This window comes from Rhinolophus sinicus, linkage group LG02 (genome assembly GCF_036562045.2).
Source record: "Rhinolophus sinicus isolate RSC01 linkage group LG02, ASM3656204v1, whole genome shotgun sequence".
In the NCBI taxonomy this organism is placed as follows: Eukaryota; Metazoa; Chordata; class Mammalia; order Chiroptera; family Rhinolophidae; genus Rhinolophus; species Rhinolophus sinicus.
This window is the reverse complement of record NC_133752.1, coordinates 157,597,758-158,111,982: the sequence shown is the minus strand read 5'-3', so window position 1 is coordinate 158,111,982 and position 514,225 is coordinate 157,597,758. Positions and strand designations below refer to the sequence as shown.

General features: G+C 35.7%; 3 protein-coding genes, 1 non-coding gene and 1 pseudogene across 16 annotated transcripts; 1 reads left to right on the top strand and 4 right to left on the bottom strand.

The window, feature by feature from the left end:
* Positions 1-45,785: 45,785 nt before the first annotated feature.
* On the bottom strand, positions 45,786-126,839 carry LOC141570120 (sucrase-isomaltase, intestinal-like). Its single transcript, XM_074325837.1, has 23 exons — positions 126,765-126,839; positions 124,036-124,555; positions 121,302-121,404; positions 120,948-121,096; positions 110,931-111,099; positions 110,500-110,596; positions 109,692-109,804; positions 80,670-80,795; positions 79,717-79,848; positions 78,158-78,271; positions 75,644-75,760; positions 73,042-73,126; positions 61,704-61,821; positions 57,734-57,902; positions 56,031-56,147; positions 55,070-55,218; positions 54,224-54,308; positions 52,910-52,966; positions 51,271-51,401; positions 49,606-49,694; positions 47,922-47,971; positions 47,573-47,731; positions 45,786-45,984 (listed from the first exon to the last, which is right to left on the bottom strand). Exons 1-23 carry the CDS (start codon positions 126,835-126,837, stop codon positions 45,922-45,924), a joined length of 2,985 nt encoding a protein of 994 aa, XP_074181938.1. The 5' UTR covers positions 126,838-126,839; the 3' UTR covers positions 45,786-45,921.
* A 6,596-nt stretch (positions 126,840-133,435) lies between these two features.
* LOC141570276 (U1 spliceosomal RNA) lies at positions 133,436-133,597 on the top strand. The gene has a single exon (XR_012494281.1). It is a non-coding gene; the product is annotated as a U1 spliceosomal RNA (small nuclear RNA).
* A 124,522-nt stretch (positions 133,598-258,119) lies between these two features.
* On the bottom strand, positions 258,120-390,934 carry KIF21A (kinesin family member 21A). 11 transcript variants are annotated; one of them, XM_019736387.2, is made up of 38 exons: positions 390,468-390,889; positions 324,726-324,948; positions 324,413-324,595; positions 322,875-323,024; positions 322,030-322,164; positions 321,304-321,471; positions 318,938-319,053; positions 315,021-315,216; positions 314,216-314,405; positions 313,797-313,860; positions 308,587-308,790; positions 303,096-303,134; positions 298,920-299,010; positions 298,382-298,499; positions 297,823-298,011; positions 297,160-297,359; positions 295,940-296,047; positions 292,669-292,737; positions 292,359-292,573; positions 292,070-292,223; positions 291,366-291,560; positions 290,848-290,949; positions 289,917-290,082; positions 289,379-289,399; positions 284,805-284,865; positions 284,155-284,209; positions 281,331-281,545; positions 278,879-278,983; positions 277,321-277,449; positions 275,187-275,225; positions 274,479-274,493; positions 270,129-270,265; positions 268,204-268,384; positions 267,434-267,598; positions 265,114-265,231; positions 263,518-263,688; positions 262,003-262,202; positions 258,120-259,399 (listed from the first exon to the last, which is right to left on the bottom strand). In XM_019736387.2, exons 1-38 carry the CDS (start codon positions 390,509-390,511, stop codon positions 259,306-259,308), a joined length of 5,025 nt encoding a protein of 1,674 aa, XP_019591946.2. In that variant the 5' UTR covers positions 390,512-390,889; the 3' UTR covers positions 258,120-259,305. The 11 variants fall into 11 exon arrangements, with proteins under 11 accessions (XP_019591946.2, XP_019591977.2, XP_019591962.2 ...); XM_019736418.2 differs by lacking the exon at positions 303,096-303,134 and having other exon boundaries at positions 390,468-390,934; XM_019736403.2 differs by lacking the exon at positions 274,479-274,493.
* A 4,820-nt stretch (positions 390,935-395,754) lies between these two features.
* On the bottom strand, positions 395,755-396,663 carry LOC109449684 (small ribosomal subunit protein eS26; annotated as a pseudogene).
* Positions 396,664-397,390: 727 nt separating this feature from the next.
* On the bottom strand, positions 397,391-513,946 carry ABCD2 (ATP binding cassette subfamily D member 2). 3 transcript variants are annotated; one of them, XM_019736340.2, is made up of 12 exons: positions 512,675-513,945; positions 510,955-511,135; positions 503,035-503,156; positions 500,017-500,185; positions 499,181-499,275; positions 495,298-495,443; positions 478,014-478,159; positions 474,635-474,719; positions 469,547-469,672; positions 417,169-417,197; positions 399,963-400,012; positions 397,391-397,409 (listed from the first exon to the last, which is right to left on the bottom strand). In XM_019736340.2, the coding sequence occupies exons 1-11, from the start codon at positions 513,605-513,607 to the stop codon at positions 399,975-399,977; spliced, it is 2,070 nt and encodes a 689-aa protein (XP_019591899.2). In that variant the 5' UTR covers positions 513,608-513,945; the 3' UTR covers positions 397,391-397,409; positions 399,963-399,974. The 3 variants fall into 3 exon arrangements, with proteins under 3 accessions (XP_019591899.2, XP_074181937.1, XP_019591889.2); XM_074325836.1 differs by lacking the exons at positions 397,391-397,409; positions 399,963-400,012 and having other exon boundaries at positions 417,076-417,197; positions 512,675-513,946; XM_019736330.2 differs by lacking the exons at positions 397,391-397,409; positions 399,963-400,012; positions 417,169-417,197 and adding an exon at positions 459,910-463,258 and having other exon boundaries at positions 512,675-513,942.
* Positions 513,947-514,225: the final 279 nt, after the last annotated feature.

Here is a 514,225-nt window from a genome sequence, read left to right as displayed (position 1 = left end):
TTCAGCTGGAGGCTGGCTGGCCTGGAAAATCCAAGAAGTCTTCATTACCACATCTGGCAGCTCAATGCCCTTCCTTCAGGTGGCTTCCCTGGTTTCTCCTCATTCAGTAGTCCAACCAGAACTTCACAGCATGGTGACTGGCTTTCCTAGAGCCAAAGCAGAAGCTGCCAGGACCTGAAAGGCTAGGCCTGGAACTAGCACAGTGTCACTTCCACTGGTTTCTGTTTGTCAAAGCAAGTCATATGGCTGGCCCAAATTCAAAGGGGACAGGGGAGGTGGCTGGGTTGACTTAAAGAGTGGAGAAACATGTACAAATTGGAAGGAAGGCATTGAAAGTAGTCATCTTTGGGGACTACCCACTAAAAATAGTCAATTCAATTAAGACTAAAATAATTATATATTCCTCATTTTTTTAAAATCCCACTGATCTAGTTTTTCCACTACTTCTAATTTGTTCTGTTTGAGAAAATACATCTATATAAGGAACCAGACGTCTTGTAGCATACATTGTAATAAGAGCATAGTAGTAAGCAAGGATTTGTCTTTAAGAATGACTTGCTAAATATATGCTTAACGAGGAGGAAAAAATATAGAAAATATGAAGAATATGTTCCCTGCTTTAAAGCATCTTAGTTTAGAGTAAGATCCAGCATTAGCTTATTACACCAATAAAAAATATGAAGAGCAGGAAATAAACTGTGACTTATCTTGAGATCATGTGGTATAGACCGACGTGACTGATACTCAGGGAAAGACATATTAATGAGAAAGAATAATCATTAGAATTTTCCTGGGAAAATGGAACTTGACACTTTTCAATAATAAAAGGAAAGAACAGAGCAATGTAAGTAAGGAAATATGAGCAAATGTAGAAGTAAAAATCAGTATTGCATATGTTTGTACAGTAATGAGAAGACCAAACTCACCAGAGAAGAAGCGTGCAAATTTGGATATAGTGAGGTTATCTTAATAGACCTTGTAATTAGAGAGAGTATGTATAAAAGGAGAGTAAGCTAAAGTTATTCAATCCTGCCATGTCCAGAAAAGTAACCACAAGTCACAAGTGGCTATTTAAATTTAAATTAATATTAAATAAAATTTAAAATGAAAGTTTCTCGGTTGCATTTGTTACATTTCAAATGCTCAATAACAACATATGGCTAGTAGCTACTCTATTGTATTATGTAGATTACAGAACATTTCTTTCACACTGTAGAGGTTTATTGAACAGTACTGACAATCTATTCTACCTCCTAATATTTCTGAAATCTATTGAGCTTTCACTTCCCCTATGCCACTACCATTAGTTCAGTTTACTACCATCTTTTAGCTGGAGTAATGTAACATTCTCCTACCTTGTCTCCATGTTTCCAGTAATGCCCTGCTTCAATCGCATCCCCATCCTGCAGCTAGAATGAACTTTATACAACACTAATCTGGTCTTCTCAAAGTCCTGGCTAAATCACTCATGTCCTCTCTTTTCCTGGAATGTTCCTCTATGCCTCTTTACCTAACTAACTCTTTGCGTCCCAAGTTAAATGTTACTTCCTCAATGAAGCCTTCTCAAATACCTCTGAGCCTCAGTATTCTTATCTTTAAATGATACTAACATCTATAATACAAAGTTGATGAAAATTAATGATAATATGTATAACTCATTTAGTGTTTAGCACTTGAAATGAGAGTAGTGAGGATGTTTATGGTAATGATAATAATTTGGTAATGGTAGTTTAAACTCCCTAGCTCTATTTTGTCATGTAAGCTACCCAAAGTCAAATAATAATTTCAAAAATTACTTACATAGCTCATATGACTAAAGGGGATTCACATGCACACTCACTATAATTCTGTCACATGACCTTCCCTGAACCATTCAACCATTCTAACCTATCATGCTCCTCTCCTAAGTTTATATATATATATATATATGTATATATATATATATATATATATATATATATATATATACACACACACACACACACACAGATGTATGCATGTATATATGTGGTGCCAAAAAAAGTATACACATTTTAAGAAAGGAAAACTGTATTAAAACTGTAATACTCCATATATACCAGTAACAAAAGATGAATACAAGTCACATTTGACTTCTGCAATTACAAGAGGAACTCAAAGTGGTTATCATCAGTGTCCAGACACTTCTGATTATGGTGAACTACTGCTTGAGCAACATTGACCAAAGTGTCCACCTGTATATATATATTTTTGGCATCCTCTGTGTGTGTGTGTGTGTGTGTGTATTATATATATATATATATATATAATCTTTTTAACTCCAGCTTTACTAGGTCAAACTCCTATTCATCCTTCTTAACTGAGCTATCTAAAGTGTCACTTCTAATAATGGGCTAATATCTAAAATATATAAAGAACTCATACAACTCAACAACAAAAAACAAACAATCCAATTAAAAAATGGGCAAAAGACCTGAACAGATACTTCTCTCAAGAAGGCATACAAATGGTCAACAGACATAGTGAAGCTCAACTTCACTAGCTATTAGGGAGATGCAAATCAAAACCATAATGAGATATCACCTCACATCTATTAGAATGGTTATCATCAATAAGACATGTAATAATAATAAGTGTTGGAGAGGCTATGGAGAAAAAGGAAGCCTCATGCACTGCTGGTGGGAATTAAATTGGTACAGCCACTACGAAGGCAGTGTGGAGGTACCTCAAAAAATTAAGAATAGAATTACCATATGACGCAGCAATCCCTCTTCTGGGTATTTAAATATGTGAAAACATTTATCTGTAAAGATATATGTACCCCTATGTTCATTGCAGCATTATTCACAATGACCAAGACATAGAAACAACCAAAGCGTCCTTTGATAGATGATTAGATAAAGGTGTAGTATATATACACAATGGAATATTACTTGGCCATAAGAAAAGATGGAATTCTGCCATTTGTGACAACATGGATGGATCGGATCTTGAGATTATCATGCTAAGTGAAATAAATCAGACAAAAAAAGTTGAGAACCATATGCCTTCATTCATATGTAGGATAGAAAACTGAAAGCAACAAAGGAACAAGACAAAGAAAGAAAGAAAAACTCATAGACACAGACAACAATTTAGTTGTTACCAGAGGGTAAGGGGATGAGGGTGGTAGAAAAGGTTAAAGGGCATCAAATATATGGTGATGGAAGGAGAACTTACTCTGGGTGGTGAACACACAATGCAATATATAGATGATGTATAGAAATGTACACTTGAAACCTATATAATTTTACTAACCAATGTTACCCCAATAAGTTTAATTTAAAAATCAACAATAAATAAGTATACAAAGTTCAAATCAACAATATTAAGTATAATCTTTTAAATGCACATATCTTGACATGATATTCAATACTGCCACCTTAAAAATATAGTAAAGCTAGTATTTAATAAACATATTTTTTTAAATTACAAAAATAGTAATAAAAAAATAAAATGTCACTTCCTCATGGAAGTGTCCAATAAATAGCTTTGCATTGCTTTTAAATAACTAATCTAACAGGACAACTTACATTACACATAGGGAAGAGACAAAGATGAAAATTCTTGTATCTAACAAGGAAAAAATGGCAGTTTGCATTTCTTTTAGAGTTATAGACATTTATTTGAATATGATCATCCAATGATAACCAATTAACATTAAGAACTTTCATAGAATAAACTTTATACTTCTTGAAATCCAGATGTCTTTAAAAGAAGCCTGTTATAAGAATTTTGTAAGGACATATTTTCATGGTTACTAAACAGAGAATAGGTCTTATTTTTTATAACTATTTTCAGCCTTCAGATTTATCTAAAGTTTCTTCTAAGTAGCTTTTCACTGAACCTGCTAATTTAGAGAGTGATTTTTTCAAAGCTGCCAGAAGAAATCATTCGGAAGAATGGGTCAGGAAGGGCAGGCTTAAAGAATTTTGAAATTTATCACATAATATAGGAAAGAAAAGATTCTTATAAAAGGACTATGAAGTCTGAAATATTTTGTTCCTACAAGAGCCTTCCTAAATGCCCTAAATAGGCTAGGTCATAGTACCTTTTACCTTTAAATATTATAATTAGAATAAGTATTGTGAGACAACTCGTTTAATTCCTATTTTCCCTGCTAGACTTTGAGTTTCAGTCTATCTTTTTCACTGACTATCTCCTGCACCCAGCATACTGACAGATATAAGACAAGTGCTGTGTGACTAGTGACTACTGAAACTTGCTTTGATACAGTGAGTTCAGGTGAGAGCCAAGCACTCAAGTGGAATGTCCAACAGGAATTTGGGGCTATGGTGAGGGGACAGGATTGTCAAGGTTGGAGTCAATAGCTTATAGTTAGTTGAAGCCAAGGATTTAGGTGAAAAATCCAGGGAAAAAGGAAAGAGTAATACAAAATAAAATCTGATGAGTTACTTCCCTGAGCATTGGAGGGCAAGCAAGGGTCACACCAAAGAAATGGGTGGGGAAGGAGCACTTGGACAAATGGAGAAGAGAAACCCCAGGATCGAGATACTAAGAACAAGGAAGAAGGTGCTTGTAAGAAGAAAGAGGCCAATGGTGCCTTGTTTTGTTGGTGCTATGGGTTGTCTCATTCTCTTTCTTGGTAGTTTCCAATATTACAGAATCTTCTAAAAATTTTCATTTATCATTGTAGGTCTGTCTTTCAGATTCTTCTGCTGAAATGCCCCTGGAAGCTCACCTTGAGCCCCACTTCACTGCCTCAAGCATGAAGCCCACCCTACTCCAGAAGTCTTCAGTGCAGAAAATAGATGCCCAGGAAGCAATTGCATACTGAGGACCTCACACAGGAACAACCCTATGGTATTTTACAGTTATGAAGTGTAAAGAATGCCTAATTTTCAAATTTGATTTAGATCACTTCTAGAGAAGGGCAGATAAGCATTAACTAGGATGTGGTTAGTGTGGTCTACTCTGGTTTCTTTCCTGCTTTGACGGTTAGAATGTGCAACCATGGGAAAGAATAAAAGTTGTGTTGGAAACTAGAGACACATACACACAAAAGAATATAAATCTTGAGTAGTTAATAACTTGGTGAAATTAATGTTCTTCTGGGATAACCCAGCCTTTTATTATATTTAAAATACTTATTTTAATGTGAAAGTGCTAAAGTTCTGCAGGACCGTTCCCCTAACTGTCCAAGAGATTTCGGCAGAATTTTGTAATTTATAAAACTGTTCTTCATAACCATGACAATTACTGTTAAATTTACCATTTGTCACAGTGAATGGAGTATTTTCTGTTCAAGTTCAGATCATTAAATTATTGTATTTCCCAACTGAGTCCCTTAGAATATTATAAGGTTTATAGAAATAAATTGTTTTGGGTTTTTGGGGTTTTTTTTTTGGGGGGGGCGTGAGGTTGTTTGTTTGTTTAGGTTCTCAGATGTTGAGGAAAAGTTTTCAGTCACCAAGAATGGTAATCTTTGCTTTAGGAGTAAGGACTTGAGTTATTTATTCTAAGAGAATGTGTTAAGGTTTAGTTTCTCCTTTAATAAAAGGATAATTTATGGCATTTATTAAGCTCTTCTTAAAATTCATCTATGAAGAGCTGTCCAAATGTTACTGGAGGCAGAAGGAATAGGGCTGCAGGGAGAGAGAGGTGAGGGAAGGAAGGAGGATGTGAGGGGAGGCAAAGAAGAGAGGAGATGAGGTCATTCTTTTAAAAAGGTGCATCTATAGCTAATTGTAATGGATTATAATACTATTAGCATTGCAGGCAGGGAAAAAGTCTCCACTTCCTGTTTTGCCATGACAGTTCCAACAAGGGCCAAGTAAGGACAAAGGAATCCCACCTCCCGAAGGGAAGGTATAGTCAGCTTGGACCCACTTTGAGAATGCTTATAACGCCACCCTTATATCTTGAATACTGTATTTTGTGCCCTCATTCAAATAAAATCCTAAGCCTCTTTGTTCTTTGAAGCAGGTGCTCTTCTCCTGCCCACTCCCACCATTTTGGGAGTGTGCTTTCTCCTTTTCCTTTAATAAATCCACTGCTTCCTTGGCTTTGTTTGCTTGGCTTATTCGGTGTGTCCTTGAGTTTTTCCCTGTGATGATTCCAAGGACCTGTTCTCTGGTGACACAGGGAACAATTATCTTTAAGTTTCAACATCATAAAATCTACCTATTTTTGCCTGTTGATGTTGAGGGACCAACATCCCATAGATGATACTTTTGCTAAATAACACTGATACTGTTAAGGAGAGCCACAGTAGGAAATCCTTCTCTTGAAGATCTACACATATTTTATAGACTGGAGCCAAGTTTTTTTATTACGTCGTCTCGTTTTGCAAATATAGACAGTGAAAGAAAGTAAAATATTTAGTCTATTTAAGTCAAAATAGCTATTTACATGGCCTCTGTATGCTTCTGGACTTTTCAATTTCTAGTCTACTCTGTCCATGTCACTGAAAATTATCTTGATGAATTAAGAGGTTTGAATTTTAAAGTCCCATATTTAACTCAGCTATAGTTTTCTAATGAAGTAACACTCTATTTTAGTATGCTAGAAGGTAAAATATTTTTACGAACTCTGTGTTCATGTGTTACACTATGAAAGTTATTCTACTTTTTTAAAAAGCAATCAAATGGAATTCAAAATTTTAAATTTTCTAAAAGAAAATGAAAAACAACCCAATAGAAAATCCTGAGCAAAGGACAGAAATAGTTCAGAGAAAGGAAATGCAAATAGCTCTAAATTATATGAAATTATGCTGAACTCATTTATAATTTAAAAAGGCAATTTAACAATAGAAGAAGATACTACTTTTTCCCGGTTGATAGTGTTGAGAGAGACCTCATACTAAGGTCTGACAATGAAGTTTGCAAACTTGTTGCAATGATGTTGCTAACCTTTTTTGATATCAGAGGGATTATTCATTATGAATTTATATCAACTGGACAAACAGTTAACCAAGTTTACTATTTGGAAGTGCTGAAAGACTGAGTGAAAAATTTAGACGAACTGAACTTTTCGCCAATAATTCATGGCTCTTGCATCACGACAGTGCACCAGCTCACACGGCACTGTCTGTGAGGGAGTTTTTAGCCACTAAAAAAATAACTGTATTGGAACACCCTCCCTACTCATCTGATCTGGCCCCCGGTGACTTCTTTCTTTACCCATAGATAAAGGAAATATTGAAAGGAAGACATTTTGATGACATTCAGGACATCAAGGGTAGTACAACAGCTCTGATGACCATTCCAGAGAGAGTTCCAAATTGCTTTGAAGGATGGACTAGGCACTGATGAGGATGCATAACTTCCCAAGGGGAGTACTTCGAGGGTGACCGTAGTGATATTCAGCAATGAGGTATTGCTAATATGTAATGATACTCAAAATGAGGTACTCATTTTTCTAGGATGAGTCTGCGAACTTAGTTGTGAGACCTCATACATTGCTGGTAGAAGTATAAAATGGTGTAACCTTCATAGAGAACAATCTGGCAATATTTATCAAAGTTAAAATGGTTCAATTGGATATCCATTTGAAAAAACAATTTTTAATCCATGCCTTATATCATATGTAAAAATTTACCCAAAATGTGTCAAAGATCTCAATGTAAAACCTAAAATTATAAAACTTGTAGAAGAAAATATAGGAGAAAATTTTTATGACCTTGAGTTAGGCAAAGATTTCATAGATAATGACACCAAAAGCATAAAAAAATAAATTGATACATCGGACTTTATAAAAATTAAAAATTTCTATTTTTTGAAAGATGTTGTGAAGAAAATAAAAAGTCAAAGCATACACTAAAGGAAATATTTTATAAAACATATATCTAATCTGGTCAATGACTTGCATCCAGAATATATAAAGAACCCTTAAAACTCAGTAAGAAAGCTAACAACTTCACCAAAAAAAAACACCACATAGCAAATAAGTATGCGAAAAATGCTCAATATAATTAGTTATTAGAAAAGTATAAATTAAAACCACAGTGAGATATCAAAACACACTTTCTAAGATGGCTAAAATTAAAGAGATTGACCACACCAAATGTTGGCAAGAGTCTTAAGCACCTGGAACTCTCATACATTGCTAGTGGAAATGTGGAATGTACAGCCATTTTGCAAAACAGTTTGGCAGTTTCTTAAAAGTTAAGTATACACTGACCATATGATCCAGCTATTCTTGTACTAGGCATTTTCCCAAGATAAATAAAAGCATATGTCCATACAAAGATGTATATGTGCATGTTCATATCAGCTTTATCTGTAATAGCCAAAAATTGGAAACAAAAGGTAGATGAATAAACAAATGATTGTATGTCATACAACGGAATACTAGGGAACAACGAAAGGAATGAACACATCCACCTGATCTTCACTTAAGATCTCACTATGAAGAGTTCTTCTGTAACCATAAGATTTATTTTGTCTGGGAAGGATGTTTCTCAATTGTTCTCTTGGACATGCAATTCTCACAAGTATTTCTATAATAATAGTCCTGTTTCTGTTATAATACAGTTTCTGTAACAACAGGACTTTTATTACAGAAAATTATGATAGGGTCACTATTATGATTCTAAAGTTTTTATTTCAAATTGTTCAGAGGATGGAAATTCTTTCTCCCAAGTAGTTTTTACTTTGGATTTGGGGTTTGTTTGTTTGTATGTTTGAAACTTTGGTCTTTTTAGGATTTTGTTCAATGACAGAATATCTTCTTTTGCTTCAGTACATATTGTGGCTGAGAAGTTACCTCTGATATTTGTTTGTTAGCTTGTGGTGCACACACACACAAAAAAGTCCAAAATAATGAACTGTGGCTACAGGCAACAATATGAATCTCAAAAGAATTATGCTTCATGAAAGAAGCCAGACAAAAAGAGTACATACTGTATGATTCCATTATTATAAAACTTTAGAAAATGTAAATAATCCATAGTGAAAGACAGCAGAAAATTGGTTGCCTAAGAACCAGGAAATGGGGTGGGGATAGGTGAGCCAAGAAGGAGAGATTACAAAGGGACATAAAGAAATTTTGGGAGGTGACAGGTATGTTTATAATCTTGACTGTGGTGATGGTTTTTACAGTTGTATATGTATGTCAAAACTTACTAAATAGAACACTGTAATTATATGTAGTTTATTGTATATCAATAATACCTCAATAAAGTCATTTTTAAAATGCATGGCCATTTCACTTGGCAATTCCAATTCAGGAATCTATTCTACAGAAATATTTGCAAGTGTGTGATGTTATATTTGCCAAAGGTTACTTATTATTTATCCCACCAGAGTTAAGAATACCAAAAGACTGGAAACAAATTAAATGTTCATCAGTGGGAAACTTGATAAACAAATTGAGACATATAATTGAATATTAGGTGGGAATAATAAAATATGTTATTTGGTGCTAGGGGACTATCTCCAAGATATTGAGCAATAAAAACCAGAGGCCAAACAATGGGTATAATCATGCTAACCTTTGTGTTTAAAAATTAAACCTATATAGAGTCATATTTGCATATAGGTATAGATATAGATATATAGATATGGCACCGGGGGTGCCAAAAAATGTATACACATTTTAAGAGGTGTTAACACTTTGGTCAACGTTGCTCAAGCAGTAGTCTGCCGTAATCAGAAGTGTCTGGACGCTGATGGTAACCACTTTGAGCACCTCTTGTAATTGCAGAAGTCAAATGTGACTTGTATTCATCTTTTGTTATTGTATATATTAATACACTTTTTCCCTTTCTTAAAATGTGTATACGTATTTTTGGCACCCTCTGTATATGGAAGGGTCCACATAAAACTGACATTAGTTGTTTGTTTCTTGCCCAGAATGTGGATGATTTGGAGACAGGAGCATGAGTGAGATTTTTACTGTATGGGCACTGTTTTTTCTTGAATTTTGCTCATTTCTTTTTCACAGCCACCTCTGTATAATGCCTAATCTATTCGTTGCATTTTATTCCTTTTAAAATTATTTTATTTCTTGTTATATTGCATACCACTACCAAAATGCAAATGACTGAACTTTTATTGTATTGCTTTAAATGTTATTTGCTATACCTTTTGGTGTAAGTAGACTATAACTAAGTAAAGTAGTAGTTGAGATTATCCAGGAGGACAAATGACATGAAAATTAAATCTTCCAAGACTTAGCAATAATGACTATTACATAATCTTGTCATTGAGTTAAAGAAAGACAGCTTTTAGCCCCACATCTTTACAATACACACATTTAGTTAAACTTTTAATTATTTAAATATTTAATAAATACTTATTAGATCTTTGGGAAAATATTCAAGCAATCCAATTGTACCAACTGTTACTCATTGTCCATTCATGGCTGGCATCCTTTCCAACTCCGCTGACCACAAACTGACCACAAAAGCAAGTTGCGTGCGGCCGGGTAGCTCAGTTGGTTAGAGCTGTGCTCTTAACAACAAGGTTGCCGGTGCAATCCCCACATGGGCCACTGTGAGCTGCGCCCTCCACACCTAGATTGAAACAACTGTGTGACTTGGAGCTGATGGGTCCTGGAAAAACACAAATAAATAAAAGTCTATAAAAAAAAAAATAAAGCAAGTTGCTTGGAGGTGTGTATTCTCTAACTTCCCTTCCAGCCATTTCATTCCTTCTGCCTTCTTCTGTTTTTTTTGTGTGTGATTTTTTTTCATAATTTTTTACAAGGCCACAGGAATTTTAGTGGCCTATGGGATACTCTGTTTTAGTGTAGTAGTAGATCTCTATCAGATAGAGTGATGACTCACGATTCCTATTCATTCCATCTGGTATTTATAGGATCTCAAGCCTTATGTCAGGAACTTTTAAAATTCTTACAAGTAAATTCATGCATATTCCAATAATGTTTAACAGATATAAAACAAAGATTAACATTTAATTTGTGTATTAGTTGATTCCACATATATTTTAGCATGGCTTACCTTTAAGAGGGGGCCATTAAAAACAATTCCCTTTATATCCTAGAATTTTTTGTTCATGGTGGAAACAGTGGTAGTGTTGGTGTGCTTGTTTTAAGAAGCTTTTCTAGCGCAATTTATTGCATTAGCTGAGCAGATAATTATTCTGATTACTAAGATTACTAAGATATACAATGGCTTTATAAAATTATTTTAAATTCTGGTAGCTTTTCCTTCTTGAAAAAGTACTAAGGTTTAAAGAATCAGATTGGAAGGGCACAATTTCCTTATTCTTTTCAAGGAATTTCACCCTGCCACTTTGTTTTTATAATGGCTATAGCCCAAAATAGCAGGATATTATGTAATCACAACAGTGGGAATGTTTGATACTTTCAGTGTGAATCCCTTCAGAAACCTGCTTTTTTTCATGTAAGTAGTGGTTCCATGAGTCAAGCATTTGCAAATAACTGCTGAAGTTCAAGATGGTTATTTAGCAACCATGTAAAAGGTCCACATAAACAGATTCACTTCAGGAAGCAAGCAGTTATTTGTATGTATGTTGTCCAATCACATAGTCGAACCAGTGGGGAGGAAATTAAATTAAACAACATTTAAATGTTCAAATAAGCCCTCTTCCTATTCATTGAAACTGATCTGTACCCTGCCCTCCAACAACTGTGAAAACAAACCTAAAACAAAAACACTGACAAAAAAAATAATGAAGCCAGTTTCCAAGAGACCAGCTGAGGATGACCCAAGGCATTTGATTGCTGAGCCCAGGGTCTGGCACGTACTTATTTATTGTAAATATGCACTGAATGAATTACAAATGGGAGAACTTTTTTTTTATGCAAAAACAAAAAACTGGCAGTTAATTAGGAGACAGTATGATGTTTCAATTCAAAATCTAAATTCTAAATATAAAGGTGCTTTTTTTTTTTACAGATGTATTATAGTCTAGCAAATGGCATTTTAGATTATACACATTAAGCATTTTAGATTCTTGAATAAAATTTCCTGTATCAGAGTACTTCTTAGGAAATGAAAACCAAAGTATAGTAAATAATGTTAATAACTACCATTATTCAATACTCACCCAAACCTTGTGAAGTAGGTATTATTTAAAGTAAGTATTACTTATTCTTTTTTTCAAGTAAGAAAATTTAGATTTAGGGATGCTCAGTAACTTAGCTAGATCAAACACCCAGAGTAAGTGGCAGATGGCTCTAATCCAGTAACTCTAAAGTTTGGGTTCTTCTCACTGTAGCACATTATCTTCCCTTTCCTCATAGTTAATCTATTCCTCCTCTGAACTCCACTGGCATTTATTATTGCTCATAATCATTTAGCTCTGCTGATGCTGCATGTTTTGTGTGTCATGTTGTTTCATATACCATTAATTTCTATTATGCTCTTTTATATGTCTTTTGCCTTTACTGTCTCATTTTTCTGACTGATTAAGCTAAATGCTTAGTTTATTATTTATCTTTTTTATATTAGAATAAATAATTTAAAGCTATAAATTTCCCTATAGCACTGCTTTAGCTGCATAGGACAAGTTTTGGTATACAATCCTTTGAGTGTTGTTCAACCCCAAATACTTTAAAATTTTCACTTTGAATTCATCTATAAACAATTGACTATTTAGGAGTTCAACTTTTTTTTCCAAAGAGTTTTTTTTTTTTTTATCTTTTATTATTGATTACTAACTTAATTGCAGTTGTCAGATAACATGGTTTATGTGCTAACAGTTTAGAATTTGTCAAGACTTCTTTTATGAGTTTGTATATGATCACTTCAAGAAGTTGTCCATAAATCTTTGAACATCACCAAAAGAGGCATTGATGGGCCACTTATTCTGTATCCCACCTCAGACCTTTATGGAAAGATAGATGAGTCTTCTCCCAAGGATTATTTCTATAATTCAGTTGCAAATTCTCTTATATCTGCTTTGGTGGAAAGAGAAATTCAGTAAATAGGAAAAACAATAACATCAAGCTAGAGTGTATGTTTATGCAGAAAGTGGATTTAGTTCAAATATGTAACTAATGTTATGGTTTCACAAATTAAATCAACAGGGCATTGAAAGTCTAATTTGAGGGTTATGTTGTAATATATACTTCCTTTTAGTACAGAAAAGAAAAAAAAAAAAGAGCCACTCCCACTCCTACGAGGTTTTGCATTGTAAAAATACAGCCAGCCCCTCTTTAGTCTGACTCATGCTTGTAGCTTAATGGGAATAGTGGAAGCACAAACTGACCAGTAGGTGGCACATGCCTCCCTGCTAGTGGGCACAAATGATCAGTAACCACATTATCTACCAGTATCTTTCTTCCTGCTGTTGTCAACAGCTGTGACTGATTAGATTTAGATTTTTTTAATTACTTTTGTTTTCCTAAACATTTTTTCCCCTTCCTTCTGCATAAAGTCTTGCTTGAGTCAAATAGAAATAAGATTTCAATTTTAAAAACAATTAAGGACATCTGTTCTTCAATGCATTATTTCCCCAAACTTTATACTTAAGCTATTCCATATAATAAAATTAAATTATTCAAGTCAAGTTTAAATTTAATTTTAAATTCCAAAGAAGTGATTAAATCTAAAATGTAATAATGTAAATTGACATAAATTGGCAGAAAAGTTGACTGAGTTTCTTTTCCTGCATTATTTATAGTAGAACAAAGATTTTACTATGCTAGCTAAAAACCCTGAGAAAGAGTTAATAGATGGACTTCAATAGGCCCAGGAATCCTATAAAATTATTTACAAAATATTGTTTGAGGAAGTGCTTTTTCTAAGGAGAGGTATAGCTTTTATTGTTAAATACTCTGGGACAAAGAGAACATGAACTTAAAGAAAAAAAATACAAAGATATAGTAGTAGATATAATTTCTTTAAATTGTTGTAAATTATCAACATAAATAATTTGCACATTTCTAGTACCTCTGTAAATGTTTGTTGTTGTTTTTTAATCTTTCACTAAATAATTTTATTTTAGAACCAAGTTAATTTCGAGAAGCATGAAATGTTTAGCATTTGCCAACCTTGGGTAGCTCTCATTAATGCCTTCTGTAACAAACATACAGTAGTTTAACTTTATTTAACTGGTGTTAAATTTAGCCATCTCTGAATTTCCAAGCAACAGCATTTAATTAAAGGTAATTTTCCAGTTTTATTTAAACAGTCTTTTTATTTTTTACTGTCTCATGTTAACCCAAATAAAATTAAAAGTAAAATTTAGAAACCATTTAAGAAAGAAAAAGAAATTGAGAGGACCCCCAACAAGAAATCCCAAAGAATATAATCAATAATGTTGTAAAGATTTTGTAGAGTGTCAGATGGGCACATGTCTTGTTAGGGAGACCACTTCATGGATGGTGTAGATGCTTGACCGCTGTATTGTACACCTGAAGCTGAAGCTGAAGCTGAATAATATTGTATGTCAACTATAACTACATATATATGTGTGTGTGTGTGTGTGTGTGTGTGTATCCATGGGATATGGAGTATAGCAGGAACAGAGTCAATGGAATTGTAATAGATATATACAGAAGGGCAATAGATTGGGGAAGGGGGGGTTATCAATTTGTTAGAGGTGAAATGCCTAACTATTGCATTATTTTGTACACCTGAAACAAACAAACAAAAAATTAGAGGAAAAAAAGAGAAACCCCTAAAAATAGCACATAAGAAAATTTATATTTAAGGTAGGAACAAGTCAATCTTATTTTAGGGAGGTAACTTAGGATACCCTTAAATGATAATTTTTTTTAAATGTTATAAGAGACAGGTTCTTGTGGGTTTAATCTAGGTGTGGGAATGAAATTCCAAGGCTCATATTCAAAAGAAGAATGTAATCAGGGAAGAATGAAGACATCCCTGTTGTCAGAAGAACTGACAAAACCTCTCCCTGACGCCACATACCTTTCTCTCTCAGAGGAAGATTTTAAATCAACAGGTTTTATCAGTCAAGTTATTTAATTGCAAGCAACCAAACTGTCGTTGGTTGGTTGAACCAGAAAATTAATTAATTGGATATTGTGTAGCTCCCAGAATCACTAGGAGCTCAAGGGAACCAGTCTCAAAGGCAACGAAGTTAGAAACAATGCCCATAGATTACACCTTCAAGAGTCTAATGAGTCTACCATTACTTCTACCAATAAATAATAGACAGATGTATTGTCCTATATTGTTGCTATTTACTAACACAGGCTACTCAATACCACCCCTAGTGTCACTTGATTATTGTCCCTGGAAAATTGACCTGCATGCAGCACCATAGCCCCAACTGCCATCTTTGCTACCATTGTCAACAGTTCTTCCACCTCTACTGCCATGCCTTCATCATTGCCACCACTACCTACACCATTTATACCACTTATGTCACTGCCACCACTAGCAAAGAGAGAATATTCCAGTCTCTTTTTCCTGGAGATACTGGGCCAAGAGAAAGGGCCCATATTCCAGATGCAAGGGAGGCTGGGAAAATGAGTATCAATAATTTATTAGCATTTATATTGAGAAATGGGCTGTCTCCAACCAAAACTCACAAAGTGAGAATACTCTAAATGTAGAAAGGAATAATGGCACTGAACAGGCAAAAAATATTCAGCAAGGTTTTCTCCTATTATAACTTCTAAATATGTATTTGGATGCATACATCTACACCTACATGTATGATTACATATAACACATCATAACTACCTTGCACATCAAAGACACAAAAATTCCCTCCCCAAAGATTTATTAGTTTCCACATTTCACTTCAAGATATAGAGGATACCCAATTCTTTTCCTATTTTTGACATAATCCTGCCTCGATAATCTTTAATGTACGGGTTTACATAAAATAATATGAGAGAGATGAAAAGAAAGAAAATGGAAATCAGTTTGTAGTGTGGGTGTGTATACACATGACTGCAAGAAAAAAAATGTGGGCATACGCTTCTTTGTATCTAGAACTTGTTGGTATTTATGACCTCCATATCTCGTTACTCAACTGTATTTATACAGTTGGTATTTATGACCTCCATATCTCATTACTCATTCCCTATTCTTTCAACCAACACCTAATCTGGCCTGAGTTCCTTGCCTAAACTTTTTGCCTAAAGCTTCATTTCTTAGAAACCAGATCCTGGATGTCCTGCCTCTATAGTATTGCTTTTTATTCCATTTAATGGATATGGATGTAACAGAACCCCTTCTGGGTTTTATCTATACATCTTTTTGTCCCCATTGTAGAGTAGCAGATTTTTTTCCCTTGGAGAGTTAGGCTAAATCACCAAGCCACGTGAGTATTTTTGCCTCTCATTAAGTGGCAGTAGGAGCCTAAAATTGCTGGGTAGCAACTTCTGTTTCCTGCTCAATGAAACTGTTATGGTATGTCCAGGGAAGTCATTCCTCACTGGGTATACTCAAACCTGTAAATGAGAAGAACGAAAAGTTGTATACATAAGGAGCAAATACCGTGGCTATGAGAGAAAATGCACTTTTGAAAGAATTCAGAGCATATAAGCCATCCTATAAGAAAGCACCACAACTTCATGAAAATTTGACTCCTAGTTGGCACTGTAACTGAGTCTTCCACCTTCATAAGATAAACTGCTTCTCAATGTTAGGGTATATGGCAAACCCAGGAAAGCCCATGCAAGTCTGCTCACTGTACCACAAATATGTATCTTCTGAATACTGATTGACTGAATAGCCTCAAAAAACCAGATAAGAAGCATCTGAAAACAGGGAGTCACAGCTTCTAATTCAAAAGAATCATTAAATGTTGATAAGCTGAAAGCATTCCTGCCTTGAGTCTTAATACATCCAAACCTTAATCACTGGCATGGAATACCATACAAAATGCTTCTGTCCACGGAGCTTATCTTACAGCAAAATAAGTCATGAAGTAGAGTCCAGGAACATAGGGATCGGAATCAGACATGAATAGATTCTCAGTTTTAATGGTACTAGCAGACATTCAACCTTTTGGATCTTGGACATATGTTCTCATGAGGCCCCAAGAAATTAAAGGTTAACCTAGGAAGAGAAGATTGGAAGAGAACATCATGGAGTGATTGTGTTTACCCTAACTTTGCAAGATTAGGTTTCCACTACTGGTTAGAATAGGAACCTGAGACTGAGAGTAAGTTCAGTTTTAGAAAAAATAAAGTTATTTTGGGAGACATGAGTTTTGTAGAATGAGAATTTATCCCTCTCTGTATAAGCAATTTAATGTATGATACATCCTTAACAGACAAAATTTCTCCCAATCAGGCTCACTTACATATTTAGTCAGTTGCAACACCAAATTTAAATGAGTAGCTGTTAAAAAAAAAAAAAAACTCCCCTTATCCTCAAAGGTGATATTTAACTCTCACTAGACTTTTTTAGTTTCTGGAGACCAGGTATCAGGTTGTATTCACTTTTCTATTTACTATTCTCAGCACATTTGATAGTACTCTCAGCATAAAATAAATACTCAAAAGTGTTAAATGAATAAATGAGTAAAGTAGGGAACAGATTAGCAGAATGATTCTGTTAGTTGTACAACATCAATAGTGATGAACTCATACCATTATCTTACACACATACCTTTACTCAATGAAAATTCAGTTGACTAGAATTAAGAACATTTCTAAAATTATGCATACTAAGTTAGTAGACTCCTTTTCTCCCCAGTTCCTAAGTCACTTATTGTTAACAAGCCTGGAATTTAGACTGAAAAATGTAACCCCTATGGGCCACTTCACAGAAAAAGCTAGTATCACAAGCCCAATGTTCTGAAATTGTAGCCAAATGACCCAAAGATGCTGAAGCCACGGACCACCCACTTCATGTCTTCCTTACAAGATGAAATGCAATTTCTTACTTGTACTTTGATTTTTGGTATTAAGTAGTACTGTGTAATCAAGCCTATAATTAGATGGAAAGAATTGCTTTTTTTTTTCAAGATTTGCTTTTATTGAAAGATGGTGACTTGAAAACTTTTATTCACCATGCCCTTTTATATAGTTCCTATCAAGTAATTGTAGGAAGTATACACAAGACACTCTCTTTGAAAAGGCTGAAAATTTTAACACAGAGGGTTTACATGGAGAATACATCTTTAGAAAAATGTATTTCCTAATATAGTCCATGTTATGACACTTGCTCCAGAAGACTCCAATTGACTTAAGAGACATAACAAATGAAGAGGAAATTGAGCTAAACTTAATTTTTTTAATCAGAAAGAGATATTTTTACATGAACATTTGTTTCTATAGTAACGCACTAAACAGGAGTTAGAGAAATATTGTGTAAGTGCCATAGTGGTAACTGTAGGTGACAAGGTATCACAAATAATAGCCTCAAAATGTGGAGTTCTGACCTACCTTAAAACACAAAGACTTTTCCCCCCAGAGCCTGTAAGCAACCTACAATTCTCCAGAATAAGTAGACACAGAACAGTCAAGAATATGAGAAATTGGTCTTTAAAGTATTGCATTGTTCTAGGTTCCAATGGTATAATTGAATTCAAGTACCACAGGATGTAAATATCAATCACTCCTCCACAACCTCTTTCTTTGGTTCCATTGGAAGTCATTAATTAACACATCTTGGAGATCTTTTATGACTCAGACTCTAAGGAGAGGCCTAAAAACTATTATTTGGTGGAAAGGCTAGGAAAATCCAACAATTGTCCTGGCAAAAAGGATTAGTAATCCATCCATTTATGGAAAAACATCTAAACAAGTAATAAATTTAAGTCTTACCATTAAAGCGTTATATATTTATGATAAAAATCAGCCTATAATATTAGCAGAAAAATGTTCCTTCTCTAATCAAAAAAGTGCCATTTTCAAAAAGTATTTCTAACGTGTTATAGGTAAATTCAAGTATGGGAGTGTCTCTATGAAACCAAAAATTCTAACATTTGTTATAACAGGATCTTGAGAGAGATATTAAAACTGGAGATTCATATTTAGAAATCCTCTGCCTAACACTTGTAGGCTATCAGATTACCTTCAGTATAAATATTAGCTATCAGATTACCTTCAGTATAAATATAATATCTATCTCTACTGTCCTTGTGTTTGTACCTTTTCCCTCTCCTGAATTGCCTATATCCATCTGCCAAAATCTTATCCTTTTATCTCCTATCTCAAATGCAACACCCTCCATATCTTTCTCAGGTCTATACAGACCTAGACACAAACACATCTTGAAATATACTTTCAGCTCTTCTAACTTTACTTTTACATGTTACATGATAATTATCACATCTTCTGTCTTCTACTTTAGTTATTTGGTTGTCTTAAAGCCTTCTTCCAGATCAAGGGTTCTCAAACTTTACAGGTTGGATTAAGAATCACCTGGGTCACTTATAAAAGATTCAAATTGTTACTCCCACAAATTCTGAGTCAGAAGATCATGGTGGGGCCTTGGAATCTGCCCTTTCAACATGTTCCCTATGTTCTAAGTTTTATTCTCCTTGGTGTCGAAAAATTTTCCCACCACACCCATAGCCAAGTCACAAGTTCTCTCTTAAAAGCATTTTGTCATTTTCCAGTTGTTTATAAAATTTCCCTAGTTTCCCAATTCTACCATCCGTTATCATGGCCATATGAGTATTAGTAAGATGAAATAGGCTGCAGCAACAAATAAATCCTCAAATCTCAGTGACTTAATACAACAGTTTTATTTCTCACTCATATCACATATCTGTGCAAAAAAGGTATCCCACCTCTATATTTTAGCCACATGATATGAAACATATGACCTGCAAGTTCTTTATGGTATAGACATATATTACTTCTCAAATTTTAGCAGCTAAATCATATGGCCCCAAACTTACTGCAAGGGAGGTAAAGAAATAGGATGTTTTGCATTAACTAAGAATCTCTGCCCAAATTAAATTTTCAATTGCTTTGCTTTTAATAATACTCTACAGCAACTCCAACTCAAGATGTCCAAAAGAAGTCATATCCAGTCAAAATAGCAGAGTAGGTAAATGCTGTGCTCACCTCCTCTGAGGACCACATCGATTACAATTAAACTACAGAACAACTATCATTGAGAATCACCTGAAGTCGAGCTGAACCGAAGCCCTACAATTACAGACATATAGAAGAAGCCACCTCGAGACTGGTAGGAAGGACAGAGACATGGAACAGGCTGGGCCCACACATGTGTGTGACCATTAAAAATCAAGAGGGATATCTGGGCTGCAGAGGAGACCCCTGGGAAGCAAGGGATCCCCACCCCTCCCCAGCCCAGGGTTTCAGTGCTTGGGAGAGAAGTCCCCATAATTTCTGGCTGTGAAAACCAGCAGAGATTGTAGCTGAGACCCAAGGCTGCGGCACTTTCAGGCACTCCTCTTAAATGAACTACACAACAACTTACTCTCTGATGAAATCACTGGCTCTGGGCTCCAGTGCTGGGGCCGCAGCTCAAAAGACACCAGGGACATATGGGGGGGAACTGAGTTGTCTGGCTTTAGAGTGAGGGATGGTGGGGCCACTTTCTTCTGAAAGGAGGCGCTGGTGGAAGCTATTGTTCTTTGTTGAGTCTTCCCTCTCCCTGCATGCAGATACACGCAGATGCCAATCTGAGTCCCATCCAACTGGCTATCACCTTTCATCTGCCCCACCCTAGTGATTCCCTGAGACAATGCCCCACCCAACTTTTGGGTACACCCAAGCTGTTTCCTGTGGCTTTTCTGTATAAACGGCCTGGGGGTATGGGCTTTTCAGTATGGCTCATACTGGGGACATTCCTAAAATTTCTCAAAGGTTAACAAAACCCAAACAAGCAGCATCTGGCTTCGGTGTGTCCTGTACCTCTGGCTGAGTAGCTCTAAGACTGGCACTAGATAGAGCTGGCCTTGGTTTTTGGTTTGGCCTCTCAAGGCACCTCCAAGCACAGCATGGGCAGAGGCCATCTCTGGATTGCTCTGTGGCTCATGCCAGGTGGTTCCAGGCAGGGTCCAGACTGCAGCTGAAATTGGCCTACAGTAGGCCCCAGGGCTGGCAGGCCCAGTGGCCAGCTTTGGACTAGGCCAGAGCATCACCTGGCCACCTCTGAGGACAACACATACATCCAAAGAGCAGACTAGGCAGGCACCATAAACCCTCTAGAGTGAACACTGCTCTGTAGGGTCAGCCCTGCACAACGGCTCCTCCACTGTAGTTATAGCCAGTCCTCACAACCAATCAGCCTGAGGATCAATCCCTTCCACTGACATGCAAACAGCAATCAAGTCTCAACTACAACAGGAGAGCACATACAACCCATACAAAGAACACACCTGGAACACCTGATGGTGGTGACCAGGAAGACTGCACCATTGGGTCCCACAGGACACCTACTACATAAGGCCAATATACTAAGACCTTAAGATACCTACTACATAAGACCACATTTACTATATAAGTCCACTCTAGTAAGACTACATAAAGCTACTCTACTATGTAGGGCAGAGCAGCCTTACATAGAAACAAAGGTAGGCAGTCAAAATGGGGAGACAAAGATGTCCAAAGGAAGGTCTACCAGCAAGCTAATAAACATGACAGCTATCATTCCTTGAGCAAGGAATATTATTTCCCTTACTACAATATTGTGGCAAGTACAGTGTAAGACTAACTTAATTCTTACACAACCCATGATGTGGGTATTATTAGCTGCAATTTTGAAAGTTTCTGAAATTTAGGAAGGCATGATAATATAACTTGCCCTTGTATAGAAAGCTTGTAAGTTATGAAGCCAGCTACCAAACTAATCCTATATCTCCACAGCTCATTCTTTTAAAGGAATGCTTTACATTTCCATGAAAACCATTTACTCAAATTTTATAAGCCACAACTTTTACTCTCCATTGATTGTAGAATACAGTGAAAAAAAAAAAAAGACATCATTGTACATAAAACATTTTCTGACTTTTTTTTTTTAACTTCTGTGGCCTACCCTATCATAATCTCATCCCTTTAATAAATTTGTTTCAGCCATACTAAAAAACGTGCATTTTCATACTAGCCCTGAATTTTTTTCTCACTTTAATCACTCTTCCTGCTATACTTCTTATCTTTTCTACTTAATTCCCATCCATATGTTAAGTCTTACCTTAGACATTACACTTATTAAAATATCTGAAGATATGAAAAAAGTACTTGTAAAAATTTAGGAAAAATCAACATTGTGAAAGAGAATCACTGAAATGGGTCAACAAAACAACCAACACTGGGAGGGGGGCATGAGCAGAACACCACATTAAACACATTAAAATAAAAATAATGTCCTAAAAGAAACTAAAAAAGCTATTACATCCATAAAACATTAATGAATTTTTAGAAAAAAGTTTGTGGAAATGTCAAAAGTTATTATTAAAATGTAAAAAAATTCAACAAATGGACTTACCTGCTATATAAATATAGCTAAAGATTGCATTATTGAGTTGTAAGATGAACTAAAGGAATTCCTCTGGAACACAATTTGAAACACAGTATTCCATAATTTTCCCACAGTGTTAGTTCATGTTATATCTTTTTTGAAAGGTGTTGTATTTTTTAAAATTATGTTGTTTATCCTCTAGAGTTTGTCACAGTCTTTGTTCTGCTGACTACATTTTTTCTTTACCTATTAGCATGTTCTTCTGTCTCCTGTATTTCTTAGAAATTGGTATTTATATTAAGTGAATTAATTATAGTACTGTCTCTTATCTATCCATAGGGGGTATGTTTCAGGACCCCCAGTGGATGCCTGAAACTGCAGATAATACCAAACGCTATATAGTATATGGTTTTTTTCCTATACATACAGACTTATGATAAAATTTAATTTATAAATTAGGTACAGTAAGAGATTAGCAACAATAACTAAAAATAAAATAGAACAATTATAACAATTTACGGTAATAAAAGTTATGTGAACGTGGTCTCTTTTTCTCTCTTAAAGTATTTTATTGTACCGTATTGTACTGTACTCACAGTTCTCGGTGGTGATGTGAGGTGATACAATGCCAAGGTGATGAGCAGAAGTGAGGTGAATACCACACGCATTGTGACGTAGTGTTAGGATTCCATTGACCTGAGGATAGTCAGAAAAAAAGCCCCTTAAGCAATGATGATGTCATATCTTCCACCCACAAATTTAATGCTTTTTCCATCTTTACTAAGCAATTATCATGCACTGTGGCCATAACTTCTGCAATTTGAAGTGCAACAGCAAAACAAACACAAATTTCTTTTCCCTTCTTCACAACTTCATGTGTAGAAGATTGGTTCTCACCACAGATTTTAGCAACCTCAGCATATGACTTCTTCTTTGCTTCCCTTATTAAATCTAAAACTGTCATCTTTTTACTTAAAGGAAGCACTTGACGGCTCTTTCTGGCATAATCTGAAGGCCAGCATCACTACTCTTGCACTTTGGGCCTATTGTTAAGTAAAATAAGAGTTACTTAAATACAAGCACTGTGATACTGCAAAACTTGATCTGATGACCAAGACCTCTACTGAGTGACTAAAGAGAGGGGAGCCTCTATAGTGTGGAGATGCTGAACAAAGTGATGAGTCATGTCCTGGGTGGGACAGGGCAGGACTCGTGAGATTTCATCATGATACCCAGGAGACCTTGCAGTTTAAAATTTATGAATTATTTATCTCTGGAATTTTCCATTGTGATATTTTCAGACCACAGTTGACTACAGGTAACTGAAACCGCAGAAAGTGAAAACACAGATAAGGGAAGACTCAGTTTCCTTTTTTCATGGCAAGAGTACTTGATAAGTGGTGATGTAAACTTCTGTTAAAATGTACATAATGTGTGTTTGTCCTTATGTAATGTTAGCAACCATTGATTATAATTGCCAAGATGCACTTAATTAACTAGATATTTCAAAATGGCAATAATTCTTTGGTTATAATCTGGAATGCTTCTATAAAAGAAAACATCTCCTTATCAAATATTTTGTTACCCTAAAATACTGTTTATATAGGAAAGGCATGGTAACTGATTATTTTTTCTTTGTCAGTTTTTCCAAATAATGAGTTCCTGAGCAATCTCCAAAGTAAACAAATGCTTTTTTTAGTGCCATCATGAGCGTATGGATTTATACATATTTTTGTTTCAAGCCATTGCAGATACTACATTTATTGGTCTACCCAACTTGGCGCCTACTCTTTTTTGATATGACTCTAGTAGTCTTTGATAGCTTCAGTCTTTGGGGTCTGAAAAACATTTTAGGTCCATGTTATACATGTTCTTGTCCCAGAACTGGAATAACCATGATAATGAACTATCTAATAGCCTTGGGAATAAAACTATTAAGTTTGACTGAAAGGTATGGAAAAACCCTCAAGATGTATTTTGCTTTTGCCAATAAATTAAAACCCAATTTCTGAAATTACTCTATAAATTCAATGAAATTATGGAAAAATACCAGCAGGGATTTGGGATTCTAAAGTTTAAAAGAATAGAAAATGCGCACAAATAGTCAAATCTTTGAAAACTGTTTATAAAATATTTATATTTATATTATTATATTATGTATATTTCATATTATATATTTGACATATACGAATAATATATGTTAAAATATGTGAAAGTTTTCGCTAATTAAAATAAACAAAAAATACCACCATGTTGCCAAAAGAATTTGTTAAAAAAAAAAAGTTTTAATGGAAATACAGTTTATGACAGCAGTGACGATTTAAATCAATAGGAAAAAGATAGTTTATCTAATAAATGCTATTAAGAGAATTAACAATCAAGTTGGGGGAAAAATTCTATTTCACACCGTGTTAAAAATTTTTCAAATGGATTGTAAGTCAAGATATATAAAACAAGTCTATAAAACTACTAGAAGAAAACATCAAAAACATTAAAACATACACATACTTTTTTTTGATGTGCAGGAAGGCTTTCTTAGCAAGAAACAATACTACATACACTACAAAATTACACAAAAATTAAAATTTCTTTATTTCAAACAATACACAATCAACATTGAAGACAAGCAAAAGACTGAAAGAGAATATCTGAAATTAACATGATAGAAAAAGAAAATCTGTTGTATAGAAAGAATGTCTACAAAAATTATTTTTCATAGGCAAAGAATAGAGGGGAGATTTTATAAAAGTAGAAGAAATGATCTATAAATCTGTAAATGACATTCAAACTTATTGGGAATCAGAAAAATATGAGCTACTACTTTTTGTACATAAAATTTAATTGGATTGATAATAACTCTTATTACTATGCATGTGGGGAAATGAGCTCTGAGACTCACTGCTGGCAAGTAATTTATATAGCCTTTTGGAGGGCAATTTAGTAGTACTGAATATAATTTTAAAGAAAACCACTGACCCAGTAATTCCACTTTTACAGAAATAGGCATTTAATCCTACAGAAATACATTTACATGATAACAGTTACATGTAGGATGTTTATCACAATAATGTTTGTAATACAAACACTGGAAAGAACTTAAATATATACCAGTAAGGAAATAGTTAAATGATGTTGCATTTATACCACTTACTAAAATTAAGTGGTTAAAGAGAATGAAGAAGTCTACATAAGTTTGCAAGAATTGTATGTTAATAATTATTGTTAAGGGGAAGAAGCAATCCATAGGAAAAAATTGTGTAGAATGCTCCCATTTATATATTATAAAAATAAAGATCAAATATACATATAGATATAAACCCATAGAAAATTCTGAATGGATATACACTAAACTGTTAACAGTGGGTACTTCTAAGGAGAATAGTTTGTGAAGAAGTAGGTTTTCCTTTTTAGCTCTTTATATTTCCTGAGTTGCTTTTTGTTTTCACAATGAGTAGTTACCTATTTCTTGAGTAATTAGGGGGAAAAAAAAAACCAAATAACTTTCTCTCCGTAGAGATAAAGCTTTTTATTATTTTATAGCTGCAATTTGTCCAGGACTAAAAGTAGAAGAAGGTGTACCCTTTATCATTTATAGTTAATCAAATGAAAATGGTCTGTATACACAAAATTCATCACTTAATAAAAATTAAAAAGTAAAAAAAAAGAAAACAGAGAGAATGAGAGAACATCTGTTCTATATCCTCATCAGATTTTTCAACCATATTTACTCTCAAAGAGATTTGCATCCACATCAGATTTTTTTGAGAGTCCAAGGAAAGGAAAGGATCTTTTTTCCAGGGAGAAAATATACAAGGACAAGGAGACACACACACACACACACAAACACACACACACACACAATTGCACAAATATTTCTCTCAGGGATATGAATTTAATGATCTTTATTCCAAAACTGCTCGTTTGGAAATTGATACGCCTTGGATAAGTCACTTAATATCTCCTAGCCTCCATTTCCTCATTAAAAAGAGAAAGAGAGAGACACAGAGAGAGATTGGAAGAGGAGGAGGTGGTGGAGAAAAAGGATTGCCTCTTTCTCTTAGAGATTTTTTTGGGGGGTGGGAGATTATTACAAGAGTTTTCAAATATAAAAATGTATAAAAAATAGTATAATAAAACCCCATACATTCATCACCTATCTTATGTAATTACCTACTCAAAGCCAATTTTGTTTCATCTACACTTGCTTCTACCCTTCCCCAGATTAGTTTGAAGCAAATCTCAGACATCATATCATTTCATCTACAAATACTTCAGCATATACAAACTCTTAAAGATAAGGATTCCTGTTTAAAAACATAATCACAAAACCAACAACCCACCTAAAAAGTTAACCATGCTCCTCATTATTATTCAATATCCACATTTCCCCGATAATTTTCCTTTTCACACTTTTGATGTTTATTTCCTTGAATCAGAGTCAAAATAAAGTCCACACACTGCAAATTGTTGGTGTATCTATTAAATTTATATTAACGTAGAGTTTCTCCCTCCTTTCTTTCTTTTTCTCAATCTCTCCCTCTCTCATCCTTGCAATGTATTTGTAGTAGAAACTGTGCCATTTGTCCTGTAGAAGTCCCCACAATCTGAGTTGTACTGATTACACACCAATGAACATGCTCCTCTACCTCCTATATTTCCTGTAAATTGATTGTTAGACCCAAAGGTTTGATCAGACTCAGATTCAATTGTTTGGAATAATTACTACAAAACACTATATGGTATCAGGAGCTACATAGTTTCTGGTTGTCTGCCTTGTGATTTGGGTACCCATTAATGTCACTGCCTGGAGTCTTAGAGATGTACAGTTTTGAAAAGAGTTTAAGCTATTATGTTGTAAAGTTTGCTCTCACAAGTTGACCGGCATGGTACTAGTTTCTTCGTTTTACTACTTATTTCTCCAAATAACTACAACACAGGTGTGGGAATAGTAGAGCCAGGATGAACCCAAGCAACTTAATCCAGCTCACTAAAACACTAGAAAGATTGTTACCCTATTCCTTCATGAATATATTTAATTTTATTTTCAGGGAAAAAAAAGGTTTTTTGCATTCATTTAAGTATGAGGAATTGTATGCCTCATCTCCAAACTAATTACTTGGTTGGGTGGCGGTAGGGACAATGGGGACAGGGTATAGGTAGAAAAAGATGCACAGGCAATTTTTAATCTGTATGTATATGTGTTTATTCTTATATCTCTTTATGTCATATATATCAGTCACAACAATAAGTATGAGACAAAACAAAAGGAAGAAAATATCTTACAACTTGGTCTAATTCAATGTGGCTTCAATGAAGGATAGGTCAAAGTTATAGGTTTTCAAAAGACCAATAGCAAATATTTGAGGCATACTAGTAAAAAAAAAATCAATTTTTCCAGTCAAACCATGTTGGAATTAACACATAGAGACTTACTCAGATCTACCATTCAAGAGAACAGAATGATAAGCATGATTACTCTCTTCATCTTTGCTTTAAAGTCTTATGCATTTATTCAGTAATTTACCTAATAAATATGAATTGAGTGTCTACTATCATGGCAGACATTTTGCCAGAAATTTAAATATATAAGAAGCAAAATTAACAACCTAGAAAGTAAAAAAAGCAAAGAACACAGATAAATTTCAAGAAGAGATACATTTTAAGAGAATATAATAGGAAGACTTGACCTAGACTGGAGCATCAGAGACTGTTTTCATGGATGAGAGAGAAGCCAAATTAGCATGGATTGTGGAGTGAATAGAAAATAAGAAAAAGTAAGCATCTCTTTGTTTAAAGTTTGGCTGAAGAAATAGAAAATGTGGTGTCCAGTAGAGAAATCTGAGTTGAAAAATGAAGGATGAGTTGATGAGATAACATAGTGAGAGGACAGGAAGAAGTGTGTTCCAGTGAGTGAAGAAACCCTGGGCAAAAGCCCTAGATCAGCAAAGAGGAAGCATGTGATTGTGGTGCTGGAGTATTTTTAAGTGGTGGGGATGAAATATGAGATGAGAGTTAGAGAGTGAGTGGATCAGTAAGAAATTACATTGTCTGACCATTTAAGTCCCAGTTTTCCAAGAGTATTCCAGGTTTCTGTATGTTGTCCTAATGTATCTACACATATTAATACTTCCCCCTTTTGCTTTCAAAAGTGTCCCATTTAAGACAATAAGGCAGATGAGTATAGTTGCCTTATTTATAGGCAATCCTACAAAATTTATCCCAAGAATAACTGATTGAAAATTTTTTAAGCAAAGAAGTAACATGATCAGACTTGATTGTAAAAAATATCACTCTGGTCTCAATAAAATTATGTTGTATGAAGTATGAGATTTATATGACTAGTTAGATATTCTTGAAGAAGTTCAGGCAAGAATTGAAAGTAACTTTGACAAGAGCGACGACTTACACATAACAAGAAGTAAATTGAGAGCTATTTGGGATACTACATGGAAAGAACTTGGTGATATATTGAAAATGGGTATCAGAGATAAGGGAGAGGAGATTTAAGGATGACATCCATTTTTTTCTGTGGCGTGTGTTGGGTGGTGGTACAAAGTTGTGGTATAAAAATAGAGAAAGCAAATAATGGAGTCATTTAGGTTTTCATTTTTAACCTGAATGGTGAGATGAACCAGCTGAAGAACAGAGCGTTACAGACAGCATGAGTGTTACTTAATAAGGAACCATGCAATCTAAGTTGTTAAAAGTGGATGTAAAGAAGGGAGAAGGCTGATGGATTGGAAATGAGCACAGGGATTAATGGCCTGAAGGCTTTGGTGATGCCAAAGAAAGATCGTAATTGGACAAATGTATCAAAGCAAGCTGGAATGCTATGAACTTTCAGTTGTAGGGCAGAAGTTTTGAGCAGAGGAATGAGGACAAGTTTGTGATGTGACCTCAGGAGCATGTGACCAAGTTGACAAACTCCTCCACTTTCTCATTTTGATCAAGGCTCTACCATTTATTTCTCTCCTTGCCTAAGGCAACACTCTAGCTTCCACTCATATCATTCTTATTTCTCTTATTCTTAGTATTTTCTGCACTTCAACCAGAGTAATCCTTTTTAAATGCAAATTATCTTACATCTCCTTTTGTTCAAAACCCTCCAAAGGCTTTTTAGAATTAAATTAAAAATTGCTTCCACCTATAAGGCCATGTGTATCTGGCTTCTGGCTACCTCTCCAAGTTCGTTTTCTGTCACTTTTTTCCTCTGCTCCAGGGGTGGGCTTCTTTCTCTGTCTGCAGCATAGCAAGCAAGCTCTGGCTGTTCCATTCGTTTCCTCCCAAGCTGTTGCATGGATCACCCCTTAGGTCACTGAAATCTTTACTTAAATGTCACTTCTCAGAGTCCTTTCCTGACCACTCTAAATCATATTCCCTGTGTCTTTGTAATATTTCATTTTACATCACTTAACTACTTGACATTATATGATATAGTTATTATTTTTCCATTTTTTCCAGTGAAACATAAGCTCTTTGAGGGCAGAAAATTTCTAGGTAACTGTTAATGATGACTAGGAGCTTGATAGATATTCATTATATTTAATTGCAAGTAGGAAATAAGATCAGGAACTGAGCAGCCAGGTTTTGAATGGGTAAACACAGGGATGTTGAGGTACCCCAGGCTGGACAAATGTTATCAGATATGTGGATCATGACAGGGAACTATAAAAAGACAGCAATTAATAAAGGAAGATTCATATGTCACGTGTTATTGATTCAGTAATTCAATAGGCAAGTTAAATTTTGTCGGTTCTCATACACTTTGTGTTTTCCTCCTACAAATGATTCAAGATGTGGCAAGACTTCTGACTCTCATGGATATGAACCTAAATGAAGAACTTCACTAATTTTGAGTCAAAGGAGTTCTTTGGTCAGAGCAATGTTGTCATTGATATCATAATATTGGGAGAAAAAAAAAAAAACATTTACCAAGTCTTTAGATTATAATACTGGCAAAAAACATCATGGGCAGGGAAAACAAATTCCTATTTTTAGTGTCTAGTCCAGTGAAGTAAAGTTGCTGCCCCTCCTATAATGGAAAGTAAGATGGTTAGGCGATTCTTTAGGAACTGGTGTCATATCAGATACTCATTGTTGGTCTTTGCTGCTAGCAAGTATGTGATTCAGCAAGTACTGAATTATTTATTCTAATTATGAATTCAGAAACTTGGTAAATAAATCAAGGGTAGACTCATTGATTTAGGGGTCCACTTCAAAAAGAACATGAGCCCAAACTCTATTTATCTCCTGGCTTCCATAATTCCCTGCTGTGACTGATACAGCATGAAGTCATTTTAGGTCCTCTGGGATTCATGTCAGTTCAGGACCAGTGGTCTATTATTCCTGAAATTCCTTGGCATTTCATCTTCTGCATTGCATAGTCACCCTAATAAGTGGCTATAATTTTTTTCATTGAAGACTAAGAAGATGTTACTTTTGCCACTATTGAAAGGTGCTTCCTCAAATTGACTTGGCCTTCTAGTTATCCAAGATGAAGCCACTGAATTCTAGATTCTGCCAATCAAATACATCTGCACAAGTCTTGCATGTGGAAATGTCCATTATGTGGTGGCAATTATGGTCAGGAAAGTTGATTTCCTGGCTTGTGTGATACAGACATTAGTTTATTAGAGAAACCAATATTGGAGGTTCTAACTTCCAGTTCCTAGGATCATAGAAACTAAGCAGCAGTGCTGCTGACATTTTAGCTAGAAACGTCCTAAAATATGGTTGGATATTATTTTTGGCTGGTTTGTTTCTTGGCCTCACCAACAGATTCTGTGACCTAACCTATATCTTTTAAATAAATTCTTTCTCTGTGGAAGTAGTGGAAGTAGATTGTATTTCAAAAACAAAACAAACAAAACAAAACACTGACTGAACCCTTGTGTAGAACAGTAGGAAATTATAAGTGCTCAGGAATATTTAAAGCAGAGATTTCTCCTTATCTGAATAACTATTCCCCATAAGTACAGGAAGATTAGAAGGACAAAATGATCAATACAATACAGAATACTTTTTCAGACTAAGGAAAGATCAATCAAAGACTTATTACCTCTATTGATAAGTGCAATTACTAAGCTAGTATTAAAATCAATGTCACCAGCTCAATCAAAGAAGAGTGAGTGCTGAATGAATTACAGATCTGAGTTTAACCCATGATCTGAAATATTTACCAGCTGTGAAACCTTCGCAAAATTGCTTAATTTCTTTTAGTCAATTTTCCCAATTTTCAAGTGGGGATAATAACACTTGACTTGCAGAGTCATCAGCAAGATTTAATGAGAAAATGGAAGTGCCTATCATCGTGTTTCATATACAATAAGTGTTCTATAAACATGATTTTTTTTTTTTACTCCTTTCTACTTTGCTGACTGAAAGACCATGGTCTTATAATTTGACATATAGTTAGTGATGATAAGGCTCTTATAAAAAGAATTATAGAAACAAAAATTCTATTCATTGCAGTGTGAGATTTCTTTTGACTTTAAAGACCTACAATGAATTTGTCACATTTTATAGAACACAGAAATATTTCCAGCTGGAAACTCTTCATTCATTCACTATTTTGATTAATTGATAAGTTCCGTAAATGCTATCAAACAGTTCTTTTTTTATATACTAAGTGGTTTAGTTTCTAATGTCAGTAATGTGATCAGATTGTGATAATCAATATATTCTAACCAACTCTATGTACCTTTAATATATGCTAAAAGAATAGTTCCAATTCTGTGAACCTAATGTAAGCCCAATATAATGAGTCAATAACACCAACAAAGTACAAACATCCTCCACACAATATCTTCCCAGTTAATGCTTTTGTAAAATATTTTTTATTTTAATATAGTTTACAACCCACAAGAAGTTACAAAATGAAAATAGTGCAGAGTTCTCGTCTACCCTTCCCCTTCCTTCCTCACTGAAAATATCCTGTTTAACCATAATACATTGTCAAAACCAGAAAATTGATACTGGTACAATACTAATAACTCAGCTATAAACCGTATTCATATTTCACCAGTTTTGACATCCTTCTTAATTTTTAGTACCCATATGTATAGAATGCAAGTATTTTATTTGACAATGTTTATATGGCAAAAGTATATTAATTTCCTCCAAACTCAATACAATATATTTTAAAAATAGATGTGCCCAAAAATTACATTCTATGTACAATTGGCTGGACTGTCAGAACCATTTGTTAGACATTTTGAAAACCATACTAGTGAATGTGCATTTGAACTCTATTTCATTCACAACTTTCAAGTTGTAAGTTGGTACTTTACTTGGGAAGTAAAGTATATTACACATTTCTTTGTTAATTGTTAATTTAGTCTGCCTTATTCATAATAATGTTATTTATCACTGGATTTGTTTTTTTTTCTGTGTGTTTATCATGATATTTCATGCAAATTCTACATGTTACTATTTAGAAAGCAAATGTTGTACTTAAAAAAAATCACTGGTGATCAGGAAGTTGTGCTTAAAGCATTGTAGACCCTAATATTACAGTATGCTACGTATATATGTATTTACAGGGTTTTAGCTTAATTGCAGAAACTTCCTGGGGAGTTGGGGGGTGATGTATAATGAACTATAATTTTCCTCTTTTAAAATAATGGGATATATGATCTTGGTTAGTATTCTCACACAAAACTTCTGACATTCAGTGACAGATGATTGACGTTAAGTAAGAGATACCGGTAACACAGAGAGATTTAGTAACACAGAGATTTCCTAAAGCAGATCAATCAATGAAATGGGATAGTTCAGCTATCCCATTGGATAAACTGGTCCATCTAAGAATTTTAAATATGACTAAACCAGTAGTCATACTCAATAGTTAAGGGAAAACTAGTATACTATCTGAAAACAAACATTTTGAACACTTTACTTAAATCTTTGTTTCTACTCATTCTTTTGTCTTTCCTATTCACTAACATTCAGCAACCTACTCTTCATTCAAAGAATGATTCCACTGGCCCATCTCTTACCTCTTCCTCCCCCAAACTGCAACTCTTCCCTCGATCTTTTCCTTGGAATGAGTCAGGCTCTCACTTGTTCTCCTAAACCACATAGTCTGTACCTCTGCTAGAGCACACATTTCAACTGCTTCATTTTGTGAATGGTGTGCTAATGATGAACTCTTTGGCTCTACAGTTGAGTATTGAGGGAAATTTGGCTCAAGTGATCCCAAATCAATTGTATCTAATTTGCTACTGAGGGAATTTATAGTGCCAGAAAGATGGCATTGGGTTTGTTGAAGAGGGGCTAAGACATAAGTCCACACCTGGTGCTGCTTCTTTTCATTTGGGGATGCTATCAGAGAATGCTGATAATAGACAGTTCCTGGGGAATCCTGGGCACTCTATCATCTCTCTTCTGTCTCCACTTAGTTCCAACAATGCCATCATTGATCTCCTTTCCATGTCTTCCTCCTCCTAAAGATATCGTGATTTCTCCCAATACTGATATGGACATTTACACAAGATCTAGGACATAACATTGTTCATGATTATAGGTAACCTGATTGCTTCATTTAAGTACATCTTTGCATCCTCCATCTGCTAAGTCCTATTTCAGTCTCTTGATAATTATGTCTAAGAAGATGTAAATAAATTACCTTTGTGGTTCTGCAGTAATATACAGTTATCTAGGCTTTTATACAGTTATCTAGGCTTAAAAGTGGGGGCAAAAGTTGTATTTGTGTTGATGCTAATATAAAAATCAAGTCTCTGAGGAGAAAAAGTTTTTATTTGTAGATTATTCTGATCCTATGAGTGTGTTTGGTAATATTTAAATCAAAGAATTTAAATATGAATGTGGTCTCGTATTTCTTTTTCAATAATATTTTTCCCTTAAGAAAATCTTGATCAAATTATCCTCTGTTATAACACTCAACTTAAAGTTCATGCCGCAAAATTTGTAATCAAGGGGGGCGACTGGTTAGCTCAGTTGATTAGAGAGCTGCACTCTTAACAAGGTTGCCGGTTCAATCCCCACTGTGAGCTGCACCCTCCACAACTAGATTGAAAAAACTACTTGACTTGGAACTGATGGGTCCTGGAAAAACATACTTTAAAAAATGTTTACAAAAGAAAAATTAAAACTTGTGCTTCCATGGACACCATCAAGAAAGTGAAAGAGAAACCCACAGGACAGGAGAAAAATATCGGCAAATCATATATCTGATGAAGGGATTGTATCTAGAATACATTTTAAAAATTCCTACAATTCCATAATAAAAAGACAACCTAATTTAAAAAAAAATTGCAATCAAGGAATTTCACTCAGAAGTTGGCAGCTAGAGTATATGAATGTGCAATAGTCTCACTTGGTCATTCATCTTTTCAATAGAGATTAACGCATTTTCGTGAGTGATTATCATCCTATTAACAATTCCATTTGCTCAGTATCATCTTTGTATTTTTCACTTAGTATTGGTTGTGGACACTATTTGAAAGTTCATTATTGGCTGATAACTCCATGTGGAAGGAATCTGGCATCTTTGTGTGTGTGTGTGTGTGTATAGAATCTGATTAAAATAAATGACGTGTTAGTCAATAAACAACAGAGGCCTGAAATGTTGTTACTGCTTCTAAATTTGTTTCCTTCATGGAACTTCAATATTTTAGGCTTTTTGACAGAAAAATGTCAAAAAAATTCCTTTCTAGCAATTTGTTTTTCCCAAATGAAGAATATGGGAAAAACTTGGAGTTGAATTAATTAATAGCTTGCCCATAGTGATTGATCTTAAATATTATGAACTTCAAATTCAGCACTGGTCTTTCTGCAGAATACCCAGAATTCAGCTAATTTTATTTTAGAACACCCCATTGAAGAAATTGTTTAATTCTATGCAAAAACAAAACAAAAAGATGAGAAGTATCTATGACACTTTATCATTCTATAAGAGGGGTGAGATTTATTCATGAGCAGGTATTTTCTGCCTTCCCTCTTTTCTCCTCCACCAATACTGCTTAGGAGAGGCTGCCTCAGCCCACTCAGTATCCCTTCCCTCAAGGAGAGTTTTAGGAGATACCAGCTGCTGAGCGATTGTAATGTAGAATAGGAAGAATGGGCAGGGAAAATCTAGAAGGCTTTGTGATGGGGGAGGAGAGGGAAGGAGTAGCCCAGCCAAGGCCAGGACCATTCTTGCCTCTTCCTGGGGTTTGGGGAGTTGAAGAGAGTGAGACATTCAGCAGGGTATAACCCAGTTCAGCTGCAGGGTGTGATAAAAATGGATTTTATGAAGAACTATTGGGAACTGGAAATTGTACCTTTTAATAGTATTTGAAAGGTGGAAGCATTTTAGAATTGGATTAAAATTGGTTGGTGGGTTAGATTTGTATATTAGCAGGTTAGAACTCAGTTTCTAAAATGACATTTGATTTCTTTGACTCTAACAATCTTTGGCTGCTTTCACAGAAACATAAACCAGCTCTCTTATCTCTGGTCCCCTCATCTACAAATTCTAGCTGCCTTGGCCTCCTGACTCCAACTGTGTCTCCTGCCCTAGAGTGTCAGCTGGGTGGCTGTGCCTGCATCCCTTCAGTCCCCTCCTGCATCTCTGAGCTATGGCCTGGAAGCTCTGTCCTTGAAAGAAGCTGGAGCACTCCTAAAGGTCATCTCCTTTGTTTCCCATCTCCAGTGATGTTTACCCAAGAAATGTGGTCTAGACTACACTTGTCTGCAATATGAACATTTTATTTCATATATATTTGATCAGTGTTGGGAATCCTTTCTGTTGGTGTGCCTGTAAGTCGCCTACAAATCCACCTACAAAATAAGGATGTAGGATGTGCTACTGACATTATTGTGTCTGTCTAGCTCTGAGCACTTTACTACCACATATAAAAAAAGCACTTAAAGAGTAAAACTGTAAAGCCCTTGATGATGACAATTCATTCACAGTTGGGTTTTCTCTTGTACACAATTAACACCTCAAGAAATGATCTATTTTAACACATATAGAATTCTCTTGGGTTGGGGGGAGACAGATGGAATGGAGAATGCAAATGGAAAAATGTGATGGTACAATGAACACCACAGCATGCATTTTAAATAATTTAAACAAATCTGTTGCAATTTGTGAGCCAGAATAAAAATAGCACAATTTGTCAAATATAAGTTAAAACTTTGTTGAAAATTATAAGCCTTGATTTATCCATCATACTGTTAGAGTTGCCATTATTAAGCATCCCATAAAGGCAGCAATCTAAATATGCCCTGGTTCACAGCTGCACAATTGTCTTAATTGGCACTAATTTCCCTCCAATTGCAGTATCACTTGTTTTCCTTGGTGTGGAAAAGCAGAGTGAGTTTGCTTTCTGTATCAATACACTGACGAAAATAAGCAGAGGGCTTTGTTTTCCTTGGAAATAAGGAAAATTGATTCGTAATCAATACATGAAATACATTTTGTGATATAGCCCCCATCTTGCTCACCTTTTTATATATACTGGGGCTGTAAAAAGACTAGATAATATTATTTTGATATATGCTTTGTTTGAATTCATATTTTCTGTGGGTTAGGAATAGGCAGTAATTATTCTTCAGAATATATTTGAAAATAATCACATTTTCTGTGTATGGTTAAGCTTGACAACCATATCTCCATTGAACTTTGTTAAATATTGCTTACTTCTTGTAAAATAAATACACTAGTCTTATATACTATTTAGAACCAAAAAGCCAAAGAAACTATACAGGCCGTCATTGATGGGTGGCACATCCATCTTTGTTCTAAGTGATCTCAGTTCTAAGTGATCTCAGGTTTTAAAAAGTTCTGGGACATTGGTTTAAGAAAGTGTCAGAGGACAGTTTAAGGAATATTTATAGGTGATAGTCAACTGACTAGTTTCAATATGTCTTAAAATTATTCTTTAAAAACATCACATCTGTTTTGGAAACTGCAGCATGAGGGAACTTTCATGTTCTCAAAGAGCTAAGGATATAGTGGAGTCACTTGGAAGATGCTTATAGTAGAGGTGGCTTGTTCCAGGAGGGAGTCATGATGTGACGTTTTGATGGGATGCGATGGATGCACTGTCTTGTGATGTGGTCTGTCTCTCTGGTAAAGAAATGTTTGTTTTATGTAGTTCTTTTAAAGTTCATCCTGGAAATTTCAAATACCTCTGGAGGTCAGTTTATAGAGTAAGATGTTCCTCAACAGTAAGAAATGCTTGATGCCTTTTCCCTTGGTCATCAAAGACAGAGTAGAGTTTTTAAAAATCCCTACTGTCTCTTCTGAGCTGCAGGAGTCCTGCAAGGGGCTTTGGGAAATTTTATTCTGGCCCAAGGCCGTTTGAACTTTGAGCTCTGGACTCAGGACCAGCATCTGGGACTTATAAGGGAGGTGGGCAAGATGCATGGTCTTTGCTGCAAGTTGCCCTCTTTCCTCGTTGGCCCTGACATGACTTCTTAAAAAGGGTATAAATGCACTAGACTAGAGACCTGAGATGATGTCTTCTTCCTCTCATATTCCCAGTGATTAGCATAATGCTTTTCACACAGGCACCCATGACAGACCTCAGAAATAACAGTTTATTTACCTCATGCCGACAGTACTAGGAGTTACAAACTGAGTATCATTAAATAGATCCACAGGATATTTATTACATCTCTGTAATTTTGGATCAAACATAAATTTAATACTGGAGCAATCTGGATTTCAATAACAGTTTCATTAGAATAGTGTAAACATCTGGAAGCTCTTGAAATTAAAAAGATAATTATATTTCCATAACAGTTTTACTCTGTGTATGAGCTTAAGATAACCAGCCACTTTGTTACAAATGCCATATTGGTGTCACAGCAACTTTGGAGGAAGTCATAATGAATGGGAAGCTAAAATGGTGACGACCTGAAGAGATAATTTAACAGTGACTGCAGTGACTCCTGCTGGGAAGTCAATGCCAAATTCAGGCAAATGTGTGAACTCTTGTGAAGCTCCATATGCTTTCTTTTCCGTAAACTTTTTTATTTTACAAAAATTCTTCCATAAAAATATTTACAGAAAAGTCTCAATGTTAGCACAGTCTCCATATACCCTATGGAGAAGCTGGGTAGCTTCTCCTATTGTTAGCGTCTTATATTTTTATGGTACCTATGTCATAATTAATTAACCAATATCGATACATTAACTAAACTCAATACTTCATCAGCTTTCACTAGTTTTCCCCGAATGGTCTTTTTCTGTTCCAGGAGCCTCTTCAACCTATCACATTATTTTTGTCATCATTGTTTCCTTTGGTTCCTCTCCACCATGACAGTTTCTCAGACTTGGCTTGATTTCAATGATCTTGACAGTATTTAAGAGTACTTGTGCGGTATTTTGTAGAATGTCCCTCAATTTGGTCTTGTCTGATGTTTTTCTCACAGTTAGACTGGGATTATAGATTTGGGGGAGGAAAATCACAGAGGTTTAAATGTCATTTTCAGTACAACACATCCAGAGAACGTACTATGAACATCACTTATCAGTGATGATATTAAACTTGATCACCTAGGTGAGGAAGTGTTTATCAGGTTTCTTCTCTGTAGAGTTATTTTTTTATTTCCCCCTTTTCCTTAATATACTCTTTGAAAGGAAATCAATAAACATAGCCCACAGTGGAAGTTTCTTCATAAATCATCTGGAATACTTCTGAGAGATATATTTCTTCTCCCCATTTACTTATGTATTCAATTATCTAATTATATCATTTTGGATCATAGATACTTATTTTATACTCAGGGTTAAAATCTAATACTATGTTATTAATTTCATTGCTCAAATTTTTCCAGCTTTGGCCATTGGAAACTCTTTAAGTTGGCGCCTGTGTCCCTTTGACAAACTCCCATCATGTCGCTTTTTTCAGAATTTGCTTACTTTTTGGCATGACATTGTGCTCCCCGTTCATCTTATGTAGTTCCTGTCCTAGCCCCAGAACAGTCATTTCTCCAAGGATTCCTCGTTCCTTTTATTGAAGAATACTATTTGAAAATGAGATCTGAGTCTTGGGTATGTCCATTGCTACTGGGTGTCGTTGCTATATATATTCACCTGCTAAAGGACATCTTGGTTGTTTCCAGTTTTTGGTCATTATGAATAAAACTGTTACAAAAATTTGCATGCAAGTTTTTTACATGGACAGAAGTTTTCAGATCAGCTGAATTAGGAGCATAATTGCTGGGTCACATGGTAAGTCTATGTTTAGCTTTATAAGAAACTGTCTTCTAAAGTGTCTCTACCATTTTGCATTCCTGAATAAGAGTTCTTCTTGCTCTGCATCCTCACCATGCAATTTTTACTAAAATTAGTAAAAATATTACTAATTTTTAGACGACTTTAGCCATTCTAATAGGTGTGTTGTAGGTCTTTTTGTTTGGATTTGTTTTGGACTCAGTCTTAAACAGAGTACATCTAAACACACACTTTAGACATCACCAAATTATTCCCTACAGTTTATTTTTAAATCATACAAACACTCAACATGCATAGCACATTTGTGACAAGTATTTGTCTAACAGACACTACCTATATAAAGTTAACTTCTACAATTCCACTCTCCCACTGCCAACTTCCCGACTTCCTCTCTCTCCACCTCACTGGGACTTCTGATCTATTGACACTGCCCTTTTTTTTTTTCTGTACCTCGCATCCTACATGTCCTTATTTCTTTCCTTACCAAACTGATTCCATAACCCATCATATTATTTTATTTTATCCTTCAGTGTCTTTGCCCTTTTCGCCTTCCTTTTCAATCCCTTGGCAAAATTTTCACCTCAGTTAAATTCTACTCTCATACTAGTTCCCACCAACAACCAAGCAGCTGAATTTGGCTAGAAAAATCATGCTAACTGGTCTAACTTTAACTGGGATCTCAAGGCTAAGCAACAATCCCAATTTACTCTTCCTCTCCCTCCCACATTCTCTCTTCCCAATTTGCCAACACCTTTTATACTGTCCTCATTTTCAGCTGATGGCATTGCTTATTTCATTAAGAACAGAGAAGCCATCGAAATGAACTCCCACGTTTCCACCAAATCCATGAATCAGCCTATATTTTCACAAACACATATGCTGTCTTTCATCCTGTTGGAACAGGTGAACTCTCTGTGCTTGTAGCTAATGCCAAATCTTCCACTTGTGCATTAGAGTCCATCCACTCACATTTATTTAAGGACTTAGCACCTGAAGATTCTCCCTGTCTTATACGTTATCAATTTTTATCCTCTCATTTTTATTAATCATGCTGGAAAAGCTTTTCATCTTAAAAAAAATAACAAGCCTCCACCCACATTTCCTCCAACCATGGCCTCATCTCTGCTGCCTCTTACAAATAAGCTCCTCTAAAGATTTGTCTACATTGATACAGAAAAACTGATGGTTGCCAGAGGGGAGGAGGGTTGGGGGCTGGGTGAAAAAGGTGAAGGGATTAAGAAATACAATTGGTAGTTTAAAAAAATAGTCACAGGGGTGTAAACTATAGCATAGGGAATATAGTCAGTAACGTTGCAACAACTATATATAGTGCCAGCTGGGTACTAAACCAGGGTACAACTGCAAAAATTATATAAATGTCTAACCACTATGCTTCCCACCTGAAACTAATATAATATTGAATATCAACTGTAAGTGAAAAAAATAATTAAAATAAGTAGAGGTCTGGTCAAGATGACAGAGTAGATTAACACTGTGCTTACCTTCTCTCATGAGCACATCAAAATTACAACTAAACTACAAAACAACCATCACTGAGAATCACCTGAAATCTTTCTGAACCGAAGCTCTACAACTAAGGACATACAAAAGAAGCCACCTGGAGATGGGTATGAGGGGCAGTGACATGGAACAGGCTGGTCCCACATCCACGTGTGACCATTAAAAATCAGGAGGTATATCTTGGCTGCAGAAGTCCCCCCTAAAAGAGCAAGGGTGCCAGTGCAATACCAGGCTCCCCAGCCCAGAATTCCAGTGCTGGGGAGAGAAGTTCCTATAATTTCTGGTTGTGAAAAGTAGCAGAGATTGTTGCTGAGCAAGACGGAGCGTGGCTGAAGTCCAAGGCACCCCTCCGAAAGGTACCGTGCACAAACTTACTTGGTGACGACTCACTGGCTCTGAACTCCAGGGCTGGGGCAGCATCTTGAAAGGCACCAGGGACATATGGGGGAGGACTGAGTTGTCTCACTCTAGGACAAGGGTTGGAGGGGCAGCTTTCTCCCAAACAGAGGAGCTGGCGGAAGAGCCATTGTTTCTTTGTTGAGCCCTCCCCCTCCCTGCGTGCACATGCATACAGACGTCATATCTGAATCTCTATCTAACTGGCTATCACCTTTCTTCTCCTCTGCCCTAGTGATTACCTGACAACATGCCCCACACAACTTTTGGGCACACCTAAGCCATTTCCAATGGTTTTTCTGTATAAATGACCTGCTTTGGCTAATGCTGCAGACATTCCTAAAATCTCTCAAAGGTTAACAAAACCCAAACAAGCAGCATCTGGCTTGAGCATGTCCTGTGCCTCTGGATGAGCAGCCCTAAGTCTGACACAAGTGGCAGCTGGGTTTGGTTTGACGCTTGGCCTCTTCAGGCGCTTCCAAACTTCTAAACACGGTGTAGGCCATGGCCATCTATGGATTGCTTTGTGGCTCCTGCTGGGTGGCCCTGGGTGAGACACAGGCTGCAGCTGAACTTGGCTTTCAGTGGGTCCCCTCCCAGGTGGCCCTGGGGCTGGTGTGCCAGTGTCCAGCTTCAAAATGAACTGGAGCATCACCAAGCTGCCTCCAAGGATGACACACCAAAGGGGTGAATTGGGCAGGCACCAGAGCCCTGCTCTGTAGGGTCAGCCCCTATACCACAACTCCTCCACTTTAGTTACAGCCAGTTCTCACAACCAATGAGTCCGAGGGTCAATCCCTCCCAGTGACATGCGAACAGCAACCAAGGCTTAACTACAAGAGGAGGGCCCACACAACTCACACAAGGGACACACCTGGAGTGCACAGCTCAGGTGACCAGGAAGACTGCACCACTGAGCCCCACAACACATCTACTATATAAAGCCACTCTACTAAGACCAGGAGACAGAGCAGCCTTACCTAATACATAGAAACAAACACAGTGAGGCAGCCAAAATGGGGGGACAAAGAAACATATCCCAGATAAAAGAACAGAACAAAGCTCTAGGGAGAAACTGAACAAAATGGAGACAAGCAATCTAAGAGATGCAGAGTTCCAAACACTGGTCATAAGGATGTTTATGATCTCAGGGAGAATTTCAACAAAGAGATAGGAAACATAAAAATGAAGACAGAAAACATAAAAAAAGAACCAATCAGAAATAAAGAATACAATAAAGGAAATAAAGAATACATTACAGGGAATGAACAGGTTAGATGAAACAGAGGATCGAATCAGTGATTTAGAAGATGATGCAGCAGAAGACACCCAATCAGAACAGCCAAAATTAAACAAACTAAACAAAGAAAAAAATAATCCAAAAAACTGAGGAGAGTTTAAGGGGCCTCTGGGACAACATCAAGCATACCAATATTTGCATTATAGGGGTACCAGAAGGAGAAGAGAGAGGGCAAGGAATTGAAAACCTATTTGAAAAAATAATGATGGAAAACTTCCCTAATCTAGCAAAAGAAGTAGATATACAAGCCCAGGAAGTGCAGAGTCCCAAACAAGATGAACCCAAAGAGGCCAACACCAAGACACATGACAATTAAAATGCCAAATGTTAAAGACAAAGAAAGTATCTTAAAAGCAGCAAGAGAAAAGCAGTTAGTTACTTACAAGGGAACTCCCATAAGACTGTCCGCTGATTTCTCAACAGAAATTTTGCAGGCCAGAAGGAATTTGCAGGAAATATTCAAAGTGATGAAAAACAAGGACCTATAACCAAGATTACTCTACCCAGCAGAGCTATCATTTAGATTTGAATGACAGAGAAAGAGTTTCCCAGACAAAAAAACAGCTAACTGATATTAATACTAAGTTAAATACTACCAAACCAGTATTATAATGAATCTTAGAGGGACCTATTTAAGATGAAAAAAAATATGAATAATAAAATGGCAATAACTACAAACTTATTAACAATTACTTTCAGTGTAAATGTGTTAAATGCTCCAACAAAAAGATATGGTGGCTGGATGGATAAGAAACAAAAAGCCCTTACATATGCTGCCTACAGGAACCTCACTTTGGATCGAAGCACACACACAGACTGAAAGTAAAGGGATGGGAAAAAGACATTTCATGAAAATGGAAAGAAACAAACAAAAAAAGCTGGGGTAGCAATACTTACACCAGACAAAACAGACTTTAAAACAAAGACTATCACAAGAGTCAAAGAAAGACCTAGTAATCCCACTTTGGGTATTTATCTGAAGAAACCTAAAATACTACCTCGAGGGAATATGCTCATCCATATGACCTTTGCAGCATTATTTACAATAACCAAGATATGAAGGCAACCTGGATGTCCCTGAATGGATGAATGCATAAAGATGAGGTGGTACATATATACAATGGAATATTACTCAGCCATAAAAAAGAAGGGACTCTTGTCATCTGTGACAACATGGATAGACCCAGACGATATTGTGATGAGTGTAGTAAGTCAGGCAGTGAAAGACAAATATCATATGATTTCACTTACAAGTGGAACCTAAAGAACTAAACAAACAAATGAAACAGAAACAGAGAACTCATAGATACAGAGAACATTTTGAAGGTTGCCATATGGGAGGGGGTGTTAGGGTAGGTGAAAAAGGGGAAGGGATTAAGAAGTACAAATTGGGGCCAGCCCAGTGGCTCAGGCGGTTAGAGCTCCATGCTCCTAACTCTGAAGGCTGCCAGTTCAATTCCCACATGGGCCAGTGGGCTCTCAACCACAAGGTTGCCAGTTCAATTCCTTGACTCCCTCAAGGGATGGTGGGCTGTGCCCCCTGCAACTAGCAACAGCAACTGGACCTGGAGCTGAGCTGCGCCCTCCACAACTAAGACTAAAAGGACAACTTGACTTGGAAAAAAAAAAAAGGCCTGGAAGTATACACTGTTACCCAATAAAGTCCTGTTCCCCTTCCACAATAAAAATCTTAAAAAAAAAAAAAAAAAAAAAAAGTACAAATTGGTTGTTACACAGTAGTCATGGGGATGTAGGACATAACATAAAAAATATAGTCAATAATATTGTAATAACTATGTACTGTGTCAGATGGGTACTAGATTTATCAGGGTGATAGACGGGAGGGGGGTTGGGGGCAGTGTGAAAAAGGTGAAGGGATTAAGAAATACAAATTGGCAGTTATAAAATAGTCATGGGGATATAAATAAAGCGTAGGGAATATAATCAATAATATGGTAATATCTCTGTATAGTAACAGGTGGGTACTAGCTAGGGGGATCACTTCATAAATTACATAAATGTGTAACCACTATGCTATACACCAAAAATTAATATAAAATATTATTGAATGTCAACTGTGTTTGAAAAATTAAAAAGAGGGAGAAGGTAAAGGGGAATAAGATGTTCAAAATTCCCGGTATAAAACAAATAAGTCTTGGGGATGCAATATAAAGCATTGGGAATATAGTCAATAATATTGTGATAGCGTGGTACAGGGGCAGATGGTTGCTGGACTTATCATGGTGATCACTTCTTTAACATAGGGAACATAATCAATAATATAGTAATAACTATATACAGTGCCAGGTGGGTACTGTTGAATAACTATGATGTACACCTGAAACCAATATTATGTTAGTTATATTTTAATACAAATCTTTAAAAACTAATTAAATAAAGATTTGTCTATGATCCCCTCTTGTCACGTTCAGACCAACACCCACCTTGACCAACCCAATGGGTCACTCCTCAGTGCCTATTTATTTGACCTGTCCACAGCATTTCACCCAGAGGTTTACTGATTCCCCTTCATGAAAGTCACAAAAGGCTCTCTTCTCTTGGCTTCGGGAGCCTGAATTCTCTCTTGGTTTCCTTCTACCTCAGTACTTTAGTCACCATTGAAAAATTAACTGGATGCAGTAAGGTGCTTTGAAAATTTAAACAGTTTCTTGAAATACCTGACTCCCACTAGTAAATTTGTGATCAGAGATTTCTTCAGCTCACTAAAACCAAAAATGGTACTTTATTATTTTACTCCTAAGAACCAATTCATATAATCTAAAATGGAAATAAAATATATGTTCCCAAATTTAAAAAAAAAAAGGACCTTTTCTGCTGAAAACTTAGGGTTTACAAAAAGTTATCTTTTGCTAGAAACCCAGTTTCATTGGGCTCACAAGCCTTCTGTACAACTAGAAACATCACAATGGATTTTTCAGACTTGCTTTGAAGACTAAGAAACATAATGTTACTCACCAACTCATCATTTCAACATATATCAGTCCTTATAAGGTAGAGGAACTTTAATCCAGCATTTTGTCCAGCTGTTGTAAGAGAGACTGTGAGAGAATTTGAGTAATACAAACAGGCAACACACAAAATTGAAGTACTATAATTGTATTTCTTTTCAAATGAAACAACGATTTGCATATATTCAAATAATTTTTAATTGTTCTAAGTAACTGTTGTAGATAACTTTTACTACTGTTGTTTTGGTTGTTATTGAAATAAATTTTTTCAGTACTCAAATGAAATGGTCAGCTCCTGGAAAAGGGGCACAGATACCCATAAGGTGGTTTTCTGTAACAAATGAGAGAAGAAGTAAATTAGTAAAAGTAAATCAATATAAAGAAACTTAGCTATTGTTGAAGTTATTGAATCATGATGCTATAAAGATAATTAAATGTTATCAGTTGTTAAGGTATAACTTTTAAATATTTACATGTAATGCATATTATATATATATATAATTTATGTAATATATAACATATATTGGAGTAAGTTACAGTTATTAAGTGATTCACAGACTCTAACAATATTAGTCTATACAGCCCTCCAATTAACTTATTTTATTCAAAAGAGATCCTACAGAACTGTATTAAGTTCTTCTGGAATTTTTTTCTCTTATTTAAGATCAACCACATACATGCATGAAACCAAAATTTGTGAAACTAATTTCCCAACAGAGGTGTTATTGTTTTATTTCTTGACTTAATCAATCACTTTTCATTTATCTGGAACTTAGAAAAGAGAAAGAGTACAGAGGGACAAGGAAGGGCAGCTCAGGTTTCCTGTCACTTCGTTACTAACTGTAAGATGACTCTATGACACTGTTTTTTCTTCTCTTACATCTGGATGATAATATTGGCCACACATTCCTATGCCCAGGAGTATGGTGAGAATCAAACAGACTCATGTTGCTGAAAGTCCTTTGTAAGTTATAAAACTTCAAGTAAAGAATCACTATTATGATTAAGATATCAAACAACTTATTTAACTAAACTCCCCAGATTGAAAATTAAAGAGGGGTAAATTTAGAATAAACTAGTATTCAAATGACTTTGTTATCAATTAGTTCTTAATTTTAAAGAAAGAAATGAAAATTCAGTATCTTAAGCTCTGTGTCTCTGTTCTGTATAAGTATTAAAGACCATTATATTATGTTATATGATAAGGTTTTAGAAATGCAATGAGGGCTTCAGAGGCTCTGAAATCTATAGATGCATCCTTCTATTATAGGCCTTTGGTGTCTATTCCACATGCTATTAAGTTCTTCAGGGTTGAGGATTGTGTCTTATATCTATAAGCATATTTTTATTGCAAATACACACTTCCAATCTTAGTATGAGCTCAATAAATGTTTAATTTCCAAATGGAAAAGAGTAGAAGGAAAGAGCTGTGAAATGGCAGAAGATTCAAGGTGAAGACTCAGTTCTGTAATTATTAAAGTACACGGCCTTGGTAAGTAACTTCACCTAACTGGATGTTCAGTTTTCTCATCTGCTAAATGAGAAGGAACTGAAGCACAGTCTTTCCAGAACCTTTCCACTTCTAATTTTCTATGCACTTTATTCTCATTTATTTTAGCCACCCATCTTATCCTTTCTTTATATTACATTTGCCGAGGAACACACCAGCCTTTGCATGATATCATTTGTGACATTTAATCCAACAACGTTTCTAGCCCTGACATGGGCATGCATTTATCTAGAAATATAATGCTGTGCTAATTGTTCTTCCTTGAGTTCAAGAAATATGCAAGTTGTTATTTCAGAAATGTGATCTGTGTTTTTGGCAAGGAAGTAACGTTCAGGGAAAATTCAATTATTAGCACTTAAGATTTAATAAGGAAAATTTGTCTTTCAAATCAATAGTGCGTAACTCTTACCCCATTGGAACTATACTGTATTCTGTTGCTTGGGATGGTTTGTCCATTCAGAAAAACAACATTTGGCTTTGAGGTGAAACCAAGGACCTGAATAGTGTCATATGCCAGAGTCGCAATTCCACGGTAACCATTTTTAACCACAGTTGCTTTTAGAACTTTCTGTTGTTAAGGAGGAGAGAAAAGAATTTTAAACAAATGAAGACAATACATAGAGGTTTACGGCACAATGTGATTTGGAGAATGGCCAATACTTTGAAACACTTCTAATTTTTTAAAATCCCTTAGAATACATTTTTCTTCATAAAAATGAACAATTATGTCACAACAAATATTGAATGTTTAAACTTACATTACTGAATTGGTACTCAACATAGAAGTACTCTTCCCTTTCAATGGAATCTGCAAAATAAGTATTAGTATTAGAAAACAAAGGTCAATTTTACCTTTTAATATTTTTTAAATTTAAATTCTGATCAATGAAACTCCAAATCCACAAGATCTTGGCTAAGCCTTATACTTGGAATCCTTTAAATTTTCTAGCAATTATTGGGCAAAACATAATTGAATTATCACTGGCTTCAGATTTACATGTTTCATGATGCTCTTTGAAAAATTAAAAAAGTTAACCTGATTTTTAAGTAGGCCTCATCATACCATGCCTCCCACTTTTTCCCTCACTTTTCATCCTTCCTTTATATGGAAAACTAGAGAGAAAAGAGTTTTGTTTTAGACATGTTTTCAACACTTTAGTTTGGTAAGGAGGGATATAGCATAACAACTTTAGAGACAACCTCCTCCCACATATCTCTCTGTTGTCCATATATATGCAAACTCAAAATCACAGACAGACATATCTACCTTTCTCCCCGGTCACCAATATTTTTTAATTTCACTCCCTGTCCTCTAAATTTTAAAAATAATCTCTTTCAAGTGTTAGAGATTTAATCAGTGCATCCTGAGGTAATTCACTGAAAAAAAGAAAAAGGACCCAAAAGAATGCTGATTATCATGAAAATACAGGCATTCGCAGCCTCTGTACCATCTTCTTAATTTCTACCACAGAAGCAACCAGCCATATTGTCTATATGTAAGATTAGGAGTGTATCTTCCTATTTATCTTTTTCTACCTTTTTATCTTCCTCATGAAAATGATTCTCCTTCTTCCCTGTCTTTCTTGCTTGTGAAAGAGGGGCAATAAAAGAATGATGGATGTAAAGTCAACTAATATGGGGATAGAAGAGATGTTCTTATCAGTAACCCCATAGGCATTATAATCTCTGTGGGTTAGTGCCCATCTCCTTGAAAACCCATTTCTGATTTTTAAAATGTGGCTATTTTGAATATATTTATCATATACAGTAAGCACTTATCTTCTTAACAATATAATCATTTCTATTGTTCCCAGGAAAGCCTTTCTATAGTTTGCTGATCTATGAGATTAGAATGAAGAAAATGGGAACGAGAAATAAATGAATAAGTAAAACCATTGATATTGTGCCTTAGCCAGCTAAGTCTTGATGCTCTTTTCTCAGTTCAAGCTGTACCTCTTCCTCTACTATACATCATCCTTCAAATGATGGTCCATGTCTCCTCACCACAGAATCTCAGCAGTTCTTCCTTCCATTAGCCTAGCAGCTATACCACCAAAGCCAAGTTCTTACAAATTTCCACTGAAAGTTTGATTCCTTAAGACTGGAAACTCCACCCTTTCCAAAGTGAAAATAAATTAATGAGACAAATTTTACTTTAGCTTACTAATAAGATAAATGCTCTCCCCTCTCAGGTAACCATAGTGTAATTTGTTAGCACCTTCCTGGAGATAATGGTGTCACTTGTGTTGTCTATCCCAGAGAAGTAGCCAGAGATCTCAGTAAAATTTTAGGTTCTTGGACAGTAATGTTGGGAAAAGCAGAATCTTGCCATGGTGTCCATTATATCTTATTTTATTAGTATAAGTATCCAATTTTTAATTTTATGTAAAGTCATATTAAAATCCAGAATATTTCAACTGTTGTACGTGTTGATCTACTTACCAATAGAATCGCCATCATCCCAGAAAAGGGAGCCAGATGCTTCTCCCTGTTCATCTAGAGCAATTATGAGGCTAAAAGGATTCTGACGGCTAAAAAAAAAAAAAAAAAAAGTAAAAATTATATTTTCAGAGTTTCAAGGACTTAACTCCAAACATCTCATGAAACTGCCGAGAAAAATGTTGAGTCTTTTCTTAAGCATTTTTACCCAACTTCCACTAAATTTATCCTTGAATATCTCTAGTGATTGGAAACTTAAAACATCCTTAAGCAACCTCTTTCTGCTCTGAACAGCTCAATCTGAGGGAGTTGAGAGAGTCGGGGTAGGGAGTGATTGCAATAGCTCGGACTTCTTAAATGCGTTCCACTTGGAAAAAGTAAAGGTTTTTATAACTAATAGGGTAATAAAATAATTATTACACCATGATAATTGAAGGTGCACCCCCTCAGTTTCTTTGGCTTATCTACAACGAAGAAAAAGTTATAATAAAATTGCCAAAGTCATTGGAACTGGGAACCTGGAAGCTGATTTTAAAGTATGATCAATGGGATTCCAGGGAATGAAGCTTATATAGTAATGTGGAGAGTCTGCTCTGCTGGGAGTTGTCTTAACATCTCAGGAGCAAGGATGACTCCTACGACAGGATCCGTATGACCTATTTATGTGATTCCACAATGGAAACAAAACTCAAGGATTTGATCCTAACCACTTGGCAACAGAAAATTGCATAATGAGAAAAGAACTGCACAGTATAAGTGATAAAACAGTCTTACTTTTGCAGAAATTGAGCTATAGTGAGAATTCCTTAAGAAAAATATTTTGTTTTTATATAAAATACACTTATTTCATTAAATTTTTTCTATTGAAATGAAACGTTAGGCATGGGATCCTCTTTTCTTTCTTGGCAATGAACAATAATATATTAACTTGAAATAAAATGAATCTAAATTTTCAAGTCAGTATTTGGAAACTATAGATCTAGTATATAGTTCAAGGTATACCCAGGGAGTTCTCAGTATTTCAAAAATGTCTAGCCAAAACTTCTCTCTAATAATGGTGCATAGTTTTAGCTGATTTTATTTTCAATTATGCAGATTAGAGATTTGTATTTGCTACTATGAATCTTTGATATACAACAGAAATATAAAATAATTATTAGTGCTTAAAAATCTGTTTGCTAGAAAAATCTTTCATTACATATCTATGGAGAAAAAAAAAAGGCTAATTAAATATAACCTAAATGGATAAAAACACAAGGATCCTGACCTAGCCTTCATATAAAACCTCGGGGAGAATGCATGAATTAGAAATCACTGGCTGTCTTAAAAATGATAAAGTGAAAATATTTAGGGCAAGATAGCTTGGAACTGGATCAAATGTTCAAGCACATCATCTAGTAATCTTTCTCTTTCCTTTTTTTCTTCTCTTTCTTCTCCTTTTTCTCTCTCATCTACACACATGACCACACTGACTCACACAAACATATACAAACACACACATATATACTAGTAATTAATTGCACTGCTGATTGAGCCACTCTCTTGTCACTGGCCACCTACTCACAAACACCCCCTCCTCAGATACTCCCCAAGCAGGAAGTTTGACCTCAACAGGAAGGTCAAATCCCTAACTTAGTATGAAGTCTCCTGACAGGATATGCCTGTTACCTCAGCTCTGTTGTTCTGGCTGGAAACTGTGTTGGCAGAATATATCCTCCACGAATGAAAAGAGGAATTACATCCAGAGGAGCAGGAACCTCAACAAACCTCTTCTTCCATGAAACTGATACACGATCCCCCTAGCACAGAACAAGCCAGTGTTAACCACTCCAATGACATAGCTCATTTCAGGAGACACAGGAAGTTAAAATCCAAACTTCTGTTTAAATTCAACAAAGTACTCATGGAATTCACTAATAGGAAGGGTGATTTAAATGTCTACATCTGTGTTTAAAAAAAGAAAAAAAACTACATAAACTCCAATATGTAAAACACATGAACTTATTTCAGAAGTTCAACTTTATACCCATATTTACTTACTAAAAACTTAAACAAGAATACAAATTAACATGACATTGGGCTCCATAGAATTAAATTTTGATGTAGTAACACTTGTGTGTGAGCGTTTTTATTACTCTCTTCTTAAAAGTTCAATTTTATTAAGAAATGAAATTTAATGCAAATATTTAAGGAAATTTATGAAGTATGTCTGCAAAATATAGTATGAAACACATTGGTTTAATTGTTTTAAGATATTATAATAATCTGATCACAAGATGGAGAATTCTTAATACCACTTAATCAGTCACCTAATTGATAATTTGAAAATAGATCACATATCCTTTCTTCCAATTTGGGATTAGTCCTATGTTTATCATTAAAATTTATTCCCATAAAAATTTCTTGAAGACTGGGTGAGATTAGCCAACGTTCAGTAAAACATTCTAAAAGAATGGGAGAACTGAAGTCAGTTAAAATAGCTGTTCTACAGTAGAGATGTCACATTGCTTCCCCTCATGTTCTATCACTCTACTCCATCATGGAGACCATAGTTACCACTGTCTAGGAGCCTAGGTAGAAAAAATGAGTTAGATCAATATTGTATTTTTGGGAAATTTGAACTATAAAACAGGGAAAGAAACTGACACTTATCTCAGAAGCACAAAGGATGTATCAAAATGTAAGTGCATTAGAATCTGAGGCCCTTTAGAAGCCAGTTGTTAATAAAACAAAAAGATCCCATGGAATTCTGAGTCCTGGTAATGATACAACACTGGACTGAAATCTCACAGACTTTTGTGATAGAATCCTGAATTTCTCTAGGAAATCCAATGCTACGTGTATTACAGTTGCTGCTCTTAGATTTCAATACAATTTCTTTTGTCAGTTTACGTATAGCCCCCATAATAAAGCCCATAGTTGAGCTAGCTTGAATGGGTTCTGTTTATTTAAGATAAAGTATCTAATTCATGGATTATAATATCTATTTCACACTACTATAAAGAACCATCACTATGGAGAGTCATATGCTTTTAAACATTTAAATGTTTGCATAAAAGAAATGCCTACTCTTCTTCTAAAAAAATTCATTCCATCTCTCACCTTAAATATTTGGCCTAATTCTATCATTTTGAGAAGAGTAAACAGTTGTAACCAAAGGGCTTCAGAAAGACTTAAGTCATCAGAATTATACAGCCCAAGACTCTAGAAGTCATATAAAAATAGTGAAAAAGAGACCATATATTAATAAACCTCTGAGTTCACGGTTGTATATTATTTTTTTCTATAAAATGTCCAAAATACATACTGTATAAAAGTCAAACCAGGATGCTTCAGGGAAATACACATCCACAGCTCTTGCTCCCTTTGGAAAAAGAAAACGTTTTACTTTTCAAAACATTTTGTTGAATTAAAATTTTCCAGTAAAAATACATTCAGCTCTCTGGATATTGAATTCTATCTTATTTAGCATTAAAACGAAGTGCCAGTCAACTCATACATGATTATTTATGCAGGAGAGATAGAGAATCTCCATGAAACACACATGATCTATCAGAAAATATGTTTCATGTGTAGATTATAGAATTTTAATGTACACTGTTGATAATGTTTTCTAAAGAACCTAATTGGTTTTGCTATATTTCGAAATATTTAGTTTCAGTACAATGTAGATATATTCTATTACTAACCGTGCAATTACTTAGTGTCATTTTAGCTTAATGGTAATTGTGAAAGAATTATTAAAAAATGTACAATATGAAACTCATATATATATATAATATATATGTTTACATATATACATATACATATATACCTATGTTATGTGTGTTTGTGTGTGTGTGTGTGTTTAGATACAAGTTGTGGTATAGTCAAGAACAATCCAGAAATATAGAAAATAGTTGCTCTGAAAAATCCCATAAAGACCCAATTTTAGGTCTCCTGTAGCTGTGACAAGTTCATCAAAGCTAGAGAAAATCAACACAAGAAACAGGCAGCCTTGAAAGTATTTTTTCTATCACCGGGAATTCTAATATTTAGTCCTGAAAGTTTGCACAGATTTGTTGTCAAAGCATCCTCATCCTCATGACATCTATCCTGCCTATTCTCCTGCATAAGTGGCTTTCACCCCCAGTTCTCTCAGATTACATTCATGTTATCCCTTCCCCTTGGGACCAAAGTACTATCTGGAGGAGAAAGACAAATGGATCTGAACCAGAAATTTGGGTTTATTTGGAAAAGGCTAATGAAGCAACTGATGTTCTCAGAATAGGTTTCTTGCTATTATATTGGCACAGGTGAACAAAGGAGTTTGTCTCTCTTCTTTTTAATATGGCATATATTTGGGAGTCAATATCTTCTGCAAATTATCTTGAGAACAAATTCAGAATCTTGAATAGCAGAAGGATTTATTTCAGTTTTGCTGAGATTTACTTAACATGAAGTACACTTTCTACAATGCAAAATAAACATATAAATACATTCTTTTCACATAAAAGAATGAAAATGATGTAAGAAAAATAGGAGACTATAGCAAGCCTGGACTGGTTGTAAGTATCAAATGGCAGCAATATAAACTGCTGTGAATAATTATATTGTGCTGATATAAAATTCCAGTGCTTACCTCTTCAAGAACTGGAGCAATCATTAAAGCTGGTCCCCAAAGGAATGCTCTGTCAATTTCCAGAGCCTGAGGATCTGAAGGAAATCTAGAGTTTTAGGGTGAGAAACCATTAATTTAATCAAATTAATGTCCTTGGATAAGCAACTGACATCTTAACCACCTCAGGTTCATGGTGACAACACCAAGAAAACCAAAAAGATAAAAACAGGGTTTAGAATACAAGCAGTGCTTTAGGAATAAAATCTAATAGTCAAGTGAAGCAATTGGAATCAGTTGTTTTCCCTGACCAAAAGATAAATGAGCATTAAAGCTTAGGTCAAAATAGTGCCAAGTAATCAAATTGTCCAAGTTTTTGTTGTTCCCTTTTGCATCCTAAACAGCCTTTAAGGTTCAGTATCAATCCTACCTCTTCATAAAGCTGTCCCTGTTTCATTTAACAATGACCTTGCCTTTCATGGAATTTTTCTACCACTTTTTAAAGCATTTTATAGCCTATGCCATACAGACAAGAAATAAACATATAATGTTCTATATTTTATCCTATTTTTTTCAAATCTGTTAGTTGCAATCTTCCCAGTTCTCTGTGGACGGGACCGTGTGTTATCTTTTTTCTATATTTCACACTACTGAGACAGCAAGACACAGCTTTTTCTCTTAATGATTGAAAATATTTTCTTAACTAAATTCTTCAAATCTCTAAATTATTTCTAATCGTAGCCAGTGGGGAAAAAAACTAATTTGCCTATTTCTTTTTTTCCTAAATATTTCCCTTACTAGGAAAATCCAGGCTTCTAGAATCTATGTGGTAGAAAATCTAATACTAGAACAACATTAAGTGTGATTTACTCGTGCATCAATCCTCGGACCACTGTATTCCCATTGACATGAGACTGGTAGAAGAGGGTGTATAAGTAAGGCAGTAATAAGTATCTAGTCTTTAATGCAGAACGGGAAATTTCAGCAAACTCTTCTCCAAATGCTCCAGGGTCTTGTTCCTAGGAAAGAGAAACATTTCAATAGACTTATTACCCGAAGAGGGAAATTTTAAGTGTTATTTATTTTTTTTCTCTTTGTGGGGGATGATTAGAGAGAAGCAGACATTTTAAAGATATTATTTCTCTTTGCTTGAAAGCCTTTCACAGTTGTAGGTTATTGCAGAGTTGTTTCTCAATTAAGTAGTTTCAATAAAGTTTACAAATTATAGTGTGTAATATTATATATATATTATATATATATCATATATATATATATAACATATATATATATATAGTATCCCCAGCTAACAGAAAAGTTTCAAATCATTTCTAATGAAAGATCATCACAATACCCTCTCCTTAAGAGAGAGCAAGTTTGCAGCCATTGGCTGAGGAATGATTTTGCCTTCAGACTGAAGAGAGATGCTTATATCACATTATACTATAATATCTGCCTGCCATTAAAACAAAAACTTGAAATTTGGTAGATTATGAGTTACTAAGGAAAGATTACTACACATATCACAGGTTTGTCTGTAGCTACCTTGTGTTACAAAGGCAAAATTAAAAATGATGCTCTTTTAGAAGTTTAGCAAAGCTATTGCTCCAACATTTATTTCTTATTATTCTCTCACAGTTCTTGATAAAATCAGTAACATAACTTAAAAAAAAAACACACCAATCACATATTTCAACAGCTACATTGAAAAACAGTTTGACTTTTTAAATTCATATTTTTATGAGCATATATAGATATTTTTTCTAACCCCAGTTCCTAAATACAGGTTAATACTGGATGTAGCAGTTATCATGTTACATTAACTTTCACTCACCTTATTTCCAATTGCATTATGATTTCTGGAAAAGGGATAAAACGCCCCAAGTTGCATCCAACGGAGGCAAAGTTCATAAGTTGTCTCTTCGTTAAAACCACATATATCAGCTCCAACCTGGGGAAAGATTTTCATGACTTCAAAATATAGCATTTATTAATTTAGCCATAAACTCCACAGTGAAATATTTTAGGTTATGCGAGTATTTTTAATGACAAACGTGTTTAAGGCCACAAAGATATTGTTTTCATGATGTGGAATCTGAAAGTGTAAAAATCCTCCTTGAGAAGAACATTTGGAATAAAATAGTGACAGGTCCCTCTTGTCCAACCTTGATTAAAGGAAAACTGCGGGCTACATTGTTGTATAAGAAAGAAGACTCCAAAAAAAAAAAAAAGGAGTCTTTTTGGGTAACCCAGCATGCCTACAAATGCTTCCCCCCCCCCCCAAGTACAGCATTGTCAATTTCCTGTCTCAATATGAGAGTTAAAGACATAGAACATGTCGCTAATCCAAAACCTTAACGGCTAACCACTCAGACTGAGAAAAAAAAGGCCCCAGGAATATTGCACGTGACTGTACTCTCCTTTTTATCATATAAAGGTACAGATACTTTGTTTCCTGACATCTGATGAAAGCCTTTCTCAGTCTTCAAATTATTTATTCCAGAGCCCCTCTTGTTCTCTCAGAAAAGCAATCTTTAACCCCAAAACTCAATTAATGTCGAAGTTTGTAGGCTAAAAAGTGATGACAAAGTAAAGCGTGGAGTCATAAAACATGTCACTTGTCATTAAAATGTTAGTCTCCCAAAGCACAGAGGTTGTCATCTATACTCTACTAAAACTTTAAGATCTTTGGTGGAGAAAGACCATGGCTGTCATGCTCCCTTCCTCTCTAAGGCTGCTTATATTATACGTTTTGCCTGTCAGTTTCTGGTCCAGAAAAAAATTGAAGCTATATTTCATTTTCAATATTTATTTAGCCAATTCCTCTTTGAAAGTACCTAATTCATCACTTGAACAACAAATGCAATTCTCACTAAATTTGAAAGTGTCCAACAATGTTATTTGCAGCTTTCCAAAATAAAATAAGTATTACTCTGTATTTTTTCTTATAAAAAGTCATTGGCATATGGGGAATCTGCTACAATAAAACTTCTCAAATTGTTAACATAGCAGCAAATTTTTTAATAGCTAAACTGTTTACCACTAGGGCTCAGATGAGGAAATATTTCTGTTGTGTGTTTGGAGTATTTTGTTGGTTTATTAGTAATTTCACTTCCTCCCTCAATAGAAGATGGAGACACATCTGGGTAAACTTCCTATACCTCCTTCCAAGATGTTTATCTCTCCTTTTTTCATCCATTATCTATAAAGCTCATAATAATAGGTTGTATAAGAGTTGTGGATGGGGAAAGGGGATACATGTGAATGACAGAGGAAATAAACTTCTCCAATTTTACCATGACTTAGTGTCTCAGTGACATAAAACAAACAACAAAAAAATTAAGAATTATGTGATTCTCTTGAGATCTGCCTAGATGGAGGGCAATTTTACAGTGGCTAAGTGCAGTGTATTATACATAATGTCCTGAAAACAACTTGAGTGTATTTTATCTTCATAAAAGTAAGTTTGGCTCCCGCAAATAATATTGATTGACAGATAGGCGTTAATTTAATTAATTGCTTAATTTTAAAACTTACATATGGAATTCCAAAGAGATTAAATTCTAGCATGCCAATGATTGACATGTGCATATCTTTCCAACGTGAGAAGTTATCACCTAGCCAATGGCCAGTGTATTTCCCACTCCCAACAAATGTGGAACGACTCAAAACAAATGCTCGCTTTCCTGTAGCATTCTGACAAGCACTGGAAAAAACATAAGAAAACCATCTTCAGTGTTATTCTAAAAGGATCCTTCCCCCCAAAAAAAATCACATGATCTTAACGTGTATGGACAAGTCCCAATTTCATGTAATTTAACTATTTTATCAAAGGTATAAATCTCTGTGAACATGAAATGGAGGGAATGAGGAGAATAAAAAGAGAAATTACCATAGGTAAACTATTTTATACATTTCATGAAACAGTGAAAAGACAATGATAAACATCCAAACCAAATTTTCTTACACTAAACTTTTCTTCTGAGTTATAGTATTGTGCAAGTAGTATAGGTTTGACAACCATGGCTGTATATTAGAACTATCTGAGAGCTTTACGAAAAAATAAAACCAATGCCAAGGCACCATCCTTGATTAATTAAATCAGACTATTTAGGATTGGGTCCTGGGCCTCAACATTTTTTAAGATTCTGTGTTATTTTAATATGGTGGCTTTCATACGAATGTTGAAAATGCGAGTAATTTTTGTTTGATAATCGATTATATTTCCTTAGTGAAACCTTACATGTACATGAAAAAGAATATTTGTGCCGATTTTTAGTAGCATTATTATAAGTTTTTGCTTTAGTTGTTCTTTTGTTTGAATTTAACTTGAATGCTCAACCTTATTCTTTTCCTTAACATTCTAAATTTAGTCTCCACTTTATTTCAATTTCACTCCTATTTTTGACAACCATTCATATTCTTCTGTATTTCATTTTTGCCTTTTATATCAAATCATGTTGTAACTTCACTGAAATTCTGACAGTTGTTTCAATCCATAAATCTACACTATTATACACAATAAAATCGATTTATTTACAAAGTTGATATACTTCTTTTCATACTGGAAAACTTTGCTAAAATCTAGTGAAATATAAAGGAGGCAGGGACTTGTTTCTGTTTTGTTTATTGATTATCCCCAGTGTTTAGAACAATGCCTGCCACATACTAGGTGCTCAAAAAATATTTTTTGAAAGAGTGAGGGAAGAAAAAGTAATTTAATATTTTCTTGGATGTTGAAATAGATGACAATCATACCATCTTGATATACAAACTTCTTATAGTATTAATTTATATTTAGGTATGTAAAGAAAAATATCATTTAGCTTTAGCCAATAGATATGGCATTCCTTAATTAATTGTCAGGAAGAGAATATATAAATTTGAACAATGATAATCATTAAGAATGGAGACTCATCTCATGAACAACTTCATGCTTTTAATCCTATTTTACAAGAGGGTATACAGTTTTGAAGGATGAGTATTGTTAGTTGCATTCTGTAGGGGATGGAAAGATTCAAGATAAGTTACCTAGGCAAAGTCACATAGTTATTCCTTGTTAGAGTCAACAGAAAAAATCAAGGATTTTTCAGTCACTTTGAGAATAAGGACTGTGCCAGGCCCTCCCAATATTTCTTTCAATATATTGGGGTTAGAGTTAAAATTATAGCTAAGGGAAAAACTGCAAGGTATTTGGGAGCTATGTTTAGCTGTTTTTAAATCAAACCTATAAATAAAAAATGAACTGAAATAAGCTTTGCCATCAAACAGATCTAGTTTAAACTATCTAGCTCTTCCCTACAAAATACATATAACTTTGAGCATGTTACTTAATAAAATGAGGCTAACAATGCTTAACTTCATAAGGTTGTTGTAATGTTGAAATGAAACATATATATATATATGAAAGCACCTCTCCCAACCAAGGTAGCACATAACATGTGCTTGGTAAAGACTCATTTTCGTCCTGTGCTTTATAAACTGTGCCTAGCAGTTAGAGCCCCAGATCTGCTTCAGCCTAGTTATACAGCTGGAATCTCAGTTTTAACTATTATTTACCTAGAGCTCCAAGACTAATCATTTAGTTTCTCAAGAGTAAAATAATGAGGGGGGAACAAAGTTAAATTGTTAGATTAAATTGATTGACAGATGCTTTAATAATAAATTCAGTAAAACACTATGCTTTCTCTAGATGCAGCTTGCTAATGCTTCCACTTAAAACTATTTTTATGCCTTCCGGAAAGTAACTTTCATTGTTTGAATTTCATTAAGTTCAAAATTTGGAAGGCATGTTCATTTTATCCCTGAGATAAGAAAAGTGTTCAGAAGTATAATTTTGAACACTGAAGAGGAAACATGTCTAAATTACTTCTAGTTCTCTTTTTCCTCCATCTCCTTCTTGTCTACTACATTCTTTGATGAGTTAAACACAATTAGCAATTTCTTGGGTAACCTAGGTTTGAGTGGTACATTCTAAAATCTGAAGAACTGATTCCTTGCCTTTTCAATAGAAATCTGAAATGGCTTATTAAAATAAGACAAACAAACTTCAAATAATTATAAGCCATTTAAACTTCTCTCTGTTTTACATTGGTGACATATTATTCTATTTTTGAATTAGCCACATTAAAAAATGTATTCAGAATGTTGTCTACCTTACCAGAGGGTAAGGGGGGTGGGGCGTGGGAGATGAGGGTAAGGGGGATCAAATATATGGTGATGGAAGGAGAACTGACTCTGGGTGGTGAACACACAATGGGATTTATAGATGATGTAATACAGAATTGTACACCTGAAATCTATTTAATTTTACTAACAATTGTCACCCCAATAAATTTAAAAAATAAATTAAAAATAAAAGAATGCTGTCTACCAAGTTTACTATATGTGTATTAATTTTGTTTTCAGTCAAATCAAGACCTAAAAAATTTTCAGTAGTAGGTAAGAGAGAGACTGGCTAAATGACCCCTATATTGTTCTTCAGCTTTGTAATTTTCTATCATGTTCACCAAATTTCATAAAGTTCCCTGAATTCATAGCTCTAGGAAAATGGCTATATTCCAAAGTATAAACATGGACTATATTTGTATATGACCAAAATAATCAGTTCTATTTTGATCCTCATACCTTAAAAACCCATATTTCTGAGAGTTCATTTTATAAATCAAACAAGCGAACTCTGAGTCATATATATTTTGTCTATATTTATGACAAATTGTTAAAGTGCTCTAATGAACTTGACTTGGAATGAACACCTGTTTTAGACAGACGAGGATGACGCATTAAATGGAAACACAGTGCTCTACACCTGAAGCCATAAACCTAATTCCACTAATATAGGCTACAAAAGTCTCCCGATAGACATACATAGGAAAAGACAGAAATGGTGTAACACAGAGGACAGCTTGAATCAGGTGGTCACTGAGAGGATGCTTCAAGACCTGGGGGGATTGTTAATTATGGGAGCGAAGAGGAGTGTCTGCTAAGCTTTCAGTGTATTGCACTTAGTGGCAGCACAAATCCTGACTTATGCCTCTCATGGTGAGCACTTTACCCATTCATATATAACCAGGCTTAAAACGGCTCTATTCAGAGGTGATAAAGTAAGACACAGGCAGTATTAGTGCACATACCCCCTAAAAACTGTATAATTTATTAACAATTACTTCCTACATTATAAAATTGTCCCAAAATTGTCTCTAATATTTATCTGAAATCAATGTTTTAGCTTTAGCTATTTTAGATAAGTTTTTATGCCCCTAATAAGGCCATTCTCTTCTGCTTTTGTGCTATTGCAACATCAAAAAGAACATTTAATAAAACAATAAATCAGCAAGATAAAGCTTAGAAGAGGAAGATTATTTTCTAGTCCTTGAAAAAATTTAAGAAAATAATAACATGTAACATCTGCTTAAAATAAATTTTCTCCTATTTTTTAAAGGATATTTTAATAAAAATTTGTGGATATTAAAACAAAACATTTCAAGAAGATTTACAAACCACTCACTAGAAAGTAGGTTTTGCTTGTGACCAGCCAAACAGAGAATGTGTATCGTAATGATATCCCAGATAAGTCTTGGAATTGGGACATAATGTTTTCTCAGCCAAAAGTCCACCTGTGATATCTAAAAATGAAATAAGATAAAAATATGCATTCTTAACATAATTTAAATATCTTTATTGTATTTCATTTGTCTGTTTACATATTGGTCACCCTTACTAGCGTATGAGCTTCTTGAGACATTGAATATTTTTTAATTGGTGACAACAGTAGTACAATAACATGACAAAAATTTTTTAATTGTATCTTGAATGTATGAGACATAGTTGGCTATTAGTATCAAGACTAAGTTGGATTTGTCTCAAATATAAAATTAGTTTAACACCAGAAAATCAACATAATTTATGCATTAATATATTTAAAAAGAAGCATATGATCATCTCAACAGACGTTTTAAAAATGTTTAATAAAATTCAACTTCATGTATGACAAAATCTCTCAATGAAATAGTAATAAAATAAAATTTTCTTAATCCTGTTAAGATTATCTACAAAAATACCTATAGCGAAATTCATACATGATAATCAAATATTAAAAACATTTTATTGAGATTGCAAAAGAATTGGCTGCTTTTACCAATTCTGTTTAATCCTGTACTGGAGTCTTATCCAGGGCAATAAGGCAAGGAAAAATAAATCAAAGATGGAAGGATTGGAATGGAAGAACCAATGCTATGCATAATCCATACATAATATAAATGTCTACATAAGAACGAAAATCATAAAGAATCAACAGATAAATTATGAGAATTAATCTTGCAGTTTAGCACATTTTCTGGATTTAAAAAATCAATAAACAAATACAACCAATTACAGTTTATAAGTCAGCAACAAATACAAGGTGAAATGATTAAAAGAGGCATTTAAAATAGAATCAAAACTATAGAGAAACCTAGAAATTAGGTTAACCAAATAAGTCTAAAATTTCATGAAAACATAAAACTTTATGAAAAGTAATTTTAAAAGACAAATGGGGGTTGGGGAGAGTACCATACTCTCATCCCATGGGAAATCCTGTATTATAAAGATGCCAATTCTTTCCAAATTGATTTATAGATTTAATGTCTAATAGCCAAAACACTCTTGAAGAAGGTCAAGGTAAAAAGATCTATTTCCCACATTACTTCAAGGCTTATTATAAATCAGAAGAAATTAAGACATGTCAAATTGGTGACGAGAAAGAAAAACCAATGGAACAGAAAACAGTCTAGAAGCAACAACTATAGTATATATGAATGTCTATCATAAGAAAAAGTTAAGTACTGCAGATCAGTGAGGGTAGGAGGGAATGGCCTTTTCATTAGTTCTGGGGAAAGTCTTTCTTCATATTAAAAAAAAAAAAAAATGAAGTTAGACTGTTGTCTCATACTGCTCAAAATCAACCACTAGTAGATTATAAAGTATAAAAATATTTTATCTTTAGACCTCAACATATCTTTATGACCTCAGGTTCAAAAGTATTTCTTAAGTTACAAATTGATAAAGAAAAGGATTGATAAATTTGACAATAGTTTAGCTAAGAACTTGTGTTCAACAAAAAAATACTTAAAAAGGAGTAAAAAGATAAGGCAGGAATTACTAGAGATATGTGTAACACAACTGAAAAATAAGTATGATAAAGCTAATGGCTCAGTAGAAAAACGAGGAAAACCATTGAACAGGTCCATAAAACCTGAAAAGCCAATGAAGAGGAAAAATGATTAATTTCATTTATAAGCATAGGTATGCAGATTAAATACATAATGAATTGACATTTCACTCTCACCAGATTAACAAAAATTAAGATGACGAACAATTTGTTCTATTTCGTTGTGAAGCTCTGGCCCATTCAGTACAACGCCATCTTGCATTTGCTTTCCTTTTTCCCCCTAATTCATTTTCCTTTTTCCTGTCTTGGGACTGCTCCCCTTCCTTCTCCTCCCCTCCTCCCCATGACTTCCAAAAAAAACCCCACCTTTAACAGAAAGTTTTGCCTCAGGCTCTGTTTTCTAGGCCCTTGGATACATAGAATAGATAGTACATACGTGTCTAGCATTTTGTATTTTGCATAACAGAAAACAAAAGATCCTTCATCAAGAGTATAAAGAATTCTCACATAGAGCACAACTAGGAAATTATCTCCTATTTCTACAAAAAACTGAAGAGGAAATAAATTTGAAGTATAGAAAGTTTAGGTTAAATATAGAAAGTTTAGGTTAAATATAGTATAGAAAGTATAGAAAGTTTAGGTTAAATATAAGGGGGAAAAAGGTAAACCAAAAAATGACTTTCTTCCTAAAGATTTTTAAAAATAGAAAAGACATCACAACTATATAAGAAAACTTGAGCATTTTCATAGGTAAGTAGAGGAGATACGAAGTACCACTAACATGCTCTACCTGCTGTAAGAGTCCTGGCCTCTTCATATACACAGAAGCAAATAAGTGTTATCTTTTGATGGCAGAAACTCAGGGTTTCTGGAAAGGAGAGATCAGGACAGGAAGGGATTCTTCTCCCAAATTAACTCAGTGTTGAAACAAATAGTAGGGTCAAAGTTGAGTTTTTTGAGAGAGGGTACTGGAGATTAACTCTTGTTTTCTAAAAGGTGTTCGCAGGAAGTATTAACCGATCCTCTTCAGTTTTTCCATTTTCTTTTTTTAAAAAAAGCTTTATTGAGGTATAACTGATACAGACAAAACTGCACATATTTATAATATATACAATTTGATGAGTTTGGACATATGAATATGCCCATGAAATCATCACCACGATCAAACATATTTATATTTATTACCTCCAAAAATTTCCTCATGTTCTCTCTCTTTCCCTCTCTCTCTCTCTCTCTCTGTCTCTCTCTCTCTCTCAGTGATAAGAACACATAACATGAGATTTACCCTCTTAAAAATATTTTAAGTGCACAATACAGTATTGTAGGCACTATACTGCACAGCAGAATTCTAGAATTTATTCATCTTGTACGAGTGATAACAGAGGTGAACGAGATGTAAATAATCAAGCATACGGTGTTTCCCCGAAAATAAGACCTAGCCGGACCATCAGCTCTAATGCATCTTTTGGAGCAAAAATTAATATAAGACCCAGTCTTATATTTATTTTATTATATTATATTGTATTGTATTGTATTGTATTGTATTGTATTGTATTGTATTGTATTGTATTATATTATATTATACCGAGTCTTATATTATATTACATAAGACCTGGCCGTATATTAAAATGATATCAGGTCTTATATTAATTTTTGCTCCAAAAGATGCATTAGAGCTGATGGTCCGGCTAGGTCTTATTTTCAGGGAAACATGGTAGTACCTAGTACTCTATAGGTACCCCCAAAATATATATATTTTTGTCATAGCATATGAACTGACAAAAAAATATTCATCTCTGAAGTTTATTTGGATTACATAGGGAAGCAAGATTAGTAAAGAAAAATTTGCTGCATAAATTCTAAAATTTAAAAAGTAGGAGCATATCTCAGAAAGGTTATTAAAAGATATACTCACTAAGGATAGATTTTTTAAAGTGCTTGTAAGAAGGTTTTCATTTCTTTTAATGTACCACCTTTATAATTTTACTTACATTTGGAGATAAGTTTGCCTTAGAAAATTATTTTTCCCCATGCCTTGGACTGTATGGAATATAAACTCAATAAGTTACTGTAATACAAAAAAGTCTGAAAAGAAATTGCCTTTTGTTCTGCTTTATAATGTGCATTATTTGAGTAACATGACAATGACTTTAAGAGGTTTTCAAACTGACAATGATTAATAGAAACGAGCGAGATTGACATAGTTGTATGTGCGTGTCTGCCTGCTTGCACTGAATCCTGTCAAACAAAGTCCAAAGATGAAAGCTCAGTTTCTAGAGCCAGCTTCAAACCTAAATTTTCTCTGCTACATGACAGTCCTGCTCAGCTTGCACCTCTAGACAGAAATTTACTGATGTGTGCATTTTCACTGTAAGCAGCATAGCATGGTGTTAAAAGAACCCAGAGCTGGAATCAGATCAACATGGGCTCAAATCCTGGTACTGCCATTTATTGTAACCCTGTGACTTCGAGTACGGCACTTCACTATTCTGAGCCTCAGTTTCTTCATCTGGAAGATGGGAATAGTAATTTATTTATAAGCTTTATAAAAAACCTTTTCCTTATTTCATTGCTCTAAGGACATTGCTTTACAATATGGTGTGACACATGGAAACGTCTGATTTTTAAATTACTAGTAATTCTTATTTATGTTGTGAGAATTAAATGAAAAAGTTCATATAAATAATAGGTCTTTTATATTATTCTTAGTATTTTGATTACTATATTATGAATAATAAACATTAATATTTATAATAAATATTACTAATAATTGTCATTACTTCATATGAAAGAAAAGCATTTCCTATTTTACATATTTTCTCTGTACAATTTAGTCCTTTTAAGTCTAGTCTGAACCTTCCTAGTGGGACTCTTATGTTCATGTGTTTAGCCTAAAATTTTGAAACCTAATCTCCAGGCATTTGGTGCAACTTGAGGTGAAGCTGCTGCACACATCTAGCTAAAGGACAATAGAATCAGCCTTGGAATGACAGAGATCTATAATATCAAGTAAAGTGTAGTATGAAGGAGTCATTGATCAAGTTATTGTGTTTCATTCTAGCAATTTTTTCCCTATTGTTTTAAGATGTTTCAAGATGTCTCTTTTATTTCAACAGATGTTTATGAAGGCTTTCTAAAAAGCTGTAGTTGTAGGAGTGGCCGGGTACCTCCATTGGTTAGAGTGTGGTGCTAATAATACCACAGTTGCTGGTTCGATCCCCGTATGGGCCACTATGAGCCGTACCCTCAGGGGAAAAAAAAAAGCTGTTAGTTCTTAGCAGACAAATTTATTTCTATTCATAAGTTTTCCCTCCAGGAGTTTATTTCCTTTCTTTCTAAGGAAAGTATGTGGAGAGATAAGAGAAAGAGGTGTTTGCATATTAGAAGGTACTAATTTTAAAAGCACTAGGAAAGCAGAGCTTTGCTGCTCTGCTTTTGGTCCACACTCTAACAGTACCCTAGAGAAGAGGAAGGACATTTGTAAGGACATAGGTATGGAGCACCTCAGGAGGGGCTATCTGGATCTGTGGAATCCAAGGTTCCCAAGCTCTGCAAAGATTTCCCATATGCAATGTAAGGAAACAACAGAAGGACCAGACTTCAGGCAGACACTGGGCTTGGACAGTTGGGCTTGCATCTCAGCAGAAGCCAAAGACTAAAGGGTCTTCCTTAAGTAGTTTTTCTCTAAAACCATTAGCCTCTTTCATGACACTGAAAGTAGGGATAAGTGTGATTTAGTAAATGACTGAGAAAGATTTTTTTCCACTTGGAAGATTGAGATGAGGGCTGAGAAACATATTTGATTTGTTTGAAAGGAAATAAAATAATGCAATACTTCCTGTACAGCCATGATTTACATTAAGATGGAATATTATGAAATCCAGAGAGTTTGATGAGTAAGAAGAATATCAGGCCTAATAGAAAAAAATTGAGGAGGGGATTTTTTGAAAATGATCAAGTCCAAGAAATGTAATTATTTGGTTGAGAAGGTTTGTGCACAATTTGGTACCAAGGTAAGGAAAACGTCAACTGAACCTAAATATTAGCAAAAGAAGAATAGAAAGTAATAAAAATTACAGTGAAGAAGTAGAAGGTAGAATAATGGTCCCCCCAAATTTTCCATGTACTAATCCTTGGAACCTGTGAATATGTTACCTACACGTGAAAAGGGACTTGGCAGATATGATTAATATTAAGGACCTTGATATAGAAAAGATTAGCCAAGATTATCCAGGTGGATCTGATCTAATGACATGGTCCTCAAAAGGAGAGAACCTCTGCCAATTGTGTTCAGAAAGATGTGAAGGGGAAACAAGAGCTAGAGACAGATGCAACATTGCTGGCTTTGAAGATGGAGGAAAGGGGCCAGGAGCCAAGGAAAGTGGGGAAACATCTGGAAGCTGGAAAGAAGAAGTAAAGGGATTCTCCCTAGGAGCTTCCAGAAAGGAACGCAGCTCTGCCAACACCTTGATTTTAAAACCAGTGAGCCCCATGTCAGATTTCTAGCCTGCAGAACTGCAAGATGATAAATTTGTGGTAACTTGTTATGGTAGCAATAGAAAACTCATCCGCATAGCAGGAGTTCTAAGTATCCCTACTAATAGGATGGTACCAATTATAAGGCAATTGAGAGGTAACATGTATGGTTGCCATGACTCTGAGTTGGGAAGCACTCATCTCAAGTGAAAAGAAATATTATACCTTTGCATTCAGTACAACTGCTTTTACAATAGTTTGCAAAACATATAAGGATGTACTACTCCCTGTGGTGCTTAATCCTATTGCATTTTATTTTACTGTTTCTTAGTATATGTCCAGTCTCCCCAACTGCTGTACTTTTTTGAAGTTAAGATTCAGCTACTCTTCATAATAACTCCCTAACTCTATCATTGCATTAAACACCTGGAATAAGTGAATTAGATGTGGATTTGATTACACTGACTAAATCATATTATCTGTGATCTTAATCACACTAATAGTATCCTACTAAAATGCAAGGTCCTAAAATATATAGATCTTTCTTATTGTACATTCTCAATAGTTCTCCAAAGTAGTCCCTACAAGGTGGGAAAGGAGAAACTGATAAAAGGCCATGGTAAAAGGGTGTGTTATATGGTGAAAGCCATGTTGTATTGAGCGTTCATGCAGCACTGAGGCAAACGTTGCTACACCTGGTCAAACATCTGTCTTTCACGAGCCCCACGCTGACCCTTGCATTGGAGGGGTTAGCTAAGAGGAACGTTTGGCTGTAGATGATATGCCTCCAACAGTGGTACTGCTGGAAAAGCACAAACTATGAAGATGTTTCTGGTATTTGAACAAATATTCCAAAATCCCCCATCTGCCTATCTCCTTTGTACATAAATTCAAAGATTCTCAAGGTCAAATCATACCTCTCAAAACATATACGGAATGTATCAATCACAAGAGCGTGACTTAAAACGTTTACTCAGAGACAGCTCTTTGTACAGCGGCTTTGATGGGCTTCCCCTGTATGGATCCTCTCTGGGAGTTGCCCTACCCTTATTTTTCTGTAGTCTCTTGGCTTTTTCTCCTGGAATCATTAATTTTAGATTTTATGGCTTTTAAAATGCCGTTGACAGCAAGGATGGAAGTAGTATAATACACAAAGAAATCTAAGTCTAATTCAGATTCTGCTGCCTTGAAATCTTTGCCTCTCTTCTAGATCATCAAAATTGAGATTTTAATATCATTTCAAAGCTGTCTGTATGATATACTGAAGATACACAAGATCATAAATACTAAAAGGAGTTGGTCTCCCTGGAAAGGGGAGTGGGGGTGGGGGGGAGGGGGAGAATCATGTCCATTTATGCACTTTTCTTTCTACCATAAACTTTTCTCTCAATCTGTTATTATTTTGAAAACAACGTGTTTCTAAAGAGATGTAGAGCCTCTTTACATTTAATTTCTAAATCTATGCATTTGAGAATAAGTTTAATGAAACTTTTAATGTTTTTTCAATATGTAACGTACAATTGAATCACCTTACCTTGGCCATTAGTTATGGTTTAAATTTAACTACATACATAGCTCAGCTCAAGTTAAGCCATTTGCAGTACATGTAAAACAGTAACACAGGAATTTAGACATTGCGTAATAATTTTCTTACTCCCGGTAGATGAAGCCAGCAGCCTCATCATATTGTTTCATTACTGAGAGAACATTTTGAGCACTAACTATATCATAATAGAGCCAACCTGTTTGGCCACAAAGAAGAAAATGGAACAAATGTAGATAATTACCCGCTGGAAGGCAGTGGATAATTATGGGACTCCTGTACTTTAACCAGAATATAACTCCTAATTATCTCAAAAGCCTAACTTTATACATTCAGAAATGGTTACCATTCAAAGAGATTACGCAAAATGGTAAAACCTTAGATCACTGAATTGTAAGAGATAAAAAGAAATTTAATATTGGTTAAAAATAGCACAGGGAATAAGAATACTCCTCTGATGCCACATCAGACTTTAGTCTGTAGGCTCAGTATCTTCGTAACACTTACCCTGACTACAAGCAGATTTCTTCAATTTTTTTTTACAATAATCTATTTTAGAAAGAATGTGTCTGAGAGGTTAACCAATATTAGTTTTCCTTTCATGTCCCAAGTTGGTATTAACAGTCTCTTTCTTCTCTGATTCATACTTTCCTTTTTTTTTTTTTTTCTTTTTTTTTTAAGTTCCACACAGTGATAGACTTGTTCTTCAAAAGAATTTAAACCAGGAATAAAGCAGCTAAACCTTAGGCCATCATTCATGAAATAATCCCAGTCAGGGTAAAAATGAGGTCTATATTAGCTAATTCTGGCATCACACCTTAGAGCAACAATGATGGAAAATTGTACCAATAATCCCGTAAATTTATTACGTATTTGTAGTATTTGGCAGAACATTTGGAGTTAAATTTAAATCCTCCCATATTGTTTGCAATAGATACAATAGTAGCTATTTCTTGTACATCTATTGCATGTCACTCACTAGCTCTATACAGAACGTTTTAAATCCTTAACTTGCAAATTTTGAATTCATATCTCCATTTTAGAGTCAAAACAAGGTTCACAGGCCTAGAAAAGGATTGAGTTAGGATTTGGAGCCAGTGGGACATTCCTTGTGTCATTGCCTGTCCTCCCGCGAGTTGCCTGCTTGGGCCAGTGTTTCAACACCACCATGCAGGACAGGACCTGGGCATCTTGTTGCTGAAATTACTGTGTGATTCCAGTGACTCCCTAACCTTTTACTTCTCTTTATCCCTTATTCTTTGCTTCAAGACTGCAAACCACAATTGAATTCTCAATGCTGCCTGGGAATTGCACTATGCTTCTGTCATAAATTTACTTGGCCACTCTGTGATATGACTGTAGCATACTTTCTCCTTTCTCTTCAAACTTACTACTCCCCAAATTCAATCCTATTCTCCCCATCACTTCCACTTCTTTAAAACATAAGCTTTTTTAATGAAGATCTTCAGCTTCCCACCAGTTAATCCATACATGTATGTGCATCTGTATTCAGGTTCTTCTCCCTCCAGCAACAATAAAGTGTTCCTGTTCATTTCATGCTCCATCCCTTAACAATTAATGCAACTCATGTTAGCCTAACTTCTCAGTGACTTCAGTCCTTGGATTACCTCTTCCATCTTTTGTATTAGCTATTTTGCCAGTCTACTGGCTCAATCCTGACACCAAACAAACACACTCTTGTATCTCCAATTTCTTAAAAAACAAAGACAAATATAATAATAACAAGTGTTGGAGAGGCTGTGGAGAAAAAGGAACCCTCATACACTGTTGATGGGAATGCAGACTGGTGCAGGTGCTATGGAAGGCAGTGTGGAGGTTCCTCAAAGAATTCAGAATGGAGTTACCATATGACCCAGCAATCCCTCTCCTGGGTATCTACCAATAAAAAATCTGAAAACATTTATCCGTAAAGCTATATGTGTTCCGATGTTCATTACAGCTTTATTTACTTACGGTGGCCAAGACATGGAAAGAACCAAAATGTCCTTCGATAGATGAATGGATAAAGAAGATATGGTTTATATACACAATGGAATACTATTCTGCCATAAGAAAAGATGAAATAGTGCCATTTGCGACAACATGGATGGATTTTGAGATTATTATGCTAGCAAAATAAATCAGACAGAAAAAATAGAGAACCATGTGATTTCACTGATATGTGGGATATAAAACTGAAAGCAGCAAAGGAACAAGACGAACAAAGAAACAAAAATTCATAGACATAGACAACAGTTTAGTGGTTATCAGAGGGTTAAGGGGGGAGGGGTGGTAGATGAGGGTAAAGGGGATCAAATATATGGTGATGGAAGGAGAACTGACTCTGGGTGGTAAACACACAATGTGATATATAGATGATGTATTACAGAATTGTACACTTGAAACCTATGTAACTTTACTAACTATTGTTGCCCCAATAAACTTTAATTTTTTTAAAAAATGAAACTAATATTATCCATATTGCCAGTCTCCTTATTGCTAAACTCTGGACATGTTCTGCACTCATCTTGTTTGACTTTTCAACAGCATCTTACAGAACTGACCATGCCGTCTGTTTTTACTTCTTAGTCTCCTCAGTTGAGACACAAGGCATCTCTCCTTCCTACCTTTCCTTGTCACTATCTAATTGCTCCCATTTGGTTTCCTTAGCTGGATTTTTATTTCTATCCAAAGCGTAAATGTTGGGGTATGGGTCTGCATCTGCTCAGGGCTCAGGGTTAGAGGGCTCATTTATCAAATTCATTTTATACACTCTGTCATTCTCAATACATTGACTCATTCATCCTTGTGGGTTTAAACACCATTTTTATGCATATAATTCCCAGTTTTTTAATCTCAAGTCCAGACTGCTTCTCTCCAAATCTTATACATCTTGAGGCCTCCTTGATATTTTCATTAGATATTTCAAAACAATAAGAAAGGGAGTAACTTTTGGAGAGCATTTGTTCTGCCTAGCAAGTAACATATATGTGGAGGGTGGCCAGTATCTCATGGATTCAAGGAAGGTGAGTGAAACTTTAGAGTCTACCAGTTCTCAAGGGTGGATTTTATTTCATTTTTGCTTGTCTCTTTTGTTCCAGGTTCACTGGGAACTGAATCACTGCACTTGCAAATGGCTGTAATTTCAAAGGAAATGTAAATGAAGTGCTATATATAATGAGTCAAAGTAGAAGTCTACAGTCAAGGATAAGCCTCTCAGTCTGACTGCAAAACTCAATTTCTCAATTAAATCTTCACAACTTTTCTATCTCATAGCATTTTCGAGTGTACACGATTAATTACAAAAATAACAAACACTGTAGAAATTATAAGTTGAAAAGACCTTGCAGCCAAAGAGAGGAACTCAGTCATCTAAGAGTCAGCTGTGACACCACACCAATAAATCTAGCTTCCTGTCTTATTAGGTAGCCAAGGAAGGGAGTCTTTGGATCCTTCCTAGACAAGTGAAGACACAACTCACAAACATTCCAAGGTCTTACCACCCAAGGCATACACTAGGTACATATACATGTTCTAAGTTTTCTACATTATTTCTGTATTGGTGAGCTATGAAAGAAAACATATGCTTTCCTAAGACAAACTGATGGCATTAAAGAGATTGTTCCCCATGAAATGCAAAAATGTTTCAAAATCATTTGGCAATTTTGGTGTACTTACCAGGCACATAGGGTGGGTAGTTTAGATTGTTTTCTTCACAATCTGGGTGCTGGCCATAGTGAAAATTAGATGGTTCATTCATATCCTTACATAAAAATAGAAATTTGATGAGTAATAATGGGCATAGTTTTGTGACTTTTCATCATGGAAACAGAACACATAAAGCTCATTAATTCATTCAACATACATACTTTGAGTACCTAAATGAATGAGATGGTAAGATAAGAGCTCTGTGACGCATAGGAACAAACAAGACAGTGTCCCTGATCTCAAAAATTATATACTGGCAGACTAGCAACAGTTACATACATATGTAAAGGTCACAGAACAGAAATAGATACCGCCATTTCTGTTCTGTGAAAGATAATACCAATCTTCCAATGGTTGTGAATACAAATCATTCTTAAGTTTTTTGTGGTTTTTTTTTTTTTTTTTTGTAGCTCACATCTAATGTGTCAACCAATCCTGTCAACTCTATCTTAAAAATATATGCATAATCTGACCACATCTCATTCACTGCAGTCCCACTATCCCAGGCTACACTGCCAGTCTCTTGCCTGGACTGTCACAGTAGCTTCAAACTAGTCTCTCTCTTCCACATGGGCCCAGAGGTAGATTCACCTGGAAATTAGGGAAATGTAAGTTTCATGGTCTCTTTTTGCAGGACCCCTTCATATGTTGATACATAAAATTCTATCTGTAATTTTTTAATAATTTTTTAAAGAGAGTCGCCCAAATTATATAAAGCTCCATAAAACCTAGATTCATCTCTGCTTTCACACTGTTTTTTGCCTTCCTGCAGTCTATTCTCAATGCAGCAACTAGAATGATCCTTTGAAAACCTCTGCTCAAAACCCTCCAATGTTCTTCCATCTCACTCAGAGTAAAAGCAAAAGACCTTACAATTGGTCAATGCTGCTGTTTGTGGTAGCGACTCAATATCCTTCTGATCTTTTTCCTGACTGTCCCCAATTATGACACTCTAGCCACACTGGCCTCCTTGCTGTTCCTGGAAAATGCCAGGCATGTTGTGCTTCAGGGCTTTTGTCCATGCTGTTCTCTTGCCAGGATGTTCTCCCCTTCTTAGATATCCCCAGGGCTCAGCCTCTGGTCTTTGTTATCAATTATCACCTTCTCTGACCACCCTTTTTAAACTTCAAACTTTTTTAACTTACCAAATTTCCTACCCCACTGCCATGGTCTGAATGTATGTTCTCCCAAAATTCACTAGTTGAAATCCAAACACCTGGAGTTGATGGTACTAGGAGGAGGGGCCTTTAGGAGGTGATTAGGTCATGAGGGTGAAAGCCTCCTGAATGGTATTAGTGCTCTTGTAAAAGAGACCCCACAGAACCCCCCAGCCTCTTCCAGCATGTGAGAATACAACAAGCAGTTTGAGACTTGGAAGACAGCTTTCACCTGACCATGCTGACACCCTGATGTCGAACTTCCGGCCTCCATATCTGTGAGAAATCAATTTCTGTTGTTTATGAGCTACTCAGTCTGAATGGACTAAGCAGCCTGAATCGACTAAGGCACCTACTTTCCAGATTAACTTTTCTCTTTCACAATTTTTATTGCCCAACACACTATGCATTTTACTTATTTATCTTGTTTATTGTCTGTATCTTCCACTAAAATGTCAGCTCCATGAAAGCAAGCATTTTTCTAAGTGTACCTTCAATGCCTCCTGACAGAGTTAAGTACTCAATAAATAGGTGTTTGCTGAAATAAGAGAAAGGAAGAATTACTTTCAGTAAAGAGTACCGCTGAAGACTTCATGGAAAAGTTGAAATGGAGGCTGCACATTGATCCCCTCATTGAATTTGAACATGCAGAAATGAGGAAAAATGTGAAGGAGAGCAAGAAACACAGAAGACACAGAAACAACCAATTATGCTGCATGTAGAGAAAAATGCCCCTGTTGAGTAGTAGTAGTTGTCTAACCTTCATTTAATTGTCTAGTCACATGATTCTATTTGCAAGTGTCTCTCTGGCGGAGTGGGGCCTATTAGGCATACAACTTGCAATTGTCCCAATAGTACTAGATCAGTACCACCCTTTCCTTTGCACTCTTACACATTCAGTTCCTATTACCTGAAACACTTCCACCCATATCCATACCCTGCTTCACTTAGTTAATTCCCATTCATTGGCCAGTCCTCATCTTAACTATCACCTCTAAGTCTGGACTTCCCCAGACTGGGGAACCTGAGTTCAATGTCCTTCTTCTCTGTACCCATTGTATCCAGTGCTTGCTCTGTCATGGCCATACAATAGCTTGTTTGTCAGCCTATCTACCCAGCTGTTGCTTCCCTCCACTCTGCACAGAGTAGGTATAAACCATAATGAATGCATAAACCAGCCTCATCCAGAGTAAGATGAAGCCAGGATCAAGATGGCAGAAAAGATACTGCCAGTCTTGGAGAAAGTAGTTCTTCTCTCCAAAGGTGCATTAGAGGAGTTAAGGCAGAGACTACCAGGAAACAGGAAAGAAATTTTCTTTCACTTTCTTCAACTTACTGTATGAAAAAAGACAAGTAGATGAACATCTTACTTTTCCACCAGGGAAAATAATTTTAAACAATAAGTTTAGACTTACAATCCAGAGCCCATCGTAATCAAGGACATTTTTGAATTCTGTACACATGTGAATCCACCATTCTGCTGTTTGGGGATTGGTATAGTCTGGATACACTGAATCTCCTGGAGGCCAGGCCTGCAACAGAGAAGTAAGTCAAACTAAATAATGCAACTTGCCTAATACGACATAGAAATATCGATAGTTGGGCCTTACTTTGCATTTTGAGTCATACAAATAAAAATTGAGAATCACAGAAATTAAATAACCAAGTACATAGAAAAAGTATATGACAAGTTCCTAGTAGAATGGAAATGGAATCCTATATCACTGTCCAGTTGTATTAAACCATGAAATTGTGCATGAAATCATATTTTATTGTTCTTTTATTATTTAGCCATTTCTCTCCATGCATAAATCTATATTAATACAAATATAGGGATTAGGAAATGCAAAAATTACATTTATAATAGCAAGAACATTTTAATATATGTATGGTGTCAACAAAAGCCATAAAAATAATATAATGAAAACTACAGAATGTTTATGAAGTATTCAAAAGAAGAAATAAATTGAGAAATACAGAATATTTGTGGATGGGAAGACTCAATATTGTATAGATGTTAAGTTGCTTCAGATTGGGATGTAAAGTTTTAGGTGTAATAATTACATTTAATAAACTTATATGGCCATGAGACACGAATATATAACACTGTATTAACATGTTTACTGCAGCATTGCTTATAATATTAAGATATTAGAAACAAGAAAATGTTTATCATTAGGAATTGGTTAAACTAATTTCCTTACATGAGACCGTGGAATATCACATAACTATTTAAAAAGATGAGACAGAGATAGTTTTATATGTATTAACAAGGATATATATATATCCTTGAGAGACAGAGAGAGAGAGAGAGAGAGAGCGAGAGAGAGGAGTGTTCCAATCCCTTTGGAGTGTACTTTTTCTTCTAATAATGGCCTTGAGCCACTGCTTTCTGGTCGGGTCCACTTTTAGCTCTTTGAAGTGTACTTTTTTCCTAATAAACTGCTTTTTCACTACTTTACCTTGGCATCTAATTCAATTCTTTGCTCGAGATACCAAGAACCTGGATATCATGCTGAGAAGGGCCCACTCTCCTGTAAAATATTATTTTGGCGAGCCGGCCAGGAGTAGTCTGCCACTTCTCTGCCTCCTGACCCCCCACCCCATAGCAGCAGTCGCGAGAAGGGGACACAACAGTGTGGCTTCGGAACACTGGGCTGCTGCCGGGCTGCAACCTGGCCACCACAGCCACTGCCAGGCCTCCACGAGCAGCGCCCATGCTCCCGTAGCCACCTCTAAAGCCACTTTTCTAGCTTACACTTCTGCATCATCTTTCTTTTGCCCAATCTGATGGTCCTGAGGTGGGCATTCCATTTCGGACCCCCTCTCCTAGGAGAGCCCTTTCTCTTATGCCTGTTCTCTTACACTTTTTCAATAAAACTGCTTCTGCTTAAATCTGGCCTCTCCGGATCCGCGTTTCCATTCTTCAGTAATGGCGGGATCACGCTCCTGGGAAAATACATCAGGATCCTACTTCATGTTGGTGAGAATTATATATATATATATATATATATATATGGTGCCAAGAAAATGTATACATATTTTTAAGAAAGGAAAACTATTAAAATTGTAATACTCAATATATACTGATAATAAAAGATGAATACAAGTCACGTTGGACTTCTGCAATTACAAGAGGTGATCAAAGTGGTTACCATCAGCATCCAGACACTTCTGATTACAGTGAACTACTGCTTGAGCAACATTGACCAAAGTGTTCACTTGTGTACATTTTTTTTGGCACCCCCGTTATATATATATATATACATACATATATATATATATGTATATATATATATAATATTGTTATAGTTTTTTAAAGAGTTTTAAATGTTATCTGTTGTATTTCCCATTTATGTAAAAATATGACTACATGTATTTAAAAATCTGGAGGAATATACACTGAAATGATAAAATTTATGCTTTGGGAAAAGGACTGTCACTTTCTTTTTATAAGTCAGTATAACATATTTTTATAAGTCAGTATAACATATTTTTTTTACAATACTGTACACTTTGATCATCAGCAAAAGCATTAAAGATATTTTCATTATGTAAAAGAAAAGTGAGGAACTTTCTTTCACTTAAGAAATATATGTATCATTCCTTAATTTTCCAATATAATCTCAAAGTTATAGATAATGCTGATTATCTATAATTTTGTAATACTTATTAAAATGTTCCTTTTTAGAATGTTACACTGTGTATTAATATATTCTTTGAATTTCTCACAAATTCTATGGGCCTTAGGTAATTTCTTAAAAAGTCATATTATCCAGTCCTATGCTCCAAATATTCAGTTCGAAAAGCTGCACAGCATTTTTTTTAACTGAACTCATGATACCAGTTCACTGACGCCATATGAATTGCAATTGTTTATCATATACTCAATACAGAAGAGGTTTTCATCTATTCTTCAAGGTACTCACTTTGCCGACCACTGGTGTGACTCCATCAGAGTTATTGACCCAAATTCCCAATTCCTCTCCAAGTTCATAGGGCTTGTAAGTACCTTGTGGTTCATCTTTTGTCAAAAAAGGATCCTGCAAATCCCCAAGAACATTGTAATTGGTAATAGTCTGATCATTGATATTTAAATATAAACTTTCCAAAAGTTTTTGAAATAAGAATGTCTAATATCCATATAAGCAGTGAGTTTTATACTATATATATTAAGATGTTCCCAAGCCATTAAGTACGGTTACAAATATAAAAACTGTCAATTTCCATTAGTTTTTTAGTGCTGCAAAATGTGGATCCAAGCAATGCCAATTTAACAATGTAATCAGTTGCTTCTGATTTTCTTTACTTGAAAAGTTATATAAGTAGATAAACCTAATACTCATGCTATTTGGCAAACAACCTTTTCTAATTTTTTTCTTTATTGTTTTTTATATGCGATAAGGCTGTGAAACTGTAAAACAAACAAACAAAAAACCCTGGATGGGGAAATCAAGACATTTGTGTTCTACTCTCAATAGAGCTAGCTACAAAAAGCCTGGTTAAGCCATTTCATTTTAAGAGGACAAGTTTCTCTTCCACAAAATGAAGCACTGTAGTCGACAAATTCTTAAAGTCACTGTCCCTCTTTAAAAACCATCTTAAAATGAATCAAGGGGAAAAAAAATGTCTGACTCTATATTTCATTTTTTTCTAAAAATGAAACTTATTAACCCTACTGCAAATCTGTTTCCCTCACTAAACATTTTAATATCATAATATATTTATATTTAAATATTTTTCTTCATACATTCCTGTTACATTATCTCAGTTGGATAATAAATATATACATTTTTATTTATAAGCCATTCTTTAAAAAAAAATGTCCACAAACCTCTAGCATCATTACATCATACAGGAATTATAATACATACTGACATTTTTATCATTATATTAAAATAAAAATATTTTTAAAATTTAGAATCTCTTTCATCTGCATTAAGATAAATACTTCAATATAAATCAACTTTTAGTAACATTTCTGCTCCTAGAAGCAGTTATAAAGACTTTTATTTTTATATCATAAATGTATTAAATGAAACATAACGTTGTATGTACTGCAACATGGAGAAAAGATTCTTTCAAATTAAGTTCACTGCATTTATTCAAAAACTATATTATTCTTGTTTAGGATTTTTATGGCCAAGTCTTCAAATCTGACAGACAAGATGATGTGTGGAAAAACATATTTTTTCCTTCTAACTGTAAGTCATTTTTTCTTAAAGAAAGAACACTGTGGTTTGAAAAATTGAATTCCTTCATCACTTGTTGATGACATTTTTGTATCATTGACTAATAGAAAACTTGCTTGTAGTCCTTCAATAAAATATAACATTTATCATTATATAATACATAAAATTTTGTTCTTCAGAAATACATTAGTACTGGTGCTTTTTTTTTTGCTAAATTAATTTTAATATATATTTTTAAAAACACTTATAAAATGTGAATTTAGATATTTTATCTTTGCTCTTCAGAAGAAATTTACCAAAATAATGACATAATGTAGTCCATCATTTTTCAGTTCTTTAATGTACTCGGGCAGACCAGCAAAGTTAGCTTTATCATATGTGAAGTCCAAATGACGTTCCATGTAGTCAATATCGCCATACTGAACATCCTGTACAAAAGAGCAATGGAGGCATACCCTTCAAATATTAGAAAAACAGACAAATATTGCCAAAGAATCATAAGTAGCTAATAAGTGACTGTAGATCATTTGAAACTGAAATATTGGTGTGAGTTTCAAGTTATCCTGTAAGAAATAAAAATAATTCTGTATTGGAAAACTGAGATAATGCAGAAATCCCCCACTTAAAACCCTTTCTGTGGTTTTAGTTACCTGTGATCAGCTGCAGTCCCAAAATATTAAACAGAAAATCCCAGGAATAAGCAATTCATAAGTTTTAAACTATGTGCTTTTCTCAGTTGCATGAGGAAATCTCCTGCCATTCTGCTCCATCCTACCTGGGATGTGAAATCATTTTTTTGTCCAGTGTATCCACGCTGTATACATCCCTGGCCGTTAATCACTTAGTAGCTAACTAGGTTAACAGATCAACTGTTTCCGTTTCACAGTGCTTGTGTTCAAGTAACCCTGTTTTACTTAATAATTGCCCCAAAGCACAAGAATAGTGATGCTGGCAATTTGGATATGCCAAAGAGAAGCTGTATAAAGTGCTTCCTTTGTGTGAAAATGTATGTACATATAGGAAAAACGTAGTATACATAGGGTTTGGTATTATCCACCATTTCAGGCATCCACTGGGGGTCTTGGAACATATCTCCCAGCACTGTAACACACAAATGTGTATGTATGTGTATATATACTGTAACACACAAATGTGTTTGTGTGTGTGTATATGTATATGTATATGTATATGTATATGTATATGTATATGTATATGTATATGTATATGTATATGTTTGGGGTACACTTACATGAGGAATATCATACTGTCTTAAACGTTCAACTGTTTTTTTCAGCACATCTATGCTATTATAGCCCCATCGACAAAGCTGAAATCCCAGAGACCAGTATGGAGGCATATAGGGACGTCCAATAGCCTGTAAAAAAAAAAAGTATTAAATTCAAATAAGTTAGTTAAATGTTCACAGGACTGGTTAACATAAGACTTTAGTCAGCAAGCAGTTTAAACTTCCCAAACAGCGATGAGCATCTAACATTTTATGAGGTGTGATAAAAAAATATGGTGAATGTTAAAATTAATTTAAAAAAAAATCAATTATAGTAAGACACATTACCATCAATCCCCCTCAAAATACTCCTCAAACACACTTATCCCCTCGTTCTTGTCACTTTCTGAAGCAGTTCTGGAAGTCCTCTTTCATGAGTGTCTTTAGTTGCGCTGTCAGGGCTGCCTTGATGTCCTGAATCATTTTGACTTTGGGGAAGAGCCAGAAGTCACACGGTGCCTGATCCGGCAAAAAAAGTGGATGAGGACACACCGCAATGCTTTTATTTGACAGAAATTGCCGTATACCAGAAGTGATGTGTGGCATGGAACATTGTCATGATAGAGGATGATTTATAGCACACTTTAAAACACACTTTCTATCAACCTTAGCTCACACACGACTGACTGTACTGAACAAGTTGAAATTTGTCACACACTGTTACTAAGGTTCGACACGATGCTTCCCATGTTGAAGATTCCTGCCTTTCCATTGGATGGCACTTGGCAGCAGCAGTCACAATATTTTGTGATCACAACAGAAAGACTCCGTGTCACACATCACTTCTGGTACAGAAACTCCTGTTAAATAAAAACACCACAGTGTGTCCTCATCCACCTTATTCAGTGGTTCTGGCACCGGGAGACTTCTGGCTCGTCCCCAAAGTGAAAATAACCATGAAAGGTAAATGTTTGGAATTGATTTAGGACATCAAGGCAGCCACAACAGTGCAACTAAAGACACGAAAGAGGACTTCCAGAACTGCTTCAGAAAGTGGCAAGAATGATGGGATAAGTGTGTTTGAAGTGAAGGAGAGTATTTTGAGAGGGATTAACGGCAATGTGTTTTTTACTGTAATATTTTTTAATTTTAAACATTCACCATACGTTTTGATCATACCTCGTAAATTGCCCCTGATAGCAACCAAAGAAACAATGAGGAAAATTTGGGGTCTCAAGAACTCGTTTGAGAATTTAACTAAAGCCATAGAATTTCTTCCCAATGCATATACCTACAAAGGCAATTCATTCAATTTTGTGAGTGGGGGATTATGCTCCCCAATGTCCTCCTCTAATGCATTCTACCAGGAAGTAACATAATAGAGCTTTAAAGGCTCCGAGTGAAAAAAACTTGAGTTCACATCTCAGTTCTGCCTCTAATGCTGTGCCATTAAGAAAATTATATAATTGTATAGCCTTAGTTTCTCCCCATTTTTTAAATGGTGTAAATAGTAATATCCACTTCATTCATTCACAAGTATTTATTAAGTACCCACCATTAACTGTTTTAGACCCAAGGTCCCTGTCTTATGGAGCTTAAATTCTAGTAGAAGAAAACCAATAAACATGTAAACAACATAGCATAATTTTTAGAAATAGAGTATGTCGGGGTGGGATGAAGGAATGTTAGGAAAATTCTCTCTGGCAGTAAGACCTGAAAAAGTCAGGCGTGTAGAGGGCACCAGGCAGAGGGAACAGGCAGTGCAAAGGCTTGAAGTGTTCAGGAAGAGAAAGATGGCGAGGGCGGCTGAACTATAGCAAACAAAAGGGGAAGTGGAATATAAGAGGACGCAGATATTCAATCATAAAGGGCCATAACAAAGAACTGGAAACTTTTCATTGTCTTTTTTTTCTCAACTTTATATTAAGAAAATTGGGAAGCATATATAAAAGTAGAGAAGACAGTATAATAAACCTCCATTTAATTAACCAGAATCGACAATTATCTTTTTGCCTAACATCTTTATCTTTTTTTATTTTGTGGGGGAAATGGGGTGTTATAGCATTTTAAAGAAAATTCCTGAAATCATACCATTTCACCCCTAAATATGTTTTTAAACATAAGAACACTCTCTTATATAATCAAAATACCATTATCACACCTAACAAAATTAACCACAATCCTTTAACATTCTCAAATGTTCTTCCAAACTTTCCTAGTTTTTCTCAAAAATGTATTTTTTAGTCAATGTATTTGAAAGTTGATGAGCTATATTCAAATTTCAATGGAAGCAATTAAAATGAGTAATATGTTCTAATTTATACTGTAATAATATATATACATTTTTTAAATCACTCTGACAACTCTGGAAAATAAATTACCAGAGAGCAAAGGTGGTCACCATGAAACCAGTTAGGAGACTGGTATATCGTCCAGATGGAGATGAGAGTGGCTAGAACAAAAGAGGTCACGTGGTGATATTGAAAGAGTCAGATTGGAATACATTTTGGAGATACTGCTAACAGAACTTTCTAATGGATTTGTTGCTATAGAATGAAGAAAAAAAGGCACTGATGATGCAATTTAGTTTTGGAGTTGAATAACAGGGACAATTAATTCTATTAATTGAGATGGAAAAGATGGAAGGAGGAGCAAGAGCAGGTTTCTGGGGAGAAAGCAACGGGCACAAGAAATGTGGACGTACACACTCGGGGTTACCTGCTAACAGATGTATTTAAAGTCATGGAACCAGAAGATATGACAAGAGAGAGTTCAGTTAGAGATCAAAGGAGAGACTAGGACTAACCTTTGGGAGACTCAACATTTAAAAGCATCAGCAAAGGAGACTGAAAACAAGCCTTTTGTCATGTAGCTAGGCAGCCTGGACAATGCAGTGTCAGAGAAGAGAAGAATGTTTCCAGAAGTGGCCACCTCATCAAATACCATCTGGATGCTTACGTAGATGAGAACAAAGGCTTGATGACTTATCCTGTGACTTTGGTAAGACCTTTATAGAGAGTGGTGGGGATAATAACCTGATTGGAATGCAGTGGGAAATTGGGAGGTGAGGGAATAGAGACAGCCCATATAGACACTTTCAAAAAGCTGTGCAGAGTAGAGGAGCAGAGAGATGGAGGATGATGTGGGTTCTTAGTAGGATATTCTTGTTCAGTTTTGTTCAGGTAGTCACTATTGATGCAGATTTGTTGATGGGAAGGACCTGGCAGAGAGGGATAAATGGATGATGCAGCTGAGTGGGAAGCAATTGAAGTGCTTCCATAGCTGAAAGCACAGGTGGATTTTAGAGCACAGGAAGAATTGTTATACTTAGAAATGAGCAGGAACAACCTTAACAAGAAGAAAAGCAAAATATGGGCATGTATGCAGATAAATCAAAGGATTCTGTACTTGAGAAACAATGTGTTTCTTTTCTAATTGTTTCTAATATTTCTTGCTTCTATTTTTCTCTGTAAAATGGTGAGACACATCAATAGTCAAAAATTGAGTGGGGTGATGTTGGAGGTTCTAGAAGAGAAAGTGTAAAGTATCAATCTCAGTGAGTGGGATTGCAAATATACTAGTGTACGACATTTGATGGAATTGCCAGACAGGGTGGTGCAGTTGGAGATTAAATTGAAGGGAGACTTGGCAGCACAATCACGTGATTGATGGCCAGAAGCTTTCAGTTGCTCAGGAGCAGGTAGTGGTTTCATTAATAAATAAGCACAAAGTTCCTGTCTGCTGCATACAGCAAGTTGGTGTCAAAAGCTATTCTGGTCCGCAGTTTTAAAGTTTTCTCCCTCTAAACCCCTTTCTGGTGGATATAGTGACTCATCTCTCCCTTTGACCCTATTATAATGTTTAACACAGAATATGAATTTCATAAATGTTTATTACATGAATGAATGAAGAGCCAATGATGTCATCCGTGTTTTACAGATGGGAACACTAAATCAAAACGGAGATGTTATGACTTTTATGAGTTGATACCATGTAAAAGACTAAAACCAGGGCAGTCAGTTAGCTCAATTGGTTAGAGTGCAGTGCTCTTAACAACAAGGTTGCCAGTTCCATCCCCACATGGGCCACTGTGAGCTGCGCCCTCCACAACTAGATTGAAACAACTACTTGGCTTGGAGCTAATGGGTCCTGGAAAAACACACATAAAAGTTAAAAAAAAACAAAAAAAAACCTAAAACCAGAACTGATTAGAACTGTGATTCTAAAATCTGGCTGGACTTTAAAGTCATGTGGGGAGCTTTTAAAAATATGTGCTCTATCCAGGACCCACCCTAGATTAATTCAATCAGAATAATTCAGTTAGAATTTCTGAGGGTGGACTCCAGGCATCCATATTTTAAAGGGCCTCTGGGTGATTGATGCAGAGTGAGGTTTAAGAATTACTACTCTAGACTGTGAGCAACTGGGGAGCAGGTCTGAGGTTTATCTGTTGTAACTCCACCTCCAGACACAGAGCCTGTCTCATTTCGTGCACACCAAATATCCTACCAGCTGGATCTCCTAGCCTTTAGCCAAGTGATTTTTGAACAACCACATTTAATGTTAGTCTCTGCTGCTACCTTTTGAATCCCTTTTCATTCTCACTTTGTAATACGTGGTGAATGTTTTATTTCCACTTTCTTAGTAGCACAGCAAACACCTCCCCTAAAAGACAGGGAAGACACTACAGGAGAAGGAGGCGGCCAGGATACGAGGGCGGAGAACAGCAAAATATGCGTGAAGGACTACAAACCCGAGCCATGGAGAGAATGGAGTTCCGATGTGTGGCAAGGCTCAATTAAAAATGAAAAAAAAAAAAAAAAGGCTCATTGAACGGTAGGAACCAGTACAGACAGAACATCTAAGGAAATATGTTTTCTATTGTCCCACAGTACTTGAAATGATACATGTACCAGCTTTCTTGTGTCGGAAGTTCTAACATATATCAAGAAACATTCCTCATGCTAACCTAAGAGCACACAGCAGCCAGCCGCTCTGCCCTATACTCTTTCAGAATTCTCAAGGCATCTGGGGGGCCTGAAATTTGAAGCAATGTCACTACAAGTAACATATAATTATCATAAATAATATTATATATGTAGTATATAATAGAGTGTCAAGTAAAAAGCATTAAGTCTATTGGCCATAGACAATAAATGCTCACCTAACAACAATATTCCTTAAAATAAGTTCAAATATTCACTTCAAGGCATATTCCATCTACTTGGCGCTAATTTTTTCTGAATTGTTAGTTTACTAGTAGAGGCTAAACTACTGTTAGTTTGGCTGTAGAGTTTGTTCTACCACTAGTGCCTCTACAGACATGGCAACACGTACCTGTGTAATGTTTTATTATTTAATATTCCCAGCAATACTATGTGGCACATAGAACAAATGTTATCATCCCTATTTTATCGTAGAGGAATATGTAGTCCAAGATCATAAATGATTTGTACCAAGTTAAAAAATACCAGGGGGCAAAACTGTAGCTCAAACTTAGCTCTTCTGATTCCAAGTCTAATAACTTCTACTACCCCTTAAATACCATTGATGGCATCCCATATTTTTAAATATTTCTTTAGGAATGCCTGATGAAGATTGCTGAGAAGGTAAGGGATAAAATTCTCTCTTTCGTCACCGTTTTCCTTATGCTGTACAGCCCCCTGATCTTAGAATGGCTTTAATGTAAGAATAAATTTTATTAAATCTATTTCTATCCTAACCAAATTTTAGATTTGTTTCCCTGGGGTAGGAAAGCTCTCCTAGAACAGATATTGTTCACAGGAAGAAGAGGGATTTAAGTTCATTCTCATGGCTTACAGGGCCATACAAGCACAATATTTCTTCATCAGGCAGATGAAACAAACCCACTATGGATTATAAATTGCTTCTTTCACTCGTTGTATAATACAGAGCCACAATAATTTTTCTTGCTCTTATTACTTCCTGCTACAAACAATTACAATTTCTATGGCCTGGGAAGTAAAAAAGAGTCGGCCTTTTTAAGGAAATTTCATCGATTTACCCTAATTGCATTTGCTTATTATTTGGCTTCAGGCTCTTGACCATTTGCAAATAAAACGGCTTTGCACAGGAATGACAAGGGCAAGAAAAGTGCGTGTTGGAAAATAGCAGCTTTAAGACTGAACCAGAGGAGTTTCCACCTGCTTCACCACTTACCAGGTGCTTTCCTATACTGCTCACTGGATCCGAAATAAATCAGCCCTAAGTGAGAGCTAAAAGCTCATTTCAGCACCGGGGATTTAAAATTCATAGACTTGAAAAATCAGTGAGGTATCAAAAATGCATCTTAGTATCTCTATATTCACTTTTTGGCAGAGTGCAGTCAGGAATCACATTTGAACAAAATTGAGTGAAAGCTATCAGTTACTGTTTTCCAAATAAAAGCAGAAAAATGTTTATAAAATAACAGTGAACATTGTACTGTTAATGATAATTACTATATTCAGAAATTACTGTGTCCCAGGTATAAAACTAAGAGCTTTACGTAATTTATCTCAACTAACCTCCTAGCAATCCTAGGAGATGTGTACTTTGGTATAGGAGGAAATGGAGGTTAATTCATTCAATTAGCACATTACAGAGACAACATTCAAACTCCTATCACTGTCAGATTTTAAAGATCTTGAATCATTACATTATATTGCCTAATAATAACATCAGGTCTTATACATGTGATTTATACTAATATATACTTTATGGATCATTACTTTTTTTTTTTTTTAATTAAATTTATTGGGGTGACAATTGTTAGTAAAATCACATAGATTTCAGGTGTACAATTCTGTATTACATCATCTATAAATCCCATTGTGTGTTCATCACCCAGAGTCAGTTCTCCTTCCATCACCATATATTTGATCCCCCTTACCCTCTGGCAACCACTAAACTATTGTCTGTGTCTATGAGTTTCTGTTTCTCATTTGTTTGTCTTGTTGGATCATTACTTTTAAGAGGCAATATTTGGCTTGGCAAAGTTTATGCCATATTCTAATATTGTGCTAATGGTTGATGTTTTAAAATCACATACAAAAAGATCAGTTGAGAGAAGGTTGAGTTATATTGATGCATGTTACTTTTTTTTTTTTAATCCCTAATAGCTAAAGGAAGTATTTATATCTCAGACTACACATGGTGGCTTTGTCATGTGTCAACTTGGCTAAGCTGAACTACATTTACCAGAACCCCTTTTTCTATATGTTTCTGGTTAGAGTGGAGCATAACAGAGACTCTTATGGGGTATTTGGAGGACTAACTAGTTCACACCTATGCATAAGGTCAAATTCCTGTATGAAATTTATATCACCTAGTGGTTCTGCTTTGCTGATGGAACCCTGACTGATACAGTAAAACTTAGTGAACACAATAGGTTGAACTCCTTAAGCTATTTAATAACATATGAATTAGAGCCCTATTACCAGGTTCCATTTCATTTCAGTAAAGATGACTGATATCTGAACCAAAATTTAGATGAATAAATCCATATGATCAATATCAGAGACAGATAATACAGGCCTTTGTTTAGTTACGTTTATTCTCTCATATGCAAATAACTAGCATCAATTTTGGACAAAATTTAAACTGTTTTTCCCTAAGGAAGAAAAAAATTACTAATTTATCAACTTAAGGTTTTAATTAATATATTATCTATAAATATATAAACACCTGAAATGTTTTACTTTATTAAAATATATCCTACTTCAAATATCAATGCAATTGTAGACAACTGTAGAACACATCTAGCAACTGAACAAAGGTGCTTATTTTCTAGAATGGCCAGATTGCCTATCATTTGCTACATTACAATTATATTAACTGCCAACAGTAATAATCTTTGCTTTTTAGCACTTTAGAAGTCGTTTTGAATAAAATTGTTTTAATATTCCTATTTTTCCCTTTAGGCATAAGTAGAAAAACGGAAAGATTCAAGAGACAATGAAGTAAGGGATAGGGGAGAATATAGAGATTCTAAATCCATTTTTTCAGTGTACAGTTACCAAAAAAAAAAAAAAAGGATTCTGAATATTATTCTATATATTTCTTAATCTGACTGCCCACTGATTGCTCTCAAAATAGAACGTCCATAATAGGGAAGAGGGGCCCAGTGGAGGAAGAGTCTCTACCTTTAAATCATAGTCACAAGGTCATGGCCTCGCACTAAGTCTATAGATATTCTCTCATCCGGACACCATAAAATCCCTGTAATAACATTTTTAAAGGACCTTATTTCTAAAATTGAGCTGCTTTGTGCTAAATTAATTCAGAAGGAACACAGGATGCATTAAGGAAATAACATTGCTATAGCAACTGAAAGGAGAATTATAATTATTTTTGACCCATATGTATATTTTATAGGAAATTTTGAAAGGAAGGAAGTAGAACTCAGGAAGCTAAGCTACAAATGGAAAGTACATGATTTGAAAGCTTTCTTCCTAACTGTGTTACTAATCTGATAAATACTCCACTATCATCTCTATGTCAATTTCTCCTTCTGATGAACGGGGGGGTGGGGGGGTGGGGGGGGGCAGGCATCCTCCTCTAATGCATAAAAATTCTATGGGGAATTACTAATGGACTCCAACAGAAAGCACTCTACAAACTGAGACCTCTCACAAAATGCTTCATGGTAAAAATGTGTCTCATTCTCCTACACTCTAAACTCCTAAGTTCCTGAACTTGATGTCCAAATCATCCACTGAGTTATTTTAAGACATTCTTTTAGGAAAAAATTTTTTAAAAGATCATACAGACACTGAATTCTAAGTAAACTGATACACAACTTGAAATTCTGCTCTTCTCTCCCCTGAGTCTAATAAATAAATTCTGAGTCTAATAAAAATTTTAATAAAACATTTTATTTCATCCACTAATGACAGAAAAGAATAAAGAGGAAAGACCTTATAAATATACATCAAAGCTAGTAGAAGGTAAGTCTCGAATTAACTTATTATGACTCTCTGTGAACTCTCTGAACAAAATTGTGTTATCTTTTCCAGCCTCATCCTGTATATATTAGCCTACCAACAAATTGTATTTATTATGAACTATTAGAATTTCAATCATTTGTTCACATCTTCAGGTCAGGATGTCATTAAAAATTCATTCACAAGCAATTAGTAATACTGGTAACCACAACATATATCTCCAACTTTTAACCAGATACTAAAAATCAATGATGATTCACTCCTTTTTACCCAGAGCACCATTCAGGCCTCTGAGTAAAAGACAGAAACCTACTTTCCGTAACTTTGGTACAACATGCAAATTCAAGTAAGTGTAATTCTCTGATATGCAAATGTGTACTGATAAACTCAGAAAGAAATCATCACTGTAACTTACATACCCTGAGCAAACCAATTTTCCCCACTGCACTATATACATAAAACTTACAGCCACTTGAGTGGAGGTAGCAGGGCTGATATGTACAGTAAGCATATCTAGGACCGAGATATTAGGATTACAAAAACTCTGAGCTTTTATAGCATGATGCTAGTTGCTCCCACTGTAGGTGCTATCTCTCTGTTCTCCCAACACTTAAAGGTTGAATCTCTCCTCTGAATCTTGCTCAGGTGATGGTCTACCCATGGATCCAATCCACGATAATGGCCTATGTAGCCTTTGAATAGTGAGTGAAGATTTTATACATGATACGAAAATTAAATTCTATAGTCAGAAGATGATCATGTGTCAAAATGTCTGGAATAGATAGAAAGTTCCATGGGGTTGGGAATCAAAAAGAGAAGACTAGAATAGGCTGGAATAAGCTGAAAATGTCATGGAAGAACTGGAAAATATAATTTCTTAGGTAGATGAGTAGTGAACAGAAGCATATGCAAAGAGGAACAGGCAGGAATGAATAAAACACATGCCAAAAGACAGGCTTGACTGGAATAGAAAATTTTTACTGGAAATACCAGGAGATAAATTTGGATTGGAGGTGTGGTCATTTAGGTATACATGCTTGCAATTGACCTAGTAAGAAAAGAGGCCATTACAAATCGTATAACACACCATATGCAACTCAAATGGGGCCCACTATCTGATTCACTGTATTCAGCAGGCTTTTGTTACAAAAGAACACTGCCAACAAGGCACCCCAGATAAATTTTCATGTTAGCTGAGTTGCATCAATACTGGTTTTATTTTTTTCTGAGCTCAATTTTCTGAGCTTTAATTTTCTTTTAAAGAAGCATTTTCTAACATTTTATTTCTAAATATTTATTTTGGACCTGCTTTGAAGAAAACTCTTAGAAATTTGATTATTGTTATTAATCATGTATAACAGAACATGACATAAGTTAAATGACCTTCATTCTTATTCAAGCTCTGAATCTTTCCCTTTTGATCTGCTCAATAGTCACCACTCTTATAGCACTCACAGGCCAAGACGTTTAATTAAAACCAACATTAAATAGACACTAGCTTGGCTAACAAAAATACTTACATTATGAATTTTAACCTTAAAAATGTTATTTAAACAGAACATTAAAATATTCTGAGGAATAAAAAAGAAAGTTGTCATCACTACCTTACTTACCCTATCATGCTTTCCTTACTTTATCTTACATTGAATTAAACTTTTTTTATATTAGAACAATTTTTCATTTATTGATTGCCTTTCACTAGGTTTTACATCTTGTCAAAATCCTTCTTTCATGTAATCTGGACCACTCTGTAGGTAAGAATTTTTACCTCAGTTGAACAGATGAGAAACTGAAGCTCCATGACTTTATGTTACTTACCCAAGATCTCTCAGTCAACAAGAGGTTGAGTCAGCTGCTCTGATTCCAAATCTACTACTCTTTCCACTCCACTATGATGCTTCCGTCATATGAGATTATAGTGTGATTTCAAATTTACTACCAATCAGCTTCAAGTAAATTAATATTAATCTTTAAACTAGAAAAGCATCCCTAGATTATCAATCTGTCTTTTCTACAGAAGTAGCAGTAAAAATTACCTTCCAAATAATCCTCTAATATGTTTAGAAGATTTGTTATGCCCCAAATTCTGTAGGCCCGATCCATAAATAAATTATAAGTAAGGAGCTGAGGACTACTGAAGATTTGACATTTCGCATTGACTGAGGTCTATTTTGTTCTCATAATTTTGGATGCATTAATTAGAAAGAAAAATGTCCTTGTTAACCAAAAAGCTCAGTAGTACTAAGCAAGAACTTGGATACTAAGTAAAGACGTGGCTAATTCTCCTTATTCTTCCTCGAAAACAAATCAGTAGAGTCTTTATTCTATCCAAAGTCATTCAATTAGAAAGATGTTAACACAAAGGTTAAAGAAGTCAGTTCTAAGAAGCAGAAAGAATTAATTTGCTTTTCATGGACTAACACATTTATGTTCAAGTTGACACTTTGCAACATAGCTGTTCATTGAGGTGAAAAATTTTTATTTTCCTTTGATTTGATTTGATAACAATTTGAAATGTTGGATTGCATTTTTTTTCATTTGTATTTGGACTTCAAAAACGCCTAAATTTTACAGCGGGAAGCAGATTTAGTTACATTTCCATTGATCATCATTTCCACAGAAGTCAAATAGACCAGACTTTGTCTAGAAATGAAGTATTCCAATGGGCAAACTTTTTGCATTTCTTAGCTTTCTTAGGGCTTGGCACATGGAGCAGCAAAGAATTTAGGTGGTCTCCATGAAATAGTGGAAAGGGCATTTCTTTGTGCTGAAGACCTACATTCTGACTCCAGCTCTGCACACAAGGGCCAGTTATGTGACTAAGAATGCCAGCCAGTCTCTCCAGATCTCTATTTTGCCATTCAATCAACAAAGGGGCTGCACAGAATTGTCACCAAATTCACTTCTCCTCTGTGATTGGCTAGAGTGAGCTTCATTCCAATTGTCTGCAGACCTTGGTAACACAATGCCTTTTAATTCAAAGCTCAAAAGCTGAGTAAGTGCTTTTCACTTTTTCAGCCTGATAAGCTGAGGGGTGGGGAAGCGGGGGAGTTGTACGTTTGAATTCACCCTGATATTTCCTTTGAAATTCAAGGGCTTCTAATGAGACTCATATCTCATGACTGGAGAGGTGACATTTGCCTACATTTTTTTTTTTTTTTTTTAGAAACAAATGTAGGAGGGAACTATAAAAAGCTGAGTGGGAGAAACAGTCTTAAATTAGCTGCAGTAGTGGTATTTGTTAGTCACAGGGAACCTAATTACACAGAAGCTTGAAGCAATACTCTACATTTGTCAAAACTGGACAGGGCAGATACTAGAGGCTGATTGCTTTCTACCATATAATATAAACTATAGCTTCACAAGTTCAAAGTGTAGGAGCCAAAAACTAAAAGATGACCAAAATTTGGATAGAGGGAAGAAATTAGTTTGTAATTTCCTTTGAGCCAGAAAAATGTCTATGAGGAAAAAATAATCACAGGCCAGTAAAAAAATAATTTCAGACCAAAATATGATCTAATCAAAGAACTCAACCCCTACCAATATCAGAATTCTGTTGTTAAATATTTCCCTGCTCTGCTAAGCTTATGAAATCAACTGATCAATGATAGAAAAAATTGGAATTAAAGAGAATCAATTTCTTAGACATCTGTGTTCAGCTTCAGCTGAGATAACTAACAGTTCAACAGCTTAAATTGCAAGGGGAAAAAACCTAATAAGGTAATAGCTTACATGACACAGGCTTAACAAACTTCTTAGCTATCAAGTTTTAAGTCAAGATATAAAAATACTACTACTGCTTCCTCACATTCAATGGTATCTCAGGGCTTTCCAGAGGATTTCTTATTTATTTAATTATGAGATACTCACAGGAAGTCTGTGATAGGCAGGCCTGGTATCATGTCCCCTCACAGCAGGTGGGAAATCTAAAGCCCACAAGGGTCAAGCAACTTAGCGAAGTTCCTAATATCAGTTAGAGGCAGAGGTGGGACTCCAGCCCGCACCCTCTGAGTAAGTTCCCAAAAATGATTGGGTGAAAATATGTCTTTTAAGATCCATTTGTATGAGTGCCTTGTTTTATTTTTTGTATGGACTGAATAATTAGCTGTATCGTTTTCCAGGGTTCAATTCTATTGTTAACTTTTTAAATTGAATAATGACCAGAAGCACAGTCTCCGTGGACAGCTTCTCTCCCCATTGGGTGGCATCATTTTCCTTTCCATCCGTTCACAAAAGATTTTATTATATATATTGTGTGACGCTGCAATGCTAAATCCAGTGATAATTTTGGTTCAGAGAAAGAATAATAAAAATATGTCTTCCAACAGCTAAGCAAGTAGACACCATAAAATCAACTACCTAGTAATTGGCCTCTAAAAATTGAAACAAGAGCTGCCCTTTCTGCTTTACCCCCTGAATTTTTTATAAGATTGAATTTTCCCTAACCATTCCCTTGGTTGTTACCGCATTGTCTGTGTGTGATTGATGACACGATCCTTTTAAAGGGTGTAGTTGCACAGGGTGAACTCCCCAGTCTAGATAACAAAATTAAATTATTGACAGGTATCCTAGGTTTGTGCGCTGCATGTTCACTGAAGCAGGAGGCGAAAAGATAAAGGCACTGATGTCACCACTGCGTCACTGGCAGCTTATTTCCTAGGAAACTCCCAAACAAGACAGGAAGCACCTCATCAGACATGGGCAAAGGCTTGTTGTTTAAATGAGAGTTTGCCAATCCTTTCCCCTTTCTCCCACTTCTAATTTGAAAAGCACTGGCAAGCATTGATTATAAAATGACATTGGCACGTCGCTGCTAATCTATTTGATAATGTTTATTTGGGGCTCCTGCCTCAGAGCATTTCAGGATAAGGTCACTACTAACATTTAAAAATATATTACTTAAAATCTACCTTGAAAGGTGAATAAAAAGATCAAGTTAATTAAGTAGGCTCAGTCTTGAACTGATCTCTAGCCAGAATTCAAGGATAGAACTGACGTCGAACAGCATAGAAATGACGTTGTACAGGTGATAGACATGGACTTTTGCAATGATCTAATTTATCTGGATAACCTGGCAACTCCTGGGATCTGACTAGCAAGACAACCCACTGCCCCATGCAGATCAGACGAGATCTCTGAGTGCGTTTAAACAATAACCTCAATAAGGTGTGACTCAATTTCAAACAGATGACAACTATACAGTTAGAAGTTCTGCAGGCAAAACCCTATCAACAGAATTCAGGGTCTATTTTTCCCAATTTCAATTGGGTCAATAAGAAAGAGTGGTAAAAGCTTTTGGATCAAGATCTTGAATTGAGCACCCACATTTCTCTTCCCTTTGTACTCAAATTTCATTTAAACTACAATACACATTTTTTTTTAAAAAAAAAAAAACCCTCTTCACTAACAGTGCTAAGAAATAGAGGTGACACATCAGTAAGCTCACGACTTAAAACATTTATGAAATACAGAAAGCAGGTGTGATTTTATTCATGAATAACCAGAGTTGCGGAAGGTATCACCCAAAAGGTATGAGAAAGAATGATGCAGTAAGGATGAGAGATTTCCTTTTGGCTGAGTTCTCAGCAACTCAGTGTCAAGGTAGGAAGTTACAGAAGAGGATTGCAGTGGAACAGAAATCAAAGTGTCTGATTAGCTGCCCCTGCCTCATCTTCCTTTCATGAGAAGCAACAGAGATTGCACCAGATAAACATAGACTTTCTCTAAAGAAATGGAACTAACCCACCGCCCCCATGCAAAAACAAAAAAACAAAAAACAGAACGTCTCAGGACTCCCAACCATTGTGTGCCATGAATGGGTTATGGGTAAGGAGACCATATGACTTATCATTCAATCCAAATCACTGAGATAACAGGTATAATCTGGGATTCTTGAGAACAGACTCATAAGTATAATCTCTCCAGCTACCGTGTTTCCCCAAAAATAAGACCTAGCTGGAAAATCAGCTCTAATGCGTCTTTTGGAGCAAAAATTAATATAAGACCCGGTCTTATTTTACTATAACACTGGGTATAATATAATATAATATAATATAATATAATATAATATAATATAATATACCTGGTCCTAGTTTACTATAAGACTGGGTGTACTATACTACACTATAGTATACTATACTATAATATATTACCAAGTCTTATATAATATAGTATAATATAATATAAGACCTGGTCTTATATTAATTTTTGCTCCAAAAGACACATTAGAGCTGATTGTCTGGCTAGGTCTTATTTTCGGGGAAACATGGTATGTGTGTCCTCAGATATCAATCTTCTCAGCTCTTCAGGAAGCTGAGTGGGGCCTGAGGCAACCAGAAGCGTCAGGCCAGGTGAGTAGCCTCAGTCTGTTTACTACAGTGTACTACCTAATGTTATCATTTTCTATGTGTTTTATGGTAAAACATCTATCTATCTATCTATCTATCTATCTATCTATCTATCTATCTATCTATCTATCTATCATCACTGGATTGAGGTAGAAGTCACATGCCATTAGCCCTGAAGCATGTTTCATTTGACTGTGAGAGTTTAAAAAAGATTGACTCAATATTTAGCAATCAGGAAATTACATATAAAAATCTGAATTTTATATTCTCCTGGGGAAAAAAAAAGGTATTTGTTCATACTATATCCACATTACAATCTAGAAATGATCCAGTGGGGCTGAGTAGAGGCAAAATTCTCTCACCAAGAAGCTTCACTTATTTATCTTACCTGCCCATCCCAGGTAGCCCTTTAAATGTGTTTTCTACTGTTGGTTGGCACCTCATAGTGCCTGGTGGGGAGGGTGCAACTGATCTCTAACTACAGACCCTAAAGTGAAGCTGGCTTGTCTACCTGTCGATCAGCCCCACCCACATTCACAAAGCACATGTCATGGAGGAAGAGTTGAGGCCACTTCTAATAATCCACTTGATCCTTAATTCATTAGAAGGATTAGCCACGCAAAGGTCACAAATATTTTAGAAAACCCGACAAGAAAGAGAAGACTGACAATTCTAACATGAACAAACAAATCAACCGAATTCTCTTCATGGCACTTAGCACTCTCTAAAATTACCTGTATTATTTATTTGTTTATTGGTTATATCCTCACTAGAAAGTTCTCTCCACAAGAAGAATGGTTTTAACTGTTGGTTATTCCTATATACCTTGCACCTAAAATAGAGCCTACATAGTACAAAAGAAACGCTTTATAGAAGATGTGTGGCAAAATGGTAATTGTTGATTCTGGTTAAATGGAGGTTTATTATACTGCTTGTATTTCAAGTCTAGAGACTCAACTTATCAGTTGGAAAACTACAAGAGGTACCCTGGTGAACATTAACCAAAGAGAAATCCTGGAAAGAGAGAAAGCATAGGGATTTGATTAGGCAAGAAAACACACAGTAGAAATCTCTTGCAAAAAGTACAAGTGGCTCTGAGTATGCCCTGAGCATAGATGGGTCAGATATTGAGACTCTGGGGCCAGCAACCAAAGGACTAGGTGAATACTTCAATGAGAGCAACCAGATGGATTGGCTTTTCCACATCTCTGCCCCATGTCAACAAAACCACCACACAAGAGTAACAAAACCACTTATTCCCAGGTGGGAACGTAAGTAGGAGAAGCAAGTAAAGTGCTTACCAATCAGAAGGAATGAGGAACTCATATAGCTAAAAGAATAATAAAAATAAGAACCCATTCAGGAACACATTCTCCCCCCACCCACCCTACTCTCCCATTCTTGGTGGGAGTGTTTACTCTTCAGTTTGCTACAGTCCCCACCATCTACTCTACTTGTTTATTTTAGCAGCTCAGTCTTTAAGCCTTTGAGTTGTGATTCCTGCACTGAAAGACCATTCTTTGTGTGGTCTTGAAGGGTGCAGTGAATCAAAATGGGCTCTAATAAAAACATTGCATGTTTTTCTGTTGATCAAGCAACAAGCTGAACTTCAATGAGCCCCATGGGATAGAATAACTGGCCTTATCCTTAGGCTTTTCTAAACCAATAATTTGATTTTCTGGGTTCAAAAATAACTGTGGGAAGCATCCTGCAATAAACAGAAATATTTATATAGGAAGACTCTTAAAGCTTCTGCAAAGATGGGTTGATCCATGTCCTGAAGTAGTGTGTAAGGGAAAGCCACAGATGCTATTAAAGAACTTTCAATTGTAGAAAATAGGATCTGGGTTATTTTAAAATCCTTTTTCTCTAAGTCCCCTCTGTTTTTGTGTTCATGTGGTTTCTGAGCAAATGATTTATCAACTGAAGTGCACCCTTTCAAAAAATTATAAATGGTTGCTTGTGTAAGAGATAAGACCTAATTTCAAATTCAAATAGCAATAAAAGTTCACGGGACCCCTGCCAACCAACTGTATACAGGACAGATGTTGATAACTTAGATTACAGCTGCCAAATATCCTATGATTTAGAGACTGATAATTTGACAAACTTATAGTAAATGAAATAAATTCAGTAATATTCTGAAATCTTTCCCAAAACAGAATACTACACAGACAATCCACTAGATATCTGATTTTTGAGATATTGTGCACACTTAAAGAATGTAAACCAACCCTAAAGATCCTGAAACTTAAAGAAGAGGGAATCCTTTCATTAAAATTGTTTAATGGTTTTCACCACAAAGGTGAAAAGAATGCTAATACAATTTGTGCAAAACTATGCAAATTCTCAAGTAAAGGTGAAAACTAAGTCATTGTCAATGCCATGCAAATTAAAATGGCCTTATCCTTGAGGCCAATGTGGCTTCAGAGGAAACAATAAGGTTTTGCAATTTAAAATAGATTTTTTAAGCACCAGGAATTATCAACATCCCAGTTGGCTGAAGATTATATATTTTTAAAAAAAATACATACTATCAAGAGCTTTACTTAGAAAACTTCGTGTGATAAAAATGCTCCTAAGTTCATTAATATTTAAAGCTATAGCTCTGAAGAACTAATACTTAAAATATTTTCAAAGATATATCTGTGTAGGTTGTGCATATTGGAATGTTTAAGTTTCCCTAAGGAAGATTCCTTTGGGAAGGGATTAAGACTGTGAATTAAATAAACATGTTGGAAAATCCAGAAAATATTAATGGCCAATTACCATTTCTACATTTGTATGTAGAAAGTGTGATATAGTGATAAAAATAATCAAAATTGGAAGCCATGATTATGTGGCTCTCCTCTGTTCTGTGTTCTCAGGCAACTCAATTCAACATCAAGCTTCAGTTTCCTCAATTTTAAAACAGGAATAGTAATGCCTGTCCTGAATATCTCTCAAGGTTTTAGGTGAAACAACTCACAAATACATCTTAAGGTGTCTGGAAAATGCAAGTTGGATTATTTCCATAATTTTGATAACACATACTCATCATTCAAATCCATGTATTACTGACCTCTCATAACCCAATACATTTGATATCCTGGGGAAATTCAAAAACATTTCTTTCCTTCCCCTTGAACTGCATTTAAGAGCTGTTTCTGACATGACCCAATTATGTAATAATATATTAACTGAGTACATAGAATGTGCCAGGATGAATATGTACTTACATAGCTTTTTTATATGTCAGGAACTGTGTTCTAGGGTCTTCATATGTACAGACTCATTTAATAGTTACAAATAATCCTATAAAGTAGGTACTATGAGTAATCCATTTTGCAGGTGAGGAAACTAGGGCCAGGCAGTTAAAAATCTTGCCCAACATTTTACAAATAGTACAGGACAGAAACAAGATTTGAACATAGGGAGTTAGCTTCAGGGTCAGTGTCCTACATTAAATTGCCTCTCTCTTATACAGTGCAGTGTCATTCATGGGGGAAAAAAATACAAACAGTATCTTCTGCATTTCTGACAAACATTAACTACTCATAATAAGAATGAGAGTCACCATTTATTAACCTATACTACACACGTAATCCTACCTAGATACATAAATACTGTATTTCCCCCAAAATAAGACCAGGTCTTATATTAATTTTTGCTCCAAAAGACATATTAGGGCTTATTTTCAGGGGATTCTTATTTTTTCATGTACAACAATCTACATTTATTCATGTACAAAAATCTACATTTATTCAAATACAGTCATGTCATCTTCTTCTGGAACATCATTGTAACTCTCCAAACCCCGAATTCCAACTTGAATTTCTGGTGACTCTATTTCCTGTAGAACCATTGGCCCCAATCTCTCATGTCCAGCAATACAGCTCTCCTTACATGAGCACTTCTTGTCCATGTAGCCTGCTCATAGTGCATTGGCAACACAGCTGTCAGTGATTTTATCCCATGAATTCTTCACCCAAGTCACGACCTCTTGCAGGCTAAGCTTTACAAAGTTTCCATGCTGATTTCTCTCCATCCCATTTTTAAAGTAGTAATTGATTTCCAGGTGCAAATGATCCTTGAATGGCTTGTTTATTGTAATATCAAGAGTCTGGAGATAGGCAGTCATTCCTGCGGGAATCATTATTTGATCTATTCTTCTCTCTGCAAAGAAGTTCTTCATGTCTTTAGTGTGGTGAGTGCTGGCTGAATCCCAGACTAGCAGACCTCTTTGGCCACCTCACAAAACAAGTGGCAGCATTAAATCAACCCACTTCCTTATAACTGCTTGTGTGCACCAGGCTTTTTCGGTTTCAAGAACATAAATGCCTGAAACACGTTCAACCTTATCTTTCTTGCCCTTAGTGATGATTAGAGGTGGGGCTTTCTTTTCATCCAGACAAATTGCCAAAATACAGGTAACACGTGCACTTTCCTAACCAGTGGAGGGAATGTAGATTGACGAGGCACCCCTCTGATCAATTGTTGTTTGAGATCCTTGGCCCATAAACACTGCAGTTTCATCTATAGCAATCATGTTGGAGAGTTGGTATTTAGAAAAGTTGATGCTATCAACAAAGGATTTGAATGCAAGTACACTTTTAATAACTTCAGTATCTTCCAGCTTGAACAGTGTTGTCGATCTTCTTAGAGACAGTTCATATCGCTGAAAGGAAGCCATCCAGCCAGTGTTGTGATGTTTTGAATTCTTCTGGGGATACTTCTAACTGCGGTGCCACTGCAAGTGCAAATGCTTGAATATCAGCCCCTGCGCACAACCAAAGCCTTTGCTCTCCTGTCAGCAATCCACTGACAGATGATGTCTTCTATCTCAAGAAATAATGGTTGCCAACCTGATCCACACTTGCGCTTCTTAGCATTTCCCTTGTCCACCTGTTGACTGAGGTTATCGTACTTTGCTCGCCATTTTTGGACCATTCAGAGATCCAACTTCTTCTCTTTGCAGAAAGCCGTAAGATTCTTGCCCCGGAAGTCCTCCACAACTCCTTTCTTGTGCTCAATGGAATAGCTCTTTCTGTTTGCACTCATCTTGTCTGGGGGTCAAAATAGTATTCCCTTTATATCTACCATTAAATCAAGTGTTAACTGAAGACTTATGAGACAGGAATGGCAACAAAACTGATAACAGTTAAGAATGATGGTCCACACAAAAGCAATGAAAAATTTCAGGCACCAAAATTCAGAAAACGTTTATTTCATACGAGTGCATTAAGTACGTCCATTACAACACACGATGTGTTGAATTATGAAGATTCATATTAAACACAACCACGTCCATTCGTTATCAAGTGTGCACGTTATTCATGGGTTGTGTCTGTACTCCAATTGGTCATTTGGTAATAAGTCTCAAGTTCATCTGTTTACAAAGACATTTACCTCTCGTCCAAAGGTGCCCACTTGGGTATTTACCAATACTTAATTGTAATTTATATTATCATTTATTTTACGTATTAATGTCAATAATAGTATTTACTTATATTTAATTATATATTATTATTATTTTATAATTCAATACATCTGTCGTGTGTTGCAATGGACATACTAAATGCGTCCGTCTGGCTGATGATCTTAACTAGAGCTTATTTTGGGGATAGAGCTTATATTACGAGTATCCTGAAAAATCATGCTAAGGCTTATTTTCCAGTTAGGTCTTATTTTCGGGGAAATACGGTACCTTTAATCTTGAGAAAAACTATGTAAGGGAAAGTTATAACTTGAATTTTAAAGATAAAGTTGAAGGTTGGACCAGGTACATCAATTGACCAAATGCATGTGAATCATATATATAGAAAAGCAAAGATTCAACAGTTGAGGTCTCTCTGAGCCTAACAATGAACTACCTACGATTTCCCTTCTCCAAAAATTCCAATTGCTCATTTGCAAGCTCACTCAAAACTGAGGCATATTGGAGACTCTAGGCACTTGAGCTACATATATACCAAATAGTGAAAAGAATGAAGAAATATAGAAGATTTAGAGTAGAAACTATATATGTCAGGAAATCTAACTCCCTAATAGATCCATATCAGGAGTTTAATACTTTCCATGTAGCATCACAGCCTTTTTAAAGCAAGGTTTAGAAGGCATTTTTGAAGACGTATAATCCGATTAAAACTGTAAGACTTCTGAAATCTAAGCTTTCCCAGATCATAACCATAAAAAGAAAAATACTCCAAATCAAAAATACTCAGAAGACTTAGGCTCCAAACTGATGTACTACCATGTGCTTTACTTTTGGTTTTCTAAAGTCTGCATGATGCCTTTAATGACGATTTTCTTGGTGACCATTGAGCAAAGTGGATCATTTCCAACAATTCCTTGAAAAATTTTACTTATGTGTCACAAATTTCAGCTATTTTTTGTCCCTTCAATCCTGCACATAAATGTGAACTACAGCTTCCTTTTTATAATGCTAGATTATTTTTAGAACTATAAAATTGGGAACACAGACAATAGTATAAATCTTCCCCCAAAACCATCTGCTTTGCGCCTTTCCTCAATTTCTAGTTCAAGAGATATTGAAGGAAGAGGGAAGCACAGCAAGAAGAGAATGTAAACCGCAGAGAAATTGTACCTTTTTTTCATATACGTACATGTTCTCAGAAAGGGACAGGTAAGCAAAGCCTTGAAGTGAGTAAGGTAAACATTATTAAAATTTCAAATTTTACAAAGCAATGCACTAGTTATCTAACAAAAGGGAGATTTCATTCACAGATATCCTTGCCAGATAAATTTTGGATAAATCCTATATCCCTATAAATTTGTTCTTAGGAAATTTTGATTTCTAGCTTTTCCACTGCTAGGAAATAGGACTGGCTACCAAGAAAAATGGAGAGTTTAAAGTTCCTAGCAGATTGGAAAAATTGGACAAATATTACTATGCCTCTCAAATTTTCTCTTGCTATAAAAATTTTATTTAAAAAAAAAAGTCTATCTGATGCCCTAGGATTCAAGATCACATGATTTTTCTTCCTCATTGGAGAAATCAGTGAATTTCTTTCCACACTCATTACATTTTCCATGGAAGAAGTCAGTCATTTAATAAAGAGCTTTAAGCATAGAAGAGGACACTTTGAGAATAATATTCTTTGCAATTTTTAAACTTACTTTAAAAAAATAAAAATTTTCATGAATTTACTTTGACATTACAACAGGTAAATGAAGAAGTTACAGATGACGTTATGTTGACAATTATATTTCCAAAGTGGCTGACTGACTAGATCTTACAGGGAAACAGATTTCTTGTGGTCATAAAGAATAGAAATTGTCCCAAACATGAAGTGGAACTTATCCCTCCCTTCTAATCAGTCTCCTGGATCTTCCTACTATGGGAATACACAAGTGGTATCAGAGATCTCACCTAAGCTGATGGTACACAGTGTTGTTCAACAGAAACATAATGCAAGCCACTAATATTAGCCACATTTGTAATTTAAAAGTTTCTAGTACCACATATAAAAAAGTAAAAAGAAACAGGTAAAATTAGATTTAGTAATATATTATATTGAACCCAATATATCTGAAATATTGTTTCAACATGTAATCCACATAAAATAGTACTTTATTGTTATTAACATATAATTATTAATATAATGCCAATAATAGTGTTGTTATATAATATTAAGTTAATGTGTAATATATGCTATTTGTTAAAATGTGATATTAATAATATTAATTATTAATCTTAGTTTCTTTTTCTGTACTTAGTCTTTGCACATGTCTCAAGTTGACCTGGACACATTTCAAGTATTCAGTGCCACATGGGGTTGGTGGCTACCGTATAGGGTGGCATAAGACTAGAACACTGGCCTCTGTGCTGCACATTGGAATCACCTGGAGAGAGTTTAAAAATTCTGATGTCAGGCTGGTCGCCAGTTCAATTAAATCGGAACCTCTAGGAGTTCCCTACACCCCCCAACCTGCCATCTCATGTCAATCCTTTTTCAAAACCAGTTGATTCCGATGTATAGCAACACTGAAGAACCAGTAGCCTAAAAAAATACCTGCCACATACTAGTGTCACTTAGCAATCTTCCTTACAGTCTCAGAATTGTAGTTTGAATATCCCTCACCACACCACCAACCCCCCCAACACACACACCCCACCTCCAGTCCCCTTTGAAATGCGTATTTGAAAGGGAGAAAGAAAATAGGTGCAATTGATCTTCTAATCACTTTCTCACTTTTCCAGCAAAACCTGGAATCAGGTTGGCCCAAGCAGTTGATTTTGTCTCTGCCACTTCCCAGTACCATTGTATTTAAACCAAACTAAAATTTCCAGTGGTAATAATAACGTTGGTAAAAGACAGTGTTAATTTGAGTCACTGGTTGAATCATATTCTGGCACAAGTATGGGAAATAAAATTCGTGTATTATGGAAATTTCATTATGGAAAAATCTCCACCTGTGAATACTGACAAACAGGTTAGTCTGGTAACACAGCATTTTCTCCCCAGTGCTCGAATGCTCCTCAAGTGGACTTGTGCCACACCTTGACCCTGCTCCTTTCTTTGTAACTGATTGCCACCTGCCTGGACTCACTCCTGGCTTTAGACACTCAGCCAACAGCAGTCTCTGAGCCAAAGTAGCATCCAGGCAGCAGAACACCCAGTGCAGAGCTGGCTTCCGAGAATCTGAGTGGATCTTGGAGGCCTTAGCCTCTCTCTGCGTTTGGTTCCATTATAAAGGAATTTAGGCAAGTGTAAGATTTATCAGATTGATTTAGAAATGTAGTAAATTGCATATTAAGCACATTAAATTCTGAAAGCCAAGGTTAGAAGCTGTTATCTACTAGCATATTTAAGAAGTAACATGTTAAAGGACCCAGTGAGACAGGAAAATTAAGTGATCCATGCCGTGTCACAGAGTTAATTAGGACATCCAAAAGAGAAATAGGAACCAGTTCTTCCTATGCCTGAACCCAGTGCTCTTAACCACCAACAGATTACAGTGTCTTAAAATCCGGTTCCCATCCTTTATATTCTGGGTACAAATGGAAATCGGAACTTTTTGTTTTGTTTTGTTTTGTTTTTTTGGAGATTAGCAATATTTATCAAAATTTTAAATAGGTATGTTATTGACTTATTCATTTCACCTATAGGAATGTATCCTACAGAAGCATACATGTGCCCAAAGACATTTGAACAAGATTTCTTGCTCCACTCTCTGTGATAGGGAAATATTAAAATCAACTTAAATACAAGTCGATATAGGTTTAAAAAAGAAGACAGATACAAGATCAAAGACATGATCCATGAAAGAAATAATTGATAAGCTGGACTTCATTAAAGTTAAAAACTTTTGCTTTTCAAAAGGCAATTATATTTAAACCAAGAGAACTAGAAGACAAGCCGCAGATTGGAAGAAAATATTTGTAAAACACACACACCTGATAAAGGACTATTATCCAAAATATACAATGAGTTTTTTAAACTTAAAAATAAGAAAATAAACAACCTGATTAAAAGATGGTCCAAAGACCTTCATTGTTACCTCACCAAAGAAGATATACAGATGGCAAGCAAGCACCTGAAATATACTCCTCATCATATGTCATCAGGGAAATGCAAATTAAAACAACAATGAGATATCACTGCACACATATTAGGATGGCCAAAATCTGGAACACTCACAACATCAAATGCTGGTGAGGATATGGAGCAACAAGATCTTTCACTCATTGCTAGTAGGAATAGAAAATGGCACAGCTACTTCAAAAGACAGTTTGGTAGCTTCTTACTAAACTAAACATACTCTTCCCATATGATACCACAATTGCACTCCTTGGTATTTACCCAAAGGAGCTGAAAACATGTCCATACAAAAACCTGCACATGAATGTTTATAGCAACTTATTCATAATTGCCAACATTTGTAAACAACTGGTATGTCCTTCAGTAAGTAAATGGGTAAATAAAGTGCAGTATATCCAGACAAAAGAATATTATTCAGTGCTAAAAACAAGTAAGTTATCAAACCATGATTTTTCAGGACGGTGAAAATAACTCTGTATGATATTATAATGATGGATATATGTCAGTATACATTTATCCAAACCCATAAAATGTGCAACACCAAGAGTGAAACTTAACGTAAACTATGGGCTTTGGTGATTATGATATATCATGTAGGCTTATCCTTTGTAACAACTGTACCATTCTAGTGAGTGATATTTATAATAAGGAATATTAAAAGTGGTTGTTTCTGCTAAAGGCAAGAAGATTTGGAAATATAGTTCTGCATCATTTGAGATTGTTACATGGAAAACAAATCTCCATACTACCTGTGTAATTAAAAATAAACTTATTTGGAAAAATATTCCTTGACCTCATTGTAAACAATCCAGAATATTCACAATGGATATACTTATTTAGAAATGTAGACGTTCTTTTTTAATAATATACATGAAGATTTTTAATAATGTCCCAGTATGCTAGAAACTTGTTATAAATCATTTGTGTTATGGCTAAAGAATAAAGACAAATTAATTAAATAAAGAATGATTAAGGTAATTAATTGAAATTTCACACTTTCCTTTTCTCAAGATTAATTTTGTTGTAATTTTAGCATTATAAAAGAAATATAAGACAACTATGCATAATATAATTTCATGAGGCTTTGAATGTTCATGTTATAAAAAAGTAGGTTTATAAATTGTAGCCAAAATAATAAAAATAAATTGCTCAGAATATGGGTTAAAGCAAGGAAATGAAAAAACTGATTCAAACATGCATCTTCCTCATGCCAACCCAGGATAAATTCCACAATATCTGATTTCACAGGATTGGAGAGATGACCTGGACGGGTTGGAAAGGCAGGACTAGACGGCACTGGCTAAAGAAGCTTGGGTTCATATTGTGTTTACAGAGAAGATGGTGTAAAGAGCAAGAAGATAACCAACTAGACGAGACAGGATGCTCTTCCAAGTAAAGGGAAAGCATGGATGTTGAGAACATAGCAGGCCTTGACAATTTTCAATAGGACTGGAGTATAGAGTTTAGAAAGAAGTTGATGGGAGATGATGCTATAGATGTAGGACAGAAGCAGATAATTAAGGGCCTTCATAAGCCATGCAAATTAATTTGGATGTTTTACCTTTTGGTCACATGCAGACTAGTATGAAAACCACTAGACACATGTAGTTGTGAGCACTTAAAATGTGGCTAGCCCAAATTAAGATGTGTTGTAAGTATAAAATAATGCATACCAGATTTCAGGGACTTAGTATCAAAAAAAAAAAAGGTAAAACACCTCATTATTATTTTTTGATTGATTATATGTTGAAATCATAATGTTTTGGATATTGAGGGTAAAATAAAATATATCATTAAAATGAATTTCACCTCTCTTTATGCTTAATTGGTTACTAAAAATTTTTTAATTATATATGTGTCCTGCAATATATTTCTATTTGACAACGATGCTTTGGATAATGGTTAGATGTTTAATAGGAGTGTAAATGGGATTTGCATTTTAGAAGTATCCTCCTGGCAAAAGTATGAATAAAGAATAGCCTGTAGGAAAACCAAACAGGAGGTAGGAAAACCAGCTCCCCAGATATTATAAACTTCCGGGGAGAAAAGATGAAAGGTAAGGCTGAGAGTGAAGGAAACAAAATAAATTAACAGATTCCCTCCATGGGCTGCAGAGAATGAAGGGTTGAGAAGATAACTTTTAAGTTTCTTATTTGGATGGCTAGGTTCTTGATGATTCCATTAACTGGGAAGATGATAACAGAATTCTAGTTGAAGTAAGAAGTTTAGAAGAGATTATTAATTCTGCATAGAATGTGTTATGATGCTTGTGGGACCTGAAGTTTACATTTTGAATAGACAGAAAGAAATATACTGGAGTTCAGGGAAAAGCTTTGGGTTGGAGATGGGGACATGTGACTCATCAGTGCATGCATGCATAGTGGTTGATGTCATTGCTGGGAAACTGTTCTTTTTGAAGAGTACAGAACTTGGAGGAATACAGACATTTATGGAGCGCATAAAACATTCGTCAAAAAAGAAGCCAGAGGGGTTAGAGGTGACCCAGGAAACACTGTTTCAAAAGCCTTGCAAGTGGAGTTCAAGGACAGCAGTCAGCAGCTACAAAGAGGTCTAAAAAGGTAAGTACCATTGTTTGGAATATATCAGAGCTTCATGGGTGATTTACCCGTATTTTATGTTTATTATTGCATTTAATTGTAACCCTATGAATTACAGGTACTATAATTATCCCTATGTTACAGATGCAGGACATGAGAGGCACAGGAAGGTTAAGTAACTTGCCCAAGATCACACAGCATGATTCAAACCCATACCACCTGGTATGGATATTCTTTCTTGAAATTCAAGCTATACAGATGTATATAACCAGGTCATCACCTCCTCTAGAATACCAAGGAAAATTTGTATTATCAACAATAGATTGAAAATAAAATGAAAGAAAAAAGTTTATGTCTTTTAAAGCTGTGAGCTTTGGATCCATTCTTTAGGGAAGTGAAGGACTGCTCAGGAGACAAGGTTATGGGGAATAACTTTTGCTTAATTTTTGTCATCACCTTGGCTAGCTATTCTAAGGGCTTTTAGAATCGAACCACAGCTGTTCTAGGCAGAGGTGCTGGGTGGGTCGGGTCGGCACTCCCATCTCCCAACCCTCTGCTGTTGGCTTCCACTAGAATCAAGGAGGACTGAATCAAGAGAGTAGCAAGAGACAGGAGGAAGGCCATTCCTTCCAGCTTTCTATAGCCCTCTCTTCAATCCCCTCTGGTCCTCACTCTCAATCCCATCTTTTCTAAACCCCATGGAGAAGCTTCTGTAGGCTGTGGGAAAGAGAAATGAGGCATCATTGTGGGATTTCGGAAGCCGCAAGCTTTGGCGCAGGCCATGTTTCCAGCTGGGCCCAGGAACCTCCATCAGGCACCCCATGGTCTCTAGGAGAACTGAGACTCTCCTGGTAGGAAAGGTACCTTTTCTCTTCCCATGATTATCACAGCAAAGGCTTTGGCAATACATTTTGAATTGCCTGCTGGTCAGATTCAGTGACAGTCATAAGAAAAGGCATTCTAGTACTTATTATTTAAACAGCTCTGCTGAAGCCCTCCCTGGCCCAAAACATGTCCATCCCACCTTTCTCATCCATTTAGCATAAATTCAGAGTTACCAAGTATCCCATTTGGAACTGCAAACATCCCTGTGAATTTTGGTATTTGACTAGTTCACCTCGTTTGAGGAATGACAGTTTGAGTGAGGGATGAGCAACAAAGTGGCAGTGCCTCTTGGGTACTATCTATATGGCAAATGCCTGGTAGATAGAGGGGAGGGGGACAGAGGTAGCGTATTTCTGCCTGGGTCTAGAAAGGAAAGATCTAAAAGAAGGGCAAAAAGAAAGGAGAGCATGAATGATGAAACCAAGGCCCCTGCTGCACAATTTTCCATTAGTTCTGTCCCATTAAGAGGTTTTCCTCCCAACATTGATTCCTCACAACCCAGTTTTATGGGCCTCAGTGAACCAAGTGGCTGAAAGTTAAATTGTTTGGGAGAAGTGTCAAGTGCCACAGGGCATGATGGACCAGAAGTAATGAAGCTGAGATAAAACTGAAGTCAAGTCAGAAGTCATTGCCTAGATGTGGAAACAATTAGCCATGATATGAGAAGGCTAAAGGACTGGTGATTGATAGGTATGCTAAGTGCTCCTCCCTTCCCTCAGAGCCAGGGCAATGAAACCTTGAACATGAACTACAGGACTGCACTGACCTCTGTGTACTGCTGGATGACATTTTCAGGAGTAGGGCCAAGAAACATATAGAAATCAAGTACGCCTCCAATGGTCCTGAATGTTAAAGAAGGAAATGGGCTCAGAGTGACATCTGAAGAGAACAAAGCAAAGCAGACAATAAGTACAAATAATATAAGTGGCAGAGATCACTATTTTATATTTCTACAATTTAGGTGTTACTTAGGCTGGTTATCTAATATTAGGCGATACTGATAGCTCTGATAGCATCTAAGTGTCTGCCAGGATTTTCCAGTTCTGTGTGTTCACAGGTTTCTTTTCTAAAGAGTTCATTAAGTCAGTTATATATTGCATTGCATTTATACATACACACACACACAACAGAGACTATGTATGTGGAAAGGAGAGAGAGATTAAAACTCAAGCACACAATTAAGAAAAGCTGCTGTAGTGCTAATACATTTCAGATATTTCTAGATAAATTATGTGAGAAAAGAGGCCTTGGCAATATTTATACTGTTGAGATGATATGACAGATCCAGCAATACTGCATTACTGTGAAATTTCTAACATTGCTTGTTCAAGGGCTTCTGATCTCTTACATTGTATGTCTTTAGTACTATGTGCCTTACTAGCATTTTGCAGTCTATTAGGATGATTGTATATGTTTCAGAAAAATTTCCACTTGAAACAAAATATTAAATTGTAGACAATCTCTCACTCTATTTTGTTCTAATTAATAAGTATTTTTTAAAGGGAGAAAAGGCAAAAATTAGCATTTAAATTGTGCATTTGCTTCTTTATAATTTAACGAGACAATCACATTACCTTGGGCATTGGAATTCAAGAGGAGAACACCATGAGCATTAAAATCATTCTCTATGCACATATAAAAAGGATGAACTCCATAGAGATTGCTAAATGCCTGCAACAGCAAAAAGAAACATTGTGTTTGTTATGGTTTATTATAATTTTATTATCCTATCTCAATGAGATCCAGCAGCGGTTAATGACATGCCAAAAAAGAAAAAAAGAATGTGCCACGTATTATATGAGGCAAACGGTAAACTGGTAAAAACCTGAGTGGATGGTGGATATCAAATTTTCAAACTTGCCTTTATAACCGATTAAGTATAAACCAAAATGATTTCTGAGAGTCAATTCATAGCACCTTCTAGAAAATCATTCTTATCAGACACATCCTCTTTCTCTTACAATAAACAGATTTCTAGTATGAAGAATCTATATTTTCACATTACCGCTGGTGATTGATCTCTGGAGAACATTCCATATCTAACAAAATTCATGTCGTGCTTGAAGGATGGATGTTCGTGTTCACCAAATCCATAGATTGAAGTGGATGGAACCGAGGTCATTATTTGTATATACTGATTAGAGAATATCAGGCCTCCAAGAGTTGTTTCCCACCTGTGCCAGACAGAGAAACAGAAAGATGGTGACTGGATGGCTTTTTATAAAGAACTCTTTTCTCCATTAAATTCTTGCCAAAAAAAAAAAAAAAAAGTCTTGTAAAGTTAGCTTAAAAGGAGGATGAGAAAATAAAGAAAGGATGTGAGGGGATCTGAGGGAATGGTAATTATTGAGCATTTGCAAAATGCTGGGTCCTGATCTGGGTGTTATATAGTACATGGTATTTCATTTAATCCACACAGTGACCCTGTTGGAAGGCAGTATTATTCCATTTTATAAACAAAGAAACTGAGGCTCCAAAAGAGCAGGTATATAATTTGCCTAAAATTACCCAAATAATAGTGCCAGGACTCAGTCAGCTTTGCTGCTCAAATTTTTGTGCAACATTTTAATCTGTCGAGATGGAAGTAGGTCTTTCTTCAAATAAAAGTAGTCTGTGTTCAAATAAAACTTGGGAAATGTTGGGTTATCCAAACTGAGCTAGATTTCTTTTCTGCAGGACTTTTTCAGAGTTTTTAATAAGGAACCATGCATAGTGACTCTGAGAGCTGACGACTTCATTGATATTTTCCAAAGGTAATTGACTAAAGAAATCATTTGTCCTAGAACTCCTGTTTGCATTGTGAAAGCCAGGGTTACATCATCTAAGGGAAAGGAGAGAGTGGTGGTGGTGGTGGAGGCGGTGACAGCACAGCAGTCCCAGGTGGGAGGGCCCCCATGCTGCTTCCAGAACAACCATAATCTCATCACATCCTCTTCTGCTCTCCAGTTCCTAGCGCTCTTCCACAGGAGAGGCAGGCTCTCCTAGGTTCCCTGCCAGAGGAGAGTTTTTCACACACTGGAGGAGATAACTGCCAAGTAGCAATACTTCCTATGTTTGCTGGAAAGTGTTGCTTTTTTTTTTTTCAGTTTTTCTATCTTCCACTCCCTCTTCTTTCCCTCTTTCATTCAAGGGTCAATTCCTGAGTGCCCAGCACAGCACTGGGCACTGGAGAAATACAGAGGCATAAAAGGCAGGAACAAACAGGTAATTACAACACAATGGCATATGTGGAGATAAACAAGTACATGTTGATATAGGAGCAGAACAGGGCACATATCACAGCCTAAGAAGGTGAAGGTTCAGGGGAAACTTGTGAGCAAGTAAGGTACTGTATATGAAGACTAACACTGTGTATCGACTCTGTTTCCTATAGGAAAAAGCTTTCATTATCTTTTTTCTTGTGTTCTTAGTTGGTTACAGGTTTTTCAGACCCTGATAAACAAGAAAATGCATTTAATTTTTCAAGTCATCAGAAGCCTCAGAACAAAATCTCTGTCATATAAGAATCAAAGCCTCAATTTCCTGAAAGTTCATTAAAAATTTCAATCAGTCACAAAGAACTGAAATAAAGACCCAAGTGCTACCATAGTGCTTTCTGATCAATTGATAATATTAACAGTAACCATTTGCCTCAAAGAGTGCATAAAAATATTAATGAGAAGGAAAAATGTGCTCTTATGTTGACTATTAAGCATCAGCCTCAAAGATTATATAACACTATTAATAGTACTTAAGAAATTATCTAGAGTTTGAACTCCAAAGCAATCATTCAGAAAGGATATACAAACGGATTCCACTCAAATTATTAAAAATTAGCTCAGCACATGCTGACCAATCAGAACCCATAAGGGCCATAGGCTAAAGCAGGGACCTGAAGCCCCCAGAGAGGACAGGGATTAGCCACATGCAAGAACGTAGGAAGGCCTGAGGGGTGCTGGTGGAGGGCCTAAGAAGGGCAACCGAACAGCAGGAGTGACGCCAGAACAGCTCAGGGAATAGCTATCAACTCTTGTGGAAGTATTTTAGTATTTTCACAGCAGCTATAACAATAATGGAACGATCTCTAAGGCACAGTAAGCATTCTTTAAGAGTAAGGAATTATTTTCTAGCTCAATTTGCCATAAACCTTAAAGGTAACTTTAGCTCTCAGAAAATATCATTTAAGAAAAATCCTTTATCTTTGACTTTTCTATGTATAGAATGGTACCAATTAAGCTTTAGTAGTATATTATCAATGATTCTTCAAAAAGCAGTTTAGGCTACTGTTTATAGAAAAATTTGTTTGGGTTTTTTTTTTTTGGGGGGGGGGAATTTATCTAAAGGGTCATTTGTTTATATTAGGCAAGCAGAATCAAGGACAACCTGCTACAGGTCTCATTAATTCTAATTACAAACCTGGGATGCAACCTCCTACATATATTCTATCAAGTACACACATATCCTTTTCCTTAGCAAAAAAAGAAAAAGAAAAAAAGAATCTAATCATCTCCCATAGAATTTGCATGTCAGTTATTTTGAAACAGCTGGGTTGCCAGAAGTTTGTGGCATATTGTGAGTTGTTGTCACCAGTTCACTAGGACTGGAATAATTTATTTAAGAGACATAAACTGTGTCAGTCCTCTCTCTTCTGCTTGTTATAACTCCCAATGTTCTCAAAGGGTTAGTACCATTACAGAGGGTCTGCATCACTTAGGATTTTCATAACCATATTAACAAATAACCTTTCCTATTTCTATTCCCCTTTATGACCAATGACCCCTATATGACATATATATATACATAAAAAATATATAATGTGTGTGTATATATATGTATATATATATATATATACATACACAATGACATATACATATATATACACACACATTATATATTTTTTATGTATATATATATTTAAAAAATAAGAAAAAGGAAGGAAAAAATCTTCCTGAATGAAATTACCTAAACATTAACAATTAGAACTAGTAGGGAAAAAAAAAATTAGGACTCTAGTAAGTAAAAAAATGACATAGTATTATGTCAGCAATGTTGATTAGGCTTTAAAAATGATATTCAAATGTAGCATTCTCATTGTTCAAATGAAACTAAGATAATTTAAGTGAAATCAAAATAACACCAAATAAAAAAATAAAATAATACCCTATTACTTTCCCCTTAAATAGTTTATAAATGAAAGAAAACTGAGTAGATCAGATAAAAATCAAAGTTCATTAGAAGTGAAATAAAACTGCTTAATGTTTTACTTATTTTTTCTAAAGAGATAGCTCTCGTATGCATTTCTTATGCATTTATCATAAGAAATTCCTTGTATTTATTAATTCATTATATGCAATCTCTCTTTCAACTAAGCAGAGTGACACAGGCTATGGCTTATCCAAGGAAATATTATCTTTTTAGAATGTGGGAGGAAAAAAAGAGTTGGTCTAGGCAAGATATATATTTTTGGATATATGAGTAGATGGTGGAATTCCAATCACATGTATTACAATTGATATTGTTAAGTACACATTCCATAGCACCTTCAAACACATTATTCCTAATACTCAATATGCAAAGCTGCAAGGATGACATTCCCATTTATTACAAACTGATATCTGATATTGGTGTGTTCAAACCCATTTTTAGAAAAGCTATTGGTATGAGATAGACTTTTAGAAGCCATCTTTTGTAATTCAAAATAGAAAGATCTCCCTAGAACTTCAAAAGAATCATCAATGGCACTACTGCATCCTTACCTCACCCCCAAAACGATCTCTTTAATACTTTTTAAAGAAATAATTTTCTAACTCAGGATTTGTGTTGTAAAATAGAAATAAGCCTTTTCACTAACAAACCATTAAAACTGCTGTGTAGCTCTTAAAAATGAATATGTCCTCATATAGTTGGTATCAAATATCTGACAGAAGAGTGAATGGAGGGAAGAGAGACTTCTTGAATACTATGCCCTGGAGGGATGATTAAAATAGAATGTTTCTACCTGAGTTAGATCAGTTCCTACAAAGACCACAAGGCCAGTATTTGATGAGTCAGACATGATTGAAGAAAACAGGGTAACAGGGAAGGACTCTTCCTTCACCACCTCTACTTCCCTGTTTCTCTATTGATGGGGCTCAGGACACATTAACCCAAAATATGGCACTGAATATCTCAAGCTGAAAGAATTTGGAAAAATGGCAAAAGCAGGAAGGTCACTCCACCCTCCTCCCCTTCACCCTTCTTCCCTGAACTGGGTCTTAAATCTCCCACGTGAAAGGTGTCCTCCCTGTGCCAAAGGAAAGAAGACATTCTTATAACTAGAGACAGGGAATTAGGGGCTGAGAAATCTACATAAACAAATCTTATTAAACTGCCCCTTAATTTCCTAGCTACTCCTTCACCATTTCCTACCCCTAGTCCCAACCCCTTGGTCTTCGTCAATTCTTCACAAACTTACTGTCTCTTTGTTTAAAAGGTACACAAGCTTCCTGCTCTGGTCACTTCTTCAGGTCTTCATTCTCTTATGAAATCTCCCATTACATGTGCAAATTCAATAAAATGTGTCTGCCTTTCTCCTGTTAATCTGTCTTTATGAGTTTACTTCTCAGACCCAGCCAGGGACCCTGCGAGGGTTAAGGAAAACTCTTTCTCCCCTGCGCTGCGTATGAACTGTGTACTGATACGAATTATAAAATCATTTCCTAATTCCTCCTTGTACTTCCTGCCATACCAGTCTTTTTACAACCAGAAGATATCCAGTCTTTTTATTCTTCTGTGCCGTTCTTATGTAGTTCTCTTAAACAAAAAAGGCTTCACTGCAACCAACCCACTCCTCCTTGAAGTCTTAGCTCATTCTTCCTGTCAGAATTTAAATCTCCATTTACAGTCCTCATACCTTCCTTTTACATTTCTTTCATTCCCCCAGCTGTCCTAGTTAGCCCTTTGGCCAATAGGTAGTATATCCTTTATTCCTCCTTATTCCCAGTAACAAACACCAAGTGAATGTTGAGAAAATATTATGTTTTCTAGATACTTGAAGAAAACACAAGGTGCAGCAAAATGTAATGAGTCTATATTATGGGAAAAGTTTTATACAGCGTGATAGGAAACTCAATCCTTCCACTCTCCCTTGGGTGCATGCCAACTGTCAGATCCCTGGAGAAAGCCCTCCCTACAAAGCTGTCTAGTGGGAGTAGGTGAGGAAATAAAGGACATATTTACCACAAACACAGATTGCAGCACACACCAGAGCATTGGGAGTGGGGCAACTGGGCTTCACAGGCTCCTATCCAGCGACAGGGGGTTTTAAAGCAACGCTCACCCCCTTGGCTTCTACAACCAGACCTCAGGCAGCTAGGACATTTTCCTAAAAGGTGGAATGAAAGGCAAAACGCCCTGACTGCCCTTTTTAGCCCTCAGTCTAAATGCATAGGACCCCAACATGTGTTGCTAAGCAATTGGAAAAGAATTTGGTTTTAAATCTAGAGCAGCCACCAAGTCGATTGTTTTATGCCCATGTGCTCCAAGTCGACCTTCTCGTCTGTCATGATGGATGAACTGCCTGTGTTCCTCAGATTAACTCCTCCAGGGAGTCACTGGACTCCAGCCTTTCTCTACTTTTTTCTCACACCATCTTGTATATCAAAATATAAACACGTTGTTATTTTTCTCATCTTAAGGGGAAAAATAAAGCCTTGCATGCTCTTTCCTGACCTCCTTTCACTCCATTTCGCTCTTTCTTAAAATTAAATTTTCCGAAAGAGTGGGTTATTCTCAGTCTTTCCCATTTCTCTCCCTATTCTCACTTGAAGATACACCTCTCAGGCCTTCACCTCCACAAAATTCTACTGGAACTGCTCTTGTCAAAATGAACAATGAGCTCTAGGGATCCACTGTGCAACACTGTACCTGCAGTCAATAACAATGCATTGTACATTTAAATATCCGTTAAGATTTTTAGGTCTCATGTTAAGTGTTCTTACGACAATAAAAATATTTTTTTAAAGATGAGCAATGAACTATGTTGCTATAACCCCTATTCAATTCTCCGTCTTCATCTGATTTAATCTATCCGCAACATTTAATGGAATTGTTCACAACCTCTTTTCTGAGACAATTTTTGCATTCTCTTCAGTTTGGATGAGACTCCCTATTTCTCTAATCTCAATCTAATTGTGTCTTGCTACTTCTCAGCATGTCTAAAATGTCCTTGCAGAATAATGGCCAATTATTCACTGATAGTTACTTATTGAACATATACTATGTGTTCCAAAAATGTGAAAATGCTAAAATGAACCAGACATTGATTCTGCCATAAAGGAAATTAAAATCCAGAAGGAGAGGTTAAATAGTAAGGTAAAATGGATATGATGTAAAATATAATATAGGATTTTAAAGAAAAGTACAGAATTGGTTCTCCTTAAGTGAAAAAGAAAGAGCGATTACGTCCATGTATAACACTTAGGCAAATTTTATGAAGAAAGTAGAATTATGTAAGGGAAGAATTTTGATAAGCAGAGGCAGGAGAGAAAGACATTCAAGAAAGAGGACATAGTTTGAATAAATGTGGAAAGGAAGAAAAGTTTAGGGTGGGTCCCAGAAATAGCAAGCCAGTAGCCCAGTTTGGCTAGAAGTAGGACCCATAGAGGACACTGGGAAATTTAGATGGAGTGTGGAAGTGTGAAATAAGTTTTGAACATTGTAAGGCTGAAGGACTAGCTCAATGATAAAGTCCCTGTTGTCCGAAAGAAAACTGACAACATGGAATTGGAGTGAGTCAAAGCTTGAAATGGAGACTTAGAGACATGCAGACTAGAGGTGGCCAGAAAAGTCATGGCATTCTCAAGGAAGAAAGTATAGGCAAGAGAGATGAGGAGTAAAGGTGAAATTATCGAAGATTATTTTTGTGTGTGGCTTTCTCAACACATATAAGTTTGGAACTTTCAGTATATTCGAGTTCACAATTAATCAGTATATCACAAATATCTATTGAGCACCAATGTGTTGGGGATTCTGTGTTGGGGATGCTGAAGTGAAATAAATAGATGAATTCCTTCCCTCACGGATCATTTGTTCTAGTAGACGATAGTGTACACATAAAACAAACAAACATATTCATAAGAAAGTGTCAAGTATTGATAAGAAGAAAAAATATGTGCCTATGATAAAGGGTGAAGGAGAATGAGTCTGCTTTTTAACTATCTAATAAAACAATATCTACCATTTATAGGGAACACAGCTTTGCCTATATTACTTCATTCAAGACTTAGTAAAATCCATCTTTACAGAAAAATAAGCTAGACTTAGAGAATTTAAGTTACTTTCCTGATTTTATACAGCAACCAAATGGGAAAGCAGAGATTTAGACCCAGGTTCATCAAACCCAAAAACTACACTCTCGACTACAGTGAATGTTTTCTTTCTAAATGTTTGCTTTATCCCTGATAAGGTTATACTATCACTTCCAGGTTCTGTAAGGCATGTGCTTGAGCTGGTTTTCCTTCTTTGATTGTGAGCTTGTTACCCCTACTTCTCTTTTACCCTGCCCTCTGTGACCGAGGAAGGACATGCAGCTGAGAGTCAGCTCTTTAAGGTTATTGTATCAGTTTTCTAATGCTATGTATCATACCACCTCAAAACTTAGTGACTTAAAACATTAATAGTGTCTTATTCCTCACAACTGCCAGGGCAGTTCTTCTGCCGCTCTTGCTTGGGATTACTCACGTAGTTGCAGTCATTTGGGGGGTTGGCTGGGGCTGATTAATCTGGGACCTCAGCCAAAATGGCTGGCATAGGTGGGATAACTGCGCTTCTCTTTCCACATGGCCTTTCATCCCATGCTTCTGCATATGGTGCAGAAGTGTTCCAAGGACATGAGAGTGAAATCTGTAAGACCTCTTAAGGCTGGGGATCAGAAATCAAACAACAGCTATTCTGCCACGTTACTTCTATTATCTCTAGCAAGTTACAGGGCCCCAGAGTCCAGGGATTCTACTACTTGATGGGAGAAGCTGAAAAGGATTTATAGCTACTTTCAATCCACTATATATTACCTTCTGGCAACAGTTATTTACATTCCACCCACATGCAAATACAGTTGTCCCTCCTAAGATCTTCCAAAGATTCAACCCATTATAACATCATCCATAATCTCAAGATCATGGTGAGGCTCCTCAGGTGCAGTTCCTCAAGTGCAGTCCCCTTGTTCCAAGGCCCACCCCAACACAAACACAGCATACATGATTGAACAATGATAGGAGAATTGGAGGCATCATTCTTAACCAAAAAGGGAAAGAATAGGAAGCACACAGCAATCTCTAGTCCATAGCAATTCTGAAATCCACCCAGGCCACACTGTCAGGGTCTCCTACTATGGGGTGAAACGTGTTCTAATCACACACTGGTCAATCTTTACCTAAGCCCATTTCTTTCTTTGGGAATGTTTTGATGGACTAGAGGGACTGAGGATGAGAAACTGTTTTATATTCCAACCAGCAAATACAGAGCTCTTTACGTTTTTTTCTAAATTCTGCTTAAAAACTGTATTGTTACTTATTTAGTTTATTTCTCTCTTCCTATAACTTATATACAGTTAAAAGAGGTCAATTAATGTTTTTCAAAATTATGCCTGGAAATCTCCTTTGTCAGATATGCAAGTTCATTAGATATGTTTTCTAGCTTCCAAATTATTGTAGGCAAAGGTACAAAGCACAGGTAGCCATCTTTTCAGCTTCCATTAACAGTTTGCTCACCATCCCACCAGGCTTTGCTAACAAACTTTTCACCATTTTTCCAGCCTCTGCTTGTCATTGGGTCCCAAAGCCAATGATAAATGATATATTTTTCTGTTACCCATAACACCCCATTTCTAAAGAGTGCATATTTGTTACTCTAAAGAGTAACAAATATTCTCTATTAGCTGTCAATTTCTACATTCCAAAACACCCCAAAATTTAGTGTTACTATTTAGTGGGCAATGATTCTGGTCTTAAATGTAATATAGGCATAAATTGGGATTGGTGAGCTTGTGCTCAGAAAGGAAGTAGCTGTCACCTTGGGGTTGTATGGTAGAAGAGGGCCTCACACTTTAAGCTGACAGACTCCCCTGGAATGTCTAGAATAAGTGAAATGGCTGGGTCTCTCTTTCGATGTAGCCTTTTATCACAAGATGGTAGAAACAGTCCAAGAGGCTGAGCAAGGAAGCTGTAAGTGCTCTTGAGGCCAGATCTTGGAAGTACATGTCATTTCCTTTGCATGCTATTGGCCAAAGCATGACACAGGACAAGCTCAGAATCAAGAGGTGAGGAAACAGACTCTACCTCTTGACCAGGATAAGCTGTAAAGTATTTGTGGTCATTTTTAATCCACCATAGTTAGGAACTCAGTGTGGCTTCATGGAATAAAGATGGCTAACTGGGCTGCATAAACATTAAAAGCTGTGGCACTTTCATCTGAGTTATTGAACTAAGGGTAGCTTTACTTTCTGAATAGGCATAACCACATTGTAATTCATGTTAATCCAAGGCCATATAGTGAAAGGAATTGAAGGTTCAGGATGACATAGATATACTTGGAAATTCAAAGCAAAATTTGGCACTATAGTCTTTTGCATAATGACAACAAGGCTCAAATTAATAAAAAATAATCAATACTACTTTGGATTATTAAGTATGTGTTTTTTATTATCATAATGCTCAAAAACAACATCACTGATTAATAGTAAAGACAGTAAAATAACAGCTGATATTAACTGAACGTGTACCATGTACCAATTCAACTAAATTCATATTTTGAAAGAGAACACAGAATTGTAAAACTGTAAATAGCTTACAATTCAATTCCTTATAATTCAATTCTCCTGAATACACAATTTAACAAGAAGTTAAATGAAACATTTTTCCTACCCTACCCTAAAACATAGCTTTAGGTTAAACTTCATATTTCTAATATTCTAAGCTTGCTAATACCATTATCTTCCATAATTTCTCCAAGCATGTGTTGTTTTTAAGGACAAAACCAAGAGAATCTTAACGTAAATAGTACTTACAGTACTGTTCTTGTCCTCTTTCTTATTATTCTGAATTGAAGGACTGGATTATCTACAAATTCAATGTCATAGTTGGGGTCAATAGACAAATTTGAAGAAGGTTCAATACTGAGTGGAACTTCAAATCGTTTATTGTTGGGATCATAAATCTAAAACAGTTTGGATAGAATAAAGCGTATATTAATTTTTTAATCATCGAATTACAATGTCACCCATAAGTGAAATGGGAAATTGTAGTTACGTCCAGAGTAAGATATATTATGAGGTACTTAATTAAATAGTGTTACAGCATTTAAAACTTGCCATTAATAAGTTTTGTATTCATGAAAAATACCGACCATTAGTTATACTTACCTTAAATCGGAGCCGATCCTCAGTATGAAATTCTATATCCATTACAACTGGGGAAATATCATTTCCAAAGAGGGATATAGAGTCACGTTTGTTTAATGTCAACCTGTAAGATAAATACATTTTATTAGCCCAAATAAAGCATATTTATTTTTACAAATGAGTGGAATTCCTCAGGTAAAAAGAATATTGATAAGCAGGTAGATAAACCACTTACCCTAACAAGGAAAAGAAAATTAAGATAAGAAATGTTTTACTAAGAGCAGAGACACTGAGGAGTAGATCTGAAACACTGGAACAGTAATAAGGAAAATCCACTAATTTCCTTGCCAGTACATCTCTAAGAATAGGAAAAACTGCAACAACAAAATTAAAAGAAAAAAAAAAGATGGACAACTGACTTAATTGCTATTGATACAATCTAGTAGAAGGAAATAATAAACCCAAGTTTTTTCCTTAGTCATGTTCAGTCAGGATGGCTGTCAATGACTTCTAAAAACCAGGCTTAGAAGTAATCCATGGGCAGTCATGTGCCCAAAGCTCTGGGCACAGCTCCTCTCCTCCTAGTTCTGTCCTTCCTCTTTACTCTGCAAATATATGTCTAACTACCACACACATCCCAGCTATTACCCTGTTTCCCCCAAAATAAGACCCAGCCGGACAATCAGCACTAATGCGTCTTTTGGAGCAAAAATTAATATAAGACCGGCTCTTATATCGTATCATATCATATAGCATAGCATAGCATAGCATAGCATATCATATCATATAAGACCAGGTCTTATAGTAAAATAGGACTGAGTCTTATATTAATTTTTGCCCCAAAAGACACATTAGAGCTGATTGTTCCACTAGGTCTTTTGGGGAAACACGGTAGAAGCCCCAATTCAATACCACCATCACCCACTCCAACCAACCCCTCCAATGTTAGATTCAAGGAGAGAAGCCCATTTCCTCAGGTAAATTCTTGGTTAGGTAACCATTTTTGGTCTAGCATAGAGAAGCACCACTTACTGACATGGTTTTGCTGTGGAACATTCTTTCCTGATTTACAAAGAATCCATAAATATTTGGAAGTTGTATAAATTCAGCAAGCAAAATTATCTGATGGTCAAACTGAGACATAAAGAGATCTCCCAGGCCCAGAGTTAAGTAAAAGTCTGGGCACACACTACAAATAAGCGAAAAGGCAGACCAGAGAGTGAAGACACTGACATTTGAAGTCTTCATGAATTGCCCAGAGTGCTTCTGCTTCTCTTGCAATTCCTCTTTCTGACTCAGTTCCCAGTCTCAGAGTTTAATACAGTTATAATTTAATTTATCTGATTTTTATTTTATTTTATTCAATTTTATGGTTCATTGCTCTTACTCATCCTGAGTTCTTCTTATTTTAAGTTCAGATTTTAATCTGTATTCAAAACATTTCCCATAATGGTCTCTGCTAAAATCTGTAAAACCTTACCAAGGGCAAATTTAAAATAAGAGAAAATAGCATCTAATGTAAGTTAGCTCAATCAAGTTTTATTTTTGAGCCCATAAAATAGCCTGGTGTCTTTGATGCAGAGCACCTTCAGGTCCAGAAGCAATAAAAATAAAATGTAATGATTTTTTTTTCCTCTTCTTCAATTTGAAACTCATTATATTTCTGAAACTCCCTTTTCCCACCCTGACATAAACCAGTGCCTCTCAGCCCAGACCTCACCCTTCTGCTTCTAGCTAGTGTCTCGACAGTCATTTCTTGTCTTTGTCTTTAAAGAGGATGGGCCTCCAAATCCCTACTCCTAAGCATCATCATTCAATTTTATATCATTGCCGGGTAAGAAATGTGACTGGAAAACACATTTTGACACGATTTTCAAGCCCTGGTCTTGCAATGTAAAAGGGAAATAGCTCATAAATTCCAAATAGAAATTGAGGTAAAATCAACTTTCACAGCACTTTGCTGAGCTCCGAGTAAGTAAATGCCATCATTTTACACATTCCATACATTGCCCAGAAAAGTCTCTTCAAACTCAAGATCTAGTCTCTAAAAATTGGCACAAGAATAAAAATTGTTAAGTGAGACTTGATCCATAAAATCTGGCTTTTCTCTTAAGAATCTTGACTAAAGGAAAATGACTATTCCTTTTTCCTTAATAAAGTTAAACATCATTTGGAATTGAGTTATTTTTGTACTTACGAGAGTAAGTACTCTGATGATGTTAAAGCATCATTTCTTATGTTCTACAATAGTTGCTGTTCAGGGCAATTGTTCATTCTAAGTTTCTATATCATTTCACAGAAAATTAAGTACTGTATCATGCTTCACAAAAAGATATACAACAAAAAGGAGAACAGGCTTCTTTCTAAAAGATTTATACGATAGCATAAAAGACAAGAGCTTTATCAGAGCCCAACTTGTTTGTAACGAATTATTCCAGCACACAAAATAATGAGTCTTTCTGGCTCTTTGGCAGGGTGCACAAAACTGATTGAGAAACAAGCAAGACAGATGTAACCTATTCTTCAGTAGGGGAGTTGTGACAGTTATTTAGAAGTAAAACTGATTAGAAAGCAAAAAGCCATGTATTTTAGGCTTTTTGATTCACCGTGAAGGCTCAGAGTTCTCAGGATACAGCAAATAAAAATAGAACGTAATCTCTGAGGTTATAGATATGTGTACCAAACAAACCAATGAGGCCAGATCAGAAATTTTAGATGGTAGAAGTGATTATTAAAAGTTCTAGAAAATATATACCTCCATCCTAGAGCTGTTTTCTGAGGTGAACCTCTCATAGTGTAGCCATATGGCCCATCAGCTGGGTAAAAGCACCAGGGAACATTGGCAACAGTTGTAGAACACCAGAAGCAGCCTTTAGCTTCACAGATCTCTTGAGTAGCATCTGGTTGAGGATGGCAATCAATGCGCTTCTGAATGGGAAATCTCGCGGCACAAGTAGCCTCTTCTTTAGAGGTGTAGAAGCAAAATGGCGCGGTGGTGTTCTCAGAGGCACACCACTGGCATCCCCGGCTTATACACTCAGCTTCACTTGCCCCTGACTCTGGATGACAGTCAATCCGTTGGGAGTCAAGTACGATAGAACACAAATCAACCTTCTCAAAACACCAAGGCATGTCTGGGGTTTTCAATGGAGACCAGCAGCAATTCCTGGCCAGACAACTGGCTTCGGAAGCTCCAGGATCAGGATGACAGTCTTTACGAAGATGGGGGGCTAGAGATGCTAAGCATGAGCTTGAGCTAACAGGCTGGACTAGACCTAAACCAAGAAGGAAAACAGGGCAAAGTAAATGCAAAGATATCTAGAAAACATAGCTACTATCAAGACACTTTGGTAGAACTTAAAAAACAAAGCTCTATCACAGTGCTAAGAGTATGAGGGAAGAGTTGGCGGATATTAAACAGTATTATAAATTTGTCAGCCTAGACAAAGGAAAGCCAAAAATCCTGTCCCTTAAAAATGCAGCATTCCTAATAGTGATCAATTGTATCATTCCTAACAGTCTTAGCATGCACATTCTTTATTTTCTCCACAATCTGAGATGTTTACTCATCATCATCTAAATGTTAACAAATGGATTCGACAAAGGTCAATATAATTGCCTTTTCTGTTTGCTATATATTCCTTCATTTATAATTTATACACTGGATAACAGTTGTCAGTCCTTTAACAATAATAGTTCACAAATGTCTACACATTTCCTCTAAATTAAGTAGATGTTATGTGTATGTTACATCCAGTTGCACCAACTCCCACTCCTGGTGACCCTATGAATGAGTGACATCTACAATGTCCTGTCCTCAATAGCCCTGCTCAGCTCCTGTAGACTCATGCCTATGGCTTCTTTGATTTTTGTATCACATTATATTCATGTATATATCTTATAATATTGTTTAAATTCACCATAATTTTGAAATTATGGTAGTTTTGATACCAGGTCCTGGATCTTATTATAAAGATCTTATTATAAAATGCATTAATAAAGAAGCACATATATTAGTGTACCACAAATTTAAAAAAAACATTTGATAAGAATTTTTCCCAATAATTAGTTTCACCTGCAATACTGTGTATTTTATTTTATGCATTTAAAAATTATTCTAAGAAAGGGATGCTATACTTCACCAGGCTACCCATAGGCACACACTGTGATGCACACAGGCACACACCCACTCAAATACACAAATGTTCAGGACCCTCCAAAACTGTATGTACCCGCCCACCACCAGGGAAAATATCACATATGCCCCAGAGCATGGAAATCGCAGTTAGACCCCTGCTCTGTATCACATGATTGAATTGGTCCTTACAATTTTCCCCCTTACAATTTTCCACAATACCAATACCAACTCCAACAAATAGAAAATGCCATTATCTCACTTTTGTTTCTCAAAACTCCAGCCAAGCAAATAATATCATTAAATGAACAACTACAGGCATAGATATCTAGGCATCATCCTTGCTTATCCTCAATAGTGTGTCAGATCACGCTGTATTTGAGTTATTATTTGATCTATCTTTCTGTCTCTTGAGCTCCCCATTGAATTTCTCCCTCTTGTCACTGAAGGTCTCATCACTGTCCCTCTGCCCTTCCAGTGTTCTCCTTCCTTATTCTGCTCAGACTGTAGGACTTGCTCCTAGGGCCACCCATGGCTCTGATACCTTGGAAGCTGTATAACTTTAGATAGAACTTTTTTAAGCTTTAGCTCCATTAGATTTAAAATAACAATGATAAAGCTTAGTTTTTAAGTTCTGAGCTAAGTCCCTCTTCTGATTACTAAGCTAATATAGAATATACAGTAATATATAATATGTAGATATTGTGGCTAAGGTCTTAGACTGACCCTAGAGCCACACTATCTGGTTCAAATCTCAGTTCTCATACTTACTAGCTATGTCCTGGGACAAAGTATTTTACCTCACTATGCTGCAGTGTTTTCATCTGCAGAACAGGAATGGAAATGGAACCTGCCTCAGGGATTTTGAGAAGTTAAATCAGTTAATACACGTAAATACTGATAATCAGCAGCTAGTACATATCTCTTGGTATGCTAGCTGTTGTTTTATATATATAGATAGATACACACATATATATATATATATATATATATATATATATATATATATACACACATATATATGTATACACATATATATATTCTGCTAGGCAGTATATAATATGTATGTATACAATTATATCTATATATAGTGTGCTAGGCAGCATATAATACATATATATGTGTGTGTGTGTGTGTGTATATATATATATATATATACAGCCTAGCACAATAAATTGGCATACACTAAAAATACTTAATTGTTATTATTAATAAATAGGAAATCCATCAAGGACAAGAGCTATTTAATTAAAAATTAGATAAGTTGATTTACTGTTTTTGTTTTTTGTATTAAGCTTTAATTAAAAATGTGTTAAAGGAAAAAAATGATCAAAAGGTAAGTTACTTACCTGCTAGAATCATGGAACAAAAACAGAGGAGTCTTAAGGCCTTCATGGTCCCAGAAAAGTGAATCTTGTTCATGGCATGCAATATAGTTATACCTGAAAATTTGAATAAATAATTTTGGCCTTGAGTTTTTTTCTACAGAGCAATGAAGCCAAGATTTCTTGAAAGTCTTCCCACAAGATTACTAGTGGCTGGCACTACTGCATAATGAAAAGACATGAGATTAGCACACAGGTGGCCTGAAGTTTAATCTAGCTCTCAGTTGGCTGTGGTAGCTGGATGTGTTATTTAACATCTATGAGTCAAGGTTTCTTCACCTGTAAAATGGATATAATGCCTGCTCTGCCTATTTCATGGGGTCAGAATGAAGATTACAGTTATAACATTACCGTACACATCAAACGTCAGTGAAAAGTCAGCTTCTCATCTCACTCACCTAGGTCCCTTGACCTACTGACAGAATTAAGAACTAGGTAAGAGAAATTGAAAATGAATTATAGTTTTTTTTCTTTCCAAACTTTAAAATTTCCAGTTCTATGTGTATTTTAAGCTATTCTTAATTGACCCAAAATTTCAATAACTGCACTTTGGGGGTCAGCATAACAGAGTTGGGAAAAAGAGTTTATTAGATGACAACTCAGGTTGACTAAAGTCACCAGATTTTATAACCCATCAAAATCCAACAATGAATAGTCATCCTACCTGTAAGCAAATGGGCAACTCCATATGTGGTGACATTTAGGAAGGTTATCTTCTAATGTTCTTTTCATTCACAAACAATACAAAGAATGATAATTTATCTCCCAACCAGAAAGTATCAGCTTTACGGTTATAAGAGCTAGGACTTATATTTTTACTGGAAGTAATTTTAAATTAAGAAAGTGGAAAGAAAAAGTTTAAACTGTTTTCTAAGTGGAAAGGAAGGATTCTGGGAAGAGAAGTCAAAAGACCTTCCACTAGTTCATCTACACTAATTGATTGGATTAGTTAATTATCAGCAGGGGAAGCTTAAGATCTAATGAGAAGAGAGAGGAAAGAGGGGCAGCTAAAATCAAAGTGAAAGACACAAGAGAGGAAGAAAGCAAAGATAAACTCATCTCTCACACTTTTCCAAAACAATCTCTTAATCACCTTAAGTGGGAAACCGAATCTGTTGGCAAATATAGTGATACTTCCACTGGTAGGTAGCTTCCCAAGAACTCAGTTCCTTGTAATAAATTCTGCCTGGACACAGCGGAATTCAGAATGCAATAAAGGAGTTCAGAATCCCAGCAAACAAACAGCAGAGACAAATCTGAACCAAAGCTGACCCACGCTTCCATGATTTAAACACAGCTGCTAAAGTGTGGGTAGAAAGAAATCTGCACATTTACTACATCACTGTACTCTTTCCTTTTCCAATTCCAGATAGCAGGAGAAAGCCTTGAGAACCCTGAGTCCTTGGTTACAAAGATAGGCATGTATAACCTAAGTCCTTCTGTAAGATGAGGACATAAAGATAGCTTCTCTAAAGGAATTATGAGTCTCATATGTTACAGACATTTAAAAATCCAATAAGCACAGCATTCGTATTTATCATCCAGTTGATTATTTTTGTTGATAAATTAATCATATTTATTTTTTCAGCTGAGATAGACCCACCCAGGACCCTTGAAGACAGTAGCCCGTATCTTTATCATAAACCTTCAACTTTGAAGCACTGCTTTCCACATGGTTAATGTAAAACATCCATGTAAATAGTACAAATGAAATAAAGGAGCTTGAATTTTAGCCACTTTTCAATTATGTAAATTAGGAAATGCAATAACTTACGCGAAAAGATGTTCTACACACTTAAAAATGTATCAAGCCCTTATATATCCGTGGCACTCACACTTATAAATCAAAATGTAGGAAATTTGCCTTTATAGGGAAAATGAGATAGAATCTTTAAAATTCGGGCAGGATGGGAAATATCTTAGATAGAAGAAAATCGTAGACTTGATTTATTCTCAGTGTGACAAAATATGAAATGGCTAGTAACATTTCCTATATATTTATTCACAGCACATATTTTAGTAAAATTTAAAATCTGTGCTAGGGTCAAATTCAGTGTGTTTTCAAAAGAGAATTTTTTAATCTGCATTATTGGCTGAAATTCAGGAATATGCCTAGAAATACTACTTGCATATAAGGCATTACATATGTACACATTTTAATGAAGTTTTAAAAGACACATTAAAATAATTGTGGCTTGTAATAAGAGTATTTGTTCAAATTTCTTGTCATAAACTTAAAATTCCTGTAACTATATAGCTCATATGATGTTTTCTGTTGAATAGCAAAATTGTATGTACACATATATTAATTTTCCTACAGGTATACTTAAAATTCCCGGGTCTATTTACATATTTTAATTATTATTTCTATTTGCTTAATACATTTAAAGGAGGAACAGATGTGTAAAAAGAAATATATGCTATGATCATCCTTAATTAGTTGCAATAACCTAATTCCTTAGGATAAAGAATTGCATGGCTTTGCAAGCTTCACAGACTGTTTATAATATGAAAGCCTAAGAACAAATCAGATCCCTCCCCAAAAGTTTATAAAAATAATTTATCTTAAAATTCCCATTAAAATAAAAAATTATTATCGTAAATATTTTCTGTGGTACATATTACTAACTTTATTATAATCACCCCTTTCTGACACTCTCATCACAGATTATGCTTATTATCTAAAACACCATATTTTTTATACAAGAGTGAATTGCTATTTTAAGCTTATATTAACAGAAATCCAATATACTGCATCTCTCATTTTTCTCATTGACACATAGATCAGAAACATCCATCAATTTCTAGGGTTCAGCATAAAATAGGAAAACCTGCTTTTGAGAGCATTCTAGATATTAAATCTAAATAAGAAAGATATTGAAGTGGAATATTCAGGAGATAGTCTAATGAGGAAAATAGCTGAATCTCATAATAGAGAAGAAGGTCATAGCTAAATAAGTAATCACTTCTAACTTTATCCTTAATATACTAGTGATTTGTTGATGGAAGAATGAGAAAGCAGACAGGTGACAGCATTTTATTTATCATGTTCATGTAAATAATATAATCAATCTGGGATACATGTGCATGTTCACACATATTTCTCTTTTTCCAGACCCTTACACAACTCAAAAATCCTGTTCATAACATTTATATAGCTTCCATTGTGGATATTTCCTGAGTATGGTTTCTGCTCAGAAAACAAATTTCTGAAAGGTACATTTATTCATTCAGTAAATATTTACTAAGTGCCTACTATGGGCCAGATGCTGCCTAGATACTGGGGACACAATATAAATCCTGCTCTCACAGACCAAACAGGGTGATAAGTTCCATGAATGGGGACCTCCCGGGAGCAATGGGAGGGCACAGGAGACCAGCCCACGAACAAGGCACAGCTCTGTCCAGAAACACTCAGGGGTTTTAATTGGGGTATAGTAACAAGATATCAATGTATTTCTAGACAAGCTCATTCATTTCATACTTAGTGTTTTCCTATTACCTTTACACCTAGGTCATAATAGTAGGCTAAAGCTGTTAATAGTCTCTGTATGTTGGTTGAATTCTCTTCAAATGTGTCAATTATTTTAGCAAATAAAAGGAAATGACATTGACTGAAAGTAAACTGTTATTTTTTTGTCAATTCCTAGCTGAAAAAGGGAAAATATCACTAACATGAATTACAAATCCCATTCCAAGTTTCCAATGGGGGGGGGGCATAGAAGGATAGTTATAATGGAACATGCTTATAAGAAGGTACAAATGCACTTTCTAATGCAGCTCACATCTGTCAGGAGGTACTATTGAGCAGAAGAGACAAACCACAACATCTAACTTTTAGTAAAAAGCCTACTGCAATCTTTGCTCTGTTCTTTTATTATTTTTAATACTTTTTCTTTAGTATATCCTGTCAGTCACTCTCATACTTTCCAAGGAAAGAGCATAACCAGAAGAAAAGTACATGGATCTGAGAGACATTAATAAGTACAGGAAGTTCACCAGCGGCCAAACTTTCAGCACTTACATTCTCCCCACCCCAACTCCCCAGTGCTACTTAGTGATGGGTGATGAGCTGCCCTTCCTGTGACTGGGGAAACCTGTGCTTTTCATAAACCCCATCTGCTGAGAGGAGCATAAGAACAAAGGTATCAGCTTAACATTTTACTTAAATATTTTACTGACAAAAATAATCCAACTGGAAATTTACTTAACTCCTCCTGACCCACACCCACACCTTGATATATGGGAGTGTTTATGAAAGAGGAAGGGAGGGAGGGAGGGAGGGAGGGAGAGAGGGAGGGAGGGAGGGATGCAGGGAGGAAGGAAGGAAGGAAGGAAGGAAGGCAGGGAGGGAAGGGAGGGAGGGAGGGAGGGAGGGAAGGAGGGAGGGAGGGAGGGAGGGGAAAAGGAAGGAAGGAAGGGAGGAGGGAAGGAAGGAAGGAAGGAAAGAAGGAAGGGTGGGAAGGAGAGAGGGAGGGAGGGAGGAAGGAAGGAAGGAAGGGGAGAAGGAAGGAATGAATGAATGAAGGAAGGGAGGGAAGGAGGGAGGAATGGAGGGAGGAAAGAAGAAAGATAAAAATAATGAACTTCACTGAGCTTTAGTCAAGTGTTAACCTAAAATCCTAACATTCCCCTTTTCAGAGTCAAATCATTCACAGAATTCATTCAGGATCATTTTCCAAAGAAAACTATGTAACAGGGAGTCAAAAGCTTTTTTAAGTCAAAATGTATTTGGTGACACGGGAATAAGAAGCTAGGTGAAAAGTGTACATATTTGGCAATATTCCTCCCACCAAAAACACCTTGCAGCTTACCCATCTTATCATCAAAATGTTTACAAATTGACTGAGTATATTTTTATTCATTTGAGAGGAAAAATAACACCTGGGAAACCAAACAAATATTTACTTTCACCCGCAGGATGACTAATCCTAAAAATTAATCAGAGTCATGAATAGTGTCTACTTATAATATTGAGAGTTATTAATGTTCAACTTAAAGTCTAGTACTTGACTTTCCAATCATTCATATCATAGTTATATTTGATCATTAATGATACATTTATACTCGACTAGTGTCCCTGTAATCCTCCATTTTAGTCACTTACTCCTCCTTTGTCTATTCAAAGCCCCAGTTTGGAGACTTAATTGTCCCATCTTCTCTGGGGCAACCAATGTTTCAGAACTTTCCTCCAATCACAATTACCAATTCCATGCCCGGCTGCCTCATTCTTGGTAACAGTAAGAAACAGTCTGCTAAATGAATTCTTGCCAAATCATGAATGAGTCTGAATGAATGTGTGTTATACCTCTCAACCATGTTTCAACTTAAACCAAAAAGGTACTAACTCCACAGTGTAGCTACAATGACAGCCTGAAACATGCCACCCCCCCATTTCCTCCAATTCCATCCATTACAAGTAGCTCATTTTTCCACCTCAGTAAAGGGGCTGTAAAGAAATGCTTTCATTTTTTATTACAACATTAATAGAGTAAAAACTGAAATTACCAAATATTCAACAGCCAGAGAATAGCTAAATAGATTATGCTACGTTAATATGAAAGACAATTTTGTTGTTAAAATCATACTTGTGAACACTTAAAGATGGGAAGTATTTATACTACATCTTTAGCAAAAAGCAGGGTGTGAAATATTTTACAACATCCCAAATTTGTAAATCAGTGGGTATGATTTACTCTGAATACATTTTTTAAAAATATAAATGTATTTCTAATTTCTAACCACAAAAATAGAAAAGAATCTTTTTTATTGAGAAAGTTACTTTGTTTTAGTATTGCTTTTACAGCCTTTGGTTAAGAAATCCTAGAAGCAGTGTAACAGCCAGTATGTATAAAGTACACTTGGAATAAATAAAAAAATAAATCCTTGAAAAAATAGGACTCAACAAAGGCTTTTATGTCACTGACGTTTGGCCAGAAATGATGAAGGCAAAGATTTTTAGAAAGTGGACTTACTAAGTAAGGAGAAAGAGTGGCAATGGAAAAAAGTAAGGTTATCTTCTAGTCTGATGAAAAGTCTAACAGCATTGTTTTACGGAAAGAAATTGTCATTGGCAGCTCCATTAATTAAGCACTTTATTACTTGAAGTGAGAACTTGATATTTCCAGGGACATCATTCAGTGCAATTTCTCAGCAGGGCAAGTAGGCCCTTGTTAGCAAATCAAGCTGTGGCAATTCACATACATGTGTGAAAGTTGAACTTGTCACTGTTTAATGAGGTAAAGGCAGAACTACAGTAAACTGAGGAACCTCAGTTCAAACAAAAAATGCTAGTTTAGCTAAGCAAATACAGACAACCATACAACTGAAGTCTAGTGGCCCAAACAGTATTTGCCTCATTTAGAAAAGCTGAAAGTTCATCACAATGCATGCTATGATTATAGGTTACAGCACATGTGGAGATACCTTTGTTCCACGATTAATGTATCAAATCTGGAAGTTTCTAGTGAACTGTTTTTTTCTTAAAATGCTTTTTAAAACTTTTAGATGTTATTTTTTCAAACAAAAGCATATTATTAGATTTTATTAATTATACACATATGCAGATACACACACACACACACACACACACACACACACACTGCAGAAAAAAAAATTGTTATAGAAAGCAGGACATAGCTACCTGACAGGGGAGATACCATGATCACGAAGGTGGTTTTTCCAGGGCGAGGCTTATCCATTGCACTCCGGATGTGCTCACCCCTGCGATTTTCCCAAATGTGGGAAATTCGACTATAATTTGTCGTAGTGGGGGACTGCGTTCGCGCTCTCCCCTATAAAATTTTATTAAATAGAATTTAAAAAAAAAAGAAAGCAGGGCAATTTGGGAGGCAAGCTTTTACAGCCTTTGTTAAAGACAATTTAGTTATTCATGGATCTTCATTCTTTCAATTATAAACTTTACAATATGGTTACTAATTCTTCAAAAATCTAACTGAAGTTTGTTAGGGATTTCCTTAATTTGTAGATTAATTTGGGGAAAAGTGACATAATTCTAATATTAATTTGTCCCATTCAAGTTTATGGAATGTCAGAAACTTATCCAGATCATCTCCTATGTCCTACATTAGAGTTTAAATTTTTTCTGCCTAAGGGACGTGGGTATTTTCAGTTAAGTTAGTGTCAGTATATATTATGGTCTTATTGCTAGTTTACTTACAAAGTTAAATTTTATGAATTATTTTTTAAACATTTAAAAGAGGATTATAGGCTTTTTAAAAAAGAACATGTACTTTCAAATAATGCATTGCTGTTACAAAAAAATTTATTTTTCAAATACCAAAACAACAAATTGTCTATAAACATTATACTTTAGCCTTTTAACACTGTTTTTTGAAGGGTAAGAGATTTTCTGAAGTTTGAATAAGAATTTGATTTGATGGACACAAGGCACACATCTGGGAAATATCATCTTTAGGCCACTTTAAAGGATTCTTTTTCCAATCCTCATCTTTTTTTGTTGTTTTTTTCTCATTTTAATGCCTACATTTCTTTTCTCTCTGATGAGCTAAAGCCCTTTGTGGGTATAAACAATATATGAGAATAAAAACACTGAAAACCTTCTAATACTTAAAACCTCTGTTGAGCTGAGTGGTAACGGAACACGCAAGTCCTGAGCATGTTCCTGTCATGTCCTCTGAGCTGGACTTCCAGCTCGTTGTGTAATGTGAACTTAGTACAGAGGCTTTCACACTGCTCCAATTTAATTGGAGCACAGAATTACCGGGAACTTCATTTGTTAGCAAAAATTTAACAGATGCTATTGACATCTTCAATTCATGAACCCATGGGAACTCCTTTTTACACACCTGCGGCTTTATGAATTACCAAGTAAAAACGCCAGGCTTGCTGAAGTTCACAAAACATCACCTGCCTGCAGGGCCCTTGAGCTTACCAAGGACAGTGCCTTGGCCTGGGCCTCAGGGGGAAAACCGGTGCCTTGACTACTTGACTTTTCCAAACTCAATATGTTCCATTTGATTCACAAACTTCCTCCAATAAGTACAGTTTAGAATTATAGTCTATTAAAATTATGCATTCACATTAAAAGATTACAAAATGGAAGATTTAAGTTATTTGGTTTGTGAGATTATGAATTTTATTATTAATTATTTTAACAACAGTAACTTTTCAAATAGTCAAGGATGCAGTGTAGTGAATTCGATATATATGCTATTTAAACAATCTTGAATACAGTGAAAGGCTCTTATCTGATTTGAATGACATTAAAATAGAAACCAAAAAGTGGCGAGTAGAAGTGAGCATGTAGTCAAGTTTATAGTTCTAATCCTACATAGCAAAATAAATACTATTAAAATTTGTCAACATGGAACCAAAAATCTAGACACTTGTCACTCGCCCATCTTCTTCAAACATTTCTTCAGTTATTTATCTTGTATGTTTTCTCTTACTGGAGTGGTCTGCAGGTTTCCAGGGAAACCTCAAAACTAAGAAATATTATATATATTATAAAGGAAAGGGAAGAAGAACTCTATCATTTTGTCTCTTCTTCTCCCTCTCCTGCCTGTCCTCCACTCCCCTCTTATCCCATCCACCCCACACTTCACTTTTCCAGCCTCTCTCTCTCTCTCTCTCTCTCTCTCTCTCTCTCTCTCTCTCTCTCTCTCTCTCTCTTCTTCAGGGAAAAAGAAAAATTGATCTCTGGGTTTTGACTCCTGACTCTTTCCTAGAAATCCTAATACAGGATTAGAAAACAGTTTTTAAAATAATGGGTTCTCACAACACCAAATGCTGATGTAGATGTGGAGCTCAGAAACTTGCATTCATTGCTGATGAAATGCAAAATGGTACGGCTACTTGGGAAGACAGTCTGGCAGTTCCTTACAAAGCTAAACACCATCTCACCATATGATCTAGCAATAGTACTCCTTGGTATTTATCTAAAGGAGTTGAAAACATATGTCCACACAAAAGCCTGCCCATAGGTGTTTAGAGCATCTTCATTCATAATTGCCAAAACCTGGAAACAACCAAGAGGCCATTCAAGTAGATAATGGATAAACTGTGGTCCATCCAGAAAACGGAATGTCACTCCATGCTAAAAAGAAATAATTTATCAAGCCAGAAAAAGACATAGAGGAAACTTAAATATATATTACTAAGTGAATGAAGCCAAGGTGAAATGGCTAAAGACCGTAACATCTAACTATTCAGCATCATGGAAAAGTCAAAACTACAGAGATAGTAAAAAGATCAGTGGTTGCCAGAGGTCTGGGAGGAGAGAGGAATAAATTGGCAGAACATGGAGGATTTTTAAGGCAGTGCAGCTATTCTGTATGATACTCTAATGGTGAATACATGTCATTATACATTTGTCAAAATCCATAAAACGTACAATACAAAGAGTGAACCCTAATGTAAACTATGGACTTTGATAATAATATATCAATGTAGGCTTCATCAATGATAACAAATGCACCACGCTGGTGTGGGATGTCGATGGTAGCACAGGCTCTGTGTGTGTGTGTGTGTGTGTGTGTGTGTGTGGAAGGAAAGGGAGCATGTGGGAATTTCCTGTACTTACTGTCAATTTTGCTGTGAACCTGAAACTGCTGTGAAAAAATAAAGTCTACTAATTAAAACAGAAAAAGCAATGGGCTGACCTACAGCACTCTAATGCCTGTCAAGGATATAGAGAAAGAACATGGTGTGCATGAACACGCGGGCTAATCTACCCTGTTAACTAAGGGTTCTGACAGCAATGTAAAATACGCTTACACCAGTGACTGAAAGCAGGTCAGCAGGCAGTAAACATGTACCAGGTATTACATTTTTAATAGACTTAAAATATTATATATACACAAAACCAAAACCACAAAATAAGTATTTAATGTGTTAACAAACTATACATAAAAACCAGAAATAAACTGAGGAAGTGAAAGAGCAAACAGATTAAACTCAATTCATAAAATCAATATCTATCACAGAGAAGAGGTTAAAGCAGTTTTGCATTTTAATGCTAATTTCCATTGAGGTATCCTACTGATTTCTATTGATTGGGCAAAATATCAGACAGAAATAGAAATTTTTGATGGCAAAAAAAAAGATTCTGTTTACCTCACCTCAGGACATTCAAAAAATAAAGGTGAGGGGGCTTTTTCTTACATGAAAAAGCAAAATTCATTTTCTCTGTAAGATGTTGACAGCCTTTATTTTTCATGTAGTTTCACTTCATTCACCCATACCCAACAATGCTTCTGAGCTGAACTTTCCAACTTTTCTTTTCTACAAAAAGAAAATTACACGCTGATTCTTAGTCATAGCTTTAAATTCAGACTCGTATTCTTCCTGTGTACCCCATGTAGTATAGAAGAAAGAAAGTTTTCCATTTGTTTGGGGAAAAGAAAAAAATCTGGTTTTTATTTTTTTAAGCCAGTATCATCAAACAGAATTGTGAGGCAGGCAGCAAGCTGTATTAAAGTATACGGGAACAAAAGAGAGACAAATAAAGAAGATAAAATCAATTAAAGAAATTCTAAATAAAAATGTGGGACACAAAAGCAGTCAATGTAATGTCAACAAACATTTTATTCAAGGCTTATCAAAAAAGAAAAGGAAAACCTCTGGCCAGTCTAGACAGAAAAGTGTGCTCTGGCACTAAAGTCTAAAAGAAGCAATTGTCATTGCTCTGGGAACTTATGGAACTTTCAGGTTTTTGAACCAATAAAAGTCAGTTCTTTGAAATTAACAAGGACATATTGAGGCTACAGATGAGACTTACTGCATAAAAGATGCATAAAGAACAAATTTGTTTACTCAGCAAGTGACTTATGGAGCATCCTCTAATATAAGGCACTTAGGATTCATCAAAGAACAGAACAGACCCCCACCTCCTCAACCCGCCCACCCCCACCCCCACCCCCCAAAAAAGAAAAAAATCTCTGCCATGGTAGAGGTTATGTTCTGTTTGGAGGAAGGCAGAAAATGAACACTAAACATAAATAGTTATATCTCACAACTTGAAAATGCTATAGGAAAAAAAAAATGGAGCAGAGTAAGGGTGATTGAGATATGGGTATTGAGATGAGAAAAGAGAGGGTTGTGATTCTCATAGGTGTGTCCAGGGCAAGCCTCCTTAGGAAGGGGGCATTTGAGCACAGATTGGAAGCAGAGAGGGAGTCCCTGTGAACAACCAGTGCAAGAGTCGGTCCGAGGTTAGAGCATGCCCAGTTCAGAAAGTTTAGTCACTGGGAAGGCCAGACAGGCACCAGGAAAACAGACTGATCAAGTTTCAAAAAGAATGAACTAGAGTAAATCTCAGAAGATTTCTGAAAGCACTGAGGAAGAGATGAGAGTTTAAATGGTCCTTGAAATGTTTCTAAGGTTTTTCTTCCCATGGGCATAAAGTAAATGATCATAAGCACTTATAAAAGTTACAAAGCAATTACGAAGATGAGAGATCACATCCTACCAAATGTTCGAAAACAAAAATGTTAGGTGCTTCTCGAGTCTCTTGGGTTCTAAAACAATTCAGCCATCTTCTATGCAAACCCCTCCCAGCAAGTGGCTTAGCCATCTCTTCTAGAAAGGGAAATCTACTTTGCTGTTCTTTTCCACTCTTCCTCCACATGCCTTACTCCACTGAACTCGGGCTTAACTCCCACAGTTCTTCAAAATCTGTCCTTGTCTTGCTTGCATAGACAATGTATACAGTTCAGATATTTATCTTGCTTACTTTGTGTGTTTGATACGATTAAACACGGCCACCTTGCAGTTTTCGTCTCCTTTGGTCTGCCTCTTGCTTCTCTCCTCCTACCATTTTGTGCTTTCCTCCTTCATCAGCTCCATAAATACTGGGATGTATTCTCAGCTCCCAGTTTTCTTCAGTATTCACTGGCTCCAGTATCTCTTCTCGCATTTTTTTCTTAAAGCCACTCAAACCAGGGTTTCACTCTACTCTTCCACCTAATTTACTAGGTAACCGATAGTGCCCAGTTTCCCAAACAACCTGAGCTGGCTCCAGTTGCCACAACTTGATAACGATAGTGCACTTCTTCATTTTCCCATTTGCGATCCCTGTTTGGATAATAAAATACATCGTCTCCCAATCTATGACTCGCGCTGAAATGCCCGTGATCATTTCTCAATACTTCAGTTCTCATACTGTATTCCAAGACTCCCTAAAGCACCACAGCAAACTCACAAGGCCCTGGGGGATATTTTTAAATTTTGACGGAAACAAATCTGTCAAATACTGCACAGCTTACTTGCCTAAGTTAGTTCACAGTTTCAATGTTAGATCGCACTGCTTTCCTTTCAATGACCATGTCAAATGTGGTGAATTCTCTAAGTTCATCTACCATCATCCTTCTCACTCCACTCAAACCACGCTGGCCTACTTGATGACCCTTGAATACAATACTGCTTGGAATGCTCATTGCCCACATAAACACTGTTGCCTTCTCCTCCCCTCCCCTTCAAATCGTTTTTACTGGACCATCCTATAAAACACTGCTACATCTACCTTACCCAAGCCATATTCCCAATCTCTCGTGCCAGGTCTGCTTTATCTTATTCAATATCATTTCTTACAGTCTAATATTCTATATAAATTATTTTCATAACATAGTGATTACACATCATCTTTCTTCAAGCTCTGGAAGCTCAGGGATCATTCAATATCATTTCTTACAGTCTAATATTCTATATAAATTATTTTCATAACATAGTGATTACACATCGTCTTTCTTCAAGCTGTGGAAGCTCAGGGATCATTGTTTTGTTCACTCTAAGTGCATAGAAGTATTCCTGAAATATGTCACTAATTATTTGTTAAATGAATGAATCAATAAGCATGTTAACTTGGGAGCCATCTCATCCATTTTTAAGGCTTAGTTCCTGTGTATATTCTCTAAGCTTTCCAAATTTATATCTGCAACCCAGAACTCTCCCCAGACTCAACTGGATACATTCATCTGCTTACTAGAAATCTTCCATTAGTTGTTCCAAAAGAACTTCAGATTGATTCAAATGTTTCAGAAAGGAAACTCACCCTTAAACCTGCTACATGCCCTATGTATTAGTTAGCTCAGACTGCCATAACAAGATACCACACACTGGGTGGCTTAAACAACAGACATGTTCTCACAGTTCTGGAAGCTGGAAGTCCAACATCAAGGTGTCACCAGGATTGATTTCTGGTGAGATTTCTCTTCCTGGCTTGCAGACTGCCACCTTCTCACTGTGTCCTCACATGGTTTTCCTCTGTGTATGGGGGTGGGGGGGGGAGGGAGAGAGAGTTTGAGAGAGAGAAAGGATAAATATGAATGAATCTCTTCTTCTAAGGATACCAGCCCTATCACATTAGGGCCCCACCCTTATGACATCATTTAGCCTTAATTACCTCTTTAAAGGTCTTGTTTCCAAATGCAGTCATGTTGGGGGTTAGGACTTCAACATATCAATATGAAGGGGGAGACACAATTCAGTTCATAACACTCTGCATTCTCTATTTTCATGAATGAAAAGATTAAGAATGCCATTAGCCAAACCAGAAACCTGACACTTATCCTGGACTCTTTTTTTCTTCCTCCTTACTTACCTAATGAAGTACCAAATCCAGTTAATTCTATTTCCTAAATGTCTCCTCTTTCTACCCCTCATCTTTTGCCCTCTGGCCCTACCCTACTCAGACCCTTATTTTTCTCAGAGACTCCTAATCTACCCTCCAGCCTTCATCCTTGGCACCTTCCTCCATCTCCACTGACAGATGATCTTCCTAAAATGCAACTCTAATCCTATGAGTCTCTGAGTTAAAATCCCACAGTAACATCCCACTTCCTAAGGATCAAGTTCCAGCTCAGTAGTATCACCTCCAAAGTCTTTCTTGTTGTCTTCTCCACCTTGACCCTTCCCTCCCAGCACCCTCTCCCTCTTCTCACTTTTTACTTCAAGCACACCAAATTGCTTGCAGATTCCCAAACACGTAGTGATTTCTGAGTCTTTCCCCAGAGCTGTGCATACCTTATCAGTGATGGATGCCCTTGCCCCTCTACAAAATCCCTCCATTCTTGGCCCATCCTGTAGGAAATGTCTCTTATCCGCAAGAAGGGTCAAGTGTTCTTTGTGTTCTTCCAGCTATGTAATTTTATGAAGGAGGAAAATATCATCATGCTCATAGGACAAAATTTGCATTCTTTAGGAAACTTGTATTGAACGAGGAGTCTTTTAGAATTATATGGAGAAAGTCCCATTAGCAACTTTATATAACATCCAAAAACTGAATTTATCTGTCATAATAGGAAAAGGCCTGTCTTAGTCAGCTTGTGCTGCTATAATAATTTACCACAGACCAGGTGGCTTAAACAATGTACATTTATTTCTCACAGTTTTAGAGGCAGGGAAGGCCAAGATCAAGGTGCTGGTTGATTCAGTGTCTGGTAAGAGCCATTTGCAGATAGCTACCTTCTTGCTGTATCGTCACATGGCTGAGAGAGAGAGAGAGAGAGAGAGAGATCTAGTCTCCTTATATCTTACAAGGACACTAATCTCATCATGGGATCCCCACTCTCATGGCCGTGCCACCTAAACCTAATTACTTCCCAAAGATCTCACCTCCAAATATTATCACATTGGGGGATTAGGGGTTTCAACATGAATTTTGAGGAGATACAAACATTCAGTCTATAGCAAGGTCCCTTTGAGGTACTCACAGTCTACCTCACAGTTCCCTCAGGGTCTTCCTCAGCCTTTCCGGTGGAGTTCACATCTATGACTGAGCGAGCAGAGGGCAATAAAAGCTAGTCAGTTCAGTCTAACACAGGACACTGATGGGAAATTACGGCTCCAAGCTCCTGGCCCCGTTGGCTAAGGCTTTTCCAGGTCTGCCTCACAGTTCAACCTCATGCTCTGCCCAGTTTTGCTTTCTCCTTCTACCTTCCCTCTACAGGTGTTGTTCCCTAATAAGCACTTTGCACCTCAGATTCCATCTTAGTGTCTAATTACATTAAGCCAATCTCCAATAGTTAAATGAGAGACAAATGCAAATAGAGACAAGAGACCTACCCCATGGTACAAGACAAAGTGATTTAGACATTTGAGCTCCTCAGAAGGAATCCACCTCCCTACTTCTTTTTCTGGTCTGAAACATGATCTCCTTAGGGTTTAATGGGACACAAAGAATTTGCCTATTTACAAGTCTCACTGAAAGCTGTTGCATCTTCCAGGATTAACCATCCACGTTATAGTTACCATCCCAATTCAATAAACGATGGCAATTTAAATATTCCATTTGTAATGTTGATTCAAAATCCTTTATAGCTCTACAACTGTTGTTATAATATTGCTGTTCTGTCTTCTATTGGGCTGTGGTACCAAACCTACCCTGCTATGGAAGCTTAGATGGGTTAATCACTCTCACTGTTCCATCAGACTAATAAATGAATATTCATCATTACCAAAGATATAGTAGAGGATGTTACTGCCCTCTACTGGTAATGCTGAATACCATTCTAAGATTATCTCCCAAAAATGGAATTTTCAGTTGGGCTCACAAAGCAGCTTGAGAAGTAGAAAAATGAGTCCAGAAAATTATCTTCATTTCTGTGCCTTGCCATTCAGTTGGCTGTATTTGCCTACTTTCCATTTTCTTCCCTGCTTTCCTACCTTTACCACAAATTCAGCCATCCTCAAATCTTTAAAACATTGGTCTGCTAGAACATGAAACTTATCACCAAATATACCCAGGTGTGGGGGGGTCTGCCAAAAAAATGTACACACATGACTTGGATTCATCTTCTATTATCAGTATATATTATTACAATTTTAATACAGTTTTTTCCTTTCTTAAAATGTGTACACATATTTTTGGCGCCATCTGTATTTAACAACGAAGCTTCCAATCTCCTTTTCAGATAGGGAAAAAAGAAAAAAAAAGCAAGGTATTAAAAAACCGAGTTGTTTAAGCAACTGTTTCTACTTTAGTTCTGTAAATGAATTCTGTTTTCTGGGTTATGCCAATAGACAAATATTTGAATTGCTGTTGCTTTTTCTCCTCTATACTGTATCATTCCATTAAAACAGGACATAAGAATAAATCTCTTACGTAACCTGTTTTGTGTAAGTGGCTTAGTGCATCTATTTTCTTCTTGTGTGGGTGAAAGAGCATAAAAGACCATGCTAATAATTCAATTTTTAAGAACTTCTGTTGATTTCTTCTGTTTACTCTGCCTTCTTAGTGTAAAGAGGAGTATCAAGCAATCATCGCTTAAATTAAAGAGAAACAGTATACAAAAATGGTCAAATCAGGCTACAGACTGAGGAGCCAGACAAACTTGGGTTTCAACTTGACTCTGGTTCTTAAACCTCTCTGAGCCTCTACTACCTCATTTGCAAAATGAGAACAATTATATTTTAAGGAGCTGTGGTCAGGATTAAATGAGATAACATATGTAGAGCTTAAGCATGGTACCTGGTACATATTAAATACTGAAACGTTTGTTAGTCAATTGAAAAAGAAAGCATTTATTTTTAAATAAGTCAAAAAATTCTAACTCTGTTGGTCTAGGCAAAATTCACCCTATTTGGTCTCCTATTAAGATCTCCTAAATTGGTCAGAGATCCTTCAATAGCTCCATGTCTTTAAAAAAAAAAAAAAAAAAAAAAAAGAGGTCTTTTGTTTTGAACTGATGAATTATTTTAATTAAAAAATTTTTTTTTTCAATTTCAGTTGACATTCAATATTCCAGTTCTTCTTTTACTTCTGTAACCAGCTGCTCTTGTCAAGTTTTTGGGGCACATGCCTAGTCTCACCTCGAAGCCCCACCTCAAGCTTAACTTCTCAGAAGATTTCCCTGGCCATCTCCTTGATCTCCCCTCTTCCATATGTACACTTGTTTCCAACCAACCATAGAGATTGGTGGTCCATCTCCCCCAACTGTAGATTGTTTAAGAGTGAATATGTGTCCATCTATTCATGAGTGAATGAATGTAATTTCCTATTAAGTGAAAATGTTTCCTTAAATCTCTCCCTTATCAATTAGGTGACAAAAATTCCCAAAGGATTCAAATGTGAAATTAAAGAGAACTTGGCTTCTTCTGAGTCACTGAACCTCCCCAACTCACAAAAGAATGAATGAAGTAAATCTCATTTAAAAAATCAGAATGATGGGTTAGTCAACGTGACTGGTATAATCCAATCAGAACCCATTGTGCTTAAAGTCTCGGAAAGGCAATCTCATCCCTCCAGATTCTGAGACTTTGGCTCACCAGGTTACTACAGCTTGATTTGCTCAAGGAAAAAAATGCATAGGTACACCAATGTTATCATAAGTTCACCTATGTCATGGTTAACTACAATCATCACATATCATATTTCTACAATATATTAGTTTGAAAAGCAATATTCTTTAAATAAATATTAGAAATTAAGTTAAAATAAATATTTAAGGTAACTATTACAATAATACTAAAAATAAAATCCTCATAGTTTTCTGAATACTTGGGAATGTACTATTTCTGTACTGAAACACCACAGATCTTTAAATTATCATTATTTTTGATGATATAAATTCAGCTTTTTAGTGAAATGAACAATGAAAATCTGTTCTTGACATATACTGAAATATTAAAAGGGACTTAGTGTGTAATTCCTAAAGCAATAAAATGAGAGATAGTTTTTAAAAGGAAAGAAAAATAAAAAGCAAAATTGTTCATGATCTTCCTTTTCCTAGAACAAAACGTAGCTTTCTTTGTCCCTATTTCTTAGCCCAATTTATGATGCAGTACATAAAATATTCTTCCTGAAAGAACCTAAAGATTTTCTCCCGCTTATTTGTTTTTAAGAAATATGTCAAACTTAGTGCAAAACACACTTGATTTTGAAAAGCCATAAAAGAATAAAGCTATCATTTCCTGAGTATTTTGTATATGCAAAGTATTATGCTCAGAATTTTACAGGAATTATTTGATTTAATCCTCAGAACAGGATTGCTATAGCTATATTCATTTCACCATCTTAAGGAAGATAATGCCCAGCCACATCAAAAGTTTTGTAGCTGGACTCAAGTCTACCTGCTTTTAAATCTATGTTGTAGCTCCTAATGTGGAGTTCTCCAGGGTTCAACTGTATGCCGAACAATCTACAAATTGTACCAATAACTAGTTATCCAGCATCAATGTCCATCCCATTTCCCCCTTCTGTTGGCCCTGTGTTACTCATTTCTAAACAACAAAGTGTGTATTTCTCGTCATTTTTATTTATAGATTTCAGAGACAAAAATTCATAGTCCTCGGTAGTAAAAAAAAATTTTTAAATTAAAAAAAGCCCTTTAAATCTCAGTTCAAAATTATTTCCTGAAGAAGCTTCCATTTAAGATCACGACTTTCTTTCAAAACAATACTTATACGCAGATAAAGACAGAAATTTAGATATAGGCTTGCCATACCCCTCCCCCGCCTCCTAGCTAGAGTTGCCAGATTTCGCAAACAAAAATAACAGAACACCAGTTAAATTTAAATTTCAGGTAAATAAGGAATATTTTACTGTATGTTCCACACATATTTATATACCTACATACTTAAACTAAAAATAATCATTCATTTATCTGAAACTCAAATTTAATTGGGAACCTTGTATTTTATTTGGCAACCTACTTCTACTCTGCTCCCAGCCTCATATCAAATTGCTCAGCAGAACTCTCCACGTGTCATCAGGGCCTCGTTTGGTAATAAGCCTCACCTAATGACTTCCCTTTCCTCATCAATGATAAGGGGGATGTTTTGATGAATATTTGCAAATTCATAGTTGACTTATACAGCAGAACTAATGCACAGAGAGGGGTGGGATCTCTGTACTTCATGGTAAACTCTAGTAAGGAGAAGAACTATTTTTGCGACGTTCAAGTTAAGCTTACATGTTCTATTGTGAACATTTCACTACAAATGTAATAAAATAAAGCCAATGCTAGTCTAATCGTAAAATAAGGCGGCGGGGGGGTGGGGGTGGCGTGGGGGTAGGAGGGAAGGCTTGGTAACTTGTCTAAATTATGCATATTTTTAAAAGTAGCCAATAGAACTTGCTAAAAAATTTAGTTGCGATGTTTCCCAACACTGAAAGATGCCCTTTTATCTTGCAGTAGTGAAATAGTCATCCTGTATTTTATCGGTCTTTGTGGAATAACAACACACAAATACTCATCAAATCTCAATTTTTAAAAAATCACTAAAATTGACACGATTTGTTTATTGAGGGAAAGACAATTTGGGTTTTGGGAGATAACATCAATATAAATTTAGATTACTCTTTTAGTGGTAAACAATTCTCAAAGGAATCAAATTTCCTAAGTAAATGTCAAGCGTGCTCTCTAAAGCACTGTTAATCAAATTATGTAATTAAATATATGCTGCACTTTGACATATTAGATTTTGGACCATTTTACAAACTGAGGCTTTCCTCCTCTAGAATATCAATGAGTTAATCAGTGTAAATGCAAAGTAACAAGACTGTTTTGATGTGGCTTAGTGTAAGTGTTCTCATTGTTTTAAAGGGCACCAGTGACATCATTTTTCATGCTTATAAGTGGGTCAGTGCTGCTCAGTGGACTAGGAATAGAGGAGGATCTCAGTGAGGGCTCCAGCAGCAAGGCCAGGATGTTAACCATAGCAGGCATCCCAGTCAGGTTGGGCTGCTATAACAATATACCATAGGTTGGGTGGCTTAAGCAACAAACATTTACTTCTCCCAGTTATGGAGGCTGGAAGTCTGAGATCAGGGCTCCAGAACAGCTGAGTTCTTGACGTCCCTTTGCTGGTTTACAGATGGTCGTCTTCTTGCTGTGTTCTCATGTGGCAGAGAGAGAGCTAGCTAGCTCTCTGTCCTCTTCTTATAAGAGCTCTAACCCTTTCAAGGGGGCTCTTCTCCCATGACCTAATTATATCCCAAAGGCTCCATCTGCAAATTGAGGATTGTGGTTTTCAACATATGAATTTGTGGGGGATGGGGTAGGGGAGAAGGAAGACACACAAACATGCAGTCCGTAACAGCAGGCGGTCTGAGCTCTATAATTTATCATACTTCAGCACAGAAAATGTATTCTTCATGAATAGTTTAAGTGCCATTCTGGGAGTAGTTTGCTACCCTGATGAAGAAGGCACCCTCCAGGCCTTATCAGCTAGCATTTAATCAGAAATATCTCTGCTTTAGAAGATGCAACTACAAGCCTTTCTGCTATCATTATCTCTGATCAATACCAAAGGCTTGGTAAGTTAAAAATAAATACTAGGAAAAATTTGGATGAAAATTCGTGGGCTGTTAATTAGGTAACAAATCTTCAAAATAGATTTTTCAGGGTTTAAATCAAAATATACAAATTGGCTAAAATAATTCATATTTTATTTCGACCCTCAAATGACTGTGAGAATCTAGTGAGCCCTTCGCTTTTCAGAAACGCTTCCAAAAATTGATTCTACAACAGAACTGGTACAACCACTTAGTTAAGAAAGTCTTATTGCTTGTTGATGATTATAAGTCTAACTAACTCCTGTCTTTAAAATTGTCATATCTGTCTTGAGTAAATATTTCGTGCTAGGTCTTGTCAGAACACACAAAAGGACATAGAGCTAGGAATTCACTAAGCGTATAGAACGATTTGTATGAACTGTTTTATTTCAACTTGTTAATACATGTTTCTTTAGTGGATGACTATACGTATGACAACATTTGTTCTGAGGTTTGCTTTCTTTATAACTTGATAGGGAGGTTGGGAGGTGAAGGGTATAGTTAACCCTGACCACCTCTAAATATTGTCAGCTACTATTGTTTACGAAAGAAGATGTCACAGCTGTACTTGACCAAACTGCTTAGGTTAAGTCATAGTAATAGACATGTACAGGGCTAGGACCTCTGCACTAGAATTTCTGGGATACAAAGAGACTATAATCCATATTATCAGCTTTCTTCTTTTCCCAGAAGATCTGATTATCTGTCTTTGGACCATAACCAAAATATCACCCAGCCACTGCTGAACTTTCCTACTAGCTTAAAAAAACATGGAGGAAAAGCCCCATGAAGCTTTAAAGTCAGTGTGGATTCAATTTGCTCTAAGGCAATACATACAAAGTGAGACATCATAGCAAGGGGATATGTAAGGTTTGCAAAGAATCATGAAAAGGATCATCACTTGCCCTTTCTATAATCTTTTGTTCAGTGTTCTATAGGGTTTTGTCTTCTTCTTTCTTGTTTACTTAGAGCTTGTAGACTCTTTCTGATAACATTCCATATTTTACATGTCTTTATTTTAAAACCATGTTTTACATTATTTTATACAAGAAGAAGAGGAAAGAGGAAAAAAAGAATGGTGATAAAACATAAAAGCTCTCAGTTATTCACAATGAACAATAAAGCTTTACTTAGATGTAAAGAGCAAGGTCATTATGAGAAAATCTGCATTTTTCCAATATTGTCCCCAAAACATCATTTCACCCTTTAGAGTACTCCTCATTCCTGCAGGTCCCCTTTAGAGAGTTCACAGAAAGAGGTGAATTATACTGCTGTCTGCTCCCTTCAACTCTGTTTTTAAATGGATCAACTTTGATAAAGCAAAAAAAGAAAGGGAAAAGAAAAAAATCAAAGCAGCTCCAGAAAGGAATGGAGATCCCCACACCTACACCCAGGGAGGAAGGAAGGAAAGAGTGCCTGTTGTCTTGCTAACAGAGGACAAGAGGTGGTGCTGAGCTATGCAGCATTGTTTGCTGTAGTTGAATCAAGTGAAACTACATTAAAAATAAAGGCTGTCAACATAGAGAAAATGAATTTTGCTCTTTCATGTAAGAAAAAGCCCACCTCCCACCCACACACCTTTATTTTTTAAAATATCCTGAGGTGAGGTAAACAGAATCTATTTTTTACCATCAAAAATTTCTAGTTCCGTCCTCCTTTCTATTTTTCTCAGTGGAAGTGTGGGGAGGTGAAGAGAAGAGTGTATCACAGTACAACTATTTATTCATTCCTGTCACCCTTTTCCCCCACCCAGAGATGATCACTTACTACTGAAAACCACTACATTTAATTCTTCTACTCCAAACTAGCTGAAGTACAAATCAGCATGCCCAGTTAACCCCTTGACATGTCATTCCTAACTTAGAGTCTTTGAATAATTTCTCAAGGATCTGCATAGCCTTAAGAATAAAAATCTAATTCCTTAATTCAGCACTCAAGGCCCTTCACCATCTGTGTCCTAACTACTATCCCTCTATTCCTGGGCTCTACTCCATTCCCCTTGTATTGTCTCTTCGCCCATAATAATATAGTACCCTTCAGTCCAGCCATGCTGACAACTACAGATACCTGAGAAAATCACACTGACGTATACTTCTTTGCCATCAAGCACAAGTTTATCTCCTCTGCTTGAAATGCCTCTTCTTTTTTTTTAATAGCCTTTTTTCTATATGTATAATACCTAAATGATTCCAAGTAATGGAATTTTGATTCTCAGGCCTTGGACATTTGTACTATGAATCCATATTTGTGGATAATATGCAGTAACTACAGAGTGTCTCCCAATTCCTAGAGGTTGCTGAGCTCTTCCAAATATTCCAAGTTACTAGGTGTCCTTTTTATTCCAGCATCAGGATATGCTTCCAGTCTGTGTTTTGCTCTGATGGGTCTGCCTGCCAGGTTCAAGCAGCAGTTTATTTCCAAGTTATTACATGGGGATGGACTGATGGAGGAGGAAGGGAGAGAGAAAAAAAAAAAATCAGATCAAGCTCTCAGGGAACATATTTACCTCAAGGCTTTCCAGGTTATGGTCAAAGTAGCTGAAAAGTATCTCAAACTTTCTTAACCATGATTAATTTCTCCCTTTTCAAATGAAACTTCCCCATTTTTTACTTTGAATTATGCAATGTGTTCAGTAAATACTTTTCTGGAATAAAAAGGACATCTAATAACTTGGAATATTTGGAAGAGCTCAGCAACCTCTAGGAATTGTGAGACACTCTGTTGGAAGGTGTAAAGAAATAGTTGTGTGTGGGTGTGTGTGTGTGTGCGTGTGCAGTTTTAGGCTAGGACATACGTGCACATAAGTCACTACTTCTGAGTATAAATTATTAACTGTCATATATTCAGGGCTTTCCAGAACTGGGCCTCTGAGAAATGAGATGGTGACCTAAATAAAGCCTTTACTAGTGCTTGACCTCATTAAGCCTTACCCATGAGGGTATTACAGAAGCTGTCTGCTCACAGATGTCAGCAAGGAACAGTGAATGCTTTGAGGGATGAGCTTCCCAAGGACTCCACTGGTTTCCATCTCCCCACCTGCCCCCCAACACATACCCATACACAATCACATCTATAATGCACAAACACATTCCATTAGGGCTCTGAAAGTTGCTCTCAAAAGCATCTTACACATTATATTAGAGACTGTTGTCTACTTTGTTTACCATTCTACTCCAGGTACCTCCCACAATATCCACTGCCCAATGAGGATTTACTGAATAAATGAATGTAAAAGGGCATACATTGGTTGCTATATCAGAATTCTAATCCTTTGTATTTTATTTCTTCCTTTTATGTTCTGATATTCATAAAGGATTTATTGGTCTTTGTGGAGTTATTGGTATTTTTAAGCTGCATTGTTTTTATAAAAGTAATACACATTCATTAAAAAAATTCAAACAAAAAAAAATACAGAGAAGAAAGTTTAAAATAACTTGATAGCTATCAAACCAGGTCTGTTGGTAAGCATTTTTCCAGACATTTCCTTATGGAAATACATAAATATATAAGGTATTAGTGAATACTTTCCTAGAGTATGTAAATATTAGAAAATATGAATTACATTTTCATAGAAAATATGTAAATATATAAAATATGAATTGTATAAATATACATAATGTTGTCTAGACATTTTTTAATGGAAATGTATAAATATGTAAATGTAAAAATGCTATTTTATATCAAAAGGATCCTATTGATCCTTTATATATATTTGTTACATTTTTTTTTTCTCAACAATATGTACTGGGTATATTTGCATGTCAATAAATAGGACTTATGCAATATAACCTTTTAGAACACTTCTCTGTCTATCATAGTTCGAGCTGTTATAACAGTACCCTACTGTATAGCTTATAAACAACAGAAATTTATTTCTCACAGTTCTGGATGCTGGAAGTCTGAATCAGGGTTCCAGCATGGTCCAGTTCTGGTGACAGCCCTCTTCTGGTTGCCAATTTCTCATTGTGTCTTCACATGGCGTAAGAAGCAAAAGAACTGAGGTCTCTGTAATAAGGGCATTAATCCCATTTATATGGGTTCCACCCTTATGACTTTATCACTTTCCAAGGCCCACCTCCTAATGCCATCACACTGGGGGTTAAGGTTTCCACATATACATTTGGGGCGCACACAAACGTTCAGTCCACGGCACGCCCCTAACAGACTTACTGTAAAACAGTTGAGGAGCCTGTGGTTACTTTTTATCTCTCTAAGACAAAGTGTCCTCACTATAAAACAGAGCAATAGTAGCATTTACCTCACAGGATTTTTGTAAAAATCAAATGAGCTAATTCATAAAAAGTTTCTAACATTATGTTTCACACAGTTTTCACTAAAAAAAAATTGTTAGCCAGCACTTTTTAAAGGAATTAATAGCATAACAATAATCTTTCAGATTGGTTCTCATGTTGCAATTTTAATTTTTAAGATTTGAACTCCCAGCTATCAGCACCTACACAAGAGATTTCAAATCTCATGCCTAATACTAAGAAAATAGAAAGCTTTGACAATGGTAGTAAATATGAAATATAAGATTTTGAAATTAAGATTTTTCAGTTGAAAATGAGAGACATACAATTTGAACTAGAAGACAGGAAGATGAGAAAATTCTTGGTTGTGTGACTGGTTAAGTTCTCCATTTTCTGTCTTGCTTTCCTCTTTGTTGTCTTCATTCTCAAGGAGAATAGAAATATAGCTACCAACAATTCTAGGTTCAGATATTCCTTACAGCTAACCATTATAGTAAAAAGAGGATTCAATCTAACAATGGCCCCAAGACCACTCAAAACGGATATCTACTTAGCTTAATTTAATTCATGAGTCAGTCTCCTGGAAGGGAGGTTATGAGTGCTTGCTAGGCAAAAGGACAGCTTAACCTAAACCATGTGAATGGCATTGAGGGGAGGTGGTTCCCGAAACAGATACTGAGCAGACAAAAACCTACCCATTTCATAGGATCTACCCAATGATAATATACTTTAAAGCCTGGAAAAATGACTGAGGCATTATGAGATGATTTGATGTATATGTGTATTATTTTTAATAAAATAAAAATGCAAGAGACCCAATTAAATAGGTAAAAGTTATATGGCACTTGTTATGTGTCAGAGACTACTCTAAGAATTAACTTAGAGTAACCCATTTAAGCCTTTGAACAACAAAAGGTAAGTTTCCATGTTTCAAATGGGGAAGTTGAGGCACAAAGAGATTAAGCAGCAATGCCAGAACCTAGAAAGTCTGTCTCCAGAAGCATGCTCTTAACCATTGAATTATTTATTATTCCTTTACTGAGTGAGGTTGATAGGAAATTCTTAGATGAAATAATTAAAGATGAAATTTAGCTACATTTGAATTAATATCTTCCATTTGCCACTCCAGGTCATTGCCTCCATATACTAGCCTTCTCTGGGTTCCTCCCACTGACTGCTCCCTTTGCTTCTTCAGGCCTAGAAGTAACAATTTCTTGCTGGGACTTGCCTCAAGGTATTTCACTATCCCAGTTGATGTCCCTAATTCTGTCCTACATCTTTGGGGAAGTTGAGGCACAAAGCTTTATTAAACTCCTCAGTACTGAGCTTGATGGTGCCATCTCTTTCTTTCTGTTTCCTGGCTGATACAATGGACAACATTTTCATTGTTATAAGAATAACTATATTTCAACAATTCATTATTTATTTGAAAATTTTTTTTTCATATGAACATGCTATCTTTTAAAGAGGATACATTACAGAGCTCAAACATAACTTTTCTTTTTGAATGAGAAGAGAAGCCATTTTTATATAAAATGGGAGGAATCTAATTTTAAGAATCTAAAGCACAAGTTTGTCACAGGAATTATTTTACTATCTTGGGATGGGTTTCTTAGGGTTAATAAACATCTTTTTCAAAATACAGCCCTCTTTTTGGTACATGCACAAATTAAATCATATTAATTATATCATACTGAAACCTCTGACACTAATATTTTGTGGTCATACAAAGGAATGAAATAGGCTTTAGCTTCTAAATTTTGTGTTTTGGTAAGCCATAGAACAGACAGTTTTAAAGCAATACTGGGAACTGACTTAATGCAGTTGGTCATACGCAATTTTCAGCTTCTGTGTCAGAGAGAACTGCCTGTCCACCAAAGATCTATATTCCACTTTCACAGGGCTATTGGTTACTGGAGGAGGTTACTGAAGGCATCCTCTTGGCCAGAGACTATATCATTTTAGCCCCTTTATATATGGGTGGGGCCATTTATTAGGTTGGTGCAAAAGTAACTGCAGTTTAAAAGGTTAAAAATAATTGCAAAAACCGCAATTACTTTGGCACCAATCTAATAACTTAATTTTAGCCAATGAAATACAGACAGAGATGACATTTGGCATTAAGAACCTCCCATGTGATTCCTCCTTCTTCCCACTGAATGTTGACACCCAGGGCAACATTGAAAGCCATGTGCTCTCACACCCTGGATGCCTGAATGACTGTGTGGAGCAGGAGCCTCTCCCACCTCCATCAACCATTTGTACTTTCCTTGAGTGAGAAATAAACTACTATGCTAACTCACTGACATTTCTAAGTTAATATGTTAACTCAGTTAGTTTTACCCTTGACTCACACAAGTTCTTTGTAGAAAATAATGGTATTTATCTGAGCATGTACTCCTGCTCCACAATCTTACTACCAGGTTATATGGCAAGCAAATCTCAGACCAAATCCTGCCACATTTATTAAACTTACATTCCTTAGCATGCAGGAACAAAAGCAATTCATATAACCTGTTTTATAAACTTTCAATAAAGTCCCAGATCTTTGTCCTTTTACATATTCCAACCCCCACTTTTCATGAAACTTTTACTCAAGACAGTCACAACAACATGCCAAAGCAGGATTCTTTTTCCCTAAGAGGCAGCATCAGAAAACCAGAAATCCTTTACATCAGTGGCTGGACACAGGATCATGCAGAGCTCAAACCTCCCAAAAGTCTAGGTTATCAAGTTTAGTGTATTATTACCCTCTGTTTATGTATGAGTATATCTAAAATATTTTAGCCAATCTTCGCATCTTGAATACCCTTAATCAACATCACCAATTAGAGTCTATTTATAACATTTATCTTGCTAAGTCTCAAGCCATCAATTTCACCAATAAAAACAAATTTCTGACATTAGAATGCTAATTAGCAAAGTTTCAAACCATTGATCAACTTGCTTGGCCAGTTTCTCTAAAGTTTGGCCTTTCTGATGTCATGCTAGCTGATCAGTTTTGGATTGAACCTTCCCATTTTGAATGGTATAGCTTAGCCTAAGTGTTCCACACATGGTATCCATTGGATAAGTTAAAGAATCTCTAAGTAAATTGTGGAAACCTTAACAGTAATATAACCAAGCCTGAAGATAGAGTGTAAGTCTGAATTCAGTGTCTGCCATAGACCTCCTCTAGCATACTGCACTTAGCCTAGCATCATGCTTACTAAGTTATACCACAATTGTGTAATTGCTGCTTTCCAACTAGACTGGAAGGAAAGCAAACACTGTGTCTATGGTGTTAATGACTGGTCTTCCCCAGTACCTAGCATAACACCTAACACATAGGAGTCCTCAATAAATATTGGCTGAATTTTTGATTGAAATTTCTGTGAACTCAAACAATACAGGAATCCCCTCCTGCTAAGAAAGGAAGAAGTTAGAGGTGTATACATGTATCTTTCCCTAAAATGTGTGTTCTCTGTAGTTTTTCTTTTTCAAGGAGATAGAGTAAAAAGGATACTAGCCCATTTTCTACCCATGGTTAAGTGTTCACTAAATTCTCAATGGAAGAATGAAATGCACCTGCCTCTCTATTTTCTGATAGCACTCTCCTTTAACCTTTATTGAAAAGAAGCTGCAGATTATACTCACAGCACACTAAAGTGTGCAAAGAATATGATGAGGGGTGTGGCACTGGCCTTCGGCCTTGAAGTTCTCACTTCCTGATGTCTGGGGCCTCCCTGGCTCCCCTGATCCTCCCAGCACCTCTGCATCCTTTCCACTGGAGTAAAAGGCACTTCTCAGTCCCTTGCATGCCATTTGGAGGCCATGTAGAGCAGGAGTATAGCCTGCGGCTCATATATTTAGTCTCACATCTCCTCAAAATTCACTTTCACTCCATTAATGTTGGATGTTGTGCTGAGCCAAATGCACAAATTCTCCTGCAGGCCTGCAGCCTCACTCAGGCTATGCCCAGGAAAATGTACCATAATTTCTAGTGTTCCTGAATTCCCAGTGCCTTCCTGAAGTTTCTCTACACCAAACTCATTCAAAGTTGGACCCATGAGAAGGAAAGATGCTGACATGGGATCTGCCCTCTTGCTCTCGGTCCACTACTGGGAAAAGGAAGTTTTTCTGTCTCACAATGATATGCTGAGGTTTCTCTGTCTTGTGTTCCTTTCTGAACTCACTTTTCTCCTGGACTCATTTTTGGCACTACCGTCTGGGAAATTTCTAAAACACCAAAGTGGACAAAAGATTACAGGGTGTCTTTTCAATGGAATGCTGAGACTGAACATTTGCTTGTACCGTTGATTTTGGCTATTTTGCAACTTTATAAACTAGAAAAAACTGAGATTAATTATTCTCATCCACAGAATTACAAATTAATTTTGACCAGTTTGATTTCCACTCTATGGGAACAATTATTCCAAACATTATATTTCATTGTCCTGCAGGATATTGTAAGTTTTGCATCTATTTAGCAAATTTATTTCAGCATTCCAATTATTCATGTCTTCAGTTTATCCTTTGAACCAATAACATCTTACTGTTAATCTAAAACGTTAGTAAGTTCAATAAGCTCAGTTAAAATCTTTGATGTGTGTATTTTACATCCATATGAGAATTATTTTACCTATTGAAAATATATTGTAGCATTGTCTCTTACTTTTTGCCATACAAGTCAGCAATATCAGTGTCAGTTTTTCTTTTCCTCAATCCCCCAAATTCAGTGAGTCACCAAGGCCAAACAAATCTGTATTTATAATACTTTCAGATATATTTGTGGCCTCTCCATTATCCATTTTCACTGCCATATTGTTAATTCTAACCCTCATCTTCTCAATTTAATTATGTTTATCTCCCCAACTCCAATCTTTTAGGTAAAAATTTAAATTTCTCACAACTACTGGAGTGATCAACTTAATATTCAAATTAGATTCTACCACTCTGATGCTTTAAATTCTCTATTGCTTACCCTTTGCTCCAACATAAGTAAGGTTTCTGAGCAAGAATCACTAAGCTTCCCCTGATCTGCTCTTTTAACTCCCTGGAGAGCTTTCTCTCTCCTGAGATCAGCAACACTGAATTACTTTCATTTCTCTGGGAACAAACCCCTAAACTTCCCCTAGTATAACTTTTATCATACTCTATTTCAAGAAACTGTTTCATTTGTCTTGGTCATGAAACTATAAACTTCAGAAATCAGTAATTGGATATATACCAGGGGTGCCAAAAAAATGTATATAAGTGGACAATTTGGTCAATGTTGCTCAAGCAGTAGTTCTCCATAATCAGAAGTGTCTGGACGCTAATGGTAACCACTTTAAGCACCTCTTGTAATTGCAGAAGTCAAATGTGACTTGTATTCTTCTTTTGTTAGCGGTATATATTGAATATTACAATTTTAATACAGTTTTCTTAAAATGTATATACATTTTTGGGGCACCCTCTGTATTTGCATGTGTTTTCTATTGCTGTATAACAAATTTAGCAGCATAAAGCAACACACATATTTTAATCTCAGTTTCTGTGAGTCAGAAGTCCCAGCTTGACTTAACAATTAATAGATCCTCTGCTGAGGGGCTCAGGAGGCTGTAATCAAGGGACGAGGGGACCTGACTGAGAAAGGACCTGCTTCCAAGCTTCCCTATGTTGTTGACAACTCATTTCCTTGGGGAGATAGGATTCATGAAACTTGCTTCTTCAAAGCCAGCAAAGGAGAGAGAGCCTTTACATGGAATATGCTAGCAAGATGGCACATCATACAACATAAGTAACATAATCACTATATTCTATTGGTTTGAAGCAAATCTTTTAATGTGGCCTGATTTTTCAGGTTACCTTTTGGTTAAACATTATTTGAGGGGAAGGATAATGAGAGGAGATGGGTCAGAAAGTGACTCGGATTTTTGTTTGTTTTCAGACATTTCCTTCAGTACTCTTTCCAAGGCTATTACTCAGTACATAACAGAAAGTCTCCTTGACTCTAAGTGAAGCCCCCTTTTTATGAGAAGTGTTCACACCCGTGTGTGTGTTTGTGTGTGTGTGTGTGTTTGTGAGTGTGTGTGTGTGTGGTATTATTTAACAGCTGGCCAGCCTCACTAGCTGCACCACCTACCATTTTTGGCTGCAATTTGTCATACCACTAGTTTAATTTTAGGGGGATACATACTTCCTCATTCATCAGCCTTGTCAGCTAGGCTACAGGAATGCCAAGGGGAATTCAGAGATACTCTCACAGCCCTCTCACATTCCAGGACCTGGCTGTTTCAAAGGACATATTGTTGATACAGCCCCTGAGGTTATGCAAACCACTTTTGGACATCTGCCAAGGTACTACTTCTACTCTGCTACCTGCCTTAATGTAGCTGTGTGGGGAAGCCCTTCTTCATAGGTTATAATTGAGTTCAATTATTGGAGCAGTATAGAGATGCTTTACTCTATTTTTTTAAACTGGAATCATCCCAAGGATTTTTCTGAACACATACTGTTACCCTGATTAACTCTCAATGGACTTCCCCTCAGTCGCACACACCCTTTTCAGGATCAGATCCCCACCCTTTAGCCACAGCTCCCTTTACTCCTCCAAACAGATCCTTGCTCCAAACACACAGAATTTAAATTATATATTCATATTCCACTTCCATTTTTAATGGATAGCTGAACGTACAGAACTACTTGCTGATGCTGAACGTGTGATGCTATTCCCATTACATTGCCTATGCAATGTTTCTACTTACTGTCTTTCTCCTGCCCTTCCAAAGTGACTACTGAAAGACTCAGCTCAAGTGTCACCATTTCTGAGAATTCCTTTATTATATACCCTCAATTTAGGCTAACATGTCTTAAAAACAATATTCTCTTAAGGTAATCATTAGTTTATGTATGTATCTTCCCTAAAAGACAGTGAGCTGTTTGAGGGAGCTGTCTAGTGTGTTTTCTATCAGCAGAGCCTAGAAACATGCCTGGCCACAAGATGCTCTTAGTAAAAATATCTTGATTTATTGTCTTCATTAAAAATACTACAAAAGCAATGTTTCACATTTCAAAGACTGACTTTTAGAAAATACTACCAGAGACCTCACTTCAGATTGATATTAGATTATTGAACTTAATAAGTCATCAAAAGGTATTATTATTCAGTCTGTAATACATAGTTTATTCACAGGATATTGTAAGACTTTGCCGAATAATTTGATGAAATAAAGATTTATCTGAGCCATTCTATACTATATTACCTGGTTAACCCTATCAGTAAGGAAATCAAGTTAATTTGGAATTATTTGCCATACTGCACCCATATTGAGTCCATGCAAAAGTTGCCGTGTGATGGCTTCCTCTGCCTAGAACCACTTTCTACTGTCTTCTGGTAATAGCTACCCTTTTCTTGGGTAATAACTGCTCTTCCCTGCCCCAAACATTGTTCTGGTGCAGACAGCCAACCTGCCACCCACCACCTCTCTGTCATATGGTTTGTCCATGTCAGTGCACAAAGCAATCCTAATACCCACTCGTATGACTCAGCTAGATCAGTGACCAGCCGTCCCCAGGGATGAGGCTGTCCTTTTGGATCGTGATCCTGGCCATGTGGAGAAGCCCTCAAACAAAAAGAAAATGAGAGCAATAATGAAAGTAACATTTCAGTTCTCACTACACGTTGCTGAGATCCAGGTCACTGCCTTGTTCCTGCAAGAGTTCCTTCCTTTCTCTGAGCGAGCCTCATGTGTTTCTTAAAAAAACAAAAAACAAAACAAACAAAACAACAACAACAACAACAAAAAGAAAGACATTCATGTTTTGCTTAGACTGGTACATGTTGGATTTCTGTCACTAGCTATTAAATATTTCCCTGAACGGCGTTACTGAGAAAGCAGCAGTGGAATAATTTTCTCAGATTTATTTTCTGCAGTCTGACAATGTACTGCTCCTCTCCATTTCAATTGTATGGAAATTGTCCTTAACATATGTAAGTCCTTCTCTGATTCACATTTTATAGGTTGAGGAATATAGACCAAGGTCAAAATATGTACAGTGACTTCAAAAGTAAATAGATGTACTCCCATTAAATGAAAGCTCTTCATATGTAAGTGAAAAATGTTGGGAATGAAGATTTTTACTACAAATGGTATCTTAATCTTATCAAGTTCTTATTATAATCAATAATAATTGATTCCTTTGAATAGTGAGTTTCTGTTCAAATATGTAAAATATAATGTGGCTAATACAAACTTTTCAGAAATATTTGAATATATTAAATAAGCAAGGAAGAACACCTAGGAATTGCTAGATTGAAAACAAAACATTTTTGCCCTTCCTTATATCATTCATAGGTAAAACAAGATTTCCCAGATTCTAAACTCTCTGGCCATGATCATATAGCCAGAAGCAAAGCAAAAGCCGAGATACTACACTAACATACTTATTTAAGCCATAATACAAATTCATGGGAAAAAATATTTCAGACAAAAAAAATTGCAATATTTCCAAATGTTTACAGTGTACATGAAAATTTAATCTTGAAAATTTTATAAAATGATATTCTAAATAGATGGGGAAATTGAATATACTGTTTCAAAATGTACTAGTATTTATAATCTACCTATTATATAGTTTTTCATTATTAGTAAGAAAGTTCTGCCACAATTTACAAATATACTGCTGTAAAAATATGTTCAGCAGCATATGAATAAATTAAATAGAAAGCGAAGTACATCCTTCCATTAAATAAAAATCAAATTTAAAGATAAAGCAGAAACAACTCCATTGGAAAGAAAGTTTAAACTATATTTCTGTGAAGATACTAAAAATATTTCTTAGCACTAAAGGGATGCATAAAACTAAGAATTGATTACATAATAAACTAATAACATTTTTGCATAGAATATTGGCAGCTGCATAAGTTTGAAAATACAAATTAAAAGGTAACATAAACAAAAAATGTTGTCTTTGTTAGCAAACTAAAGACAATTTCATTACCCACCAAAAACTCTCCTCTCATTTTTTTCATTATAATGTGAAAAGGAACTTACAAATCAGGAATCTATTTAAGATTGATTTAAATGCTAAAAGTGAGTTACAATTTGACCAATAACGTGAAACTATTACAATATGCAAATCATCTGAACAAACTTTCTGAAAGTTACCAATACTTTACATTGCACTCCATTTTGTCTTGTGTGTCAAAAAACAGACATCATGCAGTTCAAAATTTTGAAGACAAAGACATAAGTCTGAAAACAACAAAAGTGAGAAGTAAGTAATATACAGAGTTAAATGCAGATTTAATACCAGATTTTCAAGTTATAATCAGTGTTGTGTATAAGTATACTAGATTACAATTTATATTTAGATGCATTCTAGTTTATTCATTCTTAGCCTCATATATGGAGCCAAGTGTAAATAGTCTATGCATCCATTACCTAGGGTCGAATATTGAAAGGACTCACAAGAGTCCTGAAGGGGTTCAGAACAGGCCTCCCCAACAGGTGCCACTTTGGCATGTGAATTATTTTGAGCTGAAGGCAATCAAGACCCTGCAAGCTCACAAGAAATTTTCACTTCTCCCTTAAAGAATTTATTTAGAGTCCTTGCCCATAATAATAATAATAATCACCAGAAATAAGTTTTATGACCTATCTATAGGGCAGGGCAAACTTCTAATTACTGAACGTCTGCTCTTCTAATTGTCCTGTGAATGACCTTCCTTCCCTCTGAAGCCCTGAAGTGCCTTACCTCATCCTTAGCTCAGAAAGTCATATTTACTTCATTTTATCTTTCTATCTCTGAACCTCTCATGTATGTGGGAACTCTGACTCGCTCATGTAAGTGGGGTTCCCGCACGTACGTATGTAGTTATATTTGGTTATTGCCTCTTATTAATCTGTGTCCTGCCTATTTGATTATTAGACCAGCCAAAAGAATCTGGAAGGGGAGAGGAAAGTTTCTTCCTTCCCTACACTCCACAGAGCGTATTCATGTAAGGCTTCAATAAAGGTAAAGAAGACAGTACAGCAGGGAAACAATGCCCAAGCAGTCATCCAGGGTTCAGAAACATGCAAAAGTGAACCCTCAGGGGCCTTTTCTCAATAACACAAGATATATCTTGATTTCAGGGAGGCTTAGGTGCAAGTTAACAATGGGATCTTTTATACCCTGCTGGTCACATCTCCAAGCCAGGCTGTGCAATGATCACACTAGGTGTAAACCATCAGTTCCCACATCCCTCAACAGTGTAGACACTCCTGCCTTGGTGCCTCCAGGGCTGTTTTGAACATTAAACAGCACATTATAAATCATTAATATATCTCAGTCTTATCTTGCCTAAGTATCAGTACCAGACTCTCAGACATTCCCAGAGAAGAGCATAGAGCTGTTTCAGTCGAACTATACACTCAGGCAATATTGCACAAATGCATAGAACGTTATCACAGTGGTCAGGACCACCTTCTTTTGAGTTTAATTAATATCAATATCTTCATTGATACCTCTTATGACAGAGGCTTCAATATCTCACAAATTGTGAACTTTCCAAATGCTTACAGTTGGTCCTCTGTAAAACAAGCTTTATTAAGGATTCAGTATTTGAAAATGGTGACTGCAACCACCAGCTTTCTAACCTTTTTTAATAGTTTCCATGCATGTTAAAAACAAAAGGATTTGACATAAGCATATAATAAAGTCAAAGGCAGCACCAATAAACAAGAAAACAAATCCTATTGGGAAAAAATCCAAATCTCAGCAACTGGCACATTTTACAAGAAGTTCAAGGGTTGCACAAACATCCAAATCCACAAAAAGAAAGCTTCATAAATTAAAAATAAAAGTGTTACTTTTGGGCAAGTGTCAACATCACCAACTCACGATTTATACAATTTCTTTCTTGACTGACAATTTTTTCCGATATTTGATTTTCACCTCTTTCCATCATTTATTTCTAATATATAACATACCAACACACTTCAAAAGATAAAATGGGGGAAAAAAACCCAAATCGCATTAAAATTTTTGGTTATGAATAACTTGAATTTTTTCATACTTTATTCCTTTTCTAAATTAATATACACATCCTATCATTATGAAAAAAATAAAAATAAAGCAAACTATGGAGGTGATGGGGTAATAAGCATACTGCTGGTATAGAGATTAGCTACAGACTGATGATTTCTTCTACTATGTGCTATTACTGCAGATAAATCAAAATTATCCATTTACCATTCAGATTTGTGTATTTCAATGTCACCAAACATGCTCTAAGTACAGATCTTGCTATACCTGCCCTAGAATAAGATCAGTACTCAGTGTCATCCATGGGAGGTTCAAGCTGAAACAAGTAATTTTGTGTGTTCAGTATGCTTAGTTCCAGCCATCGCATTTGTAGACAGGTGAGCTCACGTTTAACACAAAGAGAATGTAGATGAGTAATCACAAAAAGGCACTCTAAAGCTGGGGTGTGAGTAAGAGACAAGGGATTGTCTGACTTAGTGGTTGCAAATCTGGCTAAATATTTGAAAAACACGCACGCAACCCTGGAGAGCTTTGAAAAAATGCTGATGGTCAGGCTACTGCTTCTAGCTACAAATCCATGGGGCATCATGCATATAATTTTGATGTGAATGGAGTCCCACGGAGTTGCTCAACATTGCATACTGGGCCCCACTAGTAAATTTTTGAGAATGGTGACGGGGCTTTTGCATTTTTAAAAAGATGATTCTAATTCACAGCCAGAGTTGAAAGCTACTGATCAAAAATATTTTTTTACATAAGATAATTATATGCCTTTGAGACTCATGTTGAGATTGTTATTACTTTCAATATATGCATGCTGAGCAGCTTCTTTCTTCTCCATTAATAACCTTAGGAATTTTTAAAAATATGTCTAATAATAATCTTTCCCCTATAATGCAGGAACATTTGCTTATAGTTCTACTTTCACTTACCTTATTCCATCATCCCCAAAGTTTGAAGAAGCTAGTTAAATCACACATTCCTTTACGTATTTATCTAATTTTAATAAATAACAATATTAGTTATAATTATGGTGTGATTTTTACATAGACATGGATGCTATTTTTCTAGGTACTCTGCACATTCTGACAATTCTATTTAGGAAATAAACACAACTAGTAACAAGAAAACAAGAAAATTATCTTCTAAGCATTACATGACCCAAGTATTTTAAATCATTGTAGTCTGCATTAAAAAAGAGAGAGAGAGGAAGGGAGAGGGAGAGAGAGGGAGAAAGAGAGAGAGAGAATAAAAGGAAGGACGGAAGGAAGGAAGGAAGGGAGGGAGGGAGGGAGGGAGGGAGGGAGGGAGGGAGGAAGGAAGGAAGCAAGGAAGGAAGGAAGGGTGGGAGGGAGGAAGGGAGAGAGGGAGGGAGAAAGGAAGGAAGGAAGGAAGGAAGGAAGGAAGGAAGGAAGGAAGGAAGGAAGGAAGGAAGGAAGGAAGGAAGACAGGCAGGAAGGCAGGCTATACAAGTAGCCAAATCATATGTTAGCAAGTAATCTTAGTGTCTCTTTGGTCAGCCTCATAACCCTTCTGTGAACACATGATCCATCCCCACACCACGTGTGGCTATAGGGGCTGCTCATCCCAAAACTATTCTCCTGCCACTCCTCCCCCTGCCATCACCACAAGGCCAATTTGAACCCTGAGCAAAGATTCAGCAGGACAGAAGGCAGTTGGACTTGAGTTAACTGGAGGAAATGCCCTAGAGATTGTTCAAAAATCTCTGCTATTTGATCTCCTGACCTGCCCTTGTTGCTCAGATTTCCTTTTTATTCTATCAGTAAACAAGTGTGCTCTGAATAAATTACTTTTTGTTTAAATTAGCGAGAATTAGTTTCTATCTTTTGCAACAAAGGATACCATAATTAGAGAAATTGGTACCAGAGAAGAATTTAGGCAAAAGAACCTCAGGGATATATGCAGTGTTTGAATTTACTTACTGGGCTAAGGAACACCAGATGGAAGTAAAAATTCACTTCTCATTCCAGGAAGAGGAACTAGTAGCCATTGCTATAAAGTGGCCAAACAGCTAATCAGGGTAACAATTGTACTCATCTCAGACAATGAGCTCAGTAAGTGCGAAACTCTAGCAGAACAAATAGCTGCTACCATTAACCAAAATGAGGGCATAAGTAGATTTCAGACTGTTGGGGAAAATGGTAGCCCTGACAATTAAAAGGAACTTAAAGAAAAGCAAATGAGAAGTCCTGATCTTAAAATCATCACAGGATCTTACCAACTGCCTTTAAATCTGAGATTATGGAAAACCAAACACAAAAACTGATGCTGTAGGTTTCCAAATTGCCCCCAAGTAGACTGACACAATCTTAACTAATCACTTATACAAACAATGGAGCACTAATCATGAAGAAGGAAGATACTAACAATTTTAACACTGTATCTAAATAGACTTAGAAGAAATGAAGAACTTCAAAATCACAAATCCCTCAGAAACACCACAGGGCTTTCTTTACATAAAGTTATTCTGACGCTGTTTCAGGGGACATACATATATAAATCCCATTCGTGCCTCTCTTTTCACTACTTCTCCAGTACACAGCACAATAACTCAAAATGGCATGGTAACAAATATGTAAAGAGAAAGAAAGGCATGACTAGAAGGAACTGAAAGACTCCATTAACTGATATGGTTTTGTTTTTTATTTTAATCTAGAGAATATTTGTGGAAATGGTTGTTAAAAGATCTTGATTTTTTTGGATTGGTTTTAATCCAAATATAATTTTGGTAGAGCTGACTTCATAAATATCTGATGTAAGCACCCAAAGCTACAATCAATGTGCCAGCTAAGGCATTTAGTATGATTTCATCAACTTGCCTAATACTAGCCCATGCCAAGTGACAGAGAGAGGTAAGACATTTTTTGGTGCAAAGTAGAAGGAATTCAATTACTTTGAAAACTGAAATGCTAGATTCATTGAGCATTTCACCCATTTTCCCTTTATTCCTTGCCCACTAGAACCCAAATCAATCTTGTTCATGTTTGTGGTAGAAAGACATGGGCACGGGGGGAGGGAAACACCAATCTTTTAAATGTTAATTACTGGCAATGATATTTAGACCAGTAATCTATTCAGGAAGTGTAGCAAGCAAAAAGCATTTTTCTAATATCAGCAAATTTCACAGGAGCCCGAAATGATTAAAACCAAGTGGCATCATCAACATAATGGGAAGTGCATTGAGATACCGTGTTTCCCCCAAAATAAGACCGGGTCTTATACTAAGTTTTGCTCCAAAAGACGCATTAGGGCTTATGTTCAGGGGATGTCATCCTGAAAAAATCATGCTAGGGCTTATTTTCTGGTTAGGTCTTATTTTCGGGGAAACATGGTATGAGATCTCTGACTCTGGCTAAAATGGGAAGTTCCAGGAATTAAATCAATAAGCAATCACCAAGGTTATATTTGATTTGTTAAAAGAGAAAATCCAGATCTAAAGTTACCCTGCTTCTATCACTGCCTCTCAAACAATTCTAAGCACCGAGTCAATTCACAGACCCAGAGGCCGTTAAATGAAGGGGGTTGGCTACCACTGAGAGAAGACCAGAAACTAACACCATTTTGTGCACTTGAATTTTCCTCCTAACCTTCTCCAAAGGAATGTGTGGCCATTTTATCTGGGTAACTGTGTCTTAGAAAAAGGGAAACATTACAAACTCTTTTAGGTATTATTAAATACAGGCTCTAAAATAACACTAACGAGTGGGGATCGTCAATGTCACTGTATTCCACTGGTCAGAATGGAAGCTAATCAAGTTCAGATGATACACAGTATTCTGACCTGTTTGCCTCCCAGTAGACCCAGGGATACCCTAACACCTTTCACTGGTTATTTTCTAGGTTCCTAATTATAAAGTTTGAATGGTGTCTTCAGCAATTAATAATACTTCAACATTGGACCCCTGACTGATAGCAAAGCCAATTATGAAAGGAAGAGCCATATGGAAGCCACTGTCAATTCACTTTCCTACCATAAGAGTGACCAGAAACCTATAACCATATTAATTGGAGAACTGTAGAGAATTGTGCCATCATAAAAACTTAAAATATGCAAGTGTTGTCAGATAAGTAATACCCTCCATTAATTATCCAGTTTAGCACATGTAGAACATGTATGGGTATGAAAAAATGGCAACAATTGAGCATAAGTGAAATTAGGTGGTGACTAATTGCCAATGTGGTCTTCTTACTTCCAGCTACAGACTAAATATGTCCTTCCAAACCTCTGCTCAATAGTGCTGTGAACATAAAACTGCTCTAAAAAATAAAGTCTATTTTTTAAAAAAAGCAAGTAAAATAAGTGTGTATACACATATATTACTGTGCCTATAACATACACAAATGTAATATATTTTGCAATAATACAGAGGGGGTGGGGTGGAGAAAACAATACTGGGCTAAAAAATGACTCTAGATGGTAACTTGAATCCATGGGAACAAATAAAGAAAACAAGAAATGGAATACAAGACAGTTAATATAGCCAACTCTATAAATATTTTCTTCTCTCATCTCCTTTAAAATATATAAAATTATATAAAGTAATAATTATAGCAATGTATTTTTGACTTGTATCATATATAGATATTGTTATGGGTTGAATTGTGTATCCCCAAAATATATATGTTGAAGTCCTAACCACCCAGTACCTCAAAATGCGAACTTACTTGGAAATAGGGTCTTTGTAGATGTAGTGAAATTAAAATAAACCCTAATTCAATTAGAATGGGATCCTAACCCAATATAACTGTGTCCTCATATAAGGAAATCTGAACCGAGACACAGATGTGCATAGAGGGAAGACTATGTGAGGAGACACAGGAAGAATGTCATGTAAAGGTGTCGGATCAGAATGATACATTTACAAGCCAAGGAATACCCAAGAATGCCAGCAAACTGCCAGAAGCTGGGAGAGAGACAAGATCACATTTCCTTCACAGCCCTCAGAAGGAATCAACCCTGCTGGCACCTAGATTCCAAACTTTGTGCCTCCAGAATTCTGAAACAATACATTTCTGTTATTTTAAGGTACCCAGTTTGTAGTATTTTGTTACAGTAGTACTAAGTAACAGACACAGATTTTAGCACAAGGAAGTGGCATGCTCCTGTGACAAACACTTAAAAATGTGCAAATGGCTTTGGAATTGAGTAATGGAAAGAGTCTGGAAGAGTTTTTGAGATGCCTGAGAGAAAAGGCCAAGATGGCCTTAAAGAGATTGTTGGTAAAAATACAGGCATTAAAGGTGATTGCAGTGAGAGCCCAGAAAGTGAAGAGAGTTGTAGAGAAAGAATTGATCATATTGGAGACTACATCTGTTCATATTGCCACGAAAAGAATGTTGCTAGAAATATGATTCTTAAGGATGCTTCTGGTGAGGTTTTGGAAGGAAATGACAAACATATTATTGGGAAGTGGAGGAAAGGCAATCCTTGCTACAAAGTGGCAGAGGACTTGGTTAAACTATGTTCTGTTGGGTGAAAAGCAGAATTTGTAAGCGATGAACATCTTTTTTTAGCTCAGAAGATGCAGCTCATCCAGGAATCATACTCTGAGGACCACTAATACATTCAACAGAAAAGTTTGTCAAATAGTGATGGGAAGAGCATACTACTTTATGGTATCCCTTATAATTTCCTCCAAAAATTCTTGTAGCAAATACAGAATAAAATGGACAACATATCTTATAATTTGAAATAGCTCATAAAAGGATGGTCACCATTACAGCCTTTGGATTCATTGAACTTGTTGTTTGGTTGTGGGAAAGTGGGGATAGGTGTCCTGTAAAAGAATAGCTCACTGTGTAGAAGGAAATTCTAGTTACTGGAATAACATACCTGTTAGTCACATTATTGATAGGTATCCTTAAAACCCTGCTTCAGTTTGTCTGTTTTCTGCCTCAAAAGCTATGAAACAAAACAAAACAAAACAACTTACATGTCTATTCTATCACATGTCTAACTTAATAGCTGAGCTCTAAATCAGGCTATTGATTTTATTGATCTGATGCAGAGAGAAAACTCCATTCTGAAACCTTTGTTGATACAAACTACCTCTTATTTGTCAAACTGTCAAACCCAATATGTTATAGAAAAGAAAGTAACATGGAATTTAGCTTGGCATTCAGAAATCCATTTCTCTCTGAGCACTCTTTTATTTTACATTCCCTTACCATTTACAGGTTTCAATCTACACTGTACCATATGCATATATGTTTCTTCACAATATATCTCTCGTCTGTGGATGTTTCCGCAATTGATCAAAAGCTACTCCAACACAGTAATATCCTCTACCTTGTATCTCCTTGAAGCATTACCTTATTACTATGAAGAATAATGAGAGGAAATGTTGATGAAGAAATACCCAAAGCCAGGTGTCTAGGGGAATACTGAAAAATGCTTCTGCCTAGGATGAACTACTTGTTACATTTATCTTCTTTATCAAGAATTGATGCAGACTGTAAAGATAACCCATTTGTTTCTGTTTGGTTTTTTTTAATATATAAATAAAAGCACAGGTAATTATTATTTGATGGGAAGTTGCTGTTGATTGGGTAGAGATTACAGCTATGAAGAGAAAGAAATGAACGGAGCAAAAATTTCCACATGCGCGCGCACACACACACACACACACACACACACACACACACACACACAAAAGGTTGTGGAGGAGTGAAAAGAATGCGTAGGAACCCGGGTCTGCACTACGCCTCCAAGATAACGCCCTGACCCAATGCCTCACAGTCACTCAAACATGGTGCTTAACACCCTCTGCCCAGGCCTCCTCCCAGCATGCTCTCCCACGCTTGGATCAGCTTCTGGACACATCCTTCCTAGCTCTGATATTTAAGGCCCTGCCTTCTTTGGTGTTCTCAAAGCACCCCATCCATCATAATCTCTCCCTTCCCGGCCCATTATTCCAACCTGTTTTTGTAACTACACACCAACATGTGCTATTTCTCGGTTTCCCAGGGTGCCTGTCAGTCAGATTTAGTTTTGTGCAAAGGGATCTCCCATTGCGTCTGCCACAGACTGTAACATGGGAAAGTCTTTGCAGTGCTCAGGGAGTACATACATACATTTCAATATTCACCAAGAATACTGTTTTAGTTGAAAGATTTAAAATGCATAGATCAACGAAATTGAGGATAAGAAAGTCATGTCACTTCTTTTTCCATTGCATTGTGATAAGAACACTTAACGTTGAGATCTATCCTCTTAACAAATGGTTTAAGTGTACAACACAGTATGAGGCATCAAATGTGAGACAGTTAAGAGAGGATCTAAACAGCGGGAGAGTGAGGTTGAACACCGGGCTCCAGGGACTGTATGACACTCCTGTGGACTCTCGCAGGTTCCAGAAACCGACTGCCCACTCAAGACCGCTCTTGCTTTCGCGGAGGAGTAACTGTGGGCTGGCAGCTGCGGGGTTCCCCACTGACCGCAAAGCTATAGGGGCCCAAGGCCCCTGTACCGGAGCTGGATGCTAGTTGGGGGTCGGGGTGCAGGTGTCCCTCTCTGCCTGCCCCGCCTGCGTGAAAGGCAGGAGGAGGGAGAAGAGCGAGAGTCGGCAGGCAACTCCAAGTGTGCCTTGGCTGTCAGTGTCCCCACACCTGAGGCCAGAGGGCCAGGAGATCCAAGACTTGGGGAAGGGGCACGCCTGGGTGGCTGGACTGGTTCCGGAAACTCAGGGGAAACCCTAGGGGTCCCGCGACCCCGCTAGCTCCACCACCAGGATTGTGCAGGGTCCCGGGTTTTGTGTGTTGTTTTCATGCAGTCTCCCACCTCCAGGCCAGGACTCTGCTCAAACTGGAGTAGAAGGGAAAGGCACCAGCCAACTTGCAGTTCCTCTGCTCTTAAGGGCTTCAGGAAAAGGAGCTAGGACCCACCCACCTCCACACACACACACACACACACACACACACACACACACACACACACACTCACCTGCCCTAAACTCTACAGCCAGCTGGAGTCCGCCACGTTCTAGCAACCCAGCTAGCCTGGAGACTGGGGATCCGGCACCCACGAGGTCGCGGCAGACCCACACCCAGACTCATCAGAGCGCCAGACCCAGACAGAGTGGATCCCACAGCTTTTTCTCGCTTGCCCTATAGCCGCAATCCTGTTGCACCCCTCCATCAAAGTCGATTACATGCTCTGACTTCCAAGTCTCAGTGCTGGAAACCTGACCCAGCACGGTGAGGGGCCGGTCAGAAAAAAACAGGGAGGTCAGATCCTAGTCCGCAGGTGGGCACTGGGTCTGGGCATGAAAGGCAAGCATGCAGGACAGTTGCCAGCCCTAGAGGGTCTCTTTAACAACCCCGAAGTCCGGCACCTTCGCGGCATTGGCAATGGCGGTCTCGGCCACCAGGATACGTAGAGAATAGGCATCTCCAAGGGTATCCAACCATCATATATCCAACCATTTTGACCCAATTCTCCGAACCTCCAGCTGGAAACGCACTTTCAAAATTTTAAGGCCAGAGTTTTAAATTGGCACGTTCTCCAGTAACATTGTAATCCACTCAGAGCCAGCTGCTCCTCTCCGACTTTTGGTATCCCACGTAGAAGACCTCTTATACTTCTCTACATGTCCCCTAATGTAGGGTGGTTTTGTTTTGTTTTTGTATGGGACAAGAGCTCTGACACACAAAGTTTAAGATTGGTCATGAGGTACTCAGAAACTTATTTCCATTCTCTGTGCCTCCTTTTCCTCGTCTATGCAACATAGATAATAATAGTACCCACCTCAGTAGGGTGTTATGAGATTTGGTGACAGAGCCAGACAATTTGTGTGGAACATACTATGCATTCAAGAGCTCTCCTCCTCACAAAACTATAATGTAGTACAATTAAAAGCTTTAAAAATACAATTTTCTCTTACACTGCAAAATTATGTTATTAGGTATCAGTGGGAAACTGATGTTGGTGGATGGACTTTGAGGCTTGGCAACGTGGGTGGCAACTGTGCCTTCACCTCTTCTGGGATATGTGCACTTGGGCAAGTCACTTCACCTTTCTGTATTTCAATTACTTATTCTATAAAATGAGGTAGTAACAGTTGTTAATGAAGACTAAATGAGTTACATTTGTAGTTAATTTAAAATATTTACTATGATAAAAAGTAGAATTTACTTTTTAACCAGATAATTTTTGCAACTCAAATTCTATGCAAATTTATCAGAAACTCAGCCTTTTAGTTATATTTATTTACATTTTACTCTAAACCTTCATATTGATTGCTTCCTTTTAACAAGCAATTACAAAGACTTAAACACAATGGTTACTGATGTTTTCAATAACCGGAATTAATAGTTTGGGAAGAAAATACTGAATACCAAATTATACTAGTTGTAATCTAAGATGTTATTGGCAATGTTAATTACTTTTTCATATATTACTCATAAAATTTACATTTTATGTCTTTGAGGAATCCATTCAATATGCAATGAATGTCTCCCTGGGCCTCATATGTACTTTCTGTAAGAAAAAGAGTATGTTTTTCTTGCTCAATTTTCTTTTTCAGTCCAATGGAGCTTTACATTTATTATGAAATATTTCAGGCATATAAAGGAATATTAAAAATAAAACAAAAACCATGTGTACTCGACATCCGGTTTAAGAAATTAAGTTCCAGTCAAGGTGGCAGAGTAGGTAAATGCTGTGCTTGCCTTCTCTCACAACCAAATTAAAATTACAACTAAATTACAAAACAACAATCAGTACTGGTCCCCATACTCACCTGTTTCAGTTAAAAATCAAGAGGGTTCTTGTCTGCAAAAGCCTACCCAAGGAGTGAGGGATCCCAGCCCCACACCAGGATCCCCACCCCCGGGGTTCCAATGCCGGGAAGAGAGGTCTTCACAGCTTCTGGCTGTGAAAACCAGAGGAGAGTGTAACTGACTGAGACAGAGTTCCAGGAGTTCCTCTTAAAGGGCCCATGCATGGACTTACTTGCTAAAGGACTGGGGGCAGAAAGATGCCAGGGACATACGGGAGGAACTGAGTTGTCTGGCTTCAGGGCAAGGGCTGTAGGGGCAGCTGTATCCCAGTCAGAGGAGCTGGAAGAAACCATTGTTTCTTTGTTAGGCCCTTGACACTCCCACTGTGCAGATGCAGGCAGCCACCGTTATCTGAGTCTCCATTAACCTGGCTAAAACTGCTAGTCTGTCCTGCCTTGGTGATTCCCTGAGATCCTGCCCCAACCAATTTGTGGGCCCACCCAAGCTGTTTCCAGTGGCTTTCCATACAAATGGCCTGTCTTGGCTCATGCTGAAGACTTTCCTAAAATCTCTCAAAGGCTCACAAACCCCAAATAAGCAGCAATTGGCCTCAGTAAACCTTGCTAAGCAGCCCCAAGTCTGGCACTAGTAGCAACCAAGCTTGGCTCACAGCTGAGTTTTTCCAGCACCTCCAAGCCCAATGTGGTTGTAAGATATCTGGGAAATGCTTTGTGGCTCATGCCAGGTGGCCTCTGGCAGGGCGCAGGCAGAAGCAGAACTTGGCCTATGGTGAGGCCACTAGCAAGAGGCCTTGGGGCCAGCATACCTAGTGGCCAGCTTCAGACCTTACTGGAGCACCATTCAGCTGCCTATGCATATGACCCATCCAAAGGGCAGACTGGGCAGGCACCAGAGCCCTGTTAAAGTGAATCCTGCTCTGTAGGGTCAGCCCCTGCACAACAGTTCCTCCAGTGTGGTCACGGCCAGTCCTCACAACCAATCATCCTGAGGGTCAATACCTCCCAGTGATGTGCAAACAGCAACCAAGGCTCAACTACAATAGGAGGGCACACACAAACCACATAAGAGACACACCTGGAGCACCCAGCTTCCTGGAGACCAGGAAGACTGTGCTACTGGGCCCCACAGCACACTTACTACATAAGGCCACTTTAGTAAGACTGAGAGACATAGCATCCCTACCTAATAAATAAAAACAAATACAGGGAGGCAGCCAAACTGAGGAAACAAAGAAACATGTCCCAAATAAAAGAACAGAACAAAGCTCCAGAAAAAGAACCAAATAAAATGGAGACAAGCAATCTACCAGATTCAGAGTTCAATATGCTGGTTATAAGGATGCTCAGTGATCTCTGTGAGAATTTCAACTAAGAGATAAGAAACATTAAAAAATGGATATAGAAAACACAAAAAAAGAACCAATCAGAAATGAAGAAAACAATAACTGAAATGAAGAATACCCTATTGGGAATTAACAGTACTTTAGATGAAGCTGAGGTTTGAATCAGCAATTTGAAAGACAAGGTAGCAGAAAATATTCAAATAGAACAGCAGAAAGAAAAAAATAAATAAAAGAGGATAGTTTAAGTGGCTTCTCGGACAACATCAAGCATACCAACGTTCGCATCATAGGGGTACCGTAAGGAGAAAAGAGATAGCAAGGAATTAGAAACCTATTTCAAGAAATAATGATGGTAAACTTCCCTAATCTGGTGAGAGATATAGACATATAAGCCCAGGAAGTGCAGAGTCCAAAAAGATGAGCCCAAATGCCTCCCCACCCCAAGACACATCATAATTAAAATGACAAAGGTTAAAGACAAAGACAGAATCTTAAAAACAGCAAGAGAAAGGCAGTTACCTACAAGGGAGCTTTCATAAGACTATCAGCTGATTTTTCAACAGAAACTTTGCAGTAGGTATTGGCAGGAAATATTCAAAGTGATGAAAAGCAAGGGCCTACAACCAAGATTACTCTACCCAGCAAAGCTACTATTTAAAATTGAAGGAGAGATAAAGAGTTTCCCAAATAAGTAAAAAGCTAAAGGAGTTCATCACCACCAACCAGTTTTATAAGAAATGTTAATGGGTCTTCTTAAAAAAGATAAAAAATATGAATAATAAAATGGCAATAGCTACATATCTATCAACAATTACTTCCAATATAAATGGACTAAAGACATAGGGTGGCTGACTAGATAAGAAAACAAGACCCTTACACATGCTGCCTAAAAGACACAAATTTCAGATCCAAAGACACACACAGACTAAAAGTAAAAGGATGGAAAAAGATATTTCATGAAAATGGAAATGAAAAAAAAAGCTGGGGTAGCAGTACTTGTACCAGACAAAATAGACTTTAAAACAAAGCCTATAACAAGAGACAAAGAAGGACCCAGTAATCCCATTTCTGGGTATTTATCCAAAGAAACCCAAACACTACTTTGAAGGGATATGTGCATGCATATGTTCACTGCAGTATTATTTACAATAGCCAAGAAATGGAGGCAGCCTGGGTGTTCATCAGTGGATGAATGGATAAAGATGTGGTACATTTATACAATGGAATATTACTCAGCCATCAAAAAGAATGAAATCTTGCCATTTGCAACAACATGGATGGACCTAGAGAGTATTGTGGTGAGTGGAGTAAGTCAGACAGAGAAAGACAAATGCCATATAATTTCGCTTATATGTGGAATCTAAAGAACAAAATAAACAAACTAAACTAAAACAAACTGATAGATACAGAGAACATTTTGATGGTTGTCAGATGGGAGGGGGTTTGGTGGGTAGGTGAAAAGAGGAAGAGATTAAGAAGTACAAACAGGTAGATACTAAATAGTCATGGGGATGTAAAGTATAGCATATGGAATATAATCAATAATATTGTAAAAATTATATAGTGTCAGATGGGTGATAATTTATCAGGGTGATCACAAGTTACATAAATGTCTGATCACTATGTTGTATACCTGAAACTAATATAATATTGTATATCAACTGTAATTGGAAAATATATATATATATATATATATATATATATATATATATATATATATATATATATATATTAAAACACTAACAGAAAAAAGAAATTAAGCATTGCCCTGAAGCCCCTGTGCACAGTGGTCAAAATGAGCCACCTTCCTAGGTGGCTCCTGCCATTCACTCCCATCAGCAGCAAGAAAACATTACTTTGAATTTCTTGTTTACCATAATCAAGTATTTGTTTGCACTTCTGCTATGCATATGTGTGTCTCCCCAAAGCATACATTTTGTATATTTGGCATATTTTTAAACTTCATATAATGGAATGATTCTTTTTTATTCTTCTATGCCTTGGTTTTCCTTCCACAAAATTGTATTTTTGAGGCTCATCCATGTTAATAAGTGTGTCTGCAGTTCATTCATTTTGACCACTGCACATAGGATTCTATTGAATGAATACATAATACTTATTTACCCATTCTCCTACTGGTACATGTTTCTACAGTATTTTGCTTTTCAAGTAAAAGGCTGTGGACTTCTTTGTGCTTGTTTTTTTTGGGGGGGACAAAAGTTTCTCAATGTATTTCCATTTATATTTTCTGAACTTCAAAATTATGTTGCCCAAATAGATTTTTTCATTTATCCATTCAAAAAAATGTTGAATGAGCACCCACTATGTGTCAGCAGTCATGCTGGCCTATGGGGGATGGGGCAGCAAACACAATGGGCAGGGAGTCTCTCCTTGTGGTGCCTGCCCTATTGTGGCATACTAGAGGAGAGGCACACACTGGGGAAAGGTTTGTGATAACAATACCCAAGGGCTTATTTAATTCTGAAATTGTCTGATTTGGAAATCATACGTGATCTTATTAACCAAAATGGCCCTACAACCAAAACATTTTTTCCATTCCTACAAGAACACTTCATTATTTTAAATGGAACCAGAAAATGAGGCAATGACTCAGAACTTAATGAGACACAGCAATAAAGAATATTAAGCTCGTACTCTCCGTTGAGAAAAGAACATGCAATTCAGACAGAAAGAATATGCAATAGGGAGTAAACAAATAATTGGTCCAAGAAAAATAACCCCCATTGAAAGATAATCATAACGTGAACAGAAGGAAACAATGTGGGTTGTAACAAAAACGAAAACAAGAAAAAAAAGAAACAAGCTAGATTTTTTTTAAGGGAGAAATGGCGGCTGAAAAATAAACACCAGAATAATTATTTCATAAATCAGGTGGCATTAAAAGCAAATATTTCTCCATATATCAAAGCTATCATTGAAGAGTAGAACTTTTCTGAAATGAGAAACAAAAGAAATGCTGCGAGCTCAAAGGTAGATGTGGGGCCGTCACATCTGGAACCCTCTCTACTCACTGTGAGGAGGCCCTTTGTGCGGCTTCATAATCTTGAGTAGGGAAGGAAATGTGGAAGGGAAGATTTGTTTCTCCCATCCCTTTACATTCCTCCTCACCATTTTCTTCCTCCTGGTACGGAACACTCATTCACTTATCGAGTGCATCTTTATTGAACCTCTTCTCAGTGCCAAGTAATGTGCTATGAATACAGAAGTGAACAAGACTGAATATACCTGCCTTGTAAGCTTACGTTCTAGTGAAGCAAACCTATGAACCAAGAAGAACGTAAATGCATAAATAAGTCGATTTTAGAATTTGCTAAGAATTATGAAGAGAATAAACAGAGTGGCGTGATAGTGAGTCAAGGAAGGAGGAGACATGGGAGACAGGGTGAGTAGAGAAAGTCTCTCTGATTAACTTGAACAGAGATGTTAGCTATGAGAGTAAGCCAACCACACAAAGAACTAAGGAAAATACTCTAAGTTAAGATAGATAGATATGAGCAAATGCTTGGAGGGTAGAAGGGGCTTGGCATGTCTGAGGAACAGGAAGGCCCTCACTGTGGGTGCTCAGGGGGATTTTTGTGTTTTAAGATGGTGATATTATATAGGATATCTCTGTGCTGATAGGAATTAATCACTATAGAGGTGACGCAGGGACCAGTGCAAACAACAGACAGAAGCCCAGATAGAATCCAGAGCACAAGTAGAGGAATTTGATTTTAGTAGACACAGGGACCCTACTTCAATCTAATAAAAAGAGAGTCTCAGAAGACCTGTAAAATGGCGTGTAACTTTATGGATTTGGTATTGCAAATACGAGGGAACTCTCCCCTCTAATGTCTTCTTGTTTGTTTGTATTTTTGGAAGGCAAAACCAAGTCAGATGCCATGCTTTTGATGCTGCTTCTATTTTTCCTGGCCAGCAGGGTTGTAGAGACAGTGCTTGCCAAGATCCCAGTGTCCAGTCACTAGCTTTGTGATATCAAGAGGCAGAGGACAGGGCACCCATTTTGCTGGGGCAAATCACAGCAGTTAAATTATGGGGATCTCCTTATAGGGCAGCTTTCTAATCATGGTAGTGTTGGTGTGATTCTGGAGCTGGCAGTTTCCAAATCAGAGAAGGGCAACAGATCCTTTGGATGCCCATACCAGCTTTGGGAGTCAATCTTGAAAGTTTAAAACATTGTTTTGTTTTCTTTTTTGTTTTCCCAGATCTACCAATGTGTCTTCAAATTATTTGTTACCCTAAAATAAATTCTTCCTGCTTACATTATATTCAGGGGATTCTCTTCTCTGGTCAATATATTTGGAGTCCAAGATCAGTTATTCACAAGGATAATAAAGTCACCCAAAATATGATAGGGTCGTGGTGAAGAGGAAGAAAAATTTCAGCAAAAGGATGTAAAGGATGTGGTGGTTTGTGGATGGCAGCAATCAGAGTGTTTATAGATGGTCGAATTCATGACATGACATGAATTTGAAAAGAGTTCTCATTTAAAGGAAGAATTAGGAGGGACAATGACAAACAAGTGGAACGTTTTATCCTGCCTCCTGGTCCCGAGTTACTTAAGTTTCTGAGAGAGAAAACGTGCTTGTTTGAAAAGGTATTAGAGGAAGCTCTCATAAGGCAAGGGTCAAAGGGATTTTAGAAAAGGGACAAATACAGGACAGTTTGCTGTCCACAAACCCTGCACTTCCAGAGGTCGTAATGAAATGGTTTTAGAGGGAAGAGGAGAAATGGGGATTTAGTTAGAATAGGAGATACACAGAAATTTCTAGAAATGAGAGTCTTGGAGAGAATGGAAGGTCTGGGAGACTTGGACTTCTCTAGATGATCAAGCTAGATCAAAGGTGAGGCATCAGGCATTTAGTCTTGATTAGTCGTTTAAATTAAGAAGGAAAATCAGTTTAAGCTCTTGGTCCTATGGTGGTTTGTAATTCTGTGGCTATGGAGAGTGTGAGGCAGCCATTCTTGATCTGGCATTTGAAATCTCCTAAATCAATAAACATATTTTCATTGCAACTCCTCCCCTACTCATTGAAGGAATAACAACAGACTTTCTTTAATCCTGTTTATAAGATTAGCACAGCAAGTAAACAACAAGCAGAAGACTTCCTTTGAGCCAGAACGTGTTCTTTACACATCAAGGGGTTCTACATTAACTCCCACTGGACTATGAGTTTCTAGAGACCAGAGACCTTGTTCTGTTTATCTGCATGTTCCTTTTCCACCTTTAGCATCTGCTACCACATCTGGCATAGAATAAATGCCCATTAGTTCTTTGTTGAAAGAATGAATGGATGGATGGATAAATTAATGTATTAGCAGAAACCCCTCATCTCAGAAAACAATCAGGTTGATAAGCATTAGGGAAATCTATACTTTTAACTAGTCAGACTCTTCTTCAGTTCCCAAGTCACTTTCTTCTCAAAAGTTAGAGAATTAGATAATCAAATAAATATTGACAGGAAACTACACAATAGGAAGAAAGAGAACTGCAGGATCCTAAAATAGTGCTCTATACTGCTGAAGTCTAAAGACCTAACTCACATCTTACTGAGCTTCAGATTCCAGGGAGAACTCACACGAGTGTTTTGACTTATGAGAAAGGACCCCATCTCTTGCAAATTTCCTTGACCTGTAGAGAAACATTGTACTATGATTGCTACTAGTTGTAAAAATGAAATATGAATTATTCCAAGGCTTCTACGAAATAGTGACAGAGGACGTCCTTGTTCATTGTGCCTATTTAATTGCTGTCAAATAATGATTAATAACATTCTTTGTAGTAAAAGTACTTCTCTCTATTTTAAAAAGCATGAACATTTGACCTAGAAAGTATTTCACAGAAAAGGTGAATTGGAAACACAGCCGTTGTACAACTACGTTCCATGACATGCCACAGAACTTCTGAGGATCCCATGCTCTTGACTCAGTGAGAATTCAGAAAGGCAGATTGAATGAAGCTTAATGCTTAAATTTAAAAACAGTTTATTTTCCCTACAGGAACATGTGTTTCCATGGTGACATATGGGAGTGAAATACTCTTATAAGTAGCTGCAAATTAAAAGATAGTATCTTATCACTCTTTAGTGTAAGGTGGTGACTTGGGAAGTCATTTTTAGGAGATCACTGTTAGCAGAGCCAAAATGCTTAGTCTTTACTTCTTTCAAGTAAAAGTGTTGTATTCTTTTGTTTTTCTCACAAACTCATTAACATTTACAAATGTGGTGAGATAATCTTTAAATAATTGCATTGCTCTAGACTTCATTAACATAATGTAAGCTAAAAATATAATTTACCATAGGATGTAAAACTATTAATCATATGTTAAAATTATTATACTATTAATCATATGTTAAAACATATGGCAAAAAGGTGAAGGGGATTAAGAGGTACAAATTTCTAGTTATAACATAAATAAGTCATGGGATCTAATAATGCACAACATCAGGAATACAGTCAATAATATTGTGATAACTTTGTACGGTGACAGATGGTTATTAGACTTATTGTGATCACTTTGTAAGGTATATAAATGTTGAATCACTATGTTGTATACCTGAAACTAATATAATATTGTATGTCAACTATAATTTTAAAAAGAAAAAAGAAAATTATTAGAATATTTTGGAGCATTTTAACTTAATAATCCAGAGATCATACTAAAATCTGTTACTTTGTAGAAAGACTAGGAAAACCCAACAGAGAAATGACAAAATTTGTAATCACTTTCATTATGGTGGAAGAGTCAATGAACAACAAGATTAAGTTCTAACCATTAAAGAAGTATATACCTTTTTCAGTAAACAAAAATCAGCCTATAATTTTGATGAAATAGCATTTACTTGCTAAATACTCTTAGAGTCTAGAAAAAACTCTTACATTTATGGTTAATTGGTTTCAAGAGTCCCAAAGCAATTCAATGGGGAAAAAAATCGCTTTTCCAACAATTACTAGTATAACATTACATATCCTAAAGACATTAGAAAAAAAGAGGAAAGAAACAACTTTATGTCAATAAATATTAAAAGTTACATGAAATGAACAAAGTCCTTGAAAAATATTATTTGCCAAATGGATAGAAGAAATGGAATACCAGAATTCTCCTGTGTAGATTACAGATGTTGAATCTGTTATTCTCCCACAAAGAAATCTGCAGACCTTGAGCTTCCCAGTGAATTCTTTCAGTTATTTAAAGAATAATGCCAATCTTACAGAAACTTTGTCTAGAATAGAAAAAAAAAGGAACATTTCCCAGTTGATTTTATTTTTTCCCAGCCAGCATAAATTGATATCAAAACTCAAAAAGAAAATTACAAGAAAGAAAATTATAGGCCTCTCTCATGAACTTACACAAAATACTAAGAAAAATATTACTAAACAAATCCAGAGTTATGTAAATATTAATAGGATATTACATCACGACTAAGTTGCATTTAGTCTAGAAATGCAAGATTGGTTAAGGTTTGAAATCAGCTATTTTATTTCAGCCCATTAACAGAATAAAGGAGAAAAAATATCATATAAATGGTTCAAACAGAAACATCTGAAAAAAATTGAACATGCACAGATGATAAAAATTCTTATAAAACTTAAAATGGAAGGTCCCCAGTCTGATAAGGGTATGAACAAAAAGCCACCCCATAAACATAAAACGTAATAGTGAAATATGTATCTCTCTCTCATTGATATTAGGAATTAGACAAAGATGCCTAATCTAACCACTTCTTTCCTACATTTTACTGGAGATTCTAACGAGTTCAATGGGACAAAGGAAGAGGTTGATCAATGGTATGTATCCAACACATTGAGTTTGTAAATATTTTTCCCCGTGATTAGGCCATCTGTGCTCCTACCTCTCACACAAACTGGGAGAGAGTGGTGCTATCTTCCTAGATGATTATAGTAGTCCCCCCCTTATCCACTGAGGATATGTCCCAAGACCCCAGAAAGATGCCTGAAACCTTTCTTTAGGATAGTAACAAATCCTGTATATACTATGTTTTTTCCTATACATACATACCTATGATAAAGTTTAAATGATAAATTAGGCCCTGTCGGAGATTAACAATAGCTAATAATGAAACAGAACAATTATAACAATATACTGTAATAGAAGTTATATAAATGTGGTTTCTTCCTCTCCCGCCCCCCAATATCTTATTGTACTGTACTCACCTTTTCACTTAAAGGAAGCACTGTAAGACTTCTCTTTGGCATATCTGAATTGCCACCATCATTAGTCTTGTGCTTTTGGGCCATTATTACGTAAACTTAGGGTGACCTGAACACAAGCACTGCTATACTGTGACAGTCAATCTGAGAACTGAGACAGCTACTAAGTGACAGGTAGCGTGTACAGTGACGAGATGCTGGACAAATGGATGATTCATGTCCCAGGCAGGGTAGAGTAGGATGTTAGCAGATTTCATCATGCTACTCAGAACAGTGCTCAACTTAAAATGTATGAATTGTTTATTCCTGGAATTTTCTATGTAATCTTTTCAAACTGTGGTTGTTGGTAAGTTAAACTACGGAAAGTACAACCGAGAATAAGGAGGGACTACTGTATATTTTAAAAGTATGGCTCTCAAGTCCTTGGGAAGCACATTCCTGGGTTTTTTAATTGGCATGAGACTGGGAGATTTATAAACATTTCAAGGGAGGAAGAATTTGCAATTACAGGTTTTCTAAAATAATTGCTCTAAGAAAAAGAAGATCAGAGGCCTAGAGTCAGAAAGAAGCTTGTCTCAAGTTTAGTCAAGTTGAGGAGAACATTAAGTCATCATGGTCAATTATGTGATTCCATTTATGTATATTTTTTAGAAAGGTATGGTTTTAGAAAACAGGTATTGGTTCCCTCTTTGCAGGGAAGGTACAAGAATTTCTGAAGTGCTGGTTACCTTCTATTTCTTGTTCTGGGTGCAGGTTTTATGAATGTGCTCCTTTGGTTCAGTGTTCTGTCTGCATATACTTTTGTTAAAAAGTGTATTTTAAAAATAGAGCAGGGAAAGGGGGATCGATGATGTGAGTAGGGAGTTACAATTTTAAATAGGGTGATATGTGTAAGAAAGTGATATTTGGTAAAAGATTTGAAAAAGGTTAAGAGAAGAAACATTTGGATATCTGAGGAATGAAGATTCCAGCACCATATCATATGAGCTTATTGTTATATGACAGGGTTCATTATTTTAGATAGAGAAACTGAGGCACAAAGGGTTTAAGTGACTTTCCCAAGATCACAGTACCACGCAGGGAGGCAAGGTTGAAATTCAGATGCTTTGACTTTAAAAGTCAGTACATTCTTTTGTCTTGTCTTTCTCAGTGGGAATCTCCTTCAGTGTCTTTGTAGCTGACTCTGTTACCATGCTGAGCCTTGGATCCATAGTAGGAACTGGGCACACATTCCAATGTCCAAAAAATAAATCACAGGAACCTCCTATCTTTCAGTAAATACAATCTTACCTCATGACAGCATCACAGATTCCAACATAAGTCCAGCAGAGGGATACGCAGCACTATTGTGCTTAGCCCTCAATTTATTAAGTTGCTTGTACAGTAGTCCTCCCTTGTCTGTGCTTTCACTTTCCACAATTTCAGTTACCTGAGGTCAACTGCAGTCTGAAAATATTAAGTGGAAAAAAATTTCAGACATAAGCAATTTATAAGTTTTAAATTGTGTGCTATTCTGAGTAGCATGATGAAATCTTGCACCCTCTCACCTGTTGGTCATTTAGTAGCTGTCTGGGTTACCAGATCAGTTGAGAGAGAGAGAGAGAGAGAGAGAGAGACAGAGAGAGACAGAGAGAGACAGAGAGCATATTTACATAACTTTTGTTACAGTACTTGCATATTACAATAATTGTTCTGTTTTATTATTAACCTCTTAGTGTGCAAGAGGGAGACTACTGTATAGCCTGAGCTCCTTGCTCTGTGTCTGCATGACTAAGATCTCCACACACTTTGAGACAGGAAACATCCTGCAAAGTATTTGACCAGAGCATCAATAGTTCAGCACAAAAATTTGCATTTTATTGCCCTCACTTCCAGTGTCCCCTAAAAGTAACTGCAGAGATTGAGATTTAGAGAAGTCAAATGACTGACCCAAAGCTGTACAGCAAGTAGATAGTGGAATCACTATTTATATCCAAAGCTTCAGTGCATGTTCCCATAAGACTGAAACTGTACAAAAAAATTCCAGGTTTTCCCACCAAGAAGACTGAAGAGTTTTGTGGTTGTTTTGTTGTTTTCTCAACATATCATCTTTATTCTATTTTAAAGGTGAGAAATATTCTTTCTCAGCCAAAACAAGTTTGTCTCTGTTGGTGGGTGGGAATCAGAAGTTCTGTTCTGTACATGTAGATATATAGGTGCTCCTTTCCCACTTTCTTCTTGAGTCAAGTAGGGTATTTTCAGTGTCAAGTCACAGAAAACCTAGTAAAAAATGGTTTAAATGATGAGGCAAATTATTAACTCACTAAAAAAAATTCTGAAGTTGAGTGATTCCAGAGTAGTTGAATTCCGCAGCTTTACAGCCTCATCAAGAACCCATGTCCTTTTCATCTTTCCTCTCTACCATCCTTGGTCGGTTGACATTTATCCTCAGACATTTCTCCTACAATTGACATTGACAGACGGTAAGCATTCCATCCTCAGTCAACTATGTCGAAAGTCAGAAGAAAGAATAGCTCTTCTTTGTGCCTCTTCTTTAAGATGATGAACCCTTTCCCAAAAACCCCCTAGGAATTCTTCTTCTAATAGCTCATTGACTAGAATGTATCACATGCCCAATTGCTGACAAGGGTGATTGGAATTTTCATGATTACTTTAGATTAATCAAGAGTTATCCCTTCAAATGAAAAGGGGCCTAATTTCTTAAAAAGTACATGAATGCCTGATACCTGAAAAGCAACAGGGTACCATTAAGAAGGAAGATGGTTGCAGTTACATAGGAAATCAATAGTGTCTGCTACATTTCTCCAACCTAGCCACTCATATAAGTCAGCATCAGACATATTTATTTATGAGAGACCAAAATTGAGGAAAAGTTAAATCATTTTAGTTATCTCAATGTACCGTACAGCTTCCATTTTAAATGAAGAACAGGATAAAGTCTGTAGATTCCTAAATGCCAATAACAAACATTTTAGGAATTGTAATGACAAATGAATAATTCTTTTTTCTTTCAATCTCTTTTGGTACAAACTCAGGTAAAGAAAGTTACAAATCTTTACCCATGCTTGTAAATCAGTGATTACTTTGTTTTCTATCTGTAGTCTTTATTGCTGATTCATTAAACAAACTAAATTTAGTCAGGTGTCAATTATAATGATCATTTTCTACCTCCAAATGATTAAGGTTTTCATCTTTTTAAATTGCCTCATTAACTTGAATATCATTCATTATGCTTCACTTGTTCCCATAAATTTATTTAAATATTTTCATAAATTATAAAAGGCTTTTGTATAACAAAAGCATGTGTGACTCTGAACTGACTTGTCTCAAAACAAAAGCTAAAACATTAAAATCTAGTAAAATTCTAATAATTATTATAACTCACAGCATTTAGTGTATGCTATACACTATTCTAAGTTTTTACATATATCAATTCATTTAATATTCCCCAAAAACTTATACGGTAAGTAGTTTTACTATCCTTATTTTACAAGTGAAAAAACTAAGAAACAGGTTAAGTAACTTGTCCAAAGTTGACAAGATAATAAGGGTCAGAGCTAGGATCTAAATTCAGGTGGTCTGTTTCCAGAGTCCGGTACTTAATCAGCACAAATGGTAAGAAAGACTTCTTATCTTAACTTTTATACTGAGGATTCTCATACGAACATTAAGAAGTTTATTTTATCTAAAAAGCTTTATTTAAATAAGTTTTAAATAGTCTATTAGGAAATATCTTAAAGAGGTTTGCAGTTATCTAATAATAACCAAATGACCATATGAAGTAAAGACCCATTTAACACATTATCTTAAAATCCCTTTATTTAACAGCTCTCTGATTAAGTTGGAGAAACTATTGGACATAAGGAAATTGCTCTATTTATCTCTTGTTGTAACAGAAATTCCTACGTAATTTAAACATTAAAAACATATCAGCGATATGGCAGAATAGGAAGTCTCAGCCCTTTTCCCCCACAAAAACACCAAATTAACAAAGATATACTGGCCCAAATACCTTTATGAGATTTCTAGAATTCAGTTAAGAAGTTACAGTATCCCGCCCTAAGCACAAAGCCAAGAATACACACATTGAAATGGGAAAGAAAAGTAATTTCACTTTATCCACGTCAGCCCCTTTTCCCAAGACAGCACAGCTCACAGCTCAGCACCAGGGGAGAACACCCCCACCCCTAATTACTGGTGGGGAAGTAAGTACCCTGTTTCCCCGAAAATAAGACCTAGTCAGACAATCAGCTCTAATGCGTCTTTTGGAGCAAAAATTAATATGAGACCTGGTTTTATTTTACTATAATATAAGGCCAGGTCTTACATAATATAATATAAGACTGGGTCTTATATTAATTTTTGCTCCAAAAGACGCATTAGAGCTGATTGTCCAGCTAGGTCTTATTTTCAGGGAAACACAGTATATAGAGCGAAGCTTGCATCCAACATCCTGGCTTTTCAAAGGGCTGCCCAAGGGACTGATTTCTGTCTTGCCTCATTCAGAGCACTGGTGGAACTGGCATAGTTTGGATGCATTGGGGCCACTGAGAACAAATGAGTGGGGGGGGCAGCTTGCTACAGCCAGTACAGCTAGCTAACCAATGGGGAAAGGATAGTCTTCAATCAATCGTGTTGGGAAAACTGAATATCCACAAGCAAAAGCATGAACTTGGACCCTTACCTTACACTGTACACAACAGTATACTAAAAATGGATTAAAGGCTTAAAAATAAGATCTGAACCTCTAAGGCTCCTAGAAGAAAACATAAAGGAACAGCTGTATATTATTAGTCTTGGCAATGATTTCCTGAATATGATGAAAAGCACAGCCAACAAAAGCAAAAATAGACAAGTGAGACTATATCAAACTGAAACCTTCTGCACAGTAAAGAAACAATCAACAGAGTGAAAAGGCAACAAATGGAGAGGAAAAAATAATTGGAAACCATCTATCTCATAAGGACTTAAGTGCCAAAATATATAAGGAACTCATACAACTCAACAACAACAATAAAAACAACCTGACTAAAAAATAGGTGAAGGATTTGAATAGACATTTCTCCAAAGAAGATACACAAAAGGCCAACAGAAATATAAAAAAGATTCTAAATGTCACTAATCATCAGGGAAATGCTAATTAAAACCACAATGAGATACCACCTGACACCTGTTAGATGGCCATTATCAAAAGAAAGAGAGGGAGGGAGGGAAGGAAGGAAGGAAGGAAGGAAGGAAGGAAGGAAGGAAGGAAGGAAGGAAGGAAGGAAGGAAGGAAGGAAGGAAATAACAAGTGTTGGCAAGTATGTGGAGAAATTGGGACCCATATTCACTGTTGGTAGAAATGTAAAATGGTAGAGCTGCAATGGAAAACAGTATGGAAGTTACTCAAAAAAATTAAAAGTATAACTGCCATACGATCCATTAATCCCACTTCTGGGTATTTATCCAAAAGAATTGAAATTAGGATCTCAAAGAGATATTTGCCTTCCAATGTTCATTGCAACATTATTCACAACAGCCAAGAGATGGAAACCACCTACATGGCTGTCAATGGACAAATAGATAAACAAAATGTGATATATGCATACATTAGAATATTATTCAGCCATAAAAAAAGATATTATATCATAAGCTACGATATGGGTGAACTTGGAAGACATTATGCTAAGTGAAATAAGCCAGTCACAGAAGGACAAACACTGCATGATTCAATGTATATGAGCTATCTAAAGTAATCAAACCTCTAGAAGCAGAAAGCAGAATGGTGGTTTCCAGGGGCTGGAAGAGGGATGGGAAGTTGGGTATAGAATCCCTGTTGGCAGTCATCCAAAGGAACAGAGAGATCAGTAATCATCAAAATTGGTGTAATATTGAACCGTTTCAAACCAATACATACATTTATGTATTTATGCCAAGAAAAAGCACTATGTACCCATTAAAAATAGGACATTATTGAATAAATGAAGTATATTTGAAACATTAAAAAACATAAAAAGGAATGACTTATCAGAAAAAAAACACTGAACTTTGAATGAAAAGCTAGGTTTTCACAAGTGACTCTTGTCAAGTAGCTTAATCTGTCTAAAACTAGTTCTTTGAATTGCCTTGTCCCCCAGCCTCAAAGTTCAGAGTCTTTGGCTCTGCTCTGTTGGCCCCTCTGCCTGGGATGCCCTTAATCCTATTTCATGGTCTGAATCCTAACGAGTCATTAAGATTTGTCTGGGAAAGATGCCCTCTGTCCCAAGGCAGAACTGATCAACAATCTCAGATTTCACCACATCCATAATTCCTGTAGAACTTTTTGATCACATCTGTATGATTTCATTAAACGTGAGAGAAAAGGATAAACTAGAATTAAAAAGGCCTCTTCTCACAGTTTGAGGAAAGGTCAGTCTCTTCTCAAAAAAGGCTAAATGCCTTTTAGATTTAGCTCATGGAATCAAACATGAACCCAAGTCAGAGTTAATATTAGGATCACAGAATTCACCACACTGAAATCGTAAACAGGACAAAAAACCAGAATCAAGATCAGACATTAAGCAGGAACATAATTTAGGTTTTCACTCTCATGTCTCACTGGGGCTCAGGGCAGAGATCAAATCAGACAGTAAAGTAAAATAGAAGAGCTCCATGAACAATGGTGCAGGACAAGATGTGCGTGTAGGCTTCTTGGTTTGGGACTAATCCAATGACAATCAAGCGTCTGATCTGATGGAGGGCCAGGCATACTGGTTGATGTGTGTCCACACTAGACAATCATCACAACTAGAGTCCCCTTCATGACATTCTCATTTGAGCTCCATGAGGGAAGGTGTTCCAGTCTTTCGTTGTTTTTTTCCTGTTGTATTCCTAGCTCTTATAATACTACCTGGTCCCTTATTGATACTCAATAAATATTGGTTGGAAAAATGAATAGATAACTTGCAAATTAAGGTTTGAATATTGGCTCTTAATAGGTGTGTTCCTTTGATTAATCTGTGAAGCCTTCACTCTCATATCCTTGAAAGGATACATGTGAGACTGAGATAAGAAATCTAAGTACCTAGCAGACTGCGTGGCATATAGGAGTTGGTAAATAAAATTGATTCATTTGCCTTTTCCCCCTTAATTTGCTGTTTTAATTATTGTGACTATTATTTAAAGCAATAGTATGATTTTTTGAAACTATGAAACTTTGAAGATAATTTGCTTAGAGCAGTGAAAAATTCTCCAAATTCTGTCCCAATTAAATAAATTTGAGTTGTGGGAAATTTTAATATATTTATTTGTTATTTTTAGGGAAAAATCAAACATAATATTTCCAGATAAAGATTTCTTTCTTGCTGCTCAATTCTTTAGCATTATCATTTTTACCTTTGCCAGTGGTAACCATAACAGAATTCAGGATTAGTGACGATTATGCATATTTTGTCTGTATGGCAGCTAACACTCTGTAAGTCTGGACTTACAAAGTAATACATGGAAGATTCAAAGACAATGATGAATTCACAGCTGTGTTTCCTCTTATACATAATTAGAGCCTCAAGAAATGATCTATTTTAACATGAACAAGATTCTTTTTGTAAGAAAAGACAGATGGAGCCAAGAAGGCAAATAAGAATAGTGTGATTTCAACATGCATTATAAAAGATTTACAGAAATCTTTCCCAAGTTGGGTTGTAAAGTAAAAGAGCCATATGAACCACATCAAAAAGTTAAACTTCCACATTTTCCACACACAAATGTACATTTTAAAATAAAATAAAAAACAATGTTGTTCAAGCCATTAATAAACATAAGAATAGTTATCCTAAATATAAGCACAACGTATATAAACCAATTATGGTTTCGTCTAGCCAGTGTCATTTGCTCTCCTACTTGTAACAGGGCTCTGCTTCCCTCCACGTGTAAGTGATCTGACAATGTATGCCTGGGCTGAGCACTGTATCTCTATTTTTCACTGCAGTGGCTGGCTCAGGTGTGGTTGCTAACAAGGTGGACAAATCAGGGGTCATCTCTGGCCTTCTCCTAAGTGGAATTAGCAAAGCAGAGCCTCCTTTCCCTCTTGGGACCCAGGTGTCATATTCCTATCCATGAAACGGCACAAATGACAGACAAAATGTGGAGAATCCTGGAGTTCTGATGTTCTCGTCCTGAGTCTTCCCGTGTGGCCAGGTCCCACGCACTCCTCCATCAACCATCTGAGCTATCCCAGTATCATTCTAATAAATCTTCCATTTTTGCTAAAGCGAATTTGAGCCAGATTTCGGTGCTTACTAATGAAAGAGTACATATGTACAGCAGTGCCCTGGCTCTTGGTACCAGTTACCCCCAAATTAATGAGTCATTTTGTATGTATTGGTTTGAAAACTAAAGTGTGGTTGCTTTCTATATATGAATACACAGAAGCAAAGTAGATCATGCTCTGTTTTGCCAGCCCAACGAAGAAAATTGGTTTGAAATATTTTTTCCCATAGAGAAGACTATTTGAAGTTTATTATGCATTACAGGAAATGGGGCTAGAGATAACTATAATTGATATCATCATGTAATTTTCATTTCTGCTCACATTTCTCGAGCTAATATGTCAAGAAAAATGAATAGTTGTAATCTCTCAAAATACAATCAAAATTGTTGTGTATTTTTGTTTCAACGTGCAATCCCCTGCTTTCTTCTTTTTTTTAATATAATTTATTTTTTAAATTTATTGGGGTGACAATTGTTAGTAAAATTACATAGATTTCAGGTGTACAATTCTGTATTACATCATCTATAAATCCCATTGTGTGTTCACCACCCAGAGTCAGTTCTCCTTCCATCACCATGTATTTGATCCCCCTTACCCTCATCTCCCACCCCTTTCCCCCCTTACCCTCTGGTCCCTGCTTTCTTCTTAAGTGAGATGTCCCCTGACAGGATGCCTTGCTTGCTGAACTGGGTGATCTGTGGGTGTACACAAGAGAGGAGACCCTAAAGAGAGCTGGCACAGGGAGATGTCTCGAATTAAGAAACGGCTGTAAGCAGCAAAGGAGGAGAGGATAGGAGGCAGTGGGTAGACATGTAGTTGAGGTGGATCTTGGCTAAAGAATTGCTAGAGGAGTTTGGAAATGTTTGATGGGGATTTTGACCAGGTATTATGAACTGTTGTACTATAGTACACCTTTTTTTAAAATCTGTTTATCCACAGAATCCTCAGTAAAATCCATATTCCTTGCTAATGCTTTGTGAAGCTGGATTTATTGTTGCAGGCTGTGACAGTGTCATTTCTTGATTCAATGTGGTCACAGGGGGAAAAAATGAAAAACAAAGGTTTCCCATAAGAACGTGGTCACATCTGTTTTCAGTTGTAAGTAATAATAATAGTTCTTCATAATACAATATTGACTGTATAGGGTCTGATCATCAGAGACTTGGTACTTCCAACTAAATCTCCAAATTTTGGAACTGTTTGCGTTAAGTATTGCTGATTTTTGAAGAGAGGAAAATGAAGTGACTGTCTTTAGGTACTTTGAAGTAGAAAAACAAACATGTTGAAGGCACCATCTACAAATCTTAAGTAAGGAATTATCTATAAATGACTTTATCTTGGAGACTTGGTCAAATACTGTGCATCTTAATCGACACCAATTTAAATGATCATTACAGCAAAATGCATTTAATTACACATGTTGGCAGTCTGTGCCATTTATAAGCAAACAAAATCACCATTATGATGGTGTCTTTTTTTTTTCTTCTGTTTCCCGTGGAACTCAGAACACATTCTCACGAGCACACTTAACATCAATTCTAAACCTTCTCCAGGACAAAGTGGTTTTTAAAGTTTCAAGGAACAATTGTATGGCCATATCTTAGACATGAATGGTTTACCATTCGGGAACTTGAAAATATCACTCAGAATCAGGATCTTGGTCTGAGAAACTACAATAAGATTCTTTGTCTTTGCCGCAAACCCTTGTCTCTTTCCTATTTTTCTGTTTTATTTCTCAAACTGGGGAAAATAAAGAACTGAAACAAGAGCTACCAGAAGACAGAATGATAACTAGTTTACCATTGTATTTTCTTTTTTAGAAATACTACTTGAGTAAATAAGTGTGTTGCTACTTCACTAATAGTGGCTCCAAGAATTATCCTACACGCTACTCAGACTAAGAGATGGACATACACAGAGGGAAAGAGAGAGGCTCATAATTTATATTATAGAATGCATTGTGGGCAGAAAACTAGATAATGTTGATTTCTCTTTGAAAAACTTGATTACTTTCTTTGAGAAGTTTAAAGTATTAGCATGTGTTTTTCCCTTTTCTCCTTTTTTCACCACAATGAAAATACACTATACCCTGTGCCATAAAAGTACAGGGTTCTGAGTTACAATAAGTAATCTGAATACTAAGGTTTCTCTATGCCATATTTATAGGGTATGTATATCCTTGGTTCAAATAATTCAATCCTGGAAGCAATCTGGATTTCAATAAGTTTCATTAAAATTATGTAAACAGCTGGGGTTCTCAAAATTCAATAGATAATGATATTTCTACAAGTGCTTCATACTGTTTATAGGCTTAGTTATAACTAGCCACTTTGTTACAAATACCATGCTGTTGTCATAGCAACTTTGGAGAAGGTCATGATGAATGGAAAATTGAGTTGGTGGCAACCTAAAGTGATAATTTAATAATGACTGCAGTAATGCCTGCTGGGAGGACAATGTCAAAAATTAGGGGACTGTGCTAATTGTCCAGATGGTAGGCTTATTTGGTCCTTAATCTTAGCAAGCTAAAACAGAATATATCTGAACACATAGTTCTTGCATTCACTCTATTATTACCTACAATTTTGTTTTAAAGAACAATACTTCTGAGGCTGGTATATAAATAACATGAACTACATTTCTACACTTTCAACAATTTTTTTTCATTTTCTTCCAAATGTGGAGCCAGTATACATCTTTAATTTTCATATTTATAGTCACTGGTCTAGAAAAATAAAAACCTTATTTTTCATTTATAGAAAAAGTCTCCACTGAAACAGTTATTTCACATGTAGCACAGAGGCACTGAGCACAGAGTAAATTTTCTTTCAATGTTTCTCTTTACTACTTTAGAAAATGAATATCCTTTAAACTTTTTTTCTGACTTCTTAATGTGGAGATCTGAATGCGAATATCATTCTAAGTTTGAAAATCAGAACATGACTTTCATTTGGAAATTATATCTAAAGATACTGTTGTGAATAGTTACTGAAAGTCATTAATTATTTATTGATGTTCCATTTATAATTATCTAATTAAGTGAAATAACTATCAAATCGTCTAATGAAGGAAAAGTAAATGGACATGCCTCACTTTCAGGCAACAACAGCCAGCGAAGGCTGCCATAGACATTTCTCTAAAATCTACAGATAAGGAATCACACCTCAGCCAATGGTTAGTACCATGTTTCCTTTTTTTTTAAAGTATCTTATCCTAAATTTCATATCAAGATAAATTGACAATTTTTAAGACAATAAAACTCAATTCTTAAAAAAAAAAAATCTTCAACAGAGATCTTTTTAAAGGAATCTGGATCCAAGTTAAGAGAACAGTCCTAAGTCCTAAGAAGACACCTGGGCAGCGGGTATAGCTGGGCCACTGATTCAGATTGGTCTAGAATGATAACTTACTCAGCAAGCGTGCTCTCCAGGAGAGCAACAATTCGGATAATTTACAGCATAGAAATAATTGAGGACATGGAAACACTTTTTCAGTTAGAAAGTAGGCAATTAGAAATTTCTCTATCTGAAGCATGTAAAACTGTCATAAGAATGTTGTCTTTTGAAAACCCAAGGCAATCAAAAACATGACTTTTAAGCATGTGGCAACGTATAAGAAAGGAGAATCTAGTTAAACATATTTGACCTTGTCAGGAACCAGGCCATTAGTGAAGGAATCTCACACTAATATACTACTTAAAGTAGTGAACAATATTGACGTAGATCATTAATAATGAAAATGCCATTTACAAGTTGTCAAATGTTCAAGTCAGCCAATGGAAAAAGCACGAAAGTCGCAGGGAACACAATGTAAATGTTAATAATTTTAAAGCTGAAATGCTAAAATTATAGCTGTTAGAAAGAGGCAATTGGAAGGGGCGAGGGAAGGGAGGAAATGGAAGCAAGGGCAGGTACGCCACATTATACATCCTCTCACAGAGTAGGGAGTCAAGATACAGACTGTGATCAATGGAACCATAAGGAGAGTATGTGATTTAAAGTTAACAAAGCTAACCAACATAAGGACTAAAAAGAAGCTAATTTTCAAACACTGAGCAAAAGAGAGGGAAACTGAAGCTGTAATATACGTGACCTATAGCTTTATTTTTCTTGTTACAGTGGAAGAATCAGACATTGTATAAATTCAAAAGATAGAAGTATTTACAGTTAAGGAAGTAATTACTAAAACTTAAAAGAGTAGAGAGCTTTTTGAAATGTGACTTTTCTGAATATTTTTATTTTCACAATGTGTATCTGTTTTATTTTTAAATTTAGAGAACACAGAATTAAATTCACAAATATGTTTCCAACTTAAAAAAACACACTATTCTTCTGTAAAGGTAAGCTTTTAAGCTATATTTCTATTACAGATAGACTCCTTATTGATTGGTTTCAAAACACTTCTCATTGGCAGAACTTAATTTACTCTTAAGAGCTACTGGATCCATAGAATAGACTTCCTAGGCTGGCTTTGTAAAGAAAAACGTCATAATACTGCTTGCTCATCATCACAGTCCTTTCAGGGGCATCAGCCCCTTCAAAGTATGAGGCTTTTGACCAATCTACTCCCTATAGGCCTTAAAGAGTGACAATGCCAGAGAATTTGAACAATACATAAAGGACAAACAAAACTGAGATGAATGCTTAAGTATATATAAAGTCTATCCCACAACTGTGAAGTTGTTTCCTTACTGTTTTTTTAAATAACTTTTTTCAAGGGAAACATTCATCTTATGAGAAACAGGTACACAGGTTCAAAATATTTCCTCAAGAGATTAGAAAAGAAAAAGTGAAAGTAAATCCATATGTAGGAATATGGTTTTGAATAAAGTTTGATATCAAACCAAACTATTATATTTAACCTATATTGCTACCATCAAATATTATTAACCAAGAAATTCTTATCTATATGTGTTACATGATGCACACACAATCTAACACTATAAGTATAATAATTAAGATTTGGAAAATCTGAAAATTTCCCATTAAGTGTATTTCTTTAAATTTTTTTTAACTAAAAAGAGATTTTTGTGTCCTGCAGTGGTGTATCAAATTTTTTTTTCTTATTCAGAATCTTCTGCACATATATGCAAACACAAACTTTTCAATGCAAATTTCCCAAAGAAGAGCTTCTGTGTCCTTAACATAACCACTTTGTTTAGAAGAGTCTTGAATAGTAAGAAAGATATGAGGTTTTCACAATCAGAAACCAGAGGGTTCTTTTCTCCTGTCAATCGTCAGTTCTATAAACTTATGTATATCACATAACCTTTCTAAGCTGCGGTTCCAATTCCTGAAAATAAGTTTAACATCTGTTCCTTCTACCTCCTGAAATTCTTTTCATGAAAAAAATGAAACAATGTTTGCTGAAGTGCTTTGAAAATATTATAATAAGATGCCATGTAAACTGCATTATAAGTGTTGTTATTATACCTAGAGCTTACTTTTATATATATATATATATATATATATAGACACTTTTTTCCATCAATTGAGGGACAGGCCATTTAAAAGAGAAATAGAAAGTACAAAGAAATAAAATATTACCCAAAGGTCCTTTCTTAGCTCTGATTAAAACAGGCATTTGAGAAATCCAATACAAAAAGTTCAGCACTTGTAAATCCTGGGTTATTTTTCCTTATGATATTAAAGAGCATCAACTTTTTATCACACAAGGAGATAACAGAAAACCAGTGTGTATTCCTAAAGCTATATTATTCCTATTCTTTCCTGCTACATGTTGAAAGAACTAAGTCCTGGAAAATCAGACTAAGAAGTAGAGATGGACATGACATTTGCTTACTTCAACTTTTTCTGGCTATAGTTTGATTTCCTTCTTTTATTTCTTCAAATATTAAATATGATTCTAATATGTAAAGTCTTGGTCAATTTGATTTTTCAGTCTTTCTGCCTTTTCTCATTCAAGTGTCTGGTTTCCTTGCACGCTCTGTGATTTTTTTCTGTAACTTTATATATTTCTTGAATCTCTTTATCTATGAGAAACTGTTGATATCTGATATAAAGTTGGATTTTTTTTCAGAAAAGGTATGTATTTGCTTCTGCCAGGTAATGCAGGGTCTACCAACCACAAACTCTAGTTTCAAGATATTCTTAATATAGTTTTTTAACCATCCAAATAGTGTGAATTTGTAGGCTACAAACCCAACTGAGAACTTGTTATAATTATGCATTCTCAGAGATAAATTTTCCTCCTTTACCCAGTGTCAACCTTCAAGACAGGTAATTTTGCTTTCAATTTTCTGGAATTTGGGGTTAGCGGACTTATTTCTAGTTCTTACATTGGGTATGTAGCCACTTGCAGTCCTATTTATACAAGAAAGTCTTAAATGTTGATCCTCCACAGTGATGGATGTAACACTTTGTTTCATTTCCTTCATGAGCTAATGGATGATGTAACCACCTCCCCAAGTCCTCACCTCTTACATAATCACCTCGGGGATTAGGATTTCAACATACGAATTTTGAGGGACACAAATATTCAGTCTATAGCAACGAGGAAAAATTTCCAGTAGTATCATGGGCTGAAGTGGGAAACAAAAGTGAAGGAATACAGGCCAGTAGAAAGAATCCAGATCAGTGAGGCTATAACAAAACGATGTCATTGGCATACAGCTTTTAGGAAAAGAGAAGTAAAACCATGATGTATAAGCCAAGAAATGTAAACAGAATACTAGAATTAAGACCCACAAACTATTGCTATTGAATTCCCTGATGCCATCTTGAATACAAAACCATCTTATAACATTAGTCTTCATGAGGCTGCTTTTTAGAGATTCCCTTTGTCAATCCCTATGTTTCTGTTTCCTTGTAAGAAATCTCCTTACTTGAACTAGTTTGATCATATCTCTCTATAATCTATCTCATTACAAGAGCTTACTTTGTAAACTAAAATGACTGCTAGGTTCTACTATAAAGAAGCATTATCACCAAATAATTATTGTGAAATGTTTACATCGTTGTTAATAAGTTGGATCATAAAAAATGGCTGATATTCGACTATGTTTTTACCCACAAATGTGACAGTTTTACCTAATAATATAAAAGCTACTTAAGAGAAAAACTTTGCCTGTTTTGTTTCCAGCTCTATCTCCAGGATCCAGAAAAATTCTTATTACATGGTGGACTCTCAATATATGTTTGATGAATGAATGAGTTAATAATAAGCCAACTCTGCTTTGTGGCTGTTGCCAACCTAATATCCTTCTTCCTTAAAAGAAGAACCCCCATTTGGGGGAAAGAGGCTGAGGGACAGAAATGAGTTCAGCAAAAATACTCAATTTCCCAGTCATCTTTGTATCAAGCAAAAGCCTACTGAGAGTTTAGTTAAGCTACTTCATGATATTGCTGCCTTGGAGTCCATTTTGTTTGGCCAAGCGGCCTGCAAGGACTTAAACTGACACTAGTTCTAACATGCAAGCACATGACCTAGATAGCAGTCCACAGAGTCACAGCAAATGTTAAGTTCCTGATACAAATTCCCCAACACTCCTTGTTGTCACAGTCTCCCCAAGCTTTCCAGTGCCTATATGCTTTATGTTCTCCTTAGATAGACCGCCCCATTCTTTTCAAAACTCCTTTCTTTTGCTTTGAATTGACCAATCTGAATCTGACCCTAACCGAGGAACTCCAAAGCACTCCACCCATGGATCCTAATAAAGGCATGCATCCCAGGTCCTGTCTCTCTGTCTGCACTCTGCCTTGAACTCCCTGTGTGGCCTCTCTCTACACATGCCATGTACTTCCTCCAGGCTCTGTGAGTAATAAACTTCTCTATCTCAGTTTCTCTTGTGGTCTCTTGTTGAACTTCAGCTCACCATCTGGCACCCTGTGGCACATTTAACAAATGTTAATTTCACAAAGTCATAACAAAGCCTCATGATACTATTACAGCAGAGTTATACATGGTGCTTTCAGGAAAACTATTTTAAAGACACCAACTTGTCAGTACATTTTACTATTTGCTCTTCCCTCCTCCTGCAGACGAGGTCTAGAGATGGAACAGCCGCCATCATGTTTCTATGAGGCAACAAACACGGTAACAGGAAATTTCAAATTAAGAATATCAGAATAGAAACATGGAAAGGCCTTGAGTCTCTGATACCATTTTTGGTTACCAAATCAATCATGGACTACCTGTATTAGAACTTCTTGTTTTGTGAGACAAGGCCTAATACTTAGAGAATGATAAGGCTCTCTAAATGAAGAATTTGACACATAATCAGAAGACCTAAATTATTATACCCATAACAACTGCAGAATCATTTAAAATATGGTGATAGCAACATCAAATAAATCTTAGATTGTACTTATATTTCATTTCTACTATATAATGATTAAAGTATCTATTGTATTTTAATAGAAATTAAACTATGTTGGTTTAGGAATCTACATATTCATGTCCTTTGCTTTTTTTATAAAACTGTATTATTTCTTTGAAAAAAATTATACATAAAGATGGTCAAAATGCAAAAGGTATAAAAGACGTTACAGTGAAAATTAATTTTCCCTGCCTCCCATTTCCCTCTCCAGTCAACCACTGTTACCAGTTTCTTGAACAACCTACACCAGAGTTAATCTTTGACTTTACAAACATGTATATTAAAGGATTTCAAGAAGGGAATAGTGAAAAGTGGCAGTACTGCTGAGAGACTGAAGAAGATGATGACAGAAAAATGCTCACTGGCTTTGGAAATACGAAAGTTTCTGGTGATTCTGACAAGAGAAGTTTCCAAAGAGTGTTGAAGGCAGACATCAGATGACGGCATGGAAAAAAAGCACACAGCAGGTTTTCTAAACTGCTTGGATTGAGTAATTAACTGAAGATTTACATTTATCAAATATATTTCAATTATATTTTAATAGCAATACATCATTATGAAATTAAATAATTAGTAATTCATTTTAAGAAAGTTCATCAAGCTTTTCCACAAAGGGCAAATCAAGAAATTACTCTTAGAATGTCAATGAGCTTGTGAGAAAAATAATTGACACTCAAGAGATTAAAAAATTATAGCACACTTTTCTTTTCTGACCAGTAATAATATATTCATAAATATAAGAAGAGACTGTTTACTTAAAAACTAACACTTCACCAAGTCTTCTTCACTGGACGTTTTTCTTTCTCGTTCCATATGTTCTTTTGTTACCAAATTCACTCTCATGGTTTCTATTATCTACTCTCCTCTGAAACTATAGAATCTACATCTCCAGTCTGTCTCTCTCCTATTAAACAGATCTACATTAAGAGTTCCCTGGTAGACAATACTATTTCATCCCACATTCACAATGGCTGTAAATTCAATGTGTTTACAATTGAACTCGTTTTCCCCATCAAATCTAGTATCTCATCCCCATTTTACATCTTCATGAGTTACACTATCATCCATCTAGTTGTCCAAATCAGAAACCTAGGGGCTAATTCTGACCATTCCTTTTTCTTTACCTCACTTATCCAACAGCAATTACCAAGATATGTTAACTCTACCTCCTTAATAGCTCCCAAGTTGGTCTTATATAAATCTATAGGATTCCATCTTCATTGCAAAATGGACTAAGGCCTTCTTCATTTCTGACCTGGATAATAGTAATCACTTCCATTATTTGACTTTTAAAAACATCCTTAACACTGTTGCCTCAATGGTCTTTCTATGACATATGCCTAATCATACATACATACTTGTCTTCTCAAAAAACTTCACTGTTGCCAGATTAAGATCCAAATCCCTTAGCATGGCAATACAGCCCTTCTACCATCTGGACCTTAAACATGAGTTTATCTTCCATTACCTGCACATTTAGACACATGTCCACCATTTTTTCAGGTGCGAGGCATGCTCTGCTTCTACTCTTGCTGCGCTGCTGATTAAATATTTGCAATACAATCCCTAAAGGTAGCAATACTTCCCTTAGGAAAAAATATATATTTGAAAGCATAATGTATGTCATAAGAGCTTTGTAAATGCAAAAGCACCGTGGAAATATGTTTGAGTATTTTTACTAAAAGTTTCGATGAGAATAGTAAATCAGAATTGCCCATAGTTAAGCATTTGCCAATAGTTTACATTCTTTGGGACCTAGATCCTGTGTTTCATAGCATGACTAATGTAAACAACTAGAAGCCCCAATTTGCTCAGCCCATGAGGACAAGAGCCAGCATTAACTTCAGATACATGAAACAGGCTGCAAATACGCCTGAGGCCTGATCTTAGTTCCAGAACATTGGTAGTAACAAGCTTTTTCAAAAGTGGAGTGCAAAAGGAGTCCATAGCAGTTCAGCCACGAAAATACTTTTCAGGGCTTTTGGAAATCCTGACACCAAAATCTTTACAGATCAGTCAGCACTTCAGAGTTTTAACACTTTTCTTTCTCTTTATTTGGGGGAGAAGTTAATGATATAAAGGGTATCTGTCCATTTTTACTCACCCTTTGTATCATTTATCCCCCTGCCCAAAAAACCTGCATTGATACCCTATTCTCCAATTCTTTCAGGGGCATGTGAAATGGTTATGTGGAGCAGGAGAACCAAGTTGATTTGAGCCGTGGGGTTGGGGGTTTGTACAGAAAGGACCAGATAAAGCAGTTGAAACATTTTCAGAGGTGGCTTTCTTATTTCTTTAAGATGCAAAATAATCCAAATAGCCTCACGGTATTTATTTCTCAATATTACTTCTTTAAAAATTTTTGTGGGTTTTTAGAACCTAAATATATTTTTAGGTCTGTTCGAACATGTTGAACAAGGGAAGAATTAATTTAAGTTATAATTATAGAAATATGGTCCCTTCAAATGTTAATATCAAAATTATTTTAAAAATTAATCTGTGATATCCTTGGATTGGCACATGATGAAAATAACTTTAAACTGCTCTAAAAAATATAGCCATAAGCATAGCAGCATAAAATTACAGAATGTGCCTCTTCTTAAATTGATGCTTATTATTCTTTGCCAAAGGGATGTTTATCTTTTCCGTAACTCTGAAACGCTGAAATAAATCTAGTTTTGAATATGAGAAATCATTTGCTTTGATAAAATACTTTATTTGTAGACATAACCTTATCAGCTTGCTCTTGTTAAGTAGACTGTTCATGCTGCTCAACAAGAATTGAGGACAAGTGGGGAAAAAAAGGTGGAATTATATTAGGTGCAATAAATGTTTCAGTAATAATGATATACTCATTAACTAAATAAATTGACATTGAAAATTAGAACTCATTACACCATAGGCCTTGGTTTTATCCTGGAAGTTATCTATTGACATTTACTGGAGTCACCTACAGAAAGCCACATAAACTCTAATGGAAAACAACATTGAATAGAATAAGATAGTCCACATTTTCCCAGCTAGAAGAGCCCCTTTAAAACAGTTATGTGTCCCATATGAATTAACTCAAATGAACAAATATCTACTTATCACATTTATTAAACAGAATATTTAACACAATATTAATTGGTATCACTTTTTCCCACCTTGACATTTCATCAATTTTATTTAAACATGCATCTCTGATATTAGTACCTTTATCATTTCCAAATAACTTTTTGAGGCATCCAACACAGTTGTCCAGAATATATATTTTCATTTCCATCTAAGTTGTTAGACGTAAAACTATTTTGGAATTGGAAAGGCTGCCACTGGAAATTCTATCTCAAGTTACACTGATCTTTGCATAACATTAAGACTTTATAAAGAAATTAGTTCTATAGGTTTTTACTCATAATTTATACAATGTTACTATGTTTTGTCACATGGAACATCCAACCAGGAATATACATGTGACACAATACACCCAGTAATAATTGCTATTTATATGCTAATATTTTTGCTTCTATTTTTACTGATTTTACCAGATGATCTCTGAGAACAAGCATTAATTGAAATTAGTTCATGGTACTGTATTTTTCTTCAACAGTATTTTATTACTTTAAATAAAATAACTGAAAGTGCCTATAACGAGAAATTTCACAAACACTTGAATATACTATAAACATTTTCTTTTTTCTTTTTTTTTTTTTTTTACAGGACTTTATTGGGGAACAGTGTGTACTTCCAGTACTTTTTTCCAAGTCAAGTTGTTGTCCTTTCAGTCTTAGTTGTGGAGGGCGCAGCGCAGCTCCAGGTCCAGTTGCCGTTACTAGTTGCAGGGGGCGCAGCCCACCATCCCTTGCGGGAGTCGAACCTGGCAACCTTGTGGTTGAGAGGGCGCACTCCAACCAACTGAGCCATCCAGGAGCTCAGCGGCAGTTCAACTCAAGGTGCCGCATTCAATCTTAGTTGCAGGGGGCTGAGCCCACCATCCCTTGAGGGACTTATAAACATTTTCTGAGTGATGATATCGCCAGAAAATTATATTAGTACATAAAAATAAGTAATTTATTATATGAAAAAAAATGTTATAAATATAGGTTCCCTGACAATATATAAATTTGTATTTTTACATCTGTTCAGAGCAGCATTGAATAATCATATTGACTATTCTTTTTTTCTCTCTACCAAACTGAATTCTAAATAGCCTTCAGATCCAGTTCTATTCCTGCTTTTCTCCATATATATTCCCTGTTGCAGCCTACAGTGATCTCTCCCCTCTGAGAATTCCTACACCATTTGCTGTCTATGATAATGATTCATAATTTATGCAATTCTGTATTGTTTTCCAATTCTTTAATGTTAGATAAGTTTCATTTCTCCACTTTGTTGATTTGATACATTATCTGACACTACTTTTTCCTCCTATACACCACTTACCATATTGTTTTCCATAGTTGAATTACTAAATAAGTGCTCATTTATTGTGAACTATGTTTAGTCAGTTTAACAAATAAACCTTTTCTGGTCAGCTTGTATATCATCCTCAAATGACTGTACAGATTTATCAAGGCCATCCAGGTCTATTTTATAGAAAACCAAATGAGGCTAGAATGAAATCAATAGAACACTTATTCAGACATAAATAATCTCTTGCTTTTCCCCTGTTGGAAAAATGGTAGAATAAACTATCAAAGAGTACCTAACATCTAATATTGAATAAGAAATCACAGCACTCTCTCCTGTTCCTATTAAAAGGAATTTCTGAAACACATAAATAGAAGGCTTTGTTGGTGAAGTGTCATTATTTCCTCTCTATTTTTTTTGCTGGAGATGATTGATGAATATTTTTCTCCATATAATTTAATTGTTGACACAATAGTGGATCATTATAAAAAATATACTGGATGCAACAATGGTATTACTAACAATTGTTTTGCATCACTAGAAGACTAGAAAGTACTCTCATTTAAATAAGCTCCGTAAAGTATATGAATCATAGTGCACAGTCCTTATGCCAAGGAATCCCAGGAATATTTTAGATTATTTCAAGAAGGCAGATGATTTCCACAACCTGCTTTTCCTTCCCAAAAGCGGTCAGACCACAAAGTCTGAGGGAGCTAGTCACTGACCTCACAACTCTCCCTGCCTTCAGCCAGGAAGAAAGAGAAGTTCTTTCTGGGCCATGCTATAAACTGCCTTTTCACAGTACACAAATTCAACATTTAACAGATGAGGTAAATGCTTAGTTAGAATTATTAAATGTAATACGGTTTGTCTGCTACTGCCATGTACTGTGATAAAATGGGTTTACAGGTTAAGTCCCCTTTTAGAAGTTACACAAAATTTGTATCCACATATGAACTTAGGAAACATCTTTCCATAATACTCATTTTTATTATTTTTACTATTTTCTGCAGCCTCTGACAATAATGACAGAAACTAAACATGTATTTTTTTCCAGTTGAATTAAAAGACACACTGGATTTCAACTCTACATTTTCATACAAGTTGTATGTGTATATAATTATCCTCTTGTTGAAAAAATGTGCTGATTATCTTTGACAAATTCAAAGGGATTTTTTTTTTTACTGGACTTGCATTTTGATTCCTGAGAAGGGGATTAAATGCCATGAGATGAATCCAGTGCAATATTCCTAAGTACATTTTACATTTAACCCCTAAATAACTACTCAGAACTTCATATTTCTTCATGTCAACATCAAGCTGCATCACATAACAACTCCACTAATAAATACAGATTTGTTAAACTTTCTCCTTTACATTTTTGGTTTTGTAAAAATGAGAGTCAGTAGAAAGCTGATTCATGTGATTAAAAACTTGGTAAACACAGAGAACGGTCAAATCTAGCAGTACAAAATAATGGAAAGAATATCGTCTTTGGAATCAAGAGATTCAAATCCAAGCTTCATTTAATAGCGGTGCTAATTTGGGAAAATTACGTAGATCTCTGACTTCTAGTTCACATGTCTATAAAATGTTTGTCATCGGATTGCTGTGAGCATTCAAATCGGTTTTATGTATACACATGAAATGCTGTACTTAGCATGGGGGGAATGCAGTAACTACTGTCCTTTCTGTTCACCATGATGTGCATTGAGCAATTACTGTGGCTCCACATCTAGTTAAACACGGTTACATAGCTTGTATCTAAATCAGACCGTATCGACATACAACTTAGTGCTTGACTGATGGATTGAATACAAATACCTCTACATTTTGAGGGGAAAAAAATGAAGTTGAGGAATAGAATAGACTGAAAGTTAGTAGATCCACTTGTACTCTGGGTATTATGGGCTAATTTGTTCCCCCCGCCCTGTCAAAATTCATATTTTGAAGTCCTAATCCCCACTACCTCAGAATGTATCCTTATTTAAAGATAGGTTAAAGAAGCAATTAAGTTAAAATGAAGTCTTAGGGTGAGTCCTAATTCAATATAACTGGTATCCTTATAGGAGGAAATTTGGATGCAGACATAGAAGGAAGACAATGTAAGGACACAGTTAGAAGTGAAACATCTGCAAGCCAAGCAGAGAGGCCTCAGAAGAAACCAACTCTGCAGACACATTGATCCCACAACAGCGAGAACATAAATTTTTGTTTGTTAAACCACTCCATCTGTGGTAATTTGGCAGCCCTAGTAAACGAATATACTCGGTAAACACTTTTTGCCTTATGAGGGTTGATCCAATTTTTTATGTCTTTCAGTAAGTAATTTGCATAGTTTTAATTTCATTAAGTTCATATTTTGAAAGTAATATTATTCTTATCCCTAAATTATGAAAAGACTAGACTTATACCTCTTCCTATTGAGAAAAAACAAACAAACATATCTAAAGAAACTCTGAATTCTTATTTAAGGACCCTTACTGGCAATTCAGATGCAACTAGCATATTCTTGAAGAGCATAGATGGGGTGGTGGCGTCTAAAGGGAGGCTTTCCAATGCTGAGTTCTCTGAGTCGAAACTAGGAATAGACTTCTTGCATTTTATTGTGAAACTGGAGACAGCATATTAATGGGAAATTCTTGAAATAATTATGGGACACACGGTATTTTTGCGTTTTATGTGTGTAGCATAAATTATTAATTTATTTCCATGTGGTGAACCTTTCAAATACATGAAATCATTTCCACCCCCAAAAGTACAATGGACACGTCTATTTCTATACATAGCATTTTTTTGTTTTTACTAATTAGAATATTGTTTAGTCAAGTTTATAATCATTCTATCTCAAGAGAAATCAATGGCAAATAAATTAAACAAAGCAAAATGTAAAGCTATTCAAAAATTTAGTGGTAGGTATAGCAGTCAGTTTCCATGCTCACATTCCACGCTCTATTTCTCTTTCATATTGATGACAAATTAAAAAATTAAAAAAAAAAATTGAAAAAGAATGTGTAGTTCTCCAAGCATACGGCCCTAGAGAAATGGTTCTAAGCAGAAAGTCATTAATTATATAACACTGATCTAATTTGAATGCCTAAAGGTCAGTTCCACAGTAACTACCATAACTTACTAATATGGTACCACAACTAATACTTGTGGTTCCTCCCTATGACAATGAAAATGTCTGAATCTATCAGCCACATATTCAGCCATACTAAAGTACCTGGCTAGAGAAAGCTTCCTCCTTCTCCATCTGATCTCCACAGCCCTCACAGGAGATCAGAAGTTTATCTCTGTGCCCAAGGACCCAGGCAACATTTAGGACTGGAATGAAGTAGCAAGGTGAGAACAAGGTAATTGAGAGAATATTTCCATAATGAACAGCAAGTATCTCAGCCTTCTTCCCCAGACCTATTCCCAGAACAACTGTAACTGTGTACAGGAGACCGGATAATTCTTTTTTAGAGAAACTGAACCACCTCAGATATGTGCTAGGCCCCCAAGGTTGGCAAGCTGCCTAATCATCCTGCAATGAAGGCCACCAGTCAACAAACCCCATCTTCACTAACAGATCCTCCAAAATGCTTTTTAGTATTTCACTCTTAAATATGTGAAAGCTAAGGAACCACCAGACAGACATTTGAAGAGAGTCTTCAACTTGAGGGAGAAAGGCCAAAACAAAGAGAAAAAAGGGGACTTTGAAGGAAATGATAACAATGAATGAAGGAGAAGAAAATTTCACAAGGAGAAAGGCCTATAAACATATCCTGGGTGGCCGGTTAGCTCAGTTGGTTAGAGTGTGGTGCTGATAACACCAAGGTTGCCGGTGCTATCCCCACATGGGCCACTGTGAGCTGCGCCCTCCTTTAAAAGAAAAGAAAAGAAAAGAAAAGAAAAGAAAAGAAAGAAAGAAAGAAAGAAAGAAAGAAAGAAAGAAAGAAAGAAAGAAAGAAAGAAAGAAAGAAAGAAAGAAAGAAAGAAAGAAAGAAAGAAAGAAAGAAAGAAAGAGAAAAGAAAGAACCATGGTTTTTAAAAAGATGATAAACAAGACAAGTATTTCAGTAGAAAGTCTGACATATAAAATCAAGAAAATCACCATAAATAGGAGAGAAAAAGTGAGGAAAATTAGAAAATCATACCAAGAGGGGCAACATCTCAATATGAGTTCCAGAACAGGAAAACAAAGGAGAAAAAGTTACCAAAAACAAAAAATAAGAAAGATTTTCCAGAGCTCACAAGTGTAAGTCCTCTCCTCATATTAAATGGCCCATCAAAGGCCCACCTATCTGACTGCTAACAGACCCATACAAACACACATTGTGAAATTTCAGAACAAGTTTAAGGAAAAGATCCAAAAAACTAGGCAGGGGCAGGAGGAGTCATACCCATAACAAAGAAATAAGAATAATGGCATCGATGTCTAACAGCAACATTGAACAATAGAAGACAGTAGAGACAATAATTTCAAAACTCTTAGAGAATATTTTCCAACATGGAATTTTAACCAGACTAAAAAGAGAGAGGCTACAACAAAGGTATTCAAATATTCAAAGACTTAAAAAAAATATAATCCCATGCACACTTCTCCAGGAAGCTACAGAGATGTACTTCAGCTAAATGAGGAATGAACGGTGGGAGAGGAATACACTTTCCTCCACCCTCAAGGTTCTTCTGGCTGGTCTAATAAAAAAATGCTTTAAATTTGGTTATTTTCTCCTGCTAATCTGTCTTGCGCCAGAAAAACCTCCAGGGTAAAGTTTGTTCCTCCCCCACGTTGGCCCAGTGAGAAGGATGATAAGAAGAACAAACCTTAAATAAACAGAAGTCTGTCCTGGCCTATGGAAAGGTCAAAAGAGGTTATCTCTGATAATCTCTTATGGGTAAGACCCCTAATTCAAATTCTTCTAGGTATTTTAATGGAGGGGCAGAAGTTTCTCTTGAGCCTGAGGCTAAAGTTGCCTTTAGCTCGCAGCAATCTGCACACCACTTTGAGGCATGTCTTGGAGTGGGTCGACCTGAACCCCCACAGAACCAAGAAAGGAGAGAACACAGGATCCAGGTGAAAGACCCAAATCAGAAAGATGTGAAGAGAAGTACTGAGTTTGAGAACTCTGCGCCAGCTGACAGATTATATTAAGAGAATTGAGAGAATGTTTCAATTCCCTCAAAAATATACATACATAAGGAAACTTTTAGCTATGTATCTTACCTGTAGCCTCATGTCTGTTGCTCTAACCTAGATTAGGGCCGCAGAAACAGGACTATAGGAAAGAGGTCTCCAGGGAAGAAGAAAGTGAGAATGACAGGCTATTTGGAGTGTTTGAGCCCTTGAAAAAAGGTTCATAAACGTGTAAGGCTTTGGTGGAGCAATAAAGAACAACAACAACAAATGTACAGACAATGAAGCAAATGAATGAGAGCCACTATTACTTCTGGGGGAAGGGAGGGAATATGGTAAGAGAACGAACATGTGATCACAATAGAATACTAAGTTACTGGGAGCAATGCCTGCTGTCATAAGCATGTAAACAGTATTATAGTTAAAAATATGATACGATTATATTGGGAAACTGGGAAGAAGGAAATGAGGCTGAGGTGAGGTAAGAGGTTAAGTCCTCAACTGCCGGAAAGGGAACTCAATGATTCATAAATATACAGGTAAATAACAGAGGGGACTTTCATGAAGTAGTATGACTGGAAATTTTGTTTTTAAACTATGTGTATATATCACTTTGATTACAATAAAATTAATTCTATAAACATCATTTCATATGGAATCAGTCTTAATAGAAAGTAAAATTGCATAGTTTTGAGTGTCTAGAACTTGAGAAGGTAGATCTCTGGAAAAAAGTGATTGAAAAACAGAAACTATTATACTTTCCATTGTGGCTCAAACTATTATTATTGTAGCCTCAGGCTTGGACAGGTAACTGCACAACCTCCCTGGTGACCTTAGGCAAGTTGCTTTATCTCTGTGTACCTTAGTTAGCTCTGTAAAATGAGGGCAATGACAGGGCTTACCTTACAGAGTTGGAATGAGGATTCTTACACAGCTCTAACACACAGTAAGCAATCAATGAAAGCAACACATAAAATGGACCCCCGACAACTGCTGGGGGCCTGGGTCACGGAGCAGCTGATGCTGAACTAACCAAGTTGTCTCTGATTTGGACCTGGCTGAGAGGCTGAAAACTGTATGCCTACAGGGTCAGGTGGAAGACTTAATGGGTGAAGAGGGATGGATGTTAGATTGAAGGCATATGCTATGTGAATGACAGGGACTGTGAAAATATGTGCCACCTAAAAGGAACAGGAAATGTTTAGCTCCCTCTTATTGTGGCCGTGCAGAAATGCAAGCCTTCTATACCAGATTTACCTACTTTTTAGAGCACCTGATTTTCAAATCATCTAATTTTAAGGCATATCAAATTTACAAAACATGTCAGTCAAACGAGACCAATGCTCAGCTCTGTGTAGCCCAGGGCTTCTGATTCAGCAGTCTCTGAGGATGTATAATCCTGAGCAGAGATGATATCCCCAATCTTGCTCTGTATAGCACTCAGTAAAAACATCCCACCCAGGGCATCCTTATTACTGTCCACGAGAAGAGCTATAGCATGCACTTTTATATATTGTGCATGAAAACAGCTCTATCTGAAGCTGCTGGTATTACACAAAGAGTCATAGAGTAATTTTTCAATGTTGTAAGTACATGTATTCTTTAATATTCATAAAGCACTGCTTAATGCCTTTTAATAACTGAAGAGTTCATTGATAATCTTGTTTCTTGGCATATATTTCCCTGATAATTCTGACATTTCCTAAAAAGCAAGATTTTTAGCTTCTGTAATCACAGATAATCTTCTCAGTCCTCTCCTAAGGTCATTTTAATATGTTTTTGAGATGTTACAGCTAGTTGTTGAAAATACTTAAAGTCACGGGCAATATGTATAACAGATAGTAAACAAAGTAAGACATTAAAGAGGAAGTGCTTTTCCTTTGACCTTGTAAATTTAACACATAAAAAGTGAGAAAATTAGACATCTATTTAAAAGCAATAAATTACCACTTCTCTGTCCACCATTAAATAAAGACATTAAAATAAGCAAACTGCATAATATTGAATGTCAACTATAATTTAAAATAAATATAGTCAAAATGTATTTGAGCTGAATTATAAGGACTACTCTCTAGAAAATAGTTCTGTCTGTGATTAGAAAAATATAAAATGTTTCTTAATCTCCCAAGCAAACCCTGGGCATAATGTTAGTGCAGACAAATACTTATCAGTGATAGCTAAGAATGAAATGAAAGTGAATACCCATTCCAAAAATAATTTTAAAATCCTCAAATGTATAATTAGTATGCGAAGTATTATAGACATGAAAAAATATCTTTGAACACTTAAAAGCATATAATCTAAAACCACAAGATAACCAAACATTAACTTTTCTCTAAAATTCTAAGTATACTCATTAAAATCTGTCTTCTAGCATTTTTCTTAAAAAGTTTATCACTAAATATGGCCACTTGTTTCTTATAATATATATATATATATATATATATATATATATATATATATATATATACACACGTATATATGCACATTGACTTTTCAGGACAGCGGTTGGCAAATTCCAGACTGCAGACCAATTCCAGCCATACTTATTTGCTCACTATTGCCTACTGACTGCTTCCTTTTTATACTACTACAGCAGAGTTGAGTAGCTGTAATATAGACCATATGACCCCAAAAGCCCAAAATATTTACTACCTGGTTCTTTACAGAAAAAAAAAAAGAAAGGTTGATTCTTGTTTTAGAAGCATATATTAGAGCAAAAATTATTATTTGTCCCTGTTGGTATATGTACTCCTGAAAAATGGGAACACTTCTACTTCTTTCATATAACTCACAGTATTTAATTATAGGGACAATAATAATCTCTTTTGTAAGGTCAAAATGATGAAACTGCTAGGTACGTGGGAAATGACTACTGTCATCTGTCTACGGCAAACATGTTTTTAAATGTGTTCCATGTGAAATACAATAATGATCTGTGGAGATATGATCTGTATCCGTGGGTTTCAGTATTTTCTTACTACAGATTTCTTTTTTCTCAAATAAAATCTTACTCTGAAATTCCAATTCACAGAACAGGTAAGAGCGGTTCCTACTGCATGCAGTTTCCTCTGGAGGAAACCAAAGTTTTGCCACCCCAAAGTGTGTCTTTGGGGTAATTACTTTAAACTGTTTATTACAAAACAAAAGACTCAGAAAGAACCTTTAACCCTCTCCTTTCCTTCCTGAGAGAATTCAGATGGAAAGGCCTGCTTCAGGAAGGGAATCTTAGCATATTCACCTTAGCATTGTGAATTAAGTATGGTGGACAGGAAGGATCCATGAAAAACCTGTTCTACTGGATCACCTCCCCCAACACACACACACAGTGTCCCATTGTTTCTGGGTTGCCTAGAAGGAATTTATTTGAATTGCCTGCTTCCCCTTGGAAGTCCCAGGCCCCTGCCCCTCTTCACCTTTGTCCAAAATGGCATATAAACCTGAAGCCTGATGCCTCTCTGGGTCTCATTATGGCACCCCCAAATGTACTTTCACAAAACAAACTTTGAGCTTTTTCTCCTGTTAAACTGATTCTGTTAGATTTGATTTACCCAGCTAGAAGAACTGAGAAGGTAGGAGGAAGAAAATTATATAGATATATATTTTTAGCCCACACACCTCCATGATTTGGCATAAAAATTCAAAAACTCCAGGAAGCCCATGAATGTTAGAGAACATCGCTTGCAATGGTCTAGAAGAATTACTGAGTTATTATGGGCATATACAATTGGATTATAACCAGAGACAGATAATCAATAACTTTCATTTAATTCATTGCCCTATTGTAAACCTTTACAACAGAGACTATCACAAAGGATGCAGAAAACTCTAAAGGACATTCTCATGGAACTCAATGAATTCCCCATAACTAGGACATGACTATGAGGGCTGATATGATCAAATCATTCTGTCTGCATCAGACCTAATACCTACTAGGTCCCAACACTTTTCAATTTAACTGCACTCTGTTTATTGATGACAATATACTCTAGTCACTACCAGAGAAGATACACATATTTGGTTTACTGTTTGAAGCAAACTCAATAAGCTAAAATAGTAAGAAATGCTCAAGATTTGAGGAATAGTAAATACTGACAGATTATCACAAAGACAATCTTCCTGTAAGTTGGCTCCTAAAAGCAATTGCAAAAATAATTATTTAGGAAAACTCTTTTTATCATTCTTTATTTAAATTTAGAGACAAGTATCATTCCTTTTTGAAAACTGTCTTCTTCCTGTGACTCAAACTATACTTAGTGCTACACCATGTTTACCAAGTGCTATATCATTGGGATGTATATGTCTGTCCCGTTTTTTTCCTGCAATAATTGAGTGAAAGGATAATATTAAAAAGAAATTCTCAATGCACAAGGGAAAATAAATTTTTGTGTTACATAGAAGATAGACACATTCTAAATATATAGAGTTGTCTGCCCACTTCTGGATTTTGCACCACAAATCCCCACCACAGAACCTGTTTTCTATACCCAGCATTGGTCCCTGCATATTGGCTTGATACCTATTTTGACTGCAGGCTGTATGATGTACTCTGAAGTCAGACTCGGATTTGAATCTAGGTTTTGCTATGAAGAAGTTACGGGATCTTATGCTTCATGATCTTTTTCTTGCTCATGTTTAAGGTGGAGTTTATGGGAGAACTTTTTTAATAGGGATGATAAGAAGACTTGATGGTACCGTGTATATAAAGCACTTAGCATGGTGCCTAGTAACGTGGACAAGGAGATGGAAGTGACCATCTCTTGGACTCTCCTGCCCAGCTTGCACTATGAATGCCAGGCCTGGCCATCTCTTAGGGCTCTGGCTCTGTACTCCACTTTGCCTGACAACCTAGAGCTTGACCACTCACATCTCAAAGCAAAGTTGATCACATTTAGTCAGAAAAAGGTGAAGACCTATTATAGAGAGAAGAGCAACTTAGAAGAACAAATAAATACCAGACTGGGTTTACACGATGTTCTGGGACTTCTATGAGGTAGATTCCCAAGTAAAAGAATCATTCTGCCTTGAAAGAAATAGTTTGAAGAGACACTTTATCAAAATGATGGGATCCTAGAGGGCAATGGTCAGAGTCCTTCATTATTGGATAAAACAAAATGGGCACACAGAGAAAGAAAAGAAGCAGACTAATTTAGGAGATGAAAGGGGGCTTTAAGTACTCCATTACGCCCAGAGTAAAAGATAGACAAGTCATCTCTGCCCTTCTGAACTGGGTTGCTTCCACAGCACAGGGGAAAGTGCCCTCTTTACATATAAGCCTTCTAAAACTATTTGCAGCACTTATTTCCTATTAAATCAACACTGTAAGCTCCTTGAGAGTGGGAGTCAGATGGTCCCTCCCTTCTCCTTTCCCTCTCTACTTCCTGAACTCATTACAGTGGTAAACACTTAGAATAAAAGATGCTTATCCATTTGAACAAGGAGTTTTTAAAATTCAGACATGAATCATGTCCTGCTGTGGATTTTGTACATAGGTAGTAGTACCTATTAATCTTGAGATAAAAAAACTAGCAAAGTCATGGATGGGTATAAAATTTGAAATGTGCAGCAGGAGGTAACAAAATCACGGAAAAGGATGTGTTATAATCAGACGGGTACAAGTCCAAATGTCTTCTTGCAGCAGAAGAGCAGGAAGAGTCAGCACAGAAACGTCTGTCCAGGGCTAGTTTTTTTATTGAGGTATAATTGACATATATTTTGTTCAGGTGAACAACATAATGACTTGATATTTGTAGATATTGTGAAATTATCACCACAATAAGTCTAGTTAACATCCATTACCACACATAGTTACTTTTTTTTTTTTCTTATATTTCCAGGGCTATTTTGACCATTACAACGATCAAAGTTCAACTGTACCCAGTGTCAACTCCATAGCCATCTAAATAATGCTGATTTGGGAACCTATGAGACTGATTTGTTATTCTGATGCTTGAGGAAAAGTGTCAAAATTCCAAATTACACATATGTGCAACATGGGAAACAAGAAAGAACAGAACCCTTCCTTTATCCTACAGATTAAATCATTTCCCTCAACAATTAAGAACTTAATATATCAATTCCTCTTTAAAATATCCTCTTGAAAAATCCCGTTAATAACTGAGATTTATGCTTTCCCAAAATGCCTTTTTTATGTGCCTTCCTCCCATCCCCTCCAGACCAGAAGTTCTCAATTATGGATGCATATTAGCATCGCCTTGGGGACTTTTAAAAATACCAACATCAGGGCCCATCCCCAAGAGATGGTCTGAGTTAATTGGATAGGATAGGGCCTAAACTTCAGCATTTTTTAACGCTTCCTAAATTATTCTAATGTGTGACTAAGGATTAAGGACTACTTTTCCTGCCAATCTCATTCATATCCAGAGCTTCAATCACTATTTGCATTAACTCCAAAATTGAAGTCTCCAGCCCCAACCTTGCCTCTAAGCTCCAAATGTATGACATTTGGCATCTCTGCTAGACCACAAGGTACGTAAGGATCAGAACCATGTTGGATTCCTGCTTGCACATTTTATACCAACACTATTCACAATGCCTGGCACACAGAAGAACAGAAGATGCTTATTTAATGTTTTTGGTTAATTTAACTCATTGGCCATATTGTAGGATCAAGGGAGTTAATTGCTAAAAACAACATAAATAAATAAATAAATAAATAAAAACCCTTACTTTCAGCTATACCAACATCCTTCATTGACAAGAAAGTGAGATAACCAGAAGGTTCCAGGGCACAAACGCATCTAAAACTAGTCCCGAATTTGCCACCTGGGTAAACTTTCTCTCTTCTATGTATTCAAAATTGAGATAATCATGGCATTTGTCTAGTTGTTTTCCAAATATGTTACGAAGGTAAATAATCCCATTTATACAAAATTGCTTTGAACTACTTAGAAAAGGAGTGCAGTGTCATATTAATTAAAAATTTTGATTCTACTTTAAGATTCTCTGTCAAGAAAATGAGTTGCTCCAACTAGTTAGATTTTTAAGAGGAGTTGTTCCTGAAAAATTAAAGTTTAACCTACTGTTGTTTGGTTTTCAAAACCTTTCAAGGAAACAAAGTAACCTTCAATTTTTTATTTTTTCTTAATGTATGAAACATCTTTCTATCACTTTACCATGTGTGTCTTTTTTGACTAAAATTTTCATCTGCTCACAAAATCTTGAACTCAACTTAAAGCCACTTGCAGGACGTGCACAGAAAGGGAACACAACAGCAGAGTGATCTGGATGTTTCGTATTAATCTTCTGCCTCCTGCAGAAAAAGGGAGCAGGCCCCATCGTAGCCATTTTCTTCTGAGAAAACATTTTAAGCACTTACCGTATCATAATAAGGCAGGCCTACTTGGCTAAAGGGAAAAGAGGCACATGCATCGATAATTACTGTGGAGTGCACTGGGTAATTATAGGACTCCTGTACTTTCACCAGAATAGAACTTCTAATTTTCTCAAAAGCCTAACTTTATAAAATCAGAAACAGTTACCAAAGGAATTACACGAAGTGGTAATACCTTAGACTGTTGAAATGTAAAAGAGCTACAAAGAATTTTTGTAACAGAAAAATAGCCTGGAAACTCTTCTGTTCCTTCATTGAGTACTCTTAGCATATCAGCACCACTCAGCCTGACTGCAAGCAAATTTCTCTCATGCATTATACATCAAGTTGTTTGAAGAACACATTTAAAATCCTAGCTGGTTTTACTCCTTCCTTTTAAAACTGCCCAAGGTGATATTAATTGTTAAAATTATATCTTTCATTTGTTTCCTGCTTTTTTCTTTGACTCTGTATTATATCTATTAGTCAAGGGGAAAAAAAGAAAAAAGAAAACCAGAAATCTTCAGGTAGCTAAAACAGTCATTCATTAAAAAAAAAAAAAATGAACTCAACGGTGTACACGAAAATGCAATCTTCCTTAGACAACCAAATCTTATTGTCAGACCTAATAAGAATATGCCTGGTGTAACTTCTCCTTGGCTTAAGTTGGCAAAACATTTGAAGCTGATTAAATGGGGAAAAGTTCAATATTAGTGCCCTTTATTGAATACCTATGATGTACTAAGCACTATATTAAATCTTTTACATATATTATTTACTATCAAAGCCACAATCATGTAATTCAATACCATATTTCAGAGGAGGTAACTGAAATTTGAAAATAAAGCAAATTCCTCTAGGCCCTTATTTCTCAAGGGGTGGTTCACAGATCAGCAGCATTGGCATTTTTAGGAGCTTATTAGAAATGACATTTTGAGCCCCACCACAGTCCTACTGAGTCAGAACCTGCATTTTACCAAGGTCCTCAGTTGACTTGTACACACTTTAAATTTCGAGAAGTCTGTTCTACCTCAGACACGTGGAACAAAAGCCTAACCCAGGGATGCGTGTCTCCAAAGCCTGTACTTTTTCCTCTGTTCTACACTTTAAGTGATAGTACACTTTAAGTACTATCTTAATTGTGTCGGTATTCCTGCTCTCTACCGTCCTACTACAGACTGCTTCTTGGAAGAGAGCTGGAAGTACCTGGTAAGCCTCCATCAGCACCCAGGGGCTGTAAGCACATTGCTTTAGACAGCTAAGTGGACTTTCCATCTCTACGGGCCCTTACCTCCTGTGCTCAGTACTCTCTGCCATAATTTCTTTTGGGAACGTACAGAGTAGCTTTCATATTCCATTTCCTGTTGCCCAGAATCATCTGCTGAGGACAGATGAGTATCCTTATAGTACCTGCAAATGCCTGAGAGAAACATGGTGGCTTACCATTTTTAGATTTTTAGTTTTGTTCTTTTCAGTTTTGCTTTCCTTTTCATCATGGTTCAGTGGGAATTAAATCACTGCACATGCAAGTAGCTGTAATTGCTGAGGAAATGTAAATAAAGAGCTATAATCACTCAAACTAAATGGTGAAAAACAGTTTCACAAGGAGAAATCCCTCTTTATTTGCATAAAATTTTTCATGTCTCTATTCTATGGCCATCACTTTTAAAATCTTGCAGTAACTGCCACTAAATTTGATTAGTTGGAAAACAACAAAATGTGGAGAAATAAAAAGCTGTACAGGCCTAACAGCCAATCACACAAACTTAATCATCTAAGAGTCATCTGTACTATGACGTTGAAAAGTGTTAATTCCCTGCTGTATCCTCTCTCTAAAGATAGAATAATTCCTTACCCAAAAGAGATGTATTGGAGCATATCCAGCATGAAGAAAGCAAATTAAATACAAATAAGGCACTGGAACTTGTCTTTTGCAAAGCAAACCTAGCAAAAGTAGAAGAAGCTACCTTATATGGGTATTTGGAGCAAAAGAAAATGTAGTTGATTAGGAGGAAAAAGTCATGGATTAGAAAAATAACAAGCATATGAATATACTATGAAAATGAAATTTCCCTATGTAGTTATTCATATAATTTTAGGGAACCATTTAATGTTAACTCATTGAATAAATCAGAATAGATTAAATGAAAACGTCTTTGTTTGTTTTTCTAATATGGAACAAGAAATGAGTTAATTACATAGGATCTAAGACTTGAAAGAAGTTGTGTTTGAAAGCCTGAGAATACCGCATATATACCTGAATGGGACATGGGAAATATAATTTAAGATCCTACCTATACTTATTTGAAATACACTGGTCTGTAGTTGATCTTTTCTTTTCCAGCATGAGTCCCCAAATCCCACTACCACAGATGAGGGCTATCACTTCAAGGCTGGAGTTATGACCACGTCTCCGAAATTACACCAGTGAGCTGCACGCATGGGACCTGGAATGCAAGTCTGGGTCCCCTGGTAGGAAGCAACAAATGTCAATGATTCAGAAGAACTAGACTTTGAATGTAAAAAACTTTTAGGAACACCGATTTATTTCACTATGTTCTCCATTTAATGTGTACACAAGAGTGATATATGAACAAAATAAAAAAGATCTAAATCTTCCTGGTTCTTTCTGGCAAAGACATTATAAAATAATCTCTCTTCCACAGCTCCTATTTCCAGCAACATTTACTATAAGATCTGCGTTTCATAAAGTAATAAATGTCATCAATCCTTTTACAAAATCTCAAACTGCCCTCCAAAACATTCTCAGCTTCTTTATTGATTTCATAACCTTGGCTTTGAACATTTCTCAGTTTTCCACCTTTCCAATAAATGCCTACAAGGTGGGGGAGGGAGTTCCTGCTGACAATCGTATCTCTCTTCTTACCTCTCCTGCCAAGACCAGCATTAGGCTCCCGAGTAGGTGACTGCATCCACATGACTCACACCCTCAAAATATTTAAGCCAAGAAAACACAATGGTGACAGTGACAGCAGTAAAACAGGTCATAACCAAAGCACTCACTGCCACTACTGAAATCTGTCATAGCTCAATGTGAAAAAAAATTCCATCCATGAGTACTGAACAAAGAGAGGAGACTGGACGACATCTCACATCAGCTGTGTCAGGTATATTTGTCACTCACATTTGTCGCTTCTCTTCCTTGTTCTCTGGTTGATTTTCACACAACTGGGATCAACTTAGAGGTCAGATCATCAGCCAAAATCTAGTCCTTGAAGTCAAATCAGCACCCAAGTGGCAAAAACGGCAATGCACGGTGCTGGCTTCCTGGAATCTGAATGAGAGTTTTTGAGGTCTTAGTGAGTTGTAAAGTGAGAACAGGAAAAAATATGTATTAATATATTACATAACTGGGCGATTAGATGCATCTAGATAGACTACATAGAAACCTGTGATCCAGAGACATCTAATGACTCACCCAGTGTCACAACTGCTTAGCAAGGATTACTATGACCTTAGGGACATAACTCTGATTCCCGATCCCGTGCCCTTCCTACAGCATAGCTATATCACACAGTTTGGTAGACTGATTGTATTGATTTTGGTCTGCTTCTTTTATTATATTATTTACTAAAAGAATAATACACTCACATGGAAGACAATTCAAAAATAGAAGACCCATTTATATAAAATTTTAAAACAAAACCAATATATATGTTAACGTTTCCTATGCAATGAACCTATAAAAATATGCATGGGAAAAATCACACCAACCTCAGGATGCTGGTACCTTTGGAGATTAGGACCAAAAAGAGTGAAAAAGGAGCTGCCTCCTTTCAGCTGCCTCATCAATACAATATATGGTAAAGAAGAAAAACATTTGAAGCAAAAACCCTTTTTATATTTGGGGAATTTATTTTCTTTATAGTGTTCTCTATAAATCTCTGTATATTTTAAATATTTCTTGATTAAAGCAAATATTAAATTACACACCATAAAAGAAAGTGTCCCTCCTACCCCAGACCTCACTGTTCCTCCTCAAATGTAAACTCAAATTAAGTTTCTTATATATTCTTTCAGAAATTTTCTTTGCATATATAAATTTCCTTGAAAACATGCAAATAGAGTCATAACATACACAGTTCTTCATTTTGCTTTTTTCATTTAAACAGCACATCTTGCAGATTTCTTTATTTCTGACCTCATTTTTTTAATGGCTTCAAAACAGTCTATTGCACTAATGTACCTCAATTTAATTTGTCTATTTTATCTGAAGTCTTGCTACTCAAAGTATTGGTCCATGGACTAGCGATTTCAGGGTGACCAGAGAGTTTATTAGAAAGGAGAACTGACTCTGGGTGGTGGACACACAGTGTGATATACAGATGATGTATTACAGAAATGTACACCTGAAACCTATGTAACTTTAAAAGTTCTCAACACACACACACACACACACCAAAAAAAAAAAAAGCAAGATAACTACATGAGGTGATGGATGTGTTAAGTAGTCTTATTGTAGCAATCATTTCACAATATATATGTATAGCAAATGGTCATGTTGTACACCTTAAACTTACACAATGATAGAACACAATTCATGAATTTGCTAATTGTTCCTCCCTAGTCTATGTTTTAACATAATGAGACATTTTAGCAGCATGAGGATAATTTAAACACAAATTACATAGATATATTTACATCTGTGCATTGCTGGACAACATTTTCAGGTGTGATACCAAAAACATGTAAAAGACAAGGTCACCTTCAGAATAGTCAAAAAAGTCATAGGAAGACATGGATGTACAGTGGTACTGGGGAAAAAATAATCAAAGTACAAATAATCAGTAACACTAGCTCGCTATATTTTAAGTTCTCTGTTATTCACATGTTAACTAAGTCTAAACATGTGAATAAACATGTGATTGATCTACTAATACTAAATACCAATCACATCTCTGATGTCCAAGAACTTGCCGACATCTGACCACTCAGACATGTGCAAGGTTGCTCCCCCAAAGGATTTCACTGAGCCACTTATAAATGGCCTATAAAATTATATTCACCTTATGTGTTTACACAATGCCAGATACTTAAGCATCCAAAACTCTGTCTAGCACAGGTAAGAAAAGCTATAAAGGAAATAAATTATATGAGGCCTGTTCTATTCACTTTATAAATTGAAATGTTAACACAAACAAGTGACCCTGGCAACCTTTGCTGGTTAGGCACAGAAATATTAAAAAAGGGACAAACTACTGGATTCCTGTGTACTTCTGAAGAGATATGTATATCCAGGTGATTTCTGTTTTCCCTAGTCTCGTGTTATTTTTAAGGAACTGGTCCATTTAATCTAGTTATCAAACCTGTGGGCCTAGAGTTGTTCATGATATCCTTTTATTACCCTTTCAATGTCAGTAGGACCAGAGATAATGGGCCTCTTTCATTTCTGATATAATTTGTGTCTTTTTTTTTTTTTTCTTCTCTTGGTTAGCTTGGCTAGAGGTTTATATGTTATTTCTAAAGGGAAGAAAATCGTAACATTTTTAAATATGTTGCTACTTTCATTCAGATGTTTTACTGAAAAAGTCTCCTTTACAAAATGAAATAAGGCTTTTAAATAATTTTGAGTTCCTATGCTCTAAATAATAAAAATTATAGATAGGGAAAAGTAAAATTGACATATAAATTTGCTTTTTTTTTTACATTTTTACAAGGCAATTACATCCCTCAGTATTGCTGTTTAAGAGAACCCATGCATATTAAAATCTCTTTCATGCACATATACAGTAGAAGAGTTATCAAATGTCTGCAATACCTATGTATTGAGGGTTCAAATACGCTTTCAAATAAGATCCAGCAGAAATTGAAAAAATAGAAAGTGTCTATTTGAATACCAGTTTTCAATAAAACATGAAAAGCATAACTGTGTGGCCTGAGTAAAGGACAAACCAGTGAAAAACATGAGTGGACTTTCCAAAACCTTTACCATGGCTGTTAAATACAAGCACAGTTAACAAAATGCCTCCTGGCATTAAATTCTTGGCACCTTTTATAAACACATGCCATGGGCAGTCAATTTGTATTGCTTTTGGCATTAAGAGAGAGAACACGATCAAAGATGGCTGGAAGTACAAGCACCTTTATTGTTTACTTTATGAGAAATCTGTAGGTTGTTGGTTCTAGTGAAACCCCATCGTTTAAGAAAACTGGTTCTTTCTCTCTTTCTACTCTGCTGTCTTTAACTTGTTGACTGTTGCCCTGTGATAGCAAAACGGCTACTAAAGCCATCAATAAAATGTTCCCGAATCACAGCATGCCAGGCAGAAGGACAGGCAAGGGCATGAGGGTTCTTCCCTACACACCTTATGCTTTTATCAGTGAGGAGCATCTTTTTCAGAAGCACTTAGTAGGCCTCTGCTGACAGAGGCTCTTAGCATGTGGTGCTCTTTAAATCATCACCATAAACCAGTGAAATAGTATGATCTCTTTTTATAAAGGAGAAAACTAAGGCTCAGCAACATTAAGTAATTTATTCAAGGTCCTTAATAATAGTGAAGCAAGGATTCAATCTTAGGTTTCTGTCTACAGTCCTACTCAAGTCACATGTGCAAAGGTAGGTATAACTAATAGGCAATAGGTCTTTGTATTATAATTTGTAACAAACCAACCCAAAATTGTATGATGGCTCCATCAAAGAATAAAACAAAGACCACAGACCTATAAACAAACAAGTTAACAAACTGACTTAAAATAAATACACCCAAAGTTGGGTCTGTTAACTTACCAGACAAGCAATCACTTGTCAATAAAGAAATGTGCTGAATAGTTAGATCATTGAGGGAGAAAAGTCAGGAGGTTTTGAGTTCTAGAAAGGGGGCATTCATGATAGCTATAGTATGAACAATGAAGCATGAATGCTAACATTCTAGATAGGAGAGAGTAAGTCCCTAAGTCTGTACATAGCTGGCTAAAACAAAGTCTATTGCTGATGGGTCAGGAAATTGTCTTCCACCATAGCCTCTATTGCTTTCCAAAATCCAGCCTTCTCACTTGGGAGAAGCCATGTGCATGTGCTGGAGAATTTCACCCATTTAAAGGAGGTATTTGCTGCTGAGTCAACACTGCAGCCAGGAAGACTGAGAATGGAAGCAGAATGAGAAAGTTAAGCTATATAGGAAGAATGACTGATAATCTTTTCTTAGCATAATGAATAATTATTCCAACAATATTCATTCTTCTTTCCATATTTTAACATTTGCTGGGTATACCAGGATGAATAAGAAAGGGTCCTTTCACTCTCAAAGATCACAGTCTCAGAGAGATGTGTCTTGGAAATATACCGGAAAGGCCTGTATTCCAGCCTTGCCCCAAGTGTGTGGGGTCAGAGAAAGCTTCCTCAAGCATGTAAAGTGCTCATTGTATTAGAGTATGCATCAGTCTGCTTACTTTCTACTGTGTTTCCCCGAAAATAAGACCTAGCCGGACCATCAGCTCTAATGCATCTTTTGGAGCGAAGATTTATATAAGACCCGGTATTATATACCCAGTCTTATAGTAAAATAAGACCTGGTATTTATTATATTATATTATATTATTATATTATATATTATATTATATATTATATTATAAAGACCCAGTCTTATATTACAGTAAAATAAGACTAGGTCTTATATTAATTTTTGCTCCAAAAGACACATTAGAGCTGATTGTCTGGCTAGGTCTTATTTTCAGGGAAACATGGTATATCATAGTTTTCCCTCAAAACCCAATCAAAAAATTTATTATTATTTCCCCCTTGGATTTTTAACAACTTTAAAAAAGTGAAAGCACATGTTAAGACTTGTTTAATTTTTTCTTCTGATTATCGAAAGGATTGCTTGTGACTTTTATCTCTCAGATTTTTCAAAGCCTAAACTTATCACTTCTTGATAGTTAATTAAAGCATGCCATTTAGCCACTAGCTACTAATCATTTGAATTATAACACAAAGAACATAAGTGATTACAGTATTATATTACTAATTGAGCTAAATGTCAATATTAAACTTTTATTTGAAAGGTGATAAGAAAATATTTAAAAGGGAGAAAATAAGCCCTGTTTTATCTCTTAAGCTTATTTTTATGCATGAAGCACAAAAGAAATTAGTCAGAAGTGTTTTATTCTTTATTTCCCTTAAATGCTAGGCTAGGTTCTAAAATTCAAAGATATGTCTAAAACAATTTGCTAAACTATGTAATTTTATACTGGCTTGTTTCAAAAGTTGGAGATATATCAGAAGGCATTTTCAGATCCCTTTTACTTTTATCAAACATCCCAACTTTGATGTTATGTTCCGGTTAGATGCTAGAAAAGATCCACAGTTTTCTATGCTTCTGTTCTAATGTAGAGGGTGGAGTATAGATGAGACACTATTATCCATGAGTTTTATAACTGTTGAGACTGGATGATGGGAAGGTGATGGCATCATAATACTATTCTATCTCACTCGGTATATATTTAAATTTTCCTTAATAAAACATTTTCTTTAAAAATCAGTGTTCAATAGTCTTATCTACCTAATCAGTTTTACTGGTAGGTTCATGAAAAATAAGACAATGTTTTAGAATTTATATTTTCACACCAACATCAGTAAATGCTCCCATAAACCTCTCCCCCAAATTTGCACAGTGTAACTACAAAATGAGATAGCATATTGTCATTTGTGAGATTCCATGTCTACCAAAGAGTCGTCCCACCTCATGAAGAATCCATTTCTAAATACTAGCAAGAATCTTTCATTAAAAACAATCTGATCTCATATTTTATTTCATAAAAAATTTTATCAGTCTTTAATAAGCCAGTCCAAATATTGTGTGCTTATTACTGAATGACTTAAAACTGTATCTTGAAAGAAATCTGCCAGTGTTTCATATGTTTGAATGACCCATACAACAACTGAATGGTTACTATTTACATGAATAAAAGCACATAACTCTTCTAATTCACTCTTTTTGCCAGTGGTGTTCTGGTAAATGTTTAGCTCTCCAAAAAAAAATATGCATGCATAAATCTATATACATAGTTTTTTATGTAGCACACAATTTGCAAATAATGATATATTAAAGGCATTTGATTCTCAAAAAATGTTTTGTTGATTTTTGCCAAAATTTTGATTCCATAGCTAGCCTATACTTTGCAATTCAATCACGATCGGACAAACAGATTGCAAATAAATAGTTGATTATTATTCATTACAGCAAAGCTGTTACTCATTATTAATTAGTGTGTTTCTGACATATTTATTGATTGATGTTTTCATTTTTGTTAAAGGTAAGAAGAAAGTAAAACAAGAATATGTATTAGAATTTCATTCATTTTATTAATGGCATGATCAACTTCTTTTCTGAAATATAGCCTTCAAAAACTGGGATAATATTTTCTCAATATTTATACTGTTCACAACACAGTGGAATCAGACTCAGCACATTTTAAAATTTAATCTGTCTTAGAAACATTTTGTCTATCACATTCTTAAGTCCAGATCAATGAAACAATAAACCAAGCCCTGACTTTTAGCTTGCCAGTGCCCATGGTGTAATTGGTCCACCTACCATGCCTGAAATTAAGCTACCGACATGATGTCCAGAAAATGGAGTTGGGAGGAGATGCACATGTGATGACATAGTGTTTCTAATCAACAGGTGCAATAAATGCAAATAAGTACAGAAAAAAGTATAGATAAAAGCAAGATGTAGGGAAATAATTAGGAATTGACGCATTTTGAGTATATACTAAATTTGTTCTTAATATAATTTATTTCATTATGACTTTAATAATGGCTGTTTCACAGCTGGCCCAGAAAGTTCCCAAAAAGTGAACGCAGAAAGTTCCCCAAAAATGAACAATCACTACTTAGAGCCAACATAGGTTAGCTCAGCCACACCATGGCTTTTCTCATATACATGAGCTGATATATGGAATGTATATACTGTGTGTGTGTGTGTGTGTGTGTGTTATAAAACCTCTTTTATAATTTTATAATTCTTCCATCTACCTGCCCACTGGTCTTGTTGTTTTCCCAGACTATATGCAATTGTTTGCTTCCATGGAGTATTTAACCAAACTGAAATGAACTCCACTGACTCTTTTGAAATCTTTGTCAAACTTCAAGCCCTCCCAGCTCTAATACCACCACCATCCTGAAGGCTGTCTTGATCATCTCTTCACAGTTAATCTTTTTCCCTTCCCCCATGCTAAAGCACATTATACATCCTCTACTGAAATTTTCCTCATTCGATCTCATGTTAGAATTGGGCCTTTCGAGAGCAGGTAGCCTTTAAACCTTATTCTTCACCGCAAGCCCTCAACACATGTTATTGAATACAACCTTTCTGTACACATTGGATGAAAATAAAAGATGCGACCAATATTAATGAGGTAACTTCCACGAGGACAAAGCTATCTGCAATGTATCCTAAGCCCAATTCTTCCCTGGGTCATTTTGGTGAGTAGGTAATCACAAACACATGAGAGAAGTTTTATACTTTGGAAGGGAATTGTATCAAAGAAAATGTCACTGTCATACGCTTCCTGAACAACATGACAGCACATAAACACTGAACGCCAACACAAACATGACTCAAGCTCCATTTAACTAAAGAAGTTGAGCCGTACCTGGTGGCTGTAATAACACACATATGCTCAGCTAGCACATTCTCCAAAAGGTCAGACAGCAGCTGAGGCCATAGTGGAAGTTCTTTCAATACTGAAAGTTAGGAGGCTTGAAACCCAGCCTTATTTCAACAGTTCACTGGCCAAGGTCTCTTAGTGTTTCTGGGGCTTGGTGTTTATATCTGTAAACCTAGAAAGAGATCGTCTCTAAAGGGAATTCTCTAACCCCAATTCTCTATGATTCTAGGACATGTGCAGCTGAGCAATACAGAGGCTTCTATCTCCAGTGTGTACTAGAAACCCAGTTCAGATATCAAGTTATCAAATGGTAGGCAAGAATGCTTTTTTCTCATTCTCCAATTTGATATTGTTCTACCAAGGGAATCATCTTGAACTTTAGAACTATGTGGAGAAAAAAATTAATCAATAATAATATATTACTTATAATTTATAGCTGCACTGTGGTGGCATGGCTTTATACCTCTATTTTAATCCTCCGTGCTTCTATGGACATATTGAATTATTTTGGAAAAGATTCTAGTTTTTCAATAAAAAAAATAATCTGCTATAAATGAAGGATTTTTGTAACTATAGATTCTGTGTTGGACTGCTGGCTGCCATGGAGACCAAAGAACACAAATATCAAGTAAAATCTAAATCAACCACTGGTAATCCCTTTTGGGAAGAATATTTTTCTTTTCTCTATAAAAATAATATTTTATAGGTTCAGCAGTGGGGAAAGGAAGGCAAAGTTCCTAAAAGTGACGCAAACAGATCCCTCTGGGGGTCACAGAGCATGAGTATGGAGTATTGTCTGTCTTTCCAGTTACATGCAATAGCCACGCAAAATAAAAGGGTGGCTATTATAGAAGGAAGTGCATCACTAGGGAAAGCAGGTACATGTCTCTTGATAATACACTGATCTCACTGCAGAAATAACTGGTCCTGTGGAATTTAAAAGAATGAAGGAGGTGGAAGTTCAATTTAAGAAACAATGTTCACTATGTTCAAGGTGCCATGCAATCCAGGTCTTCTCCCTGGGCCTCTCGGTTTCTGTGAAGCCCAAAGGTCTGTGTTTTCTCTCCTCTCCAGATATCTCAATAGAACAAATGGCCTCAATTGAAGATGCTGCCAGCTTTCCCATCTCAACCCAAGAGGGAGAGAGGAAAGAGAAAGTGCGTACTGATGTTTATCACGCATGACAGTATTCATGTTCACACTTTCCTATTATATAAGCACTGACTTTTAACCTCGAAATGGAATTCCCACATCTTGCATTTCAATTATATGTCTGTTGTTACTTAGTACCCCTTAAATGAATATCTGACAATAGCCACATGTTTATTAATAAATATCTATTGAATATCTATAATATATAAGACACTCTGTTAGCTTCTTTGTGGATTAAAGGGTTTAATAAACATATACTTCCCTACAGAGAGCATTGCAATTAGAGATTTGTCCTTTGCAAGCAAGGATATGGTGTCACATTTTAAAATATCCTTTCTGATAATATTAGTGATGTCATTATTATGGCACCTTTTGGATGTTATCATATTTAGCAATATGGGGTAAACTATCTACATAAATGCCACACACACTATAATATATATATATATATATATATATATATATATATAGAAAGAGAGAGAGACAGAGACAGAGAGACAGAGAGAGAGAGAGAGCCAAAAATATATACACATTTTAAGAAAGAAAAACTGTATTAAAATTGTAATACTCAATATATGCCGAAAACAAAGGATGAATACAAGTCACATTTGACTTTTGCAATTACAAGAGGTGCTCAAAGTGGTTACCATCAGTGTCCAGACACTTTTGATTACGGCGAACTACTGCTTGAGCACCATTGACCAAAGTGTCCACTTGTACACATTTTTTTGGCACTCCCGTATATATACATAATGGGTATATATTAACATACCCATTTTAACTAGCTACCATATATTAGCTAACATATTTTTATAATGTAGAATATTAGCTACCATATATTTTATTAGCTACCAATACTTATTTAATGTATGTATTCATTCTGTAAGGCATTTATATGGAGAAGGTTGTATATTGAGGGAAACTGTCATTTTGAAATAAGAACAATAAAGGAAAATGAAAACCCAACTGAAAAAATAAATTGCTACCTATGGAATGTCATTTAAAGGTTGGTTTTGGGGAGAAGCTCATGTAATCTCCATTTCAGAAAGTCTCTATGGGAAAATCATTCAGTCACTTGCCCTAGTTGATTATGGTAGAAACTTCCATACTAACATTTACTTCCACATCTAGATTTGCTACAGGCCATCAATGAAGTCTGACCATGGTTATAAATGATGGCTACACAGACACTAACAATCTTTGAGGCAAACCTAAGCTACACTGCACCCTTTTGGACTGTCTGCAAATTAGGTAGAGATAAAGTCAGTAAAGGAGCTAAACTTAAAACTTCCAGGTACATAAATAACACACAGCTTTACAATTTGTTACTTGCATCCCAGCCTGAGAATATTCACATTCTAGGTCTAACAGCTTCTATCTGCTTTTCAGAAACACTCTAAAACCTCTAATTCTCAGTCAGATTTTGATAGGTGATGGTTAATTTTATGTGTCCACTTGGCTGGGCCGTGGTGCCCAGATACTTAGTCAAATATTACTTGGGATGTGTTCCGCAAGAGTGTTTTTGGATAGGGTAAGCATTAAAATTCTTCATTTTGAGTAAATTAGATTGCCCTCCTCGATTTGTGTGTGTGGCGGGGAGCTTCCTTGGATTTCTGAGGCAACACATTCTTCATTTGGGTGTTACTGCAGCACATGTACCAAGTGGCATGGAAAGCTATTGGTGCTGAATGGGACCTGGAACAAGAGGAGGTTGTGCAACAGGTCAGGCAGCCGTGCAAGCTGCTGGGCCACCTGGGCCACATGCTCCAGGAGATCTAATGGTGCCTGAAGCATCAGTGGTGACAGACAGGGATGCTTTGGGAGAATATGCCATCCCCCACAGGTGAATCACAGCCCAGTCCCTTACAATTTTGAAGTAAAGTCCTGCCATCTTCTGCAGATAACTACTCTCCTTTGGAGAAACATTTCTTAGTATGATAGTAGATTTTAATTCAACCACATCTACAACTACATTAAATGTAAAGACTCTAAACATGCCAATTAAAGGATAAATTGGCAAATAAGATTTTAAAAAAGCAAACCCAATTATAGGCTGTCTGCAAGAAACCCATTTTAGATACATGACCTAAATGGATGGAAAGACCTACGTACACAATAAGGACTAATCAAAAGAAAGCTAAACTGCCAATATTGATATCAGACAAAGTTGAGAGTATATAAACAAATGATAGTACATCCTCCAGTGGACTAATACTCAGCATTAATAAGGAAAAAACTGCATGCGACAACATGGATGAATTTCAAATGCATTATCCTGAATGAAAGGAACAAGGCTCAAAAGGAACACAAACTTCCATCTACATGACAGTCTAGCAAACATAACTCTGTAGGAACAAAAACAGATCAGTGATTGCCCAGGGCTAGAAGTGATGGACGGGGTTGATTACCAAGACATGTGGAAGAATTTTGGGAGGGTGGGGGGTATTGGCTGTTCTATATCATGTAGCTGTTTCAGTTACTCGACCATACAGCTTTTCAGAACTCACAGAACTGTACATTAAAATACTTGAGTGTCATGTAAATTATGAGTGTAAATTATCCCTTAAAAAAATGAAAAAAATATAGCTTCCAAAAATAGGCAGACACATAAAGTTAATACAAAAACATGTGCTATCTGCTTTACGACTCCGGCATTCATTTGAGGAAATTTATAGAAGGATAAATATTTTTCCTATGCAACATACAGACATATTATTGACATTTGACTCATTTCTGTTATTTAATACCTAAAACCACTTACTTATTTCAAGGATCGCTTCCTGTTTACTACTGAGAAAACAGATACACTTACAGTTTTTAACTTTTTGTAATATTCCCCCCCACATATTTTATATGTAAGTAAAATTGTATTTAATATTATTTACATAAAATCAATCATGTTGTTAATAATCATGACATTGTTATTTTAAAAAGTTATACTACATGGCAAGTATTATTTTTAACAGAATTGCACTATTGTAGAAAAAAAATCAAGAATTTCTTTGAACCAGTTGAGTTGTAACAAAAATTCAGAAAAGATTTTCTTCTAATAGTATTTGTATTTATTTGTGGTTTGCAGTGAAACACCTCACTGTGCAAACTACTAAGTATATCTGGATATCATGCAGGGGACCTTAGAACTGCTGAAGAAAATACATATAAAGTTAGTTTTAACTTCCTCTTCAGTTGGTGAGTTTTGATTAAATGATAAGATAGAAAAATCATAGAGTGGAGGGAGGAAAAAACACCTTTTCTTCCCCTTTCTGCTTTGAGTCACCACAACAGTAGAAAGTGCTCTGGAAATAAGATACAAAAATAGAAAGTAGAACAAAATGCCATGAATATACCACTAAGGCTGAACCAAAAATGTTGCAAGGAAAAGATTGTTTACAAAAATTGTGAAAACAGTTTGCTTCCCTCCTCTAGCAGTCATGTGGGGCTGGCCCTACAGGGTCCTCATTTTGGCCTCTGCTGGTAAGAAGTCCTGAGACCCTCTGGTCAGCATTGTACAACCCAGTCTTGACCTGTGCATGTTTCTTGAGAGGCTTGTAGGCGACAATGTTAACCAGCACATTTCTGAAAGGGAAATCTATTGGTACCCCCAGTCTCTTCTTTGGATTAACAGAAAAAAACAAAGGGAACATTGTGATTGTCTGTCACGTAACAGTCCGAGACAGTTTTGAATGTTTCTGGTTCAGGGTAACACTTGGTTCACTTGGAGAAAAATGCTATATCCACCAGTTGTATCAAAGGATTGAGGAATACCTGGAAGTTGAGATAATGTGCAGCAGCAATTTCTGACTGGGTAGTTCGTAGGTGTGACTTGAAATAAAAAGTACAGCTAAAACTGAGTCAGTAAAATAAACATATCAGAATCTCGAATGTCCACTTTAACTTGAAGAGTGAATAAAGTTCTACTGCTCGGGCCATGCGAAAGGTCAGGGATCAAATCTACGCTCCCACCTAGAACAAGCAGGAAATGGACAGAATACATGTGACACAATTTTCAGATATGTGAAAGCAGCAGCGCAGGACAGTGCTCCCTGAGAGAAGGGACACAAACAAGGTCAGCCCTACAATTGTCTCAGTTTACTGCCTAGAGTCAGTTTACAGGCCACAGAACAAAAAGAAGGAACTCAAACCGAGCCTAGTAATCTTACTGAGTTGAAGAGACACAGATCAGAGTTTAGAGAGTTCAGGACAGCTAGGATCTGTGGCCAATGAGGCAGAGAGGAGGGAACTACAGAGAAAGAGACCTGAACATCTGCAGAGGGGCCCCCCCTAAATGTTTGTCTGACCTGTGTATGCATAAGAAGAAACTACCTGAAGCCAGAAAAACAATCACTGAAAAAAGTAGGCAGAGCATTTCTTGGAGCCTGAACAGGACTAGACATTGGGTATAATCCCCAAAACTATACAGCTTCAGTAATAGGGCTAAATGGGCCCTAGACTAAACGCTTCCCCAAACTTACCCTAAGAATGCTTAATAGCCTTGTGAGGATCTAACTGATTCTAATTAACTTAAATAAACTTATGCCAGAAAAGAAAAAAGACCACTATATTTAAAGGAATACAACAAAATACAGCAACCAGTACTTCAAAACTCACAATGTCCAACATTCAATTAAAAAAAGTGATTGTGAGATAGGAAAATATGACCCAGAAATGGGGGAATCAATTAATAGAAATATATACAGAAATTATAGCAATTATGAAACTAGCAAAGAAGGACATTAAAAGAGCTATTATAAATATGACCCATGTTTTCAAAAAGATAAAGGGAAACATAAGCATAATAACAAGAGAAATAAAAACCTTAAATAGACCCAAAGCTAATTTCTAGGTATGGGAAAATATATCTGAAATGAAAAATACACTGGATGGGATTGACAGCATATTAGGCAATGCAGGTAAAAAATTTAGTGAACTTGACACCATATCAATAGGAACTATCCAACATAAAGCACAGAGAAGAAACGACTAAAAAAAAATAAGAGGCTCCATGAACTGTCAGAAAATATCAGAGGTCTAACATATGTGTAATAGGAGTCTCAGAAGGAAGGAAGAGCAAAAAATTATATGAAGAAAAAATGCTGGAATGTTTTCAAATTTGATGAAAATGATAATCCCACAGGTACAAAAGCCTCAAAGAAATCCAAGTCAAGCATATCAAAGAAAACCACATCAAGCTATATCATAAGTTGTTGAAAAGCAGTGATAAACAGAAAAATCTCAGTAATTGCTAGAGAACAAAAAAGAATAAGAGAAATAAAGCTAAGCATGCTAGTACACTTCTGGTCAGAAACCATGCAACCCAGAATACAATGGAGAAACCATCTTTAAAAACAATGAAGGGGAGGAAAAATAATACTTCAACTTAGAATTCTTTACTCAGCAAAGATACTTTTCAAAAATAAAGGTGAAATGAAGTGTTTTACATATAAAAAAAAAACTGAAGGAATTCATTGTCAACTATACTACAATACATGTTAAAGGGAGTCTTCAGGCAGAAGAGATGGAGATTTAGATCTACCGAAATGAAGGGTACTGAAAATGCTAAGTATGTAGGTAAATATAAAAGACTTTTTTTATATTTTAATAACTTTAAAAGATAGTTTTCTACTCAGCGAATACAAGTAACACTTCGAAAAACATGGTCTGCATGCTTTATAAAGGAATGGATAAATGATGCCCATTTTGTTGGTTGGGCTTGGAGAAGTTATTTTTAAATGGGTAGAAGACATGGCATATGGTGTGAATGCTTCCAGAGAGATGTTATACTTATTAATGGATAAATGGGGACACCTCCCCCCACACCTCCTACCAATGTTTTCCCTCTCCTAGAACCAGGAACCCTAATGTCTCATAGTCTATACAACAAGGAAAGTCCCTAAACAGTGCGTGGCTCAAAGCAGGCTCCTAGCTGTTAGCCTATAGAAGAAGGCCCAGATGAGGTTCCCATTATTAACCTTGGGGGCCCAGCAATTTAAAGGACAGCCAGCAGCAGGTGTAGTCCTAGCACAAAAATAAGGGTTGAGTAAACAAGCTTATTTCACAATGTACCCAATTTAAGTAATATGTTCATTTGTTATTTTTATTGGCAATACACCAATACTTTATATTAACAATATGGCAATACGTTAATATTTTTCTAAATAAATTCTATCAGAATCCAAGAAAGGAGAGGAATTCAATCTCCCTAAGTTGGATACTGATGATTCTGAGACATCAATGTTAACAGATATCTTGTTAGTGAGCTGGAGCCATGGTTTCAGGGCTCCTGTAAGGCTAGTTCTCCTAGAGTTGGAAGAGACATCTTGAAAAGAGAGAGGAGAACTCAGCTGAGATATAACTTGCTAAATAAATTGGGTGTGAGAATTCAGTCATTGTCTAGCTGGGTATTTCTTTTAGAAAAAAAAAAAATCAAAAAATAATTCTCAGGAATAGACTTAGTTCATGACCACAGTAGTCCATCAATTAATATCTATTGTTTTCTGTCAGCAATATTTCAAATAATAACCTGCGTAGATTAAAGGAATTGATATTTCAGCCTCATCTCAATTACCTTGAGACAGGAGACTCAGTTAAATGACCAATTTCTATATACTTTCAAATAACACCTCCTTATTGGGGTTATGTCTCCACCAGACTCCCTGTGTTTTCCAGTCACTGTTAATAAGAGAAAGTTCAAATTACCATCATAGTCTCCATACATTTGCAAAATTTTCTAATCCTAGATAATGATCAAAACTCCAAACTCGATTTAAAATTATTATCTCATTTTTAGCCCCTTCCTACATAGCTTGCTGGCCATGGTTTCTGACCCATGGTCTTTGGTCATGGTTGCTGCTCCAGAAGGGAGAAAGACTAGCAAGAAAGAATAGCGGGTTCTTATTTCATTCAAAATATAGGGAGGCTTTGTTTTCAGAATCTCTGGGCATCTGTTAATGCTAATGCTTACTCTCTGGGGAAATTATCTGGCTGAAAATCCTGTAACGCTGTTGATGGATTCTATTCTTGTTTCCCACCTGTCAGTCCTCGGGTTTCCAGCTGTCTACCCCATGGATCTCTCTTCTAAAGTTCCTTTGCCCATCCTTTACCCAAACAGTCTGGGAGAGAAGTAACTCTTCTTAGCTTACTCTCCAAAGAGGCCTTCTTTCTTGCCCATGAGAATCCCCAGGCACAAATCAGACAACATTCAATAAAAAGGAGGAGGGAGGGAAGGTCTCAGACACTGAAGTCTCCCTTTCTAGGCTTGATCTGCAGGATGGACACTCTCTACCCGCCCCCTCCCCGCCCAGTGCAGCTCTCTCCAAAGGAATCCTCTACAAATCTCTCCTAAACTCCATCATCCCAACATTTTACTAACTTTTGCATAGTCTATTAAGTTTCTAGACATCTACTTGAAATTTTTGTATCACAGTCTATCTTCTAAATCACTTTTAGACTCTGATATGTATCGTATCTTGGTATTACATTTGAAATATCCATTTTAATGTATGCTACAGTTTTTAAATTTTTATTACAAAGGTAATACAAAGTCACTCTAACAAGAAAATAGTCCAAAGATGAATAAGGTAATTTGCCTTCATCTTTATTCTTCTGCCCAATCCCATCCCACCCAATTTCTATCCCCATGAAGTAACTAATATTATCAACTTGATGTGTCTACTTCCTCACATTTCTTTATGTTCTTTGTATATTACCAATAACAACTTTATTTTTTTTCCCACTCTAGATTTTATCTTTAGAGCTTGTTTGTGGGATCTTTTGCCTCCAAAAATATTTGTTTTATATAATCAGATATGTCTATCTTTTTCTTCAGGGTTTCCCTTATGGTCTCTTACAAACAGAAATTTTGCCAACAATTTAATGGTCAAGAACTCACTCTACAAAAAATAAAAAAGTTACTTTCTCAAATGATCCACAATATTTGAAAAATGAAAACATTGATCTGTTAATTTGACCAGAAATACAATATTAAGGCTGTTTCTAAATTGTGAAATACTCTAACAAACTATTATGGAAATCGCCTTTTATACACAAAGATATCATTACGTGTGTAGAAAAATATTATCCTGCCTAGAAACAGGGAATGGACTAAAAAGATGACCTTCGAGAATCTTCCACAAGTCTTTGGAAATAGTGCATATATGAGTGGAAAGCTACACAAATCCGTCCAATTTGTACAGCAGGTATAACAAGAGCTGAGCAGTATGCTGTGAAAACCTCTCGTAGCCTGTGGCTTAATAAGGACCACAGAGTATCCTGGAGAAGCCTTCTCCCCACCTCAACTGCATCTTCTGAGATCAGCAGCAAGTAAAGAGAATTAAGTTAGGGCACATGACTCTAAAATCTTCATGCATTAAAAAGTACAAAGTACAAAGTGTTACTTAAGCCTGCCACCAATATATAGCAAGATGCTTAGTAGAAAGGGGACAGAGAGAAAAATACTCAGTGGTTGCAGGAGATCACCATCAGAAACCGGCTTCCCTAAAATCACTGCCCTATAAACACAGGCTGACATATTATTTCACTTCTTTGCCCAACTCACCGAAGTCTCTTTCAATACAGTGTTTCAGTACTTTTTGCTGCTCCCTTATGACATTGTGATTAAATTTTAATTTTACTCTCCAAATCAGAGGTATAAATTACAGCTTTATTGGACTTCTAGGAAAAATTGAGCACACCATTATCCACTTTTCCCACCACTAACCTGATTGCTCTTTGATCCCAAATCTTCAATTTGGGATTGCTCTTCAATCACCTTATTGCAGACGTTTATTGTCAAACGTCTAACTCACCTAGGGTACTAAAAACATTTCATGCAAGAGGGATTTCAGCAAAGCTATTTAAAATCAAGCTATATTTTATGGCCTCCAAAAGTTTTAATAAGCTTAGAGGTTTGCAGATCACCCATCTGTCATAATTTGAGCTCACTATTTCACTAACTTTGCTGCACATTGGAACCATCTCGGAGCTTTACAAATTACTGATGTCTGTAATACATCTTTATCCAATCATCTATCGAAGGACACTTAGGGTGTTTCCATGTCTTAGCCACCAAGAATAAACCTTAAATGAACATAGAAGTACATACATCTTTACAAATACATAGTTTCAAACTTTTTGGGTAGATACCCAGAAGAGGGATTGTTGGTCATATGGCAGCTCTACTGTAAATTTTTTGAGGAACCTCCATACTGTTTTCCACAGAGGCTGTACTAATTTACATTCCCACCAACAGTATATGAGGGTTCCTTTTTTCCTACAAACTCTCCAACACAATACAATATACAGATGGTGTGTTACAGAATTGCACACTTGAAACATATGTAATCTTGTTAACCAATGTCACCCCAATAAATTTAATAAATTTTTTTCAAAAAGAGAAGGTGAAGAGGCTGCAATGATAGTCAGGCTCTAGATCATGAATGCCTTATAATCCACAGTAGGAAACTAGAGTTCTATTAGAATTATAATGAAAAGTCACTGAAAATTTTTTAAGTAGGGAAGAGACACCATGTGATTTTATCTTTTAAGATACTGAATGGAATGAAGGAACACAGGGACCAGTGGAATGGTCTAGGTAAGTGTTGCTTGAATAAGTGTAGCTTGAAATACGACAGTGGTAGGCTAAGTCACAGAAAGGGAGAGATGCAGATACATTTTGGAGATAGAAAGGCCAAGACTCGTTAAAGGACAAAGACTAAGGAAGTAGAGAAAGGTAGGATCAATGAGTACACCCAGATTCCTGGCTTTAATAAGTGAGTGCGTGATGATACATGGGTGGTGACAATTCAGGGGACATGTGAATATGGGGACTGTGAGGAAGAAAAAGTCAAGAATTTTGTCAAATGACCTCAATTAAATCCAATGAATTGTGGAGTTTCTCTTTTCTCTTGAAAAAAAAATTACTGATGTCATCACCAGAAATTCTGATTTACTCTCACCTTGAAGTTATGTAAATTAAAACAAACATTCCAAGTCATTAAAATGGAGTCAAAATTTATTCAGAGTGTGAGATGTGCAAAATCAAGTAGTTCATTTTCACTAAAAAAATGGACAATTAAAGTTATTTCTATTTCTTCGGATTTAAAATAATCTCTTTGGTTGGGGGATGCTGTCTTTTCTGAAAAAAATACTTAAAACATCAAAGTTCAAAATTCCTCATGACTATTTTCTTTCATTTCAAAGTATATCCCTTTTACCTCTGCTTCCCAAAATGGCACCTAGTTTTGTGAGGGACTTACACAGCCCAGTTTGGGAAAGGAGAGGGATGAGAATATGGTCACTAGTATTAGTCTCCTCCTTAACATCCATCTGATTATGATTCCTAGATACCATAAGTTGCACAAAGTAACAAGTACAAAATTTAAAACAAACACTTAAAAAATAGAGTCCAGGAAAATTTCCAAGATGCATAGCAAAAAGACAAAGTGTCAGGTAATATGAAGAAAACTGATGTGAGACTTGACAAGAAGATCCAAACATTGACTAAGGAAAGTCCCAGAGAGAGAAAACAGCAAAATAAAGGGGAGATATTTTTCAGAGACATAATAGATTGAGACATTCCAGAACCCATGAAGATAGGTATCTTCATATTAAAATAGCTTCTGAATAGAAATGAAAGAATATACATGCATATTAAAGGCATTTCAGAGAATCAAGAATAAAGTGAACATTTCAAAGAAAATGCAAGTTATCTCCAGTAACAAGTAGTAGATAGACATTATATTTCTTGTCACCAATAAAATATGAGAAGAAGAAATAAGTCAATATTTTCAAAATTCTGAGAAAAAAATATCGTCAACTAAAAATTCTATAACAAGTCAGTACAATAATCAACTGTCATGGTATTGGATAGCCATGGTTAAAACAGACACAGAAAGTTTCCTTTCAATCCATCTTTTCTTAAAAAGTTACTTGAGGATATACTCTAGCCAAAGAAGATAGTAAATCAGAAAAAAAATATAGGATACATGTACACAGGAACTAAATGGGAAGACTAGAGAAGGAAGTCCCAGATGAAAGAGGCCTAGAGAGTTACCACTTTATTTTGGACAGTAAGTAAGAGGGTTCTGAAAGGAAGGACTCCAAAAAGAGAGGGCTGCCATATGACAAAGGCAAATGCAAGGGGGAAAGAACATTTAGAAACACCAGAAAAAACAGGGGTAAAGAGACGTTACAAAAAAAAAATCAAGGTCCAAATATACAACAATATTAAAATATCTTTGCAAAAGAAGAAATGCAATCTTAGCAACCTCTAGTAATAACCTGAATTTTATTTGTATTGTTATAATAATTTTTTCTGTATCATTGTCCATCATTAAACATATGAACAAAACACAGAAGACTTGGTGTAGTTTCTGAATAGAACGCAAATTTTAAAAACCTTGATAACCTGCCTACTCAAACTCTTCCAAAAAATTGAAGTAGAGCAATACTCCCTGACTCATTTTATGAGGCCAACATTACTGTAATAGCAAAACCTGGTAAGGATAACACAAAAAACTATAGACCAACATCTCTGATAAATACAGATGCAAAAATCCTAAACAAAATTCTAGCAAATCGAATGCAACAATGCATTAAAAAGATTATTTACCACGACCAAGTGGGGTTCATCCAAGGGGCACAAGGATGGTTCAACATATGCAAATCCATCAATGTGATACATCACATTAACAAAATAAAGGACAAAAATAATATGATTGTATCAATTGATGTAGAAAAAGCGTTTGACAAGATACAACATCCATTTATGATTAAAACACTTAATAAAATAGGTATAGAAGGAAAATACCTTCACATAATAAAGTCATACATGATAAACACTCAGTTAATATCATAATTAGCGGTGAAAAACTGAAGACCTTTTCTCTACGTTCAGGACACGACAGGGTTTTCCCCTATCACTTCTGCTTTTCAACATAGTGTTGGAAGTCCTCGCCACAGCAATCAGGCAAGACAAAGAAATAAAAGGCATCCAGACTGGGAATGAAGAAGTTAAATTGTCATTCTTTGCAGATGACATGATGCTATATATGGAAAACCCTAAAGACTCCACCAAAAAGCTATTAGAAACAATAAACGAATAAAGTAAAATGGCCGGCTACAAAATCAACATACAAAAGTCCATTGCATTCCTATATACTAACAATAAAATCTCAGAAAAAGAAATACAAAAAACAATTCCTTTTGCAATTGCAACAAAAAGAATAAACTACCTAGGAATAAACTTAACCAGGGATGTGAAAGACCTATATGCTGAAAACTATTAGACATTTTAAAAAGAAATTGAAGAAGACACAAAGAAATGGAAAGACATTCCATGCTCGCGGATTGGAAGAATCAACATAGTTAAAATGGCCATATTACCCAAAGCAATATACAGATTTAATGCAATCCCCATCAAAATCCCAATGGTATTTTTTAAAGAAATAGAACAAAAAATCATCAGATTTGTATGGAACCACAAAAGACCCTGAATAGCCAAAGCAATCCTAAGAAAAAGAAGAATGCTGGAGGTATCACACTCCCTGACTTTAGCTTGTACTACAGGGCAACAATAATCAAAACAGCATGGTATTGGCAGAAAAACAGACACACAGACCAATGGAATAGAATTGAGAACCCAGAAATAAACCCACATAAATATGGACAGATAATTTTTGACAAAGAAGCCAAAAACATACAATGGAGAAAAGACAGCCTCTTCAATAAATGGTGCTGGGAGAATTGGAAAGCCACATGCAAAAGAGTGAAACTGGACTGCTATCTGTCACCATGTACCAAAATTAATTCAAAATGGATCAAAGACCTAAGCATAAGACATGAAACAATAAACTGCATAGAAGAAAACATAGGTACTAAACTTATGGACCTTGAATTCAAAGAGCATTTTATGAATTTGACTCCAAAGGCAAGGGAAGTAAAAGGTAAAATAAATGAACAGGACTATATCAAACTTAAAAACTTCTGCACAGCAAAAGAAACCACTGACAAAATAAAGAGGCAACCAACTGAATGGGAGAAGATTTTTGCAAACAGCGCCTCTGATAAGGGGCTAATATCCCAAATATACAAGGAACTTATACAACTCAACAACAAAAAAACGAACAACCCAGTTGAAAAATGGACAAAGGACCTGAAGAGACATTTCTCCAAAGAGGACATACAAATGGCAAATAGACATATGAAAAAATGTTCAATATCACTAATCATCAGAAAAATGCAAATAAAAACCACAATATCACCTCACCCCCATTAGAATGGCTATCATCAACAAGACAAATAGTAACAAGTGTTGGAGAGGCTGTGGAGAGAAAGGAACCCTCATGCACTGTTGGTGGGAATGCAGACTGGTGCAGCCACTATGGAAGGCAGTGTGGAGGTTCCTCAAAAAATTAAGAATAGAATTACCATACGACCCAGCAAACCCTCTCCTGGGTATCTACCCAAAAAATCTGAAAACATTTATCCATAAAGACATGTGTGCTCCGATGTTCATTGCAGCTTTATTTATGGTGGTCAAGACATGGAAGCAACCAAAATGTCCTTCGATAGATGAATGATAAAGAAGCTGTGGTATATATACACAATGGAATACTATTCAGTGGTAAGAAAAGATGAAATAGTACCATTTGTGACAACATGGAAGGATCTTGAGATTATAATGCTAAGCGAAATAAGTCAGAGAGAAAAAGTAGAGAACCATATGATTTCACTGATATGTGGTATATAAAACTGAAAACAACAAAAGAACAAGACAAACAAATGAAGGAACAAAAACTCATAGACATAGACAATAGTTTAGGGGTTACCAGAGGGTAAAGGGGGTGGGGGCTCTAGAAGAGGGTAAACGGGGTCTAATATATGGTAATGGAAAGAGAACTGACTCTGGGTGGTGAACACACAATGTGAGATATAGATAATGTATTACAGAATTGTACACCTGAAATCTATGCAACTTTACTAACAATTGTCGCCCCAATAAACTTAAAAGAAAACAAAACACAAAAAACAAACCTTGATAACATAAAAGCAACCGCTAATTGTTATTAAGTAGATAAAGAGGCAGGAAGAAGAGCAGACAAAAGGAGAAGGATGCTGATGCTTCCATCTTACATAATGGGCCATCAGACACACTATGGAAGGTAAATAGGACAAGAAATGGGAAATTAAGAAATATAACCAACGACACAAACAGGAGGAAAAGGTGGAGGGAACTGTAGGCCCATAAAGCCAAAGCCTCATCTTTTACAGTGGAGATCCAATCGATATTACCTATTTTACATTTTTATTGAAATTGATATGTATTTTATTGAAATTGATAAAAACAGAGATATCAATTATATTTATTTGGCTCATTGACGTAATCACCAAAAGATAAAAAACAGAAATTATAAAAAGAATTTGCCTCTAAGGTGTATGTTTGGAGAACAAGCAGAGTCAGTCAAGAATTCTTTGCCTTTCATTAGTACATAAGGAATTAAATTTTAAAAAAGTATAAATCACTCAAAAGGAAAAAAGAAAATGGACATGAATGGAGGAAATCAAAGATCAAACCAAGAGTAAATGCACTAAAACAACTCAGTGTTTCCTATGGAGCAGATGACAGAGTTTTTGCTTTTTAATGCTAATTTCTTGAAGTTTCCTGCTGATTTCTAATGATTTGTTAGAAATATCAGTCTGAAATAGAAAATAGTGATGGTGGAAACAAACCTTGCTTACTTCCTTTTCAAGATATTTTAGGAATAAAGATGCAGGTTCTTTTTCGCTTGAAAGAACAAAATCTATCGCTCCATAGGATTACTGACAGCCGTTCTTCTACCATATGGGTTTCATTTACGCAGCAGCATGAAACTACAATTCTGAGGTCTAGTTTTCTACCTATTATTTATTTTCTTCTTTCTTTATTTGGAAAAAAAAAATAAAAAAAGCTGATTCTTAATCAGAGACTGAGTTCCTACTTGGGTTCCCCTCTATTCCTTGGAGAGCAGTTTTGCTTTGTTTTTTTCTTTGAGGGATATTAAGGACTTCTATTATCTAGAGCCATATTTGAGTAGTACCACACAGCATATGCAGATGGGATATCAGACATATGAAAATGTAAAGAATAAACAAAAACGATATGCCAATTAATCTCTTCAGTGAAAACATTATAGATCACAAAAGCAGTTTGATATTATTTTAGTATGCATCTTGATATGTCAAGATTAAGAACTGACTTTTAATGACCAATCTAGGAGGGGGAAAGCATACACTGGCATAAGAGATTGAAAAGCAATTGCCAGTAAGTAATGAATTTTATTTTTTTTAAATTTAGGTTCTTAATCCACCCAAGTTCTTCAGTTCAACCAAGAACTCTAGAGGCAATTCACTTAAGCACTGACCAGAGAAAACACTGAAGGAGCATAGAAAAGAGCTTAAGGAACTAATATTATTGAGAAGATGATTTTTAGATGCTGATGAAATTGGAGGACAATCAAAGACTAGAATACTAAACTTCATACAATCAAGCCTCAAAATGCCAGGGACCTACTAACACATTTCTGAAATCCTCAGCAAGACATAGGAGTGAGATGGGCCCTGAAAGCACTCAAGAGTTGCAGTCCCCCTCAGGTAAAAAGTTAAAGAACGTCGGCAGTTTTAAAATCCAGTACAATCAAAGCTGAGAGACGACCTCTCACAAGAGTACGAAACATTAAGACCTCAAGTCACTCACGTCCTCTTGTTCAGTTCAGCGACTCTCCAGCTAGTGCCCTAATTTCCTAATTCTGCATGCCTTATCTCTACTTCTTCACCTGTCTTTGTGATTCAGTTCACTGTAATACTCTAACAACCTCTACCCTCTCTACTCTCACTAGGGTTACTAGTAGCATCTTGCTGGCCAAATCCAAAATCCATTTCTGTCCTTATTTTACTTGATGTTTCTGTTCACTTGAGATTATTAACCGCTCTTTCCTTGAAACTGAATTTTCCTTGAAATGGTTTCTCTTACACTGACCCCCTCAATCTATGTTCATTCATCTGAAAAATAGTTATTGAGGGCCTATTATGTGCCAGGCACTCTTACACACTTTGTGGATACAACAGTAAATGAAACAGTCAAGCCTTGATCTCATGAGATTTACATTATGACAGAGGACATGGAAAAATAAGTAAAATATTTAGTAACCTAGAAATTGATAACAGCTAAGAAGAAAAATAAAGCAGGGAATGTGGAACAAGGAGATTAAGCAGTTTGGGGTTCTAAATTTAGAGAAAGTACGTACCCATGAAAGGTGGTATTGGATATTGATTAAAATCTGAAGAAAATAAGGGAGTAAAGCATGTGGCTTTCTGGGGGAAGATCAATCCAGGTAGAGAGAAAGGTGCTTTCAAAGTCCCCAAGGCAGGAATGTACGAGGTGTATGTATGAGAAGAACTGCAAGAAGATCAGTGTGGCTAGTGCCAAGTGCGCATGGGGGAAAGAAGTAGGGATTGAGTAGAGTAATGGGGAACAGAGCACACAGGACCTTGCAATGGCCACGGGACTGAATGAGCTTGGCTTTTACTACAACTGAGGAGGGAACCCACTGGGCGGCGGGGGAAGGGGATTAGCAGAGAAGTGACAATGATAAATCAGGCTGCTCTATTGGAATAGAATGTTGTTCGTGGATTGAAGCAAGAAGATCAGTTAAAAGGCCATTGCGATACTACAAATGAGAAATGCTAGTGAGCAAAGAAATAGCAGTGAGGTGATAAGAAGCTCATTTCTGGAGGTGTTCTTTAGATCGAGCTGACAGGACTTCCTCCTTTTGGGCCTACGCAACTGCAAGAATGGAGTTACCCTTTGCTCAGATGCCAGAGGATGCCAGAATATCAGAAGCTTGATTTTGGCTGTGTGAAACACGATATGCTAATCAGAGACACATAATAGGCAGTTGGGTATATGAGTCTGAAATTCAAGGGGGGAATCTGAGCTAGAGATATAAATTTGGGGATCATAAGACATACATTGGATTTCAAGTTATGAAACTGGATGATCACAAAGGGAGTGGACAGGTAGAAAAGAGAAGAGCTCCAAGGACTGAGCTCTGGGTCACTCCATAGGTTACAACTCTGCTCCTTCTTTCACTCGTACAGTACACAGGGTGGTCCCATGCTCTGTTATCACTCTCTGTGCATCCCGCATCAAGGTTTCAGCTCCTCTGGCCAAAGAACTGTCTATTTCTCTTTTCCTTACCTTCCTCCCAATGTAACTTCTATTTCTCTCCATATCATTTTTGGTTTTCATTTAAACCAGATTTCCTCTATAGCACTTAATACAGTGTATATGTATTGTATTTGTATGCCTTAATATCGGCTTGCTTCACTGTACTGCACCTTTCATGAGCACACAGATCAAAGTGTTACTAACCTTTTGTACCCCCAGCACCTAGTACAAGGCCTAACATATTGAAGGTGTAGAAGAATAAAGATAATTTTCATTCCACCTTTCTAAATTCTTCTGGCTGGTCTAATAATCAAACTGACATGAGACACAGATTAACAAGAGAAAATAACCTAATTTATCATATATGTACATTCAGGGGTCCCGTAAGAATATGGGCAGTTGAGGTTTTAAATGCCATTCTGGACTAAGGAGAGGGAGGCAGGGGTCTGGGACTTCAATGGGAAAGTGGACGATAATCGGTAGATGAGAAAAAGCAAACACGCGGTATACAAATTCTTTCCTGGCCACCTACACACAATACGGCACAGAGGGAAATGTAACAACAGACTTTGCTGGATTCCGCCCTGTATGACATACTTGTTGCACATTAGGCTAGGCTGATCACTTCCTGCAACCCGTTTTTCTATTTGAATTCTTTTAGGCAGGTAAAAGGCTCTTTTTGAGTCTTTTGTTTCTTAAAAAATAACCAGCTAAAATAATCAGTATCTCAAAAAGACCTATTTTGGGGTGGCAAACTCTGCTTCCCCTCAAAGGAAAATATTTATATTTGGTGAATGACTGCATATGAGCCATTCACTTATAACTCCCCAGTATGTTATCTCAATCTGATTTCTTTCCTGAGCTTCAGAATTAACCAAACTGGCTATGAGGTTTTCATTTAGATGTCCCACAGAGATCTTAAACTCAATATATGCAAAAATAACCCTTGATATAGCTTTGTAAACCAGCACTGGCCTCTCATTTCCTATTTCAGTGACTGGAAAGATCATTTATTTAGCCATCCAAATTAGAAATCTGAAAGTCATCCTAAATTCCTCTTTCTACAATACCTATAGCCCACTAGTCACCAAATCTTGCCATTCTTCTCCTAAATGTCCCTCAGCTTTAGTCCTGATACCTTTGCTTTAGTCCAGCTCCTCATTTTTTATTTCAAGAGCCTCATAATTACTCTTCTTGACTCTCCCTTGGCTTTCTTCAATTTATTCTGCTCACTGTTTCCAGAATAACCCTTCCAAAAAGCAAAACTGATGCCATCAGCCACACTATTAAGATCTCACGTAGCCCCTTTCACCTCTCACAGGGATCAGAGACCAAAGATGAGTCCACTCTATATTTAGTTTGGTCTACACACTTGTTGCACAAATTTGAATTTGTTTCCAACTTTTAAAATTGAAATATTTTGTGTACAAATCCAGGTTGATGGCTCTGCTTGAACAATCCAAAGCTCTAGTAACACTGGACACGAATTCCCACATCGCAACAACATGAACACCAGCCATTTCCTGTGGACTGGGAATGTCCTGAGTTCATTTACCACAGGCCACCTCAGCTCATGTCATTCACGTAGGCTATACGACTGGATCCACTGGCCTACAGGTAACTTCAAATACCGTAACATGGCATAGCAAGCTGTCTGGATATGCTTCTGCTGGGAGACCTTTCTGGAATCCTCCCCTTCCTAATGTCCCCTCGCTTTCTGATGACCACCTCCAACTGGCCTCACACCATATATTTCAATCATGACAAAATATCTGCAGTTCTCCAAACATACCATGGTCTCTGGTTTCCCTCCAGTTATACACACTGTTCCCCCTACTGTGTTTCCCTGAAAATAAGACCTAGCCCGACAATCAGCTCTAATGCGTCATTTGGAGCAAAAATTAATATAAGACCCGGTTTTATTTTACTATAATATAAAACAGGGTATAATATAATAAAATAAAATAGAATATCTGGTCTTATATTAATTTTTGCTCCAAAAGATGCATTAGAGCTGATTGTCTGGCTAGGTCCTATTTTCGGGAAAACACGGTATCAGAAATGTCCTTGGACCCCTTTGAACTCCTACTCATTCATCCGAGAAGAGACAGATCTTGATAGGTATGCAGGCTCACTTCTTCCCTTTTGGGTAGATCAGCAGAAAGCTGGCCCAGCAGGTCTGAGTTAGTGCAAAAAACACTGGATGATCCCAGCTGCCCGGCTTCTGAGACTCACCCTTACAAACAATGTCATTTTCTCACCCACTGTTAGTCACAAGCATGTTCCCTGTTCTTCTGACCCTAAAATATGTGGAGTTACAGGGCTGGAACCCCTTTCAACTGGAATGTTGGCCTTCATATATGCAGCCTAGCATTGACCCAAACTGGGGGTCAGTGGGAGAACGGGAGATTGCATCTCTATTAATTCTCTGCTTGTACATTTGCCCTCCAATAAACCCTTTACAATATCAGCTCGATGCAATGCTAATGGTGTGTGTCCATGACTTCTTGGCACAATACCTTGAATTTCCCACCCAAGCATTCCTTGAGTTACAAAGCTTTTCCTGACTTTCCCAGGAAGACAGAGATCTTCACTCAGATCCTCTTGGCACCTTGTTCATTCTGTTAGCGTTCACCCTAACACTTAGAAGATTTATCAGCGCTACTGTAATTCTTTGTGTGAGTTCATACTTTATTCATCGTTCTAACACCATTTCAGGCACACCAAGTTGAAGCTCGATAATGCTCACATGAATTAGCTGAATAATATCAATGGATTCACTCTGATAACTTACAGCAGTTATTCACAAGACAAAGCAGCGAGTCTTTCCATCTAATTTAATAAGAACTGGAATAAACGATATCAGGTTTCATTTTTCTTCTTTTGCTAGTGTCATTTATTTTTATTCTTGATGAAACCACCTCATGGAATTGTTTTGAAGAATAATTACAATAAGATGCCTATAAAGTGCTTAGCAAAGAGTGGGGAGGCAGCATTTGAAGTGGTTGAAAACAAACGCTTTGGATTTAAACAAGGTTCTAGTCCTGGAGCTGAAACAGTGCACAGCACACAGTAGGCACTGAGTAAGTATCTGCTGAGTGAATGAATGGATCAGTGAGTGGGCAAACCCTGGCTGCCCATGATTCCTGGGCTGCCTCCAAGCCTTTGTACTCACTGTTCTCTCTACCTACAACAATCTGTCCCCCGATATCTTCCCTAGGGCTTTCCTCAAATGTCTTCTCCTTGAGAGGCCTTCCCAGAAAACCTAAATGAAATGGAACCCTGACAGTCCCTCTCCCCTTTACTATACTTTCGCTCTCCCATTTATCACCATCTACAACGCTATACGCTATACGTTAGTTAGTTCTCCTCCAGCTGACACTTATGTTCAAGAGAGCAGAATCTCTGCTTTGTTTGCTTCTGTATCTCCACCCAGAATAGTATCTGCATGAATGAGTCGTGAAGAATCTTGACACATCTTCTCTTCCTCATTTGTAAAGTAATGGGGTGGAAAGAAAAGTACTAATGCCTTCTAGATGAAACTTTATATGATCCATTTCTCCCAGCTCTTTGCCCACTGAATATAAGCATGAGCCTCCGTTTATAGCTAAGTCCAAATTCTGTGTGCTGCTGGATAAAGTTGGCAAAAGGTCCCCGCCTCCATGTCATGCTGAAAAACCTCCTCTTCCACAGAGCTACACTGAGCTGTCCAGATGGTAGCCAAATCCTACAGTGGGAATGGAGTTGTTTTCATAGAATTTAGAATTTTACAGTTGTGACTAAAACCGGAGGTCAAAGAGTCCGGGGGCTCATGCTGACTGTGCCGCTCAGCCAATAGAGTGACACAGGAGTTGGGTCATAGAATAAGCACTTATTATCAGAGCACTGGTGGTCTGAGAAGGCAGCGGGTTAACACCTCCAAAAACTGCCTTAGCATTCTCAGTCCAGCTTGGGGTTTTTTTGTTGTTGTTTGTTTGTTTGTTTTTTTTATTGGGGAAGGGGAACAGGACTTTATTGGGGAACAGTGTGCACTTTCAGGACTTTTCTCCAAGTCAAGATGTTGTCCTTTCAATCTTAGTTGTGGAGGGTTCTGTTCAGCTTCAAGTTGTTGTTCTTTCAGTCTTAGTTGTGGAGGGCGCAGCTCAGCTCCAGGTCCAGTTGCCGTTGCTAGTTGCAGGGGGCACAGCCCACCATCCCTTGCGGGAGTCGAACCGGCAATCTTGTGGTTGAGAGGACATACTCCAACCAACTGAGCCATCCGGAAGCTCAGCGGCAGCTCAGCTCAAGGTGCCGTGTTCAATTTTAGTTGCAGGGGGCGCTGCCCACCATCCCTTGCGGGAATTGAGGAATTGAACTGGCAACCTTGTGGTTGAGAGCCCGTGCTCCAACCAACAACTGAGCCACCCGGGAGGCAGCTCAGCTCAAGGTGCCATGTTCAATCTTAGTTGCAGGGGGCAGAGCTCACCATCCCTTGCAGGACTCGAGGAATTGAACTGGTAACCTTGTGGTTGGGAGCCCACTGGCCCATGTGGGAATCGAACCGGCAGCCTTCGGAGTTAGGAGCACGGAGCTCTAACCGCCTGAGCCACCGGGCCAGCCCCAGCTTGGGGTTTTTAAGGGGAAATCTGGGAGTTCCTCCAGATTATGGCTGGCGTTGAGGTCGTTGAGGTCGGGGGTTCTGCATGGAGCATTCCCTCTGGCCACATGATTATGTGGTGGAGTCAGCACCCCAGGAACAATGATGGGAGTAGCCTGGAAAGAATGCTAGACCATAGAGATTGTGATCAATAAGCCTAGGGGTATTAGTCCTAAATTTCAAGGTAATTTTCTAAAACAGGGAACTGGGGTGACAGGGAACATTCCACCTCAAGCCATAAGGGGATGATCTATTGCTAAACTATACATAAAGGTGAGGTCAAGTAAAGGTGAGGATGGGGACACAGAGAGGCCTCTACTGTGGGGGTGCCAACCAGGCCCCGCTTCATGATGAATACTAAACCTCACCTGGACCAACTAACTCATTTTACAGATATGGACTGTTAAGACCAGAGGGGCCAAGTGACTTAGTCAAAATGACACAGTTAGTAACAGAACCAGGAAAAAGAAAAAGCCCAGATTATAGGAGTCTAATCCACATCCATTACAGTCTTAAAAGGGCAGTACCAGAACTCAAATGTCTTTCCCTGATTCTGAGTTCCTTCCTCTTTCTACCATAACACCCTGATGGCTCCTCAGTCTTGCTACAGGCCAAGCCCATTAAACTTACCCCTGTGGAAACTTTATTCTTCCAGCAGCCAAATCTCTCCTGACAAACCAGGTGGAATTAGTGGCAAGACAAAGCCTGAATGAATTCCTTAAAAATCTGAGTTCTTCAGAAGCAATTCTGAAGTTCTCTGTTCTGCCATATTTGCCCCTTATGGTTTCATGGGACACATAATTCTTGACAAGTCAAAATCCTCAAACTTCCTAAGGCTGCTAGACAGGAGCTTAAAGAATTATGAAATTTCAGTCTTAAGATACCGACTCAATTTAAGCAACTGCTGCAACTGATTTAATCAAATGAGTCAATGGTTTAGAAGACTGTAGTTCTAGAGATGCTATTTAACCTTCCCTGCTGTCTTCTGTTAGAATTTGTCTCCAGATCCACCCTAACATACATGGGCAATCAGAATCAATCAGTGCTTCCCTCTTTCAAGTCCAAAAAAGAAGGATAAATTGTCCTATTCACAGTCACCAACGTTATAAAGGGCATTACTGCCCCCCGGTGGGAACACTAAAAACTGTTCCTGAGACTGTTCCCATAAATACCAAATATTTACAGGACAAGAACATTTTTCAAGATTATCAAGAAAAAAACTAACTCCTTAGAAACCTGCAAGTTAAAAGACCAAAAGGTCCCAGTGACTGTTTTATCCCACCTCCTTTTCCTCCTCTCTAATCTCTCAATCTCTAGCTCAAATAGCCTCAGTCACCTACAATTCAACCATCGGATGCTCTCAAAGATAGTAACCCTAAAAGACTGAAATCTCTCAAAACACCAAGTGATCATTTTAGGAAAAGGCAAAAGTTTGTATTCACAAACTACAATCAGGACATGATTTGAATTTATGGAGAACTCTAATTCATGAATCTAAAACATCTGGCTTCTCACAAACTTGGCAAATGATCTCTTAATTCCTTCCTATTTTTTTCATGTTCTTTTTCCTGTTGAAAAAGATGAAGAATGGATAGGAAAGCCTCAGGGCCTTTCCCTCCTCCCTCCTGTACAGATATAGTGAAAGCATATAAAGAACCACTTTCACCTAAGAAGCCTTCCACAAGACTCCAACTTGACTCCTTTGAGTTCCAAGAATTCCTATTTTCTAAACCTGTGGATGCCAATCCTGGCTGCTCATCAGAATCATCTGAAGAGTTGTTGTTTTGTTATTATTATTGTTATTTAATACAGATTCCCAGACACCACCCATACTTACTGAATTGGGATTTCAGAGTGGAGAATCAAATTGTCTTCATGAATGGATGAAGTCTCTAAGAAAACTTTAAACTTTTGGGGAGTAGTATTTCTTTTGTATTTCTTACAAAACTTATGTCATGAAAATTAATTCACTTTTCTCTTTACTAATCACCACTGCTTTCATTCATACATTACTATCATCTTGTGCCTGGGCTAACTGCAATGGGTCCAGTATATTATGAAAAAAGATATACTTCCCATCCTTTCCCTACACTGCTTTTAGAGTGATATTTGACAGCAATTAGATGCTATTATTCCCCTGCATAAAACCTGTTGGCTCTCCATTAGGTATATGATAAAATTCTCGTTTCCTAGCTGGATATGCAAAAGCTATGCTTTGACTGTTTCCAAAAACTTAGCGCTCCTCTGAACACACCACACCGTTTCTAACCTCGTGGCTTTTGCTTGAGGCCCGGCTTGAACTGCCTTTTTGCCTTCCGTACCCCTTTCTGCAGGACTAACAATTACAATGTTTCAAGACTCTCAAGTTCCTTCTATAAAGCATTTTTCTGAACTTTATTCTCACTCCAGGTAGAATTGGCCACAGTACCTATAATGTTATAGTGCAACTTTTTGTTCATCTCCCTCTAGTAAACTACAACTTTTATAAGAACGAATTAGATCTGAATCATTTTTATATCTCTAGGACAAATTACTATTAAAGGAAGGAAGGAATAGAAATGCCTAATATGTGCACAATTTCAGCTTTGACTCTCAGTTTATCATTTCTCTATTGACAAACATATGCTAAGTGAAATAAGCTAGTTACAAAAAGACAAATACTGCACTGTATAATCTCACTTGTATGAGATATCTAAAGTCCAACTCATAGAAACAGAAAGTAAAATTATGGTTGCCAGGGGTTGGGGTGTGGGAGAAATAGGGAGCTGTTGTTCAATAGGCATAGAGTTTCAGTTTTGCAAGACAAAACGTTCTAGAGATCTGTTGCACAAAACGTGAGTACACTTAACACTACTGAAATGTATACTTAAAAATGGTTAAGACAGTAAAGTTTACATTACGTGTTTTTTACTACAATTTTTTTAAAAGCATATATGGTATTATAACAAGAACTCCTATATTATTAAATTAGCTGAGACACTTGAAACACAGTAATCATTGAATTTGAGTGGTAAAAGTCACTTTCAAAATACTTTATAGAAATGTACATACATCTTGTATGTATGTACAATTTTATGCAGAATTACATGAAAATTTCATATTGAGTTTTTTAGTTGCTTGCTAATTTTTCATCTGTCAGTCCTTAGAGATCCACCACTTAACATCTCTATATTGTCTTATTTCTTTTTCCAATCCATCTTCTATTCCCCATTGTGTAGCAAAGGACACGATCTTCAAAATTTCTTTAAGAAGTTCAAACTGAATATATACTTTACTGTGTGATGGAACTTGAATATAATAGTTCTGTTTTCTGTACTATTTCATCATTATCCCATTCCACTTCGTAACATAGGAAACTACTTTGATACTAATGTATACATAGCTCAACTGTGTGAATATCATTTCCTTTTCATTGTCATTGTAAAGCTTACAAATAAGCTATAATTAAAGGAGCTACTCTGAAATTTACTAATAGCATTGTTAAAATGATATTTACTGCTCCGAAGAAACTTCACTAAACTCCTTGATGATTAAGTGTTGATAGTGGATAATGCATCCAGTACTATTTTTCTTAATGTACGCTAGTATGCCCTCATCCCATTGCCAACCTTAATCAGGTCTCCCTGTGTTGTGCAAGCAGTGGGTTTGCCAAAGAAAACATTTTTTTCCATAAAATAATTGTTAAAGATTTCCACTGTTGACAATCTTTTTGTATCCATTGTCAGTAATGTTAAATAAAATAACATTTCCTGGGTTTTTCATTTCTTATGAACATTACATGAGTGAAAAAGAAAACATCCTTTTCATGATAATTTTATCCTCCTGTGCTCATTCTCTTGATTTTTGACATCCTCGTCATCTCATTGACTCTTCTCAAAACCATATTATAACTTGACAGAAGAAATGAATGCCGTAGAAGTTCTTCCCAACATTGCACTAATAACTTCTAGAGCAAAGGATAAGGTAATTTCTCTTCTTTACTGTTTGGCTTATCACATTTTGAAATCATTCCTGCAATTCTCCGGAAACATGACTCTTTCCTTATATTTGTAAACATTTCAATGACAGGAGTACAGTGTTTAAACTTTCCCTTTACATTTCAGAGGTATAAAATATCTGCCAACTTTATCAGCATGTTTCTTTGTAAAATATTCCATTAATCATGACATGTTCATTGCTGCAATTAAAGAAAAAAATCTCATTGGTAGATTAGGCTACCACTGGCATCTGCTCAGTGAGCAAAGCTATGAAGCCCAACTTCAAATATTCAAGTAAGTATTATCAACCTTTTTTCTTCATTTTTGGCATTTTAACCTGCCCTCTTTTAAAACAAGCTGCTAGAAAGTCCTTTGGGTTTCCTGCACGCATATCAGACTCTGATACCCAAAAGAAAGCTCAAGATCTTGCTCCCAAATGAACACATTCTTTTATCCAACAGGCATTTATTGAGCTCCTATTATGTAGCAGTCACTGGGCTAAACGTGAAAGACACAAGGTGAACAAGATCAGACAGACCTTTCTCTCAAGAAGTTGGCAGTCGTGTAGGGAAGGAATACAGATCAAATAAATACAACAAGTAATTATAAACTCACGTAAATTATATGAAGAAAGGGGGATACAACTCTTTCTTGTAAAGGAATTTTTTCTGCAGTTGGGAATCATGACTTCTGAAGGAATTCAAGCTTGAAATATAATTTGTTGGCTGGACTGTAATTAATCAAACAAATGGAGGACACACCATGTGCAAAGATTTGTGGAACAGCTGAATGAACAAAGGCCAATGTGCGCCGAGGCCTGGTAACAGAGAGCCCCAATGCCCTCTGGTCTTTGTTCAATGAACCACGGAAATCCTCTGAATTATTCTAAAGCAGAAGGTGAGTGAAATAAAATTTTATTTGGAAAACATCACTCTGGAGAACAGTTTGGAGAAGTGATCAGAGTGGAGGAGAAAAAACCAAAGAGTGGGATGTCACAGAAGCCTAGGTCAGAGATAATGGGGAGTAGTAGCAGTAGATATGGAGGAAGGTTGAGAGCTGGGAGGGATTTGGTGCAAGAGCTAAGATGGCACAGGAGAGAGAAGGCGATGGGAAGGATAACTTCTAGGCTTTCACTTCTACCCCCTTCCTATCCCTGCACTACCTGCATCCATCTCACACAGATCCATGGGGACCTTCATCTCCTTACTCCCGCCTCCTAACTGTCCTTTAAAAAGGCCTTCATCTCTCACATGCATGAGCTTCCTCTTCATTTTCAAGGCTGCTGCCCTACCTCATGTTCTTGAAACATCTCACCTGGGTTATTCCCACGGCCTCCTAAGAGTTTTTCTGTGCACAATATCTGTCCCCTTCATCCATTCACAGCACTACAGAGTAATTTGTTATCACCCATATTTAAGTCTTTTTTGGCTTCACCAAAGTTCAAACTCTTTAAACTCAGCGCACAAGGTGTGTTATCACCTCCCCCGATTTGTCACTCATCACTGTCTGTAATTCTCTTTCTCCCCGTCCTTCACTTCTCAGAGAAAAAGAGAACAACTTTCAGTTTTCTGTTTACCTGAGATAAAGGTAGATCAAAGCCAGTCCAAGACTTTCAAGCACAGTAGAGTTCACTCTTAAACAACGTGGAGTTTAGAGGTGCCAACCACCACGCTGTGGAAAAGCCGGGTATAGCTTTTGACAGCAGTAGGCCCTTCGCGTCTGCGCAGTCGACAAACTGCCGATTGAAAACAGTCTTTTGATTGGCGGCCGGAAGTCTGCGGTTGGGGATGCAAAACTAGTTTTTGCTGTGAGGTTGGGAATGCAAAAATAGTTTTTACTCTGCAATTGGTTGAATCTCCCGTGCAAAACATATGCATAGAGGAAGGGCTGACTGCATTTATTGGGAGAAAAAAAAACTGCGTGGAACCGCGCATTCAAATCCACATTGTTCCAGGGTGAATTATACTTTCAAGAAAGCTTCTACTTGGCCCAATCCTCAAATGCCTTCAATCTGCCTCTTATTTAACTTCATGTATAAACAGCTCTCTCCTGGGTAACACTGTTTCAATTAGGGTATTTTCAATGGCTGGAAAGAAAACCCAGCTCAGACATATTTACCAGAGTATTTATCATCTCACAGAATGGGGGGTCCTGGGTGTTGGTAGACCTGAGATCAGCCAGCTCTGACATTCATGTCACTGTAATCATTCCAAAGCTGGATTCCATTGTGGTCATAGATGGCTTCCAGTAGCAGATGGAGCTACATGCTTACTAATAAATTGCTTCAGGGGGAGTGTGCAATGAGCTTCTCCAGTCATGGTAGAGTAGCAACCCTTCCCTTCAACAGACCCAGGAACCATGTCAAGAGTCCTCACTTAGATGGATAATCACTGCCAGGGGAATGCCTGGTTTTGATTAGTCTAAAGTAGGTTTCTGAACCACACTGCAAAGGGGAATAGATGGACTTAATTAGTACCAGTACCTGTCCTTCTCAAAGCATAAGCCCCGTCACCAGCAGCATCAGTATCATCTGTGAACTTGTTAGAAATGCAAATTGCCTTGAATCAGAAGTCTGGGTGTGTGACCAGGACAAGCCCTGCAGGTAATTCTGATTCCAGCTCAAGGAGAAGCACTGGCTGAGACTAATCAGAACAATTCCTGGGGTTTCCGGGAATCACATGGGCTATGTAAAGGTAGAATGAACTTCTGAGTTAAGAGTTTGAGAAAAATATACTGTGTCTTAGTCTGCCCGACTTGCAACTACCTCTCCTTTCTAAGTTAGGTTGTAGTTTAATTTTAATTTTTTTTTTTTTTTACTGTAATAAATGGGGCTGCTGTTGACTATGCCCAGGGGGCTGCTGGTTGTACCCTGACGAGGCTGGCTGCGTCCAGTGATGAACCTAGTGAATAAAGGCTGTGTCCAGAAACCCAGTGAATAAAGTATGTCTACTCTGCCTTTGGCTCCAAGCATCTTCTTCCAGCTCCCAGTTGCAGACACCTTACCCCCGGGGCTACAACCCACTCAGGCAGTACAATGAGAACTGTCATCTGTAGTGAGAAGTCAAATTCAACAGTGGGGAATACCTCTAACATAGGAAATTTTTAAAGGTGCTAAGAAATCCAAAAGAGTGACAATGATCTACTAGATCCAGACAGGATCCTCTAAAATTTACACTCAGCTTTCATTTTACTTTCTTGCCATCAGGTGTGGATGGAAGAGGCAAGTACGGCAGTTATACACTGTCCAAATGCACACTTGTAGATTTCTTGCCGTCTTAATGGAAATAATAGAAGGCAAGTACCATAACAGTGCCCTGTCCAATAACAGCCATGCCATCCACTTGGAGCCCAGAGACAACACAAAAAACATCTCCATTAAGGAAAATTCTTATCAGAAATTTCAATTATTCCAAGAATAATGAGTTATTAATCTAAGAGGAAATGTTAATATGCCATCTTGTTCAAATCCTTCCATTTAAATAGCTGACTTTTTTTTCCATCACTTTTATTTATTTAGGCATATGTAACAGAAAACATTGTGGTGCCTAAAATTTGGAATTTTTAATGAAAAAAATTACATGAAGCCAGAGTTTTCCTAAGCAACAAATATTTTTAATGGAAGAAATTGTTTTTGAACTGACCTTTCTTAGTAAGGAATGTGTTAACCTTAGGCAGCAGAGATCAGAGAGTTAACTAAGGAGGGCTGGCTTTTACAAGCCTATAGGCATCCTTGTCAAATTAGAAAAAATGCCTTCCTGGACAGACTTTCTACTTCCAGGTGCTGAAAATTATCATTCTATTCTTATATTTTTAAGAACAAGATGATTTACTGTCATTTACCCGAAACTTGTTCTAACAAATATATACATTTACATTGTCTAAAAGTGAATTGTATCTTGGGTTGTGCATTGCTACTGCGTGAAAGCCCTGGTAACCATTCCCTCTCTGCAGAAAACCTTTCCAAGAACATATTTTGTTAAATCATTAACTACATGGACATATGGCATTTTAGTTAGACTATTTTAACAAAGGATCTTAATATGTAGTGGCTCAAGAAAGATAGAAGTTTTCTCTCTTGCATGTAACAATCTGGAGCAGGGTTTAGCAAATTATAGCCTGTGGCTTCATATGCTTTGTGGAAGCAAGGTTAAAGGTGGAACCCAAGCTGAAAATAAGTCTGAGAATAGTGGCTTTTCCTTTTCCTAAATCTAACATACACAAAAACATATTAGAAGGGGTTTGGAATCATATTATCTGATGTAGTGCCCCTTTGTCACTGTCTGTCCGACAGAATCCCCCACAATACTGCTTGTTCACCACTTCTAGGATGGACATTTTTTTACAATTAAACGTCTCTGAAATCGGGTGCTTCTGATTATCAATGGCATCTTAGATTACCCGCATTTCAGGGGATGCCCAAACAAAGGGGACAATAAATGTTCAGCAAACGTTGGCTGAGCGTTACGGTTATTAATCGTTACAGTTATTAAATATAAAATGTTAGTTATTAACCTCATCAAAAAAGAATGGAGATTAATGGTAGCTGGGACATTTTAAAATTGGTTGAGCCTCTCTTTATTGTCAGAAACTAGAAAGATAACTCTTATTTTTGAGCAATAGTCCTGTGAAAAGAAACACGCTGAGAATACTGAAATTCAAAATAGTCCTAACAATTATCTCTCAGGTCTTTGTGTGGTATCTTTATTCAGGGAAGGAGGCAAAATTACAAAGTAGCTGAGTTTCTCTTTATTAGAAAATCCCTTCTTTAAAAGGGTTTTTAAAATTTTTTGACTCTGAAATCTAACACACATATGAAAAATAGAAAAGAGAAATTCACATATACACACAGAGGGGGCCAAAAAAATGTATACACATTTTAAGAAAGGAAAAAAATTGGATTAAAATTGTATTACTCCATATATAGTCACATTTGACTTCTGCAACTACAAGAGGTGCTCAAAGTGGTTACCATCAACGTCCAGACACTTCTGATTACGGTGAACTACTGCTTGAGCAACATTGACCAAAGTGTCAACTCGCATACATTTTTTTGGCACTCCCGCTATATAATTTAACACATCACGTGGGACCCAGGTCAAGAAATAGAACATTACTAGGACCCTAGAAGCGTCTCCCCATTCCTCTACACTCCCAACTTACCTCCTGCAACACCCACCAGTCACCACTCCCTCCATTTCTTGTCCAAGTAACCAAGGTCACTATTGTCCTAACACTTGTGAGAATAATTTTTATTTGTTTGCCATCTATGTTCAAATCCCTAAATTATATAGTTTGTTTACTTCCTTTAAATGGTGAGCTTCCATAGCTCATCAAGACTGGTTTATGGTTGAAAAATTTCAAAAATATTTCATGTCTAGTGAGCAAAAAAGGGAATGCATGTAAATTGCTGGATAATAACAAAATGTCTTTCCTTATATCACACACAGATAAAACAAATTTTTATAAACACTGGCCATTTTCATATAAAAAAGAACAATAGAATAAAAATAATTCATGGCAACATGTTTATTTTATTAAGCCCTACCTCAGCTTTCATTTACAAGCAAATATTTTCAAGGAAAAAAAATCACAAGACAATATTTTCAAATGTTATACCATCTACATAAAAATTAAACTTGCAGAATTTACAAATTAATATTCGGGGCAGACAGATAAATTATACATCCTTTTGCAAAATCCAATCTACAGCATTTAAAAATTCATACTGTTACAACAAGACATTCTTTCTTTACAATCTACCTATTTACATAGCTTTGCCCACCACAGATGATACACTTTTCATCATAGCTACCAAGGTTTGCAAACATAGTATATTTAAAATATATTTAGCAGCATATAAAAAAAATAGATAAAAGGGGAAGGAAATACTACTATTAAATAAAAATGAAATTAAAAGGTGATAATAGAAATAACTCCATAGGAAAATAGATCAAAATATATATCTGTTAAGACATCAAAAATGTTTCCATCACAGAATGTATGCACAGCACTAATAAAACAACTTGACGGTATTGTAGTCCTGAGCACAGGATATATATAGCACAGCTGCAAAACTTTGGTCAATACAAGTAAACGTCAACATTTAACACAAACCGTTTAACGTTCTTTGTTAGTAGATTAAAGTCAATTCCTCTTTATGAAAAATCAACGGTATTCTCATCTTGGTTTTTTTCCATTACATTAAAAGAGGTTTGAAATTTGGAAACCCTCCATAGACTGATATAAATACCAGACAAACAGGCCACAATTTGACTAGCATTTCCAATATGTTTAAATACATAAATCATCTGAACACACTATATGAATGAGTTCATAGTGGGTTGTATTACATTCCAGGTGTATTTTCTGACTGTCACAAAAGCAGACATATCGTAATTCAAATAATTTGAAGGTGTTTTTTTATAGCTAGTCACAAAAATCCAGCCACAATAAAAGTGCGAATCAAGCAGTATATCAATTATAGGATATATATGTATTGGGAGATATTAATATTAAGCACACAGGATAGTACACAATTTTATTAGAATACCACTTATATTCAGCAGTTGGATTCAGATATATTTTCCAGTTAATCCCATTCATATATCTTTGCCTAATAAATGTAGGGTAACAATTTCCATAAAGACCATACACAGCATTATCACAGTATTCAGTTTATGACTATCTTCATTCATGTTTAATTACTGGCAATATCTTCCCCCAGATCTCCTGTATCGGAAATCTGCCCATCTTGCAAATTGCGAGCCTTCCAAATTCTCACAGTCCGATCACTACAAAACAATAAATTAAAAATGAACATCAGAAAAGAGGAAGAAAGATAAAGAAACAACTCTTAGAATTACTTATCATGGAAACATTTTCTGAAGACGTCTTTAATAGTAAGCAAAAATATCCATTGCCCCATACATATATCTAACAGGTACCCATAATAATGATATTAAAATAGCTCATATTAAGGGCTATTGGGCAGTAGGTAGTGAGAGGCTGTGATCCCTGAGGAAAGGAAAACAAAGAGGGTGAATTGTGTGACAGCTCTGGCTTTTGACCCAGAATCACTTTCCAGACTACAGCACAGGGAGTGGGAATCCAAACAGAAAACCAGCGAATCATTAAGTTGAACACATAGAAATGAAAATCTCAGAAGTATAAAGTAGTTAGAATTTGCAGGACCAAGTAGAGAAGGGGAGCAAGTTATGCAGAAAGAACTGTAGAGCTATAGAAAAAGAACTCCATGAATCTACATAGGGGTCCCCCAATGTCTTTGACTGAATGTTAAGCTGCACATAAAAGAAAGAGTAAGAGTGCCAGGCCAGGCCAAAAAACAACTATTAGTGAGTGAGCTATAAGGTGAACAATTCCCAGAGTTCACAGAAGTCTATGTTCAAGTTCCGACCAATAAAGTAGAGCTATCAAACACCTAGAATATTCAATAGAAATCTAAGAAGATTTAAAAACAAGTCCCAAAAAGATAAAACTGGACCACAAGTAACTTAACTGTCCGACAAAGCCCAACACTCTTTAAAGGAATACAACAAAAATACAGATACTCAAAACATTACAATATTCACCATCCAATACAATATTACTTGACATAAAAGAAGCAGGAGAAATGAGACCCATATTTATAAGAAAAATCAATCAATGACAACAGATCTAGAAATATCAGATAAAATGGAATTACTACACAAAGACTTTAAATTATTAATTGCCTCTGTTTTAGCACCTGTAAAATAGGGATTAGAATATTTATCTTCTAGAGTTTTCATGAAGAATAAATGAGTAAATACCTCAAAAGCACTTAGAACAATGCTTGGTAGATACTAAGCAGTATACAAATGTTTGTTAAATAACAAATAAATAAGTAGAACTATTTTGAAAATAGACCTTCTGATATCCTTGGCTATTTTCCTGATTTTTAAGTTATGTAGTAAACACATTTCCATCTGATACACTATGGATAAACTGAGAAAAAGTTTAGGTCTTCAAAAATAAGACCTAAAATGTCGTGGAAGGCAGGTAAATACAGTAAATCATATCACCCACCAGACCTCAGTGATACACAATACTTCTATAGTCCTACAGCTCTGAAGGGTATTAAGTTATTTCCAGTAAATGATCAACAAACAAACAAACAAACAAACAAAACAAGTTTCCGAAGGAATAAACAAAAGTGGTGACTTTGAGGAAAGTAATGCATTGTGGAAATAGTATCCCTGAAGCACCGAAGGCAAGCACTTTAGAGAAACACAAAATAAATTGGCTTTGATGTACTTCAGAGATGAAAAGAAAGTAACTCTAAATGGAAAAAGGGATTCAATGTAAACAGCACAAATAATAAGCAATGCCACAGAAATTTTGCAGGGGTTTCAAAATAAAATTAGGGTAACCATGCATGTGGGCTAGATGGATCAAGAAGGTGCTCAAATTAAATTAAGTAATATGACAGGTACACCAATAATGCAGGGAGATTGTCAAGATAAATTTTCATGAGAAACTACATTTTATTTGAATGAGACCAATGCCTCATATTACAGTACATATGCTTTCCTTTCCAAAGGACTTACATACATATTATGTCATTTTTTATGGTCACAACATCTCTCCACCTTCTTTAAGCATCTTGTTAAATGTTACTTTATCAGTGAGGCTTTCACTGACCTCCTGTTGTGTAACCCCTACCCCATGATATTCTCATTCCCCCTTCCCTGTTTTATTGTTCTCTACAGCACATATCACCATTTAACTAATGTTTACTTATTCGTTTTCTTTCCTTGTCCTTAGAATGTAAACTGGGGTTTGAATCTGTTGTATTCACCTCTTTATTCCCAAGAACCTGGAACAGTGCCTGGCACATAGGAAATTCATCATGAAGGAATAAATGAGAATCAATCAACCCAGCCATCCACAAAAAGAAGGAAGCGGATGTTATTACTATGTACTTATATTTTAAAGGGAGGTAGAAGAGGCTCAAAGAGATTTTTCAAATGATTTGTCCTAAATGTGCAAAATGGCAAGTTTGTTATCTTTCTGGGGGAAAAAACTCTTTAGAAATTATTCATCTATGCATGATTTTATTTAAAAAAAAGAAATCATCAGGGGAAGATTTGGTAGCAGACTTACTAGTATAAGCAGAGTGTAATACAGGAGTAACACTGTCATCATGTACAATCTGGGAAGCCTAAACTCAGTGCCCACAGCGTACATCCAAAAATATAAATGAGACATCTTCATGCAGATATGAGAATAATTGTAATAAAAGAGGGATTTCAAGGTTTTCATAGTCTACATTTCAAGGTATTTACAACTTATAATCTTTATTAGACCTGGACACAAGTCACAAATACAGAGGAAAATCATATGGGGGGAAACTTACTCGGCTGCAGTAAAAACGTGGGTGGAATTAACACATATGGCATTGATAGGACTATCGTGACCCTTCATCTCTCCCACTGGCACAAAAGTATCCACGTTCCAGAGTTTCAAAATGCCTCCTCTGCAGCCACTGAGCAAAATTGGGTGGCCTGGCACCACTCCCAGGGCACAGACCCAATCCTTATGCGCGTTTGGAACTTGCTGAGAGAAAAAATAAAGAGAAATCCGCAGCTGAAGGGGAGCTTTCCAAATGGACATTTTCACACCAAAAACAGTTACAAACATTTTTATTGACAAAAATCAATTTTTGGAATGTTGAAGGGCCTGGAAACTGTAAAAATCATTTTCTACACAATCACACTTAGTAATTTAAAGAAATAAATCTGTAATTTGCTCCCGAATTTGATTCATTAATTATCGTCAGTGTTAACAATAGTAAAGGCCTATGATGTTAAAAATCTATAGAATCTAAAAAATCTGAAAAGTATGTGAAATTTTTCAAACATTACATCTTCTTCATGGGCAGTAAATATCTCACCTTTCTCCAAAATTTACTTGAATACAACTTTGTACACTACAACCTGGTATGTAGACTATAAGGACTGCCTCATAAATTCACTGCCTTAAACTTTTGTTAGAGAACATAGAGGCCTAAAGCTTTTTGTAGAAGACTGGAGCTAACCTATATATTTCATAATAAACAAACAATAATTATATGATCAGATTGTATGACAATATTTTATGCATAAATATATTTATATGCACAATATAAAAGTTACAACTGTGAATGTATGTCTAGAAAAGAAAAGCTTTTGAATGCAATTTACTCATCTGTTGCCAAGTTTGTTTTTTTTCTATTAATATTCATGCTACTTCTTTATTTTGTTTTTGTCTGGTTGCAAGTAGGAAAGTGGTAGCAACTGCAATATATACACACCCATAGATGTGTAAGGAAAAGCTTGAAATTTAGAGTGATTTCATCTGTTAACTATTTTCTTCCCCCTGGGAATTAGGAAAAGACACCAATATTTGATTGTATTGATACAATACTTCAACCCAACTATTGTTCTACAGAAAATGAGAGAATCATTACTTTTAGATGCATGAAGATGCTCTTGTAAGATGAGGAATCATTACACTACTGTGAATTTAGCTAAATGTGTTAATCTATGGAATATGTATACATAAAACAAAAACAAAACAAAATGATAAACTGTAACTGCTCTACTCCGAGACTGATTTTATTTAGCGAACACATGTGTGAGACAATCCCAGATCTTTCAACTGTTATCAGTGTTTATTCTCCTCTTATCTAGGAGGTGTTATGAAATGTTGAATGTCGCCCTTCTCTAATTAGTAAATCTGATGGGTGATGATAAAACACTCCTTAAGAGGAAGCTGTCATTGATATTATACCTAAACAATGAAGAGCTACATAGAGGCTCTTCAAATTCTTATACAGATGACTGAATGGCTTTGAAGTACCCACTCCATTACATGAAAGGTTTTACATTACCTGTAGAAGGTCTTTTTGCGCTAAGTCCCATTTCTTGATTCCATTATCTCTGGACCCACTAAATAGGTTATCCCCTTGTATGGTTAGCGCCTCAATGCCATCATAATGAGGGGGCTCAAAATTGTGGGTGGGACTCACAGTTCCAAGAGCCCCTTCAGTTACATCGAACATCTAAAAAAAATTAGAAAGAAAGCAGTCATCTTACTTAACTTATAAACAAGCACCTATATGTGTTCCTTCATAGAACCCCATAGACGTATACTCATATACTAACCAGACATGATTTGTTTTGTCACAATACTTTTCTAAGTTAACTAAATGACCCTGGTATGTATGACTTTGGATGAACCTGAGTCCTATTTTCACACTACTTCTGCTTGCATGTCACATGCTTTTAAGAAAGGCAATCAATTTTTTCATGTACAAGTGTATACCTGGTATATTCAATTCCAAAAATACTACATACCAATCCAGTTGAAATTTAACTAATTGATAGGATTGTAATTTAAACTCTATTGGGAAGCTCTGCAGTCCTGGTAGTCATTTCAAATGGCCCTAAAGCTGCTATTTCAAAACATTTCACTCCCCTCAGTTGCCCTCGTCTCTCTTAGCTGTTGACCCTGTGATTTCCTGAAAAAGTTAGCATGATCAAAAGTATATTTTTTGGACCTTTACCATCATTCCAAAGTTTCCTTTTATCTTCATTCTCTTACTCTTCCCTTTTTTTTCCCCAGATGCTAGAGTATACTTACTTCTTCCCAAGGTTCACATCTTTGATTTGATTCTAACTCCTCCTACCACCCTCATCAATTGCTACCACTTCACTCTTCTCACACTTTTTTTCACCACTGAGCCCATTTCCTAAGCATATCAACATGCTTAAGTCTACTGAATACAAAATTGTTTCCCCTTATCCATTCTATTTTCAAATCACTAACCCATTTCTCATCAGTACTTTTCTCAAGCTACTGGGAAAAGTACTTACACTCTTCCTATCACTTTTTCTTACTGTATCCTCTTTTTAATTCCTATTGCTTCTTACAGTATTTCCCAAGGCTGACTCCTGTTACCTTCTCTCTCCTTTGACCATGCCACCAATCCAACTCCTTGAATATCTGCTTCTATGTAAATGGCTCCCAAACCGACATCTCTAGTCATAACTTATCATGAGCTCTGGACTTGCCTTTCTAATAGTCTTCTGGCCTACGTGATGATGTCCTCTGGTAGTATCTCAAATTTAACATTTCCAGAATCAAACTAAACATCTTTCTTCTCCTTACCTGCAAAGTTCATAAAGTCTGAAGGCCATAATATGCTCAGTATAAAAGATGGTGACGGTGAGACTTAAGTATTAGCTGCATGACTGTGTTAAAATCTTTAAAATTCCTCCCAACCTATCTTCTATCAAAAATGAGAATACATAATTAATTAAGATGATATAAGCAGGAACTATTACTGAAGAAAAGATCAGGAAGAAAAAGCTAAGCTTAGAAATGGGAAAAAGAAAATTGATTAAGAGAAAGGGTGAAAGAGTTTGAATACTTCAAACATATCATTTAATAGAAGAATATAATTCAACAACTCTGTGATACACACTTTGATGTAATGATCCTTGGAGCCAGTGATGATTAGATCTTGTCCACTGGAAATCTGATCTACAGTAAGGCACATAACAGGGCCTAGGTGTCCCGTTAACTTTCCTGTAGACTGAAACCTTTAAAAAGAAAGAAAAAATAATTTTATTTGAAAATATTTTTTAGCATGTTGACACTGACTCTCAACAAAAATAATCTACATTCTTTGATGAAATAATTCACTAATTTTTAAAAAAATTTTTAGCTCCGCCTCTATGCAACTTTGTTCAAATTAAGGAAAAACAAAATTGGCCAAACTAATCTATTACATGATGCAAGTGGGAAGAGTCCTAAAGAAGTTATTTCAAAGTTGACTAATGTTATTTAGGTAGTAAATAAAAAGTCATCAAAAGTCCAAAAATTTTCTAATGACTAATTTTTAACTCCAACCTAAATCCAGATAATCCGTAATCTGTTAAATGCCCAAATGTCTAACAGACATATAACTGATGTTGTGAGATCCACTTTCAAATTTGATTAAAACAACTATATCACTGATATAACTTGCTGAATCAATAATAATATGGAGAAAGTAAAATTATTTTATTATACACACACAATATTCTTACATATACAAATGCACATATATGCACTCATGTATACATACATATATCTATGCACACACATATGTATGTATATGTACACCAGAAAAGAGGTGGTACATTTCATCCGTTATTATAAAGATACGAAAATGACCAGAACATATATCTGGCTGGTAGCAAAATGTCTGATGTCAATTATCCGGGGTTTACAATGAACCTTTGTTTCACAGTCCTACCTAAAATCAAGCTGCTAGAATATAGGGATGTATTATATTAGGCTTCCAGGATATTACAGTTTCTTGAAAACTATTCTCTTAGTCACTGTGTTAAAATAAAACCATATTTAATCACTTTGCTGAAATCAACCAGCTCTCAAATGATATAACTTTACAGCAAAATAAAAAATATAAAGATTTTCTTTTCTAGAGTATTTATTTATTTATTTATTTTTAAGGAGGGCACAGCTCACAGTGGCCCCTGTGGGGATCGAACCAGCAACCTTGGTGTTACTAGCACCACACTCTAACCAATTGAGCTAACCAGCCACCCCAAAAAGTAAAAAGATTTTCAAAAGCTGACCTTTTCTGTCTTATGTCATGATTTTGAGTATCTTTCTCCATGGTATTCCTAGTTAAGAGTCAAATTTAATATCTTCAAGAATAAACCAAGTCCTCACTTCTTTTCTTCTTTTCTTAAACAAGCACCACTTATAGTTTTCTACATTTTATTTCTAAAATAGTACTCAGGACTGTGGTTCCTCTCTTTCCCTCTCTTCTATTTATCTATAAATCACATTTATTATACTTTCTCAGTCATTTGTTGAAATGTTATAAGTTATAACTAGTTATTCTCAAAGTTGCTCACACAAGTATTGCTTTGATTTACCACTGACAAAGCCCTTCTAGATGGGAGGTACCCTGTACTATCTGAACTGCAAACTTGACTCAGTACAGTACCCTGTAATTGTCTGTTTAATGGCCTTTATCCTCTATTATAACATGACCTCTAAAAACGTAGATACCACATTTGTCTTGCTCAGTCTTTATTCCCAAGACCTATGACAGTTCTGGGTCAGTACCTGCCACAATTGATGTTGAATAAATATTTGTTAACTAATAAATGAATAGTCTCCTGCTGCCAAAATTTTAGGAGCTAGAAAAGAAACTGAAATAAACACTCGACTAAAGGATAAAAGCTCATATTTCATGGCAAATAATTAAATCAAAGATGTAATGCCTTACATTTCAATTTATCAATATTTATTTCTTTTTAACAATTTTGTCTTCTTAATATTTTATTTTATATTCACCAAAACTCCGAGGATTTATGCCCACATTTGTTAAATTAAGTTTATAAACTGAAAATTTTGAGATAGGAAATGTTTAAATGATGCTGCAAAAAGGAATTCTTTCAAAGATACTGGTGAACTTAGGATGAGAATTTTGGTCTCTTCCTAGTAAACAACTCAATTTGTAGACAAACATTAAGACAGGCTAAGGTTTCAATTCTATTTTCCTTCATATACATAATTTTTGGCCAACAATAGAACTTAAAAGAAATGAAAGTTGTCAGTTTGCTAGAGGACAGAGAGACTTTCAGGGGTGTTGGGCTGAACAGAAAAGCCTATGATTTTACATTAACTTTGGGGTTATAAAATTTAGATTTCACATGCATTAATATGTTAATGTCTGAAAGTTGTATTTTCCATATGCAGGAAGTACATTTTCTTCAAAATTCTACCTTTTAAGATCCCACATTCTGACAGCATTTCCAGAAGCTGCATAAAGGAAAGTGCCAGTTGGGTTTAGTGCAATTTGATTGATCTGGTTCTCTCCAGAAGGAATAGCTACTGTCCGGCTGGTACTTGAAGAACAAGCATCTCCAAGAGTAACTTGACCTGAAGACCTTCACGGAGACAGAACAAAGCAGAACAAATCACATTTCTGCACAAGAGTTCAGCTTAAAATGCCTTGAATTCCTAGGAAACTGGTGATAGGCAACAATAAGAACTGTGTACTTTTTGGTCATCATATGTCCAGCACCTAGCACAGCACCTCAGATACACATAGTAAACAAAAACCTATCAATTATTCAAACCTGCTAATTAAAGATTACAAATACTTCTCAACTGTCTACAATGATGATTTTAGCCGTTTTCCAAGAAGTGGTATTCACTTGAAGCAAGTAATATAAATCATTTAACCACATCAAGTAATAAATACTACAAAAATGTAGTACTTTAGTATTTTGGAGCAAGGAAATTTAAAATGTGTACTTAGTCACAAATCAAATATGATTTAGCTCTTCCTGTTTAATACGAGGCTCTCAAATTTTATTTTCTCAGTAGTTTTCTTTTTCCCTTTATTTTAACAGTGTTCTTGTTGTAAACGTTTGAACATCCTTTGTGGACAGATATAAATAAATAAAAATGCTTTCATAGGCCTATTGTCCCTTATACTCCGTAAAGAGGAACTCCTGCCCCTTGTGCTACTTGTCTCCAAGTTACTTACGTCAGTGTTCGAATGCACTTTGCTGAATCTCGGATATCCCACACCTTAATATAAGATGTTGACACTGTGAAGACCAAACTTGTATAATTACAGTACTTTACAGACACGACATTGTTGGGATGGCCTCCCAGTGACATGATCTCCTGCCCTGTCACCAGATTCCATACTTTACAAGTACGATCTAAAATAAACAGATAAAAAAAGGGGAAAATACTGTCAATATGAGCTAAATCAGGTTCTCTTAATAATACACAGTATTTAAACAGTTTCTCTCCTATGAGAAGGAAATGCGCTAAGAAAACAGTAATTATTCTGTTAACCTGCCACAGGCATCCTAACTCTATCCCTGACCCCCAGCAGCAGGTTCAAGGACGAAGTAGGGGGTAAAGGATCAGACGGAAGCCAGGGACGCCTAGTGTATGCATGATGTGGTATTAAAAAAGTAATTAGATAAAAATTTGAAATACAATAAAGGAATCTTGTTTTGAACTGCCCCTGAATTTAAGATGGCCATCCCAAATCAGCCTCTTCAGAACATTCTGCTTTGATTACCTCCCTCCCTCCTCATAACACACCACATGCACAAACACACACACCTTTCTTTTCCAGGGGTCACTATTTGATGGATTTTATTTTTGACCTAAATATATAATCATAAAACTGTTCTATGTGTTTTTCTGACATGTTGACTATCTAATTATCCTGGAGAGGTAAATTTAATTTGAATCATTAAAAAGGAATATTTTCACAGAGCAGATTATTTTTAAGTTGGGGAACTGCTTGCCATCATTTACAGTTCATATATAAATGATGTATTTCAGAATTGTACACCCAAAATCTATGTAACTTTACTAAAAATTGTCACCCCAATAAACTTCAATTAACAATAACAATAAAAATAAATAAATAGATTCTAGCAAGATTCTTATTCTTCCCTCAGAGACAATAAGCAATAAATGTTTACCGATTAAACAGAGTCTTGTAACATCCCTAAATACTAAATAACTTTTACTGGCTCCCCATATTCTTGTATATGCTTCCTTCTTACCTTTCTAGCCTCACGGTCCACCATTTCTCTTACGTATATTCTATTCAACCCAGTTGGATTTAGTTTCCAGACATACCCAATTTTTACCTCCATGTCTGTGCTCATGTTGTTCTGTAATCTGGGTTGCCAATCCTTACCCTTCCCTGCACAAACCATCCTATCAGGTTCATCCTAAATGCCTCCTTGTCAAAGTCTTCCTTATTTCTCATATCTTGGCATATGTCCCTTCTCTGAAATCAGACAACTCTCAGTCTATAACTCTTCAAACCATTAATACTTGATTTCTAGTTACCTGCAATTGTACCAAAGGGGGTCAGAGTGCAGGTTCGGAGACACATAGACCTAGGTTTCCAATCCTGGCTCTTCCATTTACTAGCTAAGTTTTTCTAGGAAAATTATTGAATTTCTTGAATCCTCAGTTTACTCATTTGTAAAATGAGGATGCAACATGTATTTTACTTGGGGTTGTAGTGTGAATTAAATGAGATGTGCTTTGTACAGAGTCTCGCATAGTCTCTGAGATACAGAGAGTGCTCAAGAAATGCTACCCATCTTACTCTCTTTTACCACATCGTACATCGTAACGGCCTTTTAGAAATTTTTATATAAACTGCATTAGTAAGCGTAGGGTTTTGCATGCATTAGGTGCTCAATTACCAAAGGAAGATGCATTCTCTCAACATTCTACTTACATAACATCAACAGAGATTATACTTTCTTCCCAATGGTTTTATATTTTCTATAATTCAGGAGTGGAACTGGATTATCTCTCAGACTCTTATGAGTCATAAGCAGTTTGACTTTTTTTTTTTCAAAGTCTGTTAAAATGTAATTTAAAAAAAAAATCTGTTAAATAACCCCACAAAACTACTAGCACCTTTTGAGCCAGTGAAGAGGAGATCGTCAGTAGAATCCACGCAGAGCACAGCTTTTGTATGCCCTTCAGCTATATGAATACACTGAAGTGGAGAAGCTCTGATCCCTTTTGAAGCAGGAAATGGGTTGATTATGCCCCTGAGATGGGGAGGGAAAAAACAAGATTTACTTCAGTAGCTATATCATGAGACTAATTTCACTTTTTCCCCCTGACTTTAAGAAGTCTTTCTAAGTAATTGGTAATAAAATTCAGACTGCTCCCTTGTCTCTTTTTTAAGCAAACATACAGAGACGAAGTGTGAAATAGCAATAGTAGTGATTGAGTACACAAATTAATCAGGCATCAGCTAGCACCTGCATTCTACAAAGAGCAAAGCTTATGACACATTTGGATTTTCTTATTAACAATTTCATCTCTTCAAAATGTAATGAAGCAATACTGGAAACTGTTTGAGTGCAGTGAATTCTGACAAATAAAGTATAAATGTCAGTAACTGGAAGATGTGATTCTATGTCATTCTTGAGTGTTACTCTGTCAAAAAGGACATTCTTGAGAAAGTATAACACGTATCACCTAAAATATTAAGAGAGAAAATTTCAAACAAATTTGAAAAAAAGACAGGAATGATTACAGGAACAGAAATTCTGAAGAGAGAATGATTCAAAATTATCTAAAACTTAAAGAAAAAAAAGCTCTAATAATCTCAAAGAGACAAAAAGAGTAAGAATTTAAAAGAATAGTGAGGTTGTTAAGGTTCTTTCCCGTAAGTTTAGTATTTCTGGAGTTTCTGCTTTATGCTACTGGGCTACGCACTATGGAAATATACAGATTATCAAAACATTATCCTTATCCTAAAAGAGTTTAAAACAAGATCTGAATTGAAATAATTGTGTTGGTAAGCTTAAAGATGAGAAGGAATTAAGACATGATAAATATATCAGCCAGATAAGTAGCAAGAAAAATTATGGTGAAGTACGTCCATTACATAAGACAGATGGCATAATACTAGGACAAATACAGGAATAAAACAAAACTGCATCTAGCTTCTTGATGAAAGAGAACAATCTTCAAAACGCAAAGGGCAGAAATGATTAAGAAGAAATATGAACCTACGGTAAATTAGAGCTGCAAATGGAGACGGATCCAATGAGTTCAATGATTTTAAATCATTATATCACAGGGTTTTGAAAGTATATGCCGTTGTGGGAACAAAATCACTAGAGTACCTCCATTGGTACTCTAAGGAGATGAATAAAGGGCGCAAAACATGTAGACTGATTTTCCAAAAAGCAGGAAAAAAAGGGGATTTCAGAAATTACAAATGAGTAAAATCATTATAAACACAAAAATAAATGCTCATCAATAAGGGGTAACATGAGCTCAATAATCTAATGAAGGGTTGATCGGCAGCAAATTAGAGGAATGTTATATTCGCAACACATGCTGACCCCACTAAAACCCATAAAATAAGCCTTTCAAATCCTGGTGGATATGGTGGGGAAGCACAAACTATTGTAGTAATCTAGTTCCACTGGTGCTTGGAGTCACACCTAACGAATCAATGGGCCAGTCGATCTGGAAGTAGGTCTCCAAAACCTTGTCAATCTTTTTTTAACCCTAAAGACAGAGATGCCATGTTTATTAAATTTATATATTAAAGAACTGGCTACTGTGTCGTACTGCCTAGAAAAATGACTGAAACAAAATTCATATAGTGTAAGTCTGTACTTAGCACTAAAATAATCATTGCAGGAAATTTGAACATAAAATTTAGGTCAAAAATATAACAGAATGCTCCAAGTAGGAAAAGGGCTTAAGAATAGCCTAGGGGCAGCCAGATGGCTCAGTTGGTTGGTACACGAGCTCTGAACAACAGGGTTGTCGGTTTGATTCCCACATGGACCAGTGAGCTGCGCCCTCTGCAACTAGAATGAAGACAATGGCTTTAGCTGAGTTGCTGCTGAGCTTCCGGAGGGGCGGCCAGATGCTCAGTTGGTTAGAGCGCGAGCTCTCAACAAGGTTGCCGGTTCAATTTCTTGCATGGGATGGTGGGCTGCGTCCCCTGCAACTAAAGACTGAAAACGGCAACTGGATTTGGAGCTGAGCTGTGCCCTCTACAACTAGATTGAAGGACAACGACTTGGAGCTGTTCCCCAATATTCCCCAATTAAAAAAAAAAAAAAAAAAGAGTAGCCTCAATTTAAAAAACTGAAGAGATTTAGTCATTGAATACAAGATCAATAGATCAACAGTGTATGTGGTTCCTCTCCCAACACTTTCAATGACTTGCCCAATAGAAGTAAATATTTCAGGAGAAAGGCATGGATTTTTTATACTGTGCTAAGGCCACCTTTGGAATGAGGTTGAGTCTAGATGCCACATGTTAAGAACATTGAAAAACTGGAGACTTTCTGAAACAGTAGAAGCAGAGTGAAGGATACGTAGACTACATCATGTAAGGAACAGATGATGAGACTACACCTATTGAGCTGATAAAAGAACATTCATTGGAGAAGACACAATAGCAGTTACAGGGCTGAATATTTAAAGAACTGTCACATATGTGTCACTTGTGTGTCACATACACACCGAAAGAGGTACTGGATTAATTCTGGTGTAGCTCAATAGGCTGATGAAAGACCAATGAAGAGAAATTTGAAGCAGATTGAGGGAGGACAGGTATCACATTGTGAGGGATATAAATGTCTAACTATTACATTGTTTTATACACCTGAAAATAATAATAATAATGAAAGACACACACAAAACACACACACACACACACAAAGAAACTTAAAGGAGGTATATTTAAGCTCAGAAAAAAAAAACACCTTTCTTTTTAGGGTCTAGTTATAATGATTTCAAAAACTGAAAGGAGTTCATCATTAGAAATAGTATTATCAGGAATTGTTATCATCAGATATGGAAATACACAGTCTAATGCTATTATTTGCATATGTGTGTCAGTTTGAGATTCTTGAAATGCATGCTCAGTAACTTGTTTGTAAGGTAAGAATTTAACCAGATTAAAACTGAAATGGGAGCAAAACCTCCTCAAATGTCTGAATCTGACATTTTGAAATCCTGTTAATGTGAAGGGTATAGCTATGAAGGGAAACCATCAAATTGTAACTATTGCTTAAAATATTAAAAAGATATGATCCAATGCACAGCCAATTGCTACTGTGACATCGCAAACAGAAAATATATGTATGTGTATTCCAACAAGCTGATTATAAAGAAAAAATTGTTAACAGTCTAAGAGTTGTTTTTGATAAGCATTTAATAACACAAATCATCCTAAGAAAAAATTCAGTAGCCTCAATTATGTGATATCATGTCTCCAAAAGATTTCTTTCCTTCAGATTATCAGTTTGATCCTAAGAATTTACTAAATGTTCCCCAATGATGTAACATCCAAAACAATTCTGTCAATCAAGGATTTATTAAATGTTCCCTTGATGCTATACCATCCAATACAATTTGGTCTTGTCAAAGGTTGTAATATTACAAAAGTATTCAGTAAACATATACATCCCGTGACTTATGTATGGCACAGCTCCTGGAGAGCCTCTTTTTCATTCTTATGTATTTTTTTTTCATGTTCCTTTTTTTTTATTTTTATTTTTAGTTTTTATTACTTTCAGGTGCACAAGACAAAGCAATATTTAGACGTTTATCATTTATATCCCTCACACTGTGTGAAACCCCTCCCCCCATCCACTATCCTCTGACATTGCACAGAGCCATTACATTTCCACTGTCTCTATTCCTAATGCTGTACTCTGCTTCTTGTAACCATATACATACATATACATACATACATATATATATATATGATTATAGTTGGCATTCATTATTGTTCAGCTTCAGGTGTACAGTGCAGTGATCAGGCATCTACATCATCCCTGAGGTGGCATTCTTACGTATTTTAATAATATTAATTATTCAACTTCTGAAGAAAAATAATCTCAACATTAAATATAGCATTTTATTAATTAAATAGTGAAAAATGCTCCCTAATATTCAGAATTATTAGAGTTAAGACATATATATATATATATATATATATATATATATATATATATATATATATAACCTTACACCAAAGATAATTTTAAAAACCTAGAATTTGGAAACATACATTCATGGTACTTCTTTCTCTATTAGAATTATTTATTCACATTACGAAATATAGAAATCAGCTTTAAAATAGTTTTTTTAAATGTCGCAAACTTGTACAACAGACTTGATTTGAAGGGAAAAAGTGCTGTTGTTGTTCCATGCAAACCAGTAAAGTCTTGTAATACTGTGAATGAAATTAATTTCCTTTCCCTCCCCCCTGCCTACCTTCTGGAGGATCTACTGATGATCAGCAAAATGGCCGTAAAGCAGGGGAAACGAGTGCAAAAAGAGAGAAGACAAATGATAAGTGGGAAGAGGAAATCATAGAGAGGAAGAAAGAGAAATTAAGGGTCCAAACAAATCCACAGCATGAAAAAAATGTAACACTGTTATTTTAAAAATAGCATCGATAAAAAAAAAATTATTTTTTAAAAAGCTGTTCTATATTCTGTTTCGTTCTTCCTTTCTTTCTTTTGGGGGGTGCAATAATAGCCTTTTTTTTTCTAGTATACCTTCTTTTCATCACAAAACCTGCCATAAATTTTTTATTTTGAAATTGCTAAACTAACAAGAAAATATACCATATTCACCTCCCACACTCTAAGGTATTGTAAATACTTAATCACTGAGGAGCAACACTTCTTGAAATCAATATTCATAGAACTTAATTTCTTTTAAAGAAAAGATTTAGATTACAGATAGAAAACAAATATCAAAAGTTTTTTATGATATTATGCAAAAAAGTATGCCACTACTTTGTCTAAAACATATCACAAAAACATATTAAAGTTAATATTTTAAAAATATTAGTGCATTTATATAGTTTACAACAAGTTATGCATGCAACAAAAACAAGACTGGCTTAGAGTTTCTAAGAAGGCATTTTAGAACGTCATGAAATGCCAGAATTTAGGAAAGATAGAAAGAAAGTACCTGTGTACCTCCGACAGAGAGGAATCACTTTCATCAGACCTACAGTGAAAGAGTTAGAATTATGAGGAGAAAGAATACAGATTTCAACAGGTAAAGACCCTGAGATTGTACTGAAAATCACCAGTATGAGTAATAGAAATACAGCAAACACTTCCTTCACAGCACCCTGTTTTTCTATTTGCACTGGATGTCAGCAAATTCAATGCATAGTTAAATCAGGTAAAATATTTGATTCTTATGTTTTCTACAAAGACTTTGGGAAAAACTTTTCTATTACTGATCCACAGAACCCATCTATCCTCACTTCTAAAATGTAGGCCCTGAAGAGGAACAATACCAAGTAAGTAAAATACATTACTTCAATATTTTATTTAATTGACTAGTACCAGACAAAATTTCCCATTTCAATAAGTATTAATGAATTTTATTCATCTTGATAATTACTTTAGATTTAGACTCTAATTTGGAAGTTGCCCAAATACATTACATGTTTGCAAGGAAAACAAATCACTCATAATTTAATAATCTTCGACTTTTAACTTATCTCAAAAACATGGAGTTCTGACTAGGGAGTCCCTCAATAATAGTTGGGGGACTTTAGTAGGATTTGAAAAATAGGTGAGCTATTCCTGTGAGCCCTACCCTATACCCTCCAAGACTGGCAATGATTCTGGTTACAAAAATCTGTTTGGCTTGTATAATAAGCCTGGAGACAATGAGACTGGCATGGACTGTAAGCGGAAATAATGTGTGAGATCTACTTCCAGTTGATGAAACATGTTAGTCTCAGAAAGGAGCCCAAAAGCAAGTGATTCAAAAGGTAGGTGAGTTTTAGAAAGTGTAGAGTAGTCAGTTATTCTGAGTTAACTTATAGAGATGACAACAGTCATTTGTTGGTAGCTTACAAAGTATTTCAGTAAAAGATATAGAACTATGATTCGTTTGTCAAGATTATCAAAACATTGACAGAAAACTTTATGATTGTGAACACAAGGTAAATGAAATTTAGCAATTCTTCATACCACTAGTGAAAATGGATTTCCCAAAGACATTCCTAATGTTCTTCTACTCTTTTCTCAATTAAATGAGAAGTATGACTTAACAATGTTAGGGTATTTTTTCAGTAACACAATATTTACCTAACTAGATCAGTTTAAAGGACATGCCATCTACTGATTAAACTATATTAAAATCTAATCAAGTATTTCATCTATAAATTAAGTAGATTAAAAATGATTTCAAAATGATAGTGTGTTTCTCTAAGACTATAGAGCCATTTACCATGATCTAAACACTCCAGACATCTTAAACAGAATCCTTTTAATTTCAGAAATTGTTGATATATACAGAGAGATTATAGCATAGAAAGGAAATAATTGGGGTGGGAGACTGGATATCAACTACATACATATACAATGTTATCATTCAGAGTCAAAGCGGGTAAGCCAGAGTTAATAAATACCTTACAGCAGCATTGTTAGTGTTGAATTCTTGCATGAGAGATTCTGGCTCAATGTGAGAATACTTTTTCACTTCAAATTTAATGAAAATAGTATTTTCCACACCCTTCCAACTTCTCTTCCCCAACAACCCATCCTCAGTCCTATTCCTTCACCCATACAGGTACCCTTTTATTCCAAGAACACAATTACCGAAGTTTTCTGGTGGCTTTATACAGAACAACCAAATGATAATAACATGTTACCCATATAGCAATGGTCTGTGTAGGCTGTTATATCCACCAAAGATAAAATAATTTGCCCCTTTTCAACTCAGGCTATCTGGATTAGAGGCTTCTGTGGGCTCATAGAAGCTGAGGTATCCCAAGAAATTTAAACTTCAAATGTTCTCAAAGTTATTTTCAGTTCTAATGGAAAAGAAAAAGCAAGACAAGTGCTGAAAGTATAGCAATGCAAATCTACAAAATGGAATAACGTTCAGCAGGAAAATAATTTTCAGTAATTTTGTCTATATGGTTCATATCCTGTTGGACAAACACATAAAATATGGCAAGAGTTCATAAATAAGACTCCATCTCCCACAGAAAGAGATGGCTAAATGTTTTCTACAGACTGTATTGAAAGGTTCAGAATATTGTAATAAATAGTTGGGTCTCCTTTCCATAATGACTTACTTATCCTGCTGAACTGATGTGTTTCCCTGAGAAACAGTAAGACGATTAAAAACATTCAGTTCATTACGGGGCCGGCTTGGTGGGGAAGAAGGAGGTGAAAGACTAGCCTCTGAGGTTCCAGAATCTGAGCTACAAGAAAAAAAGAACATTAAATAGGTGGCTTTAATTGGTTATGATTTGTTAGGAATGTTATATGAAACATGCTTTAAAAAAAAAAAAGCTTTTCATTAGAGAACTTCTTCCTTCTGTCTTTCCCTTCTTCATTCCTTCCTTCTTCTCTTCCTTTTTTTGTAAGATGAAACGCACTCTGAATAATTAAAAAATTTTTCCACTGAATTTTGTTACATTGGCCACAAGATGGCACTAAAGAAAAGTTGTATCTGTTGAAACCTAAAGTCAGGACAAATAAAGCAAGACAAATTTAAAATTATATAATTTTAGAGCTGAGACCGAGTTGCTCATTTTACAGGCAAGGAAACAGATCCAGAGAGTTGACGAGTAATTTGCCTACTCAAATGATTCATTCATTTATTTTTTAAATTACTGATTTACTCCATTCCCCATCTTTCACTTATTCTTGAGACATTTGATTCAGTAGAAACAGGCAAATTACATCTTTAAATACAGGAAGCAAGGGTGATTAGAAGGATAATTTCCATGATATTCAAGTCAGCTAAATCAGTGGTCAAAGTAGAGAGTGTGCAGGGGGAATGGGGATGGTATAAGATTGCCCACTTAGTAGGTACAGAAAATATACGAAAACTTCTTCTTTCATACTTATTTTTATGTTAAAGATATTTGCTTTACCAATATTTAAAGGTAGGTTGGCATTGACACTCACTCAAGGCCACGTCAAAGATCCACCTGCCACCTGCAGTTCATTAGGTGACCTCAGGGAGGAGTGGGGGTGCCACAGAGTAGAGGGTGACAGTGGCTCTCACCCATTCATTCACCTTTCTGCATGTTGTGGTGTTGCAATTTACAAATGCTCAGTTATGTGGGTCATCAGATTATGTTGTCACTGTTAAGTAAACTAACCCTCACAAGACATACCAATAGCTTTGAAAAGGTTTCAGAAAAAAAAAAATTGATAATACCAAGTGAAACACAAAAGAGCAAGGAAATGGTACAATTCTCACACCCTCTAACTCTAGTTTTGTTTTTCAACCACTTTAAAGAGGTGAAGTCAATGTCAGTTTCATCAGATGACAGCCAGGATTAACTTCAAATTTATCTAGATTAGTTGAAGTATAGATTTAATAAACCTCTCCCTGAGTGCATATTAACTCCTGTAATAATATACACCAATAATTGAAAAATATGTAAGAGTACATGATTGGGTGCAAGTGCTCAAATATTTTTATGGGCGTATATGACCAAGAAATTTAGAAGACCACTTAGCCAAGCCAATAACTGACTTGATTGCCTTGATTAGTCAAACCAGTGATAAGCACAGAGCCAGCCTCAATCTACAAAATAATTTCACTATTGTCCTTTAGCATCTACAGGCAGCAGGCATTTTATACAATCTAATAGATATAAAGCATGAGTAACTTACTGTTTTTGTTCCTTGGCCTTTGATTTTTCTTTCTCATATGCCTTTCTCCTGGTTATAGGGGAAGGCTCCGGTAGTTTTTTTTCTGATAGAGATGGCTGTCTGGAACTAAAATAGAAAAAGATTCTATAATCATCTAATTTTAAAAATGTACATATAACTTTGTTTGGCACATAGTCAACCTAAAACTTTTAATAGATTAATAACTGGAACTTGAGGAAGATTTCTAGGGAACAAAATAATAAAACTAGGGCAGGAAAATATTACATGGGTTATTTTTAGTTAATGGAAGCTTAATAACTATACATTTAATTTTTAAATTGACAATCTTATTAAATATATGCAAACCCATTACCTTTGAATATAAAAATCAATGCCAAATAGCTAAAATACATATTTTATTTTAAACATAGTGTTTACGTTTGATCAGAATTGCTTCACTTGAAGAAAAATTATCTTTACAGTTTTAGAAGAACAAAATTTTAGAATATCAGGATATAAAAAACTGAGATTTAATTAATTATATTTAGACATAATCACAACAAAACAGTACTATAGGTAATTGCAAAAAAACCCACATAATTATTTTAATTAACTATTTTACTAAATTTGTAACTAACAAGTTTTTACAATTAAAATACTTTTGCCTTATAAATTTTAAAAGTTGAATAGTGGCTATATAATTGACAATTTAAGACTATGAATTTTGTGTATGATGGTAATAAATTTTAATTGAAAAAATAAATTTTTGCTATCCTTAGCTAGTTATATTAAGAAGGAAAAAAAATCCACTGAGGAATTGGAAAGTAAGATCCCCAGAAAGGACTTACATGATTTCTATTTAAAAGGAAAACTAAATATAAGTAAACTTTGTGTGCCTAATTTTTCTAATCAGAGGAAATCAAATTTTAGAAATTCTGCATCATTTAAGTCACAAGGGCCATCCAAGTAAATTATTTTACTTTCTGCAATAAAAATCAAGCAGTAATGGCTTATTAAGAGTTACTGTAGCAAGCACATGACCAACTCTTAATTTGTACAGAATCACACAAGCATCTGAATTTATGAAAACTCGAAAATAAATTATGTGAAGAGAGAGTCCAGAAGATATTTTCTATCACCTGTCATAGAGAATACACTTTTAAATAAATAAAAAAGGCAAAAAGAAGGTATTACCTGAATCTGGATTCCAGGCCATAGATTTAGTCTTGAAGTTCCAAAAGTCTCTACTCATCTGACAGACTAAACGCTGAATATATGTGTGTGGGTTCCTAAAACCTGTTCTCAGTTCTAGCTTACCACCTTCGCCAAAAGCATTTCTTCTATTATCATCTTATCAAAAAAGCACTGAAGCCACAAGCTATACTGGTTAGCAATTTCTAACAGCAAATCCAATAGTTAATGACATAGGCCATCTCAAGCACGTGCAAGAAAGTTCTGTCATCATTAAAATTAATTTTGAAATTAAAGGTTGCAGATGGGCTTACTGAATGGAAGACAATGGAACTATCTTCATAAAATGAAGAAAGTTATGGCAAACAGAGATATTCAAAGGGTGAAAGTTTGTTATATTTTATTTGCAGAGTCATATACCAGGTTGCTTTTTTGGCAATATTTCTGAATGCTGTGATGTATTCATCCTATAAATCATTTTCAAGATCATATGTGAGGGTTAGTTTGAAAAGCATCATTAAAGATCTTTGTCACTGAATGGTCTAATTTTAATATAACTTTCAAAACACACATACACACACAACGTACACACATATACTGGCCTGTACAGGGAAATCTTTATTTGTCGTCAAGATAATAATGAAAAATTTCTCATTAAGATTTATTTTGAATAATTTTTTGTTCAGATTATCATAGGTGGGAGACAGAATATTCCCTCCTTGAAATCTTTAATAATACCAATGAAAATACTTTGTGTGTACACTCGTCAGACATGTAATGTGCTTGAAGGCAAAGAACTAGGTAAGCCCAAAATGTATTGTTTGTAATTCATATTTCTCTTTTTCTTTTTAAAGGGTCAGCAAAGGTTTACTATTCTGACCAGGCTCTTACAACCAGGACGTACATAATTTAGAGCAAATTTAAGAGTTTTAAAGCTTCAGTTTTATATAATTGTTTTATAGGTATAATTTCAATTTAGGGGTTTCTAAATACATTTTATCTGTAATTCATATCTCAGCCTTTATAAAAATTATAATCCCATAAGAATTACCCTAAAACTGAGAAATAGGACAATGCAATTCAACAAAGAACATCTCATCTCAAATGATTTTAAATGCCCCCCAAATTAGGTGAGATAACACATACCTAACAGAAATTACTTTGAAAACCAGAGATCTTATTTACGTAAATATTTAAAAATAGAAATAAGGCATTAGCAACATGCACATTTAATAAAAAGAAAAGCCAAAAGAAAGGAAGTTAGTGTAGCTGGGCCACTTACATGCTGCCTATCTTAGAAGGAAAGCCAGATGGGGGAGGGAGTTCTTTTTCCCTAGCAGAAGTACCACTTGTGTCTGTATTCATTCCAATCTCTTGCCCTTCTGCAACAGGTGTAAGAGGGCCAGGCAAGGAGGCATCTCCTGTACTAGTGTCTGAGGCTAGTTCACTGCTATCTGCATACAGCAATTCCATCTGAGTGGTGGTTCTCCTTCGGGCCTAGTCAGAGAATGGAAGGAAAAGCAATCAGGGGCAAACTTGCGCAGAGAAGATGATCAGGAAATAGAGATTTAATATTAATTTGAAATAGGTAATAACATTTAGCGTATCTTTTCCTAGCAAGTGTGTTAAACATAGTGTGTAAGATCGTGACAAGCCAGAGCTATAGCCAGGTAAGGCTTTTACAGGCCATAATAGCAGTCAACACTTGTATTGTACTTATTATATGCCGGGCATTGTTCTAAACACTTTATGTTAGCACGTACTATTAGCACGTACTATAACACTTTATATTAGCACGTACTATCATTATCCTAATTCACAAATGAGGAAACTGATGTACAGAAAAGCTAAGTAATTAGCCCAAAGTCACAAAGCTAGTAAGTGACAAAGCCAGATTGAAAACCAGGCAATCTGCGCTATCCTGCCACTCATGGCCAGCTCCCTCAGCATATAATTTAAAATAAAAAACAAAGAAAGAAAGAGAGAAAGGAAGGAAGGGAGGGAGGGAGGGAGGGAGGGAGGGAGGGAGGGAGGGAGGAAGAAAAAATTAAACAAAAATATAATTGCAGGGAAGCTGATTAAATTCTAAAATTTTCTTATGCTTACATGCTTTATTCAATACCAATTTTAATTTTATTTTAAATTTTATCTTAATATCAATTTTTACATCTGTTTCTTAATTTTGTTACCCTGCTCCACTGATGCCTTATTTGTGTGTTTAATCTGTCTGCTGGATAATTCAACACCAGACTGCAGCAGCTTTCAGTGTCATGAAGAGGCAGGTGAAGGTCATTTTCTTAGAATCTAAACTCACTATAAGCATTCCCTTTTTTACTCTTGAAAACAAATGACTACCCTGTTGTTGCTCAGAGTTGTTATCATTAAGGTATTAACAGATAATCACGGTGTTTACCAGATTGCTAGCCTCTACAGGGCAGGCACCTGTTTTATTCAACTTTATATCCCCTGCACTTAACAGAGTACTTGTACATGCCTATTTAAAATATACAGTCAACTTCATTTTTTCAAAGGAAAAATAAATGGCATGAGATCCTTCCAGGCATCTTTGCAGTTCAAAAGGAGTAGTAGGTAGCACTTCAGAAAACTCTGGGGAAGAGAAGGCCCTGCAGCCAGTTTTTTTACACTGTCAATTTTCTCCACTGCCAATGACCCAGGGCAGAGTGGATTCATGTCCTTGGGACTTCCTAACACAGTGGTTCGTTCAGGAGATGACCTATAGGCCACCACTTTCCATCTCCCTCTGATGTTCCACAAGGGCAGAAATAACTAGGCTCACAGGCCTGAAAGATGCAGGTTACCTTAATAGAGTCTCTCCTCCGCTTAAGACTGGATCCAAATAACACGAGAATGTTTTCTCTTCTTTGAGATGTGGTAACTTCTTCTTAGTCACTCAGAGTTAAAAAACAAACTACATGACCCCAAGCCAGTAGCTCAAAAACCACACATAGAGTTTGGAGATGTTTTTTGATTGGCTTGCCCAGTGTTTTAAAGATAGGGAAACTCTACATAAAAATCTATATTTAAGGCTTCTCTTCAAAAACCAAAGGATCTGGTAACCTCAGGCCCATATTCAATCATGGCAAAAATGAGCAAGAGTTGAGTGGTGGCTCTTTGCTTCAGATGGGGAATGTCCTCTTCAAGTAATCATAATGACCCCAACTCATGATTTTATATCCAGCCAAACTACTCATTTACATTACCACACTTACCACTGTACTGTACACCTTAAATCCATCCTGTCCATTTGCACAGTATTATTCTTTCAGGTCCTGATCCTATCCATTCCAATATTTACTAAGCACTGCAAGACTTCTTTGTTTTCAAATATCTTAAAATGGTTAGTTAATTCATCTAATATCAAATGTTACCAACACTCAATATGACATGTACTATGTGTATCTTACACATTTAACACCATGTATATTTATATATATATATATATATATATATATATATATATTTAACTTTATAAATATGCATTGTAGCCTCATTAGTTTTTAATACAATATGATGATTAAGAGTTGGCTTATTATTCAAACCACTTTAGGCTACTAGTTAAACAAAGTATGAAACACCTTAGACATATACGCATGTTAAATTTTCAAAAATCTCCCACCAATTCAAAGGATTTACATTATATGCCACTACTGGTCTACAATTTAGTTAACCAATTGTTCTAAAATTACTATTGTCTAGTAATTTGTGACCATCTCCTATATTATTAGAAACTTTAGGTAACTTTAATAAATTAGCATAACTTCCTTAATGGGTAATAAACTAAAAACCTAAAAAAACCTGAAAAAAAAGAAAAGAATTGGTCTCTGTAATTATATCTTATCTAGTGGAAAAAGTATGAGACTATAGTAAAGTGAAAGTTCCATTAAAGAGAAAATGTTCAATATAAATTTTTTTCAAAGGGGAATATGGTAAAGAACTAAATTTCTTAACATGAAAGCTTTGGTAAAAGCATGCCTACTTGCTAACCTATTAACGGATCCAGCCTGAGGACTATGTATTTGTGATAATATTATAAAAGAACAGTGGGGGGCGGGAAATGTTTACCTGGAATTTTTGATCTTCCTTACCTTATTTTTAGGTTTCACTTCACCACAAAGCTTCATAAGGTCTGAAGACAGCGTGCTATGTGCAAAGAAATAATTAACCACAAAATTAAAAGGAATTTTACCAGAGGGTACGGGGGGAAAGGGGTGGTAGAAGAGGGTAAAGGGGGTCAACTATATGGTGATGGAAGGAGAACTGACTCTGGGTGGTGAACACACAATGTGATATATAGATGATGTATTACAGAATTGTATACTCGAAACCTATGTAGTTTTGTTGACCATTGTCATCCCAATAAATTTTAATTAAAAAAAGATTAAAAGGGAACTTATCGAACCTGTATGTCCTCTATGTTTATAACTATGGAAAAAATTGTATATGCCTATCTATGGAAAAAAAGAAAGATAATATTTAACATTGAAATGAACTAATTAAAAAATTAATTAATTTTCCTTCCTTAAATATTCCAATATTTTTATTTTAATATTTGTGGTGATCAAGCATGACCACATGCTAGTGTGATTTCATATTACTGTTTCTAGTGCTATTCACCTACCCATAAAATTCAAAATTATTTGTTTTATAAGAGTAATTGTTTGAAGCAACAAGACAAAAGTTTTAAAAATATTACAGAAACAAGTAAAATCTACTAAGTTTCCAAAGGCTCTCTTACCTTCCTTCTGATCCTGGGCTGTTTAAAGGTGCATCCTCATCAGTACTATCCTCTACATTTTCTAAAAAAAGAAAAAAAAAAATGTCCAAAATGTAAGTGTTATCCACATTTCCGAATTTGAATGATGACTGCAATGCAATCCCTATGCTACAATGAACTTCAGCCCAAGGTTTCCATTTGGGCACTTTTGGTTTTAGTAATTGAATCACAATAGAAATGCAGAAAAATATTTCTAAGAAAACCTTTTGATTATATGTCCTAGGATGAGAAAAAAAACGTGTTCAAAATAGGAAAAGCCCAAGTTTGAATGATAAAACATGGAAGAACATTTGTAGGATCAAAATGAAATCATGTATTTATCAGAGCATGTATAATTATATATTTTTTCAGGATGTGTATTTATCTCATGCTATTGAAATATATGAAAACTCACTGAGGAAAAGACAAGATTAAAGAATATGATGCATGAGCTTCTTTTAATGTAGTAGCCCAACTTCAAAAACTGTATGTGTAATCACACTTGTTACATTTCATGAGTAGGCCAACTTATTTAAATATTTTCCTCTCCTTTTATTTTTGTTTTCAAGAAGAGAGAGTGTGAGTGTGTGTGTGTGAGTGTTTGTGTGTGTGTGTGTGTGTGTGTGTGTGTGTGTGTGAGTGTGTGCTGGTACTCAGACGTTACACATCAGCATGCAGCTCATTCATGTGTACACACAAAAGACGAAAACAATAGGTTTGCATGCAACGATTTTGTAAATGAATACAAATAAACCACTGCTATTTCAGGACAACTCTAGCAGACTAGTAAAAAAAGAGGAAAAAAAGCAAACAAATAAAACTAATTAAGAGTCAATAAATAAAACAGCCACAGAGAATAAACCATTTAAAATGTCAGTGAGCAACTAACATAGCTGCAGGTTTTCAAAACACACATCTTATTACGAAATCATCCCACAAAACTAAAGACAGCACTACAAATAACATATATTAATAAAAATATGTATGAATCATACCCTTTTAACTTTTAATTTTATATCATACAGGTGGATTGCACACACAAGTCAACTAATTCCTTTCTCTGATGCTCCCGTTCTTCCTCACTGTTTAGCAGGTATTTCAATAGAAATTCAGTAATACTTGATAGATGACAGTATTACCTAAGACGAAGCCTATCAAGGACCTAAAAGTGGCATTTAATTTCTGAAGTGAAGAAAACAGTGGTCTCAAAGGCAATGTGTGCCTTGAAGTCCACCATTAGAGGAAGGCCCAAGGACTTGCTTCACAGACAGATAATTGAGTGCTGAGGTGACTGAATTAGTTGATCATATAAAAATGGGGTTATAAAGAAATGACAAACCTAGCCTTTATTTTTCCATATATGAAAGTGGGCTAAGATTGGCTAGCATTTTTCTTGTAGGAAGAAACCCGTTACTATGTTAAATTATGTGAGCACTTGGTAAAAACGGCTTAGCTCCTGCTTACACATGTACACTTATTTAGAGATAACTATGGTTTGACATAGCCAACCTGGCCAGAGGATAGAGGCGCCACCTAGGCAGTCACCAAATCAGACCCCTCTTCAGGACTTAGCTTAGTATGACCACTATGGTCATCTGGGAGGCAGAACACATGCCATCACCTCACTCTCAACTCTGAGAACATAAATCCAGCCCAACACCCGCTTCTTTTCTCATCGCCACAGAATCAAAGCTCAAGGCAGAGATTTATAACTCCCGAATGCCTTAAATTCATCCATATCAGTGTGAGGTTGCACAATCTCACCTCACTGGAAGTTGACCAAATACTTTTAAAGTTATTTTTTAAAAGTTATTTAAAAAGTAGTATACAGGAAAGAGTTAACGCAGCAGCCTAGAGACTGCTATCCTTAGAAAGGCTTGCTTGCGTGGTCGGACTTTGGCATCTGGAAACTTGGCTGTCAGAGCATCCCCAGTCACCAGTCAACAAACGAGAGTAGGTCACTGTACCTAGAATGTTAGTGCAAACAGTATGGCTTATGCCAACTTCCTGCTTTCCTTCTGGAAGGCTGGAGTCCTGGTATGTACTAGACAGAAGGTACGTATGTGACCAGGTCCCAGGCAAAACCTTGGATGCTGAGTGTCTAATGGACTTCCCTGGATATACATTGCACATATGTTGCTGCATTTTCATTCCGGGGGTAAAAGTACATTCCATGAGAGACTTCTCATGGGAGAGAGAGAACATAAGGAAGCCTGGACATGGATTTCTCCAGACCCCATCTGTGTTTTTCCCCTCATGACACAGCTGGGTATCCTTCCTACATGCTCTCGTGAATCTATGCCATGCATACGATATGCTGAGCCCCATGACAGCAAATGTCCAAAGACAGGGATGATTTTATGGACCCTGACATAGCAAGGGAAAGAAGAAGGGAAAATAAAGATGTTCTTCAAAGGCTACAAAACTACAAGCCTGCTACCCTCTAGCCTTATGTTCCATCATCTTCTGCCATGTACAAGTACTTGTTGGTCCAATGCGCCAACCTGCTTGAAGGCCTCATGCACACAACATTTTGGCTAAATCTTGGTGCTTTAGCTTAGTCACTGCCTAGACTCACTCTTCTCAGGCCCCCCTTCCATCTTGTCTTTTGCCTGGCTAACTCTTTTTCTTCCTTTATGTTTCAGCTCAAATGTCACCTCCTCAGATAGCCTTCATTGCTTCCTCTATTCTTGTTGCGTGGCCCCGTTCTGTGCTCCCGTAACTCCTTTGATATATCCCAATCACTGCCCTCATTATAATGTATCATAATCTGTTCATGGTCTGTCACCCTCAGCAAGGCAGCAAGTCCATAAGGGCAACATTTTGTGTCTTATTCATCTTTGAATTCCAGCACTCTGCCCAACACTTGAGATAAAATTGGAACTAAATAAATGTTTTCAAAGCAATGTATACATGACTGTCTAACTTTTGTAGATTTAACTTCCTAATTTTTTTTTTTCCTCTTCCCATGCTTTTCCGCCAAGCACCTCTGGGCTAGATTTATAGGCTCAATTTCTAGGGTGAATTTCTGCTGTAAGACACAGGTTGCATCAGTTACATGGGTTCCCATTCTCGGCTTTTGACCCTTCTTCAAGCTATATAGATAATTGAAAGTTGTTTGAAACTTGTGAAAAAGCAACACTGCTCAGCAAATTAGTAGTTTATTATTTTCCACACAAAAGGACATTAAAGAAGGCATTGCATTTTCCTTCCAGGTTAAAAGAGACAATGGACCTAAATAAGAATTTACCTATTACTATAAGTTGAGCCACTAAGAAAAAGAAGAGCAAAGAAGAGGAGAAGGAGGAGGAGTGGAGGGAAAGAAAGAGGAGGAAGAGAGGAAAAGAAATGTGTTGATAACACATAGAATGGCAAAAATTCTGGTTATAATCTAGGAACTTGAGCAACCATAGGTAGGATATAACCCATCCTACTTGTTCTACCTACACTTGCTTTAGCTTGAGCAACTAAAAAGTAGTAGCTTTTCCATATCTATATTACGCAGTTGATCTCAAGGAAATATTACTTTGAGATTAACATGGAGTATAAACACCTAAAAAACCATACAGCTCATGTGTTTTATTTGTGTAACATCATTTAAAATAAATTCACATTCATAGATTATGTTTATTCTAATGACACAGAAAGATAATTAACATTTAATCTTTCAGTTACATTCCTCTTCTTTAAGTATAAGCATTTAGAAAACTTTTGACAGCTGTTAATCAGGAAGAAAAAAAAAAGATCAGACTGTGAAATAATTTTAATTAAATAAAAACTGCTCCAAAATATTCATCCAGAAAAATCATAAGGAATAAAATTGCCCTTATTGCTTTGTCTTGTGCACCTGAACTAATTTTAAAAAAATAAAAATTTGCCCTGATACTCCTGGTTCCTTCAAGTGTATAATCACTGAGCGGAGCAGAGAGATTCCTAAAGGATGGGTGTAGTTCAAGTGCATGTTGAGGTGGCAAGAGAAAGAGGTTGAAAGTCTCTATAGGCAATGATCCCTGAATATATGTTATGATTATAAATATTGTTTCAATCTGTTCATATAAAAATCCTAAAAAAAAAAGTCCTTTGGATAGTTTTATTCAATTTACAGTATTAAAATATATGCGCTTAATTTTACAAAAATTGAGAATAGTTGAGAATCTAGCAAATACATACCAAAAGCAAATAAACACCAGAGAAAGTTATTTATGAAGTTAAAACAACAGATGTAAGTTAACAGATCTGTTTAAAAATTAAAAAAGAAATATATAGTCCTCTTTTTCCAACAAGATAGAGAAAGAAGAGCTCATGAAACTGGAGCCACAATTGCAGTTCAAATAAAGCATACTTATTTAAACATCTAAGAATTTTAAAATCAGAAATGTGTAAGAAAGACAAAAGACTTAGTATGTTTGTGGTCATGGGTACATTTCAAAAAAGATCATGCAAAAACCAGTGGTTGCCAATAAAAATTTTAAAAATAAGATGTACCACAATTAGTGTACATGAACAATTAGTAATTCATGCAGCTGTAGGGTACACAGAAAGCTAAACATACTTACCTAATGGTACGCTATCTAGATCTGTGTAAATAACAGCAAAAAGGAAACAAAATACTCCAATCAAAACAGATCCAATGTTAAAATTCCCACATAAAACAAGATTATTTACCCTTTCTAAGATATATAGAATAGATGCCATAACAAAAACTTATAAATTTATTTTTTAAGGTAGTTAGATATGCAGCATAAAGCGATGACCCTTGGTTAATACTATAAATAATTTAAACAACCAATTCAGAAACTTGGTTGATCTTCTTTATCTATAAAAACTAATTGCTTAATAAGGTTAAATAAGCCTTTTAAAGTTGGTAACGTTTCTTGCAACGACAATAATTGAATAAAGTTGTCGTTTCTTGGAATGACAATAATTACCTCTCCCTAAGTTTATACATGCAAATTAAGGAAGGAATAATTAATAAAAGCATAAGTAAATATAGCATCTATTCAGTCAAGCTATAGGGGAAAGAGGTAGGGAACAGCATACTCAAAGAGCAAAGCTGTCATGCAATTCATTTAACTAAAATTTAGTCCCAATTACCTTGTAAAGCATGGCCTAGTAAAGCATCTAGCTCAGGATTTAATTCTGCTTTCTCTTTCAACATATGGAATAAGAGCTGGTTTTGTGTAGCACTGGTTATTTCAGTTTGTTTAAGTCGACCTTCAAGTACTTTAATTTGAGCCTCTTTCTGGGCAGCTTGAAGACCCTGTAACAACACCAAAAATATAAATAAAATTATCTTAAATCATATAAAACAGAATCTACCACACAAAGATCTGCATCAAATAGCAAATGCATATGATATATGGATGTTGACACCAGATAGACCTTGATTCATCTCAGCTCCTCCACTTCCTAGCTTGGTGACCTTGAGCAAGTTTCAGCTTACTCAAATGCAAAATGATATGAATAATCCCTACTTCCTAGCACTTGAGAAGATTAAGTAAGAGAACATAACGTAAAGGGTCTGGGCACAACCCCAACGTGAGAAAAAAAGGAAGTCAGAAATCATTATCACCTTCAACATTTAGTGAGAAGTTTCTCACGGGTGACAGGTTAATGCATTTACATTCAAAAGGGCAGGAGTGCAACTATATTTTTTCCTTTCTGATTTTTTTTTTTGAGATGTAAAGAATCAGTATCAAACAAAAACTATGATACCAAATTTGTTTGCAACCCAAGAGCCGTTTTCTTTTAATTTTTCCTTTGTTAGAGTAAAAGAGGGATTATTTCTTCTTTACGTTGTTTATCTGTTCTAATATACAAGCACAATAGATGACAAGCTAGTGGAATTGATCTAAATATTGCCGACTTTTCTTAACTCTAAAGAAAGGCAAAGGGAATACTTTCTAATTTAAAAAAAAAGAATCTTCTTCCTCATTACAAAGGAAAGGGCCACTGGGAAAGATCAACAAACTACAATGAATTAATAAAAACTCAGGTTTCCAATCATAGTGTAGTTAAATCTTACCTTATTAATGCCCATTGACAGGAAGTGATCTAGTAGATATCGGGCTTCGGTAAGCGTGCAAGCATTAATGACTGCAGTGACATCCAGTGTTTCTCCTTCTTCCTGCATGAAACCAGCATATGATGTCACCTTACTTTGAGCTAACTATATTTAAACAGAAGGCAAAAGCCTATGGTGTCATGTACTTATTTGATAGTATTGGGTTAGCTAATGAGACTCCTCATAATAGTATAAAATATGATCCCTATCCCAAGAAACAAACGGTCTAGTTGAAAAGGTAGGACACATTTGAGCAGTTAAGAATTCAAGATGGGTTAATACATGATATGTGTCTTTTACAAACAATAAATAATAAAATCAGCAGAAAAATCTGGAAAGCAGGCAGAGAGTTGTATACATGCAAACCTGAAAGTCGTATTAAACCAATTAACAGAAAATTCCTTCACATAAAAATTCAAAGTGCTTTTAATAATAAAAACTACTTTTCATTAAGCCATTAATTTTTTTTAATTACAAACCTTTGCTTCTTCCATCTGCATGATGTTGGCTTGACAATCAGAAATACTGTCATTGATATAATCTATATTAGCAGTTAAGGACTCCATCTCCTCATTGATGTTAAGCACATTTTTATCTCCTTCTCCACTCTCCTTGATTATTCTTTCCCTTCTTTTTGAAAGTTTTTCTCGTCTTTTTGTGAGTTCCTCCCGTTGCTATTGAGAAAACAGGTTGGATTTTAAGAAATGATGTTCACCTAAGACATTGAGACATTATGCTTAGGGAAATAAGTGAGTCACAGAAGGGCAGATACTGAAGGATTCCACTTATATGAAGTCTCTCAAGAGGTCCCACTCATAAAAGCAGTAAGCACGATGGTGTTTGCCAGGGGCTGGGGACATGGGGAGAAGGGGAGGTGCTATTCAATGGGTATAGGGTTTCAGTTACACGAGATGGGAACGTTCCAGAGATCTGCTGCACAATATCGTGCTTATAGTTAACAATACTGTGCTGTACACTTAAAAATGTGTGAAGAGGGTAAATCTCATGTTACCTGTTCGTACCTCAACTTTAAAAATATGATGTTCATCTATTCATACACAATGCAATCAAAACTCACCAAAAAGAAACTTGGTTAGTATTCAATTTACCCACGGAACAAGTTTGGAAAATCAGAATTAATAGTCAGCTAAGAAAGAACACTTGTACTTTCTGTTCCCCACACCTTGAGTAGTCTATTCATATCAGCCTCCATATTGGAAATGGTCATTTTCTGCATGATGATGTCTGTGACTCTGCGCTCAAGAAGCTGCCACTTCATGCGAGCTGTCTTGGAAACGAACACTCGGCCCGTCAATACTTTCCTCTGATATTTTTTTCTGTAATCATATAAAAACAGACAGTGTTTATTTGATTATGCATTAGCAAATAATATGCTGTTTTTCATTGAATGCCAACTTTCAGAAATAATGCCATAAAGATTATGTCAAGAGGAATAGAAGAATTGGGTTGACCTGGTTCCATTTGCTGTGGACGTTGGTAAGGCCTGGACTCTTGCCACAGGAATTCTCATTTTCTGCTGGGCTGCTGCCCTTGAAGCATCTGTTTCTACAGCAGCTGCACTGGAACCTGTGTCCTGAATGGGGGTATCGGATGAGCTCACCTTCCGAGTAATTTTTCCAGCCACTTTATCGGACATGGGCCTTACTTGCCTACGAAGAGCTGTAACCTGAAATAGCAAGAGAAACAGACTCATTCTCTTAGTCTATAGAAATACATCATTTATCTCAAAGCCAAAAGGTTTCCTCCAAATGGGCTACTTGCCTCTTCAGTTTTGCGACGAAGAACCACTTCTTGGTTTCTTTTTTGCGCTTCCAGAAGTCTCAGTTGATGCTATAAAATAATATTGAATAAGCTAAAATAGTAAACTGAAAGATACAATACTTACTACTCCTATATTAACATATTTTCCCATTCCTACTGGGAACTATAGAGATCTTAGCAGAATGTAAGCTAACAACAACCTTGCATCTATTACTACAGAGATAGATATTTCATTCCAAAAAACACAAATACATATTGATATAGCCATCTGTCTTCAGAAAAATAACTCTGTGACACATACTTTTATTTAACAAACACTAATAGAGTTCTTCCTATATATAAGTACTTTTCTAAATGCTTTACAAATGTTGTCTCATTTCATTTTTCTTAGACATTTTGTTTTGCTGGCTAAGGCATGAACAGAAAGAAACACAGCTTAGAATCTCTACAATAGAGGCATTTTACAATGTATACAGTAATTTTAAATTCTGTTTTTAATATAGGGAGAGCACATATTAATTGTATTAGCACTTTATAATAACTCTAGGAATGTTCTAATGTTGGGTAAAGTAAATGGACAATAAAACATGTCAGTATTGGATAACAATTTATTTCTAGGTACTCTACATGATAAAGACAATTAATTATGGATTACTTTAAGCCATTTTATAGTGCTCTAATTTAGGAAAGAAGTTTGGACTGAAAACATAGAACCTAGTTCTAGTTCTGTCATTTATTCAACTCTGTGATCTTGGGTAAAGCTTAGGTATTGGACTTGATCACAAATCTTTCTTCTAGGACTTAGATTCTGTGCTATAACAACTAACCCCTCATGTTTTGTATTCCAAATTCAAACAGATCATTCATTTCATATTTATGCATGTTCCTATCATCTCATCAGATGAGAACTCTTAGAGAAAAGGATTCTATTTTATCACTGTCATATCTTCATTTACTACAACAATGATTAACGTGGATGCAAAGTTAATATATTTTTTAAAATAAACTACCAAAAATAAAAATTAACATATAGTTTGAAATTTGTTACTGCATTATATTTCTTCCTATTAAAAGTCAAATCTCAAGCTCCTTCATATTTTTTGAATGGTGTGCAAACATACTTGGTTCTCAAAGGGTTCAACGAGAAACATGACAAGAAACAATTTAGAAAGGTCAGTATGCACACAAAGCAAGAAATAAAATAGAGAAGTCCGAGTGTGAGCTTTGTATGTGATTAGCCAACCTCACATCTTTATAATAGAATATTATGTCATATATGATCATGTGTTACAGATAAAATTCCAAAGTTCCATCCCAAGAGTTAATTGTTCAATAGTGATCTCTCTATCTCATATGAATTAGTAATAAAGAAATAAGTAACATGAATTGTAAGGAAATTGTTCCTGTCAGTCAAAAGTTTTCATTAAAAACAAAATAAATAGCCAAAAAGTGGAAATAGGCCAAATGTCTGTCAATTGAGGAATGGATAAACAAAATGTGCTCTATCCATAGAGCCATAAAAAGTAATGAACTACTAACACATGCTGTAACATGGATGAACCTTGAAAACATCATGCTAAACGAAAAAAGCCAGACACAAAAAAACTACATATTGTATGATTCCATTTATATGAAATGTCCAGAATAGACAAATCCATAGAAACGGAAAATAGATTAGTGGTTGCCGGGTTCTAGGAAGAAGGAACAATGGGAGTGACTGCTAACGGGCATAAGGTTTCTTTCTGGAGCAATAAAAGTGTTCTCGAATTAAGTAGTGGTAATTGTACAATATTGTGAACATAATGAAAACTTGAATTGTACAGTTTAAAAAGTGAAATTTTATGGTATGTTAATTATATCTCAAATTTTGAAAAATAGCAGATAGGAAAAAAAAAAAAAAGAATAGGCAATATGTTAGAAGATGCTCCTACTTGATTTCAGTAAGAACATAATGATATAAATAAGATCTAAAGTGCCCAGGAATTGAAAGTGGCAAAATACACTGATTATTAAAACATGTTGATATGCTGGGGGAAAAAAAGAAATAAATATAGTAGTCATCTGGCTAAAATATCTACTTCTCTACCTCCTATTCTCTCCTCTCTATCTCCTTCAATTTCCTCTTTAGCGCCCAAGGTAAATTTCTATTTTCTTCAATATGCTGTATGCTCATGTGTTCTTCAGGGAGGATTTAGATGAAATTGAACAAAAAAAAAGAAACAAAGGCTGAAACCTAACCAACAATGGAAAAAAGAAAGTGATGACTTATTTTTTTTTTCCAATTACAGTTAACATTCAATATTATATTAGTTTCAGGTGTACAATATAGTGGTTTGACATTTACATAACATATGGAGCAATCTCCCCAATAAGGATGAACTCTTCTTTTAAGAAAAATAATCATAAATGAAATAACATATTGCCAAAAATTTGTGAAGAAAAGAACAAATCAAAATAACCTATAACCCTAACACAACTATAGTTAATATGTTGGGATATATCCTTCAAAACTGTACCTCATTTTAATTAAGCATGCATGCATGAAATGCTACTTTACCTTTAATGTTAGGTCATATACTCTTTTTCATTTTACTATGCAATTTCCAAACCCTAATTTCTAAAGGATAACTAACAACCTATTAAATGAGATGGACTATAATTTATTAACCATTCCCCTTCCTGTCATCTTGGTTGTTTTTACATTTTCCACTATTACAAATAACCCTAAAGTGAAGGTTTTAACACACAGCAATTTTTCTTATTTCAGATTGTTTTCTTAGTCTTAGTTCATGGAAGTAAAATTCTTGAGTCAAAGAATACAAAAATTTTTACAGCTCTTAGTAAAGCCTCTTTCAGTGAAGCCTGGTTACTATGCCAGGTACATTTCTAAGAATCTCTAATGGTGAAACTGTCTGGAACCATCCCCAAATCGCTACCTTATATAATACTGCAAGTAGTCCCTTGATCTCCCTAGAGATAATCAGTTGTTCTTTGCCATTTTCTTTCCTGTCATCATCTAGGAAATAAGCTTTCAAAAAAATTTATAATAACACTATAGTGTTTTTCATAAACTTTTATATTTAATTAATACAAACACCATGATAAACACATACTATAATAAACACCATATTACAAAGTTAACGCTTATTTATTTATTATTCCTTAGCCTGTCTTAAATAGTTATAGTTATCATAAATTTTTCAGCCATTTGTTAAACAATCTGTTTCAAGGTACAATATTCATAAATAACTGAGAGTTAAAGACCACTCACATCTCTTTTACGTTGATCTTTTTTCAATTGTGCAATCTCTCTGTTTCTTCTAGATTCTGTCAATCTGGCTTTTTCTTGTTCTTCTTTCATTTGTTTCATTAGGCGAACCTAAAAAATTAGGTAAATACATCTATTGGAATTACCCTATCACAAAATTCATTAAGTAAATCACATATATGGAAGTAAGTTCTCAGAAGTCTGAATACTTCACATGGAAACGTGGAATTCTGCTGCACATTTTCAATGGTCAATTCTTATTTTGGTCGGATTAATGCATTTATATTTTTAATACATTTCTAATACATTTCTACCAAATTGCTTAGTGCTTCACGATTTTACATTCGGTGTTCAGTTGTTCTACAACTTTAATGAATTCTTGGTACTTAGCTTATCACCAGTAGCTTTATGACCTTGAACGAGTTATTAAATCTCTCTAGGCTTTGATTTTCTCGTATATAAAATGGAGATGATAGTGCTATGGCACTGGACTATTATGAAAATTCAATGAATTAATTCCTGCGCAGTGCCTATAACAGCATACAGTAAGCACCCAATAATTTCAGCTATTGTCAGCAACAAATACACAACATAATCATCTAACTACTTCCTAAATCATTTCCACATTTGCGATTTTAAAGAAACATAGTTTATTTTCATGCCAAATGTTAAGAATAATTGATCCCACAACAAAAACAGATAAAATATCAGGATTCACAGACTCTCTTTGGTCTGGAAAAGAAACTTGGTTCTGTTGTAGCATGGGAATGATAAACACCAAATTCAGGATAGCTGTTACCTCTTAGGGAAAGGGGAATATAATCAGGAAGGGATACACGGGGGCTTTGTGTATATCTGCAATGTTTAATATCTTAAACTAGATAGTGGATATAGTGTTCGTTATGTAATTATCTATGCTTTTTTTTGCATGTTTGAAATACTTTATACTTTTGTTAACCTTGTGTAAGAGTTTTAAGAGGAGAAATACTCATCAAAGTCCAAGAAATCCTTTTGGCCACATGATTTTCAGTTATTCTTAAGAAAAGCTTTAATAATGATGACTATTAGGAAACAATGCCTAATTGCTCAAAAGAAGTGCATCATTTATTTGTAAGACTGGGTTACCTCTTATTGAATAAGAAAAGAACCACAATAATTTCTTTTTGTCCCAAATGACACAAGCATCTTCAACATAATACTTTAGTGGAAAATATAATCAATACCTTTGTTTTTTTCATTTCCATCACATCCTGCTGTAATTTCTTCAATTGCTTTTCATATTGAGACTGATTTTTAAGCAACCTCGCATGTTCTTTTTGAGCTGTCTGAAGTCTCTGCAGTTCTTTATTCATGGCTTGGAGCTTCTTTTCATATTCAGACTTAACTTTTTTTGCCTTTTCTTCTGAGTAGGTTTCCACTGAGCCTAAAAAAATCAAAGGATATTTGTATTTGTTTCTGTGAGACACAGATTTTTCTTTCACAGATTTACAATTTATGTCCTTAGAGAAGAACTATCTCCCAAACACAAACCTCAGAGGTCAGTGTGTCTTTGAATCACTTCCACTGTAATTATCCATTCTTAATTTGTTTAACAATTACTGGAGTTTTTTTGTTGTTGTTTTGTTTTTTTGTTTTTTGTTTTAGTTTAAGACACGTTTCCAGCATAAATCAAGACATTAAAACAATTAACCACAACTTTGTACAAAATAATTAAATAGCCTAGACAGGTACCAGAATGAAAAAGCAAGATAATATTTAATATAAAAAGATAAATTCACATTTAATGTGGCTTCTAAGGTAACTTTTTCCTTCTAAAGGAAGCGATGATAAAAATCAATTTTGACAATTTATTTTGAACTTTAATTTGAATTAAATATAATTCTTACCTAAGTTTTGAAGCACCTGGTCTCTTTCAAGCTGAGTGTCCCGAATTTTATGTTGCAGCATCATTAGCTTCTCCTCATACTGCTTTTTCAGCGTCTGCAGTCTTTTCTGGCTGTTTTCTAGTTCATCAATCAGCTTTTGCTTGATTGCAATTTCACAGGTAATATTTGCTAAGTCTGCTTGATAATTGGCTATTTATAAAAGAAGAAAATAAAAATACTAGGAAAGGTCAAAATATTATATTTCTAGCTTTCAAGCAACAGCGTGAAAACCATCACCTACATTCAGGTATTCACTTAGCAGCTCTAAAATCAATGTTCTGGATAAATCAAAAACTAAGAAAGGTGAACAAGATAAAGAGTGTTCACCTTGATCAGGGACAACACATACCACTTACTAAATAAGCATGGAAATCACACAATGACTAAATCCAATAAGGGAAGAAACATGAGCCAGGAAGGGCAGACAGAGGTCAGCAGTTAAAAAATGTTAAGAGTTTTCTGTCATGTTTTAAACAAGCTCCCTAAACGAATTTCTGTCCTGATACTAAAGGGCAAATACCTTTTTCATCTGATTCAGAATCTGATTCATCAGAGCTTTCACCCCCTTCAATGTCATCTTCTTCTTCCTCCTCCTCCTCTTCCTCATCCTCATGATCACTTACTTCTTGACCTTCTTCCTAAAATGTGGTTTATGACCATTAATAAAACAGGACAGGCAGGGCAAACTGATTACCTCATTAAGAGAGACTGATAGAGTAGAAAGTATAGAAAACAAAAATTTCACTTTTCATCAGGTCAAAAAATCATTTCACAATTTTAAGATTTTTACATGATAATTTTGTCTTAAACCAAAGAGTACTTCATCTGTCAGAGTATTCTATGCCCCCATACACAGTGCTTTCACAATGCACAAGAATGAGAGCTGCTGATATTTTATAGCTCACATTTCTAAAGAAAAGAGGTCCTCATGAAAACAGTTTAAAATCGATGCATGATAACCATTTCCCTCTTCTACATATAAGTTATTACATTTATTTGCAACCAAGAACAACCTAACCCAGGGACTAAAACGTACAAGTTCATTCTTTCATACTTACCACTTCTAATTCATTGTTTTCTCTTTCTGAAATACCCTTTTCTTCTTTCTTCTCTTGGTCAGTGTCTGTATTATCCTCTTTACCAGCCACACTTAAAAGAAAAGGGACAAAAGGATATGGTATTAAAGTAGAGGTGAAAATGGTTTACATTTTTCTTCTAGATTTTTTAAACCATCAATTATTTGGGAAAACAAACAGAAGAGTTAATCATTAGAAAGTTATCATGTCTGATGCTTCAGAGGAAAATAGAAATTGCCATCCAACCAATAGAAATTGCCATCCAACCAACAGCACAGTGATTTATATTAGTGGAGAAAAACATATTTTCCAGAAACACTGAGGAATAGATTACACCCTGGAGCATGAGACCTGATGAGACAGCTAAGAACTAGCCCTAGTAACATCCAATTAACTAGAATGGAGGCAATTTAAATTCAAAGGAAATCAAAACAAATACTTCGTTTTATCATCTTAAACATAGAAAAGTTTTATCATCTAAACACAAAGATATAGGAACTGTATTTTTATTGATGTCCTAATACATTTAGGAATAAATCTGAAGATCCAAAACAAATCTGCTCATGGTAAGTTTGTCTACACTAGCTGCATCCATCAGAGCGTTCAGATCTTCTCTGGGAGTAACACAGGCTCTTTTTTCCTAGACCTTACCTACAGCACTGGGCTGTTTCTCAAAGTGTTCTCACAGAAATGGGTCTTTGTACATCAAAACTGTCTGAAGTTCAGCCTGACCTGACTTGTGAGTGAATAGGAATTCCAAAGTCTGCCACAAGATTCTCCATACTAGAAGCCTCCTCTTCAATGACCTAGTACTACCAGTCCTAGCTACACACTGAGGCACATTGATATCTAAAATAACACTGATGCCAGTTAATGGTTAGAGCTAAACTAACTCAAACCTGGTGGCCCTGAGAAGACAGAAGACTCTACAGTGAGTGAAGTGTTTTCACACTTATATCACTTTGACCCTTTTTAGGGGTTTAGCAACCATAATCAATTATGCAAAAGTTACACTTCTGCTCACTAGACTCATATGTTTAATCAGGCTAAGTAATATTAGAAAGTGAACTTTAAATGCATCTACAATGGAAAAGATTTCTTCTTGTCCTATAATAACATTTTTTTTTAAGTATTAATAAAAAGAATATTCAAATAAGGCAATATTCTCCTAATAAAATTCCCCCCCTAGAATAAGCTTAAAAACTCAGAATATCTTTATAACATCTAACATTTCTTTCAGATATCCTGCTACATCAAAAAATTGCCCTAATACACGGGTTTATTTTTAGTTTCTAGACTAAAAATTTAATCTTATTTAGGCTCTATTATTATTGTTAAACTCCAATGTTGAACTTTAGGTCTCAATTTTCACAGATACTTTTGTACTCAGAACAAGATGAATTATAAATATTTTTCCTTTATAAGCACTTTTCAGAGTTAATATTTATTTATGGATTATTTCTTTAATTCCTGTCTCCCCCACTAGACTGTAAGCCTCCTGCCCATGTGGCTCAGCATTACATCCCCAGCACTCAGGGGATGTGCATGATAAATGCGCAGTAAGTGTTTGTTAGCATATCAGTCCCTGTGACTGTGCACCTCTGCTTGGCACCTCCACCTATGTGTCTCACTCACTAATTATGTTAGAGTTTAATGTTATGGATTGAACGATTCATAATGATGCATGGGAGATAGCATATCTCTAGAATGAGAAGCAACTACCAGTAGGAATATCAAGTAAATTATAACCAAGTTCCATGAGTGTTAAGTCACTTTGTTAGAGAAAAATGCTCATTATACTCAATGCCTCTCTCATATCACTTATATACTATAGTAGGACTGCTGATTTTCCACCATCACGCAATTCAAGCTGAAAATCTGGAAAGACACTCCCCTTTAGGCAATTATCCCACTGAAAGGCCAGTACCATATACTCAGACAGTGCTGTACTTGAGATTTAGGACTAAGGTTAAGGATTAGGAAAGGAGAATGTGTTAGGAATGATATCGCCCATCAGCATTCCCCGTCCCCTCCCCTATGCAGTCTCCCTTTCTCACCTGCAAATGGTGCAGCATATAACTTTTGTTACTGTCACTTCCTTCATTACTTCAAGTTCCAACCCAACCTCCTCCCTTTTATTCAGGTTTATAGCCATATGATTACTGTATTCCAAACACTGGGCCCAACACACCCACCTACTCCCTCCAGTATCTAGTTTAATAAATGTTACTTTTGACAATATAAAGTTAACTCATATATTATAAGCTGTTTATGCCAATTCTGATGCAGAAAAATCAGCAGTTGTAACTTTCCATTATTAATTTACCTTTATAAATTACTTAAGACTTAAGCTTGTAAAATACAAGATGATACTTGATCATTGTACCTCAAACATTCAAGCTTTCCGCAATAAAATGAGACATGTTGATATCTAAAATAAGTATCTAAGGGGGCAGCAGTGAATGATATTTAACTTTGCACTTTACATCGGATCAGAATCTTGGAGCTGGAACACTAGTGATCACGTGGTTTAACCCCTTTAACAGTTGACAACCAATGTCCACATTTTTGTTGACAACCAATGAAGGAACTGTGGCCTGGGGCAGTTCATCCACTCAAGGGGACTAAACCAGGTGTCATGACTCCCAGACCAGTATTCTAGGGTCATGCAGTTCAATCCACAGACAGGGAAGACCAGCACTGTCCAGGAGCCTTTTATTAATAGCTGTGCAGAGTCTCCGGCTCCACCTCAGTCCTACTGAATCAGAACCTTCCTTTGATCAAACTCGCCAGGTGACTTGTATGCATATTCATGTGCCAAAAGCCCTGTCCTACACCACCAAACTGTTCTGCTTTTGCTGTCCTTTAAGGATGATACAGAAGTTGGAAAAAATCTACATACATTTAAAGGACCTGACTATTTTAAGGTGAGAAAATGCTTCTACACACTACTTTAACCATGTATCTTATTTTTGACCTTTCAAAAATAGAAAAAATTTCACATTTTTAAGTTCTTAATTTCATTTCAATGATAACAGGTCTTAAATATATACTAATTAGGTAAGTTCTAGTGTTGACTTATTGACAATTAGAACTACATTCTAATTATAGAATACCTTAAATAAGTTATAGAATTATAGAAACTCTAGAATACTATATGATATGTAGGATATATACTTGTGGAATGTAAATTATGAAATAATTTCAAGAAATTATAATTTTTAAGCTTTCATATTTAAAGTAAGATTTTTTTAGCTAATCGTTGCATAGTAAATATTTTCAAAAAGCTTATTTTAAGTAAGAGATGACATTTCTAAAGTGGTGCTTCCAAAATACTTAAATATTATTAAAACCAGCCTATTTTCTTAATCATTTTCATTATATAAATTGGAGATTTATTTAGAAAAATCTATGAAGAGAAGTTCTGATAAGAAGTGAAATACTACTTGATCCTGGTTTAAATAACCCTAACTCTGAATGAGTAAAATGCAAATGTTTATTATGTAGAGAAATATGCTTCTAGATTTTGCTTAAATTTCAAATGAAAAAAAAGATATCTTGTTTTTGATGCTCACTTCAAATACACTTTGAAAGCAATAATGTTTTCTAAATTAAACCTTAAGAATTCTTTGTAAATCTTATCTGTAGTAGGGCCACAGTTTCCTTTTGCTTTGTTGCCATTTTAATGTTGTTTTCCAACAGAAATTATACCAAATAAGGAAGAGAGGAGAAAGAGCCCACCTGTGACTCAGCATGGACTACAACAAAATGTCAATTCCCGCCCAACTAGTAATTCCCAATCTGTTCACAAGTTTTTGAAAAATACATTCTGAAAGTATTCTGTCAAATGATGGTTTTTTGGGGTCATTTTTAGCATAAAAATGGTAAGTCACCTTCATAACTCTGATAGTTTATTCTGAAATCACATGAAATTGCCTGAATTTTAATTCATGTAACTAGTGAGGATTTTATTCTTAAAAAGATTTTTCAAAAATATATTTGGTGTTTTTGTTAATTTTACAAAATCATCATTACTTGTAGGAGTACCAAGCTAATCTAGTCTGAAACAACCCATATAATTCTATAACACATTTCCTTTTGAATGGCAACTAAGTATTTAAATGACATTTTAATAAAAAACCTGGGAAATATTCCAACCTTCTTTCTTCTCGATTGCTTTCCTCAAGTTTCTGTAGCCTTCAAAATCACGAGGCACAGTATTGGATGGCCAAGCCAATGAAGGACAAACCAGACAGTAAAAAGCGAGAGTGATAAGAAGGTAAAAATGATACATGAGCTTGAAGACTTTAAAATAAATTTTAAAAGATATCATCAAAGGACAATACACAGTAAAAAGGCAATACATTTTGTATGAATAAAAAGTAAGTAGAAAAACAAGCAGCATTATATCTAAGAAGAATATATATAGACTATCAGTTGAAATTATTTAGCAATAAGATATAAAGTCTCAATTTATATAAGTAGTAAGAGTGTTTGGATGCCATTGCATTTTAAAATCTGAAATGGATCCATTTTCTCAGCTTCCCCCAAAGGCCTACTTTCAATGATCTCCTCTGCCTTTTAAACCTTTACAGAAGATGTTTTTATGGCATCATTAAAAGAACTTCAAAAAGTAATGCCTTTATACCATAATATGAAAATACCATTAATACTACATGCTAGGATACTACTTCTAAACTTGTTTTCTATTCTAATATACTACATGTGAACATCACTAAATCTAAAAAAGAAAATACTCTATTTCAAAATTATACATGAAATGGTATTACAGTCATATGAATATGGTTGTTACGATATCAGTGAAAAACTAATTTTATTAATTGAAAATTAAAATCTCATAATAGCACTGTACTAATTATTAAAAACTAGCTACCAAAAGGACATCTAAGGCAAAGGTGGCAATAAAATGGGAAATGTAGTACTTTCCATTAGTAAGATTATTTTTCCATCAGCTAAGTATTTAAAAACTATAAATATGTACTTAAAGGCTTTGAAATATTACTTAAACAATATTGAATGGGCAGAACTGGGCATCTTTACTCAATGGAATGTACTGATACCAATATTTGTCATGTAGACAAAAAGATAGATGTGCTAGGCTCCGAATAAGGATATAGCAATCTTGATACAGCCCACTCCTGCCCAGAATTCCAAAAATAATTTTCAGAATCATCAGTATTTCAAAATGAGATTGAGGCTTAGGTATGAATTATTTTATCAAGCCAGTTTTCATTTTTATTTTATAACGTGTGCTCACATGTGATTTTTATTTGTTGGCTTGTGATTGTATTTCACAATTAACTTTACTTGTACCACTATTACAAGAAGAGACTAGCAATCTTTCTGAGAAAAAAAGTCTACAGAATGATATTCACCAGGGATCAAAATTCCAGTATAATGGCTAGGAGAAGGAAAGTAAAGCCATTGCCTAATAAATCTGTGTGTTTCTAGATTTCAACCTGACACCACTAAAAACAAATATAATGCAGTCTGATGAATGAGTGAAGTTTTTTATAGTGCAAGTCATTTAAAGCTAGATATCCAAAAATATGGGAATTAATGTGTGAATGGTATATTTTCTTTATCCATATACATAAAAAAATACAAAGATACATTATTTCTAATCTAGGCTTATACTGACGATAATGAGCTGCCATGGCTCAGAAGATACGGTTCATTGGCAAAGAGTCCAAATTTTCTGTTTTCAGTAAGAATAATTTTTGTTTACCTTACACAAGAGATATATTAAAATGTATAGATGATAAAAGCTAATAAGCAGATAAACTTTAGATGTCTTCTCTATGACCTTAAAAAACATTACAATCAATAGTTCAAAGTGACAATGGAGGGGCAGATAAATAAACTAATAGCCTGATACTTCTCCATAATTTAAAAGAGTTCACTTTTTATTTCATTTAGTTCCATCACAGTGCTTCCTCTGGGGGGCGTAGTGGGGGGCGGGGCGGAGGGGCAGGCTCATATCTTACTAACCATTTTAACATTTATGTAACTAAAAAATAGGCAATACAGTCTACACAACTATTATCCCTTATTTTCTTATCCTTCCTTATTTTCTTATTATCTACACCTATGGATTAATTTACAGATCAACAGAAAGGTAGAAGACCCAACCTTAAAACCCCACATGTTAGCTATTGGTTGTAGCTTTGGTAAAGACTTTGATTCAGAAGAGGGTGAACCTTTCATGTAAAACAGGACTCATGACATCCTTCTTGAACACAAATACCACTCTGACATAAAAAATGACCCAGTTGCTGCTCCTCCTACCAACACTTACAATGTCAGAGGCCCCATAGCCACTAAAACAAAAAAACTAACACAAAAAGTAAAAGACATGGAGCTTCTTAAAGACTTTGTGGAGTCAGTAGGGAGGAAAGAAAGCAGCAATGAGAACCAGGGCAGCTTAGGAAAGGTGAACTAACAGGTCAAACACCAGACAGGTTTTGGAAACTCTCAGCCAGAAGGGGGCAAAAAACCCCACAAAATAATGATTTTTTTTCTAATTTATTCATGAGGTTGCTGATCAAAATTTTAGTATTTGGATTAATGCTTCCTCTTTCAAAATTACAAACATCCCTAGAAGAGAAGCTTATTGATTATAAGTCATTTCCACTGGCATGAATTCCTTTAGCCAGATGGCTTTGTGCCCAAGTTTGAATTTAAAGAGATGAGAGAAGAAAGTTGATGATTTTGAAATTGGAAGTATTAGGTTGGCGCAAAAATAATTGCGGTTTAAAAGGTAAACATAATTGCAAAAACCTCAATTACTTTTGCACCAACCAAATACTTTAGAGTAGGGTACTGAATGAATAAGGAGGAATGGATCAAAGCAGCATAGGGACACAGAAAGTTAGAAGACGGGAATAAGAAAGAATGACAGGCAGAAATTCACTTTTTTTTTCCCCCCGAAGGTTGGCTACACCAATGAATAAGCAAGTTTATTTCCCCTTTTTTGCCTTTTCCTACTCACTTCTGAATTGCTTTTACCAAAGTATAAAATGGGTAAAAATCATTTTATGTGAGTTGGGAAACCTGAATACTATGTATTCATAACACTTTCTTAGCGAGAAATTATTTCCATTTCCAAACAATTTTTGATTGAACTTACTGTCTATGTAAGGTTGAGACAGAACCCAAATTTTGCAATGCCCTCTCTGATAAGTAAATAAATATGAGGCATGTAACACAACTCAACTAAAATCAATACATCCAAACAGACACTATAGCCTTCAAAAAATTCCTGTGGGAGATGAATCACTAGCTTTAGTAAAGCTCCTGTCATTCTAAACACTTCTGGAACTCTTTGTCTGTTCTTTATTTCAACATGTAACAAGCCCTTTCGCTAAAATGAGAGCTTACCTACGTTTTTTAAATAGGAATTTACCTTATATACAGCTAAAAGTTATTGGGATCTACAGTGAAAAGTTGTTGATGATGAACAAAGTGCTTTATCACGCTGAGTAAAATAGTATTGGTTTTCATTTTTTAATCCACAACAAAGTTTGAATAGTGTGGTAAGAAAAATTCTACTAAATTTTACAAATTTATATATGTAGTGATATAAATTCATAAATGGGTTCTAAAGGCTTTTACAGTTATACAGTTTATGTCACACAACAAAATTTTTCTAGGTTCACACTACATTACATACTTTTTAATTTTACAAAGGCACATTATAGTATATGTGTGAAAAATGCTTTATAAAGCATTTTTAAAGCACCAAATAGGAGTTATTGATTTTTAGAAAGTATTAATTTATTTTTCTCATTTTAAACTATCTTTCATTTTTTTCATAGATGATTATGATAACATCTCTCATTTTACTTTCCCTGGCTTGTTTTTTCCTGAGAAATTTTTAAAATTTCGTATTACTTTTTGTTAGGAAATAACTTAGTTTTTTCACTGGGACTTTTTATGTTTAAATCCAGCTGTTCAGTAAGACTCTTAGCATTAAATCTGCTATTATTCTTATTTTAATAATTACTACATCTACCATAATCACTGAAGTCATAATTTTTCACTTTGAACTACTACTGTCTTAATTTTTTTTTCACCTTAAAATGGTTACAATTTCTATGAAAAAGCAACAGAAACAAATCTTAATCATAAAATGTTTTTTTTTTTAATACTAGTTATCAGTGAAAATGTTTATAACCCTGCATTGTCACAAAAATAACCTGCATCAGAGGTATTAATTTGGGGTACCTATGATCACTATAAGAATGTCAAAAACAGTCTAGGTCTCTATTGGGATCCCTATCTTTCTTCATTATTCATGTCCAACAGCTCATTAAGTTATCTCTAAATTTAATGCAAAAGGAAAGAGCAGAACTAGCTCATAATCTTGAGAAATGTACCCTATAATAACTATCATAGTTATTAGTCATGAATACAAACCATTTATACCTTTAAAGATAAGTCATAACATTTGACATTTTGACCAACTAAAGAATTATATTTTACAAGTAAATGATAAGTCATATGCAAAAGTCTCATTTTCATTCAAGCAGTATGTTAGGTCTCACTAGTTGCAATAATTCTATGATCATTATTTCAGTGTTAATTGCCCTAACCAGAGATGTGTGACTCCTTGCTTTAATTATTTTTATCATATCTTTTTAACTCAAGGACACAGAGCAGAATTAATATGAAGAATTTTATTTCCAGTAACTTCAACCAACTGAGTTTTCTAGGAAGAAATGCCTGGTTGCCTAAATAAATTTCTAAATAAATTGAGCAAAGCATTATGTAGACTAAATATCAATAATTCTATAATACAAAGTGCACCCCCTCTAATAACCCATTCGACAAATAAGATAGCTTTGCCTCCTTTTGAATATCTAGCCAAAAATGCTTAAAATTAATTTGACTGGCATGTTCAAAATATATTCTTAGTGATTTGACTGCACCATAGAATCAATATGTAAATGTAAAGAATTTGAGTGTTCAACCACTCACACATTACAAGTGGTCAAAGTTTTATTTTCCTCCTCTTCTTTGCACTCTGTTGATTTTAGAAGGAGATATTATTAGGATGCAAGGAATGAAAGCCTAGAACAGTGGAGAAAAACTAACTCCTTGTTAGAAGATTCAGAAAGCATGAAATAATAAATAACTTTCACGTAATCAAATTAGAAGCCCTGCAGAAAATACTTAAGAGACCAAATGATATTAAATGACAGTCTGATGGATTAGTTTAGCCTTTAGTTAAACTAATCTAAACAGGAATTAGACTATATCCATGTGACTATTTAATAGCATTAGAAAATGGGAAAAAAATGAAAACATTGAATTGTAATGGTACAGCAAGCTTTGCAGAAAAGAAAGATGAATGCAATGCAAAAGCAGCTATTTGAAGAAATAATAAAATAGTTTCTAATAGTAAATTTACCTAAATAAAATACATTATCATACTATTATAATTAGACATAATTTTACATACAAGTAGAGATAAGCTATTAAAAGCATAATTGTAATTGTCAGCTAATTTAAATGACATTTCACTTAATATACTTGACACTATGTATACTCATTAAAATCACAAATGAAAATATACTAAAAAGTAAGAAGAATAGGGATTCATATAGCAGTGATTTTATAACACTACCTTTTTTTCTTCTTCTTTTCTTTCCGTTTCAGCTTCTCTAAATCTTTCTTAGCTAGATCTATAATTTCAATGGTCTCTTTGTCTGAGGACAGTATAGTAGGAGAGAAAGATGATGACCCACTGAAATACGGTGATCTTGCAGTGGCTCTTGTCAAATTTTTTCGAAGGTTCTCATTCACAGCTTCACTTTCTAATAATTTTGCCCTAGTGAATAAAAATATAAATAGGAAACATATTTTTTTTGTATTGGCAAAAAATACATAACATAAAATTTACCACCTTAACCATTCCTAAGTGTATATAGTTCGGCAGCATACAGTACATTGAAACTGTTGTTACAATCATTGTCTTCATCTATTTACAGAACTTTTTCATCGTCTCCAACTGAAATTCTGTGCACATTGAACACTAACTCCTCATTCCCCTCTCCTCCCAGCCACTAGCAGCCACCATTCTACTTTCTGTCTCTGCAAAGTTGAGTACTCCAGGAATAAACATGTTTTTTTAAATTATTTGTTTCGCATGCTAAAAAGTTTTCCAAAATGCATTTCAACAGATAGGGATTTTTGTGTGTGTGTTTTTTTTTTTTAATATGTGTTCGACAGACAGAGGTTTTTTATTTATTTATTTATTTTACTACATGTGTTCACAAATATTTATGTTTAGGATATTTTTTTAATTCCCTGATTAAATAATTATAAATTTGAGGTCACTTTCTTAGTGCTCAAAAGTGCCAATAGTAATTAGATTACTTGCATTCTGGCCATTAGGCACTAGCTATCCTTGCTTTGTAAAGCCATCATTTAAACTTAAAATGTACGATCAGCATGGTTCCCTTCCTGTCAGTTCCTCATTCATCATGCTATAATAGCATTTCCAAATCTTTGCAAGGAATAGTCAAACTTGCCCCTAAATGGCTTAGAGACATCTGGCTCCTGAATATGGCGTGGGAAAAGATGGTATCTCCATGGAAACCTGAGTTTCATAATTGAAAACATTCTTTTGTTTGCCCAAGCGGTCCTAATAATGACAGGAGAATAATGTGTGCACTGTCAGTAATATGCAAAAACACAGAATGATAAGATCCTAAAAGAGCCTGGAGTCTTGAAACTAAAAGGGATTCAAAAAGTCCTCTAGGCCCGTCCCTTTACTTCTATTTGATTTAAACCACCAAGAAGAACACAATTATCTCCTTCTGTATAATAGATTTCCAAGGTCAATTTGGCACAAGGGTGATTGAGACAGGGCTTTAAAAAGAAATACTACCTACTATGCCCACTTCAAAACTATATTACTAAGGAAGCACTTTTGCCATATGTTCAAATATTTCAAAGGAAGATGCTAGATGATTTACAACTACTAAATTCTAGATGGCATAGTCAGCTCTGTTTTTTCATTGTCTACCAAAATTATTCATGGCACTGTTGAAATCAGCTGGAGCCATGCATATAAATGAGTGAATATATGTTTCAAGCTAGTGTTCTCCACATTCTTGAATGAAATTGTTTTATTATATATCTGGTGTCATATGTATGCAGAATAACAGTTATAATAGTTTTAAATGGTTAAATAGTTGTGTCAGACTTCTAGACTAAATGATTTCAAAATTATTTTAAGAAAATAATGAATATATGCTGTCACTTTTTTTAATCAAGAGCACAACCTAAGTATAAAAACTTAGCTTAACTATAAAGTCAAATTCTACTTTTTATATTTTCAGTATCTATCACAAAGCCTGGGTACTTAACAATGAATGTTAAAAATAAATGAAAATATAATAAATTAACTATCAACAATGATCTATCTTTTAATTGGCTCTTTTAGACAATAATCAGACAACCTGTGTTTTTTTATTACTTGATTTAAAAAGTCTGCATTTGGTAGGGGTACATTCAATGCTTCTTTAATCCTGGTGCTGATAAAGGCTAAAGCCTTTAGAGCTCACATGTACAAACCCTATGCCACATTAGCAGAATCTGATTTTGGATGTGTTGTAGAGATAACATCTCTCTCTTTCTCCTTCTCTCCCTTTCTTTTCCCACTCACCCACCCACGCATTTGTTGCTGCCTGCATTTCATTTAATAAAAGACCAAGCAGTGAGCAAGAAAGGAAGAGATTTCCTTGGGAAGGAACAGACTAAGGGCTTGCATCTCGTTCTGTCTCTCACTGGATCTTGGATCCTTAGTTCCTAAAAACCTGTACCGTTTTTCTATAAAATGGAGATGAAAAATATATACTTACCTAGGATTGTTATGAGGATTAATGATACAATGAATTTAAAGCTCACCTGACTGATAATGTACTTAACAAATAAAAACTGTTCTTACCAAAAAGTTGCTAATAATATAATTATCTAACACATGGAGCCATGCAAAAATCATGTTAGAAAAATAGCTAATACCGTGTTTCCCTGAAAATAAGACCATCAGCTCTAATGTGTCGTTTGGAACAAAAATTAATATAAGACTCGGTCTTATTTTGCTATAACATAAGACCGGGTCTATAATATAATATAATATAATACCAGGTCTTGTATTAATTTTTGCTCCAAAAGATGCATTAGAGCTGATGGTCCAGCTAGGTCTTATTTTGGGGGAAACACAGTACAATTAAAAAATGCTCATAATATTTTATTCCATTTCAAAGAATAGATAGGAAAGCACTATATTTGCCCTGAGGTCAATTTCACTAAAATATGCTTGAAAAAATATTGACGAGATAAACCAATATGTCAACATCCGTTCTAGGAATGGTGGAGATATAAATGATTTTAATTTTTTTATACTTTCCAGTATTTTCAAAATTTTCTACAAAAAATGTAACCCCCCCCAAGATTAGAATCAATTAGTGACAGTTATTATTTCACAAAAAATAATACAACATGTAAATTTATTAAAAGATAACTAGTATTTTTTTTACAATTAGAATGATAAGACAACATATAAACATTCCCAAGTGGAAATACATTGACAAAAATTTGCATTAAGTTCAAGAAGCTGTGAATAAATGCCTTCCTAAGACCAAGTTTTGATAGAAATATGGATTGGACTAGGACTTAGTAGATAAAAACAGAATGTGAGAACTTGGACCTAAGTAATAATATGTTAGATCTTTACAATACTTTTCAATTTAAGGACTTTGACATCGTATGCTTTTATTTGAGCCCCATAATAACTCTTTGAGACTAGCAGGTATTTACTTATTCTTACAGATGAATCTTAAACTTGGAGACATTAGGTAACTTGCCCAAGGTCACATACTTATTAATAAATAGAAGCTTAAATTTCAATCCAAGTAATCAAATTTAAATTCAAAGCTCATTTATGCTTCTACCATATGGAAATTATTTTACATTGTAAATTACAGTGCTAGGGTTCCAGAAGACCATGCCACAGGAGTGGTACGCCCCTAATTAAAGACCCATTAAAGAAAAGTTGGGAAAGTGCAACAAGCTATTAATCTATACCAAGAAAGATTTGATCCGTGATTCAGTTCAGGGCCTGAGTCATCTCTGTTCTCTAAACAGCCTAAGGAATGGTCTTAACTGCAGAACTTGAAGAAGGAAATTAATAGATGCTACTGTTAGTCACTAGGAGGAATAGAAATGATTCACTCAGTTTTCTTGGAAATAATAACACTCGTGAAGCCATTTTGTCCACTGGTGAAATCAAGCTTAAATAAGGCCTTAGAATAACCGGGTGGAAGAGAAGAAACAGAGCACGATAACCAGAGCATGGAATCAGCCTTAACAATTGACCAGTGCCAAGGAAATAAAAGAGAAGTGGGCTAGGAGAAGGAAGAAAATCTTCAGGAACTAAAAGACAGATATCAGTTGCCTCTCAAGGAATGGTAAAGATGGGTTCCACAGAGTAAGGAAAGGCAGTTTGAGGCAGTAGGCAAGAAAGAGCACCGCCAACACACGATAGAAATGCAAGTCCAGGTTGGCTGCTGACCAGAACCAGGGTCCAATGCCCCAAAGATCTCTGCCAAAAAGGTAAAGCTTGAAGATATATATATATATATATATATATATATATATATATATATATATATATATATATATATTCTGTGTGTGTGTGTGTGTGTGTGTGTAAAATAAAAGTAACAGTTATTAGAGTAACTTTATCTATTGTCAGATCAGATGTCTTCTCATTTGTTTTTGCTTTTTGAAACACTTAAGGGATCTAGTATGCCTTGTGGAGGCAGAAACAGTGGAAACATCAGTCGTCTCTGTTTGAGAATCTCTAGGATAGCCAGAGGAAGAGAGAGGAAAAGAGAACAAAATACAAGATGGAGAAGTGTTGGGTAGCTGTGAAAGATGATCTCCCGCTTGATTATTTTCAGCAAATGGGAAGCAGACATGAAATCTGAGCTACTCAGACGCTCCCCATAGACCTGACTGTAGTTTTACTTCAAGAGAAAGTAGCTGAGCCCTCAGGGAAAACATGGAACCTAAAAATATTGTAGAAATTATTAGTGTTCCTGACCTGCTTTCTGAACGCTATTCCCCTAGTCTGGGCTCAGGGTCCTCTCTACATGCCCATACCAGGCGATGGCATGCCTTTTACTAATTTCTGTCGTTTCATTTACTACACGTGCCTATTTATGTAAGTCGCCCCACCTAGACTGTGAACTCCTTGCTGACGTCATACTTGCTCAGTCCAGGGCATGGTGCTTGGGCATATAGTGATCATGTGTAGTGTGTGCCTGAAAGGTGAGTGATGAATGAGCTTCTGTATGTACAAGAGAGGCAGACAATGTGATAGGGATGCAATGATTCCCACATAAGGAATAGCTGGAGAAGTAGAAGGCAACGGGGATAACAAGAGAATTAAAAAAATTAGAGATGCCTTATGATGTTGGCCATTCCCAAATGGTAAGGGAAGAGGCACAGAGAGGGAAGGCACCACAAGTAACTTCATCAATGTCAATTATGCCTGTCTTGTACGTCAGGTTAGTAAGCTCCCATTGAGGAGTATAACAAGAGTAGGAGGATAATATGGGAAGGTGATATGGTGAGAGAGGGAAGGAAAGTTGTTTGCAACGTGACATTATGGAATGGCAAGTACCTGTTTCCCTAAAGTTAACCTGACCAAAGAGCTGAAATATCACTGCAAACAGGTACTAAACAACAAGCCCAACAAATAGCAATATTATTACACTGCAAAACCCAAAATGTGCATTATATATTATAGAACATGAACTGTACCTGAGATCTTCGATTTCTTTGATATAACTGTGAATCATATTACTAATTTCCTCATTTCCCTCACCTGCAAGATAAAATATGAAATTAAGAATTTCCTTTAAATTAAAACCAACAAAACAGAATAGGAGAGAAAATCAAAGTTATGAAAACAAAACAATAACGCTTTAAAACACAATTCATACAGCAAATTTCCTACCCTTAATTGCATGAGCAGACAGTAAGATAATGACAAACCAAAGGGCACATTTTGTGTCTGAAAGGATGGATTATCCACAAAGTAAGCATTTAACTTAAAATCACAGATTGTATGTACACCGACTGACATTCTACTTCCAGTATTTCAGGTAATTAATGAACACAAAGAATGTCTCCCGCCCTCTAGAAGTTAATCCCTCAGCCACTCCACCTGACATGCATACCTGCTCTGGCAAGAACTTGGTTGGCCTGATCACTAACAAGCTGTGTGATTCTGGTCCTCAATGCATCCACCGTTTCTTGCATGGCTTTAATTCTTATACGCAGGTTATTATTTTCAGTCTGTAGCATAGCATTCTCATGAAACATGTCATTGATGCTTTCCACACCTTCCTCATCAATTATTCTTTTACCCTAGAAAAGGAAGATATTTCCCTGTTGGTACAGGAGCCTTAAATACACAAGAGATTTGCTTAAAGATATCATGTTTCCCCGAATAATAATAAGACCTAGCTGGACCATCAGCTCTAATGCGTCTTTTGGAGCAAAAATTAATATAAGACCAGGTCTTATATAACGTACATAACATAACATAACACCAGGTCTTATACTAATTTTTGCTCCAACAGACTCATTAGAGCTGATTGTCCATCCAGGTCTTATTTTCAGAGAAACAGGGTACTTCAGTACTATGCAGTTCTACAACCAAGAGCCCTTTTGTTTTAACAGCCTCGAGGCAAAAGAGATTCTTTTCCCTCTACTACATCCCTCAATGGTGCACCTGTCACTAAAGAAAGTGATTGGGCAGGAAGCCTTTTGAAATAAGACATTAGTCAGGTAGACAGACGGAACATTATTAAAGGTTACCCACAGGAAAATGAGAGAATTGTACCTTCACAAGGAAGGACGCCACTATCAACACAGACAAGAGACTAGATCCAGAGACATACACGTGCAAGCCATCACAAAAGGGCATCATTGTGTTCACAAAATGTATCACAAAAGGCAAAGCCAAACCCATGAGCTTACTGTTTTGTACTCCATGAGCTCCATCTGAAGTCGTGTGATCTCACTACGGAGTGCATTGATTTGCTGACTAGCTCTGTCCTGATTGACCATCACCTTGTTCTTGATATTTCTAGCTCGATTGGCATATTTCAGAGTATTTAAAGTTTCCATAAAATCTCTGTCTGAAGGGCTGACACATGCTATCATGATTGTTTGGCTGAAAGTTACAGAGAATAATTAGGTTGACAGATAAAAGCAAACAGAACAATGAAGTAATCGTTTTTTAAAGTCCCGCCCTTTGAATAATATCTTCTCTTCAAGATACCAAAAGATTGACACTACTAACTTTAAAATAAAACCAATTAAAAACCCCCATGCTTTAAGACTATCTTAAGGAAAAAATATTTTGTTTGCTTAGGTAAAATTGTGGAAAATAAATTTATATTATCCTTTTTTGACCCATAATACCTTGAGAAAGTACAAGTGAATACAGTATTTATTTCTTACCCCTTTACAAAAATTTTTGATGCGATGCACACAGAATTCTAAAATTTAATCTATCTATAATATGACAAATTGAAATGCAAAAATCATTTTTTCATTGCCTACTGAATATTTCAGGATTTAAATTTTTTAATTTAATCACTCGTATCCTGATTTTTGTTGTCAGCAAAAAAATCTTGCACTAAATCCTATCACTTGAACAAGAAGAGAATATCCATATGTTTTATAATATAAAATCTTATCACTTAAACAAGAAGAGAATATCCATATGTTTTATAATATAAAATCCTATCACTTGAACAAGAAGAGAATATCCATACGTTTTATCATATAAAACATCATTTGTGATTGAGTGGTCAAAGTTCCAGGATTTCTGGCCAGATTACATAGGAAAAATGGGAAACATTACTTTATGATGATGATGAATTGTTTTACCAACTAAAAAATAGGATAGTGAAATGCTCAGCCGCAGCTATTATGTCTGTCAGTGAAACAGACAGAGAAGATTCTAATTGGCACTTACACATTAACTGAAAAACGTATAGAACTCCCATTGAAGAGGTAATTTACCGACGCTGGTAGGAAATTCATACCTGTGAATTCTAACCTATAACCTCCTATTCTCCTTTCCACTCCTGCCTTCCCCCGATAATCTCAATTTAGCACTCATAGCAACCCTTTTAAAAGGGGTCCCACTCCACCCATCTTTTTCCCTTTATCATCTGTTGCTCATCCTTACATACCCTCACTCTTACTATTATTCAAGATTCAACTCAGGTATCATCTAGTCTAAGAATCCAACCCTCAGTTTGGTTGCACTCTTTCTCTCTGCTTCCACATATTCTTTGCATATCTCTTTTTCATTGGCTATATTATTATTATTATTATTATTATTTTGAAATTTTATAGACCCCAATTCTTAGACCCTAAACTCCTAGAGGACAAGAATCATTAAGTTTTATTTATCAGTATACTTTGTGTAACATAATATTTGGAACATACTAGGGCATTAATCATTGTTTGTGGTATGTGTCATGTGTACATAATAATTATTTTTTTGGAGGTCAGAAAGTTATGATGATTCATGCATCTCTAGCTTTCTCTTTTGATGAAGAAGGTAAGGTATTCAGGAGAGGGTGATGATTACAGACACTGATTAGTGAACAGGCCTACTCAAAGTATAGACCCCAGTCCAGTGCCAATCTGCAAACTATTTGTTACCAGTTCACAATAAGTACAGAAATTGAAAGTAGGCATTTTAAACTTTTGCAACATTTGAGCCTGCTGTAATCAGTGAACTCATCTCATTGAATATAGACCAATTCAAGTGTTTTTGAACTCCCATAGTAAGTCAGAAACAGGGCAAGCTGAGTAGAGTCGTGCACAATATTAATCGGGGAGTGGGGGAGTAGAAGAACTTGCCCTTCACAAACATTTTGAAAAGCACGGGGATCGAGTGTTTAAGAAGAATGGAGAAACTCAGGAATGAGAGGAGCTAAGATCTGTGACGTAGGGATAAGATCACATATTAAATAAAACCCAAAGGAGACAAATTTCAAGAATGTTTGTGTTTATGAAAAATTCAAAGAAAACATTAAAGTTATTTATTTTTAAAGTTTATATAAAACCACAAGTCTGTTTTAAAGGAAACCATGCCATTTAAACATATTGTTATAACATATCATATTATACATTAGGGACAAAATACATCACAGTGTTAACAGTAGTTACTTTTAGGTAATAGAAATATAATTGATTTTTATTCCTACTTTATATTTTTCTGTATTTTTCAGAATTTTTGCTGTAAACTTGTTATGTTATACTAAATATTATAAATGTATGCAAGACATCTCTATTAAAAAACAAGTCACAAAATTATGCACATAAATATATGCAGTTTCTGTCCAAAAATATCTTTGATCTCATTTTTCTTTTAAGAGTAATTTATACATGCTTCACAAAATGAAGATATTTTGTTCTCCAAAGCTTATATAAAATACAATACTTTTGAAGAGTTCAATCTTAAAATTTTAAGCAGAAATTGATGCTCACTAGAGAGGGAACTGGGAGAGGTTTTCTTTTCTGAGGAGTTACCACCCAGTAAGGAATTGGGTGAGAAGCATTGAGACTCTTTAGCTGTAGCCTAAAACTCAAGAGTAATTCACGACCACAGTGAAAATATCTTAGACTGCTTACAAGGCAAGCAAATTTTCAGAAATATTGAAGTATTCAAAAGTATTGAAATTTGTAAGGGGACATTTATTATCTATAGGAAAGGGCTCCAATTTAGTAAACTTGAAAAATTTATATTGACTTAAAAAGCAAAAAAATGTGTCCTGTTATAATAAGGCCCAGATTGATATTGAAGGTCAGAGTAAAATTTTAAAAAACGGAAGTAGGAAAGATGCATGAATGTAAACAAAATTGCGCCCATACATAGGATATGCTAGAAGAGAAACAATTAAGACAATGCCAATATTACGAAAGAAGGGAGAAATATAAAAAAGATACTATACTGTTGAATTCTATGAAATACAACTTTATTTCTAAATCCATTCTTCAATTTCAAACCTAAATAGATTTGCTGTTATCAAAATTCTTTGAATAATAATTATTCAAAAAGTTTGCAAGTTTATTTACCAGATCATTTGTATCTTTTCAGTAAATATGATGTTAGACCATTGAAAACACTGTAAAATAGATTCCATTAATTGTAACAGAATAAATAAAAATGTAACAGTTGCCTGTAACTTGTTGATTTGTGCAATGATTCAATTTAAATGCCAAAAATGTTTCTACTTGTAAAGCCAACATGTTGATGTTTATAAAAAGGAATGCATTACAAAAGAATGTTTTTAACTGATGATCAGAATAAATCAAAATTATGAAAAAGGAGAAACATCAGTGATATTGGCAAAGTTTATAACCACCAAATACTCTATATTCATTCAATTGACATTTTAAAATAGTTTTTCCACATGTAAAGAAAATGTCTAAATTTTAGGAGACTTTGTAATAAGACATCAAATATATTTAAATTACTTTATATTTATTTAGAAGACAGCATTTATTTTTCAACAAAATTTTATAAGGCATATGCTATGTGCCAAGCACTTAAGCAGAAACTATGATAAAGTAAAAAAAGCACATGCTATGGACTTCATTTACAAGTTAAGTGACTTTGAATAAATTACTTAACCTCTCTGGATTTCAATTTCCTTATCTATAAAGTAGGAATAATAACATCTACCTCAAGGGATGTTATAAGGATTACGTGAAAGAACAACACACACTTTAGGTGCTTAATAATTATTAGTTCCTCATCCTATTAATTTGCTTTAGGATAAAAACAGTTCTTATAAATCACTTTACAAAGTTTAAAAATAATGAATAATTGAAATTCAGTAATATGGAGGATGATCATTTATGCATACCTGTTACCCCCAAGGGAATCCTGTAGTAGTCTTGTTAGCTTAGAATCTCTATAGGGGACATGGGTGGCTCTCTTGCTCTTGTCTCCCAATGCACTTATTACATTGCCAAGTGCCAACTAAAAGAGAGAGAAAAAGGAAAATCATAACAATTTACTAATTATAATACTTTTAAATAACGGAGGCTTATAGAGAATGATATGCAGACATGACAGAACTGAAGAGATTTGTTTGTTTGTTTTTTTACATTTATATTTTGAAATATGAAGTAAACTTCAAAGTTTTCTATATTAACTACTAAAACCTGACAAAAAAATTGACTAAAAGGTGACTCTAAATTTAGTAATATATATGTGTATATATGTATATGTGTATATATATATATATAACTATATTTAGAGTATATGTGTATATATGTATATGTGTAGTTATACACATATACATGTATATGTATATGTATATATATACACATATTCATATATATATATATATATTCAAAATTCACAAATACTTATACTTCTACTCAGAGATTTTCTTTAGAAATAGAAATAAGATTGGCAACTTTCAAACATCCCTAGAATTATCAGAGCATCAGGTTGGGTGCCCAGAAAATTGTCAATTCATGTTGCAAATTGTTCCCTCAATGCATTGAAGAAATGAAATGTTTATATAGTTTTAACAGTTTCATGAAACTTTCTTGTTGCAATATAACTCCCTTATGGGAAAACAAAATCTGCTTTAACCAAAATAAAAATATCAATATGATTTCTCTGAACAAGTATAACTGTTTTTAGAAACACAATGAATCAATGTGCTAGGCATCCAATATTGAAAAAACTAAGTCAAATTACAGAACTCTTTAGTCCCTCCACCTGCCACCTCTACTGTTTTTCTGTCACTGAATTAGCACCTACAGCATAAGTGTTATCCTAAATGTTGGTCACACACCCCACTTCAGTAATACAAACGTCTATAACCACCACTTTGTGCGGGCCAATGGATCATGCAAAGTGTGGCATCAGCATCACCCTGTGTCTCCGTTCCCCTCTTCCAGAGAGGCTACAGTTTTAACCACTGGCCACACTGAAACTTTACCAGAGATGTCTGAGCAAGCTTCAATAGCCTAAACAGGAAAACACACCCATGGCTTTTGTCTTTTCCTAACAGCACTAATGTAAATACCACCATGATTTTATCTCCTAAGAAATTCGGAACAATACACAAAGTCCAGGATCCAGGTCACCCCCTTTAACACAAAATTCAACCATATGGTAGGAGCATCAAGGCGGGTATTGGAGTTAGGAGGTCTGGCTCTCTCTAATCAGCCTTAGCCCCCATCATGTAGGAGCAAATAGTGGGCAATAACAAAATAGGAGCATCTGATTGGAGCCCTCAGCTCTGGGATGGGAGGGAGGGACGCAAAATAGAAACATGTCCTGATGTTGTCAGCATCACAGAACTTTAGGGATGTTGTTACTTTTATGAAGGAACAAGTGTCCAATTTTATAATGAAGTCAATATGAAGAAAAGTTTTATTACACATAAATCTACTCTAAAACATTTTCTTCCATATAACAGACGCTTTATGCTAACAAACACAAGGCGTTTTCCAATTAGAAACACCACTAGATGGCATGGTATTAAAGTTAATTCTTACTGTAATCTAGAAAAGTTCTCATTTTGAAACAATCTACTAAAAAGTTGACTATAATTCCCAAAATTAAGTGACTGTCATAAAATGTTAGCAAAAAAAGCTACCTGTAAGTCACCCCGTGAAATCACTAATATTCAATGCTGATTTTGACAAAATACTTTTAAATGCAGAATTTTTAAAATCATTTCTTCTATATATATTGTTTTTCTGCACATATCATAAAATTTAATCCAATGAAATGTACATACATGAAAGGTGAAGGGATTAAGAAGTACAAATTGGTAGTCACAAAATAGCCACAGGAATGTAAAGTACAGTAGAGAGAATATAGCCAATAATATTGTAATAACTACATATAGTGCCAGGTGAGTACTGGACTTACTGGACGGATCACTTTATGGGTTGTATAAATGTCTGGCTACTGTGCTACACACCCAGCACTAATATAAAATAATATTGAAAGTCAACTATCATTGAAAAATAAATAAATCTACACACATAAAAAAAAATGGCAATGTGAAAGGATAAAACATCCTGCAATGTGAGGAGATCAAAATTCAACGCATTACACCTAAGTTTTCAATTTTACTGTAACTTCCATTTCTCAGCTCATCTCATGAAGGACTTCCCCTTGGGTACTATGTATTACAAAAGAGAAAAGGTCACAGAAAATTGCAGCTATATTCTCAGTGCAAAGCCTTGGTCTTAGTCTTACAAGCCCACAGTTGATGGAAATGCCTTCTTTGGCCCTCTCGCCTGTGGCTCCTGTACGCTTCAGTCGCTCGGATCCTGCCAGATCAACAAAATGGAACTTTGCAGTCAAGGTTTCAAATTCACTCATCTCTGATGATTCAGAAATCACCTTGTTATCCGTTGCATTTTCCTGCAATTGAGGAAAATAATTGAAAATATTTTAATAATGTGACACAAAATATCCTCCAACCCCACTTTTCCTTCAATATATAGATATATATGTAGATAGATATATATATAGATATATATATATATATAATTAAATATATATGTCTCCAAAAATAGGCATGTAGCCAAATAACTATAAATGCAGAAATGTCCGCTGGCAATGAGAAGCTTCGACAAAGTTAGAATGAAGCTTATGGTCAGAACCCAGGTGTTATCAGCAGAGGCTTTGCTTATGTCGCCCACAGTCCTCAAAAGCAAAGGGTCTCAGGAGATTGCATCCATCACCATATGACCACAGCTTGATTTCTGTTTGATTTCTGTTTGCTGCAGACACACATCCAATTTTGTATTTCAAAGTCTTACATGGTTGGCCATCTTCAGCTTAAACAGAGTCAGAGACTTCTCATTAGGAAAAGGAATGATTAAACAAACTAAATTTGGTTCAAATGTACTTTTCTGGGTTGTGTGATTTTAGAGATATGAAGCCTGGAAGTTTAAGAAATTAGAGCTAATAACTCACAGCATCTATTTGAGGACACATTCTGGTTTGACACACGTGTATGGTAAAAATGGCATGTGAACGAGAGCTCTGAACATTCATCTGGGTACTAGCAGTGGTCCGGGATAAAGCACCCAGCTTCAAACACTGCATCATCTGGAAAAGGGGGGAAAAAAGGTCTTACTTGAACAATACTTAAACAAGATACCATACACTCACAATCTGAGCTAATGGCTAAAACCCACCATATTAAGGGATGTAAAGGATGTGGAATTTCGTAACATTTTGGTTGCAGGCACATTTTTAACTGATCTTAGTATAATAGTGTATTATTTTTTTAAAAGGAGAAAACACTGAGATTCCATTGTTTGCCATTTGCTGACATTTGCAGCTTCCATTCCAAATTGTTACAGTAGAACACTTTGGAACAAACTGAGCAATCATTTTAATTACTCAGGCTCTTCTGTATCTTCTGTTGAAATGTTTTTTTGGTAACTTTTCTTAACAGTCTCCTTTCAGGAGCCATAATACAGTCAATGTGATAGCAAAAGATACAAAATTATTTTTTTTCTGGTCCTATCCTTAACTTTCAGTTTATCTCTTTTTCTAGCTGCAAAAGAAAACTATAAGCACATTGCCTTAGATTCTTTTGATGCTAAGATAAATGAACTGGCTTTATCATAACTGTAACATTTTTAATAATAAAATCCTGATATAAAAAATATGAGGGAAAAAGACAAGATTTTTAACTCCATGTTACAGTTAAGGATATAAATTTCACATTATGATCTTAAGCAAATTATCAACAAAGCTGAACATAAAATAAAGCCAAATATGCTCTATTTTAACAGTAACATAAATGTCACCTCTGATTCTGTATTCACAGTACGTGTTGTGACGCCCACAGTATAAATGCCTCCAGTTGAATCTTCATGAATTCTTATATTTGATTTTTTATTTTTTGCATCAATATCACGTGTGGTATCAAATAAGTCAAGGACCTCTTCATTATATAGCTATAAAAAAGAAATATTATAAGTTTTAATTTAGAAGAAATTGCCTCACGGCTGTAATAACTCACATTGCATAATGTTATCTTTCAAACAAATCTTAAGAGTTCTCCAAAACGACGTATTTCTTCATAATAACAGATAAAAATGAATGAGGCTATTATTATTACAAATACAAATAAAGGCCACATTTCTTCATAAGAGTAAGAACAGTGAATGACTTAATCATGACTAATGAGTTGATAGATAGCTAAAATGATCTACTAATCCTTTGCAAGAGATAAATATTTATAAACACAAGCAAACTCTAAGAAATATATACCACATGTCGACAAACCCTGTGTTTAGAGATTTTAAGAATTTTTACTACTTGAACTAAAAATATATTTCCTACTGCCTTACAGTCTTTCTTAATGTATCTAAAAATTAATACCTAGTGTTTTTGCAAGGTCGGAAATGATACTAATGTTTCCGTATCAACAGTGGCTGACAAGACGAGGCTACTTCCTAAGAAGAGGGTGCACACACCTATTTTCCTATCAATATGCTGTAGAATCACAATGCCTAACAATATTTTGGAGGCTGAAAGGGAAGATAGAAGAACATTGTTTCTTTCCTTTTTTCCACCATTAGTAACCTTGCTTTGGGTTTCTACTAAACTGTGATGTCCATGAACACCAGCCATAAGATAACCAAGGTTAATTTGAATTGGTTTCTGCATTGTGCTATATAATGTTGAATAACATGTTTCATCAATGACCAAAATGATAGATCCAGACTCGAACTAGACTAGAACACTCTTTGGACCAAGCATCCAGAATTATAATGTCACTGTCCACCTAACTGCAATACTGCTCATGTACGAGATGTCCTCTTATTATCACGTCCCTCCCACCAGACTAGACTTCCCTAAATTAATCCAAAACTGCCCGAACCTTTGGACATTGCATCAAAACACCTGCCTATCCTTGCAGGAATACCAGCTTTGGCAGCCAGATTTGTGGCTTTGCTACAGCCTCAATCCTGTTATTCCTCATGTTCTCCCCCTCCCTTTTGGTCTTAATCGCTGAGTTGCCAGCACTTTGTAAGCCTACCTACAGTACAACAGTAATTATAGGATAAAGAGAGAGTCTGAAATAAACAATATTAATTGTTTTTTTCGATGGACACTGGTCAAGGGTTTATAATCTTAAAAGCCAACAAGTAAAGAATATTTATTACCTATTATCTATTCTTACTACTACTACAACCTATTATCTAATGTTAATTTGCTCAAACATTTACTGAGCGCTATGTGCAAAGCGCTATACTACAAGTCAGAAGCATAAAATCATACAGCCTATGGCCTTAAGGACAAGATTTAAAGGGAACTAATGACACCATCAGTCTATTACCTCTAAGAATTGCGCATTCACTTTAAAATCTGGAGGAGGAAGTCCACTCTTAATTGCAGTATGTTTTTTTTCTTCAATGCTCTTGAAAAGGTGTTTAACAGCACGAGAAATAATACCCTGTTCTTCCTCAATGATGTTAACATCAAATCCTGTTCCCATGGTGTATGTCTTCCCAGCTCCAGTCTGAATAAAAGAACAGAGAAAAATGTGTGCTTGATCTTAACAATATCACCTCAAGTAACAAAAATGAAAATGTGACTGAACTGACACTTCTGCAAAGTTACAACTTCTATGAAAATAATTTGGTACTTACTTGTCCATAAGCAAAAACTGTAGCATTGTATCCTTCAAAACACCCTTCAATTAGTTTTTCTATACATTGAGTGTAGATCTGCTCTTGCTGGGATTCAATGTCAAACACATAATCAAAAGTAAAAGCTTTATCTTTCCCTAGGAAGACCTGAGGTTCTCCTGGTGTAACAGATGTACAAATATGGCATCCTTCAATCTTTTCTTTGGCAAGTTGTGGTCGTATTCTGTGAGAAATAATCAGGAGAAAATAAAATAAAACAAATGGAAAAAAAAACACACTGAAGAAATAGGATTTAAAAATCCCTGACCAAATCTTTTAAAAATATTAATATAATCTACTATCGCTCCTTCAATTGAAAAGTTTAAATAAATTAAATTATACTGAGTTCATTTCAGGATCAGTTACTAAATCCTAAATGATCATGAACAAAAGTAAATTAAATATTTTTGCAGGTGAATAGTTTTTGACAATTCTGTAAGAGGTAAAGAATCAGTTAAATAAATTCTGCAACCAAGATGCTATTTGATGTTATTTTTGTTTTAGATTTCTTCTCTTTATTTCCAGGAAGGATGATATCCAAAAGTAAGAAATTAAGACATAATATTTATCTTGATGCCTTTACACACTTTTTTTTGCAAACTCTTCACCAATGGTTTCCAAACTTATCAGACCATATCCCTCTGTCAGCTTAACATGTTTAAGCATAATTCCACAATATATGGGAATATGTATTCATTTATAAATGATATGCATATCCCATATTGATTTGTCATACATTATGATACACACAAAAGCAGAATTTTGGAAAGAAATTAAAAATAAATACAAATAGAAGTTCCAGTATTTTCTCTCCAAAACCCAGTGAATCGTCATGTACATCTCGGAGGGTGTCCTCCCTCCACTTGGAAGACCACAGCATTATATCCACCCTACATCCACCCCCATACACTTCAGCTTCTAGTACCTCGCTCTTCTGCCTTCTCTTCCTAATTTCAAGGCCTATTTTTATTTTCAAAGAAGGGAAGTAAATATGGTGACATATTGCTACCAGAACAAACCAAACTCTGGCCCTCTTCAAGTCACACAGTCAACAGGAGCACCCCAGACACAAATCCCTGATTTCCTGTACCTAGGTTTTTTTTAAGAAGCTCCTATTTGCCATGAAGGAGAAGCTGTTTCAGGAAGAAAATAAAGACAACCAGTGATGTAAAATATAAAATGATAAAGACCAAGCAAAGAAATAATTTTAGAGGGTTCTGATTCCACATTCTTATTTATTGAGATATAAAAACTGAGATCTCTGGAAGAGGAACCAGTTCATCTATTCACGAAAGATAAAGCCAAGCCAAGACCAAACTGAGATCTCCTGAGTTTCAACCCTTTCCCATTCGTCAAGAGGGAAGATCAATGGAAGGACAGGAAAGACAATACTGAGAAGGCACAACATTTCTGCAACTCTGGTTATCTAAAATAGAATTCTACACTACCAAAAAAAAAAGTGTTAAGAAAAGAATACCTATGCAATTTTTTTTCTTTAATAAAATCTTCAACTGCATGTATTTGTGTTACTGGAACGCAATAGTCAGCATGGGGTTGGCTAGGTACTGTGGAAAGAGCAATAAAGTGACCATGAGAGGACCTGGGTTCTGTTACTTGTGTCACTCTCACTTTATCGGCATCACACGGTCTTCTCTCAAAGCTCCAATTTCCTCACGCATGGATAGAAACTATCGTTTCCAAGGTTTCTTTTAGATCTAACATTATCTGACTGCAGGATCGTTTATGATTAAAAAAAAGGAGGGGAGGGAAATATTCACATACTGTTATAGAGAAAAATGATATTATAACAAATAAAACAAAGGGTTTCTTATAAGAAGCTATGTCTATGGACTGAAAAATAGCCCATGGTAGTACCAGCTTTGACTTTCTGCTTCCACATTTTCTTGATGCGTGGTCTTTCTCAAGATTTATATTCTCTTCTCTCTAAACGCCTCTTCTCCTATCTCACTTCCTCCAGCCATGGGGAGGAAACCATAATAAAGCTCCATCCTCCTTATGAGAATCACTATCCCAACTGTTGCCAAGCCAGAAACGGGAGAGTCAGCTTCAACTACTCCCTCTTCTCTATTCCATCTATGTAACCTATCTCCAAAAGCTATTAATTATGTCTGAAATAGCTCTTAAGCCCACCAGTTTGTTTCCTTCCTTGCCAACACCACCGTTATCAAGGCCACCATTATTGCAAAAGTCTCCTCACGAGTCAGCCTATGTGAAATCTTGCCCCCTCCCAATCTGTTTCACACCCTGCAGCATTAGTCATATTTATAAAATATGAAGTTGATCAGGTCACAGTCTTGCTTAAAACCTTTCAGTGTATCTCTAAATCTCTCTGCAATCTCTTCTCTTGCTATGCTCCATCTTTACATTAAAGGATTTTTAGTGGTAAAGGTTGATTTTCACAAGTTTCCCTAACAAGCTATGCCCTCTCTAGCCTCTATGCCTTAAACTATGCTGTTTCCTTTCCCCAAATATTCTCCTTCACTCCTTTTCCAACTCCTTTCCAGTCTCAACATCTCATGTTTTTCATCTCTGTTTAGATGTCCCTTCCTTAGGAAGCTGCCACTAACTCTTTGCATTCCAACGTAAAGTCCTATCACAGCCCAGGCTGTTCTCTTTCCCAAAAGCTTCCTCATTTACCCCAGGATTCTGCTTTCACCCTGCTTGATAGATGGCTACACTGTGAAGCTTAATAAATGCCATGTAATAGCCAGATTCAAATACCTACACTGTTTAAATGAAAGCAAGCCCTGGGCTACTGTTTGAAATCAGTTCCATGTTAATTTTAAATAAATGATTATAAACAATCGGCTAACTTATTTGGCTATTAAGATACTTTCAATTTCATTTCCTCAGAACAAAGAATAGGTGCCATTTGAATTGCAGATACGACAGCCAATTTTAGAACACCAACTTCACTCAGAACGTAATGTCCTAACCTTTGTTCACCTGATTATTATCCTTGCTAATGATGATGAGGACTGTGCTTGAAACATGGATGACATGCAATTCCATCCATTTGCATGGGTGGGGACAGAGGCTTTAAAAACCAACAAGAGGGGCAGAACCCATTTCTCCTCCATCCAGGCAATGGCAGTTTCTCAGCAGATCTGAGAAACTCCCACCTAGGAGCGGATGGTCTCCTGCACATAACCCTCCTAGATTCTCCTATAACTTAGACTCACAAAAGACAGATTAACAAAACAAAAACAAACTGAAGTTTATTAATGTATGTAACACGCGCGCGCGCACATGGGAATGAATAATCAGTGATGAGTAACTCAGAGTGTGGTAGAACTTGGACTCATAACACATCTTCACAAAAGGAAAAAGGACCTTGAGTTTCTAGGACAGCAAATTGTGGGAACATAAATACTATGGGGAGGAACTAATGGAAGATGAGGGCTACTTAGTAAAGTTTATTAGGGAGGTTCCTCTGGTGCCATATCCAGTAATTAACTTCTTCTGTCCTTCCTGGTAGAGGGGAGGGGGAACACCTTTACAAATGTATGTCCTGCTTTTAGGCAAATAGGGGGAGGGAAGAAATATTTTCTTGGGCATGCTTCCTTTTAATTGCCTTCAGCTCAAAATAATCCTTATGTCAAAGTGGCATATTTAGGGATGGCGCATTCTACCTTTTAAACACGTTTCTCAACTCTTTATCTGCAGTTGGCTTTTGTGACATCCCTTCTGTTACTGATTCTGATTTATAAACCCATCTTTTTTATCTTACACTTCATACACCAGCTTACCTTAAAAATGTCAGTGTTTCCCCTCAAAAAATGTCCTATGTAGCATGATCTCCAAGATTTTCCTAATCTGGATTCTACCTGTCTTTCCATTCTCAAATCTAGTCACATCCAACCACATGAAACCACTGATTATTTCTTGATCAACTTCTATACTTTTATTCACCATGCCACTGTACATGGTTTTCTCCCTGCTTAAAATGCTGGCCCTCCATTTCTCTGCATAGAAACCTCTTGGTAGTTCTTCAAGACTTAGCTCAAACATCAGTACATACCTTTATAAAGCTTTCCATCCCCACCCCAAGCTTGAATTAATCTATGCGGTTTGTATATGATTTTAGAAGAGTAGATATCAAATTGAATTCTTGTTACACTAGTAAAGAATTCTTTATGGACAGAGAATACATCGTATTCAATCATAAAACAGAGTAATTCAACAAATTTTTACTTATTGAATCCTATAAACTGTTCCAGTTAAGGAGGCAACATTCCAATGGAATTACATTCCAGGTATGTAATTTTCATGAAAAAGTAATTTCTGCTCCATCATTTTACTCTGTTACTAGAAATTTGATCTTGAACAATCATTTAAACATTCTATGTCTCAATTTTCTAATTTACAAGATGAGCAGCCTGGACTTAACATTTCTAAGGTTCTTTCTAACATTTCTAAGGTTCTTTCTAACTTCAAATTCTATTTTAATTATTCTTTTAAGAACAGCAAAATCCTGACTTAAAAGAGGCATCAATACATGACCCATTTTTTGGCATACCCTATATCCACTATTAGTTGCACCACTTGTTCTTTATATCTTTATGGTTTTTATTATTCCCTCCAGTTTTTGTAGCAAATGTTAATACGACCATAGAGACAAAGAACTTCATTTATGAAAACATTATTGGCTCCTTGCAGTAAATATTAGAGAACATTGAGATTTGAGACCAGTAAGTTTCCTTAAATTGGGCCTTCTTTTCTGATCTCTGCCTTCATAATAACCATTAACTGGTTTGTATAATCAAGTATATCAACTAAGCCTAGAGGACTGGCTTAAAGATGTTCTGGAGAGAACAGAAAAATAATAAGATAAATGTATTTGGGGGGAAATGGCTTACAGTAGCTACCTTTCCAGCTCGTATTTTAGTCATGAAACTCAGCAAAAATGCATTTAAGGTTTAATTCTGCTACACACTGTTGGAAGAGGCAATCCACCATGAGACCTGAGCATCCCTGCACATTCTGGCTGGGCATGCCAAGAAAGCAAGACCCTGACTGTTCTTTGCATGGATCATTTCTCAAGGTTACATTTGTAGTAAGCAACCTTTAGGGATGATGTCTGCCAGCTGACAAAGGGCTGGCTTGCGTCTACTTTCTATAAAAACAGTGCATTCCTAAGCTCACTAATTCTCCATACCCCACTACTTGCACAGCATCCATATAATAATAGGCCCACCTGCAATGCCTCCATCGGATCGGGGGCAGGAGGGAGATGGGGAAGCAGTTCAAATCAACATGACATTCAGGATGCTTATTGTACTGTGAGTAATAAAAGTCCTTTGTCTCTAACTCAGGAGTCTTGTGTCTTCTGCACTCCATGTGAAACAGTAACAAGCTAGCTTGTTACCCTATAAATAGAGTAAAATCTCAGGCTCTTCATGGGTCTTAAAACTTACAAACTGTGACCTGTGGCAAGTCACTCTCTTAGCTTCAGTTTCCTCTTCTATAAAACGGTAGTATTATTACTACCATGCCCACATCACAGTGTCTTGAACAAATGAGAAAATATGTGGCAATCAAAGCCTATGTAGGTAGAAAGTGTTGTTGCTGCTACAGCACCACTTGAAAATTCTCTCAGTCAGATCCTTCCTAAGGAAACTTAACATCTTAAATCCATTTGGCCTTCCAACATGTGAAGGAATGCATTTGCTCTCTGGCTCCCCAAACTATTGCCATACTTTTCAAAATACCCTTTGAATGCCCTGAGTTTTTAAAATAATTACATGTAAAACTATTATGTCAGGAATAGAAGTATAACAGTGAATATAGTTACTTGGATATATGTGCACTTATACATACAAATATACATATGCATATTACTATGCAAAGATAATCAAGCTGAATAATATTACACCTCCATTTGCAATGAAATGTCATAATCCTAAAGTTAACCTTTTCATAGTAATAAATAATGAATCCTTGTTCATCCTGCTATCCATATCAAAAGAGAGTATTATAGAAATGAAAATGGGAATTTTTCTTTCAATACTATCTCCATATAACCAGTAAAGAAATTTCATTCAGAATGTAAGAGAACCAAGTTCCTGAGTAACAGGTTCTTTTAAAAGGGAGAAATAATTGTTATAGTACAAATTGTCCTTATACTAAATTACATTTGATTAAATGCTAGTGACTAGACTGTTGACAAATGACAAATCAATGATTTGTAGTTACTGAAGAGATGCTCACTTAAGGAAAATAAACAATTGCATCCATTATAATTGATAACCTCCTAGAACTTTTGTAGTCACCCCCCGTTTTTCCTCCCTGAATTAGAAGAGTAACACTACCATCTATCGTTAACCTAAGTACAAGGATGCTGGCAGTCAAACCTGTGTATTTAAACACATGCAGTTTTAGAGTGCCTTCCGGACTTTCTTGTACACCCTCACCTCTCCTATATCTCTGATCCCCATTTTATTAAAAGCATCACAACGGATGCTTTTTGCTAACTGATTGATCAAGTTATTTTTATTTTCCCCCAGAAATAGAAGAGGAATAACACAAAAAATATCTTCCTGTTTAGTGTTAGCCATTTCTAATTTCTTGTCCTGTTAGAAAATTCTGTTGTCCTTAATCTTTGATTTCATGAATGTGACAAATTTTTCCATTACCTAAATGTGTTTGTAAACCATCTCTTTTTTCATTTGTTTGTTTGAGTTATTCTGATCTCATCCCCATGCGATTGTGGTAGTTCTCCAGGTTACTCAATAATCTGACCTGATTCTCACTTTGTCTGGCTCTTTTACTTCTAGGATCTGTAACAAGCCCACTTGGCACCTCGTGAACATCTTTGTTCTCCTACAAGGACACCAGTAAATCTGTCCCCTGTAAAGGTCCTTTGCCTTTCTTTATCTCATTTGTCACTATTCTGGACGATCGTTATATTCAATGCTACTTACTAGTGTTCAATTTGATATCTTAAAGTTAATTATGTCTTACTAATTTCCTCCCTCCATTTCTTAAAAAAATAGGACAGCTATCGTTTTCTTACCACAAACGAGCAACTGGGATTTCAGGTCCCTTTTCTGATCCTCCCCTAGTCCATTCCGGTGAGTAGACAGACACACATTAAGAAAGGACCTGTCCTACATTAACTCTACCTCCTGTTCTAGAAAAGGGCTTCTGACTCTCCGTAGGAACTTGCTAGACCATTTGTGGCCTTGCTGAATTATTTTCCTAAGAAACTGAGATATACTCGTAATAAACATGTGCTATTTCAATGTACCAAATCTGTGATAATTTGTTGCATAGCAATAGAAAACCAATACAGAAAGATAACTTGTACTCTTTATTACACTAAATTCACTGCTTTAAGATTGTAATCATTAAAACTACTACTTATGCAATTTTGAAGTCAGAATAGTTAGATAGGTGACATGCGGCATATTACAATGACAGTAAAAAATAAGGCAAAGAAACTCCCTTCATGACGTCATTAATCTATCTACCCTTCAGGGGGAAAAAAATGATCTCATCCCATTTCTAAGTTACAAACCTCCAATTATGTTTCTTTAAATTTAATTTTTTACTGCAGAATCTCTAAATCAAATGTTTGACATTACCTTACACTTCTTATGTCTTCAAATAAAAATAAATGCTGATAAGTATAAAGAAACATAATCAAGTCCAATCAGAAACATGACTTCTTTCCAAGTATAATATTCTCTAGTCCTTCGATTCAGAAGCAATTGCGTTATAAGGCAGTAGTTATCACAAGGACATAGTCTCTAGGCTTCTTTAAGACTCTTGTTCACTTGAGTTCCCACATTTCCCTTTCTGTTTATAAGTTCTACTACAAGATTGGGATATTTTTCTTCTGATGGCAGCCACTGCTGCCTATGAGTATAAAATATAACAACAGGGCAATGGAATACATATGCCCTACGGCAGTCTGAATAATGGTCCCAAATTTCCAGAACCTTACAAGGTAAAAGAGACTCTTTAGCTGTGAGTAAATTAAGGATTTTTGAGATCATCCTGTATTGTCCAGGTGGCCCAGTATAATCCCAAGTGTCCTTCTAAGAGGGAGGCAGAGGGAGATTTGCTACAGCAGAGGAATGTCAAAACGATGCAAAGCCATGGCTGGCTTTGAACATGAAGTAAGGGGCCAAAAGTCAAAGAACACAAGCAACTTCTTAAAGCTAGAAGAAGCAAAAAAGATTCTTTCCTAAAGCCTCCAGAGGAACGTAGTCCTGCCAAACCATTTTAGAACTTCTGACCTTGAGAACTATAAAGTAATGTACTTGTGGGTTTTCTTAAGCCACTCAATTTGTGGTAATTTATTGTCACAGCAGCAACAAGAAACTAATATGCCCTATAGCTTCATATAAACAGCTTGGTCCTATATAAATGGGTCATAGTTAGGGTGACCAAAAAAATGTGTCCAAACCAGGATACTTTTGTAAGTGAAAGATGTACTATTAATAATCATACTAGGACAACATTCATAAATTGGGACTGTCCCAGGAAAACTGAGATCAGCCTACACACGCACGGTACACTCATAGCAGAGAATTCAACCAAATCATAGAGATGTACATGTCAGCGCAAAATGAAGGAAAAAAAAAAAAAAAACTCTTTAAGAATTAATCCAGCGAAACACAGATAGGTTGTAGGGAGATACTCACAATGGTTACTGACAACAGACAAGGTAGTACAGATTCTCAAATCTGGCTGCATGGGAGAATCACCTGGTATGTTTCAGTGTATTTATTTATTTTGTTTTGTTATGTTTTTAATTCATATCCCCAGGCCATACCCCAGACATATTGAATCAGAATTTCCAGAGGGGGTGGTGGTGCAGAAATCTATACTTTTAATTCGTTCTCCAAGTGATGCTAACAGAATGCCAGCCCAGCACCAAACTTCGAAAGCAGTGATGAGCAGTGATATTTATACTTTATGTTGGTAATGGACCCTCCCACCCTAGGGTCCTCACACACACACACACACACACACACACACACACACACACACACACTACCATGTTTCCTCGAAAATAAGACCTAGCCTGACCATCAGCTCTAATGCGTCGTTTGGGGCAAAAATTAATATAAGACTCGGTATCATATTATATTATATTATATATTATATTATATATTATATTATATACCAGGTCTTATATTACAGTAAAATAAGACTGGGACTTATATTAATGTTTGCTCCAAAAGACGCATTTGAGCTGATGGTCCGGCTAGGTCTATTTTTGGGGAAACACAGTAATGCCACTACTTTCACCACCTGCTTTCCTCCCAAATACAATCTGATTTCTGAAGCCCAACATGCAAAACAATATAAAATGAAGTCACTCCGACTGGAAGTACCCCAGGGATTCCTCACCACTAGGCTTTCCACCCGAACAGCCCCTTAGGGCCTCGTGAAACCCAGGCCTAGCAAGACCAAAGCTCCACATCATTGTAAGCAGGCAGCTCCAAGATGTCAATAGTTTACTGTAACTACTCAGAGAAGCAACTGTCTTTTAAAATTATGTGTTTGGAGTTTGTCCCAGTTACTATAAGTTTGGCCTTGTCATCCAACTTAGTAATAAATTACTTTTCTTTGGTTTTCAGTTCCTCTGCCTAAGGGGACTTTTTGGTGTACGTGAAGGGTAAAAAATCTATTTGCTATGCCTCACTCTCTTTAAAGCATGACAGATTAAGCTCCTTATTTATTTGTAAGATTTTATTTTAAGAAGGAGACAATTTGGGGTTCAAAAAAATAAAAGTTTGAAAACTACTATTGTAGGAAATTCCTGCATATGGTGAGAGATAAACTAGATGATCTTAAAATTCCTTTAAGAATCAGCTCTAAAATTCTAGAAACATCATACTGTGATGATTCTAAGAACAATTACAGGTAATCTGATTGCCAATAAAATAAAAACATGAATCATACCTGAGAAGGCAAAGTTGCCCATATCTCTCAACTTTCCAGGTCAACTTGTATTTAATAAAAAGGATTTCACTCTGATGGGATATCTAACAGATTTTGCAGACTTAGAGTTTTAAAAGGGACTTTCATACTGCATCTATGGACTGAATGTGTTCTCCCCAAATTCATATATTGAAGCCCTATCCCAAAATGTGATAGTATTTGGAGGTGGGGTCTTTGGGAGGTGATTAGGTGTAGATGACGTCATGAGGGTGGGGCCCCCATGATGGGATTAGTGTCTTCATAAGAGGAGGAAGAGAGACCAGAGCTCTGTTTCTCTCTCCCAGTCACAGAGAAGACACAGAGAGAAGGCACCATCAGCAAGCCAGAAAGTGGACCCTCACCACAAGATGAATCTGCCAGCACCGTGATCTTTGACTTTCCAGCCTCCAAAACTGTGGGAAATAAGTGTGAGTTGTTTAAAGCCACCCAGTCTGTGATATTTTGTTATAGCAGCCCGAGCGAGCTAAGTACAACAGTGTTGGGGTTTACTCTATGAAACAACTCTCTTATACTATGATGCTTTCTTGTGAAGTGCTATGAAGCAGGACTGACCATGGAAGAGTCTCAGCAGGACTTGGGACCCAAACACAAAAAAACAAAACAAAAAACCAAAGGAAACAAACAACACACACACACACACACACACACACACACACACACACACCTAATTTTGGAAGCCCTCCAAAATAAAATAACTAACAAACCGTATTTTTCTAAACACACACACACCACAAAATAACATGTGGAATGAAATTATCTGTCTAATAGTTAAACTCTCATACATTTGCTTCACTTTTTACAGTTTGTTTTCATTTTAGAAAGTCAGCTAAATATCATCCATCCAGCTTTACATTATTTCATGAAGTATCAGGAATGGAGCATGCAAATAGCATTCCCCATAAAATTCTCACCAGTTTAATTTAAATTACCTTATTTTCTTTTTTAATGGGAAAAAATTGAGAGATCCGAGGGAAGTGAAAACATCCCCGACCAGTGGGCATAAGAAGATATCTAGCTGGCAGTTCTCTCAAACATTTTAGCCCATAAATGTAACAGAGAAACATTAGAGAACAAAGTATCTTTGACAAATGCACAGAATGGACTTTAGTCCTCTTCTGGAATTGAAGGTCAGAGGAAATAGATAAATCTCATCCATTAGCATGGATACTAAAAGAATTAGGAACCACATTTGTACATTCTGAAAAAACAATTTGCGTGGTAGGAACTGAATAAAAACGTCACCGGAGATTTTTAAACCACAATGAGCTCTCTAAGCCATGAGTTTTCCCTTTCCGGCAAAAGTCTAATGTAGAAGAAGATTATGAAGGTTCCTGCTTTATGAACAAAATGATGTCCTAAATAACAGACATTTTAGGCTACCTACAAGAATTAAAGAAAATAGAAAGAAATCCCCCTAAAGGCAATTCAATTTACAAGTAATTTATTTGTAAATTATTTTTTACACATCTATATGTTAAGATATTGAGCTAAACACAATAGAAGTAGAAATGAAAAACCTTTGTGTCTTTCACCTGGGAATTTATCATCTAATGCAGGAAATAAAGCAAATACAAAAATAACGAATTCAACAAGACATACTGGTAAATACCATGAAAGAAGCTTAGAGAAGGATTTCTCATACTTTAATGTGTCTATAAGTGACATGGGGAGCTTATAAAAATGCAGATTCTAATGTTGAGGGTCTGGGTAAGAGCTGAGAATCTGCATTTCTAATAAGCTTACTGGTGATACTGACGTAGCCCTCTTGAGTTTCAAAGCCTTAAGGTAAAATAGGTAGAAGACATCACCCACGTTAGAAAAGGGAAGAAAGTGTAGTCATGATAAGGAGGGAGATGATACTTCAGAGGGCTCTTGAGTAAGGATTTTGTAGAAAAAGAACAAAGTGTGAAAGGAATCAAACAAAGAAATGTGCTTTTATATTAATAGTGTTTTCACTTAAGATAAACTATAATAATTATTAGATCTATTATTTTAAAAGAGCTATCTTATATTAGATGTAGAAAAATAATAGAATTCTATTGAATCATTCTGGTCTCTAGAAATTGCAAAGTCAAGCATCTTACCACCAGAGTGTTATAATGAGTGGTTCACAGGATGAGCTCAGACAAGAAGCTGAAGCTTGTAAAGCTGACTCTGGATTGCATCCCCAACTCCATCACCCTTGGACAAAGATGCCTCACATACGTCGACAGCCTCACCCATGTGGAAGGGAGGTAGGATGTAGAATGAGGACTTTTTTTTTTCCTCAAGCATCTATATTTATATCAAGCATCTATCTTAGCATCTATATTTGTTTTCTGTTGCCGTGTAACAGATTTCTATAAACTTAGGGGCCTAAGACAATACACATTGATGACTTCAATTTCTGTACGTCAGAAGTCCAGGCATGGCATAGCCTGGGCCCTCTGCTCAAAGTCCCACCAGGCTGAAATCAAGGCACCAGCTGGGCAGCATTCTCAGCTGGAGTTCAGGGTCCTCTTCCTAGCTCATTCAAACTGTTAGTAGAATTCAGTTCCTTACAGTTGTAGGACTGAGGTTCTTGCTTTCCTGCTGGCAGATGACCAGCTCTCAGCTCTGACATCCAACCCCAGGTCCTAGCCATGCATGGCACAGCACAGCAGCTTATTACTTCAAAACTGCCAGGAGCATTTATTTCTTGCTCCATTCTGGTAAAACTGAGTCCCATATAATATAACACAGTCATGGGAGTGAAATCCCATCACTTTTGCCAAAATTCTACTGATTAGAAGCAAGTCCTGGGTACTGCCTGAACTGAAGCAGAGACTACAGAGAGACATGAAGACCAGGAGGCAAGGATCATTGGTATCTCCTTAGAGCGCTCCGCTACAGTCTGAAAAGTTCTTCCTCAAAAAACGTGACATTTTATTAGACTTGAAGAATAAGGAACCAGCTATGTGAAAGCAGTGGGCTGAGGAGACAAACATGAGGAATATAGGGGAGGGGAGATTAAATCAGTAAGGAGGTAGCCCTGAAAATGACTGCCACCATCAGCCATATCACTTATATTTTAATTTCATCACTGGTTGTTAATGAATGTAAATAAAGCATAGAGTATGAGTTTTGTAAACCCAGCTATCCAACTTCTCAACTATTTCATGCCTACCCCGAGAGGTAAACATCAATGTGAGAGACACAGGAAAAATACTGTTCATCTTCCTGGAATATCAACTCTATATCTGGTAAAATTACTAAGTAACTTTAACATTCATTTAAATTTGCTTTAATATAAATTTTATAACAAATATATAACAATATCTTAAAATGTAATATAAATTTTAATTTAATGTAAATTAAAAACAAACATGTTTATAGGATGCGTATACAAAATGGAGTGCAATACAAAATTTGCACTGATTTTTTTTAGATGAAACTTGAGGACTCCCTCAAAGAAATTTCCAGTTTGAGAGTACATTATGAATTTTCTCTCTGTGCATTAGGGGAAGTTTGGTGAAAATGGTTGATACTCAGTGCTATTTTGGGTCTACTCTGTACTTCATACCTCATTAAGTATTAATGAGGAACAAACTCCCAGGTGAAGAAATAAATTTTTAAGCATATAGTCTCAAATGAAATGCAGAACAGCATATCCACTGCAGTCTCTGGAAGGCAAAATGCAGACTAAATTGTTCCAAAGACAGTTAAATTTATAAATCATGTAGTCAGGTATTGAAGTTTAGGGTATTGGACTTTACAATCGTCCTAACCAACTACTAATTTTCGATGTGGTAGTAAGGTTTTTTGTTTGTTTGGCTGCTTGGTTGATTTTGGTTTTGTTCTTTAAGATCCAAATGTGCATCCTACGTTTTGTGGTACACATTGCTAATGGTAGTCCAAAATCCATTCTCCCTTTCTTCCTTATTAATAATAATTTGTACAATTAACACAATTTTTATGTGGATACCCTGCACATTGTAAGCCTCCTTGCAGCTAGATGTGGCCCTCTGACTAATTTCCGGTTAATGTGAACATTAGAATTTTAAATGGAAGGGATGGGCCTTCCTTTTTCCCCCTTTCCTTCTCACTGGCTGGCATGCAGAAGTGGTGGCGATGCACCATCTTGGATGCAACCCTCAAAGGCTGATGGAGCAACAAAAGGGAAAGATCCTGGCTCCCCAGCACAATGGAACTTACCAGCTCTGGGCTGCTTACACCGAGGCTGTAACGTGGAAGAGAGGCAAACCTCTGTTCTGATAAGTCCTTGTCATTTGGGGTCTTTGTTAGAGCAGCTGAACCCCATGTCCTAACACAGAATTTGAGAGTTCCCCCAACAGAATTTCTAATTTGTGATACTGCCTTGGAGGCTGAGCAAAAGGTGCCAGGAAACAGCAAGATGAAAAGCTGCTGACTCTTGCTATACCATGGCTAAAGGTGGAGTCAAACTGTCACTTGGAAAGTTACTATCTTAAAAATACTAACCAAGCCTCTCATTTAAAGGGAAGTGATTGGGAAAAAAGTAAGAATGTTACTATGTATTGGCTATTTCTTGCTGCTTTCAACAAAATCCTTCAAGGAATATAAACTCAGCCTAATTGAAGCAGCCTCAAGCAAATGTTGGAAGGGAACTCAGCTCTAGTGAAGCAAGCTCACCCCACCTATACTTAGCTTGAAACCTAAATTAACTGAGTGTCTGGTAAAGAGGGGCTTCATTGGTTTTCAAAGCCAAATTATTCTATGTTCCAAACAAACACAGTTAAAACAGGAGGTTCGAAGACACAGCCTAAGCAGATGTAAGCCTGGGACCCTGAGAGTTCACAGCCAGACAAAGGGAGCCAGACCAGCAATCAAGAAGATATGAAGGGTTCTACCTTTTCACCTACGCTTCATGGTAACTTTCCTTTCTTTTATCATTTTTTTTCCTTCAAGATTCAAAAGATTTATTTGGAAAAATCAGCAAAAGAAAAGGTATCCTTAATATTCCCTCTCAGAATACCTGAATATTCAAAATTCTTATGAAATATAGACAGCAACTCTGATTTCACAGAACATCACTGGTTTATACAAATGTAAACTGTTATACTCATCAAGGTAACTATCCTTGATTTAGAAAGTGGAGGATTTGCAGAGCATGACGGCCAATAATGAAAATCCAGTGGTTTTTATCTAGGGAAAAATAAAAAAACACAAAACTGTGTCTCAATTAATGTTTGACTATGTTTATTTGCACTTGGAACTAATCAGTGCAAATACACAGAAAATCCAATAAATTCTTGTATTACACACATACACACTTGAACTGTAAAACCTATATAATTGCTCAACCCAAAGACAACCCCTGAGGCTCCTTTACCAGCACCAGTGGGAAGCCAGCTTGGAAAGCTATCCATCCACAAGAAAGGGGTATACTTTCCAATGTCCACTTTAGATTTAGCCATAGAGAATTGTAGACCTCCCAAAGGACAAAGCCAGGAACCATGGAGAATAAATGATTTCCTCCCCGAGGGCAAAGGGGCAAGCTTGCCAAGACTGCTAACAAAGACCTTTTTCTACTTACAGGATAGAAATCTTCATGATTCCTACACACAGGATTTGGCCATTACTGAGTGACTATTGGGTTTCCTGTCATCCCCTTTTCCAAATGCAAGTGTCTTATCCTGCTTTTCCTCTACCACTGTCTTTCAGATGTGGTACCCAGCCTCGAATTTACCATTGTATATTGGATGTGCATTGGTGGTAGTGGGGGTTAGCAGACGGCAGATAAGCTGGATGTGTCAACCATAAGAAGTAATATCAGGGCATTGACTTCACATCACCCAGGTAGAATAAACTATGCGATGGATGCGACTTGGAGAGGGAGTGGATATGTTTCATGGTTGGGAGGTTGGGAGGTAGAGTGCACATGGCAAAACCTGTTCAATGTCTCCCCAAATCCATGTTCCCTTTTTTTCATAGTAATGGGAATTTTAGCTAGGTATATGACATCCTACATTTCTTAGCCTTCTTTGCTACTACATATGATGATATGACTGGGTTCTGAACAAAAAGATGCAAGAAAACTGATGTGTGCTACTTCCAGGTCAGTTCCTTAAAAGAAAGGGGCATTTCCTCCTTTTTCCGCTTCTTGTTGGGATATAAACATGGAGGTCTCCATTCATACATGAGGTCAATCTTCAGACAGCAAAGTGCAAAGACAGAAGGAGCCTGAATGCCCAGCACCATGCAGATTTCTTGTTAACCTGGGACTAGCATAATCATTTTTCTTACTTAAGCAACTGATGTTTTAGATCTCTGTTACAGCACCCATGCTTATACCCTAACTTACACATGCTTGCAAAAATATGACAAGAAACTTTTCAATCTACTGTCTAGATATGTGTGGAGACACAGGGAATGGCTTTAAAACTATTCCAATTAAATTAGAATGTGGCTTGCTAATTTAGATTGTGACTCACTATGGTAATTCTGTGTTTCACTAAACCATTTGCTACAAGATAATAACAGTAGATAAAACACAATGCTAAATGATCACTTATTTAAAATATTTAGGAAAATACTAAACATACTGAAAACTTACCAAAATGAAATGCATTCTTGTAAAAGAAATTTGTAAACACAGTAAGAATACCTTGATTTATAAAATTTGGGAATTTTTAAACTAATTTGTTAAGGTGGCATTTCTTAAAATGTAAATTTTGTATTAGCACATGTGTTATATATAGTTAGAAGTAAGACTTCCATCAGTTTTCCTCAATTTTTTAAAAAATAATTTTAAATGAAAAAAATCTATCATATAGGTTAACATTAATTTAATATTTACTTAATATGTACTTATAATCTATTCAGTAAAAACATACATATTCATATCTCCTCAAAGTCTGAGAACAAAGGAAGGTAGTTAATAATATATGTTTAATGTTTCACAGTTTACATTATGCTTTCAATGTATTTTTCACATATAAAAATCTGCATTTACTCAAGAATTAGATATAAAGAGGGGCAGCTGGATGGGTCAATTGGTTAGAGCACGAGCTCTCAACAACAAGGTTGCCGGTTCAATTCCCGCATGGGATGGTGGGCTGCACCCCCTGCAACTAAAGATTGAAAACGGCGACTGGACTGGGAGCTGAGCTGCGTCCTCCACAACTAGACTGAAGGACAACAACTTGGAGCTGATGGGCCCTGGAGAAACACACTGTTCCCCAATATTCCCCAATAAAATTTAAAAAAAAAAAGAATTAGATATAAATATAGTACTGTATCATCCATAACAGGGCCCTCAAAGGAGCAACATGTGACATAAATTGATGAATAATGTGTCCCTTCACACATCACACAGTAGCTGGATGCCCTAATTGACAACTAAAATATTGGCTTCCCACAGATTAATTTTCACTGAGGTCTGCTTGCCATTGCCACAGAGCAGAATCCTTATAAAGCAAATGACATTTGTAAGCATTTAAACCATGAAAGAATTTTAAGAAAGACACTTTTACCATAATCAGGTATCTTCCTTAATTTTCAGGGCATGCCAAGATTTTGGCGCTACTGGGAGAATGACCACCTTCTCCGAGGAGCAGATCATTCCCAGTACATCCTCACCCATCACTCTCTTGGAGTGTAAGACACTTTTTCTGAGGTATTTACTATTATGAAGATGGAAATCCTTTAAATTGTTAATTCACAGCAGTTTAAATAATTAAATTCAGTTCCCACTGACAACTGCATGTTGTAAGGATCTATAAGTGGTTTCCACCATGCAGCCAATATAGCCCTCTACCCCTAGATTTGCTGGGATTCATGCAATTTGGGATGTAAAGCCTTAACACCTTCCTCTTCTGCATCGTGCCCACTCCACTCCACACCTTCCTTTCATGGGGTCCATCTGTCTCTCTCCTGCACACACTTTCACACAAATTGTGTTTTAGGGGATCGTAAAAACATCTCCCATTCATCTCTTCATATCTCTTCTTCCATTTAAAGCTACACTTTCCACCTGGCAGGTTCTTTGGAGGGTGGGAGAGGGAAGACTATGGAAACAATTCAAAATAGCAAAAAAAAGAAAAAAAGAAAAATCACCTGAGCTCTCTCCCAGCTGTGCAATCCACTCACAGTACAACTTTTACACAGTATGGGTATTCAGATCATCGCTACTACATTTTAATATGAATAAATGATTTAAATAAGAATTTGTAACAGAAGGAGAAAATTCTGGTTTAATCAGACAATAGCAGTCAATATATGCTAACAAGGAAGAGGGTAAAGACTCAAGTTTATGAGGAAAAATGGAGATAAGCAGGATTACTAAGTATTAGATTTTTCTTTTCTTAAAGGTTGTCTTTACTTAAAAAACTACTTTATTCAAAATGAAAAAAAAATAAAGACAAAGAAGAACCAAGATCTAAACCTTGTTCAACTACAAATTGTAGTATAAATTTCATCTATCTTACACCAATCTGCATTAAAAAGGGTATCAACAAGATCATTCAGAAAGTCAGATAATTTTAGTGTCTAAGATACAGAAGTTATTCAATAAATACTAGCTGACTGGTTGCTTTAAAGAAGGGGAAAACATAATTTGTCAGGATTGAATGAACTGATTAATAATACGGATAGTACAATAATATATGCCATTTATCAAGTGCTTACTATATATGTAAATCACTTTACATACATAATTTTTCATTCTGTACACAAGAGTCCTAAAAAGAGGCCATGTATTTTTTATGATGTTACAGGTGAAAAAAAGTAATGCATACAGAATTAAGTGTGAGAACCAGAACTGGAGCCAAAATCTATCAATATTCCTGCCTGGCCACAGCCCTCCTAGTACTGATAATATGATTATTATACTTGCCTGAGGATTCAAAGAGCTGTGGCTAGAGTCTTAGTATAATACATGCTGATCCCATCATTGAAACACAACTTGAATCTGGAAGGACTGGTATCTTGTGCTATCTAAATATATTTGATTCCTGAGCATGAGTAGAAAGAGTTCTAATTGCAATCTCTGATAGCAAAGTGTTACAAATCTATTTGGCTCTTAAATTTGGGATGGCAAATAGCAACAGTATAAATACTGAAGGATTCATTCAAACATTACAGAATTTTTTTAGTTCCTGAGTTCAGATGGCTAGAAGTCAGATGACAGGAGATGCCATCTAAACAGGTTTTCTGGTATGCTTGCTATGGATCCCGTAATAAATTCAGTGGTGGTCTCCCGTGAGATTTAAAACATGACTTGTGATTCACAAAGCATTACAATCTACTTGAAGAAACAACTCTGTCACATCTGTGTGTGTGTGTACATACATATATTAAGTCTATAATAGTGTACAAAGTGAAACTAAATCAAATGGTATAAAGAACAATCATTTTTAAAAGCAAAGATTGATAAAGAGAAGAAGAATGACAAAAGCACAAGGCTGAGGGTAAGACACAATAGCTCCTATTGTAGGAGGAAAGGAAAAATTGGCAGGATCTGAACATTAAAAAAATAAATAGGATACTTCCAGCCAATGGGTAAGCATCATGAGTTAGGAGCTGGGAATTTATAGAGTATATTCATGGAAGAGTGAGGACAACAGCCTGACATACGTATGTCTGGCTTTCCACAATGCTTTCAGCCACAGGTGGCCTCTGCTAAGCATCATTTCTCCCAGCTCCTGTTCACACAACTGCTGGCCAGTCCTCTCAGGTTGAAATGATGTGTATGATACCTTTGGTTGTTCATAAAGGAGGTTACCCTCAGTTTGCATAGCATTTCCTAGAACCTCTCATTGAACACTTGCATTTATGATTCAGTGGTTATCCCTTTAGTTTCTTTGTGACAAAACCAGCACTTCCACACCTTTTGTCAATCGTTTATGTTTGCCAGAAAGTGAAGTCAATGGCTGAGGAAAGGCCAAATTAAAGAGCATTACACTTGGCAGAACTTTCTCAGTTCAAGGAGGCAGTTGGGGCTCTCCTTAGCTGAGAGCATTTGGAGTACTGTGCACTCACATTTGGAGAATTCAGCACCATCTGAGGTGCTGGCTCCTACTGGTAAGAGTGTAAAATAAAACTCAGATCATCAGGAAAATGTATACTACAGGGAACTCTACTAGATGTTATATATAAAAGGTGCAGTAATTTAAAAGGAAATGTTTCCCAAATAATAGCATTAAAGAGAACCTGCTGTGTACTGAACCCAGCTTTCAATCTTCTGCAGATACCTCAGCCCCACTTGCACCCCTCCTAACACTATCAGTTGTCTCAGCCTCATTTGCAGAGACAGCTGGGCTCCTGGTGCTGCACTGGAACTGCCTGCAGCAGCTTGGCACCAGACCTGGTCCGACTGGCCCTGGCACCGCCCACCACTTCTAGACTCAAATGAAGGCTGCTCCATAGGTGGCAGGATCTGGCTTCCCAGCTGCTGCCCAGAAGGCTGAGGAGCAGAACCCCATAGGCCAGGGGGCAAACGCTGATCAGTAAAATACAAGAGATAGGAAGAAAACAACATAAATTACGCCCTGATCCTCCTTCCAACAGCCTGTTCTGAAATGGGTGTTTCCATATGGCTTATCCGGAGACATCCTGAGTGACACTGCTGTGTTTACAAGTCAATACTGAGCAGTTTGCATTTACTATCACATCTTCTCTGCCTGGCTTCATTGTTTCCCTCACTTTGCTCCCCTAGGATCCTACTCCTGATAGAGCATTAGATCCTAGGCTTTGCCTCAGGCTCTGGTGTCGAGGAAATCCAGGCAAAGATAGGCAGTATTAAACTCACTGAGGCAACTTTTTGATACTTTCCCCAAAGGTATAAGAGAGAATAGTTTTTAACTATCACTGTGCTTGCAGTGGAGTAAAGAGAAAGAACGAATACAAGTCGAATATTTACAGGGTGCCTGGCACTGTACTGGGTTTTCATGGCATTTCATTTAATCTCACTCAATCCTCACAATAAACCATCCAAACTTATCAATGAAAAACAAGGAAATATAGAATAAGTGCTTAAGCTTTTCACTTGCATAATACTGAGCTCAGCATCGCAGTGCAAGCATCATAGCTTGAATTCAGGGTAGCAGTCAACCAGATCAGTGCAGGCATATTCTAGAACCCCAGTACCTACAATCCTAAACCAATCTACAGGAAATCCTGCAGCGCTTGCTTCATTCCTCCTTTTACTGAATGCTTGGTTTCATCTTTTTCATTTCTTCATTCATATGCTAATCAAAACTCTGGGGAAGCCAGAAAGCATTTTTCCTAAGCCAATTCTTGTGTAAATTTGGCAGTGTGCAATACAGATGTCATCTTCATGTCAAATGTCACAGTCTTTATCTATTTGCCTTTTTAAAACAGAAAACCCATTGAATTTCAGCTAATTTAAACATTTTCTTTCACTTTCCAGGTCTTTAAAGAAACTACGCACATCCCCCTTATTGCTTTTGGCAAATTTATTTATATATTGACACAAATAAAACACTGAATTGCATTTTAGTTAATTTTGCTATTTCTGTATACATTTTACAATCAAACAGCATTGATATAACCTAAACAGTTTTAGTATCCAAATTAACAGAGACCACAAAGATTCTACAGATTGACAAAATAATTGCAAACACTTATCCAACACATATTATGTGCCAGGCAGTGTTTTATGTGGTTTCCATTTGTTAACTCATTCAACCTCAGAACTTGCAAAGACCTTAAAGATCACATAAGTTCATCCTCCACTACTACTTAAATCTCCTCCATGATTTTGTCATGGGAATATACTTCACTGAATGGAAGTGCTCATGTTCAAGTTCAGAACTTGGTCTACCACTTACTACCACTTATTCATCAGGTAATTAATTAGGTAATATTTGCATGGCACTTTCAGACATCATTTCCTTTAGACACTTACAGTGACCTTATATTATATACGAGGTCTGACAATTAAGTTCGCAAACTTGTTGCAAAGATGTTGCTAAATTTTTTTGATATCAGAGGGATTATTCATTATGAATTTGTACCAACTGGACAAACAGTAACCAAGCTTACTATTTGGAAGTGCTGAAAAGATTGTGTGAAAAAGTTAGATGAAAATGACCTGAACTTTTCGCCAAAAATTCATGGCTCTTGCATCACAACAATGGACCAGCTTACACGGCACTGTCTGTGAGGGAGTTTTTAGCCAGTAAACAAATAACTATATTGAAACACCCTCCCTACTCACCTGATCTGGCCCCAGTGACTTCTTTCTTTACCCGAAGATAAAGGAAATATTGAAAGGAAGACATTTTGATGACATTCGGGACATCAAGGGTAATACAACAATAGCTCTGATAGCCATTCCAGAAAAAGAGTTCCAAAATTGCTTTGAAGGGTGGACTAGGCTCTGGTGTCAGTGCATAGCTTCCCAAGGGGAGTACTTCAAAGGTGACCATAGTGATATTCAGCTTTGAGGTATGTAGCAATTTTTTTTTATAATGAGTTCACGAACTTAATTGTCTGACCTCATATACTTACAGCTCCCAAATCTTCATCTACATCCTAATCTGCTGCCTCAGTTCTAGGCCCACATAGGTACCCAGATGTCCTACAGGCATCTTAAACTCAACATACCACTATTATTCATGCTGTCTTTTCATCACACCTCTGCTCTCCTTACACCAATCCCGAGCTCTATTAATGAGAAATTCCAGTCATGCTAGACTCCTCTCTCACTCATCTCAAATCTAATCCATTATCAAGATCTGCTCCTTTTGTCTGTGCCAAACCTCTTAAACCATCTTCTCCATTCTAACTGTTCCTGCCTTAGTTCAGGTCAATGCCATTTCTCACCTAGTTGATAGCAACAATCTTTTCACTGTTCTCACTACCTCCAGTATTCCCATCTCCCTGGTCTCCACCTTAGGACACCTTAAATTCTCATCCACATGACTGCCTTTTAAAAACATCTGTGCAAAAGTGCTAATTTTTCTATTAAAAAGTCTCTTAATAGCCCCCATCACCTTCATAACTAGGCTGACCCATTTCTACTGTAAAAAACTTCAGCCTCTCTCCCTCTCCATTGCTCCATTGTCCTCTGCTTGAAATGTCTATCCTCAGCTCACCCACCCACCAGTCCCTTCTTGGCCAGCATCATTTCTTTTAGGAGTCCAGTCTTGATCTCTTAAGAGTTAAGTCCCCTTCCTCCATGTTTTCATAGCACCCAGGCATAGCACTTTAAGCAGAGCTATTTGTCTAGTTGTGTCTTTTCTTTGTGACACCGTGTTTCCCGGAAAATAAGACCTCACCGGACCATCAGCTCTAATGCGTCTTTTGGAGCAAAAATTAATATAAGAATTAATTAATTAATTTAAAATATAAAAATTAATATATAAATTAATATATTGACTTGAGTCAAATCATGAATTGAAAAGGTAAAAGTATACCATAATTGTATGGATACACACATATACACGTGCACTGAATTATCATATCACAGAATTTGAGGGGACCTGAAAGATTATTTATTCTAACTCCTTTGTTTAAAAGAGAAGAAAATTTAAACCAGAAAAGGCTGTTACTTGCTCAAGCTCTCAAAGCTGAAAATCTACCCCAATCCAGGGACAAGTTGCTTCTATTATATAACAAGATTGCTTCTTGTTTGGGGGATTATGGCTCATTACATTTAGAATGTCACTGAGAGTCTCCTAGTTAACTGAGTACAATACTGAGCACATTTTCATTTCCAATTAATGAACAGAATAAGCAAGGGTTGATATGATTAAAATATAAAATAATCTTAAAATAACTTTAAAAATCATAAATTAGATTCTTGGAAAAGTGATATGTATTTGTCATATAGCTACAAAGTCACTCATTAACTCATGGCAATTAATGGGGTATATTTGTTTCTATAGCTGCTGTAGCAAATTATCACAACATTGGCAACTTAAAATAACACAAATTTATAATCTTATAGTTCTGTAGTTCAGAAATCCACATGCAACAACATGGACGAACCTCAAAAATAATACTAAACAAAAGACATCAGACTCAAACATTAAATATCATATGATTCCATTTATTTAGAAAAAGCAAACTATAAAAAAAAAAAAAAAGCAAAACCAAACTATAGAGACAGAAAGCAGATCCGTTGAGTGTCTGGGACTGAGAATGGGAGGAGGGATTGACAGCAAACAAGAACAAAAAACTTCTTGGGGCAATGGAAGTCTTTCAAAACTGTCTTATGGTTTGGTAATGGTTGCACAACTGCATAAGTTTACTAAAATTGATTGATATTGGGTAAATTTTATGGTCTTAATTTACACCAAAATAAAACCGTTAAAAATGTTTCCTTCAGTTCTTTATAATTCACATCATAATGTTTGGGCTTAAGATATATATACATTTTTTAATTTAAAGAACCACATTGAGAAATCATATCAAAACACCATTTTAAATTATAATGTCTACAGCAGGGTTTCTCAAAGTGTTGTCAAACACATATTGGAAGAATATTAAGAGTTGGTAAAATTGCACTCCCACTTCTGCCTCCAATCCCTACCCCCTACACACACCACTCCCCACACTGCTAATCCACTTTAATCAACTCTATTTTTTCCATAGTGTTTTATCATGCCCTCATGTACTTTATAGTTAACTTATTCGTTATGCTATTGTCTTCTTCCCAGAAGGGATCCCCACACTCCCACACACATACATACATACAATAACAAGAAGACTCCAAGAAAGAACATATTGACATACCCCTAAAACCTAGAACAATTCCTGGCACATATTTTATGAGCAAAATTTAGGTTTCTGTGCCTCATTGCAGCTCTACAAATAGACCCTTGGAGTGGGACCCTGGAATCTACATTTTTCACCATTTCTCCCAAATACGTAATGGTAAATTAATACTTGGGATCTATTGAGCCATAGCCCTTCACACATGGCCATACCAACTTGAGTGATGGCAAAAATAGTCTAATGGCAAGCACTGTCCACGAAGATATAAATAGCTGTGTGCTGAGCTACAGACTTAACACAATGTTAGATGGAGTGAGGATCAAATTCTTCAGATTTTGAGTATGCCAAAGTTTTGCCTTAACCGCAGCCACCCACACAAATCTAGCACAATAGTCTTAGCCAGACTTTTAAATTGTATCCCTAGGGGCTTTTATGTAACCGCAAGTCAAACGAACAACTAAAAAGGATTCTTCTAACCGGAATTTTAGTTGCAAACTCAAAGTAACTGACATTATCTCTGGTGCCAACAATGTTCTACACACAATTCAAAATATGCACTTTAAAGTGTTTTGGGAAATGCAGACTCTGTATTTAAAAAACCATCATAAGGAGAAAAAGTCATTGGATTTCAGTTTGAAGTGGCCATGTTTAGCATCAAATGATAGTTTATGAAGAAGCTCTTTTGCAAGAGTTCATGCACAGAGATATAAAGAAATAAGGGAAAACAGACTGCTGATGGGAGATAACACCACATTTCCTCATCTGTCAAACAGAAATAAACAGTATCTAATCTGCTTATCTATGAAGGTTGTAATGAGACTGAAGTAAAATCACTAGAAGGTACTTAAAGAGTCCAAATATACATATTTTGTACTTGTAGTAGACATTTTAGACATGTTTCTCTAGTCTATCCTCCCAGATTTCTTGTAGGTAGTGACTCTTTTTAGTCTTTGCTCTGAAATCGTAAGGGTTTACCAAACTGCTGTGTCTGTTCTCCATATATAAAAGCCATCAAAAAAAAAAAAAAAAAAGTTTTTGGTAGAGTAAGAATTCCAAGACAAAATACTAAAAAGCTATTTTTTTCATCTCTGCAAGATGCTTACCTTTATTCCATCATATTTAAACACCAAATCTAATGTTTGGTTTATTTTAGCACTCTCTATATATGAATGTTTTCATCTCATTTGACAACCAAGATGAAGGGAATGGAATCACGCACAAAACAACTATAAGAGACGGAAGCAGAACAGACATGTTTGAGGAATTTGAAATGTGGGTAATACTCTTTTCCAGACACTGTCAAGATGCAAAATGTTGTATTTTGTGCCAATCACCTGAACTACTTTAATGTATTTATGTGAACAGCCATTGACTATCCCAATTTAAGACTGAAATCTTTAAACATTCTGAGAGCTAAATTTAAGAAGGAAACCAGTTTAGATGCATCCCATGCTAACCAAACTGCTTAGGAGTTCACTAAACTCACTTATTTGTCCTACATTTTCTGAGTAGTGAGTTAGATGCCTGGGGCACAAGATGACTATGAACTAGTAGAGGACAGAAGCATGGGGGAAAAATAATAATAATTGCAATACTGTGTACTATGTGCAATAACAGAAACCTACATGAAGATTATCAAAACCTGGTAAAAAAAGGAGAGTAATCAATTGCAGAAAAAATATTAATAAAGGGTAAAAAAAAAAAAACAACCCACTTGACTCTACTTGAGTACAGAACACCATCATCGCTCTTAAATTACTAGAGCAACCTTCTCTATTTTCCTTAATTGTATTCTTGCTGGAGCCATCGTCTCTCCCTCCCACACAACACCCATCATTGCTTTTCTAAAACATTTATCTGACCATGTTACCCCCTAATCTGAAAACTTTCAATTCAAACTCTTTATTATGTTATGCAAGACGTCAGCATGTTTTTTCCTTACCTCCATCAGATACATACCTCCCCTTTCTACAAATCCAGTCCATCTTTCAAAGTCCAGACAGTGACCGCCCCGGCATTTAGTCAAAACTGACCTTTTGGTTCTCTGAACTCCTAATCACTTTTTGGCTTTATGACTCATTTTACGCTAAATCCTATCTTGCCACACATCTCCCTTTCCTGTTCCTTGAATGAATCTGTTTTCTCATATAGAAGGTTAAATCTTTAATATCAAAATCCATTATTTGTACTTGTTTGGAAAGAGCACATATTCCACAAATACTTGTTGAAATACGTGGTAACTATTGTAAAATTATTTTTGGTTGATTTATAATGGTACTACAGGTTCAAAAATGGTAGCTGAAGTTAAACATCCTTCTGTTCTCAGATAAACATTAAGAAAGTTATTAGTTATTATTTTAAAAGTTAATATTTATTGTATTATTAACTCTCTCACATTGTAAAATGTTACTTGATAGTTAGTGGTTTCATGGCCTTTATGACCAAAACTTTTCTTTATGCCTACACTATTTTTTAATGAAGAAAAAGAATCCCACTATTTTAAGTGACTCTCCAAGGAATCATTTGGCTTCCCATTTACTCATTTATTAAACACATATTTATGAACAACTACTATGTGTCAAGCACTAGAGAAGGAAAGAATACTGAATAAAACAGATAAAGTGCCTACCCTCAAGGAGCTTAGATTCTAGTGAGGAAGAAGTCAGTGTATAGCGGTTCAGTGATGATAAATACAATGGGGAAAACTAAAGTAGAAAAGGGAGTCAAGTGTCAGGGTTGGGAAAGAAGCAGGTTGCTATTTTACACAGGGTAGTCAGAGAAGACGTCAAGCAGACATCTGGAGGAAGAGTGTTCTACACAAAAGAGGGACAGTCCAGTAATGTGCATTTGCTTTTTACAGTAACTCTGCTGTAGAAGATGAATAAGTCTGTAGTTAATAAGACATAGGTAAAACTTTTAAGATGTGTTAAGCATAGAAAAGTAGTGAATAGCTTGTGAGACACAGCAGAATTCGTAAGACATGTTAAACATATAAACGGAAGTGGTTAGTACGTAAAGCATGTGTCCCTAAACAGAGATAGGGATGGAAGGACCGAAAGAAACCTAAATTCACAAGGCACTAACTGTGCCAGAGACACCTAATATTCAAAAGGCTCTAAATATGAGATGCCTGATGCATTAAATATTCATGAACAGTAAATAAACATGAGATATGTGAGGCACTCTGTATGTATGAGGTCTTAAGTTGGTTATCCCACATGTTCTTTGCTCACAAAGCAAAAATAAAACCCACAGCTGCTCAGTAAGCTAACTGGCAAGCTACAGGTCAGGCCAGGCAGACTGCCCCTGTGTCTGTCTGATAGAGCTAGTATGTGCCACTGGTATTACCAGGGCATCTTCTCTCTGACTGGACCTCTCACACCCCGAAGTTCTGGTCCTCTCTGCTAAGGCAGAGAGAAGAGACACATGAAAACTGTGTACCCCAAGATTCATGGAATGTGGTCCTTCACCCACTGTGCCCTCTCCTAAGTGTGGCATCACTGGAGCCAACCAAGAGGAAAATTAATCTAGGCTAGACAAGAAGGCAGGTCCTATAAGGACCCTGAGCTGGGTGTCCCCAATTTACTAATGAGGAAACAGTTCTCAGAGATAATTTATCCCAAGTCACATGGCCAGCAAGGATTTCATCTGTGATGTGGAAATATGCTTCATGAAAACTGCAATTAACTTCAGCAATAAGAAGTCAAATTGTCTACTAGGACAGAATTAAGCTGAGATGATTGATATATAAAAGGCAACAGGAATCACACTGTTTTTCTTAACAATCACTTAAAAGTCACTAATTGGCCTTTCTGAAAGATGGATTTCACATCTCTGACAACCAAAGGTAAAAAGCATTTATTTACTGGAAGTTAAAGGAATTTGAATATGTTCTTATGTGACTCCACCCCAATTAATTTATTTTAAATCTTCCTGGAATAAAAGGCAAAGAATGGGGATGAGTAGCACCATTTGTCACTTCTATATTTATTGCATTCACCATTTGTGCTTCCTGTGTACAGTAGTGACATAAAGCTCTTTTGCTAATAAGTAAAAACAGCAACAGAGAAACAAAGCGGAGTTAATGAGATATAACAAAGTGCTCTTCCTGGTTACAGGGAAAAGCCCCAGCCTCAAGACTTTAAAGCTATTACCCACTGTTCAAAACTGTTTTTACCATCGCTGAATGTTCAGCCGCCACTTTAGGTGATGCAGAAAAAGAGTAGAGTCCAGGATCCTTTAAATACTAGAAGGGGAAGGTCTTCAACTACTGCTACTTTCTTGTGATCACAGCAGTTTGCTAATAGAGTCAAACACTGTTATCTAGATACACAAATAGAGACAGGATGATGGAGAATGAAGCTCTGGAGACTATTTTATCCCTCATAGAAAACAAGAGGGAAAGGTACCACCAAAGATAGGTAGTTCTGATGGTGTGTGCATCTGAAATCAGAACCAACAATCGAAAACAAAATGGCTAATTACTATACCAAAGGAGAAAAGCATCTTCTGTCTAGGTTTTACAAAGGCTCCTGGAGACAACTGGCTTTTATAGAATTATATTCAAGGAAACCAGACTAAAAGGTTAATTTAATTTAAAAGAATAAATATTTATTGAGCAACCTCTTTTTGAAAATCCCTATGTTTGGCACTGGTGAGAAACAAAGATGAATAAGCCTTTACCTCACAGAGCTTGCATTTCAGAGAATTCAGACATGGTGCTTAACAAAATACAAGATAAAATGATAAGTATTGCAAAGGGAATCAAAAGTGCTCTAGGAACCCAAAGGGAACCCCTGTCAAAAGAAAATCAAGAAAAGCTCAGAAAGTATAGTATGGAAGGAAAAACAAAACATCAGTAAGGAACGATTGTTATAGTAGGAAGCAGTAGTTTTCAGAAGTGCTAAAAGATTGGTGAAGGATGTGGGAAAACAAACAAGAATCATAGATGGGAAAGTAGAATGGTAGGAAAAAAAAATTCAAAGTAAATTCTTTGCCCAATTGCCCTATTCATAATGACAATGTTTGAAAAACTATTCTTATATTGAAAAAAATGCTGTACAAGCAAGTTCAGTATATCAAGGATTAAAGGGTGTTGTTCACCATGAAATGTTATCAACAACAGTAAAGGCCAAGTTCCCATGATTCTACAGCTATTACTGAGGCAACTCAAAGAACTTGAGAGTGCATGGGAGGAACTCTTGGCTCCACACCAAACACTGAATCAAAACCAGTGCCCAGAATATCAATGAAGAGCATGTCTTCATGAGAAGTGTTTCAAGTATTTTCTCTTCTTAAATTCTTCTCCAATCTTTTTCAATAAAAGGCATTTTGGTAGGCTCTTACCTTTTAGAAATGGGATTTCAGGATTAATAATGAATGCACTTATCAATTATGTATAATATTTTTAAAAAAGGAAACTGTACAAATACATGAAAACCACAGTGTATCCAAAATGTCTTTTGAACCACTGATTCAATATACTTCTATGCCAAGCTAGTTATGAGTTGCAAATATGCAAGTATGCAAATACGCAGAGAAATAGCTGAGTATATATTTGATTCATTCAGTCTTCCTGCTACTCCTATAAACATTATATATGTTGATAAAACAAAATCAAATAAAACTAGTAGCCCACAAAAACTGTGTAGGTGGACATTCTGAATAATTGGCATAAGGAATAATCTGGTTCTAGAGAAAGAAAGGTAAATGTGCCTTTTAGGTTTTATACACTTAGGAAGCGACACTACAGATATTTTATTGTATATAACACAAAAGGATCTCTACTAGATATATACTAGAATATTGGAAATCTTCCTAAACTACCAAAACCACTTGGGTAGAGCAGGAGGTGGGTCAGTTTCTTTCTAGAAAGGCAAGGAAAAAGTTATAATGGTAGTTTAAAGGTTTGCTAGGTATAGCAACATTTTATTTAGATGTTCTCCAAGGGGTTCTGATATATTTCTAAAATAAAACGAACCTCTTTCACCTCCACTAAGAGTTTCCACCCTGGTAACATACATTATATTACTGGGGGGGGAGAGGGGAGAGTGTGTATAGGACCTAGAAAGTATAAAATATTCTACAATGCATTACAAAAAAAAAAAAAAACACAAATACTACCATCATATCATTGCTGTGCAGCTTCATGAAGCACTATTTGGCATCTGCTTGTGAGAACTGGCACTACATACGTATTCACGATTCAAGAATGTGTGCCATCCCCATTTAAAAATCAAGAGCCCAATTACGAGCTTTTCCCATTTTAAGACAAGAACACATAACAAAAACCTTCAAACATTCTCTCTTGACACAAAAGCCTAAAGGTCATTCATTCACTCGTTCATTTGTTCATTCATCAAACACTATTGAATACCCAGGTACTCTGTGCAAAAGAGTAAGCTGGGCAACTAGAATACAGATATATAACACAAAACCCATGCCTTTACACAACTCACAGTCTAGAGTTTGTAAGATAAAGCATATTTGCTGTCTAAAAATATGCTAAAATCAAATCAGCATGCTAACTTTTCTAATTGGAAAACTTTAATAATGTATGTATATGTACATACAAAAACTCTTTAATTTTAGATAACTTATATGGTGGGACATCCTGGAAAGAGTACTGGTCTAGGAGTCAAGACTTATATTCTAGTTAAGCTCAGCTACTTATTAGCTATGTGACCTAATGCAGGTCACCGAACTTTCACTAGCCTATTTTCCAATGAATAAACTGAAGATAATAATACCTGTTTTACCTACTTCACAGGCTTGTTATGGAGACAAAATGGCAAAAGATATAATAGTGTCTATCAACTTGCAGAACTCTACAAAATACAGGAACTTTTTTTAACTCCCAAAACTATTGAAATAGCCAAAATACTTTCATGTAAGCTTTTAAAACAATCTCAGCTTAATATCAAAGTCTCACTCCTTTTAAGACGAGTGCTGATGATTTAATGAAAATTGAGTTAATGTTGAAATGAATGTTGAATTAATATTAGTGAGAATTAAATTAATGTTGAAGAACAGCCACCTGGCCAATTTGTCAAAGGACCAGATACATCTTAATCACCTAGGCGCCTGTTAAACATGCTGACTGGTAAATCTATATTGCTAGAGGGCTGAGTCTGGGAATCCACAAATTTACCAAACACCCAGGAGAATTTTACACACATTAAAATGTAAGCGCCATTAACCTATGAAGAAAGATCACTTTATCCTTCTGACCGTACTAGCAATTAAGATCAGGAAAAAATGGTGTCTTGATTAGAAAATAAAACATCACATAGAATAATTACCGTGTTTCCAGCTCCTTTAAAAACATTTTTAAATTAAGAAAGGATAAAATGTTCTAGGTATTAGTATCACTACTTTATGTAATGCCAAAAATAATCAGAGTTGTTATTCTTTTTCATACCTAAAAAGCATATAAAAAACAGTCAGGAAATATGCAATAAGTATTTTGGGCCATTAATCTCAAAAAATCTTCTTTCCCTTGAGATAACACAATTCAGCATAAATGACACTCCTTGCAATGTAATACTATATCATGTTTTGTAATATAGATAACAATATGAAAATATATAGTCAATAGTTCTACAAGTATGCTTTCTATAATTTGAATAGTAAATGAGACTTCTTACATGTTCCTAAATTGAATTGATATAATACAAAGAAAACAATGGAATTTTAACAGTTCTTGGCAAATTAAGTATAAAATTAGTGATATCTATATATTATTTCAGCAATATCTATCTATACAATCCCAAATATTATACATTCTTAACTGAGCCAACACAAATTTCAAACACAGACAATGTTAAACAAATTCTGCCTATATAAAATTAAAATTTCCTAAAGCCTTTTTTCAAAGTAAAAAAAAAATGTATAGTGGATGCCATTAGAATGTACAAAGAATTTAAAGCTATTAATGTGATAAAATTACAATTTGAGAATTTACTTTTCTAATTGTCTTTAATATTAAACGCTATTTAAAAAACTAAAAGATTAGAAAAATATACAGAATTTATTGTCCAAAAAAAATATCTTTAGCGAAATAACTGTAAAATTGTAGCCATCTAGTAATAAAACTGAAATGCAGAAAAATTTAAATAGTAATTGTCAAACAAAGCAGTGTTGAAATACTTCCTACAGTTCTTTAAATATTCCTTACATTAACATTTAAGAAACAAAAACCTACACACACTTTTCCTTGCAGCTGCTATATAAAAGTGTATATAAAGTTCCAAAACAAACTACTAAGAAAAGACCCACATTATTGTTGCATGTTTCTTACTAACAGACATTTCTCTGTTTAAAACAGAAGGCTGCCTGTTCACTAAAATGACTGCAAACACGGAGTTGGTCATTCTTAACTAGGCCATAAGAAAAAAAATATGCAATAAGAAAAAATAATAAATTCACTCAATAGTAGGCAAAATAGTAACAAGGCAGTTACAAACCCTTCATTATCCCAATTGTGTGACTAGTTAACAATTTTGTGTGTACAAAAAAAATTTCCCTTTAGCTCATACGTAAAGCATGTTTTATATATTTCCTTCCTGGCCACCCCTCACGTTCAAGTCAAAGATAGCTCAGAATACTAAAAAAACACTTCTGTAAATTCTAACAGAAATGTGAAGGTGCAGAACACAGCCTGCAAAATATATATGTAAATAAAAATGAAGATGATTCAAGGTTATTACAGTGTGATTATACCTCATTTAAAGATAACTATAATGTTGTATTATCTTTAAAGGGAAATGGACAAATCAGTGTCTCTATCCACCCAACTATGCAGGAGGTAGAATCAACAGATGAGGAATTCAAACACTGGATTTAAAAAGCACAGTACTGAAACAAAGGGATGCTAAATGATTACCAATTTGTCATCTTCACATACTTTAATGCCCAATCAGTGTTCACCTTCCACTAGAGCCACCCGTGTTATCCAAAGTGTTTGCTCCTTCCCTTGAAGGGACAAAGCCTGTCGTCTACATGACACATTTGGCATTTATCATTTACTTACTTATGTGTCCTTTTAGGTGGGCAGCAATTAACTTGGCAGGTAGACTTTAAGCTTTGCAAGGGAAAAGAGTTATATCCCTTTCTTGACTTCACCACGTTAATTTCATCTTCCTTCCCAAAGATGAGCTCCCTAACTCCCTTTTCTCTCCTGCCTTCACAATCTCCACTTTAAATTTCTGATCACAGTCTTCAAATGAGCCCTTAGCACTACCAAGAGGCTCCCAAGTTATTTTACTCACTCCCCAAAATAATTATTTCACTGCTTCTCCTCTAACATTTCCAACCCTACTCCCAGCTAATCCCTTTCTTACTTCAGTAAGAAAGGACAAACTATCAGAATAAAACTTTATCTTCCTCCCCCCTAAATCTATTCATGTATTTTGCTTTCAATACTATTAAAATGATTGCACATTCCCTGTTTCTATCAAAGTTCAGTTTCTCCACTTGCAGGCTGCATTCCATCATTTCTCACCTACTCGAAAACTTTAATCCTGGAATTATCCCTTCAGCTCCTGCATTCTTCCCTCTTTACTAGATTGTTCTCAGCATACAAACATTTTATAATTGCATTCCTCTCTTTAGGCCTCAGATTCCTCATTTTTACAATGGGGGTGAAAATAGCACCTACTTTATAGAGTTACTGTGAATATTACTATAATTATAATTATTATTATTATCATGTCTTAAATCCATCACTTAACCTTATGTCCCCCTCTGGCTACCACATTTCCTAATCCCCATTACATATAGCAATCACAAAACGGTGCCTACTCTTCCTGTCTCTAATTCCTTGTCTTCTCCTGAACCACTTCCACTCAGGTTTGTCACCACCAATCTCTGGAAACCTGCTTGTCAAAGACACTAATGGCTGCCAGGTAACCAATTCCAATAGCCTCAAATAAATAATAGCCAACACATACTAAACACTTACTATGCTGCCAGACATAGTCACTTAATCCTCACAATAATTCTGTGGGATAGATACTATAATTATCTCATTTTAAAGTTGAGACAACAAGAGGTTAAATTACTTGCTTAAAAATCACAAACCTTACTCAATCTCTCAGCAAGGTCTAGAGAAAACCCCACACTTTGGCACCACTTTACCAATCAATTTAACAAATATGATTCCCAATTCCTTCATATGTTCCTACTATACTATTCACAGTGATTCCCAATCTCTTTTAATCTCTGCTTCATTCCAAATAACAAACAAAAATCTCCCTCTATTGGTCTTTTACACATTATATCTGGCATAAAATCAATAAGGTCAAGACATATATCATACAAGAAGGACAATGTGACCAATCGTCAAGAGAAAAAAAAAGGATAATAGAAATAAATCCACAGATGATCAAGATATTGGAGTTAGCTATTAAGATTTTAAAATAACTATTACAAATATATTAAAGATGGACAAATGAATGAAAAGAGAGGATTTCAAGAAAATTTCAATCTAGAAAAATAGATGGATATTCTAGATCTGAAAAAGAGAGTAACTGAAATCAAGAAGTAATTGAATAGGTTTTACAACAGCTTGCACAAAAGACACGTTTGGTTCAAAAAGAAATCAATAGAAAATACCCAATTTGAAGTACAGGTAGAAAAAATAAGGAGAAAAGAGAGCATAAGGAAGATGTGGGACACACTCAACATATAATAGACATGTAATTGGAGCTCCAGCAGAAGAGCAGTAAAATGAGGCAAAAACAAAATGTAAAAAGATAATGACCAAGAAATTTCCAAACCTGATAAAAAGACATAAGCTTGCAGATTTAAGAAACTCAATGAACCAGAAAAGAAAATAAATTTGAGTTTACAGCAAGAAATATTACTAAAGATACAGAGGAACAGTTCATAACAGTAACAGGATTGTGATAAAATGATGCCCACCCCAAGATACCCACGTCCTAATCCCTGAAACTTGTGAAAATGTTACCTTACATGGCAAGAGGGGCTTTGCAGATGTGAGTAAATTAAGGATTTTGAGATGGAGAATTATCCTGCATTATCCAGTATCAGGTATCCGCATTAGATCAGGTAGGCCTAATCCAATCACAAGAGTCCTTATAAGAGAAAAAAAATGTGAAGATGAAAACAGAGAGGTTAAAGATGCTTGCTACTCTGCTGGCTTTGAAGATGAAGCAAGATCCATGAGCCTAGGAACACAAAGACTACAGCAATAGAAGCTAGAAAAGACAAGGAAAGATTTTCCCCTAGAGCCTCTGGAGCATCGTGGTTTTAGCTCAGGGAAACCCATTTTGGACTTCTGACCTCCAGAACAGAGAGATCATAAGTTTGTATTGTTTTAAACTGTGACGACTTGTTACAGCAGCAGTACAAAACTAATACAAGGATCGATAAAACTAACAAACAAACAAACAAAAATATATAGAGATATATATCAATCCTGAATGTCTCTACCCAATAATATGGCTTCAAATATAAAAAGCAAAAATTGACAGAACAAAAGGAAAATTAATAAATTCATTATCACAGTTGAAGAAGGTTAACTCACATCTCTTAGTAATTAATAAAACAAGCAAGTTAAAAAATGTCAGTAGCGATATGGAAGATTTAGGCAATACTATTAACTATCTTGACCTAGCTGATAATTATAACACATTAAATACAATCATTGTAGGATACACATTCTTTAAGTGCACATGAATCATTTACCAAAACATATGCTGAGCCATAAAGTAAGTCTCCACAAATTTCAGAGAACTGAAAACATACTAAGTATATTCTCTGAGCACAGTAGAATCAAACTAGAAATAAGCAAAACAAGGAACTTCAAAACTCCGATATATTGGAAAATTAAGCAAATTACAGAGGTTCCTCTCTGTCCCTCCTCTCCCCTAAAATTCTCGTACCTTGGAGGTTGGCAGGGAGAGGGACAGGAACAGAGAATCTTCTCCCAGCTCTGAAAGGCCACTGCCCTCACTCAGACTCATCTTTGTATTTGACACTGCTCTCTTTCCCAGTGAAGCTTTTCCTTTTGCCTTCCTACCAATCCCTGCCTCCCTTTAAGGCCGAGCTTAAACCCTGCTTTTGCAGTCTTTAATGATTTCTGCTTCCCAAGTTCATATTGTCCACCTCTCTTTTAGCTCTCAATTACCTCTTATCTTGAAGTATTATTTAAGTATTTCATATGTGTAAAAACAATTCCTCGATAAAATGTCAGCTATTTAATGATATAACCCATACCTTATAGACTTGCTACTCAGGGACCTGCAACATGACCATCAACTGGGGAGCTTGTTAGAAATGCAGTCTCAGGTCCCACCCTAGACATGCAAAGTTCAAATCTACATTCTAATATGAACCTCAAGCAACTGAAATGCATACTAAAGTTTGAAATGCGACGCCTCACAGCGCTTCTTTTTAATCCATTAAAATAAATTGTACATAGAAGCAATTCAATAAATACCATTCAAATTGATCTAAAAATGTAACATACTTGTTGTTACATTTTTAACATCAAATAGAATACAATAAATTTAAGGTCAGAAAAAAATATATTTCCAGGGAGGAAATGATTAATGGTATATTGGTAGACACATCTAAAATCTAGGCACACTGCAACGGAGCATGGTCATAAAAATCAAGGTTTATGTTTCCCCTGCTTGTTGTCTAGGTATTCTGCAGCTGATAACTTAAATATTTGACTAGTCACTAAGAACAATGAGCCGTGATGAAAAAGAAAACCATGATGAAAAGGAAAAGAAACCAAGTCAATCATCATTTGGATGAAAAGGACTCGTTGAAAATTAATTGGAGATAGATCTACTATAACTAGTGTATCTGCTATAAATAGGACAGTAACTCAACCACCACTTTACAAAACGTTTGAACTGCCTCAGTCCTACTTAAAACCCTCAAGGATAGGATGTTTAACTGTGATTAAAAATGCTACCCAGAACTATTTCTAGATTTTAATAAATTGTATATAGTTTACCAGATTGCTGAAAACTTCTAACATATCTACAAAATGAGAAAAATTAGTATCTCATTTAGAAAAACAAATATGAATTCACTTTTCTGTAATTTTGGAGGACTTAACATAAGGGTTTGAAATTTGAATTTGAAAGTAGCCCTTTATTTTCAGATCATTAATACGACAAATCTTTTAGAAATGTCTCCTCTGTTTTAGGGCAAACAGCAGTCCTGATGACCTACTTGAACTTCTTTAAAAAATTAATATGGCACCTGAGAAGATACCATAAAGAAAGTGAAATTTCATTATGTTGACACTGTAGTTCCTAAAAATCTGTGTCTAGTTTAAACAGATAAATTAGTAGATTATATTGCATGCCCAGTTTCTCACCCCCATTTTGGAAACAATTAGTCAATTCTTCCTTCCTGTTCTTACCTATTAAATGCTATTCCACTTAAACAAAACATCAACATCTAATCCTTGAGTCCCTTTGACCAGTCAGAATACTTAAAAGAGGTTTCTCAGGGACAAGAAGAAAGTGGGTACAGACAGACGCCTACTGTAACACCTCACTTCCTTGTTCTCAGAGAACAAAATCAGTTCTGATGGACAGTAATTCTGAAGTCTTACAAGAAATCACTAATTTGAATTACTTCAAAACTGGTGGTGAAATAGGAACTAAAAAATCAAATACGTAACATAGGATATAAAAATGTATTCAGGCCATGTCCTTTTTTTGCCATAATGATAGGTTAAGACCATTAAATGTGACTATGGAATTAAAGCTGTATTAAACTGTACATAGCTCATGAAACTATTTTCTCATAGGAAGATGTCTTATTTGGTAATTCTGACAGGAAGGACCAACAAAATGCCATAAAAAAAATAATAAACCTACTTGTTGAAGCTAATAAAAGTGCTGCACCAACACTCACAAAATGGGCACATACTATACTCTTTGATTTCATAAAAGGCTCAGATGTACTTTAATTCAAATAAATCTCTACCCTATAAGAAACAAACAAAAAACTATTATAACGTGGTATATATAATAAATAGACTAACTTTATAAGATTCTTATTTTGTACCATCGTAAACTTGGCATTGCTTTTGGGGCATAGTTTGGGTGGCTCAAACTCCTTTAAAATAAAAAGCGTGGCTATTTGACTTGATGTTTTCTTTTTCTTTACACATGAATAGAAACATTCTAAATCATTCCATACACTTAATATATTTCACTCAAAGATTTAGAGATAATTATTCTTCCTGTTGCTGACAGTAATATAAAGATTATGTTGTTTCACCCAATTGTCCTTTTTACTCTCTTCCCTCACAGTTTATTCAATGACAGCAGTGCAGCTGTACAGAAAATACACCCAAAATGATCACTATGAAGCCACTAGCTGCTATCACATCACTTTCTCTGGTACTTCATTGTCAAAAAATCTAGCTGATATGTGGTTGACAACTATGTACTTCAAAAATAGTCAGAAAATCATTTTTAAAAAAATAATTTGAAAGCTTTAAAGAGGTTTTAAAGACTTCTACACAGGCTTTGTAAATATCTGATCCAGCTAAATGTAGTATCTAAAGACCAAATTGATTCACAGGGTCTTGACAATCAAGGGGTGTGGGCAGCACCACGCAATTGGAAGAAATCCATGTAGGTAGGCAGGTGACAATAGTCAGGCCTAGCAGGAAGCAGATGTCTAAACAGGGAGAGTATGTGGGCTGGTATCAGAGACTCAATAACAATGATTTACTTTAAAACAAAATGTATAGAGTCAATCAACAAATATTTATTAAAAGTCTTCTGAATGAATCACTCTTCTACAGTCCGCCAATCCAGTTATGAATAAGACAAAGAAGATTACTTACTATATAGGAGTGTCTATGCTAAATATTCTGTGAATACAAGTGTTGTTTTTGTTGTTGATGTTAGTTCAAGGGAAAGTTTAATGATGAACTAAGCAGTAAACAAAGCCAGTAACTAAGGCACATGGAACAACAAGACAGTGTACAAATTATTGGAATAGTGATGCAAGGCAGGGCCAAAAGTTCAATTCCTGGAATTAAGCTATTGAAGGCCCAGTAATAAAGGTTTAATTCATTTAGCAAAAAATGTTTATGCCTGTACTGAGTATTAGAAATGGAAAAATAAACAAGGCAAGACAAAACTGACCTTCTGAGCCACTGGAGCTCAGGATGGCCTGCTATTTAAGACCTGAATCTGTCCTTGAGTCTGGGTCAGTGAGAAATCTGCAAGTGTTAAGTAGCCTAACTTCAAAGGGTAGAGATACACAGGGGCCAGAAGACAAAGAGATCCGTACAGAGCAGTTCAAAGCAATGCTTTAGAAAAGAATAATCTGATAGCAATGAAATAAAGAGATTGGAGAGAGACATAAGATAAGGCAGAGGGCACACAGAAAGACCACGAGATTGGAAGTCAAAATGTGGTTCTGATCCCTGCCCTTTCACTTACTATTCCCTGATACTTTTAGGGTCTATGTTTTATCATCTTTAAAACAGTGATAACAACAAGTTGATTAGAAGGCTCAAGTAAGAAAACATGAGGATTCGTTCTTTAATCTGCAAGGAGCCATACAAATGTTAGTGAAGAAACTACAGCAAAAGGTCAGTCGTTCAGGAGTAAAGAGCAGAACTAGAGTGAAGGCACTGTGAATTACTAGGGGCAGGGCAAGGAGAAAAGTAAAATATAAGACATTAAGGAGAAGAAAGCAGCAGGATTTGGCAACAACTAGGAATAAGTGGGGAAAAAAAAGAAATTTTAAAAACATAAGTACCAGTGATTTAAAAAAGAAGAAGAAGAAATTAGAGTATTAAAGTGTGAAAAAAATTACTAAGAATGGCACCTCATAGTACTACATCCATGTGAAGATGGTATAAAATGCTCAAATGGATACAACTTTGTTCAGTCATAATTATAGTTTCTAATATCAACAATTCAGATTTTACTAAATTTTCCTCGATTTATATTATATTATGAAGCAAAGAATGAAAAAAATGCATCAGCTGGTTATTTTTTAACTTGCACAGGAAAAGTACTGTGAGGCTTCTTTGCATTACTTTGCAAACGTAGTGAACAAGGAAAAGGCATTGCTTCCTTCATTTGGTCACCTGTTGAGTTCTGTAAAGGCTACAAAACCAATGCTTCATTGACTGTAGATTAGGTGGTCAGATCATCCTGGTAGGAAGGTTTGCTCTTTGCAAATGTCATATCATACTGGTCCACATTATTAATTAAAATACTAATGTAGTTGTCAGGCATTAAATGATTTAAAACCTGAACTAGGGTGGTGGCAAAGAAAATGGGAAAAAATGGTGTAGGCACAAAAGACAGTAACAACAATACATCTATAAATGAATATCAATGACAAGGGCTCTACCCCTTCAGTTAGACAGGTGAGAATCCAATTTTGCCCCTCTTCTGAGCTATGTCTAATTCTGTCATTTACATGAGCAAAGGATAACTGAAGATGGAACAGTATCCGAAAACATTGGTTTAGTATGGTCTAGTCTATATCTGGACAAAGATGATTAGTAACAGCTTTGAGGCTTGCCTCGTTAGTAATTCAGTAGGAATGACCCACACATAAAGTAACATGTTGAGTGATGGAAAACATAGCATATATTGTCAATCATCAGTCTCCTCAACAATGCTAATGCTTCTTAACTTGGAGATCTGATATATGAAAACACTATAGGGTTTCCTGGACTTCTCTATGAATCCATTGTCTGTTGATCCTAATATTGTATTATGATACCTCAACTGAACACATAAACATCAGTGTTTGAGGAATACTGGAAAACTACAGAAGCAACAGGAATTATGACCCAAAGCCATTCCATTCAGAATGGTTTTCAATGAGTGGTGAATACTCAATTTACAGTAGCATCAGTGAGAATTACCCATTAATAAATACAGGCATACTTCAAAGATACTGCAGGTTCAGTTCCAGACCACCTCAACAAAGCAAATGTCACAATAAAGCAAGTACAATTTTTTTGGTTTCCTAGGACATACATGAGTAAATGTTTACACTATTGTCTATTAAATGTACAAAAGCATTATGTCTAAAAAATGTGCATTCCTTAATTTAAAAACACCTTATTGCTAAAAAATATTAACCATCATCTGAGCCTTCAATGAATAGTGATCTCTTTTTGCTGGTGGAGGGTCTTGCCTCCATGTTCATGGCTGCAGACTGCTCAGGATGGTGGTTGCTGAAGGTTGGGGTGGCTGTGGCAATTTCTTAAAATAAGACAACAATGAAGTTTTCTGCATCAATTGACTCCTCCTTTCCTGAATGATTTCTCTGTAGAAGGTGATGCTTTTGATAGCATTTTACCCACTTCAAGCTTCTTTCCAAATTGAGGTCAATCCTCTCAAGCCCTACTGCTACTTTATCAACTAAGTTTATGTAATATTCTAAATCCTTTGTTGCCATTTGAACATTCCTCACAGCATTTTCACCAAGAATAGATTCCATCTCAAGAAACCACTTTCTTTACTCATCCATAAGAAGCACCTCCTCATCCATTAACATTTTATCATGAGATTGCAGCAATTCAATCACGTCTTTAGACTCCCCTTCTAATTCCCACTATTTCCACCACATCTGCAGTTACTTCCTACACTGAAATCATGAACCCCTCAAAGTCATCCATGAGGGTTGGAATCAACTTCTTCCAAATTCCCGTTAATTCCTTTTAATCCAACTACCTCATTTTAAAGATAAAACCAAGAGAAAATATGTGATTTGCCTAAGGTCATTCATCTAGTTACTCACATAAGCAGGGCTGAGTCCCAGTCTTATAACTTGCATTTTTGTCGTGTAAACAGTTCCTCTTTTTTGCCACTCTCCTGGTGGTTGACTGGAGCTCCTCTGTGAAGGAGCCATGTTGACCAGCAATATTTACTACGAAATCACTTGAACTAAAAATTCATATAATATTAACAGTTACAACAGGATAAGGAGTGGGACTTTCCTCGTTGCCTCTTAATTTCAATTACAAGCTTCAAGAAAAGTTTCTAGACACATCCCCACAGCATTTACCAAACAGTGGCCAAACTGGCCCTTCAACTATTAGTCCTTATCACTCATCTTCAAGCTATATGAGGCTAAAGATTCATGTTGGGAACACTTTGAAGATAATTCATAGGTAGAGAACACTATTTTCTCTTTTCATCTCCAAAGTACAGGGAAGTAAAATATGTGTCCTCTATCAAGCCAAGAGAGGGAGTAGTCCAAGGTTTTCTTTACTTACAGAGAATGAAGAACTTTATGAAGGGGATTGTGACATTTTACTTCTTCAGAACAGTGTCACATCTCAAATTGTCCATCTCATAGAGGACAGACCCATCTTAGTGTCCACCCAGAGAGGAGGGGTGAAAGAGTCCCTGGGAAAATCTAATGTGCCCTCTAGAATATATACATACATATTATTTTGGACTTCCTGTCTTCGCACTTTTCTAGGGAAATATATATATATATTTAGAGGGCAGCAACTGAGCAAGCAAGGTGCACTTCTGCTATTTGACAAGTCACAGATATGTGATAGTTCTCATTGCCCAAGTGAACAAAGACCAGAGTGGCCAGACAATAAGCCATTTAGTAGGAATTTAGCCAAGTAAAGGTGACTGCCACCCAGTCAAATGGACGTGCACTGTAAGCAGCTAAAGGTACATGAGAAGAGCAAGAAGGGGAAAGGAGCTAGAGTATTCCCAAGAGGTCAGGCAGGGAGTGCAACTCTCATTACAGATGTAGCAAAGAACACTAAGAAAAAATAACTTTGGCACTTCTTCCATAAATGTCACCCCACTCCCTCTTTGGAAGACACAGAAGAGGTAGGGTGAGCATGGAAGAGCAAACTGAGGTGAGCAAGTGGAGTACCCCTTTCCCACTATAGGCCGCTAAGTCTATGGTCAGGACTGAGGTGGATGGAAAGAGAACAGTGAATTGGATGTTTTTGGTTTAGATTGGGCTGCACTTTAATTCCTGAAAATGAGACCATTCTTACAGCTGAAAATAACCTGAAAGTAATGGGACCTACCCAAGAGATTGGAAAGAAAAATCAGACAAGCTTGGACTGAAAAGTTTCCTAAATGTAAGCTAACAAATTCAGCCCTCTCAACAAAAGCAGTTATAGTCGTTATGAACCATATTTGAGAGGGCAACTTATTAAACTAGGGAAATACTCAGAAAATTAAAAATGTGCCATGAAAGAAACATAATGGAAAATTGTATATGCAATAGGATTCAATTTTTTATTATATTATAATATGTAGGAGGCTATATTAAAATATAATAGGCATTGATAGGTTTTTATTTTTTGGAGGGAGGTTAAATTGTTATGAATTTTCTAAAATGAACAGATAATACTCTTATAATCAGAAAAAATGTACTGCTAAAAATTTTTGCAAGCAGCCTTGTGAAAAAGTATGAAAAGTTTTACTATTACATCAAAATCAACTTCTATCTTGTTTTTAGTGTTATTAGTAGTGTTCCAAATCTTGCAGCCAAAGCAGTTTCCTTAATAATATCAGACGATAAGAACTACAGCTTGAGTTTCAAGACCAGAAAGATAAACTGGTCAATATAATGTCCACCCGAAACTGTCAAATGAGTTCACTATAAGACAATAACATGATAGGTCATTGCTATAATTTTACTAACCAATGTCATCCCAATATATTTAATAAAAATGATTTTTAAAAACTAATTTAAAAAAGAATTTAGATAATCAATGACCTTTCCACCTCCTCTCAGTGGTGTCACCAGCTACCTCAAAATTTTCATTACCCACTTTCTCCCAGTTACCGAAACATCTTGAGCCCCCAGCAAAACTAGTCATCTAAGATCTTTAAGTTGCTCTTTGGGCTAAAATACAAGTATAGGAAAAGCTCATCAAACTCCTATTCACCAAAGCCTCCATCAAAAGTCCAAACTTCCCAGATCATCATTCATTCAATAGTACTCTGTACATAGCCTCTAACTTAGTGCCATCATCTATCTCTCACTTCCTTCCTCAACACCAACATTGTGTGTTGGAAATCATGGTCCAACAGCAGTATAGACAAGTGGTTAAGGCTGAAACACTGGCTAAAGTCAAGTCTGCCAGAATTCAAATCCAGACATTTGTGTGTGTGACCCCCAAGCAAATTGCTTATCTTCTCAATTTCCTCATTCATAAAGTGGGACTAATAATAGTACAACCATGCACCGGTTAAGGGTAGGATACATTTTGAGAAATGCCTTGTTAGGGGATTTCATTGTTGTGCGAACATCCTAAGTGCACTTACACAAACCTAGAGGGTCTAGCCCATTACACACCTAGGCTATAGTACAGCCTGTTGCTCTTAGGCTACAAGCCTGTACCGCATGTTTTTGTGCAAAACAACACGAGATTAAATCAAGCACAAGAGAAAATGATGCAATCAAGAGACGCTGTAAACACGAGATGTATGAGACTGCTGCCAGCATAACTAGCCATACTATTTCATAGCAAACTTTTTTTTTAATATAGAAAGAGAACACTCTAAAATAATGATTCCAGGTATAGTGTAGTAAGTGCATAAACCTGTAACAAAGTCATTTATTACCATTATCAAGTACTATATGTTGTGCACAATCGCATGTGCTACGGTATATTTTTATATGACTGGCAGTGCAGTAGGTTTGCTAACAACCTACATCAGCATCGCCAGCCTCACCACAAACATGTGAGTAACGCATCCTGCTAGAATGTCGGGATGGCTACCATGTCCCTAGGTGACAGCAACTTTTCAGCTCTATTATAATCTTATGGGATCACCATCATATATGTGGTCCGCCGTTGACTGAAATGTCATTATTCAGCACATGACTGTACTACATTACAGAATTATTAACGATCATGTGAGTTAACACCATGTGTTTAGAGTTTAGAGCACTGGCTTCTGCCATAGAATGAGTGCTTGGTAGTTCATTTTTTCTGATTATAAAACTCATCTATACCCTCAACCTAAAAGCTCTCCTGCCCATTCCCTGAGGATGTGGCTTTTACTGAAGTGCTCTCAAGTATGACTGTTTTGTCTTTAACATATAAATCATTACCTCGAGGTGAGTTTAATCACATATAAGTCATTACCTCGAGGTAAGTTTTCTTCTTGTTCCCTAATGCAGTTTCCAATTTGTCTCTCCTCATTCTTCTCTCAAAGGTCCTATCTTCTTTTAAAACACATGTCATCAGACCTTACCACCTTTCAACATCCTTTATTGCAATCCTGTCACCCTACCTTATCCATTGATCTCACTTACAGTCTACAGTACCCCCTTCACCACTACTTCCTATTATTTTTGGCAACTTCAAATCCCTCAGGTGATAGATCCAGCACCATTATCTCACAGTTTGACCTCCTTAAAAACCATTCTCATTTTTGTTAAAAAAAAAAAAAAAAAAAAAAAGATGCAGTCATCTTCATACTCCCAGTTCTAAAACACATGCATCTGTACCCAAAATTCTGTTTTTTATCTTGTTAAAATGGGAGTGTCCATACTTATCCCTAAGGCCATTCTCCCCACTTTCTCTCTTCACTCATCCCTAGTCTCCTTCTCAAGGACTTCAGTCCAGCAAATATCTGTTCTCTTTCTTACATCAATTTCTCCCTCTCTTTGATCATTCCCATCAGGCATAAGCATTGCTCATTACCATCCATTAAAAAATCCTCCCTTAACCTTGTTCTACTCTGACTCATTGCTCTACTCCTCTTAAGAGCAAAACCTTCTAAAAGCATTATTGATTTCACTGTCTCTGCTCCATCTCTCATTCTTTCCTTAATCTACTCCAAACAAGCACTCCACTGAAACAGCTCATATCTAAGTCACCAATAACCTATCCCATAGCAAAATTAGTGATCAATTTTTGTTCACTTACTTGATTTCTCAGCAATATTTGAAACAGTTGACCAGCTCCCAGTACAACATACTCCACCTGCTTTTTGCTAATCTCACTGGCTGTTTTTCTCCGGTCTTCTTGGCTGGATCTTTTTCTCTTATGGGCCTCTATATTTTAGAGTGTCCCAGGGCTTTCTCCGCACAAGTCTTCTCTAAAATTTTCTTTTCATAGGTGACTTCATACAAGCCGATGCTTCAACCATATAAATGCTATTGCCTCTCTAAAAAGTTTATCTTAAGCCTAGACATAGTCCATGTTATCCAAACTCATATATTCAATAGCCACCTTGATATCTTTATTAGAATGTCCAATACAGAACAATGGCCACACAGCCAAATTAAAACTATTGATCTCCCTTCCCAAAAAAGCAATTTCTCCTCAGGGCCTCAAACCTGACAAACTACTTGGTTCTTCTCTTTTCATCACATGCTTTACCAGCAAGTCTTAACAGCTCTGTCTCCAAAATATACCCCAGATCTATTGTTCACCATCTCTACTGTTCATCATCTCTACTGCTGTTCTTTAGTCTAATCCTCCCCCATCTCTGTCCTGGAACTGGTCTCCCACCTCCATTTTAAAGTCTTATAACACAGTCTATCTCCCATACAGCAATCAGTGATCTTTCTAAAATGTAAATCATATTATGTCATTACTCTACTTAAAGCCCCTAAAAGCCTTCCCACTAAAATTAAAGTCCAAAATTTCCATTCTAGGCTATACAGCCCTAAATGATCGGGCTCCTGCCTATCTCTCATTATTATCTCCATTCTCTTTTTTATTTGTTGTATCTGGTTATGATGCTCTTCTTTCCATTCCACTAACAGGTCGGTGTATGTCTCAGGGCTTTTGCACTTGCTTTTGCTTCGAATACTATCCTCTTGTATCTTCTCATGGCTCACTTCTCAATATTCAGGTCTCAACTCAAACGCCTCCTCTCAGTCCAAGCCAATTGTTTTCAAGCATATTGTTTCATCTTCTCCATCGTAGTTATCAACATCTGAAATTACTTTACCTTTTAATGTTAATTGTCTCTACCCTTCCCCAGTGTTAGCTCCTTAAAAGTGGAAACTCATATGTTACTCACCTCTATGACCTCCAGACACACAATGTCCTTCCTGAAACAACATTCGCAGTCAAATATTTTTGATTGACTAAAGTCTCCATAGGAATAATCAGGAGTATACCATATTTCCTCTGGTGTTGAGGACCATATCTCACATGCCTACTGATGTATTATTAATCACTTCACAGAGAAGGATAAAGAAGAAATAAAAGTCTATCCTTGCTTTTAAATCATTCAAAATCCACTTGAGGAGGAAGAATAAAACCAACAGAAACCCAAGAAAACTATTTACAAAGCAGCCTATCATATACTATAAAATCTATTTACCTATGTGAACATGGTAGAATTAGTCAGGAAAGGCACCCTTAGAGGAGAATAATTCTATAAAGTATAGGGGTGATCAAAAAATATGGTGAATGTTTAAATTTTTAAAAAAGTTATTACAGTAAAAGATACATTGCCATTAATCCCCCTCAAAATATTCCCCCTCACTTCGAGCACACTTATTCCATCATTGCCACTTTCTGACGCAGTTCTGGAAGTCCTCTTTTGTGAGTGTCTTTAGTTGGGCTGTCGTGGCTGTCTCGATGTCCTGAATCATTTTGACTTTGGGGAAGAGCCAGAGTCCCATGGTGCCAGATCCAGTGACTAAGGTGGATGAGACACACCATAATGTTTTTATTTGACAGAAATTGCCATTCCAGAAGGGATGTGTGACTTGGAACATTGTCATGATGGAGGATGAAACTGTTTGCCCATTTCTCAGGCCGTTTTCTATGCACATTGTTTCTTAAATGCTCTAATAAGTCCTTATAATATTCAGAGTTCACCATAGTATTCCTGCGTTAAAAACTCAGCTTGCACAATTCCATCAAGGTCAAAAAACACAATTAACATTACATCGATGGCACGTGGCAGCAGCAGACACTGTATCTTTTGATCACACCTCGTATATTATCGATTTCTTTTTAAAGATGAGGAAATTGAGGCTCGGACAGCTTAAACAATTCACCCAAGGCTAAAAGGTAGGAAAGGAGTCAGGTTGCAACAAGTCTCTGATGTCAAAGCCCAATTTCCTCTTAGGAAAGCATTTCTGCCACTTTCTTACAACAAGAAATAGTTACTTGAAAGGTACATCTAACAAAAGTTTGGATAACAACAAACCGAGTTGTCAACGACATCCAGAAGCCCATAACTCTACCAATATCACCTGTTCAAAGTGCTTGGTCTTTGGGTCTTGAAAGATAAAATAGATTATTAGTCTCCTGAGAAAAAACACAGCCTATTACCCACAGCACAGCAGAATTGATAAAGCAGACACACAAGATAAAGATATGCAGTTAACAAAGGGATTTTAAACTTTATTCAAACTAATCTTAGAAATGTAATCTTTTAGAGAATTTCCCATGGACACTTCCTGCCTCACTCAGTCAGATCCAAGGTGGCCACTATGAAAGAATCGGATATCAACAATGTGGGATAAAGACAGGTATTTAACTGTGTACATATGTGCATGTATGTGTATGTACTTATGTCCTTGTATGTGTGGATAAGTGGTTGTTAATAAGTCTTTGCAAGCAACATCTGTGACAACAGAATGAAATTTAGGGAGAGGGATTATTTTTCTTAATGAAATAAGCATGAAAATTTAGGAGAGGATAAGTACAAAGGAAAAGAATAGAAAGCAAATAAACCTACAGGGTTATGTTAAAGATGAGAAGATTGGAAAGATCAGATGTCAGGAGGCTTATTAACAAGAGAGTTTACATTACTCTTTTGGAAAATAAGGACTATTCCAATAATTTGGAATATGTGCATTCACATTACATTTTTGGCATGTTTCATGGGAGAGCTACCAGGTCTTGTAAGGACATGCAAGACTCTCTCAACAGGACTGAGTTCCTCAAGGACAAAATCCTTAACTATTGATCTTACATTTCCCAGTGCCTAGGAAAGTGTTGGGAGTGCACTTGATTTTAGTGGAACCCAATAACTAACAAATAGAATTAAACTAAATTGACATATATTGAATTGATCTGAGACAAAATGAATTGGAATGGTCAGGGATAGGGCTATTTATTATCCTCACAAATTCATTTTCATTCCTCCATTTTCGATATCAAAATAGACTTAAGTACCTTCTGCTCTATGTGCAGTGAGCTTGGATCAATAGCTTTTTTTTCACACTTTCACTTGCACTTTACAAAGAGGCTATAATGTACTCAGCAGGCGCATTATCCACTTTACGTGTAGAGAGCCATGAGTCATGGAGAGGTGTCATGTTATTTTTCCACAGGGTTGCTTTTACACTACTGCCACATCAAAGTGAGTCAACGGAACAGAAGAGATCTGAACTCAAAGTCCAAAGGTATTACTTTCATCACCAAAGCTCATTTCAAAAGATTAAAACAGAAAAGGAAAATCATGTAATGTGCAAATAAACATATTTGATAGTTTAAAAAAAAAAGGCGCAAAGATGATTGCTTTTGGAAACAAAAGGTCCTGTTATTGCGTTCTTTTTTCAAGCATGGCTCTCATCAAAATGTACAGAAAACAACTCAAATATATCAGCATCTGTTTTATTCAGTTTGAGGGAAGGGAATCTGATGATCTTGGAAGATATTCATACTCAGTGTTATTGCTCTATTTCTACTACTGTGTTCATTATTTTAAGACCTAATATTGGTGGGATTCTTTTGCTCATCAAGGACAGCAAGTAGGACTGTCTAGTCATCTTCAATAGTCCACTCCACTTTCTACCACATATCTCCTAAGTTCATCTGTCTTCCAAGGGCTTCATTTCACAGTAAACAATTTGTGAAGGACACAGAAGGTTGTTTATTTTACGAGTACAATCAAGTTTGTTTCCTAAACAGGTTTGTTTTAAAAAGTGAAGTTTGTTTTCAGGATCATTTAAGTTTCAGACTTTGTTTGTTGATACTATGTCAGTCAGAAACTTGTTTCTCAATGCAAATAAAACTAGTTATCTAGTCAAAGGTTTCAGCAGCTAATACTGTATAAACAAAGAAGACCAAATTATTGAGTAAGGTCTTAAGGGAAAAAAAAGTCACAAATTGATTATTTATTTAGTCACGGTAATTAAACTAAAAAATACGAAAAATGACATAATATGAACTACAAAAAGGAAGGACAAAGTTAATCAAATATCTTTTCTAAGTTAGCAAAGGAACTCTAACCTTAATAAAATCTTTCAATTTCTTCACATTAGGATAGAAATAGTGAGATGTTTTCTTAGGACTTATATACAAAATCTGTGTGTATGTGAGTGTGAGTATGTGTTTTTCCAACCACTTTTGGAGTCTTGGTAAAAACTCTGTTGGTATAAGTAGAAGTGTGCTCAGGTTAATGATATGCCAAGCAATATATTTAAGAGGTTTAAGGTTTAACATGTCAGTCAGCTTACCCTGCCAGGGAAGCAGCTGGAAATCCATAAGTATTTCCATTGTCCTTCAAGATAACCAGGAAAGGAATATAACACCATTAGTATACTACAATCAGAGGGTAAAACTTTTAAAAATATTTTAAACAGCCTAGTTAAGACAGTATAATTTCTTCTCAATATTGACTTTCACAACTCAATGTATTCATAAAGACAAACAAAGACATCAATTTTATCAAAAAAATATAATGCTGGTAAGGTCAATTGGTAATATCAAGGTAAAATGTACTATTATCATTTTTCTTCTTAGCTTTATTGAGATATGATTGACAAATAAAACTGTAAGATATTTAAAGTGTATGTTGTGATTTCATACAAAATACACTGTGAAAGGGTTCCCCTCATCAAGTTAATTAGTATAACCTTCACCTCACATATTTTTTTGTGTGTGAGCACTTTTAAGTTCTATTCTCTTAGCAAGTTTCAATTATACAATGTTTCAATTATACAGTGTTGTCAATTATAGTCACTATGTTATACATTAGATCCTCAAACTATATTCATCTTACACCTGAAAGTTTGTAACCTTTTATCAATCTCTCCCTACTTGTCCCACACCCACATCATCCCTTTTCTTTATTAGTAGAGACATACACAATAAATTGTAAAAAGGGGCCCCAAGTGAAGACTTGAGAAGATCCCTGCTTAAAAAAAAACAAAAAAAACAATTCAAGTTAATGAGTACAACTAACATTTATGAAGGAGGAGGGCTACTACATTCCAAGCATTATTCTTAATGCTTTATAAATATGTTAATTCTCTATGACAATGAGATTATCCTATGAGATTAGTATTATTATCTCATAAACAAAACCAAGATCAAAGTGGAATTTTATAAAACAGAGCTCACCAAAGAAATTATCCCTACCTTGATGTGATTAGAAAAGAAATTGTGGTTAGTGACTACAAGTCTTACCTAGAAGAGGAAAACTCCAAATGTATAGAAAGAGGTAAATGGAGAGTGAAAAAAAAGAGGTGGTAGGAAAAAGAGGAGGAAGGAGAGAGAGAAAACTAAAAAAGAATCTAACATTTCCCAAACACTTCTAAATGTAAGGCATTTACAACATTCACATAATCTTAACAACCCTAGAAGATGGGTATTAACTCCATTTTACAGATGAGAAAACTAAGGCTCAAAAAGGTTAAGTGCTTGTCCTAAAATTTTGAACTCAGATTTTTGTGACTAAAGTCCACGCTCTTTTCAATAAGCCATGCAGCCAAGGTAAGTAAAATTAAGGCAGGGATGGGGTGAAGGGAAAAGACAAAATTAATAAAGAGTGTGAAGCTAGAAAAAGAGAGCTCACCCAGCTTTTAGCAGTTCCTTGATGGACACTGGGATAAGACAGAGCATTGTTGCCGCACAGCCATGTTGCTTTTAATCTAGAATTCAGAGCTGCCAGGAGCCAGAATGGTACTTCATTTTAAGAATCAGTGCCCTTAATCCCAGAAAGAAAAAGCTAAAGGAGTTCATTACCACCAAACCAGTATTACAAGGAATGTTAAAGGGATTTCTTTAAGAAGAAGAAAAAATAAAAATATGAATAAAATGGCAATAACAATATACCTACCAACAATGACTTTCAGTGTAAATGGATTAAATGCTCCAACAAAAGACAGAGAATGGCTGAATGGATAAGAAAACAAGACCCTTAAGTATGCTGCCTACAAGAGACTCACTCCAGTTAGAAAGACACACACAGACTGAAAGAAAAGGGATGGAAAATGATATTTCATAAAAAATGAAAATGAAGAAAAAAAAAACTGGGGTAGCAATACTTATACCAGACGAAATAGACTTTAAAACAAAGGTGATAACAAGAGACAAAAAAAGGATCCAGTAATCCCACCTCTGGGTATTTATCCGAAGAAACCCAAAATATTACTTCAAAGGGACATATGTATCCATATGTTCATTGCAGCATTATTTACAACAGACAAGATATGGGGGCAACCTGGGTGTCCATCAATGGATAAATGGATAAAGAGTAGGTGGTACATATATACAGCAGAATATTATTCAGCCATAAAAAAAAGAATGAAATCTTGCCATCTGCAAGATGGATGGACCTAGAGGGTATAGTGCTGAGTGAAATAAGGCAGACAGAGAAAGACAAATGCCATTTGATTCCATTTATACATGGAATCTAAAGAACAAAAACAAACAAAACAGAAACAAACTCACAAATACAGCGAACATTTTGATGGTTGCCAGATAAGAAAGGGTTGTCTAATCACTATGTTGTAACACCTGAAACTAATATAATATTGTATGTTAACTGTAATTGAAAAACAAAAATAAACATTTAAAGAAATAAATAAAAGTACAGCACAGACCAAAAACGAATGAGTGCCTTTGATCCCTTCATACATTCATCTTCTTCCCAATCCCATCTTATTATCAGGGAAGGTGCTATGAGAAAAAGCAATGGCCAGCTTACCTGGATGTGCCAGACTCATACTGAGCAATTGCAGAGTATATACCAGTGGCCTTCCCTAGCCCAACACACAGTGTATGGCTTGCTTTATCAAAATTGAGATGCCAGTCCATCACTGTGCACCTATCATGTGGCCACAGCAGAAGCCAACAGAACCATTTTCATATTAATGCAAAGGTAAAGACAGTTCAGGAGTGATCAACATTTTCCATTTCAAAATGACAATCAAGAGAGCTGCAGATGAGGATTCAAATCTTCAAGTTTGTCGACAAACCCAATATATGATATTTGACCAAAACGTCATAGGGACAAGTTGAGAATCTTTTTCACCAACTGGTATTAAGAAACAAATATCACTATACACAATAGCCAAGACATGGAAACAACCGAAATGCCCGTCAGTAGATGACTGGATTAAGAAACTATGGTACATTTATACAATGGAGTATTACGCAGCCATAAAGAAATCTTACGATTTGCAACAACATGGATGGACGTAGAGAACATTATGTTAAGTGAAATAAGTCAGACAGAGAAAGACAAATACCATATGATCTCACTTATATGCGGAATCTAAAGAAAAGAATAAGTGAATGAACTAATCAGAAACAGTTTTGGAGACAGAGGAAAAACTGAGGGTTGCTAGAGGGGCGGGGGGGTGGGGATAAGGGGAAGGTGAGAGGTTTAGAAAATAGTCGGTAACCACAAGATGGCCACAGGGTTTTGAAAATTAATTTGGGGAATGTAATCAATAATGTAAAGATGTTGTAGGGTATCCGATGGACATGTGTCCCATTTGGGAGACCACCTCAGGGATGATGTAGATGACTGATCTCTGCACTGTACACCTGAAGCTGAACAATAATGAATGCCAACTATAATTTTATATAAATATATATATATATATATGTATGTATATTTATATATTTGTATGTATATTGTTACAGGAAGTGGAGTACAGCATTAGGAATAGAGACAGTGGAAATGTAATGGCTCTGTGCGATGTCAGAGGAATAGTGGAGAGGGGGAGGGGTTCACACAGTGTGAGGGATATAAATGGTAAACGTCTAAGTTTTGCTTTGTCTTGTGCACCTGTAACTAATAAAATTAAAAAAACAAAAACAAATATCAATTTATTTTGCTTATTAACATTAATGTATTTTATACGATGTTGGCTAGATTCATCAACCCCTTCGTGGATTTTATGTTTGGGAGTGTGTGTGCATGCGCGTGCATTTCATGTCAATCCATAGCAAAATCACAGCTTCTTGATCTCAGGTGAAATCTGTCTCAAAACATACTGGGGCCTCAAGTTGGCATGGGTTCAGGCAGAAATAGACAACTAGCCTGGCCAGAGGCCTGGACGACGTGGAACTGAAGTCCAGAAGTGACCCAGACTTGATCAGTGACAGCACATGTGTACAAGTGGATTCGAGCTGGTGGCAGCTTCGAGTTCTGAGTGACCTGAACGGGCAAACAAAAATTCAAAAGCATCATATTGTGTTGCCTAAACAGAGACTTGAAAATGTCCCTGATGTCACATTTGGATGCAGGAACCTGAAATGGCAGGCCAAATAACGAGGAATGAAACCTGTAATCTCATGTTTAATCAGCAGTTGACAACTTCCATGTTAGGGTAGAACAGATGCAGCCCACGTAACCAATAGGCCACACAAACAAAAGTGCTTCATGTTGAACTGAGGTGAACACAAGCAAAATAAACACCTTAGAAATGCACTGATTATGGCATGGTTACGGACCTGTGTTTGGTATACCATCAGTAGCTCAGACTAATGTGTTCAGCCAATGTGTGTATTATCCCAATATATTATTATATCTTGCTATAGATATAGCTGGAGAGATAAAGTTATACATCAATATGTCTTTTCTGAAAAGCATCCTCAGTAGCGTAACATCTAATCACATATTTGGGTGAACAGCACTATCCTCCCCCTTCAACAACGACTAATCAATTTACCATATCATAATAATTAGCTACAGCTTGACCCTCTTCAAGGTTTCTTGGAGAGAAATAAAAAAAAAAATCTCTTATTTAGAGACTTCAATTCCAGGAAATAGACATTTGTAGAGTGTGGGCTCATCAGTGCAAATGAAAATATACCAAGAAATGTAAAACACAGCACAACTCTGAGAAAAAATGAAAATGAACGTCTTATTAGATAATAAAGACTTGTCAATTAAATTACTGTTTGATATATGAAACATACTGTTTGATATATGAAACAATATATATATTGAGTTATTGAAATAAAGCAGATGATGTGTAATATTTAACATGTTACTCAAAATGTCCTTCTTTAATATAAAGACATGAAAAATTTGTATGCTACACTTGGAAGTGGTAAATGTCAGGCTATAAAAGTGTATCCAAATTACAAGTAAAAGAAAATGTACGTACACATATGGAAACAGACTAAAAATATACACATATACCAAAATGTTAATAGTAATGATATCAGGGTGGTGAACTATGATTATTTTCCTCATCTTTCCCGGATACTTTTTCTAATGTGATTATGTTATTTCAATAATAGAAATAAATAAAATAAAAATAATTTATGAGATTAAAAGCTGATTTTCAGATAATCAGACTAGACTTGACAGATCTACTTCCTGCTTCTAAGTATCAATCTTCTTTGAAAATGCTTTCAGCCAATTCTTCCCATAGTTTTATCAATGAATACTGTAGTTGCACTGCCCCATCAGCTCTAGGTGCCAAAAATAATTTATAGAAATGTAAATTTATTTTTTAAATCCTGTGTTGTTATTATTTCTGGTCTTTTTATTCAGTTTACTCCTTACAGCTCTCATTAATCTACAGCCTGGTTTAGTGTGTTATTGCCAAGGCTGAGGAGAGAAAACAAGGAACGTATGAGCAATGTTTTCAAAACTCTGGTACAACCCAATTCAGAAGGAGAATTCACATTTTTATTAACCAATTTGATAACCATTCTCTTACAATAGGTTAAACAACTAGTGGAAAATATAATTCAAAACTATTGTTAATCTCGCAAAGTATATAGTAGTAACTTCACAAAACACTAAAAACCATACTAACTGAAAGTCTTTGTGGAAAGAGAAAAGCAAGAATAAAAATGATGGATTTTACTAAACTATAAAAGAAGGAATTTGGTAAGGTAGAGTAGGATGGTATGTGATTTACATATTGAAAACAAAAAGAGAATTAGGAGACTATGTAAGGTAAGGTTTTTGAAAGTATACACATTTTTGTTTCATTCATAGTGGTGTAAGTAACAGTCATTCAAAAAGCAAAAGAACAGATACAAATACCTATGAGCACTTTGCAAATTAAGGTTATAGGTTACATATTAGAGAATGACTAATTCAATTACTAGAGTTTCGAATATAATCAAAATGCCCATTGTTGGTTATATCAAACTCATCTCTAGTAATATTACTGCCTGTGTTGGTGTAAAAATCGTTTTCCAAAGGCTTTTTTACATGGTTGTTTCTTTTCATCCTTTCCTGAGTGTACTGAGGTAAGTGGATATAAATCTTCCGTAAAGCCAAGTTTACCACTGGTAAGAGTCCAGACAAAAACACTTTTCTAAACTCGCCATGTTCATTCTATTATTATCACTCACCTCCAACTGCTTTTATGCCTACCACTTCTGTGATTTCCTACATTGTGGACATTCAATAACTATGTAATAAGTCAATGAATTTTGATCTAAACATATAAATAAGATTAGAAGGAATACAACTGAGGGTAGAGATGCCCTGTGCCTCATTAGTACACCATGTGATCAACATACCACATCATAATAATTAACTACAGCTTGACCCTCTCCAAGGTTTCATGTTCCTGCTTGCTGAAGGAGTCTTTTATTTAGAACAGCTCCAAAAATGACTATGTAGCTATATCAAAGGATGTGTATATCTACTCTGAAAAATATATAATTCATCATATTTAGAGAACTGATCTTGTCATGCCTAAGTGACAGACACAGCTTCCCAAAGCTGAGAATAATTTCAAATCCAATTGCAAAAACTAAGAGTTCCATACTAAGAGATCCAAAGAGGAAAAAGCCTTGAGCTGACCTTGATTTAGCTCCTGGGTGAGCCCATGATGCCCAGCTCGCGACAACCAAGTCTGAACAATTTTCTTGGTTTGTTGCTCTTACTGAAGAAGCAGACAGAGGTGGAGAGTCACCCTAGCAAATTGACCTTTGGGTTAAATCCTGAATGACCTTCATTCCCACCTAGATTTGTAGGTATCAGCTTGTTTCAATTCAGTAACTCAATGTCCTTCAAATATTCTATTGTAATAATGCTGTCAAGATGTTAGCACCTTCTAAAAAAAAAAAAAAAAAGCATTAAATATTCTCTGAGTTTTGGGTACATTTCAAGCCAAACAGTGAAATTCATCACATTGTGTATATCTCCTCCATTGGAATTTTAGAGGGAGAGTAAGAAGGATCATATAAAGAAGGTCTACGGCCCCAAAAGGCAGACATTTCCCTGCACGGGAGCAGGTGGGATTTAGGATACTCTTTGGATGATGGGCCTTCGTTATGCTCACAATGTGTTGTATTCTTTATTTACTTCTAAAATAAGGATGGGAAGGGCTGAGATGTTAAGTTTAAGAACCATTTATCTATGCAGTAAAGTGATACTCAAAAAGGGTCTTTTTAAAGCCCTCAGATTTCTACCTCCATCTCCAAAGCCAGATCCCAATAAATACAACTCACGCCATCCACATGACCCACCCAGCCTCTACCCCAACCCCACCTTCTAGCCACCTCCTTTGTGATAAGGATGCCTTTATTCCTGAAATGTGGTATAATCCTCAAGTCTATAGGAATATGGAAAAAAAGTTGTAAGAACCAAGGTAAGGGGCGGGCGAGAAGGCCAACGGCCCAGGCCTAGCATTCACAGAATCCTCCTATTGACATGTTTAACATTATTTCAAAATTAAACTATACACACATAGTTCTTTTGTAGCTGCTGTTAAAGCATTAATGTGTTACATGCAAATGTTGAAAACTGTCTATATTACTTTTACGTTGATTAAAATAATTAAACTGTCTATATTAACCCAGTTCTGGCATTTCTTCACATTTGAATATCCAGGACCCTCAACATAGAGACCTACTCCAGGGGTCCCACTCTCTCTACCTCTAAGAGGTCCTTTGTAGAATGACTGTTCCAGTTTCTAGAATTCAGGCAATGATAAAGCCAAAATAATGAGCACTGAGTGTGTCGGAACTCACCTAAATGTCAAACTTTTATAAGGAGTGCTTAAGGGATTAAAACTGTAGTTTTTAAAATGTATTCTATTTCTGGGATGTCTGCCAGCAAAACACGAAGTCCTAGAAAATCCACAACACAAAGAAGACTTGAGCTGTTGTTTTGGGTCCTTAAGCAATTCCCTCAACTTACCTGGGCCTCTATTGCCTCAACTGTTTTAGAAAAGGGGTCTTAACCAGCTAGTTCTTTCAAGGTCTCTTTCAAGTTTTAAGATCTATTTTGTCAATAATTATATGAGTACTAAAAATTATGTTCAACATATAAAATGCCTAATAATTTCAAAAAGCAAAGGACAAAGGAACCTCAAATATAATTCTTAAAGATTCAAAAAGACCTCACAATAATTGTAAGATGTCATGAAAATTACCCCTTTGTCTTGGTTAGCATTTCCCTCAAATAAAGCCTGAGCCACAGGAACACTATTTTAACACTCTTGAGAAGATTAAATAGTTAATCCACTGGGAAACCAAGTTGAAAACAGAATTCACAAATCCGCTTGCCAGAGAGAATCACTGAATATCACAAACATATTTGCTTTATTTTGAATAAAGTTATTCTAATGATATACAGTATACAAATTCTTTCTATTACTTGGCATGCATTTTCATTGATGTATTTTTTTTTCCTGATCTGAAACTTACCTAAGGTCATGTCTAATGTTGACAGAAAACAACCATTTATAAGTCAGAGCCACACAGGTTGAGTTGTAACTTGTCTTGGGGGGAAAACATCCATAATAATGGAAATTCCAAGTTCATTTCTTTGAGGAGAAATTGATGAGAATTGGAAGACTGGGCATATTATGGAATTAACTGCCAACCTAATTTCTGCTTCCATGGCTTCACTAAACCTGAATTTCTAGTGCAACCTTTACTACCCCTTAATTATGCATCAAAATATTAACCACTTAGAAGGAAAGATGGGAAGAGCTCAAGGGGTAGTGATAATTAGACATAAAACCTGAACTTCCATGGAGTTCCAAATAACAAACGTGTCTACCACACTTTATAAATTTAATAAACCTGAAGAAAATGTATCAACTCATATTTTATAAATAAAATAATTTCATTGGTTTTCAACTCACATCATCTGCTAGTTTTCAGTCTCCTCTTTTTAATTTCCCTTACTTCTTGATCCAAATACAAAGACATACAAGTAGGGTATGTATTTTATATCACGTAGGAAATGATAGAAATAATACCCTTTTAATGCGTAGGCCTTGGAGTTCAATTTTTGTTTGAAATATGTTCGGAAATGGCATACTTTTCCTTTTTAAAATCACTGTTCTGGAGGAATGCATGAACTAAAAAGTGCTATTGAAAAAATAAGGAAGAAATAAAAACTAAACTGCAACAATTCGCTTTCATGTCTGGTTTGTGCTGTTGACTGTATTTTGTGTTAGTTCCAACATAGTTTGTGCATTTGAGAGCCTCGTTTTGCTAGGGCTAAACTCCATGAACGCAGCGACCAGATCTGTCATGTGTTATGTATTCTCAGTAGTAAGAAAGCATCCAGCACATAGTAGGCACTTAATAAATATTTGTTGCATGAAGGAAGGAATAAACAAATGATCAAACACCAGACAACCACCTATTTCTATAAAGTAAATATTTCTAAGAGCCTCGCTTATTATTATCTACCTCTACATTTTCTAAACGTTAAATTGTTTCAAATAATTTACCTCACATGTATAAGCATGATGCAGCTTGAAAGATCCTTATTACCTTCAAACTAATGTGGGAAGTGTTTTCAAAACATTGGGAAATATGTTTAAGAACACAGAAACAGGAATCAGAAACTGGAGTTTGAGTTCCAATTCTGGTAGTTAGTGGCTGAGAAACCTTGAACAGGTCACCTAGTGTCTTTGAGACTCATTTTTTCACCTGTATAATACAGAAATATCTGTCCAGTCTACCTCAAAGGACCTTAAGGCAGATGAAATAAAATATTGTACATTTGTATTATAACCAGAATGGAACAGAGACCACAAAAGCCTAAGCGTTCCCTCTTTAGTAACAAGAATAACCAAAGTAAACATATTGCTGGATAACTCAAGTCTGAAATTGTAAAATAGATCCTTTCTGTCACTATAGAGGCACCATTTGTGTCAACAGTTTGACTAACAACAAAAAAACCACATATTTAATAGATTGCATATGGAAAGTTCTTACAACGCTTAATACCTTTACACTGTCACCTCAGCATGAAGAAAAAGAAAAGTTCAGGAAGGTCACATTACAAATCAGTGCCAGTGACAGAACTAAAACAGAGCTTTTGACTGTCCAATCAACCCTTAAGCCTGCTGAGCAATGCTGCTGCTTCAAAGTGCTTCAGTAAGGTGAATACACAGCAAATTAGACAGCATTACACACTAATCCAAACTCACTGTCAAGGACATGTACTGTTCTCTGCCAAAGCCAAGCAAAGGAATTTCAGCTCACAACCACATAGACAATGACATGAAAACACAATGGTCCTTTCTGTATTTCCATTTCCATCCAGCTCTTGACATATTTTGCAAGCTAAAATTCTTGCATAGGAAAAAAAGTTTCAAATGTTATGTCAACATTACGACAGGGAAAGGAAAAAGACACATCACCTCATGTCTTAGATTTAGAATCACCTACCATATATAGTCCATAATGAGTAACTTTCCACACCTATGCACCCAGAGGAAAAAAAATGTTGCTGTTAAATCTTGTATGTACGTGTGTGTATGTGTGTGTATGTGTGTGTGTGTATTTATCCGCTCAAAAACAGATACCCGATATTGCGGTATTTTCTTAATCTCGGGCGGCTGTGAACAGTTTTATTCTATACTGCTTCCTCACCTTTTTTAAATTGTAGAGCAGCACCATCCAACAGAAATACAATGCGAGCAACATTATATTTTATTTTAAAATTTCTGGTAGCCACATTTTTAAAAAAGAAAATTAAATAGATGAAATTAATTTTAATATTTTATTTAACTGAATATATCAAATATCATTTTAACATAATAATCAATACAAAGATTACTGACATATTTACATTCATATTCATACTGTCTTTGAAATCCAATGTGTATATTACACTTACAACATATATCAATTCTGACACTAGCTGTTCATCAGAAATACTTTGTCAGTATTTAGATTTCATAAAGTTTGTAGTTAAAAAGTAGATCCACATAACCAGGTCATCCCAAGCATACTTAAAAGTTTACCAAAAACTGAATCAAGGAAAAATTTTTAAATTTAAAATAAATTCATTAAAATTAAATAAATTTAAAATTTAGTTCCTCAGTAGCCTTAATCATAATTCAAGTGCCCAATAGCAACATGGGGTCAGGTAGTGGGGCTGTCATCTGCATCCATAACTACCACAATGAAAGATGCCCTGCAGAACACCTCAGATACACTCTGCCAAAAGGCACTTTTGAAAACTCAATAAAAAATGTTCTTCCTAATGTAAATTGTTACAGCCACTATGGAAAACAATATGGAGGTTCCTCAAAAAATTAAAAATAGAATTACCATATGATCCAGCAATCCTTCTTCTGGGTATCTATCCAAAAAATTCTGAAAACATTTATCCTATGTTCACTACAGCATTTTTCACAGTGGCCAAGACATGGAAATAACCAGAGTGTCCTTCAACAGATGACTGGATAAAGATGTGGTACATATATTCAATGGAATATTACTTAGCCAAAAGAAAATGTGAAAGACTGCCATTTGTGACAACCTAGTAGAACTTGAGATTATCATATTAAGTGAAATTAGTCAGAAAAAGTCAAGAGCCGTATGATTTTATTCGTATGTGGGATATAAAACTAAAAGCAACAAACAAACAAAACAAAACAAAACAAAAAACTCATAGACACAGAAAACAGTTTAGTGGTTACCAGAGGGTAAGGGAAAAGAGGGTGTAGGGATGGTAGAAGATGGTAAAAGGGGTCAAGTAATATGGCGACAGGAGAATTGACTTTGGGTGATGAACACACATTACAATATGTATAGATGATGAATTATAGAAACGTACACTTGAAATTGCTATAAATTTACTAACCAATGTCATCCCAACAAACTGAATAATTTAAAAAAAATGTTCTCTCTAAATGAGAACCTTTCTGTTTAACTTTTCACCAAATAGTTATATGGCCCATGCACTTATTTTGAGAAACCAAAAATAGTCATCAGATTTAACATACCAATAAGGCTCTCCATCTAACAAAATACAAGAACCTCTAAGATGCTTTTGTACATTTACACAAATAGAGTCAACTCTCTATTACTTGTTACTACATTATTCATAGAAGGGGGAAAGTCGGTCAAATGCCCTGCTAATTTATGTCTACGTGTTGATTTATTTACCCTGCTGATGAAGACTTTCACAAACCAGAGGGCAGGATCAGAGGACGCCGGAAAGATTGAATACTTTGAGGAAATACTTTAGCTTTAAGTTCAGGCCCTCTGTTTCTGAGCTCTGTGTCTTCTAGCAAAATATAGGCATGGATAACCTGTCAAAGCCATTCATTTGTAATTGAACTAGTACAGAAGCAGGAAAATGGAACTGACCTTATGCTAAGTAAAGTTTTGCAAAGAATGTTCTTGCCTCTCACCCATGTAGGTTTAATGTTAAGAATTTGGGTTACAGAGTCAACCTGTCTAGGTTGGAAATCTTGTTCTGCCACTTTCTACCAGTTTAACTTTGGGCAGGTTACTTAATCTTCCTGTGTTTCATCTGTAAAATGGCCATATTAACAGGATCTAAATCAAAGAATGCTATGAGAAATAAATGAGATTTCACAGGATATAAAATATCTGAACACACATCACTGACCCAGGCCCATGCTATGTGTCTAACAGTTGTTATTTTTAGCTCAGAAATCTGACTAATAGAGATGGAGATATATGTTCAATAAATACTTGTTGTAAACGAAAATATATCTCCAAGCTTTTTATAAATACCAAAGTGCTATCTATATAAGCTATTGTTATCCTATGTAAATAAAGTTCAGAGTGGATTTATTCAGACAATGTATTTAATGAAAAAAAAAAAAGATCTTCACAATGCTGCTTACAAAGTTCTATTAAAATTTTATAAAGCCTTTCCCCAACAATCACACCCACATTATTCACTTAAAAAGTGCTAACATGCATATCAAAACCAAATATAAGTGATTTATCTGTCAATGTCAGTTTAGGGTGATGCGTGGCTCTGCTTTCCTCCATTATAAGCAGCATCGTATTTAACAGCACAGCCAATAAACTGCCCTATGATGTTCTAGAGAATTCACAGATAAAAATCTTAAATCTCTAAAATTGGTTTCTCTCACAGCTGAATTTTCTGCTTCCATTATTATTTTATGCTCCTTCTTCACCTTCCTTGACCAGATCAGCTAACTAACAAAACTACCTCTTACTGGGTTTACTGTCTTTTTCCTTCCCCTTCCTCCACCATGTACCACCATTAATAAGTATTAAAAGGCCAAAAGAAACATAGTAGCAGTAATAGGAGAAACAGTCTAATCAACAATTGGATACATATCCCTAGAATAACCCAGAAGGCCAAATTAAGACTTCTAAAACTTTGTAACAGGTGATTCTAAACAGTCATAAAACTGTCACCTCCATGGGTGGTCATTTCCTGGTCTGTAAAGGAAATGAAAAAAAAAAAACAACACTAAAATTTGTTTTATTCTTTAAATTGATTAAAGACACAAAGTACATCTAAAACTGTCATTTCTATGCTCAACCAAGATTTGTCACTAACATAACTATAGAAATGCTGATATGATAGGATTTTCAAAATAACTTTCCAGAAAGACTACAAGAGTGGAGGATTTTTAAAAATAATTTCATGGATAACAGATTTTTATAATCCTTAAGGTATACATAAAGGGAAGGGAATTCACAGTAGTAGACTATCTGAGCTATGAAAGCAACACATTTATTCCACCATGAATGCTTCATTAATATTTCAGTGATGATGTTGCAATTTTCCATCAGCAACTGTCAGAGCTTTGCTTCTTGACATGTATCAAAACAGACTAAATTACATTCAATATTCATGTATCTGTCATTGACCAAAACACAGTTTTGATGTATCCAATATTTCCAAACTCACACCCAAGCATGTATAATCTTATAGTGTACCCACCCTGCTTAACCATAGGATGCTTCACCCAGTCACCCATTTAACCCTTTCCCTTGTTGAAGTTTTCTTCTTTCGGACCCATCACCAGTGAATTTCATCTTAAATAGCATTCCCATTCCTACGCCTAAGGGGCCAGGTGTGTCTCCTATACCCACATGCTAGTGCTATCCACTTCGCGGTGATGCTTAACGAGACTTCCATTTGCACAGACATCTAGAACCTGCGGGTGGAAGCGCTGTCAGTCTGATGCTTTGTCTCCAGCCTCAGAAGGCCGGGGTTGCATGTACACGTATGACAGACACTCTCTAAATAAAAAGAGCACCATAGCCCAGCAGAGAGGCAGCTCCTTGGGCAAAACCGGACAGGCGATCGCCCCAGGCGGCCAAAGCTGAGGCGCCAGTTTCTCGGGTGCCGGACCCGGAGGGAGCGGGCGGCGACGGCTCTCACCCCAGAGGGATCAGGGCTCCCTGGGGACCTGGCGCCAAGCAGCCGCCGGCCACCTGCAAACGCCGACGGCGTGAGGACGGCGGGGGTCTCCCAGGGAGCGCCGGCCGCACGCGCCTGGCCGGCAGGGACCTGCTGCCTCAGTTTCCACTGCCGCCAGCCCCCCCAGCCGGGCCGTCCCTCAGGTCTCACACCGCGGCGGCGCGCGCCCGGGACCGGAGCAGGTCTTCGCCGCGCCATCAGCCCGCAGCCCTCCCGCCACCGCCGCGTCCGTCCTCACCTGACAGCCACCCGCACTGAGCTCTCGTCCGGGGTGCCCCACATGCTGGCGGCTGGCGACGGCCGGGCCCCTGGGCTGCTGCACCGCAGAGCTGAGGCGCCGCCGGAGCCGCGGAGCTCGGGCGCAGGAGACCGGAGCAGCAGGGGGCGGCCGGCTCACCTCCGCCGCGCTCCAGCCATGTTGGGAGACTGAATGGAAAGGTGGCGGCGGCGCTGAGGCAGGAGGAGGAGGAGGTGATTCACGGCTGGCGGGCGTCCGCCCCTTCTCCCCCACTCACCACCCCCCAGGAGCTGGGGCGGGGACACGGCGCGCTTGAATGGCGAGCGCGGCGGCGGAGGAGCCCGCAGGCCGCCGGCGGCCTCCGGCCCGCAGGGTAAGCGCGCCCTGCCCCCTCCGGTGGGGACGCGGCCTCCGGCGGCGGGGCTCCAGGCTCCACGCCCGCGCGGGCGCTCAGGGCTGCTGGCCCCGCACTGCGTCAGCGGCGGCCGCCCAGCCCGGCCCCACCTCGCCCTCCCCCCACTGCCGGCGGCCCGCCCTGCCCTCGGCCGGGCACTGCCTGGCGCTGCTGGGCTGGGAGGCGCGGGGGAGCGATGCCGGCCGCGGGCTGCCCACGCCGGAGGGCGGCGAGCCCGCGCGCCCTTCCAGGCTCTTCTGGGAGAACGCAGCGGGGAAGGTTCGCCCTACTGCCTGTGTCTTTTCTAAAATCGAAGCTTGATTCACCAGCGCTGCGCCAGGAATCACCCAGCTGCCGTTCTGCTTCGGCTTTGTTTCCACCCTTCGCCTTATCGTCCTCCCTCCAGCTTGGACTTTGACCCCGTTCCCCAGCCCCTCGCTGAACGCCCTCCCTCCTGGGAGTCAGTCATTCGTGCTAGACTGGCTGCCTGCTTTGGCCACTGTGTCTGGGCAGCTGGGCTGCCCTGCAGTCTATCACCCATTTACCAGCCTGCGTGGGATATGGAAATGATTTACTCTTGAGACTCTTGAATACGTTTCTGTTAAATCGTTTGTACACTGGTAAATGAATTGCACCCTGGTACTGCCAAGTGTTCCCAGAACTGAATATCCACCAAGACCTGCTGGGTAGTAGTGAATCCTTCCAAGCTGACTTTCTTTCCCTTCTGGCCTTCAGAAAGCACTTTCCAGTCCCGGGATTCTATCAACATTCACCCACTGTGGTTTCTGCTTGTGACTGTTGTGCTTCCACATGCCTTTAGATAGCTCTGCGGAAACAGCCTTTATTAGCTTTACCACGGAGTCTCTTTTGTGGACTGCCCCATACAAGTTCTCTAAATAAACATGTGGGTTCACACAAAACAGTAGAATAGATTAAATGGCACCATTCAAATACAGGCACTGTCCCAAGTAGCAACAATCTAAAATCTCCCATCTATTCATCCTACTCAGCTGAGACATAGCCATGCGTGTTAGAGGATGCAGCACACCTCGGAACAGACAAGCATTTAATGAGCTTAAGTGAAGGCCCGTGTGATATATAATTATAGATAGGTTTAAACTTACTCTGTCCCTTAACCTTGATATCCCTGAGTCTTAACAGTCATAACTGGGAGGTAAAGAGGACAGAAATGGTGAGTTATCCTTCGGTAGAACAAATCGGTGGCAAAGCTCTCCTCTGCCTGCTTTTCTGGAGAGCCTCCCCTCCCCTCAGAGGTATCTATCAACAAATCAGGGCACCATTTCCTCCTGCTCTGGCAGTCCCACATGTAGGGGGATCTGGACCGGTCACCTTGCTTCTTGGAATGATCAAAGCTTCAAAGAAAGCAAGTAAAGCCAACCAAATTTAGCAAGAAAATGAAAGAAATTTGTATAAGACTTTTTAAAAAGAAATGCTCATTTAAAATGGCACTAGTGTATAAATGTCACAGTAGGAGCTGTTACAAACACAAATGCCACCAGGAGCCAGGCAGGTAACTTATGTAAGTGGAACAGGCAGGGCAAGGACTGTAATAGAGAACACAGGCCCCTTACAAAGGCAGTGGCTATCCTCAGCTCTGGACTGCTGGAATGCAGACTCAATGCTGCCGAGCTTTGTGTTTGCTTGTATGTTCGTTACGTCTCAAAGAGAGAAAATCTGACCCTTATGTAAAACTCCTTCGTTTTTTAAACATTGACGACTAATTCAGCATGGTATTTACATAACATGCAACCCAATCAAAATATGTCTCAGGCCAACTTCAGTCCCAAGCCATCAGTCTGGATCTTCTGACCAAAACATTAGCACCAATTATAGCTGTGTCTTTGAGTACATATTGCACGTGGGTTCAGGAAGAGGTAGTATAAACCTTTAAATTCCCATTAATGACTGGGTCAGTCATTTTCGCCCAAATTTCAAAATTTGTGAATTCATGATTTATTTTGTATTTACTTCAGATTTCTATATAGCTGCTATACTCCCATTCCTTAAGGCTCATCTAATTATTAATTACCTTAAGTTGAAGGAAACTCCAAAGGAAGAGCTCTTACCACAAGACTGGTTTAAATCCTATTCCAATTATTTACTCAACAAGTATTTAATAAGTGACTGTTAAATTCAAACAATGCTGGACACTAGTGATATGAAGAGGATTAAGACTTGGTGTCTAGGGCCGGCCCGGTGGCTCAGGCGGTTAGAGCTCCGTGCTCCTAACTCCGAAGGCTGCCGGTTCGATTCCCACATGGACCAGTGGGCTCTCAACCACAAGGTTGCCGGTTCAACTCCTCGATTCCTCGACTCCCGCAAGAGATGGTGGGCTGCGTCCCCTGCAACTAGCAATGGCAACTGGACCTGGAGCTGAGCTGTGCCCTCCACAACTAAGACTGAAAGAACAATAACTTGAAGCTGAACAGCACCCTCCACAACTGAGATTGAAAGGACAACAACTTGACTTGGAAAAAAGGCCTGGAAGTACACACTGTTCCCCAATAAAGTCCTGTTCCCCTTCCCCAATAAAATATTAAAAAAAAAAAAAAAAGCTAAAAAAAAAAAAAAGACTCGGTGTCTACAAGACACTTACAGTCTGGTTCAGGGAGAAAGAATTGAAAATCCATTAATTGCAATAAGAGAAGTTATGATAAGAGTCTGATGAATTCCATCTGGAAAGGTGAAGAATTCTTCAGATGGAGACCACCTAGGATGGTCTTCCTGAGCCCACTGTTGCCTCCACACTGCAGGAAGAGTGACCTTTTAAAACGTAAGTCATTTATGTCATTCTCCTGCCTGAAACTTTCCAATGGCTACCTAACAGAAATAGCATAAATTCTTCTAGACTTTAAGGCCCTTCACACTCTGGCCTCTCCACGCTCTAACCTTATCTTTTGCCACTCCAAGATTTAACCACTACTTTTTTGGTGAAACTGACCTTCTTTCTATTTCATGAACACAAAATTATTTACTGCCTTATGACCTTTGCACTAGCTATTCTCTCTCCCTAAAATGTTCTTTCCCAAGATCTTCCCATGATTGGCTCCTTTTGGTCTTTTAGTTATCAGCTTAAATGCTGTTTCCTCAGAGAAAAAACTGATGGTTGCTAAATGGGAAGGGGTGGGGATGGGGGAGAAGGTAAAGGGATTAGAAAGTACAAATGAGTAGTCACAATATTGCCATGGGGATATGAAAGACAGTTTGGAGAATATAATCAATAATGTTATAAAGATTTTGTAGGGTGTCAGATAGGCACTTGTCTTATTAGAGCTTCATGGACGGTGTAGATGCCTGACCACTGCACTGTACACCTGAAGCTGAATAATATTGAATGTCAACTATAACTAAGTATACGTTATATGTATATTATTATAATATACATTATATATATTATACATACATAATTATACATTATATGTATATATATTATATGTATGTGTGTGTGTATATATATATATATATATATATATATATATATAGTCATAGGATGTAGAACATAGCATAGGGAATATAGTCAATGGAATTGTAACAGCTATATACGATGTCAGAGGGGTCATAGATTGGGGGAGAGGTTATCACTTTGTGACAGGTGTAAATGTCTAACTATTACATTGTTTTGTACACCTGAAACTAATAAAAAAAAAGAAAAAGAAAAGATAAATGCTGTCTCCTCAGGGAGACCTCTCCTGATCATTCGATCTAAACTAGCACCCCCACAAGGGTTAGCCCCATGATTTGCATGGTCCGGTGCCAAGTGAAAATTCAAAGGGTCTTGTTAGAAAACCAATTTTGAAAGGCTGTTAAAGAAACTGACATAATTAAGTTTTTTCCTTTCCTCTGAACTCTCTTGCTCAACTTGTCACAATGTTTTTTATTTGCTATTTAATATCATCTTCCATAAAGAAAAATTAAAATTTGTAATTCATAACATGACTTTACCACTCATCTTTATATTGTGCAATGCTAATTTTAAGTACTTACTGAAATTTCAAATTCCACATTAAACTCATATGAATTATCAAAATTATACTATTCCTATTGTGTAGTTCATACACACATGTGAATTTCCTTCTTAACTGAACCATACAAACATTGCACAGAACTAACTCAACTGTTTTTCACTTCTGATACACTTACATTCTACTAACACTTGCTTCCTTTGGCTTACAGAAGAGTAAAGAAGAACTGAAAGGAAGAGGAAGTACCTTTCCCTGTCTTTATAGTTCTTTTTAGGTCACTTTCAGAGTCAGTAATTGGCAGCTAAAGGGAAGTAATGAGTAAGAAAGGATAAGATAGGGTTCTTTGGTCATCATGTTTCTTAGAATGCCATTGTCTTCTTCTTGCATTTGAAGCAAGTTCCGGTTTGAGGAAAGCATGGCCTCTTAAGGTATTAGCATCCCTGATTAGCCAGTTGTAGACATAACATATTTATCACGTACTCATACTCCCATGCATCGTGGGTCAACCAGAATTAGAATTCTATGTTCACAGACCATCAAGAAAGCGATATGAGAATGGTGTGACAAAAAAAAAGGAAGACATGCATATTGCATATGCATCTTCTGCATACTCCAGCGTTTTATCAGACCTCCATTACAAAACACAGATCTTAAGCTAACATTATGAAGAATTTCAAGACAGTGATAGCAGAGCAGTAAATCAAGAGTAAGGCCCCTCCAAACACAGGGCCCCGTGTCACCGCACTGACAACTGACCCAGGAAGCCAGCACTGTGCACCCAGTTATTCCTTATCCCATCACTAGTTTATTTCTTCATAGCCTTATTTTTTTCTAAGTATAACTTCCATCTTAATTATTTATTTATTTTTTCCCAGAGAATATTTCTTCAGTCCTTAAGGACTGAAGCTCCTTACATGGGCTTTGGCAGAGGTTGTGGGGCAGCACCTGCAGTGTAAATCAGGGTGGGGGTGTTGGGTCCTTCTGGGCTTCACGGGAACGATTCTTGACTACCTTGCTGTAAATGGCACAACTCACACAGTAATGTAGTTTCACAGACAGCTTGGAAAGCACATACAAAGGTAGGACAATTAAGTTCCCAAACTTGTTGCAACGATGTTGCTAACCTTTTTTGATTTCAGAGGGATTATTCATTATGAATTTGTACCAACTGGACAGTTAACAAAGTTTACCATTTGGAAGTGCTGAAAAGGCTGCATGAGAAAGTTAGATGACTTGAAATTTTCAGCAACAATTCATGGCTCTTGCATCACAACAATGCACCAGCTCACATGGCACTGTCTGTGAGAGAGTTTTTAGTCAGTAAACAAATAACTGTATTGGAACACCCTCCCTACTCACCTGATCTAGCCCCCAAAGACTTTTTTATTTACCTGAAGATAAGGGAAATAGTGAAAGGAGGACATTTTGATGACATTTAGGACATTGAGGGTAATACGATGACAGCTCTGACGGCCATTCCAGAAAAAGAGTCCCAAAATTGCTTTGAAGGGTGGACTAGGCATTGGCGTCCGTGCGTAGCTCCCCAAGAGAAGTACTTCCAAGGTGACCATAGTGATATTCAGCAATGAGGTATGTAGCACTTTTTCTAGGATGAGTTCGCAAACTTAATTGTCAGACCTCACAAGCGGTGAAGACACTCAAATGTCCCTAATGGCTGTGGCTCTACTATGTTTCAGCTGAGGAACTTCTTGTTTGCCTTGCCCTTGGGCACACATTAGGTGCAGCTGGTACAGCAAATAGGCTGCACATAGCCGTGTCCCTTTTTGGCACGATCATTGTTCCTTATTTTCATGGTCATCTTGGAAGCAGGACCCGACAGAGCTCTTCATATCTTTATCACTAGCTGATAATCTCATCTTGTTTTTTGTTTGTTTGTTTGTTTGTTTTTATTGTTTGCCTCCCTCTATTTGAACGTGAGTTCCAAGATAGCAGGAATCTTTTTTTGTTTTATTCACTGATGTACCTGTATCTCCCACAATAGTATCTGACACATAGTATGGATCATTAAATATTAGCTGAATGACTATGTGACTTTGCGTAGGGTGTGAGATCTAAGTCTCAATTTTTATATATAAGTAAGTTCTACCTTATAGAGTTGTTTTGGACGTTGAAAGAGCTTTCCTTATCAAGTGTCAACCACAGCACTAACTCACAATAAACGCCAAATAAAACTAGCTAATTTTATTATAAACATCTTTGCAAATACAAAGTGTTTAAAAAAAAAAAAAACAGGTACTTTTGCCATGGCTGCACCTGTCTAAGGTACATTTGGAAGAAAGACACATTCTAGCACACCCTAAACTGGGAGCCAAAAAGAAGCTACAACATGCATTAGGGCAACTGTCTCACCAGTTTTTTTTTTCCCCTCCAGGCCATCTACCCTGTGTTTTTCTGTTCTCCACATTCTAATCAGTCATTAAAAGTTATTTACCTCTTCCTTTTTGCTGCTAGCGGAAAGATTAAAAGAAAAAGTTCTGATTACAACTCCACGTGCAAACAACTGGCTCTGGAAAAGCATGCCTAGACAAATATCTCTTCAGAAACCTTTTTGGGAAAAAAAAAAAAAATCATTAGGAAACTAACCCTAATATCACAATCAGAAATATCAGTTTTTCTTCAGTGATTCTCTTTGTTTTATACTTTTGACCCTTTAAAACAACAATGGAAAGCATTTGTAAGGCTCTTCCACCTTGCCAGTGCAATGTGCTAACATACATTATTTCACTTAATTCTCTCAATGACTCTAGAAGGTGGGTAAAACTATTATTATCCATTTTACATACGTGGCAACAGAAGCCTTTACAACAACCTCAATCTGTTAAAATCATTTCTGTATTTCAAGCCCAACTCAAAGATCACCTCTTTCTTCAATCTTTTTCCTGATTTCAGATGTGTAATTTTTATTTCTGCCAAATCTCCATTGCATTTCATTTTTGTCTGTGCTATTGTTGTAATGATCACGATTTAATTCCTCAACTAGGTCATTAATTCCTAAAGGGCAGAATTTGTGAAAAACTCAAGAGTACAGTCAACTCTTATTTGTTGAATACATCAGTGAATCCCAGAAGAAGGGCGAGCTATGCTTTGAATTCAACACAAAACAAGTTTTCCATGTAGATAATCTGCCCAGTGGTTATAGCTCTCAGAGAATGTTTCCAGTCCATAGTGGCTATTAAAGGTGGTGTTCAAACTGTCAGGAAGGAAACCAGAGCACTTGAGGTTCTGCAAACCAGCAAATATACGCAAGCCTCCTATAATTCAGGAGATGGAAGATATTTTACAATTCTAGTTCACCCCTTTCATTTTCCAGATAAGGAAAGAGTTCCTGAGAGAATTGACCATCATCACTTGATAGCCCCCTAACACACACACACACACACACACACACACACACACACACACACACATACACACACTCTACATACACAGTAAATTAGTGGCAGAGCTAAATCAAAATCTAGTTATCTTGACTCCCTGTACTTGGGCTCTTTGTTCTTCACTGTTAATTTTGCAAAACATTGTGTTCTTTGGGTTTAGAAAAATCTTTGCCTACATGACAAGTGTTTGCACATGAAGAATATATGCTGAAAAGAAACAGAAGGTAAGCTTAAATACTTATAGTAATAGTTTACCTTATGATAAAAGCAGTTTGTTAACATCTTGTAGATTTATTTTTTAATGACTCAAAACATTACTGCAAAATCAAACTTTTAATTACATACACATTTTCTTCACATTTTCTCATTCATAGGTATTTTAAATATTGGTGGGAGTCATTTCTAGGTGGAAAGTTAGGGTTTGAGGTGGAAAGTTAGGGTTTGAGGAATTTTCATTTTTCCTTCTTTGTATCTTTTCATATTGCTTGAAAATTTTTAAATAACATAAATCACTTTTACAAAACCAGTGAAATTATTCTTCTAAGGAGAAAAATGACAAGTAGATAAACTTCTCTTTATGAAGAATAACAATTAGATAAAAGTTAAACTTCATTGTTCATACTTAAAGTTTGAAATGTAAAATTCCATGTGAGGGCTTAGATGTGAGTTCCAAATCTAAGGGAAATTCAAAGAATAAAGACCTTCTCTCCAATGCTTTGGACTTTTGTTGGGTTTCCAGCATATGGGTATTGCACACAGCTTGATTACCCCAAAGTACTGGCCCAGTTAATTGCATTCAAATGCAAATTATAGCTATTAAGTCATGCTGGTCTTGAGCCAAAGTCTTGAGCCAAGTCCCTAAGAGAGGAGCGTGTTTTTCCTAACTGTGCAGGACTGAACTTGATAAGCACTTTGGAATAGTCATTCATTAGAACCTCATTCTTTGTGAGGTTTTTTTTTTTTTTTTTAATACTATAGAACTGAATCACTGAAAGATAATTTTGTTAGTTATTTTTAATTAGAACATTTCACCATTTACTGTCCCCTCCTCTTATTTATTCATCAATGCCACCATTCTTTTTCCATATCTGTTGAACTTTTTTACCTCATTTTTCTCTTTTCTACCTTTTTTCTTTTCTGGTTCCTCCATATGCATATTTTTCTAATTTTGATGGCTCTTGATATCCTGAAACCAAAAGATTAATGAAGCCCTGGGTTTTTCATTCTTATTCTATTCTAGAAAAACCATAGCAATTAAAAATACAAAGTTAAAGTTAATTATAATTTATACTAATATGATAAATATTTCACCAACTTCTGCAATGAAAATGTGCTTAGATTTACCTTCTCTTAAAAGGAAAAAAAAAAAAAAAAGCTACAATAAAGAAGAGGACACAAAGTCCTAACAAACAGATCCCTAATTTTCCTTATAGAGATGCCCATTTAGTAGAATAAATGCTTTTAAAGTGAAAACACACAGGTTATGTTTGTAGGATGCGTTCCCTAAATCAGCATACAATTTATCTCTCATTTACTCAATCTTGTCTAAGAACAGTTATTTCATAGACTCCACCAAGAAAGCCTTCCCAGACAGGAGAAATTGGTGATACTTGTATTTATTTTATGATCTCAAGAAGTCACTTTTTGTAGAAGTGCAAGGGAATAAACCATTTCTGAAAGTAAGAAAAAAATGTTGTTAAACTCTTTTTAGCCCAAATACCTCTGAAAATGACTATTTAAAGGGCTTCTTTCCTCTTCCGACTTTGACAACTAAGAAAAAAACAGAGAATAAGATGTCAGTGTGCAGTAAATTAGCAACAAGACAATCGCAGCACCTAAACACACTTTCTTATGCATGCACCACAAAAAGAAGGTGTGTTTTGATACTAATGAAAAATAAGGTGTTTAGAGTCTTGAAAGCACAAGGAGTTTAGATTTAAAGTAGAATATAGGAAACCATTTAAACTTTGTGAGTAAAAGAGTAGTAAGACAAAAGCAGTAGTTAAAAATATGTAAAGTAAAACACAATTTTTTTAAAGGATGGTGAGTCTGATCCAAGTCTCTGAGGTGAATTGGTGAGACGCAGTCAGGCAACCATATCATACTAATTTGTTAAAACATGGAAGGGCCTAAACTCGGCATCGTAATAGACTAGTGAAAATGGAGAAGTAGGACTTACAAATGAAAGACATTCTTAAGGAAGAATTAACAGGATATAGCAGTGGGGGACAATAATAATAGGGCATTAAGGAATTAAATGTCCTGTCATTGAAAATGTTCAGGCAGAGGCTAGAAAACCACTGGACAAAGACAACACCAAAACGATGCAAGCATCAGACGGGGAGAACAAAAAGGAGACATGAACTACAGTGTCACAGAGGGTTTTTCCAATAAGAGATGATAAATATAAAGTGGTTTTTAAAAATATCCCTAAGTCCAGGTAATTGAGAGGGTAGTGCTGCTAACTGAATGGGTGGAAGGAAGGTTGAGCTCATTTGGTAGAAGAAAGAGAAAGTGAATGGCTGAAGGAGAACTTGGGTTAAAACAATGTGACAAAAATATAGGTAGATACTGTAAAAGGGTGGTTAGAACATGACCATCAAGGCACAGGAGGAACAAAAGGGAATGAAGACAGAGGAAGAATCAATGGATCTATCAGATCAACACAGCTAATTGTAACCATAGAGAGTAGTATTAATAGGATGGGGGGGGGGGGAAGGCTAGGTGTCCGGGAAACTAACAATTGGTGGTAGGAAGGCAAGGGGACAGTTTACTCCTTTGAGTTCATAATGAAGATACTAAAGGGGTTGATGTAAATTCCATTTCCACTTGCAAGTCATTAAATCAATTCAGCAAGTGTTTTAGTGCCTAAATGACACCATATTTAAAGTGACTTTCATCAGCTTATTTTCATTCCACCTCTTGTTTCTTTGGCCAAACTCTACCCAACCTTAGAAAGGTTCTTGGATTCTTCTTTATGTCCTCACATTTGTTAGACCAAGAATGTCTTTTATATGCTCACATTGTACATGGGCGTAATTAGATTATTAATTTACTTTGAATTTATCTGTTTAAAGATGTCTTTCTCAGTAGACAGTAAGCTCTTCAAAAATAGATACCATGTTTATATTTCCAAACACAATACATATCATTTGATACTCAGTAAATATTCATAGATGACTAAAAATCCTTCTTCATGGTCCTTGAATTCCAAATAGCATTTACTTTATCTGTGCTCTTTTTTCCTGAGATACTCTCTACTTTTAGACCACTAATTTAGGTGTCTGTATTTTGAACTTCTTTGCAGGCCTTTATCTCCCAGTCTGTAAATTTTGAAACTCCCAAAGCTGTGTTCAAGGTTCTCTTCCTTTTCCTTTTTCTCCCATTGTTTAAATTTAATCTATATGGTGGTTTCTATCATCCATGCAACCATTTTGTAACTGTGTTTTGAGTGTCTACAATGTGCAATATGCTGCTTTAGGCCCTGAAGATACAGCAGAAAACAAAACGGGCAAAAATTTTTGCCCTGTGGAGCTTGGCTTTTTAGGAGAGAGAAAGACAATAAACAATATAAGTAAAATGTAATACATGCTTAATGATTAATGCTACAGAATAAGAGGAGTATATGGAATGCTTGGCTGGTGAGAATGTTTTGTATTTTAAAGAAAATAACCAGAAAGAGTCTCAATGAGAAGACAATGTTGAGTAAAGGCCTGCAAAAAAGTAAGGAATGAGCCATGGGGAAGCTGGAGGAATCGCATCTCTGGGAGAGGGAACAGCAAGTACAAAGTCCTTCAGAGGAAAATGTGCCCGACCCTGTTTAAGGAACAACAAAGTGGCCAATATGGCTGCAGCCAAATCAGCCAGGAAGAAAACAGTGGGAGATGAGGTTAGAGAGGTGGAAGATGTGGGTAATATGGGGAAGAAAAAGCCAGATCATGATCAGATTATTTTAAGAGGTCTACCTTGTATGCCATTGAAATTAGTGAGTGAGAGAGGATGCCACTGGATCATATTGAGGGAAGTAGTGACATAGCTGACTACATTTTAATGGGGTCATTCTGATCAGCAGGTTGAAAATAAACTGAGGAAAGAAAGGCGTGGAACGAAGGAGATGGTTAGGTAGCTATTGCCATAATCTAGGCAGGAGATGATTGGACTGGTAGCAATAAAGCTACGAGAAGTGGTCAAGTTCTAGAGATACACACACATACACACACGAGTGTATGTGTTGTACATTCATCTATATTTAACTTTTTTATTTTCAAATGATTTTAGCCTTAAAAAGAATTGTGAAAATAGAACTGAGAGTTCCCGTATGCTCAGCTCCCATAATATAACAACTAACATAAATAGACTATAATTATCAAACCAGAACATTAACATTAGTTCACATAATGTCCTTGTTCTGTTCCAGGATTCAGTCCAGGATTCCACAGCGTTTAGCTGGCATGTCCTCTCAGTCTCCTCCAATCTGTGACTATACCATTGTCTTTCGAGACCTTCATCCTTTTGAAGTGTACTGGCCATTTATTTTATAGAATGTCCCTCAATTGGGTATGTCTGATGTTTTCTCAAGATTTGTGTGAGGTTATGCTTTTTTGGCCACAATACCAGAGAAGTGATGTGCCCTTTTCAGGGCATCCTATCAGGAGGTCCATGATGCCAATTTCTCTTATTAGCAGATGTGTTAGTCAGCTTCGGTGTCCTAACAAAATACCATAGACTAAGTAGCTTACACAGCAGACATTTGTTTTTTCATAGTCGTGGAGGCTAGAAGTCCCTGATAGAGGTCTGGCAGGATTGGTTTTTGGTGAGAGCTCTCTTCCGGGCTTGCAGATGACTGCCTGCATTCAGTGTTCTCACACAGGAGAGCGTAAACTCTCTGTTGTCTCTTCTCATAAGGACACTAACTCTACCAGATCAAGGAAGGCCTGATCTTTATGACCTCATTTAATCTTAACTACTTCAGTAAAGACCCTATCTTAAAATACAGTCACTTTGGGAGTTAGGGTTCAACATATGAATTTAGGGAGGACACAATTCAGTCTACAGACCAGTGATGTAAACTTTGATCATGTGGTTGAGGTGGTGTCTGCTGGATTTCTTCACTGTAAAATTATTATTTTGTCTTTGTAAATAATAACTATCTAATGGGAATATGTGTTGAAAGTATGATCATCTTCTTCCTTATCATGCCTTCATCTAGTAATTTTAGCATCTGTCAACGATTTCTTGCCTACAATAATTATTAATGGGATGTTTGCCTACCAGTGATTTTCTATTTCCATCATTCCTTCTATATTTATTATTGGAATTCTACTGCAGGAATACATGTCCTTTCTCCCTGATTTATTTATTTCTTCCATTATATTGATATCAGTATAGACTCATGGATATTTATTTTATGATGTGGGTTATAAGTCATTAGAAAAAAAGGAGATGAAAAAGAAAGAGGGAGGGAGGGAAGGAAGAAGAGCAATGCTGTTTTTATTTCCTTAGCATATTACCGACAAGGACCAAAATTCACTGTTACTAATATCCTATACGTTGTAAACTATAGAAAATTATGTATTAGAAGTATTCTGTTAAAAGTTAGTTAACATTTTTAAGAGCATAAAACTTTAGTAAAATTTTTGAAGTGCTTACATATTTTGGCTATTTAATATTAAAATATAGAGATAGGAATTACATATGTGCAAGATGTAATTCAAAGAAAACTGTTAACTCAAATCTCAAGCAATTGTTAACACTATTGCCTTTTCCTTCCCAAATAGTACCTCTGACTCCAGCCTGTCCTCTCTTCAATTAATCTCACACATCAGTGTCTGAGCACCATAACAGCTGCAAATTACCTGCAAATGCTTTTTATATCATTAAGATTTTGAAAATATTTATCTGAGTTTTTGTTAAAAAAAAACATAAAAAACGATTTAGTGACTGTATAAAATCAAATTTTTAATAGTGTCATGCGCTAAATACACCTCCTTTTTTCCTAAAACAAACAAAGAAACAAACAACAAAAAAAACCTTCCCAAACAATCAGTTTTTTCTACGTCTAGTAACCTGATAAGGATGCCACAGAATAGTGTGGTTTCCAAATTAAAATCAAAGAATAGTCGGATATCTATTCTCTGACTACTTACCGTCTCCACACCTGATAATTTCCATGTCTTTTTCAGAATTTCTCCATCCTTGTAACAATTTAAGCCTCCTGTTCAAACGTACTTTGACCTAGGTTACATTCATAATTCTTGTTCTTTGTCAAATCCAAGCCTCTCAATATATTGTGTTCTTTCTTTCCTATTTGGCTGAAAACTCCACTCTCCTGACTGTAACCTCCAACAAGGCCTGGACCATGTGTCTTGTTCACTACTTTGTGCCCAGTGCCTACCATGGTGCAATGACACAAAGTAGATGCTCAATAAATACCTACTGAACAAAAGGATGAATGAATGGTACTTTTTTCAAGCCCAAATGTGAACTAACATGAACTTTACTTAAGGAAACACTAACTGCTCTTCATGGAACACAGCTTTATCAATTAAGCTGTAGCATCTTTTACTGCACATACAGGTTATGTAAATGGGCCCACAGGTTTTATTTTGATTTCGCTGTCTTTTAATTTTAGGAAACAGCTCAGAAGAGATGGAAAGTTTCCTCACCCCATATATCTATCATATTCTGGACTGAGAGCTTAGATTTAGAAGCAAATGCAAAATATAAATAAAATTGTATGTGTTTGCACAGAAAAGAGTGCTATGAACCATATGCATTATTTTTTTTGTTGTTTCTTACAGCTTCTTAGATCTGTAAGATCTAATTAATGTATATTTGATGCATTCATTTGGCCACGCCACATAATACATTGATAATAACATTTTCTATTTTAATTTCTTAATTAACCTAAATACCAAATTATTTTGTTTGTTTTCTTTTTTACTTGTAGGTGGAGTGCTTTAAAAATGCAATGTCACCCCACCACCACCTCCCATTTGGGACTTCAAGCCTGAGGTGGAGGCCAAAGTCAGGATGGCAGTGCCCAGGCCATATGCACAAGGCCCCTATTGCTGTCACCAAAGTGTGATATATACAGCATGCATCAGAAGCTGGAGGAGATGGACTATGAGAGGGGAATCCAGTTGGTAACCTTGGATGACAATAGCTACATTGCTCCTTTGTAACCCAGCCATAATGGGCACTATATGCCATTCCTGATGGAAAGTGGAGCCAAATGATATGCCCAAACCCACTGGAGTGGTACTGCCTCCACTGGGCCAACTGCTGTGGGCACACAGCTTCTGCTTTCTTATGGGCTCATCTCAGAGTGGCACATGATGGCAGCGTCTCCAGTCTGCCTGAGGTTGCTGTGAAGTCTCAGGAGGACTTTCATTCCTTCCTTTGACACAGCCCTGAAGCCTGTCTGGGATGAAAAGCATGGTCAACAGGTGATGGACTGCTCTATAAGAGTGACTCTATGGACTGAATGTCTGTGCCTCTGCAAAATTCATATGGTGAAGTCCTAGCACCCAATGTGATAGTATTCAGAGATGGGGCCTCTGAAATATAATTAGGTTTAGGTGAGGTCATGAGGGTACACCCTGCACAGTGGGATTAGTGCCGTTATAGGAAGAGACACCAGAGGTCTTGCTCTCTTTATCCCAGCATGCACAAGGAACAGGTCATGTGAGCATACAGTCAGAAGGCAGCCAGCCATCTACAAGCCAGGAAAAAAGTTCTCACCAGGCACTGGAATTGGCTGGCACCTTGAGCATGGACTTCTGAGCTTCCAGAACTGTGAGAAACACATTTCTGTTGTTTAGCTTCCCAGTCAATGGCACTTTGTTTTGGCAGCCAAGCTGAGGCAGTGACTGTGGAGACCTGCTTACCAGCTGACACGCCAGCCTCCCATCTCAAGCTGCACGTCAGTAACACTCAGCGGGCTGCCATGACGCTCGCCATGGTCAACTTCCACGCGCAGGGTGGAAAACTAAGGCCCAGGAAGAGTCGATCCTGTTATCTATCCCCTTTTTAAAAATAAAAAAGAGGTCAGTAACCAGGCCTGAAAGCAGGTTTGGGGGGGATGAGAATACAAGGGCTCAAGCCTGGACAGATAACCAAACTCCAAATTACTCATGTGGAAATGCCTATCCATCTGGGGGGGGAACCCTCTCTCACTTCAGGCATGAAAATAAATTCCTGGTATTCAATACCCACATATAAAAATGAAAACGATGTAAATATTAGAAGAAAATGTAAACTATGTGACACCAATCAAAAACCATGAAGGAAAATTTTGACAGACTTCAATACATAGAAATTTAAAACTGCCACAAAACAGAAGCCATAAACATAGTTCAAAGAGGACAACGAAAGAAGAAAAACTTCTATATGTATTACAAAGGATTATTATTCATAATATATTATAAAGCTCCTATAATTCAGTATGAAAACACAAAACAAATTTTGCAAAATGAGCAAAGGATATGAACTGACCATTCAGAAGGGATAATACCAAAACAAAACAAAACAACAAAAAACCCCGCCAACAGCAAAGAAAACATACCTAAGAAAATGCTCAATCTTACCAATAATTGAGAAAATGCAAACCAAAGCAGTAAATCAATAGCATTATTTACCCTTCAGATAGTTAATAACAACATTCTGATAGACTCTCAAGTGCCAGCAAAGGTTTGGTGCTCTTACACACTTCTTGAAATGTGCCAAGTATTCTTCTCAGTGCTTTACACATATTTACTCATTTAATCCTCACAATAACCCTTTGGGTAGGTGCTATATTGTCAGTGGAATTTTACAGTTGAACTGAAGGACACAGTGTCATGACTGATACCAAGGCCCCACACTTAGTTACTCCCAAGGCAACACTTTTAGCAGTTATATAATACTGCCTGAAATTGGTAGCAACCTCTCTTGAGGGCAATTTGGCTGTAATGAAAAATTTTTAATGAGGACACAGTCTTGAGTAGTCCAGGACCTGGGGTCAGAAGACTTAGGTTGGAATCTGAACCTCGCTAATTACTGCTGGAATCTGAGTATAAACAATTTAGTTGTCGGAGTCCCAGAATTTTCATGTTGAAAATGGTGATAACTTTTCCTATGTAGGCATTTTGTGAGAATTAAAATAAATAATGTATGTTAAAAACACTTGGCAAACTGAAAACCCTATACGATGTTGTCATCTTTTTACGGAATTTTTGTACTTTAAGGAAGCACCACTTCCTGGTGCTTCAGTGTTTCATTTACCGAATAAAAATATTTCTGTGGGAAGCTAGTAGTCTTTCAAACTTTGATGAGCCCTTTAGTTTAAAAAAAATAATTTTTGAGTTGTTTTCAATATTTGTTCAGGACTACACACTACACTAAGAATTCACTGGGGACAGGAAACAAAGAAAAGGCCTCAGTGCTTTCCCTTCAGAGTTTTCCATTTCCTCATGGTTAGACAGCACACACACAGGCAAGAACTTAACATTTACAAAGTGGTACAGAAATATGTAAGGGGGTTCCATTAAAATAGTGCAAACTAAACACAAGACCTAATTCAGAATAAAATAAAACTGAGGCCAGCTCCCTTGAGTTTTGTTAAAATAGAAATCACAGCACCTACCAGGAAGGGTTATTTTGAAGATTAATGTAAGAAAATGCTTAGCACACACATCAGCTGGCACGAAGTGTTTGTATTATTACTTCTAGCTGCAAAGAGAAGTCAGAAATAACAGAAGAGTGAGCTCTAGTCAGAAAATCTGATAGTGATTCAGTCAAGTGTAGTGTCAGAAAAGTTCCTCTAGTAGAACTGTATTTTAAACGGGCTTTAAGAGAGAAAAACTAGAAATGACATCTTCAAAAATTACTTTCTTTTAGAATGGGAATCTTCACATGCTGGGATAAATGAATCTGAGAATGTGGTGACTATACCCACAGCCAACATTTAAATGTGATAATAGGAATTTGGATGATGAATGTATGAAAAGTAAATTGTACTGCTCCAGTTACCTATTTACATCTAGATACAGTGCATAAGCTCTTAAAAAATTTGTCACACTTTCAAAAAAGAATGGCAACCTCTGATAAAAAAAAAAATCAGGTTTCCACACAAAAAAGGCAACATTGATGCTTTCTACTATTAAAGTATTTGTATCTAAAGGTGAAGCAGCAAGCAAACTTCAGAGGCAATTTAAATCCAAAGTTGCTTTTATTTTTTAATTAATTCACTTTTTTATGCAGTTTTAGCTTTGCAGAAAAATTGAGTGGAAAGTACAGAGAGTTCCCATACACCTCCTCACCCCTCCTCATTTCCCCCTGTTATTAATCTTTTGTATCACAGCGGTACATTTGCTACAATTGATGAGCCGGTAGAGATACATTATTATTAACTAAAGTCTAGAGTTTACCTTAGGGTTTACTCTTTGTATTATACATTCTATGGGTTTGATAAATGTATAATGACATGCATCCGCATTATAGTTCATACAGAATAGTTTAACTACCTTAAAAATACTCTGTGCTCCACCTATTCATCCCTCCCTTCTTCCCCCTGAACCCCTGGCAACCACTGATCTTTCTAAACTGTCTCCATCGTTTTGCCTTTTCCATAAAGTGGCCTTTTTAAAAAAACAAACCATAAACCACACCTTGACTGAGAAACCTCTAAAATCAACTACATGAAGTACTGAACTACTGGGAAATTATTTTATAAATTAACAAAGGTAGATGTCACTTAATATCAATATCATCATATGGTTGAATGAAAACATTGATGTGAATAGTACTGAGTGAAATGACCCATATGCAGAATACGAAGCAAGTATTGACATCAGTGCAGCACATGTATGAGGGAGAAGGGCTTGACAACTTTATTTTATTTATTACAGAAAATCTGTGCCTTTGGTGGAGAGATTTTCCCTTTGTTTTGGAAAGGATCTTTTAACATTTTGATGATATAGGAGGTGTAATGGTGGGATACAATTTTCATTGCAGAACAGACATATTTTTCTAATTTGAAATCTCAGATACACTCACAATTGTTCCCATTTTCAATGCCTTGCTTGACTCCCTTGAATTGTTCATGTTCATGTTTATTTCCCCTACTAGACTACAGGTTATCTCTGGGGGGTTTATTTACCTTTACATTTCCCAGTGCTTACCACACAAGTGCATGGACATATAGATGTCTGCTAAATGAACATATATAAACAAACCATGTATAAAAAGTCTCCCTTTGCAACTTTACCTCATACATTCTCAGTCAAACTGACCCACTGCCTGTAAACATTAACTTTTAAAAATCAAGTCTTTTTCAAGAATTTTTAAATAATAAATTTGAAAAATATTCATGGTAAAAAAGAGAAAATAAACAATGTAAATGATATGAAGGAAAACAGTAGTCCTCCCCCCCAACTCATGATTTTCACTTCCCAGAGATAGCCACAATAATCTGTTTTATGTTTTTTGCCTTTCAGAAACTTGCTAGACATATATACTCACACTAATGTGTAAATACATATGTATTTAACAGGATGTTAAATTGCACTTCTTCTAGTTTCTGCTAAAACCCTAAAGCTGAGAACCATAAATGAAAAGTATTAGTACCCCACTGATCTAAAGAGTTGTGCCATGCAGCTCATGCTTAGATAGTTCTGTAGCCGTCTCCCATTTACAGCTTATGTAAGAGAAGGCTAGAGACATTGGAAAGTGGGGCTTTCTTTTAAGAGCTTTATTACTGTATATACTTCTCCCTTATTACAAGCCACATGAGAAGAGAATCAAGAATTGTACTTACTAAAAATAGGGGTGTCTGCCAGGAGGGGACCTATATTTCTATAGTCTTTTCCCCTTTCTTCCCCACCCTGCTTCCCTAGATGGGCTGCAGAAATTTGCTGACCAAGTGTTGCAGGACACAAGTGGAGTTTGGTGACAGAACATGGGAGAATTAGAAGTTAATTGATGTCCACTGGAATTGATGTAGACAGAGGTAAGTGCTTGATTCTTACCCAGAAAAATCCAATGAGGTAAATTTCTCCTTCTGCCTATGTGGCATACTAGAGGTTCAGTGAACCCCCTCCTGATACAATTCATCACACATTCTGGATAAAAACTTTTATATAGATATACTACCAAAGGTATAATCCTTGAAATAAATTATTGATAAGAGAGACTTCATTAAAATTAAAAACGTCTGCTCTATGAAAGACAATGTAAAGAAAATGAGACGACAAGCCACAAACTAAGAGAAAATAATTGCAAAACACACATCTGCTAAAAGACTGTTATTCAAAATATACAAAAAATTCTTAAAACTCCACAATAAGAAACCCAATTTAAAAATGTGTCCAAAGACACCTCACCAAAAGACCTTAAAAGACTCCTCACCAAAAAAGGTTTACAGATGGCAAATAAGCATATGAAAAGATGCTCCATATGTCATCAGGAAAACGCAAACTAAAACAACAGTGAAATACTATAACTACCCTCCTATTAAAATGGCTAAAATTTAGAACACTTAACACCAAATGATGGTGAGAATGTGAAGCAATAGGAAGTCCTGTTCATTGCTGGTGGGAATGCAGAATGGTACAGCCTCTTTGGAAGACAGTTTGGTACTTTCTTACAAAACTAAACATATTGTTATGTTGCCATATGATCCAGCAATTATGCTCCTTTGCATATACCTAAAGGAATTGAAAACACGTGTACACAAAAACCTGCATACATATGTTTATAGCATCTTCATTCATAATTACCAAAACTTGCATGCAACCCAGATGTCTTTCAGGAGATGAATGAATAAATACGTTGCAGTATATCCAGCCAATGGAGTATTTATTCAGCGACAAAAAGAAATGAGCTATCAAGTCATGAAAAGACATGGAGGAAACCTAAATGCATATTACTAAGTAAAAGGTGCCAATCTGAGAAGGCTACATACTTTATAATTCCAAGTATTATGACACCCTGGAAAGACAACACTATGGAGACAGTAAAAAGCTCAGTGGTTGCCAGGGTTTGGGGGGATGTAAGGGATGAATTGTCAAAACAAAGGGGATTTTTAGGGCAGTGAAAATACTGTTATGATACTACAATGATGGATACATGTCATTATACATTTGTCCAAATCCATAAAATGTGCAACACTAAAAGTGAAGCCTAATGTAAACTATGAACTTTGGGCGATTATGATATGTCAATATACGTTAATCAACTATAACAAATGTACCATTCTGGTGAGTGATGTTGATAATGAAAGAGACTATCCGTGTGTGGCTGCAGGGAGTACATGGGAAATCTCTGTACCTTTTGCTCAATTTTGCTATAAACCTAAAACTGCCCTTTATAAAAAATGTGTACATAAAGTAAAAAAAGTAAATTCATGGTTGAGCTGAGGCTAAAAACAACAAAGAAATGTGAATCTATGGGAGTAAAAGAGAACTAGAGATGGCATTTGCCCAGGACTATCTGCCCATCACTGTGGAAAGAAACAAGAGGCAAAGTGTGGGGTCTGTGTATAATGAGGTATCAGTTAGGAGATACCTCTGCTTAAAACCAAGATCTGCAAAGAGTGATACCCTCACTGAGTCACTAGGAAAAACCTCGCCACACAACATGAGATTATGACCATATGTGTGTGATTTGTCTTTGGATCTGGATAGGGAAAGAATACATTTCCCTGGAGATTTCCTAATCCTAAACCTGAGCTCTCCCTATATGACCATAAAATTCCAAGCCAACAATTTTAAAAAGATCAGATATGTAAAGGTCACAGTTATAGAACTTATCAAAAATAGAATAGAAAATAACTGTGTTTGATATACAAGTACTTCAAGAAACAGTAAATGGAAATGAAAATAAGAGGACAGGAAAAAAAAGACTATTAAAACTGGCTAATCAGATTTGAAAAGAAACCCAATTCTGGAAATGTAAATATTAATAATTAGTTTCAGGTGTTCATCATTGCTATTCAACATTCATAGACCTAAATAAGTGATCACCCTAATAATAAGTCCAGCAACCATCTGACACCTTACCACACTACCACAATATTATTGACTATATTCTCTATGCTGTACATTACATCCTCATAACTTATTTGTTTTATACCTGGAAATTTGAACCTCTTATTCCCTTTCACCTTTTTCTTCCCCCTTTTTAATTTTTCAATTACAGTTGATAGTCAATATTATTTTATATTAATTTCAGGTGTACAGCATAGTGGTTAGACATTTACACAATTTAAGAAGTAATCCCCGACTAGTCTACAACCCACCTTGTACTATACACAGTTATTACTAAATTATTGACTATATTCCCTATACTTTACTTTACATCCCTATGACTATATTGTAACTACCACTTTGTACTTTTTAATCCCTTCACCTTTTTCACTCTGCTCCCCAACTCCCTCCCATCTATCACCAAAATAAATCTAGTACCCATCTGACACCATACATAGTTATTAAAACATTATTGACTATATTCCTTATGCTATACCCTACATCCCCACGACTACTTTATAACTACTAATTTGTACTTCTAATTTGTACTTCCCCCTTTTCACCCAATCCTCCCAATGCCCCTCCCATCTGGCAATTATCAAAATATTCACTGTATCTATGAGTTTGTTTCTGTTTTGTTTGTTTATTTTGTTCTTTAGAGTCCAAATATAAGCAAAACCACATTGCATCTGTCTTTCTCTGTCTGACACTCTACTCAGCACAGTACCTTCCAGGTCCATCCATGCCGCGACAGAGGGCAAGAGCCCATTCCCATCCATTGCTGAGCAATATTCCATTGTGTATATGCACCACCTCCTCTTTATCCATTCATCCATCGATGGACATCCAGGCTGGCTCCACATCTTGGCCGTTGTAAACAATGCTGAAATGAACACCTGGATGCACACATCCCTCGGAGTAGCATTTTGGGTTTCTTCAGATAAATACCAGGAAGTGGGATTACTGGGTCCTTCTTTGTCTCTTGTTACAGCCTTTGTTTTAAAGACTATTTTGTCTGGTGTAAGTATTGCTAGCCCAGATTTTTATTTCATTTTGTTTCCATTTTCATGAAATATCTTTTTCCATCCCTTTATTTTCAGTCTTTGTGTGTCTTTGAATATGAAGTTGGTCTCCTGTAGGCAGCTTGCGTAAGGGTCTTGTTTTCACATCCATTCAGCCACCCTATATTTTGATTGGATTATTTAATCCACTTACATTGAAAGTAATTGTTGATAGATAAGTAATTATGGCCATCTTATTATTCATATCTTTGATCTTCATTTGTTTGTTTTCTCTTTTCTTCTGCTTAAAGTAGTCCCTCCAATATTTCTTGTAATACTGGTTCAGTGATAATGAACTCCTTTAGCTTTTTCTTGCCTGGGAAGCTCTTTATCTGTCCTTCAATACTAAATGATAGGTTTGCTAGGTAGAGTAATCTTGGTTGTAGGTCTTTGGTATTCATCACTTTGAATATTTTATACCAATCCATCTGGCCTGTAAAGTTTCTGTTGGGAAATCAGCTGACAGTCTTATGGGAGATCCCTTAGGTAACTAACTGCTTTTCTCCTGCTGTTTTTAGGGTCCTTCCTTTGTCATTAATCTTTGACATTTTAATTATGATGTGTTGTGGTGTGGGACTCTCCGGGTTCATTAAAATTTTAATATAGGCACTATCCAAATATTGAACAAACCTATTCATATAATAAAACCAACTTGAACTTAATATATCACCTTAGTAATACATTAGTAAGGCTTAATTTGCTAATACACCATTCAGGATTAATTATTTAGTCAGGAGAGAGATTCAGGCCATAATTTCCTTTTTTTGTATTCTCTGAATTTGGCATCAAGTTCATACCATTTTCCTTAAAGAAGTTGGGTAATGTTCCCATTTCTATACTTTCTGAAAATGTATATGTATATAAGATCAAAATTATATGTTTCTTGCACATTTGGTAGGACTCATAAAACTTTCTGAGCCTAGAGTTTTCTTTATGGGATATTTTGATCTAGTTATTTGATTTCTATTATTTCTATATGACCATACAAATGTTGCATTTCTTTTATGTAACTATATAGATTTCTATTTTGATTGATAATTTATATTTTTCTAGATATTTGCCTAATTTACATGTATTTCAAAAACTTTTGCCATTGGTTGTTTAGAATTTTAAAATACCTGCTGCATATTTTATTTGTTCATTTATTCATTCATAATATTTTTAAGTTGTGTCCTTTATCTTTTGATTAGAGTTTATCAATTATATTAATCATTCCAATTTTGTCTTTGTTATGCCTTTTATTGTTTTTTTCTTTATAATTATGTCTGTTCTTACCTTTGTTATATACTTCCTTTTACTTAGAGTTCATTGAGTTTATTCTTTTTTTATAATTTCTTAAATTAGATGTTTATGTCATTAATTTTCAACCTTCCTTCATTTTAATAAGCATTTAGCACCACAAATTTATAATTCTCAGGTCAAGATTGCTGAGTAGATAAATGCTGTGTTTGCCTCCTCTCATGACCACATCAAAATTACAACTAAACTACGGAACAACCATCACCTGAAGAATCGCCTGAAGTTCAGCTGAACTGAAGTCCTACAACTAAGGACATACAGAAGAAGCCACCTCAAGACTGATAGGAGGGGCAGAGATGCAGAACAGGCTGGTACCAACCCCATGTGACCATTAAAAATTGGGAGGGATACCTCAGCTGCAGAGGTTGCCCCCGGAGGAGAGGTCCTAGCCACACAACGGGTCCGCCAGTCCAGAGTTCCATTGCTGGGGAGAGAAGTCCCCATAACTTCTGGCTGTGAAAACCAGAGGAGATTGTGGTTGAATGAGATGGAGAATGGCTAGAGTCCTAGGTGTTCCACTTAAAGGGCCTGTGCACAGACATACTCACTGACACTCTCACTCTGACCTCCCGTGCTGGGGCAGCAACTTGAAAGGCACCAGGGACATACAAGGAGGAACTGAGTTTTCTGGCTTCAGGGCAAGGGCTGAAGGGCAGCTTTCTCTCAGACAGAAGTGCTGGCAGAAGCCATTGTTTCTTCATTGAGCCCTACCCCCTCCTAGCATGTAGACAGAGGCGGTGCCATATCTGAGTCTTCATCAACCTAGCTAATATCATTCATTCAGCCACGCTGGTGATTCTCTGAGACCCTGCCCTACACAACTTTCAGGCACACACAAGCCACTTCTAGTGGCTTTCCCATACAAACAGCCAGTCTTGCTCATGTTGTGGCCTTTCCTAAAATATATGAAAGGTTCACAAAATCCAAAGAAGCAGCATCTGGATTCAGCATGTCCCGTACCTCTTGCTGAGTAGTCCCAAGCCTGGCACTAGTGGCAGCCAGCATCAGTTTGTGGCTTGGCATCTTGAGGCACTTCCAAGCACAGCACGGGTGGTGGCCATCTGCAGATTGTTTTGTGTTTCATGCCAGGTGTCTTCAGGCAGAGTACAGGCTGTGCCTGATCTTGGCCTGCCTTCCCAGGAGGCCCTAGGGCTGGCATTCCTGGTGGCCAGCTTCAGACCTAGCCAGAGCACCACCAGGCCAACTCCAAAAACAACACACCCAACGGGCAGACTAGACAGGCACCAGAGCCCTGCTAAAGTGAATCCTGGTCCATCAGGTCAGCCCCTGCACAACAGCTCCTCCACTGTAGTCAAGGCCAGTCCTCAAAACCAATCAGCTCGGGGGGGGGGGGGGTATCAATCCCCCCCACTGATGTGCAAACAGCAACCCAGTCTCAACTACAACAGGAGGGCACACATAACTCACACAAGGAAGACACCTGGAGCACCCAGCTCTGGTGACCAAAGCGACTGTACCACTGAGCCCCACAGCACACCTACTACATAAGGCCACTCTGCTAAGACCAGGAGGCATAGCAGCCCTACCTGATACATAGAACCAAACACAGGGAGACAGTCAAAATGGGGAGACAAAGACACATGTCCCAAATGAAAGATCAGAACAAAGCTCCAGAAAAAGAACTAAATAAAATGGAGACAAGCAATCTACCAGACACAGAGTTCAAAAGATTGTTTATAAGGATGCTTAATGATCTCAGGGAGAACTTCAACAGAGACATAGGAAACATAGAAATGGAGATAGAAAACAAAAAAGAAGAAGCAGAGGTACAAATCAGCAATTTGGAAGATAAGGTAGCAGAAGACACCCTATCAGAACAGCAAAAAGAAAAAAACGTGGGAAAAGTTATTCGCTTACATTAAATTGACAATGGATTAGGATGCAGAATACATAAGGTATACCTACAATTAGAAAAAGCCAGGAAATAATAAGTAGAAAAAATGATCAAAAGATATAAATAAGTCTTAAATAGCCTTAATCTGGAAATATCTCAAATGTCAATGGAGAATAGATAAATAAATTATGGTATAAACATGTTGTAGAGAAATAATAATAATAATAATAATAATAATGAACCGCACAGCTTTGGGTATAATATGTAAAATTTTCCAAAAATGATGTTAAATAAAAAACTGAAAGTTATAGAAGAATATACATAGCATTTATTTTATTTAACAAACATTTTTAAGCATATAATTACTAGTGTTGGATCAGGTATGTTACAATTATTAATTTACTTAATATTCTAAACAATTCAATAATGTAACTGCTATTATTACCTTCAGTTTACTGATGCAGAAACTGAGACATCGGAAAGGTTAAGTTTTCATGTTAAGTAACCGCCTGAGGTCACACATCTAGTAATCGGGAGTGGTCAGATATGAATCTAGGCAATCTGGCTCCAGGATTCAGAATATGATTCCATTTATATAAAATTCAAAAGCAGGCACAGCTAAACAACATATTGTTTAGAAGTATATATGGCAAAACTGTTTTAACATGTAAAAAAAAAAAAGAGTAACACAAAATTCACAATTACCTGTGGCAGTGGAAGGAAGGGAGTGCAACCTGGAAAGGAAACACAGAACAGTTAAAGAAATTGGCAACATTATCTTTTCTGTATTCCTCTCCCCCCGCCCCAGTTTTATTGAGATATAATTGACATACAGCCACATATTAGTTTAAGATGTACAACACAATAACTTGACTCACATATATTGTGAAATTATTACCACAATAAGTGTAGTTAACATCATATATATACACACACACAAAAGGAAAGGAAAATGTTTTTATTGCTTTGTGATGAGAACTCTTAGCAATGTATTCTTTCTTAAGAACATCTGGGAGGTATGTATATGGATGTTAATTTTATTAGTTAATATTGTTGTTCTTTTAAGTGTACAGATCCATTATATACAGTCTTTCCTGGTATGCTTATTTCTCAATTTTTAAAAACAGAGAGTCCCTGCCGTGGAAGAGAAACCTGCACTTCCAGAAGTTTTCTATGAGCCAAGCATCTGCCAGAGAAGGGAAGTGGGCTAAATTGCCTTAAAAGGAACCTACCCAACAGGACAGCCACTCAGGGTGAGGGAATCCCAACAAAAAGAGAGTGTGTGGGTAGGATCTAAGAAACTAGGGCCTGCCTAAAAGAGCACAGTGTAATTGAGGGTGTTGGTCAGTGGAAATGGGGAGAGGTGTCCAGAGAGCTCACAAAAGCAGCCTGAGAGAGAAGAGTCAGCATATGAACATCTGCCAGATAATAACTGAACCCTGAAAGTAGGAGCTTGAAGTAGTAGAGGATGAAGGGATGAAAAGGTCAAAGAACCAAGTAGAAGAGTGAAGAATGAAGGGTCAGGAGAGAAGCTTTGAACTGGATAAGATTAAATTCTTGATATTACACTGAAGTGGACTTTTGATGTCTACAAATGAGCCTTTTTGTTAATTCATGAGAGTGACAGGAAACAGTTAAGGGGAATCTGCCTGAGATAGTATCTAAAATGGAAGATTTTACAGAGCTTGTCTGAAGCCCAGTGGGAAGAGTAAGTAGTTTCCTGTTCGCATTTTACCAAGTTCAATAAACTAACAAATTGAGGTTATACATAAGTCTCTATTCCCTTACCTTTTTAAAACAATAACGTCACTGAGTTATGATTCAAGTACTTTAACATTAAACCTTTTAAAGTTTATAATTCAGTGGTTTTTAGTATATTTACAAGGTTGTAAAGCCATCATCACTACCTAATTCTGGAACATTTTATCACCTCCAAAAAGGACACTGTATGTATCATCCTCTTTCTCCCCTGCCCATTAGGCAATACCTAATGTAGTTCCTGTCTCTATGGATTTGTCTTTTCTGGACATCTCATATAAATGGAATCATGCAATATGTGGTCTTTTGTGTCTGGCTTCTTTTATTTAGTATGGTGTTTTCAAGGTTCATCCATGTTGTAGAATATATATCATGTTCCATACTTTCTATGCCTATATAGTATTCCAATGTATGACAGTTTGTTTATCCATTCATCAGTAGACACTTCAGTTTATGCCTTTTGACTGTTGTGAACAATGCTGCTATGAACATTCATGTACAAGGTTTTGTGTGAGCATACGCTTTCAATTCTCTTAGGTATATACCTGAGAGCAGAATTGCTCGAGCATATGGTAAGCTCTGTGTTTAATATTTTGAGGAATAAACTGTTTTCCATGTGAACGCATGATTTTACAACCTCATCAGCAGTATATAAAAATTTCAATTCTCCTTCTCCTCACTAACATTTATTGCCCATCTTTCAGTTAGCCATTATAATAGGAGTAAAATGATATCTCACTGTGGTTTTGATTTGCATTTCCTTAATGTCTAATAATGTTGAATATCTTCTCATTAGCCATTTGTATATCTTCTTTGGGGAAATGTCTTTTTAGATCCTTTACCCATTTTTAATTGGGTTATTTGTCATTTTATTGTTGAATTGGAAGAGTTTTTTATATATTCTAGATACACATCCCTTATTACATATGTGATTTGCACATACAGAGGGTGCCAAAAAAAAGTATACACATTTTAAGAAAGGAAAAAAAAAACCCTGTTAAAATTGTAATACTCAATATATACCAATAACAAAAGATGAACAAAAGTCATGTGTGTATATATATATATATATATATATATATATATATTTTTTTTTTTTTTTTTTTTTTTTTTTTTTTTTTTTGACACCCCTGGTATTTTCTCCCATTCTGTGGATTGTATTTTCACTTTTTTTTTTCTCTCCTTCCGCCACATGGAGTTTTTGTTGTACAGAAGTTTAAAATGATTTTGTAGCTGAATTTATCAATCTTTTTTCACATGAGTTTTGACAAATCATCTTCCTCTTTTTACTTAATTTTTCTCTAAGCCTTTTTTTCCTAAACTTCAAATTTTAAAGAGTTGAAATGATTGGCTGTTATTTTTCTTGATCTAATTATAAAAACTACTGCATATAATTCTTCAAAAACTTAGTTATATATCTTGCCTAGAATCGTGCCATGTCCATGAGTCCAGTGAATAAATATTGAATAACACTTTCAAATTTATACTCAAACTTTACACTCTTATTAAACGTTGTCAAATAATTCTTTTTAAAAATTTGAACCTTAAAATCAAATTTGGTTTGGCACATCCCACTAGTGAATAATGCCAATGCAAAATAAAGTTTTAAGTATAAAAAATTCTGTATAACTCTTACCATTTTACCAAGAAGGTTCAAAGGCTTTTGTTTTGTTTTATTTTTTTAAAAAATCATTGGTAGAACAGTAGTTGCTTCTTGAGGGGTTGAGAGGTAACCACAGACATTTGAGCCTTTGTATTTGGAAAGAATACTTTTGTTCAGTCCAAAAGCCCTAAAAGTTCCCAGGCACCAGTAAAAGGGGTGTTTCCCAATTCTGAGTGACACCTGAATACATGTCATTCCCAACAAATGGAGAGTTTCAATGTGTTCAGGCAGGAGATTAAATAGAGGGCCTTTTCAGAAGAGAACAAAAGTGCCTTCAATTTGGAGTTCAATTAATTTCACCTGTTACCAGAACTCTAACATTCTTTCTTGTTTTCTGTTCCGAGCCATATCTGCAACAATTATGATAATAAGTAAAGTCAGTTATTGTTCTGTACATTGTTCTGTATTCTTGTTCATATATCCAGACTGCTGGAATTACTCTTACAAATATACATAGTTTGAATTTTGAGCAGGCTAGGAAGTTAGTGGCATTATTCTCAGAGAGTTGCATTTAAAATTAAATAAGTAAAGTAAAAGCATATAGTTATACAAAAACTTATTTTTCACGGCAATGAGACTTACAAATGGATTGCAGAATGGAGATTCAAGAAGACAGCGTAGATACACACTGTGACTGCTTTTTTCCATAAACACATTAAAATTACAACTAAATTATAGAACAATCAACCTGTGGAATCATCTGACGTCTAGCTGAACAGGAGTTTTATAACTAAGGATATAAAGAAGCCACGTTGAGACTGGTAGAAGGGGTGATGTGAAACAGGCTAGCTCCAAACCTCTGTTGGCAGTTGAGAACCAGGAGGGATATCTTGCCTGCAGAGGTTCCCCTCAGAGAAGCGAGAGACCCCAGCTGCAAACCAGTCTCCCCAGTTTGGAGTAGTGATGCTGGAAGAGAAGCACCCACAACATCTGGCTGTGAGAAACAGTGGCAATTCTGACCATCTGGGCTGGGACAGAAGGCTGCGGGAAACCCAGACATCATCTTAAACGGCCCACGTATAGACTCTCTCACTCGCAGGCACTCACCTTAGACTCTGACAGAGGGGCGGTAAATTGGTTGGAGACCTATGAGGGAAGACTGAGGTGTGTAGCTTCAAAGCGAGGGCTAGAGGACAGTCACCATTATTCCTGTGTGGGGTCCTGTTTCTGTGTAGTCAGCAGGCAGGCAACATCTTTCCTGTGTTGAGCCCTCCCCCATAGGCCAAATCTGAATCTGATTGGTCTGGTGAGCTCTGCTTGTCCCACCCTCCTGACTCACTGGGACCCAGCCCCACCCAACTCACCCAACACCAGAGGAACTTTCTCTGAGAGCAGCCAGCCCCTCCTACATTTTACTCTTCCTTGGAAAACTATTAGAATCCATGGACACCTGGTGGGTGATGGCTGGCCTCTGTGTGCTCTGAGACTTTTGCTGAATAGTTCCAGGCTCAGCACCAGCACCAAACCAGAGTCTACATTAACCTGTTGACCACAATTCTTCCCATTCTAGTGACTCCCTGAGACCCCGCTTCATCCAACTTGCGTACCACACGAGGCTTTATCAGTAGCTGAACCTGAAGGGAGCTGGCAGGTGGCAGCAGGCCTCGGGGTATCCTGCCATTTTGAGGAGATACCCCAGGCCCTGTACTGGTGGCAGACATCCTCAGTTTGCAGTGAGGCCTCTCCCACACACCTCCAGGGTTAGCACAGGCAGTGACCAACTGTGGATCGCTTTGTAGTCCCCAGCCAGTCACAGGGAGTGGGTAACCTGGGCCTGCACCAGAGCCCTCGCAAGAGGCCCCAGAACCAACATACTTGGAGGTTGGCTCAGACCACAGCAGAGCTCAATTAGCCCTACAAGCATCACAACCTACAAGCAGAGCCCAATCAGCCCTACAAGCGGCACACCAAAGTAGTCTCAATAGGCACCAGAGCCTGCTGGGGCAAATCCCCCTAAATAGGGTAAGCCCCCGCACAGCAGCCTGTAAGCTGTGGACATGGCCAAACTCCACAGTCAATCAGCCTGAAGGTCAATCCCACCCACTGAGGTGCCAACAGCAATCAAGGCTCAACTATAATAGGAGGGCACACACAATCCACAGAAGGGTCACTCTTGGAGCATCCAGAGTAGGTGACCACGGAGATTGTGCGAGGGTCTCACAGGGAACCCACTACAAAAGGCCACTGTACTAAGATCACGAGGCATGTGGCTTATAACTTAAAAGTGAGAAAATTCAAACCTGAGCAAAAGCTAAGCAAGGATACTTGCATGTCTACGATTTGCTTTTCCATGCATATGCTTCTTGTTTTTAAAAGCAACATAGGTAAAGAAAGATGGGACCCGGAAAAGAGAGGAGGAAATTTATTTAGCTTATTCCACCCTATTATTGTATTGAAGGAATATTCCAGTTGTCTTTGTAGGAAAGCAATTTCCCCCACCCACATAGAAAACTTTGGTTATTTTTCAATCACGGCTAAATGCCAATTTTTCCGCATTACTTGGAAGACATTTCAAAGTTTCCTTTTTAAAAAATCACTGTGTAAATGCATAATGATAAGAATTGTAAGATCTTTGTGGCTCCCCCCACCCTTGATGATGAATTCCTCGCTAAGCAAAGCTTTATCTGCACAACTGCACAACACACGCCCTGCACAGACCCTGCCATACTAAGTGCTGTAAATGAGGATAGATAACAACATTTTTTGTTCTCAGTACATTGGAATGTTGATTTTTCCGAATTCCTCATGCAGCATAATAAAAGGACTTTAAATTTCATATAAAATCCACTTTGAGTACTCCTCTCAGAGCTGTCAGCCCAGAACACAACTGATAAAGTGATTCCACTGGGCTAAGGTGGGGCCTATTAAAACATTACATCATTCTGTATACACTGAACCATGGAAGGATCTCATACAGTACCTCCATGAATAGCTTGTCCAATGAACATTTCAATGACTCAAGCAGTAATGATTCTACCCTTGCTTGAGAAAATATTTTGTAAGCTACTCATTTTGCTCTTAGGAAATTTAGACATATTGAGTCTTTGAGCTACACAAAACATTTGAGATCACCAAGTCCAGCCTTCACAGTTTTGAGAGTTATCCAAGATCTACAAGGTGGAAGAATTGGAACTAAAATCCTGGTCGCCTGTTCTTTTCATTACCCAACACTGATTCCTAATTGTTTAAGGTAAAAACAAGTGATTTTATTTTAAGAACACTCTTCTGTTCCCTATGTAGTACAATTAAGGATGTATTTCCTAATCTATTTTTCTCATGCCAGGAAGTTCTTCAATTTTATATTTATGTTTTTGACATTATAGTATCTATTCAGCTTTTCAAAATATGTAAACAAAACATTTAGAGTTTCTCCCAGAGAAATTGTCATTTGATAAACTACATTTAAGATTTTAAAAATACTAAAACTAAGTGAAGTTAGTGGCACTCATTGAGTTAGTTACTCATTTTGGGAATGTAGCTTAAAACGCATATTTTAAAGTAAGACTTAGGCATAAAACATATAGACACTAAGAAATATCTACATGTTTTTAAAATATCACAGGAAACTGTTTCATTGTGCAGCAAACTAGCAACCCCATCTTTTCCCAATGACTATACTGATAATATAATATAATCTGAAATTACAATTTCATTCCTCTTAAGCATTTTGTGCAGCCTTAGCCATTAACTGAGTTACTATATTATTTCTTAAGATTGTTTACGTAGAGTCCAAGATTTTTTCCATATGACTTTCATGACATAAAATTTGCCCTTAATTGCTCTGAAATGACTCTCTTTCACTTGGAATTCTCTAGAATGCTTCACTTATGAACAGCATCTGACTACTTAACCCAAGAGACAAAATCTAATTGGATGAAGCTTCCAGGGATTTGTCTTCTTTGTACGTAGCCATTATTAGACAAGTCCTCCTCTTGGCATAGCATCAAGACCCAGACTATCTCATCCCCCTGCAACCTAGAGTGACCACTAAATGTTTTGGAAGCAGACTACACCTGGGTTTAAATGCTGACTCTGCCACTTAATAGCTGTGTCACCTTGGGAAAATTAAGGACTCTTGTAGTGCCACAGTTCGCTCATATGTTAATAAAACAATAATTCCTATTTTTCAAGGCTGTTGTAAAGCTTGTGTCAAGTTATATGTATAAACAGCCTCCAAAGAGTGTGTAAAATGCAGTATTCATATTATTACCCTTCAGACAGTCACTTTTGTCTTCTAATTCTTCAGGTACTTACAGATCCTCATATTTCAAATGACCAAAATTAATGCTGATCGTTAGGTAGTCATACTCTCTCAGCATTACTTTCTGTGCTAATTCATCTTACTTTGTAACTTCCTTTTTATTAAGGTATGTAACCCTTAATTATCACATTGCTGCCATGTGCTCATTATGGTAAGATCTTTCCAGTCTGGGCTTTCTCTCTTGGCAAGACCAAATCCTTAATTATGTACTTTTCCCTTAGCCACATAGCCAGGGATGGCAGGGCTCCTTAAGATTAATTAAAACTGCTACCATTCCTGCTGCAAAGCTGCCTCTATTTTAGACTGCTGAATCAAGGGTTAAGAGTTTTATCACAGAACAAATCAACGAAAAATCTGGAAGTGGAAGCCAACAAGCTAGATTACCAGCTCTTTGTGACACTGAAAGAAGACTTCCATTGACCGATTTCCTCTTCTGTGGGGTTTTAACAATACCTTAGTGAGAATCTGCCTAGAGACAGGAGCGCTTTCCTGTACTGCGATACGGTGCATCCGCACACTCACAGACAATTCCCCATTGACTTGAACTGTAAAAAGGGAAGGCGGGCACATTACTTAAGAAGGGCAAGTCAACGTAATTAACAATTGCACTTACTCCTCGTTTTCCTACAGCAATAGCTCTTTGTATTCCTTAACCATTGGATATTTATGGTGCAGGCTTCCTGCTTAGAAATAACTAGCTAATATTAACCAATTTAATTTAGCTTTATTAGATAACTGAATTTTGTCTATTTTTTTCCAGATCATTACTGTAATACGTAATCTGGCTCAAATTTCAATACATTTCTCCTTGGCACATAAATGGAAATATCTCCATATTCTTCAGTACACAGTGATTTAATTTTTTGTATCTTCATGGGAGTTGAAAGGAAGAGAAAATATATCCTTTTATTAATTAATGATTTTGTGTTTTACTTTGATAATACAGTTTTGTGCCAAAACCCAGAATGAATTATCTCTCATAAACTAACCTTTGAAATTATGAATTTAATGTTGTAATAGTTGAATGTCATTCATCAGAGTGATAGAGATCTAAGGAAAATTCTCAAAACTAGCAAGTGGGTGCCAAAACAGGGTGCCAAAAAATGATACACATGACTTGTATTCATCTTTTGTTATCAATATATATTGAGTATTACAATTTTAATACAGTTTTTTTCCTTTCTTAAAATGTGTATACATTTTTTTGGCACCCTCTGTATATATGAAACTATTGGTGTGTATGTGGTGTATGTGTGTGTGTAAATACCATGTTGAGTTAAATTTTGAATTAAAGCAAATTTAATCCTATGATATAAACTGCTTATGAAGATATTTCCCCTGTGAGTGTTTACATACCATTTTCTTGGCATTTTGAATTATGATTCTTCAATAATTGAAAATACTTTCCCTCGCAGTATATAAGCTCAGTTGTTGTTAAGTATGTATTTTAAAAGTGGAGGAGACAAACAGAATAAGCCATAAATTGTACTATTTAACCATCATTATTATCTCAAATCTTCAAGTTGATGAGCACCTTTGCTTTATAAAATCCGTCACTTTAGTGTGTTTATCTTCAGTTGTGGACTAAAAAGAATTCAATCTAAAAATAATACAGTTCATGCTTAGCAATTTGAAGGTTCTGATTTGCATATCTGATTTGCATATCCTAATATACAATCAATTTCAGTTAATAATATTGGTATATATTTTTAATAACCAACCTGTAGAATTCCTGGAACCGTTTATCCTTTGTGATGAAATTCAACATGGATTATACCATAAACATTTCTATTCATTATTTATAAATATTGTGGGTGAGAAAAAAGGATAAAGTTGAAATAGAGTTCTTTACAGGTCGTTTGTTCTCATTTAATGCTAGCCAACTGAAAACATTACACAACAGCATGGTTTTCTAGCTAGTAAACCAGGTTCAAAAACGTTTCCCAGTTTCATACAAATACATGTATTCAGAAAAGGAAATTGCTGTGTCAGGTGTTGATATGTGCCAGGCAGATTGTTTCCTGTTTTGGAAATCACTGTACTCAGTTAATCAGAACTGAGATGGTTCTATTCATCCTCTACAAGGGGAATTGGCCAGCTCAGTGAGAATGACTTCCAACTATTTCAATGGAATTGAAGCCCAGGTTATAAGACTCACTAGATACCTAAATATAAAGCATTTGGGCTCTTTTCCTATAAATTAAAAGTGTTTATTTCTACATGCTGAGATTTTTAAAAAATTCTTTCATACTTTGCATCTTTATACCAACAGAATTTTGGACTTTGAATTTAATTTTCCATTTATGTTATCAATCTTATGAAATCCCTCTAGTAAGATGAGACGTAATTTTACAGTTACAGGAAATTCTTGGCTACATACGTTAGTAGAGGCACAATGTTTTGGAAACCACATTTTAGCCAGTAACGCCATTTTTCCCAATCATATTCTCTATATAACTGGCTATTAATAAGCAAACTAATTGACTAAATTTTATACTATTCTCAACTTTTACTATTAATTGCTTTGTACAACTAACACTCGAACCTCTCTTCCTTTGGTAAATGTACCATACTCTTTTTTTATAGAACTTTTCCCCTGACCACCTGTTTTGAGTAGGAGGTGCCAATGGTATTACCCAATCACCTGTAGCTGCAGTGATTGGACCAAGACAGGCTAATAGCAGGCATTCCCCAAGATTTTTCTAATTTAAGCAAGAAGGGGAAGGATGAACCCTTGGGCTGATCTGTTGTGAGGAGTGGCTTTGACTACAGTGGAGGAGCAGGATTCACTTTATCAGGGCTTTGGGTCCTTCCCCGTCTGCCTTTTGGGTGTGTCATCCTTGGTGATAGCTGGGTGATGCCCTGTCTCATTCTGAAACAGGCCATGGGGCATGCCAGCTCCGGGGCCTCCTGGGAGGGTCCCCGCCACAGGCCAAGTTCAGCCACAGCCTGTGCCCTGCCTGAGGACACCTGGCATGAGCCACAAAGCAATATGCAGATGGCCACCACCCATACTATGCTTGGGGGTGCCTGGAATGGCCAAGGCACGAACCAAGGCTGGCTGCCACTAGGGCCAGCCTTGTGGCTGCTCAGCAAGAGGTACAGGACACACCAAACCAGATAGTGCTTGTTTAGGTTTTGTGAACCTTTGAGAGATTTTTGGAAAGTCTGCAAAATGAGAAAGACAGATCGTTTGTATGGAAAAGCCACTGGAAGCAGCTAAACCGAAAATTGGATTGGACAGGGTCTCAGGGAATCTTTAGGGCAGGGCAGACGAAAGGTGTTAGCCAGGTTGATGGAGATTCAGATATGGTGTCTGCCTGTGTCTACACACCAGAAGTGGGGAAGGCTCAACAAAGAAACAATGGATTCTGCCAGGACTCCTGTCTAGGAGAAAGCTGCCCCTCCAGCTCTCTCCCTGAAGGCAGACAACTTAGTTCCTCCCTGTATGTCCCTGGTGCCTTTTGAGCTGCTCTCCCAGCACTGGAGCTCAGAGCAAGTGAGTCTGTCAGTGAGTAAGTCCATGTACAGGTCCTTTAAGAGCAGGGCCTGGGAGTGTAACTGTCTGTCTCACTCAGCCACAATCTCTGCTGGTTTTCACAGCCAGAAATTACAGGGATTTCTCTTGCCAGCGCTGGAACCCTGGGCTAAAAAGCCTATGGTGGGGCTGGGACCCCTCACTCCTCTGGGGGTCCTCTGCAGCCGAGGTATCCCTCCTGATTTTTAACAGTCTCACATGGATGTGGGACCAGCCCATTTCATGTCTTTGCCCCTCATACCCATCTCGAGGTGGATTCTTCTTTATGTTCTTTGTTATAGGACTTTGGTTAGACTTCAGGCAATTCTAAATGATGTTGTTCTGTAGTTGTAATTTTGATGTGGTCATGAGAGGAGGCAAGCACAGCATTTACCTACTCTGTCATGTTGACCAGAAATCCCTCGCTGCCTTTTTTTGTTTAAGCCTCAGGACCACCTACTGAGCCAGGAAGTCAGGGAGGCTATTTGCAATGTTTTTTAAATGGAAAAAAGTCTGTGCACCTGTTGCACACTGTAGTGACAGCCTACCAGGGACAAAGCATGTAGGGAGTGTGCTCAACAGTTATTTCTCTCACATGAGGTATACATGCTTTGCTGTTTCAAGTATTCCTATGGAAAGCATGAGGCCTAACAACTGCCTCAATGACTTTTTCTGTGAGAGAATCTATCCTACCTTTCATTTTTAACAAGTAAGAGTAGCTGTTTTCCAAAGGCAGGAAAACTTTATAAAATAATTTATATAATGAGAGATTTTAAAAGGGAAAAATTGAGAGAAAAAGATAGAGAGAAAGTGATTTTTGAGCCATTTCCTTCATCATGGAAGGTTCTATGAAACACTTTTACTCTGGAGATTCCCATTTTAAAAAATTCAGTTTTAAATAAAATTTTTGGATATAATTATTAGGTTCACACCAAGTTATATTTTTCCATTAGGTCTTATAGAGACTCTACGTTTTTTTCTTTTTTTTGTGTATCAAAAATAAAACAAAAGAGTGATGTGTTCTTACATCACTGGAATATTACTCAGCAATGAAAGTGAACAAATTACAGGGACACACAAGAATAGATAAACCTTATAATCATAATGTTGAACAAAATATTTAAGATACAAAAGAAATCTATTAGTATACATCCATTTATACAAAGTTCAGCAAAAGGGACACATACATAGGTTGGTAAAATAAACTATAACAAAATCAAGGAAGTGATTATCATAAAATCACTATAATAGTTATGTCAAGGATAGAGGAAGGAAGACACACTCTAGAAGGCCTACATAAGTGGGCTTCTCAGTTAACAATGTTCTATTCCCCAATTTGTGTGTTGGTAACATTTGCATGTTTCTATAAACTTTCCTGAATGTGTTATATTTTGCAATAAAAATAGGCTAAAAATCACTGTCATAGTTAATTGAAATTGCCCACTACTTTGAAAATATCAAATCACTTAAAAACTGATACAACTGAGAGATTATTCACATCTGCATGAAATCTAGATGTGAGTATACAGATTTTTAGTATGCAAGGTATAGTGTTACCTTTTAGTGATGAGGGAAAATCCTTAACTTAAAAATGTTGGCAGTAGATTATCGTAGACATACTTAAACAGAAACAAAATCATTTCTTATTCCCTGGGGGTTTGAATAAACTAGATGGCATATTTTTATTCTATAAGTGGTTAGATGTTTTAAATATCTTTGTTGAGTTGCTGTCATTTTCTTCTAGATGTCATGTTAAATACAAGATTAATGTAAGTGTTCGTGGATTTAGGTGTTTGTTGATACTGATCAGTTGGAAGCATTTATTAAGGACAAGTTAGCACAGACATTCTCCTACTGTCACTAAATCCAAACTAGGTTCAAAATTTCAGTTGAAAATGCTTCAAATATTCAAAACAATCTCTTGTGCTATTGTAAGTTGGAAGGCTCTAGAGATTTTATTATTAGATACTTGTACAGCCAAAAGGATGATTCGTGCTCAATTATTCCTAGGACCTGAGGTTGTTGTTTATAACAAGGTGAACCTGGATGTATACCAGACCCACCATGATCTGGAGTAAGGGCAAGATGCAAGAGTAAAGTATTGGGCTTCCTCATTTTGTAACGACTACATTATGTTGGTGGATATTTAGGATATTTCCAATTTTAAATGAGAATTTATGGACATCATACCAGGACTATCACTGTAATCTATCATGCAGAACCCAGGGAAAAGTCAAATAATTATCAGCAAGAATGGAGGAACCAAGGCAACTCCGCAGCAGGAATCCTTTGACTTTCCTTCCAGAGCTCTATGATTAATATGTCTCTCAGTTCAAATTCTCTAGAGGATGTCAGGTTATTCCAGCTGGAGTCAGGAGCTGCACTTGATCCAATTAGGTTTGACAAGGGGCCAGGGTCACATAGATAAAAACATGGCTGTCAAGAACCAATACCTAAGGTGGAATACAGAGCCCATACCTGATTTGATTTTCTTTCTAGTACTTACACAGTGTCTTACCATCTCCACAGAAAGAGTTGTGACAAAGTAGCTCTCTGTAATAAGTTCTCCTCTCATTTTCCCCCTTTACTTCAATGTTTTACTGATGCTATGTGCTAAATTTAAAGTTTGTGACAGGCCCTAAAGTTCAAGTCCAGAGTGGGCCATCCTTGTGGAGCTGCAATGATGGAAGAGGAAGGATATTTGCATGAGACCTGAGTCACAGATCCCTGCTTTCAGTATCCAGTGCACTCACTCCTCCATGCTTTTTTCTAGCTCCAGACCTACATGTCCAACTGTTTACCAACATCTCCATCCAAATATCCAATGGCACTTCAAATCAGTATTTCCAATACTGAATTTATCTTCTCATAGACTTCTACTTGCTCTGGATTACCTCCATTAATAGCATCTCCAGCCAACTCCTTCCTCATCCTTGCTTTTGAGTCAGTGACCAACTCCTATCAGGTCTTCCTTTAAGGCCTCTCAAATTACTCCACTTTCCTTTAATCCACTGCTAATGCCCTAGTTTAGGCTACCATCTTCTCTAGTCTGAACAACTGCAATCTTCAACTTATCTGACTCATCTCCTGCCTTTGTTCTCCTTAGCTCCCTGCAACCAGTGACAGCAAACTCTTTTCTTGCAACTATTCTCTTTTCAGAGCAAGCCTGAAGTCTAGCACAGCTAAGCCCAGAATAACATTGTGCAGCCTGCAAGGCATGTCATAAATTTCCCTCTTCTTCCATCTTAGCCTCTCTATGTTCCTTCCTCATTACCCTTTCTCTCTGTTTCCCTGTAACGACCTAATTTTTTGCCTCTAGAGCAATAGTTCTGAACTTTGACTGCAAGTTGCAATCACCTGGAAACTGTAAAAAATCCTACCACCCATGTCACCCCAGGCCAATTAAATCAGAACATCTCTGGTGGGGCCCAGGGATCAACGTTTTGAAAGCTCCCCAGATGTTCCACTATGCAGCCAAGTTTGGGAGCCTCTGCAAGTCTTTGTATGTTTACTTCATCACCTTAATCCAATCCCCATCCCCACTTTGTTTATTCTTGTCCCTCTTCTCCAAGCTGCCTAGCTTCTGCTCATCCTACTTAACTGACGACCCACTTATACTGGGAAGCCTTTCTTGACCATAGAGAATAAGTTAATGTGGATAGATGTATAGTTTTTAACAATGAAACTCTCAAGACCTCAGAATTCATATCTATAAATTATCCTTTTGGACCATCTAATATCCATGTAATAAACACTTTTGAAGACAGCTGTGTTTGTCAGGCCAATAATGTACATTTATTAACTGGGTTAACTACCACTATCAGAGTTTGTGCTAGATGATTTGTCTACATTATATCATTTAACCCTTTCAACAATCTTTGGAAAGTGTTCAAATCCTGTTTTACTGCTGAGAAAACTGAAGCTCAGACAACTTAACAAATTATATATACTACATATATAGATACCAGAACAAAACATAAAAAAACACACCATACAATATAAAATATACCCGAGGTTCATTAAAAAAAAAAAATCAGAATATTATAAATGAAAAAGTTTTGAAATCCTTTAAACAAGAAACTTTTTCAAATGTATGTTTTGAAAATGTCAGCTGTTTATGGAAAAAGCTGCTCAGCAGCATAGCAGAAGAATAATAAATAACAATGTCGGAAATATCAACTACTGTAATGATTTTATGACATTCTGATAAGTGCATAAAGATTCAGATAAGAGAATGGCAAATTTGTTTATTTTGCTTTAAGTTGGAAAACAGTTCCTTTACCATTCTAATGTATACGGGGGGGGGGGGCATTTCAAAAGCACTAGTGAAGAACAAAAGCTTAAACAGGGTTTCTAGCAGTCTTAATGCCGTAAAGAGCTTTATATTTACTTCATGGTTGACAGACATTAAGATTTAAGAACCATAACATACACCACACCCTTTTTATTCACTATTCCTTTCTCTCTCCAATCCTTTCCTCCCCTCCCCATCCACTCTGACAATCTCTCTTTATTTTTCCAGCTTGCACTGTGTGTTTGCCGCCTGTGTAATTACCATAAATAATCAGCAAGATAGGACCTGTGTGGTACAAATACCACACCTTGGTTGTGTTGTGAGCAACCACTCTAAGTGGTGGCAACCTAAACATTTGCACACTTCTGGCCACAATGTTCCACATGTAAGTATTTCACAATAAGTTAAGTCTTTGAAACTCCAGTAGGTGAAATATCTGAATGATTCTCCATGGTTAATACCTGACCCCAAAGTTACCTTCCCCTACTCATTGAAGTGTTGATTGGCCAAAACACTTGACTCTGCATGCCTGGGACAGCTTTTGACTGCAACTCAGAATGATTCCTTCAAATTAAAAACAAAAGACACAAAACAATTGTTCTTCCCTCTTAAGAACCGAGCTGGGGAAAACAAAACTTTGTTCAGCTATATACCATGTAAAAGCAGCCATATGGTACCTGCTCCTGCCAAGGCTAACGTGGAACAATCTACATGACTTCAGGGATTACCAGATCCTGGAAAAGAAACAGTCTGGTACATTCTCGAGCCAGATAATATTAGTGTGAAAGAAAAAATAAATAAGTAACAGATATTCCCAGTAAACAGTAAGATAGGAAGGACAAGTCCCAATTGAGGGTTTCCTTGGCCCATCCTCTGTTTATACAGCCAGGCTCAATTCTCCAACAAATATTAACCTTCCCTCTCCTGTGCTCTGTTGACTACTCTGTGGGTCTTCCCAACTGCAAGACAATCATTTGTCCCTATTCTTCCCAAAGAAAGTGTGAGTTTCTTTAGCATGTAATAATGAATCCCCAGTTTTGGAAAGTTGCAAAACTCTGATTTCCAAATCACTGATACCACCCTGCTTCCACCCCATACACACACACACACACACACACACATCTGTGGGGCCCAAGGAGTGCAGAAAGAGAAAATCATACTATTAGATGGGACTGTATAAATCAGCCAGATCCCCTAACTTAAAAGGGAAGAAGTTGACGGTCATAAAGAGAATTTATTTGCTCAAATTCACACCAGCTACTGGCAAACTACAATAAGATTCAGATGTCATGAGTTCCAGTCAAGTATAGTTTCCTACACCTAATTATCTTAGTAAAATTAATTTTGTTTATAAAATTTCATAGTATCTTTTAAGATAGCTAGAGACACCTAGGTTATCACAAAACTAGGTATGGGATCACCGTAAAAAAAAAGAAAAAAGTTCAGTAATATAGGATATAACTGAAATTTTTACATCCTACATAATAGGATGTAACTGAAATTTTTTTAAATTCAATTTTGTACTGTGCTTCTTCACAAGATTCACTGATACCAGATTTTTTTCTTTCCTTTTTTTTTTTTGGTATCTGGGTTTTGGTGGCACAATCTACCCTTTGTAATCTGTTTCTTATCATAATTTTGCAATGCAATTTCAACTGTATTTCAAATGCATTTTACTTTGATTGGTCATAGTCATCTTTCCAGTATTGACTCACCATTGCACATTCCGTATTCAAACAAGATGGTATAACTTCTCCAGAGGAAGGACTGAGCAACTGAAGGAGGAGATCACCTGATTCCCTAAGATAGTTGCCTCTTTACTCTCTGTGTCTTAGGTAGCTCTCCTTCTTGACCCAGTAGGTGGCTTCTGCAAAAAACCTACTGGGTGAAATCCATTCTGATTACCTTTCTTAAGAGATCTTGTATCAGCTTTACTTCTCACTCATTTACCAAACATCAAATAAATCCCTTTTGCTGCTCTTCTTTAGGTGCTCCAATGACCAACTGATTTAGGTGTAAACTTCTTGAAATCAAGAAACACTTGTTCTTACTTGGCAGCACTTAATTCAATGACATATCCATGATGTACTATTAAGTGCTAACTTTGTAAGCACATGTGATGACTGCTTCCCCAGTGCAATTCCAGGGTACAATTCCAAGCTCTGCAGTATCTGGAGCACCCATCAGGCACCACAACATGTTAATTAGCCCTAACTCTGGCCAATCATGCTAGTTCTTCAATCCCAACCAGAGCTTTACAATTGAAAACTATATCTACCGTTTCTCCCCACTTCTAAATTTAGATGTAACTAAAAATATTGCATATCGATCATTCAGACTGCGAGCTCCTTGAGGGCAATGACTATGAAGTATTTAACTTTGACTTCCCAGTGATAAATAGCCTGACGTTTTATGGGTACTTAATAAATGTTGAATCAATCATGAATGAATAAATAAGTAATAAATGAATCAATGTGTTTCAAATCCCTTCATACAAAGATAATGCTATTGATACTGTGAATATACAAGGTCTGACAATTAAGTTCACGAACTTGTTGCAACAATGTTGCTAACCTTTTTTGGTATCAGAGGGATTTTTCATTATGAATTTATACCATCTGGAGAGTTAACCAAGTTTACTATTTGGAAGTGCTGAAAAGGCTGCGTGAAAAATCAGATGGCCTGAACTTTTCACCAACAATTCATGGCCCTTGCATCATGACAATGCACCAGCCCTCGCATCATGACAATGCACCAGCTCACATTGTCTGTGAGGGAGTTTTTAGCCAGTAAACAAATAACTGTATTGAAACACCCTCCTTACTCACCTGATCTGGCCCCCAATGACTTCTTTATTTACCTGAAGATAAAGGAAATATTGAAAGGAAGACATTTTGATGACATTCAGGACATCAACGGTAATATGACGAAAGCTTTGATGGCCATTCCAGAAAGAGTTCCAAAATTGCTTTGAAGGGTGGACTAGGCGCTGGCCTCGATGCATAGCTTCCTCAGGGGAGTACTCTGAAGGTGACTGTAGTGATATTCAGTGATGCATAGCTTCCCCAGGGGAGTACTCTGAAGGTGACCATAGTGATCATTCAGCAATGAGGTAGTAGCACTTTTTCTAGGATGAGTTTGTGAACTTAATTGTCAGAGGCCAATTTTGTGTGATAATTGTTTCCTTGCCATTTCCCTAACTGCTGCAGCTCTTCTTCCATCTCTGCCTCAAGACAAACCACCCTTTTTCTGCTATGGTCCAGAATTATAGGGAATTGTAGGGTTTGTAGAGATGTTTGTCCAATATATCAAAGGAATAAGGTACTAGTGGCATGCTCTAATAAATTATTGCATATTTACTGGGGACAATGATCAGAATTCTAGTTTGCAAGCAAAACTGACACTGTCCATTTAAAAAGCTATCTGGGGTCTGAACGTTGAAAGGAGCACACCATTTCAAAGTTGGGGAGGCTAGACTGGAACTCAGTGAGGCTAGGGATGGGAAGAAAGGTAAGGAGGAGGTGTAATACAAACTGGTGCTCAAACACACAGCTTGTAAATACAACCACAGAGGCATTTCATACCTTTCCCACCCCACCCCCATGCAAAGAGCTCTGGATTGTTGACAGTTGCTCAGCAACCACACTTCTTTTCACACACCCATCTCAGTCAATTGTAGAGCATTTGTGCTTTCTCACTTTTTCCCCTTTACCTTTTAGGACTGCCTTTGATATTCAGCATTAATCACATTTCAAATGTCAGCAAATGTACTACGGTATTTGTTCTGAAATCTGAATCCAACTCAAGATAGTTCATCTGCTGTGGAGAGTCCTTTGTTACTGACCCCCCAGACTGAGAAAACAGCGTTGTTGTTTTTTAAATTACAAATAATAGGTCATCTTTATTCCTTCAAAGTTATCAGTTATCTATATAACTAAACAGAATGAATATCAAAGATTAATTCTTACAGTATATGTGTGGATAGCAAACCAGCTTAAAATTAAGACAGAGTATTTTAAATGTATAAATCCTTCACTGCTCTGAGCTCTGCTTCTAGGAGTTTAACCTCAGGAAATATTCAGAAATGTAGTCACATTGATCCTTCATTATTTATAAAAACACCAAAACAACCTTAAAGTTATACACTAAAATTTGCTTAAGTAAAGGATGACACAAACACACTATGGACCACCTTCAACTAAAAATCAAACTGTAAGGGGATATTAACATTATTACTATTGCCATGAAAACATTTATCATATATTCTTTTAAAATTCATGCTATTTAGCTATTTTTATTAGGTATGTAAATATGTACATAAGAAAAGAATTGAAGGATAAAAATAAAATGTTAATGGTGGTTATTTTGGGGTGGTAAGATTATGATGAGCTTTGTTTTATAACATTTTAGTTTTTTTGGTACTTTCTTAGGTTTCTGATTAGAAAATATATTATTCTTTTAACTAAAAACATTCATAAAAACTAGAACACACAAAGGAAGAGATTACCTATTTGCTGGAATTTAGGAGGAGCAAAGTTTCTCTCCTGCCCTCAGCAATACCTTTGCAATAAGCTTACTGATGTCTGAAATCTTACATTTACAGAGACTCATTTCTTGGTCCTTACTCTCTCTTTTGCTAAAATGAAAATATACCTAAAAGGCAAAATATTAATTTTGCTAAGCATTTATGCCATAGGAAGCCAATGCTTTTTAAGCTATGTCTGGGAAATAAATTTATTGATCTTGACTTGAATACAAAATAAGTAAAACTGAAAGAATAGAAAAATATCTGAGTTCATCCCCTCCGTAAGGGAAGGTATTATTGCATGATACTTTATTTTCAGTCCTATATGTGTGTATTGGGACATGAGGTAAAATGTATTCTTTATGGAAGGACATAATCACAATAGTCACTGTATTAGCATGAACACACGGACTAGATTTTCTCCTGAAATGTGTTTTCGATTGTGGTGGAGATTATCTGTGAAAGGGCACTGGATGCTTCAAGTAGATGAAAAGGAATTCCCTAGGATTTAGGGACATAAAAAGGGCAGTGAGAGAATCGAAGGACATAGTTTATTCTGTGGCTCTCCTTAGCTCCCCTTGGCTGCCCTGGGGAACCTGAACTATGGCACAGAGCCCCATGCAGCAATTTAGTGGATGCAACTTAGCGGCTAGAATTTTTATAGTTACTAAAGTTTAGTACTATAGGATCAGTGTAACTCACTGAGCTCCTCAAGATATTACTATCTGTTGATACTGAAACAAGGAACCATTTACAGTATTTGCAGTGTGAAAGTGGTATCAATCTACATAAACCACTAGAATATTTTATAATAACTGAATGCCCAACTACACTGATATATTTTCAAATGATATGGGGAAGAGATTGTTGTACTTTCTTTGACCTAGACCAAGATTCTAAACAATGTGAGAAGTCAAAATATATCCTTTTTATTCTCCATCAATTCATGGGTCTATTGTACATCCTTTCTAGAGGTTCTCTGTTCCCATACAGTCCAGAACTTCTCGTCTGAGCAAAGGAGTCTACAAATATATATATACTAAGTTGCACATGACTTTATCTGTTACCTCTTTAGTGAGCATTCGCATTTGAAAGAAGACCTAGTACTGTAGAGCAGGAACTTTAATGCAATGGAATGAGTCTGATCTGTGACAGGCTAGGAAGAGATCTGTAGTAGATATTTCTCATTCTTTGACCTTCATAACCTTTTGACATCCTCCCTGAAGGTAGACACCTAAACCACAACCAAGTGACATCAGCTCTGCTAATCACATGTATCCAGGTGAGATTTTCAGCTGGAAGAGAGCTGTGCTAGGAAGCAGGCATCACATCAAACACATTTCCTGTGTGACTGCAGAGGCACATAGTCTTCAGTGGAACAACAGTAGATTCTTTAGTGTCTGATGTCCAAGGTCAATGGTGTGAATTGGGATGTCTGTGCCTGGTGAGGGAGCAATGGGATCTTTGCTGGAGTGGTTCTACAAGGTGATTTGAGCTTTGTTTTCGGCTGCATTGGTTACAAACCTGACTCTCTGACATCACAGAGATTCTATGCCCTTTCTAATATCTGTGAATATGTTTCTTGCTATTTAAATTAGTTAGAATGGGTTTTGTTGTTTGTGACTAAGAACCCCAACTGATGAGGGTTCCTTCCTTCCTTTAAATCATGCTATGTAAACAAAGGTGGGCAATCATCTGACACTAATGTCATACAGTTCTTCCATATGTGTTATCTAATATTCATTATGTATTTTCTTTTTAACAAAGATAGAAAACAGCTGACGGAAACCTACTATTTAGTTTTTAGTTGCTTGAATAAGTGGTATTTGGATTCAGGTCTTAACGGTGAAATACTGAAGACTAGGATTGAGGCTTGATATATATGCAAGGCAATTCTTCCTTTGCCATTTGCTGAAATGACTAGTTTTTTTTCTTCCTTTGTTCTATTGGGATGAGATTGTGTTATTGGTTTTACATTAATTAGTGGTTCTATGCATGTGTCCCAAAAATAATGTCAAAGAGTTATAAAGCAGATAGAAAAAATTAAAATATGACATCCCTTTATTCATTTATTATGCTCCTTTAAACTAACATTAAAAGCAAAATAAAAATTGCAAAGTTGTGTTCCCTGTTTTATTGACCTAATTTATTTGATAAATAACACAAAAGTAGAATTTAATGTAATGCTTGGCACATAGATATCAAATAAATGGCTTAGTAAGGAGCTCAGGGTTATCAAGCTAAATAAAGAGGTAAACTGAGGCAAGCTCAAATTACCAAAAATTGAGTTTATTTGGGAATAGTGGAGAAATTACAATTCGGAAAATGCATGCTGTAGCAAACTACATTGAGGGTTTGGGGCAGACTGTATTTATTTATGGGCAAAGAGTGCAAAGAGGGGAAAGCCCAGCCAGAGTCTAAGAAGTAACTTCATTGACTTGGGGATGGGAAGGGATTCTTGGAAGATGTTCATTGGTCAGGAGCTAAGTTTCAATCTTCTGTACATCAGGCATTTATGGGAAACCAGTCTCTTAGTTCTTAAGTTGTGTTCTTAGGAGGGTGCCGTGTGAGATGCTGCATTTCATAAACCTCTGGTTCCATCTTAGATTGAATTTTTTCACAGGGTCATGAAAACCAGAATGGGAAAGACATCTTCCCATCTAAAAGAAGTTTTCACTGATTCAGTGGGCCTTTCTATCACAGCAGCCATTTGCTGGATCATTACTTCAAGAATTCTGTTGAACTGACATATTGGAAGGATCACGCTGAGAAACACACTTTCCAGTCATTAAAATGTTGCACAGCAAAGGTAATTTTAAAATTCTTACTCTATATGAATACATGTGTGTATGTGTTTCCTTTTTTAAAAAGCGGGAACCAGTACTTGCATTTTTAATTTTGAAAGATGAAGCAAAAAGTAGCCTTATTCTCTTTTGCTTATAATACAATTCGTTAAGTGGGAGAGTTTTTGAAACCGGGCGTAAGCCATCCAAGACCCACTAAAGCAGATTAGTAAATATCAGAGACTGACACTTGGACTTTAATCATGATCGTGGCCATTTAAGGTAAGTTTTTATTAATCGCTTCTACTACAACTCTTACCAGAGAAGAATTTGAGTTTTGGTGCCACTTATGAACAAATATGTTTTGATTTTGTTTTTTGTTTTTTGGCTTTAGCATTGCAACACACTGAATGAAAGCATTATACACATCACGCCACTTTTTAGATACATGTCAAATTGCATATAGACAATGAGGGGTGGGGAGGGAAGTATACATAGAAAACTCTGGCCTGGAGTAGGTTGACAGTAAATATAATGAAATAAGGTAAAATGCATCTTGCAATTCAAAAAATATCTATTTTTAAGGTTTTTGTGACCAGTTTTCTGGGGTAGAGGGCATTTTAAAAATTGCTTTAAAAAAATGTCTTTGAAATGTTTGCAAAACCATTTGGAAAAGCTAAGCTAGTGTTTCTTAAGTGAGTTGCTGGAAGCAAAAGAAGGGTGGTAGCAAGGCTGCTGAAATAAAAACTTCTACACAGAGTTAAGTATGAAGCAACATCAAACAGCAAGAGCTCTGGAGTTGGACAGGGTTTGAATCCTAGCTCCACCATTTGCTCTCTCTTATTTAATCTCTCTATTCTTCAGTTTCCATGTTGTTAAATGGATAAAATGCTTACCCTTCAGAATTTTAGGTACTAACTGAAAAGTGCTTTGCATAGTGCATGGCCTAGGACAGGCTGTCAGAAAGTGGTGATGACGGGGGTGATGACGAAGGCGCTCAGGATACTGTTTTGAGGAAAGCAAGGTAAGAGTAGGGAAGCTGTTCTCTACAACTGGCTCAGCAATTCTCACACTACACCGTGGACCTCCTAAAGCAGAACTTCAGGAGATGGGACCTAGAAAAATATATTTTTAAAATCCTCGGGTGACTGTATTAATAGGCTAATTTTGTGGGTCACTGGAATTTGGTTGCTGGCATTTTACTGACTTTCGTGGTCTGAAGTAAACCACAACCTCATAATGTCTAAAAGTAACCAAGTGAAAACTGTGAGTGAATCATGAAGTGAGCTCACATTCTTCTTTATACATGGGAGGAGCTCCAGACCTGAGGTGCGATTATCCTCCAGCTACATGCAAAGCTAGGATGCTCCTTTACATATTCTCCTGATTAAAGAATATGTAAATAATCAAACTGATGTTAACATTCTTAAGACTGATAAACCCATTGAAAAAAACAAATAGCGAAGCCTATGTTGACCCATAAATCACATACCTAAGCTCTGAAGATTATCTGCTGTGGACTGTTTGGGACTCAAGTGTGACCTGAGGCAAAGCTTCCAAACCCATTTGCCTTCATGTTCCCATTAGAGGTCCTCTAATCCTACTCCAAAAAGCTCAGTACCACCATGGGGCTACAACCCTAATTATGATTCTCCAGTTTTCTGCTCTGACAGGTAAGGTGCACATAAAAACTTCTCTGCATCCTTAAGAGGACAAGACTAAGCTCGGGATAACAAGTGGTAGAAAGGATGTAGAGAAAAGGGAAGCCTTGTGCACTGTTGATAAGAATGTAATTGGTGCAGCCATTATGGAAAACAGTATGGAGCTTCCTCTAAATATTAAAAGTAGAATTGCCATAGGATCCAGCAATCCCATTTCTGGGTATCTACCCAAAGGAATTAAAATCAGGATCTTGAAGAGATGTATTTGCATTTCCATATTCATTGCAACATTATTCACAATAGCCAAGATCTGAAGACAACCTAAGTGTTCATCAACAGATGAATGGATAGAGAAGATGTGGCATGTATATACCACGAGAAAGAAGGAACTCCTGCCATTACAAGTTTGATGAACCTTGAGGGAATTATGATAAGTGAAATATGTCAGACAGAGAAATACAAATACTGTATGATGTCACTTATATATGGAATCTCAAAAAGCTGAACTTATAGAAACAAAGTAGAGTGGTGGTTACCAGTGGCTGGGGAATGGGGGACATGGAAGACATGTTGGTCAATTGGTACAAACTACCAGTTTAAAGACGAACAAGTTCTGGAGATCAGAACTTGTACAGCATGGTGATTATAGTTAATGATACTGTATTATATACCTGAAAGTTGCTAAGATAATTGATCTTAAATGTTCTCACCACAAAAAAAGAAATGGTGATTAAGTGATGAGATAGAGGTGTTAGCTAATGCTATTATGGTAATCAGTTTGCAATACATAATGAATCAAATCAGCACATTGTACACCTTAAATTTACACAATGTCATATGTTAATTAGATCTCAGTGAAGCTGAAAAAAAACAACTAAGCTTTAGGATATCAATGAATATTAACTGGATTATAAAATAGAGAAAGCAAATGAAATTGCTTCACTCATTAAAAATAACTGCAAAGATTTCCTGAAGTCCATGCATTTGCTCTTGATCCTGAGTCCATGCAATGTATTTATTTTAGGGACCTTTGCAATAATATTTTATTCTCTGGACTCAAGTCAGTCACATGTTCTAAGATATATTCTATACAGGAACATTACTTACTGTGCTACACTCAAGCTTAGCACTCAGGGCAAAGTGTTGTATTATATGACACAGTTTTGAAAGGTTCAGTTTGACCTCTGGGAGACTGATAAGGAAATAGAAAATAACACATTAGCAGAACTTTTTGGGGTGCATTAATAACTAGACAATAACAATAATAATGGTGTAACATTTACATAACCCTTTACAATTTAGAAAAGGCTCTGCAAATGTTGTTTCACATTTTGAGTTTTGAAAACCTGTATTTTATTTAGCTTGATTTCTCTAATCAAAAATAAAAGAAATGGAGGAACATTAAGGAATTACTCACCCCAATATGCACAGATACTACCAGTTAGAGTTGGATCTTTAGCTACAATGCTCTGTTGACTAAATGATTTTCATGACTTCAAGCCAAATATTTTCACTGTAAAGAGCTGATTTGATCCCAGTTTGTATGCAGTAAAGAAATACTAGGTCATTGCAACCTTTGGTGTTGAATCTAAATTATGTATGATAGTTTCTTTGGAGAAGGTGTTACCAGTTGAGTCAAGGTGCTAATTTATTGAATCCTTAGATAAGAGATAACCTCTTATCAGAGTCCTTAGTGTTTCATAATATCTTTTTTGTCTGCCCAGAAGTATTATTTATTGGTTTCAACAATCTTTTCTCAACAAGTAATCAGAAAAAGAAAACTACCATATTTAGCACAGAGATCACATTGCAAAGTTTCTTTCATGAGGAATAAGGTAGAGGAAATGGGAAACCTTATGTAAGATCTTCAGGCATAATTAAAGGGGAAATAACAAAATTCTCATTGAATTACATAGGATGAGACTCAGACCCAATAATTACATAGTGTGTTTTAATAACACTGTACAATCACTAACTAGATAGTCCAAACATCTTCCCTATGAGGTAGGGTGAGTATGATCATCCTGTTTCGCCCATGTAGAAATAAAAATGCAGAGCGGGTCAATAAGGTGGCCAAAATCATACAGGTGAGTCACGATAAAGCTGAGATTAGAACCCACACCTCTGATTCTATTAGAACTTGCTGTTCTTCTCTCCCAGTTTTTATGCTAAAATATTGTTCTTCATGGTTTAGAATTATTGTCATTTCTGATTAAATGTTTTTATAAAAATCGTGCCACTCCATGGTACTTCTAGCATGTTTCTTCTGACTAGTTTAAAGAACTTGGCCGTCTGTCATGATTTGGTAGCCATGTGTCTATTTTCTGATAGGTATGGTGGGAAATAAAGGAGGTGACAGGAGAGGCAGGGAGAAAACAATGAGATTTACACTGCAGAATATGAATACTTACATAAATGTGTGTGTGAGTGTGTATGTGTGCACCTGTCCTAGATTGTGAAAATACACATACATACACTTATGTTCCCTGGGACACCCACAGTCACTTAGAATGTACTAATGACCATTTTAAACTGAAATGATTGAGAACTGACATAGAGGCACCCCAAAATATTGGTAGAAATGAACTAGATAAGAGCTCACAGCTACCTTAGCTTAAACTAAATACAACAGAAAAACAATTTTGGTTTTGGTTGCATTGTTGATATTATCCTTTAGCCCCCCAAAAATCTTTCTGATAATAGTACCTAACTGGAGAAGGCAGCATTGTATATTTTAAGAGCACTGGTTTTAGAGTCCGAAGACCCGGTCCTTAAGGCCTAGCCCTACCACGTAATCTTTGGAAAACCCATTAACTACTCATTTCCTCAGATGTAAAATGAAGCAGATTAGGGCCCCTAACATGGTATATTCAGCCAAAAACTCTACACAGGATCAGTACTGATATGTAACACGGTTGACAGGCACCACGAAACGGAAAGTGAGTCTTCACCAGACATCGAATCTACAGGTGCTTTGATCCTGGACTTCCCAGACTCCAGAACTGTGAGAAATACATTTCTATTGTTTATAAGCCACCCAGTCTATAGTATCTTTGATATAGCAGCCCAAACAGACAGCATTTAACATAAAATTAAACATATAAACTTTCTTAAACTGTTGTGCTACTACTATGCAGCTTTTAGGAGAATATTTGTGACCTGATGCACTTATACAAATCTTTTTTGTTTCAACTGATGAGGAAAAATACTTCACACATTAATCTAAATAGAGATTTATATCAAAAGTAATTTTTAAATATGAAGCAATTTTGGTAAATATTAATATAACTCTCAGTGAAGAGTAGAACAATTTTCTGGATAATTGTGGCAAAAGCACTGTATTTGAGGTGCATTGGTTATCTGACTTTTCCTTTGAATTAGTAGAAGTTACAAAATTATTTCTCATCTTTCATACAGCTATGCCTTTGGAGGCCTAGCTAACAATTCTTGAAAATAACTAAAACACAATTTTGAAAGTTACACTATTTGACACCTCTCAATATATAAATAACATTGTTATTTCATTATGTTATTATTTTCATATTGTAAAGGCTTAGAGTGTGAAGTTACAGGTTAGATAACCTAAAGCTATTCATATGAAGAATTTACATGATGTGATTATTTCGTAGCATATTCTGAGGTTTATGTTCAGAGTCTTAGAAATATACTGTTTTGCTTACAGGAATTAGAAGCAAAATTGTGTGAAATCCTTTTGAACATCTAAATCACCACACTTCATTCTTCTGACCCTTCCCTTGTCAAAAAGTACACTGGAGAACTCAAAAAACAATTTAATTCAAAATTTTTAGAAAGTACACCTCATAAATTTCTTTCCTAAGAGCTATTTCTGTTTATCTCTCTTTTCCCTGCTGATTCCATGTCTACATTTTTAAAAAATTTACATGTAATTTTTTAAATTAGCATTCATTTACTATACATTAGGGAATAAACCAAACATGAAATGTGCATTAGTCCATAATTTCAAGGAGCTGACCACATAGAGGCTGAATCTGTGCAAAAACAAGCAGTTATTGATTAGCTCCTGTTTCATCTGGAGAAACAATAATGGACAAGGTAGACCCTTCCCTGATGGACTTTACATTCTATTGAAGGATTCAGGCAGTAAATGTGTATATGAATAAAGAAAATAATTATAGCTTACAATAATTGCTCAGGGGGAAATATACAGAGTACTACAAAAGAAATAAAGGGGCAGGTGTTTCAGAAGATATAGTTAAGGCATAATGCTGTGTCCTGGGGGTCATAGACCCAAAGATGAAAAAGACATAGCTCTGATCTCCAGAAGTTGATTATCTAGTGAAAAGCATAAAATAAATATATAAGTAACTACATGTGACTGAATCAAATAAAAGCCACAGAAGAGATTCATGTAATGTAGACATGAACAATCACTAAATAATTTGGAATGAAGTTATTCAGGAAGCATTTATGGAAAAAATACTATTTGAGTTGGGTTTTGATGGATGGATATGCTTTTTGCTAACTGATAGGATAATGAGTTAAAAAAAACAATATGACAAAAGGCAAATAAGGCTGAAATTACACTCCAAATCCGGGAAATGGTGACTAGTCTAATATGATAGAAGCAAAGAGTGAAGGCATGTGGAGAGATTAAAAAGGAGATGACACAGCAAATGGAACCTAAACCACATTAGAACTGAAAGCAATTTTTATTTATGTGATTAAGAAGAAATAGCTCTACCCAATTTTGAGAAGAAAAAGTTTAGTACAATCGTTGATGCTTTTTTCTATGTTGATGTATCTCTTATGAAGAGTAAGAACCTCCTTAAAACCCATTATTTATCTAGATTCTGTCCATGGAACTGCGAGTCCTTCCAAATCCCTTTCCAAGGAACAGAAGGAAAATGAATTTTCTTAATAATAAATTTGTTAGGCAGAGCATGAAATAGAAGAGGGCATTAATGATTAATAGTGAAACTGGTACATAAAATCTATACATTTTACAGTATTTAAAAAGTTATCCTTACATTTGGTGAAGTTCCTTGTGAAAAGGATAACATCTCAGCTATTCTACGGAAAATCAAAGTGCAGGAGTTATTGAGTTCATGCTAAACTAGACTTTCCCAGAAGACAGAAAAAGAGGAGCAATTTATTTTGTGGGTTTCAAGTATGGCAGAAAGGTCAACATGAGGAAGCTTTGAAACAGTTGAATGCAGCCAATTGTATTTTTAAACAGTAGCTAGTTAGTGAAGGAATTTTTAATCCAAGCTCCACAAATGGGCTTCCGGTATCAGTAGAACCCTTTAAATCATAAAGAATATTGAATGTACATCTACATTCCTTTTTAATATCAGATTATTAAGGGGAGTTGGTGTTTCTTAACTAGGGCTACTGTTGATATTTTGGATGGGACGATACTTCTTCGGAGGGACTATTCCAAGCTTTGAAGGATATATAGCATCCTTGGAAGCTTGTCCATTAAATGCCAGTAGTGAACCCTTTGTCTCTGTGACAACCCGAAACAATCCCATATTCCCAAACACCCCCTAGATGTCCTCAGGTTGAAAATCACTAGATATCACATAATCACAAGGAAGATTAAGAAACATTGCTTTCCAAAGCTTTAATTACTTTGTTTTTGGAAGTGTTTCTTGCTTATGAGATGATCTTCTTACAGAGAACAGACAGATAGGACTGGAATCCTCAATTAAATAGATTAACAGGTATTGTAGGGGAGTATCTGAGAAAGAGAAGCAGAAGAGTAGAGAGAAGGCGGAGGTCAGAATGAGATGTATGAATTTAAGTTCAGAAGTTCAAGTCACGTCAGATGATGACAGGTTCATCTGTGGCCATGGAGGTGGATGGCTTATGTGGGTGGAGGTGAATATCATTAGGGATGAAGAGGTCAAGGAACAAAACGACCATATTGTTGGATGAGTTATTCACACGTGCATTGCAAAAGCTCAGCTTGATATCAGGACTTGGGATGATGGGCAAACTTCATTACTTAACTAGGTTAGGTAATAGAGTTTTAAAAAGGGAACCTGACCTTTGACATTTGAAAAGATATTTGACATCTCTAATCGTCAGAAAAAAGCAAATTAGAAAATAATAGGGTATTATTTTTCACCAGTTTGATAAACATTAAAGGATTGATGACGTTCAGCACTGGGGACCGAGTAAGCAAACAGATATTCTTATATATCCCTGAAGGGAACGCTACTATCTTTTGGTTAGAGATTTGGAAACAGTATTGCTTAAGTCTTCCATCCCACTTTTGAGAAGCTATTCTGTAGGAACATGTTACCATATAAATGGTAAAATGCACAAATCTGTTTATTGTGGTGCTCTTGGTAGTGTTAAAGACACTGGGAACAAAGTATCTATTAATATAGGGATAGTGCATCTTTATTATGGAATGTCATGTTGCTATTAAAACGATCAATTTAGAAACGAGTGCTTTAAGAGCAAGTATCTATAATACATAAATTTTTAAAGTGTCGACGTAAGGAACATCCAAACCTGTAGAGAATTTGTATGAGTTTATATGAGCGAAACTGCTGACATGCTGGGAAGCAAGATTTCAAATGCTCCAGAGAATGACAGTTCTGCAGTTTCTTTTATACATTTGGAATAAACAAGGGAACTAAGGAAGAGTACAGGAAGGTGGGAGAAAGCAAAGTACCGGATAGTTAAGATTATGTGCTCCCTTGAGTGTGGCTGTGTCTTTGAGGGGTCTGGAAAAGAGGATTACTTTTGGCATTTCAAAGGTGTGCTAACCTAGATGCACAAGAACAATGGACAGGGCTTGCTGACGGCAAAGATAAACCTTCTATAAGCCTGGGGTGTGACTACCCACCAAGACCTGCCCAATTAGGAATTTATGAGCAGATCACCCTGTGAAGTTACTTTTGGTCAGATTTATTACAGAGCCCCATTTTTGTCCACAAAAGTTACAGAAATATATGGAACATACAATAAAAAAGAAATAAATCCTATATATGTTGGTATGAAATTAGAGAAAGGTGTGGAGATTACTCAACAATTTGTTCACATGGGATATAACATGGGATAGGATTGAAGGGAGAAGACAGATTATGAGTTGCCTTCCTTATATTATATACTTTGACTTTCTGACTTGCTAAAACTATGATTACTTTTACCATTGAAAATCAAACTACTATGATAAGCTAAACAATTTCCACAAAAGAAATTACAGTCTTATAAAGAGATAAGAGAAGTACACAAATAGCACCAAGAGGCAGAAAAATTGATGGGCCTTTAAAGATCAATAAGTAATCTATTGAGGGTATAGTCTAAGCAAAGAACGCCAAGAATTTCTCTCATGCCTCATAATATTTTTAAGAAAATGAACCAACCTATTCTTGTTTTTAAGTCAGATATTCATGCAAAGGTGTTATTATAGCAAGAGCTACCTTGCAGGAAAAGTTCTTTATAGGTGTTAGAGGTTCATTCAAACATTTTTTAAAAATTAATTTAAAAAGTAGTAATCTCTTGTTTTGTAACAATTACAAACAGTATTTAGAATTTAACAGGCCCTCCCTGCCACATTTTTTGTTTCATTTAAAACTCTTCACAGTGTCTCTATATTGCCTGGAACCAGTATAGTATTTTACCAAATGCAGCCCATCCCTAGCCTTTGGCTATAGATATAGTATCACAAGTCATGGGGAAAAAACAAAAAAAAGGAAAAATGAGAAGCATCAGGCACATGTGAGAGATGAAGGTATTATCTCTCTTAACCCAAGGTGATGAGGAATTGCTGTGTGTGAATACTGTTTTGCAGAACTGAGATATAGAAACTACTTCTTTAGCCCAAATTGTCATCGCATTGCTGTTTTTTCCCTCCCTCCACCCACTTGTTAACGCATCATGGTTCGAATTATGAACCTGGGCGTCATCAGCGAACTCCACCCCTTACTTCCAGTTCCACAAGAAGCATAAGTAGGTAAACAGGTGTGTGGTAGGGTGGTGGCCCTGGGACATCCATCTGTCATACCCCTGCTCGTCTAGTTGTTGAGCCAACAGGAAGTTGCAACCCTATAAGGGATAAAGGAAAACTTCCATCTATGTAACTAATCTGCAATGTTTCCAACTTCATTTGATATTTGAGGGCACAGATTTTGGAATAAAATTCTAAACCGTGGAATACAAATTTCAAATTGTATGATTCGGGCATTTTATTTCATACTCTGAGCCTCAAATGCTTGACCTGTAAAGTAGTGATAGTACCCTCTTCATAGAGTTTTTGTGAAGATTAATTGAGAAAATACATGAAAAGTTTATAGTACAATGTCTGCTAAGAAAATATTGACTCTTTATCTCCTTCTCATCTACCTATTTCACACTGCCTAACCCTGACCTCTCATTTAATTTCCCTCTCCTTCTGTAGTTCACTTACTTTTAGTCCTCTCTGGACTGTTTTCTTCTCTAAACGAATGTTTTTTTCCTCTGGAACAATTACAATTTTTTTTTCTTTCTTAATATTGTGCGCCTTTTAAATTTTAGCCACTAGAGGGCTACATAATAAGATAAAATTCCACTCACACTGACCATGTTGGAAATCAGAGGATAAAAATTAAATAATCTACTCTTCAAAAAATTGAAGAGGAGACAATACTCCCTAACTGATTTTATGAGGCCAACATTACCCTGATACCAAAGCCTAGTAATGACAACACACAAAAAAGAAAACTACAGACCAATATCTCTGATGAATACAGAGCAAAAATCCTAAACAAAATTCTAGCAAATGGAACGCAACAATACATTAAAAAGATTATTCGTCACGACCAAGTGGGGTTCATCCCAGGGGCACAAGGATGGTTCAAAATACGCATATCCATCAATGTGATACATCACATAAACAAAATAAAGGACTAAAATCATATGATTATATCATTTGATGCAGAAAAAGCATTTGACAAGATACAACATCCCATTTATGATTAAAACACTTAATAAAATAGGTATAGAAGAAAAATACCTTAACAGAATAAAGGCTATATACGACAACCCCTCAGCTAATATCATAATTAATGGTGAAAAACTAAAGCCATTTACTCTACGTTCAGGAACACAACAGGGCTGTCCCCTATCACTCTGCTTTTCAACATAGTGTTGGAAGTCCTCGCTAGAGCACTCAGGCAAGAGAAAGAAATAAAAGGCATCCAAATTGGGAATGAAGAAGTTAAATTGTCACTCTTTGCAGATGACATGATGCTATATATAGAAAACCCTGAAGACTCCACCAAAAAGCTATCAGAAACAATCAATGAATACAGTAAAGTTGCCAGCTACAAAATCAACATACAAAAGTCCATTGCATTCCTATACACTAACAATGAAATCTCAGAAAAAGAAATTAAAAAAACAATTCCTTTTGCAATTGCAACAAAAAGAATACAATACCTAGGAATGAACTTAACCAAGGATGTGAAAGACCTATATGCTGAAAACTATAAGACATTTTAAAAAGAAATTGAAGAAGACACAAAGAAATGGAAAGACATTCCGTGCTCATGGATTGGAAGAATCAACATAGTTAAAATGGCCGTATTACCCAAAGCAATATACAGATTGAATGCAATCCCCATCAAAACCCCAATGGCATTTTTTAAAGCAATAGAACAAAAAAATCATACAAATCACAGATTTGTATGGAACCACAAAAGACCCTGAATAGCCAAAGCAAAAAAGCCTAAGAAAAAAGAACAGTGCTAGAGGTATCACACTCCCTGACTTTAGCTTGTACTTCAGGGTAACAGTAATCAAAACAGCATGGTATTGGCAGAAAAACAGACACATAGACTAATAGAATAGAATTGAGAACCCAGAAATAAACCCACATAAATATGGACAGACAATTTTTGACAAAGAAGCCAAAAACATACAATGGAGAAAAGACAGCATCTTCAATAAATGGTGCTGGGAGAACTGGAAAGCCACATGCAAAAGAATGAAAGTGGACTGCTATCTGTCACCATGTACCAAAATTAATTCAAAAGGATCAAAGACTTAAGCATAAGACCTGAAACAATAAACTGCATAGAAGAAACCATAGGTACTAAACTTACGGACCTTGGGTTCAAAGAGTATTTTATGAATTTGATTCCAAAAGCAATGGAAGTAAAAGCTAAAATAAATGAATGGGACTATATCAAACTTAAAAGTTTCCACAGAGCAAAAGAAACCATCAACAAAATAAAGAGGCAACCTACCGAATGGGAGAAGATTTTTGCAAACAACGCCACTGATAAGGGACTAAAATTCAAAATATACAAGGAACTCATACAACTCAACAACAACAAAAAAAAAACCCAACTGAAAAATGGACAGAAGACCTGAAGAGATATTTCTCCAAAAAGCACATACAAATGGCCAATAGACATATGAAAAAATGCTCAACATCACCAATCATCAGAGAAATGCAAATAAAAACCACAGGGAGATATCACCTCGCCCCAGTCAGAATGGCTGTCATCAACAAGACAAATAGTGACAAGTGTTGGAGAGGCTGTGGAGAAAAAGGAACCCTCATACAGTATTAGTGGGAATGCAGATTGGTGCAGCTACTATGGAAGGCAGTGTGGCGGTTCCTCAAAAAATTACGAATAGAATTGCCATATGACCCAGCAATCCCTCTCCTGGGTATCTACCAAAAAAATCTGAAAACATTTACCATAAAGACAAATGTGCTCCAATGTTCATTGCAGCTTTATTTATGGTGGTCAAGACATGGAAACAACCAAAATGTTCTTTAATAGATGAATGGATAAAGAAGTTGTGGTATATATACACAATGGAATACTATACGGCGGTAAGAAAAGATGAAATAGGACCATTTGTGACAACATGGATGGATCTTGAGATTATAATGCTAAGCGAAATAAGTCAGACAGAAAAAGTAACGAACCATATGATTTAACTGATATATGGTATATAAACCAAAAACAACAAAAGAACAAGACAAACAAATGAAGGAAAAGAACTCATATACATAGACAATAGTTTAGGGGTTACCAGACGATAAGGGGGAGGAGGGCTCTAGAAGAGGATAAAAGGGTCTAATATATGGTGATGGAAGGAGAACTGACGCTGGGTGGTGAACACAATGTGAGATATAGATAATGTATTACAGAATTGTACACCTGAAATCTATGTAACTTTACTAATAATTGTCACCCCAATAAACTTTAATTTAAAGAAAAAAATAATCTAGGGGAATTAAATAATCATAAAATGTGGAAGAAACATTAGAAAAAATATCTAATACAACACAATTTTAAATATGAGGGAACTCGATATTTAAACATATATGAAGAAGTAATTTTGTATTTTTTAAATCACTACCTCTATATATCTATAGTTAATAAATACATTTCATTTTCTCTTGAAAGTTTCCTTACTTTCAAACCATTTTCTGAAAGACAGAAAAAGAAGATATCATGTCTCTCTGGATATGTGACTAGCATGGGTGGGCTGAGGAGAAACACATGCACATGTGTAGCATGAGGCATGTATAAAAATGTTTATAACCCTAAACTAGAAACAGAACAAATGTTCATCATGAGTAGAATGAATAACTAAATAGTGGTGTAAGTATACAATGGATTACTATACAAAAATGGGAATGGACAAACTGTGACTATGCACTACAACACAGATGAATTTCATGCACTTAATGTTAAACGAAGGAAGTCCGACACAGTAAGATACATGCAGTATGACCCTACTTGTATAAAGTAATAGGAAGCCAAATCTAATATGTGGTGTAAGAAGTCAAGATAGTGGTTATACTAGGAGTAGGGGAAATGGCACTAGTGATTAGAAGGGGGCTTTAGGTGGGTTTTTGCAGTGGCGGCAATGCCCTCTTTATTAACCTGTTTAAACAGGTGTTGGATTTGCATTAATATATTGTGCTGTGTCAGGTCTGACAATGAAGTTCGCAAACTTGTTGCAACGATGTTTCTAACCATTTTTTGATGTCAGAGGGATTATTCATTATGAATTTGTACCAACCGGACAAACAGTTAACCAAGTTTACTATTTGGAAGTGATGAGAAGGCTGCGTGAAAAAGTTAGATGACCTGAACTTTTCACCAACAATTCACGGCTCTTACATCACGACAATGCACCAGCTCATACAGCACTGTCTGTGAGGGAGTTTTTAGCCAGTAAACAAATAACTGTATTGGAACATCCTCCCTACTCACCTGATCTGACTCCCAATTACTTCTTTCTTTACCCATAGATAAAGGAAATATTGAAAGGAAGACATTTTGATGACATCAGGACATCAAGGGTAATACAATGACAGCTCTGATGGCCATTCCAGAAAGAGTTCAAAATTACTTTGAAGGGTGGACTCGGCACTGGTGTCGGTGCATAGCTTCCCTAGGGGAGTACTTCCAAGGTGACCACAGTGATACTCAGCAATGAGGTATGTGACTGTTTCTAGGATGAGCTCGCAAAGTTAATTGACCAAAACTTATATATTTAGTTTTGTGCAGTTTTCAATATATGTGTAATATCACACTGAAAAACATTTTTAAACTTTTTCTTTTTTTAGGAATACATTGGTAGAATCTCCCTGACTGTATACAGTGAGATCAGTTAGGAAGCAATGGCAATGTAGTCCAAGTGGGAGAAACCAATTTTCCCCTTGAGCTTTGCCAATGTGGTGAAGGCGGAAAGGAAACTTATTCGAGAGCTATTATTTAGGAGGCAAAAGGCACAGGATTTGGTGGTAAATTAGATATGGAGTGTGAGGAATGACGGGGTGGCCAGGGTGACTCCTTAGGAGCCACTGATTTAAGAAACAAAAGAAGCCGTCCTCTATGAGAAAGGACAAAGGATAAAATGGATGAAAATAAAGTTACATTTTCATGTTTGGTAGCAGAAAGGGTCAGTCAAAGACCAGCTGTGAGAAAGGAGGGAGGGAGGGCTGGACTGTCCAGAGAGCAGTGAAAGTTCGAGAAAGTAGCTGTGGAGAGTGGGAGAGTGAATAGTACTGAAAACTATTTTGAAGTTGATGATCATGAATTTATAGTGAAGATGTACCCTGAAGAGTGACTTGCTCCAGCTGCACGCAGCTGCTCTTGTCCAGGCATGACGAGGACGGGTGATTACGATCACACATGGTTGGAAGTTTGCCAAATGGGTGTGATCAGTAGAGTTTGGGAGCAATATGATAGTTCAAAATAGATCGTGAAGAGGTTGTGAGAAATCCCAATTTTCTATCTTCATCATAAAGAAAGAGGATCTTCAATAAGCACCTGTCCTAGGGTTCCCTGGGAATATGCAAATTTACCTGAGAAAGTAAGATGATAGAGGCTCGCATGGCGTAGGTCATAAGTTTCCAGAATTACTTTACTCAGCTCCTTTTAAGCATACTTTCCATTGTCACTGCAACCATATCATACATTACCATTTCCTCTTCCTTCTTTTTATCTTTCTTTTCATTATTCTGTTTCTCAAAATCCCTTTCTCCGTCTCATGTCCTCTTTCCTTTTGCATTGTATGGGGAAAATAAAAATGAAGTGGACACACTATAATTGTATATGGACCAGGCACATTGGGACCAGAGAAAGTAAATTGAGAGGAAGAGTACTGTTTCAGCTTTTTTGATATATCAGTTTATACATAATTTCAGGCTTTAGTAAACAATGGGACCCATTGCAAACATAGCAAGCCCATACAATTTCAGTGACATGCCACCTAGCATTTGGACCCTTGGCAAAATTGCAAAGAAAGCAGTTTTGTCTTTGGCATGTGTTTATCTCCCTTTCTCTTTCTTCTGTTAATACCTCATTTATTTATTCATTCAGTCATTTATTCCACATATATTGAGTGACTACTATGCATCAGACATGAGCTAGTTGTCTTTTAGCCACTCACACTTGTGGTCTCTCAACCCAAAGGACCACTCGTCCCAGGTAAATTATACCTCCCTCTTCCATAACTCAATCAAAACCAACCATTTCCTAAAGGGTGGTGATTAGATTTTTATTTAAATAACCCATACCAATATATACACAGATAGTAATAACTATAAAGATGTGGCAAGCTGTCTCCTACGCACTTTATAAATATCAATACATTTAATTCTCATAGCACATTATGAATTAAGTACCATCATTATCTCCACTTTAAAAATGAGAAACCTGAGGCATGGAGAGGTTAAGTAACATGCTGAGCAGGGAGGTGACAGAGGCAGGACTCAACCAAGGAGTCTTTCTCCAGAGCCTGGGCTCTTAGTCACTGCGCAACATACCCTATACCTCAGGCTTGTGGTGAGGAGAGAAGAGGCGCTGCATTCTAACAGGCTCTGCTATGGGTTGGGATTGACATTTGCTTTCTGCTTTGAAATGACTCTTGTTCTTATTGTCAGGAGTCCAGTGGTCATTAGTATAGAGTTGTTCTGTGGGTATTGAATTTTCTATAAACATTACAGAAGGTAAAAGTCTATTCATGACCCTGATTTGAAGAAACACCTCTTTATGGTCACTGGGATCGATGAAAATGAGGGTATAGTTCATATAGACAATAATTCGTACCTATGACTCTCTGGGCCTATTCTACATGACTTCAAGGGTGTTGAGAACTACCCAGAGTAGCAGAAAGAGGATGTATACACGTAGGATCTTAGAGAGAGAGAAAACATGGAGCTAGGTTGTCCAGTTAGACACTTGATGTGATATGGAATTTCTGCTCAATCAGTGAATTAGAAGAAATTATTTTGAAACATTTATCATCAGCATCCTGTTAGGAGGATTAAAACACATATATCACTTCTTAACTTTAGAGGCGGAGGGGAAATGGATGGAGCCCATAGTACGAGATGCTCAATTTTTCTTTCAGCAGAAAAGAAAAAAGTGCATTATTGTTTTACCCGTCACTGTGCCTTGAATAACAAAGACATGAAGGAGAGAGTGCACTTTCTATCTCTCTCCCTTGGTGAAGTCATTCCTCCTCAAATTCATTTTCATTCTTTCACTCATGTATTTGTTCTTTTCTTCTATTTGTATTCATTCGCTCACTTATTCATTTATGCACCTATTGAACAAATGCTCTTTAAGTGTCCCCCATCTGCCATGCATTATTCTAGGTGCAGAATGATTTTCTGCAGTAAATGAGATACACAAGAATCCTGGCCCACAGAGCGTACAGTCTAAGGAGGGCAATGGTAATAGGCAGAGAGAATCCACTAAAAAAATAAGTGAACATAAATGGAGAAATAACAAGTTACATAAATAAAACTGACTGATATGACAGGAACTGGTTGAGGGCTATTTTATTTAAATAGTCTGGGAAGACTGTGTGACCAATGAATACATGAATGAACAAATGGAGAAGACAGGTACACAAATAAATGATAAAATGTAGCATGTCATATATGTAACAATAGCGTTTCAAATAAAGTACACTGTAAGCATAAACAAAGAAAAAGCTATATATAACCAGGAGTCATTTAAAACATCCTTAAATCTAGATAAGGTTTTAGTAGAGAAGATGGTGAATGAAAGACATTCCTGACTGAGAAAATAAAATGAAAAGAGAGAAAGTAAAAGGGAACACTTGCCATCTCCAGCCAAGATGACTAAGAGCAGAGAAATGGAGGCAGGGTAAGGGGAGACGTTTTGAAAGCAAAGGAAACAGATTGGGGCCAGATCATGGTAGGCCTTGAACACCAAAATACATTTTAATAAAAAAAAAAAATTCTTCAGGCAAAGGATTTGAATAGACACATATCCGAAGAAGATATACAAGTGGCCAACCAGCATATGAAAAGATGCTCAACATCACTAATCATCAGAGAAATGCAAATCAAAACCGAAATGCAATTATTCTTACACTCATTAGGATGGCTACTATAAAAAATAACAGAAAATATCAAGTGTTGGCAAGGATGTGGAGAAATTGGACCCCTTATGTACTGTTGGTGGGAATGTAATATAGTGCAACAACCACTATGGAGGCTCCTCAAAAACATAAAAATAGAACTACCATATGATCCAGCAATCCCACTTCTGGGTATGCATCCAAAAGAACTGAAAGCTGGGTCTTGAAGGGATATTTGTACACCCATGTTTTAGCAGCAGTATTTATAATAGCCCGAAGTTCAAAGCAACCCATTCTATCAATGGAAGAATGGATAAACAAAATGTGGTCTATACATACAATGGAATATTATTCAGCTTTAAAAGGGAAGAAAATCCTGTCACATGCCACACACAACATGAGTGAATCTTGAAGACATTATGCTATGTGAAATAAGCCAGTCACAGAAAGACAAATTCTGTATGATTAGCCTTAGATGAGATAGCTAATGTGGTTACATTCAAAGAAACAGAAAGAATAGTAGTTACCAGTGGCTGGGGAAGGGAGAAAAGGGGAGTTGTTTAATGGATATCGAGTTTCAGATTTGTAAGATGAAAAAATCCTGGAGATCTGCAACAACGTGAACGTACTTAACACTACTGAACCATATACTTGAAAATGTTAAGATGGTCAATTTTATGTGTTTATCACAGTAAAAATATTCTTCAGTTATTTAAGTCCTCTAAATTGTCATGCTCTTTTGGATTAAACTTTTAAGACGTTGTGTGTGTATGTGTGTGTTAGGTTTCGAGAGAAATATGTATCTGCTTGGATCTACATTAACCTCATTTCTCTAAACCCCACCTACATGGATCTTGGAAACTTGTTTTATATTGAGCAACAAGCTAGCCTAAAAAGGGGACTTTGAAACGTGCTTTATCAGTCTTTATCACTTTTGAATTATTAATATTGGCATGTTGCAAAAGTTCCCATTATATTAGCTTTCCCATACGATTCTCTTTTGCCCCACCCCCTTGTGAGTCCTAATACATTTTTCTAGTGTACACTTTTCTAGTTTTATACATTTGTGTAATGTCTAGGTTAGATACATTTTTATTACTAAATTTAATGTATTCAATATATGAAAATAAATTATCTGATATATAAGGTTGCCTCCTATTAAATGTGGATCAAACTATAACTAAATGATAGAGCCAAGTGAATATTAATGTTTAATATTGCATTACTTGATTACTGCACATTATATTTTATAGGTATTGAATCACATAAAAACACATAAGGTGAATACCAAAGCACCTTATTTTCTACATTAGGTCACAAGTACTGAGATAGAGCATATAATTTTAAATGTGTTTAAATTTGGAAGTCTTGTGTATTCACTTATGATGATTTTTTTTTTTTTTTTTGCTGTTTAGAACTTCCCTTCTACAGTTATCTGCATTTTGTGTTAACACAGGAGGGATACTTTTCATTGCACAAAACTGGCTCACTTTACGTGATCGGAACTTGAGAAGCTAATGTTTCTCAGGTTTCAAGACAAAATGCTCAATGTGTGGGAGCACCTACTGGTGAAGGATGATATAGTCCTATAGACTGCTTTTATCGGACCTTGTAATTCATGCCAAGTTGGAGGGCATGAGGATTACGAAGCCCTTACGTGTATAATTAAGGGAATCCTGTTGCCAGACAATGGTTATCGCTGAAATATTGTAACAGAGTGGTCTTAGTCAGGAAATAGAAGAACTGAGAAGATACCACAAAACAAATATGCCACTTAGATGGGACCACAACTCTTAACAGGAATACAATTGTTTAGTATTGATGTACTAAAATGTTTCATGAGGGCTGAGACCAGGTCTGTCTTGTTCACTTTTGAGTACCTAGCACAATAACTGGTATCTTGAATATGTCAATAATTATTTACTGAATGAATGAATGTTAACCAGTTTGAGCATTTCTTCCTCAAACGATGAAAATTTGCCCTTTGTTATCCTCTCATAGGACCACATCCATCATTTATAATAAAAACAATGAAAAATGTATTTTGTATAAAGTCTATACAAATTTCCTTTTCGGATGGAAAAATACATCTGTTTGGTTAATCAGAAACCTTGAACCAGTTAAAAATATACTTACAACTTTAGAATTAAAAACAGTAATAATGAAAACTGACCTAAACTAATTAAAAGGAAGGTGATGGCGAGTTGCATAGGCTTTGTAATCAAATATTACTAGGTTCACATTTCAGCTCTATGTCTTTGTAGCTGTGAGAGGTTGGATGCATTACTTAACCTTTCTGTCTTAACTTTCATCTCATTGTATATGTAATGCTTTGTGCCTACTTGGTAAATAATAAATAGTACCTATTGACTTTTTCTGTTACTGAGGGTACTTCTTTTCCTAATTTTCAATGGACTGTAAGCTTCTTGGGACAGGGATAATATTTTATTTATTCCTAGAACCTAGCACAGTGACTGGCATAGGTTGGTACTTAATAAGTAAGTGTGTTGAATTAATAAAGAAAATAAATATTTAAGCAACTCCTTGGAGACTATTGTGCATAGTACTTCACGAGGTTGTGCACCATACAACTTGTAACTCAGGTGTATGTAGACAGATACTCAAGAGTCATTTACAATATAGAGATAGGGCATTTTCTACTACTGGGATAATTTGTAATTCCTTTGGTTAATCAAATTTTTCTCATGATGATGAAGACATTCAAAAGGAACGTTGAGCTCAAGTAATTGCACATTGGGTGGTGTCTATATTACAATGTATTCACCCATAGCCACATTCTAGTTTAGCTGCATAGTGACTTTTCCCTTTAAGGACACTTTTCTCATCTGTTTTCATTAACACGATCCCTGCTTGTAAGTGTAGGTAACTGGTTTTGAAAATTTCACAATAGAAACTGTGAAGAAATTCTGTACTTGGTAATCAAGAAAGGTACCAATATTGAAGAAGGGATTTGCTTTTAATAAAAATGTTTTATACATCCCTCTGAAATTTCTCTTGTGGCAAACAGTACAACTCTAAAACATAGTTGTCATACCTAAATGTATATCAGCAGAACTGTACATACTCTGGGTTAGGTGAAAGTACTTTACACTTCTAAATGAGAATAATTATTGCCCATAAAGTTTCAAAGGCATCTCTTTTAATCAATGGTTAATAATCAATGACAATTTTCTGTACATATCAGAAGTATGTAACATTCTCTGGATTTGGGTTCCAACGTGTAACAAATTTTTCTAGGCTTATGGAATCAAAAAACTATTCCAAACAGATTTTAATAGGCAAAGAGTACTGCCAAATATGAAATTATCCTTGGAACCAAAGTCTCAAATAAAAAACTAATATGTTCATTTATACCTTCATTGGCAGAGCAAAATTTGACACAAAAACCAAATTACTATCAAGGGAAAACCATTCCAATTGTAAACAAATGTAAATATATCATTCTCCTTGAGATTACTGGAGAGGGATTTTTACACATTATTTATAAGCACACACACACTGTTTTAGACTCATGCTTGACATAACACTACATGCTGTAGAAATATAATGCAACATTTTCACAGAATGCAGCTTATTTTCCAAGGTTGAAAGGTAACAACAACGACAAAAAAGCACATTCGAAACTTGTAGCTTTCTTTGACGAACAAAAATAAAAAAAAACAGAAGTCAAAAGTTTGGGTAAATACGTAAAATGGTAAAAGGAGTTTGAAAATTGAAATATCCTTTCTTTTTCCTTTTGTCATCTATTCCTTGTTATATATAAAGACAAAGATGGCTATTTAGTTTCTTACTCTTGTTCACTTTTTTCATAAAACTGTAAAAATAGTAAAATATGGTACGTGCATTAGAACACGGAAGCAGTTAAATAGTACATAAATACAGATTGAAATCACAGTTTCCCCCCTCCAAGTTAGAGTATATTGGTCCTGGAAGAAAATTCAGAAAATAAATAGGCACAAAACAGTTCATGGAAAACATGTTCCTCTTATAATTTCAACTTTTAAATTGCAGTGTATAGCTTTTAGTACAAAATTTTAGTACAAAATCTTTGAATCCTGTACATTATAAGTAATGAGTCCTATTTACTTCAGCTCATTGGTAGGATATATTAAATAAGGGCTAATTATAAATCTAATATTTGTTTTGGCATTCTTTTCAAAGTTTCAAAACATAAAATATTGGGTCCTAAATGCTTGATTGTTTTCAAATTATGAAAATTATGTACATGTTTCAAATGAGGATTTTTCATTTTCGTCTTAAACATTTAAAAGTTAACTTAAGACACCTGCCTCAGATTTTGTCCCTACAGCAGTATCAACTGGATAACTGCTAACATAGAAGTTAAGATTAATGGATAATTTTCATTAAGTGTAAGTTTTGGTTCCATGCATTTTTTTTTAAACCTTTGATACGTGCCTCACTTTTCTAAAGGAAGTAGTAGTAACTGACAAATGAATAAATGGTTAGCTATGATACTAAAAGAAAAACTTAAATAGCTGTACTGTTTATGATTTTATAAGATCAACTTCATATAAGATAGTTACATTTATTGATAATTAAAAATGTCTTAGCATGGCAGAACTGAAAATATCATGATGTTCTACTACAGTCATCATAAATGACTTCCAGGTAATCTACCACCTGAAAAAGTCTGAGAATCGCTGACTTAGCATCTATTATGCCTATGTCTAAATAAGCAAATAAAATTCTAAACCACTAACAACTGATCATTACCATTTTTCCTGGTCCGTCAATACGGTAGCATAGACAGTCAGAGACTAAAATGCCAGTCCTGCCTTTTGTACTTCAAACTCCAAGGTGCATGAAAAGATCAGATTTATTCCCTATGACTATTCCATACAGATTCTTGTTGAATAAATATTAAATTTACCTATAACACAATTAATTCCCCTTCTGATTGCTGGCTGTAGAGGCACGTTAATATTATGAGTGCATAGTTACTGAAAGATTTGCTAACTTTCTTGGCTCATTTTAAACCACAGACCAATGATTTTTCCAGTTTGTACTTAATTTCCACTATCTTGTAAACAGTAACCAAATAACAGGAACATTACCAAATTTATTTTCCTTTCAACACCTCATCTAACTTTTATTGATATTGTAGCCCTGTTAGCTTTCAAGGATAGTATGTAGTGGAAATAGAACTGAACCAGGGAATCAGAACTTCATTTGATCCCTGGATCTGTCCCTAAATAAACTGCACAGTTTGGGCAAGTCTGAGTGTCAATTTTTTCAAAAGCAAACTAGGAAAAATAATATATGCCTCAAAAGATTGCCACAGGATGAAAATGCAATAACGTAAATGAGGATTGTAAACTGTAAAGTACTGTTCCATTTGTCATTACTATTGTGATTCTGAGAATCCCTATATTCTAATATAGTATTGCTATTTGAAAAATGTGGTAGACTCCTCCTTTGTGCACAAAAACAAGCTAAGTATTTCTGGACAGAAGTTGCAACAGATAATGCTGCCAAGCAAAGCAACAGGCTGAGACAAACGTTGTTTGGATACTTCTTTTGTATATTGGCAATTCTCTTTTTAAAAACGAAAGAGTTTATTAACAAATATGTAATATTTTCATCAAAACTAATTTGGTATGTTCTCACCTTAACGTGATCAAAATCTAAAATAAAAAAAGTATATGGCATTTTATACATGTATAGCATGCTTTTTTCTTTCAACCACTGCCATTAAAATAATTTTTTCATATTTAAATTATTTATCAAACTGTCCGATATTTTGTATACAGGTTTAGTTGATCACTAGCAATGATAAACCTGAATTCTAGCTATTAAACCTAATAACCATACAGACTGAAATGTTATTCAAACTTCTAATTTTATGTACCTGATTTCAACCCAAATGCTGCTCTTAAGTTGTTTCATTCTCACTCAAGATATCTCCCATGTTTGTTAAGAACTGCAGACACATCACATACACATAGTAAACTGGGTATTCATAATGAATTCACCTAGAAAATCCTGTTTTACAGGTGAATTAGGCTTTCACTAGGAATTAGTACAAGCCATAATGACTAATCTTACATAATGCATTGGTTTATTTTCTTCTAAAAAGTGAGATCATATATTTCCTTAATGTTAAAATCTTATAAAATATTTCTTGTTGCTATTTTTCTCTGTGCTTAGTTTAACACAATGCATGCACTATAACAGTGTCTTGTCGCCTTTACTTCAAAACTAACTTTTAAAGCATGTCAAAACAAATTAGGATGTTTCATCTTCATGTTTGATTGTTTTCAGCACTGAGTCTTCACCCAAAATTTTACATAGTTCATTGAGTCTCTGCTGCATTTTGGGAATTCCAGCTAGCTGAGATTCTAGCTTTTGTTTTTCCTCACTCAGTGTTAAACGGATTGCAGTATCCAATTGTTCAAAGCGCCAACCTCCTTCACCATCAAACTGTAATAAATGAGTATGGTATTTCCTGCATAATCAAAGTAAAATAATATTATTAGCAGTAATTGTAAAAAGCCATTTTAACTATCATTCTAATTGATTTCCAAAGGTAAATTTTAAGTAAGGTGCCTATTTTACATTTGATTTTCAAATTGGTAGTTACAAAATAGTCACAGGGATATAAAGTACAGCATAAAGAATGTAGTTAATAATATTACAACAACTATGTATAGTGCCAGGTGGGTACTAGACTATTCGTGGGGATCACTCCATAAATTATATAAATGTCTAAACACTATGCTGTACACCTGAAATTAATATAAAATAATATTGAATGTCAACTGTAACTGAAAAAAATACATAAAAAAACAAACAAAATAAAAACAAAAATGGATCCCCTGATTGACACTGTGGAACAAAACCCCTTGATTTGAACTGTGATATTAGCCCGAAACAAATTTTCATTATGTTAAGCCCCTAATATTTGGGGACTGTTTATGATAGTAATTGGCCTTTCTGAGTAAAACATAGTTTATACTAAAACAAAAGGCTTTTCTAGATATGCATAACAATGAAAGTAACACCAAGAATAACAACTGCTTATTCAGTTGTAACAGTTAATAAATTAGAAATAAAAAAATAAAGAAACTAGAACAACTTATACTCTTTCTACCCTATCCTGCTCCCTCCAACCTGTAAGGTCTACAGGCAAGATAAATAAAAATTAATTCGGATTTTATTTTACTATAGTTCCCACATAAAAAGTAAACCATTTCCTGGTTTAAGCCTGACTTTGAAAGTTAAACATGCACAACAATTTTATACCTACAAGATTACATTAACTCATTGCTTTGACTTAGGAAATTTTTTTCCCCTCAGAGGTCTTACCCCTTTTTTGTAGCTATGTAAAGAAACAAGAGAAAGCCACCATGTAAAAAAAAAAAAAAAAAAAATCCCTCAAGAGGTTAAATTTTGGGATTTTGTTTGTTTTTTTTTAACTCCAAAAGTCATTAATCTCTAAGAAATTCTATTGCTTAGTTTAAATTTATTTCATATTCTGAATGTATTGCAAAAACAAACATGCTGTTGCATCTATTTAATTTTTCATAACCCAGTATGGCTACTGAATTAATATCAAAGCATACTCAGAATGGGAATAAGGAAAGGAAGCTGAGGAAAGAAAAACTTTTTAAAGGTTATACAGAAAAACCTGTATTGAAATTGTAATAAATACCGATAACAAAAGATGACTACAAGTCATGTGTATACATTTTTTTTAGCACCCCCGGTATATTTTATATTACACATAATATATTATATATTTAGAAATCAGTATATCCAGCTGTGTACCAAGTAGCACTATTCCTTGAAATGGCTCCTTATGCCTCTCCATTTCACTAGCTTCATTGGTCTGGGGTCTGGTGGCCATGGCTTCCTCTTTCTGTGTGTAGAGATCACAGCCCAACACTCGGCATAGGTCAGCCTGGGGTGGTAAGCCCAAAGTGTTCTCACAGTGATGGTAATTACCGCATTTTCTCGAAAATAAGACCTAACCAGACAATCAGCTCTAATGCGTCCTTTGGAGCAAAAATTAATATAAGACCCGGTCTTATTTTACTATAATGTAAGACCCGGTCTTATGTAAGACCGAGTATAGTATAGTATAATACTAGGTCAATATAATATAATATAATATGAAATATAATACTGGGCCTTATATTAATTTTTGCTCCAAAAGACGCATTAGAACTGATTGTCTGGCCAGGTCTTATTTTCAGGGAAACATGCTATGTGTCCATTTGTGCCTGAATTCTTTCACTTAACAAAATGACTTCAAAGTTCATCTAGTTGTAGCATGTATTTGTACTTCATCAGTTTTTATGACTGAATAATATTCCATTGTATGCTATTGCATATTTTGTTTATCTATTCATCACTTGATGGGCATTTGGGTTTCATCCTATTTTGATTGGACGGTTTTAACATGTTGCAAGATGGTAAAACTAAGCTGGGTTCAAGTATGTCTAAAAGAGTATGGATGGATCTAGAGAACATTATGCTAAGTGAAATAAGTCAGACAGAGAAAGACAAATACCATATGATCTCACTTATATGTAGAATCTAAAAAAAAAGAATAAATGAATGAACTAATCAGAAACTGTCTCAGAGCTATAGAGAAAAAACTGAGGGTTGCTAGATGGGTGAGGGGTGGGGATAAGGGGGAAAGTGAGGGGATCAGAAAGCACAATTGGTAACCACAAGATTGCCACGGGGATACGAAAGTCAATTTGGGGAATGTAATCAATAATGTTGTAAAGATTTTGTAGGGTATCTGATGGACACTTGTCTCATTAGGGAGACCACTTCAGGGATGGTGTAGGTGCCTGATCACTGCACTGTACACCTGAAAGTTGAAGCTGAACAATAATGAATGTCAACCACAATTATATATATATAGTTACAAGGAGTGGCATACAGCATTAGGAATAGAGACAGTGGAAATGTAATGGCTATATGCGATGTCAGAGGGGTAGTAGGGTAGTAGATGGGGGGAGAGGGGTTATCACTGTGTGAGGGATATAAATGATAAATGTCTAACTATTACATTGTTTTGTACACCTGAAACTAATTTTTTTAAAAAAGAGTAAAATCACTCTCAAGCTGAAGGTTGAAGTTCATGTGTTTGATAACATATGACAAGAGAGTAATGATCTTTTCCATATACTTTGGAGTTATCTACTATATTTAGTTTCTTTAGTGTTCAAAAATTTCACCTTCCAACAAGTGGGACCTTACAAAAATTAAATTGAAAACAATGTAAGGAAATGTCAAGGAAAAAAAATTAAAAGTGTGAAAATACTGCTATTAAAATATGAAAACTAAAAGTAATGGAAAAACAGAAGAATGTTCATACAGGAAAGAGACATACTGGTAAAAATATCGTTTTGTTTATTTCATTCTCAACTTTTCTTGGGCCTTCCTAACCTTGGATCTACAACCATGAGCAATTTTTGAATGCAGTAATTTAGATCTTGGGCAACTTCCATCTTCAACATATAAGGAAGGTTCAGCTCATCATTCCAGTCCTACAACATTATTTGATTTCTACATGGAAGGAACTGAATAGGTGTTTTAGGATCTGAGATTCAAAGGTGTGTTCTAGATTATAGGCTAAATAATATTTTGGGGTTTACCTTAGAGGAATTTAAAAGAAACTATTATATTAACTGAGGTTCATTGGCAATAATCTGCAGACTTCCTGCACAAATAGGATACAGCACAGGAAAGTGGTAATTATAAAGCTATAATTGTATTCAGGAATCAAATAATTTAATAAGCGTCTATAATTTTTGACCACTTCAAATACTGGTAATAATTTTAATCTTTACAATAAAAAATTACCCATCTGTTCTTATGGGGAAAATATAATACATCTTTTCTCTCTTCTGAAATCTTTTCAGGAGAAATAAGAATTTCTCATCTGGGGAGCAAGGATAATCACAAATAATAAAAAAAGAAAAAGAAAGAAATGATAGAGTTCTACAAGCTAAAATGACTAAACTAATGCATAAGGTAGAACTAAAATGATTTTTTAGTTTTATGTGGGAATGTACTGTGAGTAGGTACCATTAAAAACATGCTTTTCTTATTAAAAGACATAAAATTATGGATTCTGTTATTTCCTTTAAAAATTATTTGTCCACTATACACCTATTAGAGTGGCCACAATCCAGAGCACTGATAATACCAAATGCTGACAAGGTTGTGGAGCAACAAGAAATCTCTTTCATTGCTGGTGGAAATGCAAAATGGTACAGACACTTTGGCAGACAGTTTTACAGTTTCTTACAAAACTAAGCATACTCTTTACCATATGACCCAGCAATTGCACTCCTTGCTATTGACCCAAAGAAGTTGAGAAAACTTATGCTCACACAAAAACCTGCATATGAGTGTTTATAGCAGCTTTATTCATAATTGCTAAAATTTGGAAGCAACCAAGATATCTCAATAGGTGAATGGATAAATAGACTGTGTACATACAAACAGTAAAGTATTATTCAGTGCTAAAAACAAATGAGCTATCAAGCCATGAAAAGACACGGAAGAACTGTAAATGAATATTACTAAGTGAAAAAAAGCCAATCTGAAAAGGCTAAATACTGTATGATTCCTGCGATATGACACTCTGGAAAAGGCAAAACTAGGGTGACATTAAAGATCAGTTAGGAGTTAGGAGAACAGAGGGTTGAATAGGCAGAGCACAGACGATTTCTAGAGCAATGAAAATATTCTGTATAACACTCTAATGGTAGATACATGTTATAAATTTGTCCAAACCCATTAAATGTACAACATCAAGAGTGAACTGTAAGAGTAAACTATGGACTTTGGTGATAATGCATCTGTCAATATAGATTCATCAATTGTAACAAATGTACCACTCTGGTAGGGGAAGTTGCCAATGGGGGAGGCTCTGCATGTGTAGGGCAGAAAGTATATGGGATATTTCTGTACCTTTCTCTCAGTTTTGCTGTGAACATAAAATTGCTCTAAAAACAAACAAACAAAAAACCCCAAAAAACAAAAAACCCAAAAAACTCTTTAAAAACAACAACTTATTTGTTCCTTAAATTCTGAAAAAATGCCTGACTGCTTCCAGTGCCTCTAGGCTACTTGAATAAAGAAATGAATGACAGGATAGCATAATAAATCTACTGACAGAGGTCAGAAAACCACCAGGACTGAGAAAGAACTCCATGTTATCTCAACATGTCATCAATTAGGAAGCATGTCTGTAAGTGACAAGTCCATACCAGAAAGAGCTCAAGAGTTCTTCTGACCTGGTTCTATGTCATCCCTGAATCAGAGAATTTACAGGCAAATGTTTTTACTGTCTTAAAGATACAGTTCCTATTGGTTTACTCCAGGAAAAAGTCAGAGGAATCACACTAATTGACATGGACCCTAACTCTATCCTTGACAACATCAAGACTGCCTCTGGAGAGATTAGCAAATCAGGGTCCTATCCCACCAGATGCCAATGAAATCTTAACAACAGAGAGACAAACCATAAATTTCAGTAGAAAGGGGTCACTTCATAAAATGCTCTATTTTCAGGTCAACTCTCTGGGGAAGAAAAATTATGAAAAATCTAAAGGTTTAAATGAAATGTGAAAATAGATTATCATCTTCTCTAAAGAACTAGAATTCAGAGTCAAAGAACTCTGATCTAAAGTGAATACTCGGTTTACTCACAATGTTTAAACATCCCTATGAGGTGAAAGGTGTATAAGGACTTCAGGGGTTAATTCAAATAAAGCTTGCTACTTAGTCTAGGTTTCAAGTCATGTACATGATGACAGCTTTGGCATAGGATGAGATCAGCCACCTGCTACAGAATGTGCCAGCCTGTCCCTCAGGAAATAGGCCAAGGATATAGAGTGCACTGAAGTTACTAATACGTCAAAATAAAATATATTGATTGATTAAACAAAAATGCAGTAGACAGTGGAATGTAATAGGAATGAAACAGTGTTTTATGCTTGTGTATGAGATACATTTTGAGTTCCTTATAATATGTAGAGTAGGATCCTACAGTATGGAGAGTGTAATCATGGTGACTTTTCTCATTTTTCTAGTTCTCAGTTTCTTCAGCTGTAAAGTGGGAATAATTAGACTACTATTCTCTTTAGGGTTGTTATGAGGTTTAACTAAAATGAGCCTAGTAGAGAATAGGTGCTGAATCTGCATTAGCAATAATGATGATGATGATAAATCAATGGAAAGTAGGGGGATGGTAAAAATCCCAAGAGGTTTTATGGAATATTATTTATGAATTATTTTCGTTCATTTTTTCCTTAAAACAAAACACACAAAAAAGTTTTCTGTTTTTTTTTTTGTTTTTTTTTTTTTAATCTGTGTCTTCTTCAACTTAATCATTTGGAGGAATACCAAGTACCAAGTTGTGGTATTCCCCCCCCCACCCCCGGATTTTGAACAAAGAACTAAAAAGATGATGTAAAATTATATATTATTTTCCAGTACATGCTACAGAATTATGAATATTTTCAGTTAAAAAAATCACCAAGTTTTACTACTTCTTTTCAGGATTATTAGAATGTGATGGTAGTTTTCAAATAGCACATTAATGTTATGATGCTAGGTTTGGGGTATCCAAACTACTAGTATGCAACCTGACACAAATACAGATAGAAAATAAGTGAAATGTCATAGTGTAAAGTTTAGAATAGTTATTCTTTAAGAAACATAAGGAAAAAACGATCTATCACACATTTGCATTGGAAACACTTACCAAAGTGAAGGCCTGTGTGTTATAGACAGTAAGGAAATTCCAGCCCCTTTTGCAGCCTGAAATATTTTTCCTTCAACATCAATGCTGACAGCACTGGTACATTCATCCAGCAATGCGTATTTTGGTCTTTAAAAAAATAAATTAATGATTTTCCTATTTGAATAATATATCTTTATTCAAACAGTATGAATTGCAATGTTAACTTTTTTAAAGGAGCAAAAAGTCTATGACATTATTAAAATGACAAATGATAAAGCAAAAGAGCAGTCATCCTCCTTCCCCCTTTGGACTAGAACATCATAGTCGTCTTATATTTTAAACTGATTTTCTAATACCTGCTCATAGTACAATAAGCTATATTATTATGCAGATGGGTGAATCATAAATGTGAGGCATAGGAAAGATGAGGCATAGGAAAGGTCACTGAGTGCATTTTCCTGCAGACAGCAGGTTTTCTTGGTGACAAGGTCCTGACTAATTACATGAAAAATATATTACGATAGCTAATTATCAAATAAACCACAACCTCGTTAGAAAAGATTTACTGAGAAGATAATTTTATCAACAATGTGAATACCTAATCACTATTAATGGAATTTTGTTGCTATAAGACTATGCAAAATTTAAATATGCCTAATCTGATAAGTTTAGAGTGGGCGTTAAACCTGGTAACATTGTAACCATGCTTCATAAACAAATTGTTAGGGAAAAAAAAATCAGTAAATATTTCTCTGATTGTACTCAACGATTTTGTTGTTTCTAGCTCAATTTTTTACTCTGGAACTGACTCTCTTCACTACTATCAGAGGCATCTATCACTTGCCACCATTTTCCTCTGTTTATTCTGTTCATTTCATCTTACCCCCCATTCTTATCTTTCTTTCTCCTGTACCTGTTTTCTTTCAAGCCTGTCTGGACGTTAGGTATGTATTTGATACTCAGCAACATGACTTAGCTTTGTTAATAGGACCAAAGGTGAACTCATGCACTGTCACTTATTTACTTCAGGGTTGCAAATCATTATCAAGTATTTACTAGGACAATTTCCGCCATGAACATAATCTGTTTTTAAAAAATACAATGAAAAGATAAAAATTGAAACCAGCAGTAATTTCTCATTCAGCATAAATATAATTACTTAGCACTGTAAGTTGCTTCTGATGGATTTGCTTTTTAATGAGATTCTGTTACATATTTGGGGTATGGGGAGGTGGGGAGTAGTACAGGCTCATAGAGCCAGGAGTTAAAGGCAACTTTAACACCCCATTTGACTTGAATAACCACTCGCCATGCAAATAACTAAAAGATCATTACAGGTTCCCCATGACATCAACAAATGTATTTGCTGGTTGGCTTTTGGTTACTGTTCTGGTTTAAGTATTTAGATTTATTTCTTTGTCTCAGTTGATCACTGTTTTGTGAATGATTTTTTTTTTTTTTTTTTTTTTTTAAGGGGAAAAGAGGAAGGACAAAAGGCAGTATAAAAGAAAGAGGTTTGGTTTCCAGTTATAAAATAGTCATGGGAGATAATGCACAGCAAGGGAAATAGAGTGAATGACATCATAATAACTGCATGGTGACAGACTTACGAGATTTATTGTGGTGATCACTTTGTAAGGTAATAAATGTTGAACCACTATGTTGTACACCTGAAACTAATATTATACTGTATGTCAATTATAATTAAAATAAATTAATTTAAAAAGGAATTTAAAAATTTTCCACATTAAAATATGAGAGGTTTGGGTAAAATTTTCTTTTTTAGGTAAATTTCTTTGCATTCATTAACATATTATATTGTGTCTTATTTTTCAGAGTGCTTTGAGCTAAACAGAGAAAAGATGCCATTTTACAATTAGAAAAGAAGAATATATGTCACACTCTGTTGTCATAGCAACCCCTAGTCTAGCAGATGTAAAATAGATCGCACGCTTTTGTTTCTTTGGCAGGACTTGTGCGTGTGTGTGTGTGTGTGTGTGTGTGTGTACTTAAAAATGCTAAACAACAGTTTGAATCTGGAACTGACTTAATTAAGAAAATATTAGATAATATTGTTTCTCAGATCTTTCTTCTGTTTTCTTTCGTGTATTATCAAAAGAGTGAGCCTTGCAAAGTATCTAAGCTATCCCCCGCAAGACAGGACTTTATTGATCAACCTTTAAACATTAAAATTAAAATCCTCTCAAGAAGAGTGCACAATTGTGATAGTTAATACTCCCTGCCAAAGTTCTCCATTTTAGCTAGCTCATATCTTTCACATTGCTATTCAAATTTTTTCATTAACCCTTTGAGGATGAGGGAAGGCAGTTTCTCATTATTATACTTTTCCTTCACTGGGTTTAATTCCTATTTCATTTTATTCTTTTCCCCAATAGATTCTGCTTTTCAACAACTTCCTTATCTTCACTGATCTTCCTATGGATCACTAAATTTTCTTCCCACATATACTTGTAACTTGATCTTTATTCATTCTCACATTATATCCAAAGTATTTTAGATATACAAGTATCAACTATTTATTTCATGTTACAGCTACTTGAAATTGCTTTGGGTTGGCATCTTTTATTAATGCCACTTGCTCTTCATCATACTTTTTTTTTTTTATTAACACACTGACATGGTGAGAAATTTACAGTCACATTTTACATTCCACCATATTACATTTCGCCAACTATGCTGGTGATCATATTACTGAATATTTATGGACAAGGCTCAAACAGATTCAAGGTGATAGTGAATAACAGCTGGTCATAAATGTCAAACTGTAAAGTTCACTGTTGAATTTTACCACGTCATCTGAGAAAGGGGCATTACAAAATGCACTTCACAAAAAATTCTAAGTTAGCAAATTTTGGTTCATATTTTTTTATCTTGCCATATTCTTAAATGAACCATGTACATTATAAATACCATGTTATTAACACAATAAATTAAAAAATTCCAGCAAGACACAAAAATCATACTGTCTGATTTAATTTATATGAAACTGAAGAATAGAAAGAACAAATTTATGATGATAGAAATTAAAACAGAAATTATCTATGAGGGAATCTGACTGGGAAGTGGCATGAAAGACTCTCTAGGATGATAGAAATGGTCTCTATCTTAATTGGGGTGTTGGTTACATAATGTCTATACATTTACCAAAGTCAATGAATATACTTAAGGTCTGTGCACTAGGTACATAAAATTTTATAATAATTTTTTTAAAACTCTGACTAGCTATTACATAACAGCTTACAAAATAAATAGAGGGCTATAAATTGTAATACTATATGCAAATAGTTACATTGCAAAAGCAAGATAAGAACTAATTTCTGCGTATCAATACCGACAAGAAGCGAGCCCCAAATTTTAAATGTTATAGGTAATAAGAAAACAAATCTTTTCTTCTTTTTACTTTTCGAGTTTTCCACTTTTACAAAATGAACACATAATTATATTGTAATAAAATTGTTTGAAAGATTTCTTTTTCAATGATAAATATATTATAGTCTTATCAAAAAGGATGAACCTAAATATAATTAAGCTTTTAGCTCTAATTTCCAGTTTACAGGAAAAATAGGAGATTGAGGAAATAAGTAAAGAATCCCATGAAGAAGCAATCAGATATATCTAGAATGGGCAACATTCTTATAGAACAACTGACTCAGTTTCTTTAACAAGTCAATGGCAAAAAAGCGGGGTGGGGGCAGGAGGCCAGGGAGGAGCAGACTCTTTAGATTAAAAATTAATTAAGAGATATAATAAAACTCAATATGTAAAACTTGTTTAGATCTTGGTGTGAGAAACCAAGTAGAAAAATACATTTTTGAGACAATGTGGGAAACTTTGAATAGGAACCCGGTATTAGATGACTTTAAATAATTATCAATTTTATTAGACACAATTATGGTATATTATTATATAAGAAAATATCTTAATATTTCAGAGATTGATGCCGAAGTATTTAAGGGGAAAAAAATGCCACAATGTTTGGGATTTACTTTAAAATGCTTCAAAAATAAAAATAATAGATAAATCAAATGTGGCGAAATATCAGACTTGTTCAATCAGTGTGAGGGGAAAATGGGGTTCACCTTACTATTTCCTCTTCTTTGATGCAGTTTTGATATTTTTTCCATAATAAAAGTTTTTTGTTTTTTTTTCAAATTGATAGCCAACTAGTTACTAAGTGTGGACCAACTAGGTGCTAAATGCTGAATGAGGTTTACTTAATACATTTTTGCTCTTTTTATCAGCTTTTTAAAGTTTTCTACAAAAGTGTTAATGCTTCCACTGCAACTCCAGCATGGCATCTGCCCCAGCTTATGGCCCATTCATGCATTCATGTACCTAACTCTTAGTCCTTTTTGACCAAGATGTAAGTACTCAACGTGAGTAACTTGTTTCCTAACAACCTCGCGCTCTCCATGCAACTCAGGTTCTCATTGCCAGAGGCTAGGATAAAAATATAAGTTTCTTTTTCAGAGATGACTAGGACAGATAAGAGAAACAAATCAAATAAGCTTTACTACTTCTTTTCAGTGTCTTGTGCCTGGTATCTTTGGACACCAAAGGCTATAAATATTAATATGAAGCTGGTTGCAAAGCAGAAAAGTTTTATCAAGAGAAATTATTTCCTGCATCTTTATTTTTCTGAGGCTGGCTAGTTCCTTTTCTCATTGGCTACGTCTCTGATTTGTTGAAAAGAGCACTACTAAACTTAATAGGTTACTGAGTGGTTGAAAAGTTAATTTAGTTTGAAGTAAACATTTTAATTCAGAAGTATTACTGAATGCCTACTTACTGTGTTCATGACAGTATAATAGTGGTTATGTACTCTTCACAATATAACATTAATAATCCTACTTTCAAACTTAGGATACATAAAAAATTAATTTTGTCGTCTAACATTAGTTGACAGAAAAAAGAGTTGGAGATTTCTGTCACATAAAAAATAACGTAAATTTTTTTAAACTGCAAATTCTAAGCATGAGTTTTTCAGTAAGAGATTTTTAAACTAAAGATGAGGACACTGAATCCTCTCCAAAAGTTTTATGGTTATAACAATGGAGCAGCAGTTTCCTGAGTATAGATAACACTTACCTATGATAAAACATGCGAGCCATGCCCATTCTTTGCTTTTCCCCTCCTGACAGGACGTCTTTCCAGTCCATAATAGCATCCCATCCTTAAAAAAAAGAAAAAAAAGTATATGTATACATATATACATGTATATGTATATATATATGTGTGTGTATATATATATATATATATATATATGGATATATATGTTTGGATATACATAGATTTGAATATATGTATTTGGATATAGATATTTGGATACATATACATATATCTAAAAACATATATCCAAATCTATATCCATATATACATAGATATATAGATATATCTATATAGATATATAGATATAGATATATCTATATCTATATATTTATAGCATTTGTTTAACTGTTACTGTTTTTACCCTGGACAAGTGATCCTTGGCAAGTTTAAGTTATTAATATAATTAACATAATATTTTAATATTTTACAAAACATATACTTGGATAGAGAACCTCATGTATAAGCATTTTGTTTTAGATTTGATGTTTTTAATGGTAATAATTCTTTTTACTGACAAAACATCTAAGAATTCTAACTACTGACACTTTTAAAATTTGCTTCTGAATATCTCCAAGAGTTGGTGTACTCATTTTGGAGGGTGGTAGGAGAAAAGACCAACCAATTTGCATTCGCCTACTGCAAAGGCAGCAAAGCGTAAGTCAGGAACTAACTTAAATGGCTTTCATGTGCCTGGCATTTTATATGCGTTTTCGCATTATTTATTCTACAACCTTATAAGGCAATTATTATAAGTTGCATTTTGTAGGTGGGTTAACAGAAATTCATGGAGTAATTGACATTTCTAAGTTTACACAGCTAGATGTCAGAGCTAGGATTTATATGTAGGTCTGTGCCATCTCTTACAAAATCTTCCCTGCTGACTTTTTGTTGGATATTTATTCAAAAAGCAAAGCTATTATTTAAAAGAAAAATAGGTTAGACCTATACATACTGATATAGAAATGTCTCCAGATTTCTTTTAATATGGAAAACCAAGTTGCTGAGCTGTATGTGTCATTTTCTTGGGTAAACTTCCAGGAATGTTTTATCTATTTAAAAACATATCCTTATAAATTAATAGTAGGGAAAAAAAATCGAAATGCCATCTGATTTAAAGTTCTTGCTTCTATTGAAAACTGTTGAAATAAAATTTGCTCTATGACTGAATTTTATAGCATTTATGAAACATAAGTGAGGATTTGAAAACTAGGGTCAGATTGCTACATAGTGGAGAAATATTCTGGGCTTAAATATTTTACCCTGCCAACTAAATGAAATGGCACAAGACAAAAGAGTTAGGTCAAAGGAAATTTTAGCTTTGTTTATTTAAATAAATCATATCCTTTGTTCCACTAAACCCAAAAGTTTTGGTAGGCAATATTGCTTAATTACAGAACACATAAATCAGAACTCTGAGACATATCACCTCTGATGCTTATTTAGTGAGACTAAGACAGGTAAGAAGAGAATAGTTTTCCTGCTTCCTAGAGAAGTACAAACAGCTTTAGCTCATGTTCATTTGTTAACATTTCTACTCCCTTTCTACTTTGTAACCTCTTTGATGGAATGAAACACAGTTTTTAACTCCATCTTTAAGTAAAGCAAAGCATTTCTCTAAGCAAGATATTAGCTAAACAGAATTTCAGTAGGTTTCTTCCAAAGTAAGTGAAGTCCTTGCAAATTTAAGCGCTTTCCTGCTTTGCTTGAAAACATATTTCATGTTTTAAGGATTAAGTGGATTTCCTTGGAATTTTCTTTTTTTTTTATGTCTAAGGATATAACAATTATTACTAGTATCTAAGAAACTAGGAAATAGCATAGCACAGTGGCATATTGAGTATAAAACACTGACTTTCAAGTCAGGTCTGTTTGAATCCCTATTTCACCATTTGCTGTAGGCCGTTGGGGAGTGTATTAAACTTCTGAATTTCATCTGTAAAAGGAGGTTAGTAAAACCCACATCATTGGGCAGTTGTAAGTATTAAATAAGATGACTGTAAATTGCTTAATATGTTATATTCTGCATAGCAAGCACTCAATAAACCATAGCAATTACTATTACATTATTAAAGTTGAAACATTCTTAAAAACAATTCTAGAAATTCTTGATGAAGTCTAAAAACATAAAATAGCCCACATTTATCATAAATTTCTATTTTGATTATTGGATTTCAAATTTACCCAAAATAATTGACCCAAGATTAATATGCAGCATTTATTCAGTCACAGTGTTTTGATACTGGGAACGAATTGACCATAGGAAACAAAAAGACAACCTGCTTTCCATATTCATAAATTATGTTATTACAAACACCATAAAAATAAACATAATAACATCTCTCTTGTCTGCCTCATTTGTTTATTGTAAGGGTCAAATAAAATAATATATGTGAAATTTCTATGTAAAATATCAAGTACCATTACACAAAGACAAAATAGTATAGTATCAATATTACAACTAGTGATATTACCATTAGCTACTAGTTCTTATGTGTTTATTATGTGGCACTGTTCTAAATGCTTACAAAGAGTCTTCTTTAATCTTTACAGAATCCTTATAAGGTAGATATTTAGCTCCATTTACAGTTGAAGATACAAAGAACTGTGCCAATTAAGATTTGATTTCAGAAGTCTGACTTTAAACTTACATTCTTACTTCTTACAGAAGAAGTACTACCCTGTTTCTTCTGATAATATAACGGGGATAGGAAACAGAAGATAAAACCCATGCAAAATTAAATCTAGAATTCTGGTTTGTTATCTCAGTAGTTTTTCTAGGATATCAAATGATATGTTACCAAGTTATTTGGAAGTATGACTATTACAAAGCAATTCTCTTTTAAGTTCACACATATAACTGCTATTCCTACTCTTTCAAAAACGTCTTACACCGAAAAAACCACAGTATAGAAGTTCCCATATTTTATTTCATTCTCTACATGCTTGAAAGAGAAAAATATGTATTGGTAAGACTGTGGGTATGAAAACCAAAAAGAAGTTCCATGACAACTACTTCTGAAATTACTAAGTTTAATGTAAATTGAGAACTTGGCAGGGAAATATTTCTCTCACAGATTGACAATGGCCTTAGGAACACTTATAATTCAAATATGAAAGAAAAAAAAACTTTTTTCAAATGCTAATAGCAGACTCAATAAAAAGCCTAGTGTGCTGCATGAAACATAAAACAAAAAGAAAAGAGAATGCCAATAATGGAAAAGCAATAAAAGTTGGAAACTCTATCTTTCCTTGTGTGCTAATATTCCAACAATAGCATATATTCAAAATAAAGCAGATACAAGTTTATTTTTAAAAAACAAAGTTAAACGCATTAAAAAAAAGCAATAATAGAACTCACCTCCTTCTCTCTGAACTATATGATACAGGTGGACATTGTGTAGGATGCATTCCAGATCGTGGTCTGTATAGCCTTTATCATGCATGTCATCCACTGAATCCGGATAAATGACTTGATCTCGGAGACTCCCAAGAGACATGTATGGCCTAAAACACACCAAACGCACACGAATCCAAGCATAAAGTCAGTTTCATTTACTCAGTGTGACATCCCGGTGGTCTGAAAACTCCACAGCAGACTTTAAATACCACATTTCCAGGAATGTATTTATTTTCTAGTGATGAGTATTTCTCTCTCAGGCATGGCAGCATAACACACTGTTATGCTCCCGTAAAAATGTTTTGAGACATAGCCAGAAGGAAAGTGTTCTATTGCAAAATCTAACAAGAGATAATGGGACATTTTCAGCACAGAAATACATATTTGTCTTGCTATATTTTATAAATGTTGCTTCTGTATTTCATCTAATATTATTTAGTTAAAATTATAAAATTTAAGGTTTTGACCCAGCAATGTGAACAAAATTTTTTTTTAAATGCCATTCATAATAAGAGAAATGCAAATTAAAACTACACTGAGTTTCATGCTTATCAGATTGGCAAAAGTTCAAAAGAAACAGGTACTCTGATACGATGGTGAAAATGCAAAATGGTACAACCCTTTGGAGGGGATTTAGCAAACCAAAATATTTGGCCTTTCACCCACTTCAAGGGATTTACTCTGAAGACATACTTCCAAAACTATCAACAACAACAAAAATACATAAGGTTATCCATAGCAGCATTATCTGTAATTGCAAAATATTGAAAACAATATAAATGGCCATACAAAGGAGATTGACTGAATAAACTATAGTTCCTGCAGTATGCAGCTGTAAAACAGTGTGGAAGATCTCTGTGAATGGACACAGTGATTTTCGTAAGACATTGTTAGGTTGAAAAGCAAAGTGCAAAGATACATGTATAGCAGGGTTTCTCAACTGCAGTATTTACATATTTAACCAGATACTTTTTTTGTTGTTATTGAGGGCTATCTTGTATATTGTAGGATAGTTTGTTCAGCATATCTGGTCTGTGAAAAAAAAAATCTCCCAATATTATTCCCTGAGGGAAGAACCATCCCATTTGAGAACCACTGATAAATACAGGCATCGTTTGGTATCCGCTGGGGGATTTTGTAAATAGCTGTTATACTGTATTGTTTAGGGAATAATTACAAGAAAATAGTCTATACATGTTCAGTGCAGATGCAACCATTGTAGGCCTAACAACATGGTACACATCAGCATCAACATACTATCTTTTTTTAAAAATATTTTTGATCCTTAGTTGGTTGAATCCTTGGATGCAGAACCAGTGGATACAAAGGACTAACTGTAGTATGCTACCTTTATGTAAAATAAAAGCAAAATGAGACAATATACATTTATCTGCTTATATTTGCAAAAGGAAACGGGGAAGGGTTTGCTTACATTTACAAAAGGAAACAACAGTAAACCAGAAACGAATGCAACTGTTGCCTACCGGAGATAAGAGGAACAAGTCAGAATGGGTAGGGGAGGAGTGACTCAAGTATCCTTTCTATATAGTTTTTACTTTTAGAACCATGTAAAAATGGCATTACTAAAAAAAAAAAAAAAATTAAATTAAACCAATAAGGATGAAGCAACCCTAAACTGAATACAAACAGAAACAAATGAATGAATAGTATATCAATGAATAACGTTAACTCCACAGAAAGGGGAGGAGTACCTGATCCAAGTAACTATGACCTGGCTACATAATTTCTGCTGAACATCAAAAGAACCACAAAGAAATCTTAAACCTTATTTGGTAAATTTCTTGTTGGTAATAATATAGGCATAATAATCTGGAACTATTTTATGTATGTTGAAGGACTGACCAAATAAGTAAACATTTTGATAATGTTAGGAGCTAGGATTCTCACTGTGGAAGAAGGAAGATACAAATATGGAATATGGGCATGCATGGGAAAAAACTGTAATATTTAATTAGAAGTAGAGTATCAGTATGAATTCATAACTTTTTAACAAAAAATTTATTTCCTAGCTCTGTCTACAATGAGTACATCCTGATATTATCTTTTGAAAAGGACACAATACCATTTAGGTAATATACTGGGTTGAATTGTGGACCCAAAAAGATATGCCCAAATCCTAACCCCTGATATTTGTGAATGTGACCTTATTTGGAAAAAGGGTCTTTGCAGATATAATTGAGTTAAAGGATCTTGGGATGAGATAATCCTGGATTAACCAGATGGGCACTAAATAATCAATGCCCTTATAAGAAGAGGAGAAACACAGAAAGAAAGTCATGTGAACACAGAGGCAAAGATTGGAGTTACTCTGTCACAGGCCAGGGAATTCCTGGCACCACCAGAAAAGCTGGAAGGGGCAAGAAAAGATTCTCCCCTAGAGCTTTCAGAGGGAGAATGGCCCTGCCGACACTTTGATTTTTGACTCCTGGCCTCTAGGACTGTGAAAAAATTAATTTCTATTGTTGTAAACCACCACGTTTTTTTGGTTACAGCAGATCTTGAGCACTAATACAGGTAATAATTCTTGCAAAAAATGTGTAACCTGAATCAAATCATGAAAAATTATTAGACAAACCCAAACTGAGGAAATTTCTTGAAAAATAAAACAACACCAACAGTCCTGCACTCTTTACAAATATCCATGTCGTAAAAAACAAAGGCAGAGATACTCCTGAGAGACTGAAGCAACATGGCAACTCAAAATGCAATGTATGATGCTGGATGGAGAAAAAACAAGTTACTATAAAGAATAGTATTACGAGAATTGGCAAAATTTGAATATGAAAAGTTGCTGGAGGAGGTCATGAGAGGACATGACCACTGGCTGACCTATGAGCTGGACCTGACCAAATCCGAGGTGCCTCACCCCCATCCCTTTCCCACGGCTAGAGCCATTTCCAAGGACACAGCCCTGAGAGAGCAATGTGATGTTGCGACCTTCTGGATGGTATACGTGACTGAACCCAGTTAAGACTTCTACATGAACTTTTAAGATTCTGGTGGGTTAGGGCAGAGGTTTACTCATTTTATGGCTGCCTGAGACAATACTTAATAGGTAAGTTTCCTTGCTTATTAAAACTGCCACCTCCCAATCTGGAATAGTCTGTCTCTTTCTTTGGTCTCTCCTTGCCCTCCATGTAGGGAACCAGTTTGCAAACTAACAACAGTATGTTTAGATAATAATATTATAGCAATGTTAATTTTCATTAATTTGATCATTGTATTATGGTGACGTTAGAGAAAAGCCTTGCTCTTTGAAAAAAATACACTAAAGTAGTTAAGGGTGAAGATTTATGATTACTGCAACTTAAAAAAAAGTGTGTGTGTGTGTGTGTGTGTGTGTGTGTGTGTGAGAGAGAGAGATGAAGCTTTTATATAGAAAATGTGTTCTGTAGATTAACTGTCCACCTATTACCCACAATATGCAAATAATTTAGTTGAAGGATAGATGGCACAAGGTTATTTTATTTCACATTTAACTAGCATTTGAAAATTAAAATACTTATATTCAATTATACCTATATATTCATATAAGATTTTTTAATTAGTCTTTAAAAATATAAAGGATCTCTGGTCATATTTTAAAAATTGAGATATAATTCACATGTCATAAAATGTACCTTTTTAAAGTATAAAATTCAGTGATATTTAGCATCTTCAGTGATTTTTAGTATTTTTAGTGTCATGCAACTGTATATATATGTATGTATGTACATACATATATATATATAATTAATGGAGTACCACTTAGTTCACTGGAGCAATTTATGGGGCCTCAAAAGTATCAATAGGCATTAAGGCTGCCAAACGCTTTCTTGTAAGAGGAATTTGGAGGGGCATAACTTTGTAATTTCTTTAAAAGGCTAATTTAATATTACTCGTGACTTTTTTTTACACCTTTTGAAATCTGTCAATTTTTGATGAACAAATATGGCAATTTATCTCATAAGGGCTCTTAACCATAAGACAAAGTAAAATAATTAAATTATGTTTTGCAATGCTTCATTTCTTATTGAGTTTTAAGTTTAGTGTTTTGAATATGTACTCTTGAAATAAAAACAAAGTCAAAACAAAAAGGAATCATGGCTTTAGCTACTAAGGTTTTTAAAAAATATTCAATTAGCATGAGATTCAAATAAAATGTCAAACCATAAACATTTTATGATACTAAGTGAAGAACTGCAAATGTGTGCCATAACATGTTATTGCAGCTCTTGTTACTCAAAATGATATAATACATTATGAAAATTGCTACTTTGAAAATTTATGTGAAGGGAAGGCTTCTAGTACTGTGAAAAATTAATTTGAAGAAATTATACAAAAAAGTTTTATAAAACTATATAGTCATTAAAGACAACTATAAATATAGCTTTATTTAAGTTCCATTTTCTCTCAATTATTGTTTAATAATGTGAAACGGTAGAAAATAACACATTCTATATGTGTATAATGAAGTACATAGCAAAACTAAGGATACTCTAATAGCTTTTGTTAATATGATTATTTAAAAATATTATTATGAGTTAATGTTACCACTGAATTCTCTAAAAAGGTTATATCAATAAAATTTGGTATGATGTTGAATCTATTTGAAAGCAGAAAGAAATGAGGACCCTATATCCAAGGTTTCTATGATTAGGTTGCCATGTGATCCTCTATCCAACTCAAAGGCCTGGAATTTAACTTTTTAGGCTAGCTCAAGTTTCTCTAGTCCTAACACAGTTATACATAATTGATAAGCACTTAAAGTACCCTTTACTAAACTTTCCTTTCTAGATATATAGACCTAGTCAGATTATCTTCTAAATATTTCAGATATACCAATTACCACGTCAGAATGTTCCTAGCTTACTTCCTCTGGCCATCAGAAAGGGAATCATGTAACATACGCAGTAAAAGCAACAATAATAACAAAAAATATTGCTTATAATTAGTAGCTAACAAAAAAGAAACATTACCTAGTTTTAATTAACTTTCTCTAAGTAAAATTCAAAATCACCTTTATTTGTTGTGGAAAATACATAGGAATAAATCTATAGGTATCACGTTATAATTTAAATAATTAACATTATTTAAACAATTATCATCAAACAATTATCAAGTTGTTTTTCTTTCTAATCTAAAATTCCTTCAAATGCACCTATAATTAAACCTTAGTTATAACGGTAAAATTATTTGAGATCAAATACATTGCCAGAGAGCATGGCGCTTTACAGTTATATTACAAATGTGTACTTTTATAATTTGTATTATACTTGACACTTTTATGTTCATTTAAATATCTGAAAATTTATGATTTTTTTGGTTAAAATGCACTGAATTTATTGGGTTTTATATTTGTATATTTTTATATTATTCTCTATTTTTTTCTTAATGGAGACAAAAGTAGAAAGAAAGAGAAAGCATGGAAAAATGTTAGTACGTCTTTGTGCTTGGAGTCTCTGGAATGAACACCCAAAATGCTAAATATTTCAGAGTCATCAAGATTTTAATTATGAACAATACTGATAAAAGTTTCATTGCAATTTATATTTAAGGCATGTGTTAAGTTTAAGAATAAGGTACAGCTAAGCACTGCTATGTTGCCATAGTAATAAGAAGTTAGCAATCTGAAAGCCATAAAATCTAGCTATTAATAATTCATATAAAGGTACATGCTGGAACCACGCATGTAATCCGACTTTTTCACGAACAGCAAGAACAAGATTTGAGTCCCCAATGTATAATTAATTTCTAATATTCTTAAATAAATATGCTGCAAAGGGATAAAAAGAGATATTTTCACTTAACTGAAGAGATATTTACTTATTATTGAAATTATATTTTTTGGATAAGAATTTCTAGGTGCCAAAGCAAAGATGTGCACATCTTTTCAAGAGCAGGGACTTATTTCCATGTCATAAAAATAATGTTAGTGGAATAATCAAAGTATCAGCAAGCTAATAAGAGTATAAGTTGTGTACAAGTCAACTTTGTTAAAAGTATTTATCTTTATATTAGATTACTGTATGAAATTTCTGATATTTGACCTATTGACCTTTAAAAATTGCAATTCCATAAGGCTTAACAAAATAATTGACTCATAGATGAGGAAAACTTAGATGAAAAATTTTTTTCCATTATTATTTTTATATATTAGCCCATAGAAGAGTTACATATGAAAAAAAAATGTATCCCAAGCAATAGAAAGGTATAGGAAACCATTTTTACATTCATTAATTTATTCAATTATTCATCCAATGTTCATTGTAGTTACAATATGCCAATAGGCATTCTCCAGATTTATTAATAGCAGAATACCACCAGTGTGTAAAGAGACATGCAGATGCCATTTCTAGCTTATATTCTATAAAAATTTGCTCAACAGTGATAACATGGGCAAAGTCTGTTCCAGTAACAACTCCCACTCTCCAAGACCATATTTGTCTAATTTGGGGTAGCCAAACCAGTGTATGTGTAACCTGTTAGGTATGGGGCTCCACGAGTAGGCCTGAATTCAGCTGTATCACATTCTCCCTTTATTCCAGTGGCCCTATCAGAGCAACATTCCACTCAGGCAATGGCCTGGCTAGCCTATGTCTTACTTAAATAAACACACTCCTTGTCCTCCAGAGGATTTCCCTATCTGTGTTTTGGCACCTAGAGGCCCATTAAGAATGAAAAAGTCCAAAAGCTAGAGACCCAGAGGAAAATAATGATCAAGATATAATATTTAAACTAGCATTTCTCCATATTCTTACTTAGGTTCTTTTCCAAACCACACCCTCATTTTATAATCCGAGATCCGAAGCCAAAAGAAGAAAAGCCAGGATCTCACTGAAAATACTTTACTGACTATGAGGGCATCCTCTCTTCCATGGAGAAAGGAGGCAAATTAGGTCTTCTAATCTCCCTCTGATCGCATGTGTTTTCTGGTTCTTTTAATAGCCATTATCTGGTTTTATATATGTGGATTAAATGATGTTGTTATATAACATAGTTCTCCTGCCCCTGCAAAGAGGATGTCCTGGATTTGGAAGGCATTCACAGAGACAATTCAAAAGGAAGTTCAGATTTTGAAATATATACACAACTCAATTGACAAATGTACATTTTAACGTGCAGTTTAGTTGTGCCAATGTTGGTTTTATTGGTGTTAAGTGTTCTGTCCATTCTGCTGAATCTCCTAAAACAAAAGATAGTCTTTGCTCTGTTGCAAAAACAATGTCTTCTTTTGGCAACATACAGTGTAAATAATGATTTTTTTTATGCCATAATGCATCATGAAAATTAACATTGTTTGTGCTATAGCTCTGCAAAAAGTGATTAAATTTAAGGACAATATTGAGAGAGTATCTAAAATTTTACAGAGAAATGGGTTTTAGAAGAATTGTAAAAAAATAGAGAACATATTCTAATTTGAAAGTTATGTGAACATAGTTTACTTTAAAGGAATTTCACTTTCATACAAGAATATAGCTTCTTTCATATTAACATAAACCCATGACAACCAAGTACCTATGCTAAACTTGATGCTAAAATTGGCTTGAATTACCCTCCACTCCCAGCATTATAAGGACCTCTGCTTCCAAACAATAGCTTCATGTTAGTACAGATTCAGCATACCAAACAAACCACCTTAGCTGGTTATACTCACTTGCAAGGTCAGGCAAGAGAATAGTCATTTTTCAGAGACATGTCCCCTACTGCAGGCAATAACCAAGACAAAGAGATTTGAGTCAGACACACCTAAGTTCAAATGTTACTTCCAACATTTATCAGCTGGATGACTTCAACCTTTCCAAGTTTTCTTACTTATAAAATAAGGATACTAACACCAATCTTATGGGTTGTCATAAAGAAAAATTAGAAACGTACAATATATGTAAAATAGTGATTAGTACACAGTAATTGCTTGACGCATTGTAAATTAATAATAATATAAAAGCAACAGGCCAAAGATGCTTGTTGAAGACGTCCTAGGATCTATCAATTATCAAAAGGTCATAAGAGTCTCAAAATAAAAATTTAAAAAATACATAGACTACATTATTAAAGTCATGAGTAAAAATGCCATCAAAGAAAAAACAGAGTAAATGCTGGCACTTTTAAAAGCTGAAATTTCATGTCTTAGTTGAAGAAAAATATTTGAAGAATATGGACATTTTTAAAAGTGAATGCAAACTGCAAAAGAATGATAGTCTGTTATTTCCCATAAATTTGTGGCAGTGCTAGAGAGACTTTAATTATTATGATTGTCTGAGAAAATATTTAAGGTCAAATAGTGGGTTTTTTAAATCACAGATGTTTTTAATATGATTATTTTACTAATCTGAAAATAAGAGGTGGTGAATACAAAGGGCCAGTATCCAAAGATTAGGTGTATTCTAACCCTGGCTCTGAACTGCTGTGTAACTGTAAGTATTAAAGTCTCTAATCCCTTTGAACTCCAATTTAATTATTTAAAATATTCTACTTAGCATGACTTATGCACAGCATAATCAATATGTATTGTTCATACACTAAAAGACAGAAGTCAAGTTGTCTATATTTAATTTGCTGCACAATCTAATTAGTCATGGTATCATTCATGCATACAAACAAATTTAGGATTTTTATGATACATTAAATTTTAAAATGGGATTCAGAACTATTTTGTTAGGCAGCGTTTACATTTAGTCTAGAAGATAAGTAATATGGTACGACTTGAATACACTACTCTATGAATGAAGTAGTTAGCAAACAAATACTGGTAAAGCTGGTACATGAAATGTTATTTATAATTTCCGAATATCTTCTGACGTAAGAGAACAAAAAATGAGTGCTGTAGAAGCAAATTACTGTCATCTTTTGTTATGTTTTTCACAAAGCATTAATGGACTAAAATTTAACATATAAGACTGTGTCATTTACTCATAAAAAGGAGATGAGCTCCTTAGGTAGAAACTTAGGGAAATAGCAGACTCCCAAAGTACTAGAAAACTTTGAATTCAAAGAACTTCAGGTAAAAGAACATGAGCAATGCTTAAGGACCTATAGGATGGACATTATTACTTGCAGTATGTACTGATGACATAATATTAATGAGGATGAGTTTAATCAATATTTGCTTTTCCCTGCTTGGTGTAATGGAGGGAGGGTAGATAGGACAGCACTGCTTAGAAAGGTCAAAAAAAACAAAAATGAAAAATTATGCTTACTTGAATCTGTGGCATTTCTGATCTATTTAGATATTGGAGAAATATCCAATTTATGACAACTGTTAAAATCTTAAACAACTTTCACACCCAGGTCAAATGACACTATTTTCTGTCATATTTTTCCTCCTTTTCAACATCTATTGCATTTCTTGCCTTTCTTGAGGAAGTTATTTTGGCTTTTATTGTAAATTGCATGTTTTGTTTAAAACCAAATTTGACATAAGCAACATACTGCAAGTAACTGTCTTCCTCATTGTTTATCCACTGTAGTATCTTATAGCAGAGCTTTAATACTGGTTAAAATTTAAAAAAAGAAAAACAAGAATAGAGCATTGACAAATAATAAAGTACAATAATTTCCTCACTATATGAAGTACAATATCTCAGTGATTCCATCCCCCTTTTTCCTTCTCTTTGTTTCCTTTCTTATAAAAAAAGTACTTCGTCAAATTGAATTTCTTCCATATAATACAATCCTTCTTTCACTTTCCTAACTTTTTACTTCTCGGACTCCAAAGTCAAAGGTGTACAGAAGTTTGTACAAGTTATCTTTTCATACAAAATTGTAGGCAGTCGAAATCTATTTCAATCTGTTGGCCTGGGTGTAAGTATTTAGGAATACAGGTTTGAGTAGTAAGAAGATCATGGTTAAAATTTCCATCCCGAGATATTTCTACCAAGAAGGATAGTGAGAGCAGAATCTTTGGGAACAGAATTACATGGTAGGTTGGTGCCCAACTGGAGACTGTTGCTGAGGAGAGATAATGTGGTGTATATAAATGATCCTTTGGAGGAAAAAAAAGTAGTATAAAGGAACCCAAGATTTTGCTACCTTTTTGTGAGTAAACACCTATTATCTTCTGCCTTTCTTCCCTTCCTTCCCTCTTTACTTCCTCCCTCCCTCCTTGCCTTCCTCTCTTTCATTCTCTGCTCTCCAAACCCCTACCAAATGTTTCACTCTCTCATTTTGGTGAATGTTAGTATATCATAATTTGTTAGAAGGTGAACTAAACAACTAAATAAAAGATTGGGCTTTTGAGGCTTTAAGGGCTGAAGACAGAGATGTACTAAGGAATTACTAAGTGACTAATGGGCCACAAGTTAGTGAATTAGTGAAAGGAAGAGGAGGAGATCATAAATCTACCCTAAGGTAGTTGGGAAGACAGAGAAACTGCACCAAGAATTGACAAAAGAAATTCAAGATATATATCCAAGGGGAAGATTTTTCCTGAGGGTCAGGATGGCTAATACAGTAGGGAACAATGAGTTTTAATCATCAGTTTAGAGTATAGTCACATTGCTTAGGAAATTCAGTCTCAAATAGCCTGAAATTGCCAAAATATTTTCTAAAAGTAATATCTGAGCAAAACTAAGCATTTTGCCATATACCATACCATAGATTTAGAGTGGCTAACTCTACATTTCAGATGAACTATTTCTTTGCTAAAACTTATCAAATGTTCCAATAGCTATCATATCCAATCACTAATGAAGACAGGATGAGAGAAAGCTGTTTTGAAAGTAACTTATCTACCACAAATTTTTATTTGTATTCTTGAACTAAGGCCCAGATTTCTTTGATTTAGTCCTCATTATTAACATTGCTAAAGTATTACAAGATAGTGACTGGGAGAATATTGAGGTAATTTCACAATTTCTTAGGAATTCAGGTTTCCCAGCTTGCAAACTGAGCCACAGACGCATTCTCTAGAGATTCAGTTAAAAAAAATAAGTGGCCTAACATGCTTCATTAAAACATTTTTTCCCTCAGTAGTTTACTTTTCTTGTTCTCTACACTACATGACATTATTATAGAAAACCACTTTAACAAAACCCTCTCCATTTTCCTGAACAATGTACATTTGACCACTGCCGAAAGGCATCTATCCTCAAGCAAGAAGCCTCTCAATCACAAAAAGTAAAAACCATTATTATAAAGGTTTGTTTGTGACTTATGAAGAATATTCTGTTGGTATATAAAACTCAATTTTATATTCAATTTACAGTTTTTTTCTGGCATGTTAGTACTTAACCAATATTCTACTGCTATAAATTAATGCATTAAAATATTAGGTAATATTCATTAATGAGAATGTCCTAAGAAGAAATATTTAAGATTACCTACTAACAACTTTTTTTTTTAAGTTACAGTTTATTGGGGTGACAACTGTTAGTAAAGTTACATAGGTTTCAGGTGTACAATTCTGTAAATTATCTACACAATGTGAGCATTGTGTGTTCACCACCCAGGGTCAGTTTTCTTTCCATCACCATATATTAGACCCCGTTTACTCTCTTCTAGATCCCCCCTCTCCCCCCACTAACAATTCTGAAATAGCTTGTAGCAGCTTTCTTTTAAATCACAAAAATTTAGTTTCCAGCAGATTCTGCCCAGCCAAACCTTCTCTTACTTTAATAAATCTTCCTTCTGTCTACCAAAAAAAAAAAAGCCATAAAAACATATCAAATTATTTTCAAATTTACTTGAAAAAATCAGTTAGCAGCTTTTAGAATACGACAAACATATACTACATTTGGACATTTCATTTACACATGCATTTAAATAAATTCTGTTTTTTTTGCAAGATATTGGTCCAATGAGATTTTAAACATAAATATACATTTTCATGTTTTTAAAGCTATATAATCAAGACAAAATGACTTTTAACAGGAATTATTAAGAAATATTTTAGCCTTAAAAGATACTTTTCATTCTCACTTTTCTCCTTAACTAAGTTGTAGTTGACCTTTTGGTTAGGCAACAGTAAATTTCATAACTAAGAAAAAGTTTCCCAGTGATTTATGTTTGTTTCAAAATAACAGTTAGGTTTCTCTGAGGGCAAAGACTGGAATTTAAACACTTCCTTTTTTCCCCCACTTAAAAAAAAATGTAGTAAAATACACATAACATAAAATTTACATCTTAACATTTATAAGTATACAGTTCAGTGGTAGTTTTTCTTTATTATTCCAGCTTTACTGAGACAAAATTGACATATAACATTGTATAGTTTAAGGCATACAACACGTTGATTTGATACACTTATATATAGCAAAATGATTATCACCTAGAGTTACCTAACACTTCTACCACCTCACATAATTACCATTTCTTTCTTTGTGGTGACAACATTGAAGATCTACTCTATTAATAACTTCAAATTATATAATACATTATTGTTACCTATAATTACAATACTGTGCATTATATTTCCAGAACTTATTCATCTTCTATCTGGAAGTCTGACTCTTGACCAAGATCTCCCCGTTTCCCTCACTCTCCCACACCTGGTAATCATCATTATACACTGTTTCCACAAGTTCGGCTTTTTTAGAATTCACATATAAGTGATATCACACGGTATTTTTCTTTCTCTGTCTGACTTATTTCACTTAGCATAACACCCTCAAGTTTCAATTATGTTGTCAACATGTGGCAGGATTTCCTTCTTTCTCATGGCTGAAGTATATATATATATATGTATGTATATACATATACATGCATATATATGTATATATACATTATATATGCATATACAGAGAGTATATACACATTTTAAGAGAGGAAAACTGTATTAAAATTGTCATACTCAATATATACTGACAATGAAAGATGAATACAAGCCATGTTTGTCTTCTGCAATTACAAGAGGTGCTCAGAGTAGTTACCATCAGCGTCCAGACACTTTCAATTATGATGAATTACTGCTTGAGTAACATTGACTAAGTGTTCACTTGTACGAGGCCTGACAATTAAGTTCGTGAACTTGTTGCAACGATGTTGCTAACCATTTTTTGATATCAGAGTGATTATTCATTATGAATTTGTATCAACTGGACAGTTAAATAAGTTTACTATTTGGAAGTGCCGAAAAGTCTGCACGAAAAAGTTAGACGACCTGAACTTTTTGCCAACAATTCATGACTTGTGCATCATGACAATGCACCAGCTCACACAGCTCTGTCTGTGAGGGAGTTTTTAGCCAGTAAACAAATAACTGTATTGGAACACCCTTCCTATACACCTGATCTGGCCCCCAATGACTTCTTTCTTTACCCAAAGATAAAGAAAATATTGAAAGGAAGACTTTTTGATGACATTCAGGACATCAAGGGTAATACGATGACAGCTCTGACAGCCATTCCAGAAAAAGTTCCAAAATTGCTTTGAAGGGTGGACTAGGTGATGGAATCAGTGCATAACTTCCCAAGGGGAGTACTTTGAAGGTAGTGATATTCATCAATGAGGTATGTAACACTTTTTCTAGGATGAGTTCACGAACTTGTCAGACTCTGTATTAATCTGGTGCATCACATTCATTGATTTGCACATGTTGGACCATCTTTGCATCCCAGAGGTAAATCTCACTTGATTATGGTATGACTCTTTAAATGAGCTGTTAATTTCAGTTTGCTAATATTTTGTTGACAATTTTTGCATCTACATTCATCAGAGCTATTGGTCTGTGATTTTCATATCTGGTAGTGCCTTTATCTGGTTTTGGTATTAGGGTAATGCTGGCCTTATAAAATGAGTTTGGGAGTATTCCCTCCTCTTTAGCTGGAAGAGTTTAAGATTGTCATTAATTCTTCTTCAAGTGTTTGTCAGAATTCACCAGTGAAACCCAGAAGTCTTGGGCTTTTCTTTTTTGGGAGATTTTAATTACTGATTCAGTCTTCTTACTTGTTACCGTTCTATTTATGTTTTCTATTTCTTCATGATTCAGTCTTGTTCAATTGCATATGACTAGGCATTTATCCAGTTTTTCTAGGTTATCCAACTTGTTGGCATCTAATTGTTCACGGTAGTCTCCTATGATCCTATGTATTTCTGGGGTATCAGTTCTAATATCTTTTTCGTTTCTAATTTTATTTGAGTCTTCTTTCGCTCTTAGAATAGCTAAATGCTCATCAATGTTGTTTATCTTTTCAAATAACCAGCTCTTAATTTTGTTGATCTTTTCAATTATTTTCTGGTCTCTATTTCATTTAATTTCTGTTCTGATCTTTGTTATTTCCTTGCTTCTGCTAACTTTGGTCTTCACTTTTTCTTTTTTTCTTCCTTGAGGTGTAAAGTTAGGCTTGATAGCTCTCTTTTATTTTCTTAGTGTAGGTGTTTATTGCTATATATGGCCCTCTTAGAACTGCTATTGCAGCATCCTACAGATTTTGGTATGTTGTTTCCATTTGTTTTGTTTCAAGGTATTTTTTATTTCTCTGATTTCTTCTTTGGCCCATTTTAATTACTGATTCAACCTCGTTACTTGTTATCTCATCATATTTTCTATTTTTTCCTGATTCAGTCTTGATAAGTTGTACATTTCTAGGCATTTATCCAATTCTTGTAGGTTACCCAATTTGTTGGCATATAAATGTTCATGGTAGTTTCTTATGATCCTATGTATTTTTATGGTATTTGTTGTAATGTCTCCTCTCTCATTTCTGAGCAACTCCTGGTTGCTGAGGAGTGTGTTGTTTAAGTTTCAGAATTTCTAGCTTTCCTGTTGCTACTGATTTGTAGTTTCACACTATTGTGATTCAAAAAAATACCTGGTATCATTTCGATCTTCATAAGTTTGCTAAGACTTGTTTTCTCCTATCATATGATCTTCCTAGACAATATTCCATGCACACTTATGAAAAATGTGTATTCTGATGCTGTTGGATGGAATGTCTGTATGTGTCTGTTAGGTAAATTCAGTCTAACATGTAATTCAAGTGCAATGTTTTCTTGTTGATTTTTCTGTCTCAATGATACTTCCATTGTTAAAAGTGGGGTACTGAATTCCCTACTATTCTATTCTTGTCTATCTCCCTTCAAATCTGTTAGTATTTGCATAATATATTTAGATGCTTTGATGCTGGATTTGTATATATTATAATTGTTATATGTTCTTGATGCACTGACCCCATTATCATTATATAATGACTTTCTTTGTCTCTTGTTACCATTTTTGCCTTAAAGTCTATTTTGTCTAATGTAAGTATATACTCTTACTCTCTTTTGGTTTCCATAGAGTATCTTTTTGCATCCTTTTAGTTTCAGTCTATGAGTGTCCTTAAAGCTGAAGTGAGTTTCTTCTAGGCAGTATATAGAGAATTATCCATCCACTCACTCTATGCCTTTTGACTGGAGAATTCAATGCATTTATAGTTAGAGTAGTTATTGATAGTTAAGGACTTACTAATACCATCTTATTGTTTTCTGGATGTCTTATAGTTCTCTTGTTCCTTTCTTTGTCCTTGCAGCCTTGCTTTGTGAGTTGGTGATTTTCTGTAGTAGTATGCTGTTATTACCTTCTTTTTATCTATTGTGAATCTACTACATGTTTTTGATTTGTGGTTCCCATGAGGCTTACATAAACAATCTTATAAGCCTATTTTATGCTAATAACAACTTAACTTTGATTGCATACAAACACTTCTACTTTTATGTTTTTAATGTCACAATTTATCTCTCTTTATATTACATATTCATTAATAAACTATGCTTGCTATAGTTATTTTTAATACTTTTGTCCTTAAACCTTTATACAAGTGGTTGGCACACCATATTACAGTATTAGAATATTCTGAATTTGACTACATGTTTACCTTTACCGGTACATTGTATATTTTCGTATGTTTTCATGTTACTACTACTAATTTGTATCCTTTCCTTTCAATTTGAAGAACTTTTTCTAGCATTTCTTGTAAGGCAGGTCTAGTGGTGATGAATTCCCTCAGCTTTTGTCTGGGAAAGTCTTTATTTTGCTTTCATTTCTGAAGGATGACTTTCCTGGATTACGTACTTTCTTATGCCTTGGAAATGTTTTATATTGCTCAGGTCACAGTTATAGTCAAGAACTGTAGCTTTCATATTACATATGAAATCTGAAATAGCTAAAAATCTAAAATTTATGCATATAATTTTATTTGCATTGAGAGTAGAATTCTATGATATAAAAGAGTATTTTCCTTATGATTTTATGCCTTATAACCTAAATAAATAAAAATCAGTCAACTTAACACATTAGTATCTGAAACTTAAACTTTGCGAGTATAATTTAGCTTTCAGATTCAGAAGGTTTCCCACAAGGGCTTTGAAGGATACACAGAAAAAGACAAAGATTCTGGTGTCACAAGATGTTATCTATTTTATGTTAACTATGAGTATCCATGACACTATTTACATCCAATATTTTATTACTGCCAATGCAGTTCTTCACCCTCCTACTTCACATAGCTTCCTACTACTACCATAAGTCTTGCTTTAAAGAAAAAAATCCACAAAACTTCACCTGCCTGACTACAACGTATGGTCTAAAACTTCGACCATTGGGCAGGATGGTATAAGTACTTTCTGACAAAGGAAATGGGGCAAGAGAGACATGTGATAGCACCATATTTGTTACGTTCATTTTCTTTCTTTCACAATGAATATTCCAAATTCTCAAGCATAACTTTGTGTTTAGACATTTCTATATTGTCATGAAGAAAGCTGACTAAAGACTTCAGAAGAAACAATGTTCCTTTTACAATTTCTAGGCTTACTTTATACTCATTCTTAGAGTAAAATATTTTTAATTAAGGTATTTCCAAATAATTAATTAATCATAAGCATAATTGTTATAAAGACTATTTTACAGAGGCTATTAAAACATAAGGGAATAATAATTTTAGAACATGTGAATGTATGCAGCTTGATGGAGAGATCAGTATACTATCTAAGTACTGTTTTTATCTGTGAGAAGTAATAATCTGACATCTAAGGCAATCATATTATTCTCTGAAGACGAACTATTCCTTGAGACTAACACGTATAGTCTTTGAGTATTCATTATATCTAGCAGATGTGAAAAAGAAAAGAAGTGGTATTGTCCTGGAAACTATTATATATAAATCGGTAATAAAATTTTTTTAGAACAATTGCGTTTTTATTTCCTTAAAAGCTTCTCTTAATGAAGACATGCTTAAATATTAAAACACTGAAGAGCCTAAGGAATCAATATAATTAAAGAGAAAAAGGAAATTGTTTCTTGTTACACAAAAAAAATTAGACCTACCTTTGTGGAATATAGAACATATGTTGGGGAGGTGGTTTATAGAGGACTCCTTCATACACAGGCCAGAGCCCACTTAAAATTCTGAAGAGAGAACTTTTCCCACAACCATTGGGACCAGTTATCAGAAGATGCATTCCTTCTTGTACCTAAAGTAAGAAATAAAATTACAAACTGCAATATTTTAAAATAATTTCATTTGGCAGCATTTAAAGTGATTTATTTAAAAAAAAATCTTTCAAGCACATGATAACCTAGGATGGGTAAGGAATTAAAGAAAATGTATCAGGATTAAGAGCATTAAATTTGGCTTTTGACTATGCTCTGAAGCTAAAAGTATCATAAATCAATCCAATCTCAAAGAAAATGAATTTTCTTGAAATGAGCAAAATTTTGGCTTTCCAAAATTTTAATTGAGGTCTTGTCATCAGATACTACAAAGATATGTAGAAACATGATCCCATGGAAAATAAATTGTTAAAATTTAAACTTAAATATTAAATTTTATTTTATTTATATTAATATTTGATTACATTTATATTGAATTTAAACGTTGTTGTATTTGTCATTTGGAGTTATTAGCTATAAAGCACAGTTATTCTAAGAGCTAGCTGGGTTGTTTAATTTTGTACTTCAGCATTCTGAAGTGTTACAGAAATCACAAAAGCCTATATTCAGAGAGATAAAATTATTCCAATTCTGTTTTATTCACATATGTTTACCAAACCAAGACAGAGGATTGTAATTTAGTCTCATATGTTTAAGGACGTATTAAAACAACTATAAATACATATTTATATATATATGTATTCATATACATATGTATAACAATAAAACAAAAGTCATTTATCCATTACTAATTGCATACTTCTCTTTCGAATTTTTCATCTTATTTATCATTTAAATTTAACAGTTAAATATCATAAGTTCTCATTCCACACAACAGGATTGGGAAATTGTTTTAGTGTGGTATTTGAAGGGTATTATGAAGAACAAAGAAAAGAAACACCATTAAAAAATTTGATTTACTAATACTTCTAAGAACAAATTATATTTTATAATCAGTGATTTTAAAATGACTATAGCATGAAAGTATGAGGGAAAGAAATCTACAGTATGTCTGTAGATATATCCTTGTATAGTATGGATACAAATATCTAAGTATCAATGATGTAGAGTACATCATATTGAAAGACTCAAGGATGAAAGATTATTATATTACTCGCATTGTGTCAGTATAAGAGACCAGCCAGTTCCATATCTATCCTTGACTCATTTGCTGTGTATAACATAAGCTGAAATCTTTTTGTTGAAAGAAAGTGGTGGGGAGAAGGAGTGAGGGAGGAAGGGAAGGAAAAAAGAAGGGTTGGGATGGAGGTTAGATAAAGGAATTAGGAGTGTGTATAAGAAGTATATGTGAAGAAAAATGGTTTCGATTCATAGTCTGTCTAAATAATTCAACATTTCCTTGGCAAACATTTATTGCATTGTCTACCATGTGCCTAACATTCTTCTAGGCACAGGCGATACAGTGTTGCCCAGCATAAAGTCTCTGTTTTCATGGAACTTACATTCTAAAGAATGTAAAGAAAGGTGGCAATAAACACATGAACAAAAAACTAAGTAGTTATAAATGCTATTCTGATAGCAAAAGAGGATGATTTGTTAGGGAAGATGGTGACATTGTGAGATTGGGGGGTGGCTTCTTTTGATGGGGTGGTCAGCAAAGTCCCTCTCTGAGGAGGTAACATTTTGGCTGAGCATGGGTGACGAGTGGCAACGAGTCAGATCTGGGAGAAGAGCATTCTAGGCAGTGAAGACAGTTACCACAGAGACGTAAGACAGAAGCAAGCTTGAACCTATAAAATCTGATCATAGATATAAACTGTAGCCAAACTAAAATGTTATTTCAATAGAATAAAGTTTGAAGAAAATCCTGGGAAGAACACAGAAAGAATAAATTTTTTGATTTGCTGTGCTCTTTCACTACAGAGAGGGTTAAGGAAGCTAAATTTTGTAGAAGCCTACAGGTAAATACTTCCCAAATGAGTTTTTTTAAAGGTATGTGCCATGGCGAAAGGCACATTCCCAAAATATTTTAATAGAGTTATTCTCTCTGTTAGTAATTTTTAGAATTTTAACACATTTTGAATAATAGAAGACTTTTCTACATTCATATTTTTTAGCATAAATTTTCTTATGTTTAGTAAGCAGTGAGTGTGAGGCAAAAAGAATTCCCACATTTACTGAATTTTCTTCTCCAAATGATTTTTAAGTTCAAAAGGCCAAGAAAAGGATGAGAACCTTTTTCTTTAAAAACCTATGTGTCAATCCATGCGGAGCAAACAGAACTTTCTATTATATTTTGGAGACCTGAGACTGTAAACAAAATTTCTGTGTGAGTCAGAAATAAACATTCATAAAAGTGTACTATAATAACATATATCTTTGTAGATCTTCAAAATGTATAAGATACTTTCATCAGATTATGTATTTTTAAATTTGTTTTATATATACAGTGAGTTCTGAATTTTTTTTACAGAAGGAGTGTGATATGACCACAATAATGTAGTTAGTAGGTGGCAGAATTCAAGACTCTTACTCTATTTAATAAGTGGAACAAAAAAATTAATACAAATTGATATAAGTATCAATTATAAAAATTTATGTTTATATTAATTGATTATAAAAATCATAAAATTGATTGTAAAAATTGATACTTAGATCAATTTTTAACCTGAACAAAAAAGTCTATAAAAAAATCATAAATTATAAATTGCTAAACTATTAATAAACATTCCATGTATGCCTCTTCAAGTGTTTTATTTCAAACCTATTTAAGATTATGGTACATCATTAGCACCTAACTGGAACTCCTGTTCAGATCCAAATAATTAAATCTCTATAGGAGTGATTTAATAAGTCACTCTATAAATAGAAAATTTAAATCACTCTATAAATGGAAAAACAAAGCCCGATCAAATTGTAGTTAAAACACAATTTCTCTTATATTTATTAACACAGAATTTCCCCCTGTTCAGTGCTTCTTGTCCTTTTACAGCAATCTTATTCATTTACAAATACATTTTTAATAATTAAACCTAAAGTCTATGCTAAAATAATTAGCACACGTATTGTCATGTTTGTAATTCTTTTATCAAGTCCAGTCATGTCTTTGTTTGAACTAAGCTCAAATGCTTTCATTACAGTCATTACTGCTTATTAGCAAATCATTTTGTGCTTGAATTCCAAAATTCATCTTTGAATTTTACAACGATTTAAATCAGGGCCTCAGGTCTATTAACTATTTTTACATCTTAACTTTTGTAATCAAGACAGAAAATAGTAAATAACAAACAACTCTTACTCTCAATAGAATTAAAAAGAAAATTCCAATCCACGAATCTTCTGATTATTTGTTCCTAACAGAAGATGTGATTATTTAAAATACAAATTAAATTTCGAGATTGTGCATTAATAGAAATAAACCTGCTAATGCCCTCTGTCCTCATATTTTATTTAGCAAATATAATATAGGCTCATAGTTTTTGAGTAATTCCTATAAGGAAAAGTAATTAAAATTTTTTTCCAGATATTAATGTCTGAGGACATTTCCTATTGCTCTCAAAAACTACCTTGTATAGCTCTCAGTGCACTATAATTTTGATTTTTAACATGGCAATAAGGCAAAAGAAATCAAATTTCTCTTTTTCTCTCTTTTCTGAGGAAGTAACTGCTTCTGTAATTGAGCCACTGTGCATACCTTTCTTGATTTCCCCTCCTTTCCATATGCTCCTCCAAGTATTTAACATAAGGTACATGAATTCTGAGTTGTTTTGTGTTAGTGTGATGGCAACAATCAGAAGATTCTTGAATATCATCTTACTTTGAAGTTTAGCCTGGAAGCCACCACTTCTCCCGTTGGTGTAATTATGGGGACATTTTCACAAATAATTCCATGATCCACATCAATAACTTTTCCTGTAAGGGAAAGTTTAAGTTACAAAAGCTATCACAGTTATTGCTAATTAACTAACTTAAAGTATAATGCAGCATAATAAATTTATTATAAAGATAATTCACAGGAATAAATAATGGAAAAAAATGTAAATATAGGTAATTGTATTTAAAGCAAAGTTTAATGTGAGTTTGGACATTTTGACACATCTACTTGGAAAATCTTTCTCAGAAACATTATTTTGCAATAATCTGATGTCAAAATCATAACAAGAGCAAAGCAAAACTATCTTATGTAACCCTGCCATACTCTTTATAACTACTTATTTCTCTAAATTAATGTTCTGTACTGAAAAAACACAGTGCTACAAAAAGGGAATTAAGACATGGAATAATATAATTTTGAAAAATATGCTAGCCAAACTTAAGCTTAATAACACAGTGATGAAGAACAATATGACATTAGCTCCAGCGCTGTTATTTTAATTTTAAAAGCAAACAATTCATTCTGCCATATAGTAGTTTCCAAAAATAATTCTAGAAATTTTCTCCTAAATAAAAGTAGCATAATATACATATATATATATTTTTATGGTAATGTTAGTCACCACTCCTCAAATTGCAACACTAACTTTAGGGACAACTGTTTTAAATAAATAAATGTTGGTTCCTTGATAACTTTTGAAAGCTATTTTCTAAAAAACTTTTGTTCTGTTGATAAAGCAAATACTTAGTGAAAAATATAAAAACATTTGAGTTTAAAACCTTTGATTTCCAGTGTGTCATTGAGGGGTAATTCTAGGTTAGTTCCATTCTTGTTATGGTTTTCAGACTCTTGCACGACAGCAGTTCTCTTATAAATGCCTCTTTTCACTTCATCGAAGACCCAAAACATATTGTACACTCGAGCAGTATAGCCTGCTAATTCAGTAACCTAAAACCGACACAGAGAAATAACATAGAATTAATATACCCAAGACAGACTTTTAAATAAATATGTAATCACCTAAGCTTCTTGATTTAACATTAAAGATCCTATTTTATTATACATGAAAATAGATAGCACATTTGATAAGTAAAACAAGTAACAGTAAAAAGCTTACCAAGAGAGCAACATAGTAAGGTGTCAGTGTAACTTTGACTGGAATTATAAAATATATAAAAAAATTATTCAAGTCAGGGTTTAAAATGAAATGTAAAAAAATTCAGAATATTAGTGAGACTTAAAAATATTTCAATCAAATTTCATGTTTAACCCGTTAACATGACACATTTCACTTCCAGAAAATTAGAAATTTTGTGAAAAGTTTAAGTTCATTCAATGAAATAATGATCCTTTATTTTGGTATCTTTTTTTCAATTTAAAATGGAAGATTTTAAATAGAAGAGAAATATATTTTTTCTTATTATGAAGTGAATGTTTCTGAGTCAAACTGATTGTCCAAATTCCTAAGCATGGCCAGAGAAATCACCTTTGCTAGACAGTGAGCTCAGCAAGTGTGCTGAGAGTGAGCTCAGTGAAAACTTCAAATCACGTTCAGTTCAAACCGCACAATTCAGATTTTTTCAAGCCAAGCATGATGTATATGCCCAAAGAAAAACATTAAATATGATTTTTTTTCTAGGACAGTTTATAAAATAAGATGAGGTAAATCTCTGCTTTAGTCCATAATGCTCAACAGGAGGTTTCTTGCTCCTATTCTGCCAGCTGTCTAATTTAGATTGAATCTCCAGCTGTTTTTCTATTAAAAGAACACCTTGTTATTAAGGTACTGTGAAATGTGACTCATCTCCTGTCAAAACCATCTTTCTCAGCGAAAACAAAGCACAAAAACCATTCCTTTATAGAAATGTTTATGAGGAAATTGGTACCAATAAGCAAGGTGTGTCACTAATAAATATTTCTTAAATAATAAATTGTGAAATAATACAACATTGCTGACATTTTTGTAAGAATTTTTGTGTGTGCAAAACGTAAACAGTAAATGAATAGGTGTTATTGTTAGAAGCTTCTACCGCATGTCTCTACTGTGTGTGAGAGGTCTGTAATTCGATTAGTATTTCATTTCTATATATTAATACTATTTCTATTCAAAGGGTAATTTCTAAAATGTTATCTAAAAGAAGCTCTTGAATTCCCAAGAAGAGAAAAACAGAGTTAAAGAAACTTGGGTAAATATATTTGCACAGGAAAAAAAATCCAAAACCAGACGTAGAGGTCCATTATAAAATGGCAAGAGGCAATGAGTTAATAGTTGACCAGGACACAAGGTGGAGTGGGAAAAGAGTATCCAAAAAAAACTGAGAATGTGACTGTGGACAAAGTACTTTGGGATGTAAAAAACAGGGACTCTAACTCTAAAAAGGAAACTTGCTCCCTTTGGGGCCAGCAAAGAACGCATCATGGTGCTTTCATGTGCTGTCAGAGCAATAATAAGATTCTTTGGAAGTGAACATTCTATGATTCAAAGCATATTCAGGCAAAATAAAGCAAAATGAATCACTTATTTTGTTGGAGACAATCTAGAAAAATGAAATGATATTCCTCCTGACTTAGATAGCAATGTATTTTAATGTGAGATGGAGAAAATTTTGTTTGGTCATTTAATTTTAATGGTAAGTAATATATCAAAAAAACCTATTTCAAAACCTGTGTCTCCCGATTATCAAAATTACTATTTTGACAAAAAAAAAAAAAAAAAAAAAAAAAAAAAAAAATTACTGAGTTTTTTGCAATGTGGCTATAAATAACTTTGTACTTTTTTTAAAGACAAAAACAAACAAAAAAACTCAATTCAATAAATCAGTTGTTGAATGAGACTGAAAAGTTCTGTCAGCAAATCACAAAATTTGTAGTTTATTTAAGGCTGATTTAAGAGGCAGCTAAATCTATGATGATGATCTGGCAATTTATATTGATGCAAAAGCCACAGAGTGGTGAGAAAGAATGTCCGTGGGAATATTATCAGTCTATCTCAATTAAATAAAGGGATTTTTAATCTTAATCTCATGATATCTTTAGGTCTTACTACCATTCTTTCAACAAATATGTGTTGACCACGTACAATATTCCAAGCATTAAAATGAATGCTAGGAATGTAAAAATGAGTAAGACAATTTCTGCTTTCCACTCAAGTCTGGTGCAGGAGATAGACAAGTATAATGTGGTAAAGCACCAGATGTACAGTGAACATAGAGAAGGAAAACCCAGACTCTGCAGGGAAGGCAGGCAGAAGATGAAATCACCAGAGCCTTTTATATGTAGTTGGTGAGGCTTCACTCGTTATGAAAGTTTGCAAGGTATATAAGTAAAATCATTGGCTAACATTTATTGAGCACTTAATACATATTGTTTTAAATATTATACATGCATGAAGACACAACAACACTAGAAAGTCAATGCTATCATTATCCCCATTTTACAGATGAGGAAACAGAGACTGACAGGTTAAGAAACTTGATTAAATTCATATAATTTGTAAATACTGGAGCAAGAATTTAAATTTAGGCACTCTGGCTCCAGAATCTACACCTAGGACTTTTTTCAAAATTTAAAAACACGTATTTCATATATAGACAGAAAAACAAGTGATAGTGTAAAAATTAAAGGGTATTAGCAGCAATACACTTGGGAATTGCCGTCCTTTGTCTTGATTATACTCTTAGCAATTTTTGATAGAGGAAAAAATGTTTCCAAAATAGTAAGCATATCCGGTAATTTACATTTGTTTGATTTTCACATATCTTACTTTAATCAAATTGACAACAAAAAAACACGAGTACCTCTTTGTATGAAGACATGATCCTTTCAATAGCATCAGCTCCAGAGGCCAACAAATTTCGAGCTGTGGTAAAGGCTTCTGTCCGTTCACTAACCATAGCTTGTTTTTGGCCATCCTCTAAATCTAAACGCAAATAATAAAACTATTGATTTTTTCCAAGTAACTAAATTATTTTTTTACACAAATGAAATTGTGGCTAAAACAACCATATGTAAAATTTTCAGTAGTATCAGCAATTTCCTAGACATTTAATGAATTACTGAAAATACAGTAGCTGTACCAGATTTTATTTAAAGTTCCCATTTATTATTTTTCTAAAAGGAGATTTAGAACAATTAAATCTATAGGAATTAAGACTATTTTCATTTAGCCTTCTTTCAACCCTTTCCAAATCCAACACCCTGTCATTATAGGTAGGCAATAAAATACTACTGATTTGGTCAATAAAATACAACTGACTGGAATATAGGCAAATATTTCTAGTGTGGTTTCTTTAATAGAAATGCAAATTAGCTGACCCTCATAATCTGGCCTCTGTCTACCTTTCTCTACCAACCTTCACCTTACAGTACAGCAGCGCCCCAAATATGCTATCCTCTATTTACCCTCTGATATTTGCATGTATGATTTGTTCTGACTTTAACATATATCTGTTACTTTTTTGCCTGGCTCTTTCTTCAAGAGTTAACTATTTAGTACAGATTTCAGTGCAAACCCTTGTCTAGTTTTTCTAATGACTATAAGTTTCTTCAGGGTCAAAACTGTGTGTTTTATTTATTCCTAGTGCTCAGCAGTGTGTCTCACACATTAGTACTCTTTAATGTGTATTAAGCCGATGGATCGATGGATGGATGCGTGGCTGGATGCATGGATGGATGGATGAACATCTTAAATTACTGCTTTTTAAAAATTATGGTTCAGAGTCAGGAGTCAGACTAGGTTTGAATCCAGGCTCTACTACATATTGGCAAGTACTAAAGTAAGTAGAGTAAGCCACTTATCATCTCCATGTCTATTTTCTCATATGTAAATGAGGAAAATAGCAGTACTACCTCAAACAATTGCTATCTCACAGGGTTGATGTGAGGGTTAAAGGTGAAATACAAGTGAAGTGCTAGCCTAATCCATGGCCTATAATAATAAGTGCTCTGAATGTTAGCTATTATTATTTTCTCTAGTCATTACTGCATATCTACTCAATTTAGTCTTGTTCTTCAAAATTATTCTCTCCAGGTCATTGCTTTAACCTTTCCATCAATTTGATTATCTATCTGGTCCTTTTATAGATTATCTTCAAAGTTATAAATTAAGTGCTGTAAATTAATGAAGAGATTAGAATAATGTAGATAGCCATAGGCCCACTTTGATATTTATTTCTCTCTGATTTATCTCAGTGTAAAGGGTTTTTTTCCTCCTTCCACAGCAATGCAATTATCTCACTTGTGCCCCACTATGACTACCAGATACTTTCATCTTTACTTGCTCATAGACAGCTCAGCTGAGTTGGAAAGGGATCCATGCATAATACAAGCTAAAATTCACTCAACAGGTATTTACTAAACACCTAGATATGCAAGAAATTAGGAAGTGCTATAGGACATGCGAAGATAAACGTGATTTTCAGACTCTTTCCTTCAGGAGCTTAGTTTGGTAAGAGAGACAAGACAAGTTCCCACAAAGGTGCCTAGAATGAGAGTTAACGCAAGGTGTTTGGAGGAGGTTAAAAAACGTTTCCTCCTACAAGCGATAGGAAATGCTGCATGGAGGTGCAGACTGTGAGTGAGGTCTTGAAGACCATATACAATTTTAATACATCACGAGTATGGCATAAGCAGTGGCACAGAGAAGGGAAATTTCAAGCAATGCCAACAATGATAAATAGCTTGGTCAAGAGACAGTATAAGTTGGTGTTAGACACCGATTTCCTTTGAGTATCAGAATCACCATGAGTTCATTGGGATCTTTTATGATAGTCCAGTATGATCCCTCCAACCCTACTGTTTAAGACTGCTCTAGAGAACTACCATTATTTCCCTTGAAGTTAGTTTCATTGAAGAATGTAGAAAGAAAGGCTTTAAGCACTGGTAGAATTGAGGAGTGAAAGACGTGACTGGATAAATAGATTGGGAACAGAATGTAGACACACTTAAACACATTTAAACGTGTGATACAATTTAGATAGCCACAGGAAAAAAAAAATTACCAAAGGATTCTCACAAAGCTACCAAAATAGTGAATTAATATATCAGTTGATGTGCTTAGTATTGGCTCACAGAGAATTTGCCTGATGGTCTAAAATAATTATGGGATTTTACGAATTTGAGTTAAAAGGGGTTTCAGAGTAGCTTTCATTGACAGCCTCTGTTAAGAAGTAAAAATACTAGCACAGATGGGCTTGTGGTTGAGATGGCATGGTGCTTTCTATGCTGCTTTGGCAAATTAATGCCTACTGGGTTTTCTTCATGCATTGAGCAACATAATTACAAATAGTCCTGGAGAGATTTCATTTGACTTTTATTCTACTGGTTGGTCTCTGGGAGGTACTGTGAAAGCAGGGCCAGTAGTATTTTGCCATGCACATAACAGCCAACTGCATAACCTCTATGACAAGGCCAGATTCCTCAGTGTCAGAGATATAAATGTATGACCTGAAGCACTCACCTATTTTGTATCCTAGCTCAACACATTTTATTTTCTTCACCAAATATTTTAAATATTTTGTCAAAAGTTCCGCATTTAAGGATTTAATATTTAATACCATATCTGCTCATTTTACTGCTACTTTTTAGCTCTGTGAATAAATATATATTGAAATATGGTCACATATGTTGTTATTTCACTGAAAAGGTGAGAAAGGATTTAAAACCTAAGTTATGTCATTGTAGATTTGTCAAAACCCCTAGAACTCTACAGTAAAAGAGTGAACCCTAATGTAAATTATGGACTTCAGTCAATAATATATAAATATTGTTTCATCAGTTATAACAAATGTATCATACTAATACAATATGTAAATAGGGGTAAATGTGGGGGAGGAGTGGGTATTTGTGAACTCTGTACTTTCTGATCAATTTTTCTGTAAGCATAAAACTGCTTTAAGAAAATTGTCTATTAGTTTTCTTAATTAAAAAAAATGTAGGCTATTCCTCTGTACTTCTTTCCTCTGGACTTATAATCTGAGTTTATTTCTTTTCATTTACTTTTTATCTTTGTCACTTTGACAAATCTCAGCAAAAACTTACGACCTTGATACCAAGTATAAATATGAATTCTAATTGGATTGAAGATCTCCATGTGAAACCAGTAAATTTCTAGAAGATGAAAATACGAGAATAGCTTTTTGACTTTGAGTTAGGCAGATGTTTCTTAAGAGATAAAATCACTAAACACAAAGAAAACGATTAATAAATTAAACTATTTTAAATTTGTGAACTTCTCTTAAAACACCATTAAGAGACTGAAAAGGAAAGAATAGAGTGGGAAAACACATTTGAGACTGTGCGTGTGTGTGTGTGTATGTCTACCTGTCTGACAAAAGACTCATTTCAGGATATATAAGAGTTTTTACAAATCACTAAGAAAAAACAGATAAGCCAATTTAAAAATGACCAAAAAACTTACTGGCACTTCACAGAAAGGCTATCCAAATGGACAACAAACAAATGAAAAGTGTTACACCTCAATAGTCATTAGAAATCCAAATTAAGGCACAATGAAGGACCACTATTATACTCATAGTAATGCCTAAAATGAAAAAGACTGACATCAAATATTGACAAAGATGTGGAACAATTAGAACTCTCATGTGTATGGTATGATACTATTTGTATAAGGTTCAAAAACCAGGAAATACTAATAAGTGGTCAGTAAAATAGCTACCTTTACTGTGGCATGGTAGGGGGAGGTGGGCAGGAATAACTGGGGATGGGGATGGGAGGCTGAGGATAAGATTTGGAATGGGCATGGGGACTTCTGGGATGAAAGTAGGTTCTATTTATTCTGAGTGGTGATTATGTGTATGTGTTGATTTTGTGACAGTTCATTGAATGGCACACTAATAATTGTGTCCTTGTTGGTATGCATGCTATACGCGTACTTTAAAAATTATAGCTATTTATATGCATAGCTAATTATAGCTAGAAAGTAAGTCTTCGATATGTATCGGTAAGATAAATTACTGCTACAGTATTTGGTCAACAGGAGAGTAATCATATCCAAATTGACCCACAATATAAAATTATATTTCAATTATTTGGCATTACAATGTGAGACATAGAATAAGTTCCAATATAGCTAATCCGGAGGCAGCATGGTAAAGGGGGAAAAAAGCAACGCTCTAGGGATTACATAATGTCTCCTATCCTTAGTGCTTCTGCCAACTATGAGTGACCACAGGCAAATCTGGGATTCCAAACTAGGTGACCTGTAAGTTCCTCTTGTGATGTGAAAGTGGCATGATTCCATATGCAGTTTTATAACAGGAACTTGAATATAAACTTAAACTGATCCATACCGTAAGATTTCACTTTCAGTTGTACTGTTTTTCTTTTCTCTTCCCCCCCCAAATTATACAGGTTCTTCCTCTTACCTGCATTTTTACCTCTAACTTCCTAATCACTTGCAAATGTCTTGCTCCTTTACCAACAATAATCATGCCAGCAAACACCTACTGAACATTTCCTATGAGGCAGGCAGGCATTGTTCTAAATTTTACATATGCGATTTTTAATCCTCCTAACAACCATTTTGAAAACGAGGAAATTGAAGCATAAAAAAGTCAAACGATTTGTCCATAGTAACAACCTAAAAACAAGAGTTAGCACCTGAACCCAAGCCCTCTGACTCCAGAGCCCACATGGTAAGAATATACTAAAAATTAACAATTGCTTCCACTTAAGTTCTTATTACTTGCCAAGGACTGTTTCAAAGCACATTAATACCATATACATATATAAAAATTTAATACTATATATATAATTTTATAACAATTGTGTTATATATATTATTATTATCTTTACAATTAAGATAGAAAAACCGAGGCATATAAAGTTTATATAACTGTCTTAAGGATAAATACTATTAAATAGCAGAGTCAAGATTTAAACTTGCTTCTTATTGTTTTCTGTTTTCTTTCTTTCTTCTGTCCTACTTTTTCTCCCTTTTCTCTTTGCCAGTCCTCTGTCATTCAACCATTTTTTCCACCTATTTTTGCCTTAAACATATATAGTATCACACACTTAATTCATCTCTAGTATAGGGGACAACTCAGGGCATACGAATAAACTAAAATTGAAAACTAGATTAGACTGTATGGTATGCAATTCTAAGAACTAAAGCCTCAAAGATATATCATTATCTAAAAAAATAAATTATTTTATCTGAGTAAAGTGATAATATTTTCATGTGTTGTCACTGTAGGTCAAATATATTTAGTAAACACATACCTATAAACATTATAAGCATACATATAGTAAACTTACAAATTACAAAAGCACACTCTCGTGTTATATGAATTCATTTTCTTCTATGAAATTCTTATATTGCTTTTCTTTGTATAAAATTTTATTTGGAAAAGAAGCTTTAAAAATCACTTTGTTTCACTTGCATTTATGTGATTATTTCCATGTAAAATTTTAATGTTATTTCTTTAATTTAATATGGTGTTTTCAGGATGTGTGGGATTTATTTTTAAATAGTTTATTACATCATCTGTAGAAATAAGATTGTTATATTCTTTGCATACAATGTTTACTTCTTTCTGGTCTCTGTGGGGTTAATTTGTCACCATTAATAGCTGCATTTTCTCTGTTCTATGTTTACTCCAGGGTTTTCTAATAAGACCAGTGCTTCCAGGGATTAACAGAACTACATCATAATCTTGTAATTGGGGTTGTTGCTAATACACATTATATATGAAACTTTGAAAATATCTATATACTTAGAGAGATTCACTATGAATATCTGATAATTTTGTCAGATTTCTCAGAAAAACTAATCTTAAAACCACAGGTTTTAAGTGTCTTTTTTTCATTAATACTCTTGAAAAAGAAATTTATTTTCTTTCATTATAAAAGATTAAGCCTAAAAATACTATTACTAACAACACTTTTTTCAATATAAACTTTTAAAATATTTAAAAAAAATAAATTTTGAAAACATTAAAACAGAAAAAATACACTATTTTTGAGTTGTGGAGCATATTTAGTATATGTGTAGCACTTATTACATGGTATTGATAAATCATAATTACTAAAATTAACACTTTTAGGTTAAGAATGACTCAAATTTGGCAAGCACTTTTTAAGAATAGGTTAAAGTATTGAAGCACTGTTTTAAAATACGAAAGCATATAGTAATTTTTTCACTTGTCTTTATTAGCTGTCTTCAAACAAATAACTACTAATTCTTATTTCTATACCAAAAATAACTGCAAAATGGTGTGAATTCTGTTAATTATTCTTAGTGTTTCCTTTGGTTTCTACGTAATAATTGTCACCATGTATCAATAATATCAAGAGCATGCTCTGTATTTTATAAACATTATTCTATTAAATCCTCACAACAACCCTCTAAGGAGACTTTTTTGATTTTCATTTTATATATGAGAAAACTGAGGTTCAGAGAATTTAATTAACATGACTACCGTGTTTCCCCGAAAATAAGACCTAACAGGAAAATAAGCTCTAGCATGATTTTTCAGGATAACATCCCCTGAACATAAGCCCTAATGTGTTTTTTAGAGCAAAAATTAATATAAGACCCCGTCTTATTTTTGGAGAAACACGGTAAGAGTATACAGTCAAGTAGAGGGATAGGCAAGAGTTGAGAAAGACTCTATCTCACTACAAAGCCCATGCTCTTTGTCTTCAACACTAAGGCCAATTTGGTCAAGTGGTTTTCAAAGAGGAGGAGTAATGTTTTATTTTAGAGGGAGAGCAGAAAATGCTGCTTCTTTATTTAATTCCCCCTTGTCGCTGCCAATTAAGACCCACAATCCCTCCTCAAGTATGACACAACATCTTAATGCCGTCCTTTTTGCCCTTATCTTTCTTAGTTAGTCCAAAGTATGAAAACGTTGGTAAAAGACACTGAGATGGTGATAGAACTTGACAACCCCTACCCCCACGATATGCCCAAATCATGTTACATAGGAGGTTATGTACAGAGGGTGCCAAAAAAAGGTGTACACATTTTAAGAAAGGAAAAAACTATTAAATTGGTAATACTCAATATATACCGATAACAAAAGATGATTAGTCACGTTTGACTTCTGCAATCATAAGAGATGCTCAAAGTGGTTACCATCTGCATCCAGACACTCTGATTATAGTGAACTACTGCTTGAGCAACATTGACCAAAGTGTGCATCCACTTGTAAACATATTTTTGGCACCCCCGGTATACTACCTGCAAGTAGAGGAAACTTTGTTCCATGGCATGAAGCACTCCCTGAAACAATATTGCTGATTGCCTAATGCAGTAGTTAACTTTTCAAATCACAAATCAGGGTAGATCCAGTTATAGAATATTTATAGACTGAATGCATTGGATGTGCATAACTGAAGTGTGGGTAGAACTTGTACTCTTTTTAAAGCCATTGATTTGTTTTGAGTTTAAATGTTAGGCTAGAGACTCATTCTATATTAGGCAGTATAATTAAAACTGCTGAATGACAAGTCCCAGAAACACTGCATCAGAGATCTCTGACATATCTCAGAACTCAAAAGTCTTCTGAGCCACTTGTGTCCTCTTTTCCTATTGCTGGTCTTATTATTGGATATTGCAAAGTCTGCCATTGTTTCTGAATATTAATAACTAAAGAATAAAGGCTACATACAGTTTCACTCACACAAAATCATCACTGATACCTTCAAGAGAAATAATGTTAAACATATTTGAGATTAAGCATAAATGCCATTACCACCATCTGCAAAGCCAGTTGCAGTGATAATAGGTACAGCCACCATAATTAGTCCACTGCTGCTCCAAACATACTTCATCAAGAACTGCTCTATCATGATGTACCACAAACGTTTGGATAAAATAAGGTTCATCTGATCTGCTAAAGCTTTGTAACTTTTCTGGAGCTGCTTCATTTCTACCTATAGAGGAAAAAAGAGTTAATTAACTCAGCATGGACTACAAAAATAAATATTGTATGCTTGCGGACTTTCTTTAAACGTAAGTTACCTATTAGTTTGTCTTACTTAGTATAGTATTATCTATTATTCTAACAATCAATAAATACAGATTAATATTGGATTTAGTCATTAAATCTCGTTTTATCATACATTAATATCATACATGTAATATTAAAAAAAGACACTCAGTAAATATAATGTTAAGTATAAATATATATAAGTGATTTATAATTATGATTTTGAAATTATATATAAGATGTTATAAATGATAGTCTGTAAGACATGTATAAACAATGTCAGAACATCATCCTTCTCGATTGTACCAAAAATAGCTGAAAATAAACATATGCCACACATGATACACATTATACATGTATAATTAGACTCCAGTTTTGAACTAACTCAATTTATTAAATCTTAATCTTAAATGCAAGAAGCATAGTATATTGTAATTTACATCACTGAATTCAATGATTGGAAAAGACTGACAAATCAATATGATTAATATGACACATGAGGCTGATGTTCAAGTGGGAGTAGAAGTCCTAAATTTGCTTTAAATTTTCTTCTTCAGATTGGTACTGCCATAATTTTTTAAAAAAATTTTGATAATTGATGATGCTTCAAAAATTAAGTAATGCTGCTCGATAATTAAAATACCATTTTCAACTTTAGAATACCGTAATATTTTATTTGCCGAGTCATTTGTATTAAGATTTCAGATGCATCATGTTAAAAATTTGTCATATTTAACAATATGAAGTTACTGTCATGCACTGCAAGTTTATGCAATTTGGCTAACTATTTTAGGACCTGCTTAGTGTTGAATATCTTTCATATTTAAAATAATTTTCTGGAACTTCTTTTCTCCTCCTCATTTCTAATCTTAGCTTTTCTATCAAAGTTAGACAAAATTTCAGTTCACTGCTTCGCTTTTTGTCAAAATATGGTCTTGAACAGTAACTAAGAGTAATGGGACTGTCATGTGTGAGATACACTCTCCTGTACTTCTTAGGACTTAGGACCATCCATCACTGACCAGACACGCAAAATTGTCAAATTTGCCTTTCATATGAAAGCACAGGGTTTTTTCCCTCTTGAAAAACAAAAGAGCAACAACAATGAAATACTACCCTGAATTTTCCGTCTCAAAAGAAAACACATTTCTTCTAATGCTCTATAACTACCTCTTAAAAACTAGGATTTAAGTTGTAAGAAAATGTTTTAGAGGTAATTCTGAGCATACTTGGGTAACTGAGGCTAAGCAGACTTTTTTAGAGTGCTGAACATTTTATTCTCATGAAACTTTAGGAAAGTTTGCACTCTATAATTTTTTAAACAGCTTGTGATTAAACAGGGTAATGGAGCATGTATTTTAATAAAGGTTTAGATGCAATAGGAATCTAAAACTCTAAAGAAGTGGGTCCATCGAGAGTACAACAGATGGTATCTACCACTCAAACAGTCTCATATTTCACCCATCACCTTAATTTCTCTTACCTTATGTCCTCTGTAAAAAGCAATTTCTTCAACATTGGCTATAATTCTGGAGTGCACATACCGCAAATAGCCTTTTCTATGAGCTTCTTCAGCCACCAATTTACCAAATTTGGGAGAGCAGGCTTTCAACACTTTAGCAGTGGCATACACCACAAGCCCTGCTAATAGGGTGGGCCCAATTGGGCTGGCACCTCTGGATGTAGCAGTCTGGATGAGCGTATAGGAGGTCAGTATTACATCTAAAATAGGTTTGGTCAAATTGGAATATAAGTGAGCCACAGATTGGGAGAACATCATAATATCCTCAGTGAGAGACTGGTCAGGGTTTGCCAGCCTCCCATCCATGTTGATAACCTTATAATAAGTCTGATTTGTAAAATAGGTTTCATAGGCATGGTCTACTAGGCGAGTTCTGAAAGCCAAAGCCAATTTGCACTCCAGGTACCTTATCGCACTGTTGACAAAGGTGGCAGGGATGGCAATCATAAGCCACTTGATTAATTTGATGATGAAAGTCCGAGGCTTCTTTTCCACAATGCTTTTTACGATTTTTCCATCCAGACCAGCCACATAGATAGACAGAAAGGTTCTTGAGATCAGAGCCACCGAGTGGAGGCAAAGCCACCCCGTTTCAGTGGTCACAAGTTTTGGAAAGAGAATTTTCCGAAGTTCTAGCAGCTGTTTGAAAAAATCTGCATTCACTCCAGGCGAAGCTTTTTTACAAGGAATCTCGGTGCAATGCAGTATTTCTCTGTTCCCTGCATCCAGGTAAGCTTCTTTTTTCTTCCTGTGGTCAGACTTTAAACGCTTGCTAATGACGGGATAGAGGGTTTTCAGAGCATATGCCGCAGCCACCAGGCAGGCAGCCCTTTTAGCAGCACTGGATCTGGTCCATTTCACTCGATCAGCTGCTGCATTTAGCATATGTATCATTTTCCCAGTTACCCAAACCGGCTTCAAAAAGAATTGTTTAAAAGATCATGCTCCACGGGATCCCCAGCAAATGTTTCAGAAAGTCCTACAGCGTTCCATACTCTGCAACGTTTCTTCTCGTCTGCTTTTTGTTTTTGATTTTGTTTTTAATTTTGTTCTGCTGTGACAGAAGCAGCAGAGCTCTGACTCCACTGCATCTACTGGGGATGAGTCCCTCAGAAGCTCAAGCTGCAACAAACCGCCCCAAGCTCCTCCCTCGCAAGCCCCTCATTGGCTGTGAGGGCGGTGGGACCTTGGAATCCTCGCTGCTTCCCTCTGAACCTTGAAAATGAGGAGAGAGCAAAACGAATTACATCCTTAAACAGGAGTTCAGAGAGTTAAATGTCTATTTTTGGAGAGGTCGAATCAGGGAAGCTGCTGGCGACAAAACCTGCTCTAGCTACTGAGCATGCTCAGCGTCACTTAGAAACCCAGATAAGTTTCAGACCATACATCTCTTCTCTAAGGTTTTAGTAGATACCTTAAGGGGAAGAGCAAAAAGACAGGGAGATTTCCAAAAGCTATAAAACGTAAATAAGGGAGTAGGAACCAGGGAGCTGAGGATCAACATAAAATGAA

What these genes read in the sequence shown, in the direction of transcription:
- ABCD2 (XM_019736330.2), bottom strand. Translation starts at nt 513,607, where the DNA reads ATGATACATATGCTAAATGCAGCAGCTGATCGAGTGAAATGGACCAGA. An exon ending in AACTGGCTTTGCAGATGGTG is followed by an intron (nt 503,157 to 510,954) that starts GTAATGGCATTT and finishes ATTTGCGTTTAG; the next exon opens with ATTTAGAGGATGGCCAAAAA. An exon ending in TATAGTTCAGAGAGAAGGAG is followed by an intron (nt 474,720 to 478,013) that starts GTGAGTTCTATT and finishes CTTTTTTTTAAG; the next exon opens with GATGGGATGCTATTATGGAC.
- LOC141570120 (XM_074325837.1), bottom strand. Translation starts at nt 126,837, where the DNA reads ATGAACAAGATTCACTTTTCTGGGACCATGAAGGCCTTAAGACTCCTC. An exon ending in TCACACCAGTGGTCGGCAAA is followed by an intron (nt 75,761 to 78,157) that starts GTGAGTACCTTG and finishes TCTCTGTTGCAG; the next exon opens with GCCTGGCCTCCAGGAGATTC. An exon ending in TTGCTCCAGTTCTTGAAGAG is followed by an intron (nt 52,967 to 54,223) that starts GTAAGCACTGGA and finishes CTTTTTCCAAAG; the next exon opens with GGAGCAAGAGCTGTGGATGT.
- KIF21A (XM_019736387.2), bottom strand. Translation starts at nt 390,511, where the DNA reads ATGTGGGGCACCCCGGACGAGAGCTCAGTGCGGGTGGCTGTCAG. An exon ending in TGGAAATGAAAAAAACAAAG is followed by an intron (nt 296,048 to 297,159) that starts GTATTGATTATA and finishes CTAATTTTTTAG; the next exon opens with GTTCGCCTAATGAAACAAAT. An exon ending in CCTCTTCACTGGCTCAAAAG is followed by an intron (nt 268,385 to 270,128) that starts GTGCTAGTAGTT and finishes TGTTTATTTTAG; the next exon opens with ATCGTACTTGTAAAGTATGG.